Source organism: Toxorhynchites rutilus, chromosome 1 (assembly GCF_029784135.1).
Source record: "Toxorhynchites rutilus septentrionalis strain SRP chromosome 1, ASM2978413v1, whole genome shotgun sequence".
Taxonomy (NCBI): Eukaryota; Metazoa; Arthropoda; class Insecta; order Diptera; family Culicidae; genus Toxorhynchites; species Toxorhynchites rutilus.
The window spans coordinates 74,873,505-75,450,220 of NC_073744.1; the positions used below are offsets into that span (position 1 = coordinate 74,873,505).

A 576,716-nucleotide genomic window follows, 5' to 3' on the forward strand; every position below is an offset into this window, starting at 1 on the left:
CTGGAACTGGAATTATCCCGAAGACACTTCTGGAAGCGCTAAAGGTGTTGAACATCGAGAAGGAATTGGCCGGCATCCAAAAGTCGGTCATCCTTAGCACCTGCGCGATTGTCCGACAATTCCTCGGTCAGGACTAAAACAGCACGAGCATGCAGATACGTGCATTCCGCAGAGCCTAGTCCCCCTTTGGCATTCAGAAGCCCGGGGGCAGGTGAAAATTCTGGCTAGGTTCGCCTAGTTAAGAAGTGAGATAAGTCTGCCAAAAAAAAAAAAATGTTTTAAATTCAACAGCTTTCATTAGTTACCTTGACAACCACCACTGTTGTGCATTATTTTTTTTTCAGAGCGGAAATTATCGGAAATGGAAAATTGGAATATAAATCCTTTCAAATTCAATCATCTTCCCGAAACATTAACCCGGAAAGAATGGATAAGGTGGAAAAGGAATTTTGAAGTCATTGTAGCTGCAAGTGAAGAGAGAAACGCATCCAGGCTGAAGAACATATTGCTAGCAAAGGGAGGTTTAGAGTTACAGGATCTATTCTATTCTATTGATGGAGCGGATGTCGAGGAAGACAAGGAACGAGGAATCGACCCTTACAAAATAGCAATTGAAAAACTCGATCAACACTTTTTGCCGAAGCAACACGATTCATTTGAACGGAATGAATTTTGTAAATTAATACCCGCAACTACTCAGGATGGATCTTGCGAAACGTTGTCAAAATTCTTGATGCGATGTTCGGAACAGGCGAAACGATGTGATTTTGGGAACACGAGTGTAGAGAGTCGGGAATTAAGGATTATTGATAAGGTAATATACTATGCACCAACGGAACTGAGAGAAAAGTTGTTACATGAAGAAAAAGTGACGCTTTCACAACTCACATGAATGGTGAACTCGTTCGAATCGATTAAACAACAAGCGAAAACAATTGCGGGACCTGGATTTGAAAACGCGCCATTAACTACAACTGATAACGTTGAACGAATCAACAAACTCAACAATTCAATAAAACATAACCGTATTACCTGCTATCGTTGTGGACTGCTTAATCACCATGCAACTGACCGTGAATGTCCGGCCCGTGGAAGGAAATGTGAAAAGTGTCACAAGATAGGTCATTATGCAAAAGTATGTCGATCAGTACAAAATTTCAAACGGCGATACGAAGGACCATCGGCGCATCGTCCAGAGAAGCGAACCAGATATGGAAATGTCCGTGCTATCGTGGAAGAAGAAAAACCTCATCTAAATGAATCAGAAAGTTTCATTTTTAACATCGGTGATGGCGACGAATTTTTATGGACTAAGATTGGAGGAGTGTTGATCCAGGTGTTAATTGATTCAGGTAGTTCAAAGAATATTATCGACGATGCAACCTGGAAATATATGAAGAAACAAGGATTAAGAAGCTGGATTCCACAACAAGTTCCTAATACAATTCTTCGGGGATATGGTCGAGAAGCAAAGCCGTTGAAGATAGTGAATGTGTTTGAAGCAACCATTACAGTAGAATCAGGAAGCAGTAAATTTGAAACAATCGCAATGTTCTATGTTGTGGAAGGCGGTTTGCAGTCACTACTTGGAAAAGAAACTGCAAAGTGCTTAGGAGTGCTGAAAATTGGATTTACGAATCCTGAACAATCAATCAACGCGGTAGTTCCTATAGCGAATCGACCATTTCCTAAGATGAAAAATGTTCGAGTAAGGATTCCTGTTAATCAAGACATCACTCCAATAGTTCAAAGAGCTCGTCGTCCTCCTATTGCGTTACTCAGTCGGATCGAAGAGAAATTAAATGAACTGTTGATACGCGACATCATCGAACCTGTATCGGGTCCATCGCCTTGGGTATCACCATTGGTAACCATTGTGAAAGATAACGGCGATCTTCGGCTTTGTGTGGATATGCGAAGACCAAATCAAGCAATTCAGAGAGAATACCATGTGATGCCTACGTTTGAAGATTTTCTGCCTCAATTCAAATCAGCAAGATTCTTTAGTCGATTAGACATCAAAGATGCCTTTCACCAAGTAAGAACTCTTAAAGAGTAATAATAATAATAGTAGTAAAATAGTCAAACATTTCGGGAATATCTACTATATGAATTGTGCATTTTTATATATACTTAGTATGTTCATAAAATTGTATTTTACTTCAATTTCTCAGATAGAACTGGAAGAATCATCACGATATATAACAACCTTCATTTGTCATAAAGGATTATTCAGATATAAACGCCTAATGTTTGGCATTTCCTGTGCTCCAGAAATGTTCCAGAAAATTTTGGAACATATTCTATCGGAATGTGATAATGTTGTAAATTATATAGATGACATAATCGTCTCGGGAGACACTGATGCAGAACATGATGCAGCGTTGAAGAAAGTGCTCCATGTTCTGGAAAGCAGGAACATATTGCTAAACAAGGACAAATGTATTTTCAAAGTCAAACAAATCGAGTTTCTGGGTCATCTGATTTCATCGGAAGGAATTAAGCCAACTAAAAGTAAAATTGAAGCACTGCAAAAGTTTCGCGAACCAAGAAACTCTGAAGAAGTTAGAAGCTTCTTGGGTCTAGTAACATACGTGGGAAAATTTATTCCTGATTTAGCTACAATAACGGAACCTCTAAGGCAGCTTATATGCAAAAATAATAGGTTTACATGGGAAAGAAAACATCAAAGCAGCTTTGACCTTTTGAAAAGCATGATTGCTAATGTAAAAACGCTTTCATTTTTCAATAATTCTTTGAGAACTCGAGTTATAGCTGATGCTTCTCCAGTGGCTCTAGGTGCAGTGCTTGTTCAGTTTGAAGGAAGAACGGATGCTAATCCACAGATTGTAAGCTATGCAAGCAAAAGTCTAACCATAACCGAGAAACGATATTGCCAAACGGAAAAGGAGGCGCTTGCACTGGTATGGGCAGTCGAAAAATTTTCAGTTTATCTCATCGGTAGAGAATTTGAATTAGAGACCGACCATAAGCCGTTGGAAACCATATTTTCGCCTTCATCCACGCCTTGTGCTCGAATTGAACGATGGGTGTTGAGGCTTCAATCCTTCAAATACACTGTGAAATATAGGAAAGGTTCTGATAATATTGCTGACTCGCTCTCTAGACTGGTGATAGCAGAGGATCCTGTTGAATTCGAGAAGGACAATCATTTTTTAGTTCTAGCGGTACAGGAATCAGTAGCGGTGGACGTAGGAGAGATTGAGAACGCTACAAGAACAGACCTCGAACTCAAAGCTGTTCGAGATTCACTCGTATCAGGAAACTGGAGCAACGTTTTAGTGAAGTCGTATGAACCGTTCCGGAATGAATTGGGTTTAATTGAAGACACAATTGTAAGAGGGAATAAACTTGTTGTACCTCGGGAACTTCGTCAACGCATGCTGCAGCTCGCTCATGAAGGCCATCCTGGGGAATCAATCATGAAAAGACGATTAAGAGATCGCGCCTGGTGGCCAGGCATGGATCGCGAGGCAAAGGATTATGTTTCATGCTGTGAAGGTTGCCAGTTAGTCGGAATGCCAAATAAACCGCTCCCGATGAGCAGACGAGAATTGCCAACAAAACCCTGGATAGACGTTGCAATCGATTTCATGGGTCCTTTGCCATCCGGAGAGTACTTGCTGGTAATAGTCGACTATTTCAGTAGATACAAAGAAGTAGAAGTTATGTCAAGAATAAATTCTCGTGATACTGTTGAAAAGTTAGCCAAAATATTCACGAGACTAGGATATCCAAGGACAATAACGCTTGACAATGCCAGACAATTCATTGGAAAAGAGTTTGGAGAATTTTGCAAATTAAACGGGATTGTACTAAATCATACCGCGCCATATTGGCCTCAAGAAAATGGGTTGGTAGAGAGACAAAACAGGTCACTCTTGAAGCGGCTACAGATCAGTTACGCATTGAAACGAGATTGGAAGAAAGACTTGAATGATTATTTACTAATGTACTATACAACTCCTCATTCAACAACCGGTAAAACTCCAACTGAAATGTGTTTCGGTCGTACGATCAGATCCAAGTTGCCTTCAATCGAGGATATTGAAACTACACCTCCATCATCAGAGTATCGAGATTTGGACAAAATCAATAAAGAAAAAGGGAAAATAAGGGAGGACAGAAGGCGTCATGCTCAGGTTTCAGACATCCAGAAGGGAGATACTGTGTTAATGGAAAATCGTTTACCATCCAACAAATTAGCCACAACGTTCAATACAGCTAAATACACTGTGCTGGATCGCGCTGGTCCGAGAGCTACAATACAGGATCAAGATACAGGAAAAACATTTCAAAGAAATGTCGCACATTTGAAAAGATTTATCCCTCCATTTACAGAAGCAGCAACTACATCAATTACCACTGCAGGTTCAGAAGAGGACACAGCACCATCGACATCCAGCAATGGTTCAATAATGCCATATGTATTGACACCTGCAGTTGAAACAATGCAAGCAGAAGATCAAGCTGAGAGAATCATTTCATCAGATGAAGAAACTTTCCAGGGATTTGATAATGTAGAGTTAAGTGATCATTATAAAACGAGAAGACTACCTGCGAGATTTAACAATTTTATTGTATAAATGATTTGATTAGGTTGACTGAAATATGATTCAAAAACATTATATAAAAAAAAGGAGATGTGCAATCTAATATGAGTAGGCCTTGCTATGTATAATAATAGAGAATCAGAATATACTGGACTATCGAACGAACAACACGTGTTTAATCAGTGGTCAGCAAATAGAATCCGAATACCGAGGTACCACACTTTCCAAGCTCAAAGTAGATTTTACAACACTCAAATGTTCTTTCCAAGGCTATATGAGAACTCAAGGCTAGAAGCGAACGAATATTTAAGGTCTGAACTAAAAACAAAAGAATGCTGAATGGAAGCGTCTCTGCAGAAAACGACGGCGTGAGGGGAGTCTCAATTCGTCTACTTCTCCGGAACCGATGAAGTCACGACGGAAGAGCAACCTTTCGTAGAAGAATGGTCGATGGAACAATTATATGCTCGATACATGGTGATTTCCATTGAGGGCCATAAGTGACTTTACAGGTTGTAACTTAAGTTGCAAGAGAGCAGATATTTGGGTACCGTTCTCGCAAGCGTTTTTTCTGGCCGCTGCAAATGTTTACCGAAGAGTTATTTCATAAATTTCGTTTCATTCTAGAGGTTTGTGTTCGCGATAATCTGGGCACGTTCAAAACCAGTGCCGAAAATAGTCACGTTCACGGCATTCAAATGCGGCGAATTTCAGCCTGTCTTGTATTGACAACCCAGATTCCTATATTTTCGAGCAGTTATGGAGCTAGATGGTATATCAATTTAATATATGTAATACATTGTTAGATGAAATGCATTTTATTTCAGAAGGAAGGAAGGAAGGTATTGAATTAGAGAGACTTTAAACTCTGAGAGTTCATTCGTCTCTTTTTATTTCAGAGTACTTCGCACTTGTGAAAAAGCGTCGGATATCATGGATTCAAAGGCCCATCGCTACAGTTACCGATCCTCAAATTTGCAACTTCGTTGGCAGCTGGTATAGGACAATTGCATCAAACACCCATCGATGATGCTATCAACATCCCGGAATTCCACTGGATAGGGTTATTCAGGTAAAACTCACTTGTACAATTTATTGAAATACCCGTATCGAGTATGTCTCGTGTATTTAACCGCTGTTACTTATCTTATGACTTTCACTTATCTCGCGCCAGTTTAAAAAAGGCATTCTTGACCGCTCTTTCCAGTTAGGCATAGTTTTAAGTAGATTAAGTATTTTATGTTATTAATTTATTAGGTATCATTAGGGCACTCATGTTCAGGCCTGTTGATAGTAATGAATAAACTAAACTAAACTAAACTAAATACAATCAAAATATTCATGTCTACATGTACTTTTCAGCGAAAATTTGATTCGTTCACACCGGTGAACCATTGCATCGGATGATGTCGTGACACACTGTCGTCTGAAATTAAGCTTTACTCGTATCAAATGTTTCTACAGAAAGCATAATCATCGGACGGCAATGCTGGAAATGTTCCCTTTGAATGATGTAGCGTATTATACTTTGTTTCAAGGAAAAATTGATTCGTTCATTATATAGTGTATTATAGTATAGCTCTAATGTTATAAATGTAGTACAGCATTGTGTCAATTAATAGTATACAATATGTATTGTAAATAAATTAAATCATTTCCATCGAAGGTGTTTTTAATGTTTGTTTCAACTTTAATGCAAACAAATACCGCCATAATGAGGGTCGAGCAGTTTTTCAATCGGTCGACGCGGTGCGGTGCCAGGTTTGGCGACGCGGTGCCAGGTTTGGCTCGAAATTGATTGTCGAATACGAAGAGTAGGTCGACAAAATCATTGCAAAATGGCACGATGTCGGCACCGTTGTCGACACCATTTGTTGGGACCAATCTTACACAACAAAGTAGACTAACTATCAATGAACACCAGTGCAATGAACATCACCAACAGCTTGCCCTAAAGTTCATTTTTCATTTGCATATTCATTTTCGCCAAGATATTTGTAACGTCGAAATTGAATATCATTGCGTTTTAGTGAAAATCAAATCATAACATTCAACGTCAACTAATTGAGAGTGAAATCGATCAATGGTAAAGGATAGCCATTTATTATACAAAATTCTTGTTTTTGGCAACATTGGCAATGAAATGTATGGTATAACTCTAGCTATATTTTATGAATCTACTCCCGATTGGCCAGAAATGGCGTACACCCCAATTATATGGGCAATGGGTGACAATAACAGACGAGCGAAAAACGAACATAATCTTGTTTTGATTTCCGGTTTAATGATACTGGCTATAAATGACTAGCAATTATATAAAACCCCTACGATATAGGTATTGGATGGAAGGGCTTAAACAGCGGAAGTCGAATATCGTATTCCGGTGGCTTCCGGTGCATTGAAAACCGCCCTAGGAGACCGAAAATGGAGTTTTTTTTTCTTAAATCGTTTATTTTTACAGGCTCAGTTACATAAGTTTAAAGGAGCCAAACTCCTGACTGTATTGTTACAAGTATATATAAACATTTTTCCTTAATTCTAATGTTAATGGTGTAGAAAACCGATTACTCGCGGTCTACTCGAGTTTAGAAGGGTGACATATTTTCTTCAGGAAAAGGAAGGGATAAAAGGATATGTTAACAATGTTCACTCTCACATTCACACTCACATTCATTACACTCAATTCTTAAGCCTATCTTATATCTAATATGTATTTACATTTCACCTTATTCTATTGTTAATGAGAAGGGATTTGATTTCTCGCGAAGGAAAAGGAAAAGGAGAATATAAGGATATAAGGACAATCAGACACGAAGATCGATAACTTTTAGGAAGACATATATTTGGGACATGTAATCAAGGTCTAAACCAGCCAACACATCTCTCACCGGCACATTGGGCTGCCTTCCTCTAGCCCGAAGAGAGTTTTCTAAATTCGATCTGGCAACAAGATACTCCTCGCACGACCAAACAACGTGTTCGATGTCGTGGTAACCTTGGCCACAGGCACAGATATTGCTGTCGGCGAGATCAAAACGAAAGAGTAGCGCGTTTAACGAACAGTGATTGGACATGAGTCGGGAGAAGGTGCGAATAAAGTCCAGACTTTTGAACCATGGTTTGAGGCTAACCTTAGGGATAATTGAGTGGAGCCACCGGCCCAATTCATCTTCGTTCCATTTGCGTTGCCAGTTAACAATGGTATTTTTACGAACTAAAGAATTAAATTCATTGAAGGCGATTTGACGCTGATAAATTTCGCCTACAATTGCACCTACCTTTGCTAATGAGTCAGCCCTCTCATTACCCGGAATTGAGCAATGTGAAGGGACCCAGACAAAGGTAATGACATAACAGCGTCTGGATAAAGCACTCAAAATTTCTCGTATTCTCTCAAGGAAGTACGGCGAGTGCTTTTCCGGCCTCACTGAACGGATAGCTTCGACAGAGCTAAGACTATCCGTTACAATGTAATAGTGTTCAACAGGTCGTGGGGCGACGCTGTCCAGCGCCCAGTGTATTGCTGCCAATTCAGCAATATACACTGAGCAAGGATTCTGAAGACTGTGGGAGGTGCTAAAAAATTCGTTGAACACTCCAAATTCTGTGGACTCATTCATAGAGGACCCATCAGTAAAGTACATATTATCACAATTGATACGCCCATACTTTGCATTGAAGATCGTAGGAACGATCCCCGATCGATGATAATCTGGAATTCCATGGATTTTCTCCTTCATGAACAGATCAACATATACAGAGGAATTGATGTAGTCAGGAAAACAAACACGGTTGGGAATATACGAAGAAGGATCAACCTGCATAGAGATGAATTCATGATATGAAGTCATGAATCCAGAATGAAAATTTAGCCCGATCAGCTGCTCAAAATTTCCGATCACCAATGGGTTCATAACCTTACACCGGATGAAGAACCGAAGAGATAATAAATTGAAGCGATCTTTTAGTGGGAGTACGTCTGCCAATACCTCGAGACTCATGGTATGCGTTGAGGGCATACATCCCAACGCAATACGGAGACAAAGATACTGAATTCGCTCGAGTTTAATGAGGTGTGTTTTGGCAGCTGATTGAAAACAGAAACTGCCATACTCCATCACTGAGAGAATAGTTGTTCGATACAACATAATAAGATCTTCGGGATGGGCTCCCCACCAGGTGCCGGTAATTGTACGGAGAAAGTTTATTCTTTGTTGGCATTTTTTACTCAGATACCTAATATGGGCCCCCCAAGTACATTTGGAGTTGAACCAGACCCCAAGATACTTGAATGACATTCATGAGTGATCGGTTTACCCAAAAGTTGAAGCTTTGGTTTTGCTGGTCTATGCTTCCTAGAGAAAACCACCATCTCTGTTTTCTCCGTGGAGAATTCGATCCCTAGCCCAATGGCCCAGGTTGAAAAATTGTTCAAAGTATCTTGTAAGGGTTCTTGCAGGTCGGATTCGTTTGATCCTACGACAGACACCACTCCATCATCTGCAAGTTGTCTTAGGTTGCAATTTTGTGTAAGGCAATTGTCGATGTCGCTTACATAGAAGTTGTACAAAAGGGGGCATGACATGAGCCCTGGGGGACTCCCATGTAGGAGATCCGACTTACTGTCGAATCCCCATGAGAAAAATTCAAATGTTTCTCACAAAGCAAGTTATATAACATATTATTCAATAGAGGCGGTAGACCCCGAGAGTGTAATTTGTCTGACAAAACCTCTATGGAAACAGAATCAAAGACCCCCTTTATGTCCAAGAATACTGAAGCCATTTGTTTTTTTTCGGCGTAAGCCATTTGAATTTCTGAAGAAAGCAACGCAAGACAATCATTCGTCCCCTTGCCCCTGCGGAACCCATATTGTGTATCTGAGAGTAGGCCATTCGTTTCAACCCATCGATCAAGGCGAAACAAGATCATTTTCTCCAACAATTTCCGTATACAAGACAGCATTGCTATTGGGCGGTACGAATTGAAGTCGGACGCGGGTTTTCCGGGTTTTTGAATAGCTATAATTCGCACTTGTCTCCAATCATCTGGAACAATATTATGCTCCAGAAACCGATTGAATAAATTCAATAAGCGATGTTTCGCCACATCAGGGATGTTTTTTAACAAGTTGAACTTAATTCTATCCGTTCCTGGAGCCGAATTGTTACAAGAAAGGAGAGCAAGAGAGAATTCTACCATCGAAAACTCGGAATCAAGATCGCACCTATCTTGTGGTATATCTCGAACAATTTTTTGCACAGGAGCGGAATCGGGACAAACCTTCCGTGCAAAATTAAAAATCCATCGATGTGAATATTCTTCGCTTTCATTCGATGAAGAGCGATTTCTCATGTTTTTAGCCACTTTCCATAATTTTTTCATTGACGTTTCTCGTGACAAACCTCCCACGAAATTTCGCCAATAAGCACGTTTTTTCCCTTTGATCAAGTTTTTAAATTTATTTTCAAGGTCCAAATACGTCTGAAAATTTTCAGGGGTTCCACGTTTTCGAAAAGCTTTAAATGCATTCGATTTTTCTACATAAAGCTTGGAACATATGCTATCCCACCATAGATTGGGAGGCCTTCGACGAATAGTGGAACCTGGAATGGATTTCGTTTGAGCGCGAACCGCGCTGTCATAGATCAAACGAGAAAGGAAGTTATACTCCTCCAATGGAGGCAAACCATCTCTGGAATTGATGGCTAGAGCAATCGCGTCCGAATATTTTTTCCAGTCAATGTGTCTTGTGAGGTCATATGCCATGTTTATAGATTCAGAAGAATTCGACCCAGTGGTGATGGAAATTTTGATTGGCAAGTGATCACTACCGTTGGGGTCCTGGATTACATTCCACTTGCAATCTAACGATAGTGAATTCGAGCAAAGCGAGAGGTCAAGAGCACTTGGGTTAGCAGGAGGTTTAGGTACACGTGTTGTTTCCCCAGTGTTCAAAACGGTCATATTGAAGCTGTTACAAAGATCATATATCAACAATGAACGATTGTCGTCGTACTGTTCCCCCCAGACAGTTCCGTGAGAGTTGAAGTCTCCCAAGATCAATCGTGGCTCAGGAAGGAGTGAGCACATGTCAACAAGTTGCTTGCGGCTAACCGCAGCTCTCGGAGGCCAATACAAGCTGACAATACAGAGGTCTTTTCCTCTGATGTTTGCATGACAAGCAACAGCTTCAATCCCTCCAATAGGTGGAAGGTCAATTCGAAAAAATGAGTGGCACTTATTGATCCCCAATAACACCCCTCCGTATCTGTCATCACGGTCCAAGCGTATAATATTGAAATCATGGAAAGAGAGATCATCTCGCGAAGTAAGCCAAGTTTCGGACAGAGCAAAAAAATTACAATTGAACTTATGAATTAAAAATTTGAATGTATCCAATTTAGGGATAAGACTACGACAATTCCACTGTAAAACAGTGATATCTCCGACCTCTCTATTTGAATTAGACATCAAGAGAGATAATCATTGCAAGGAGGGGCCATGTTTGCATCAATTGTTGCAAAATTGTATTTAATACTGGAAGCATTGAGATGACAATGGTTCTGATGGAGTCGGAAACATTAAAACACTTGAAGATTTGATCCAAAAGGTCAGACAACTTTATAAATACCGATTGGGAAGTTGAACTGGACGGAAAAATAGGGACAGTTGGGGTTTTTGATGTCCCCTCGAGTGCTGGGTCGTTCGAAGGTGAACTATTGCCACGGAAGCCAGGAGGAACCTGATTTTGCTTGTCCGCTGCACTCGATTTTTTAGGCAAGCTAACAGGGGTTGTCACCGGAGGGACTTGTTCTTGAACTTTGGGAGTGGTCACATTTTTGCGCCGGGGATTCCCTTGGAAAATGAACGGTGTGCCCCCGTTAGCTGTGTCCGCTTCCATTTCGTCAACGGGCAACGTGGTGAAGGCATTTTGTGTGTTGATTGGTTGTTGTTCTTTAGCCGGTGGAGAAGCGCCCTTCAAAATTTCCGCAAAAGTGCGCTTCGAGCGTTCCTTCAAAGAGCGCTTCTGTTTATCCCAGCGACTCTTATAAGTTTCACAAGCTGAGAGCTCATGTGGGGATCCCCCGCAATATGGACATTTATGCTCAGTCGCACTGCAGGATTTCCCCTCATGTTGCTCTCCGCAAGTGGCACAGCGCTCCTTGTTGGCGCAATAGTCTGCTGTATGACCAACTGACTTGCATTTGTTGCAAGTCATGGGCTTTGGCACGAAGAGTCGCACTGAAAGCCTTAATTTATCCACCATAACGTAGTCAGGGAGGGCGGAACCAGCAAAAGTTACTCGAAACGAGTCGGACGGCGTGAACTTTTTTTCTTCCCCATTCTGGGAAACTTTTCCTAGTTAATGGCAGTCCAAAATTTTAATTTGTTTCAAAGGGAGCTGTTTAAATCTGCCATCTCCCTTCTTTATTATTTCGCTCGTCAGACCCGTTTCCGTAATCACCCCCGAAATTTCTACGTTATGGCAGGGCACATAGGCGCGATATTCTATAACAAACCTATTGTCGACAACAATATCGTTAGCGTGCTTCCGATTAGCCACGACAACACGCAGTTTGTTCGGTCTAACCTTGGAAATTTCAATCACGGAAGAGTAATATCTTGCCAGATCTTTCGAAATTTGGATGACATTGAGGGATTTTCCCTTTGGTTTGGGCCGGAAGAAAACAATCCATGGGCCAGATCCAGGTGCATCTTCTGGATAGACCTTGACACGGGGAGAGGAAGCAACTGTGGGGGAGGACGAGGTCGATTGTTGAGCGGGAGCGGGATCAGTAGGGCTGGGAGGCAAGTTCGGGAGTTGAGCGGAAGCGTGAGATTGGGGGGGGTGAAGAGGAAAGGTTTGCAAATTTTTTTGAGGGGGGGCTTGTTCAGGTGGATTAACTTTTCCTCTAAAGAGATATCTTCCGAGGGGGGAAACCGTTTAAGCGATTTTCCATCTCCCGTAGGGGGGTAGACAGTGGATTCAATCTCCATGTCAACGGTTCCTCCTTCATCTGCCATTTAAAGTGGCAGATGTACTTTTTCACTTATCTTTTCAATTTTTTTTGATTTTTTCTTAACCTAATAACCTTAACCTAATGAAATTAATAATACTTATTTTGCACCCAGTGCGGATCCAATGGTTTCCAACTCGAATCGTCAATCGTTCAGTACAGCTGAACCGGTGTATCGCAACACAGCACGATGATGGTGTCGATCACGAGAGGCGACAAATTCACTAGCACACAGCACCCGCGGTGCAGGCCTTCTTCTTCCCGCTTGTTGTGATTGCTTCGATACAATCCACTCGCAATATAGGGAATCCCGTTAGGATGCGATGATCACTTCACCAGCCACGAGAATAACGGTATCACTTCCTTGCTCGATAACGATATATATATGCGTCCGGCGGCTTCGAACTTAGGAAGACGAATGAAAATGGAGTTAGATTAAGAAAGTGTTAGAAAGTAAGATCGTGTTAGAGCGAAATGGCGATATTAAAAGATCATATAAATCGGAAACGGGAACGGACCGTACCCTTTACAGTAAAGATCGCGAGTTCAATTCTCACTCCCGACATTCTTCCAAAAATGGAAGTGAAAAGCCAGCCAAAAAGTGTTGAAAGTCATTATAATACAGTATAAAAAAGAAAAAGAAACGGAAATGGAACGCTCAACGCCGTTCAACGCTAGATGTCGCTCAACCGCTCAACACCGCACAACGGTCAACGCTCAACGAAAGCTAATGCTGCCTTCTTCGGAGTCCTTTGTTTCTAAATATGGAAATCAAACACGTTTTCGATAGAAATTCACTGCAAGCGATGAAGATCAACTTAACGTTCGTGATAATCACCTGAAATTATTGACAGTAATGGAAGTGCCTGATTGCAGGCTTTCCGAAATTCGTTCATGCTCTATTCGTTCAATATACCAGACAAAATTCACGCGTCTTGACTCTTGTGTTATACTCATTATGACAGATATGGCGTTGAGTTTCAACAGAAGAAAATTCATCCGACACTGGGAAAAAGCTAATGTCTTCATTCGTGAACAGATTTTGATAATTTGTGGCACTGGTTGTCACACAATCTTGGACGAAATATCGTCAGCCCTTATGAGTAGGCTGTAACTGAAGGGGTTACCATGGTTGAGTGATCAGACAGCTTAATTCCGGAGGAATCGAGAGTCACGGCTGATAAGCTGTTGGCTCTTATCAAATATTCCAAGTTCATCAAGGCCCTGGTTCTAACAACACCTTTAATATTGAGCTCAAACACTTGAGTCAGGGCTCATTTGCTTTTGTAGCGAAAATATTGAATAGATGCAGGGAGCTTTGCTACTTCCCTTCACTGTGGAAGTTAGCTAAAGCCACCCCAGTACTGATGCCGGGGAAAGATCCTTCTATTCCTAAGAGCTATCGACCCATCAGCTTGCTCTCTGCCTTTTCTAAGCCTTTCGAGAAGTGCGTCCAGAGTCGAATTCTTGCTTTCGCGGATGAGGATGGTGTCCTTTCTGAGGAACAATTTGGTTTCTGTAAAGGAAGGCCCACCACTAGAGTTACCAATATTATACAGCGGAATAAGTTGGTGTTCCAGACGACAGCAATAGCGCTCTTGGACATTGAGAAGGTCTTTGATAATGCGTAGCATGATGGTCTGGTCGATTCAATTTTTTAATGTATCTTATTAAGATCATTACAAATTATCTCTCTGATAAGACATTCCTGGTATACCTGCATAATGTGTGCTCAAAGTATTTTGTTATAGATACGAGTGTGCACACTCACAGACCGAAAATTGAACTTCTCTGTAATGTTGCCATTGTGTATTTTTCAGGCTTTATTGGCATTTATTTGAAGAAGAGGGTATGACTGGATGAACAAAAAAATGTTTTCTTCGTCTTTATTATGTTTTATTAAACATTTTAATAGTCATAATTCAGCCTCCTCAAAACAGAGTAATTTTCGATACTCCAACACAAACAACGAAATTCAAATTTTTCACTGTTATTATTTGAAAGTAAGCAACTGAATATAATTCATGGAAGTATAAAGAGTTATAAAATAACATAAAAACGTTTTAATCGATTGTGGTTTCATTGGAGTAAGAACCAGAACATAGCATAACTGCATGCTCGAAACAAACATATTTTTTTACATTTCATGCAGTTGTTGCGAGTTTTGGGTTTTGGTTATCGAAGAGAAGAATGTATAACGAGCTTCTAGATAATTACCAGATGATGAAGGTTCTGGAATATTAAGTTTGCATATTCTTCGTCTCTGTATTCTTGGCAAAATAAGAAATAATGCCTATGACGAATAGTTAATATATGGATCCGTTCAATCCAGTTACAAAAGGGACTGAAATCAAATAAGAATAGCCCGGTAATGATCTTAAGCATTATATTCAATAAATATTCCACGCCACTAATATTAATTTATACATTTCATTCAACAATATTCTAGAATATGAAAAAAGGCACTTGTCCAAAAAAGTTACTCCTATACTCGCGTCGGTGTGTCAGACCGAAAGTGTGAAAAAAGTGGCACACGTCCCCTTTGTACCAACACATGCGATACGCAAAACGATGACGAACGACGAATAACGAAGCTAGAGAGAATCGCAAAGTCGTAGTGTTGATATTTTCCGAGAAATGAACGAATTATTGATTTCTCGGTCTGACAGACCAATGCGCGAGTATAGGAGTGTTAATAAAATTGTCATACAGTGCAATATTCTGCTCCGATTGTTGTATTCATTGATTGACAGAAACTCTAAACATTGTCTGAAGAATCAGACGGCTGTCTACAAACAGATTATTTACTCTGCATCTGAGTATGCCGTTCCTGTCTGAAAGGGATGTGCCCAGACACACAGGATGAGACTCAAATGCGTTCAGAATAAATTTCTGAAGATAATTTTGAAAGTACCACCCTGGGCGAGAGCAACGGAGGTTCACGAAAGGGCCTGCCTGGATACCCTGTAAATGAAATTCCACAAATATATTCAGAAATTGGGTAAGAGGTGCTCCTATTCCGAGTATTTGATTGTTAGGAATTTGTATAGTAATTTCATAGGTTTAGGTTAAGTAGGTAGTTTGTTTTAATAATTTTAAAAATATCCAACGATCAATATCCAAAAAAAAGTCATCTATATATATAAAAATGGATTTCTGCCTGTCTGTCTGTCTGATTCTTATGGACTCGGAAACTACTAAACCGATCGACATGAAAATTGGTATGTACGGGTTTTTGGGGCCGGGGAGGAATTTTGTGATAGATTGAGACCCCTCCCCCCTCTCTAAGGGGGTGCTGCCATACAAATGAAACACAAATGTCTACAGTACTCGAGAATCAATCAAGCAAATGAAACGAAATTTCGCATGTGGAGGTTTTAGGGTGCAATAAATGATTCTATGGTGGTTAGATACTCTTCCCTCCTCTCTTAGGGGGCTCTGCCATACAAATGAAACACAAATATTTGCATTACTCGAGAATTAATCAAGCACATGAAACCAAATTTGACATATGGAGGTTTTAGGGTGCAATGAATGTTTTTACGGTGGTTAGACACTCCACCCTCCTCTCTAAGGGGGAGCTGCCATACAAATGAAAGATAAATTTCTGCATTAATCGAGAACTAATCAAGCAAATGAAACCAAATTAGGCATATAGAGGTTTTAGGGCGCAATAAATGTTTCTATGGTGATTAGATACTCCTCCCCCTCACTTTGGGGGGGGGGAAGGGGGCATTGGCTTCTGCCATAGAAATAAAACACAAATTTCTGCATTGCTCGAGAACTAATCAAGCAAATCGAGCCAAATTTGGGATTTGAGGGTTTTTGGGTACGAGAAAAGTTTCTATGGTGGTATGACACCCCTCCCTCCTTTGAAATGGAGAGGGGGTCGCTTAAAAATAATATACATATTTCAACCAAAAATATTCCAATCAAACATGACAATAGAAAATTTTCGGAAAACTCTGAAGGAAAATGGGAAAATTCGGGAAATTAAATTCCCATATGTTCTACAATTACATGGTGACAAGCGTTTTTAGTCCATTTGATGTTTGCGGTTACGAAATTGATCTTCGTTCGAAAATGGAAATGGAATTTAATGTGATATAACGCACTCCTATATCTTCTTCTATCTATATAAATAAAATTGGATCACCGAATGTGTTCATAAGAGCAAAACTCGAAGAAGGAATTGTCCGATTTAGAGCTGTCTTTATTCTATCATATGTTCTGTATCAAACATTTATACCATGTAACGGAGAAACATGTTATTTGCAAGTGGTTGAAAAATCTTGAACGAGAATTGTGTCTGAAAATAATCTGATATTATAATGATGAGTTTTGGTAGAAACACTAGGAATTTTATAGTAAAAGGTAAATTCAACGGGATTGGTTAGAAGCAAGACGAGTCTATGGTACTAGGTGAGGCCGTTTCGTCACTAAGTTGGTTAGGGGAGCGGTATATGAAAACAGTACGGAAGAAAGCAGAAGGGGAATTTTTTCCTTGAAGTGCGAAAGAGACAGACTGATCACGAGCGAGCTTGGGCACAAGCGTATTGTGTTTTGTTTACAAACAAAACACAGTAGACTTCCAAGATGGCTGAAGAGTGGTTTTAGCAAGTTGGCCCACCTTAGGATATACTTCTACGCGCCTTGGTTAGAAGATCAATCAATGAACTGTTCTGTGATTAGACCCATGAACTTGCGCATAGTAAGAAAACGTGAATGTTTGAAGGTATTGATAACAAAAAACAAATTTTGGACGGGACGAAGTTTGCCTGGTCAGCTATTATCATATAAAACATGCATTTCATAATGCAATTTCTTTATTTAAATTAAGATGCAAAGCATAAGATGTTCATTGAACTTTGCGTAAAACAAAAATCATATGAAATATAAGTTTATGTAAAAGAAAATTCTTGTGTTTGGTTCAGTTAGGGGGGTCAGTTCCGTGGGTTACCCGCAGCATTATGCACTCTTACCGTTTCAGTAGGTGTCATTTATGCCGGTCACTGTATGTATAAAGATCTTATTTCACGTATAAAAATTGTCAGTCTACCGAATACCATCGAGTCTAATTGTGTAATCTCTAATTGTGTAATAACAATTCATAATAATTTGAACAAATAATTGGTTTACTCAAAAATCATCACAATTAACAATCATTTCAAAGCACCTCAATATCCGCCATATTGGAATCTTTTTGATGCCCAAACTTCCGTCGGAAATGGCCCAACACCCAATCGCCGGTTGACAGTTGCGTGGCAAGCTGCCAGGAATTTTCCATTCCCACCAACTTTCCCCCGTCTCAAGGACATGCAGGATGTTGTTCCTGTGATGCGCATGTCCGCAAGCAAATCTGTCGTCATGATTCGTGTGCAACGCGAAGCATAACGTTTCGGCCGAAGTTCCGCAACTGAACCTTATGCCAAGTTCTATTCTGCAGGACGACTACTACTCAATTGGTCTCGGGTGCTCACTGGTGTCGGAATTACGTAACGTTCTGTGGTGGAATTTGGCTCTAGCTGCGTTGGTTGGAGAAATTATTGACCGTTCAGTCAACTGGAGGTCCGGAGTACGAGGTGAGGAGGACATTCTTGTTGATTAGTGGTTATTGGTTCTCCTGGCTGCTGTAGGATACTTCCGAGTGTTCGGAAGAAACAGTGCCGTTCCGACACTGCTGCAGCGCTCAGTCTGAGCTCTTTGTATGGATTAGTGACGGGCAAAAAGGTTGATTTGTTTTGTGCAGTAAAAAGTTGGAAAATCCCTGGAATTTTGTATACTTTGTGCTTGGATACAGCCTCCGTTGGATTCTTCCGGAAGAAACCCGCTCGGTAAAAGTTGTGAGATATTTATGTGTATACGGTACGAGAATCTTCCCTTGCGCTAGTGGTCTCAAAGTGAAAACAGTGAAGAGATCTGAGTTTACAGGTGAAACAATAAAAATAACAGCTACCAATACCTTCAGCGCCGTCATTTCGGAGGAAGAACAAAATGGGTTTTGCGTTTAAGCTGCTGCTCCTGTTGGCCATCGTCGGCGCGTTCGTTGTGGATGCCAAGAAGAAGCCGAACAAATACGGCGATGGCGATTTCGAGTTTGTCGATGAGGTAGGTTTTCTTTCGTGGAAATTTTTTTTCTTGAAACACTCGCCAACAACAATACCAATGCCATTAAAATCCTCTCTGTTTTTATACCCGGTGGTCGATTGGATGGACCGAGCTAGCCTTGGTCGACTTATGCCAATAAATAACTATACATTTCGGCCACCAATCTATTTCTAAACGTAGTCCCAAGCTTGTTCTAGGTATATGGTGTTCTCAGCGGTATAGTCTATGAATATAATAAAACAAATCGATATTCCGTTCTGTTGGTTCTTATTTCGTTTCGCGCAATTCTATTGGATTAGCGTTGGCTTTACCTTTTTTCGAACTCGAGATGAATCAGCCTATGGCTAAAACCCTTAAAGAAACATTTAGACTGGATTGTTTCTGCATCAGTTGACATTTCAATTATGTCACATTCAACATAGAGCACATAGAGAGGGTGTTTTAAGATATAAAAGTTTTTAATATTAAATTCAATTTTTGAGTGAGATTTTTTGACAGTGCATTTAAAAAGTTTTTTTTTCCCAAATAGTTCATTGATTTCCCAAAAATTTTGCAAACATCACATTTAAATCAGACATCTAGATTTTGAGTCACAATTAAAAAAAAGACCAAAGATGTTGAAAAATCCCGTTTAAAAAAATCAGTCGTAATTTAAATTGGTCTAATTATAATGAAAATTGTGATTTTGGGTAGCTTCCATTTTATATACCAGGGGTGGCCAAACGGTAGTCCGCGATCTACCGGTCGCCCGCGTAGGTATTCCTAGGCGCCCGCCGGCTAGTCTAGGGTAGTGTTACCTCCAAACACAATGGATTAAATATTCTTTCACCTTTTGCCGTGATCATTTTTTGATTCATTTATTTGTAAGGCTCAATCGCATAAGCTTTGCAAAACCGCTAATTCAAGATGTGTTTATACAAAATTTCAACTTAACTCTATGTTTAGTAAGATTCGTACAATTGCACCCGGTTTACTCGAGGTTATAGGGGCAACAATTTTTGTGGGACTGGATATGTTAAGGATATGGATATGAGGTATCGTTGTCTCAACCGAGGGTGATCATTTTGTAAGGTGTTTATGCTAACCTCAATAAAACATATTAGTTGTGAGAGTAGATATTTCTTCATTAAATTTTCCGTTTTAACATTTTTAATCAGATTGTTAGTTATTTTATATTTTGACATCCAGATGTTCGACCACGACTTATGATAAAGCCATACATTTTACTAGGAACAATTTCAACAATGATTTCTCCAGGCATATCATTTGTTAAACGAATAATTGAAAATGCTGGAAACATCCGGCATAACGTTTCGAAAATCAATAAATTTAAATTTGTGGAGAAAACTTCACCTTCGAAGACTGCGAATGCGACTTTTAATGAAGTATTCTTATTTTTATTTCAAAACCGTTCAAGTAATGTGAATTAATTGTGTAGATTTCTTTCAGGAAATATAATCATGAATAAAACAACAGTGATTAATGAAAAATTAGAAAAGTCTAAAATTAAATATTGGGTTCTATTATGTAATTATAGTTCAACAGAATTTTGCCCGTTAGCTTTTTCTGTTATAGATACAGTCGGGTGAAAGCATAATTTTTCGAGCACATGATGTTCGAGAAAAAACTCGATTCGATGAAGTTTGATCGATTTACAAAAAACGAAAATTTTTATAAGGATCGAATCGATTGTTTGATTCTATTTACATAATAGGGACCAATATTTCCGATAGCTTATACCTCTAGGAAAATGAGGAATGTTATAACCATCTTGGGAGTATTTTTATGGAAAACTCCAATCGCAGAAATGTTCATTGATTGATCTTCTAATCGATCCCGTTGAATTTACTTTTCACTAAAAAAAATCCTAGTACTTCTACCAAAACTCATTATAATATCAGATTATTTTCAGACACAAGAAAGACCTCCACCCCTCCTCTCCCCTTAGAGAGGGGGGAGGAGTGTCTATTCACCGTAGAAACGTTTTGTTCCCCCTAAAATCTTCACATGTCAAAATTGGCTCCATTTGCTTGATTAGTTTTCGAGTTATGCAGAAATTAGTTTTTCATTTGTATGACAGTCCACCCTAAGAAAAGGGGTGGAATGTCGAACGGAAATGTATGCTTCATTTGTATGGCAGCCCCCCTCCCCCCCTCAGAGAAACCATCGCATGCCAATTTGGTATTTTCTTGATAGGTTTTCGAGTCATGCAGAAATTTGTCTTTCATTTGTTTGGCAGAGTGCTCCGCCAGTGTGCTTCCGCTGAACGGAGCACTGCGCCGAAAAGTATGCACATCGCGCACATTATTTTCACGTCCATATAAAGAGAAACGAAACATGATTTCTGATGCAAAAAATAAGTTACCCTATCAATGGACGGTTTATTGTCTACCCATCGAGAACTCAACGAACAACGAACTTAGACATTGATCAAGTATGCTGTAAAGGTCCTCGCGTTAGTATTAGTAAATAGCGTGCAAAATAGTGCACACACGTTGCACGCTATTTTATACGTGTGAGTATTTTTCGTGTATGATACAAAATAATCTAGCTCACCTGTAGCGTCTGTCAAACGACGTTGAACTCGAACATCGATGCATGCACACTAGAGTGCCAATGGATGTATGAGAAAAAAGTGACCCTCGAATTTTCAAAGCGAACTTGATTAAAAAGGTTGATTCCCACGAAAAACTACCCTATGCAAAATATCAGCTCAATCGGACTGCATTTACTAGTGTTGCACAGCGGTCAAAGTTTGAGTTTTTTGAAAACCGGAAAATCACCCATGGGGGGAGTAAAGGAAATCGGGGTTTTCGAAAAAAAAATTGATGCCAAATGTCTTCAAATTGCATGAAACGCCGAGATCTACTGTCATCTCGAAAATTTTTTTTTGCCAAAAATCGACACTCTGGGACTTACACGTTTTCTCGGAATACGAGGCAAAACGTATGGTTTTGGATGCCAATGAAAATCGTCATATCGATTTTTCATACGGGATCCCCTAGGAAATGTTGATTTGCACGATAAAATACCCTCTGCAAAATATTGGCTCATACGAACTTGATTTACTATTGTCGCAGATCTCGAAATTTTAGTTTTTTGCAAATCGAAAAATCACCCAAGGAAAGGAAATCGGGGTTTTCAAAAAAAGTTCTTTGATGCCAAATGTCTTAGAATTGCATGAAACGTCGAGATTTACTGTTATTTCGAAAAAAAATTTTTGTCAGAAATTGACTTTTCGGCACTTAGTTGTTTTTTGTCTGAAAAGTCGATTTTTGACGAAATTTTTTTTTCTCGTTTCTTTTATTCAAAAACAAAAATTATCCATTCCATTGTTTCAAAACCAGAATCTCCTTCGAATCATTCGAGCAGACTAAAATGATGTTTCCCACCACTCCAACATTACTGCGAAACAATACTTGAAACAATACTCTTCTAGAATCTTTAGAAAAAAACAATTATATTTAGGTGCAACTTGAAAAATCTCGTATTTATTGCTATATTTTCAAAAAATCGGTAATACACCCAAACTAGCTTTGGCAGAAAACATGTCATGCTCTGTTACAGCTGAATTGCTAAATGAGTCTAATAAAATAAACTGTTGGGATAAAAAAAAGTCATCTTTGGCAGAAATGATGCCATTTAGTGTGCTGGAGAGTCAAATGCGCAAATAATGAACTGTTTTAAAAGCTTCGAAATGGTTTGTATGTATGCGTGCAGATGATCGAACGTCAATGGGGATCGAACCAAGGCCGGCTGGGATGCAAAGCTATTTGACACGACCATGCTATCCACATGGGTAATGATGCTTCAGCAGTTGTTCAGCAAATAAGTGATAATATTGCACCTGATAATAAAATGAAGTTGGGAAGTGTTTTCTAAGAGTAAAAAAGGAGCGCATGAAGGAGAACAATATCTATCTCGGCCGTGTCTGTGGCAAAGTATGCGGAAAGCTTATTTGTCTTTTGTTCCGCTCGCTCGTATTAATGTTATATTGCTGTACCATGTATATTATACAAATGCTTACCAGTATTTGTGAGTCATGACATTTTCTGTTATGTTATGTCTCATTTAATGTCATAAATCGGGATGTCAAAACATGAGCTAGAAATCAATTTTGGGTGTAGGAGATCGTAGCAAAACTGTTCGATGATGTGATTGGGACACGGTTTCTCGTTATAGACCACTGCATCGAACCTCAGAGCCTCAGTCAGTGAGAGAAGCAGTAAGCTTAGCTTTCAATAATTTTTTTTCGACGATTTTTTTTTAACAATATATGTAGAAACACGAATTTTGGACGTTTTTTTCCAGCTCTGAACAAATAAAACGAAGAATATTTTTGTTATTCATCGTATCATTCGTTCATTCATTTTTTGACAATACAACAAGACCTTCCCACCTTCTCCGTCATCCACTACGAGAGCACTCCTCTTTGGTCTATTATCACCATATTTCTAGATATGTGCGAGCGCAAGATGATGGAAGATGAGTTTTTTTTTCACTCAACACTTGGTCGCGCTAGAGTGTGGAAAGGGAGCGCACAAACTCTCTACGGTGCAGACATTCGGCGGTCAACGATTCGATAACACTGAAGAAATTCGTGACGCAGTTACATCGTACTTCAAAAAGTTGGACGCTACGCACTTCGCGCTCGGAATAGAAAAACTCGTGCAACGCTATGAAAAATGCCTCCAACGTTACGGCGATTATGTAGAAAAATAGAAAATGAAACGTAGATTACGAAAATAACCTTGTTTTTGTCCTAATTTCATTTTTCCGCGATTTCTGAGGCACTGAAACTTATTTTTTGAACGACCCTCGTATATATAGATATATTAGGGTGGCAATTATGTATGGAAAAAATTTCATCATCGAATTTCAAAAACCGACCATGTACATTTTGTTTATTGGCCCAAAATAATGACCTGTGCAAACTTTAAGCTCAATCGGACATGATTTAGGGGTGCCTCAAAGCGCTCAAAGTTTTGATTTTTCGATCCTCGAAAATCTTCCAACGAGAGAGTAAAGGAAATTTGGAAAATCGAAATTATGTTTTCGATGCCAAATGATTTAAAAATACATGAAACGTCGAGATCTGGTGTCATCCCGAAAAAAAAGTTTTGACCGAAAATCGACCTTTTGGGACTTAGCCTGAGAGCCAATAACTATCGAATTTAAAGAACCGACCATGTACATTTTGTTTATTAGCCCAAAAAATGACCTGTATGAAATTTCAGCTCAATCGGACATGATTTAGGGGTTAAAGCACAAAAGGTCGATTTTCGACCAAACATTTTTTTTCGAGATGGCACCAGATTTCGACGTTTCATGCATTTTCAAGTCATTTGACATCGAAAACAAAATTTCGATTTTCCAAATTTCCTTTACTCCCCCGTTGGAAGATTTTCGAGGATCAAAAAATCAAAACTTTGAGTGCTTTGAGGTACCCCTAAATCATGTCCGATTTAGCTGAGATTTGGCACAGGTCATTTTTTTTTGGGCCGACAATTTTCATCATCCTTGATTTATATCAAATGAAAACGAAAAAAAAACAATCAATTCCAGTCAAGCTCAAAGATTCATGTCCCAAATATACCTTCCTCCGGGCGGATCCCTAGACTAAATTAAACTGTAATACGGGAAAAAATCACTTTCTGGTGTTTAAAATTACCGTCCCTTTCACCACGAGCGGTTCATCGGCACAACCCTTCCACTGTTTGTGTTTTCCTCCCTTTTTAGACACCGCAAAAAGTTACACTCTGTCTTGACTTCTGAGCGTGCGGGCCATCCTGTGGGTGGTGGGAGTATGCCAATGCCCGGAGGACATCTTGTTTAGATGTGTATGATGCTTTCGAAATAGCTTACCCCTTCCCAGTGTTGTTTCTTCGGACCCAAGATCAATTGGGAGAACCTGGGGAAGGGGTGCCCAGTGGCAGGAAAAATAAACTTTCTCTCTGATTAAAATGAGAAATTTAAATTGAGATCGCTTTCTTTTTTTCTTCAAGAGTTGGCGTTGGTGAAGCCTTATGTTTATTTTTTCCATACAATACTTCGTCAGTAGAAGACGAAAAAGGATTGCAAATGCGGGAGTAGATTTTAAAGATTGATGTTTGGCACGTCCATTCGCTTCGATGTGGCACACGATTTATTCTGCGGTTCAGTAGAGGGAAAAATATACTTTTAGTGTTATTGTTTGGGATCGCTTTTCGCCAAAATGAACCAATCCACAAATCAACAAAATTCATGAGGAATTGTTTTTACGGGAGGGAAAATTAGTCAATCCGTATTCCGAGTATGCAACAAGTTTAAATAGTGGGATTTGCTTGATTCATCACATTGTCTACAAGTACAAGGTGTGTTAAAATCAACCCTTAACCTGTAAACACAATTTGTTTATTGTTTTCGGTAAGCTGAGATAAATATTATTATTGGGATTCATTGTCAAAAACAATGATTAAATAACGTGGCGTGATAATGCATATTTGTATGGAATGGAATGTTTGCATGCTACACTTTTGTTGGTAGGGCTGCAACATAGCATCATAATTTCGTAAGTGCCTAGACATTTTGTACTTCTGCTTAAGTAAGATCGACGTATAGATCAGGCCGTCGAGAATATCTGCAGCATACAACCGACCAAATATTTTGAGTAACGGGGCTCATTTGTATTACTTTGATGGTGTTATGACATTCCAGAGGATTCGACACCATCGTATTTTGGATAGATTAATTTGATTGGACCGAGTGACCAAATACTTCCATCAATATTTCACCAATGGAATGGATTTCGTCGAACTATTTGATTCCATTAGAAAAACAAACATGATTATGTAAGTCGGTTCCCATCCGCTAGTATCCTCGATCAATGAATGGAAAATCCTGTCGAAAACTATTTCCAAACTCATTGCTTTAATGGATGGCTCTGTCTTAATTAATGATGGATGTTTATCCGCAAACTTTATTCCTTAATGGACACCAAAAATAAACTTAATACTCGTCAAAGCGACCAAATGGACTCAAGTCAACACAAAAAAAAAAGGTAATCCAAACTCACCGAAGTAATTTGGCACCGCAACAAAGTCACTTACGGCAGAATAAAGCTATGGACAGCGCACAGATTGCCTTTGAACGTTTGCGACCGGATGTCAACTTTGTCATCACTCGGTACCGGAATGTGTTCGTGCGGAAAGAGCCCGGACGTGAGTGTTCATCCTTGGTGGGACGCCTACCGGAACGCATCTAAGCGGCGACGACACGATGAAACATCATCATAATTATTACTAATTTATCGGCTCAAGGGTCCTTGTTCCGATGCTAACTACACTGCAAGTATGGCATAGTCCTAATTGACTCACAAACCGCATATTGATGCCGGTGGCCGTCAGTTGAGGTAGATGCTTTCCAACGATCACATCGTTTTCGGGGAGGTGGCTAACACTGGTCTGCCCTAGGGGAGCAGTATAATTTATGAGTAGTTGAGGCGGCCAATCGCCATCACATCTCGACATGACCTGATGGACAATAAATGAATGAATATTGCACGATACCACTTGTGCTACTGCTACAGTATCTATCGTTTCCTGTGGTTTCAATGCCGGTTGGGTTGTCAAAGGATAACTTTAGCTAATCGATAGTTAGTGTTAACTTTTGCTTCAATTTTTCGTTTGCACGTAGCAATTGATAGGTCGTTCGGTCGTCCCATTTTCGGCATTATTTTTAAGTCCCACGGACGGGTTTAAAAATAATGCGCCACCCTGTGTGTGGTTTTGTGACATCAATAGCACGAATCCGGACCACCTTTGAAGAGCCGTGAACGAGGTTTTTGTGTTACCGACACCGAGAGTGGCCAATGTGCACTCTATTCGCAACAAAAAAGCCTAAAACCAGAGCAGATAAAAGGCTCGATTTTGATCAGTAGTGCTTTATTCACGAACAGGTGTATCCTCCCACATCGGGCACAGTTTGAACAGTTGATTTCATCCAAAGCCAACGTTATTGCACGAGCGCACTTGTTCACGGATCAAACGGAAAACATTATTGCTGTTAGCTTCTGAATCTGGTGATGTGATGATCGCACAGTTGCTGGCCTAATGAAAGAGACAATTTAATTTACGCGATATTCATCGTTGTTCCGAGTACTAATTCTTCGAATTAAAATTGTAGAAGTGAGAGAAGATATAACAAATATTGCGAGATAATTCGATTTACATTGCATAATTTGCTGAACGAACGAAGCCTCTTACATTTCAATCCATCAAAAATTACGTCGATTGCGCGGATATTTGTGTTCGTTTTGTTAATGTTTCTAGAAGGGGAAAAGCAGGTAAAATGAACACCCCGAGGAATATGCCCATTTATTACGTCCACATACCGCTATAATCCCCATTCTACGAAGAATATTATAGCTTAACTAATTGCTGTTTAAGTTAAAAAGCTTATATTACAAAAAATAAAAACAATACATTTTTTTATTGAAAGAAAAAAGGTGTAAAATCGAACAAAACTTGACGTAGAACTTAGAGATCAATTGCTGTTCAGATATACGTAAATTCAACACATTCAATACTCCAAATGGTGGCTTTAGAAAACCGTTTGTTATATGAACGGAACTCAATTTGAAACGGGTTGTAAGAGTTCTAGTGAAGCAGATTAGATATTGTATGACCGTTACCCAGCAAACATTAAATCGTTTAACTTTTATCGTATATGAAACGTATATAAAACGGGTTCGAATCGAAACCATATAATAGGTTGGGGAAAAAGTTATCCATTATTTTCTCGATAGCTGGCTTTACTGCCCATGTTTGCATAGGGGACGTAATCACCAACACCATTAGTGTTGGGAAACGCATTTTTGTTGTTTTAATGCCTACAAGCGTAACCATGCAAATTTCCAATGAAATAATATGTCCAGTTGAAAGATATTATCGGCAAAAAGAGGGCCCAGGAGATTTTGCGGATCAAAACATATTTTTTCCATTTCCATTTTCCAAAACGCTTGCGTCTATTTATGCGGACAATCAATCGTTTCAATGAACACATGTTCGCATAGTTAGTATTTACATTTTCGATAATAGTCAAAACGTCTCCATCGGTAGTTTCAGTTTTTTTTATCCCATTTATTTATTTAAGGCTCATTAGCATTTTAGCTGTAACAGAGCCGAATTATAATCGTGTACATGTCACATGGTTATCATATTTATAATTAGCACATTACACAGTTGCCGTTAGCCAGTATTCCTTCTATACCATTACATATGGTACATTCACACAGTAGCCATTTAGGCGTAAGAGTTTTCCTTCTGTTCTTCCATTATCCAGTTGGACCACCGGACAGCGGAGACAGTTGATTGATCATTGTAGAGTTATTTATAGAACAGCAGCCCGATGTGTCTTGCAGAGCAGAGTAGTTGTATGGATGAATCGATCTTATTTCGACCGTGGATCGATCTCCATCTCTGATGATTGTTGCGTGGACGTAGCTATTCTGTAACAACACAAAGATGGTCAATGAGGGTCCTGAGTTTTGAACTCACGATCGATCGCTTACTAAGCGAACGCGCAACCAATGTGGCTACGGAGACCCCCGGTAGTTTCAGTTGTTATCGGATAAAATCAAGAAGATTTGGAAGAAATTTAGTGAAATTGCTGGAAAAGGTGCTCTGGATTTGTTGCGAGTTGATAATACTTTTTTCCTGAATACGGATATGATAAGAGTGGGATCATCATATGGGATATGATAAGAGCAGCAGGTTCGTGTTTCTTTTTTATTAATTGAATTTGTAAAGGCAATCTGCAATGTTGGTAATTTTAGCAACATGATTTACCGATATCACGATCAGTCGCATAAAGATAATGGAGTGACTTACTCCAACGGTATGAGTAATTGCTGAGTAGGTGGAATAATTCGATGTCGAATCCGAGGAGTTATAATACTAAGAACCAATATTATTTTAGTTTTACTACTGATCTGATTGTTTGATTATCTACTTGAAGATTCAAATGCAGAAATTTAGGTAATTATAACATTAAAAACACAATTGCTTCTCTTTGTTCATCGCCGTGCAGTGTACAAAAAATAGTAATTATATGAGCAGTGTTTCAGTGGTTTGTTATCTTCATCTATTAGGAAAAAAAAACTAAGTAATAAGACACTATCGTGACAGGCATATTTGGACTCTACAAAGAATGTGATTCAAATATAGATTTAGCTTATAGCACATAATACTGAGAATTCTTAATTTTCGAGCGATGTATGAAAGCTGTATGGAACTACGTCTGTTATGCGGACAAACAGTGATTTTTCGGAAAGGTTTTTTCAAAATTGCTGAAATGTTTTCGAACAAAATAATGGGTGGGTTATATCTATGATATAACCGCAAGGTTCACGTAGGACTACCTTATCGTACCAATCATTTGTTTGTATTGATTGAATTTTTGATCGAATGAAACAATTCTCGAATTCAATTGAATTCAATATATTTACTTTATGAGTAAAAAGATTGTATAATTCCATGTAAGATCAATTCATCCATTGTGATAGATTATGTTCTTCGTTACAAGTAAATTTAATGACAGTCCTTCTACGTTTGGTATGATGCCTAGGACAAAATATGTGAACGGAAGAATTATCAAACGATTATTTCATTTTACGTTTCCTTCTGAAGTTTGCATCTCTCAAGTGTACGTACTTCTCGAACCGCGAATTTGCTTGATTTGATGAACTTCAGGCACTCAGTTTCGATTTTGACATTATACGTCGAACGCATATTGTTTAATCAATAGGCATCATCGCAGCAATTGGTTATCAACATCTTGCCTAATCATCAAATGGTATGCGTAGGAATTCAGTGAGCAGAAGACATGAAGGCGTATCCTTCAATGCAATCTTGAATAACCGAGCCAAAGCGTGATGTTCGTACCCGCTTTTGTAATCCGTGTTAGGAAAGCACTTTTCGGAGTGCAATAAAAAAACATGCGAGTGCAGAAGTACCTTCGGAAGACCGTTTTAAGGAAAAATATTCCAGTTTACACAAATGCAAGCGAGTACAAAAGTATTTGCAGTTTGCATTTATTTGCAGAGCCGATTTCCCCAAACATCTTGTTAGGCAAACACATTTCAGTCGGAACAAAAATGCCCCCGACTTGCATGAATTTGCAATGTCAATTTCCTCAGACACCTTAGTTCTAAAGTCTGTGTTGGGGAAACACATTTCAGTCGGAACAAAAAAGCCCCCGTATTAGGAATGCCAATTTCCCCACGCTCCATGTATTTGAAATCTGTGTTAGGGAAACACATTTCAGTCGAAAAAAAAATACCCCCGACTTTCATGTATTTGCAACTCTTCTTCTTCTTCTTTTTCTTTGTTTACGGAGACTTTAAATCTAATAATTCATTCGTCTCCGTTTGCAATTCCGATTTCCTCAAAGCTGCTTGGTTTTGATGGCTGTGTTAGGGAAACCGTAGATCGAGCCAATCAAAATGAGTCAGTTAGGGCGTTTAGATAACGCTTAACATTTTACAGTTATTCAATTGTTCATCTAATGACAAAATAACATTTTATTAATTGCGATAGAAGCGTAGAAACATTCCCTATCAATTGATGCATACATCTTTCCGATCCAGTAAGAAATGTTCAAGTTATAAGCATTCGGAATCTTTCATTTTTTCCTGCTTGTTCTGTGTTTAGGTTTTCATTTTACCCCCCATATACTCCGGTTAGACGTAGTCCCACGTCAAAAATGTTTGTTTGCATGTTAAGCAAACTTTTTTCATTGCGTAGAATGCAAAACGGTGAAAAAGTCGATTTTGTCCACCTCCATTTCGGATCACTTTGAAAACTCGATTTGGCATCGAGTCAGACAGCTTTTAAAGTGTTGCCATATTGATTATAGCCCAACACTCCTGAATCACTGCCTTGAGACTGGAAATGTTGTCAAATTGTCATCCGTTTGCATAGACCATTTCGGCCAAGATTCTCCATAGGTTCTCTATGGGATTGCAATCGACTGCAAGCAGGTCATTCAAGAAGCGGAATTTCCTTCTCGGCAAACCATGCCTTCGATTGCTTGGAAACGTGGATCTATGCATAATCCTGCTGAAAAAACGACATCCTCGGTAGCGTTATTCTCAATATGGCCAATCAAAACGTCCTCCAGTAATTGAAGAGTTCATTCGGGTGAAAATGAAACAAATGGGAAGCTTGATGTGATAGGAAACGGCTCCCCACACTGTCAAACTTCCGTCCCCAAAGTTTCGCTTCGATCTCACGGCATGCCGTTGACTTACATTGTACCAATAGCAACTGTAACAGTCTGGACCATCCAAATTGAACTTTTTTCGCCGGAAAATACAACATTTCTCTATTCTAGTTTCCATTCCATGTATTGCCGAAAATGAGATGGTTCTGCTTATGGGTGGCGGTCAGATTTGGCTTCCCTTGAAGTTTCTTCCATATGATGTTGGGTGACTCATTCAAGATGCGCGCAATATGCCTCTTCGTTACTGGAACAACCGATTCTGCCTTAATGTATGAGCAGGAGCTTTGCCGTTTCCTGGTTGCTTCGTGTCTTATTCGACCTTTAAGACGCAAAGTAACTTTGGTGTTCCCATTTGTTGGTCGTTATATCCCGTTTTTCTGGCACTATTTAAAGAAATTCCGTACCACTTTCTGAGATAGACCAATTTTTGTTACGATCGATTGAAGATCCCAATTTTTTTTTTTCAAAAAACACAAATTATGCGAAAACTCGATTTTTATACCCTGCGGCTAAACGTATGTCTCGGGAAAAAACGACGTTTGAATGTTTATATCCACCGATGCCGCCTTTTGTGTGTGTGATTGTGACGCACGTCCTTTCAATAAAAGTGACTTAAATACACTATCACTACAGCAAATAAGTATCCCGATAAAAAGAACATTCCCAGTTGTTTTGTGGGGTTTTAAATTAAAACGAATGTCTATCACTGTATTAGATGTAGTATTTGTAGTAAATAAATGAGTATTTTTTTCTCTACATCGAATATTTTCGATGGTTCAGATTTTTGGATGAGATGAGAAAGATTTTCGACCCCTCCGGTACAGATTAAAATATGGCAACTCTAATAGTAATAGGTATAAAAAACATCCTTTGGATGTTTGGAAACTTTTCTCAACTACTGGATTATTTGATCAAAAACTACTAACGTAATTTTGTAGAATTGTTTGTCAACAATTACTCTTTCAAGTAATTGACAAAATTTGTTTTTCTCTAGATAAAAACTGTCTTCGACAAAATTGTTACACATGATAGAGCGCTCATTTTTATGTTCTCAAAAATAGGGGAAAAAATGGCGATGAAATAAAAAATATAACTTTATTATATTTATGGATATAGGTAAACATAGTTTGACAATGATGTAGTCCCAGTTATTCGAGACATCTTTGTAGAACAGAGTTTTTTACTATCTCTTGAAATAACCGATATAGCGCCTTTTTTCTAAGTTGCGTAGAAAAAAACTGTTTTTTGCTCTAACTTTTATATTTAAAATTCTACATGCAAACTGTCTGCGCAAGACTTTTAGAGCTTACTAATACAAACATTTTTCGATGCAGCACTTGTCAATATCTCAACTTCACTCAAAGTTATTGATATTTCTTCCCAAAAAATACGCTCTCTTCAAATGTTTGTCATTCTTTCTGTGAGAAACATAAACAAAGTTTAATAGCGGGATTTGAAACAAAAAAATTTACTCTACATGATGAGTGATTTTAGAAACTATGTTATGTTTTGTATTGGAGTAAATTAAAATTGAAATCACGAGTTTTTGGGTAGAAAACCATCAATAATTTTGAGTGGGATCAAGATATTGACAAGTTCTGCATCGCAAAATGTTGGTCTTGATAAGCTCTAAAAGTCGTACGAGGAAAAGCGTGATTCCTTCAGGGTGTCCATAAGGATATCAATGTAGACATCTGCTGTCATGATTTCGTGAATTCTCACACACACACACACACACATCCCCACACCATTACATTGCCTCCTCTGTGCTTGACTGTAGCCTGCAAATGACGTTCTTGCAATCCTTCATCATCCTTCCGCCACACTCTTTCGCGCCGCTCCTTGTTGAAAAGCTCAAATTTTGATTCGTCAGTCCAATGTACCAAAAGTCCTGTTTATTTTTTTACTAATAAACGGAAGTTTTTTTTGAATCTGATCTTGAGTCCATGCTTAGCTAGACCGCGATGTACGATTCTAGCCGATACCACCAACGAGTGGTTTTCCTGAATGACTTTGACTGACACTTTTGGAGATTTCTTTACTTCCTGGATGATCCGTCCGGCTATCGGTCTTCCGACGACGGCCTCTTCCAGATCTAACAGCAAGCGAACCATAACTTGTCTAAAATGTTCTGCTGTGAAATCTGCTGCAAATGAAGAACCGAACAACAAGATTTCGGACTTGTATGCTAATTTTCTTTCCACCCATTAATTTTGAAATTTTTTTTTGTAAATAACAACAATCGACTTTTATGTATCAGCGTAAACAACACTTTGTTTATATCGCGTCAACTGAATCAAGGTTTTAAATAATATCACACAGCCCTAGCTGTCATAACATGTGGAAACGAGGGGTCACTCAAAGGTTTTGAATGATTTAAATATTATTTTTTGGGGATGGGCATTTATCTTTGTCATTGCATATTTGCACACTTTAAAGAAGTCATGTAAGGAAGTAAACACAATTTAACCAAATGGCAAATCTTGTTAATTACTTGATAGGGTAATAGTTAGTATACAATTTGTTACGCCACAATTATTGTGAAACCTAAAATTGTTTTTTCTATGTTTTTTCAGTAGTTTATAAGTCCATAAGTCCAAATCTGGTTCTGTAAATTGTCGTTGAATGTAATTTTTTTGATTGACATAATAAATGTACACCAAACTAACTCTCACCATAAAAACTGAGACCACTGGGCTGCATCGAGCGACTTCAGAGTGACAGCGAGAATTCCGGAAAGTTTAGACCACCAAGAAAGAGGAAAGAGAAAGAGAGAGAGAGAGAGAGAGATAGAGAGAGAAACATAGAGAGAGAGAAAGATAGATAGAGAGAGAGAAAGATAGAGAGAGAGAGAAAAAAAAGAGAGAGAGAAGGAAGGAAAAAGGAAGGCAATAAAGCGTACGATGAGCGACTTGGAAGACGACCCTCAAGCTAGACGGAAGTCAGAAAACGTTACGGAGAAAATAGACGTGTTTCTAAGAAAGCATAGCGGAAGTTCACACGTTGAGAAGAAATACTGTAGCAACCCTAGTCAGCGAGCGATGTCAATGCTGACTAGCGGTCAATATGCAGTGGAATAGGCGCACCAACACAAATACGCAATATGTCAACAACTCTCATGCTATAACCGCACTTGGCCCAACTGTCGTGTGAAGAGTGAAAGATTAGAAGGCGAGAGAAAGCTTTGAGGTGGGAGTTGGATGACGGCGAGTAAGAGCACGAGGGATCACGGTACGGGAGCTTTTATTTCGATCGGTCGGGATGGGTCGAAAAAGATACGGATAAGGCAGTCTGAAAAACAACTAGCAAGAAGGGTGCACGTCATCGTCTTAGGGATCGCAGAATTTTGAAGTTTGTTCGCGGACGGATTTGTTTTGGTCGTGACATCGCTCAATAGTATGTGGAGCATCCCCATCGCGAGTTTTCCCGGTTTCGCGCACGATAGAATTATTCGTGATCGTGAAAGTGGTTTCGCAAAGCTGCCCTGCGTTCGTTTGGAGTTGCCAAAGGAACTGAACGTTCGCTGAATAGGATACGCGGAACGTGATGTTGTGAAGGAATCACATAGAGAAATATCATAGAAGGGAAATAAAGTGGTGTCCTAGTTTTTGTTACTGGCAAAGAAATTAGTGACAATTAAGATACCCACTAGCATTGGGTGAGTGCCACGACGGCGGTGACATCGGAGACAGTGGGACATCGACGAGTCAGGTGAGTGCGATGGTATAGTGAGAGTGAGTGTCTGCGAGCCGTGTGTTGGTGCGAGAGCTTTTGGGTGTTGTTTTGCCCCGAAAATTCTGTTCGAAGTTTATGCATGCGTATGCCAGTGTTGGCAGTTGGTTCGTTATGTTCCCTCTTGAGTAGGGAAATAGAGAAATTTGTAACAATTCGTAGTCGACTAAGAAAAGCAAAGAAGGAGCAATAGGAAGCGGAAACAAAATGGAAAGTGTGAAAGATTGTGTGGAAGACGTCCGCTCGATTCATCATCCCGAGGCGTTCGAAGCCAGCGAATTCTGGGTTGGAATAGAACACCCACGTTTCAGCCATACCTTACCACATTGTCCTCAACGAAGGAAAGGTACAAGGTACGTCAACTCCTCCTCTCTCATGCCAACGAAGTCATCAACGGGCCCCAACTTGTGCCATCCGGTGCCGCATCGACTAGCCCACGTTTTTTGTTAAACAAAAAAAAACACATCCATACAATTAACCTTCTTTCTATTCACTATCAATCTGTCCCAGAACCAGTGCGCATTGGAAAAGGCGGATTTAGGTTTCCGTTGGAGAAGTTGAAGGGTTGAAGAGTCCTCCCGAGGTCGGTGGCCGACCCTGAGATTATAATTAAAATATAATTAAAAAGAGGTGAGCTAAGCTGGGCGGCTTCGCGGTGTAAGCCGCTGGAAACTTTCAAATTCTATGAAATTACGGTAGTAGTTTTCGATGAAATAGTTTAGAAAATGAGAAAATTTCTAAATATGCAAGGTAGGCTCTTTATGCATATCACTGTACTGCCGTGATCCTACAAATTGACAAAATTGATATTTTACTTTTTATGTTATTGATCGATAAGGAATACCAAATCCTTTCAAACGACTGCGAAAGCGACATTTCTACTGTGATATGGCTCAAGCGTCATTTCTCTTATGATTGTTATGATAATTTGATTGTCATGCGATGTGATTTTTTATCTGTTCTGATGGCATAGAATGAACGAGCAGGGACAGCAAATTTCTCATAACAACATGTTCCGTAATGGACTTTCAGCCGAATGAGAGTCACGTGCCTTCTTTCTTGTAAACAACACTTTTCTAAAAACTCGTCACGCCAAATATTTTAATCAAAAACAGTCGATCCCCGTGTAGTGTTACATTTAAACAGCAATTTTGTTTTAGATTTACAAATCATGTACTTAGAAGTTCTGTTTAAAAGTCTCATCAAATATTTAAATTCATAAAATTAAACTCATCTTGAAAGAAGAAAAAAAATCCTAGATTGAAGTGTACTGTTGTTCTCACATATTGCACATAACGATTGTAACTAAGTAGTTGAAACTCATCAATTTAATTGTTGATATCAAGGATTTTCCAATAGTGTCCTTTATCTTCAGTAATTTCAGTAATCAAAGGACAAAGCTTCTTGACGATGTTTACTTACCTCACCTGCTCAATTTCTCTTTCGGATGAATTAAAACTGAGTGTTGATTGAACGGTAAATGTCTGATTTGCTGCACTCTTCTAAATTCTCCATCGAAACGCATCTTACAACAAAACTCAAAACATCCTCGCGTAAACTGTATTTGCTTTACATCGGATAATTTCGGACGGCATTATCTTATTTGACACGGATGTTTTCAGTTGAATTTTGGATTGGAAAAAAATTGGTGCTGTCCATAATAATACAATCGGGTTGTTAACTAAGTAAGCCTTCTCGACGCATGCTACAAAGTCGGAAAATGTGTAGAACTTTTCTCGTTGATGCTTTCTCATGCTCCGCTCAACGGTGGCATTTTGGAGAAAATAATAGGAAACCGATTCTCGCATACTTTGATGAATGTACGCCAATCGGTTGTGGAACAGCAATTAGGATACGCTGTTTTAACATCAAACTGGCGTTGGTAACATAGCTTAAATAAAACTGCATTTTGACGTAGAACTACGTCTTTCATTAAGGGTGCCAAATCAGAAAAAAGATCACGTTTTTATGAAATAAAGTTAACGCTAATAACAATTTTTACCGCGAACGGATTTTGGCGATTTATATGATAAGCTATACATTACAATCCCATAGTCTGTATAAGGTTTAAATTGATGAAATTGGAAGCATTCCCATTTCCTCGTACATTTGTTCTGTCCATTTGTGTGCTTTCCCGAACAGAGCTGTCTATAACGAGCAACTTATCGACGAGCAGCGAAGGGGAAATCGTAAGATGTAAAGTCTCCGTGAACAAAGGAAAAGAAGAAGAACGATGGGGAATATTTGCCTAGAGTATAAACAGTGGATCTCGCTGAGGCAAACTTTCATTCTTCGTGAGGAAATCGACTGAACAACATCGTTGCTGGGCGAGCTGGACGACGAGGGATCGAATGCCTTTCTCAAGGCATTGGGGGAAGAGGAGTATTATGATGGATAAAGTAAAGTTTTCCAAGGGCCTTTTTGAAGGTTTAGAAGTTTAAAGTCTCAAACAAAGAAGAAAGGCAAACTTAGTATCCTTCTGTTTTCAAAGCAATGAATATCCTTTTTTTTCCTTGTTTCGCGTCATCACATGTTTCCGTTTCGGATTGGTGCTGTGGACGCGACCAAATTACTCACTCGCTGATGTCTCTGGTATTGCAATCATTGCATTAAACTGACACCATTGCATTAAGGTTCTGAGCTATACAATTGTGTGGGGAATCATCAAGCTAGGCTATCGTCAGCTCACCAAGAAAATAAATGTTCTGGAATTTTGTCAGTGATTTGGTTTCGCATGACGGTAGGAAAACTCTCTCCACAAAGGATGACAGCTAAGCTAATCTAGACTGGCAATATTAACAGAGAGGGCTTCTGCTGAGAAGAGCGCAAAACGGAGATAAGTGTGTGTATGTTCAATTGCTTCAAGCCATCGATATATGGACATTTGTGTGCTTACATGCGTGCTTCATAAACTGTACGTAGAAATAGTGCTGAAACCCCATTTGTATCTGCTCCCGTGTGCCTTGGCCCTGTAACGATGCAACAATCGCCTATTTTTTTTTATGCTATGTTTGACGATTGTTTGGTGTTGCAAATTATGCAGTCGTAATGATAGATATAAACATGGAGGGGAGCGGGACGGAAATATTTATGCTAGGGTATTAATAATGAATCTGAGGCAAATATTCAGCCTTTTTCCAAGCAGTTAATATTGTTTGTTTTCTGTCATTAATGCATTGAACTGACACTATGGTGAAGCAGGTGTTAAGGTTGTGCACCAACAAATATTTGGGGAATATAAAGTTATTCTATAAGTTATATTAAGTTAATAATTTATTTGGGCTCGCGTGCCAGTCGCAAAACTGCTTTCAACTAGTATTGCATTTGCGCTAATCTTGATCACACTGAAACAGTGCTACTATTTTCGAGGTTGTTGAGATTAACAGATAGAGTATATTTCATTTATTTAGTCGCCAAGAAAGTAAATGTCGTTCTGGAATTTTGTATGTGATTTGGTTTCGCTTGCCAATAGCAAAATTTTATCCACTCAGGATGACAGCTGCGCTTATCCCGAGCATGTATTGTTCTGCGAGCACCAGAATGAATCATCAAATAATTATCGTCAAATGATTCTACAATAAAAAAAAACATTTCAGGGCAACCAAACTGGTAGAATGGTCATTTCTAAATTTTCGTAGCATTATAAAATAATATCCGCAGTTATAAACAAGCGACTTGAATTAAACCACAGCGTAGTTCTACGTCAACAATGCGGTCGTGTCTTGAACACAACCTCCTATAATTTTTTTTTGAAAAATCAAGCTGATGGCAATGTTTTTCCATCAATTGTACACAATTTGTACAGATCAAATTTTCGTAATGTACGCGTATGCTGATTATACATGCAATTTTGCAAAAAGTCACGTACTGAAAATTCTTCCCTCTGGCGCTTGCGTCACTTTGCGAGATTATAACAAATATCACGCCCCGAATATATTCTGAGTGACACATTCTAGAATTCGCGTGCAAGCCGGAGGAAGTTTCCCTCGCCCAAAAATCTCCCGGCCTGAATGGGAACCGCCAACCACTCGATCACAAAAGCCACGAAAAAGATCATGTTACTATTCGCCAAAGTCAACCAACCAATTACTGCACTGTGTCTGATAAAATATACAAATTTACCGCAGAGCCAAATTTAGTTCATAGACATATTCATCTGGGAGATAACTCAACTAGCACTGACGCAGGATTATCCCTCCTGCAAAGAGTACACATATACACTCCAGAGAAGGGAATGATTATGTCTATCATCTCGTCGTTGCCACGTTCCGCCACGAATGATGACGACGAGATGTGAGTTCCGCCACTCTAATGGCTTTTTTAAGTGTTACATGTCTGGAGCTTAATCGCTGCGATAACTACTGCTTCCTGGACGAAATGCCAGCGAGTTACTTCAGAGCCTGGCACGGAACTGGAGCGCTTCCAAGAGATAGATAGTCGGCTCCCGGGGAACCATCGCTGTCGACCGCATTTTGCTAAAATATGACACTGGTGGAGGAGATTATTACTGGTGATTTTATGAATTAATTTAAATGGAAATATGTCACCAGTCACTTATTAGAATAAATTAATGTTAATTGGCGCATGATGTGTAGCGTCTAATTCCATATTGGAAGTCAAATGTCAGCATTACCTCGCACCCCAGCATCTACCGTCACGGGGAATTTTCCAGTTTGGGATTCATATGTAGCTTCTTCTATCTGGAGGATATCGATCCAAGTCCCGAAATCGAAAGCGTGTATTCCTACGTGTTCAAAGATGTATGCGTCTTCTCTTCACGAAAGCTTCAAATCAAGTCTGGTGGAACACAAGTCGTTTTGTGTTTCCCCACTTGCACCACCGCACCCGTGGACCGGTGACTGGCAAAGCCAAATCCGACCAGCGACGGATTAAAGGGTGTGTCACATCAAATTGCATCACGGAAAAAACGCTGTAGAAATTTAATTTTTAGGAATTATATCTTCAGCTTTCGCTTATAATCAGATAAGAGTGTATAGATCACGTTGGCCATGCTTCACTGTCAATTTTTCGTAAATTTGGAAAAATGTCGTCGAACGAAAAAGAGTGTCGTGAATTAATTCTGTGCACTCATTTCGAGAATCCGGAGTTGTCACATCGGGACATCGGTAAGATGCTGGGAATCGTCCAATCCACGGTCAGCAGAGTACTAAAACGATACTTCGAGAACCTAATCATCGACCGGAAGGTGAAGAACGGCAAAAATGGATGCTCCGTCAGTGAAAAAGATCACAAGCGCGTAGATCTCGGATCCCGCGCTTGTGATCTTCGGATCTCGCTTCGTGCCACTATTCAAAGGACGTGTTGGAGTGGTACGAAGCCAACGGGGTCACCTTCGTGCCAAAGGAAATGAACCCGCCCAACGCGCCGGAGCTTCGCCCAATAGAGAAATATTGGGCGATTATGAAGCAGGCCCTCCGGAAGAACCCAAAAATTGTCAAATCGGAGGCGGACTTCAAGAGAAAATGGATTTCTGTTCAAAAAAAACTACAACCTGACGTTGTACAGAACCTTACGGGGTAAAGAGGAAGGTGCGAGCATACGGGCTTGGGCTCGAAATATGAATAAAAAGAAAATGCCAAAAGTTGTTTAATGGTTTTTATTTTACTGTCTAAAATTTTCAAAAGGATCGGTCTACTGGGCGAATTTCTACAGCGTTTTTTCCGTGATGCAATTTGATGTGACACACCCTTTATGCAAGCAACGTATCTTGAACCTTTGCTCCAGATACGATATCAGATAATCTGTTTTTGAGGCTCCTTTTTTACCCGACCACGAAATGATGGCGTATGGGTTAAACTTTGCTGGGGTACCGTCTGTGTGGACGACGGCCCGCTCATGTTTTATTTTGCCTGACGTGGAACCTATGTTGGGAGCAGAGTTTTATGTGTGGGAGAAGCCAAAACGAATGTGTTGTTTGCGTACAAATTTGTTCAGCTCAGAGGTGGTTTCGGTTTCAGAAATATAGAGTTTGGCGGAAATTTGAGTGCACCTTCTACCTAGGGGTGTGCTATAAATTTCTGACTTTCTTTTGTGTAATGAAATTGTCAGATCAATCTTTCCATTCGTCTTGACGTTTGACTGTGGACTCTTTGTGTGTGATATTAAATCTTGCGATGAATCGATTATTTTGGATTTACTACCGCAGTCAGTAGATCCTGAGCGAAACAAGATGTTGTTTAACGACTGTTTTGACATAGTATTAAGTCTTTCGGGGACATATCAAGTGTATGCATATGAAACCGGAATTCACAGATTAATAATTACAGATATTAGCCCATTGCGGTCGGAATTAATTTTCCTCGTAAGAAATCCTCTAATCTTTCCACGCTGATAATATTTTGTTTATACCGAGTATCGTTACCTATTATTCATAGAAACTTGGTATACATTCGTGAAAAAGTTCCATAGATATTTAAATTCGCTTAGAAAAGTTGTAATCTATTACATCGTTGAATTTTGTTTCCCGGCTGTGGTGGCTGAGAGCAGACAAACGACCGCAAATAGTTAATAAAAAAAGGTTAAAGATCGAATATTCATTTTTCTAGGATAGAATTGAATTGATTCGAGATGAATCGGCGATGTTCAATGTTATATCTATACAGCCATTCCATGTCAAACCGATATAGTAGTTCTCAGATTTTCGTCAAAAGTGTTAGTTTCGTTCTTTATCGCTAACTATTAGACCCGTATTTTTTTTTAGGGTGCACATTTTCATTTTAGGGTGATCCAAAATATTTCCCCTTTTTTCAAAAATGACATTTTTCAAAAATTCATAACTTGTGAACTACTGAACCGATTTAGACGGTCGAAATATCAAATCAAAGCTTATAAGCTAGTCATTCTTGGCTACGCTTACAAAAATTTCAGGTTTTGATTTTGTCATTATTGATTGTATTTGTTTTTTATAGTTTTCATGGTCTAGGGACCAAGGGCCCTATATTTTTTATATTTTTTATGGAAAGCTGAGAATTTTTCACATAACATATCTCGAAACCAGGGAGGCATTTTTTCCGTTTTTGAGTTACGATTTTTCAAAGTTACCCGATGGTTCAAAAAATCATTTTTCCCTTTTTTCCCAAAAATGACTTTTTCTAAAAAATTATTACTTTTGAACTACTGGACCGATTCAGATGATCGACATATCAAATTAAATTACTAGCTAGCCTTTCTAAATAACATACTTGCTAATTAATTGGATTATAGTCACATTCATCCAGTCTAGTCGCATAGAAATATTAAACGAAAACTGAAAACATGTTAACTTTGAAAAATCATAACTTAAAAACTAAAAATAACACCTCTCTCAGATGTATTATGTGAAAAAACCTCAGCTTTCAGGAAAAAAATATAAAAAAATATGGCGCTCTTGGTCCCGAAACGATGTAAGCTATAGAAAACAAATATAATCAATAATTAAGAAACCAAAATCCATTTCTATTCAGAGTGTAATATTTTTTCAAGCTAGCTTATTGGCTTTAATTTGATATGTCGATCATTTGAATCGGTCCAGTAGATCAAAAGTTATGATTTTTTGTAGTGGGAAAAATGATTTTTCGGACCATCGGTTATCTTTGACAAATAATAACTCAAAAATGAAAAAAAGCATCCCTGGTTTCGAGATATGCTATGTGAAAAATACTCAGCTTTCCAAAAAAAAATATAAAAGAATATAACGCCTTTGGTCCCGAGACCATGAAAACTATAAAAAACAAAAACAATCAATAATAACGAAAACATAATTCAAATTTTCTGCAACTGTAGTATTTTCCCAAAAAAAGACCAGCTAGCTTTAGCTTTAGTTTAATATATCGCACATCTGATTTGGTACAGTGGTTCAAAAGTTATGAATTTTTAAAAAAAGTCATTTTTGGCAAAAATGCGAAAAAAATTGATTTTTCGGACCACCCCAAACTGGAAATGGTCACCCTAACAAAAAAAAAAAAAAATTAAAAAATACGACTCTAATAATTTGTTCTAAAGATCAAAACTACCACTTTTGACGACAATCTGAGAAACACTCTTTCGGTTTGGCATGGAATGGCTGTATATTAGGATGGCAGCGAAAATGGTCATGTCAAATTTCAAAAACCGACCATGTACATTTTGTTTATTGGCCCAAAAAATGATCTGTGCAAAGTTTCAGCTCAATCGGACATGATTTAGGGGTGTCTCAAAGCGCTCAAAGTTTTGATTTTTTATCCTCGAAAATCTTCCAAGGGGGGAAATTTGGAAATTTGGAAAATCGAAATTTTTTTTTCGATGCCAAATGATTTAAAAATGCATGAAACGTCGACATCTGGTGTCATCTCGAAAAAAAAAATTTTGGCTGAAATTCGACCTTTGAGACTGAGGCAATGAAGGTATGGAAAAAAATAATTATCGAATTTAAAGAACCGAAGCGAAAAATGACATGTGCAAAATTTCAGCTCAATCGGACATGATTTAGGGGTGCCTAAAAGCTCTCAAAGTTTTGATTTTTTTATCCTCTAAAATCGATTTTTTTTCGATGTCAAATGACTCAAAAATGCCTAAAACGTCGAGATCTGGTGTTATCTTGAAAAAAACATTTTTGGCCGAAAATAGACTTTTTGAGACTTAGCCTGAGTGGCCAAAAAATCAAAAATTTTAGTGCATTGAGGAACCCCTAAACCATGTCCGATTGAGCTGCAACTTTGCACAAATCATTTTTTGGGCCAATAAACAGAATGTACATGGTCGGTTTTTGAAATTCGATGATCAAATTTCTCCCATACATCCACTGCCACCTTACTGTATATCAGCAAAAATGCAGATTTTAAAAACTTGTATTTTTGATTCCAATGAAAGTGTGTATTCCGTTTGGGTTGGAGGAAATATGAGTTTTTCACAGCGATTGGGAATTTTTTGACTCAAGCGTAACTTTTGAAAAGGTAGTATCGATTTTAGTAAGAGAAATCTTTGATAATTTATATCTCAAAAACTATGAGTCGTACCGAAATAATGTCTTAGAAAGAGTTATAGAGTATTGATGGTTGAATATGAAAAAAATGTACACTGAAAAAAAAACTCTTTTTTTATTTACAAAATAAAAATTCAATTTGCGATATATAAAATACATATTTTTAATTTTTTTTAAATTTTTTTCATACAAAATAGAAGTCATGTAGAAAATTCAAAAAATGGGCACAAGATGGTAAAACTATTTTTGACGAACTTTGTGGAACATCGAATTTTTAGGAATTTTAGAAACTTCCAGTTTTTGTATGTTAGCAGTAATTTTTAATCACAAATTATGAATCCTGATGTTATTTAAAATAAAAAAGGTTATTATCAATCTCCTTCTAAATGCAACCATTCTCGAAATATTAAAAAAAATATTTCTAATTTATTGTTTTTTTATAGTAAATAATCCCTTTTAATATGTTTGTCGTGTTATACCGTCATGTTCTTGAAATTTTATGAATTTTCTTATAATTTCCAACAACTTTTCCGAATACATCATTATGGTTCATTTTTTGACACAAGTGTAACTTTTGAAAAGGTAGTATCGATTTTAGTAAGAGAAATCTTTGATAATTTATAACTCAAAAAATATGAGTCGTACCGAAATAGTGTTTTACAAAGAGTTATAGAGTATTGTTGGCTTAATTTGAAAATGATTTATAGAAAAATTAGTACTCTTTTTTTATTTACAAAATAAAATTTTAATTTGCGACATCAAAAAATATGTATTTTTATATTTTTTTTCAATTTTTTCATATAAAATAGAAGTCATGTAAAAAATTTGAAAAATGGGCCCAAGATGGTAAAACTATTTTTGACAAAATTTGTGGAACATCGAATTTTAAGGAATTTTCGAAACTTCGAATTTTTGTATGTTAGCAATTATTTTTAGTCACAAATTATGAATCCTGATGTGATTTCAAACAAAAAAGGTTATTATCAATCTCCTTCTAAATGTAGTCATTCTCGAGATATTTAAAAAAATATTTGTAATTTATTGTCTTTTTAATAGTAAATAGGCCCTTTAAATATGTTTGTCTTGTTATACCATCATGTTCATGAGATTTAATGAATTCGCTTATAATTTCCAACAACTTTTCCAAATACATCGTTATGGTAAAGACATATGTTTAGGAGTTACGTTACGAAACATTCGAAGACATGTTGGGTAATACAAAACGTAGCGAAACTAAAAAATCTTTTTTATCTTAATACAAACTTCAATCAATCAAAAAAATTTTCGGAAATTATAAGAAAATTCATAAAATTTCATGAACATGACGGTATAAGATGACAAACATATTAAAAGATTTTTTGTTTTAAATCACATCAGAAGTCATAATTTGTGGCTAAGAATGATTGCTAACATACAAAAATTCGAAGTTTCGAAAATTCCTAAAAATTTGATGTTCCACAAATTTCTTCAAAAATAGTTTTACCATCTTGGGCCCATTTTTTAAATTTTCTGCATGACTTCTTTTTTCTATGAAAAAATTGAAAAAAATATAAAAAATACATATTTTTTGATATTGCAAAATAAAATTTTATTTTGTAAATAAAAAAAAAAGAGTACTAATTTTTCTTCTCAGTGTATTTTTTTTTTCAAATTAAGCCAACAATACTCTATAACTCTTTCTAACACGCTATTTCGGTACGACTCATATCTTTTGAGATATAAATTTTCAAAGATTTCTCTTACTCAAATCGATACGCCCTTTTCAAAAGTTACGCTTGAGTCAAAAAATGAACCATGATGATGTATTTGGAAAAGTTGTTGAAAATTATAAGCAAATTCATAAAATTTCAAGAACATGACGGTATAACACGACAAACATATTAAAAGGGATTCTTTACTATAAAAAAGACAATAAATTAGAAATATTTTTTTAAATATCTCGAGAATGACTACATTTAGAAGGAGATTGATAATAACCTTTTTTGTTTTATATCACATCAGGATTCATAGAAAAAAATTAAAAAATATGTATTTTGGATATTGCAAATTGAATTTTTATTTTGTAAATAAAAAAAGAGTACTAATTTGTTTTCTCAGTGTACATTTTTTTCATATTAAACCATCAATACTCTATAACTCTTTCTAAGACACTATTTCGGTACGACTCAGAGTTTTTGAGATATAAATTATCAAAGATTTCTCTTACTCAAATCGATACGCCCTTTTCAAAAGTTACGCTTGAGTCAAAAAAATCCCAATTGCTGTGGAAAACTCATATTTCCTCTAACCCAAACGGAATACACACTTTCATTCGAATCAAAAATACTCATGTTTTGTTATTAGTCGATTTCATTTGGAATTGTTCATATATACAAAAATGGATTTCTGGCTGTTTGTCTGCCTGTCTGATTCTTATGGACTCGGAAACTACTGAACTAATCGACATAAAAATTGGTATGTAGGAGTTTTTTGGGGACGAGGATGGTTCTAATGATAGTTGGGGGGGGGGGGGTGGGTAGTATCTGTCATACAAATGAAACAAAAATTTCTGCATTACTCGAGAATCAATCAAGCAAATAAAACGAAAATTAGCATGTGGAGGTTTTAGGGTGCAATAAATGATTCTATTGTGGTTAGATACTCTTCCCAACACAAATTTCTGTATTACTCGAGAAGAAACGAAGCAAATGAAACCAAATTAGGTATATGGAGGTTTTAGGGTGCAATAAATGTTTCTATGGTAGTTAGACACTCCACTCTCCTCTCTAAGGGGGAGCTGCCATACAAATGAAAGACAAATTTCTGCATAACTCGAAAACTAATCAAGCAAATGGAGCCAAATTTGGCATGTGAAGGTTCTAGGAGGCACGAATCGTTTCTGTGGTAAATCGACACTCCTCCCCTCTATCTGAGGTGGGCTGCCATACAAATGAAGCACACATTTCTGCAGAACTCGAAAACTATAAATATATATATAAATAAATATTTATATAAATATTTAGTTTTAGGGAGAGTGAAATGTTACAATTGTGATTCGACACTCCTCCTCCCTCTCAAATGGGTAGGGGGATGGTTTGCATAACTCGGGAAATAATCAAGCAACTCGAACTTAATTTGGCATGTGAGGGTTTTAGAGGACAGTAAATGTTTCTATGGTGGTTCGACACTACTCCCCCTATCGATATGGGAAAGCATACAAATGAAACTCAATTTTTTGAATAACTCGAGGACTAATAAAATAATAGAACCAAAATTGAAATGGATTTTACAGAACAATAAATAATCCCAGATGGTATGACACTCTTCCCTTCTCTGGAAGAGGAAGGGGGGTCCCATAAAAATATCACACATGTTTCAACCAACCGTACGTACTGAACATGACAAATGAAAATTTTCGGAAAACACTGAGGGAAAATGGGAAAATGCGGAAAATTATGGAAAAATATGTTCTACAATAACACCGTGATAAGCGTTGTTAGTCCATTCGATGTTTGTTGTCTATACAAATAAAAATGGATCTACAAATGAGTTGGTGTGTAAAACTCTAGAAAGGAATATAATGTGTCAAATATTATACAGGGTTTTCCAACTTTAAATTCCGAAAGTAAATTGAAATAAAACACACTTAGAATTCGAATTTCGATGAAACTTTTATTTCAAATTAAAGTTTGGTTTATGCCATTATGTGTGAAATACAACATCATTCAACTGTCCACCTAGAGCTTCCTCGCACACCTTGATCCGGAACAGGTAATTTTCGATGGCTTTTCGGCACATATGGGGCATATTTCGGTCATAACTTCACGAATGTTGTCTTTCAAATGTTGAAGAGTTTGCGGAGAGATGGCATAGACACGGTCTTTCGCATAACCCCACAAAAAAAAGTCTAGCGGGTTCAAATCGCATGATCTGGACGGCCAATTGGCATCACCAAAACGCGAAATTATGAGTCCCTCAAATTTCGATCGCAATATGGCCATGTTTGGTCGTGTTGTGTGGCACGTGGCGCCATCCTGCTGAAACCACATGTCATCCGTATCCATATCTACAATTTGTGGCAAAAAAAATCGGTTAACATGCGGCCATAGCGCTCACCATTCACAGTTACCGTCTCGCCGTCCTCATTTTCAAAGAAATACCGCCCGATGACTCCACCAGACCATAATGCGCACAGTGACTTTTGGCGGATGCAATGGCCTCTCAACAATCACGTGTGGATTTTCTGAGCTCCATATACGGAAATTTTGGGTGTTCACATAGCCACCGAGCTCGAAATGTGCCTCATCGCTGAAGAAAATTTGATGCGAAGATTCAGCATTTTGCTGCTGTTGTTCGTTCACCCAATCGACGTATGCCCGACGCATTCCATGGTCACCACGCTCTAATTTTTGTACCAGTTGGACTTTGTATGGATGTTGGTGCAAGTCCAAATGCAAAATTCGCCACAATGATGTGTTTGACAAGCCCAATTGCTGAGCACGCCGTGGAATCGAATCATTCGGGTCATCCTCCACACTGGCAGCAACAGCAGCAATATTTTCGGCCGAACGCACATTACGATGATGCACAGGTTTCACAATATCCGCTACGGATCCAGTTTGTTCGAATTTACGCACTACATTAGCGATTGTGTGCTCTGTAGGCCGTCCATGACGACCAAAATCCGTCCGTAATGCTCGAAAAACATTTGCCGGTTTTTCATCATTTTTATAGTATAATTTAACAAAATTAACACGTTGTGCAATGCTAAAACGATCCATATTGTAAAATGGCAGACATTCAACTAACGATATGACGCTTTGGTTGACAGCTATGTCAAACCTGTACAAGAATATGATAATGACGAGTTCTGGTAGAAGTACTAGGAAACTTATAGTTAAAGGAAATTGTAAAGGGTCAATTAGAACGTTGAACGTTCGTTTATAAAGAGAACGTGAATGTTTGTAAGTATTCATAACAAAAAATCCATTCTGGGCGGAACGAAGTTTGCCGGGTCATCTAGAAAATATATAAAAATATAAAACATCGCACAGATATACTATTCCAGCCGATTATGCAAACTGATTAAACCCATACACCCGAGCTATTTTCCTCCGAGCATAATGTTTCCAATTTCACTGCCAGTTATTTATTACAGCAACCGCTTCTGACACCTGAAGCAAACAGCAATTTGGAAACGATCACCCACTACATTTTCTCCTAAATCGTCATACGTAGGGAGGAATACTGGCGGCAACCACAGCCTTCTGATAATGACAACGTTGACGTCGAGAAGCATATCGCATTAAAAGAAAGCCGTAATTAAAACGCTCTTTAATATCAGCGTGGCGTGTCGCTGGTAGCGTGGTTATGTCTCTGCCAGCACCATTCCCCCAAATTCTCCAGAGCACGACCTGAATATGATTTCAGCAGAGGTATCAATGAGCAGCTGCCAAACACACGCTATAAATAAACCCCACGCAAATATCAGGTCACAATATTGGTAGGGTGGTTGGTTCCCGAGCCTGTGTTCTTGTAAGAAATATTCGACGTAAAAAGTGTCAACAGAACTAATAATTTCTCCAGTTTCCAATTTACAACCCCTCTCATTTGTCCGTTCACGATACACGTAAGATCGTTCATTAATATAAACGTGGAATGATATAAGGTTTGTGCAAATCACAATTCTTTTTTATCCAAAATATATATTTTTATTAAGGCTCATATGGCGTCAGCCTAATGGGGCCGGGAGTTCAATATTTTGACAATGTTTGCTTACAACTATATTAGTAATATGTAACCGATTACTCGCGGTTGGCTCGAGGTTAGTATTACAAGTGTTCTCATAATTGGGATGTTGCGGTCTGCAATGCTCTGTATGTGTGCCCGACACGGGATACTTCCTATTGGGATGCAGCTGACCGTTAATCAGCAACGCCCCCCTAGTCTGCACCCCATATCTAGCGTGGTGCGTCTTTCTCGACTCGAGGAATCCAGGATAGAATGATCACTAGCCGGCGCAATCATCAGCTCGTGTAGAGTTGTCATAAGCGGTACAACCTTTGGCTCTTGTTGAATCATCAGTGGACTGCACAACCTTCGGCCCGTGTATCTGTAAAGAGTGTGTGTATGTATTGCCGCGACTAAGTGAAAGTTTATAGATCGGATAGGAGGGATATGAAACAGGGACACAACGAAGGAAACATCATTAAACGTTGACATCGGCGTTTCTGAGGAACAGGACGGGGATATCCGATTGTCTGCCTTGTGCCCTCAATGCTCTGGAGAGCTGAGAGCGGGCAGCATGGAACCGGATACACGACCAGACAACATGCTCGATGTCGTGGTAGCCATCGCCACAATCACATAGATTGTTTGCTGCGAGCCCAATGCGATAAAGATGCGCGTTTAGGTTGTAGTGATTGGAGATAAGCCGAGATATCACGCGAATGAAATCACGACCTATATTCAATCCCTTGAACCATGCACTCGTCGAGACCTTAGGGATAATCGTGTGTAACCAACGACCGAACTCATCCTCACTCCACATGCGCTGCCAACTTACGAGCGTGTGCTGACGAGGAATGTGGAAAAATTCATTATAAGCAAATTGCCTTTCAAAAAGTGTGCCTTCTGATTCGCCCACCATAGCTAGCGAGTCCGCTTTCTCATTCCCCGGAATCGAGCAATGAGAGGGAACCCATGCTAAGGTAATCTTGAATAATTTTCGACACAATGATGTTTTGGAAAACTTTAACTGATTGTCTATGAACGTTTTTTCCCCGTTTAGGAAATGTTGATGAATTTTACAGCAAATGAGCAAATTTATGGTGTGAATACGCAAGTCATATTTCCGACAGGATAATCAATGCTTCTCTCAGAATCGTGGTTTGGGTAGATGAATCATTAATTACTTTGCGAGAATGTCGATGTTAGTAAATGTAAACGTTAACTGGAGCAAATTTCTTTGGGCCAAAATCCAATGACCATCATTTTTAGTATCATCATAACGACACTGTTGTGGTTGGTGACGCTCGAAGTTGAAAATGGTAATATGTTACGTTATACGAAACAGTGATTGATACAGAGTCCTCGATCGATTGAGTTAGGCTATACACTCTGGAAAAAAAAAAACTAACGAGACACCGAACTCTTAAACGAGTTTCTTGTTATTTTTGAAATGCTGCAAGCTCGTGAAAAATAATTGAACACGTGAACACCATTTTTAAGTTTGAAATTTTAAGTTCTTAAGTATTTCGCCAAATTTTCTGTGAATGTGTGCGTAACGATGAGAAATATTCGCGGAAAGAAAAAAAAACGATTAAGCGTTACTTAAAAACACCATGCGCTTCCATTGAATGGACGAATTCAAGCTTCTAATGTACATGTTCGTGTGTTTCCAACAAAATGGTAACGCCTGGTGCTGTTATGATACCACGTTGTGGTTCCTGGTTATAGCCTTAAACAGCCCTTACACGATCATTCGGTTTGACATTGCCAGTAATGATGCTCATTCGAAATTCACTTCAATCCACATTGTCCTTATTCGTCAACCTTGCACAATCATTTCCATTGTCAATACATTGTCAATGTAGGAAAGTACAGTATTGTTATGGTCTCTAATATAACAGGTATGCTTGAATTTTTATGTATTACACCCAAATTACGCACAAAAATTAAAATAGTTTGCACAACTACGATGATATTCCTCAAAATATTTTGCTGCTTTTTCACTAATACTAATCCGTGGACCTTTATAGCATACCAGGGTAACTGAATGTGTACAATCATTCACGACAACGAAGCCGATTCCGACCTTAGCACTCATATACGTGAAAGAAATAAGCACGTTTTCGGAATGGAAATCATCTTTTCTGTATCAATTAAACATTCTGATTGATAGTTTGAAAAGTTTTCTCTATGCAGTGGAAGAGGCTTAAACGAAAATTATTTCTGATAGTCTTTAATTAATAATTTAAATTATTAATTGTCAATAGTTATTAATCAAATGAACGTGCCCTGCCCTATTTTAGTAATGGCGAACTGGTATCAGAAAATCCGGATTTTCGTCATTATTGCCAGTCATCCCAACTTTGTGGAATTACACGATCATTTTTAATGTTATTCTGTCGAACTGATCTCAATACGAATGATCGTGTATGGGCCGCTTTGCAATTTCACTTCAATTGACACATCGTCACTCACTAATCAGCCTATCGCCTTTCGATTTGCTGCAAACTCATGCAGGCTGAAAATACTGCTCTCTCTTCAAGCTCAATAAAGAGAATGTCACTTCACCTCTGAACAGTCTTGTTTCATTTCACGTTCATTTGTTTCATTCAACCATACTGATGCGAAGTTATGAAATCGCCAAATGAAAATGAAAGTATCTTCCATCGAATGAAAGTGTCTTATATTCGAATGAAAATTTCGTTTGAGCTCGAGCCTTATTCACTGAAACTATCGTTTTGTCTTACATTCCGAACACCGAACACATAATTTTTAAATGTAATTTTACTAATCCTCAATAATATAAATAATTGCATAATGAAAACTCTGACAATCTTTGGGTTAAAGGCTTCGACAAGAGCCTTTTTCAAAGTGTTGAATGTTGATAGAGGTATCATTTGTTGTCAGTTCATATCGTGTTTAATGCACATCTCTATTAGGGATTATTATCCAGTATATTTGCCTTCATCTTCTTCTTCTTCTTCAATGGCACTAACGTTCCTAGAGGAACTTCGCCGTCTCAACGTAGTATTACTTGCGTCATTTTTATTAGTACTTAGTTGAGATTTCTATGCCAAATAACACGCCTTGAATGCATTCTGAGTGGCAAGCTATAGAATACGCGTGATCACAGTGCAAGTCGGAGGAAATTTCATTGACGAAAAATTCCCCCGACCAGAACGGGAATCGAACCCGAACACCCGGCATGTTAGTTATGACGCTAACCACTCGGCCACGGGATTTTTTGCCTTCATGCCGCTTTGAAATATTACTCGAGAATCAAAATAAGATCGAAACGTAACTGGCAATGTTAGACCGATTCTACGATATTCGACCTTCAGTTCAAAAATCGCTGCCCGATCTGAAAATGAAGCACAGGATAAGCTTCAGCGATGAAGAACTGATAAAGGAATTGAACTGTCATGTCGGAAGAACTGCACCCTTTATAAAATTGACGTTTTATTGCAATTTATGCTACAACACTGCCCGTGATTGCATAGAAGACGTAATCGACAACACCATTAGTAGATGACCATTCTATCCTGGATTCCTCGAGAAGACGCACCACGCTAGATATGGGGTACAGACTAGGGGGGCGTTGCTGATTAATGGTCAGCTGCATCCCAATAGGAAGTATCCCGTGTCGGGCACAGGTACAGATCATTGAAGACAGCAACATCACAATTACGAAAACACTTGTAATACTAACCTCGAGCCAACCGCGAGTAATCGGTTACATATTACTAACATAGTTATAAGGCAAACATTGTCGAAATATTGAACTCCCGGCCCCGTCAGGTTGACGCCATATGAGCCTTAATAAAAATATATATTTTGGATAAAAAAAAAAAAAACACCATTAGTGTTGGGAAAACGCATTTTTGTTGTTTTTTGGCCTACAAGCATAGCCATGCAAATTTCCGATGAATTGATCTGTCCAGTTGAAGGAAATTATCGCCAAAAAGATGGTCTAGGTGATATTGCGGATTATAACATATTTTTTCCATTTAGAAAACACTTGCGTCTATTTATGCATCAATCGTTTCAATAAACATTTGTCCGCATACCTAGACGTAATCACCAGGTTGCTCCATTTGTAGCATTAGTATTTACAATTCCGATAATAATCAAAACGTCTCCGTCGGTAGTTTCAGTTGTTAGCGGATAAAATCAAAAAGGTTTGGAAGAAATTTAGTGAAATGTCTGGAAAAGGTGCTCTTGATTTGTTGCGAGTCTATGATAGTACTTTTTTCCTGAAGAATACTCTGGGATATGATAAGAACAGCAGGATCGTGTTTTTTCATTTAATTAAATTTGTAAAGTCAATCTGCAATGTTGGTAATTTTAGCAACATGATTTACCGATCACGATCACGATCAATCGCATAAAGATGGTGGAGTGACTTACTCCAACGGTATGAGTAAATGCTGAGTATGTGGAATAATTCAATGTTGAATCCGTGGAGCTATAATTCTAAGAACGAATATTACTTTAATTTCACTACTAATCTGATTGTTTCATTATCTACTTGAAGATTCAAATGCAAAAATTTAGGTAATTATAACATTAAAAAACACAATTGCTTCTCTTTGTTCATCGTGTACAGAAAATTGTAATTATATGAACAGCGTTTCAATGGTTTCTTATATTCATCTATTAGGAAACACTAAGTAATCAGACACTATCGTGATAGACATGTTTGGACTCTACAAAAAATGTGATTCAAATGTAGATTTAGCGTATAGCACAAAATACTGACAATTGTTGATTTTCGAACGATGTATGAAAGCTGTATTACTAATACTCAATAATATAAATAATTGCTACGTCTGTTATGCGGACAAACAGTGATTTTTCAGAAACGTTTTTTTCAAAATTGCTCAAATGTTTTCGAACAAAAAATGTTTGCTTGCATGTTGACCAAACGTATTGCATTGTGTAGAATGTGAAACAGCGGAAAAGTCGATTTTGTTCATTTTGTCTGGCTGGGGGATTTTTTCGTCAAAGAAAATTTCCTTCGACTTGCACTGTCATCACGCGTATTCTAGAGCTTGCCCCTCGAAATACATTCAAGGCGTATTATTTGGCTTAGAAAATCTCAACTAAGTATTAATAAATGACGCTAGTTAGTGCATACGTTGAGACGGCAAAAGTTCCACAGGGAACGTTAACGCCATTCAAGAAGAAGAAGGTAGGCCAACTTACTAAAACCACTCTTCACCCATCTTGGAAGTCTACTGTCTTTTGTTTGTAAACAAAACACAATACGCTTGTGCCCAAGCTCGCTCGTGATCAGTCTGTCTCTTTCACGCTTCAAGCAAATAATTCCCCTTTTGCTTTCGTCCGTACTGTTTTCATATAGCGCTCCCCTAACCAACTTAGTGACGAAACGGCCTCACCTTAGGATATACTTCTAGGCGCCTTGGGAGCAATCAAAACAAATTTCGGAACAGCTGCCTAAAGCCCTGATTGAAAGGACTGTAGAAAAACGTTTCGTATACGCAGATTTGTTTGCCTATATGAATAATAATTCTGCTCGTGGTCGGAACACAATTAATGCTGACTTCGGTGTCTTCTATCAAAAATCGGACTGCAATGATCAAGCAGGCATTTGAAATCGTTCGTGACTTGACGAAATTTGACGATTATGGTATTGATTCAGAAGCTAGAGAACAGGAGGGAAAAAATCCGCTGGACGTTGCAGAGCTTTCAAAACAGTTGGGCATCAGGGAAAAACTTGAGCCACGATTACAGCAATCAAAGGTTTCAACATCCAGCCCAAGCTCAACGTCTATAAACGGATTGATTAAAACCCTCAAACAAGAGTTTTCGTACAGAGGACTTCAAAGCAAATACGTGAAAATGTTATTCGATGCTCTTCGTATTGTACGCCCAACATCATAGGATTATGAACGTGCGTTTTTCTCTTCTGGAAATTTCATTAATGATATCCGATCTGGATTAGAAGACCAAAAAATTAACATTGTTTGGGTCCTTAAGTATTACTTTAGCCAACAAACTAAGTAGCAAAAACTTGCAAAATGTTTTCTTGTAAACTAATCCTTATCAATAAAAGCCGTTTCATCAAGAAAGTGGTTTATTTTAAAGTACTGTTTTGTAAAGTAATTTTCATTACCGAATAACCGATTATTGAAATTTTGGCACGGTAATTCAATCCCTAGTCTCTATCATGTGAGAACGGTTTCGAGTGCGATGGTAATGTAAAAAAAATTACAATTAAAAAACTAAACTGGCAGATTATGATTACGATGTTTGCTAGGGTACACCCACGCATACCAGCTCGCGACATCTCATCAAGTAGTGCTAATGGTTTTATTTAGCAAGTTATACTTCCCCAAATCCACTTATCTATTTCTCTTTCCTATCCCTATATATAAGCAACCCCGCGAAGAGATCAGTTCACTACCGAATCCTCTCAAACTTCACAAGGGAGCACTCTCCAGCAAACAGTAAATCGTATAACTAGCGTATCTACAGCATCATATAACCCATATTTTGGGTGGTATATGATGCGCCTAACTAACATATACATGCAAAAGTGGAGGCGATATACATACATGGCAAATGCTCGCAAATAAGTTTGGATGAATACACTACTTATATTAGGCTGTCAAAAAAGTCCTGCAAGGTGTCGTTGTAAGCGCGTAGTTCTAGTTGTATTCATTGTATCGAGTCATACTATAGCTTGTTGGAAAGGTATTTTTGCGCGCAATAATATAGTCCTTGACAGTGTTTTGTTTGGTTAAGTCGTTCGTGAGTTATAGTGTCGCAAATATGGAGCAAAATAAAGAGAAAATCCGACATATTTTACAGTACTACTATGACAAAGGCAAATATGCATCTCAAGCTGCCAATGAAATTTGTGCAGTTTATGGACCCGATACAGTTTCTATTTCTACCGCACAACGATGGTTTCAACGTTTTTGTTCTGGTGTAGAGGTCGTCGAAGATGCGCCACGCTCCGGAAGGCCTGTCGTCGAAAATTGCGACAAAATCGCTGAATTAGCCGAGAAAGACCGGCACAGTAGCAGCCGTAGCATCGGCCAAGAGCTGGGGATAAGTCATCAAACCGTTATTAACCATTTGAAGAAGCTTGGATTCACAAAGAAGCTCGATGTATGGGTGCCACACACGTTGACGCAAAAAAAAACATCTTTGATCGTATCGACGCATGTGAATCGCTGCTGAATCGCAACAAAATCGACCCGTTTCTGAAGCGGATGGTGACTGGCGATGAAAAGTGGGCCACTTACGACAACGTGAAGCGCAAACGGTCGTGGTCGAAGCCCGTTGAAGCGGCTCAGACGGTGGCCAAGCCCTCATTAACGGCCAGGAAGGTTCTGCTGTGTGTTTGGTGGGATTGTCAAGGAATAATCTATTATGAGCTGCTTCCCTATGGCCAAACGCTCAATTCGGACCTGTACTCCAAACAACCGGACCGCTTGAAGGTAGCACTCATGAAGAAGAGGCCATCTTTGATAAACAGAGGCCGCATTGTCTTCCATCAGGACAACGCCAGGCCACACACTTCTTTGGTGACGCGCCAGAAGCTCCGGGAGCTCGGATGGGAAGTTCTTTTGCATCCGCCGTATAGTCCGGACCTTGCACCAAGTGACTACCACCTGTTTTTGTCCATGGCGAACGAGCTAGGTAGTCAGAAGTTAGCCACAAAAGAGGCCTGTGAAAATTGGCTATCCGAGTTTTTTGCCAATAAAGAAGCGAGCTTCTATAACAGGGGTATTATGAAGTTGGCATCTCGTTGAGAACAAGTCATCGAACAAAACGGCGCATATTTGACTTAAAACAGATGATTGTAACTAATTTTATGAACAAATGAAAATTCAAAAAAAATACCGCAGGACTTTTTTGACAGCCTAATATTTGCACCTAATATATCGCTTATATTTGCACTTATATTTTGCACCTTTTTTTTTTTATCTGTATTATAGTGACTTTCAACTCATTTGGCTGGTTCGTCACTTTTACTTCCATTTTTGGAAGAATGTCGGGAGTGAGAATTGAACTCGTGACCTTTAGCGTGAAAGGCATGGATGTTACCACTACGCCAGATCGGCTCCCATATTTTGCACCTTATATTTGCACAACTAGACGTGAATGTGAATAGTTTACATAGGACTGCGTCTTACGTTAAGAGTGCCATATCAGAAGACAGGTCACGTTTTTATGAAATAAAGTTAACGTTAATAACTATTTTTGCTGCGAACGTATATTAACGATTCGCATACCAATCGAATCGGAAATTTTCTAAGATTTGTTTGATATGCTACACTGCGTTTCACAACTATAGAACCACTCATTTTTTCTGAGTTTCCAGAGATATGTAAGAAGTCGGTTTGAATTGAAGTATATAGTGTAGGATATAATTACTATCTTCATTTATCATCAAAGCAATTTGATAATTGGGTAATTTGGCATAAATTCATAAAATCTAGAGGATCATAGCATGATTTAATGAATAGGGGCTTCAGATTCTGGACTGGTCAGCTTATTTACCAAATCAAAAACCTTTCAGGAACTTATGAGGAGCAATCGTACGATAGTAGATGCAGCTTACAAGAAGTATGAGTGATTTAAAGAGCTTAAACGAGCAGTATCCTCTACGTAGAACGAGATACACACTACAACATGGTGCAGAATGGTCGTAACCACCCCGAATGGGTTATTTGAACTGATTGAGAACTAAAGATAAATTACGAATTATAAACGTATCGTAATTCATGTTAATTTGGCATTAATTTTCAAAAGGAGTAAGAGTTTTTCCATCTGGTTCTATAGTTAAGAAACACTGGAATTTTAGTTTTTTTTATTGTTTCACGCCTGAACACAACAATAAACTTTAAATGGCCAGTCTTATAAATGGAAATAGTTATTGTATTCTACGCTACATACTTCAATTCAACCGACTTCTTACATATCTCTGGAAACTAAAAAAAAATGGGTGGTTCTATAGTTGTGAAACGCAGTGTATACATTACAATCCCATAGTCTGTATATGGTTTGAATTGATGGAACTTGGAAGCATTACCATTTCCCCATACATTAGCTCTGTCGATTTGTGTGCTTTCCCGAACAGAGCTGTCAATAACGGGCATTTATGCAGCCGCTAGAATAGAAACAACGAAGGGGGATAGCTTATTCTTCTTCTTTGTTTTTAAGAGGCTTTAAACTTTGCAGTTCATTCGCCTCTAAATCGCGGAATAGCGAAAAGTGCATCTGGCATTGTAATTAACACAACCGTCCGACCCATGGCAAAGCAGGCGAAAAAAGAGAGGAGTGCATGATTATAGGTCGCTTCTAGCCATCAGTGTTTGGCTTTGTGCGTGTTGCTTGTTTTCGTTGCGCGAAACTTAGAACTTGTCCATTTCCTGTATATGTAAATAGCACACCTTCGATATCGTTAGTTGCCATTAGTATTTGCTCCCGTCTGCATCGAATCTGTTCTGATGCAACAAGCTCCGAGAGTCGAGAAACGATTTTTCATAAACGGTATTTCTCGTGGTGTTTCTGTTTTTATCGCTGCCACTGTGGGCATCCGCTAGACGCGTGTTTGATGCTTGTTGAATGGCGATGTATGGAAGATGCCTCTCGTTGAATACTCAGTGCAATGCGTACATTGCTATAAAGACACAAATTGCGACATATGACCAGTTAGTGTATTGTTCACGCAAAGGCAAGAAAGAATCGTTGCTTCTTGAAATGATTCTACGAAACCACGCAAGCCATTAAACCTTTTCAGAGTCCCGGGAACTTTTTACTAAAGAGTTATTTATGAAATTGCGACATATTCGCAAATAGTATCCGAAATGATAAACCAAAAAATTAAAAAAAAATAGATTGCCAAGTTCTAAGTCCTAAGCGGTCGTGTCTCGGAAACAACCCCTCGATTTTTTTTAATTATACGTTTTCGTGACTTGTGAACTGCCTCTGACTGATATGTATATATGATGTCACTTAGTTTCGTTCGATAGTGTGTATCATAAAACCGATGCTTGTTGTACCGAATTACGACTTAATCTGTAGTGATAAATAAAATCGTGTCTTTCGCATTTCATGCGATTTTAGATATATACGATGTATATTTCGATCGACATTACAGTGGCACAAAAAAAGGCCATCTTGCATATTTTTCTCAATTTCTAGACTATTTCGTCAAAAACTACTACCGTAATTTCATAGAATTGTATATTAACTCTTACTCGTTCAAGTATTTAACAAGTATTGACATTTTTGATAGCTTTTGTCTACTTCCTTACATGGCTTCTTTAGAGTGTGCAAATACATCTTGTTGTTCGGGATTATTTGCAGCAGATTTCACAGAAGTTTGCAGACAAGTTCGGAATAAGTTGGGGAGCAGATCGTGAAATTGTACATAAGCACAATGCTTACGGTTCGATTGCCGACTGATTCAAAAAATGTCGTCGTCGAAATCAACGGATCAACAAATCATCCAGGAAGTGAAGAAATCTCCAAAAGTATCAGTCAAAGTCATTTAGGAAAACCTCTCGTTGGCGACATCGGCCAGAGCTGTACGCCGCAGAATAGCTGAGCATGAACTCAAGAGCAGATTCACAAAAAAAGTTGTTAATTTTGTTAAGGTGTTGTTAAGAAAAATAACATTTGAATCACTCAAAAATTAAAATTAATATTAAAAACTTTTAAACCTCAAAACACCCCTCGAGTTTTAAATATTAAACACAATTTTTTAACAAGATTATTTTACAGTGCATTTACAACATTATTTTCGTTGAATAGTTCATTACTTTTCCGTCAACTTTGTCAAATATTATAGTTGAATCAGACATCTGGATTTTGAGTTACAATTTTTTCAAAGATAGTCCAATGGTTTTTGATCCGCCCTTTTAAAGAATCAGTCGTTATTTAAATTGGTAATATGATAATGAAAATTGTGATTTTAGGTAGTTTCCTTCAAAAGTACCAAGTTTCAACCAAAGAAGGTGGATTTGGCAAGGAATTGCTATGTTATATCATGAACGTAAACACGTTTATTCTTTTCCACATTGCGAGGACACATATTTGCGCCATGCGAAATCTGATTGGATACGGATACCCAAACTGAAAGCATTGGATCTGATTCTCGGTAAAAACGAAATGAACGGCACGGCTTTGAACTACGTTTTACGAGTTAGTGAAGTGTCGAGTATAATAATGAGTTTTCAGACAGAATGAGCACTTTTCGAGAAAAAGTCATTAATGAAAATCAACTTTTTCGTATCAAACTGGTGTTCAATGTGAATGGAAAACTTTGTTTTCTTCTACGTCAATAATTGTACATCGTCAGCAAAAAGATTTATCTTGTCATGTTTTACTACTTTTAAGAGATCATTTATATACAGAGAAAACAAAATAGGTCACAGAATAGAACCTTGGGGAATCTCAGATACAGGAAGAAACTGAGATAAAATTCATTAAATACAGCCTGCATTCGATTGCTGAAATAGCATTTGATCAGATTAGAAGCATGAATGGAGAACCCAAAATTTAGATCTTAGTTTCAGACATAAAATTTCTTGCGATATTCTATCGAAAGCTTTGGACAAATACAATAAAATCAGCACAACTGGGTCTTTAGCACAACAACAAGCTTTTCAATCGTTTAGTAATGGAAAACGAAGATATTTGCGAATAATTAATCGATAAATAAAGTACGATTCAGCGAAACAAACGGTGAAATTCGGGTCTTAGTAAGTCACATAAAATCCAACTAAATTTCGTTGAAATTTCAATGAAAATTTTGTTTGAGATGCGTTTCAGAAAGTTTTGGAAAGTGTATGTGAAACAACTTATCTTCAATTTCTGAGATTTCTCGAAACTTTCAAAGTTGAGCCCAAATTGATGTTCAGGGATAAATTAATGGTAAAAACTCCAAATGCTCAAAATATAATATTGCCATCGAATCTTCCCCCCCCCCCTCAATCAATGGAATACGCATTAGAAAATCATCCCCAGCTAAGCGCCTCCGTTTTTTATAATACGGATAGCATCGGGCTGTCAGGCCAAATCAAACCAACCCGAATTTCTGTGCCTAACGGCCAACTTATTGATTTAATTTTGATGGTGTAAAAGATAAATATTCGGTCCCCGTCGCTTACACTCGGCAGCAGACTATCCGACTTTCCGGTTGCCGGAATACGCGCAAAACTCAGAACCAGATGGATGCGGCTGTGAAAAATGGTCCCAGATAACGAGGGTTTGACGCAGTTTAGTCACAATCTTTCTGGAGACAGGGTGGGAGGGCGGTCAGGCCTTTCTACAGCGCTGCCACGGTGTAAGATTTCCCGGCAGAAATAAATTGGTTTGTTTAGGACAACTTTGCTTAAAAGCGATATATCTTGTGGCTCTCGCCGGAAAGCAAGAGAAATTTTCGTTCATTAAGATCTGATTTTCCACTTTCGCTGTAACCCCGTGCGGTGATTCGTTGGATGGGTTTGTTTGAATACGCCGTTGGCGTTGGCATCCGGGAAGTGGGGAGGGGGAGTAAGGAAACACCACATCTAATGGAGCTCGCTCAGAAACATCTGCGTTATATCCTGTCAGATGACGATTCCAACGATTGGTGCCGCTTTTTCATACTTCCCAATTGGGGAGAAATCAATTACCGGAAGTGATTGCACCTTTTCTGTGGGTGAGAAGCAACGACCGAGGTTTCACTCTGTTGATATTGTGTGCTGAATAATACATGAAATGTTGACAATTTTGGATGCCAGAAAGAGGGAGAGGCAAAGATTCGATTGAACTCTTCAGCTGCTTCTTAAAACCACGTAAACTATCGGCCTTTTTCAGGGTCCCAAATGATTTTACCAAAGAATTTATTCTAAAATTTCGATGTAATCGTTTGTTTGTATTGATTAAATTATTGATCGAATGAAACAATTTTCGAATTCTATTTACTTACTTTGTAAGTAAAGAGTGAACAAATCCCACGTTAGGTCAATTCATGCATTGTGATAGATTACGTTCTTCGTTGTAAGTAATTTAAAAAAAATTAATTTATCCAGATTATCTCAGAAAGTGATAGTCGATCATATTTGATGAAAAAATTCCTCCTACGCATATGTTCGAATTTCAACAATGACAGAGTTATAGAACTTTTTTTTTGTTTCGGACTCTGTTGCCTCAAACTGGCTCTACATTAGAAATTACGCTACGGGAGTGAATTCTGATGCTTTCATTTGAAAGATGAGAAAATTTAGTACAGGATATAGTAGTGGAACAACTACATTAGTGGATTTTAATAACCTTTTGGAAGTGAAAAACTTAAAAGTTAATAATTTTTAATGTGTTATTAATAATTTTATCCTTAAAAAAATATTAAACTAGATTGTTTCTATCAATCAAATTGAAGGTCTTCAACCGCTCTACAATTTTTTCTTTGACGCCAATTTTGTATCTTTATTAATTTGGCACATATAATCGAGTCCGACCTGTACCACATTCACATTTCATTCGTAATTCGTGTGTTTGAAGATACTTATACATAGTTTTTTTCTGAATCTAGATTGCATACTATCATTTATTAAAAGTTTCGAGCTGCCGCACCAGGCGATACTGCGGCGTAAAAGTCATCATGTACCTTAATGTTGCTTTGTTCGAATGTTCAGGAGTTTTTCCCATCAAAGACCAATGTTTGATCAAAATGCGATATTCCTCTTTTTTCCATTTTCTATACGAATGCTTAGGTAATGGCACTTGAACAACTGTAGTTTGTGAACAAATAAACGAAATGCTGTGAAACTTCACAGTGTGAAATTCACACATAAGCTAGTGACAGATGAACTTCTCGAATTGAATCTTGTTCATTTTTAGTGGCGCTATCTGTTGAAAAATTACGGGACATTTCAGCCCATGGTCTTTCCACAGCCCATTTGGCGATTTGTATTTAAAATCACTGCTGCATGATCGCACGCAGCACTTCATTTTTTAATTTTAGGTTATGATTCTATGGCGGTTCAAAAAAAAACCATGGTTCTTTTGAGAGCCGAATTATTTGTAAAGAACCGTGAATCGTACGTTCGTTCTGAAAAACCGTGGCCTGCGGCAGTGCAGAAGAAATATATCTTCCCAATCTGAATTTCCCAATAAAATATTTATTTCAATGTTTGAGACATGCTGTTTTTTCAACGGTTTCATTTCGCTGTTTGTATGTTTGCAAATTTTGGCGGACTACATATTTTCTCGAAACCCTCGATTATATACAGTCTCCGATTTATTTTTACTGTGTATGATCGAATCTTGTATATAATCGAGTCAAAAATTTTTTTTTAATTCGATTTTATATTTTGTATGTATATATTTTTGACGTAGAACTACGTGTTTCATTAAGGGTGCCAAATCAGAAAACAGGTCACGTTTTTGTGAAATAAAGTTAACGTAAATAACTATTTTTGCCGCGAACGGATTTTGGCGATTTATATACCAAACGAATCAGAAATTCCCTAAGATTTGTTTGATATGCTATATATTACAATCCCATAGTCTGTATATGGTTTAAATTGATGAAAATTGGAAGCATTCCCATTTCCTCATACATTTGTTCTGTCCATTTGTGTGCTTTCCCGAACAGAGCTGTCAATAACGAGCAACTTATCGACGAGCAACGAAAATCGTAAGATGTGAAGTGAACTAAGGAAAAGATAAAGAACGAAGGGGAATATATGCCTAGAGTATAAACAGTGGATCTCGCTGAGGCAAACTTTCATTCTTCGTGAGGAAATCGACTGAACAACATCGTTGCTTGGCGAGCTGTACGGCGAGGAATCGAATGCCTTTCATAATGCATAATGCAATGGGGGTGGAGGAGTAATATGATGGATAAAGTAAAGTTTTCCAAGGGCCTTTTTGGAGGTTAGAGACGAATGAACTGAAGAAGTTTAAAGTCTCAAGCAAGGAAGTAAGGCAAACTTTCAGTATCGTTCTGTATTCAATGCAATGACAATCGCTTGTTCTTGCTTGTTTTGCGTGATCACATGTCTTCGTTTCGGGTTGAGCTGTGGACGCGACCAAATTACTCACTCGTTGATTTCTCTAGCATTGCAATCATTGCAGGTTCTGAGCTGCACAATTGTGTGGGGAAATCATCAAGCTAGGCTATCGTCAGCTCACCAAGAAAATAAATGTTCTGGAATTTTGTCAGTGATTTGGTTTCGCATGACGGTAGGAAAAATCTCTCCACAAAGTATGACAGCTAAACTAATCTAGACTGGCAATATAAACAGAAAGGACTTCTGTTGAGAAGAGCGCAGAACGGAGATAAGTGTGTGTATATTTAGTTGCTTCAACCCATCGTTATAAGGATATTTGTGTGCGTACGTGCGTGCTTTATAACCCGTACATAAAAATTGTGCATAGTGCGCTACGCTGAAACCCCATTTGTATCTGCTACCGTGTGCATTGGCCCTGTAACGATGCAACAATCGCCTATTTTTTATGCTATGATTGCCGATTGTTTTGTGTTGCAAATAATGCAGTCGTAATGATAAATATAAATGAATCTCTGCTGAGGCAAATATTCAGCCTTTTTCCAAGCAGTTAATATTGTTTTATTTCTGTCATCAATGCATTGAACTGACGCTATGGTGAAGCAGGTATTAAGGTAGTGCACCAAAAAATTATTTGGGGAATACCAAGTTATTCAATAAGTTGTATTAAGTTATTAATTTATTTGGACTCGCGTGCCAGTTGCCAAACTGCTTTCAACTAGTATTGCATTTGCGCTAATCTTGATCATAATGAAGAAGTGCTACTCTTTTCAAGGTTGTTGAGATTAAATGTCGTTCTGGAATTTTGTATGTGATTTGGTTTCGCTTGCCAGTAGCAAAACTTTCTCTACTAAGGATGACAGCTGCGCTTATCTCGAGCCTAGTATTGTTCTGCGAGTGAGAATGAATCATCGAACAATAATCATCAAATGATTCTACAATAAAAAAAAATTCAGAGCGACCAAACTGGTAGAATGGTTATTTCAAAATTTTCGTTGCATTATAAAATAATATCCGCAGGTATTAACAAACAACTTGAATTAAACCACAGCGCAGTTCTACTTCAACAATGCGGTCGTGTCTTGACCACAACCTCCTATAATTTTTTATTTTTTATTCTGATTTAATTTTTTTCAGAATCTCTCAGGAGATGATAGACGATCATACAGAGACTCAAACTCGTAGTCGTACCCCACCATGCGAATCCTTTTCCACTACTTTTGAAAGTCGAAAATAAGCTTTTGAAACATTCTATTGAGATAATGATATATACATCATTTTAAAGTTTCGGCCTTCAGCTTTTGGAATATTTCACGAACATATTTTTATCTTGGTGTGTGTAGATGCAGTGGACAAAAATATCGAGAAGAAATAAAAAATCGATTTCTTTCTTTTTCTATAGAAATTTTGTGAATTTATCCATTATTTTTTTGCTAACCAACCTTATAGCAAATTCAATTAACCGTATTAACCAGCTTTCATTTGGTAGTCGATCGATCAAACTTCGGAGTAAATTGAAAGAGCACTTCAACGCATATTGTTCCAGAAGTTCATAATGCTATGAGTACTATTTCGTGTTCATACGTTTGTAGGCTCTAGAATTGCAAGGAGTGATGATACTCACACGTATACTTACACATTCTTACATATACATACACTCCTCAGCCACAAACTCATGAGAACGAAAGATCATTAAATTATTCATCGCAAAAAAATCAAGGGGTAATTTTTCATTCAACTAAAAATATCTTTGTGTTGAAAGATCCTACTGACACGTTGTAGGTACCAAATGGAAGCTGGTTGACAAAGTTAATTGGATTTGCTATTGACTTGATTGACAAAAAATTGTGTTAATTCACAGAACTTATTCACAGTAAAAACAGAAAAAATGTTTTTTATTTCTACACGATATTTGTGTCCACTACATCTACACACACCAAGACAACAATATGTTCGTGAAATATTCCAAAAGCTGAAGGTTTAAGCTTTAATTTGATGTATATATCATTATCCTAATTGAATGCTCCGAAAGCTTATTTTCGACTTTCAAAAGTAGTGGAGAAAGATCTGCATGGTGGGGTACGATTACGTGTTTGAGTCATAGTATATATATATATCCTTCTACGCATATGTTCGAATTTCAACAATAACAGAGTTATAAAACTTTTTTTGTTTCGGACTCCGTTGCCTTAAACTGGCTCTACATTGAAAAGTATGCTAGACGATTCTGTTGCTTCCATTTGAAAGATGAGAAAATTTAGTACAGGATATACTCGTAGTAATGGAACATCTAAATTTTTGGATTTTAATTACATTTTGGAGGTAAAAACAAAAAAAATAGTAATTTTTAATGTGTTATTATTAATTTTATCCTGAAAATTCATATTTAACTTGATGGTTTCTATCAAAGCTCTCTAACCGCTCTACAATTTGTTCTTTGGCACCCAACTTCTATTTTTTCTTAATTTCACTGCAATATCGAAATAAATAATTCCTGGTGAAAATTCAAGCAAAATCTACAAAAATCACAATTTTTACTCCACTGTACATATAATAGCCACTTAAATTTCACCTTAACATTGAAAGGATGCATTTTTCTTGAAACATATTTGAAATATTGAAACAAATATTTTTTTTTTTTTCAAATTGTATATAATCGAGTCCAAAATTGTATGTAATCGAGTCTGTATATAATCAAGTCCGATCTGTATATATATTATATCCAAAACCCCATCAATATGAATATCTAACGAAAGGACTTGACTAGTATTACACAGTTATTTACGTAAAATGGAAATCAAAGATGTCGGCCGTTACAAAATGGCAGACTACATATGTTCTGAAAACCCCATGGTTCTTTTAGATATTTTTAATCTTACACCAAGAACCCTCAAAACAAAATGAATATCACGACATTATGACAGACTTTTAAAGGACAGTACAGCACAGTTATTTATTATAAACCCAACTCCAAGATGGCCAATTACTCTTTTCATGCAACTCCCGACTATGGGAATCGAATAAAATGATTTGACTAATATTGACTAATATAATACAGTACATCAATACATTCCGGAGAAAAATTAAGTGAGAAATATTTTTTCTCATTCATTCAATCTAAGTAAGAAAAAACAAATAGAATGTTATCTATTTATTCAAATGCTAACCGATTCATGTTCTGTGTCATTTCTCTTGCATCTTTTAAAACTAGAAAAACTAAATATCAGTCGCGTAATGAAAATGTTCCAGTTCTGATCATTTTTGCTAAGTCATTTCTTGATGGATTTACACTGGATTCGCCAAAATTCGTCTAGTCCGCGTTAAGAAAAATGTTGGGGATTCTGATGATCCGAATATTGAAAACTATTCGCCTGGGCACAAACTGTATAAAACAGAATTGAAAATATCTTGTAGATAAACTAATTTTCCTAAAACACTTGATTTCGATTCAAAACTTTCACCAACGCACAATGGTCCACGAGATGCATTTAAGTGGAAATTAGCATTTAGAGACAAAACTGAAACTAAAAACTGTACACAAAAACTGTCTTTGACAAAGTTGTTACATATAATAGAGCGCTCATTTTCGTGTTATCAAAAATAGGGTGACCAAAATTGTCGATGATATAAAAAGAATAAATTTCTTATCTTTATAGATAGAAGTAAACATGGTTCGACAATATTGTAGTCCCAATTATTTGAGACATCTTTGTAGAATAATGTTTTTTCTATCTCTTGAAATAACCGATAATGCGCCTTTTTTTCTAAGTTGCGTTAGGATCACCATGAAAAAAAAGGTTTTTATACTCTATCTTTCATATTTCAAATTCTACATATAAACTGTCTTCGAAAGATTTGTAGTTCATACTAATAAATGCATTTTGCGATGCAGAACTTGTCAATATCTCAACTTCACTCGAAGTTTATGGTATTTCTTCCCAAAAAACACGCTCTCTTCAAGCTTGTCATTCTTTCTGGGGCAAACATAAAATATGTTTGTTGACGGAATTTGAAAGAACAAATTTCACTTTATATAATATGTGATTTTCAAAGATATGTTATGTTTTGTTTTTGAGTAAATTAAAATTGAAATCATGAGTTTTTGGGTGAAAACCCATCAATAACTTTGAGCAGGACTAAGATATTGAAAAATTCTGCCTCGCAAAATGTTGGTAATGATAAGCTCTACAAGTTGTACGAAGACAATTTTGATGTAGAATTTTAAATATAAAAGTTAGAGTAAAAAAAACCCTTTGTTTATGGTTACCCTAATGCAATTTAGTTAAAAAAAACATCTTTGTGGCAGATATTTATTCTTCAGACAAAAACTGTATTTGACAAAGTTGTTACATATGATAGAGCGCTCATTTTTATATTATCAAAAATAGAGTGACCGAAACTGTCGATGAAATAAAAAATATAACTTTCTCATCTTTATATATAGAGATAAACATAGTTCGACAATGTTGTAGCCCAAATTATTTTAATAACTTTGTAGAAAAAAGATTTTTTCTATCTTTTAATATAATCGATTTAGCGCTTTTTTCTTAATTTGCATTAGGGTGACCATGAAAAGGCGAGTTTTTTTGCTCTAACTATTATATTTCAAATTCTACATCAAAACTGTCTTCATACGACTTTTAGAGCTTACCAAGACCAACAATTTGTGATGCAGAACCTTAAGAATCTCAATCTTACTCAAAGTTATTGATGGTTTTTTGCCCAAAAACTCATGATTTTAATTTTAATTTACTCAAACACGAAAAATAACATAGTTTTCAATATCACACATCATGTAGAGTGAGTTATGTTCTTTCAAATGCCGCTAATAAATTTTGTTTATGTTTGTCCTAGAAAGAATGACAAGCAATTGCAGAGAGCGTATTTTTTGGGAAGAAATATCAATAACTTTAAGTGAACTTGAGATATTGACAAGTTCTGCATCGCAAAACGTTTGTATTAGTAAGCTCTAAAAGTCTTTCGAAGACAGTTTGTATGTAGAATTTGAAATATGAAAGTTAGAGTATAAAAAGCGTTTTTTTCATGGTGACCCTAACGTAACTTAGAAAAAAGGCGCTTTATCGGTTATTTCAAGAGATAGAAAAACACTTTGTTCTACAAATATGTCTCAAATAACTGGGACTACAACACTGTCGAACTATGTTTACCTCTATCTATAAAGATAAAAACGTTATATTTTTTATTTCATCGACAATTTTGGTCACTCTATTTTTGGTAACATGAAAATGAGAGCTCTATTCTATGTAACAACTTTGTCGAATACAGTTTTTGTCTATAGAATAACTGTCGAGCTCTATATGTTAATTTCCACTTAAATGCATCTCCTGGACCATTGTGTAATGATGTCACTAGGCCAAACGAAGGATGGTTCTTTCATTAGTGAGGTAATTGCAGCAAGTTAGAACTAGGAGCTGAAAAAAAAGAAATCACACTTTTCAATAATGAATGTAATGTTTAATTTTAATCATACAAACAATCTCTGGTTGCAGTGTGCACCTTCATTACCCCGCAACGGATTAATGTAAGCCTATCAGTATAGTAAAGTTAATTGCTTTAAAATTGAACTTATAAATTTTATACAGATATCAATACAAATTTTCCGGAAGAAAAACTAAGAGGAAAGATTTTTTTGAACCAAAAACACAAATTTTATTATGGCAACCTTGCCGCTGGGTACAGCTATTTTGGAACTTCTAAAAGCAAATGAAAGCACGAGTAACTTTATGATTCCGCAGAACTACATAACTATTATTCTACTGCCTGCTTTTACTTAACTTTTGAACAATGTTTTCCAACTTCACTGAGAAGAGGCGGGGCGGCCTTGTTCTGCAAATTGCTGTGGTGTCATTTCATTCGGAACATTGCGCTTACTGCAATTTTGATAACAGTAACTACGCGTTTCACGTTGCACCAACTTCGTTGAAACGTTAGACCATTACGGCCAATATATGTAATGTTTTAATATTTTCGAATTATATTTCACACCGCCAGCTGAGCTGCCGTCAAGCGGGTTAATATTCACGTCAGTCACATAAAGAAAGCTGCCAAACTGTGAGCTGGCTTCCGTTTTTCAGACATTACTCACGTAATTCCAAGAAATAACACCGCTTCCGTGAGCTCGTAAGCAAGGCGGCGGCATGAGTTGCCACTTTCCGTTTCCGTGCGCGCAGCGTTTCGAAGCGAAGGCACGATCGAGCAGTGAAATTCTGCCTCGCATCTCCCCTTGGAGGAACGAACTGAAGAATTTAAATTTAATTTTATCCTTTTTGGCCGTCACCATGGCTTCCCTTGTCCTCACACCGGGCGCCGCTTCCGATGCTGATAATGTGGTGCTCGAAAAAGTGGAACCCACTTCTGACTGTGCGATTGCCTAATGAAATTTTAATTGTTATTCGAGCTGTTGCTTTTGCTGCTTGGCCGTTCGAGATCTCCACTGACAGTTGTTTACCCTCTGTTTTTATATTCGCTGTGTGGCGCAAATCTATGTGTTATTCTCTCGCTCTAATTTCATTCCGAAGCCACCCCCTCCTTCTATGGAGGAGGTATTATTTTTGACTTTGCAACTTTATAAATTAATCACATGTTTGTGAACCTTGCTCGACACTCATCAGTTGTGCGTGGAGCGTATTCCAGGAGCTAATTGAATGCTACACTTTGGGAAGGTTATCAATGTCGAAAGATTCTGGTGAATTCTGGGTGATTGGAAATTGGATTCAGGGTGTGACACATTGAGGCTATGAGAAGACAGTTATGCGTGTAGTTGCTCTCCGTGATTGACCTGAACCAGCGAAATTGCACAAAGAACAAACTAAATGACGCTTCTTCTTCTTCTTCTTCTTCTTCTTCTTCTTTGTTTTTAAGAGGCTTTAAACATTGCAGTTCATTCGCCTCTAAGCGAAATGACGCTTGGGAGTAGCAAACTATTTTAAATCTGAGAAGGTAACCGAGACAACTTTTCTGAAATCAATCGAAATTGCAATATGTTTCGTTTTTCATCGGGCGAATGCTTCATAGAACTTTAATCGCGACGGCGAAGAATTATTTTTGGAAAACGTAAGAAGGTAATCGAGAGAACTCCTATAAAATCAATCGGACCGGTGGTATATTAAATTAATCATCGGACGTACTCTCCATCGAACTCCAAGCGCGACGGTGGGAATGAATTGAATAATGAAATAACAAAAGAATAGAAGATTAGGAAAGCAAAAATAATAAAACAATTAACCTTCCTATACTCGCGCATAGGTCTGACAGACCGAGAATCAATGAGGTGGCTGAATAAAATGACTATTAAAACTGAATGGAGAGAAAGAAAAAATATTTTCTGGAGTTCTTTCATTATACTGTATCCTTTTCTTTAAATAAATTCCAATAACGCCTAAAAATACACAATAGTAATATTACAGAGACAGGCAGAGTCTGTGAGTATATAAGTTACGATTTTGCGCGCGAGTACAGGAGAGTTAAGGAATCGGAAAATCATAGAATAAAACAATTAAATAGTTATATAATGTAAGAATTTAATAAATTAAATAAATTCTAAAAATTGGTGAGAAAAAAATTATGAAACATATAATACTTTCGCGAAGACAAGATATAACTTTTTTAGCTACTATATAACTAAAAATGAACGCAGAACAATATCTAACACGCCATAATGCCCACATTTGTTTCAAATCGAATCACTGTGAATATCCCTAATTTAATTTAACATATACCACAGTTAACTGCAGGCAAATTCACATGCTAGCACATAACACATAACATATAACAATGATGTCATTTTGTAGATTCATTAAGGAACTTTAAGAGAAAAATCATGAAAATAATTCGTCAGCTGTTCGCATGAATTTTCGAACATTTCGTGTAATACACCCCATAATTTTCTGTCTGCACGATACTACTGGTAACCGTATTTTCTATCTTGTTCCACAACTTTCCGATTTGAGCTGATGTTTTATGGTTCTGAGATATTTCTACAGTTTGCCTTTGAAAATTGCCCAATACCTCTCGATGGGACGAAAAATCCGAACAATTTATTGGATTGATATTATTTTCAATGAAATCAGTATTGTTCTCCTTATACCATTTGACGACATCCCGGCTGTAATGGCAGCTTGCCAAGTCAGGCCAGAACTTCACCGGACCTTTGTGTGATCGAATAAATGTCAAAATTCTGTTCTGAAGACACGTCTCCTTGTAAACATTTCCATTCATTTTTGCCCCAGTGTGAAAGCCTTCGTCTTCTCCCCACAGCTACAGATCCTTCGCCAAATCATCCACTTACGGGAAAATTTATCTGCGTAAACATTTTTGAACCTAACCGCAATACCCCATTCACGTTTGGCAAAGCTACCTTCAACCGGTAACCGAGTATTTAAAAAATAAATAATAGTTTGAATTAAAACAAGACAAATCAAAACAAAAGTGCTAATTAACGCCATTCGTACTTAATTAAAAAGAAGATTTTTTTTTTCAAAATAAAATTAATATTGACTCAAAACATAAGTATTAACGCATAAAACTCGTGATCGGAAAGAATCGCTCCAGAAAATAACTGCAACAGAAACAACCGCTCAGAAAAGGTGTAATGTGCACAAGTAGGCTACAAATATTGTTGGCGCGGGAAAACATCATGAGTCACGCCGATTCTGCTTCTGCAACATCAGCATCATTAATGTGCACAGCCCTAACCTTGCAAGTCCCGATGATGACAAAGACGAGGCTGGAACGCGAATACGAACGCTACCCTAAACATGACATCATGATCTTCATCGGAGATTTCAATGCTCAGATCGGTAAAGAGGAGGAATTCAAACCAGTAATTGGTATGTACAGCGCACACCAGTTAACAAATGAATGCAGTACGCAGTACCTTCTTTCAACACAACAACAAGGTAACAAGTATCCACTAGTACACCTGGGCGTCACCAAATCCAACAGAATCTCAGATAGACCATAGACGGTCGACAATTCTCGGACACAACTGATGTCAGAATCTATCGAGGCGCTAACATTGATTCGAACCACTACCTAGTGACGGTTGAGATGCGCCCAAGAATATGCGTTGTGAACAACGTTCGGAACCGATGTCCGAGACGGTACAATCTTACGCGACTGAAATAAGCAGATGTCGCCAAAAACCATTCGCATTCGGTTGAAGCTGCGCTGTCGGAAGAGGACCAAATTACCGAAGCTTCTCTCGAGGACTGCTGGAGCATAGAACGTAACGGAGAACATCCTAGGACACGTGGAACGAAGACGACGGTACGAGTGGTTCATTGTTGAGTGTCATCAAGTGTACACGAGAAGAACGTTACGCGACTTAAAATAAACGGGTACGGGATTACTTTTTAAAAATGATGTATTCCATTTGACGGTCAAACTAAGACTAACTTTTTTCTTCTCTTAATGCTAACATGATCGTTTATCAGCTAAACCCTAAATATGACAACTCAGCACCATGCGGGTGGGCCCCGGATGATGTTTATTTTATGATCACGCTTCCAATTCCTTCGCTAGCGGATCCGATGTTTTGTTTATCAGCCAAGCAGCATAATATTCGCCTGGTCTGCAAATTTCATGCGATGCTCGATCGTTAACTCGCGGGAACTAATACTGCGGCAGGCTACCCATCAAAACGTGGAACGATATAGACGGAAGCGGAGACAGTAAACCCAACTTTTCAGGGAAAAGAAGTGCCGCCACGAAGAAGAGGAGTATGAAGAACTCGAACAGCTGCACCGTTCTCATGAAACGCGAAAGTTCCACCGGAAACTCAATACATCCCGAAAATGGTTCGTGCTACGAGCAGAAATGTATCAGAATAAGGATGGGAGTATCCTGACCAACGAACGCGAAGTGACCAAAAGGTGGAGGTAGCTCTTCGATGAATACCTGAATGGCGTAGAGTAGTGCGGGACAAAGGTACGCACGGGGCAAAAGTATTCTGAGAATCGGCGTAATTTAAAAAATGCCAGGTGCAATGAACTCTTTTCATTTCTCATTGTACTTTCGAGTCACTCGACTCTTAGAATTGGATGAGAATTGTCATATAACTCCCTGTGTCATGCGGCTGTCGGCAGAAGTATGCGTGCTAAAGATCTCGTCGCCAGTGAAAAAATCTGATGAACTACTTCGTCACTTGGTGTCGCTCTCTGGGATATACTGATAACATCCCATTTGTTGATGTCAGAAGGCTCACCAAAGGAACTCCTACCAACGGCACTGCATATCTGATTTTAATTCAGTTTGCTCTAAATCTGCATCGGAATGAATTTTATTCTCGCTATTTACGCTCTTGCAAGCTTTCACTCACAGACGTTGGGTTTTCAACGAATAAACTCATTTTTGTAAACGATAACCTAGGAGTTGTAGAAAGAGAATTGCGATCCAAAGCTCTGCAGATGAAAAAGCGAGGACAGCTGATCGGTATCTACGCAAAATTGGGAATCGTTTACGTTAAGAAGAATGCTGATAGGCAAGAGAAACCCATTTTTTTTGGACAACGATCTACAAAAACTGCTATAACCCTTCCAATTTCGTTATTGTTTATTCCTCATATCCATATCCTATATTCCCATGATTCCCCTCCTAACAGTCAAAATACGTGACTGATGTTGTTGCTGCTGTTCCGGATGTTGCTAATGCTGTTGTTGGAGATGGATGCTTGAAATCGCAGCAATATTTGCTACTTATATTTGATAGTGCCAATATACAATTTGTTGTTTTAATTCGAATTCGCGTCGCAAAAGTGTAATGAATTAATATGAATGAACTATGGATAGTTAGTATATTGAAATATTTAATTTTTATAAAGATGCTCTTTATTCATTTCTTCCACGAACTTGTGTTTGCCGGGAACTGTCTTGAAGCTCTTCATGGAGGTAAATTTTCCGTATGTAGTGTCAACAGTCAGAGTATTTGTGCACGCAAGCTTTGTTAGCTAGATGAATTAAGGCAAATACTTCAGCTCACTTCAGTCGATATCGTCAGGCAATACAGAAAAGGACGTCTAGGTGGCGGTATAATGATAAATATGAAAGATGAACTGAGGTATTAAGTTATAGATGTTTCTTCAAATCAACCAGGAACCCCGTGCACGAAGTATGTAGTAGTTGAAATAACGTTAGGTAACGAGACATTTTTTCTCGCTGCATTCTACAATCCACCAGATGTAGATTGTGCTGACACAATTGACAAGTTGTTGTCTAACTAAGGAACTAAATTCGAGAACGTACTCTTAGTAGGTGATTTCAACACGAATCTTCTTGACAACAATTCGAAGATATCTAGATTCAAACCATACTATCCATCTACAATATGTTGAGTTTAGGTAGCGAACCAACATTTTGACATAGGACTATGTCTTTGATTTCTATATAGGGGGGTCGCTCTACGAAAAATGTAACGATTTATTAAGAGTTTTCAAACGCATGTTACTCAAAATGGTTATTGCGACATATGTTGTGTTATATATCATTAGACAGGAAATTTATCCAGTTTTTTTTGCTTAAATCATGAACAGTGAATATAGTAAAAAAAGTTAACAATTTGGCGGTTTAAATGGGTATGTTTTCTTGCGATTGCACTAACCACTCGCTTTCCTCCCCGACGCAACGAGCAATATGTTTGACTAGATTCGAGCGTTAGCTCACAATGTGAGTTGATGCGTATAATGAGTTATTCTCCATTTACCGATAATAGGCATTTATCAGTTATTGTATTGTATGTTGCCCAATCAATTCGCGATCAATTCACATTATTATCGTGTAGGTCTTGCTACTAACAATTTATGTAATTGTGGTCCAGGATGTTATAATAGCGAGCATGTTGTTTGGTTATGTTAAAATGCAATTATTGAATTTAACTGGCTGCTGATTTAGAAGATCGAAAGGGTATACTCATGTATATCAGATTATGATAGCTTGAGAAATCGCGATCTTACCGGGCTATAAAGTTATTACAAACAATGTTCCGGACAACGTGGTAACGAAGGAGATAATGCTATATTTATCTATAATATATTTTTGTAGTCATAGATTGATTTGACTCAGGCTTATATTTATGTAGGTCTCAACTATTAAGACATGCCTTTAAAAATGATACATGATGACGCTTTGTCTTCATCTGCATGATTGAAAAACAGAATGCGCATTGGCCTTTTTGAAGCAAACGAGTACAAAAATTCGACAACAGTGTATTCGTTTGATACATTGTTAAACCAGCAGCTCACATATATAAACAAGATACATTTCATGGAAATGGCAAAAAGTTATGAGGTAAAAATATTTTTGCGATGTTTTGATTATTTTTTTTGCAATTTTGGGGATGACAATTTACTTACCTAAAATAACTGGAAAGTTCGAAACTACACTGTCAAAGAAACCTTCATTCTATAGTAGATGATAGTGTGTATTCGTTTTTGTGGAAAAATTCAAAGACTTTTTTTTCAAAAAATTCGATTAGTTCAAAAATTGCGGAGGCAAAAGTTCGCACCAGCGTTCTGCTCTCGAAACAAAAAAAAAATTTCCAACCAAATTTTTAACGGGACCCACAAGAATTGAACTGATTTGAAGAAATGCACTCCAGAAAAGCTTAAATGGCCGGCCAGAGGTCTCGGGAAGAAGTCTCAAAGCATCAGATTGCGGTAGATCTCGGTATTTCTGAATCAGCTCTGAGGAAGAGGCTCATATCAGTAAGTGATTTATGATTTAAATCTTTTTTTGTTGACATTTCTACTTCTGCTGGGATGTGTCAGCGAGCACCTAGGGTGGTTCAGTGAGCAGTGAGCAGTCTGAGGATCTGGCGGACCACTGCAGAGAAATGGACAAAGTGACTCTCAAAGATTTACGGCGCCTGGCGTTTGATTTTGCGGAAACCAACAACCTCCAGCACGAATTCAATGAAGTTGCAAAACTGGCACGAAGAGTTTGTGCTTCTAGCTTCATGAGAAACCATCGTCTGTCTCTTCGAACTCCCCAACAGCGCAACGAAGCAACAGCGTTTCAAGGCAAAGCGTCGGAATCTTCAAAACCGAAATCCAAGATAAGGAAGAAAAATAAACAATCGCTGAAAAATAATTCAAAATGTATTTCAAAGAAAAAATGTTTTTATTTTCACCATGCATTCAATTCAATAACGGTTATGGTGTGCTCTCGTTGCCGAGTGGTTAGCGTCCCACACTATCATGCCGGGGGTTTGGGTTCGATTCCCGTTCTGGCCGGGGTATTTTTCGTCAAAGAAATTTCTTCGGTACTATTAATAAAAATGGCGCAAGTAATGCTACGTTGAGAAGGCAAAAGATCCACTGGAACGTTAGTGCCATCCAAGAAGTATGTTCCGTTTACGTTATGTAAATAAATATTGCTTTTGTTTTCAACAATGAGTTTCAAACAAATCTAGGGAAGGTAACTATGTATTTATAAACTTGATATATATGACTAAAATGATTTGGTGTCCATTCCTCACGATTTAACTCAATAGCGGATCAACGGATTCAAACAGTCAGTATCAGGATTGAAGCGTCTTAGTCTGCATCGGGTTTATATGTCAAAAAAGAAATTATATACCGCGAGTATAGATTACGTACATAAAAATAGTTTCTGTGGGAACTTGAGTGTTCGAAATGATTTATATCTATATATCAATTTTGAGTGGGACAAAGCTCGACTAGTCAGCTAGTTTGTTAATAAATAGAATTCAGTTTTCATATGTAGGACATTTTCAGATTCTTATATTGTCCGTATCCTTCCTCCCAAAAATCACCACGTGGAATGTTCGACCATAACACTCACCCATCTCCATCCATAAAACATAATACAAAACTCCCCTCCTTCCCCCTGGATGGTGCCTACACACTCTGGTAATGATTTTTCTCCCGCTGGTAATGATAAAGCATTTATTTTTGTTACAATTCAATAAGTGCGCACTTTTGCCCCCACTATGGGGCAAAAGTACGAATTTGTCATTTTGTATTAAAATAGATTTTTGTCCCATTACAAACAAAACCCGAGAAATTATAGTACTACGTTTCGAAGGTAATATATATAGTTACAATTTGGTAAGCAATCGCAAGCAATCGAACGACAACAGTTAGGTGCGCACCTTTGCCCCGCACTATTCTACAGGCAAAGGATAACGATGGAAGCGGTTGCTTTGGTGCAGTAAATAATGAAGATGTACAACCCCCAACGATAGGTGAAGTTAAGAACTCTATTAAACGGCTTAAAAACTGGAAACAACAACTGGAAAAGATGGCATAAGAGCAGAACTTATCAAGCTGAGCTCGGGAAAATTGGTTAATTGTCTGCATCGACTGATTGTCAGAATTTGGGAAACAGAACAACTGCCGGAGCAGTGGAAAGATTTATTTACCTACAAAAGGTTATTTGCCCTACATTCAATAAAGGCGACAAACTAGACTGTGAAGACTTTCATGCAATCACCGTCCTGAATGCCGCCTACAAAGTGCTTCCCAAAAATCATATTCCGTCGTATACGTACAAACAAATTCGTGGAAGGTTATCGGGCCGGCTTTCATCGAAGGTCGGTTTACTACTGACCATATCTTAAACTTGCAGCAGGTCCTCCAGAAATGCCGTGAGTACAGAGTCCCAGCGCACCATCTATTCATCTATTACATCGGGTGGATTATCTGAATCATTCGAGTCTCGCCGAGGGGCTTTGACAAGTCTCTTTTGCCTGCCGGTTCAACATTGCGCTAGAGGGTGTTATGAGACGGGCGGTGTTGAATTTGCGTGGAACGACCTTCAATAGATCCAGTCAATTCATCTGCTTCGCTGACGTAGACATTGTCGGCAGAATATTTAAGACGGTTGCTGAACATTACACCAGACTTAAGTATGAAGCAAAGAGAGTTGGACTGAGAATCAATGCGTCTAACCAAATACATGCTGGCTTCCGGATTCGAGCACTACAGGACCCAACTGTAGTAGTGTAGTGATCGACGACGATGAGTTCGAAGTAGTGAACCAATTTGTCTACCTTGGCTCAATTGCATAGTTTGACAATGATACCAGACGCGAGATCCGGAGACGCATTATCAATGGAAGTCGTACCTACTATGGTCTCCACAAACACGTAAGGTCAAACAGTCTTAGTAATCGTGCGAAATGTTCGCTGTACAAAACTCTCATAAGACCGGCTGTCCTCTACGGGCATGTAACATGGATAATAATCGAAGAGGACCTGCGAGCACTCGGAGTCTTTGAACGACGGGTGTCGTTCGGTGGTTACAAGAGGACGGCGTTTGGAGGCGAAGAATCAACCACGAGCTCACGCAACTCACCGGCGAAACCAGTATCCAGAAAGTGATTAAAGCTGGAAGGATACGTTGGGCAGGACATGTTGCAAAAATGTCGGACAACTATCCTACAAAAATGGTGTTCAACGGAAATCCGGCTGGTACTAGACGACGAGGAGCGCAGGGAGCAAGATGGTTAGACCAAGTGGACAGGATGTGGTGCCGCGAAATTGGAAAGAGATAGCCACGAACCGAGTTAATTGGAGAAGAATTGTGAAGATAGTTGCAAAAATAGTTATTAACGTGAAAACTATTTCATAAGAACGTGACATGTATTTGGATTAGGCACCCTTATTGAAAGGCACAGTCCTTAGTTTGATTGAAGAATTTGGCATGAATTTCAGAATATAAATTCGTATTCACTGTAAAATTTTGGCATCCGTATGCCAACTCAACGCAATCGATGTCACGCACTCCTTATCCATGCGTCGAACGATGCATTAAAATCCGTTATCGGTGGTGCCCCCCCCCCCCCCCCCCATTCGAAAGCAAACAGAGTTCAATATTTCCCAGGGCGAACATTTCAGGCATCAACACCCATCGGGATCACGTGGGACAACCAACCATAAGGTCGCAGGGGCGCAGCAAAATTAATCGCTTGCCATTTTTCGATTCCCGGTGCTGGAAGCCAAATGGCGAAATGGTCGCCTATCGAATACGCGTCTGTGTGTGGGTGTGTATGTGTGTGTGTGCGCGTATGTATGTCCCGTGTTTATCTGGATCTTTGGCGCGCTCGAATCCTCAATTGATTGCTTTCGTCGTTAACGAATCGTCTGCCCCGGGGCACTGGAAGACATCGAGAAGCGGTGATGACGATGTTGGACAACTCTTCGCTCCAAATCTCGCGCTTCAGATATGTTCAATTCATCTCCACTTCGTTGTATCTTTGCCTCGGAAGTAAGTAAAATATGGGAAAGTCGAACTAAGCGAAAATAATCCCTTATCCTGTCTGACCTAATGCAATGGCGGGAGAGGAGATATGAGTCGATTGTGTAAGAGGATAAATCTATGCTGAGAATTTTATTGATAGTATTTTTTGTCGGTTGCTTCAGCTATGATCAATGCTGACTTCTTCTCCTGTATTCATTTTATGCATCAATGAATTGAAACCGATTCTATGGTAAGGGATGAAAAACTGATCCTAAAATTTAGATTTTGTGTAAAGGTGGATTTACATTTTCGAACAGCCGCAACATTTTTCGGAATGAAACAGATCTGAGGCAGGTGATGTTAGGTTAGAAGGTATTGGGTTGGTTTTCCCCCAATGAGTTACCGTCATTTCGAAGACAGAATTACTGTTCTGTGAGTAATTGAAGGCAGACATTTCGATTAAAGTTCTATAGGCGTGCCACATCTTTCACCGGTAGCAACATGTTGGGCAAAGAGGAAAAACATGTTGCAATAAATTTCATTGCTCTGTCAATATTTTTCTATAAGTATCGAGAGCGGTCGTGAATGGAATCAATTGCAATTTTTCTGCAGTTCTACTTCTCGCATAACCATGAATACTTGATTCCTAATTTGCACAATGTTAGCGCAAAAAGGGCGGACCGCTATCTCACCATCGTGTGTTGGCTTCTCTTAGCTCATATCTAGGTTAAAGATCGACCCGTTCACGCCTAAGCGTTACGGCCAAAAGGACGTCTAATCTCGGGTCGTAATACGTAAGGTCGGAACCGGGGCGTACCTAACAATTGCCGTGGACGCTTGGTTTGTTTGGGGGTGAATGGAGAAAACTGCTTTTAAATATTTCATTTAATTTCGTCCAACGAGGAGTCTGTGTGCACGCGGAAGTCTTGTCTTCACTTCGGATCCGCAAGGGACGAGCAAAGCCACGTGTATCCGGACCGCACCGCATAGACAGTGTAGCATAGGGTATGGAAAACCTTCACCCTGCTTTCATCTGCATAACTCCGAAAATAGAAGCACAATGTTGGACGGAGGGCGGCCTGCGGGTGGAACGACCAAGCTTCAAATGAGAGGCTGTTTATGGAAGCCAAAAAGATGTAGATGATTTCATTCATTTCTTCATTCATTTACACGCTGGAAATGGAAAAGCTCAATTCAAACTGGATCGGTGTGAGGAACGAAGGCAAAAGTAAAGAATGGTGAATTGTGTTGGCTTTGCGCTTTGAGTTGCGAGTGGGATGATTTTGAATGCCTAGAGGAAAGAAGCTTCCCGAAACATTTCATTATTGTGGCCACTTCTGTGGGGTAGAATGTGCTTCAGTTATCGAAGAGCGTCGTTCGCAATTTGAAGGACAAATAGTAACATTTTAGCTTGGGGTCTGTAATTGGATCGACGAATACTAGGAATTTTGCTACAGCAAATAGTATTTCAACTAACAGGCTTTTGAGAACATTTTTGTTTGAGAAAAAAACACTATGTCCACACAACCAGTAGTCATATGAGATCACACTGATTACATTGTTTGAAACGAGACATTTTATCACCAATGCTAATCTGTACACGATACTGTTTATACGATATGTTTAGTGGGTGGGCACCCAGATTTTCTGAATCATCATGAATGAAGATTCTACGAGGATTGAACCATGGTTTCATCAGAAATTATATTGTCACCTTCGTATGTAAAACAATATATATTCAACTGAACAAGATGAAAGCGATGGGTACGGGGCGAAATAAAAATGCATTACACACTCAACAAATAGTCTCCATCAGATTACATGGTCCGGTAGCTCTGATCTTCTCCTCTCAACTGCGAATGTGTCCCTATGAACGAGTCTGTGCGTACGTATCTGTGCTATCACCATTCTATTTCATATTCATTATGGACTTAAATTATTTATTTCTTTTGATATTGACTCTGCTCACATTTCGCATGCTCCGCAGTTCCTGTCCCTGGCCGTGCCTCCCTATCCACAAGTGGAGCACTGCTCGCCTCTCGGAGAAGGGTCAGAAGCCAGATGGCGGAAATCCTTGGATTACAAATGTCCTTCGCCGAGCACGAGCACTGCCGATGGTTAGAGTAGGCAACACAACCGGCAACACAACTCAACACAAGCACATTGAGACACCCGGGCTCGAGAGCTATTATATCTTGTTTATCCTTATTTATGTCTTGATGGCGCCGTGTGGTATTAAAGGAAGCCTACCAGAAGCTCCACCACGCTGTGGATAGATTGTAACTGTCGCTTGGTTGTTAAGAGTTTCCACCTGTATTTGCGTGAGTGTGATTTCAATATGCGAATGTTGTTCGTGATGTATGATTTTGATTTTAAGTGTGTAGTTTATTGAGATCAGGGATAGATCGTGTAATCTCATACTGGATTTTATGAGTTATCACACTACTTTCGTCTGGCATGTCAGTTGTACTAAAACATATTTAGGGACGTCGTAAGCGTAAGCGTCGAATTTAGGATTACAATCATTTAAATAGGAGATTGGATAATTTTTGGTCAATTTTGAAGTCCTGTCACTTCGTCAAAAATTATCCGTTTTGTGCTCGTTCCAGGAAAATGACCATAGCTCGGATGATTTTGGACTGACTCTGAAAATTGTCTGTGTAACAGATAATAGACCGACATCCTTGAATAAAATCTATCACAGGATTTTTTATGTTTTTAGCGATTATCGAAAGATAAATTATTATCATGGTTTGTCCGAAAAATGATCATGGTTTGTCTGGTTTTCAAAATCGCCATTTTTGAACGAAATATTCGAATTCTCAAGTAGATGTTGCATTTCGCATAGTTCTGAGTTTACTGTCATCATATTGATCCATTCATAATTTGGACTTTCTTCTTTCTTTTCTTGGGCATTTTAAAGGTGAACAGAACTCAGCCTTTCGAAATACACTTACACACGTGTACGCGATGTTCAAATTCCATGGTTTTGTTGTACACGAACATGCCTTCCGCTATTGTTCAATGTTTATCCCAAACACGCCCAACGATAAACAATCATAAACATGTAGCGATGGCACGCGTTTCTCACATCAGAAACAAACACGATGTTTATAATTCAAGCACATCATGCGAAGTAAATAGAATACCAGGTATACTACTCCCCGCTTTATTTATGTAGTGGTAGACAAAGAGTAAAAGAGCAAAAAGCAATTTTTAGACCATCGATTGAAGAGATGCATCGGGTTTTTCCACGTAAACGACCTATCTATCGGAAAACGTTGAAAAGATATCCTGATTCCTTTGTCATTTTCAGTTCTGCTATTGTTCTGACATCGGGGACGCTGTATTTAGATATTTAGCGGAAGTAAACAAAAAGGGATTACTATGATATTGAGGAAAGATCACATAAAATCCTACCTCCAATGAAAACCCGATACACTATCGTATTTATCGTCGGATTAGCTTCAAATGTGTCACTTTCCTTAATTTCCGAACATGTTATAGAGCACAACATTCGAAAAACTTTGCGACGTCGAACAAACTGAGATTTTTGAAAAATTAGCTTATTTTTCCTTTTTGACACAGGCGATGTAACATACCTGGAATTTTACTTACTTTGCACATCATTTATCGGGTTCTTTAATAAGAGCGCTACAATAGTTTTTTTTTTAAATAAAACAAAAAAGGGTTTTGGAAATTCTTTATTAACGTGAAAGTACATTTGATGCCATTATGTATGGAACTCGATTTCTTTTGCATGGTCACCACGGGCACACTTGCAGAAGTCCAGACGCTGAATCCAATTTTCGACGGTTTTCAAGCATAATTCGGCCGATACTGCTGTAATTTCACGTTCGATATTCTTACGAAGTTCATCAATCGTCGCTGGCTTGTTGACATAGACCATAGGCTTGACGTAGCCCCACAGGTAATAGTCTAACAGCGTCAAATCGCACGACCGAGGCAGCCAATTGACTGGGCCATTTCAAGAGATAACACGCTCACCAAACATGATTTTCAATAAATCGATTCGGGCCAAAAATATTCGGCTATCGATGAGCGGTAGCGATTCACAGTAACGTGCCGGCCTTGATCATCACGGAAGAAGTACAGCCCAATGACGCCGCCGGACCATAAACTGCACCAAACCGTATTTTTGATGCAACGGTGACTCATGGAGTACGTGTGGATTGTTGCCAAACCAATAACGGATATTTTGCTTATTGACAAAGTCATTCAGCCAGAAATGAGCCTCATCGCTGAAGATGATTTTTCGATGAAAATCCGGATCATTTTCAAGTTGTTGCTCAGCCAAATCACGAACATGTTTGGTCATTCCAGAGAAGGGAGAAACATTTCTCATATCCAAAAATCCTAACACACCAAATTTGGCTTCATTTGCTTGAAGAGTTCTCGGGTTATGCAGAAGTCACATGTTTCATTTGTATGGCAGCCCGCTTCCCCCTAGATAGAGGGTACATATGTGGAACCACCATAGTTTCATTTGTATGCCAGCCCCCCTTTAGAGGGTGAGGAGTGTCTACCCCCATAGTTACGTTTATTGTCCCCTTAAAACTCCACATGTCAAAGTTGGTTCCGTTTGCTTGATTAGTTCTTGAGTGATGCAGAAATTTGCGTTTCATTTATATGGCGGCCCCCCTTAGAGAGGAGGGAGGAGTGTATATTCACCATACATACGTTCCGTGCTCCCCAAAATCTTCACGTGCCAAATTTGACTCCATTCGGTTGATTAGTTTTCGTGTTATGAAAAAATTTGTGTTTCATTTGTATTGCAGCTCCCCCTTAGAGAGTGGGGAGGAGTGTCCAGCCACCATAGAAAAATTTAATGTACCCTAAAAACTCCATATGCCAAATTTGGTTTGTTTGCTTAATTATTTCTCGAGTTGTGCACAAATTTGTGTTTCATTTGTATGGCAGTATAATTTAAATCAATGTCGTATTGCGAAAAATCTTTACATTTTGTGGAAAATCGTTTAACAGTAAATCAAATTTGGTCTTAATTGAGGATATATTACATCATATTATGAATTTGACACATCAAGATTGTTGATGTTTATTAGGCTTCTCGGTGCTGCCAAGCTGGCTTATAAATAGCACCCAATGATATATAACTACGTTCCGAATAAATTGAATTAATAAATGAATACCATTTGTGGAATGCGCTAAATCGAAGACAAAATGAAAAAGTTTTGTTGTGTATTGAATGCTTGGGAGAGATGGAGTTATAAAATGTTTGAGAGTCCGAATCAACTTCGAACCGCACGAATATGTAATCTTCCACATAGCTGGTTCAGCTATGTGGAAGATTACATATTTTACAGGAGAGCTATTTACCTCTTGTGAAGGCAATCAACATAGACATGATAAATAATCTACGAAAAAAATAGAGGAAAAGAGTGTCGAGTCGAAATTTTTAGGTGATATTTGAAATGCTATAACTACGTGAAAAATCAACGCATGAAGATGGGATGTGCATCGTTTTCAAACTTCAAGTGTTACAAGAACTTACAAGCAATCAAATAAATGCTGATAGTTAAGATTAATTGGATTTGCTTAGTTAGCAAAAATTGTGTTAAGCGGCCCATACACGAACAATATAATTGCACCATATAGGAGGCAATCGAATTGAACATGTATATCTGATATTTGAAGGATATACAATATATTGTTTGTAATCTGAAAATTTAGGTTTTCATAGTGCAATGTTGAAAGAAATCGAAAACTCTTTGAAGAGTATTTTACACAACTTTCAATATAATCTCCGCACATTCAATTTTATTTCACAAATTCAACAGTTGCGCAATAAAATTGTACGTTTGTGGAAAGCCTTCAATAATATTGTACAAACATTTGCACAGTGATATTGAGCGTGTATGGGCCGATTTAGTCACGAAAAGTTTGGAAAAACAGGAAGAAATCGATTTTTTTATTTTTTCACTACCTCTACACACATCAAGATAAGAATATGCTCGTAAAATAATCCAAAATTTGAATTTTTCACGTAGTTATAGCATTTGAAAAACCACCTAAAAATTTCGACTCGGCACCCTGTTCCTCTATTCTGACGTAGGAGTACGTCTTTCGTTTCTGTACCGGGGTGTAAGTGAAAAGTTCAAGTTGTTTCAGTAGCCGAACAACTGCTTCGAAACATACTATTGAAATCGCTATAAAAATGGCTACCTTCTTGAATGTCATTTCAATCGCAATTGGACTGCGGTTGAGACATGAGGCATGATGCGTCGATAGGCCAACCTCTCTCAGTTTGTATTTTGCTTTCGCCTGGAGTGGTCATGACAAATTGTTTGCTTGTGAATGCGCCCTAGCGAAGAAATATTCGCACAAATTTGCGCAATCGACTAGGCGTTCCTGTGATTCAATCCAAGAGTTTCTATTCTGTTTTCGCATGGAATGATTATGAAAAATCTCGTGTATTATTCTCACGAGATAAAAATGAATCGCGGATCAAACATCTTCAGTTACTTTTACAACGCCACTCAAACCCACAGGTTCTTTTCAGGGCCACTGTAGGAGACTATCTAAGTAGGCTGGTTTTCTGGATTGCAGACGGGACGCTATTGGCGCGCATAAGTAGTCGAAACGAAACTATAAAATTACTCAGCTCGATATACTTTTTTTCTGCGATATAGTATTCGATGCGTACTCGCTGATCTTTCTGTTGCTAGTGAGGCTGAAGCTATCGCGCATTTTATTTTTATTGACCCTCTTTCTGTTGACCGATTGATCTGAAATTTGGAACATACCTTTATCTCTATAGTTTTCATAAAACTGCGTATTTCATTATCTCGAAAATACAAGATGGCGGCCGCTACAAAATGGCGGATCACATATTTTCTCAAAACCTCATCGATATGGGTTTTCCAAAACCCCAACAATATGGGTATCAAATGAAAGGGCTTGACTAGTAGAACACGTTTATTTATGAAAAATGCAAATCCAAGATGGCTTCCACTACAAAATGGCGGAATACAGATTTTCTCAAAACCTCATTAATATGGGTATCAAATGAGAGGGCTTGACTAGTAGAACACGGTTATATATGAAAAATAATAGGAGTACCGGTGAGTTTCTTGGTTTTATTTTTAAATAATGCTTTGTTCTGCAAAAATGGTTACAAATTTAATATTCAAAGTATTGCCCATCGCTAGTCACAACTTTTCCCCATCTTTCTGGCAATTCACGGATCGTTTTGTGGAAATAATCGGCCAGTTTGTCGGCCAACCACGAATCGATCCAATTTTTGACTTCATCAAAATTGGAGCAGTGCTGGTCAACCAGACCATGTTGCATCGATCGAAAAAGGTAGTAATCGGACGGAGCAATGTCTGGAGAATACGGCGGGTAGGGTAGGACCTCCCATTTCAGCGTTTCCAAGTATGTTTTGTTCGGTTTCGTGACATGCGGCCGAGCATTGTCGTGCTGCAAAATAACTTTATCGTGTCTTTGCTCGTTTTGTGGCCGTTTGAAGTAATTCAGTGTACGGCTCAAACGCATCAATTGTCGATAGAGGTCCCCCGTAATGGTTTCATTCGGTTTTAGCAGCTCATAGTACACCACACCCAGCTGGTCCCACCAAATAGACAGCATAACCTTCTGGCCGTGAATATTCCGCGCGGCCGTCGATATTGATGCATGGCCGGGGTATCCATACGTTGCCCGACGTTTAGGATTGTCGTAATGGACCCACTTTTCATCGCCAGTAACGATTCGATGCAAAAACCCCTTTATTTTATGCAGTTGGAGCTGTTGTTCGCACATGAAAAAACGTCGTTCGACGTCTCGTGGCCTCAATTCATACGACACCCAGTGTCCTATCTTTCGGATCATTTCCATTACTTTCAAACGATCGGATATGGTTTGCTGAGCTACTCCAAGTGTATCTGCAAGTTCTTGTTGCGTTTGTGACGGATCTTAATCGAGTAAAGCCTACAATTTTTCATCTTCAAACTTTTTTGGTGGTCCGGAACGTTCTTCGTCTTCCAATTCAAAATAACCTCTATTAAACCGTGCAAACCACGTCTGACACTCTCACTCAGTTGGAGCATGGTCACACCTCTTCATCATTAGTCTAGGGCATTGATAAGACTAAAATAAAATCGTGGGGCACTAGACTAATGAAGAAGAGGTGTGATACCTACTAACTGCTACTTGCCTAATTATTTTCTAGCTTTTAGTACATTATTATGTTTAATCACAATAAAACCGTTTAGCTTAAAAAGTTTTTTTTACTCATTTTTATCTTATTTTCGTTCGGTATGGAGACAAAAGGGATTAAACAATCTTTTATCTGCTTTGTGCTGTATGCAAATTAGGCTCAAAGATTTTTATCTGCGCGAGCAATCTATAAGAAATAGCAAATCATTTATCGGAATGTATATTTGACCTAATCATGAACAACTACCAACAAGTTCAAAGGAGTGGGATTTTATGTTAATAACAATTTCATACTTATACTCATCCGCCCACACACAAATAAGAAAAACTCTCTGCAATCATTCAAATATTCATTCATTCATTGAGAATTTGAGAATAATCCACTTTTAGTTTTTTGTCGAGTGTAGATTGCTGAACAGGAATGAACAGAAAAATAAAAGTGAACAGGAAATCTTCAGGCAGGGAACCCATAAATTGCTTGGAAGATCGTTGGAGGTTGCAGCTGCGAATGGACTATGCCAATAATCAATAAATCTTTTATCTATGTTATCCAAACAAATAAGTTTTATTTTCACAAAAAATAATCATAGAGTCATATTCAAACACCCAATATTCATCTGGCACACAAGAAGTACTCGCAGCACTCGTATGGTGATAAACTTTCAAAATTTTCAACACTTCAAATTGCAAATCCTCACATTCGTTAGTGCCTGCATCTCCTAACAAGAAATGGTTTTCAACATGTAGACAACGATCGCGAACAGTCATAAAGTAGAAACTCTTCTTCGTTTCCATTATAACTATTGGCAAGCGCCTCCACCGTTGAGAGTCATCGGACGACAGAATATATAGAATATATCACGACCACCCGCTCAGACACCCCCTCCCCCAATGGAAGTGGGCAAAATATTATTGCAGAAGCGCTTACGCGGCAGCAGACAGTCTGGCTAGCAGGCGACAATTCCATCCCATCCCTCGTGAATGCATCTTGGCCATTCCCATACACACACACAACAGTTGCTAGCTGGCTTCATTCGGCACAGTCTCATGGCGCCTTCTATTCGACTCGCAATTTTTGTTCATGAATGGTTGTGTATGCTCTCCAGAAAAGCGTTTCATTGCTTCTGTGCAAACAAACATATTTGCTCTACTGCTGGAATAATGTGGTCTGTTTACACTACCTTTCGGGTGGCCATTACCGGATGCTCCATCGCTAGACGCTGAAACGATCAACCTCCCGTTGAGCATAAACAAACACCGGACCGGACCAGGCTGACTACATCAACGGAATCACACTCGCGCCATCCGTGGCCGAGAGAATTGGCTTGCTGGGAAGATATAAGTTTACAACGAGTCGATTTCGAATATTCCACTTTGGTGATGCTTTTCCATCAGCAGAATAAACAGTCGAATGGGGGGCAGCAAGGATTAGCGTAAAAAGTATTTAATGGACAAATGTTGCCCAGATGCAAAACGTCGATAAAGAACGATACAAATTGGGCGAAGATTAGCTATACAAGATTACGGCAAGAATAATGAGAGAGTTAATGGAATTGAAAATTGGAGGAACACTCTTCTGGGTGAACATCAATTACAACCCTTCTAATCGGATGTATTAGCAACGAACTATTGGGTACCTTGCAACCTGTTGGAATATCTCCAAAAAATAGAGCTGCAGGAAAAAAAGCAACTCTCCAGAGAACAGTTGATTTTCAGTGAATAGATAAAAGAAAGTTTATTACATATGTGCAGCTCTCAGAATGGTAGTATGGTAGTAAGCCCTGGTAGTAGTAATTGCGTCATTTTTTTTATTAGTGCTTAGTTGAGATTTCTATGGCACATAGCACGCCTTGAATGCATTTTGAGTGGCAAGCTCTAGTATACGCGTGTCCACAGTTCAAATCGGAAGAAATTTAATTTTTTAAATTTTCTACATGACTTCTATTTTATATGAAAAAATTTAAAAAAATATAAAAAAAATACATATTTTTTGATCTCGCAAATTAAAATTTTATTTTGTAAAAAAAAAAGAGTACTAATTTTTCTTCTCAGTGTATATTTTTTTTCAAATTAAGCCAACAATACTCTATAACTCTTTGTAACACACTATTTCGGTACGACTCATATTTTTTGAAATATAAATTATCAAAGATTTCTCTTACTCAAATCGATACGCCCTTTTCAAAAGTTACGCTTGAGTCAAAAAATGAACAATGATTATGTATTTGGAAAAGTTGTTGGAAATTATAAGAAAATTCATAAAATTTCATGAACATGACGGTATAACGCGACAAATATATTAAAAGGGATTATTTACTATAAAAAAGACAATAAATTAGAAATATTTTTTTTTATTTTTTCGAGAATGGCTACATTTAGAAGGAGATTGATAATAACCTTTTTTGTTTTAAATCACATCAGGATTCATAATTTGTGGCTAAAAATGATTGTTAACATACAAAAATTCGAAGTTTCGAGAATTCCCAAAAATTCGATGCTCCACAAAGTTCGTCAAAAATAGTTTTACCATCTTGGGCCCATTTTTTAAAATTTTCTGCATGACTTCTATTTTGTATGAAAAAATTAAAATATGTATTTTTGATATTGCAAATTGAATTTTTATTTTGTGAATAAAAAAAAGAGTACTAATTTTTTTTCTCAGCGTACATTTTTTTTATATTCAACCATCAATACTCTATAACTCTTTCTAAGACACTATTTCGGTACAAATCAAAGATTTCTCTTACTCAAATCGATACGCCCTTTTCAAAAGTTACGCTTGAGTCGAAAAATTCCCGATTGCTGTGGAAAACTCATATGTCTTCTAACACAAACGGAATACACACTTTCATTCGAATCAAAAATACTCATGTTTTGTCATTTGTCGATTTCATTTGGAATTACTCATTTTCTTCAATATAAAAAATTGTTATGGAGTGCCGAAATCGATTGACGCAAAAATTTCATCAATCCATCATGAAATGATTGAGCAATAAGCGTTTGAAATCGAACAACTTTCACGATGTGCTCGATTTTCGATTTTCAATTTGTACCCCAACATGTTCCCGAAAGACGTAATCCTACGTCAAAAGTTCGCAGAACTCTCCATCCATTACCCTTCGTCGCTTCAAAATTTCCTTTTACTATAAATTTCTTAGTACATATACCAAAATTCTTCATTATAATATAAAATTATTTTCAAATATTTATTTATTATTTATAATTATCGTTCAAGATTCTCCAATCACTTGCAATCAACATGTATTTCCGTTGCATGAAATATATGTTCGATACAGAGAATATTATAAAATAAAGACAGCTCAGATCGGACAACTCCTTTCTCGAGTTTTGCGCTTAGCAACACATTTGGCGATCCATTTTTGACGTAGGACTACGTCTTTGATTTCTATATCACTCAACCGTTTCCAACAATCACAGTCCTACGTCAAACTACCGTCCATGCCCAAAGGCTCAGACCCTCCTACTTTTATTTCAATAGACAGATAGAAGACATATGAGTGCGTTATTTCGCTTGAAAGTTCATTTCCACTTTCGATCAAATATCAATTTCGTTAGGCCAAACATCAAATGGACTAACAACTCTTATCATGATATAGTTGTTGAATTAGATTTCCTGTGTGTTCCGACATTCCTGCAGGGTTTTCCGAAAATTCTCCGCTATATTCATTTACGAGAAGCGACGAATACTACAAACGACGGCTAAAATCGGACCCTTATTCTCTCAGGTTTTCGGTTAGCAACACATTTTGCCTTGCCATTTTTATTTACATAGATAACTAGAAGTGTCAAAATCGTTTGTGCCATGTCGTTTTTTTTAATGTCCCCACTTTACCAGCTTGTATGTTTTTTAATATTAATTTTTTTTTTCGTTCAAATATTTTGTGTACTTAAAAGCTTAATAAACAATTGATAGCAACAATCTATGATACAAACTGATGCATTGAATGTATACGTGAGAGAATTTGAATTGACTACTAAGAGGAAGAATAATAAGTTCAATCGGGCATTGAAGTACTTCAACGTATAAACCTGGGTTTTGCGAATAGATCCGAATTGATTGTCAAAAATAATTCAAAGGTAATGTCAAAAAGGATCCAAGTGTTACTTTTATCATAATAACCCACAACATAAAGAAAGAATTTTTATCAAAGGCAAAAATAATCAAATTAATAAAAATGAACGAACTACATTCACACTACAAATGCATCAATTAATGCTAGTGTTCAGAATCATGAGGGCCTAACTGGGGTTTTGGTATGAGCTGAAATTGCAGTATTATTGTGGTGTTTCTAAACTTGTTTACAATCCAATTTAATTTCCCGGACAAGGTTAGGCTTTCCTAATACTGAACGCTAAAATTATATTATTTGAACATTTTTCTTTCATAAAAAAACTGAAAAATACGAAGTACACAAACTCTAGATAGATACATAATACTAAAATTAGCATGCTTCGATTGTCGTGCTTTGTTTCTCTATAAACCAAAACAAAGCAAAACAGTATAGCGGCTGATTTCCAAATCAGATGAAACTTAGGTTGTGCGCACCGATAGACATTGATTACATGTTTTTTTACGAATAATTTGTCTTCTGGCAATTTTGAAACAAAACATTTAGTTCAGAATGGTCTTGAGACGGAATAAGACGATTCCTATTAACCACTGGCGCGGTAGAAGCGAAGTTATAAGAATTATCTCCGTAATATTGTTTGTTCCATTGATAGAAAAAGTTGAGAAATAGTGGAAAATTGCAAGAAATTTTTTCAAGCGAAATAATTTGACGACTCCGTATGATCTAACATATAACTAGAAGCACATCGAAGAATAATATTCGATACATTTTGTTACTTCCCATCTTAGGGATAAACTCACGGCAAAAATACTCAAACACAGCTCAAAAATTGTTGAGTTGGTATCCGCCCTAAATTTGATTTATTAGCTGAACTGTTGGCGAGGGCACCCATAAAATAGCGTCGGAGAATAAATTCAGTGTGCAAAAACGCCGAAGTGTAAAAAATGATATTTTTATCTGTGAATGTCCTTTTTTCCCGGTCCAAATGTTCAACCAATCACGAATGTATGGACGCTCGTTTCTGCTTTCCATGCTCTGCAACGGGAAGAGAGATTCCCATCGAATCTGGAAGCAATCAGGTGGGCAGTAGAAGAGGGAAAATGCAATTTATCCAGTCAATGCGTTTAATGTGCTTCGAATATATTTAGTGTTCACTGGTGTCCAGATTAGCCGAAACGAGTGAGGCGGAAGCTATGCTCAATTGACCGAGCGGAATGACCGGTGCAGAATCGGTGCTTGTCTAATGGAGATTGTGGGAAAACCGACATCAGCAGTAATTGTGCTGAGGCGGGAAACGCATATATATACATTGGTGATCAGAAAGGTAATGAGATTTCGCTCAGATTATTATCGTGTGATATTTTCGCTTTAGTGCCATTTGCGATTTGCTTGATTAGGTGAGAATGGAAATTATGTTTTGTCAGAACCCGCTAATACTTGCCTGATTTGTGTCTGAGTCAATACCGAATAGGTGCCTTTTTATTGATCAATAATACAAATAATCAATACAGAATGCTGCGCCAAACCGTCGACGCGAATGCCACTCTCGGATGATGACTTTTTTATATCCCGAAACAGGCATTTACGGTGAAATACGAACAAATGATAATAAAAAAGCCATTTCCGGTTTTTTTTCAGCTCGTATCGATTCGGGACGAGTTGTATAAGAGTGTCACAAAAATAATCATTTACACACTGTTTGGTGTCAGACCGTTTTCCGTCCGAGCTCATGAAATTTCCCAATAAAAATTCATTTAGAATCGAAAACGGTTCCATGTAGACCCATTCAGGTTCAGGATGTGTGCTCCTCTAACAACGCTTGTACTGTCTCCGCTTGTCGTGTGTCCTGGCGAAAGCACTTCTTTGTTCGGCGCCATCAAACCAATCGGGGGAATGATCTCTCTCGACAGAAATATACGGAAAGGTCGTTGGCAATAATCTTTACAGCCGTAAATTGGAAGGAAAGACGACCAGCAAAAAAAACGTGTGCCCTTTTCCGGTATTTATATTCCGCAGGTAGTCCGACCCGACAATCAATTTATTCGAATCCTAAAGTTTAATTTGATGGAATTAAAGCTAACATGCTGTCTACCGTTTTGTTCTCTCTTATTTGCAGGTAAGTGGAGTGAGTCATTCGCACGTGTTCCCCAGAAGTCAGGTATGAGCGCTTTAGGAACATCACACAATCATCGGCAGTCGTCGACATTCTGGTCAACAACGCTGGCGAAGTGAGGATGAGGAACCGACAAGCGACAAGCTACGACAACTTCACGAGCTCACAAAGCGGTCGGAGGAATTAGTCACAGTTCTCTAATTAAATTACTTCCTTTTAGAACAATCGCTGATCTCATTAGTGCTATGAACATGGAATATTTCTCTTCCCCCGGAGTGGGATGGGAAGAAAACAATCAGTGTTGCTAAGTGTTGCAACTAAACACTAGAGAGTCTACGGGAATGCTAATGTGATTGGGAACGATTAGTGTGTAGAATTGTATGAGGTAATTATTAGGGGTAGTGGGGGCAAAGTGGTCACCTGCTTGTTTGGTAGTATAACTATTGACTAATGACACCGTATTGATAGGCACCTTATGTTTGAAGAATTTGTTGAATTTTGAGTCACCCTGTACTTCAGTAGAGCTGTCGCATGTCGAAATATAAATAAAAACAGAAATTGCTCTCTCGATAGCCATTCGGCCGTAGTTCTATGCGCATGGTGTCTAAGGAATTTCTCGTGAAATTTAGTTTATTCAATCTGATATGTTGAACAAATCATCAGTTTGTACGACTGTTCACATATTCTAGGAGAGGTGAACAGATATTTTGTTGAATGTAAGCGATTAATTAGCATAGAAATTACTTTGATGTTTGGGGGCAAAGAGGTTATAGGTGCATAACGACTTACAATGTTCTGTTTACTGAAGCTGATATACCTCATCACATTCTGCTCTTGAAGAGGTTCCTTTTGTAGCTTTGACCCTGGAAAAATCTGCCACTCCAATTAAACCATGCCTCATTATACGGAACGGTATGTGTTTCTTACAACGTTTTTGTATACATGAGAAAATTTGATTTGAGACTCTAGGTGAATAGACCACGCCTTTTTTCATACCTTTACCTACTAAATCGAATATGATTTGAACAAATTTGGACGAAAAAAACGCATAAATCTATTCCATTTAGCTTGATATGTACGACTGGCCACTTTGCTCCCACTAGATAACTACTTTACCTCCAAACAAAAAAAAAGTTCGATTTTTCACCTTTTGACGTAGAACTACGTCTTTCATTAAGGGTGCCAAATCAGTCACGATTTTATGAAATAAAGTTAACGTTAATAACTATTTTTGCCGCGAACGGATTTTGACGATTCACATAAAAAAAAATTCATTGAAACTTTAAGCGTTTCCATTTTCCCATACATTTGTTCTGTCCATTTGTGTGCTTTCCCGAACAGAGCTGTCAATAACGAGCAACTTATCGACGACCAACGAAGGGGAAATGGTAGGATTGAAAGTCTTCGTGAACAAAGGAAAAGTAGAAGAATGGAGGGGAATACTTGCCTAGAGTATAAACAGTGGATCTCGCTAAGGCAAACTTTCATTCGGCATCGGACTGTTGAGCAATCCAGTTCAATTTGCTTTCGCTGCGCTTCGATCTAAGATTGGACCCCACCAGTGGTAATCCAACTTGGATATCGTCGTGTGGTTTTTTTTTCTTTTCGTTTTTCGCGTTATTCGTATCGTGTGTTTTTCTTCTTTCCGCGTCATAAATTTGACGCTTCGCGTAGTGTGTGATGAGCAAGAAGAAGAGGAAGGCAGGCTCGAGCCCTGCAAAAAACGAACGCATTGCCAGCGACAAATTGCGCGAATTTCGCAAATTTCGAGGCAAGCGTCATCAAATGATGCACACGATGTTGGTGCAGTGGAAAGCGCTCGCACTGAACCGAGCCTTCGCGAGTGTGACACCGCATCGAACAACAGCGAAGTAGGCGATTTCAGCGCGTCGGTCGAAAACGTAAACGCCGTTACTCAGGCAGCAACCAAAATCAAGCTCTCCCGCTGGTGCTGAAGGCGGTCGCTCTTGACAAACTCATCAGCGAATTCGCATCGATGGGTGTTTCAGCAGAGTACAAGCTGTGTGGCATAATTCAGTCTTTTTCCAAGCAATTAACATTGTTTGCTTTCCGTCATCATAAGGGCTTCGTTGGTGCCTTTGAGAATGCATCAATGCATTAAACAGACGTTATGGCGAAGCAGGCATTAAGGTTGTGCGCTAAAAAATTATTTGGGGAATACCAAGCATCTTGAATGTCTTACTGGAATGTTATAAGTTATTTGGGTTCGCGTGCCATTCGCAAAACTGCCTTCAACTGGTATTGCATTTGCGCTAATATTGATCGTAATGAAGCATTGCTACTGTTTTTGAGATTGTTAATATCAACAAAAAGAATTTATTTCACTTGTTTAGTCACCAAGAAAGTAAATGTCGTTCTGGAATTTTGTATGTGATTAGGTTTTGCTTACCAGTAGTAAAACTTCCTACACTAAAGGTGACAGTTGCGCTTCTCTCGAGCATGAGAAAGTAATGCAACTTTTTTCGAGGCCAGTAATATTAACAGAAGCGTTTCTTTTGAGAATAGCGTAAAATGATGAGAAGTGTTTATATTCCTAGTAGTTTCAAGTCACCAATGTATGGTTCTGTATGCATGCTATGGCGAACGCTTGTTTGGCGCTTGGTTTACGTTGTACGAACGATGCCTAGAGGTGCGATTCCTTTGAGGCAATACTAAATAACATGTAGCATGATATTTGATACTTGCAATTGTTGTCATTGTTGTTGTTTCCATGCGGTGCCAAAGATATATTGATGTAGTTATGAGATGTGGAATAATGGTGCTGGTGCAACATGTATATAATCGACTGTAGCCGAGTCTATGTCAATTGCGAAAAAGGCCACCGAAATAGCGTTCGAGGTAAATTTTCAATGCATTGACATGAAATAAATTGCGAAATACGATCAGCAAGTGTATTGTTTTGCGAGGGCAAGAATGAATCATCAATCAATTATCGTCAACTGATTCTACAATGAAAAAACCATTTCAGAGATTATTCTACTAAGCAGTTGTTTCTAAAATTTCACAGCATTATAAAATAATATCCGAAGGTATAAACAAGCGACTTATAAAAAATAACAGCTTAGTTCTACGTCAACAATGCGGTCGTATCTTGAACACAACCTCCTATAATTTTTTCTAATGATGGAAAATGTACCATTTTTGATTTTTTATAGTAAAAGCCGTATGCTGTCTTGAACAACAATGAGTTGAACTATAATCTAACTAAAAACGGGAACTGTAGCGGTATGTGGACGCTGGAAATGGACATATTCCCTAGGGTGACCACTATGCCCCCACTTCCCCTACTTTGGTATTGGATTGGAATTTGTAAATACTCCTTGATAATTACCACCAATTGCTAGGTGCTCTGGTGCCCCTTCACAAATAATAGTTCTATAAATATTATCTAGATAATAATATATGGGGGAAAATCGGGAGAGACAAACAGGGCGGGTAAGATGGACACTAATGTATGATTGATAAATTACATTTTTATTTTAAACTAGCTGACCTGGCAAACTTCGTCCCGCCTAAAATTTATTTTTTGTTATCAATACCTTCAAACATTCACGTTTTGTGACTAAACGCACGTTCATGGGTTCAATCGCAAAACTGTTCATTAACTGGTCTTCTAGTCGACCCATTAAAATTACCCTTTCCTATAAAATTCCTAGTACAGGTCGGACTCGATTATCCGGAGTATTGATTTTTTTCACTCCGGATAAACGAATCCTCCGGATAATCGAGTCAAAACAATTTTAATTTGTTTTTTTTTGCATGTATATTTCGTTTTTATGAAAATAATAGAGAAATTTGATTTTTGATTCATCCCCTTAAAGTCAGAAAACACCTTTCTCACATGGAAAAAAAAAAATTTATCCAGATTCTCTCAGGAGGTGATAGATGATCATATTTGATGAAAAAAATCCTCCTACGCATATGTTCGAATTTCAACAATGACAGAGTTACAGAACCTTTTTTTTGTTTCTGACTCTGTTGCTTCAAACTGGCTCTACATTAAAAAGTACGCTACGGAAGACGATTCTAATGCTTTCATTTGAAAGATGAGAAAATTTAGTACAGGATATAGTAGTGGAACAACTAAATTAATGAATTTTAATAACATTTTGGAAGTGAAACATTTAAAAGTTAATTATTTTTAATGTGTTATTATTAATTTTATCCTTAAAATTTATATTAAACTAGATTGTTTCTATCAATTAAAATGAAGTTCTTTAACCGCTCCACAATTTGTTCTTTGACGCACAACTTCTATCTTTCTTAATTTGGCTGCAATATCGATATAAACAATTCCTGATGAAAATTCACGCAAAATCTTCAAAAATCACGATTTTTACCCCACTGTACATGTAATAGCCACTTAAACTTCACCTTAACGTAGAAAGGTTACATTTCTTTATGAAATAAGCCATATAAAAATACTTTTTTCCAAACTGAATATAATCGAGTTCAAAATTGTATATAATCGAATCACATATAATCGAGTCTGTATATAATCGAGTCCGACCTGTACTGTATTCTATTAGTCAAATCATTTAATTTAATACCAATATTGAGAGGATTGCAAAAAATTCATAGTCGACCATTTTGTGGCGGGGACCTTTTCAAATTTATGTTGCTCATAGTGTAGTGTACTCTCCAAATCAAGCCATTCAGCCATTTTTTTGCGGCGGCCAAATTGCATTTTTCAAGATCATGGAATACGCAGTTTTATAATGACAGTAGAATTAAATGTATGTTCCAAATTTCAGATCAATCATTCAACATGAACGGGGTCAATTTTCTATTACCGTGGGACAACCCAACAAACATTCAAACATACATAGAAACAGGTCTAGCTGAATTAAACCATTCAAAAAGTTATTAGTTGTTTGGGGACTGTGGCCATCTTGAAATTGGATTTTTCATTACCTGCTATGTTCTACTAGTCGAGAACTTTCTTTTGATACATTTTTGGACATTTTTCATAAATAACTGTGTTCTACTAATCAAGCCCTTTCATTAGATACCCATATCGATGAGGTTCTGAGAAAATATGTAATTCGCCATTTTGTAGTGGCCGCCATTTTAGATTTGCATTTTTCATAAATAACTGTATTCTACTAGTCAAGCCCTTTCTTTTGATACTCATATTAGCTATTCAATATAGAATTATTATACAAATTATTCAAAATTTCCGAAAATCAAAAATAAAATACTCCGGATAATCGAGTCTAAAATTCCGGATAATCGAATCCCGGATAATCGAGTCTCGGGATAATCGAGCCGGCCTGTACTTCTACCAAAACTCAACATTTTAATATCAGATTTTTTTCAGACACAATTCTCGTTCAAGATTTTTCAACCACTTGCAAATAACATGTTTCTTCGTTACATGGAATAAAAGTTTGATACAGAAAATATGATAGCATAAAGACAGTCCTAAACCGGACAAACTCTTCTCCGAGTTTTGCTCTTATTAACACATTCGGCAATCCATTTTTATTTATATAGATAGAAGCAGATATAGAAGAGGGTTTTATCACATTTATCACATTTTCACTTTCAGACAAAGATCCGAAAACCACTATATCGGTTTGGCATGAAATGGTTGATATGGGAATTGAGTTTTCCGAATTTTCTCATTTTCCTTCAGAGTTTTCCGAAAAATTTTGATTGTCATGTTTGGTTGGAATATGTTTCGTTGACATATGTTTAATATTTTTATGGGACCCCCTATCTATTCCAGAGGAGAGAGGAGTGTCATACCATCATAGAAACATTTCTCATACCCAAAAACCCTCACATCCCACATTTGGCTCAATTTGCTAGATTGGTTCTCAGATTCTCCAGAATTTTGTGTTTCATTTGTATGACAGCCCCCTTCCCCTTAGAGAGGGGGTAGGTGTGTCGAACCACCATAGAACTATTTATTGCTCCTTAAAACCTCCATATGCCTAATTTGGTTCAATTTGATTGATTAGCTCTCGAGTTATGCAGACACCCCACCTTCCCTCTCTTGAGTGTGGAACCACCATAGAAACATTTCGTTCCCTCTAAAACCTCTATATGCCAAATTTGGTTCCGTTTTGATGATTGAATCTCGAGTTATGCAGCCCCCCTTCTCTTTGGGAGGGGGAGGAGTGTCAACCCTCCATAGAAACATATGATGCCCCCCACAACCTCCATATACAAAATTTGGTTCCATTTGCTTGATTAGTTCTTGAGTTATACAGAAATTTATGTTTCATTTGTATAGAAGCCCCTACTTAGAAAGAGGGGAGGAGTGTCGAACCACCATAGAAACGTTAGTCGATACCTCTCTATGCCAAATTTGATTCAATTTGCTTGATTAGTTCTCGATTTATTTAGACCACCCCCCCCTTTTTTTTTTTTTTTTAAGGGAGAAGGATTGTCGTACCACCATAGAAACAATTACTGCCCCCTATATCCTCCACATGCCATGTTTAGTTCCATTTGCTTGATTAGTTCTTGAGTTATGCAGATTTTTTTTTCATTTGTTCTTTTTACTTCCATTTTTGGGAGAATGTCGGAAGTGAGAATTGAACTCGTGATCTTCAGCGTGAGAGGTATGGATGTTACCACTACGCCAGATCGCCTCCTCGGCATATGATAGCGAAGGTCTTATTGAATCGTTGCGAATGAAGACCGTCTTACTTTTTTCATGCCAAACTGTATAAGGTGAACGAAGTTTGCGCATTAGGTTTCGAAGATTGCTCGCAAAATCTGTGCTAGTACTGTTTTAAGGATTGTCACAGAAAAATTCAGAAGAAATCCGAAGTTTTGTCCCATAAAACATTTCAGCAGTTGGTGCTCCTTATGGATTGTACGCAGGCCAAGAAGAATCATCGGTAAGTGATTGGACCAACAATTGGATTCATCGCAAATAATGGCGGCTTTCAATGTTCTATGCCACTTCTCGATGATACCATTGGAACTGCGGATTAGAGTTACCATCTGTCCTGATTTAACAGGACAAGTCCTGATTTTGAGATCTATTTGGAGCGTCGTGATTTTTTTTATCCTTTGTCCTGAGTTTCATGAGAAATTTAATTTTTGTTGCAGAATCCCAATTATTTTCAGTGTATTATGTTTTTGAGTAAATATGTTCTGAGTTTATATGCTCACAAAACCAAAGTTTTGTGAGCATATAAGTAGTGGCAGTTGGATCTTCCACGAGATCTTTCAACAATTTTCATTCAAAGCTTTTGCTTCACTGGCCACGGTGATAATTTTTTGTTTTGTCTCGATATTCCAATTTTTTTTCCAATGTCTAAATGAAAGTGTTATGTTACCGATGAATTGCGCCAGAAGTACCCCTTTTTCACAAAAGAACTTAAGGATAATGAGGTCAACGCTGCATATGTAATTCACAAGTATCGGTGGCAGGGCTGCCATAATAAAATCTGTCGTTTTGGTCTGAAAAAATTTTTCATCTTAGTTTTTTCTTTGTTAAAATCTGTAATAGATTTGTAAGTCCAATGTTGAAGCTTTATTATCATTGATTGGCTTAATTATTATTGATTAGACGATTTTGATGGTATCCATGTAAAGCCAACTTCGTTGTTGCCCAAAAAATGATGCATCAACTAATCAACTAGCAACCCTGTTGTAACATTAGGCTAAAGCTATATTGTACCCGATAATTTAGGTCAGTACCAATAGAAAGCTTCAACAGTTTGGATGAAGGTTTTACTCAAATAAAATTACCCATAAAATTAAAAAGTTTAGCTTTTTCGTTTAAAAGTTTCGTCTGGTGAGTGGTGCTGTGGATCATCGCGAATTTAGTTAGACACAACGTAGGGATTTCTGGTTAGCGTTAACACACTGTATTAAAAATAAAATGCTTCGTTGAGGTGTAATGGAAGTTTATTTAGTTACCAAGACATGCTTGTTTACATTGCGTAACGTAAATGCTTTCATTGTAATATATTTCAGGTACAAAAAACATTAATAGTTTTAATTAATTAACCCTTTGCGGTCGTATTAAATGGGTGCCGTCCTGGTCGGAATTATTTTCTCTTGAAAAAGCAGGGATATATGCAAGATTATAAAATAAACATTTTTTTAATTTTTTTATGATGTAATTTTAATGTGATGTTTTTGTATTAAAATTATATTTTATAACTCGTCTTCGTGTGAAGTCTTTGTAAACAGGCTCCAAGAGTAAATCATATGAAGCACAATCAATACATAATATTATTTTTATTATCAATTGAATATGAGACACTTATGCAAACAATTATTCTGCTCGTTTGAAACAATTTCTTCAGTAGTTACTCAAATAATGATTCCAGCGTATTCGAAATGATTAGAACTTTTCACTTTAGATGAACGAAGATTTTGTCGCTTGAGACACTTATGCGATTATGTAAATAACAGGAGACATTTATGCAAACAGTAGTTCTGATACTTATGAACAATCTTTTCCATCACACCAAAGCTGTTATGATTTGTATCCCACATTCCTATGCATTCAACGCACTGTGCGTTGTCTTGTGTGGGTGACTACTTTGTTTGATAATGAGTACCGTTATCTATTACTCATATGAGCACCACATTGATTCGTAAACAGGTTCAATAGACTAACTGATACTTGGTTGAGTAAAATATTAGATTAGCATGATTTCTTGCTGTGGTGGCTGAGTGCAGACAAACGACTACAAAGAGCTAAAAGGTAGCATAATAAGCTACAGTTAAAAACTGGATAACTGTCAATTCTTGAAAAGAGGACATAATGTTGCTATGAAGCTGATGCTTATGATACAGAAAAGTTTCGATATAATTAATCATTCTAAATAAATTAATCGGGTATGTTTTTATTTAAACTCCTATTTGGTAATCAAACTTTCGTCTTCAACCAATTGATGATTCCACAGATGGTGCCAAAAGCTATTATTTTGTTCTCGCTCATTCCGGTAGTTTCTATTTCTACAGCTTCAACACCGACGTAGATATCTTCAGATGCTTTCCAAAATTTCCGAAGTCTGGTTTTGCTGCAACAGATTTTATGTATTATTATTGGCATATATTGTTCAAGAGAGTAAGTTAAAGTGTTCTGATCTCCGAATTAATCTGAATTATTTTGTGGTATTCCAGTTTTTCAGGTACAATCCAACACTCAATAGCAAAACGTAGTTCGAAAACCACTGAAATAGGTTTGATCACCAAGTAGTTCAAATAGTTCAAACTTTGTTTCTTTTTTTTTTTTTTGGTTTCGGTCGGAGTTTAATCTCTCTAGGTTATGTTTAACAACGGATTCCAGTGAGAGTCATATTGTTGCGGGTGAATTCAGCTTCAAAATAAAAATAAATAATAAATAAGCTTCTAAAATAAAAAATAAAAAAAAATCTAGGTTGAGTTAACTCCTCCTTCCCGCTTTGAGCTGTGTGGGGAATAACTATTATTGTCTAAACCGCAATGTGTATTTTTAAACGAATTAAACCGATTCTCTAGCTCACAAATATATGGAAATTAGAAGCTTAATTCACGACGATATTTTGACCTATTAACTATAGAAAATTATATAATAGCATAGCGATAGATTGTGAGGGAGTGTCCAACTCTATTGATGCAAAAACATCATGAATCATGAGATCATCATGAAATGCCTGAGCATAAAGAACTCAAAATAGGGAAATTTTTCTTATTTGTATTTCTCATAGGTTTTAGGAAACGTAATCCTGCGTCGAAACGTCTCGATGTTTCCTTTAGATAGTATTTTCAGATATTTGAAAAACTTTCAAAGCAAATGAATTTTCACGACAGTATGAGCGCACTTTCGTATTTTACATTCTCTGTGCTTTAGTAAGAAAAAAAACATGAACAGTGTTATTTATTCATTATAACCCTAACAAATAACACAGACGTTTGCATCAGAATATAGGACATTACGCTTCATGTGAATATTGAAAACGGATGATTCTCATTCAAATAGATTCGAACGTTACTATTCGTAAAATAGGTGAGATGGGAAAAAATATTATTAACATGAAGTCGTAGCTATTGGAACGTTATTCTAAAAAAATTGTAGAATCTGTGTGGAACCCCAAAAACAGATTCTTGGTTTCAAAAATTTGTAAAAAAAAACTTTAGAAATAAATATTATTCTGTAGATATATGGTAACCCTGATCGGTGGCTCATAGCGATGTTAATATTTAGCCATTTAGTTGAAACAGAAATTTGAAATCAACAATGAAACATTATAGGTAAATCAGATTAGGAAAAGCAAACACAAACACCGAATATTTGCCAGAATTGCCAGACTATTTGATTGACATCCGCTTCCAAATCCATGCTGAACTATGTGAAAATATAAAAAATTATAGCGCTGTTTGTCCCGAGACCATGAAAACTATAAAAAGCAAATACAATCAATGATCACGAAAACAAAATCAATTTTTTCCGCAAAAAGAAGATTAGCTCATTGACTTCAATTTGATATATCGATCATCTGAATCGGCCCAGTAGTTAAAAAATTATGAATTAACACGTTCGACGCCCAACGCGATGTTTTTGAGTTTCTTGCAGAGCCCAACTTGCGATTAAATTATTGAATGAAGATCAAACTTAGTTTACATGATCTAGCAATGTTTGTTTTCAATTGAAGACGAATTGATGACAATAACACATGCCAAAGTCATAGTATAGGGGTTTTGCAAAAAACTGCAGTACAAGCCATCCGTATTATAAATTAATAAAAAGTATAGTATAAACAGTATAATATTATGGTTATGATTTTATTATTTTTCTTCGTATCCTATAGTTACATTTAAGTGCCTATTCTATCAAATACCTTCTAAAAATCCTACTCAATTCAAGCGAGGAGTGTGTCACCGATATCTGGGTGACGGGGCGTCGAAAGTGTTAAAAAAGGCATTTTTGGAAAAAATGAGAAAAAATAGATTTTTCGGACAAAAGAGAAAAAACACATCTCTGATGTTTGGAAATGTTATGTAAAAAATTTAAATTTTTCCACCTTTCAAGAAAGCACATAGAACAATGGAAAGAGGGACCTAATTTGCTTTAATTTAATATGTCGATCGTCTGATCATTCTAATGGGTCCAATGTTCTGAATTTTTGAAATGTCATTTTTGGGAAAAAAAGTAAAAGGGTCTGAGCCTAGGGGCACGGACCCAAGTTTGACGCAGGACTGTGATTGTTCAGAACATTTTTTTTAAATGTAATTCTTTTCATTGTTCACAAATCTGTTATTTTCACTCTTTTGAAACTCCAAATTGTGGCCATGTACTCATAACCGTTGTTACGGCCTAGGCCGAACAATCAGGAACAAAACACACACATATCGATAAATTTTTGAACACTTTATTTTCAAACTAAAATCTACAAAACAAATTTATAAAACTATCAAATACTTAACACTAGTAACAGCAGCAACAGCAACAGGCCTGAATCCGCATCTGTAAATGGAACGGTTAGCGTATCTATGCATTAAAATAGTTATTTTCACTTACCTCTTCATCAGGATCAATTGCCTGCAAGAACATTACCTATTTGTGTACACACAAACGGCAAAATGAAACACAGAACAACAATCACAACAAATGAACAATAACAAGCAAATTGTCAAATAACGGGAACGGATGGAAACGAACCCGCTATACAAAGCGCAAATGTATTATAGCTAAAATTCCAGACGCAATCCAAACAAACGCTATTCAAACGACTATGGGCCAATTGTATAAAAGGGCACTATATGTTCAGAACAGTGGTCAGTCGCGAATAAACCACCGATCAGTAAAGTTCAACCTCTTGACTTTATTCGATCTCACCACATCATCGGGTAGCCAGTCTACTCTAATACTCTTCGGAACTCTGCTCAGATACCTATCTGGGCGGAGACACTATTGGCGCTGTAGACAGGATTCTCTACTCTACTCAACTCAACTCTTCGGAACTCCGTTCAGATACCTCTCTGGTCGGAGACAACCGTCGAACAACCGAAAAACAAAATTAGCTTCTGTCAGGAGGATCAACTGTCTAACTGAAAATGATGAACGAATATCAGTGTGACACACAACAGGGTGGAATGGTAAACTAAGAATATGTGGATCGGTAAACAAAAAAAAGTATGTCGTCATTGATTACATTACATATGAAGTTTTTGAAAATACAGGGTCTTTCAGATTAAACGCTCACGCAAAAAAATGGGATAGCTACTTACAATTTTTTTTCGCTCCGTCGATGGTAACACTGCATTCCCCACTTCGAGACGTTAATATTCGTCAAGATGTACAATTTACAACAACGTGTATTTTTAGTCAAATCGTATTACTCGAGCAACCAAGGCCCTAATGAAACTTTTTCCTCTTATGGTAAGAATTTTAACATTTCTCGTCGTCGATTACTTTCTCTGGGCTACATGAAGGACCGTTTTGTCGTTCTACGCATAGTTGTCCCATGTTCCAAAATCAGCAACTGAGAAAAACGCAATCAAAGTTTCATAGCATATTTGTCTACCAGAAGCTTTGAGTATTTCAGTTTGGCAATACACCGGGTTTTTATGGGCAATTATCTATTGTTGAATGAAATGTGAAGAGTTCCCCTCAATTGAATCAATCAAGCTTGATTATGGTTCAAAAATACATGGAGGGACAGTTATGCCTAGAATAACAACATGGGACAATTGAACTTTATGTTGTTTTTTGAAATACTGGGAACCAACAATATGTTTTTTGGTGTTTTTCCGAAAGATTATGCATAACAACATCGTTTTATGAAGAAGGGAGTGATCTGCAACACCTTTGCAGAATATAAATCTCATTGTTATTTGGCATTCACTAACAAGGCGTACACGTGTTCTGTTTAATTTTTTGAGAACTAGTTCGTTCTTCCAAACCAGAAATGAATGCATTAATACTGCTGAAAGCGGGACAAAGAATTCTTGTACTTCAACCAATTCATTCATTATGAATCTGCAAATAATACATTAGGAGACAGTTATGCCTAGAATATCAACATGGAACAATTGAGCTTGATGTTATTTTTTGAAAAGCTGGGAACAAACGATAAGTTTTTGGGCGTTTTTCCAAAAGATTATGCATAAAACATCGTTTTATGGAGAAAAGTGAAAATTGTCTAAAAGTAACATGGGACAACTATGCGTAGAATGGCAGCGTTACTATGTTACTAAGCCACAAAATTTGGAGGAACTTAATGAAGAAATAACTCGGATTTTCAACAGCATCGAAGTCGTAATGTTAGAGTTGTGCATGAAGAGCTTTGTTCACCGTTTTAAACGCGTTATCGAATGTGAGTTGTGAATGAGAATGTCCTAAAATAAACTTTATTTTCGTTTTTTTTTTAAATAAAAATCGGTTCACTTTTGTTATTAAAATTTGTTGCGTGAGCGTTTAATCTGAAAGACCCTGTACTTACGATTTCGTGATATTCTGAGGCATGAAAACATGAAACAGCTTTATGTTAAATGGATAGTATAGTATTGTGATTTCTTTCCATTGTCTTACTCTTATTATTAGTCTTATTCTAGTAGTAGGGAGTAGTAGCTTTTTCTGTGAAATAATGTTCGTTTGCAGACTATGTTTCACGACACACACAATGGCACTTTGGAGAATGACAATATCATAAGATCTACGATGAAATTTTAAGATTGTTGAATGGTTTTACTGTAGAGCAAAATACTAATGGTAAAGATAATAGACTAAAAACTAGAAAATAAAATAAGTAAACAAACGTTTTGAGTTGAAAGACTAGGCAAGGCAATTATTTGTTAGCTTTTAACACATTATTTGGTATTTTATTATGTTTAATCACAATGAACCTTTTAACTTAAAAAAAATTCTTTCCTAGGCTAGACAAGGCAATTATTTTTTAAGCTTTTAACACATTATTTGGTATATTATTATGTTTAATCACAATGAACCTTTAAACTTAAAAAAAATAATTATAGGACGTTGTGTCCAAGATACGACCGCATTGTTAACGTAGAACTACGCTGTTATTTTCTATAAGTCGCTTGTTTATGCCTTCGGATATTATTCTTTAATGCTGTGAAATTTTAGAAACAACTGCTTAATAGAATAATCTCTGAAATGGGTTTTTCATTGTAGAATCAGTTGACGATAATTGATTGATGATTCGTTCTTGCCCTCGCAAAACAATACAATACGTTATTCCGGTGGCCTTTTTCGCAATTGACATATACTCGGCTACAGTCGATTATATACATGTTGCACCAGCACCATTATTCCACATCTCATAATTACATCAATATATCGTTGGCACCGAATGGAAACAACAACACTGACAACACTTGCAAGTATCAAATATCATACTACATGTTATTAAGTATTGCCTCAAAGGAATCGCATCTCTAGGCATCGGTCGTACAACGTAAACCAAGCGCCAAACAAGCGTTCACCATATCATGCATACAGAGCCATATATTGGTGGCTTGAAACTACTAGGAATATAAACACTTCTCATCATTTTACGCTATTCTTAAAAGAAACGCTTTTGTTAATATTACTGGCCTCGAAAAAAGTTACATTACTTTCTCGTACTCAAGAGAAGCGCAGCTGTCACTCTTAGTGGAGGAAGTTTTGCTACTCGCAAGCGAAACCTAATCACATACAAAATTCCAGAACGACATTTACTTTCTTGGTGATTAAACAAGCGGAATAAACTGTTTTGTTAATATCAACAACCTCGAAAACAGTAGCACTGCTTCATTATGATCAATATTAGTTCAAATGCAATCCTAGTTGAAGGCAGTTTTGCGAATGGCACGCGAACCCAAGTAATTTATAACATTCCAGTAAGACACTCAAGATGCTTGGTATTCCCCAAATAATTTTTTGCGCACAACCTTAACGCCTACTTCGTCATAACGTCAGTTCAATGCATTGATGCATTCTCAAAGGCACCAACGAAGCCCTTATAATGACGGAAACCAAACAATGTTAACTGCTTGGAAAACGACTGAATTATGCCACAAAGCTTTCACTCTGCTGTAACACCCATCGATGCGAATTCGCTGATGAGTTTGTCAAGCGACCGCCTTCACCAAGAGCGGGGGGAGCTTGATATTGGTTACTGCCTGGATAACGGCGTTTACATTTTTGACCCACTCGCCGAAATCGCCTACTTCGCTGTTGTTCGATGCGGTGTCACACTCGCGAAGGCTCGGTTCAGTGCGAGCGCTTTTCACTGCACCAACATCGTGTGCATCATTAGTTGACGCTTGCCTCGAAATTTAATTGCAATGCGTTCGTTTTTTGCAGGGCTCGAGCCTGCCTTCCTCTTCTTCATGCTCATCACACACTACGCGAAGCGTCCAATTTATGACGCGGAAAGAAAAACACACGATACGAATACCGCGAAAATCGAACAGAAAAACCAAACGACCAGCGAAAGCAAATTGAACTAGATTGCTCAACAGTCCAATTCCGAATGAAACTTTGCCTTAGCGAGATTAAATCGATTAAATGCCTTAGCGATTAAGCGACTTTAAATCATACGATTTCCCCTTCGTTGGTCGTCGATAAGTTGCTCGTTATTGACAGCACTGTTCGGGAAAGCACACAAATCAGCGGAACAAATGTATGGGAAAATGGAAACGCCTCAAGTTTTAATGAATTTTAACCATTTAAAGCCAGGGGATTCTAATGTATAGCATATTAAACAAATCTTAGGGAATTTCCGATTCGTTTAGTATGTAAATCGCCAAAATCCGTTCGCGGCAAAAATAGTTATTAACGTTAACTTTATTTCATAAAAACGTGACCTGTTTTCTGATTTGGCATCCTTAATGAAAGACGTAGTTCTACGTCAAAAAAATTTTCCCTTTTTTTATTCATAGTTTTTTTCTGCATTTTTTATGATTTCAGTTTAATGTTATCAGCTCCAAATCCATAATTATGGTCAGTGTACAAGCACAAACATCGCCGGTTTATTCGCCAATTAACATACAAACATTCCACCACTCCGTAGCAAAAAAAAAATCAATAACGTGAGCCATCCTCGAAGTTCATTACGATTAAATACTCGTGGAAACCAGGGCTCTCCACACCACCATCAGTGACAAATTACAGGGGCCCTTGTTCCTTCCTGTTTTCCCAGTGGAATAGCTGATTAAATCTCCCATTTCATCCCCTTCGGCGCGCATCCCCCTTTTACCGGCAATCTTTCATGATGAACTATGTGTGAAAGTGCCTTAGCGCTCGGCGAGCGACGAGAATTCCGAAAAGATAAACGTGGAACATTGTTGGAGCCATTAAAAATGCGTTCCAATTTGTCACATGGAATCTAATTTAATGATCACGCTTCGTTGATTTCAGAAAACTTTTGCTTCTGCTCTCCAATTTCCGCTCGTCAGCTTTTGGGGCGAAGCAAAAAGTGGGTCGGTGAATCGCCAGCAGTGCACACATTCAGAGCCACACACTCACACACATACACAGATAAATTAAGCGCCTAACAAGTGGCGAAGAAGCAAAAATGAAAGGGTAACAGATTTATCTCGACAACTGGCAGACGCTGTGCACACAAACACACACACATACACTCACGAATAGAAGAAGATAGATTTTGCATTGTTTCCGAAGTGATTATCTGGCAGACATATGATGCTTCGGTGTTTAAATAACAGGATCGATTTGAGGGATGATATTTTATGGATGAATTCAATTTCATCCTTTTTCTTAAATTGAGTTGGAAATTTCTAGTTTTTTCAGATAATCACTATACTTTTTGCCCAAACGTGTTTGTGTATTTTACTTAAATTGATCGCCGAGGACCTTCGCTCCTCGAAACAGTACACCGTCAGGATGAAACCAAGCACTGAGAACCGACATCGGCAGCAGAAGCAACTAGACCGAGAATTTTGTCGAAATAAATTAGGATGAATAATTTATAAAATTCCTTTCTGGCTTTCGGAAGAGGCGAAGTTTCTCGGTGTTATAACCCACGGCAAGATAGAATTTTATTGTTGGTGCCGTAGATTACCGGGAAGAGCACAGTTCCGAGGGAAAACCTCGCCACGAGGACTTTCTTATATACACGTTTGTGTTTCTTTCGGGGGAAATGCTTCCTAACGACCACACAGCACCGAACAAAGTTACGTAAAGGCTGGCATATCCCGTATCCCTGGCTTGCTGCTGGAAAATGTAACGTGTTTCTGCCCTATATATTCTGAAAACCGCACATTTTTCGGCTATGCATCGTGTGTGACTGCAAAAAGGACACACTGTATGTGGGACAGTAAAGCTGGCCAATTGCGATGGTTGTGGCATTGAGTGATATGCAGTACGTGTGCACGGTACGGTGAGTTGCCTAACCGGGGCAGTTTCGGTGAATCTTCGGTCATGTTACATTGTCAACCATAACGTACAACCCTCAACGATGTTTGGAAAATTTCCTACAGCAAAATTGCTTAGTTATCCGGGATACGTACAGCTTTATTGCTGTTTTTCCCAACGATTACAATGTTCTTATCAACATTGCATTATTGTAGCTCTTTACAATGGACGTTCTGAGATTATATGTGCATTCATGACTAACGATAACTCTTGTTGTAAAATATCTTTCTGATGAAATTTGCTTACAAACGGTTTAGGTGATTGCAATAATGCATCAACGTTTGCGTTTCATCTGAATCCTCATGCCACCAAATTTGCATCTTCGAACGATACAAGAAGACATAGACCGATACATCGCACTAATGTTTATTTTTTAGGTCTCTTCACTTATTTTCCCTCCAAAAAAATTAAGAATAATCGCCTTTTTGAAACAAATGCAGATTGCAGTATTTAAACTTAATATTTAACTAACAAAAAATTATACATTCACTACAAAAATATGAGTGACACCCATGTAGTCAGCATGAATTTAATCCGTGAACCGTGGACTGGAGGGTGACTTTGCTGAAAATACATTAGCCTTTCATGTATGTAAAATGTAATTTACATTCACGTTTCCTGGCACGACATTCTTTCACGGCATTAAAATGCAAATAACACACACACACATTCATTACGATTGCATCTGCTGTACGATGAATGATGCAATAATGGAATTATGAATTGTTGGTATCATTTTTGGAGTGCGTAGATTTTCATCCCCTCGGGGGAAAGGTGAAGACTGCTGCGGGTGGCATTCCTGGCAACAGTATACGCAAATTTGCGCGCCTGTTTGCATGTTTATTATTGTCACCGTCATAAATTATTACTCGGCCCGTTATAACATATGCTAACAACACAAACACATTAACGAGTTCCGCCCGAACGTTTGGAAGAATCGGATGCGCACAGGAAGTCAAAATAGGTACACGGGTTAAGAGGAATGTGAGGTACAGCAGCGGGCTGACTCTTTGATATTGGGTTTATTTTTATTGGCGCTCTGTCTGTTCCCGTCATGTTTTACGCCAGCGAGCTGACATTAATGATGTTTGATGTTTTGTTGGTGGTTTTCGTGTTGTCGACCTCTTAGCAGACCGGCTAATGATTTTGCCAGCGGGCTTTAAAAAGTATGTACTCAATGGGGATCAAGGGATCTATTCGGAAGCCTCAGTAAATAATTCATTAGTCCGAATAAACAAATTAAATGAGAAGCTCGGATGCAGCGCGAACGTTGGATTGGAAATTGCAATCGCTTTTTAGCACTTCTGTTGTATGAATCAATAATCGTTGGTCCGATGGATATAGTTGTGCAATGTTCAATACCATTCTCGTTATAATAAAGTGATTCCAACGTTGCGCTGACAGACATTGCGTTGTCAGAAGATAAAACAACAGTATTATAGTCTTCGTGTACTAAAGGGTGAAATGAACAAATAAATGCACCATTTTCACAACCTTTAAAATGTTTGTATGTAAGGGAGCGCACATTTCTTTCTCTCAGACTGAACGTTAGCTTGGTATTGTACCCAAAAAAATTCCAAAGGATGTCAACGGAGATCGAACCGAGGCTGACTGGAATCCAAGGCTGTATAACACAGCTGCGCTATCCACACGGCCATTGATGTTGTTGCATAAATATGTGATAATATTGCACCACAGTATAAAAGGAAGTTGGAAAGTGTTTTCTAAAAAGGAGAACATAAACGTGAATCTATATCTTTCCCGGTCTGGGTTTTGTATGTGGCAAAGTATGTGAAAATCTTTAGTGCATGCTGATTTGCAATATTTACTCGCTCATATTGCTATAGCATATATATTAGATTGAGGAAAAAGTTACCCATTATTTTCAGGTGAAATTAAAAACTATTTTATAATATGCTTCGTAATGTCCGATTTGGGCCAAATATGCACCGTTTTGTTGTAAAATTTGTTGCCATTCTAAAGGTAGCTTCATAAAGTATCTATCATAGAAGTCTTGGTCCTTATTGGCAAAATACTGTAGCAATAGATTTTCACAACCTTCTCTTGAACCCAATTTCTTATCACTCTGGAAATTTTGCAATGCGAGAAAAAGGTGCCACTTGGTGCCAGATCCGAACTATATGGTGGATGCATTAAAACATTTCAATCAAGCTCTCGGAATTGTGAGGCCTTGCGTTGTCCTGATGGAACACAATGTCTCTTCTGTTGGTCAATTATGGACGTTTCTGGTCAATTGCTAGCTTCGAATGGTCCATTTGTTGCCAGTAGAGATTTACATTTAGTTTATTGCGCTAAAAAAATTTAAAAAAAATTAGAAATAAAAAATTAAAATAAAAAAATTGAATAGGGATCTCAAATTCTCAAATTCAAATGAAAAAAAATTAAGGTTCTCAAATGGGGATCAACACTAGGGTAGCAGCCTACCTGTTGGTCTGAAATGTTCCTATCTCACGCCTCTACGAAGATCATATGACGACATTTTTAGATCGGGTGTGAACTGGAAACACACACCTGGTCTTAGCTCCGAGAACGGTTGTCGAAAGTGGCTAAATGAGGGGATGCGAGCGAATCAGAGCGCTATATCTCTCCCGGGGAAAGCCTCCCAGGTCACTGGAGGCTTAGGGGTGCGTCTCTTCCCCATGTTAGGGGCGGCGCCCCAAAAAGGTTCCTCTGGCAAGGTGGGACTCTAATATACCTTGCCAACCCCGCTGTCTCCCGGGCAAAGGAGATACACCCAGAAAATGGAGCTAAGGTCGAGACGAATACTACGAATGCGATCACTCGAGATGGGTCCCAGAACTGGAGCCTGTCCTGGAAAGGGCGTAAGAGCGAACGGCCAGTGGCTGGTGGGCGATGTGCAAGAGCGGGCCACCAGTCGGGTTCAACCCGAAGAGCTACCACCACACGGAAACAGCAGCCATCGACATCACCCAAGAAACACTGCGCCTACGAGACGTGTTGCGACTGCCAGACGACAGTCGTCCACACTTGTGGGTACCACAAGCTGCTGTGGCGACCGCTAAAAGTTTAGGATACCGTAAGGCCAAGAGACGGACTGCTCCAACATCTCCGTGAAAGGCGAGAGCTTCCATGGCGAAGGAGATTTGAGCAACGGATCCTAAGCAAGCTTGCCGCAATTGGAAGACTGATGGCGTATAAAAGAGGCAGCAGATCGGCGAAATTATGCCGCCAAATTGCTGTGATCGTGCGGCCTACTGAACATCTCCAGCTGGGAGCTCACCAGCTGACGGAAAAACTCGACACACTGGTACAGCAATTGAGCGTCCTAAATAAACGGCTGAAACGTTACTCTGACTCTGCAAAGCGCCAGGAACAAAATCGGATTTTACGAGATAACGAAAAAGCGTTCTACGACCACATTAGCGACGAGAAGCCCGACTACCGCGAAGGTTTGCCTGATATTAGCGATGTGACGAACTTCTGGGCTGGTATTTGGGAAACCCCAGTACAACATCGTGAAGGACAAATGTGGTTAAGACGGGAGGAGAAGAGCTGTGGTGAAGTTGGAGAGATGCCAGCTATCATCGTCGGAGACCAGGCCATCATGAACGCAGCCATAAACGCAGTTCGAGTATTGAAGCTATATAAAATTGATCCCGCCGTCATTAGGTTCCTGCAGCATGCGATGAGGCAGTGGAGCACGTCTCTGCACCTTAGTGACGGGGAAAATGTGTTGCAGTCTAGAACGCTACAGATAAAGAGGGGGATATTCCAAGGCGACTCTTTCAGTCCGCTTTGGTTTTGTCTGGCACTGAACCCCTTCAGTAGGTCGCTCAATAGAAACGGTCATGGCTATAAAATGAAGTATGGTGACGGCACCCACGAAGAAGTGACCCATACCTTTTACATGGACGATCTCAAGGTCTACGCTGAATCACGTCAGCGTACAGGTGCAGCTATCCGGGTTGTCGAAGATATAAACAGGGACATCTGCATGGAGTTCGGCCTCGACAAGTGCCGCTGTGTCCATCTGCTGAAAGGACAACTCACCGAATCCGGAGGCTACGAGGTCTATGACGGCGAGTTTATTGAAGACATGGTTCATGGCGAATCCTACAAATACCTTGAATTCCGACAGCTCACCGGGATTCGCCATGAAGCTGCGAGACAAGTTCTTGAGTGGAGTAAACTGTGTCCTGAGGACTTTCCTCAACGCGGGAAACAAGGTACGGGCGATCAACACATTCGCGGTTCCCCTGCTGACCATCAGTTTTGATGTAGACAAATGGAGCAAAACTGACCTAGAGGACCTTGAGAGGAGGATGAGGAAAGCATTCAAAGAGGCCGGAATGCACCATCCTCAATCGGCACTGGAGAGAGTTTCACTACCACGCAAAGAAGGGGGAGTTGGAATTGTCGACATGTTTGCACTGTGTGTTGCCCAGGTACGACAACTGCGCGAGTACTTCGCAGAAAGTGCCAACCAAAACGCGCTATACCGGGCTGTCTGCGCCGCTGACAGAGGATACAGCGCTCTGCACTTGGCGCAAGCGGAGTACCAACGCAACTGCTATTTTTAGGCTCATTTAATGTAATAAATCGGGATGCCAAAACATGTATTAAATATTAATTTTGGATGTACTTACGTATTATCGTCACCCCAGTGCAATTTTTGCTAGCACCGGATAATTTTTGCTTTGAAATATAAACGATATATTTCAAAGCAAAAATGTCACCGGGCAAACGTATGCCGTCTGACGTTCGCTAACGCTCGAACCTAACTAAAGGTCTCCTATATTTCATACTAACCGGGCAATCAGCGGATCACAGGTTTGCTTGCGAGAGGCCGCCGCTTCCGACGGCGGGTTGGCGGTCTGTCCGAATTGGGTCTACCTCGATCCCTTATTCTCGTTAGATGGGGACTACGCCCTCATTACATTGACCTCGGAATAAATTTCATAATGGAAAAATATATTAATAATAAAAATCGCACTGCGGGGGCGTCCATACGTAAGTACTCTATATTTTTTTATTTTAAAACAACAGCTTAATCATCGGAGAAATATTCCAAAGCCCGTGCCTTAAGCCTTAAAGAGCAATACGGAAAGGAAAGAAGACGACATGTTAATAGTGCATACACAAATTTCTAAAAATTAATCAGCAAAATCTCTCGCATTATTTTCAAATTTCCTCATTACAATTTTTCATTACACTGCGTATTTTTGTTACGAATTTTCCACCAATGATTATCGACGCTGAGAGCCCTAAACTCTCCGCAGCCCTTGATGCGATGTCCTTGCTAGCTGCAAGGACACCAAGTCCGGATGAGTGAAGAGAATTCCGTGGCTCGTGGCAAATTTTCGAGTTTTTTGTGGTGAAATGCATATCTCTGCACTCTGCAGTTTACACATTGAATGTTGTCGGCCGGTTTCCGCTCATCTGCTTCGAATGATCCGGAAGTCCCGGACGCTTGTTGATGGACGAAACCTTTCTACTCCCCTTTGTCCTTTCCCTGCTCTCTTTCTTGTGTCCATCTTCCGTCCGACTCAAACGAATTCACGCTCGTGGCATCCTTGAAGACTTGCTGCATGTAAGCACAGAACGTTGTCAGGTCTACGTTGCCAACACCACATTTGAACCTTGTCCGCATCATCTTCTGGTCAGCCGGAAGTGTGGTTACTAGTTCTTGGAGCATTCTCCCTGGTACGCTAACTGCTGGCTAATAACTTGGTTCATTCGCTATAAACAGAGCGCCAGCTGCCCTCGCAAATCGGCCACTTCATCGCGGGTTTACAATTGGTCGCCAGACTTCGTCGTCTTTGGGTCTGTCTGCTGATCTCCGGTGCCGGGGGTAGTTTTTGACCGTTGGTATTGATTTGCGAGGCAGCTGGTAATGTTGTTCCACCTCCGAGAATTCTGGCTTCCGGTATCGCCAGCTACTTTGGCCTTGTTCAACAATTCTTGCTCTTGCTGCGGGAACCTCTTCTTCTGGTCCAGGGCTATCTGGTTCCGCTCAATTTCCTGCTGTCGTTTTAGCCGTTTCATATCGTAAGCGACGGACGACTTGCTTCGGCTGGATTTGCTGCTTTTCCCCGATTCGCTAGGGACGGTTTCGCAGTGAGTATACTTTCACTGCCGATCGCAGGATTTGTATTTGTCACACAGAACAACGTTGCCAGATCCCTTTTTATCACAGGCCATGCATTTACCTCCCGGTGTTGGTGGAGTATAATCCGGCATCTTTTGGCTTGAATTCTTTGAAAAATGGTTGGCGGAAATAAAACTCCGTATACTAAGATTTAATAGCAGTGTATTTATCTGCTTCAATGCTGCAAAAAAATATCGATTAGGTTCTTTATAACAATTTTAGGCATTAGCACAATTTATTCGAGGCCGGCTATGTCTGAGCAGCAGTCATTAACCCAGACGGAGCGGCAGAAGTATTTAAAGCCTGTCAATTTCGGACACCAAGATGATGCCAGTAAAACAAAAATTCACGTAATACAACAAAACCGATTGTTTATTTCAGTAAAATAGACTTATATCTAAAACAACGAAAGCTTCGTTCGATCTTAATTAAGTTGTCTGTAAAATTCACGAGCTTTCTTGGGAACATCTGCCATTAGGTTCCGTACAGTATCCTCAGATATGCTGGCGGCGGCGCTTTTCCATCTCCTCTTGAAATCATTAATGCCATTCGCTTTTTCCTTAGTTTAGAATAGTTTTCGCTTAATCAGAGACCAGTACTTTTCCACTGGGCGAAGTTCTGGACAGTTCGGTGGATTTGCTGTTTTTGGCACATATTTGACCTCATGTGCATTATACCAATCCAGGATGGATTTTGCATAGTGACAAAAGGCCAAATCTGGCCAAAACAACGCTGGAGAGTCGTGGCTTCTTATGAATGGTAGCAACCGCTTCTGGAGACATTCCTTCTCGTAGACATCTTTGTTGATAGTGCTGGTAGAGACAAAAGATTTGTATTTTCGGCCATATGCTGCCAAATCAAGTACTTTTTGGGGAATTTAGACTGCTTCTTGATCCGCAAACACTCGGCTACGGCATTCCTTCGTATTGCAGTATAAAAAGCGAGACCCGGAAGCTGTTTGAAGACTTCGAGAACATAATTTTCATCGTCTATTATGGTGCATGAATTTTTTTGCAAAAACTGAGTGTAGAGCATCTTAGCCCGGCTTTTTGCAATGAAGTTTTGCTTATCATCACGCTTTCAATATTCAGTTATCTTTCCGCTTCATATGTGTTTTTTTCAATTCTATGTTTTATGTCTCTCTAAAAGAATATCCTGTAACATTGTTTTACTTAAATTTCTTTCAATCTTCAACACGAACAAAATTTCCACGAAATGCTGATTGGCTTCATTGTCCCTCTTCCGTCATACATCCGCATTAATCGCAAATACCCACGTACTTTCTCATTTGTGGAACATTTGTGTTTTCCTCACAATTGAATGCAATTGCTAACAAAAACACCACCCGGCCTGGAGCCTGGAGTCTGGAGCCGGGGGGAACGAAAATCAGCTGCAATGAAAATTAAAATTAATTATTCGCCATATTTAAAGCGAAGACCCGCAACAGAGCGTGACGGAATATTAATTAAAGCGTGCGCCGGAGTGGAAAAACATGAGTTTCGTGGTAATTTCATCTCCGAAATGGGTCAAACAAACCCCTTTCTCGAGTGTGTGGCGGTGGCGGCAGCGGCGGTGTTTTAATGTCAAAAAATGACATTAAACACCCGAATACCAACAAGACACGTGGTTTATCGCCGTAACCGTAACGGGTGTAATTTAATTACGATAGATAAACTTTTTTTATATATACAGCCATTATGGTGGAGGTGGTTTTCCGTTTTTCAAGTGGGCTGGCGGCGGCAGTGGGCATAGTTCGCTTGGGTTGTGACTTCTAAGTACAGCGTGAATGATCCGCGCGTATTATGTTTCAGCCTCCGCCACCGCGTGCCGAAGGTTATAAAGTCGTGAAGTTTAGTAGTTGAATAGCTTCTCTGTTGTGGCGCGGCGGTTTTATGTTGCGGAATTAATTTTTTATTGTGGCAGTAGGCGGGGGTAGGAGTACTTGACAGAATGACTTCTCGGGTCTATTAACAGAGTCTCTTTAAATAGCAATGAAGGATTTATTTACAAGGTCATACGAGCACATTCATATAATAGGATTACACGCTTCATGGTTGGAACGAGAAATAATTTGATTGAATCCGCAATTAGTTACCACTTGGTCTATCGTTTTTTTTTTCAAACATAAGTTTGGACAGACTGTACACTTCGGTACTGCTCTTCGAGGTTGACCTGAACCAGACCAATTCCACAAAGGTAATAACGATACATTCTCGTTGGGAAAAATTTGGTGATTCAGACTTTAAGCAGTTTGAACTACGATGGCCGCGTGCTTACAGTTTTCAAAGGACGGTAAGGAATGTTTGTATGGTATTGGCGACCAGACGGGTCTCGTCTGTGGCTATGGTTTCTCTTCGACTGACAAGAGAGCAGGACTCGGCAATGTCATACTCAACTAAAAATCGCCAAGAGACTATGAAACCATCCACCTTCGCATTCAATTGGAAATGTGTTTATGCTTCTTCCAGCAGTTTCTCTGTCGATATGAATCAAAAATCATTCGGGCACTTTCATTGCTATGTGTTTTTACTTCGTCCGTGTTCATTTAATTGTTCACCGTAAAAGGAGCTTCACGGCGTTAAAAGCAACACCGCGAGCAACGAAGTACATGTTGAGGTGGAGTAGTAGTCAAATTGAATGGGGAGGCAGATTCATATTCATTCGCCACACCAATTAAAACAACCATTTGCTTCAACTTAAAATGAATTGATGAACGTTAAGGGCGAAAATAGTCGAGTCATGTTTGGCAGTGAATTCGTTCGTTGTGATTCAATAACAAGAGCGGGGAAGACTTTTATGGAAATGTACCTGCTCGAAACCAAGCGACTGATAGGAACGTTAATTTCCATGTTTCGTTTCCGAAAATGTTGGACCCTTCATGGGAGGATGAATTGTTGGTAAGAAGGATTTGAAATCATTATTCGCTGGGTAGGTGTTGTGATTCGGTAAACGCCAGGAGGCTATCCACAACATCAAAACGGGCCGATGATAGAGAGCAGTGGTTTTCAGATGTTTTTATGGCAGAACACTTTTTATAGCAAAAATATTTGAGAAGCACCTGCATTTTTTAATCAATAAAACAAATCCTGTTTACATTGACACTACTTAACTGGGAACAACTCTATTAAGGATGCTCGTCGCAGTTCCACAAAATCTGACCCGGAGTATACAAAATAAGACCCTATATACCCAAAGAAGTTAAATTAAATAATGTTTTTTCAAGGTGGGTTTTCAAGTGGGAGCATTTGCTATAACTTTGCGGAGTACGAATTTCCCGCGAAGCACCCTTCGGAAACCCCTTGTATAGAGCACTCCTCGAAGTTATAGCAAATGCTCCCACTTGAAAAAAAAACATTCTATAATTTAATTTCACTGGGCAAATAGTAATTTATCTTGTTTTCTCCGGATCTTCTTCTTGGATGGCACTAACGTTCCCAGTGTCGTGCGTATTAGGTGTCGTGCACAAATTACGTATCGCTAAAAATGAGGTTTTTGGACCCCCTCCCCCTCCCTATGTAACAAAAAGTAACGCAAAACGAACCCCCTCCCCCTCATGTTACGTAACGCTAATCTGTACACAAAGTCAAAGTCGTTCGAAAAATTTTTAGCTTTTTTTAAGTAATGAGAATATCAACGTAAAAAAATCAAATATCTGCCCAGGTCGGAATCAAATGTTTAGACGAAAGTTCCTTTTATGCGAGTAGTAACTTCGGAAGAACTTTCGACAAGTTCATAGAATTTCGAACAAACAGAGATGGAAAATTAATGCTCACATCTGTTGGGATTGGTGCTTTCAAACCATCTGGCGTTTAGCTGAGAAGACCATGAACTGGTAGAAATTGATGTTGATTTACACAAAAATAACTACTTCGTTCAATGCGGCAGTTCCTGCCGTTACATTTCACTACCTGCGAAAGGTCTTGGGATGTCTTTACGCGAAGAGCAAACAACTCGACTTGATATTGTATTAATTCCGCTTCGTCGATTTGGGAGTTTGCGGACTTAATAAGGGCAAGTCGGGAAAGACGGACACCCCTGTATTATTAATAAACTACATTTTTATTTTGAATTTCAATGATATACAAACTTGCAATACAGTGTATCAATTCCTGTGACACCAACCGTGTACACATAGCTGGCTTTCTGTTAAATTTATTTAAAAAAAACAAAAAATAATCTACAGAGAGCAGCTCGATGTAAATTTTCGTCTGCAGAAGATAAGGTTCTCATTGTTATCGAGTAATGGGATATTTTTCGCTACATGAGTGTTTTACCATCACTTCTCTTCCAATTTATCGAATCAGCGGTGAAATTTTATCATTTTTACTCCAGAAATATTGATGAAAACAAAATGCTTATCAAGTCGGGTAACTAATGGGGTCTAAAGACAAACATTTCGTTTTTAAAACAAATTGATTATTTCCTCCTTTGTTTAACAGATGCCCACTCACTACGTTTGCAAGTGCATCCAGATATCATGGACGAATCAGCAGAGCGGTTTTTGAAACCTAATCCGAATGTGTCATTCCGAATGTCGGAAGCTATTTTGAACATAGAAAAATGATACAAATTGCAAGCCTTTTAGGTGATTTTAGTCTAGCCTTTTTGCTCGATTATGTTTAAGGCCCATTTGAAGACCACCAAAACTTATCAAGTACATAAACTTGAATTTTCAGATAGTGGTCATTTTTCCCACCCCAGATGTCCGTCTTTCCCGCCAAGTGTCCGTCTTTCCCAACTCAATCTTATTTTTTTTAAAAAGTCGGACACATTCATTCTGCCTCAAAGACAAATTTTATAATAAAAAGAGACCTAGACTATTAATTAGTGGTGAGATAGCTATATTTTTTTGTGAAGTTCACGAAAAAATCAACGTTTACTTAAGGTATCCGTCTCTACCATCCTTTCCCTATATTAAGCTTTGATGGGATATTCATCGATCGCTAGGTTATTAAACAAATCAGCTAACGATTCCCCTGCATACTAAAAATGTTTTATTTCCAATTCCGGGTCCCTTGTTTCGAGTTTTTATCCAAGTGAGATCCCTCATGATCACGAGGAAGTATTTAACCTGCCGGAAAAGAGAGACAATCCTACTCAGTTGAATGCACTGGGTGCTGAAGAATTTGTAGCAACTAATATTGCATCAAAATTTAATTGATTGAAATAATAGATCGAAAATATCTATGACCTTTTTAAAACGAGAATTCTCGTCTGGTCCTCCATCCACATTAATTATGGTTACTGGCTTGATTATTATTCGTACCGAATAATCTCGAATTCAGGCAGCTCACACATACTTTGAAAATCGATCCCATGAGGAAATGCGTTCGAAGAACTGTGCCTTCCTGAACAAACTACAACGTATATTGGAACACCGCATAGAACAACTTCAGCAAGATCGAGGTGCCCTAGCTCTATTTTACATTTTTGCTGCGATAACAGACGGAATAAGCTTATGTTTTCCAGCCATGACCAATTCATAGATTAACGCAATATTCGAGATGCATTAAACGGTGCCTGCTTACTGCCCATTAGAACACGTGCTTTATCATCTTGGCTCAGGAAACACACCTCTTTTGGGCTCAGAATCGAAGCTAGGGACGCGTGAATTTATTCAGGAATAAAAATGGAATTTTGTTACGTAACGATCACGGTTACAACCCCCCCCTTCCCCCCTATGTCACATTAAGTAACGAAACCTCGAACCCCCCCCCTCCCTACTAGCGTTACGTTATTTATGCACGACGCCTTACTTGCGTCATTATTATTAGTAGTACCTATTTGAGATTTCTATGCCGGATAACACGCCTTGAATGTACTCTGAAGTGGCAAGCTCTAGAATACACGTGATCACAGTGCGAGTCGGAAGAAATTTCTTTGACGAAAAATACCCCAGCCAGAACGGGAGTCGAACCCGAACCCCCGTCATGATAATGTGGGACGCTAACCACTAGGCCACGGGAGCACTCCGGATCATATGCCGTATAACTGCAATGCGCAGCCGAAATAGAGTTGTTCCCAAGTTGGGTAATGTCAATGCGAATAGGATTTATTTTATGGATTAAGAAATGCAGGCTATAAATAGTGCTCTGCCATAAAAAAAATCTGAAAACCTCTGATATAGAGCCAATGAGGTACATATAAAGGTGGAGCAGTAGGCGAAGTGTATCTGTATTGGCAAGCCAAATATCATGTCGTAATTATTTGCATTCAATATGAAATGTATATGGAAGAAACAAAACAATGTTGAAAGCACTCACGGTTTCATGATAATTTGAGCTAAAATTCTCATGAAATCATTCAACTGGTTGCTTTTTAACAGATGAGAATTATATCGTGGCTTATCTCGACTATTCATGTGGTAAAAGAGTCCAGAGAGCAGTCGTATGCTTAGTTCTCGAAAGCAGTAACATTTTCGGTGAAATTTTGATTAATTGGCGATTATTATCTCACAACATACACACCGACACTGAGAGCCTTCGAAACATCAACATCCTAACGGTAAAACAATAAAACTTCGTTTGTTTCTATGAACGTGGGGGAGTGAAAATGGCACATGGAAATATCACTTTTATCCGTCTTTTTCGCGTGATTTCACAAATGTTCACTTCACGCTATCACATTAGCCTCATATTCAGCGGGAGCTCTACAAAAATGTTTAAATTACTTCCTGAAAATAGCACTTTTACATGGAAGCGGTGGGCAATCAAAGATAAACACAACGACTGACGTCACTATTTGCCAAATAGTCATGGCAGCGCATGCTATGTCGCTCGAAACTCGACCACCTTCATTACCTTTTTTCCAGGACATTGATATAGAGCATAAGGTTTTGTATACCTTTGAGCGAGATAATCGTAGTCGTAATCGTAGTCGAACATCTATCAGGAAAATGCCTAACGATCTACACAAATGTATGAGAAGTTGGGAATTCTCATTCATATATTTATTCATTTTCGTCAATCAAATGTAGACTACATACTTATATGTTATTGTTACAATGTTTTCTTAGTACATTATTCCTGCAGTACATGTTACTTTATAGCTGTTTTTATTCATTGTCGTGTCAATTACTTCGCAGTGCTGATTGTATATACGCATCATGCGGTTGATAGGAGCGTTATTTGCATAACTTGTTCTGGATGTTTTGGTTAAAATCAAATTGCGTATTCTTAGCTGACGCCCTGGTACATAGAAATTTAGTTTTTCTGGTAATTCAGCTGATTGTACTCGTTGCGAAATTAGGTCATTAACAACAGAAAGCATTGCAAATTTACGGCGTTCTACGGGTCTGTATACGGGTTCCAAACGCTGCTACAGTATTCCAAAATAGGCCTTACATATGTGATATATAATGACTTTATTGTGTATGGGTTCTGGAAGTTTCGTGAGCAGCGTTTGACAAAACTTAACACACTAATTGCCTTTTTGAATACAGAGTTGTAGTGTTCTATGGATGTGAGTTTACAGCCCAGGACGATGCCTAGGTCTCTAACTATATCACATTTTTCCACATTTTGATTTGTAAGACGTATTACAATATTTGGTACATCATTTTTTATGATAAATGTTTTATCACACCAAGTATGTTTGGAGATGCTTCGATGTCGTTTTCATTACCAATTTCCGCGAAAATCTTCATGTTGTCGGCATACACAAGTACATTGATACGCTTGAGAACGAGGTAGATGTCATTATTTATTTATTTATTTATTTATTTATTTATTATCAACAAAATCATCTGACGACATGGTCTACATGATAAAATGTTACAATATGATTAGGTGCTAAACTACACTAAATCTCGATTACGCAAGCGATTCTTGAAAGTTTCACTACTAATATTGGTTCGTTCTGTCCGTAAACTATCCGGTGAAAAGGAATACGAAGAAATGTCGTAGAACGGAGAAATCTCGAAGTCACATTCACATTTAGTTTAGCTAGAATTTTCGTCGTCGATTGTCCCAAGAAGCAGTTTTCCAACGAAGATCGTGCGCATATCGTCTCTTCTTTTAGCCAGTGTGTCCATGTTCAGCAGCTTGCACCGACTTTCATATGGAGAAAGCGCCATCGGGTCCCTCCAAGGAAGACTCCGAAGCGCAAACCTGATAAATTTCCTCTGAGCAGACTTAATCCGTATGGACCAAATATCAGTGTCAGGACTCCAAACAACCGCTACCGTTTCAAGGATTGAGCGGACGAGTGCATACAAAAGTGCTCTTAAGCAGTACGGATCACGAAAGTTCTTTGCGATTTTCATTATGAATCCCAGATTTTTGTTTGCTTTAGCGATGATATTACTGTAGTGATTCTGGAAGGTAAGCCCACTATCCAAAAGGACACCTAAATCTTTGACTATTTTCACTCGTTGAATTTTTAGCTGGTTAATAGAACAGTCATATTGTATCGGAGTTTTCTCCTTACTGTAGTTGATTACTGCGCACTTCGCAACGTTGACGCTAAGTAGATTACATGTGCACCATTCGCAGAAAACGCTAATCAATTTCTGCAGTTCGGAGCAATCGGTAACTGAATGAACAGCAAGGAATATTTTGAGGTCATCAGCGTACACAATTATGCATCCTGAGGGGAGTATCAGACATACATCATTGTAGTCAATCGAGAAGAGTAGCGGTCCAACGTTACTTCCTTGCGGAACGCCTGATGTACTCTGAAAGTCACGGGAACGATTGTTCCCTAATTACACAGAGAGTGAGTGGTCTACGAGGAAGGATTCCAACCATCGGACGAAAACATCAGAGGCTCCCAAACGTTTGAATTTTGCAATCAGTATGGTGTGGTCAATCCGATCGAATACAGCTTTGATGTCGGTGTACACGATATCAACTTGTGCACCATCCTCCATATAATTCAGACAGAAGGAACTAAACTCCACTAAGAGTTTAAAGAGAAGTAATTCCACGATAATTATTGATATCGCATTTGTTTCCTTTCTTGAATACAGGAAAAATGAAGGACTTCTTCCAGCACTCGGGAAATGTTTTCTGAAGAAGCGATTGATTAATGATCATCTGTAGCGGTACTGAAAGATAGGTAGCACAATTTTTCAGTACAATCGAAGGTATCCCATCTGGCCCCGGCGTCACTGCCTTTTTCAATTGTTTCATGGCAGTAGAAACATCACTTTGCGAAAAGTTGGTTATGTTTATGTCACATACGTTTTCAGGAACATATTTCAAGTCTTCCTTTACTTGCTGAATAGACGTATTGCCAGCGGCAAAGGTACTCGAAAAATGTATAGCGAATAGATTGCAAATTTCCTCAGGGTCGCTGGAAGTGTGGTCACCAAGGTTCATTTGCCTGGAAATCCGGTTTCATTGCGTTTTTCGTTAACGAATGACCAGAAACGTTTAGGATTTCGTTTCAAATCTCGTTGTCTTCGCAAAACATAGTTAGAATAGAGGTATCGGTTATAGTTCCTGTATCGCCGACTGGCACCACAAAAATCACGTTTGGCAAGTGCATCATGTGTACGAAACTATTTTTTCAACGCAGCAGATCTGCAGCGTTTGAGTCGGCGAAGTCGTGCATTCGACCATGCTGGCTTTGGCTTCGGTTTTGGTCGAGGAACATGTTCACGTAGTAGTGTCATGAGCACTCGATCAAAGAGAGATACGGCCGTACTTACGTCGCTTACATCTAGAAATAACCAGTCAATCAACTGTAAAGCCTCATTCAAACCAGTATAATCGGCGCGGTGAAAATCTAACTCTCGGTCATCAGATAGATCATTGAACCGAACGAGAGACGGACACTTGAGGTTGACGAGTAATGGGGGATGAAACGGATCAGGATCGACGAGAGCTTCAGATGATTTCATTACACTGCATTGATTGTCTCGGCATTAACAAAAATCAGATCCAAAGTACGGTTGAGGCAATTAACAAAAGAATTTATCTGCTTCATATCGAGCAAAGTCATGCCATCAATGAGTGCACTGTTTGCCGCAGTGAGCGTAGAATCAGCAGGATCGATACGAATATGTCCAGAGGGAGAAGTATTGCATCTAAGGCCACGTTGATTGTAGTCCCCAAACAACAGATGAAGGTCATGCGCTCGCAGTTTTTCAGATATAGTCAGTGCAGATCCGATGTGACTTTCTATATAGTCCACAGAAGTAGAAGAATCTGGTGGGATATATACCACACCGAAACAAATTTTTCGACTTCCACCATTCACATTAACCCATAATTGTTCTATGTTGGTTACAATACCAATATCTGATTCCATTTAACTGTAACGTTTTGAAACAGCAATGAGAACGCCGCCTCCTCTTGTTTTGCCTGTATTAATGGTATCACGGCCATTGCGGTAAACGTTGTATCCAGTTCCAAATAGCTGCATTGAATGATATTGTTCGTTTAACCACGTCTCAGTTAGTATCACAACGTCAATTTCCGAAACACTGACTGAAGTATAGAAGTCATCTATTTTAGTGCGGAGGCCTCTGACGTTCTGATAATATATGAATATGAATAATGTCGGTTTCCAAGAAATTCAATCCACGAGTGACGTTAATTTCATCGTTGGTCATGGTGATGTTTTCACATAACGGTTCATTGAGATCTGTAATGAAATTCTCGTTGACGAAAGTGTAACACTAAGAAGGATCAGGCAGATGAAATACGCATACTTGCCTGAGAGAGGTTGTAGGGAGATTCCTTCACCGACCACGACTGAAGGACCAGGACGAATACGAGGGCAGAAACAATGATGACGGGAACTATGTGTATGGTCGACTTGTTCGGGTGGCTCAGGAACCCCCTTAATGCTGTAGGCAATGCGTCCTGGGTTTAAAGGATGACAGCTGATGGTGGCTTCCTCGCGGTAATTATTGGTGAATCCGTATTCACTGCAGAGAGCCTCCGAAATTTTTGGGAACCATAGTCCTAGAACTGGCGGAACATAATTCCCTTGGGCCACGTAGTCGGAATAAGCGCTTTGTTTTTTAAAGCAGGATCGAGTCCTACTTTGAATGAGACAAACGACATATCGCTAGTATCCGTCCCCCTAGCTACCAATTTTACCACATCAGGATCGCCGTCTATCTCCAAATTCGCTTTCACCATTGCAGAAATTGCTTCATTGGTGACAGCTGGCTGGATGCGCGAAAAATACAGCCAGAACTTGCTAGCAGGTTTTTCGCTGACAGGCTCGGGTATAGTAGTTGAGCTCAGCTGCTTCGAGCTGGATTGGCACTCAGATGATGGACGTACTGATTCCATTTCACGGGGTCGTTTGGTAGTACGTATCGATTCCCTAACAGTCGGCCATCGATTGTGCTGTGGGGAAGTTAGTGCGGGCTTAGAAGAAATCTTCCGTATTTCGGTTTGCAAACTGTTGATGGACTCCGAGAGCAGATCTGCCGTAATCTCGCAAAGTGACGCAAGCGCCAACATTGACATTTTACGTTTTTTGTTATAGATCGATAAAGAATACCAAATCTTTCCAAACAACTGTGAAAATTTACAGAAATCCATAATTATTACAATCGGGTTCTCAACTACGTTAACTTGCTCGACTCACGCTACAAAGTTGGGTAAGTATGTGAATTCTTCTCCCTGATGCTTCGCTCAACGGCAGCATATTGGAGAAAATAATTGGAAACAGATTCTCACATACTTTGATGGATGAATGCCAATCGGTTGTGGAAACAGCGATTTAAATTTGCTGTTTCCAAAACAAATTGGCGTTGGTGGCATAGCTTAAATAAAACTGCATTTTTTCAAAAATCAAGCCGATGGCAATGTTTTTCCATCAACAATACACATTTTGTACAGATCAGATTTTCGTAATGTACGTGTATGCTGATTATACATGCAATTTTACAAAAAGTCTCGTACTGAAAATTCTTACCTCTGGCGCTTACGTCACTTTGCGAGATTACGGCAGAGATGCAATGGAGATTTTTCATCCACTGGTTTTGTCATGGCTCGAAAATGCGAGTTGTTAAACAAATCGGCACATTTATCGCTCATCCAGTATAAGTTTTTTCCATGAGTTGTAAAGTAATTCATAAGAGCGCGCCTAACATTAGTGCAATTCATGTGGAACATGCAGCTGCAGTAACCACGGCAAGTAACACGGTCAAGGCCAGTAATAGGACGAGTGCATTTGGTGCAATTACTTTCCATTATTGCGGACGGTGATACAAAACGCCTTACAGTAGACTGTGCACAGTTAGCTTTTGATGATATCTTGCACGCAACAATGCTTCGAAAGTGCGACAATAGGCACAAAGTCTGTTGCAGCGTGACTAACTATTTAACTAACTAATTAACATATAGAATGAAAAGAAGAGGATCAAGATCCAAGAGACCTTGTGGGACTCCCGAAGTGACCTTTACTGGATTTTAAAGAGGATTTTGAAAACATGTTCACGTATTCGTGTGAACATTTTTTTCACGATTTTTTAGATAAGAATTGAGTCAGTTGAAGAGTCCTGCTTGCCATTCTCTATATTTCATTTAAAATAAAAGGCTCCAACAATGAAAGACTTATTATCCTATTTCTGAAAGCATCATATAGTCTGAACAGTCATGTACAAATCATACATGCATATCTAAAGGGTGTGTCACATCAAATTGCATCACGGAAAAAACGCTGTAGAAATTTCATTTTTAGGAATTATATCTTCAGTTTTCGCTTATAATCAGATAAGAGTGTATAGATCACGTTGGCCATGCTTCACTGTCAATTTTTCGTAAATTTGGAAAAATGTCGTCGAACGAAAAAGAGCGCCGTGAATTAATCCTGTGCACTCATTTCGAGAATCCGTAGTTGTCACATCGGGACATCGGTAAGATGCTGGGAATCGTCCAATCCACGGTCAGCAGAGTACTAAAACGATACTTCGAGAACCTAACCATCGACCGGAAGGTGAAGAACGGCAAAAATGGGTGATCCGAGAAAATCGGTCCGGGATGTCGCCAATAAGCTGAATTCGTCAAGTTCATTCGTCCAGGTTCAGAAGGCTCCTAACCGCGACGAAAGGCAAAACATGGTGGGGAAGACGCGAGCCCGGAAGCTGTACACCGAAATGCTGACGAAGCCGCATTGCCTGGTAATGGACGACGAAACCTACGTCAAAGCGGACTTTCGTCAGCTGTAGGGCCTGTTGTTCTTCTCCGCAGAGGACAAATTCAGCGTTCCGGAGGAGATTCGCAAGCAGAAACTATCCAAGTTTGCCAAAAAGTACATGGTTTGGCAAGCGATCTGCTCTTGCGGAAAGCGGAGCGCCCCCTTCGTGATGACCGGCACGGTAAACGGGCAGGTTTATCTTAAGGAGTGCCTACAGAAGCGCTTACTACCACTATTGAAGCAGCACGAGGGCCCGACCATCTTCTGGCCGGATCTCGCTTCGTGCCACTATTCAAAGGACGTGTTGGAGTGGTACGAAGCCAACGGGGTCACCTTCGTGCCAAAGGAAATGAACCCGCCCAACGCGCCGGAGCTTGGCCCAATAGAGAAATATTGGGCGATTATGAAGCAGGCCCTCCGGAAGAACCCAAAAGTTGTCAAATCGGAGGCGGACTTCAAGAGAAAATGGATTTCTGTTCAAAAAAAACTACAAACTGACGTTGTACAGAACCTTATGGACGGGGTAAAGAGGAAGGTGCGAGCATACGGGCTTGGGCTCGAAGTATGAATAAAAAGAAAATGCCAAAAGTTGTTTAATAGTTTTTATTTTATTGTCTAAAATTTTCAAAAGGATCGGTCTACTGGGCGAATTTCTACAGCGTTTTTTCCGTGATGCAATTTGATGTGACACACCCTTTATAAAAAAAACGAGGGGTTGTATCCGAGACACAACCGCTTAGGACGTAGGATTACGCAATCTTTTTTTTCCAATTTGTTGGTTTATCATTTCGGATATTATTTGCGAATACGTCGAAATTTTAAAAAAACTCTTAAGTGAAAAGTTCATGAGGTCCTGAAAAGGTTTAATGACTTGCGTGGTTTTGTAGAATCATTCCGAGAAGCAACGATTCTTTCTTGCCTTTGTGAGAACAATACACTAATTGGTCATATGTCACAATTTGTTTCTTTATATAAGTGCACGCATTGCACTGAGTATTTAACGAGAGACATCTTCCGTGCATCGCCATTCAACAAGCATCAAAAACGCGTCTAACAGATGCACACAGTTACAGCGATAAAAATGAATCGTCGAAACACAATATATGTGAAATATTCGCTAGCGTTCACAGCTCGAGGGAAAACATAAAACACAAGATGAGCAGACTAAGCGACCTTTGTTGCTTCGGGCACAGAAAGATTCTGAGAGTTTTCCTCAGAGTAGATGCTATACTCCAGCGACAGTTTACTCACTATGCAAGGGTGGTGTTTACTTCCCAAATATTCTCCTTTCGTTATCCCCCTTCGTTGTTTCTATTCTAGCGGCTGCATAAGTTGTCCATTATTGACAGCTCTGTTCGGGAAAGCACACAAACGTATGGGGAATGGGAATGCTTCCAGTTTTCATCAATTCAAACCATATACAGACTATGGGATTGTAAAGTATAGCATATCAAACAAATCTTAGAAAATTTCCGATTCGATTGGTATGCAAATCGGTAAAATCTGTTCGAAGCAAAAATAGTTATTAACGTTAACTTTATTCATAAAAACGTGACCGGTTTTCTGATTTGGCACCCTTAATGTAAGACGTAGTCCTACGTCAAAATGATTTGATACGTTCCTCACGATTTAACTCAAGAACGAAGCAACGGATTTAAACAGTCAGTATCAAGTTCGATGGGTCTCAGGCTACGTCAGGTTTATATGTCAAAAAAGAAATCACGATCTATACTCACGGTATAGATCACGTACATAAAAATAATGTCGGTGGGAACTTGAGTGTTCGAAAAGATTTCATTCAAAATATCAATTGTGGTGGGACAAAGTTCACCGAGTCAGCTAGTATAAAATAAAATTGATTGGCGGAGGCAAGAATTGTATGGGTTGTTGTAGCCGTAGTTTGTTCTATAGGATAGTACTGTTATGAAAGGTGAGTTCCAAATCCGTCTATGTTGAATGTTGAGCGGGATCTGTACAAGGGATTCAGAGCACCCAATAGGACCTCCGGGAAAATCGAAAACAATCAACCGCTGCATTGCAGCTCGTCTGATGCTTTCAATCTTATGAGTTTGCAACTGTCAGAATACGCCGAATGGACATGATTTATATCGGCATATAAAAAATATTACACAAATAAACACTTAAAAGATCAAAACCAACAGTCAAGAATCCTTTCCTCTAGAAAGACAGTTTAAAAATTTTAAAGTATTCTCTAAAGCCATACTCGAACTGAAGAAACTTTCAAGCTACATGTACCCTGAGATCTTTTATTTACACTTTAGTATCCCGATACGATCTGCACCGAGTTCCCTTTGTGCATATCCTGAGAATGCATTCTGAATGAACATTGCACGTCCGTTTAGTACGGTAGCAAATTCAAACTGACGATTTACCACAGCAAATACAGCGCTTATCTTCTTTTTCTTGGGTAGAATTATGCACGATGGTTAGCTACAAATTTTTCGCTATGGTATCGATATGTGCCTCGCTTTTACGTTAGGTGCTCGTTTCGGTCGGTTAGGTCATAGATTCAATCAATCAGAACGTAGGATTTTCGTCGCGATAATGCTTGGTATATTGCAATGTTGTACTAGCTTGTAATGTTCTTTGCAGCTCTTGAATAAGAGACAGTTAAACAGATGTTGCCATAACCAGCAGGGTGGTGTCCAAGACACTACCGCGTTGTTAACGTAGGACTAGGTAACTATTGCCGACGAAAACGAGCATTATGGAAATTGAGCTATAGAAACAAAGTTTGGGTGAATAAGTAACAAACATCAAGCTTAGACCTTTTCCCTTTCGAATGAAGTGATTATCATATCACTTCGTTCAGCCGCTTAAATCGTGCGCCTTAAACGTTACGCGCTCGTTTTAGAAATATTGAACTTACACCTCAGTACAAAAATGAAAACGTAGTCCTACGTATGAAAAAATTATAGGAGGTTGTGTCAAGATACGACCGCATTGTTGACGTAGAACTACGCTGTTATATTATATAAGTCGCTTGTTTATACCTTCGGATATTATTCTATAATGCTGTGAAATTTTCGAAACAACTGCTTAGTAGAATAATCTTTGAAATGGTTTTTCATTGAAAAAACAGTTGACGATGTTGACGAAAAAAGTTGCATTACTTTCTCATGCTCGAGAGAAGCGCAGCTGTCACCCTTAGTGGAGGAATTTTCGCTGCTGGTAAGCGAAACCTAATCACATACAAAATTCTAAAACGACATTTACTTTCTTGGTGACTAAACGAGCGAAATAAACTCTTTTTGTTAATATCAACAACCTCGAAAACAGTAGCAATGCTTCATTATGATCAACATTAGCGCAAATGCAATCCTACTTGCAGGCAGTTTTGCGACTGGCACGCGAACCTAAATAACTTATAACATTCCAGTAAGACATTCAAGATGCTTGGTATTCCCCAAATATTTTTTTGGAGCATAACCTTAACACATGCTTCGCCATAACGTCAGTTTAATGCATTGATGCATTCTCAAAGGCACCAAAGAAGCCGTTTACATTTTTGACCGACGCGCCGAAATCGCCTATTTTGCTGTTGTTCGATGCGGTGTCACACTCGCGAAAGTTCGGTTCAGTGCGAGCGCTTTTCACTGCACCAACATCGCGTGCATCATGAGATGACGCTTGCCTCGAAATTTAATTGCCCCTGGCGTTCGTTTTTTGCAGGGCTAGAGCCTGCCTCCCTCTTCTTCTTGCTCATCACACACTACGCGAAACGTCTAATTTATGACGCGGGAAGAAAAACACACGATACGAATAACGAACAGAAAAAGCAAACGACGATATCCAAGTTGGATTACCACTGGTGGGGTCCAATCTTAGATCGAAGCGCAGCGAAAGCAAAGTGAACTGGATTGCTCAACAGTCCGATGCCGAATGAAAGTTTGCCTCAGCGAAATCCACTGTTTATACTCAAGGCAAATATTCCCCTTCATTCTTCTACTTTTCCTTTGTTCACGGCGACTTCAAATCCTACGATTTCCCCTTCGTTGGTCGTCGATAAGTTGCTCGTTATAGACAGCTCTGTTCGGGAAAGCACACAAATGGACAGAACAAATGTATGGAAAATGGAAACGCCTAAAGTTTTCATGAATTTTAACCATTTACAAACCAGGGGATTCTAATGTATAGCATATTAAACAAATCTTACGGAATTTCCGATTCGTTTAGTATGTCAATCGACAAAATCCGTTCGCGGCAAAAATAGTTATTAACGTTAACTTTATTTCATAAAAACGTGACCTGTTTTCTGATTTGGCACCCTTAATGAAAGACGTAGTTCTACGTCAAAAAAATCATCCTCAACCTCGTATATTGCGGTTACATGGTCTTGACAAAACATTCCCACATCTAAACACTTTCTACAGTGTACCCGCATTCCACGCCCCAAGACGGTTCCCACAATCACGTGAAAAACTGTTAAGGATGATGATGGATCCTTCGCTCACCCCCTGCGACGACTCCTTAACGAGAAGGCAATAATGTTCAGGACAACATTGAATTCCAACAATACTTGTCAGAGCACATACATAAACACTCACGAATGAAGCGTTTCCATGAATATTCACGTACATTGTGAGATGCTCTGGCGTCGCTTTAGTCGATTATGATAATAGCGGCATGGGCAATTTTCCAACGATGCTTCTTACATTCCGATCACGGGAGTGAGCAACATTGTCACCGGATGCGGAGACGCTTTCCGGGAAGACGGTGGCAGATGTTGGGCGATTTTCCAACGCTGAGAATCAACAAATAGCGCACACACACTGAACGTTGTACTTACTGCAGATTAGTTTCAGTGAACATAAATAAGCACATCACATTTGTTGGAAATGTCACATCTTCCAAGTAGTAACTCAACATTCTGTTTATGAGCGCAAAAAAGATAAACTTTTTGGCATATTTTCAAGTTTTTGTTTCATCTCGATTACGCATTTTCTCCGGCCCCGTTCGAAGCTATGTAACTGTCCTGGCTTGCAACTTTTATCGTCCTTCACAAACACGACCCCGCAATAACTGCGAGATTGCCCTCAGCTTTCCTTATCTGCTTTATCTCCACGAGCACGTATTTTGGTGAACAAATCTTACCCCTGCCGGTCGCTCACGCTTCCGTCTCCGGACAGCGATACGTATGGCCCAGCTCATCAGTTATTCTGCGCACATAAAAAACGTAGCGAACGTGCACGGCGCCGTAAAAAAAGCCCTCTGGCAAAGCCTTGTGGCCCTTCGTTAACCGGGGTGCCATTGGCCGTGATCTCGTATTATGTAGTTTTCTTTACCATCACAACGAAGGACAACGGGACAGCGGCAAGACGCCGTGTTTTTATTCGCAAACCGTTAGTTTCAGCTTACTATTTATTCCTTAGCCCTGCATTTGTCAGAAAATAACAAAGAAAAACGCATTGACGTCCTTTTTCCCCCAGGAACAATAACCCGTCGCTATTCGCGCTGTTGCAGCTTTCCAAGCGCCGAAGCAAAAGGTCGTATTTTTTCTCCCATTTTAAGGTTAAATTGTTTTTCTTATTCATTGCCTGGTAGATGCCGCTGATGTTCGGTTCCACCCGAACCATATTGGTTCTCGTTTCGACTGAGAAGTTGAATAACCGACAGAATGCTGCCTTTGTGCCACTCCCAAGAAGAATTTAGAACCCACGTAGAAATTTATTTTAATGGTCAATATTTTGCTAAAGGTGAATTGAAAGTATTCGAAGAACAGTGGACGCTTCTATTGATTCAAAATATCTTCAATTTCAATGGAAAATAGATTTTTTCTTCTATCTCTGTTTCCGATGAAGTTTATGCTAATTGCTAATTGAATGTGGAACTGACCATTATTCTTTAAAATATTATTATTCTTGCAACGTTTCGATCATTTATCATTGTGATTTCAGGTGGTCGTTTTTTAAATGGTGGTTTGCCATTGTTTCATTTTACAAGAAAAATTCATTATAGACATTAAAGATTTATTTCAATAACACTTCGCATAAAACTAAAATCACAAGTATTTTATCATTCATCTATCGAAGATATAAAAACATCAAGACATTGTTCACTTATTTGAATACTGATCGCACCCGATGTTTCTTAACTTCGGTGATTGGACGAGAACCGATTGTTACGGTCCGCCCCGGTCCGTGCAATCGGATTCTAACAAAAAACGGAACACATATCGATTCAATATCAATACTTTATTTCTCACTACAAATCTACAAAATAACACAATTAACACTAATCTGCCTAGAAAAACAAGAATGATTAATGCTTATACATAATAATGAGCACTTACCCGTTTCTTCTGGAATATTCGGGATTCTTCAGTAAAACATTCCACATAATACTTGAAGAAACACAAAACAGTCGTCACAATGTATATAAACAATAACACTGCAGAATCAAAACAATAACAGTCGCATTGTCATAAATTAGGAAAGGATGGAAACGAACCTTCTATAAACAAAGCTCCATTGTTTATAGCGAATATTCTAGAATACCCGAGCAAAAATGCAACAATAGAATTTACTTTATAAATGTGCACGAAATGGCACGAAATGTTCAGTACATTGTAGAGACGAATGAACTCTCAGAGTTTAAAGTCTCTCTAATTCAATACCTTCCCTTCAGTACATTGTTCAGTCGCAAATAAACCATCGCAGTGAAATAGTGAAATAGTGAAATAGTGAAACTATCCAGTGATCTGAAATTCACGTGGAAAAAAATTATAGGAGGTAGTGTCCAAGATACGACCGCATTGTTGACGTAGAACTACGCTGTTTTATATAAGTCGCTTGTTTATACCTTCGAGTATTATTCTATAAAGCTGTGAAATTTTAGAAACAACTGCTTAGTAGAATAATATCTGAAATGGTTCTTTCATTGTAGAAACAGTTAACGATAATTGATTGATGATTCATTCTTGTCTTCGCAAAACAATACACTAGCTGATCGTATGTCGCAATTTATTTCATGTCAATGCATTGAAAATTTACATCGAACGCTATTCCGGTGGCCTTTTTCGCAATTGACATAGACTCAGCTAAATCGATTATATACACGTTGCACCAGCACCATTATTTCACATCTCATAACTACATCAATGTATCTCTGACACCGCATGGAAACAACAACAATGACAACACTTTCAAGTATCAAATATCATGCTACAGGTTATTCAGTATTGCCTCAAAGGAATCGCACCTCTAGACATCGTTCGTACAACGTAAACCAAGAGCCAAACAAGCGTTCGCCATCGCATGCATACAGAGCCATACATTCGTGGCTTGAAACCACTAGGAATATAAACACATCTTATCATTTTGCGCTATTCTCAAAAGAAACGCTTCTGTTAATATTATTGGCCTCGAAAAAAGTTGCATTACTTTCTCATGCTCGAGAGAAGTGCAGCTGTCACCCTTAGTGGAGGAAGTTTACTGGCAAGCGAAACCGAATCACAAACAAAATTCCAGAACGACATTTACTTTCTTGGTGACTAAACAAGCGAAATAAACTCATTTTGTTAATATCAACCTCGAAAACAGTAGCAATGCTTCATTATCAGGGAATCAATTTATCATTGTTTTTGCTTGAAAACAAGCGATAATATCACCGAATGATACAGTCGATATTTTCTTTCAGAGTCACAATCTCTTGTTGCTACTGTTTGTGTATCACAACAAAAAATTGAAAGAATCAACTAATGTTGCACCGGTGAGACGACAAAGGCGTATCTCAGTGTGACATTGTTGTGATACACATTCAGGCTGCAGTAAATTTGTTTTTGTGTGGCTGTGACAAACGTTTTGTAATTGTTGCATTTCATGAACAACAAGGAAAGAAACTTTGTCATCAATATGAAACATTTGGGACAATTTTTCAACTCAATCGCATGTTTTTATGTCAAAGCAGCATTTTTTGTTTGAATAGGTAACGAAATGGGAACGTAAGCATTTACTATAATTTTGATAATCAAAACTATATATTTCGGATTAGGAATATTCATATTTAAATTAGCGAAAAATTCTTGTAAATCCAAACTGGTCATCTCTTTAAAATAGAGGTTTTAAAGAATCTCTTTCCACCCCACAATATGAGTATCAAATGAAAGGGCCTGACTAGTGGAATACGAAAAACATAAATTCAAAATGACCACCATCATAAAATGTCGGAATGTGGGTATCAAATGAAAGGTCTTGACTTGCAGAATACGAAACACACATATCCAAGATGGCCGCCATGGCAAAATGGTGGATGACAACAATCTTATCCCCAATCCACACAATATGGGTATCAAATGAAAGGTCTTGGCTAGTAGAATACGAAAAACACATATCTAAAATGGCCGCCATCACAAAATGGTGGATGACAACGATCTTATTTCCAGCCCTCGCAATATGGGTATCAAATGAAAGGTCCTGACTAGCTAAATACGAAACACATATCCAAGATGACCGCCATGGCAAAATGGTGGATTACAACAATCTTGTTCCCAACCCACACAATTTGGGTATCAAATGAAAGGTCTTGACTAGTAGAATACGAAAAAGACATCCAAGGATAATATAATTCGGCAGAAATCAATTTGAAAGTTGCGGTTTCAATGCGATGTGAAGAGCGGGTTCAACAAGATCTTTGTTCAATTTGATCTTCATAACATTTTCAACGTTTTCGCCCCCCAAACGATTTCTCTCGTTTGTAAAAACCCTGTTGTAATCTCGCTCCTCGCTGTAATCTCGCTCCACGTCTGACTGAGAAGATGTTGCAGCGAGGACAACTCGTGCTATCTCCCAGTACCGTTTATCTCGTATTCTTTGCGCGTACCAGTAGTGAACAACATTGAAATCCTCCGCCGGACTGACCCGATCTTGATACTGGATTTGCGATATTTTATCTTCCAAGGATGACTCAGATGGACGCGAGGATGTGCCTTCTCCAAAAAGTTGAGTGAAATAATGATCAATATCGAAAGAGTTGTTCGGTGACGATACGTTACAGTCGATATTTTCAGTTGTAGTATTAACTTCCGGACCATTGATATCGATTTTATTCCACAGTTTTACCAGATATTTCTGAAAAAAATAGTTGTTCATGAAAAAATAAGATCAGTTAAATACTTCAAAACGTAACGTATTTATAAGCAATGTGAGAGCAATCAAAAAGTTAACGTACTCATAAAGGTTAACGATACAACGTACCTCCAATCATAATTCTCTTAATAATTTTGGCGTAGAACTACGTCTTTGTTTCTAATACAGGGGGTGTAACTCCACGAAAGCGTGTAACTAAAAAAGTGATTTCAAACGCAAGGCACGCAAACAAGATATTGCGATGAATTTTATATTATATTCATTAAACGGGTAATCTATTCAGCAATTTTCAAAGTGAATAATAAATTTGGAAAAGTGAAAAATCAGATTATTAGGAAATTGGAAAATTAAGGGTTCTGAAAAAGGAGAGCGTCGGTCACTGGGATCGACAGTTCCAAAATAAAATAATAAAAAGTGGTTTATTTTCGGATGTATTAAAGAACGTGACTGTTTTTAGTTATGTTACTGAAGATCTCCTTTTTATCAAATGAATGTTTTTGGGAGTTGGGACTGACATTGAGCTGGGACCGACACTTTGACATTTTCCATTTTATTGCCGGAAAAAAATCGAAATGGATAAAAATCTTCCAATCCTCGAAACGTTCCAACACTTATTTGTTTTTTACAACTGATCGCTTAATAAACATCTTTAGTATATATTTGAATTTGGAGCGTGCTTGTAGCAGTTTCAGCTATTGTACGAGCGCTACCGGTTAAATATTCTTTTGATGCGATCTGAATGGAAAGCGCCATAATAACGGTCCAGGGCTTAACGTGTTCAAAGTGTATTCCCACTTGTACCTTGATAATTGAGACTGAAAAATTATTCCACGGCATAAAATAGCATGAAAAAAAATAATCAAACCTCACATTGTAGAAACGCCTTGCGGAGTAATGAATGAACGTACGGTAATCCAAGGAAAACAAGGTGTATGAGAACACCATCTACAACTGTTAACTTCGTATCACACCAGAATTAAATAACTTATAAAGAATTCAATTGATACAAGAAATAATTCAAAACCAAAACGTAGAGGGGTCTATACCTAGAGGAACGAACGGAAACTTGGCGTAGGACTGTGATGGGAACAACTACAGGTAAACTTCGATATAACGTACATTTCACTTTCAAAATTGTACGTTGTAACGAATTGTACGTTATATCGAAGCATAATAAAGTACTCACAAACGTAGTCTATAATACATTATTGTGTTGCTGTTTTAGTAAAGTTAATGAATAACTTCAATCAGAAGACGAAGCCAGCCTTTCTCATGATGTTTTCCTTCGTACTGTTGATTAAAGCTTGATTCATTTAGAATCCGGATCACAAAACCAGCTGTATTTCGGGATTTATTGAAGGTACAAAACTTGTTTTAGCATCACAATACAGGAAATTCATTGTTTTATCAGAAAAAAATATTGAAAAAAAAAATTCCTTTACACTTTGGAAATGTGTACGTTATATCGAGGTAAAATGTACGTTATATCGTGTGACGTTATATCGAGGGTACGTTATAACGAGGGTACGTTATATCAAAGTTTCCCTGTACTATTAGTTTTGATTCTTTGGATTTTTGAAAATCTGCAATTTCTACATTCTGAACAGTGGTCATACAACAGATCGTTTGTTATATGCATTAGTGTGCTTCAAAGTAATTGTATTGATGGACAGAATCAACTATTATTGGGAACTAATTCTGCCTTAACTGTTGCTAAGATTTGTATTCCAGAAAAGCTTGTTATTTATTAGAACTTAGATTGTGGGTTGTTCACTAATCACGCAATGGAATATGGAGGAAAGGGAGTATGTGGAAGTCTAAAACAACATTACGTCAACTATGAATTTTCACACAAAAAATCTTATTTAGAAGAGACGGTTTTTTTTTCGTATGTGAAAAGTGAATAGTCCTTACGTTAAAATATGTGAACCCAACTGTCCAAAATTTCCAATTTTCCAATTCTTTTTTCCAACTTTCCAACTTTCCAATTTTCCAATTTTCCTATTTTCCAATTCTCCAATTTCCCAGATTTCCAATTTTCCAATTTTCCAATTTTTCAATTTACCAATTTTTCAATTATGCAATTTTTCAATTTTTCAATTTTTCAATTTTTCAATTTTTCAATTTTTAAATTTTTAAATTTTTAAATTTTTCAATTTTTCAATTTTTCAATTTTTAAATTTTTAAATTTCTAAATTTTTCAATTTTTTAATTTTTCAATTTTTTAATTTTTCAATTTTTTCATTTTTCAATTTATTTATTTTTCAATTTTTCGGTCAACTAATGTGGGACATTACTGGAAACATACAATTATGGCAAGCTAAATGAAACCGTATGAAAGACGGCTGCCCTTTGTCCCTAAAGGTGTTATGTAGCTAATTGACTCTCCCTCCAAAGCCTGAATGATTAAAATAATCTGAATTTATCATTTGAAGCAAGGTACATCAATGGGGGAAAAAGTTTGATCATATTGAAAAAGTGTACGCTATATCGAGGAAAAATGTTCGTTATATCGAGTGACGCAATATCGAGGGTACGTTATATCGAAGTTTACTTGTATGTCCAAGAATCTCAAGCACCCGGAAACTTAATTCCTCGAAAACACAATCGTCAATGATCCAATCATACGAATGTAATAAATTTCGCTACCATACTTGCGAATCAAGCAGAAAAACAGTCCTGTCGGTGTGCTGTTCACACTAACCACACACGCAAACACTATTAAAGCAACGGTAGTAGCAGCAGCGGAATTGAACATCATCGAAAATAAACAACAAGAAAATAAACATCACACGACATACCATCAGCGCAGAACACTCAGAAATGGTAAATTTTTCACTTTTGGACCTCTCGCACTAATTGCTTGGCTTGATATTTAAATTCAAATTGATCCAGCTTAGTCTGCCAAACCTCCGATAATCGCACTCAATCATTTTTCTCAATATTTTTTTTTCCTTGTGCCACGAAGCAACCGACCGAACATCACTTTTTATGCACTTTTTATCCATTCTAACTAAACATACGTTGCTAGCGATTTTCTTCGAACAGCACAATTTTAACCGGACACTTTCGTTGCTTGCTTATAATTTGTTTTTTTTTTTTCAAATATGTGGCTGATTTTCTCTATTTGCACAAATTTGCACGTATTTCGCATGAAATATAAAAAAAAAACTTCTACCGAACCGGCGATGTCGTAAGCCTTTACACAATTTGTCAGAAAAGAATAGTCTGTCTTCCTCTCTTTGGTAGGAATGTTATACGACAAACCTCTTGTTGCGAAAACTCATTTATTGGGACATATCGCATATCATGATATTTGCAAATAGGTACAATTGTGTGTCTTTCGTAGCACAACAAACGGATGTGGTGACACAAATTTGTTCGCATTGAACTGAAACGCAATTTGTCACTCTCGTTTTGAGCATGCAACAATGCCAAAGATACATTTATTTTTATTGCAACACTGCGAACTAAGGACAATGTCGTTATTGTACAAAGGTTCGTGATTTTTGATTCCCTGTTCATTATGATCTATATTAGCGCAAATGCAATCCTAGTTGAAGGCAGTTTTGCGACTGGCACGCGAACCCAAATAACTTATAACATTCCAGTGAGACATTCAAGTTGCTTGGTATTCTCCAAATATTTTTTGGCGCACAACCTTAACGCCTGCTGCGCCATAAAGTCAGTTTAATGCATTGATGCATTCTCAAAGGCACCAACGAAGCCCTTATGATGACGGAAAACGATGTCAACTGCTTGGAAAAAGACTGGATTATGCCACACAGCTTGTACTCTGCTGTAACACCCATCGATGCGAATTCGCTGATGAGTTAGTCAAGAGCGACCGCCTTCACCACCAGCGGGGGGAGCTTGATTTTGGTTGCTGCCTGGGTAACGGCTCAACAGTCCGATGCCGAATGGAAGTTTGTCTCAGCAAGATCCACTGTTTATACTCTAGGCAAGTATTCCCCTTCATTCTTCTACTTTTCCTTTGTTCACGGAGACTTTAAATCCTACGATTTCCCCTCCGCTGGTCGTCGATAAGTTGCTCGTTATTGACAGCTCTGTTCGGGAAAGCACACAAATGGACAGAACAAATGTATGGGAAAATGGAAACGCTTAAAGTTTTCATGAATCTTAACCATTTACAAACCAGAGGATTCAAATGTATAGCATATGAAACAAATCTTAGGGAATTTCCGATTCGTTTAGTATGTAAATCGCCAAAATCCGTTCCCGGCAAAAATAGTTATTAACGTTAACTTTATTTCATAAAAACGTGACCTGTTTTCTGATTTGGCACCCTTAATGAAAGACGTAGTTCTACGTCAAAAATGTTACGAAAACGCGAAAGGTTTACAGAAAACGCTTTTTACATCATCAAAGTGTGGCAAGTCCAAACATCTCTGGAATCCGAATAAAAACTCTCAAAAAGTGAAGTGCGATCATAACTTCGTTTTTCCCTTTGATCCGAAATGGATGAAAGGTCCGTAAAATTATCGCAGTTTGCTCGGTCGAAGTACCAAAAGTGTCTGTAAGTGTTCGATTTCAGTTTTGAATCCGCCAGTTCTTCGATGCACACCCGTAACACCGGTGTTTTCAACAAACCCAACATTATCCATTATTACATCGGATATTATTTTGAAGCAAAACGAAATTTGGGAACCAACCCTATATTAAAAAATTGGTGATCGCAAAAAGAGCCTATGGTTTGGCCAGAAATAAATCAGCCATTCCATGCCATACCGATATAGCGGTTCTCAGATTTTCGTTAAAATTTGTAGTTTTGTTCCTCATCGCAAAATATTAGACCCGTATTTTTTAATGTTTTTATTAGGATGCCCATTTTCATTTAAGGGTGGTCCGAAAAATCATTTTCGCCCCTTTTTTCCGAAATGACTTGTTTCAAAAATTCATTACTTTTGAACTACTGGACCGATTCAGATGATCGACATATCAGATTGAATTCAGTGAGCTAGCCTTTCGACGTAGGACTACGTCTAACCGAAAGATATGGGGATTTGTTCATTATACAAACTGATTCGCTCATCACGATTTCGGCAGTAACACCAGATAGCATCCAGCGCAAGGCAGCATCGAAGGCGTTCAAAAATGTTTTTTTTTTTTAAACCACGAGTTTACTAAGTTTTCTAAATTGGATCAGTTCCATAAAACACGGCCCTTTTCAGGGCCATCTAACCTTTCAAAAAAGAGTTATAAAAAGTTATTTAGTATATTCTACAGTGACATAATAATAATAAATTACATAAACTGATTTTTTGTTTGCTTTTGATGAGCTTGTTTTTAAATTTATTGGTGGTTGGGGTCTTTTAGATCGATCATTCAGTTTTCACGAATCCAAGCAGCGTTTCCGAATTGTATGAAGCTTCAAATTAAAAGGCATTGCGTGCCGTATGGCAATAATGAATTTTCTCAGTAGTAAGAACTGCTTTCTTTGGTTGATAACTGAAATTGAAAATCGACGTTACATCTGCATTGTACAGAAACATTACTAAAGCGTAACATAATTAACTATGTATTTACTCCTGTTCAGTTATTGTTTCTAAAGATTTTCCAGCCGAAGGTCATTCGTCCCTGTATTTACTATTTTGGTTTTCCGGAACGCTTATAGCTCGTCTATTTTTCGACAGATAGTAGAGATGTTTTGCGATTCATTCGTCTCCAAAACCTCAGTTCTTTTTCTTTAACTTTGTTTGCGGAGACTTTAAATGTCATAATTCATTCGTCTCCGAAACTACAGTTCAAGGTACAATAATTTGCTCAATAGTGAAATATATGATAATGATTTACCACCTATGCATTCACCGCCATCATTTTGATTGTACGATATGTGCATACGCCAAAACATATCCGGCGTTAAATATTTAAGTACAAAGGCTGTTCGAGACGAGACTTGGATAACGCGGACACTCGCATAAATTTGCGATACCGCCGACAAGAGAAGTTTGGATAACGAATTATTCGAAAGAATTCACTAAACCGAGATGCATAAATTCACGAATTTTATTTCACCGATAGCAACGAGAAAACGTCCAGATCGGTAGCCGGTTGGTGCGAAAAAGAGATCTAGAACGACGACGACGATGTTGAATTAAAGAGGCTTTAAACTTTTCAGTTCATTCGCTTCTAAAAAGATCGAGAACTTTTGGATGCTGGTTTTTATACCTTTTTTTTTTGCAAGCTTTTACAAAAGTTGTGGTTTGCGTTCTGGATCGTACTTAATTGATAATGGCGTCAGCTTAATTTTAAAGTTAACTATAATACTTAACAAAGGCTTCAGAAAAAATCAAAATAAGAAAATAAGAAAAAGAAACTAAAAGATAGTGAGAAACAATTGAGAAATTGTGTAAAAAAACAATATATTTCAAAATATATTTAACAAAGGTCCCCTTTGCATAGTCCTACGTCACTCCGGTCATGTCTCCTACATTACCCACCCGTCTTTTTTGAAAAAATATTACGCTTACAAAAATTGAATTTTGTTTTCGTAATTATTGATTGTATTTGTTTTTATAGGATACATGGTTACAGATAGAGGGCACTATATTTTGACGTAGAACTACATCTTTCAGGAAGGGTGCCAAATCTGAAAACAGGTTACGTTTTAATGAAATAGTTAACGTTAAAAAAATATTTTTGTCGCGAACGGATTTAGACGATTTACACATATCAAACGAATCGGAAATTCCCTAACATTTGTTTTATGCTATATATTACAATCCCCTGATGTGTAAACGGTTTAAATTGATGAAAACTAGAAGCATTCCCATTTTCCCATATATTTGTTATGCTAATTCGTGATCTTCCCTACCCATGTCGTCAATAACGAGCAACTTATTGGCGATCAACGAAGGAGAATAATGTAAAGTCTCCGTGAACAAATAAAAGAAAAAAAAGAGAATGAAGGGGAATCTTTGCCTAGAGTATAAATATTGGATCTCGCTGAGGCAAACATTCAGTATCGTTTGAGATATGAACAAACGACAAATGTTCGTTTGAACATCGTTTGTTCTTCCTTGTTTTGCGTCATCACATGTCTTCGATACTGATTGAACTGGGGTCGCGATCAAATTAACTTACTCGCTGATATCTCATTACATCAAATTGACACCATTCCATTTAGGTTCTGTACACAATTGTGTGGGGAATCATAAAACTAGGCTATCATCGGCTCACCAAGAAAATAATTGTTCAGGAATTTTGTGTGCCAGTAGCAAAACTATTTCTACAAAGGATGACAGCTAAGCTAATCGAGACCGGAAATATTAATAGAAAAAAGAGCTGTTAAGAAGAGCGCAAAACGGAGATAAGTGTGTGTGTAGAATAATATCCGAAGAATCTTGAACTTGAAGAGACTTGAACAAAATAACAGCGTAGTTCTACGTAAAAAATGTGGTCGTGTCTTGGACACAACCTCCAATAATTTTTTTCGTTGTAAAGAACTAAGCAGGTACATCTAAGAATGTATGATTGATTGGTTTTATTCTTGGTTTTATTCGCTCAATAAAATATTATGTACTTTTATTTATTAAAAAAGCTTAAGTGTCCCGTTTTTATTCCTGAACAACAGCTTTGGTTAGCCTATTCTGACAATTATCTGTCTGCTCTCGCCTAGCCCAGTCCATTTGCTGTTCCTGCAGCTTCAACCTCAGTGTAGATATCTTGTGGCTTCTTTGGACGCAGTTCATAATTTCGAGAAACCTCATAGTTGATATATTGTTCTTACTTAGAAGAATAAACTAAAGAGTTGGTCTGAGTTAATTCGGGTGTTTAAGTCCGGAATGTTTCATTCAACGTATCGATCAACGGCAATTGCAACGTAGTTTTAGGATTTAACATTCATTTCACTGTTAGGGTTCGAATTCAACTTGGAAATTGAAGAACAGTTTCAGTTCGTTGAACCTCTCCAGGTTACGCTCAACGATCTAGTGAGGGTCATCTCATTGCGGACAAATTCGAAATTTTCAATGGCTTGAGCTCCAATGTTTCTTGAATTGAGTTCAACTCATTTCTTCGCTTTGGACTGTGACTGTCTATCGGATTTATTTTTCAATATTTTTGAATAAACACCCAATGATTGAAGCGAATTGCACCACAAGCACGCACAGAGTGGCATTTGCAATTCACCAAAATCTTGTTGAAACAGGCAAGCCACGGAGCTATCTTTACCCATCATGAACGATACAGTGTAAGACGAAAAGCCTTTCATTTCTTGAAAAATTCACAAGCAATCGCATCCTAAGTTGATTTGTGATTCAATAAACAATAAACAATATATATTGCTGAAAATAAGGTTAACTCTGACCATCTTCAAACGAATTGCCATCTGTTTGGAACGATGTCATTATTGCGCACGAATGACTGTTACGTCTAAATGCTTTTCTAAATAATTCCCAAATTTTTTCGAACAAACATACCACCTATTTATGTTTAGCGTATGTATAACCTGGTATAACCACTCTGCACATTCGGCTGTTCAGCTTGCGTGTCGAAAACACTTAGCTTTTCATTAGAAGCGCACTGGCTTTGTGCGAGCCGCAAAAGTGCGGAACGCTGTTTTCATCCCTTTCCCACATAAATCTTCTAAGGACTCTGTTTACCACTCCACCATTAAACCAGTTCTGCTCGAGAAAGAGGTCACCCTCTGGTGCCATTTTGCGGTTCCCACTCATTTGGTAACAATAGTAGGCAATTCTCGTTTGTTTGAATTTTGCGCTCGACTGCAGCCCAACCTGCTACTGTCGGTTACTTTCGGAAGTACATATGTACGAGGCGTTGCGGAAGGACATGACGCAGCTACGAAGGCACCGCCCACAACAGTTTGCGGTAAGGGTACAATGCCATCCCGAGTCAAAGCTACTATAAACAGAGGCTGGTGTATGAATGAAGCGATTGTTGCATGGATCGTATATGCTCGAAAGGAAAATTGACGGGTTCAGAATGTACTTTCCCATATGAATCTGTTACTGTTATGACTTTCTTCAGATCAAAGGTTGGTAGGAAACTGTTGAATGAAGGCTTTTTATTACCAAAATTTATTCAATTAAGGTCACATCATTTCATTTTGAACTTCCCTACTCGAAGCAAACGAATTCACATCACGCCCATTCTTTGGAAAATTGAATGAATTGAGAAATTCGTGCTCAACTAATGTACAAAAATGCACTGAAGAAACAGACGAAAGGGAAGTGGAAGTGAGAGTAAGTTTTCAGCTTAGGACCACCATCTCATGTTTGCCGTTTGAGCAATCTCGCCAAAATGGACCAGCAGAAATAAATGAGTTTACATCATTTCGTTTATGCAACAACTTCCTGTTTGAATAGCGTCTCTACCAACCGAAGCATCAAACCACCCAGTGCCAGTAAGCAGTCGTGAACCACTGACCAATTGTGGAAATGAGTGTAAATATTTGTGAAAGAAAAACTTTCAATATACGAAATATACGGATAAAGTTTTCATTTCACTCGAATGTTCTTTTCTTCAACTGTCGGCCTGTAATGTATGTCGGGAAATATGGAAAAAGTTTCTAATAAACGATGGAATTTCTATTTTTCTGATTTTCGAAAAGTTCCCCGCATTCCTTAACATTCCACCGGTGAGGGAATCGGCTTCCGGGCTGTGAATGTGCACACATTTTGAGAACCGGTAGAACCGGAAGAGCGATGGCTAAAGTTCACCGGATGGTGGGGGGGGGTTGCTTCGTTTGCTGCTGCCGCATACAGGAAGATGGAATGAGATTATTTTTCAATTCTAGAAAAGCTGCTTTCAAGTTCTCCTCAAAGCCGGTGAATTATTGCGGGTTTTTTTTTTCTTTTTGTTGGTTGATGTAGTTTCATCATTCGGATGTTATACTTCTCGCAGCAGTAAACATTAGCTGGTGGACGTGCGATCGAGCAGTTTCGGGTGCCTTGAGGTCCAAATTGATAATGATGAATTATGAAGCTTGAAATTTATCTACCGTGGAATCCAATTAACTGTTATCTATCAATCAAATTGTTTCAACAATGTTCATAGAACTAGGAAAGTGGCTATCATATTTAGAGTGTGGATTCATGTACATTATTTACGCAGATTATTATTATCGATTTGACGATATAATGGCGAATACAAAAAAGTTGTATGTATAGTGATGTGCTCTTACTGAAACCGAGGAAACAACAAACATTATATGGAGAATTGTTTCGTAGGTGAACACATCAACTAAATTAAACGAAACGAGAAGAGCATCAACTAAATTAAACGATTTGCCGTAGCGAAAAATGCACTGTGTATAACCCAGTGGCGTAGTGTAGGGGGTAAGAAGGTTGGTCCGCCCCGGGTGTCTCCTATGTGCTCGGATGACCAGAGTTATCAGAGGGGTTTAAAATTATAAAAGTGCCAACATCTCTTCTCACGCAGCTGTTAGTAGGGTTCAAAATCAATGAAACCGCCTACAGCTGTTTTGGTACTCGAGATGTTGGCATCAAAAACATGGCTGCCTATAAGAGGGTAGGGTGGCTCCCACGTTATGATAAGTATATCATATTGGGCCTTATTCCCGAATACACTACAAGTGAAAACAATGTGTAGTGAGTACAACCTTATTCCGGATTACACGCCACTGTAAACATTTGGTAGAATTCAGTTCACCGAGTTCATCCACCGATGTTATTCTGTTTACATTTCGCGCTCTCGTTTGTGTAAACAGAGCGATTCCTCGTGCTCATCATAATCGCCGATCACTCTCCCAAAAAGTTGGTATATATGACGAGCTTTTTGGTAAATATCAATATTTAGTAATTTTTGCGCGATAACAATAGTAAACAAATGTCAAATCAGCCAGTATAACCCAGTATAAGCAGGCGGTTCAACGTTGGTTTAACATAAACCCTAAACATCTGATCCTGCATCGATTGGGGTCTGATCCACGGTTACAAATTAGAAAAAAAAGATGGGTCGGTAATGTCGGGGACATAACCGGAGTGACGTAGGACTATACAAAGAGGACAGCTTTGGTTAAATATATATTTTAAATATATTGTTTTATTTTCATCTCCTACGTGAATACATACCTATCTACCTGAAAAATGGATTAGTTTACTGTTTACTCTTTATGAATATGTTGATGAATCTGAAAAGAACCTTTGGTGTTGTGTTTTTGTTATCACTCGATATTCCCATCTTCTTCGGTTAAACCTTCCTGTTTAGCTATTGCGTTTGCCACTCGCCACAGCTTTCACAGTTGGAAAATTTATTCCCATCCAGCTTGTGACATATTGTTCAGTAAATTACATTTAATGCGACGTGCCGGAGAAACACTTTGCCACTCACTGAAACTAATTGTTGCCTTGATGAGCGCCGAACCGAAGCTGCTCTGTTCTTGATGCGGGTTTTCTGATTGTCGTGAGCAGCTTTGCAAGCCAACTCGAGCACTCCGACGGCCGAAACTCTATAATCGCTGTTAGGTATACTGGTGCTCCGGCACCAATCCGTTCGGCCTAGTTACCCTTGCGGAGCAATCAGTGAATGCGACCAACAGGGAACTGCACACCTGCACGATTCGAGTGGGACTTTGCCTTTCCCTTAACTTGTTCTCCTTTGTTACGTCCACGATGCCGATGCCGTACAACCACACGGGTTTACGGTTTGAAAGAAAATAAGATATTTTTTTGGGGTCCGCGTGTTTTATACTCTAGCGGTACACACTCACAGGATAGAGACAAATCGGCAGACTCAGCCAGAGGGGCGAGTCCAACGAGACGAACGAATGAGCGTCAAAAGGGAGCGATGGCAAAAAAATACATTCATTACGATTTGTTCGCTCGTTGGATTCACATTCACATGCACATGCTAAAAAGGGTCCTTTTCAGGATCACAAAATTATCTTCAATCTAAAGAGTTTATTGTTTTGTTATCACTCGATATCCCCATCTTGTTCTACTAAACCTTCCTGTTTAGCGATTTGTTGCCACTCACCACAACTTTCACAGTTGGAAAATTTCTTCCCATCCAGCTTTGTGACATGTTGTACAGTAAATTACATTCAATGGCACGTCGCATTACCACCACTCAGTATCGGATTGGAGGTAATTTTAACCTGTAATTGAACATTTGCGATGACAGTGGTACAGTGTCGACTTTCAATGTGGGGTCATAATTTGGACCCCGAACTCTATGTTTACAAAAATGTCCAACTAAATATGACGCATTACATGTCCGTCCAATTAGCTAAATGTCGAGATAAGTGTAAATTACTGTACTTTCAATCTAGAAGCAATTTAAGAATTGGTGAAAATCAATATGCTCAGAACAACTGCCAAATTCACATACTCATCATATCCTGGCAAACAAATTATGATAAAATCAATTTGTGTTTTATTATTATTTTGGATATTGTTTTAGAAAGCATTGAACTGTATTTCATAAACTCTTTTTTGGAAGGTTTAATGGCCCTGAAAAGCGCCTTGTTTTATGGAATGGTTCCAATTTAGGAAACTTAGTACTCGTGGTTTTGAAAAAAACCATTTCGAACGCCCTCGATGCCGCCTTGTTCTGGATTTGCCACCAAAGCAGTTTGTATAAAGAACAAACTTTTTTCTTCTGCTACCTGATGCATGCATGGCATGGCTGCTTGGGTTGGTTTGTTGTTGTGTTGTGATGCGAACCGATGTGGTGTACGGTTTGAATGAGAATGATCGTTACGGCAGCGGAGCGGGGATTTTTAAGCTGACTGGCTGGCTCGAGAATTACGCATGTGTGAGACTGCGACCAATGTTTCGTTCATTTTTTTCTTTTTCCTTTCCAATCGTGCTTCATTCTATTTCGCTGCTGCTCTGGTTGCCCGTTTTGGTCGGTACGATTTGAGGAGCACAAAATGGACCAATCAAAAATGGGCACATAGTGCATTTTGACAATGCTTGATATTTCATAATTATTCAATTATTTATCTCAAGAAAAATGAAATGTTATTCGTTATGATAGATGCGTAGATATATTTCCTATCAATTGATGCAAAAACCTTTGCGATCTATTGAGAAATGCTCGAGTTATAAGCGTTCCAAATCTTGCATTTTTTCCTACTTGTTCAGTGCCTAGATTTCCATTTCACCCCCAATATCTTCCGGTTAGACGTAGTCCCACGTCAATACACAATCATTACTACAAATAGCTATGACAGACTACTCAATTCTCGCTATTATCCTCTCCCAGGACCAGCGTGTAATTACTTCTTAGCCAAACACTTTCGGGAGATATCACGAAGCTGACGAAACCCAGGCGGCATTAAGTGAGGCCAGCTCTATGCCCCGTTGCAACATTGACTTGACGCGTAGCAAAACGTTTATGAAGTTGTCCTTGACCAAATCCAACAGCATAAAGATAGAACTAGGACTCGACATAGCTCGTTTTTGTGTCTCGAAATACCCAGATTCCTCATTATTGAAGTAATGTCTTCGCATTCTCCCGCAGCAGACGAGCACGAATCATAGTTATCCTTCTTCTTCTTCTTCTTCTTCAATGGCACTAACGTTCCTAGAGGAACTTCGCCGTCTCAACGTAGTATTACTTGCGTCATTTTTATTAGTACTTAGTTGAGATTTCTATGCCAAATAACACGCCTTGAATGCATTCTGAGTGGCAAGCTCTAGAATACGCGTGATCACAGTGCAAGTCGGAGGAAATTTCTTTGACGAAAAATTCCCCCCACCAGAACGGGAATCGAACCCGAACACCCGGCATGTTAGTTATGACGCTAACCACTCGGCCAAGGGAGCACGAATAGTTATCCAATATGTATCAATATTAATTAAAGAATATAAATTGAATTGATTTTCAGAAAAATTACTTACCTGTCCCGAATCGGGGTTAATTTGATCTTCTTCTGTGAAGAAATCAATATCGGAAAGTAGTGCCGTTCAACTCAACTAACAACTCGGTATTTTGGTTAAAAATGTTATATCAGGCTGTCAAAAAAGTCCCGCGGTATTTCCGCGAGGTGTCGTTGTAAGCGCGTAGTTCTAGTTGTATTCATTGTATCGAGTCATACTATAGCTTGTTGGAAAGGTATAATATAGTCCTTGACAGTGTTTTGTTTGGTTAAGTCGTTCGTGAGTTATAGTGTCGCAAATATGGAGCAATATAAAGAGAAAATCCGACATATTTTACAGTACTACTATGACAAAAGCAAAAATGCATCTCAAGCTGCCAATAAAATTTGTGCAGTTTATGGACCCGATACAGTTTCCATTTCCACCGCACAACGATGGTTTCAACGTTTTCGTTCTGGTGTAGAGGTCGTCGAAGATGCCCCACGCTACGGAAGACCTGTCGACAATTGCGACAAAATCGCTAAATTAGCCGAGAAAGACCGGCATAGTAGCAGCCGTAGCATCGGCCAAGAGCTGGGGATAAGTCATCAAACCGTTATTAACCATTTGAAGAAGCTTGGATTCACAAAGAAGCTCGATATATGGGTGCCACACACGTTGACGCAAAAAAACATCTTTGACCGTATCGACGCATGTGAATCGCTGCTGAATGTCAACAAAATCGACCCGTTTCTGAAGCGGATGGTGACTGGCGATGAAAAGTGGGTCACTTACGACAACGTGAAGCGCAAACGGTCGTGGTCGAAGTCCGCTGAAGCGGCTCAGACGGTGGCCAAGCCCTCATTAACGGCCAGGAAGGTTCTGCTGTGTCAAGGAAGGAAGATTGGTGGGATTGTCAAGGAATAATCTATTATGAGCTGCTTCCCTATGGCCAAACGCTCAATTCGGACCTGTACTGCCAACAACTGGACCGCTTGAAGGTAGCACTCATGAAGAAGAGGCCATCTTTGATAAACAGAGGCCGCATTGTCTTCCATCAGGACAACGCCAGGCCACACACTTCTTTGGTGACGCGCCAGAAGCTCCGGGAGCTCGGATGGGAGGTTCTTTTGCATCCGCCGTATAGTCCGGACCTTCCACCAAGTGACTACCACCTGTTTTTGTCCATGGCGAACGAGCTAGGTAGTCAGAGGTTAGCCACAAAAGAGGCCTGTGAAAATTGGCTATCCGAGTTTTTTGCCAATAAAGAAGCGAGCTTCTATAACAGGGGTATTATGAAGTTGGCATTTCGTTGGGAACAAATCATCGAACAAAACGGCGCATATTTGACTTAAAACAGATGATTGTAACTAATTTTATGAACAAATGAAAATTCAAAAAAATACCGCAGGACTTTTTTGACAGCCTAATATTTACATTTTCTTCGCGGTTGCTAGTAATCACAATCATAAAAGTTACTAATACCGCGTAGTAAAATGAATCAATCGTTTGTAGGGATGTGTATTGCATCTGACATTCATTTTACAAAGGATTGATAATATTTACAGAAAAGATGTACATTCTACTAATGTTATCATTACTAAAGATTTGGAAGCTTTTGACGTAGGATTACGTCTTTCGGGAACATATTGGGGTACAAATTGAAAATCGGAAATCGAACACATCGGGAAAATTGTCCAATTTCAAACGTTTATTGCTCAGTCATTTCATGATGGATTGATGAAATGTTTGAGTCAATCGATTTCGGCACTCTATAACAATTTTTTATGTTGAATAAAATAATATATGTCATGAAACTAACTATCGAACAATTGAAAAATCTCAACCTCTATCCTGGCGGAAATATCCACTTCTAATTGGGCGAAATTGACGACACATGCGGCGGTCCCCTAACAGAGACATCAAAACCAAGCTACCGGGGGAAATCGACATTGCAAATACATGAAAGCAGGGGGAGCTTTTGTTCCCCCCACCAAAGTGTGTTCCCTAACAGAGACATCAAAACCAAGGTGCCCGAGGGAAATCGGCATTGCAAATATATGCAAGTTGGGGGCATTTTTATATTGCAAGTAGGGTGAGTGATACGATTAATTCTAGCAAATAAAATTCAAATTTGGAACTTTAATGTTGGTTGCTTCGTGAAATTTCATATCAATGACCGATCTCGTGTATTGTGAAAAATGTAGCACAAGTGTAATTGTAAAATTGAATATGGTAGCAGTTGTGTTAAAATCTCGTCTTTTAAATTAAACGGATAAATTATCCAGCCAGCTCTCTTTAGATTTTTAGTTTTAAGTAAGTAGTTTCAAGTAGTATTAAGAATGTATCGGTCTACAATTTATATTGACGACAATAAAATAAAATAAAAAAAATAAAAATAAAAATAACTTGATATATGAAACGATTTATTTCAATTTTCATAAATAAAACCCAAGGTGTGTTCCCGCTCGAGAACGGATCGTTTGGTTTAAGCTGTCTATTTTGTTGTGTTTAGTTTCACCCAAGGAAAGTTTATACGGCGAGAAAAATTGGAAAAGTTAAGAAATAATAGAAAAAGCGATTTCCCATATGCTCTAAACATAGTATTAGGTGTTGTTAGTCCAATTAAAATTCGCATTGGGTTGAATAAACACTCAGAAAGTAAAAAATTATAAAACAGAATTACCTTTTCCATTTCAAATATGTTTTTTTCTATATTAAAGTAACATGTTTTCACTGATGAGAAAAATTGATAATTGTGTTCGGTATTGGTCATTATCTTATACTAAATTGGTGAGTTTTTTTCTTTATTTCATCCATACATAACACAGGAGGCATCTCGTCCAAGATCACAGAGGGCGGTTTTCATCATATATCATTCCACTTCGGCATCTTCTATCTGATACGCATCACCCAACGACTTCTTACCATACTTCTGTCATCATCATCATCACCAAATTATTAACAAAGAGTTTAACGATGTAATTCTTCAAACATATCTAAAATCAATAGATAGCCTAACGGAATCCTACGTCAACTATGCAGTCGTGTCTCGGACACAACACTACTGTAACTTTTTTTAGTAGTCCATTTTCTGGGTGCATCGACACAACTCGAGGATAAACAAAACAAAATACAACTGACGTTTCTCTTAGGAAATGACACGGGGTCATTTTGGTATCCGCTCCACTTTCTACACGAAGGCCATTTTTACACTTTTTACATACACGAACACGTGTATGTTGATACGGGAATAAGGCTCATTGCTTCGAAAATGTTTCAAAATTATGAAAAAACGTCGCTCGTCAGTGATTGGTGGTATTGTTCAGTGACCAACTTCTCTATGAAAAAGTTCATGTAAAAGAATCTTTCTTGTTTTTTTTTGTTTTGAATGGGAAAAAGGTTGGTGATTTGAGTAACGGTTTCCCTAATTAAAATGGAGTGTGGCGGTTTAAATTTCATGAAGTGCCGTTCATGATCTTTAGAAAACGCTCCTCCCATGTCAAGGACAACTGGAGGAGTTCAGATTCTGAAGAGAAAGCGGAACAAAAAAGTCGTATTCATAGGGTTTGTAGACCACTCTTTGAATTTATGAGAACAACATGAGCTAATCACAGCCAATGAAGTTTTATGCGATCCTCCCGAGAACTCGAATACTTCACGGTCCATTCTACCAACATTTTGTGTACTCATTTTTTTGCACGCCATTCTCGACAGATTTGAGATAAAAATTTGGAAAAAAACTGAAAGTGCATCTTACTATTATGTATCGAGAGATAAGGTAAATGATTTTGGTTTGTCCAGTCGGAAATATGATCATGGTTTGTCCACTGTTTTGAATGCTCTAATTCAGCGCACCTGTGTCAAATAAGGTATCCGAATGTTTAAAAACATATAAATAAAATTGTCTTTTTCATGATTTACAGTTTTTTATAGTATATTTTTACGGATTCACATCAATGCGCCCCTCATTTGAGCTAACTTTCAATCAATCACAAGATGATTATTTGGCACGTATTCAGACCTTTTCTGGATTATACACTTACAAATATTGTAGACATCATGCTTGCACACGATTTGTATCAGATTTACATAGATGAATCATGTAATTAACGCATTTCGATGACGATGATTGCAAATAAGTGAGAGTCAAAACCAATGATAGAATGCTCTTGTTAGCAAATTCTTTAAAAAAAAACAACCATCGTGAATTTTTCAGTTTTTGTTGTTTTTTCAACTATTTTGTTTGTTGTTTTCATGTTAATTGTGTGAAATGGTAAGGATCTACAATGAATGGATGAAATAAAATGATATTTTATGCTGAAATTTTTATTGAAATTAGTGTTCGGAATAAGAATCAAGTTTCTACGCATGATTCAAATTGCGAACACTTCATTTTAAATGTAAACTTACTGAACTTTAATGTTATAAATAATTTGATATTCAAAACCCTGACATTCTTCGGGTTATAGACTTCATTTTAACATCATTTACAGTTCTCGATGCCGATAGCGCCCTTGGTCCCAAAACCATGTAAACTATAAGAAACAAATACAATCAATAATTACTAAAGCAAAATCCAATTTTTTGTGAGAATAACATTTTTCCAAAAAAAAAACTGGCTAATTGACTTTCATTTGATATATCGATATATGATATATGTTCCCTCCCGATGGACGCAGTGTGGAACAAGTTTGGGCTACCGTCTTGCTGAACAATCGTACAATTTTTATCGGAGTTGTGTACATCCCTCCTGATCGTACCAACGATTCTACAGTGATAGATCAACATATTTCATCGCTTAACTGGATTACGCATCAAATGAAGTTGAACGACCTTATACTCTTGCTTGGAGATTTCAATTTACCAGGTATCGACTGGACCCAATGTGCTTCGAAATATCTGTATCCTGTTTATTCAAAGTCTACTATGAACCGCTTGAATGAGCGTCTATTAGATGGGATTAGTACCGCTGGATTGTGTCAGATGAATGAAATCCTTAACGATAACCACCGCACGCTCGACCTATGCTTCGTAAGCTCGGAAATCGTTCACAGCACAGTTGTAACCCAAGCACCTGCTCCTCTGGTGAAGTTTTGTCGTCATCACCCTCCGCTTCTGGTTTCTTTATCTGCTCCGTCTCCTGTTGTTTTTGTTTGCACCGCAGAGTCAACCTTTTATGACTATCGGAGAGCTGATTTCTCATCAATGAATGTTTTTTTCCGTAGCATCGATTGGAATGAAATTTTGAAGGACTGTGATATCGACATATCAACGTCTTCCTTGTCCAATGTGCTGCTTTACGCAATCGAACAGTGTGTTCCTAAGAAGAAAGCCAGTAAAATAGTTAGCCCTCCATGGACAACCAGGAACTTAAAACGATTGAAATCCATGAAAAGATTTTACTTAAGGAAATTTTCCAAACATCGCGATTGTCTATGGAGGGACCGTTATTCTTCTGCAAACAGGAATTACAAACGACTGAATAATGCTTTATACGCCGCGTATCTCAGCCGCATCCAAACAAATCTGCGTGCCAACCCAAGAGGATTCTGGAAACACGTTGATAGTCAAAGAAAAGAATCTGGTCTACCTACAGTCATGACGCGTGACAACATTGAAGCGAACACTACAGAAGATATTTGTGAACTATTTCGGAATCAATTCAGTGGCGTTTTCGTTAGCGAAAGTCTCAGCAATGATCAGGTCTCTTCAACTGTGACTAGTATACCCTGCCTGCCATCTATCGCAGCCTACCCTGTAATAAACTCAAAATCTGTAGAAAAGGCTTGCGGTAATCTGAAGAAATCTACTAATGCTGGACCCGACAATATCCCATCTGTAATTTTGAAGATGTGCTCTAACAGCCTCTCGTTACCGCTGAGCATCTTGTTCAGCCGCTCCATCCTTAGTGGTACCTTTCCGAATGCATGGAAAAAATCATTCATCTTTCCTGTTTTCAAAAAAGGTTGCAAGAAGGATGTTAAGAATTATAGAGGAATCGCATGCCTATGTGCTATCTCCAAGCTTTTCGAGGTTATTGTGTTAGACTTCATTTCTCATGCTTGCAATAATTACATCGCCGAGGAACAACACGGCTTCATGCCCAAATGATCAACTGCAACAAATCTTGTTTTGTATACCTCGTTCATAGCTCGTTCACTTGAAAGGAGACAGCAGATCGACGCAATATACACTGATTTCTCTGCTGCGTTTGACAAAATCAACCATAACATCGCTGTAGCTAAGCTTCAGCGCCTTCGTTTCAACGGCTCTTTTTCTAACCGACCGTGTCATGTCAGTGAAGATCGGTGATACCCTATCTACTCCATTTCCTGTAACATCTGGTGTTCCGCAAGGGAGTCATCTCGGTCCGTACATATTCCTTCTGTATCTTAACGACATCAATTTATGTTTGAAGTGCTTGACACTTTCATACGCAGATGATTTCAAATTATTCCTTCCTGTGAATTCCACTGTAAACGCCGAGTTTCTTCAAGAACAGTTGGATATTTTCGATGAATGGTGTGTAAATAACAGAATGACTCTAAATCCATTGAAGTGTTCTGTGATATCGTTTTCGCGCAAGCGCTCTTCAATAATCTTCGATTATAAGCTGCATGGTGTAATACTGGAACGTGTCAACACCATTAAAGACCTTGGCGTCATGTTGGACTCCAAACTGACATTTCGTGCCCACATTTCCTACATCACGTCCAAAGCATCCAAATCGCTTGGTTTCATTTTCCGCGCATTGGTACGTTCAATTCTCGAGTACGCTTGTGTAGTATGGTCACCATACTACCAAAATAGCATTCAGCGAATCGAGTCAATTCAACGGAAATTTGTCCGATTCGCCTTGCGCAATTTGCCGTGGAATGATCCTCTCAATCTTCCAAGCTATGAGGACCGTTGTAGACTGATTGGGTTGGACTTATTACGTTCTCGAAGAGATGTTGCCAAGGCCCTATTTACGTCAGATTTGATTTTATCAAACATTGATTGTCCTGAACTTCTTCGGTTGATAAATTTCAACATTAGCCGGCGTTATTTGCGTACCAATAATTTCTTGTTCCTCCCATCATCACGCACTAATTACGGTTATAATGAACCCGTTTCTAGTATATGTCGTGTGTTTAACCGATGTAGTTCCTGTTTCGATTGTCATCTTTCTCGTTCGTCCCTTAATGCTCTGTACTCTGTAGTCCTCACATAGATTTTGTTTACCAATAAGTTAGTTTTAAGAAGTATTTGTAGATTAGTAGTAAGGTCGATCATTAGGGCACTTATGTAAAGCCTGTTGACGTTTTTGAATAAATGTAAATGTAAATGTAAATATCGATCATATGAATCGGTCCAGTAGTTTAAAAGTTATGACTTAGAAAAATGCATTTTTACTGTTCGGAATTTGAGACAAAAGTGATTAAACATATTTTTAGCTTTTCACCATGAATATGTATATGTAAATCAATTTTATTGTAGTCAAATGAAAAAAGGGGCTCTATTGTATCCAAAAAACAAAATAATTTCGCGAAAGAGTATCATTTTGAGTAATGAGACACTGCATAATGGCCATCAAAGCTTAAGTGTTCGAAATATGAGACAAAACGGTATGTTGAGTGTGTTGAGGCGAACACTTTTGAAATGCCTAAGAAGAGGCAATATTATGAAGAAAGCCTAAATTAAGAATGGATTAATATGACGACAGTAAACTCAAACAATGATAAATGCAACATCTACTACTACTAATAATAATAATAATCTACTTGAAAATTCGAATTTTTTAATTCAAAAATGGTTATTTCTAAAACCGGAAAAACCATGATCATTTTTTGGACAAACTATGAACAGAGGTGGACAAACCATGATTATAATTTTTCTTTTAGTAGAACCTTTGAAAATCATAAAAATTCGAATAATTTCAACGCCTTATGGTGATACTAGCAACTAGAGGCTTGGGGCTTTTCAACAAACTTAAACTCGTATCGATTATATGTGATCTTCATGAAGATAAATCGATTTGCATTTACTAGTTGCGTGAAAACATTCTAAATCGGACAAACCAAGATCATTTACCCTACTATAAAAAATTTTCAAATATTTAATTTTTTTTGGGGGATTTAAAGATTCAGTACTACTCTAATTCACATTCAAATGTGTTTCTGTGCCTTTTTTAGATATGTGTGATTTTTTTCGGAATTTTAACAGTGTTGCGCAGTACAAAAAAATATGTTAATAAAATTTGGATTTTTTTAAAATTTCGAGATACGGTACTGGTTTAATTTCTTGTTAAATATGTTCGTATGTGTTTTTTGATATTTGTGATTTTTTTCAGAAATTTTCGAGCGATCAACTGCAAGGTACGAAAATATACAATATTTTTTGAAGTTTTTGTTTGTTGTTATTCTGTTTATTTCCTAATGTTTTTCTATTTTCCCAAAATCTAAATTGTATTTTATTTATGTGTTCGTGAAAAATGCCCCCAAACCTTGTCACCAGCGCTATGGAAAATGTTGTATGAGGTATCAAATCAGAAAATTTTTCTGTATCCCGATATGGTTCATTATAAAAGCTATAGTGAAAAACGTAGTGTTCCTTTTTTCACGCAGTACTCAGTACGCACTTTTTTTATTTTTAGATCCATTAAAACATAATGTTCATTGAAATGTACCTGATTTTCATGTGATTTTTTTTTCAAAATTTTAAAGCGTTGTGCGATATTTTGGTATTTTGAAATTTTGGATTTATTAAATCAATATAAAATTGACACATTCCTGCTTTGAAATGTGTTCGTACGTGATTTTTTATATTTATTATTTTTTTCATGATGTATCGATGATTGAACATACTATTTTAAGGCAGTTCCTGAATACTTCTTTGAAAAATGTTTCGATGACCGGGTTTTTCATTGGAAAAAGTATATTGAATCAAACGGCAAATATTTTGAAGGCGATTATATAAATTTAGATGATAAATAAAGTATTTTCTTTAAAAACACAAATTCCCGGTATAAATTTGACAGAATCTATCTATATATATATATATATATATATATATATATATATATATATATATATATATATATATATATATATATATATATATATATATATATATATATATATATATATATATATATATATATATATATATATATATATATATATATATATATATATATATATATATATATATATATATATATATATATATATATATATATATATAAATGGATTTCTGTCTGTCTGATTTTTATGGACAAGGAAACTACTGAACCGATCGACATGAAAATTGGTATGTAGGTGTTTCTGGGGCCGGGGAAGGTTTTTGTGATAGTTTGAGACCTCTCCCCACTCTCTGAGGGTTTGGATGCCATACAAATGAAACACAAATCTCTACATTACTCGAGAATTAATCAAACAAATACAACCAAATTAGGCATCTGAAAGCTTTAGGGTGCAATAAATTATTCTATGGTGGTTAGAGAATCCTCCACCTTCTCTGAGGGGGGGCTGCCATACAAATTAAACACAAACTTCTACATTACTCAAGAATTAATCAAGCAAATGTAACCAAATTAGGCATCTGAAGGTTTTAGGGTGCAATAAATGATTCTATGGTGGTTAAATACTCCTCCCCCCTCTCTTAGCATTACTCGAGAATTAATCAAGCAAATGAAACCAAATTTGGCATGTGGATATTTTAGGGTGCAATAAATGTTTTTTCTTCTTCTTCTTCTTCAATGGCACTAACGTTCCTAGAGGAACTTCGCCGTCTCAACGTAGTATTACTTGCGTCATTTTTATTAGTACTTAGTTGAGATTTCTATGCCAAATAACACGCCTTGAATGCATTCTGAGTGGCAAGCTCTAGAATACGCGTGATCACAGTGCAAGTCGGAGGAAATTTCTTTGGCGAAAAATTCCCCCCACCAGAACGGGAATCGAACCCGAACACCCGGCATGTTAGTTATGACGCTAACCACTCGGCCAAGGGAGCACAATAAATGTTTTTACGGTGGCTAAATACTCCTCCCCTCTCTCTTAGGGAGGGCTGCCATACAAATGAAACACAAATTTCTGCATTACTCGGTTTCAGGGTGCAATAATTGTTTTCACGGTGGTTAGACATTCAACCCCCTCTATGAGAAGGAGCTGCCATACAAATGAAAGACAATTTTTTGTCGAAAACTCAAAAAAATGCCAAATTTGGCATGCGAAGGCTTTAGGGGACACAAAACGTTTCTATGGCGAATAGACACTTCTCCCGTCTCTATGCGGTCAAGGGGGGGGGTGTGCTGTAGGCCTGCCATACAAATGAAGCATACATTTCCGTATAATTCAAGAACTAATCAAGCAAACGGAACAAAATTTGGCATGTGGAGGTTTTATGAGGAAGAAACATTTCTAAGGTGGTTCGACACTCCTTCCCCCTCTCTAAGGGGGTCTCCCATACAAATGGAACACAAATTTCTGCATAACTCGAGAACTAATCAAGCAAACGAAACCAAATTTGGCATGTGGAGGTTTTAGGATGCTATAAATGTTTCTATGGTGGTTCGACACTCCTCCCCCCTCTGAGAATGGGCTGTCATACAAATGAAAAACAATTCCCTGCACAACTCGAAAACTAAACAAGCAAATGGAGATAAATTCGGCATGTGAAGATTTTAGGGGGCACGAAACGTTTCTATGGTGAATAGACACTCCTCCCCTCTCTCTAAGGGGTGAAGAGGGGAGGGGTCTGTCTTTATTCTATCATATTTTCTAATTTACACCGTCTGCACCGTCTTTTTTATTTTTATAAAATCGTGGATTTAAATTCATAGCTCTTTTAGCATACGGATTCAGGATTAAGAAAAGTTTCTAATTTTCTAATTTCCAACAATACTTTCCATAGTGCTGGTGATGAGGTTTGGGGCTCTTTTTACGAATACGTGAATGCAATACAATAATATATTTTAGAAAAATAAAATATATATATATATATATATATATATATATATATATATATATATATATATATATATATATATATATATATATATATATATATATATGAAAACTACAAAAAATTTAAAAAAAAGTTATTAAAATATATTAGACATTATCGTGCCACGTCGATCTCAAAATATACTGGAAAAAGATCAGCAATATTAAAAAACACATACATAAACAAATAAACATATAAATATGTATGAAATAGAAATTTAAACAGTAGTGGGTCTCAAAATTTAAAAAAAAATCTAAATTTAGAAAAACGATTTTTTTGCACCGCGCAACACTGTTAAAAACCTGGTTAAAATCACACATTTTTAGAAAAAGGCGTAGAAACACATTTGAATACCAATTAGAATAGTACTGAATCTCTAAATTCCCTATAAAAATTCATTATTTCAAGATTTTTTTTAGTGTTTCAATTTTCAATGAATTTTTTTTTTTTGATAATATTTCTGGATACATCATAGGTAAGCCGCACTTTCAATATTTTTTTTCTATTTTTCATCTCGAAGCTATCGAGAATGGCGTGCAAAAAATTTAAAAGTACGTTTTTTACCATAGATCCTATAGTGAACCTCATAGGGGTTCTAAAAATAGGCAAAATTTCTTATTTGGTACCCTATACAATATTTTTCATACAGCGGGTGATTTGGGTTACATAACTCGAGAACTAATCAAGCAAACTGAACCAAATTTGGCATGTAGAGGTTTTAGAGGGCACGAAACATTTCAACGGTAAATCGACACTCATGCCCCCATCTCAATGGGTGGTGAGCTGCCATACATATGAAACACAAATTTCTGCATACTCCTTCCCTTTTCTAAGGGGGGGCTGCCATAGAAATGGAACGCAAATTTCTACATAACTCGAGAACTAATCCAACAAATGGAACCAAATTTGGCATGTGGAAGTTTTAGGGGTGAATAAATTCTATGGTGGTTTGATACTCCTCTCCCTTCTCTGAGGGGGGGGGGGGGGGCTGCATAACTGGAAACTTGATAATTGAAAATTGACAGCTAGAGGCCTTTCTATGCAGCCTACGCTCAATTTGTGTTGCTTGGAATAGATACGCCAGGGCCCTGGTTGGAGTCCACCAGTCCGATTGAACGTTTCACTGAATAACTCACTTCCATTCGTTCAAATATGATTTTGCGGGAGTCATTTCTCACAGTTAATTTATTGTTACATGGTACAAATCATGAAACAAACGAGAACGAGAGAACTCTGCCTCGGTCAGCACGTTATGATACAAAAGCATGAGAACCACAACGTTATGATCGCTTTCGGTCCAGAATCAATCATTTCTCGCTGGCGCCGAAAATATCGTGCGGACCTAGTGTACGTCAAATACTTGAAAACAAAGTTTAAATGGAGGGGTGACATCCAAGACACAGCCCCGGGTATCACCCAGTCACGCTACGCCACTGGTATAACCTATTCGCTATTTTCGTATTTCATGAGCATTTGTGGCTACGTTCCTTAAGAATACTTAACCGATTCGTAGAGAAATGATGGTCACCAACGAAAAAATCATTGTTTCGAGAAAAGCGTGTTAAAACACTAGCAAACGTGATCCATCATATTGAACTTACTCTTGAAAATTTAGGATTTCCTAAGCTGGAACACGTTGCAAGGACAAGGAAAAAACAATTTTTCCGCGCACTCGGAAGAACAACCGACAAAAAACCGTTGAACGCGACACGAGGTAATCTGTGTTCCGTAATTACAGACTTCTGAAGACTGGAAATGGTGCGACATGTGTCACTCATTCATTATGTGCGCTATTATACGCCTCGGATCTCTTTTGATCTCGGAAGTTTTTGTGTGAAAATTGACATATGACAGAGCCCTTTTGTGTATAATAAAATATCGGATATACAAATAAATATATTAAAATATAAGAAAAGGCTCGATGAGGATTGACGCCTTTCTCAATAACTTTCCACAGGGTGTCTCTTTCCTGATATCGATGTATCATGCTTTTCTGTCCATCAAATTATGCAATTGATCTAGTTTTTGTTCATTATTTTGTTACATTATGGTTTCAAACTTTGTATTCCAAAAAATACACGGTTCAATACCAACAACCTGTACTCATACTCATAGACTTCCTTCTTCTCTTAAAAGTCCAACCTCAATGTTTTCTAGTTCAGTACTCGTACTCTAGCAAACTCAGCAACATGTTGTGGAAACTTGGGACGCTCAAGGACACCTGGAAAGATCATCATCGATTTTCGAACACAAGCAATCACTTCATCATGCTCGATTATTTTATGGTCGGCTGTGGAATACGCGTTGGAAGCCGGGTTAGCCAATTCTATAAAGTATTTCGTCTGTGCCTGTTTGTGGCAACGATGTTGATGTGTCTTACTCTGTGGCGTAATTTCTCCAAGTGGGAATCATTTGGAGTCATTCTGAACAGCTTCGATATTTGGCTCACGCTTACTGTCGCAGTAGGGCGTGTTGTTTGGTTCCAGGCAAACACGAACGAATTTGAAGAAGCCAGGACCTATATCAACGGGAGACACTTTCGCCCACACGACCATCGGTCGAAGGAGATTCGACGTAAAGCTTATCAACACAATCACGTGGTGGCAACGATTTGTGGAATTTTGAAGGTGTCAATGTGTCTTATCTTACTGGCGATTGATTTGCGACGTATTCCTTTGCTGTGTAATACTATTGAAGTCCGTGAATGGACCAGCGACTGGGTTCAATTTGTGTTTGATAAGGTGTTCACGATAATGTTATTCCCTTATGCAGCGGTTGCGGCCACCAATGCGCTTTCAATTTATATGCTGCTACAAGGATTCATCGTCGAGATGCGAATCATAGCGAATTCTTTCGAGGAGATACTCGAAAGTGGCGCAAGTCAAACGGAGGTCGAGTTTTGGCGAATTTTGGAGGCCAAATTCAAGTCGTGCGCGGCTCAGCATGTGATTTGTTTGAGACACCTTAGAAACACTAGAACTCTGCTCAATGGAACACTGCTGATTGTATATTATTCGACAGGCTTATTTATTTCCCTCGGAGCGATTTATATAATTTGCACTGAACAGATGGAGATGTTCAACATTGAGATTTTTTACGTCATATTGTTCTATATTCTCGAGTGTTACTGTTTCAGTGTCTCATTGGAACGTATCAAACAGGTTGTATGTATTGAAGATCATTTTCGATTCAATGAAATGAATCCAATAGATGATTTTTTTTTTGTTATGGCCCCAGCACAATTCGGTTGGTGAACAGGTGTACAATCTCGCATGGTATACCGAATTGAAGTACTCAAAGGACGTCGAGAAGGAGTATCGTTCTATCCGGGCAACCATGTTGATCGTGATGCAATCGGCCGAGCACTCCCTGGGCATCAGCTGTGGAGGACTTTTCGAAATGGGAATGGAACGTTTCTTCGAGCTGATGAAATCGTCTTACCAACTCATTATGTTCCTTTGGAGTTTCACTGATGTTTGAAATGTTTCCCGCAAAAAAGCTGTAGCAAAACAGCAACAAAAGATTAATGTTAAAAAATTTCGGTTATTGATTTTAATAAAATTTTCATAATATTCACTGGAAACACTAGTTTTTCAAGCACATTATGCAATTGAAAAAAAATATTAAGGAAGCCATGTGTTGCGTACGCTCCTTTCGTCCCATCTACTAGAGTATAACATTGACCTTAATAAAAAATATGTTGTTCTGAAGGAGTGAAGTCTACTGTCTAAGTCTAAGTCTAATGTCTCTATTTTAAAGATAATGGTCCTTGTTGGCGAAAAACTCTAGCAATAGATTTCTAAAATCTTATATTAATCCAAATTTCTTATCACTCTGGAAATTTTGCAATGCGAGAGAAAGGTGGTAATCGCTTGGTGCCAGGTCCGAACTATATAATGGATACATTAAAACATCCCAATCAAGATCTCGGAATTGTGTGCCCTTACGTTGTCCTGATGGAACACAACACCTCTTATGTTGACCAATTCTGGACGTTTCTGGACAATCGCAAGCTTTATTCATTCCATTTGTTGACAGTAGAGAACTAAATATAGTGTACTGCACTAAAAAATTAAAAAAAAAGTTTAAAGAAAAGTTTGACGAAAAAATAAAGAAAAATATTAATTAAATTAATTAAATTGCACGAATTTTACTGTTGCAGTATCGGTACCATAAACACCGTTCACAATTTCAGCGGCCTGGCTTGCATTTTTGCATTTATAAAAGAAAAGGTGTAAAATGTACCGAATTTTCTCTTTGTTAACACCCAGTAACTCACAACTCAATGGAACAAACAAAAAACAGCGAAAGAATTTTTCTTAGTGTGAAATGTCACCTTTACAACGAGTCTAAACTTGGAATAGTATGATCGATATTACGCGAGATATTGATTACTAAAGCCAGCTACCGAGAAAATAATGGATAACTTTTTTCCCAACTTTTTAATTATAATGCATATGTATACGTTGCACAATGTAAATAAGCATGCCCTGGTAACTGATTAAACTTCCATTACACCTCAATAAAACATTGTATTTTTACTACAGTGTATATGCTTGTTGGCTGTACGTGGATACAATCAACATCGTCTAATCAATAATAACTTTGACTACCCATGATACAAAAGCTAAAGTAATGCTTCAAAATTGGACTTAAAAATTGGATACAGATTTCAATAGTGTTTTTTCATATAAAAAACAAAGATAAACAGATTTTTTCAGACCAAAAACACAAATTTTACTATGACAACCGTAGTAAACAAGTTTCCATCTGGCGGAGCTTAAATTGCAATATTTCCTCTCTCCACTGTGTCTGTAGTACAAACATTGTATTGCATATGTACCTTGGCTGTTGTAATAGTTTGAACAGTTCGATAATTGGTACGCGGAGCATCAGAATCTTTTCGCCGTTAGTTAACCCTCCTCTCACCCCCATCTCTAAGGAACTTATACTCGAGTTTCCTAGAGTTGGTCTCCTTTTTTGTGTTCACACTAAGTGTTGTAAGGAAGAGGAAAGAAGAGGAAAGAGGACAAAACACAACAATTGGTATTGTAAACAAAACAGGTAAAGCGATGTAGAAATCTATAATGATGGTTGCTTTACTGTGACACCGTTTCGGGGAGTCTATTCGACTATTCGCTGGCGTCCCTCTCTTTCAGCCATTAGTGTTAAGGTAAATGATCTTGGTTTGTCCGATTTAGGGTGTTTTCACCACAGGGTCTAATGCTAACGCAGTAAATTTTAAAACTTCTACAAAAGTGAACCGATTTTTTTTTAAAAACGAAAAAAAAACTTTTTTTAAGACATTTTTGATGTGACCACCCCTTTTTCCGCTAACGCGTTTTAAACGGTGAACAAAATTCTTTATGCACGACTCTAACGTTACGACTTCGATGTTGTTGACAATCCGATTTATTTCTTATTTAAGTTCCTCAAAATTTTGTGGCTTATCAACATAGCAACGGTCCTTCACGTACCCCCAGAGTAAGTAATCGACGGCGAGAAATGTTGAAATTCTTACCATAAGAGGAAAAAGTTTCATTAAGGCTTCGGTTGCTCGAGTAATATCGAGTAATCACTAAAAACACACGTTCTTGTAAATTGTACATCTTGAACTAAAAACCATCCAATCAGACTGAACGAGTAGCCGAATATTAACGTCCCGAAGTGGGGAATGCAATGTTACCATCGACGGAGCGAAAAAAAAATTATGAGGAGCTATTCGATTTTTTGCGTGAGCATTTAATCTGAAAGACCCTGTACCATAAGGCATTGAAATGATTCAAATTTTTATGTTTTTTAACGGTTTTCCTCAAAGAGAAATTATGTTGATGGTTTGTCCAAAAAATGATCATGGTTTGTCCGGTTTTAGAAGTCACCATTTTTGAATGAAAAAATTTGAATTTTCAAGTAGATGTTGGATTTCTTATTGCTTGAGTTTACTGTCATCATATTGATCAATTCATAATTTAGGCTTTCTTCAGAATATTGGCTTTTCTTGGGCATTTTAAATGTGTTCAGCTCAGCACACTTAACATAGAGAAACTTTATTTCTGCTATGCGCGAAGGACACCATAAACAAACTGCAGCGCGCTAAGCGGTTGCCATAGAAATCATGTGGACAAAACACCATTAGTGAAGTGAACAACTCATAATCAGAATTGAGGTCGTCGAAATGCGTTAATAACACGGCTTCACGGATTTTTTTTAATCATTCAGACATTATTTTTAATGTTCACCCACACTAGCACGTCTAGTTACAGTTTTTCGGCCAAAACGATAACCAGCGCAAGGTTTTTCAATCACTTGTAAACAACATGTCTCTCCGTTGCATGGAATAAATGTTTGATACAGAAAATATGATAGAATAAAGACAGACCCCTCCTCTCTTCTCCCCTTAGAGAGGGGGAGGAGTGTCCATTCACCATAGAAACATTTCGTGCCCCCTAAAACCTTCACATGCCAAATTTAGTTCCGTTTGCTTGATTAGTTCTTGAATTATGCGGAAATGTATGCTTCATTTGTATGGCAGCCTCCTTCCCCCTCAGAGAGATGGGAGGAGTGTCTATTCGCCATAGAAACGTTTTGTGTCCCCTAAAACCTTCGCATGCCTGATTTGGTTTCATTTGCTCGATTAGTTCTCGAGTAATGCATAAATTTGTGTTTCATTTGTATGGCAGCCCCCCCTAAGAGAGGAGGGAGGAGTATCTAACCACCGTAAAAATATTTATTGAACCCTTAAACCTTCACATGCCAAATTTGGTTCCGTTTGCTTGATTGATTCTCGAGTATCCCCCGGCCCCAAGACCCCTACATACCAATTTTCATTTCGATCGGTTCAGTAGTTTCCGAGTCCGAGCAAAAAAAAATACTTGCTACAACTTGATCCTCTCTGTGCAATTTCCCAGTTTTCGATGAATTAGCATTTCGAATGTATAGTAATGCATCGAAATCCAGACGCTTAAGCGCTTACGAATATAACATCAACTACTAAAAAATATTGACATATCATAGCATGAAAAAATTGCGTTCCTATACAATTAAAAAGCCTTCATCTATGTTATGAATCACAGAATTTCACAAAATATGGTTATATTTGTTCAAAATTTGAAATTTCTTTCACCGTGTCGTGATTTTAATCCGGACACTTTTTTAATCATGATTTGAAATCCGGACACTTTTGCTTTTAAATCCGGACACGTGTTTTCTTTGCAATTCTTTGAGAGAAATTATTTATTAATTATTGTAGAACTTATTAAGTCGTGGGACTTAATGGAAACACGTTTGGTACAAAAGTTTATTATTAATTCAATTATTTATTGTATTTTCACAAGATGATCACTACAAGATGGCGCCATATATATATTTTCAAAATCCTATCAATATGGGTATCAAATGAAAAGGTTTGATTGATAGAATACAGTAATTTATGAAGAAATGTAAATCCAGGATGGCGGTCGCTACAAAATGGCGGATTACATATTGTCTCAGAACCCCATCAATATGGGTATCAAACGAAAAGGCTTGACTAGTAGAACACAGTTATCGATGAAAAGTGTAATTCCGAGATGGCGGCTACTACAAAATGGCGGATTACATATTTTCTCAAAATCTCATCAATATGGGTATCAAAGGAAAGGACTTGACTAGTAGACAATAATTCATAAAAAATGGAAATCCAAAATGGCCGCCACTACGAGATGGCGCCATATTCTTTTTCAAAACCCCATCAAATGAAAGGGCTTGATTAGTAGAATACAGTAATTAATGAAAAATATAAATCCAAGATGGCGGCCACTACAAAATGGCGGATTACATATTTTCTCAAAACCCCATCAATATGGGTATCAAACAAAAGATAATGACTAGTAGAACACGATTATTTATGAAAATTTTTAAAGAAATTGTTGAATGGTTTTACTGTAGAGAAATATAATAATGATACAAATAATGTACTAAAAACTAAAAAATATAATGAGTAAAAATCACTTATTAAGTTCAATGATTTCATTATGATTGAACATTGTAATAATACAGATGATGTACTAAAAGCTAGAAAATAATTAGACAAGTAGCAGTTAGTATTGACACAATAATAACTATTACATTAATTCAACATGCAAAAAATGTCATGGTTTTGGCATAATATTGAATGTAATGAAAAAGTGTCCGTATAAAAAAAGCGTCTGGATTCAGAAGTCTCACTGTAACACTAAATTTCACATAACTTTCACGAGCAGTAGAATGTAATATCGATCCACTGCCACATTTAATTATTCACGCGAAATGTTTACTATCGATTCATTATCGATCGCATGCTACAAGCATCGCACGGGGTTTGCTCTCGCACCGCAGCAGCATCGTTAATCTAATTCCAAAATCCAATTTCATCCATCTCGACAGCGCAGTGTGACAGCGTTCGTCAGGTGTGAATTCTAAACGCTTTTTCGTTTCGCCAGCTGACGCTCCTGCCGAAGGCGGAAAGCGGAAACATGATTTATAATTCGGTTTTTGGCCATCCAATTACAACGAGATGCGAAGGGGGACCTGTACGAACGAGAGCTTATTGAAAAGCAATGGATACACCGCGATGCGATGAGTGGATGAAATTTTTTTTTGTGTTGTCGGGATCGATTTTAAATCGAGATATGACATACAAAATTAATTAACTGCTTGTTTGGATTTGTAACTCGTATCGAACCGTTACTATTATATTCATTTATTGTATTGTAATACCAATTTCAGCGGCTTGAAATGGGAAGCGACAGTAGATTGGGATTAACCGGATGTAATTTACAAACAACGTTGTTGTTATTAAAGTTACGGGGTGTTACACGAAGATATTCTGTCACTGCAAGTGGACGGTTTGGTGATGTTATGTGGTAAAACCATTAGTACCCGACGAAGGTATTACCAGAGACAGACTTGCCACTGGAAGGGGAAGAAATTAAAACTAGGAGGGCTTATGCTGAAAGAAAAGTTTCTTCGAGAGAAGTATGCTACAATAAACTGAATCGGCTTTACGTACAATGCCTCCCCCTCCCCCGCAGTAGGACGGAAGCACCGGTGACGGTGGAAATATGGAAGAAAGTTTAATTACTTAATTTTAATTATTGTCGGCTTTTCTTATTCGTTTTCTGTGTAGCTCGCAGGCAAAAGATGATGCAAAATGAGTGAAAGAAAAAAATTTGTCATTTTCAGGATTATTACGGTTTATTTTGTTTTCTTGTGCGGGCGTGAGTAACGACCGGAAAAATGTAATTGCAGTTGGATGTCGGATGAGTGCGCTTGAAGCAAGAGAATAATTGCATGCAGTTTAGCAAAGTGATCATTGCTTGAAGTGCAGATAGTTACCCTCACATGTCCAGTTTTCTAACAGACGATCCCACAAATACTTTTTCACCTATGGCAATTTGTATGTGTCAAAGTGCTCATAGACGTGAAAATGGAATTGACAGCTAGAAGTTATAAGCTATAACGGTGTTATATCCGTACAATGCTACCCAACGCATCGAAAGAAAAACATTAGGGGAAAAGGGGGGAATTTGGACCACCTAATCAAATCGCCTAATATTTCCAAACCAATAAGGTCTAAATCAAAAATGTCACATTGTATACTGAGCTACACTTGTTTTCTCGCAATCAATAATGTTCAATCATTATATCAAGCTTCAAACTACCAAATATATCATAAAATAAAAGAGATGATTTTTTGACATTAAAATTTGATGCGGGGTGATTTGTTCCAGTGTGTGTTTCATCGAAAAAAAACATGCTTATCGTTATGTAAAGTATTTTGGGATAATGTTACAATCAGTAACAGTGTTTTGGAATCGATACCAGGTGTCTTGGCTAGATTCCAGACCAGAAAAATTGGATTGACACCATCTCGTATTCTGCATGAATCTTTTCACTGTTGTTCGAGCATTTTCAAGCACTTTCGTTGTTAGTCAAAGAAAATCCGTTCTTGATGGCCTGAGTTGCTCTTTCAAGCTCCTCCTTCTTCCAACGTTATCTGCCCATTCTCTTTTTGTAATTCTGGAATCAATTAGATCAAAGAAAAGCCTCAAACCTGTAGGACCAATTCACCCCACAGAAATGCGTCCATGTCACCCCACACAACATGCAAAAATTAAAATGCAATTAATTTCATTTATTGTTATCAAAGTTACAGTTTCGCTGCATCAAATTGTTCCTCTTCTGTAGGCGAACTGAACTTTACTGCACAATACACGAAAAGTGTGTTTAATCAGCGGGAAAAACCTTAAAACCACGATCGGAAAACTCACATTTTTTTACAATCAAAGTGCTTGTTGTGTTCATGCTACCGTTTCCTTCCACCTGTCGAATTTTTCCAAAGCTTTTTTACGTTAGTTACACACGGTTCAATAATAAAAGAAAATGACATTATAAAAAATCCAAGTTGATCCGTACTTTTTGAGATAAAGGGGTGGTCCAAATCACCCCGTATGTCCAACTCACCCCGTGTTACCCTACAACATTTTCACTTTTTTTCTCTCGAAAAGGCAAGAATGATGTACAAGGAACAACGAAAAATTGTGCAATCTTTATAAGGAAATCTATATATATATATATATATATATATATATATATATATATATATATATATATATATATATATATATATATATATATATATATATATATATATATATCTCGTGTCACGATGTTCGTGGCCAAACTCCTCCGAAACAGCTCGTCCGATTTTAATGAAATTATACCCAAAAAACAAATCATACCCAAATGAGAATATGTCGTAAACTATATATGATACCGCTAGGATACTGATTACTGTATATTTAATACCGATTAGGGTGGTCCTATGCAAAAAAATTGAATATTTTTTTGTATTTTTGCATAAATTTGGCAATTCATATAACCTTATAAAATCAAATTTCACTCCTATCTTCTTTTTTTTTTTTTTTTTGATCGTGATGTTTGTACTTTAGTATAAACAATACCAAATAATTAATCAGTCGTTCTTTTTTTCAAACAGGACGAATTTATTTACGTTGCTAAATGACAGATACCACTTCACCCGCTTCATTGAACTTTCACACCACACATGCTCAATAACCTCAATTCGACTGAATCTGAGCACATCGCCGACGAGTTGGAAGTCTTTTTGGATGAGCAAAATGAATTATTGAAACTATTGTAATTAGAATAATTACTTATCATTCCTCATTCTGAATTATTATTTTTGAACATGTGGTTGGAGGAGCGAAACAAACAAGAGAGTGCGCTCGATGATTGTTATATGTGTTGTTTGATGATACGACGCAGTCAGGACAACGTCATTCTATGATGTCTTGAGCTGTGCCGACAATCCAGAGTCAACATAACAGTTCGGCTGAAAAGTTCATAAGGTTGACGTCTAGATGGCGCCTCTTGCAAAAATCTACTTGACTATCACAAAGCACCATCTTTCAATGGATATGTGTTAAAATTTGACAACAATCGGTCGATTGGTTCGTGAGTTACAGCATTGAGAGTGAAGCAACTTTTTGTTATTGTGATAAAAATGGAAAAATCACAAATCAATGAAAACGATGGTAAAATCGCATGAATTGGGCTTCGAATTGCTTCTACATCCACCGTATTCTCCAGATCTGGCCCCCAGCGACTATTTTCTGTTCGCAGACTTGCAGAGAATTCTCGCTGGCAAGAAATTCAAGATCGATGATGAAGTGATTACCGAAACTGAGGGCTATTTTGGAAAAACAGAAAGAGTACTATAAAAATGGTATCGAAAAGTTGCAAGATCGCTATAATCGCTGTATCGCCCTCGAAGGCAATTATGTTCATTAAAAAATTGAATTTAGCAACAAAAATTGTTTTACTGTGCTACCTTATAATCTTTTCAGCCGAACTGTTATACGCAAAGGTAGAGAGGGAACGACTGCGATTCCTATTGTACTATCAACAGAAGAAAGAATACATTCACTTAAGAGACGCTATCATGAGCTACACCGAGACAGCCTTTGTTGTTGCCAGTCCAAAACGTTTGCATTTCCATGACAGCACGTGTGCTCAAACAAAAGATATGTAATATGTCTCTCATAATAATTTTATAGCATGGATGAAGTTTTGGTGGAAATTGAGGAGATTTACAGAAAAATAGTTAAGTTATGATTGTCTTCGAATTATTTATATAACGTCGAGTACTGATTTTCATTGAAATTTTAGGAATTGAAATTTGCATTCGTGTCTGTTAATCTGATAGAGAGTATATTGCTCAAGGCAAGCTTTGAGGTCGATCGGATTTCAGAATGCAAAAGTCGATTTCAACCGAATCGTGAGATCCGATCTGGGTTCAAAGCAATCGGATTCCGGACTATGGGTGACTGTTCTATATTGTTACCTCGAACATGGTTCATGGCCTACGTGGTGATTTAAAACTTTCATCATCTTGCACGGCAGATAGAAAATGTGCAAAGCGTTTTCTAAAAAGCTTTCATAAAATAAATGATAAAAATGGGTAAAGGAGCAAAAAATCGATTCTCATATTGCACAAAACCTCATGGGAGTACGGGTATTCTGATTCAGAAACTGAGGAGCAAATAAAAAGCTGGCTAATTAGGCTAGTTCCCGCCGTTAGAAATATATTTCCTGAATTTAAAGCGATATTGATATAGTGAGACCACTTGGTGCGTCACCGAACCTACTTGAGTGTTCTCTGTAATGATAATTAATAGCAACTTTAAATTTATTTTAGTCACACTTAGTATTTAACGACAAAACTTTTTACTCGAATCTTCGATTGCTCTACATGAGAAAAATATTATCTAGGGAAGAAAGAAAACACATGGCCTATGTGAAGATTTCGCTGTGTGAAACGACCGGATCACGCCTAAGGCCTACGAAATGATGCATTCCTTGGAATTTGTTTGTCATACGCTATTTTATATCTCGAAAGCCGCCCCGTTCCTTACATTTTTTTTATCGATACATCATTCGCTACTTCGTGCGCCTCTGCCCGGAAAGCCATATTTTACATGCACAATGTATTGCTATTTTTGGCTCCGCAGAGTTACATCGCGACCCCGAGCTGCGGAAGCCCACCGCGGAAACCATCACCCATTTAAGGCGGCACACTTCTTCTGATCGATAAAAATGATACAGCTAAGCGATAAATCGAGCGGAAATATTTCGATATTCGGAGGCAGAGCTAGAGCGAGGGGAAATTGGCCCTGGGGGCAATCCATTTTCGAGTGCGACATACATCATAGGCTCTGCTGGAATATGGCGGAGGTCACGAGAAGGCGCCCGCGATTGACATTTTTATGGTTGGATTTATATATTTAATCCTTTAGTTTTTTTTTTGCTAGAATTATCTCGTATGGCGTAAACAAAGCCGATGCAGATGAGATTATGTATGATTCAATACTGATAATAATTTTAAAGCCAAGTTTGGTCACAAAATTGATTGAACAAAGTCTTGAGAATCGCTTTTTTATTAGTTGAACTTAAATTTATAATATAATTTTAACATTGAGTTATTGCTATTACAGAAATGATTTTTTAACTTACAATTAGTGTTCTTTGAATCTATTTACTTTCTCCATCAACCCTAAGTATTATCACAATTCGTATCGCGATAAAATCCAGTCTATGGGTGCTCAATAAGGAGTGAATCGAAAAGTAGTCTTAAACTTTCAAACATCAAAATAAAACTGAAAACGTTCAGAAAGTGTTTACAAAAGTGAATCTTATTAAAGAATATTAAGATTACATAGCAATGAAATGAAAAAATCAAGCTTATTGTTGATTTCTAAAAAATGATCGAACCTTACATTTAAATCCACTCATCAAATTCTGCACAGTAGTCTTTGTTCACTTTCTGGACGCTGCAGACCAATTCTTCTTGAACTCTGACATATTTTCAGACACTGTACCTTCCTTCTTGAACTAGACCTTGACAATTGCCTAGTAACGTTTAATTGGTGGAGACAGTTAGGTGGGTTAAGGTCTTTTTCGATAAACATGATGTTATTTTCCGAAAACCATTGTAAATGTCCGCATGTGCCGATGCCGAATTCGGCCAGAATAGAGGAGGAACCTCGTGCTTTCTATAAAGTGGGAGCAATATCTTCTTCAAGCATTCTTCCACATAAATTTGAGCATTTATAGTCCATTTTGTGAAAAAAAGTTGACGATCGCACGCCATACGAGCAAATGGCTTGGCCGAATTTTTCCATCGCAACAGTCGTATCCACTAATGGTACACTCTCTCCAATCGATTTGGTATCAAATCGAGGTTTCGGCAGCGTTCTGGAATCTTCTTTGACATATGTTTCGCCATCCATGAGAATGTACTGGTTGGGATTATTCAAAATACACTCATATAGCTCTCGTGCTCGTGTTTTAGCGCGATCTTGCTGCTCCGGTGTTTGTTTGGTCACTTTTTGCTTTTTATATGTCCTTAGACCATATCTCTGTTTAATCCGCTGAATCATCCCAATTCTGGTTTTGAACTTCTTGGCCAAAAATCGAATAGATGCAGACCTATTCTTCTGAATATAATATAACAACTTTTCGGTCCAATTCGGGATTACTTGGTCCGGGTTTTCGTCCACTTCTGCTGAGATCCTCGAAAGAACACTCATTACCGAACTTTGCAACAATTCGTTTAACACTTTCTGGACAAATTTTGTTTTCTTTTGCTATTTTGTGGTATGTAACACCCTTTTCTGTGCATTAATTGTGTAGAATTTTCTTCTTAGTTGCCAAATGAACCCGCGACATTTCGAAAACAACTTTATGACCGCGACTAAATGACTTGTATTTCGATTTTTGACATGTAAACAAAGCGTGATCTGATTACACAACAAAAAGTTCACCCGTTTGTGTGTAATAACGTGTTGAATGTTTGAGACTACTTTTCGATACACTCCCTAATAACAGATAACAGTTCGTGTAACACAATGTTAATTTCATGAAGATATGAACCGCTGAGCCGAATTTCGAATTGAGTTCCAGGAGTTTTTTTTTTTTGGAACAGTTACGTTTGCGAAAATTAAGAGAATTCATGATTCATTTATTTTCTCTTTCTTCTGTTGGTTTCTCGCGTTACTCCTAACTGCGCCCGAACTAGCGTTGGCAGAAAACATTCCATCTTCGACAGAAAATAATGCTTTTTCGTGTGCTGAAATGAGCAAACAAAAGCATTTGTTTCAAAAGCATGAAAATGTTTGCAGACATCTCTTTCTTTTTTTCTTTTTTCATCTCTTTTGGGATTGTACACATAAAAAAGTCCAAACGATGGTCTCAAGTAATCCCGAATTGGACCGAAAAGTTGTTATATCATATTCAGAAGAACAGGTATGCATCTATTCGATTTTTGGCCAAGAAGTTCAAAACCAGAATTGGGATGATTCAGCGGATTAAACAGCAATATCTTCTTCAAGCATTCTTCCACATAAATTTGAGCATTTACAGTCCATTTTGTGAAAAAAGTTGACGATCGCACGCCACACGAGCAAATGGCGTATAGAAAAAATAGAAATCGAGGCGATAAGAATTTAGCTCGTTAGCTCTATTTTACTATTATAGAAATCGAGCAATTCGATAGCACCGAGCGAGTGATAGCTATCGATGGTTCACTTATTGCATATCTTCAGAGAATTATTTTGTTTTGGCTTGCGTCCCTGATATTGGACGCACCCCCCCCCCCCCCCCCCCCTTCTTATTTGCAAAAAACTCAGACAGCCAGTTTTCGCAAGCCTCTTTTGAGGCCAACTTAGTATCACCAAGAGCGTTTTGCATGGACCGGAAGAGATGATAACCACTTGGAGCCAGGTCCGGACTATACGGTGAGTGTAACAGGACATCCCATCCGAGCTCCCGTAGCTTTTGGCTGGTCATCAAAGATGTGTGAGGTCGGCCGTTATCCGGGTGGAAAACAACACCATTCCTATTGATCATTTCTGACCGCTTCTGGTCAATCCTCTGCTTCAAACGGTCAAGCTGCTCACAGTAGAGAACCGAGTTGAGGGTCTGGCCATAGTTGAGCAGCTCATAGTGGATGATTCCCTTCCAATCCCACCAAACACACAGCAAAACCTACCTTGGCGATGATTTGGGCCGGCTCACCGCGCTTCGACCACGACTTTTTTCGCTTTAGGTTGTCGTACGTGATCCACTTTTCATCACCAGTCACCATCTTCTTTAAAAATGGGTCGAGTTCGTTCCGTTTCAGCAGTGCACCGCAGGCGTTGATTCGGTCTAAACGATTTTTTTGCGTCAACTCGTGTGGCACCCATACATCCAGCTTTTTTTGGAATCCAATCTTCTGCAAATGGTTTCAAACGGTTTTATGGTCTATACCCAGTTCCTGACCAATCGAGCGAGTGTCTACTTGGATGATTTCAATGATTTTACCGGTTTCCACGACGATTGACCTACCAGTACGGGGTGTATCTTCGACAGCCATTACACCAGAACGAAATCGATGAAACCAACGCTGTGCTGTGTGAATCGTTACAGTGTCGGGTCCATAAACTACACGAATTTTTTTGGCCGCCTTCGTTGCAGTTTTACCTCGCAGGTAGTAAAAACGTAAAATATGGCGAATTTCTTGCTTGGTGGACTCCATCTTTGACGCGCTATAACTTGAGACTGAAAAGGACAATCAAAACACTGTCAAAACGACACTTGTAGCACAGATTGTCGTCTGCAAATAGCCGTATAGTATGACCCGATGCGATAAGTACAACACAAGATATGTTTAAGTGTTGCCATATATTAACAATATACGATATTTTTTCCCCCAATCCAATATTTTCCTTTGGAAAACATTTCAGAAATGCTTCAATATATGCAATTTGCAACACATGTTCGTTTGTTTTGATCAGTATTTGTTTTACGTTGCTGCCAGAATAGTCTATGCAAGGTAAGTGTTCAATCCAGCATTATTTATATAAATCATGTTATAATTTACAATGCAGAACTTTCTTCCAGCACATATTTCAGTGGCTGAAAATGGATGGACAGACAAATCACCACCAGTTTGAACGACTCGTCGAATCAATGAAAACGAATGTAAACATTGCTCGAGTTCAGTTCAAATAGAATCCCGGTTAAGGAAAAGTGGCAGGAATTCAGTGAGGAGCTTAATGCACTGAGACCATCAATGCGTCTTGGTTCAGAATGACAGAAATTAAGTGTTTCTTCTTCGATACATATAACTTCAAAAGTAAATTTTATCATGCTCTTTGAATTACTATCAACCGAATTTCCTACCTAAAAATTGCTTATTCCTGCTAGCGTACATTAGTACGTGCTACTTTTGTCACCAATTTTCTTTTTTATTGCTATACTATACCAAACTTTCTCTACCATATGCTAAAGCTGAAATGTGTTGCAAAACAATAATGATTTTTTAAATTACAGATTTGGATTGACATGAGGTGAAAGATAAAGAAAACACTAGCACACAACAAGCGAGAATTCAGGGCCACAGGGTATGGTCCAATACAATGAAGCTATTGATGCCGCTGCAACAAGAAATCGACGCTAAAAGAGAATTACATGCAAAAAATTGTTTTGCTGAAAAAATTGGAAAGTGTGACTCCTTACGGAATTCCAAAGATTGCAGTTGTGAAAATACATGAAAAGATTCATTTTCTCATAATTATATTTTTTTTGTAAAGCAAATTGTTCCATGATGTCGTTTTTATTACACATCCATGCATGCATTAGGCCTATTGAACTTCATTCGTTGAGGGAATATCAGTTTTCTCCAAAACGTAACCATATTAACACTTTTGGAAATACAGATATTTATAATTTTCATAGCAGATGTCTCAAAAATAGATTTGGCATTCTTCCTATAGTGCTTTGTGAAACATTTCAAACTCGTTTCAAAATATTTCTGCACTGCCACTGACATTCGAGCAGAGAAACGAATCGAGGGCCCGATGTCAACGGGGATCGATCGGGGCTGTGTATGTGCCAAGGTATGCGATAAGCTTTAGCGTGTGCTTATTTGCAATGTGTCTCTTGTTTCGCTCGCTCATATTGCTCTTATGTTGTTATAGCATATATATTACACAAATGCTATACCAGTATTTGAGAGTATCACGTTTTCTGTTATTATTGAGCTCATTGAATTTAATAAATCGGAATGTACTAAACATTAATTCTGGGTGTGGAAGGGTTCTAGGGTAACTTTCATCAAAACAATCTGAAAACTAATAATTATGAAATAACAGTTCAACAACTGCATCTTACCGAGTGCCTTTGCTATTATTTCCACGTTTGTGAAGATCTAGAATAAAACGATCTACATGCTGCCATCGAGAAGAGAATAATCTAATATTTTGTTACTATCACACCGTTCCTTGCTGGTGGTTCTCAGCACAGGCAAATGAAATCCTTTTTCCCACGTTTATCATCACGAAACAACTTATCCCAACGTATCCACAAAAACGGAAACGCCCAGCTACGGAACAAATTCTAATTTCACGCTATAATTGAATATTATTTCATCGTGCCTTCCCACAAGTTCCTTTCACACGTAGAATCGCCCTGGTCACTTCTCCAAGTGTGGATACGAAATCACAAAAAGCTCTCTTCGTGTCGCTATAAACAGTTTTGACGTAGGACTACGTCTTTCATTTCTATACCGGGGTGTAAAATCAAAGTTTCGAAAACGAAAGCGTTACGCCGGAGACCGAGATTTTGAGCGTTAATAGCTCCTAAACAACTGAACGAAATGGTATGATAAACACTTCATTCGAAAGATAAAATGTCTACGCGTTATATACTTGTTACTTTTTGATCCAAAAACTTGTTTCAATAGTCTTAAAATTGCATTCAAAACAGGCTATTGAAATCACCAATCGGTATATAAGCGAGCGGCGCTCGGAAATCCACTCAGTTCTAATTGAACAGCGATTGGAGCATGTTGTCGCTGTTGCGGTGAAGCTCTTTATTTATCATGAAAGCGCGGATGAACGGTGTCACCAAGAGCCTGTTTGTGCACCCTAGGCCAGAAGGGAATCTATCAGGAGGAGAGTGATGCCACAAACGGTTCCCAGGGAAGACATCGCTACACACACATACACGCGCGGCTATTAACAGGTGGTTATCGAGTTGGCATTAACCACTGGTGGGCTTCCAGTATCGAGGAAAATGTGGAAATATCTAATCGTTACTGAGAATAATCTGCCAGTTCCTCTGGGAATTTTCAAAATATATTCATGTGAAAGAGTTTAATTGAATGTTTTCTATCCATGTAACACTGTGACCAAATATGTTTCAATCAAGTGCTATTAACAGGTGGTTATCGAGTTGGCATTAACCACTGGTGGGCTTCCAGTATCGAGGAAAATGTGGAAATATCTAATCGTTACTGAAAATAATCTGCCAGTTCCTTTGGGAATTTTCAAAATATATTCATGTGAAAGAGTTTAATTGAATGTTTTCTATCCATGTAACACTGTGACCAAATACATTTGGTTTTGTGGTTTTTCAATCAATCGCAATTAACAGGATAGCTTCAGAAGATTATTCTTCCCCATCAGTAGGATATTTCCGTATCCAATATTGTATGCGCCCGCAATCGATTATTGCTCAGTCGCCGAAAGTTCCGAGCTCAGAGAGTTCATTCCCCTCTAGTTTGCCTTCCAAATTGCCATCGTAAACCACACCTTCTCTCGATTCAATCACACACAAAAAGCATACTTAAGCGATATTCTGGTGGTGAAACACATTCATTTTTCGTGAGGACATCGACAAGACAACATCGTTGCCTAACGTGCTGGAGGAGGTGGACGGCGAAGGATCGACACATACACGCGCAGAACTCTTTCCGTTAGGATGCCATTCAGCATCTAGAAAGTTCCGGAAAGATCTAATCATTGCTGGAAAATAATCTGCCAGTTCCTTTGGGAATTTTCAAAATATATTCATGTGAAAGAGTTTAATTGAATGTTTTCTATCCATGTTACACTGTGGCCAAATATGTTTCAATCAAGTGCTATTAACAGGTGGTTATCGAGTTGGCATTAACCACTGGTGGGCTTCCAGTATCGAGGAAAATGTGGAAATATCTAATCGTTACTGAAAATAATCTGCCAGTTCCTTTGGGAATTTTCAAAATATATTCATGTGAAAGAGTTTAATTGAATGTTTTCTATCCATGTTACACTGTGACCAAATACATTAGGTTTTGTGGTTTTTCAATCAATCGCAATCAACAGGATAGCTTCTGAAGATTATTCTTCCCCATCAGTAGGATATTTCCGTATCCAATATTGGATGCATAAAACCTTGTGCCTCCAACGTAACGCTCTCGTTTTCGAAGTTCTCCAAATATTCATTCATTCAGATTCAACTTCATACAAATGATCTCTAAATCAACGATAGTCCTACGTCACCCTTGCGGTTATACCATAGATATAACCCACTTCATGTTTTTTATGATGGTTAATTGCTTGAATGACAGCATAAGAATTTGCACAAAAGACACGTGAATATATGAACTCCCCTCCAAGGCTATTGAATAAGAAATAGCGTGCTTCGTGAGAACAGCAACCCAGCGACATTCGTGTCGGGTGAAGGCACTACGTCAGAGAAAATTTTGTATAGTAATTTCCCAAGGAATATACTTGTTCGTTTCGACGATTGATTCTAAACAAAATAAAAAGCACATTATTCTTTTACTTGAATGCACTTTCCAACGAACTTAAACAGATTTAAATCATAAAAAACAATGTTTGATATACTTCGCTGCCGTGCGATGCCAATATCAATTGTTGTTCACCCGCTCTCGAAGTGATCCACCAAATAGCGAGATAGAAAATTCAACGAAAAACACAACTTGAACCTTCCAGCGATACACTGAACCCCCATTTCAAGGAAAACTTCTCTGTAAACGAAGAGCTCTTTTGTGTAGCGCTAAGTGAACGTCGGAAAAAGTTGCCCCTGTTTTGCTTCTGCATATCACTGCTACACGTGATTTGCTGGATATTCGACGGTGGAAACTGTTCAAACGGATCCAGATTTATAGGAAAAGTAGTTGGCGAACGAGAGAACTGTGAATCACTTCTTTTTTTTTTGTTATTTTCCACACTTCCGGAAAACTAAGAGTTTCGATGAAAAAGTTCTAAAGATCGTGGAATAGATAACAAACAGAACAAAGTTGTTTCATAGCAACACATGTGACGATAAAGTTGATGGATTGTTTTTCTGTCCTCTGTAGTCCTCTGGTTGGACGCACAAATTTCCCGAAAATCCCACAAATCCCCAATTCACACTACGCTTGAGGGGAACTACTTCCAATGTGTCACTCACTCGCACTTTCGCTGTCGACCAGCAAATTATCCTGCAAGCACCGGTCGATAAGTGAACAAGTTCGTTTTCGTTTAGGTTCAAGACAGGACCTGACAACTGGATATTTTCTCCTTTCCGACACCCTAATGGAAGGTATGACCAGACATTCCGAGAATTCTCTCCGCATTTTACATCTCAGTAAAAATAATCGAGAAAACGAATCACGCCAAATTTAAAATTTAATGACATCTCTGAAGATTATATTTCCACAAAAGTCTACATATTGTTCGAACTATGAATAAAATGTCTAACATTGTCTAACTTTGTCAACATTCCGGCTAAAACAGATATAAAAAATTCGTGTTTTGTCGAATAATGTCAAAAAATGGGAAATAGAAAAAAATATTAAAAGAGTCAAGAATGTAAGAGTGTGTTTTCTCATAAAAAGAATTCAGGCTTTCTAACTATATGAGATGTGGTTTTTGAATAACAAGACTGACGCTTTAAATATTTCATTCTGATTGCATACATATTTATTAATAGTGATCCTCAGTAGGGGAAGTGAGGGTAAAACGGACATGTTAACAAAAATTTCAATTGTATCTTTGGAAACTCATGTTTCCCAAAACTTAAAACCAGTTTCTTACAGTTCAATATACTGGTCTTCGAAATTATTATAAAAATGTATTTTTCCATGTTTTTTACTGAAATTAAAACAAGCCGAAAAGTAGAATGTTTTTATTGATGCGGGTATAATGGGTATGTAGTGAGAGGAATATGGACAGGTTCATAATATGCGAAGCGTAGAAGTTCATCGCTCGCGAGAGGAATAATTTCACTCTCTCTCAGTGTTGGATCAATATTCATTGTCGTAGGATGGTTTAAATAATATAGAATAGCAAGTAGAAGGGGTTCCCACCAACAGAAATTTGAAATTCATTATGCAACTATAAAAATCAACCACTTGTCCATTATACTCCCACTGTTCGTTTTACCCGCACCTTCCCTATACGTTTCTCTCAAAAACCAATTTTGATGCCAGAAAATAACGTTAAAACGATGACATTTTATCGGCCATTCCTTCGTATATGACAACCAACTACGAGCCAAAAATGTGCCAATATCGACACCGCACCGACCGATTGCAACACTGCTCGACCGTTATTATTCCTCATTTATCTCGCAATGAAAACAAAAACAAATTGAGGGGCTTAGAATGCAAGGGGTGTAAGTGACTTGATCGATTTCTCTTCATCATCACCTTTTAGTTAATAACTCAATTTCAAAAACGTTCCAATTTAAGTTTGCTATAGAATCTGATAGGTGAGGTTCTGACCTATCTTCCACATTGTCAAATACAGCTGGGAATGTATTTGAGGCTAAGCTATGACCAAAAGAGAGAGTCGATGTAGAGAAATCGATTAAATCACTTACACCCCTTTCATTCTAAGCCCCTCAATTAGGTAAAAATTTACAATTCTATTAAAAAAATATCATTTCCGGCGCAAACCTTCATCTAAAATTAGTCATATTTATCAATTCAAATTAGTAGTTTTTATCGTTTACGAATATTTGTCCAAATTTCATTTTGTTCATTTTCGCCCCCATGAGGACAACTTTGGACCTTCCACGCCTCACGTACCTGCTTGTTAGGCAGCACCAGGGACGGAAAAAATCGCTCACCGCTCAGAACGCCGCTGAGCATCCTTCAGCAAAAATCATTAACTAACCGCACTCACATGAGCGAATAACAATGGCGCTCCTATCGGTAGCGACCGCCCTGCTTACGATCGCCCTGCTTTAGGCATTTAAATATAAATATAGAGTATATAGAATAATCATAAAATAAAAATTATAAAAATATAATTTCTATTCATTTATATTTCGGATGATTGACGAGTCTCCTAATGGTATGAAAGTTGTATTGGTATGTATTTGCGGACGTCTTCGGTTAGCATCTAGATCTATACATGAGGGGCTCAGAATGCAAGGGATGTAAGTGACTTGATCGATTTCTCTTCATCAACTTTTTATTTAGTTAATAACTCAACTGCAAAAACGTTCCATTTTAAGTTTGCTATAGAATACGATAGATAAGGTTCTGGCCTATCTTCTACATTGTCAAATACAGCTGGGTATTTGCAGCTAAGCTATGACCAAAAAAGAAGTGTGCTCCCGTGGCCGAGTGGTTAGCGTCATAACTAACATGCCGGGTGTTCGGGTTCGATTCCCGTTCTGGTCGGGGGAATTTTTCGTCAAAGAAATTTCCTCCGACTATAGCACTGTGATCACGCATATTCTAGAGCTTGCCACTCAGAATGCATTCAAGGCGTGTTATTTGGCATAGAAATCTCAACTAAGTACTAATAAAAATTACGCAAGTAATACTACGTTGAGACGGCGAAGTTCCTCTAGGAACGTTAGTACCATTGAAGAAGAAGAAGAAGATGACCAAAAAAGAGAGTCTATGAAGAGAAATCGACCAAGTCACTTACACCCCTTTCATTCTAAGCCCCTCATATACTTTCGCGCTGGGTGACTAACGTGTTAAAACGTAATTTTTGTGTATATCAGGCTGCGCATAAATAATTGGCTTGATTTTTAACATCAAGTCGTCTATTCATTTTGCATTGAGAAGCCTCCGTCCCAATCTTCGACCGGAGAATTTTGGAAGTGTGCTGCAAAGTAAGTGCACCCGTGGCCGAGTGGTTAGCGTCTCACATTATCATGCCGGGTGTTCGGGTTCGATTCCCGTTCTGGCCGGGGGATTTTTCGTCAAAGAAATTTCCTTCGACTTGCACTGTGGTCATGCGTATTCAAGAGCTTGCCCCTCGGAATACATTCAAGGCGTGTTATTTGGCTTAAGAAATCTCGACCAAGTATTAATAAATGACGCTAGTTAATGCATACGTTGAGACGGCAAAAGTTCCACAAGGGAACGTTAACGCCATTCAAGAAGAAGCTGCAAAGTAAATTATGTTTAATTTGTATTATTTTATTATTGTCTTTTCATAATGATTGGGTGGTTTGAACCGTTGCGGTTATTCGCCAGAGGACAATATTGTGATCTCAACCCCGAATTTCAAAGCATCAACACATATCTTCATGGAGCCGACCCCAAAGAAAGGACAATTCGGATACTACGGGCCAGCAGAGCACTCACAAAGGAATTATAAACATACCTCAGAATAAAACGATTGCCAATAAATTGGAGAAGAAACCATATGTAGCAAAAACAACGTTTCCCAGGACAACTTTTACTCCAAAATTCTCAGAGGAGGTCTCAGGCAGCTGTGATTATACAGAAGACAGGAGCTCCAAGAAAAAAAGAAAATAAGTACAGTAAAACCTGTTTTGTGCGATTTTATTTGCGCGATTTTTTTTTGTGAGGTTTTCTGTTCTTGTGCGGTTTTTTTTTGTGCGATTTTCTTTTGTGCGATGTATGAAAAGAAGCATATTTGACGAAGTTTTCGTCCATTTAGTTTTTTTCGATGGTTTATATGCATTACAGTGCGAAAAACTCAATTATCCACTTCTGAAATCATTTCCCTCCTCTAATCAAATGCTCTATGTTTTTCTACGTTTTTGCATGACATGATTTCTAACAGCAACGCGTTTCGACATGCAACTACAAGCACAAAACAACCACGCGCAACCGAAAAGGTAAAGTGTCCCATCGCAAAGCAGGGAAACAAAAGGAAATTGAACGGTGAATGGCGTGGATTTCAGTTATTTTCTTGGGGGAAATTTTTTTTATGCGGTCCCTATCTACCGCACAAAAAAAGTTTTATTCAAAATGTGTACCGAACACGATTTTTTAAAGCTGCTGGTGAAGTTGTGTACGATTTTTTATGCGACTTTTTTGTGCGGTCCCTTTGTGCGGTAACTATCTGTTTCTCTGGGAAATCGCCACAACGCCAAACGCGGAGGCAAAGCATATACCACGGGTACATGTTTAGCCATTAACTGAACATTTATAATAATTTTATTCTAACATCGTCTTCGACTATTCGTACAGACTGATTTTGTTTTCCTACACTCTACAGACTAGGTATAATTAGTAATCTTAGATTTAAACACATTTTTAGTCATATTAAATTCAAATACGTCACAAAGAGCAATAAACATACGAAGCATGTATCAAACGGGTCGTTGTAGCCGTAATTCGTTCTGTGGTAAGGAATGGCTAGCAAACATGAGATCCCAAAGCGCTGAGAAACGTTCAACGGAATCTGTGCAAAAAGTTCAGGGCAGTTAATACCTCCTTGAATTAAAACGTTACGGTGATTATGTAGAAAAATAGAAAATAAAACGTAGATTACGAAAATCTTATACCGCTCCATGATACTTGCAAAGCTAACACGTCACAGCCTCACTTTACATAAACGTACCCTGATACTTGCTCCTTTTTCACGCGGTCGGTCGCAATCGGGCTCTGGCAACCCTATCCCAACCTAAGGCAAATTGAGCGTAGGCAGCATAAAACAGGGCTCGCGCTTATGTAGCTCACGTATTGTTTACTGTTTGGAGTCATATAGGGGAAATGGGGGCATAGCGGTCACCCTAAGGGATACGCCCATTTCCAACGTCCACATACCGATTCAATTCCCGTTTCTCGAAGTATATTGTAGTTCAACTCATTGCTCTTCAAAAAAGCAAACCGCTTTAATTATAAGAATTCAAGATAGAACACTTTTCATCACTAGAAAAAAAAGTGAAAAATCGAACTTTTTTTTTGCTTGGAGATGAAGTGCTCACCTAGTGGGGGCAAAGTGGTCACTCGCACATATCAAGCTAAATGGGATAGATTTATGCGTTTTTTCGTCCAAATTTGTTCAAATCATACTTGATATGGTAGGTACATGTATGAAATAAGCTTGGCCTATTCATCTAGAGTCTCAATAACGTTCCACATAATAAGGCTTGGTTTAGTTGAAGTCGCATATTTATCCAGGGTCAAAGCCACAAAAGGATCTTCTTCAAGAGCAGAATGTGATACAGTATATCAACTTTAGTAAACAGAACATTGTAAGTTGTTATTCACCTATGACCACTTTGCCCCCAAGCACCAAAGTAATTTATGTGCTAATTAATCGCTGAGATTAAAAAAAAATTCTGTTCACCTCTCCCAGAATATGTTAACGTCCAAACTGATGATTTTTCCAATATATCAGTTTTAATAAACTAAATTTCACGAGAAATTCCTTAGATACCATGCGCACAGAACTACTGCCGAATGGCTATCGAGAGAGCAATTCCTGTTTTTATTTATATTTTGATATCCGACAGCTTTACTGAAGTACAGGGTGACTCAAAAGTCATCAAATTCTACAAACATAAGGTGACTATCAATATGGCATCTATAGTCAATAGTTATACTACCAAACAAGCAGGTGACCACTTTGCCCCTCATGACCAATTGGCCCCCACTACCCCCATGTTAATATTTGATTAAGTTGGATAGTTTCCTTTGGCAAGCGATGTTTGGATACCCATCCGGAAGCTTCCTTGGCGATTAACAATTAAAATCACTGATGGAGAATCGCGCGGAACACTTCAATTTTAATTATAGGTTATAATTTCTATGCTCATGATTTTCAATGCTGGCTACAAAAAGGCGGCTGTCTTAATAATCCCTTGGTCGCAATGCTGATTCTACACTAGAAAAAAATAATTAGTAAGTAGGGGAATGGGGGGTATGCCCGACCCCTTAAGGAAAAGTATTGTTTTGTGAGATCTGCGGGCATATATTGATATGTTTCCTCCATAGAATCATTGTCTAGTTCGTTTGCCATGAGATATAAGGAATATCAGTACATTTAAACGGTAATTCTCTCAAGTAATAGTCAATTTAAAAAACTGCCATAAAAATGAAACTCATCAACCAGTGCGGATGAAACCGGCACCCCATGAGGGTAACACCGGTACCCTACGGGGTAAGACCGTCATCTCAATTTCTTAATATATATACTTGGCAACAGATGAACCAGTTTGAATGTGACAGTCGGCAAATAGAAGGTATACTAATTCTAAATGTCGCTGTCGAGTATGATTCGGATCGTTCAACCGATTCCGGAGATATGGTCGGAACAAGTTCCGATGAACATGGAATATGGAGAAGAAATCACCAAACCACACCACAATTCAATTACAAGTTTAATGGAATCTAGGACCACATTGAACACTTACCGGTGGTCAGTTTTTCTTCTTACTTGAATCAATATCCGTCATACGACGCTTTTAATCACACTAGGATTCGACTTGAAATCACAGAGAAGTATGAGTTCATGACTGTAGGTAAATTATTTCAGGTTTTTGTGATTATGATGGCAATAAAACTAATTAAATTATGTTTATTTGTAATTAGTTTATTATTTTCGTTATTACCATATAGCCATTATGTTTCGTTCAATGATGAAGTTCATTTAGTTTTATCGAACAGCTTAAATCCAACATTAAATTTACATCAGTAGTTCAATTCATAAAAAACAACTTACGAACAAGCGATTCCATTTTTTTCAGCAAGCTCGAAAGCTAGCTTCTGTACGTCAATCTTCGTGATGCCATAAAATCGGTTTTCTAGGTCAAGTAGGTGCTGCATGATCTCCGCTTCCTGCTCCACCGTAAATAGGGTCTTTCTTAGTCCTAGTTTCGAGCTTACCACCTTCTGAAAAACGTGATCATGTAATGTAGACCTGGGTATTCCAAAAGTCGTGAAAGCACGTTTGACGACTAGCAATAGCCTCTTTTGCAAAGGTGAGGTTCTCCTGGGACCAACTCCCTCGATTCGTTTTCCTTTGGTAGCTGCGAGGCATCTGAAATTGATGGAAAATATGTCTTAGAAACCTTCAACTAAACGCAAACCATGCCGGGATCCCCCACTCAAAGAATGACGGACTTACCCCGACAGCACACATTTTTTCAAGAAGACTATTTCTATTAACTTACTAAGAAAAAAATTTGAAACCGCGTTCAACAATAAAAGCTTAAACTTCACTGACGGAAAATTACATCCGGCTACATATTATCGGCATTCGAGTTTGTTTTGATTTATATTTTTACAATTGACTGATCATGTTGGGTTCGATGACTTAAACTATCTGTATTTCTTAATTTTGTTTACATATAATACTACATATCACGCGATCAATCAGGATTCTACATCCTTGAGTTGACGTATATTGAGAAGGCAGTAGAACCCCGATTATCCGCGGAAAAGTCGGCCTAGGTCACCGCGTATAACGAAAATCGCGGATAACGCGGATAAAAATGAGGTGTAAATACGAAAAAAGATGTTTTAGAATGAAAAGTATGTTTCATCAATACAGAAAGCATTAAAATATACATCTGTAAGATCGTGTAAACCAATGTTCAGATAATGTGAAACTCATAACCAAAACAAAAGCGCAAGACCTTATCACTCAATGGCAAATTTCGGGAAGGTTTATAGAATTACTAGGCAACTCGCTTTCGGGGATAATCGAGGTTCTACTGTTCTGCGAACTCGTTGATCTCTTTCTACTGGACTATTTTTTATAAAATCTTTTAAATTACTAAATAGCTAAGTGAAGCCGGATTTGCAATCGTTTACAATAAGTTCGCAATGACCCATATTACTAACAATTGAAAGCGCGAAAGCGCAAAGAAAACTAGGATTATTTAAAATTTTGCGGCAAAATCACATTGCTTTGACAGAAAGCACTGCACTAATCAGGCAGTTGGAAGCAAAGTCATTTAGACGGGTTGAACTATATTTCGAAATGGTTGTAGATTTACATATAGATGAATACTTCAGCATGTGAGATTTTAGCAATTTAAATATGCTACAATATGCGACAACATGAAACCAATTTTTTTTTGTCAATTCCTTGTTGTATTTTTATTGATTTTGAGTGAAATTAACGATGAATTATGTGAATTTTTAATCGACTTGTGCTCATGCTCACTAGTGATATAGTGATAAATATTCGTTTAAATTACTTTTCGTGTTTTGTTTTGTCATTAGGTGCTATTCGACAGATTCTAAGGATGTTTTTATGCATCATTGTAATCAGCTCTATCGAAAAAATACCGCAAATAAGAATATTACACGCGAAATAAAAACTGTATTATAACGTAAGCATTACTTTCATCTTCTGCCAGTGACAGGAAAGTAATCATCGGATCGCATAGTTGGACCCGTATCGTCATTTCACCGTAGACCTGTTCAACAGAAAGATACACCCAAACTAGCGTTGGTAGAAAGTATTTTGTTTTCGGCAGAAAACATACCAATTCGTGCCTAGATGCGTCAAATGAGCATAATGTCATCTATCCCCCAACGCTTTAAAATGTTTGTATTTGTGGAAGCAGACATCTCTTCCTTTTTTTTTTCTTTTTTCATCTTTTTTGGGATTGCACCCAAAAAAAAAGTCCAAACAACGTCAACGGGGATCGAAACAAGGCCGGCTGGAATGAAAGGCTGTTTTACACGATTACGCTATCCAAATAGCTAATGATGCTGTTGAGAACATGCGTGATATTATTGCACCTGATCATAAAATGAAGTTATGAAGTGTTTTCTAAGAGTAAAAAGCAGAGCATGAAGGAGAACAATATTTATCTCGGTCTAGGCCTTATTTGTCTTTTGTTTCGCTCGCTCGTATTAATCTTATATTACTGTACAATATATATTATAAAAATGCTCGACAGTATTTGAGAGACATAACATTTTCTGTTATGTTTACGCTCATTTAATGTAATAAATCGGGATGACAAAACATGAGCTAAAAATCAATTTTGGGCATATAAGATGTAAAATAAAATTCTAAAGGTTGAACATGTAACTAGAAAATGGAAGATTGACGCACATAGAAAATCAAAGTGTGGATAATCATAAAACAACGGAAATATTTAGGAACTTAGAAAAAACTCGCCGACTGATAGACGGAATAGTGCGTAAACGAAGATAGAATCCTAAAACAAGTATTCCGATTAGATTACCGAAGAAGAAGCTGACTCCTTCGGAATACCTGTAAGTGCAGACACTGTTTGGTGAATGGCCAAGAAACTTGTGGGCAAGCCTCTTCTGGGACAGGGTTACCTCTGACGAGACGAGAAATAATCTATTTGAGTTGGATGAAAGACAGATTATGTGGAGAATATTGAGATTAGAATTATGTAAAAAGAAGCACTGATTGCAAAAATCAAAACGGATGGTGTCGGCGGCATCGTATCCTCCGCTTTCTTTTTAACTGATACTACATGTTTGTCTCAACCTTGATTTTCCTCCCCAGTTGGTTTACCGTTAATTCGAATATATTCCGCGTCAATCAAATATCAGAGCTCCTGCTGATTGGAAGCCCTGCAGGTTGTTATTTCCCAATATGCTAACTTTTCGTGTTTGTTCGCTATGCTAATTATAAGTGAATAATTACGTAAATTGACTGAGCAAATTTCATCGCTGTGGATGTGAAATAATAATTATTCAACCTGAAGTAACAATATTCTGAAAAGAGTTTTCCACTTTTTTTTCCTTTCAGGTAAGTGCTCCTATTTTCAAACGCGTGTCGAGAGTTTTACGCAAACAGAGGTAAGTTTCATCATTGCGGAACTTTTCGCTTTCGTAATCCGAATCACGCTCGTAAGAAATCTAATCAACGAAAATGGGCTCCCCCTTCAACTTTATTCTCCGAGCCGCACGCCGCACGTGTCACAACATCACTTTCACTTCGGCAATCGATTACTCACCTGGAGTTGTTGACACGCTACCTGTCTGCATCTCGCGTTCAATTTGTTCGCAATGTTGTGTCGCGGAAGCCGCGATTTTAGTGCGGTATTGTTCTTTGTTGAAGGAAAATAAAAACTGGGATCTCCAATTATTTGAGGATCCTGGAGCCACCGTACGATTCCCATTCGGAAATTATTCCAAACGTTGTGTGGGCGTGGGTGTGAGTACATATTTGCGTGTGGCTGAATCTACTTGACGTGAGCTGAAATAACGAATTTCAATTACCACTCGCTACCCTCCACAGTCCACAGTCTGTCACCGCCCAAAAAACATGAGAAAGTTCCCGTCTTCGAGATTGAGAATCGCTTCCCTCGTACGGATTGCCGGTGAATATTTGCCTTGTGAGAAGATCCTTGCACAAAAGAACCATTGTTCAATTCATAGTTTTCCGTCGCTCTCAGCATCAGAAGAAAATCGCTTACAAAACGTGTCTCTTTTTGGGGGGCAAACGGAACAGAGACCAAAAAATCAGCAATGCGGCGGCTGCCAACGGGAAAAGCTATTTGTTTTCAATTTAAGTATTAGCCCTGTCTGTCAAGAGTAGTTTCCCCTTCGACTTCAGTTTCACTATATTTACATACAAAATAACAGTTATCTTACGATCAGCATTTCTTCTCTCTGTATTTCGGTATCCTTAATAACACATGGGTAATTTGCATAGCGTGTTCTGATGTAGTTACTCACTATTAGCCGTAAGCCTTTCGGCAGTGAACCACCTGTAATCAAGCTCCTAATGGGTTATGTAGGGTTTTCCCCTGGATACGGAGCTGAACCTATCTTATAATTAATATTAATATCCCTGAGTGTGGCCCTGTAGTGTGGACAGGAAGGACAGTCGGTTAGAGTGGGTGTGACGAAGTGATCGACACAGGAAAGAGTTCCGTGAAATAAATCTATATATATATACGTGTAAAACTCCTTGAACATAATTGTTTTATTGCTACAAATCTGGCGACGAGGGTAAACATTCGAGGTGAGTCAAAATTTCAATTGGAAAAATGAGGAAAATTGGAGTTTTTTTTTGGCGATATTTAGTTCTCCAAATTGAAAAAAAATATGGCGGTCTTGTGAGTTGAATCTGTAGAGAAAAATTCGTAACGCTTCGTCACACAGCTTATATTGGTGTTGGTGAGAACGATACCCTTCTCCGTGGGGAAGCGAGAAGGAAAGATTAAACTTGAATGCTTGGAAATGAAAACATAAACAAAAATAATGAGCATGAGTTGTTCACCTGTATGGATTACAGGGTGTAGCATGGATTGCTCACGAAAATTATCTGTATGGATTACAGATCGTAAATAAAAATAAATGAACATAGGTTATTATCTGTATGAATTACAGGTTGAAAGCATGGATTGCTTGCGAAAATATTCTGTATGGATTACAGAACGTGAACAAAAATTAACATGGATTGTTCACCTATATGGATTACAGGGTGTAAGCATGGATTGGTAACGAAAATATTCTGTATGGATTACAGAACGTGAAAAAAATGAACATGGATTGTTCACCTGTATGGATTACAGGGTGTAAGTATGGATTGCTAACGAAAATATTCTGTATGGATTACAGAACGTGAACAAAAATGAACATGGATTGTTCACCTGTATGGATTACAGCGTGTAAGCATGGATTGCTCACGAAAATTTTCTGTATGGATTACAGAACGTAAACAAAAATAAATGAACATGGATTGTTCACCTGTTTGATTATAGGATGTAAATATTGCATGTGACTATGATAATAATAGTTATTATTGAGCAAAAACGTCATGTATGGATTACATAACGTAAACATGAACGTGGATTGTTCCATAAAAATTTGTATTAATTACAAGCAAATATTGTATGATTATGATGAGCCTAAACTAAAACCTATTGATGAGAATGGATTACTGATGAAAAACACTGTATATAAGCGATCAAACCGATAATTTAGTATTGATTGTTCACGGTATGATTTGACGTATCGAATTAGAAAATACATTTAATTAAGATATGGGAAGCGAGATGAGTGTATTATACTTGTATTTAAATACTGTTATTATAAACCTCAATGTCGCACTTGTTTTTTTTTTTTAATTTTCATTTGGAAATTTCTTCATTTTTTTTATAGATGGAAGATAGCCGTCCTGTTTCTCAGTTTCGATGCAATGACATAGAGAGAAACAAGCTGTACAAAGAGTGGCGAATTTGGAAAGGGGCACTTCAATGTTTTTTTGATGCATTCGATGTGGTGGATCAAAAAACGAAAAGGGCCAAACTCTTGCACTTGGGTGGACCGCAATTGCAACGAGTGTTCCAAAATCTTCCGGATTGTGAGAAGTTTCCATTGGTATCTACCGAGAAGCAGTGGTACGATGTTGCGATAAACGCGTTGGATGAATTCTTTCAACCTTGCAAGCAAGACTGTCTTGAGAGACACCGTTTGAGGAATATGAAGCAAAAGGAGGGGGAAAGGTTTGCTGACTTCGTACTTCGCCTCCGTCAACAAGCCACCGACTGCGGTTTTGATAAATATTCAGATGAAACCAGGGCTGTCCTTACTGAAATCTTTATCATAGACGTAATTATAGAGGGATGTTTGTCTTCGGAGCTTCGGCGACGTATCCTCCAGAAAGATTGTTCACTTAGTGAAATTGAATCATTAGGTGCAGCTCTCGAAAGTGTCGAAACTCAAGTACAGGATTTCGGAGTGAAATCTAAAGATCAAATTGGTGATCACAAAGTTCTCGAAGTCAGCAGTAAACCTGTGTTCAAATTCAACAAGCGAAATGACCTATCTCTGAAGAAATTCACCGGTAAGAAACCATTTACATCCGAACAATCTTGTTTGTCTGAACTGTGGTCATCGGGATCATCAAACTAATAACGACGTATGTCCAGCAAAAGGTAAAATCTGCTATTCCTGTAGACGAGTGGGTCATTTTGGATCGCGATGTAGATTCCGGAAATTCCAAGAGAAGAGTTCTAATAAGGTTCGAATGATTGAACACCGTAATACTCAATCGAATTCGGAAACATTCAATGATACTGGAGTTGAGTCGGAGTCAGGAAAGACTTACTATGCCTTTTATTCTGGGAACGAAACAAACGTTGTTGTATGTGAAATCGGTGGAGTAAGACTAGATATGTTGATAGATTCCGGATCAGATGCCAATCTTATCACAGATCAAGCGTGGGAAACATTAAAGAAAGGTGAAATAGTAGTTCATCAAAGTACAAAAGGAAGCTCTAGAGTGCTGAAGGGATACGCTAGTGACATCTCACTGCCAATAATGGGAACATTCGTTGCAGACGTAAAACTAGGGAAACTTTCCACTCGAGCGTTGTTCTACGTAATCAAGGGAGGCCAGCGTTGTCTTTTAGGCGATCAAACCTCTAAAGATCTAGGAGTTTTGAAGGTTGGCTTAGAAATTCAGAATATTACTACTCAAGTGACAACGTTCTCAAAGATCAAAGACATCCAGGTTCAAATACACATGGATCCTGCTATTAAACCTGTATTCCAGCCCCTTAGAAGGGTTCCCATGCCGCTAGAAGATGCGGTAAACAGAAAATTGGAGCAGCTCTTGCTAAGGGACATTATTGAGGTGAAAGAAGGACCTGCATCATGGGTATCTCCGCTGGTAGTGGTGGGAAAAACGAACGGAGAACCGAGAATATGCCTTGATTTGCGTCGTGTCAACGAAGCAGTTCTCAGAGAACGACATCCAATGCCCACTGTGGACGATTACCTGGCTAGGTTAGGGGAAGGAAGATTCTGGAGCAAATTAGACATCAAGGAGGCGTTCTTACAAATCGAGCTCGCACCCGAGTCTAGAGATGTCACTACTTTTATCAGCAGCAAGGGACTCTACAGATTCAAACGCCTTCCGTTCGGCCTTGTAACTGCTCCGGAATTGTTTCAAAAGGTCATGGATCAAATTTTGGCTGGGTGTCAAGGAACCTACTGGTACTTAGACGATGTTATCATTGAAGGTCGTGACTGTAAAGAACATGATAACCGTTTGGAAGAGGTATGATTGTAAAAGCTTAACATTTTGATGATGATGATGATACATAAAGAATAAATATAACATGTGCGAATTCTTTGCCATATTTAAAAAAAAAAAACTTTTTTTTTCATTTATCTTAGGTACTAAAGAGATTCAAGCAGCGGAAAGTTGAATTGAATTGGGAAAAATGCGTATTCCATGTTAGTGAGGTTGAATTTTTGGGTCACAAAATAACAGATAAAGGTATCTATCCATCTGAGTCCAAAAGGGGCTCAATCATGTCGTTCCGGCGACCAGAAAATGAAGCAGAAATACGTAGTTTTTTGGGGCTGGCGAATTACCTCAACAAATTCAGACCGAATCTAGCAACACTTGATGAACCTTTGCGTACGCTGCTAAGGAAAGATTCTGATTTTAAATGGACCGAAGATCAACAGAAATCGTTTGAAAACATAAAAAAAGCTATAGCTGAAGCCCAAGAGCTAGGGTTTTTCAATAAACGTGACTTAACCTCGGTGATGGCTGATGCTAGCCCATTTGGGTTAGGAGCCTTATTGATCCAGACTGATAAAAAAGGTGAAAATCGAGTGGTGAGTTGTGCGTCTAAGTCTTTGACAGATACCGAAAAGCGTTACTGTCAAACAGAGAAGGAAGCTTTGGCTGTGGTATAGAGTGTAGAGCGATTTCAAGCGTATCTATATGGTAGTATATTCAATATTTTGACAGATTGCAAAGCTTTAGAATTCCTTTTCACTGATCGTTCGAGACCTTGTGCCAGAATTGAACGATGGGTTCTTCGGCTTCAAGCCTTCGACTATCGTGTTATCCACATTCCTGGTAATAAAAATCTTGCGGATGTCTTGTCCCGCCTCACAACTCTACCTGCTGTACCGTTCGATTCCAACGAGGAACTTGTAATCAAAAGTATCGCTTTGTGCTCTGCCACCACCGCAGCTTTAAAATGGGATGATATTGTACGGGAGTCTCAGAAAGATGTAGAAATTCAACAAGTTCTCAAATGTCTGGAAAACGGAAAGTCTCATGATTTGCCGTTGCAATTTCGCATCGTGGCAAATGAACTGTGTCGATGTGAGGATATTTTATTGCGAACAGACCGAATTGTTATCCCACAATCTTTACGAGAAAAAGCGCTTCAGATTGCACACGAAGGCCACATTGGAATTCGAATGATGAAAATGCATCTTCGCAGTTCGGTCTGGTGGCCGAAAATGGATGCGGCGGTGGAATCTTTTGTTAAAAGGTGTCGTGGATGTATTTTGGTCGCTGCGCCGGAACCTCCAGAACCTATGGTACGCAAAGAGATGCCGAATGGGGCCTGGCAAGAAATTGCCATTGATTTCCTTGGGCCTTTACCAGACGGACAAACTTTGTTAGTTGTGGTAGATTACTACAGTCGATATATCGAAGTCTGCGAAATGAATTATACTACGTCTAAAGAAACAATCAACCAGTTGTCAACGATATTCAGTCGATATGGCGTTCCGTTAACATTACGTGCTGATAATGGACCTCAATTCAATGCGAATTGTGAAGAATTTCAAGCATTTTGTGATGATCTAGGAGTACAGCTGATAAACACAATTCCCTACTGGCCGCAACAAAATGGGGAGGTTGAACGACAGAACCGTTCAATTCTAAAAAGATTGAAGATAGCACAACAACTTGGACAGGATTGGAGAAAAGTTTTATCACAATTTCTTCTATCGTATCATGCCACAACTCATCCTACAACTGGGCGTGCGCCGTCAGAACTTATGTTCGGTCGAAGAATCAGGACAAAGCTACCTGAAGTACCAACAATCACTCGAGTCAATGAAGAACACCGAGATCACGACAAACTTCAAAAAGAAAAGGGAAAGGAGTATACTGATGCGAAGCGCAAAGCCCGGTTTAGTGAAATCACAGTAGGAGATCGCGTTATTGTTAAACGGATGCGGAAAGAGAACAAGTTGAGTACGAATTATGAACCTGAGGAATTCGAGGTAACCAGGAAAGCTGGTGCTGATGTAACAATAAAATCACTTACCAATGGAAAAGAGTATCGCAGAAATGTTGCTCATCTGAAGAAGTTACTAGACGGTATCGACAAACCAGCGAACGCAGGAGATTCTGAACCGGAGAAGACAACGGGAACAATTCCAACAAACAGCTGTGATATTGAATCATCTACAAGAACTACTTTAACGAGGATGCAGCCCTAGCCAGAGCAGGATAGTAACATTATGGAAAAACGAAACCGTGTTGTACCATCTAAGTTCAAGGATTATCTACCTCATTGAGCACTCATAAAATAAATATTGTAAAAGGGGGGTTGTAGGGTTTTCCCCTGGATACGGAGCTGAACCTATCTTATAATTAATATTAATATCCCTGAGTGTGGCCCTGTAGTGTGGACAGGAAGGACAGTCGGTTAGAGTGGGTGTGACGAAGTGATCGACACAGGAAAGAGTTCCGTGAAATAAATCTATATATATATACGTGTAAAACTCCTTGAACATAATTGTTTTATTGCTACAGGTTATTTTCTCCTGTTCTGCCCGTGAATGAAATATTTCAACCTAAAAAGAAAACCACAAAATGAATACCAGTGTGTTGAATTACCTCATTTGCCTCCTGTTCCCAACACAGGCAAACAGAGGCAGCAGCTCCATCCTACATTTTCGCGTGCGTATTTATTTATACATTTTTTCACTCGTAACGGTACCCTTGAACTCTTTCTGTTTTTACCTTTCACGGAGCGGCTATTTTCTGTGAGGTGAAGTATTCTCACCCTGGCACTTTTCCACTAGCGCTCGATACTCACTTTGGCTCTAGCCTCTAGTCTGATTGAAGTAAAAGTAGGGCAGTGTTTTGGTGCATGCGATGGATAGTTTTTTCGTCCCGAGTCAGTGTTTCGTTCTTCGTGTTTTTTTTTCTTTTAAGAGGACAATTGAGACCCATTATTGCGAGTCCTTATGGTGTAGGGTGCCGCGCATTCTCTGTGATACATGTGACCCCTGAAAGCTAAATCCAAGGTTCGAGGGGTGCACATTTTCGTTTTCAGATTAGAATGGATTAGCCGTATAATGGAATCGATTGAATTCCCCTCGATGATTGTCATATTTGCTTCCACAAATGTTTGATTTGGGTATTGCAACACGGTACTCGGTTAGGTGGAAAACTCTAGTTTTTCAAGCAACTTGAAGACCATCTGTAAGCTGTAAGCTTCTCTTACGACTTTTGGGAAGCGAACTTCGGTAGAATGATCGCTTTTTTCGAAACCATAAAATGGGATGATGAAATGCGGGATTGTGGCATGAATGCTTCGTAGGATATATACACAAACATTTTTGGTTACTCAATCGACCAGTTCGTTCCAAAGAAAATTTCTTTATAACCAATTTATCCTCCATGATCCAACCATCGTTTGAAGCGTCTGAAATCCTCTAAACGGACTGCTTTGAAAAAAATTTGCAAATAGCGAACTGAACAGTATAAGGAACTTAACAAGCATCTCTACCTTTCACGATGTTCAACGGATATCGGGAAATGTCTACCGTTGATGGAATCGCCGAGCTTTTCATGGCACCGCAGTGTTTTCGTTAACGGAGTGGTTTCTGATGAACTCCTCTCAAGCCGTCGAACCTCATCCATATCTATAGAGAGACGACGTCCTTAAGGCTGGTCTTCCCTTGAAAAACTCTACCTGCATTGGTCCAGATGGTATCCTCGGTCTTGGTGATCAAAAACTGCACTGACGTCCTGAGTGCACCACTTGCAGCTATATTCAACCTCTCTCTAAAATTTGGAATTTTCCCTGCCGGTTGGAAGGATTCATATATTTTCCCCGTTTTTAAGAAAGGCGACAAGCATTCTGTTACCAACTATCGGGGCATTGCGGCACTGTGTGCTGTGTCTAAACTTTTTGAGTTGATCGTCCTGGACTATATTAAACACAATTGTTCCTATTATATCGCAGCGGAACAACATGGATTTATGCGGAAGAGATCAACCTCAACAAATCTCGTGCAATATGCATCATTCATAATTCGCGAGCTTGAAAACAAGTAGATGCTATCACGGACTTCACGGCTGCGTTTCGACCATAAGATTGCTGTTACCAAATTAGACCGGCTTGGCTTCCATGGTTCACTTCTCAGCTGGCTTCAATCTTATCTCACTGATCGTCAAATGTCTGTGAAAATAGGCGATCATATTTCTTATCCTTTTTCTGTATCTTCTGGTGTACCTTAAAGTAGTCATCTCGGACCTTTCATATTCCGGATTTATTTGAATGACATTCACTTCTCAATCTAATTACAAGCTGTCTTATGCGGACGATTTAAAACTGTATTTTGTCATAAACGATCGTACTGACGCAGTTTTTCTTCAACAACAGTTAGACATATTTGCTGATTGGTGTCACAACAATATGATGATTTTGAACGCCTCGAAATGTTTTGTCATCAGTTTCTGTAGGAAGAAATCATTCACCTACTTTACATACTCTCTTCATGGCCAGACTCTGAGTCGGGAGGCTATTGTTAAGGATTTAGGAGACATGCTAGATTCTCATCTCATTTAAACAGCATGTGTCATATGTCGCCAGCAAAGCATCTTCTGTGCATGGATTCATATTTCGCTTTGCGAAAGATTTCAGAGATTTTTGTCCATTTTTGTATTGTTATAACTGCGACTTTGAAGCTAAGCGGAAGCATGAAACGTTTCGGAGAAAGAAAGGCGATTTTTATGTGAAGAAGCGTAGCGGAAGTTAAAAACTATTGAGAAAAACTAACTCGGAAAGAGTTGTAAAGAAGGAAGAATAGAAAACTGGACGTTAGTGGTGAAAAGTGGATAGCACGGAATACCTAGTGTGTGAGATTGGAGGCTCACCAGGTGATTGCATTGGCCAAGACGCGCAACCACGTATGGTCCAGGCTGAGCATCACTATTCCAGGTTTCGAAAGGTACAAAAGATACGTGACATCTTCCTCTCTCTCTGATCAACGAGGTGACCAACGGGCCCCAGCGTGTGACACCCAGCGCCGCATCGATACTAACCCACGTTTTTTTGAAAATAAAAAAATGTATGAATATTAACCCCCTCTACTATATTCCCTATCAATCTGTCCCAGAACCAGTGCGCATTGGAATAGGCGAATTTAGGTTTCAGGGCGAGAAGTTGAAGGGTTGAAGAGTCCACCCGAGGTCGGTGGCCGACCCTGAGAAAATATATGAAAAAAAGGTGAGCTAAGCAGGGCGGTTCCGCGGTGTAAGCCGCAGATACTTTCAGCATGTACAACATTTTTAACAAATGCTATCACAGATTTGACTTCAATCTTTCTTACGTATATGTTTTATGTTATTTTACCACCCTGACCATCGAATGTGTTGCTTTAGTAATTGTATTAATGTTAGTATTATGAATAAGTTAGCTTAAGGAAACTGTATCTGTTGGTTTTATATGTTAACTGTTGATACAAGAAATAAATGTAAATGTAAATCTCAAAATGAAAAACATATTATATAAAGTTTGCTTTAATGCTTTAGAGTTTTTTTACCCCCATAAAGTACAACATTGAATATTTATGTAGTTTTGAAGACTACCAGATCAGAAAGCACCGAGATTTTTTAATAAAACGAAATAGAGTTAAATTTCGGGCAAATTTATTTTTCCTCCTTTAGAATATGATCCGTCCGAAGCAATACACATGTGCCAACGCTTCACTCAGTCCTCCCGAAGGGATGGCCTTTAGTTCCCTCGTTGCATTCTCTTTGCTCAATCGACTGAAATCCTTTTTCACGAAGTGGTAACTCCAAGTTGGGGAACAAAAAACGCACGGGACCATTTCAGGTGAATACGGTGTTTGCTCGATGGTATTTACTTGTTGTTTGGTCGAATAATTCAGTACAATTCGGGTTCGGTGCGATGGCGCGTTATCATCATGCCAAATCCAAAAATTACCAGCCCACATTTCCGGCCGTTTGCGACGTACAGACAGACGCTCATGATCGGATGGCACTAAAACCTGACAGATGTGCGTCTCAAGGTCGTACCAACATAAGAAAAAAAAATAGTAAACCGGTTCCCGCATTCACGGTACGTTTAAATGAAAAAAATATCCGGTCCTTTCTGATCATAGTGTATATCAAAGAACATTCAATGCTGTCACTGTGCAATTCCAAATGAAATCGAACTAAACGAGCAGATTTTAAAAACTTGTATTTTTGATTCGAACGATTTTTTTTTTAAATTTTTTTCATATAAAATAGAAATCATGCAGAAAATTTTAAAAAATTATCCAAGATGGTAAAACTATTTTTGAAGAACTGTGTAGAACATCGATTTTTTATGAATTTTCGAAACTTCGAATTTTTGTATGTTAACAATCATTTTTTAGCCACAAATTATGAATCCCGATATGTTTTAAAACAAAAAATCTTTTTATCAACCTCCTACTAAATGTAGCCATTCTCGAGAAATTTAAAAAAACATTTCTTATTTTTTGTCTTTTTAAATTTTATTTATTTTTTAATGTATATATGTTTTCTTTTGTTTTTTTTATTTTTTATCATTAGAAGTCATGTAGAAAATTTAAAAAATGGGTGCGAGATGGTGAAACTATATTTGACGATCTTTGTGGATCATCGAATTTATATGAATTTTTGAAACATCGCCTTTTTGCATGTTAACAGTCATTTTTAGGCACACATTTTGAATCCTGATATGATTTAAAACAAAAAAGCTCATGATCAATCTCCTTCTAAATGCAGCCATTCTCGAGATATTCAAAAAAATATTTCCAATTTATTGTCTTTTTCTAGTGAATAGGCTCTTCAAATATGTCTGTCGTCTTATACCGCCATGTTCATGAAATTTTATGAATTTGCTTACATTTAGGAGTTACGTTGAAAAACATTTTGTTAAAGCCCACATGTCTTCAAATGTTTTTTCAACGTAACTCCTAAACATATATTTTTACCATGATGATGTATTTGAAAAAGTTGTTGAAAATTATACGCAAATTCATAAAAGTTCATGAACATGACGGTATAACACGACCAACATATTAAAAGAGCCTATTTACTATGAGAAAGATTGTTAGATGGTAAAGCCCACATGCCTTCAAATGTTTCTCAACGTAACTCCTAAACATACATTTTTACCATAATGAAATATTTGGAAAAGTCATTGAAAATTATAAGCATATTCATAAAATTTCATGAACATGGCAGTTCTAGTCGACAAACATATTAAAAAGGTCTATTTACTATAAAAAAAATAAATTAGAAATATTTTTTGAATATCTCGAGAATGGCTGCATACAGAAAGAGGTTGATAAATAGCTTTTTTGTTTTAAATCATATCAGGATTCATAATTTGTGGCTATCAAAAATTATTAACACAAAAAAATTAGAAGTCTTGAAAGTTCATAAAAAATCGATGTTCCACAATGTTCGTCAAAAATAGTTTTACCATCTTGGACTCAATTTGTAAATTTTTATACACAACTTCTACTTTATTTGAAAAAATATATGAGGGGCTTAAAATGAAAGGGTGTAAGTGACATCATCGATTTCTCTACATCGACTCTACTAGCTGAAAACTCATTCCCAGCTGTATTTGATAATGTTGAAGATAGATCAGAACCTCATCTATCGGATTCCATAGCAAACTCAAATTGGAACTAAAGGAAAGTTGACGAAGAAATCGATCAAATCACTTACACCCCTTTTCTTCGGAGCCGCTCATATTTTAGATATTTGCAAGTTATCTAAAATATGAGCGGCTTCGAAGTGCAAATTAATGTTTTTTTTGTAAATAAAAAAAGAGTAGGGAAGGGGGGGGCCGTTTCTGACAATCCTTGTAAAAATTAAGTGGTACAATTTTCAACCAAATTAAACATATAAGTAAGTTAACAACCCTTTCACCAACAGCTGTCATATGGTTTGACATCTCCTGATCGTTTATTACTTACGAAAACAACACAGTGCCCTTTTTCATACACGTTTCGAAACTTTTGAGCTTGATGTTGTAAGTATTTCCCTAATTCCTTTGTTAACGATTTAGAAATTTAGGTACACCACCTCAGTTAGTAACTAATATGAAATGAAAATACGTGCATACAACGGGGAAATAAAGGTCTATTTATTAGATAAAGTTATGATTTGTTTTCGGATGGTGGTGGGGCACATTCGGACATCGTTCACGAGGCACATTGGGGACACTGTTTAATACCTCATAAAATTTGTGTATGATTGTTGTATACTTACAAACAATAATTTAGTCTGATTCTCAGACCTAATGATGGTTCGAAACTACAAAAAGAAAACCGATAGAACCATCATCAACGAAGATGAGATAGAAAGAGCTATCGAACTAGTTTCGAATAGAACGTTTCCATGATTCTAGCTCACAGGTGGTCCAACTGGGTCCATTGTCTTTGCTAGTTTCCCAACTAACGGTTGCATAACGGGAAAACTGTTTCTCAATTTGCTGGAACATTTGAAAAAGGTAGCAAAAAGCAACGTAAACGAATCAATTTCAAAAAATCAAAAATCAACCAAAACGTCATTGCATTTTGGAAACAATTAAATATTGCCGTGAAAATTGCACAATACATGTATCTTTTCCACCTTATGTCACAAATCACTTACAACCGCTGGATGTTTCAGTTATGGGCCATTTCAAGCACAAGCTCTCAGTTTCCCAGAACTATTTCTAACACGACCTTTCGAGTATAGTTGCATCGGCTAATAAAGCTGCTTTCAATGTGAGTAATATCCTAGCTGGATTAAAAATGACAGGTTGCTATCCATTCTCAAGAATGATTTTTTCGGACAAGCATTTTGAATGCTCAAATGATTTCACATACTGGAGCGGAGGTAGCAACTGACTCATCGGGTGATACAACAATGCTGCAAAACATTGCGTCTACAGCACAGATAGATTTTACTTTGGCAAATTACCCTGGCAAATGTTGAACCTTTTCCACAAACTTCACCGCGGAAATCACCACTCGAAAACGGAAGAAAGCAAAATCACGAATTTTTACTGACCTTCATAGAAAGCAGTTTCTTTTCAGACAAATACTGATAAACAGAAAAATGCAGGATATGGTGGAATAAGAAACGGAAGTGATTGTTGATAAACATAAAATTTTTGTGTTTTTTTCGTTGTCCGAAAGTGCCCCAGGACTGTTCAAAACTGCTCCACACATGGGGCACATTCGGGCAATTTTCAAAAATTCGAATAAACCATTCGTAATCGTATCAACGCACACCTCTAACACGCTCATCTTCTTCTTCAATGGCACTAACGTTCCTAGAGGAACTTCGCCGTCTCAACGTAGTATTACTTGCGCCATTTTTTATTAGTACTTAGTTGAGATTTCTATGCCAAATAACACGCCTTGAATGCATTCTGAGTGGCAAGTTCTAGAATACGCGTGATCACAGTGCAAGTCGGAGGAAATTTCTTTCACGAAAAATTCCCCCGACCAGAACGGGAATCGAACCCGAACACCCGGCATGTTAGTTATGACGCTAACCACTCGGCCACGGCAGCACAACACGCTAACACACTAACACGCTCATATGATGTCTAAATGACAAACAGGATGAATTCAGGATTTGTTTTAAGTTCACAAAAAAAATTGAATTCAAGGAAATAAAAGTGTTTGATTGTGCCCCCCTGTTCCCTACTATTTTTTTCCCAGTGTATATATTTTTCACGTTTTAACATCAATACTCTATAACTCTTTCTAAGACACTATTCCGGTACGACTCATAGTTTTTGAGATATAAATTATCAAAGATTTCTCTTACTAAAATCGATACGCCCTTTTCAAAAGTTACACTTGAGTAAAAAAAAATCCCAATTGCTGTGGTAAACTCATATTTCCTCCAATCCAAACGAAATACAAACTTTCATTCGAATAAAAAATACATGTTTTTAAAATCTGCATTTTCAGGACGATTTCATTTGGAATTGCTCGGAAGATCAAGGTTATAGTAGACGTTAGGTTAGAATTCAGACATGTTCTCAGGTTATCCGGAAAAATTTCGATATCAACTGGTTCGTGATATGACCGTGATACGGTTTCTAACAAAAAATCATCGAAAACAAATCTAGTTGTCACCATTCAAGGAAAAAATATGACATCAATGGACACATTTCCAAACCAGCACAAAAACAGTGTTCATCAACCGTAGGTTGAATATCTGTATGTAGTGAAAATGTACTGAATTATTAATCACTTATTCATACTCCTGGGGAAACAAACATTCGTTTTTAACTCTATTGTATTCATTTTTCTTTGTCATTCCAACGAAACTATTATAGTGTTTGCGGATTCCCTGTTGCTATCGGTGTTTAATCCCTTCATACGCTCATAGTCACACATAATCCTTCACATCAAGCGTTAACAAACTGTGAAAATACATAAATCGAACTTTTCGTCATTTATTCAGACCGCTGTCAAAACCGGCTGTGACACGCTACAAGCCGAAATATTTTTCGTGTTGCGCCATGTTTGTCGACAAAATGTCTCCCAGTTGGCAGCCGTGGGATGTTTATGTTTTTTATATGTGTTTGTGAGTCTGTGTGAATGTGCGCGAATGAGCAAGAAATTATTGATAATGTCATTCACTCTGTGGGCCGTCGTCTCGGAAGGACCGTAGCAGCGAACGAACCCCCTACGGATAGATGACAAAGTGGCTGCCACCCCAAAAAAAGGTGCTGCCGTAGCCCACCTACGGTAAACGTTCGCTTCCGGAGGGAGCGAAATCCCATCTCGAAGGGGGCACTGGGGCGGAATATATCAACTTCCGGTCTCCATTGACGGCCGAGGGAAAAAAGTTTGGAAGTTCATCTAAGTGTTTCGGTTTAACTGTTCTTCGAACAGGGCAAGCGATAAGCGATGGACTCCGAACGTGATGAATTATGTCACTTCGCATCCCTGAAATTTGGAAATAATTAACACCTAAAACGAATTTTCATCAACCGGGCTCGAAAGAATCACAAGAAAATCTAATTTGACAAAGGGGAATCGAGTTTGAAGAGAAAAAAAGGTTCATTCTTGTATACAAACGATTCTGTATTCATTATTCTTCTTGCTGCCATTCCTGAAGAAATGAAGATTTTTTTGACATTTTCATGATTCGCTTACCCCCCGTTGATTCATCTTCTCTTTCTGGCACTCGTTTGTCTTCAAACGTCTGACGATTGCAGCAAAAATGGGAAAAGAAGCTTTGTTCCGTCTTTTTTTTTCTTTTCTTCCACCGCGCTTTGAGCAATCTTTGTCGGAAAAAAGTGACACTCGCGAAATGGAGTGCGGTATGGTTGGCGCCATTAGAACTAAGTGCTGTGTTTCATTTTTTTGTGCACGTAAGTGTGTGTGAAGACATTTCCCTTCATGGGATGTGGCTTTCAGAAAATCTACCCGAGAGGCACTTGGCGCGAAAAGCGCCAGACAATATATGGCCAATTCGTTCCCCATTGGTTTAAATTTACAATCGGGATATGCTATTGCTCTCGGTTTCAAAATTAGCTTCGATTGAACGCCAGGAAGATGAATAACCACGTGTGCGCAAATTTCCCCAACAGGATTAAACCATTAGTGCGTGCGAAGTGGGAAGTAATTTTCATCAATTTCGATCTTGTTATCTAACGTTTACAGAGTCAAATTTCTCATTTTAATTTTAATAATTCATTTTCTATATAATTAAGACTAACAATTTCATAATAACTTTGTTTGTTATGTACATCAATGAAATGCGACGAGTTTTACGTTATTGCGATATTAATCTTTTTGCTGATGATACTGTGTTATTCATTGCAGCGAAAAATTTATATGAGGCCGTTCTACTCTTGAATGGAGATTTGCGTTCTTTAAGTAGATGGTTGAAGTATAAGCAATTGAAATTGAACATAAGCAAAACTAAATATATGGTAATCACGGGAAATCGAATAAATGAAAACGTCTTTATTGTAATTGATGATGAGACCATTGATCGCGTTCGGGAGATTAAATATCTTGGCGTGATTATTGATGATAAACTTAAGTTCAATACTCACATTGACAATGTCATCAAGAAAATTGCCAAGAAGTATGGAATCTTTTGTCGACAAAGAAACGATCGAACTATTTGCGGTAAAATACGGCTATACACTTTCTTTCATAGACTTTCATAGATATAATACTAGAAACGCGGATGAAATAAGCACACTACATTTCTTAACATGTGCTTCACAAAATTCGATATATTTTAAAGGAGTAAATGTTTTCAACTCGATGCCAACACATATCAAACGTGCAACAACACTAGCAGAATTTAAGAGAAACTGTATTTCACACGTTAAGGCTGTATTTACCTAACAACCGAAAGTTTTTTTTTAAATTTTTTTTATTGACAAAGATTTTGACTGACGAAGTTTTATACGAACGGATATCTTAATGTTAACAGTATTTTTGCTTTTTTTTGTTGTTTTTATTATTTTCAATGTATGACCTGACGAAGATTTTTTTTAAACTGATTATATTGTTTAGACAATTTTGAACAATTTTTCATTTATGTTATGTATTTTGTTTTCAATTTGTATTCGTCTTTATTATGTCTATCATGATCTTGTAATGATGGACTATTTTTATTTTTTATTGTTTCTGTTTTGTATTATTTAAAAAAAAATTCAAGTAGTCTACAGTCTAGCGTCGCGCGATATTCATTGTCAATCCAAAACAAGGCTGGCGGTTGGACATGTGCTTTGGTGGACCGATTGGCTGCAAGAGTCTTGCTGGGACCGTATCGGCTCTGTGGTGGACACGACTGGGTATCGCCTTGGGTTGTTTTTGACATTGCAAGTATATATACGAATTTATATCTGTAAATAAAATCCGTTCGTTTTCTTTTGGTAAACTGGTTTCTGCTGAGAAAAATTATTAGATAACTCGTCTTGCTAAAACCTCTGTAAGGGAAAAAGGCGGGACCATCATTATCATAACTAAATCTAACACTAGATTGATTGGACAGGATTAGAATTTAGGACTAGGATCGATCTAGTGGGATAGTTTGGTTTGATGAGGAGGGAACGAATCAAACAGTGATATAATTTCTCCTGAGAAATTGGTAAAGAGGGAGCATTAGGTTGAGGTCGAGACTAGCTAAGATGTCTATAACCGGTAAGTCAGATTGCCTTCCTATTACCCCGTGTGATTCCGATTGATGAGCCGTGGTAGAATGTAAGTTTATAAAGGAACAGTTCGATGTCATGATAATCATCATCACAAACGCAAATATTACTATCAACGATCCCAATGCGATACAAATGTGCATGTAACAAGTAATGATTAGACATGAGGCGGGACATCATGCGAATGAAGTCCTACATTCCTACCTACATTCAATCCCTTGAACCATGCGTTTGTCGATACCTTGGGAATAGTTGCATGTAACCAGCGACCCCATGAGGAGGATTATTAGGTGGAGCAGATGGCAGAATTTGCGAACGTAGTGTGCATGATAGCATGCGCTGCCCTTATAGAAACAAACAAATTTTTGTTGTTTTCGCGGTGATGTGATGATATTTTGAAGGCTCCCAGTGCAGGTGTATGTGATTTGAGGAAAATAGATTACAATTAAGCAACAATTCATTCAAAATTCTGCTATTTCCGAGGACTGAGAATAATACTGGTCTCTGGGCTTTTTTACTCCTTTAATGATGGAAGAAAGTCACAATACAATTATCATCTATTGAAAAACAATCAGTTACAAGATTTCATGAGCCTTTTTTCTAATGACATCATCAAATTGTGAGTTATTTAAATATTGTTTCATCTTTTCCATACACTTTCCATATTGAATGCCAATAATGTCAACACCATATTTTTTTACCAATACAAATATACTCTGCCTACTACTCCACCTCATATGTACCTCATTGCCAGGGACCCATATTATCTTCACTCCAATTGTGTTGCCAGTTTAAGAGTACGTACCGACAAGGTACACAAAGAAATCATAATAGGTTATTTGTCGCTCAAAAATGGTGCATTCCAAGGCCCCGTGCATAGTCCGCTTTCTCATTACCTGGAATGGAGCAATGGATTGGGACCCAGTCTAATGTGAACGTATAAGATGCTTCCACTAGTCTACCCAAGAACTGTCTTAATAAGAAAATAACATGAGGCTCTTAAAAACATGAATTGAAGAGTTGCATATGTATTTTGACGTAGAACTACATCTTTGCGTTGCGTAGTTCACCATGTGTTAGAGACAAGAATTGCGTAACGAGAGAGAGAGAGTCCAAGATCCGATATTTTATCGTACGTAATCTGTGCTTCACACCTCACTATATTGTTGTGAAAATATCTTCAAAGGGTCTCCAACCAAATTATTTTTTTAAATCTTCTGATGTGAGATGCCTGATTACCTTATGTGGTTCCCACAGTACGATTCCACACTTCCCGAAGCTCGAAGCTACGGTCGGGGCCTTACAATTTTGGTTCAATTAACACATCCGCATTCACTAATGAGACTACCTCATGCAACCTCATGAAGGTTAAAATAATCCTACTCTCTCTTCACACGCAATGAAAAGAATATCACTTCACCTCTGAACAGACTTGTTTCGTTTCACGTTCACTTGTTTCATTCTTCACCCTAAAGCGAAGTAATCAAATCCTTAAATGAAAATGAAAGAGTTACATATAGAATGAAAGTGTCTTTTATCAGAATGAAAATTTCGTTCGAGTTCGAACCGTATTCACTGAAAGAGATGAAAATGACGATGTGGAAGGATGTGCAGTATGGCAGCAGGCATAACCAGTTGCTGGCGTTGTAAGACTATTATCCCCTCATAGGGGAACTGGAGGTAAGCCCGTCACAGGGGGTAAGACCGGTACTCCTTGAGTTTTACTAGAAAACTCTAATTAACTATGTTTTTAAACACTGTACATGTTAGTGTTTATTATTTTGAACGTTTTAAAATCAAATCCAACCCACCGTGATTCGTCAAATGTTAAAATATTAATCAAAACAAACGCAAGCCGATTATGTGCAACCGGCTGTAATTTTTCGGTAGTGGAATTTAAGCTTTTATTCTTGAACGAGGTTTCAAATCCTTTTTCGTTGTTCTACAGTTTGTCCCCTGGATTGTTAACTATCACAGGGATTCGAGTGGAGTTAAGTTAAAGTAATACATTAATAAAAAGAATCTCCTTAAAAATGTATGCTGTTGGTGTAAGACCGCCACACTTTGAGTGGATTAGGCCCAGGAGATCCTCACAATAGAAGCTGTCGTTGGTGGAGTTTCTGTTAAACGTGTTTCCAGTACTTTGGAATTCCCAGGTCTATATAACAGGATTAAGTTTTGTGGAAGGTGATATGCTCGAAACTAGGACCTAGATTCCAATCGAACTAGTAATTGAATTGTGGTGTGGTTTGAGGTGCCGCATGATAGATTTGCCTAATATCAAATTCCTTTCTTTTCCATATTTCATGTTCACCGGAGTTTGTTCCGACCATATCTCCGGAATCAGTTGAGCGATTCGAACCTTATTCGATAGAGACATCTAAAATTATAATACCTCCCATTTGGCGGTTGCCATATTCAAACTGGTTCAACTGGTATCAAGTATATATGTTGGCAAACTGAGGGTGCCGGTGTTACCCCCATGGGGTGCCGGTTTCACCCGCACTGGTTTGTGAACTCTGTTTTTATGTCAGTTTTGAAAACTGACTATTACTTGCAAAATTGCCGTTTAAAATCACTGATATTTCTTATATCTTATGGAAAATAATCTAGACAATGATTCTGTGAAGGAAACATAACAATATATGTCCCCAGTTCTCACAAAACCATACTTACCTTTATGGGGCCGGGCCCCCAGTTCTCTTATGCCTTTTTAATTCCTTTTTTTATGAATCGAAAATGATTCTGGTTGAAGAGAAAGGAAGAAGAAAAAAAACATCTTTATCTTCTTGTTTCGAAATTGTCGAAATAATAAATAATTTATTTTCTTGTGTTTCGTTTTTGAGTAAAAACTTTTTGACGTAGGATTACGTCTATCGGGAACATATTCAGGTAAAAAGTGAACAATAAAAAATCTACCGCATTCCAATTTGAAGCGCTCATCGCTTAGTCATTTCCTGATGGATGTGCGAGATATTTGTATCAATCAATTTTGGTATTTCCCAAAAATTTAATGCAATGAAGAATATTATATATTTTATGAAACTAACCATCGAATAATTGAAAAATGTCAAGCATTATCTACACGGAAATCCCGCATTCTGATTGGTCAATCAGCACAAGCAATCTGTGCGTTCCCAGTTGCTCATTCAATATGAATACGAGACTGTGCAATGAATTATGCGTTTTATGTGATTTTCTGCCACGGCAAATCCAACGTTTTGATTGGACCAATTTTCCCTCCCTCAGTTCTCATCTCATTTTCTTCCCATCTTTAATCGTGCACCATTCAACGACTAATCATCATCCTCCTACTTCACTCGATTGTCCAACGGGTGAAGTGAAAAAACAATACTCAACAATCAAACGCTCCTTTCCAGGGCCATCAAAGTCTTATCAAAAAGTTTAATAATGGAATTTTTCAAACATACTTAAAGTCAATTTGCAATAATAAAGCCTGTTTCAGTTATAATTTGGTCGCCTAAAGAAGGACATTTCTCAGCCTAGAAATAACGTACAAAAAAGAGAAGGATGTCACTTTATAGATTTCTTGATGAATTTGAACACATGAAAGTTATTCGTCAGCTGTTCGGATCATTTTTCGAACTTTTCGTGTGATATCACAGTACTGCTGGTAACCGTATTTGCCATCTTATTCCACCACTTTTCCATTTGAGTTGATAAAAGACCAAGCGGGGTGATGCGGGTAGGTTCAAATTTTTTTACGCAAATAAATTTGCCCGTAAGTTGATGATTTGACAACGGATCTGTAGTTGTGGAGAGAAGAGAAAGGTTTTCATTCCAGGAGGAGTTTCTTCAAAACAGGATTCATTCGATCACATGAAGGTCCGGTGAAGTTCTGGCCTGGCTTGACAAGCTGTCATTACAGCCTGGGTGACGACAAGTGGGATAAGGAGAACAAGAACGTTTGCATTGGAAAAACTATCAATCCATTAAATTGTCCGGATTTTCATCCCATCGAGATATCAGGAAATTATCAAAGACGAACTGTTGCTAAACCATCAAGAAACCAGCTCAAATGGAAAAGTGGTGAAACAAGATAGGAAATACGGTTACCAGCAGTACTGTGCAAAAAATGATGGGTGGTATCACATGATAAATCATCAAACTCGAAATACAATTGGATTAACAACGATGTCATTGTAGAATATATGGGAATTATTTATTCAAATTTTCTCTCAAAGCTCTCCGAATTTTTTTTTCTCATCATAACAATAATCTACGGACGGAATTGAATACAACTAAATAAGGACGGTTCAAATCGGACCATTCCTTCCTCGGGATTTGCGCTTACCAACACATTTTGTCTTTCATATTTCCATTTTCTTCCATATTTTATTTATTTCTCAACCTCAACTGGCGAGATTCACTTGCCATTGCCTGTACCTTTTTCTATGAACAATTCTCTTTTTTCTCAAGGATGATTATTCATTGTTTTTCGCACTGGTGTACATGGACCCATGTCGAAACCATGGAAATCATGCTGGTTGAAACTGGGATGCAGTGTGCTGACCGAAAGTGGACTACAGTAGCGGCGCGTTGGCGCCAATTCCCCAGATATGGTGACTTCAAAATTTACTGATAAGTCTTCCGAATCGGCTATTGAAATCGTTGCATTTCTAGAATCGTCTTGCAGCTTCTATGTGGGACATCTCTTCTTTTTGAGCCTAATTGAGACACTGTTTCTAATCTGCTTCGGAAACTACAGTTCATTTCCGAAAATTGTTTGTCTCCTAATAGTTCGCACCTCTTTAAACTTTGATAAACAGCAAAAAGTGGTGGATTACGGAAAAGTTTAAATAAAATTAGATACGAACGGATTCCCTTCGTTAATGCGTGGATTTCCCTTATCGTAGATTACTGAAGCAAGCCATTTTATCAAAATCCGGAGCTCCCGGAGTTCCACGAGCAACCGATCCGGATAGCAACAGAGCAACAACTGAACTCGACTATTTGCTTTAAATAAGATGAGCTGTTTATTACCTAGCGAAAGTACTCGGGCACGATGATACGGGACGAATAACTGTGATTGGTGTTTTGCCACTCATTTGTACGGGGCACAGAAATATGGGTGAATGGTTTGATAATGATGATGATGATGTAAATTCTAGCGGCTGTAAACTTATTTTTGGTTAATTCCCATCTAGCCTTGAAGAAAGCAGGGTTGAAAACTAAACTCTCGGCCTTAAGAGAGACCATTTGGAAAACCTCCCGCTTCCACTGCCGCCTGGTCGCTAGTTGGCATCGCATCGCATCGCATCGCATCGCATCGCATCGCATTGTGTCGCCTCGCATCGCGTTCACTATGTCCTCAGCCTTACATGATATTGAAATGTACTGCATTGCAAAATGTTCGTTTATGTCGGCTTTGAAAGTCGACCGAAGAGAAGTTTAGTGCGATAAGGGGTTTTCGTTGATTATTTAAAACAACTTCGATCTTCGATTTTCCAAATCTGTTAAATGTGGTTGGTGGCTTACGATACGCTTAGCCTAATGCAATCAATAACTCGAAATATCTAATGTTGCGACTAGGTCCTCTCTGACTTAAATCCAACCAATTGTTAAACAGAAGTTGAAGAAGAGTGGGAAGGTAACTCGAGATCCGACAGAGAAGTGATGGTAGAACAAGATTAGCAAAGAGGGTGTCCAAAATATGATGAATGGTATTCGAAGAAAAGTTCGTAATTTAATCGAAATCGAAAACAAATCGGAATAGCATTTTCGCTATTTTTCCTCTGAAGTGCAATGAATGACCTTCGTTGAGAGTACTCTACATCTTTATTTCATTAACATGGTTCCGAGATAGATCCGTTTTTATCATCCATTACTTGATGCTTTATATCTATCACTGTACCTCTCTCGACCTTTCTGAACAAAAAAAATTCTCAGCTTGAAGGGTAATTTAATCTCAAATTCCTACATATGACCACTAAGCGATTGGTCAGGGAAACAGTGTTTGTGTTCTAGTCCCAGATGCACCAAAATGTCCATCTAAACTTCATCATGAAAACCATCGATGGACAAGCCAATTATGTACCAACCCAGTCCTGTTCCTTGGGTGTAACCCGCTGTGCACTAGCAGAGCACGAAAAGATTTCCCACAAAAACCATGGCTCCTAGCGGTCTGCGGAGCATTACCGAACCCAAACGACGTAATATAATTATATTACAATAAAATAACGATGCGAATAAAGCACAATCCGGCATCGAGGAGGAGAATAAAAGCTGTTATGCTACGCTGGGCGAGGAGAGGACCCACATAAAGACAATGCGAGGGGAATGAACGATGAAGCGGCGGGATGTAATCAAATTGGTCCTACAATAGCATTGTACCAGCGCTAATCTTCAAGTCTGTCGGTGGATGTATCATCCGTTGCGATTGCCACGGTGAGGACGAGAGACGGACTATAAATGGATTTTGGCGACGCGAATCCAGATCGATGAGTCACCCGTGCTGCTTCGTTCGAACGAGCAGAGAAAAGATGTTGCCGGCAAATGAAAATGCATTCAATCATGCGTTTAACTATGCACCTCGAGTTCAGTGTACATAACTACAACACAGTGAAATGTACACCTAGTTCGTACCTGTGTGTATTTGAATTGGTAACTGGAAAATTAGTGTCGTCATTACGTACAAAGAAATGTTGAGAATATTTACGATTCCATGCTAATTTGAACCAAAATTCATATAACAATTTTGTTTCGGCGAAGTCTTGCTTGATTGCAGACTGTATTTCCACATACCGAAGGTGCAAGCCTAGGAAATACCAATTTTGTATTGCTAACTGCTTTGTTTCTTTAAAGCTGACTGAATTAAAATGACACACAAAAATGTCATTGTTTTTTTCACTTTCTTGTCGTGATTCCACAAATATTCACTACTGCATTATACTGATAGTGAATAATTCAATAAACGACTGTTTTTCATTGATGAGAAATGCACTGAAATTAACGGTTTACATGGAGGCAATAGCTAACACTATGATATACGTCATGAGATACAAAGTTGTGTGGAATCGCAGCGATTTCACTAACACACTCCTCCAACGCTTTCCCCCTTGTACACAACTCGTTGCTCACGACACAAGAATATTTTCTTCCGTTTCTCAGATCATTTTTCCATCGAAAAAGGTTCCGATAAATCTGTGAGATTTCTTTTGAAATAGGACTATGTCTTTGATTTCTATATAGGGGGGTCACTCTACGAAAAATGAAACGATTTATTAAGAGTTTTCAAACGCATTTGACTCAAAATTGAGGGGCTTAAAATGAAAGGGGTGTAAGTGATTTCATCGATTTCTCTACATCGACTCTCTCTTTTGGTCATAACTTAGCTGCAAATACATTCCCAGCTGTATTTGACAATGTGGAAGATAGGTCAGAACCTCATCTATCGGATTCTATAGAAATCTTAAATTGGGTCGTTTTTGCAGTTGAGTTATTAACTGAAGAAAAAGTTGATGAAGAGAAATCGATCAAGTCACTTACACCCCTTGCATTCTAAGCCCCTCAATTGAAACATGAATACTGAATATAGTAAAACAAGTTAACAATTTGACGATTTATTTGGGTATGTTTTCTTTTGATTGCACTATCCACTCGCTTCCTTCCCAACGCAACGAGCAATCTTCTTGCCTGAATTCGGGCGTTAGCTCATAATGTAAGATGATGCGTAAAATAAATTATTCTCCATTTACCGATAACAGGCTATAATTTTATATTATATTGTATGCCGTCCAATCAATGTGTGCTCAATTCATGTTTTTATCGTGTAGGTCTCACTACTAACAATTTGTGTAATTGTGGTTCAGGATGTCATAATATCGAGTATGTTGTTTGGTTATGTAAAAATGCAATAAATGAATTTAAATGGCTGCTGATTTAGAAGATCGAAAGGGTATACCCACGTAAATCAAATTATGATAGCTTGAGTAGTCGCGATCTTAAAGTTATTACGAACAATGTTCCGGACAACGTGGTAACGAAGGAGATAATGCTTTTTTTTATCGATAACTAGCTGACCCAGCAAACTTTGTCCCACCCAAAATTAATTTTTTGTTATCACTACCTCCAAACATTCACATTTTCTTACTTACGATCATGGGTCCAAACGCAGAACTGTTCATTCATTCATCTCCTAATTGACCCTTTACAATTTACTTTTAATATAAATTTCCTAGGACTTCTGCCAAAACTCGTCATTATAATATCAGATTATTTTCAGACACAATTCTCGTTGAAGATTTTTCAATCCCTAACATGGTTTTCAATAACATAACAAATAACATGTTTTTCCGCTACATCGAATAAATGTTTGATACAGAAAATATGATAGAATGAAGATAATCCTAAATCGGATAATTCCTTCTTCGAGTTTTGCACTTATCAACACATTCGGCGATCTATTTCTATTTATATAGATACAATACGATATATAAGTGCGTTTTATCACATTAAAATCTATTTCCACTATCGAACAAAAATCAATTTCTTTGGTGCAAACATCAAATGGACTAACAAAGCTTATCACTATATAATTATAGAACATATGGGAATTGAATTTTCCGAATTTTCCCATTTCCATTCAGAGTTTTCCCGAAATTTGGAATTGTCATGTTTGGTTGAAATATGTGTAAAATTTTTTGGAACCCCCTCTCCTTTTGATATGAGGGTGGGGTGTCATGCCACCATAGAAACATTTCACGTACCCAAAAAACCCTCACATCTCAAATGTGGCTCTATTGCTTGATTAGTTCTCAAGTCACGCAGAAGTTTGTGTTTCATTTGTATGGCAGCCCCCTTCCCCTTAGAGAGGGGAGAGGAGTGGCGAGCCACCATAGAAACATTTATTGCACCCTAAAACCTCCACACGCCGAATTTGGGTTCGTTTGCTTGATTAATTCTCAAGTTATAAAGAAATTTGTGTTTCATTTGTATGGCAACTATCGCAAATACCTTCCCCGGTCCCAAAAACCCCTATATACTAGTTTTTACGTCGATCGGTTCAGTCGTTTCCGAGTCCATAAGAATCAGACAGACAGACAGAAATCCATTTTTATATATAATATATAGATATATTTTTGTAAAGGATGTGTCACATCAAATTGCATCACGGAAAAAACGCTGTAGAAATTCGCCCAGTAGACCGATCCTTTTGAAAACTTTAGACAGTAAAATAAAAACTATTAAACAACTTTTGGTATTTTCTTTTTATTCATACTTCGAGCCCAAGCCCGTATGCTCGCACCTTCCTCTTTACCCCGTCCATAAGGTTCTGTACAACGTCAGGTTGTAGTTTTTTTGAACAGAAATCCATTTTCTCTTGAAGTCCGCCTCCGATTTGACAACTTTTGGGTTCTTCCGGAGGGCCTGCTTCATAATCGCCCAATATTTACGAAAAATTGACAGTGAAGCATGGCCAACGTGATCTATACACTCTTATCTGATTATAAGCGAAAGCTGAAGATATAATTCCTAAAAATTAAATTTCTACAGCGTTTTTTCCGTGATGCAATTTGATGTGATACACCCTTTAGTCATAGAGCAATGCGCCAAGTATGGAAAAATTACTCCACTCGTTGTGTAATTTTTGTCGCGTTTCGTTTCATATTTCAATATATTGTAGTCGAAATGTGGTGTTTCTTCTATTTCCGTTTGCCGGTGAAACTTTCCTTCGAATTGAGCATATTTCGGATACATAAAGTTGGGGTTAGCGGCAATTAGCGTTTTTTTTTCGATCAATGTAACTTTTGCGGATGAAAGAAAAAAGGAAAGCCATAAACGCAATTCATGCTACATGACGAGGCGTCATGTAAATTTTAGATGATGGATTGGTAAATGAGTTGCTGAAGGTTTTCGTGTCTCAACATTATTCGTGTAGTTGGGAAATGGGATAGATTGAATATAGTTATCATCGATCGATGGGATCAGGGTTGCCACATTTAATTCTGTAGAAAATTCTGAAAAAACTCTGTGCATCTGTATTTTTAGCCAAAAAACCTGTATAAAAAATCTGTATCGGAAAGCTAAAGGAAAAATGGAAATAAAGGTTTATTTTCATTTTAAACTTATTCTCTTATTTATGGGATGTTAAAATCGCGTCAATACAACAAAATAAATCATAATAAAAAAATCGCCACTGAATTGTATGATGTTTGTACATGGTTTTGTTGAACTTTGCCTTCAAATTTTCCTTCAACTTCTTCCTGGACGCTCCCCCTTGATCCGATACACAGTTCTTCGCTTTCAAAATTTCAAAATAGAGTCCATTATTGTGGGAGCCTACTGATTTCCGGACTTTGTTTTGTTGCCACTGTAAAGCAAAAATATTCGCTCAACACATACTGATGAATGTCTTACAAACGACCTTAGCAATGGATACAAAAATTTCCCATCGCGTTTTTTGACATCCAACAGCTGGGACCAAGTTATATCCGAGTCACTCTATTTTCGACTTGAGTAGCCTGAATTCGTTATCCAAGTCTTGTCTATAATCTGTTTCAACAAATTGAGGGAAATGGTGCATCAAATCATTATAAATCATTATGGTTTGGTAGTTTTAAGAAAATTTGAGAGTTTGTCAAGGCTGCAGTTAAATTTCACCAGTTCAGTTGAAGATGAGCTTCCTAGCTGCATCCAATTCTCTTTTTAGTTTCTTCTGCATCGATACTAACGCAAACATTCTTAGGCTTCTTTAGAAAGTCTCCAAATTCTTACAAATCACGGTCAGCATCAACCGTTGCACGTAGATCTCCAAACATAAGTTACCCAACATGATCAACAATAATAGTCTTCTCTGATTATAAAGTTTGAGCTCTTCAAATCGCTCAAGTTTTCGCTTAATAACTGCCTCCAACGAAATCCATCTCGTTACGTTGTGTTAATTTTTTTTATAAATCAAGGTATCTACGAGGTATGTTCAAAAAGTATCGCGAATTTTGAATTATCGCGAGTTACGTATATTCGAATTTCGATTATTTAGTGGCGTTATGTTGGTACCCATGTCTCTCACTTATGCCGACAAGTACGGCCATGTTGAATGTGCAGTTAATTGTTGACGTGTTTTGACTTGTCTTCGATTCAAAGAACCTGTATCAAATTTTGTGTGAAAAACGAAATTAAGTGCGCGGATGCATTCCGAATGTTGACTGTGGCATACGGAGAAGTTTATCGGTGGTACAAAATGTTCTCAGAAGGCCGAGAAGGTGTGAACGACGAAGAGCGTGCCGGACGCCAGAGCACTTCAACAACAGACAAAAAAATTGATGAAGTGATGAAAATGGTATTGGCCAATCGTTGAATCACCGTTGAAGAAGTTGCTGTGGATCTAGACATATCGATTGGCTCGTACCATTCGATTTATATAAATGATTTGGCCATGAGACGTCGGCTTTTGCACCACGATAACGCCTCTGCCCACACATCGTTGCTTGTGCGCGACTTTTTGGCAACAACACACTAATGATGCCACAACCACCGTATTCCCCAGATCTGGCCCCCTGTGACTTTTTCTTGTTCTCGAAACTGAAGAGGCCCATGAAAGGACGACGCTACGCTACGATTGACGAGATAAAGACGGCATCGAAAGAGGAGCTGAACAAGATAAAGAAAAATGATTTTTTGAAGTGCTTCGAAGATTGGAAAAAAACGTTGGCACAAGTGTATAATATCTCATGGGGATTACATTGAAGGGGACAAAATAGACATTCAGGCAAACTTTTTTTTATGCGAGGGATAAAAAAAATCGTGCAAAACTTCACCAGTAGCTTTTTTGTGCTTTTAGTTGCATGTCAAAACGAGATGCTGTTAAATATCATGTCATGCAAAAATTTAGAAAAACTTTTGATGGGAGGAGGGGAATGATTTCAGACGAGAATTAATTGAGACGCAAATATGGGTTTTTCGCACTGAAATACGTAAACCATCGAAAAAAACTGAATGGACGATAACTTCGTCAAATATGCTTCTTTTCATACACCGCACAATAAAAATCGCACAAAAAAACCGCACAAGAACAGAAAACCGCACAAAACAAAATTCGCCCAAAAACAGGTTTTACTGTACTTAACCCTCCTGTATTCGCGTGCAAAATCATAACACGTATACTCGCGCACGGTGTCACAGACCGAAAATTGAACTTCTCTGTAATTTTGCCATTGTGTATTTTTCAGGCTTTATTGGCATTTATTTGAAGAAGAGGGTATGATTGAATGAAAAAACTCCAAAAAATATGTTCTCTTCATCTTTATTATGTTTTGATAGTCAGCTAATTCAGCATCCTCAAAACAGATTAATTTTTGATACTCCAACACAAATAACGACATTCGGATTTTTCACTGTTATTAATTAAAAGAAAGCAACTGAATTTAATTCATGGTAGTATAAAGAGCTATGAAACAACATATAAACGTATTAATCGATTGTGGTTTTATTGGAGTAAGAATCTGAACATAGCATAACTGCAAGCTCGAAACAGACATATTTTTTGCATGCAGTTGTTGCGTATTTTTCGGGTCTTTTATCAAAGAAAAGAATGTATGCCGACCTTCTAGATAATTACCAGATGATATAAGTTCGGAAATATAAAGTTTGCATATTTCTAATATTCTTGGTAAACTAAAAAGTAATGTCTTTTTTTAAATGGGGCATAAAAAGATGATATAAAAGGATTTCTATGAACTTCCTTTTCTTTTTCTTGTCGATTTGGTCCATTATAAAAAAATCCGAAACCGAAACTGTAACTTTCAAAAATTACCATAAGCCACCGATTAGTTTATAGTTTACTGTTTACAATTCTTTTACAAGTGAAATTCTTTCACAAGTGTGTATATGTATGACCATTATATTTAGCGAATAACTATACGAAAGTCAAACATTAATATTTTGCCTTCGAACGTATGAATCTAACGCCGAATATATCGACGAATAGTTAATATATGGATCCGTTCAATCCAGTTACAAAAGGGACTGAAATCAAATGAGAATAGTCAGGTAATGATCTTATGCATTATATTCAATAAATATTCCACGCCACTAACATTAATTTATACATTTCATTGAACAATATTCTAAAATAGGAAAAAAGGTTCTTGTTCAAAAAAGTTACACCTATACTCGCGTCGAAGTGTCATACCGAAAATGTGGAAAAAGTGATACACGTCCCTTTTGTACCAACACATCTTCTTCTTCTTCTTCAATGGCACTAACGTTCCTAGAGGAACTTCGCCGTCTCAACGTAGTATTACTTGAGTCATTTTTATTAGTACTTAAGTTGAGATTTCTATGCCAAATAACACGCCTTGAATGCATTCTGAGTGGCAAGCTCTAGAATACGCGTGATCACAGTGCAAGTCGGAGGAAATTTCTTTGACGAAAAATTCCCCCGACCAGAACGGGAATCGAACCCGAACACCCGGCATGTTAGTTATGACGCTAACCACTCGGCCACGAGAGCACATGTACCAACACATGCGATACACTCAACGATGACGAACGACGAATAACGAAGCTAGAGAGAATGGCAAAGTCGTAGAGTTGATATTTTCTGAGAAATGAACGAATTATTGATTTCTCGGTCTGACAGACCAATGCGCGAGTATAGGAGTGTTAAAATTGACTTATGTATTTTTGCTGAAAATCTGTAATTCTGTATATACAGAATCTGTATCTCGAATTTGGCGAAACATCTGTAAAATACAGAATATTCTGTATATGTAGCAACCCTGGATAGTGTTTTCAGGTCAGTCATGTAGAATCACTCTATCGTGTTTCATAAATTCCGCTCGGGAAGACTAGAAGACGCAAAAAAAATTATGCATGAGATCTGGAGACAGGAAATCTAACTCTCTTATAGCCGTTGACCAAAGATTGGAAGCATGAAAAAAAGGATGGTAAATCTATAAACTGTTTGACGAATGCTCGGAACTATTGCTCGGAAGTTTGATCTCGATATGGGTTTCATAAAATAGTTTCAAAAAAACAGAGAACACGTTTGAATTAACTCAGGTTATTGATATAGGCTCAAAATTGTATCGTCACCAAGATATTATTGTTAAGAGGAATAATTACATTCACATAGAGCCCTATACCAGAAAACGAGACGAGCAATTGGTCTCGTCTCGTCTCGGCTTCAGTCACTGTCGAGACGAGCAAAATATCCTGTTCCAGTACGAAACTCGTGTATTGAAATGTTTTATTTGGTAGACTGGAAAGGCACCTGACACTTTTGCTCGGTATGATCAGTGATGTCAGATGTGAAGACATGTTTTTATTTTGAGAAAAACAACAAACATTTCTAGAATCGTCAATCGAGACTCTGTTCTCAGTGCCAAAATCTTAAAATATAAACAAAGAGGATACTAGAGGCGAATGAACTGAAAAGTTTAAACCCTCTTAAAGCCAAAAAGAAGAAGAAGAAGAAACAAAGAGGAATAAGTTTCATGTATCTCTTTGTTTTATTAATATTTTTTAACAGGATGTGTTTTCATCACTCACACGTTTCGCTATTGAGGCTGATTTCAGTATAAAAACATTGTTTTATCAAAAATTGCTTAGAAATTATGTTTTTTTTTGTCCCATTTATTTATTTCAGGCTCATTGACATTTTAGCTGTAACAGAGCCGAATTTTAATCGTGTACATGTCACATATTTATCATATCTATAATTAGCACATTACATTACACAGTTGCCATTTTTCGGCGTTAGAGTATTCCCTTCTATACCATTCCATATGGTACACACATTTACACAGTAGCAGCCATTTAGGCGTAAGAGTTTTCTATCTGTTCTTCCATTATCCAGTTAGACCGGACAGCGGAGACAGTTGATTGATCATTGTTGAGTTATTTATAGAACAGCAGCCCGATGTGTCTTGCAGAGCAGTGCAGTTGTATGGATGAATCGATCATATTTCGACCGTGGATCGATCTCCATCGCTGATGATTGTTGCGTGGACGTAGTTATTCTGTAACAACACAAAGATGGTCAATGAGGGCCCTGAGTTTCGAACTCACGATCGATCGCTTACTAAGCGAACGCGCAACCAATGTGGCTACGGAGGCCCCCTGAAATTATGTTATTAATTATTGTTTTTTTGTTCAATACGATTGTAAAGACACTTTTCGCACTGTGTTTGAATATTTGAAACAATCACCTGGCATCCCTAGGTATGAAGTTCAATGTTTACATTTGGTTGTGTTGTTTGGATACCCATTTGAAAACCGTTGAAAAATCCAATTACTGAATTAAAGTTGATGGCTGTAGATGGAAACATACAGTGCTTATGTAATTCTAGTTTGGCCATAAAATAATTTCTGAAGATGAAAGTGAAACAAAGGTATATCGATGCTTTAAATCAACAAGGTGAATAAACACATCAAAACAACTAGACAACGAATCGACTGACTCATCATCAGACGAGCTACTCGTCTATTTTCAGTCGAGCTCGGCTTCTGGGAATAGGAAAACAAACGAGGCGAGCGCTCGTCTTTTGGAATAGGGCCCATTATGTTATCATTGTATTTCAATAAAACTTTGAAATGCAATTAATTTAATTTATCCCCCCAACTTACCCTAATCGAAACGTAGTCACTTAACCACTGAGTACAGCGAGGTATAAGATTACGCAGATTCCCGTAGTCCCGTTTAATGAACTTGTCAGCTATTTCCGATAGCATACCCCTTTCAATTTCATTTTTTTCGGAAGCTAATCCGGGACAATTCATTTTGATGAAATAAAACGAATGAAACTTTCAATTGATTAGTTGCGAGCGTCTTACGCATGAGAAAATAAGCATTTTGACGGTGGAAATAACTAGATCCCATTCGAGCAATTTCAATCATCAATGGAAGCTTGTGCTTCGTCCTTGGTTATATTGAGTTTTAAAGAGCTTGGGTACTCATTGAGCCACTATTTGTGGAGACTCAATGAAATTAGCGCACATTGTCGTTAAGTTGTGCGAATTCAGTTCAGATGGTATAAGTCAGCAATCGAGCAGTGTAAGTCGTTACCGCACATTTTGTATATAAATCAAAGGATCAGTTCGTACGTATAACTCACCAATAGTCTATACCATGGTCCTGAAATCTAAAGAGTATACCATACACGAAAAGTATAGAATTCGGAAATAAATGAGAGAATTTAATAATACAATTGTGATAGCTGAATATATTTTCAATATCCACCTTCCTGGATCAAGCTGCATCAAGAGAACTCTTCCCAACTTCGTCCATTCAATCACCAACAGAAATCGAACAAACCTCCGCTGACCGACAGCATTTTGATTTTTTTTTTTCATTTTCATCCATTTTTGCACACTGAGGTGAGCATCCGACTAGTGTTTTTTGTGCTTATTTCAAAACTAACGAGCTCCGTTGCCTGGCTCTTTTTTTGTTTCTATGATTGGATTTTTATTCAACCGTAATCAATAAACAACGCAATGAAACCCGTTTTGGCGCAGGCGAGTGTGAACAAGATTATAATTTTCAATAAAGCTTCAAGCTATAGCAAGCTGATAAGTCCTCATTCACCGTGGATATTGAGTTGAGTCGTAATCAATTGACATTGCACGTGCAGCTTTCCGATTTGCTAAGCCTTGTACAATGTATAATTAGAATTACTCCAATCGTGAGCCTGCTCCATTTGCTAACCGGTGAATTCCAACAGACGCGAGAAATTTACAACTTGCGCCGCAATAAATCTTTCTTATTACGGGTGTTCATTCATGTTACCCGGCGAACGGCGGCTTAGATATTTCTCACAGATCGCAGATTAATCAGACTTCACCGTTTGAAAACAATCCCATTGACAGCGATACTAAACCTGATCCTGGCATGATTCATATGCACGCGCTATTCATGAAGCCAACGCAAGCCACACATCATTCCACCACGTTGCTTCCTTCCTAGGATCGGATGGCACCGGATTCGCACACACACACACACACACACGCCCACTCGAAGCTATAATACTATTCTCTGCTTGCCCATTAATTATCCTGCATTAACTTCGCGCATAATGTTATTACCGAGACTATCAATGGGCCTTAACAGAGCACAGTGCAGGTCAATCCGGTAGGTGGGCTTCCGATTCTGTGTGCTCGGCGGGGCGACGTGGGTGGTGGCTTCTGAAGGTATGAACACACCGTAAAGGTATTTGATGCAAATTCGATTATAGTTTTGGAGACGACATGGCAGTAGTTATTCCCCAACATAGACTTTGTTATTAATCCGTTGACATGGTCATCTTGTATCTGTAAGGTTCACTGTTGTTGCATCGTGTATTACGTTATACGAAGATTGCGGCAAAAGTTACAAATATTGGTCATATCAGCTCGTTTGGTTGCGAGATATGCGTGGGCAGATGCACAGAATTCACATTGACATACAGGGGATTTGTTTCTGCTCAGTACATTCGGACATATTGTATAGTTTGCAAAAACGTATTCTTGTTATATGATGTTCGTATTAAGATAAATCCGAATAATACGAATATGATTAGAAATTAGATATGAGAATTTCCACCTGGAAAATATGCGAAATACGAAGGTCGTTCAAAAAATAAGTTTCAGCGCCTCAGAAATCGCGGAAAAATAAAGTTAGGACAAAAAACTAGGTGATTTTCGTGGTCACCTGCTTGTTTGATAGTATAACTATCGACTATAGATGCCGTATTGATAGTCACCTTATGTTTGAAGAATTTAATGACTTTTGAGTCACCCTGTACTTCAGTAGAGCTGTCGTACGTCAAAATATCAATTAAAAGCAGAAATTGCTCCCTCGATAGCCACTCTGCCGTAGTTCTGTGCGCATGGTATCTAAGGAATTTCTCATGAAATTTAGTTTATTCAATCTGAAATGTTGGACAAATCATCAGTTTGGACGACTGTTCACATATTCTAGGAGAGGTGAACAGATATTTTATTCAATCTCAGCGGTTAATTAGCATAGAAATTACTTTGACGTTTGGGGGTAAAGTGGTCATAGGTGCATAACGACTTACAATGTTCTGTTTACTAAAGCTGATATACCTCATCACATTCTGCTCTTGAAGAGGTTCCTTTTGTTGATTTGACCCTGGAAAAATATGCCATTCCAACTAAACCAAGCTTATTTCATACATGTACCTACTATATCGAATATGATTTGAACAAATTTGGACGAAAATAACGCATAAATCTATCCCATTTAGCTTGATATGTGTGGGTGACCACTTGGCCCCCACTAGGTGACCACTCTACCTCCAAGCAAAAAAAAAGTTCAATTTTTAACCTTTTTTGTAATGATGAAAAATGTACTAAATGTATGTATGTAAAAATGTACTATTTATAGTATAATTTTTATAGTAAAAGCCGTAAGCAATCTTGAACAACAATGAGTTGAACTATAATATTCTTAGAAAAACGGGAATTGTAGCGATATGTAGACGCTGGAAATAGTCATATTCCTTAGGGTGACCACTATACCCCCACTTCCCCTACGATGTAACTGCGTCACGAATTTCTTCAGTGTTATCGAATCGTTGACCGCCGAACGCCTGTTTCATCACCGGGAATAAGTGATAGTCGCTAGGGGCGAGGTCTGGGGAGTAAGGAGGATGCTCGAACACAGTCCATTTGAATTTTTTCAATTGCTCTTGAGTTACGCGAGCAGAATGGGGCCGTGCATTATCGTGGATGATTTGTCAATAAACCTGGACTTTTGTGCCTTAACGCGGTTCTTAATCGGTTCAAAACATCACAATAGTACGGTGAAGAAACAGGCGTTCGGCGATCAACGATTCGATAACACTGAAGAAATTCGTGACGCAGTTACTTCGTACTAAAAAAAGTTGGACGCTACGCACTTCGCGCTCGGAATAGAAAAACTCGTGCCACGCTATGAAAATGCCTCGACGTTACGGCGATTATATAAAAAATTAGAAAATAAAACGTAGATTACGAAAATAACCTTGTTTTTCGTCCTAACTTCATTTTCCGCGATTTCTGAGGCACTGAAACTTATTTTTTGACCGACCCTCGTATGAGTAAAACGTTGCACACGCTGGAAATGCGCTACTCTGATAATAGCAAAGTGTAGCTGGCCAATATTATGATCTATTGCTATCACTATCCTTTTTTGATGTAAGACTACGTCTTTCAGGGATTGTGCCAAATCAGAAAACAGGTCACGTTTCCATGAAACAAAGTTAACGTCAACAACTATTTTCACTACGAACGAGTTCTGAAGGTTTACATACCAATAGAATCGTAAATTCTCTAAGACTTGTTTAACATGTTGTACATTACAATTCCTTAATCCCTAAACGGTTTCAATTAGTGAAAAATGGAAGCATTCTCATTCTTCCATATTTTTTCTAACGATTTGTGTGCTCATCTGCGCTTATCTTTCAAGAACCTCATTTGATGTTTGTTGAGCGAACACTGTTTGCTGACGAGCGTCGAGCGAGAATGAACTGTCTTTCACAAGACAAGTGGAGAAGGCGTTTGGATTAAGTTTGTTAAGATCTGTCCTGAGCACTGCGTTTCGCAACTATAGAACCACTCCATTTTTCTGAGTTTCCAGAGATATGTAAGCAGTCGGTTGAATTGAAGTATATAGTGTAGAATACAATAACTATCTTCATTTATAAGACTGGCCATTTGAACTTTATTGTTGTGTCCAGGCGCGAAAAATAAAAAAAAAATTCCAGTGTTTCATAACTATAGAACCAGATGAAAAAACTCTCACTCACAAAATTAACGTCAATTTCACATGAATTACAATAATTTTCTAATTCATATGTCATCTTTAGCTCTCAATCAGTTAAAATAACTCATTTGATGTGGTTTTGACCAAGCTGCGCCATGTTGTAAAGTGTATATCGTTCTACGCAGAGGATACTGCTCGTTTTACCCCTTAAAATGACTCATACTGCTTGTAAGCTGCATCTACTACTCGCACGATCACTCCTCATAAGTTCTTGATATGGTTTTGATCTGGTAAACAAGCTGACCAGTCTAGAATCTGAAGCCCCTATTAATTAAACCATCCCATGACTTTCCAGATTTTATGAGTTGATGCCAAATTACCCAATTATCACATTGTTTTTTATGCAAAAACAGAAGTAAATAATCCTGAAGTACTTCATTGCACTTCTGACTGTGCCTTCGTGGTGCCTCACTGGTTTTGGAAATTTTCAACTATTTTTGGATTTACACTGTGAAGACGGCATAGTTGAGAGTAAATAATATCGGAGTTTCCTAAAAAAAATTTGGATGCCAAATGTGCAAAGTAAGTGTGCCAGACAAATGGTAAAATTTGAGGAGTTTAGTCAAATATTGAGTGTGTCTAGTGTAGATATTGGTTGTGTGTGTTAGAGTTGGCTGAATGAATCGAGAAGTAATGATACAATAACAATTGATGGATATAACACTAAAGGGTGTGTCACATTAAATTGCATCACGGAAAAAACGCTGTAGAAATTTAATTTTTAGGAATTATATCTTCAGCTTCCGCTGAAGATATAATTCCTCGCTTTCAGCTTTCAGTGTATAGATCACGTTGGCCATGCTTCACTGTCAATTTTTCGTAAATTTGGAAAAAATGTCGTCGAACGAAAAAGAGCGTCGTGAATTAATTCTGCGCACTCATTTCGAGAATCCGGAGTTGTCACATCGGGATATCGGTAAGATCGTCCAATCCACGGTCAGCAGAGTACTAAAACGATACTTCGAGAACCTAACCATCGACCGGAAGGTGAAAAACGGCAAAAATGGATGCTCCGTCAGTGAAAAAGATCACAAGCGCGTAGTTAAGCAGTTTAGACGTGATCCGAGAAGTTCGGTCCGGGATGTCGCCAATAAGCTGAATTTGTCAAGTTCATTCGTCCAGCGGACCAAGCAGCGAGAGGGCCTGCGTACATACAAGGTTCAGAAAGCTCTTAACCGCGACGAAAGGCAAAACATGGTGGGGAAGACGCGAGCCCGGAAACTGTACACCGAAATGCTGACGAAGCCGCATTGCCTGGTAATGGACGACGAAACCTAAGTCAAAGCTGACCTTCGTCAGCTGCCGGGCCTGTTGTTCTTCTCCGCAGAGGACAAATTCAGCGTTCCGGACGAGATTCGCAAGCAGAAACTATCCAAGTTTGCCAAAAAGTACATGATGTGGCAAGCGAGCTGCTCTTGCGGAAAGCGGAGCGCCCCCTTCGTGATGACCGGCACGGTAAACGGGCAGGTTTACCTTAAGGAGTGCCTACAGAAGCGCTTACTACCACTATTGAAGCAGCACGAGGGCCCGACCATCTTCTTGCTGGATCTCGCTTCGTGTCACTATTCAAAGGACGTGTTGGAGTGGTACGAAGCCAACGGGGTCACCTTCGTGCCAAATGAAATTAACCCGCCCAACGCGCCGGAGCTTCACCCAATAGAGATATATTGAGCGATTATGAAGCAGGCCCTCCGGAAGAACCCAAAAGTTGTCAAATCGGAGGCGGACTTCAAGAGAAAATGGATTTCTGTTCAAAAAAAACTACAACCTGACGTTGTACAGAACCTTATGGACGGGGTAAAGAGGAAGGTGCGAGCATACGGGCTTGGGCTCGAAGTATGAATAAAAAGAAAATGCCAAAAGGTGTTTAATAGTTTTTATTTTACTGTCTAAAATTTTCAAAAGGATCGGTCTACTGGGCGAATTTCTACAGCGTTTTTTCCGTGATGCAATTTGATGTGACACACCCTTTATAAGAAGCGATAGAATTGGAAAAACAGGTGGTGGACTGATGATATATGTGAAAAAATGTTTCAAATATAAGCTTTTGGAATCTTCTTGCGTCGAAATACATGGAAAACATACAGATTTCTTTTTCATTGAATTATCTACCCTCAACCCAACAACCATCCTGATCTCGACTGTTCAGAACTTATTCACGAAAAGCTTACTTCTTCTAAAACTACACATAATAACATAATATTAATCGGCGATTTTAACACCAATTTCATCATTCGCTATCCAACTCTTGACGAGTAAAGTTCAGTGTCGGTATTGTGCGTTGCCACTTTTGCTATTGTGCTATTGGTACGAGTGAATCGTGTACGAGTGAAGGTCATTGCTGTCCGCTTTCGACCTGACCTTTTGTGAAGTGGAACGAAGGAACAAAGGAAGCAGCGCTCTTGCAGCGAGCCGGATTGCGGCTGTTGAACTGATTCGGCATAACGGGATCGCCATCGCGTGACTGTCGCAAACGGGATTCATCATCACGTGGCTGCGTAAGCTATTCTTGCGCTATTGTGTTGTCTCCGTAGCGCGTAGCCTCTGTCTCTCCCTGATTAGGGCAGTAGAGCGCATTATTGGAACAACTTATATATTAAGGTACACATATTTATTATTAATATTATTATTCAAATCATTTGTTCATTGTTTGATATTATTATCATAATTTTTTTTTTGCTATCTTTTTTTAAGATTATTGTTAAAATCAAAAATAATTTAGAAATAAGACAGAATTTTTTGTAAAATGGAGAATAGTGGAGGATCTCCAGAGATGGAGATCTCCGATAATGAATCTCATACAAGATCAGGGAAAAAACATAAACGAGTCCCTCATAAGGAAGATAATTCTTCTGGGGACGAATCCGCTCATCCTACCAAGCCCCCATCTAAGAAAATTGCAAGCCTCCCTTCTCAACCCACTGTTACTTCCACTCCCCCTCTCCCATCATCGATTTCGCTTCCCCTTTCTGATGCTTCCGATCCAACCCAATCCTCGTCCTCGTCCTCATCCTCATCCTTGTCCTCGTCCTCGTCCTCGTCCTCGTCTTCCCCCTCTGTTGTCTCCGCTCCACGTGTCAGAGTTTATCCAGAAGATGCACCTGGAACTGGCCCTTGGGTTGTTTTCCTCCGGCCAAAACTGAAAGGAAAAAACCTTAACGTGATTCAGATCATGAAAGATCTGGCCAGATACACTTCTGTATCTGAAATTCGCAGGGTTAGACCGAACAAATTGCGAGTTGTCGTGAATGAACGGAAACACGCAAACGAGATTGTTGCTGATCAACATTTCACTCTCGAATATCGAACATTTATACCCTCCCATAACGTAGAAATTGAGGGGGTGATAACTGAAACGGGTCTGACGAGCGAACAAATAAAAGCAGAAGGAAAAGGCAAGTTCAAGAAGCTCCCCTCAATGGAAGTGAAAATCTTGGACTGTCGCCAACTCGGGAAACTTTCCCATGATGGGGACCAAACTAAATTTACGCCGTCCGACTCGTTTCGAGTCACCTTTGCTGGTGCCGCCCTCCCTGACTACGTTATGGTGGACAAATTGAGACTACCTGTGCGACTCTTCGTGCCAAAGCCCATGACTTGCAACAAATGCAAGTCAGTTGGTCACACTTCGGATTATTGTGCCAACAAGGAGCGCTGTGCCACTTGCGGAGAGCAACATGAGGGGAAATCCTGCAGTGCAACTGAGCATAAATGTCCATATTGCGGGGGATCCCCACACGAGCTCTCAGTTTGTGAAAATTACAAGAGTCGCTGGGAGAAACAGAAGCGCTCTTTGAAGGAACGCTCGAAACGCACTTTTGCGGATATTTTAAAGGGCGCTTCTCCACTGGCCCAACAACAACAACCAATCAACACACAAAATGTCTTCGCCACGTTGCCCGTTGACGAAATAGAAGCGGACACAGCTAACGGGGGCACACCGTTCATTTTCCAAGGGAATCCCCGGCGCAAAAATGTGACCACTCCCAAAGTTCAAGGACAAGCCCCTCCGGTGATACCCCCTGTTAGCATGCCTAAAAAATCGAGTGCAGCGGACAAGCAAAATCAGGTTCCTCCTGGCTTCCGTGGGAATAATTCACCTTCGAATGGCCCAGCACTCGAGGGGACATCAAAAACCCCAACTGTCCCTATTTTTCCGTCCAGTTCAACTTCCCAATCGGGATTTATAAAGTTGTCTGACCTTTTGGACCAAATCTTCAAGTGTTTTAATGTTTCCGACTCCATCAGAACCCTTGTCATCTCAATGCTTCCAGTATTAAAGACAATTTTGCAACAATTGATGCAAACATGGCCCCTCCTTGCAATGATTATCTCTCTTGATGTCTAATTCAAATAGAGAGGTCGGAGATATCACTGTTTTACAGTGGAATTGTCGTAGTCTTATCCCTAAATTGGATACATTCAAAATTTTAATTCATAACTACAATTGTGATGTTTTTGCTCTGTCCGAAACTTGGCTTTCTTCGCGAGATGATATCTCTTTCCACGATTTTAATATTATACGCTTGGACCGTGATGAAAGATACGGAGGGGTGCTTTTGGGGATCAATAAGAGCCACTCATTTTTTAGAATTGACCTTCCACCTATTGGAGGGATCGAAGCTGTTGCTTGTCATGCAAACATCAGAGGCAAAGACCTCTGTATTGTCAGCTTGTATTGGCCTCCGAGAGCTGCGGTTAGCCGCAAACAACTTGATGACATGTGCTCACTCCTTCCTGAGCCACGATTGATCTTGGGAGACTTCAACTCTCACGGAACTGCCTGGGGGGAACAGTACGACGACAATCGTTCATTGTTGATATATGACCTTTGTAACAGCTTCAATATGACCGTTTTGAACACTGGGGAAACAACACGTGTACCTAAACCTCCTGCTAACCCAAGTGCTCTTGACCTCTCGCTTTGCTCGAATTCACTATCGTCAGATTGCATGTGGAATGTAATCCAGGACCCCAACGGTAGTGATCACTTGCCAATCAAAATTTCCATCACCATTGGGTCGAATTCTTCTGAATCTATAAACATGGCATATGACCTCACAAGACACATTGACTGGAAAAAATATTCGGACGCGATTGCTCTAGCCATCAATTCCAGAGATGGTTTGCCTCCATTGGAGGAGTATAACTTCCTTTCTCGTTTGATCTATGACAGCGCGGTTCGCGCTCAAACGAAACCCATCCCAGGTTCCACCATTTCCCGAAGGCGTCCCAATCTATGGTGGGATAGCCAATGTTCCAAGCTTTATGTAGAAAAATCGAATGCATTTAAAGCTTTTCGGAAACGTGGAACCCCTGAAAATTTTCAAACGTATTTAGCCCTTGAAGATCAATTTAAAAACTTAATCAAAGGGAAAAAAACGTGCTTATTGGCGAAATTTCGTGGGAGGTTTGTCACGAGAAACGTCAATGAAAAAATTATGGAAAGTGGCTCGAAACATGAGAAATCGCTCGAATGAAAGCGAAGAATATTCGCATCGATGGATTTTTAATTTTGCACGGAAGGTTTGTCCTGATTCCGCTCCTGTGCAAAAAATTGTTCGAGATATACCACAAGATAGGTGCGATCTTGATTCCGAGTTTTCGATGGTAGAATTCTCTCTTGCTCTCCTTTCATGTAACAATTCTGCTCCGGGATCGGATAGAATTAAGTTCAACTTGTTGAAAAACCTCCCTGATGTGGCGAAACATCGCTTGTTGAATTTATTCAATCGGTTTCTGGAGAATAATATTGTTCCAGATGATTGGAGACAAGTACGAGTTATAGCTATTCAAAAACCCGGTAAACCCGCGTCCGACTTCAATTCGTACCGCCCAATAGCAATGCTGTCTTGTATACGGAAATTGTTGGAGAAAATGATCTTGTTTCGCCTTGATCGTTGGGTTGAAACGAATGGCCTACTCTCAGATACACAATATGGGTTCCGCAGGGGCAAGGGGACGAATGATTGTTTTGCGTTGCTTTCTTCAGAAATTCAAATGGCTTACGCCGAAAAAAAACATATGGCTTCAGTATTCTTAGACATAAAGGGGGCCTTCGATTCTGTTTCAATAGAGGTTTTGTCGGACAAATTACACTCTCGGGGTCTGCCGCCTCTATTGAATAATATGTTATATAACTTGCTTTGAAACATTTGAACTTTTCTCACGGAGATTCGGCAGTAAGTCGGGTCTCTTACATGGGCCTCCCCCAGGGCTCATGTTTAAGCCCCCTTTTGTACAACTTCTATGTAAGCGACATCGACAATTGCCTTACACAAAATTGCAGCCTAAGACAACTTGCAGATGATGGAGTGGTGTCTGTCGTAGGATCAAACGAATCCGACCTGCAAGGACCCTTACAAGATACTTTGAACAATTTTTCAGCCTGGGCCATTGGTCTAGGGATCGAATTCTCCACGGAGAAAACAGAGATGATGGTTTTTTCTAGGAAGCATAGACCAGCAAAACCAAAGCTTCAACTTTTGGGTAAACCGATCACTCATGCTATGTCATTCAAGTATCTTGGGGTCTGGTTCGACTCCAAATGTACTTGGGGGGCCCATATTAGGTATCTGAGTAAAAAATGCCAACAAAGAATAAACTTTCTCCGTACAATTACCGGCACCTGGTGGGGAGCCCACCCAGAAGATCTTATAATGTTGTATCGAACAACTATTCTCTCAGTGATGGAGTATGGCAGTTTCTGTTTTCAATCAGCTGCCAAAACACACCTCATTAAACTCGAGCGAATTCAGTATCTTTGTCTCCGTATTGCGTTGGGATGTATGCCCTCAACGCATACCATGAGTCTCGAGGTTTTGGCAGGCCTACTCCCACTAAAAGATCGCTTCAATTTATTATCTCTTCGGTTCTTCATCCGGTGTAAGGTCATGAACCCATTGGTGATCGGAAATTTTGAGCAGCTGATCGAGCTAAATTTTCACTCCGGATTCATGAGTTCATATCATGAATTCATCTCCATGCAGGTTGATCCTTCTTCGTATATTCCCAACCGTGTTTGTTTCCCTGACTACATCAATTCCTCTGTGCATTTTGATCTGTCCATGAAGCAAGATATCCATGGATATTCAGATTACCAACGATCGAGGATCGCTCCAACGATCTTCGATGAAAAGTATGGGGGTATCAATTGTGATAATATGTACTTTACTGATGGGTCCACTATAAACGAGTCCACAGGATTTGGAGTGTTCAACGAATTTTTTAGCACCTCACACAGTCTTCAGAATCCTTGCTCAGTGTATATTGCTGAATTGGCAGCAATTCATTGGGCGCTGGACAGCGTCGCCTCACGACCTGTTGAACACTATTACATTGTAACGGATAGTCTTAGCTCTGTCGAAGCTATCCGTTCAGTGAGGCCGGAAAAGCACTCGCCGTACTTCCTTGAGAGAATACGAGAAATTTTGAGTGCTTTATCCAGACGCTGTTATGTCATTACCTTTATCTGGGTCCCTTCACATTGCTCCATTCCGGGTAATGAGAGGGCTGACTCATTAGCAAAGGTAGGTGCAATTGAAGGCGATATTTATCAGCGTCAAATCGCCTTCAATGAATTTTATTCTTTAGTCCGCAAAAATACCATCGCTAACTGGCAACGCAAGTGGAATGAAGATGAATTGGGCCGGTGGTTTCACTCGATTATCCCTAAGGTTAGCCTCAAACCGTGGTTCAAAAGTCTGGACTTGAGTCGGGACTTTATTCGCACCTTCTCCCGACTCATGTCCAATCACTGTTCGTTAGATGCACTACTCTTCCGTTTCAATCTTGCCAGCAGCAATCTCTGCGTTTGTGGCCAAGGTTATCACGACATCGAGCACATTGTTTGGTCGTGCGAGGTGTATCTGGTCGCCAGATCGAATTTAAAAAACTCCCTTCGGGCCCGAGGAAGACAGCCCAATGTGCCGGTGAGAGATGTGTTGGCTCGGTTAGACCTTGATTACATGTCCCATATATATGTTTTCCTTAAAGCTATAGATCTTCGTGTGTGATTGCCCCTACATCCTTATACCCTCCTTTCCTTCCTTTGCGGGTAATTCGTCCCCTTGCTATAAATAGTAGAATAAGTTGAAATGTAAATACACTATAGATATACGAATAGATTTATAAATTGAGTGTTCATCAACATTGTTACAATTTCCTTATATCCCATCCTTCTCCTAAAAATATGTCACCCTCCTAAACTCGAGTACACCGCGAGTAAGAAAATTGTTTATATATATATATAGTTTTAAAATTATATTTAAGAATTCGGCTCCTTTAAACATAAGTAACTGAGCCTGTAAAAATAAACGAATTAAAAAAAAAAACACCAATTTCATGAATCGAACCTCATAAACTGAACGTTTTCATGCTACGCTTACATCACTATGTTTGTTCAATGATGGACAAGAACCAACTTTTTTTTCATTCAACGGGGTCTTCCCAGCTAGATCTTTTAATCACTGATAATATTAAAAATGTGCTAAGATTTGGTGAAATCCGTGTTCCCGACATTTCTCATCGTGACATGATATACGCATCAGTGAATTATGACGTACAATTGACAAATAAGGAATTTTTCTATAGAGATTACAATATGATCGATCTAAATGCAGCTCTCAGTAAATTTAATGATTTTGATTGGAACCATTTTTATTCTATTAGTCATCCAAATGATTTTGTAGAAATGTTCAATAATAGCTTGAAATGCATTCGTGACGATTGTGTACCTTTGCGTAAAGCAAAGACAAATCACAAAATGAAAAATCAATGGTTCAATACTCAAATTTAGATAGCACTGATCGATCGAGACCGTATGTATAGAAAATGGGAATCAACTAGGAACAACCGTGATTTTAACAGATTCAAAGTTTTAAGGAAAACAGCTAATCGATTAATTGCTCAAGCCAAGCATGATTACTACAACACTCAACTAAGTGGTGACATGACGCCCAAAGACTTTTGTTGGAAAATCCGGTGGTTGAGACTTGGAAAATCTTCTTCAAATATTGAATGCAATTTCAATCCAAATGAAATTAATGAATCGTTTGAGAAAAAAATTTCTGTGCACAAAGTTACAACGAATGTTGTAGGTCTCGACGATATCCCCATCAGTTTGCAATATTAAAAATATTCTACCTTAATTCTATTCCGAAAAAAGTCAAATTTAGCTTCATTGAACAATTCGCGCCGTATTAGCATTTTGAACGCATTGTCCAAAGTTTTCGAAAGGTTGCTGAAGATCCAGATATATTCCTATGTTCACAATAATAATCTATTATCGCCCTTTCAGTCTGGCTATCGTTCCGGCCACAGTACTGAAACTGAAATGTTAAAAATCTGTGATGACATTGGTGTTATTTTAGATTAAGACAAAAGGGTTGTGTTAATTCTCTTAGATTTTTCGAAGACGTTCGACACTATTTCGCATCTCTTACTGTGCCACAAACTGGAAAATACTTTCAATTTCAACAGAAGCGCAGTTTCTTTGGTCCATTCAGATTTGGTCAACCATCAACAAGCAGTTTCTTGTAATCAGATACTATCCAGTTTTTTGCCAGTTTATTCTGGTGTTCCTCAGGACTCTGTTCTGGGTCCAATTCTATTCGGTGTCTACATCAATGATTTGCCAAGTGTGATCAGGAACTTTTCCATACATTAATTTACAGACGACGTACAGTTATATTCGATTGTAATAATAAAAATATGAATGGAACTAGTGGCATAATCAATGAAGACCTTGAAGTAATAAGAAAGTGGTCATCTCAAAATTCATTGAAACTCAATGGTAAAAAAACGCAAGCTTTGTTTATTCGACGTAATATGAATGAAGAACTTCCAAACATAAACATCGGCAACAAAACAATTAGCTTTGTAGACTCCGCATCAAGTTTAGGTTTTATTATACAGAGCGTTTCAATTGGGATAAGCACATACTGAGTCAATGTGGTAGAGTTTATTTTTGTCTTCGAACATTGGCCTCAAAAAAAACATGTTTTGCATTATTCGACTAAACTCAAATTATTTAAAAGCTTCATATTGCCACATTTTATATCCCGTGATTTTTTAATTGGCTGTGCTGCAATCCGAGTTCAAGACAGAGAATTCGGCGGTTCGTGATACCCGCCCAGAATTTGTCGCTCTATGGCAGAATGTTCTTTGTGAGAGGTGTTGTTCTATGGAATTCACTTCCCTGTAATCTCCAAAATCAAGAGTCATCATTCGTGTTCAGGAGGCAATGTATAGATTATTTCAATCGGTCAAGAAACAGTTAGTTTGTAGTATTAGAAGGATTGGTATTATTTTACAAATTACCAACGCACTTCATTCCATACTTCATAACTTTATAGCACTAAAAAGACTGCAGTCTTACACTATGAGAGTGAATAAATAATAATAATAATAAAATGTCTAGGAATCGCACGAAACGTCGAGATTTACTGTTATTTCGAAAAAAAATCCCTTATGAAAAATCAAGATGACCATTTTCATTGGTACCCTAAACCACACGTTTTGCCTTTTATTCCAAAGTCCCAAAGTGTCGATTTTTGACGATAATTTTTTGTCAAAATGACAGTAGATCTCAACGTTTCATGCAATTTGAAGATATTTGGCATCGAATTTTATTTCGAAACCCCCGATTTCGGTTTTCAAGAACTAAAGGTAGATTATCTGTGATACAACCGCCAGGTTGGCGTAGGACTGTCGATGGCTTCGCTATCATTTGTTTGAAATTGCATCTGAATCAATTCTCGATGAATGACTATGTTGAAAAAATGTGAAAAGTACAAGCTTTGTTCTATGTTTCTTTCTATGACAACCGGGATATATAAATATTTACTGATATCAAGTGGATAAGTTTATGTTTTCAAGATTCCAGAACTCGTAAAACTTCTGCATGGATTCACTTTAAATGTTTGTATACAAACCAGAATGATCCTTTCCGGCGCACTTCTTTCCGTATCTAAAGACTTCATATGGAAACCCGTCGCAAACCAACAACCCTCCAGTATCTTTGAATTAATTCGTCATCTATATAAATAAAAATGTAAGGCAAAATATGTTGGTAAGCGGAAAACCCGAAGAAGGGATGGTCCGATTTTAGCCTCCTGTATTTTGATGTATTCGTCTCTTCCCGTAGATCAATATAGTGGAGAGAAAAATCGTAAAATTTTCGGAAAATCCTGAAGGAATATCGGAAAATTGAATTCCCACATGTTCGAAAATTACATCATAATAAGAGTTGTTAATCCATTCGATATTTGCGATATTTGTCCGTAAGTGGAAATGGATTTTCAGGCGAAATAACGCATTTCCATATCTTATATCTATATCTTCTTCTATCTATATATATAAATGGATTTCTGTCCGTCTGTCTGTCTGTCTGATTCTTATAGACTCGGAAGCTACTGAACCGATCAACATGAAAATTGGTATGTAGGGGTTTTTGGGGCCGTGGAAGGTTTTCGTGATAGTTTGAGACCCCTCTCCCCTCTCTAAGGGGAGGCTGCCATACAAATTAAACACAAATTTCTGCATTACTCGAGAATTAATCAAGCAAATGAAACCAAATTAGGAAAACGGAGGTTTTAGGGTGCAATCAATATTTCTATGATAATTAGACTCTCCACCCCCCTCTCTATGGGGGAGGCTGCCATATAAATGAAACACAAATTTCTAAATTACTCAAGAATTAATCAAGTAAACGAAACCAAATTTGGCATGTGGAGGTTTTAGGATGTAATAAGTATTTCTATAGTGGTTAGACACTCCTTCTGCTCTCTAAGGGTGGGCTGTCATACAAATGAAACACAAATTTCTGTATAACTCGAAAACTAATCAAACAAATGGAGCCAAATTTGACATGTGAAGGTTTTACGGAGCACGAAACGTTTCTACGGTGAATACACTCCTCCCCCCTTCTCTAAGGAGGGCTGCCAGACAAACGAAACACAAACTTCTGCATAACTCGAGGTTTTTGGGTATGAGAAATGTTTCTATAATGGGGTGACACCCCTACCTCCTCTGGAATGGAGGGGGGGTCCCACAAAAATATTACACATATTTCAACGAAAAATATTCCAACCAAACATGATAATTGAAAATTTTCGGAAAACTTTGAAGGAAAAAGGGAAAAATCGGAAAATTTAATTCCCATATGTTCTACAATTACATAGTGACAAGTACTGTTAGTCCATTTGATGTTTGCCCTAGCGAAATTGATCTTTGTTCGAAACTGGAAATGGAATTTAATGTGATGTAACGCACTCCTATATCTTCTTCTATCTATACCAAAAAAGGATTGCCGGATGTGTTGATAAGAGCAGAACTCGAGGAAGGAATTTTATTTAGGGCTGTCTTTATTCTATCATATTTTCTGTATAAAACATTTATTCCATGTAGCAGAGAAACATGTTATTTGCAAGTGGTTGAAAAATCTTGAACGAGAATTATGTCTGAAAATAATCTGATATTATAATGATGAGTTTTGTTAGAAATGCCAACAATAACGCATTTCCATATCTTATGTCTATCTATCTATCTATATAAATAAAAATGTAAGGCAAAATCTGTTGGTAAGCGGAAACTCCGAAGAAGGGATGGTCCGATTTTAGCCTCCTGTATTTTGTTGTATTCGTCCCGTAGATCAAGCGGAGAGAAAAATCGGAAAATTCGGAATATTGAATTCTCACATGTTCTACAATTAGCTAAGCGTTGTTAGTCCATTTGATGTTGGCGCTAACGAAATTGGTTTTGGTTCCAAAGTGGAAAAGGATTTTCAGACGGAATAACGCATTCCTATATCTTCTATCTACACTCGACAAAAAAATTAAAGGAACAGAGCGCGAAGTCGGATATTTTAAGTGATTTTTGACATGCTGTATATTCGTGAAAAATTAACGCATATCGATGGGAGGCGTATCATTTTGAATCTACAACCTTCAGGTATTAGAATGTTTTTCGTACATATTTTTTCTTGATAAGTGTTGGTGTAGTGGGCAACAACAACGGGAAGAAATTTGAAATCGATTTCTCTTTGTTTTTTAAACAATATTCTGGGCAAACCCAATTTTTTGCCAACTAACTCAACAGCAAATCCAATTAACCTTATCAATCAGCTTTTATTTGGTTCCAAGAACGTTCCTGTAGGACCTTCCCACACAGAGATATTTCAGTTTGAATGGAAAATTACCCCTTCGTCTTTGATGATGAATAATTCAATAAAGAACCATCGCATCGCAAATAGAAAGACAGTTTTATGAAACTGCAGTAAATTCTGCACAAGGATAATTTGTATAAATTAACGGCGTCTAATGATCTACAAATCAATAGTTTTCAGTCGTAGTTTTGGGTGAAGGAAAAATTAACGTCAATTTGTGTTAATGCTAACCCATGAACTCAAATTCTCCCAGGACGCTTCCGCCTATAAAATGTAAGCCCTAAGACTTCCCAAAATGACGCCTAAGCCTGAAAAATTCATGCTCGTATCCGTGCGCTCAACTTGTCAGTGAAGAATTGAGCGCTCCAAATGCCTCTAGAACCACCTTCCGTAGGTTTCGACTCTACCTCGAAATAAAATAGATAAGTAAATGCTTCGTTCCGCTCAGCCTGTGGTCATTTCAGTCATTTGGGCAGGCCCATTGAATTCGTGACGAATTCATGCGATAATGGACACCACATTCATTAAATCATTGTCCCCGATAAGGGCAGTATTCCAACAATAGAACTCATTGAACATTTTGCTATTGCGACTACGCAGCAACAGCTATGTTTAGAATGGTACTGTGGATGGGGTTTCGATTCAGCCATTGCCATAGGTATATTTGATCGGCTGAAATGGCGGACAATAGCATCACTATGCAAACCAAATGTCATGTGTGTTCGATGCTCCAATGTGTGAATATTCATTAGTGCAAATTATTGGAATGTACTTACATCGGATTTGTCGGTGGAATGTCAGTTTTCATGTCTACAATGTGAAAGAAATTTATGGCAACGAAAATTACATCAATAATTAAAGAAACGTTGGTGCCTTTTCAAATGAAACAAAAAAAAACAATGTAATAAATGGTGCGTTCCGCCTGAACAATGGTATTTCTCAAAAGTTTCCCTCATCCACTAATTTATTATTGAAATCATTCTATTAATCAACACTTCTGGAGCTGGAGCAAAAATTGGCCCATAATCACCATCGTGGAGCCTCAGTGGTTTCATTAAATATAATATTCCATCCTTTCAATCTGTTCGTTTACACACCCACCAACCAACTAACACGAACCATGTTCTAACACCATGGTACAAAAGACAAAATCTATCATCTCCTCTCTCTCTGCTGGCCCCGGAGGAGGGGTCATCGACTGGCCGTGACGGAAAACAGTCTTACCGGCATAGTCTCCACCCCGACTCAGCTCGACTATCGGATGAGAACGCACGATGGGAAACGGAGCCGAAAAAAATATATACCAAAGAAAAATGATAAATATTACCAAGCAAATTGTGGCGCCTAGGAGTCTGGTCGATGTTTTTCATCATGCTGTCTTCGGGCGTCGGGCGATATTGCTGTTTTTTGGTTATGGCTGCCAGCTTTGCTGGTGGAACTTTTTTTCTCCACTTTTTTTCATCATGTTGTGTTCCATATCACCGCCTATCGTCGTCAATTGGGTAAATAAAAACACAGCCATCAGTTCTGCAGCATCTCGCTGCCATTAGAGATGACTTCGAATGGAGTGCTTCGCTAAGCAATAAATCAGGCGCCGTTTTGATAAAGAGATGACACTGGCTGCTCATGGTTTTTGCGAAATGTCTGTATCTGTGGCACGACGTGTCTGTAACTAGTGTAATGGAGACGAGAATTCTGCTGTTTAAGATTTGCACTTAATTGAACATTGAACAACTTGAACTAGAATTTGATTGACCGAATGAACCGACATTGGTCCAAATGCCAATGTGACGAATGCGCTAGCGATAAGAGGACGCTGTCGGATTCGCTGCACATTGAAAATTGTCGTAACTCGAATTCCAAATGAACCACACCGACATCACTAACGTGTCGCTTGGTGAGCGGAAATGTAGATGCGCACTACCGTTCCGTTTTTATTCATAGAGGGCACTAACCCGAAAGTCATTTGCCTCTGCGTATATGTAGATTTTTGACGAAGGACTACGTCTTAAGTTCAAAGCTTCGAAAACTAGAGTGTTACGCCGGAGCAACAAGATTTTGTGCGTTTATACCTCCTAAACAACAGGACGAAATGGTATGGAAATGCAGATGGTAAACACTTCATTCGAAAGATAAAATGTCTAAGCGTTATATGCTTGTTACTTATTGATCCAAAAACTTGTTTCAATAGCTTTAAAATTGCTCTCAAAACAGACTATTGAAATCACACAAATTTGTATATAAGGCTCGAGTGATGGCAACGGTTGAAGAAGATCTTCATAAAACGAGGAGGAAATATGCGGAAAAGCTGAAGAATCATCCAAATCCACTAGCAAGGCGACTCGGTCAACCTATGGTAACACGTCTGAAGAAAAAAACGTTATTTGTTTGAACGTGGTCAAACATTAGTGTTGTGCTCCAGTACACATGTGAAGTTTTAACTGTAAGAATTGATAACAAACGTAATACTTTATTATGTTAGAACAATTAAGAGTGTAATTACATCCGAATATACGTGCGTGTACCCCTCGATCAACTTTGATCAACTACAACTTTGCGTTTGTCAACTGTGGCGTTTCGTGAAGTGTCAACTGTTGTTAATAATAAAAATCATTCCAAGTGTGATTTCAACAAGTACAGTTCGTTTTACCTTTTCCTCTCTGAGCCCTTCGGTCTTCGAGTCTTTTGTGTGTCTGTCGCGTTCGCTTTTAAGAACTAAATGTATAACCAAATATTGTTATCTCCACAACATGGAAGATTCAATAAATGTATGCGTAAAAAAAACATTTGCTTCCAAAGTATATTTGAAGGATCATATCAAGGTCGAGATTGTATATTTGAATATATAATAGGGTCATAATTGGCACGGAACATTGCCAATTTGAAATGATGCATTGACCTTATATCTGCATCTAACAACCAATAACGAGCCTAAGCTTTGCCAATGTTGATCGATCAGTTGCAGTATTCCTTGTGTAGGTTTTTTTATTCGTCTATGTTGGCAGAACTATTCGAACAAAAAGAAACAACAATTCGTAGATTTTTTTGGATATTTTCATTATTTTAAAAATATATTATGATTATTATAATGGTAATCTCCAAACCAAAAACCGTGATGGACTTTGACGAAGAAAAAAATAATACTGAAGAATAAATGAGTATTTTCTTAACACCTTGAGCCCACCTAGGAACCGACACTGAACATTTTGTTGGGAAAGCGTTGATCACTGGGAATGACAGTTACAAAATAAATAAAAATATAAAATATATGATTTTATTTCGGATGTGTCACAAAAAGTGACTACTTTCTAGTTGAATTTATGGCTACTTCCTCTTTATACAATAAATATCTTTGGGAGCTTGAGCCGACACTGATATTATGCAAACGATCTCAAAGCAACCAGAGCAGTGCGGGGCTCAATATGCGTTATGTTATAATATATAATTCCAGAAATTTTCAACCAAATACAACAACGGAAGGCGCGTGTATTCTTACAACTTGACGTGTTAACAATACAGCCATTCCATGCCAAACCAATATAGTGATTCTCAGATTTCTATGAAAATTGGTAGTTTTGATCTTTGTTGCAAAATATTAGACCCTTATTTTTTTATATTTTCGTTAGGGGGACCATTTCCATTTTAGGGTGGTCCGAAAAATCATTTCCCCCTTTTATCCAAAAATGACGTTTTTCGAAAATTCATAACTTTTGAACTGCTGAACCGATTCAGATAAACAACATATCAAATTGAAGCCAATGAGCTAAACTTCTTTGTGCTGTGCCGATATCCTCATTCCCACACTAGACCATATGTTTCCAATAAAACACCGATTCACCGCAGGTCACCGTAATCCAAAACAAGGAACAGCATAGCCTGGAGCACGAAGCACACAGTGTAAAATTGTGGCTAATCTTAGCAATAGTAGTGATACAGTTGATGATCACATTTTATAAAGCGTATAAAAAACGCGAGAAGAGAATAGCACTCAGCGCGGCCCGCTCAATAGCAGCCATGAACACAGTGTGAAAATAAAGTGTGACCCCCCGCTCAATACCAGCCACGAACACCGCGTGAAAATAAATTGCGGCAGACCGCTCAGTAGCGGCAATAAACAATGTGCTAAGCGAAAAAAAAGGAATAAGCTATTGAACAATGCGTTAAGTAAAAAAAGCCATTGAGCAATGTGTTAATTGAATAAAAGACTTGGGACCGTTCAACACGAATAAACTCGTCACGATGGAACGCAAAAGCACATAACAAAAACTCAAAATTGCGTTCACCTCAGCGTTTTCTCATCCATGTCTGTTAAATTATACACGACGGAACGCGACAACAACAGCTACACCAGGATCCACGGCAGGAGCAACATCTTTAGTGAGTAACAAATATAGATAAATGTAACTAGCGATATATTCATGTTCAAAAAAACAATTTTTTTTAATATGACAAGATTTATACAAACGCATCGATCGTTTTCAATAGCGCAAACCTGTACAATATATATATATTCAAATTTTCGGTGAATTTATTCACCCGAGGTATAACTATACCAACGGTAGCGACAGGCTAAATGAAACAATCACTCGATGAGTTGAGGAAGATTTACAACGAACTAAAAGCCAAAGAGAAACATAGATCTTCCAAGAGAATATTAAATAAAGGAATAGATAAGGCAAACAAGCTTATAACTAAGCTATCAAAAATGTCAAAAATAGAAGATACAGTCGAGAATCAATTAATTTTAGAACAAGGAAAGGAGCTCCACCAAGCTATTAAACAACTAGTAGAGCTGAAACGTAAAAACGAAGTACTCTTTCAAAGCAGCCGCGACAGCAGTATTATTTGCTAAAAGACTAGAAAAAGTCACAAAAATGGCGCAGGCGATAGAAATCATTAAAACAATTCCGGTACTAGTTCCTCATTTTAATGGTGAAGGGGAGAAATTAAATAGTACGGTTGCCGCTCTTAATGCGTGCAAATCGTTAATTAACAATGATAACCAAGCAATTGCTATCCAGGTCATTCTTTCTCGCCTGGAGGGCAAAGCGAGGTCAGCAGTGGGGGATAATCCTCAGAATGTTGACGAAATAATTGAAAAATTAAAAAATAAATGTATGATTAAAGTCGCACCCGAGTCAGTGGTTGCAAAATTGAACGCTATCAAACAGAATAGCGAAATCGGAAAATTTACCGACCAAATCGAAAAATTAACCCTACAGCTAGAACGTGCATACATCGACGAAGATGTTCCAGTCGAATCGGCATCAAGGATGTCCACAAAAGCAGGAATTAAAGCTTTGGCATCTGGAGTGAGAAATCACGGAACCAAACTGATACTTAAAGCAGGACAATTTAGCACACTATCTGCAGCGATCGAGACAATAAATGAAAACGAACAGCCGCACAACGATAATGCTAACATAATGCATTATCAGACGCAAAATTCCCGAAATAACCCACATCAAGGGAATCGACCTTTGTATAATAATAGAAACCGTAATAATTCTAACCATAACAACAACAACTTTAGACGGAACGATAGAGTTCAACCTAGACCATTTTTAACGCATAGGAACACAAACAACAATAATGGCTATCAGAGACAACAACCCCCAGAAAATTTAACCCGTATCCTACTTGACTGACACGTTCCATCGGCACTTGTTTATCCAGACGGAACCAAGCGCTGGAAACAAGAACACCAACTCTCCATAGATTACCCCTAACCCCCATCCTTTGTCCACCAGCGCACAGACGAAAAGCCATGATGGGAGACAACCGGCATGAATGCCTCGGGAATGTCTCTGTTCGAAAGTAATACCACAAACTGCCCCGAAGCCAACCGCAAGTGTTTATTGCTCTCTGTTTTGTCTGATGTCGTTCGAGTTCTTGAATATAAACTCCTCATCTCAATCGAAATGGAAAATTGGTCGGCACCACATACTAACACACAATCAAAGAAGGTGTCTTTGTAAAAGCAGATTCTCCTGCAAATATATATTTAAATCACGGATATCTTGCATTCATCTGACAAAAGTACGATTTGCCTCATAGATTTTCGAATACGTGAATACGTGATATCTTCCAAAGAGCAAAAATGGCCGACAGTCGATCGGTGAAATAAAAAAAAACAAAGTCTTGTCTGGGAAGCACATCACGGAGCCATTGCCGATGGCGATAATTTATGATGCTGTTTTTCCATTTCCACGAAAGTGTCTGCTCGTTACCTTGAAACCCATAAATCACAAACCTCTCGAGAACACCGAAAATACAACAACAACAAAAAAAAGCGACAACGGATTTCGTTAGGCAGGGGTGACCGCAGCTTCACTGTTGTTCTTTTGACAGATGACGTCTGCGGAGATAGATCCCAGGATGGTTCTAGTTGATGGTATGTTCAATTTTCCAAAACCAAAAACAAAACAACAATTGAATTTTCCCTATATATCATTCCATGCATTGATGGTACTGTTTTCTATTGTGTGCATAGTTTCTTTTTCCTTTCCAATGGCAAATAAATAGCGCATATTGTCGCCACCCTTGTTGCGGAGTCACAGCGTTTGTATTTCGATCGACCAGACATCGAATGGGCGTTTCTTTGGACTGTTCAACTTCCCAGGAGAGGGCTAGGATGTCAGCATATTCTATTCTATTAACGCATCGCATAAAACCGTACAACCCGTTGAACCGGAAAGAAAACACATTAGACGGGGTCTCGCCTTGTCTTCGCACGCCATCCGCCACAACTGGAGCGAGCAGAGCACGTTTTTCTCTGGTGTCATGGTTGTCTAGCACCATGTCGGCCGGAACTGCAGCGAAAAAGGAGCGCCAACTAGATGGTGATTAAATAAAGGGTGGAACGTTTCGAACCGATTATTACCGTAGGTATGCGTCGGTAAAGTTTGCCATGGTGAAGAGGGCACTGCTGCATGGTACAAGTGTTCGTGGCATAGTTTAACTTCTCCTAGTTCACCAATGTGCTTAACTAGAAACGATTGCGGTTGATGTTTTACATTTCATTTGCTGGTCTTTTTTTTTGCAATTCGCTTTCCTCTGTCTGGTAACAATTAGAATTCTGTCACAATTTAACACCGATGAGCAAAACGGATACATCGTGGCCAGAGATCCAATTTTTTTAAATTTAATTTCTATCGTTGACTCATTCCACTTATCCACAACCGATCCAGAAACTAAATACAGGGTCCTATTCTATATGACGAGACGAACAATTCGTCTCGTCTCGTCTAGTCTCGGATTCAGTCATTGCCCAGACGAGCAAAATATCCTATTCCAGTACACGAGTTTCATTGAAATGTTTCATTTGGTAGACAGGGAAGACTTCTGTCCCTTTTGACGTAGGACTACGTCTTTCATTTCTATACCGGGGTGTAAAATCAAAGTTTCGAAAACGAAAGTGTTACGCCGGAGACAGAGATGTTGAGTGTTAATAGCTCCTAAACAACTGAACGAAATGGTATGATAAACATTTCATTCGAAAGATAAAATGTCTACGCGTTCTATACTTGTTACTTTCTGACCCAAAAACTAGTTTCAATAGTCTTAAATTTGCTTTCAAAACAGGCTATTGAAATCACCAATCGGTATATAAGCAAGCGCCGCTCGGAAATCCACTCAGTTCTATTTGAACAGCGATTGGAGCATGTTGTCGCTGTTGTGGTGAAGCTCTTCATTTTTCACGAAAACGCGGATGAACGGTGTCACCAAGAGCCTGTTTGTGCACCTTAGGCCAGAAGGGGATCCATCAGGAGGAGAGTGATGCCACAAACGGTTCCCCGGGAAGTTCTCGAAGCAGCCGCTACACACACACACATACACGCGCGGAATTCTTTCCGTTTGAATGCCATCCAGCATTGACAAAGATCCGGAAAATAATCTGCCAGTTCCTCTGGCAATTTAAAAATACATTCATGTGAAAGAGTTTATTTGAATGTTTTCTATCCATGTAACACTGTGACCAAATACATTTGGTTTTGTGATTTTTCAATCAATCGCAATTAACAGGATAGCTTCTGAAGATTATTCTTCCCCATCAGTAGGATATTTCCGTATCCAATATTGTATGCGCCCGCAATCGATTATTGCTCAGTCGCCGAAAGTTCCGAGCTCAGAGAGTTCATTCCCCTCTAGTTTGTCTTCCAAATTGCCATCGTAAACCACGCCTTCTCTAGATTCAATCACGCACAAAAAGCATACTTAAGCGATATTCTGGTGGTGAGACGCATTCATTTTTCGTGAGGACATCGACAAGACAACATCGTTGCTGAGGGTGCTGGACGGCGAAGGATCGAAATCTGCCCTGAAACGCAAGCAGTTTGTTTGAAACTGTGAGGGAGCACAGAGAAGCCGATCCTTCAGGAGAAGAGAAGGTGACCATCGAAGTAGCCGCTACACACACATACATGCACGGAATTCTTTCCGTTTGGATGCCATTCAGCATCGCGAAAGATCCGGAAAATAATCTGCCAGTTCTTCTAGGAATTTAAAAATACATTCATGTGAAAGAGTTTATTTGAATGTTTTCTATCCATGTAACACTGTGACCAAATATGTTTCAATTAAGTGCTATTAACAGATGGTTATCGAGTTAGCATTAACCACTGGTGGGCTTTCAGTATCGAGGAAAATGTGGAAATATCTAATCGTTACTGAAAATAATCTGCCAGTTCCTCTGGGAATTTAAAATTACATTCATGTGAAAGAGTTTATTTTAATGTTTTCTATCCATGTAACACTGTGACCAAATACATTTGGTTTTGTGATTTTTCAATCAATCGCAATTAACAGGTTAGCTTCTGAAGATTATTCTTCCCCATCAGTAGAATATTTCCGTATCCAATATTGGATGCATAAAACCTTGTGCCTCCAACGTAACGCTCTCGTTTTCGAAGTTCTCCAAATATTCATTCATTCAGAATGAATTCAGATTCAACTTCAAACAAATTATCTCTAAATCAACGATAGTCCTACGTCACCCTTGCGGTTATACCATAGATATAACCCACTTCCTGTTTTTTTCAAAAAAAAAATTTTTTTGGCGCGTGGTGGTTTTTCTCAATGATGTCAAATGTGAAGACATGTTATTATTTTGAGAAAAACAACAAACATAACCCATACATTTCCTCAAATTTATCAATAAAGACTCTTTCCTCATACATGTATTTTTTTATAGTTATACAATAAAGTAATATAGTTTTTCTTCACATGTATAGCAATAAACTTCGAAACATCTATGTACGATGATTGAAACGCATTATATGGCAATATAAATCAGTAGAGAAACATTGTTTTATCAAAAATTGCTCAGAAATTTAGTTATGAATTGTTCCTCTTTGTTCAATGCGATGGTAAAGACACTTTTCGTGCCGTGTTAAAATATTTGAAACAATCGACTGGCATCCCTTGTTATGAAGTTCAATTTTTATATTTGGATGCCCATTTGAAAAACTGTAAAAAAATCCAATTACTGATTTAAATTTAATGGTTGCAATTGGAAACATACATTGCTTATGCAATCCTAGTTTGGCCGTATAACAATTTCTGAAGATGAAAGTGGAACAAAGGTATACCGATGCTTTAAATCAACAAGGTGAACAAACGCATCAAAACAAATTAGACGACGACTCGACTCATCAGCGAGCGCAGCCGAACGGTCGAGTCATATAAACTGCTCGTTTGTTTTTAGTCGAGCTCGGCTTCTGGAATATGCCAACAAACGAGACGAGCGCTCGTCTTCTGGTCTCGTCCTCTGGAATAATTTAATTTGCATTGTTTGTACACATGAATAATTCATTCAATTTTCTCTGTAGCTGCGGATGTGATACAACTAGGAGAAACGTTATCAGCGCTTATCATAAATCTAATGTTCTGTAAGTAGCCTCGTGCTGGTGTACTTTTGACACTTGGTTTTAGGTGTATGTCAAATGAAAGCGCCAGCATTGTAGTCCAGGAAAGTACATATGCAACAATATCTCTTCATACTACAATGCTTATAAAATGTTCTAAAAAATGGAGCTTGAGCTTGAGCTTGGGTAGACTGTACAATTCGTAGTTGCTCTCCGTGATTGACCTGAACCACCCATATTGCGCAAAGAACACACAGAATGACGCTTGGGACTAGCAAATCATTCTCGTTGTGCAATTTTCGGTGATTCGAGCTTTAAATGGTCAATAACGACACCGGCCACGTCCGTACAGTCACCAGAGGAAGGGAAGGAATGTTAGTATAATATTCGCTGCCCGAAGGCCAGAAGGGTCGCCTGTACAGCGTGGTTCCCTAGCGTTTATTATGAAAGGGATAGTTGTTAGTGGGGAGGATTGAGAATCAGGATTCCCTGCGGTAAGTGATGTGATTATGTTAACAAGGACCCTGACGCCGGTGATTATTGATATTAGATTACTTAAAAAGGTTATCAAAAAGAATCCTCTATGATGGCTCGAATCGACCATATATTACGAGATCGTTCGCGCCTTATAAAATGTTCTAAAAAATGGAAGGACAAAAATGTTTATGGCTGAATATTCTGACCTTGAAACAACATTAGGTGCATCAAACACCTTGGAATCAATAGAAGATTTGTTCACTGTACCATTGAAAGGTATTATCAGACGGTATTACAACATTAATGGGGTATTCTAGTGTAGAGGCACTGCCTTAATATTGAAAAAGATCGTACGCGATCGACTTTACCAAGCACCTCAATCTGCTTCCTGCTTCCTTCAATCGTCAGTACGATCGTATATACTACATGGACTGAAAAGCCCCTGGATTTCTAATGAAAACAATCGTTTTTTGGGCATAGCTATGTTTGTTCCTCTACATAGTTTCCATCGAGTGCAACACACTTGGTATAGCGAGTTTCCAACATTTCGATTCCCTTTCTGTAGTACGAAACGTCTAAGTCTTCGAAATATGCCTCAGTGCCACTCTGCAGACTTCCTATTTGACTCAGGCGTGTGGTAATGGAGCCACGATTCATCCATTGTCAAAAAACGTCGAAAGAAGTCCACTCGATCTCGCTTCAACCGCCTTTCGAACATCAACGCGCTGCTGTTTTTGGACGATGGTCAGCAAAAGCGGCACCCATCGCGCGGTGAGCCTTTTCAAGTCGTTCAAAATTTTTTAAATGTCGTGCCAAATGTATTCCACTCGTTCTTTTGAAATGCCTACGGCCTCAGCCTCAGTAACTTCACTTTACGATCGTTCAAAACGAGTCGATTCACTTGTTTCACGATTTTTAGATTCGTAGCCTCTTTTGGCCTTCCAGAGCGAGGTGCATCTCCGGTGCTTGTACGGCCCATTTTAAATTCTCTAAACCACCGATAAACTGTTGTTCTCGAAGAAGTAGAAGTGAAATAACATTTCGTCAACCACTGCATTGATTGTCCAAGAATTTTTCCCATCAAAAAACAATATTTTATCGAAAAACGATATTCCTCTTTTTCCATTTTCTATGCGAATGCTCAGGTAGTGACATTTAAACAACTGTAGTTTGTGAACAAATAAACGAAATGTCACGAAATTCCACACATAAACTAGTGACAGATAAACCTCTCGAAATGAAATCTGGTTCATGTTAGTATCAGGTACAATCGACAGTCGTTTATAAACTATAGAGCATTTTTGCTAGGTAGCTCAAAATAGATATCGGCGATAATTTCGAAATATGAGAGTTGCCTGTTTTGTGGACTGGAGTTAGTGACGCAAGCCTACCGGTACGCAGAGATAGCTTATAAACATGGGACTTTTCAGCCCATGTAGTACAGCCTGTGATTCCGAAGCTCCAACACAACGTTGTACAAAATGCGTGACAGCTCCGAATCTTATGGCGTACATTGTTATTCTGGTTCAACAGAATAAAAACGAGGCTAGCACACTTACGTCGATTTTTCAAAAACATTTGACAATGTACCCAACAACCTTGCCATTCATGGATCGACTTGGCTTACCATCCTGGACCATAAACTGAAAAACTTCGTTCTTATGCATGTAATAGAATGCATGTGAATGCGAAGCTCTAACCATTGAAACTGCTGAATTCGCCTGCTCTCACTGGAATATGTCGTTAAACATAACCTAAAAAGATTCAACTACGACCGAAATACTATTTTATTGTTTTTTGAACTACGTTTTGCTGTTGATTGTTTAATTGAGCGAAACAAACTGGAACAACATATTCAGATTAATTCAAACACCAGAACACTTTATCTTACTTTCTTGAATAATATATGCCAAGAATAAAACATCAAATCTGATGTTCCAGGGCCAGACTTCGAAGATTTAGAAAAGCATCTGAAGATATTTACGTAGGTGTTGAAGATGTAGTAATAGAAGCTACTGAACTGGGCGAGAACAAAACAATAGCTTTTAGGACCATCTGCCGAACCATCAAATGGTTTCAATAAAAACATACCCGATTAATTTGTTTAGAATGAAAAAATCCTGTCCTGTCCATATCCTAAGCATTAGCTATATAGTAACTTTATGTGCCCTTCTCAAGCGTTGACAGTTCTCCAGTTTAGCCTCATTATGCTACTTTTTAATTCATTACTACCATTACATTTTTGTGTGTACCCGAAAGATATTATAATGAAGGTATTTACGTTGCCCAATGATATTTTTGGTATTTTTACTACAGTGTATCGTCATCGACATCGTCTAATCTATATTTTCTATACCAATCAATGAAGCTAAAATTATGTTTAAAAATTGTAGGTGATTACTTATAAATAATGTGGATGGAGAACCAAACGAAAACCAGTTTTAATAGGGTCATAGATATTTTCGATTTATCATTTTAATCAATTGAATCTTGATGCTATACTACAAATGCTCCGCAGTGCTTTCAATCGTTCAACGTCGAATGGCTCCTCTTTCCCGGGAGTTAGTAGGTTCAATTCATCCTCATGATCATGAGGGTTCTCAACCGGGCACGGAACATTTTAATATTCACTCAAAGCAGAATATATTGAGTTCCCAAACTCCAAAATCGATGGAGCAGAGGGCATCCCAGGGCTTTTTGCATGTAGTGAAATGTAGCGACAGGAACTGCTGCATTGGAGAAGTGTAAATCAACATCAATTTATATCAGTCCATGTTCCTCCCAGCTTAACGCCAGATGGGTTTAAAGCACCAATCCCAAGTGATTTTTTTATCTCATCTGTTTATTTTATTAGGCTTTTTTAGCAATTTAGCTGTAACAGAGCCAAATTTCTTCGTGTACATTTTGGTTGTATATTACACTGTAGCCATTCTTAGGTGTAAGAGTATTCCTATTCTAACGATACACATGTCGCTTTTTCGGCGTAAAAATATTCCTATTGTTCGAATGTTCACAGTTGGACTGTTCACAGCAGGACTGTTGATATGAGGCTTTCATTGTTGTGTAATTAATAGTGCCAATCAGGGCTCAGCATAGTCATAGTCAACTGAGGATAGCCTGCTGACTAACCGACTGACTATATCCATAGTCAGTCGGTAAATGACTTTTGGCTCTTCACGCAGTTTCTCCGCCAAAACGACTGAACAGTCAGTCGGGAGTTTAGTCGCTATCTCCCTCTACCGACTCGACTATATTCCTCTTTATATGGACGTGCGTACGCGTGTACAAAATTAGTGTCAGGGGGAAATGGAAATGTGGATTGAAGTCAGTTGAAAGAAGAGGCAGATTTGTAGTCATTAGCCGAGTCAGTTAAAATAACCACTGACTGGACTAGTTCACCAGTCATCCTCGCTAGTCAGCGCTAGTCAATTCATTTTCTAGTCAAATCATTTATTGTTGGCGGCGACTGCCGAAGCAGTTCTAGTCGAAGCGAAGCTACTGGGAGTAGAGTCGGTCTTCATTTTTCACCTTCGAAGATTTCGGGCCCTGGTGCCAATAACCGATACAGCAGACCGTAATAACAAACAAATATGGTCAGTTGAGGGCCCCGAGTTATGAGCTCATGATCGTTCGCTCAGTAGCGGACATGTAACCAATTCGGCTACGAAGACCCCCAATCCAAGCTAATGTCATTAATTTTCCATCTACGTTTGCTCAAAATTCTATGAACTTCTCGAAAGTTCTTCCTGTGTCACTACTTGCATAAAAGCAACTTCCGTAAGAACATTTGATTCCGACCTGGGCAGATATCTATTTTTTATGTTGAACAACTTTGACTTTGTGTAAAGATTAGTGTTACGTAACATAAGGGAGAAGGGGGTTTGTCTTGCGTTACTTTTTATGATTAAGGGAGAGGGAGGGGTTCCAAAAATCACATTTTTAGCGTTACGTAATTTGTGCACGACGTCTTATAGACGATTGGTAGGTAAGCACAAAAATGGACATAACAAACACTTGGGAATCGTAATGTATAGCATATTAAACAAATCTTGGGGAATTTCCGATCCGATTGGTAAACAAACCATCCAATTTCACTCGCAGCGAAAACATTCATTAACCTTAACATTATTTCTTGTATAAAATACTTGAAATATTTCCTGATTTGACAAGCTTCCTGAAAGACGTAGTCCTGCGTCTGAAGCAATCTAATGAATGTATAGTCACACTGCTCCAATGTGTTTATAATGTTGAAACGTAGGGAAAATTGATAAGGGAAAATCCAATAGATATGTGCAAGGTCCAGAACATTTTAATCAATGTATTATGTGTCATACTTGTTCACATGCACCGATTTTTTCGGATTTGAAACATAAAACGTACTACTACCGAAACAAATAGTAAACTGAGGAAGCAATGATGTTAAACCTCCCAGTTCACTCTTTCTGGAACATTCTTGACAGATTCAGGAACATGTGGTCTGACGTTATCATGCTGGAGAATTCTTTTGTCGTGTCTATTCTCCCATACCGGTAGTTTTTCCTTCAGTTCTCGTCTTTCATGTTCTTTATCATTACTTCTGAATCGTTTAGAGCACTCTTCACATATGCTTACCAATGGGTCACATTCTCTGTAAGACTCAGAAAACAAAAAATAATACAATAAACTTCCTGGGAATGGCATTTTCCGGTAATGAATTTGACATCCTTAAGGCGATAAAAACATTGGTTGTTTACACTTCAATCAAATGAACTCTAAAGCTGAAGGATACGCCTTTCAAACGCATGTGTTGCCCACATGGCAACAGTGTTACATTCGTCACATATTATAAATCCGTAAAGTCATACTTCTACACCTAATAGTGTGCCATCATTTTCCAACATGAACCAACTCTAGTTTAACCGTTTAACTGTAAAATGATTGAGTCACGACAGTGCCCGGGGTACACCCGTGATAAAATCGATTCGCCTCAGCATTTCTACGCCCCCTGGTCTGACACGCGCTCACCCTCGCAAAACATTGTCGATGTCACGAAAGCTGAAAATGATCAAAGTGTACTGTTTACTGTCAGCAAATTGAAGTCACTGGACCGTACTTGAGCAGCGTTGAGTTCCCATTAATCATCGTTCATTAGCACAAGTGTGCACGACTGCGGTTCCACTGTGTGTACTCTCCAAATGACTCACCTACGGCAGATTGTCATAATACGAATGGCAAATTTAATTATCGCCCACATCAAGGGTCATTCGCGTGGAGCCCACCATTTTGCTGAACAACATCGCACAAACCATCCGGTGCCGTTTTTGATTAATGATGTGGTTTAAAAGTGGACATTAATCATACAAATGATGAATTGTCTGTGCCAATTCCCCTCCAAAATTGTTCGGAGCCCTCATCCTTACACACGAGAACGGCCTCTGGTGAAATCTGGAAGACGATTAAATTCCCGCTCTCCCAAAACATTCCGGCCTCATAACAAAAAGTTCGCCTAGAACTCGCTTTCCTATCTTGTTACTTCCGCCGACCAAGCGAACCCCCCAAAGTGTCGACAAGGGATCGGCATCATTTAAACTTTATACTTTCCCATACCGGCGTGGCGGTGCTGAGCATATATGGCTCAAAATCGTTCAATCCGAAGAGATAAAAATAAAATAGTCCCGTGACGGTACCCGATATTGGAAAAGTAATGGTCCGACCGGCAGCGGCACAAAAGCAAACGCTGACTCATGGAATGACGTTATTTATTAATATTATCGGAAATTTTTGTCGTACCGAATTTTCATTTTGCCGATCCCGCTCCACTGTTGGCAGGGAAACTGAGCTGTGAACAACAGTCGAACATTTAAAACAAACCTGAACATGACTGCAGTCACTATTGGACAAGCGATCGAATGATTTTGGAACACGTTTGATTTCTAACACAGAAATTCCATTAAAAACGAATTTCCGTGCTACAATGCAATGCGAAGAATACTTCCTCGTATTCTTTCATCCTACTCCTAGCCGAATATGTAATTCCGTTTTCAAAGATTAATTGTAATTTTTTCCCCACAAAAAAAACTATGGGTGCCCAAGATATAACCGCAAGGTTGCCGTAGGTCTACCGCTAACTTAGTAATCATGTGTGTATTCTTTTGTGTATTGTGTATTGTATTGGTTAAATTATTGGTTAAACCCGTAATTGAATAAACCAATTTCCGAATTCAATTGCAAACAAATCTCAATTTAGGTCAATTCGTGCATTGTGAGAGATTACGTTCTTCGTTGGAAGTCTGACGTATAGCGTGATGCCTTGGTCATTTAATTCATTTATCGTGGTCTTCCAAAACATGTGAACAGTAGAATTGCTAAACGATCAATGTAGTTTACTAAAAAACTACTCTGGAGTCATTGCATCTCCCAAGTGCACGTACTTCTCGGACCGCAAATTCGTTTGATATGATGAACTTCAGACACTCAGTTTGAATTTTGGTATGTAAATCGGACGCATATTGTTCAATCGACGTTATCGCAGCTAATTTTTAACACCATTGTGTCAAACGGTATACGTAAAAGTACAGTTAGCTGAAGTCATTAAGGGATATCTTCCAATGCAGTCTTGAATAACCGAACCAATGCGTTGTATTCATACTGCTTTTGAAGTCCATTCCGGTCTGCAGAAATGCATACGGGTACAAAAGTTCCCGCACCTTGTATCTATTTTGCAACGCCGATTTTTTTATTTCAGACTCATTAGTTTTGGAATCTATGTTAGGAAATCGCATTCCGGCCATTTCTATGCATGTGGGTACAAGTTCCACCGGCTTATATATGTTCAGCGTTACCAATGTTCCAGTTTAAACTGGATACTTCCATTTTTTTTTCGATCCAGTCAATCAGTTAAATTCTGAAATCTTTCAGTTTTTTGGAATATTATCCAGTTTTATCCAGTTTTTGACGCAGGACTACATCTAACCTTTCAATATAGGGGCCCATTTCAATATTTCGGTGTGAAAAAGTGTTCAGTTTCTGTACGCTAATACTTCCTCAATTAATGAATGGATTTTGGTTCCAAATACACACATTGATAGGAAATATCCTCAGCAATTGTTTATATGCTACACATTACGGGTTTTCAGCTCATATGAAATTCAAATTGATGAAAAATTGGAAGAAAGAATTCTCTACTTTCCCATACATTTTGTCTGCAGCCATACAGCGATTCATTACAAGCAACCACGGGTACGGGCGAAACGTATGGACAAGGTGAAGAAGGGAGACAAAAAGAGATTATTAATAAATATAGGCGGTCGCTACAACGTTAACTATATGGCTATATAAAGTGAGCGATGGCGGTGCTTGGCCACATTCTATCATCGGACGCCAAGCAGGAGAGACGCTATCTTGAAATAGATTTTCAGCATAAGGCACCGGAGCAACAAGCAACTAGCAAACTGCAATACGCAATATGCAACAGACAACATATTTTGTTGTTCTTCGCATACGAGAGCAATAATAACGCCTGACATTATGCAAACAATCTACTTAATGAACGAAACTTGTCAAATTACGAGCGATAAGTTGCTCTTCAACCGACACGTCGTGTTACTAGCGATATGTGTTGCTCTGTAAAGGCGATAGCGATATCGTATTGCGTCGGTGTGCGAGATCACCAAAACTCAAATGGAAAAATCCATTGGCGATAATATTGCTTATTGCATGTTGATAGTTGCTAGTTGCTTAAAGGATGTGTCACATCAAATTGCATCACGGAAAAAACGCTGTAGAAATTCGCCCAGTAGACCGATCCTTTTGAAAATTTTAGACAGTAAAATAAAAACTATTAAACAACTTTTGGCATTTTCTTTTTATTCATTCTTCGAGCCCAAGCCCGTATGCTCGCACCTTCCTCTTTACCCCGTGCATAAGGTTCTGTACAACGTCAGGTTGTAGTTTTTTTTGAACAGAAATCTATTTTCTCTTGAAGTCCGCCTCCGATTTGACAACTTTTGGGTTCTTCCGGAGGGCCTGCTTCATAATCGCCCAATATTTCTCTATTGGGCGAAGCTCCGGCGCGTTGGGCGGGTTCATTTCCTTTGGCACGAAGGTGACCCCGTTGGCTTCGTACCACTCCAACACGTCCTTTTAATAGTGGCACGGAGCGAGATCCGGCCAGAAGATGGTCGGGCCCTCGTGCTGCTTCAATAGTGGTAGTAAGCGCTTCTGTAGGCACTCCTTAAGGTAAACCTGCCCGTTTACCGTGCCGGTCATCACGAAGGGGGCGCTTCGCTTTCCGCAAGAGCAGATCGCTTGCCACATCATGTACTTTTTGGCAAACTTGGATAGTTTCTGCTTGCGAATCTCCTCCGGAACGCTGAATTTGTCCTCTGCGGAGAAGAACAACAGGCCCGGCAGCTGAGGAAAGTCCGCTTTACGTAGGTTTCGTCGTCCATTACCAGGCAATGCGGCTTCGTCAGCATTTCGGTGTACAGCTTCCGGGCTCGCGTCTTCCCCACCATGTTTTGCCTTTCGTCGCGGTTAGGAGCCTTCTGAACCTTGTATGTACGCAGGCCCTCCCGCTGCTTGGTCCGCTGGACGAATGAACTTGACAAATTCAGCTTATTGGCGACATCCCGGACCGATCTTCTCGGATCACCTCTAAACTGCTTAACTACGCGCTTGTGATCTTTTTCACTGACGGAGCATCCATTTTTGCCGTTCTTCACCTTCCGGTCGATGGTTAGGTTCTCGAAGTATCGTTTTAGTACTTTGCTGACCGTGGATTGGACGATTCCCAGCATCTTACCGATGTCCCGATGTGACAACTCCGGATTCTCGAAATGAGTACACAGGATTAATTCACGACGCTCTTTTTCGTTCGACGACATTTTTCCAAATTTACGAAAAATTAACAGTGAAGCATGGCCAACGTGATCTATACACTCTTATCTGATTATAAGCGAAAGCTGAAGATATAATTCCTAAAAATTAAAATTCTACAGCGTTTTTTCCGTGATGAAATTTGATGTGACACACCCTTTATTGCTCCGGAGTTTCAATGGGATGTGGAGCAGAAGAGCCTATCGAAGTATGTTAACCCTTTCCCGTACAACACCGATTCTCACTCGTGGGTACTTGAATAACATAGGGCGCTAGAACGCTCAGTGGTCTAGTGAAATCACTTGATGTGTGACGTATTAAATAATACGGGAAGGGGTTAAAAGCGGTGGAAGCGTCGCGCCGGGTGAATGAGTGGCTAATCGCGCTCGATTTGATAGAATGCTGGAGTTTTGAAACAGTTTTATTTAGCTGTGACATATTTGTATGTTTGTATGTAACATGTTTGTCTATGGTGCTATATCACATTAATTGAAATTTGACCCCTTTCCTGTTGACCGGTTGATCTGAAATTTGGAACACACCTTTATCTTTGCAGCCATTATAAAACTGCGTATGAAAGAGATTGACTAGTAGAACACAGTTATTTATGAAAAACGCACATCCAAAAAGGCCGCCACCGCAAAATGGCGGATTGCATATTTTCTCTAAACCCCATCAATATGGGTATCAAATGAAAGACTTGACTAGTAGAACACAGTTATTCATGAGGAGTGCAATGCCCAATTTTATCACGATACTAGACGGTAAATTCCTATTCCGATATGCTTGCCATCAAGTGTGTGTTCGTTGCCGACTGAACAATAACCCCTACAACATTTGCACCGCACGATATTTGCACGGCAAATTTTGATTTTTTCATATTTGAATCTAAACGTTTGAATGTTTGCTGAGTGTTGAGGTTTTATTTAATCCTTTGATTTTTTTTCTGTAGTTTTGTACATGAAAAGTTGATAATTCTGGGATCTGTGCTCCATAATATTCGAATAATGGACACCCCTTGGTGTAGTCCTGCGTCTTTCCGGTTATGTCCCCGACATTACCCACCCGTCTTTTTATATGTGTGCTTCAGTTTTACCCATCTTATTAAAAATAAATTCTGAACGTATAAATATTAGGCTGTCAAAAAAGTCGTGCGGTATTTGTTTTTAATTTTCATTTGTTCATAAAATTAGTTACAATCATCTGTTTTAAGTCAAATATGCGCCGTTTTGTTCGATGACTTGTTCCCAACGAGATGCCAACTTCATAATACCCCTGTTATAGAAGCTCCTTATATTCCTTATTGGCAAAAAAACTCGAATAGCCAATATTCACAGGCCTCTTTTGTGGCTAACTTCTGACTACCTAGTTCGTTCGCCATGGACAAAAACAGGTGGTAGTCACTTGGTGCAAGGTCCGGACTATACGGCGGATGCAAAAGAACCTCCCTCTGGCCTCTGTTTATCAAAGATGGCCTCTTCTTCATGAGTGCTACCTTCAAGCGGTCCAGTTGTTGGCAGTACAGGTCCGAATTGAGCGTCAGGCCTTCCGGAGCGTGGCGCATCTTCGACGACCTCTACACCAGAACGAAAACGTTGAAACCATCGTTGTGCGGTGGAAATAGAAACTGTATCGGGTCCATAAACTGCACAAATTTTATTGGCAGCTTGAGATGCATTTTTGCCTTTGTCATAGTAGTACTGTAAAATATGTCGGATTTTCTCTTTATTTTGCTCCATATTTGCGACACTATAACTCACGAACGACTTAACCAAACAAAACACTGTCAAGGACTATATTATAGCGCGCAAAAATACCTTTCCAACAAGCTATAGTATGACTCGATACAATAAATACAACTAAAACTACTCGCTTACAATAACACCTCGCGGAAATACCGCAGGACGTTTATGACAGCCCTCCCTCATCCTTCCTACCCCATGCCCAGTTTTATTTTTTGACATTTATCGTTCGATCGATCTAAGGTGTATTTACCTCACCTCAGTGTAAATTTTTTCCTGCTTAAGCTTGTTTTAGAATGAGCGAATTTTTCAAGTGCGAAATTCGTTCGTGCGAATTGTTTTCGCTAAAGTCCTTCACAATGAATTGCTGTTCTACAAATAACTCAACAATGATCAATCAACTGTCTCCGCTGTCCGGTCTAACTGGATAATGGAAGATCAGAAGGAAATCTCTTACGCCTAAATGGCTACTGTGTAAATTTGTACCATATGCAATGGTATAGAAGGGAATAATCTAACGCCGAAAAATGGCAACTGTGTAATGTGCTAATTATAGATATAATAAACATGTGACATGTACACGATTAAAATTCAGCTCTGTTACAACTAAAATTCTAAAATAAACAAAAGGGATAAAAAATCTGTAATCCGCGAAAATGCGAAGTCGAAATGTCGCTAGAATACGCAGAATTTGGTGGCTTAGGTGATTTTTTGGGAAAGACGGGAACAAGAAGTTTGGTCGAATCTCGTTCCAACTTCGCGTAATGCAGATCTTAAAATGATTTTTATGTTTATCCGAATGTGCTCTGCCCAGTTTGATACACTTTTGGCTTTGATGTTGCAGTGAACATTTTGATTCAAACAAAAATATGTGAAACGAACAAATCAAAACAAAAACAATATTGACAACGAAAACAAGTTGCATAAGATTGGTGATACAAAATCATATTACTCTCAAATGTGAGTTGCAAGTGCAAGTATATTCCGAATGTGATACAATCCAATATTAAAATGTTCAGTGGAGTTAAAAATAAAAATTCGGAAAATTATTGATTATCCTACAGCAGTAGCCGGCCAGCATGTATATTTATTTATTTATTTAGTTGTTGTCAATCTATGTAGACCAATATATTCTTATAACTACTTAATACTTCTTTCTTAAAAGTGGTGATAGAAAAAATGTGTTCATAGTTCCATCGATGTGAAGCTGAGCGAAAATTGTGATATCTCCTTGCACCCATCTAGATTGTCCTGTTACAACTGTTTGATGTATGCAGAACAAACCGTCAAAGCTATGCGAATTCGTATTTTTTCGCAGCAAAAGCTTGGGAATATCTACTTTTTTCCCTGTGGAACTTATGCCGTCTCAACGTATGCATCAACTAGCGTCATTTTTTAAAACTTAGTTGAAATTTCTTAAGCCAAATAACACGCCTTTAATGTGTTTCGAGGGGCAAGCTCTAGAATACGCGTGACCACGGTGCAAGTCGAAGGAAATTTCTTTGATGCCAGAACGGGAATCGAACCCCTACACCCGGCATGATAATGTGAGATGCTCGGCCACGGGATCCCGCAAATGATCCCGCGATTCGTTTTGATTGGTTAGCGGAAAAAAAATCACAAATATTCGCGCTAATTTTTCTTCATTGTGAAGGGTTGAAAAACAAGCTTTACACTTCCGAATTCCGATTTTTTCGATCTTTTTTTCCTGTGTACATCGATTTCAATCTCACCACCTGATAAATGTTATGTACATAATGTCAACATTTGGATTGCTTTTGCTAATCAAACATTATTCCAGAATTCTAATACATAGATCACAACACAAATCAATGCACGGAGACGTCAGATTGGCAGTTCTGCGAATTTTGTTTCAGTTCCCATTCATTGATATTTCCACATGTTCCTGTGCCAATGTTAACAAATGGGAGCTGAAACAAACCACGCACAAACGTCAAACCGAAGACAAGGTTAGGCGCCGTGCATTGACTTATTGATTTCTTTTCCTCGTGAGTGCGAAAAAGACAGAAACGAAGATGGTCAGAAGAAACACTATAGAAATTCGCGTTAGAAAAAAAAAGAGGGATGAAATTAGATTCGATGCAGTGATCTATAACCATAAACCGTGTTCTCATGCACATTAATTAATCACATTGTCAAGCAGTTTAGCGACGATCTTCTCTTAGCGAAACAAATTAAAAGTTTTACGCAACGAAAACAACCAACACACACAAAGCCAAACAATAGTGGCTTGAAGCCATTTAATATACTCGTTTTGCACTCTTCTTAAAATGAACTCTTGTTAGTATTATTGGTCTCGAAGAGAAATCACACAGCACTCCAGCAGAAGAATAATTTTCGTTTTGAGCCGGCAATGATGACCCAACTTGATTTTTCTCTACATAATGTGGCAAAAACCATTATGTTTACGGCTGCTTTGCCATGGCTCGTCTCAATGTGCTGATTGCAATGTCAGATGCACAGCGAGTGAAATATTCGCTCGCGTCCACAGCTCGAGGAGAAAAGAAAATGACACAAAATGAGCAGAATGAGAAAGCTGATTTAATATCGCCCGACGCTCGCCGGCAACGATGTGGCGTCGATGACCACCAAACGGGAAGTGAAAATTTTCCTTCTTCTTCTTCTTTGTTTTTAAGAGGCTTTAAACTTTGCAGTTCATTCGCCTCTAGCCCAGTGAAGAGCCACAATAAGACCAGCCCAGAGGGGACTGGCGAAAGGGAAGCCAAAAACAAAAACCACCCATCAGATCTGTCCGCTCGATTTTCGAATCAAGAAGAAGGCAGGAAGGAATCCTATGCTTCATATGATATTTAAAATATGCTGTAAAGGAAAGTAAATATTTACTGATCCGAGGACCCAAGCGGTAACGAAGCACAAGTGACCTAGATTTCAAACGAAAGGCGTGTTCCAAAAACAAAAAAAAACAAAAAGGCCCTTCTCAGGAGGATAGGATGGAGAGGAGTGGAAAGGATTTGGGTGGGATTCAAAGGAATGGATGAGGGAGGAGTGACATGGGTAGGAAAAGGGGAAGGAGTAGGATAGGTATGGCTTTTGAAATTGTAAATTAGTTAGTTGGCATTTGTTAGTAATTTATTCATTTTTTTATATGTATATATATTTTATTTAATTTTATTTTATTTTATACATGTATACACATACACATATTTATATGTATTTAAAAAGTATTGAGTGTCAGGAATCGCCATCCATTCCACTGAGTGAAATGGAGGACAACTCCCGGCCTTTAGAGAAAATATAATATTAGACTAGGAACCGCCACTCACCCTACCATCTCCAAAAATAAGGTGAGAGTCAGTTTCCGGTCCTACGATTATTTTTTTTCCCCAAAATATATTTTTTATTAAGGCACATGTGGCGTTATCCTGACGGGGCCGGGAGTCCAATATTTTGACAATTTTTGTCTTACAACTATGTTAGTAATATGTAACCGATTACTCGCGGTTGGCTCGAGGTTAGTATTACAAGTGTTCTCATAATTGGTATGTTGCAGTCTTCGATGCTCTATGCGTGTGCCCGACACGGGCTACTTCCTATTGGGATGCAGCTGACCATTAATCAGCAACGCTCCCTAGTCTGTACCCCATATCTAGCGTGGTGCGTCTCTCTCGACTCGAGGAATCCAGGATAGAATGGTCACTAGCCGGCGCAATCATCAGTTCGTGTAGAATTGTCATGAGCGGTACAACCTTTGGCTCTTGTTGAATGATCAGTGGACTGCACAACCTTTGGCCCGTGCATCTGTAAAGAGTGTGTGTATGTATTGCCGCGACTAAGTAAAAGTTTATCGATCGGATAGGAGGGATATGAAACGGGGACACAACGAAGGAAACATCATTAAACGTTGACATCGGCGTTTCTGAGGAACAGGTATAGATGAAGCAGAAGATCAGGATCCCGGCTACCTAAGATATCCCGGACCGGGATATCCGATTGTCTGCCTTTTGCTCTCAGTGCTCTAGAGAGCTGAGAGCGAGCAGCATGGAACCGGATACACGACCAGACAACATGCTCGATGTCGTGGTAGCCATCGCCACAATCACAAAGATTGTTTGCTGCGAGCCCAATGCGATAGAGATGCGCGTTTAGGTTGTAGTGATTGGACATAAGCCGAGATATCACGCGAATGAAATCACGACCTACATTCAATCCCTTGAACCATGCACTCGTCGAGACCTTAGGGATAATCGTGTGTAACCAACGACCGAACTCATCTTCACTCCACATGCACTGCCAACTAACGAGTGTGTCCTGACGAGGAATGTGAAAAAATTCATTATAGGCAATTTGCCTTTCAAAAAGTGTGCCTTCTGAAGCGCCCACCTTAGCTAGCGAGTCCGCTTTCTCATTCCCCGGAATCGAGCAATGAGAGGGAACCCATGCTAAGGTAATCTTGAATAATTTTTCGACCAAAACACTCAATAGATGTCTTATTCTTGTTAGGAAATAAGATGAGCGTTTATCAACTTTCATTGAGCCGATTGCCTCTATTGAGCTGAGACTGTCTGAAAAAATAAAATAATGGTCGATGGGCAGTGTTTCAATGATCCCTAGAGCAGTCCTACGATTATGAAAGTTATTTAAAGAAATAATCCGATTAAATATAATATGAATAAGTGAAAGCCTGGAGACCGCCCTCCGTCCCATCCCTCCTTAAATAAGGCGGAAGGTGGCTCCAGGTCTTTCGATTTATGAATTATTTTATGAAAAGTATGGTAAATAGTGAGGTGTCTGAAGTATCAAGAGATCGAAGGCTGGAGCCGCCGTCCATCCCACCTCCTTCAAAAATAAGGTGGACGGCAACTCCGGGCCGTTCGGTTTAACCCATTAACGACCAAGCTGTAAAAATTATTTTTCTGACGAAAGCCATTGGTGTAATTTCGATTATTAACGCTAAAGGAACACCAATGTTCAAGAATAATTTTTTTCCCATCTTCCATTTTCTGGAAAATGATTGTTCGAAAAATCGAACATTGGCCGAAACCCGCACTTTTTTGACAAGTACAAACATACTGCGAACATAAAGTCACTTCAATTAGCAAATATACGGTATTCATAAATGCATCAATTTTGCATTTCGGGAAGAACAAGCACAGGAGAATGGATGTCTCTAAGTATAAACCTGAATTAATCCACCTAAGGTGAGATGTGCACCCGTGGCCGAGTGGTTAGCGTCTCACATTATCATGCCGGGTGTTCGGGTTAGATTCCCGTTCTGGCCGGAGGATTTTTCGTCAGAGAAATTTCCTTCGACTTGCACTGTGGTCACGCGTATTCTAGAGCTTGCCCCTCGGAATACATTGAAGGCGTGTTATTATTTGGCTTAAGAAATCTCAACTAAGTATTAATAAATGACGCTAGTTAATGCATTCGTTGAGACGGCAAAAGTTCCACAGAGAACGTTAACGCCATTCAAGAAGAAGAAGGTGAGATGTGGCATTTCTTATTTCATGTAATTTTAACTTATTACTGGCAGGGTGTTTCTTTCAAACGAAAGCATATGCCTTTTTTTATAGTTGGTTGTGGAGAAATGTAAATGCTTCAAAATTACCTGCAAAGTACCAAAATAGTACGAAAAAACAATGGCATAGAGGGTTGGGAGGTTATTATTCGGTATGGCGGAAAACGAAATTCCACGGGCCGCCATAACCTACGGTTATTACGGACAACAAATCATACAGGTTTTCAATAATATTTGCTAAATTAATCGATATTTGCAAACATTCACAATTGAAAAAGCAAGAATACATGAAAAACCTCCCGTCTTCCAAAATAAACAAATCAAAGTGCGTTGCGGAGGTTAGATGTGTTGATGTGGATTCAGCAGAAAAACTTGTTCGTTTTGGCCAATGTTCGATTTTTCGAACACTCAATTTCCCCGACTGTTACTTTCCTGGAGGAGGCTCAATCGAATGAGTTTCGTCCTATATCACAATGTATGTCCTATTGTCAAAGTAATACTGTAGAAAAGTTCACATATTTTTGTATGTTATTGGGTTTTTTAATTGAAATTGAAAACAACTTTCAAACATACTTGCTTTAAATCGAATTTATTACCCAAAAAAGTTACACAAAATTGAATGAAATCGATGGTAAGTGGTAGCTAATAAATTAAGCTATCTCTTAGTGCAAAAACATTACCATATGGTTGCTTTCCAAATACATGAAAAATTATCAAAGTTGCTGTTCGATTTTTCGAACGCTTGGCATAAAATGGGTTAACTAAAATAATATTGATTATTATAAAAATGCTGCAGATCAAAGGTTAAATTTATGTAATAGAAGGAATTATTTATTTGTTTTTATTATTACCCTTTGGAGGGCTGGAAACTTTCCTGATGTGTGTGTTATTTGTGTTAGTGTTATTTTTATTTGGAGTGGAGTGGTATTGAGTGTTAGCATGTGATTGTTGATTGTTGTTACGTGGGTGTTTATTGTTGGTGAGTGTGTGTGTTGTTTCTTTCATTTATTTGATTTGTTCGTTCCTTGTCCGTTTCCGTTGAACTTCTTTGGTTTGCTTGTTTTCCTCATCAGAAGACTTATGTTCTTCAGAAGATGTTCCTTTGTTCGAGATTTTCCTTTTATTTTTATTCCTAATTTCAATGTATTCCATTGGATTATCTGATTCCTCTTCGGTTTGCATGTCTTATCGTTCCTCTTCAGATTCTATATTCTTTTGTTCCTCCATTTCTCCTTTTTCTGATTCTTCGGAATCTTCTTCAGATTCATCTATCGAGCTTTCCGTTTCATTGCCTGAGATAATGGATTGGCTATTATCCCGATTGGGTCTAGCGGAATTACATTGGCATTTGCATTGAGTGCAGCCATCTACTGGTGTTTGGATGGTATTAAGTCTGTCCTGCAGCACACTGGAATAGGTTATTCCATTGTTATGGAGGTCATACTTTTTCCTAGCTTCGTTGTGAGATATTCCCTCATCTACTCTTATTCTGGTTATGTTGTTTTCTCTTACCCATATTGGGCACGTCCTGTTGGATGAGGTATGATCACCATTACAGTTGACGCAAAATTCAGGGGATTTACAGATTTTGTTTCCGGAAATATTTATTTTGTGGTCTTTTCCACAGTTTTTGCAGAGTGGAGTATTTCGCCTGCACCGTTTTGTTGTGTGCCCAAAGCGGTAACACTTAAAACATTGCATGGGGTTCGGATAATAATTCCTAGTCCCTGCTCGAAGAAATCCAAAATTTATATATTTAGGAACAACAGTTCCACGAATGGTCAGAATTAATGTTGGTGTGGCTATAATCGAATCATTTTCTTTCCTGGTGATACGCTTTACCTCGATCACTTTTTGATCGGCCAGTTCTCTTAATAATTCATCTTCCTTTAAGTCTAGAACTTCACGACAGGTGACAACGCATTTGCGTTGATTTAGAGTCGGATGATGAATAATTTCTATTGGGGTGTCATCAATTAGCTTGTTAATTGAAAGTAAATTATCGATAACATCCTTTTCTCTTACTGAGAGTACATATTGAATTCGGTTTTTGTCGTCTCGTTGTGGTCTTGCACTTTCTAAGTATCCTGCCTTGGCAACTGTCTTGCTTACAAGAAAGGGGTTCGAGGGGAGGGTTGTAACAGTTGCCACAACTGTTTTCATCATATGATATTTTTGGATTAGTTATTTACTTATTTATTATTGGTGTGCATATTTATTGAGTGTTGTTTATTTATTTCAAAATTAATTTATTTACAATATTTATGTGTATTTATAATTATTTATTTATTTATTGATTAGGATAGTAGGATAGTTAGTTATTATTCAAATATCAAAATTTAAATTCAAAAATTCACACTGAAACATTTACAGCGTACCTGTACTAAGTCACAACCGAAAGTAAACTAAAAGATACTCCAGAAAGTATACTTAAGAGCTTAGATTTCCCATCCCACCTCCCTGGAGCTGGGCGAGAGCTCAATCGCATAAGTTGTTCGGCCAATAAGTGTCTGTTCGCGCAGCGCTTACTTTCGTGGCCTTGAGTTTGGGGAGGGGAATGAGAAGGTCGTATTCAAGGACGGTTAGTTGAAGCAAGATGCACACAAGGGGATGCTTTGGGGAAATTGTCTTCGGCTGAGCTTGAGCTCTGAATCGCGAGATACCCTGCGGTTTATCTGAGGACTACAATGTTCTTCGACCATTTTGCCAAGAACTGTCCGACATCGCGGAACCATTGTGTGTTTTGTTCGCGATCGCTAATTGTAAGTTTTTTTTATATAACGTGAAGTCTTTGTGGTGATAAAGTTGAATTGTTTCAGTGCCATCATTTGTTCCTAGTTAGCAAACAAACGCTCAATAAAATTTAACGAGCAAAAAAGCGACTACAACAGGTACATATATTGTATAATTTAGGGACATTTTTCTAACTGTGAACAATTTGCTAAAATAGGGAAATTCCTCTTGGCTAGACCCGACGAACCAAAACGCGTCGGAGAAAAGGCTGCGCCGTTACCATCGCGCCTTCAACAGACCCGCTGGAAGCTATCAACCGGTGGAGAATCCACCGCAAAGAAGCAGAAGGAGTCGGTGAGGAAATTTGTGTCCTCACCGCACTCCCCAGGTACCCTGTTTTGTCCATGTGCACATGTGATGTCCCTTAGATTTAAGCAAAAGTAAATGTACAAATAAATTGTATAAATGTGAATCTGTAGTCCACTCAGGAAGTTTTTCGTCATGTTGTTAAGTTATTAGTAAAAGTCATATGTGATCCTGTAATCGTTCACTTTATGTTTCATTAAGGTTTCACGTTATCCGTGTTTCGAGATTATTATTTGGATTTCGTTGTTGTTTTGGAGCCTTTGTTTCCCAGATGGTTGAGCCAGTCTGGTGATTTGTTCGCTGAATACTTCCGGTGATGAGAAAACCCTGTTGTGGTATTCTGTGCTTTTAAGGTGATTCTTGGTTGTTTGATGGTTCTCTCGGAGTACCCTACGGGTGTCTTCTGGAAGTCTTCGCTGGTTGGAATTGGTACAACTCGATCGTCCCCCGATCCTGATAAAAGGATACAATTTAGGCCTGCCTGTCAGGCCTCTAGCTGGGCAACTAACGCGGCGATTGGTCCTCGAAAGAGGTGGCGCTTAAGCCAATCGCTTAAGAGAGGTCGGGTGGGAAAGCTGAGCTGTTAGCCTTCTTCGAGCTAGGTTCCGGGTTATCTTTTGAAACCCGGTCCGCTACAGGGTATCTTCCCCTGTGGCCCGTAATAGAAGAATTTCAAGATCACCACTCAGTGGGTCAGCCCATAATGGAGTGGTACGTTGGGTTGGTCTTCCACGGTAACGGTTTGTAGCCCGGCCTCCTGGAGGTCCGGAACTACTGGAAGCCATTTTTGTTGCCTAGCTACACCCCAGGTGTAGCCGGCGAAAAAGTCGTAAAATATTGATACACTTCCCTTATTTGGGATATATGTCCGTAAAAGCTCTTGTATGAAAACTAAAATTCAAGCACCTATATTTATAAAACAAAACTTGCCGATTGCCAGGAGAAACGCGAAGAAAAAGGGGTACTTCCCGATTTACACCTTCACTTCTAGCCTCTGAGGGCAATTTAGTACTACACTATTTTTTATTTGATCATAATTTTTCTTTTTAATAACTAATGTGTTTCTATTATAATGAAAATTCAGTTCAAAGAATCACCAAAAGCACACCCGAAAAGCTCTACTCACTGTTGGAGGGATCCCCACAATCCGAAGAAAAATAGCGTTTGTGACGCCACCGATCGCGCCTTTTTCTTGTAGGAGTGCAAGGGAGCACCGCAAACAGCGGTTAAAACGCCGCGGATGAATGAAGATGCTCTGCTGTTTTCTCTGATGAACTGTGAATATAGAAAGAAATCTTTAGAATCGTAAAAATTAATTGTATTGAAATTTAATTTGTGGAAATAGCCTTGATACAGGCTGATTTATCGCATTTGAAAATAAAGAGTATAAAAGCAGAAAACTTTATTTAAAAACTCTTTCGTAAGGCGCTAAAAACATGACCGTCTCGATCGAGTGTCAGTAGCACCGTAAAATTTTCCTCAGAGGAGATGCAATATTTATACGCTAGCGACAACGTTCTTAATGTGCAAGGGTGGACTTTACGTTGCAAATATTCTCTTTTCGTTGTCGTGTCTTCGTTGTTTCTATTCTCGCGGTTGCATTAGTTACCTGTCATTGACAGCACGATTAGGTAAGCACACAAATGGACAGAACAGATGGGAAAATGGGGAAGCTTCCAATTTTCATCAATTCAAACCATTTACAGACTATGGGATTGTAACGTGTAGCATATCAAACAAATCTTAGAAAATTTCCGATTCAATCGGTATGCAAATCGTCAAAATCCGTTCGCCTCAAAAATAATTATTAGCGTTAACTTTATTTCATTAAAATGTGACCTGTTTCCTGATTTGGCACTCTTAATGAAAAACGTAGTCCAACGTCGCCAGTAATTAAGTTAGTTTTTTTTTTCGAGAAAGACAAAACAACACAGATTTGATATTCATTTTTTTGCATTTCATGGATACATAATTGGCAAAATATTATGTTTCCATATATTGCCTGTGGTCTGTGTGTACCTTCCCAACAGAAACAAGTATTTGACAGGAGTATTTTGCGGAAGATTGAACCCGAACGCCCTGTGCGTTTAAATTTGACTTCACCGTAGAAGCTGCTCAACACAACCTTGCAAAGCCTCGAGGACGATTGAAGCATGATAATTTACTTAACAAATTGGATTCTACAAACATGTTGTCTGGGCTTCTCAAACAGAAATGTGAACAATACCAACCAAGTGAATGAAAATGACGTAATGCCATCAACCGTAGCGGGGCAGACCGGGGATAATCCAGCCTAAGCCGGTAACGTCTTGATGGCCTCCCTCAGCAAGTTGACATCGTCATCGCACTTGGCAACGTTAAACGAAACGAAACAAAACGAAAAATCTCACGACGAAAGCAACTTACGCGATACTTTAACCGACGGAATCACTCGAGGGAAAGCGAAACAACTGCGAATGAGAACTAAGGATTAAATTAAGAAAGGAAAGCGTCATCCAGCTTAAGAACAGTCTTATTTCAAGGTAATTTGCACTTCCAAGACCAACACCATCTCCCTCGTCGACTCACATGGCTCTGCCGTGAAAATAAATTACGTAAACAAAGCCAGTTGCTCATCGACACGTTCCGTCAGCTTCACCAGCCTTCGGATCCAGAGTGGCTGACAGTTCCCGTGAATTGCGAATTGTTTGCGGTGCGACCCGAAATTGGAGGGAACTAATTTGCAATTCCAATTCCCGGCTGTCCGCACACGCCGCCTGTCTGTTACTCGAGCCGAGTTTCAATTTTCTCTACTCACTCCGGTTCGGTTTCTTCGAAATTCGACTTTGGGGGGGGGGGAGGGGTGGATAACCCTGGAAGTGAACAAACCAACGCGAGAAGCAAATCATGAAACGAAAGCAAAACCTAGCGCCGGCAAATATTTACGGATCATCGACGGGATGAAATGGATTGGCAAATCTCGAGTCCACTCGCTCGAGAAATCGATGGCCTAAATTGGATGGAAAATTGAGCCGACCGCGGAATGAGTTTAATTAAGTGACCTGGGTGTCAGTTTGCATAAGTCTTGACGGTTAGAGTTTTGTTGGTGGCATTTGTTTGGTTTTGTAAAGATTCAATTAGCGCGATATAAACGATGGCGCAAAACTTGTTTTTCCTTTGCTTCGATATAACTTTGTGACTGGGAGATAATTCGCAGCAAAAATAACAATCTTCAATTATAACAAAGTTTTTTTTTGCTCATTCCTTCGACTCGCTGTCGCCTTTCGAGATTTACAATTCCTTGAGGGTGTTATTGAGAAACAAACAGAAAACTCACAATACAACAGCTTAATTTATATCCTCTCTGCGCGATCCATAAAGACGATGTTTTCAATTCAATTTCTGTTTTCTTTCATTCATTTTCAGGATGATAAAGACATCCAACAGATGGACTCATCCCTCCAGCAGAAGCTACAACAGCAGCAGATCCCAGAGAAGAAAAAATGGATTCACGATCCTTCCAGTAAGTAGCGTTTCTCGTTCATTTCTCAGTTCCTGCGGCCTAATGAAGCCGGTATGGGTCCTAGGACCGCGTATCGATTTAATTCTATCGTAGCCATAATACAGCCATTATTTTAGTAAAGCGAGATGATTTATTTTGTCAAACCATGCAACATTTTTGGTTTTAAAGTGTGTATAAAATGTTATTTGAAATCAATTTAAAAGAAGTCACAGGAAGGTTATGTCCGAGACACGACCGCATAGTTGACGTAGGATTCCATTAGGATATCTGTTGCATGCTGATTTAGGATATATTTGATGAATTACATTGTTAAACTCTTTGATAATGATTTGATGGCTCTGGAAAGGGCTGTTTTGTTTGGTTGTTGGGTATTGTTTGTTCACTCCACCATTGTTTACAACCGAGTGGTGATGATAATTAGTTGTTTGATGATGCGTATCACGATTGAACATGCTGAAATGGAGTGAGATATGATGCAAGCCGCCATCTGTCGCCCTGGACGAGATGGCTCCTGTATTATGTATGAATTAAATAAAGAAAAAATTCACCAATGTAATATATGACAATTATCATTATCGAACACAATTATAAATTTTTCTCATCAGAAAAAAAACATGTTACTTTATTATAGAGAAAGCATATATGAAATGGAAAAGAGCATATGGGAAATCACATTTACGAATAATCCTTCACTTTTTCAATTTTTCTCGCCATATGGGTGAAAATGAACGACGACGATCCGTTCTCGAGCAGGAACACACATTGGTTTTTATTTATGAAAATTAAAATAAATCGTTTCATATTTCAAGTCATTTTTAACACAACTGCTACCATACACAATTTTACACTTACACTTGTGCTAAATGTTTCAAAATACACGATTGGTCATTGATACGAAATTTTTCGAAGCAACCAACATTAAAGTTCCGAATTTAATTTTTATTTGCTAGAATTAATCGTATCACTCACCTTACTTGAAATATAAAAAATCCCCCGTCTTGCATATATTTGCAATGCCGATTTTCCCAGGCGCCTTGACTTAGAAATCTCTGTTAGGGAACACATTTCGGTGGGAACAAAAGTTCCCCGTACTTTCATGTTTTGGATTTGGATTTGGATTGGATTTGATGTCTCTGTTAGAGAACACATTTCGGTGGAAATAAAGGTTCCTTCTACTTCGATGTATTTACAATGCCGATTACCGGATTTCCGAGGTATTTCTGTTTGGAGATTTTCGATTGTTTAATAGTAAGTTTCATATAATATATTATTTTATTAATTGTGATGAATTGTGATGGAGTGATACAAATATCTCGTATATCCTTCAGGAAATAACGGACCAATTACTGTAAGCACATGATCCGCCGCATGTGTCGTTAGTTTCGACCAATCAGAAGTGGGTATCTTCGTTAAGATAGGGGTTGAGGTTTTTCAATTGTTCGATAGTTAGTTTCATGACAAATATTATTTTATTCAATTGAAAAAATTGTTATGGAGTGCCGTAATCAATTGTCGCCAAAATCTCAGCAATCAATCGAGAAATGACTGAGCAATAAGCGTTTGAAATTGGACAATTTTCACGATGTGCTCGATTTTAGATTTTCAATTTGTACTTCAATATGTTCCCGAAAGACGTTTTTTCCACATGTAGCGCAATTTTTTCGTGAAATTTTAAGTGGATTACGCGAAAAAAATACTTTTTTGGCCTTTGGGCGTTTTTAATTTATTTTTAATTTAGAGGTCCACTACTGCTCTAACATTTATTTAAATTTTGTTTTTTATATGTCTAAATTTTGTCGGTATATTTAGAGCGTTGCGCTATACGGGGTTTTTTTTTCTCGTATCTTAAAATATATGAGATTATCTTTACATTGGATTTAGATGATTTACCAAATTCACAGGAGTCAGCAGTACGATAGAGTTCTGCGAGAAAAAATAAAATCCTTGTGGAAACATCATTCCGTTCTCATTAATCGGAATGATGTTTCCACAAGGATTTTATTTTTTCTCTCAGATCTCTATCGTACTGCTGACTTAAAAAAAATCCAAATTATTATATATTTTTTTTCATTTTAATCTTACAATTAGAAACCACGAATACAATGAAATAATCGATTTCAAGAAAATAAAAATAATAATGCAGATGATGAAAAAAATTATTTTTGTGTCTCGCGATGCTCTTAAAAAATCAGGAAAAAATTACGCTATAAAAACAACGAAAAGCTGCATTTTGACCATATATCCTATGTTGTACCATATAAGGACTCAAATATATGGTACTACTGCTATTTCATATTAAGTACCCTATACAATATTTTCCATTAAGCTGGTGATTTGGTTTGGGGGCACTTTTTACTCCCATACCTAGCCAGGCACTTTGAAAAAATAAAAAAAAAATTGGAACGGCGCAACACTGAAAAAAATCTGAAAAAGGCCGGGTGGGTAATGTCGGGAACATAACCGGAGTGACGTAGGACTGTACAAAGGGGACAGCTTTTGTTGAATATATATATTTTAAATATATTGTTTTATTTTCTTCTCCTACGTGAATACCTACCTATCTACCTGAAAAATGGATTAGTTTACTGTTTACTCTTTATGAACATGTTGATGTTCTGAAAAGAACCTTTGGTGTTGTGTTTTTGTTATCACTCGATATCCCCATCTTGTTCGGTTAAACCTTCCTGTTTAGCTATTGCGTTTGCCACTCGCCACAGCTTTCACAGTTGGAAAATTTCTTCCCATCCAGCTTGTGACATGTTGTTCAGTAAATTACATTTAATGCGACGTGCCGGAGAAACACTTTGCCACTCACTGAAACTAATTGTTGCCTTGATGAGCGCCGAACCGAAGCTGCTCTGTCCTTGATGCGGGTTTTCTGATTGTCGTGAGCAGCTTTGCAAGCCAACTCGAGCACTCCGACGGCCGAAACTCTATAATCGCTGTTAGGTATAGTGGTGCTCCGGCACCAATCCGTTCGGCCTAGTTACCCTTGCGGAGCAATCAGTGAATGCGACCAACAGGGAACTGGAGACCTGCACGGTTCGAGTGAGACCTTGCCTTTCCCTTAACTTGTCCTCCTTTGTTACGTCCACGATGCCGATGCCGTACAACCACACGGGTTTACGGTTCGAAAGAAAATAAGATATTTTTTGGGGTCCGCGTGTTTTATACTATAGCGGTACACACTCACAGGATAGAGACAAATCAGCAGACTCAGCCAGAGGGGCGAGTCCAACGAGACGAACGAATGAGCGTTAAAAGGCAGCGATAGCAAAAAAATACATTCATTACGATTTGTTCGCTCGTTGGATACACATGCAGGCTAAAAAGGGTCCTTTTCAGGATCACAAAATTATCTTCAATCTAAAGAGTTTATTGTTTTGTTTTCACTCGTTATTTCCATCTTGTTCGGCTAAACCTTCCTGTTTAGTTGTTGCCATTCGCCACAGCTTTCACAGTTGGAAAATTTCTTCCCATCCAGCTTTGTGACATGTTGTACAGTAAATTACATTCAATGCGACGTGCCGAAGCGCCACTCAGTGTCGCATTAGAGGCGATTTTAACCTGTAATTGAACATTTGCGATGACAGTGGTACAGTGTCGGCCTTTAATGTGGGGTCATAATTTGGATCTCTATGTTTACAAAAATGTCCAACTAAATAAGTCGCATTACATGTCCGTCCAATTAGCTAAATGTCGAACTAATTGTAAATTACTGTACTTTCAATCTGGAAACAATTTAAGAATTGGTGAAAATTGAATAATCAGGAAAGTCCCCAACTATCAATAAGCTCAGAACAACTGCCAAATTCACATACTCGTCAGATCCTGGCAAACAAATTATGAAAAAATCAATTTGTGTTTTATTATTATTTTGGATAATGTTTTAGAAAGCATTGAACTGTATTTCCTAAACTCTTTTTTGGAAGGTTTAATGGCCCTGAAAAGCGCCTTGTTTTATGGAATGGTTCCAATTTAGAAAACTTAGTACTCGTGGTTTTGAAAAAAAAACCATTTCGAACGCCCTCGATGCCTCCTTGTTCTAGATTTGCTGCCAAAGCAGTTTGCATAAAGAACAAACTTTTTTCTTCTGCTACCTGATGCCGTTTTGCGATTGCGTTTGCCACTCGCCACTCGCTGCAACTGCCTGTTGTCTTGATGTCCACCGAACCGAATGTGTTCTGTTCCGAATGCGGGTTTTCTTATCGTCGCGAGCAGCTTTGCCAGCTAACTCGATCACTTCGGCGGCCGAAACTATATAACGCCGGCTAGGTGGACTGGTGCACTGGTACTAACGCGCTCGGCCTAGCTACCTTTGCGGGGAACTCCAGATCAACACGGTTCGAGCGGGATTTTGCCTTTCCCTTCACTTTTCCTCCTTAACCATGTCTAGACATGGCTGCTTGGGTTGGTTTGTTGATGTGTTGTGATGCGAACCGATGTGGTGTACGGTTTGAATGAGAATGATCGTTACGGCAGCGGAGCGGGGATTTTTAAGCTGACTGGCTGGCTCGAGAATTACGCATGTGTGAGACTGCGACCAATGTTTCGTTCATTTTTTTCTTTTTCCTTTCCAATCGTGGTTCATTCTATTTCGCTGCTGCTCTGGTTGCCCGTTTTGGTCGGTTCGATTTGAGGAGCACAAAATGGACCAATCAAAAATGGGCACATAGTGCATTTTGACAATGCTTGATATTTCACAATTATTCAATTATTTATCTCAAGAAAAATGAAATGTTATTCGTTATGATAGATGCGTAGATATATTTCCTATCAATTGATGCTAAAACCTTCGCGATCTATTGAGAAATGCTCGAGTTATAAGCGTTCCAAATCTTGCATTTTTTCCTACTTGTTCAATGCCTAGATTTCCATTTCACCCCCTATATCTTCCGGTTAGACGTAGTCCTACGTCAAAAAATCACACATATCTAGAAAAGCCGTAGACACACATTTAAATATGAATTAGAGTAGTACTGATTCTCTAAATTAAAAAAAAAAATATTTCAAAATTTCAATATTTTTTTAGTGCTTAAATTTTTGATGATTTTCTGTCTAACTAGGGCATGATAAACTGAGCTTTATGATGGTATTTGGCTTCGCCCCGAATCCTACACCAGAGCTCGATGAAACTTTTTAAGCTCTACTTTGTCGTTGTTTTCGATGATTCTCCTTATCTAGGAGACAAGGAAAGCCGGAAGAAAGAAGTTTTTGCGTTAAATGATATATTAGTTAAACGGCTACGGGAAGAAGAAGCAAATTCTCTGGAGGTGAAACGAAGAATACTTTGAGAAACGCATAGAAAAGAGCCGAAAGATTGCAACAGCATTTCGTTAAAAACCTATAAGTTTCGTGAATATGATCCGTATCAAAATGAAAATGACTCATTCTATACTAGTTTAAGGGTCCTTCAAGATAACTTTGAACTGAATTAGTAAATCCATTAACGACACGACAAGACATTAACGATACTTCCCAGTCGTCGTTTAACTCAATTAAAAATCGCAAACAATTTACTTTTGGGAAGACTAGCTGACCCGGCATACTTCGTCCCGCCCTAAAGTTATTTTTCGTTACCACATTCACGTTCTTTTACTAAGCGCACGTTCATGGGTCCAATCGCAGAACTGTTCATTGATTAATTTTCTAATCTACCCTTTGAAATTATCTTTTACTATAAAGTTCCTAGTACTTCTAACAAAACTCGTCATTATAATATCAGATTATTTTCAGACACAATTCTCATTCAAGACTTTTCAACCACCTGCAAATAACATGTATCTCCGTTACAAAGAATAAATGTTTGATACAGAAAATATGATAGAATGAAGACAGCCCCGAATCGGACATTTTCTTTCTCGAGTTTTGCTCTTATCAACACATTCGGTGATCCATTTTCATTTATATAGATAGAAGAAGATATAAGAATGCGTTTTATCACATTAAAATCCATTTCCACTTTCGAACAAAGATCAATTTCATTAGCGCAAACATCAAATGGACTAACAACGCTTGTCACTTTGTAATTGTAGAACATATGCGAATTGAACCGCCACAGAAACATTTGGTGCTCTCTAGAACCTCCATATGCCAAATTTGGTTCAATTTGCTTGATTAGTTGTCGAGGTATGCCAAACAAGCGAATTATATTCATTCCTAATGCTTATATCACACACATAGAAACACACACGGCTCGATAGAAGAACGAAAGGGACGCAAACATGTTGCATCACATCTTAACATTCACTACATAGGCCTGTCTCGAAGAAGAAGAAGAAGAAGAAGAAGAAGAAGAAGAAGAAGAAGAAGAAGAAGAATGTATCAAAGTGTGAACCACAATAAAATAGAATACCGTTCCGAATCATATTTCGGACGCTTAAGGCATATGATGCCGAAAACAGATCTAAACTTTATGCACAGGTATTATTTGGTAGATATTGTTAATCAATTAGTTCAAAATGCTTTTAAGCTTTCTACTTTGGTACCTATTTGATTGAAAACATAAGAAAATCATCGAATAAAATGCTTTTGAAATGAAGCGAATAAGAATCAAACTTCGGACACTAAATCAAATTTCGGACAAATTGAATTCAAATTTCGGACACTTTATTTTGTAATTTTTTGGACGAAAATTACATAACATTTGATTATATTTTATAGTCAACTGCGAAACACTTACCAAGCAATCACAGTAAATCCTTTACCATTAATCGGTTTCACTCTCAATTGGTGACGCTGAATTTTATGCTTTGATTTTCACTAACACGCAATGATCTTCATATTCGACCTTACGAATACCATGACGAAAAAGAAGATGCAAATGAAAAATGAACTTCATGGCAAGCTGATGTTGATGTTCATTCCACTGGGGTTCATTGATAGTGTTGTTCCATATTTATCGACTCTCGCTTGAGCAGTAGGTTATCAATACAAGGAAGGCAGAAATTCGCCGAATTTGAATGTCGTGAATGTGAATATTTTCAGCACTGTTGAACAGTCCGCAGTCCGCTGTTGTGTAGTGTTAATAGGAACAGCAGATAAAAGAAAAAAAATGTGACCTTTTGTTGTATGGGGAATGAGACATTCTCACCAAAGACGACGACGATGATGCTGATGAAGACGAAGACAAGGTGAGTGCCAAATGTGAGAGCGAGAATGAGCGCATGTGTGAGTGTTGGTGCGGGAAGCTTTTCTCGGTTTCCTCTGTGTGTTCTGTTCTGATCTGAATGCGCTGGATTAAAGCGTGTTTCACGAAAACGTCTTACCAGTATTGGCAGTTCTGTGGATATGTTTCTCTTCTAAGTAGGGAAACAGAAAATCCCAGCCGGGTGCTATGATTGATGCTAGGATCGTTAGCAAAATCTCAAGCAGAACTGTCAGTGGAATACCCAATTTATATGAAAACAAAGGGAAAATGTCAGTGGGATACCCGATATGTTGGCTCCTGTCAGTTCAATGGGGGTTCTCTAAAGACGTCACCCGGCTGGAAAATCCATAACAGTGTGGATAGGTGAAACGTCATGATAAACAATAAAAATAAACATCAGATGGCGAGGAGCACCGATTTGTTATTTTGCTTGCAAGAAATTTAGTGTTGTAATGGTAAATATGGACATGACCTGTGAAAACAATGTTACAATAGTAAACACACAGACCTGTTCAGTGTGTTTGTATAGAAAACGGTATGTTTTTAAAGCATTTCATAGAATTATTGAGATACTTTTGTTTAATTGTACTCTATACTTAGGGTGGCCGTCTTACCCCGTCTTCTCCTACAAGAATGAAATAAATGGAAGATAGTGCAAAATGAAAATGGTCACTCTAACGAAAAAATTAAAAATACGGGTCTAATATTTTGCAACAAAGAAAAAAACTACCACTTTTCGTGAAAATCTTAGAGCCACTATATCAGTTTGGCATGGAATGACTGAATTAGTGTATTTCCTAAACATCCATGAACGTTTCATATTGATACGTCTAGCCGTTTTTTCTAGCCGATTTTTCAAAGTTTGGAGTAAATCGTGTTTATTGCAAATTGTACCAGAAATACAGAATGCTCTGCGTACTCTCAGAATAAACGATTCGTGACTTTCGTCTTTATGAGATTGTGGGTGAGGAGTGCGTGTATGTGTGGAAATGCGTATGTATACGTGTGAGTGTCATCACTCCTTGCAATCCTTGTACCTACAAACACATGAAAACGAACGTTACAAATCGTTCTTTCTGTGAGTCGCGTAGCATTTTATACTTCTGGTACGATTTGCGACTTAATGCTCCTCTAATTTTCTCCAAACTTTGAAAAATCGGCTAGACAAAACGGCTAAACGTATCAATATGAAACGTTCACGGATGTCGAGGGAATACACTAGGCTAAAAATTTGCCTGCAAACATTAGAACTTACTGCGATATTTGCAGAATTACCGCAGATTTTGTGAAGCACTATAATAATCCGGTTTTGGTAATTTTTAAAATTCGATGCCAAAAAATTAAATAATTTTTTTTAAAGTAACAGAATTTATTGGATCTTTCAAATAGCCTTTCGATTTGCGGTGCGGTAGTTATTTATGGGATAATTCATCATCGAAGACGAAGGGGTAATTTTTCATTCAAACAGAAATACCTCTGCATGAAAGATCCTACAGGAACGTTCTAGGAAGCAAATGTAGCGAAAAATTGTGTTAGTCCACAAAAACTTTGAAAAAACAAAAAAACGATGTTTTATTTTTCTCTGTATTGTTGTCCACTACACCTACAAACACCAATATAAAAATATGTACGTAAAATATTTTTTACAGTTGTAGCTCCAATACGATGTGTATCCCATTGATATACGTTGATTTTTCACGAAGTTACAGCATGTCAAAAATCACTTAAAGTTTCCGACTTCGCACTCTGTTCCTCCAATTTTTTGACGAGTGTATATGTGGCATATGCGGTTACATAATTATTTTCAAAGAGCGCGTGATCACCAGTACACCCACGTAGGTCCACCATACTGAATGAAGGATGCACTCCTGCGTGAGCCAATATTATTCAACGCATCATGAATTCAAACCGATGTGCATTACTTCAGTTGTACATTACTTTTCAGCCAACGCTGATAGTTTTATTCCACTAAACGAATGAAAAACCTTTACTTTCAGTTCCCGCTATGATAACACTTGCTGGAGGGTGTAAATATGTTATACACAACATGTTTGTACGCAAAACAAACTATCTTACGTTATACGACGCTTTGCTACTCTCAAAAGTTTTGCTGAATACTGCAAGTGATGGTTGTAGAACACGATGTTCAATTGGTGAAACACTATCCATTCAAATCCACTTCCTGCGACGAGCGGAAGCCACATCCCCTCACAAAGCGATCACTCGAACGAAAGTCAGTCAACCAAAACGATACGCCACTGGGAAACTATAAACCTTCCGTTTGCGCTTCTCCGGAGTTTGGCTGTCTATTCCCAAAAACCAGGCAATCGAAACTCTAGGCCATATACGCTATGCATCTCCATTAGCCAAGGTGTGGAGGAGTAACAGGAACTGGGAACACTCCGTTTCCCATCCCGGACAAGTCAGCGCAAAAGTTGTTCTTCTGGGCACAATATTCATGGCGGCAAGTCAAGTGTGTAACGTTCGAGTGTTACGTTTCATGTAAAACCCGGGCGTCTGCTTTGGTGCTAAAGTTATAACGAGCAAGAAAATACTGCCATTCCGCCTTTGGTTCACCAGATTCTATTCCTTTTTCGAACCTTGCGTCCGACCTCTTAATGCCGAGAAGGAGGAACCTCTTTTGGCTCGGTGCAGTTCTGCTGTTCGCAGCGCCGGGACCTGGTCCAGTTCTTCTAAGACCATGGTTTGACCAACGCCAATGCGGACGTGGACGAACCCCGGTTTTACGAAGTTCAAGTTTTGATTTGCACTAACGTACGTACGGCATTCGAAGCGTCCCACTGGGTGAGTGTGGCCGGAGAGCTCCGAAGGCATACACTCTCAATATAGAAAAGGATGTTTGAATTTCTGTTTTATTTGCGTTTTGATTGCGCTGCTTCCGAGCGCACAAGTGAAAGAGTTGTGAATGCTTCTGAGCGGGGTAAAGTTGCTCCGTAACAATATTTTATGATGTTGGTGTAATTGCATATTTGATTCGATTTGAAAATTCGTTTTATCCCCTCCCCCCTTGGGTTCGATAACTGTGCATATGACGGTTGAGAATATTTAGTAAATGGTTGAAGTAAAGATTTTCAGCCTGGGAAAAGCCAGTCTCCTCTCCAGCGGCGTAGTGAGGATAGGCAGCGCCCCTGGCAAACGATGAAAATGGCGCCCCAAAAAGTACCACTTTTTTCGATTTTTTCACTTGTTTTGAGGTTGTGATATTTTGTATAAATATGAGAAAAACTACTCACTTATACCAATGTTCTCTTTTAGAAATATCATTACCAGCTTCGCTTATTATCTATACAAATTTTTGCCTTGCGAGCTTTAGCTGAAGCAAAATGGTCCAAAATTGCATCAAAATCAAAGTCTTAACGATTCTTTCTCGTTCGAATGAATTGCCAAGCCATTATGTCGGCCTTGTCTTATTTTAGAACGCAGATAGTTTTCAATCAATTTAAGCTTGCTGAAACTGCGTTCGCACGATGCCACTGTAACTGGAAGCATCAGTAAAATTCGTAGCGCCGTCTTGATGTTAGGATAAAATGCATCGAGAGAATATCTGAGAATAATATTTATTTATTTATTCATTTCGTCAAACAAATGTAGACTACACACTTATACACTAATGTTACAATGTTTTCTTAGGTTAAATATTATTTTTGCGGTACATGTTTCTTTTTAGCTGTTTTTTATTCATTGTTGTGTCAATTATTTCGCAGTGCTGATTGTATATACGCATCATGCGATTGATAGGGGCGTTATTTGCATAATTTGTTCTGGATGTTTTGGTTAGAAACAAATTTCGCGTTCTTAGTTGACGCCCAGGTACATAGAAATTTAGTTTTTCTAGTAATTCAGCTGACTGTACTCGTTGCGAAATTAGGTCATTAACAAAAGAAAGCATTGCAAATTCACGGCGTTCTTTTAGTGTTTGGATGTTTATGAGCATGCAACGTGCTTCATATGAAGGAAGTGGAAATGAGGTCCAGTTGAGTTTACGAAGTGCAAATAGAAGAAACTGTTTCTGGACTGACTCAATGCGTTCTTCATGTACGACCATATACGGGTTCCAATGATGTGTATTCAACATGCCTAAAGGCATCGAAGAGTTTAGGTCAGGGAATTGGCCCTTCATCTGCGTCTTAAACACTTCCACCTATGATACAACATCTGATCCATGATCCTGATCCAATTAATCCGTCTAATAGATCTTAGTCAGTCTCTCGTTATAAATGAATAATCTTATGCTATATCCGCTTTAGCAGGGGTAGCCAAACTTCTCACCACCCTTCCTACCAATTCAATATGTTTTTAAGTCATCGTTAATAAGTAGTAGTTTGATTGTAAAATGTTGTTTTAGGTAGCGAGAATAATGATTTCTTCTCAAAAACTAGTTAGTTAAAGGGCGAACACGAAATTTTTGCGACACATTCAACAGAGCATAACTTTTTTACCATTGGGTAAAAATCAACCAAATTTTGCACACTTTCTAATTGATGTGTATTGTTTACATACTGTCAAACTCGAAGTCGTGTTTTTCGATTTAACGAAAATGGAGGTGAACCAACGCGAGTCGAGAGAACAAATTCTTTCCAAACACCTGGAATTTCCTGACCTGTCGCACCGGCAGTTGGGAAAAATGTTGAACATTCACCATTCACCAGAGTCTCCAGAGTGTTGAAGCGGTTCCAGGAGCGGTTGACGTTGGACCACGGCAAAGGAGATGGAATAAAACCGGGACCGGAGAATAAAAAGACGGAGGGAAAGGTGAAGCGGATGATTAAAGCAAATCCCAACGTCTCAAGCCGTGATTTGGCTAAAAAGATCGGCATGTCGCAGAGCTACGTCCAGAACGCAAAGAAGAGAGCTGGACTACATACATACAAGGTACAGATCTTCCCAAACCGCGATGAGCGGCAACAATCGACGGCTAAAACACGGGCACGGAAGCTCTACAAGAAGATGCTGACAAAATATGGCTGCTGTGTGATGGACGACGAAACGTATATAAAAGCCGATTTTAAGCAAATTCCGAGGTTGGAGTTTTTCACCGGCAAGAGCAAGTTCAATGTGGACGACAAATCTAAGAAGAAGAAAATGTCGAAGTTCGCCTCCAAATATCTCGTTTGGCAGGCCATCTGCTCTTGCGGACTGAGGAGTGAGCCTTTCGTGACAAAGGGCACAGTAAATGGCGAGATCTACAAATCTGAGTGCCTCGAGAAGCGCCTTTTGCCGTTCTTGCAGCAGCACGACGAAGCTCCGCTGTTTTGGCCAGATTTGGCATCATGCCACTATTCTAAAAGTGTCCTGGAGTGGTATGAGACCAAATCTGTCCAACATTGGTCGCAGTCTCACACATGCGTAATTCTCGAGCCAGCCAGTCAGCTTAAAAATCCCCGCTCCGCTGCCGTAACGATCATTCTTTGTGTGGACACCGACTGGACAACATCGTTGCTGGACGAGCTGGACGGCGAGGGATCGAGTGCCTTACTCAAGGCAAGAGGTGGTAGCGCTGGAGTAGAGTAAAGTAGAGTTTTCAAAGGGCCTTTCTCAAGGCTAGAGACGAATGAACTGAAAAAGTTTAAAGTCTCTATAAACTATAATCCTTCCTTCCGTAACGATCATTCTCATCCAAACCGTACACCACATCGGTTCGCATCGCAACACATCAACAAACCAACCCAAGCAGCCATGTCTGGACATGGTTAAGGAGGAAAAGTGAAGGGAAAGGCAAAATCCCGCTCGAACCGTGTTGATCTGGAGTTCCCCGCAAGGGTAGCTAGGCCGAGCGCGTTAGTACCAGTGCACCAGTCCACCTAGCCGGCGTTATATAGTTTCGGCCGCCGAAGTGATCGAGTTAGCTGGCAAAGCTGCTCGCGACGATGAGAAAACCCGCAATAGGAACAGAACACATTCGGTTCGGTGGACATCAAGACAACAACAGGCAGTTGCAGCGAGTGGCAAACGCAACCGCAAAACGGCATCAGGAAGCAGAAGAAAAAAGTTTGTTCTTTATACAAACTGCTTTGGTGGCAAATCCAGAACAAGGCGGCATCGAGGGCGTTCGAAATGTTTTTTTCAAAACCACGAGTACTTCTTCTTCTTCAATGGCACTAACGTTCCTAGAGGAACTTCGCCGTCTCAACGTAGTATTACTTGCGTCATTTTTATTAGTACATACTTAGTTGAGATTTCTATGCCAAATAACACGCCTTGAATGCATTCTGAGTGGCAAGCTCTAGAATACGCGTGATCACAGTGCAATTCGGAGGAAATTTCTTTGACGAAAAAATCCCCCGACCAGAACGGGAATCGAACCCGAACACCCGGCATGTTAGTTATGACGCTAACCACTTGGCCAAGGGAGCACTACGAGTACTAAGTTTTCTAAATTGGAACCATTCCATAAAACACGGCGCTTATCAGGGCCATTAAACCTTTCAGAAAAGAGTTTACGAAATATAGTTCAATGCTTTCTATAATAATATCAAAAATAATAATAAAACACAAATTGATTTTTTCATAATTTGTTTGCCAGGATCTGATGAGTATGTGAATTTGGCAGTTGTTCTGAGCTTATTGATAGTTGGGGACTTTCCTGATTATTCAATTTTCACCAATTCTTAAATTGTTTCCAGATTGAAAGTACAGTAATTTACAATTAGTTCGACATTTAGCTAATTGGACGGACATGTAATGCGACTTATTTAGTTGGACATTTTTGTAAACATAGAGATCCAAATTATGACCCCACATTGAAAGTCGACACTGTACCACTGTCATCGCAAATGTTCAATTACAGGTTAAAATCGCCTCCAATGCGACACTGAGTGGTGCTTCGGCACGTCGCATTGAATGTAATTTACTGTACAACATGTCACAAAGCTGGATGGGAAGAAATTTTCCAACTGTGAAAGCTGTGGCGAGTGGCAACAAATTGCTAAACAGGAAGGTTTAGCCGATGGGGATATCGAGTGATAACAAAACAATAAACTCTTTAGATTGAGGATAATTTTGTGATCCTGAAAAGGACCCCTTTTAGCCTGCATGTGAATCCAACGAGCGAACAAATCGTAATGAATGTATTTTTTTGCCATCGCTCCCTTTTAACGCTCATTCGTTCGTCTCGTTGGACTCGCCCCTCTGGCTGAGTCTGCCGATTTGTCTCTATCCTATGAGTGTGTACCGCTAGAGTATAAAACACGCGGACCCCAAAAAAATATCTTATTTTCTTTCAAACCGTAAACCCGTGTGGTTGTACGGCATCGGCATCGTGGACGTAACAAAGGAGGACAAGTTAAGGGAAAGGCAAAGTCTCACTCGAACCGTGCAGGTCCCCAGTTCCCTGTTGGTCGCATTCACTGATTGCTCCGCAAGGGTACCTAGGCCGAACGGATTGGTGCCGGAGCACCAGTATACCTAACAGGGATTATAGAGTTTCGGCCGTCGGAGTGCTCGAGTTGGCTTGCAAAGCTGCTCACGATAATCAGAAAACCCGCATCAAGAACAGAGCAGCTTCAGTTCGGCGCTCATCAAGTCAACAATTAGTTTCAGTGAGTGGCAAAGTGTTTCTCCGGCACGTCGCATTAAATGTAATTTACTGAACAACATATCACAAGCTGGATGGGAACAAATTTTCCAACTGTGAAAGCTGTGGCGAGTGGCAAACGCAATAGCTAAACAGGATGGTTTGACCGAACAAGATGGGAATATCGAGTGATAACATGTGTTTTTGGCACCAAAGGTTCTTTTCAGAACCAGTAACATATTCATAAAGAGTAAACAGTAAACTAATCCATTTTTCAGGTAGATAGGTAGGTATTCACGTAGGAGAAGAAAATAAAACAATATTTAAAATATATATTTAACAAAAGCTGTCCCCTTTATATAGTCCTACGTCACTCCGGTTATGTCCCCGTCTTTTTATTGCGAACAATTTTATTTTAAACACAGTTTATCCTGAATGTTTGTTTCGTATCTGATAAAAGGCTGTTTTTCATATTTTTTTTCAAATACACTCAAATTTATTTGCAGACAGGCTGCCAAATAGTGATCTGTCAAAGGAGAGCGATGTTTCGTTTCGATTGTATTCATAGTAGAAAATTTTGTTTTCGGGTATAAGTATATCCGAAAAAAGTTATCAACAACACATTTCCTCGCAAAGTAAATTTCAATAAGTATAGTAAATATATTTTTGAAATTGGAATACTTTTGAAATCAAGAGCTTCATGTCTCTTGATCATAAAAATATGTCGCCATGAAAATCGAAGATTTAATTTCAGCCAATACTTTTTGATTTCATTGTCATTTCTTCTATGCTGATTCCATCATTAAATGGAAATGACATGAATTATATTATGAATTATATTATTTTTGAATTATCTTCAAATCTTCTTTCAAACTCATTTCGTAAGCAAGAAATTTAATCTGCATAACGATCGTATTCATGTGTTTTAATCTGCTGATTTAGCCGCAATATTTTCGAATTGCTTTAAATCTCGTCTCCTAAATTGTGCTTCTGAGAATGTTTTCAGTTTTTTTCCTTGAAGTTTCAAATTTAATTCATTTTGATTCGCTATGACGACACAATGAAAAACGAGATTTAAAAAAAAAATTGATGGGTCTGAGCCTAGGGGCACGAACGGAATTTTGACATAGGACTGTGATTGTGTGCAGTAATTGGATTTGAATTGAGTTTTTTCATTGTTCAAAATATGTATTTTTTTCTCTTTTGATACATCAAAGAAGCCATAAAAAAGTTTCCTGTATGAACTTGAATCCGTTAAACAGGTTAGATGAGCTTTTTACTATATTATATGTTCGTGTTTCAAAAACAAATTGCTGGATAAATTTTCTGTCTAATGGTATATAACACAACATATGTCGCAATAACGATTTTGAGTAATATGCGTTTGAAAGTTCTTAATGAATCGTTACATTTTTCGTAGAGTGACCCCCCTATATGGAAATCAAAGACATAGTCCTATGTCAAAAAATTTGGCACTTCGGGGTTTAATAATAATTCTCCGATATTTGATCCACAATTCTCTTGCCCTAAATTTGCGTTTCTGCAAACTGCTTTTTATACGTAGTTAACTATTTTGGCTAACTATATGAACTGTTTTAAGTGCCAAATTCCTCATCTTTTCAATATTTTTGCGCACAGTATTTGCTGATGGATACAATGGTAGATAATAAATCCATTATGACTTCCAACCGAGCTCCATAAGTCGTAATCGATACCAATGTTTGTATTGGAAATCATGCTCTAGTGATGAAGGACTTGAACAAGTTGCATATGTCGTTTGTTTCTTCATTGATAAAAATTTGTTAAAAATACATCTTTATTAGACATATCCTGCAAACACATCCTTTGGATACACATAACTATATGGTATCAGTTGATTCGTCGAGTTATAAGAATGCAACCGGAAATCACCAATACTTGCTATTAGCATCTCAGCCAAATTTACAAACTTTTAGCTTCTGTTCTACATAACTGCAATAAAACTCCTTCCACCAACTTCAAAAGGCTTCTCATGCCTCAATAAAATTTTATTTTCTTCAAATAAACCTTTTTTTTGTGCGAGGGATAGGGACCGCACAAAAAAAATCGCATAAAAAATTCGTGAGAAACATAACCAGTAGATAGATAGGGACCGCATAAAAAAAGTTTCCCCCAAGAAAATAACTCAAACTTCGCCGATCACCGTTCGATTTCCTTTTGTTTCCCTGCTTTGCGATGGGACAGTTTGCCTTTTCGGTTACGCGTGGTTGGTTGTGCTTTTAGTTGCATGTCGAAACTTGTTGCTGTTAGAAATCATGTCATGCGCAACTTAGAGCAATTGATGGAAGGATGGGAATGATTTGAGAAGTGGATAATTTAGACACAAATATGATTTTTTCGCACTGAAATGCATATAAACCATCGAAAAAAACTAAATGGACGATAAGTTAGTCAAATATGCCTCATTTCATATACCTCACAAGACAATCGCACAAAAAAAACCGCACAAGAACAGGAAACCGCACAAAAACAAGTTTTCCTGTACTGAAATGATTTTTCAATATTTGATTTCGTTGGAAAGTTACAGCCAAAAAGATGAGGTCATCTCGAGAGATATAGTATTACTGTACGAATTTTGAAACGTGTTTTTTTTCTGGAAACCATGTTTCCCAGCTGGGTGTATCGATGCCTCAGGATTTACTCGACCGATTTAACTGAAATTTGTTTTCAGCATGTAAAAATGGATTATCAGAAGCGTTACATAGCCGTTTTCTGATATTTTATTTTTTTAGTTTGTTTTTTATTAAACACCGGTTTTTTATGAAAAATAACTCATTTTAAACCAAAAACGTTCACAATTTTGACATTTTTGACGTGGGACTACGTCTAACCGGAATATATGGGGGGTAAAATGAAAACCTAAACACAGAACATGCAGGAAAAAATGCAAGATTTCGAATGCTTATAACTCGAACATTTTTTTTTGGTTCGAAAAGATGTTTGCATCAATTGATAGAGAGTATTTCTACGCATCTATCGCAATTAATAATCTTATGTAAATGTTGAACTAACATTCCTTCCTCTTCCTTAGCAGTTGCAAGGACGTGGCCAGGACAATTCTCAACTGTTGGAGAAAACATGCTTTCATCTAAGAGATATTACCAATCATCAGCAACGGATGGAGGCTAGTTTTTAACTTAACAGTTCTGAATTTGTACCACCTACGATATTGTGCGACTTGCTCAATGCTAATGCTAATGCTAATGCTAATGCATCTATCGCAATTAATAAAATGTTATTTTTCACTAGATAAACGACTAAAATGTGTTTCCATAACACAGACTTCAAATCCATGGAGCGTGGGGAAATTGGCATTGCAAATACATGTAAGTCGGGTGCAGTTTTGTTCTGATTGAAATGCGTTTCCCTAACACAGACTTCAAATCCATGGAGCGTGGAGTAATTAGCATTGCAAATCCATGCAAGTCGGGGTTATTTTGGTTCCGACTGAAATGTGTTTTCCTAACACAGACTTCAAAACCAAGCAGCATTGGAGAAATCGGCATTGCAAATAAATGCAAACTACGAGTACTTTTATATTCGCTTGCCTTTGTGCAGTCTAGTATATGTTTCCCTAACATGGTACATTAACTTAGGGACCTTGGGAAAATCGTGCAGATACTAGAGGCGAATGAACCTTAAAGTTTAAAGCATATGTAGTATAAAAAGTAGAAGTTCAAGTTGTTGATTCATGAAAGCTGGGGGTACTTCTGGACCCGCATGTTTTGCTTTGTACTCCGAAAAGCCGTTTCTTAACACGGATTACAAAAGCGGGTACGAACACACCGCTTTGGCTCGGTTATTCAAGGTTGCATTAAAGGATATGCCTCCATATGTTTCGCTCACTGACTACGCATACTATTTGATATTTAGGCAAAATGTTGATAACCATTTGCTGCGATAACGCATATTGATTAAACAATATGCGTTCGACGTACATATCTAAATCGAAACTAAGTGCCTGAAGTAAATCAAATCAAGCAAATCAAATCAAATCAAATCAAGCATCATACCAAACGAAAAGGACTGTCATTAAATTTGCTCTATCACAATGCATTAATTCACCTTACATGGCATTTATTCAATTTTTTTACTCACAAAGCAAATATATTAAATTCAATTGAATCGGAAATTGTTTCATTCAATCAAAAATTTAATCAATACAAACAATTGCTAAGCTAACAGTACAAATGATTGCTAAGCTAAGGTAGTCCCACGTCAACCTTGCGGTTATATCATAGATATAACCCACCAATTTTTTTTTTTTGGATTTTCAAAACCCCTATGTGACGCTTTAGGTATTGTCCTAAAGTTTCAAAATATATATTGGAATTCGTTCGGCGACACCCCGTTGATTTAGAAGCGATACCAAGGTACCGGTTTTCAGACAGCATCTACGCCTCCAGCTGTCAACAGCGTAATGATCATTATTCGTACATTAAACAATAACCAAATACCCGAATATTTCACTTTATTCCGAAAAATAATCAAGAAAATTCATTATTTTTCGACCTTCCTGAACTGGACCCGCCCTTAAACAATAACTGTAAAACAACGCATAAGGTGGAGGAGCACTCAGGCATACGTAGCAAAAAATTAAAAGGGTATTGATATAATGTGATGTGATGTTGTATCAATTTTCCAAATATCAAAGAGAGGTTATTGGTTTCATGTAGAGGACAGGTGGTAAAGACGGACACCTTTAGTAAAAGTTGATTTTTTTCGTGAATTTCACAAAAAAAATTATAGCTATCTCTCCACGAATTGATAGCCCAAATTTCTTTTTATGATAAAAATTGTATTTGAGGCAGAAATTTTAAAAAAATTTATGTGTACGAAATCTTTGAAAAAATAAGATCGAGTCGGGAAAGACGGACACTTGCGAGGAAAGACAGACACCTGGGGTGGGAAAGATGGACACTAACTGAAAAGTTATATTTTGAAATTCAATAAATTTTATAATGCGAAAACACACATATTTTCACGTATTATGTAGATGTGTATAGATATTTAAATAATCATCATGCCGTTTTTCATATTTTACTTTAATTCATTGTTTATTTCAAAAAACTTAAAGATAAAACCAATGTGAATGACATAGAATCAAAAGATAACCTTCGCTGGTAAAATCAAACATATGGTCCAGCAAATTAAGAACAGTTCTGACAGATTGTTCTTGCAACAGTTAGGCATCCCGGTTGAAACTAGTTCAGACACTGCAGTTTAAGAAATCTTTCCACTTCCGCTGCGTAATATGACCTAAAAGGTGCCATAAAAGTTACGTCAAGTGGCTGTAATTTGTTGCTACAGTGAGGTGGTAAGACCAGGACAGTGACTAGCTTTTTCGATAAATGCTAGGTTTTTCGTGTGGGAATGGAATGTCCGTCGAAAATAAGTAAGGCTGGATTATCTTCGGATGGACGCACATTCTCTACAAAGTGGTCGAACCAGTAACTGTATATATTAAGGTCCATATATCCTGATGCATTGCACAAGAATTTGGTTCCATATGGATCACCTTTCTTTAACGCTTCGTGCATTTTCAAACGCGGGAAAATGAGGAAAGGTGGGAGATGCTAAGCAGATGCTGACATGCACATCAGTACGGTTACCGTTTGTCCATGCTCAGCAGACGTAATTCCTCCTACCTACTTTTTGCTCTATTGAGCACCAACCTTACGTTTTTTGGGGGTACCTAAAATTAAAATAATACTTTCATGAACAACAATTTTATTCAATATTATAAAAAATACTCACAGTGCAGACACTGGTTTCATCCGCGTTGAAAATTCGATTTGCCGAGAATTTCGGATTTCTCAGTATATTATCCAATAAGTCGTAAAACGCTGCGACAAAGATCTTATTAAACCTGCTAGCGCGTGCCGCAGAGGTAGCTTCCGGCATGCGGAATGACAGATTGGTATTACGTTTTAAAAACCCGCCTAGCCAGGCCAGCCATCTGTGTTGATTTGTTGAACGAATGCTTCAGTCCGTTTTTTTCTGCCAGTTCGAAAGCCATTTTTTTTACTTACCATGACGGAAGTCCATAAAATCTCTTCTCTAAGTCGAGGAGATGTCGCACTAGCTCTTGCTCTTGTTACTCACTAAAAACAGTTGGAAGTGGTCCTAGCTGTGGTATCTCATTGGGATTTTTGAGGTGCCGTATTAGTGTTGTTCGTGGAATACAATAATTCAACGCAGCAGTTTTCACGGGGAACCCTTCCATCACAGCTTTCACAGCCTCTTCCATCCGCTGATTCGTCCATGACTTCCGGTTGCTTTTGCGAACGTAGTTAGTGGGCATCTGTTAAGAAGAAGACGGAGGAAATAATCAAATTGTTTTCAAAACAACATGTTCATCTTTCCCTCCGGTGGGGTGTCCGTCTTTCCCGACTCGATTAGTATTTTTTTAACATCAATATTTATGGTGTCAAAAAGAGAAAACTTACCGCTGATTCGACAAACTTGAAGAAAAGTGATGGTTAAACACTCACGTAACGAAAAGACTCGAAAAAATGATTTGTTAACAACTGGAACTTTATTTTCTGCAGACGAAAATTTAAATCGACCTGTTCTTTGCAGATCACTTTTTTTATTTTTATTTACAATTTTGACAGAAGGTCCACTAGATGTACACAGTGATTATCAAAAGTATTGATACATTGTATTGCAAGTTTGTACATCATTCAAATTTAAAATAAATATTTGATTCATCAAACATACAGGGGTGTCTGTCTTACCCGCTGTGTCCGTCTTACCCGCTGTGTCCGTCTTTCCCGACTTTCCCCTACAGACAGAAGCAACTACTGATGATGGATGAACTCAATTGAAAGATGAAATATAATACGGGGAGAAATTACAATTAAAAATTCTTGGATTTTGGCGCCCCCGGTAAATGCCGCACACTACGCTACTGCTCTTCTCAATGTTGACGATACGTACGCAATTTTGCATAATGATTGAACAAGCTTCACAAATAGCGCATTCGCGTTCAATATCACCCAGACATTATCGAGACACACGAAACCCCTACGAAGGGTCGTTCTTTTCAAAACCTCCGACACACTTGTCGGGAATTCAGGATGCAAAGGAAGGCACAAAAAAGAGTTGGTGTGAAAAGAGTTCTTGAAAATAGTGAAATGAGCACTCATCAAATATGTATGACACACAAAGCACACCGGGGAACACATAGCGCACTTCAGACAGAAGAATAGACGCTTAGCTCAATGTGACAGCCGAGAATCTGCGGGTGGACTATCAATTTTCCTCGCATCTAACCGTAGCGGCAACCGTACGGTACGGAAAATCGCCTTGGGGGCTTGGGTGCGAACGGAGCAGAATGCCGTTGCGCGATGAATCATGATTTGAATATCGTGTAACGAGGCGAATGGGCGAATGAACGCTTGGCTATTCAACATGCAGCATATCAAATCCGATTCCACTCACATATTGAGCCACCTCTCTTGTCGTGTTGGTCATGATCCCCCGCCGCTAGACATCACATCCGCAGGTGACGGTTTGTTCGCTTCTCACTTTACATAATCAGCCCAACAGGTTATTGATTTTGTATGTGGAACATTTTTCATATCTTGTGAATATCTCAGGAAGCCAAAAAAGTGCTTTGTAGAGTGGAACAGATGGATAACATTATGTTTTTCCAAACTGTCCCAATGTTTTGAGCGGCAAGTTGGGCGAGACATCCATCTAGCTGCACGTGCGGCATCAACACCAAGTTCCGACGGCATTGACAGTTGGGATGGTTTCAGCAATCGATCTTCATCCAAGTCTACACCATTAGATTTTTAAATTATTCTCTGCTGTGAAACTGTTACACCTATGCAATCCCATCTTGGACATCCTGCTTTCTTCTTTCTTCTTCGCTGGTTTCATCCATTTGATACGAATGCCGCGTCTGCAGCAACGAAACATACAAAGGGACCGCATGGTGTGTCACTTTCAACTGCTTTGATGTTAGATAGTGCTGCTCCATCTATTTTAGTTTTAGGGGGGGGACCCTTAATTCAAATTTCGGACAAATTGAATTCAAATTTCGGACACTTTATTTTGAAATTTTTTGGACGAAAATTACATTACACTTGATTATATTTTATAGTCATCTGCGAAACACTTACCAAGCAATCACAGTAAACTGTTAACGATGATCAGAACTGATGAAACACGGGAGAAATTTAAATATTGGGAAAAAGAAATGTCGTATATTGTCAATATATGGCAACTTAAACATATCTTGTGTTGTACTTATCGCATCGGGTCATACTATACGGCTATTTAAAGACGACAATCTGTGCTACAAGTGTCGTTTTGACAGTGTTGAGATTGTTCTCAAGTTATAGCGCGTCAAAGATGGAGTCCACCAGTTTATGGACCCGATACTGTAATGATTCGCACATCACGGCGTTGGTTTGATCGATTTCTAGCTGCACGTGCGATAACCTAAAGCGAAAAAAGCCGTGGTCGAAGCGCGGTGAGCCGGCCCAAATCATCGCCAAACCCGGATTGACGGCCAGGCTGTGTGTTTGGTGGGATTGGAAGGGAATCATCCACTATGAGCTGATCAACATTTTTTATTCGTAAACATTTGAGCATTTTTGTAAAAAGGTATCCGAAAAATCACTGTTTGTCCGCATAACAGACGTAGTTCCACACAGCTGTGATACATCGTTCGAAAATCAACAATTACCAGTATTATGTGCTACAAGCTAAATTTACATTTGAATCACATTCTTTGTATAGTCCAAACATGCCTTTCATGATAGTGTCTTATCACTTAGCGTTTCCTGATAAATGAATATAAGAAACCATTGAATCTCTGCTCTATTACTATTCTCTGTTCACTGCACTGCGATGAACGTTGGGACGTAATTTCGTTTTTTACGTTGAAACTGCTTCAATTTCTGCATTTGAATTTCAATTTTTTGGAACAATCAAATCAGTAGTAAAATATACATAATATTTGACATCGAATATTTCAACGTACTCAACATTTACTCATTCCGTTAGTGTAAGTAAAAAAAAATATACTTTAAATAATCAGTTACAAAAATGAACAGTGCATTTTATCATGCGTTATCAATATACGAGTGAACAATACTTCTTCAGTATAAATGAAATCAAGCCGAAGATTTATGGTTTAGACAGTTGTTGCATAGAAATTTTACTGCAAATTTCAGCTGTTTAATTTATTTTGCGAACATGTATTTTGAATACTAAACCCAAGTTCAATAAAACACATCGATATTTTTTTAAACTTATTTAATTTTTTATTCTTTATTTGCTAATCTAATACAACTAATCTTAAAATTTTAATTTATTTGAGTCTCTGGCAAATTAATCCAATTGATTTTATCCGACAACAACTGAAACTATCGACGGAGACGTTTTAACTATTATCGGAAAGGTAAATGCTTACACCACAGACAAACCAACCTGATGATTACGTCCAGTTATGCGAACAAATGCTCATGAAACGATTGATTGTCCGCATAAATAGACGCAAGCGTTTTCCAAATGGAAAAAATATGTTTTAATCCACAAAATCTTCTAGACTCTCTTTTTTCCGATAATATCTTTCAACTGGACAGATTATTTCATTGGAAATTTGCATGGTTATGCTTGTAGGCCAAAAAACAACAAAAATGCGTTTTCCCAACACTAATGACGTTGGTGATTACGTCTCCTATGCAAACATGGGCAGTATTTCCAGACAACATCTACGCATTCAGCTGTTAACAGCGTAATAATCATTATTCATGCACTCAAAAAATGGAGAAAATTCATCTTCAAATATACTTAAAACAATAACCAAAATACCTGAACACTTCACTTCATTCCTAACATCTGGAAAAAAAAAACGAAAACACGGAAGTTCATTATTTTTCGACTTTCCGGACATGGGTACCCCCTTAAGAAGATATTCTAGTTTAAAGGCACGAATTTCGGACGTTTTTCCGTGCTACGAAAAAATAAAATTCATTAATGATGATGGTCCCCCCTCATTCCCCTGCAAAGGTTTAAACGAGACGAGTTATCTTATGGATAATAATTATATTACGGTATTTATATTTTTGTTCATCAACTAACCAGTAGACAAACTAAATTGAAAAGAAAACGAACTGGTTATCTCGTAGGCATTGATTACTAATCGAAAGAACAATTTAAGCCATTATCTGAACGTATTTATTCCATGGCATGTCGAGGGAATTTCCAACCCGGGAAGTCCCTAGCCCGATCGGGAATTGAACCCAATACCTGTGTCATTATTAGCCAGGAATTTACAAGGGAATTCCCGCTTTTCAGATCCCCGGCCACGATGCGATCGTTTCCGAGTTAAAGCATCTGAGCAAACCCAAACCTAACTCTAACCGATACTTCAGGCCCATTATTTATCTCAAGGCATGCCATGAAAATTTCCAACCCGAAAAAAAATCCTTGACCGATCAGGAATTAAACCCAATACCTATGTCAGCATTAGCCTTGAAATTACATAGGAATTCCCGCTTTACTAGACACTCGACAACGTTCTGCAAATGCGATCGAGACCAGACAGCTGAGCAAACCTAAGTCTGATTCCAGCCGATACTTCAGGCCCTACATTCAACCTGTAATATGAACGAATCAACCTGACTCTGCAATGAGATCCGCAACAACACAGAAAAATCTCGTTGTAACTATCTGTTGAGAAGATGAATTTACGAGTATTCTGACTGAGCTATCCCTAGCTTCATTCTGGTTTCCACATTAAGCCCATTGAAATGTTTTATATTTTATTCAAGAAAAAATTACTTTTGCTTATGTCCAATCTCATAACCTCTCTTCAGCCATTCCATGCCAAACCGATATAGTGGTTCTCAGATTATCGTGAAAAGTGGTAGATTTATTCCTTATCGCAAAATATTCGACCCGTATTTTAGTTTTTTTATTCATTCATTAGGATGCCCATTTCCATTTTAGAGTGGTCCAAAAAATAAAACTTTCCCCCTTTGTTTCCAAAACTGATTTTTTTCATAAATTCCTAACTTTTGAACTACTACAGTTGCAGAAAATTTGAAATTTCTTTCCATTATTGATTGTATTTGTTTTTTTTATAGTTCTCATGGTCTCGGGACCAAGTACACTATATTTTTTATATATTTTTCTGATGTTTTTACATAATACAATAATGCCTCGATATAAGGCAACCTCAATATAACGTAACTTTTCAAAATGTCTTAGAAAATGAACAATAAAGGTATAATTTTTGGAGTATGAATTAATTCGAATGGTTTGACGACGAGTGCCGAGCGCTCCTGAACGAGAATGATGCAGCACGCGCAGCCATGCTGCAACGAGCGACTCGACAAAACGTGGAACGATACAAACTGAAGCGAATGCAGCAAACACATCTCTTTCGGGAAAAAACGCCGCCTGGAAGAGAAAGAATGTGAGGAGATGGAGCTGCTTTATCGTTCTCGAGAATCGCGGAAGTCCTTCAAGAAACTAAACGCCTCGCACAAAGGCTTTGTGCCGCGGGCCAAAATCTGCAGAAACTAGGAAGGAGGCATCTTGACGAACGAACGCGAGGTGATCGAAAGGTGGAGGCAGCACTACGATGAACACCTGAACAGCGCGCATACAGGAGACCAAGACGACGTTGAGGAGGACTACACCGGTGCAATGAACAACGACGACGTACCACCCCCGACGATGGGTGAAGTTAAGGAGGCCATTAAACAGCTCAAGAACCAAAAAGCAGCTGTTATGTATGGCCTCGTAGCGGAGCTCTTCAAGGGAGGTCCGAGAAAACTTGTAGAGTGTATGTACCGGTTGATAGTCAGGATCTGGGACACAGAACAGCTACCGGAGGAGTGGAAGGACGGGGTAATCTGCCCCATCTGTAAAAAAAGGCGACAAATTGGATTGTGGGAACTATCGTGCCATCACAATCCTGAATGGTGACTACAAAATTTTGTCTCAGATCCTCTTGCGCCGTCATCGCCAATAGTGAGTAGATTTGTGGGAAGTTATCAGGCCGGATTCATGCCCGGTTGCTCGACGACGGACCAGATTTTTACACTGCGGCAGATCCTCCAAAAGTGCCGTGAGTATCAGGTCCCTACACACCACATCTTCGTCGACTTCAAGGCCGCATATGATACAATCGACCGACGACAGCTATGGAGGATCATGGACGAACACGGCTTTCTCCGAAAGCTGAAAAGACTGATTCAGGCAACGATGTACGGTGTGCGGTGCAGTGTACGGATCTCAGGTGAGCTGTCGGAATCATTTGAGACTCACAGGGGATTTCGACAAGGCGATGGACTCTCCTGTCTGCTCTTCAACGTGGCGCTGGAAGGTGTTATGCGGAGAGCGGGTTTCAACATGCGGGGCACGATTTTCAACAAGTCTAGTCAGTTTAACTGCTTCGTCGAGGACGTGGACATAATCGTCCACAGCCGTGAAATTCGAAGACGCATTGTCAATGGAAGTCGTGCCTACTATGGGCTCCGCAAATCCTTGAGGTCCAACAAGCTCCGACCCCGTACGAAGTGTACCATGTACAAATCCCTAATTCGACCGGTTGTTCTCTATGGGCACGAAGCATGGACGATGCTTGAAGAGGACTCACAAGCGCTCAGAGTTTTTGAACGCCAAGTGCTCAGAGCAATATACGGTGGTGTACAAGAAAACGGAGTATGGAGAAGGAGAATGAACCACGAACTGGCGCAACTCTACGGCGAACCCAGCATCCAGAAAGTCGCCAAGGCTGGACGTGTGCGATGGGCAGGGCATGTTGCAAGATTGCCGGACAGCAGCCCTGCAAAGATGGTGTTCGCATCTAATCCGGTAGGAACAAGAAGGAGAGGAGCCCAGCGAGCGAGGTGGTTGGACCGATGGAGCAGGACTTGGCAAGAATCGGTGCAGCCGGGAGTTGGAGAACTGCAGCCATGGACCTGGTTTATTGGAGAAGAGTAGTGAATCAGATCTAATCTCAATGGGATGTAGAGTCATAGTAAATAAATAAATGAGTGAATTAATTCGAATAAACCTTTCTAGCATGTTTTCAAACAAATAAGTAACGTAAAATGGGGTAGCATTGTTCTGTGAATAGACATCAGGAAGAGGACATTCTCTAGAACTTCGTTTTGGTTTTCAAGTGGGAACATTTGCTATAACTTCACGGAGCACCATTTGAAAACCACTGATCTAAAGCGTTACATAGCCGTTTTTTGATATCTCATTTGTTCGATTTTTTCTGAGCTTCTTTTTTCATTTTTCATGAAAAACAACTCATGTTTAATAAAATTGGTCTGTATTTTGGCAATTTGTTGAATTTTCAAAAACCCCCATGGAACACTTTAAATATTGTCCTAAAGTTTCAAAATATTCATTCGAATTCGTTTTGCGACATCCCGTCGCTTCAGAACCGATACTATCTGCAAGCAGTGTCGCCACATTTTAATCTGTACCAGAAGGGTTGAAAATCTTACTCATCTGTACTTTTTCTTCCAAAAATCTGTAGCATCAAAAATATTCGTTGTAGAGAAATTCATTTTATTAGCACAAAAAATAATCATTTATTTTCTACAAATATCCCATTTACATTTCATTCGTCATTCGTGTGACGGATGAGGCTTATACATAGTTTTTCTGAGTCTAGATTGCATACTATCATGTATTAAAAGTTTCAAGCTGCCGCACCAAGCGATACTGCGGTTTAAAAGTGATCATGTACCTTAATGTAGCTTTGTTCAAATGTAAGAAATTTCATCTGCGGAAATAGTATGTACCAATCTGTACTTTTTGACGAAAATCTGTACTCTGTACCGTACAGAATCTGTACCAAAAATAACGAAAAAATCTGTACCTTCCCAGATAAATATGTACGTGTGGCAACACTGTCAGCAAGGTACCGATTTTCAGACAGCATCTACGCATTCAGCTGTCAACAGCGTAATAATCATTATTCGTGCACTCAAAAATGAAAAATACATCTTCAAATATACCTAAAATAATAACCAAAATACCCAAACACTTCACATTATTCGTAATATCCGTTTTAATCTACAGAATTATGATTTTGTCATGGCTGCTAAACATACAGTCATTCCATGCCAAACCGATATAGTGGCTCTCAGATTTTTGTGAAAATTAGAAGTTTTGTTCCTTATCGCAAATTTTTTTTTTTTTTTCATTGGGGTGCTCCATTTTAGGGTGAGTCGAAAAACCATTTTTTCATTTTTTTCAAAAATGTTTTTAAATCATAACTTTCCAACAGCTATACCGATTCAGGTGATCGATATATCAAATTGAAGACAATCAGCTAATATTCCCTGAAAATATATTGCATCTGTAAAAAAATGGCTTTTCTTTTCATAATTATTGATTGTATTTGTTTTTTATAGTTTACATGGTCTCGGGGCCAAGGGCGCTATATTTTTTAAATATTTTCTCTTAAAAGCTGAGGATTTTTTACATAACATATTAACAAATCAAAGATTGGTTCTTTTTCGTTTTTGAGTTATGATTTTTCAAAATTAATCAATGGTCTAAAAAACCAATTTTTTGCATTCTCACAAAAAAACTTTTTTCAAAATTCATAACTTTTGAACTAATGGTCCGATTCAGATAGCGGACATATGGAATTGAAGCTAATAAACTGGTTTTCTTTGAAACAATACCTTCGAAAAAAATGAATTTTAGTCGCATAGATCTAGTCTAGTCGCATAGAAATATTCACCGAAGACTGAAAACTTGTAAACTTTGAAATCCCATTACTCAAAAATGAAAAAAATACATCTCTGATTTGGATTTTTTTATGTCAAAAAAACTCAGCTTCCAAGAAAAAATATAAAAAAACATAACGCTCTTGTTCCCTTGATATTTTTTCCAACGAAGACAAGCTCATTGGCTTCAAAAGTAGAAATGTAAAAAAAAAACTTCAGCTTTCAAGAAAAAAATATTAAAAATGTAGCACCCTCTAGTCCAAAGAAGCCATGAAAGCAAACATAAAATCAAATTTTCTGCAAGTGTAGTATTAAAAAATACCAGCTCATTGGCTTCAATTTGATATGCCGATCATCTGAATCGATCCAGTAGTTCAAGAGTAGTAGTTACTTTTGCGTAAATCAATCATTTATACCAGCCCGTGTCTCTTAATTAAACACCAGATGGTTTGAAAAGGTAAGTTACTCTTTCGTACACCGACTGTATGGAAAAGCATTTCCCAACCCAGACCATTTTAACATGTTTCTACGACAATTGTTTACAACGATAATCATAACAGTAGTTTCCACTGTTTCAATGCTCCAATGCACCACAGGTCCCACTTTTCCAGTGAACGGGATACACTTTATAAACTTTGCATCTCTTCGCTGTTCTCAAGATCAAAGTAACGTAACTCCACCAACACAAGATATGCACTGTGTGTGCGTGTGTGTATGTCCAAAGAATAATAATGAGTATTCTTTGCCCGGAATAAAACTTCCGGTCAAGCAAAACTTTATCTAGTTGGCAGGAAATTGATCCAGCAAACTCTCGCCCTCCTCACCCGCGGGCAACGCAAAAGTGCCACTTTCTAGTGTATGAGGGCGTATGAGGGATGTACAGACTGCCAACTTTACGGTGCATAAGAATCATTGCTGCAGCACGGGCTACACAGCATAACTGGGACCGAACAACTTTGCGCTTCATCTTACTTGAACGTTCCCCGAGGACATATCTCTCCTCGCACTGTAATAGTCCATAGCCAAGCATCAACGCCAGACGAAGGATACAATTTAACCCACTTTCAACGTGCCAGTGCGGGTTCGGTTATCGCCGCTTAGAGGATTATGTTCCCTTCCAGGGTACGCTTTGATGCACCCAGAAGGAACCGAGAAGGAGCGCGTAGATCGAATTACTCCACATACATAACTACAGCCGTACATACCAATTCGTGTTCTTCGTGTGCCAACATCACTGCAGGCAACTGAATATAATCATTTTTATGGCAATATTATTATGTAATAATTGAGATTATCGGATTATTTATGGCCTGAAAGGAGAATCGTTAGTTCAGAAGCAAATCCCTTCGTGACTAACATATCTCGGAATAGTGTCATTTCGAACGGAGAAACTACTACTTCATGACTAGTTAATCATCTTCTGTTCCGTCTTTGCCGACGTGATAGAGTTTAAACAACTAGGAGAGTCATGGATTGAAATTATAGTTGACCTAACAAGATCTCTCTTCCTATTTTTGTACTTCCAATTAATTCTATGAGCTTGCATGTAGGTCCGACGATTGAGACCCAACTTTTTTCACATCATATGAACTCATATAAAAATACCCGTGTTGATCGAATAATTGAGTTGAAAATATGTTTCAGACATTTATGGATGAAAAATTAATTCGCTCAAATGTACAGCACGTCTTGGTTTACAAACGCCGATTAAAAAGTTCCATAAGATATTCCAACAGCTTAGGGGGAAAGATGAAAAAATCGAATGTTTTTTTGCATTTTTTGAGAAGCTTACGCCCTCAAAAATGTTGCCCTAAAAGTATTTATCGATTTTTGATTTCGTTGGAAAGTTACAGCCAAAAGTATGAGGTCCCCTCAAGGGATTTGGTATTACTTTACGAATTTTCAAACGCATTTTTCTTGAACCAGTGTTTTTTTCAACTGGTGGTATCGATATCTCAGGTTCTCGACCGATTTGGGTGAATTTTTTTTCAGAGTGTTGAATAGCCGTTCTTGATATCTCATTTTTTTCGATTTTTTTATACCAGCTGTTAGTTATCTACGTTTATTAGCTTTTTTTAATACAGTCAACTCTCCCTAACTCGATATCCAAAGGGACCATCGAGTTAGGGAGGTATCGAGATACAGAACATTTTTTCCTAATTTTTTTTTATGTCTCAAATTGTCATATATTAGGGTAAGTGTCCCAATTATGGTATGAATTTGAATTTTTGATTCATTCCCTTAAAGTGAAAAAACACCTTTCTCATATAAAAAAAATATTTTTTCCAGAATCTTTCAGGAGGTGATAGACGGTTATATTTTACGAAAAAAATCCTTCTACGCATATGTTAGAATTTCAACGATGACAGAATTATAGAACTTTTTCTTTGTTTCGGATTCTGTTGGCTCAAACTGACTCTACATTGAAAAGTATGCTACGTAATCCGATTTTGTTGCTTTCATTTGAAAGATGAGAAAATTTAGTACAGGATATAGTAGTGGAACATCTAAATTAGTGGATTAAACATTTTTGAAGTGGAAAATTTAAAAGTTTTTTTTTTATTTGTAATTATTAATTTTATCCTAAAAATTCATACTAAACTTGATTGTTTCTATCAATTAAATTAAAGCTCTCTAACCTCTCTACAATTTGTTCTTTGACGCCCAACTTCTATCTCTCTTAATTTCGCTGCAATATCGATATAAACAATTCCTGATGAAGATTCAATCAAAATCTTCAAAAATCGCGATTTTTAACCCACTGTACTTATAAAAGCCACTTAAATTTCACCTTAACGCTGAAAGGTTAATTTTTTTTCTTGAAATTATTCATATTTGAATTATAAAAAAAAACTTTTTTTTCAAACTGTATACAATCGAGTCCTAAATTTTACATAATCGAATCATATATAATCGAGTTTGTATATAATCGAGTCCGACTTGCATGAGGCACTAGGTTAACAAAGAAAATATTGATTAAGTATGTTACTCAAACTGAATTGCAACGATCACGCAGGAACTGTTCAATCACAAAGAAATGTTCGAATAGTTTCACAGGAACATTTTCAGTTGATTTCAATATTCCGGACATATTCTTCAGGTTTGATTAAACGTTCGAATTTACATCTCAATAGAACTACTATCTTCAGCGTTTTTCTCAGGTTTTTCAACACTTTCCAGTATATCGGTATCTGGCATCAGATCACAGCAAATCACGTTTTGGTCCTTTTTGCACTAATTATTAAAAGACATTGAGCAATCGAACGGTATTGTACCGTCGACATCGCTCACGACACATTAATTATGCCAGCGGAATATCACTCCCGTCAATGTTGGTTGTGCTTTAACGTTAGGATTTCCCAGTTTCTGGACAAATTCTCGAGCCATATCCCGAAGAATAGAAGAGGGGTAAATTATTTTGTCTAGCTTGACAAGACGAAAATTCATTGACCGCTCCAGCTTCTCGATTCTGACCAACCTTATATGCTTTTGGTCTAGATACAATTTTCCATTCCGATTCCATTTTTACTTTAATTTGAGTAGTGTTGATACCGCACTTTGTGCAATACTGAAATTATTTGCAGCTTCAGACCCCTTCCGACCATATTTTTCGACCTGCTCGATGATGCTAAAACCTTGCGCAATGGTTAGCGTTTTGATTGTTCGCTTGAAAGGTTTCTCGTGGTTTTCCATACTTGAAAAGAAATTGTTTGATGACACGAACACTCCGTCTTCACTTTCAAGGGCAATTGAAATCTGAGGTAATAACGCACAAAAACATGTACGCGAAAATCAATCGAGTTAGGGAGGCTAACATCCATGGAAAAATGAATCAAAACACATCGAGTAAGAGAGGCATCGAGTTAGGGATGTATCGTGTTATGGAGAGAAGAATGCTTGTAAAGTCGAAGGTGCCATGAAATCCATCGAGTTAGGGAAAATATCGAGATACAGAACATCGAGTTAGGGAGAGTTGTGCTCACAAAATTTTCCCGCACTCAAACGATCACACAATATAGATCTCGAAAATTATGTTGTTCGAGAGTTTCCAAGTGCCGCTGGCATCTCTAAGCTAGTTCTTGCTTCGTAAATAACCCCACGAAAAGTGACCTAGAGGTATCAAATCACATAAAAGAGTTGACTTGGCCACATTTTTTCAATTCAATTGTCAAGAAAGAAAGAGTGTGAAAAGTAAAGAATGAAGAATGAAGATCAAAGTGTTTCTGTGCTGCTCGGAAAATTACGGAGTGTTGTATGCAAAAGTAACTTCTAAATTCTAACCTTCTAGTTAGTCGGCGCTTTTTTTTCCGTACCTTGATAAGATTCAAACAGTCTGGAAATATCCAAGTGCGACACAATGGAGGCTGCAAGGGGGCTGTCAGAACGAAAACGTGATTAATCGCGTTGGGAGAAAATCAGACAAGAATGGTCGTAAGCTGAGCAAACTACAACAAATGTCGAAATGTTGATGCACACTATCCACAGAGAGGACCTTGGATTTACATTTACATAACACAAATTAACACAAATTTATGCATTATTCGAGAATTAGTCAAGCTAATGAAACCAAATTAGGCATATATACTAACCACCATAGTAACATTTATTGTTTTAGGGTGCAATAAATGTTACTATGGTGGTTAGACACTCCTCCCCCTCTCTAAGAGGGGGCTGCCATACAAATCAAACACAAATTTCTGCTTCCTCGAGAATTAATCGAGCAAATGAAACCAAATTTGCGTGTGGAGGTTTTAGGGTGCAATAATTGTTTTTAACGGTGGTTAGACTCTCAACCCCCTCTCTAAGGGGGGGGGCAGCTTCATACAAATGAAACACAAATTTAGGCATTACTCGAAAATTAATCAAGCAAATGAAACTAAATTAGGCATGTGGAGGTTTTAGGGTGCAATAAATGTTACTATGGTGATTAGACACTCCTCCCCCCCTCTCTAAGAGGTGCTGCCATACAAATCAATCGCAAATTTCTGCGAGCAAATGAAACCAAATTTGGCATGTGGAGGTTTTAGGGTGCAATAAATGGAGCCAAATTTAGCATGCGAAGGTTTTAGGGGACACGAAACGTTTCTATGGTGAATAGACACTCCTCCCCTCTCTCTGAGGGGGAGGTGGGGAACTGCCATACAAATGAAGCATACAAATCTGCATAATCCAAGGATTGATCAAGCAAACAGAACCAAATTTGCCATGTGGAGGTTTTAGGGGACAAGAAACATTTCTAAGGTGGTACAACACTCCTCCCTCCCGACAAATTCCCATATGTTCCCATATGTTCTACAATTGCAAAATGACAAGCGTTGTTAGTCCATTTGATGTTTGCGCTACCGAAATATCTCTATCTTCTTCTATCTATACCAATAAAAATGGATTTCCGAATGTGTTGATAGGAGCGAAATTCGAGAGAGGAATTGTCTGATAACAGAGAAACATGTTATTTGCAAGTGGTTGAAAAATCTTGAACGAGAACGTGTCTAAAAATAATCTGATATTATAATGATGAGTTTTGATAGAAGTACTAGGAATTTTATAGTAAAAGGTGAATTCAACGGGGTCGATTAGAAGATCAATCAATTAATAGTTCTGCGATTGGACCCATGAACTTGCGCTTAGTAAAAAACGTGAATGTTTGAAGGTATTCATAACAAAAATCAAATTTTGGGCGGGACGAAGTTTGCCGGGTCAGCTAGTTTTCAAATGATAATTGTAAAAGAAAATCAACTCTTCCATATCGAATATGTATTCTATGGAATATACTCTACACGTATTCTGCAAGCAGGGAAAAAATCGAAAACTATTGGTGGGTTATTACTATAATATAACCGCCAAGTTGACATAGAACTACAGTTGGCTTCGTAATCATTTGTTTGTATCGATTAAACTAGTGGTTGAATGAATCAATTCCCGAATTCAAATGGATTCAACATATTTGCTTTGTAAGTAAAGAGTTTGAACAAAGCCCATGTTAGGTCAATCAGACATTATAATAGATTATGTTCTTCGTTGCAAGTAAATTTAATGAGTAAGTCTGACCATCCGTTATCCTTTCACATATGGAACGATATTTTGGTCATTTCATTCATTTATTGCGGCCTTTCAAAATATGTGAACGGAAGATATGTTCAAAGATCATTGTATTTAAGTGAATCAAAGTTATTGCATCTCCCAAGAATACGTATTTCTCAAACCGCGAACTTAACTAATTTGTTGAACTTCAGGTAATATGCAAGCCTACTCCATGTTGTAGGTGAAGGTGTTAAACTTGAAAACTCATTCACCTCTAGTATCTGTAATAAGGATTTTCTCAGGATCTACGGTTTTGTATTCCGTGTTAACAGCCAATTACTTGAGTACAAATGTACTCATCTTCCTCTTCTCCTTTTTCTTTTTCTTGTTGAAATATAGATACTTTAAAAGTTTGCAATTGACCCGTCTCTAGCCCTGAGAATGGACTTTGGAGACAACCCAATCCAAACTCTTCACCTGCCTTGACAAAGACACTTCGTTGTCGCTCCATACTCCTCAGCAAACCTTGTCCGTTTCAGCAAGCATCAAATTAAGTTCCTTAAATGGATTTCCGAGCGGACACCAGTTTATATACAGTGATTTCATTAGCCTGTTCTCAAAACAATTTTTAAGCTATCGAAACAAGTTTTCGGATCAACAAATAATAAGCATATAGCCAGTTCATCTTTTGAATGAAATGATTACAATCCACTTCGTTAATTTTTTTTATCCCTTTTGTTTATTTTAGGCTCATTAGCATTTTAGCTGTAACAGAGCCGAATTTCAATCGTGTACATGTCACATGTGTATCATATCTATAATTAGCACATTACACAGTAGCCATATAGGCGTAAGAGTTTTCCTTCTGTTCTTCCATTATCCAGTTAGACTGGGCAGCGGAGACAGTTGATATGATCATTGTTGGGTTATAAATATCAGCCTCGATATCCTGCATATAATTCACATACATTCGGAAGATTTTATAGAAGAGGAACAATTACCGTATACTTATTTTCTATGACATTAGTTGGATCAATCATCGTCATGTTGATTATCAAAGTATCATTGTAATTAAACCGTTTTAGACTTTGATTGCAGAGTGCAATGTAAAAAATGATCGAATCAGTCTTCAGTTCAGCTACGGCGGTGTCTAAAATTTTACATAAGGATAAATATTCATTGATCAACATTTCAGTAACTATTTACTTTGTTCAAATGCAAAGTAAACAGTTACGAACTTTCACCTAATATGTTAATATTGTTCACCATGATCAGAGCATAAGACAAGAAGATTAAATAAATAATCGATATATCTATCCGTCCTACATTATACGTAGTTCTTATCTTATCTTGAATATCCTTACACAGCTGCCCGATTATCTCAGGCATGTGATTACATGCATATAATGTACACGGGACCATACTATTGCAAACACATTCTAGTGATAACAAGTCTGGGTACAAAACAATATAATTTGGGGGAGCAAAACACTTGAAAACGACAAAAAATTAAAAAGGTGGATAAAACTGTAAAAAATTTAAAAAGCTGGAGATTTTTTGCCTTTGGCTGTTTTGCTGGTATGCTCTAAAAAAACTGGCAATATACAGGAAAAACTGGAAGATTGGCAACTCTGACAACAGCCCGATGTTTCTTGCAGAGCAGAGCAGTTGCTCACGCTGATGGCAAGCAGTACACAACGGTTTACGAACTCAAGACCACAATTTCGGAGACAAGGGAAAATATCGAAAAATCCGTTCTGCAGTATTTGGCAAATAGCAAATAGCTTTCTGTCTTTTTGTCTTTCTGTTTGTCTGAATCTTATGGACTCGGAAACTACTGAACCGATCGACACGAAAATTGGTATGTAGGAGTTTTTGGGGTCGGGAAAGGTTCTTATGATAGTTCGAGACCCCTCCCCCTCTCTAAGGGGGGCTGCCATACAAATGAAACACAAATTTCTGCATTAGTCGAGAATTAATCAGGCAAATAAAACCAAATTAGGTATATGGGAGTTTTAGGGTGCAATAAATGTTTTTACGGTGGTTAGACATTCCACCCCCTCTCTAAGGGATGGGATTTCATTTGCCATACAAATGAAACACAAATTTCTGCATAACTCGGAAAACAAAGGAAGCAAATGGAGCTGAACTTGGCATGTGAAGGTTCTAGGGGGCACGAAACGTTTCTATGGTAGATAGATACTCCTTCTCTCTCTCTCTCTCTGAAGGATCCCATAACAAATGAAGCATACATTTCTGCATAACTCAAGAACTAATCAATCAAATGGCATGTGGATGTTTTTGGGAACAAGAAACATTTCTAAGATGGTTCAACATTCCTCCCACCTCTCTAAGGGGAGGCTATCATACAAATGAAACACAAATTTCTGCATAACTCGAAAACTAATCAATCAAATGGAGCCAAATTCGGCATGTGAAGGTTTTTGAATAAATATGAGAAATGTTTCAATGATAGTATGATACCCCTCCCTCCCTTGAAATGGAGAGGGGGTCCCGTAAAAATAATACACATAATTCAACCAAACATGACAATTGATTTTTTTTAATGTGGTAAAACGCACTCCTATACCTTCTTCTATCTAGAAAAAAAAATGGATCGCCGAATGTGTTGATAAGAACAAAACTCGAGAAAGGAATTGTCCGATTTAGGGCTGTCTTTATTCTATCATATTTCATTTATTCCATGTAACGGAGAAACAAGTTATTTGCAAGTGGTTGAAAAATGTTGAACGAGAATTGTGTCTGAAAATAATCTGATATTATAATGACGAGTTTTGGTAGAAGCACTAGGAATTTTATAGTAAAAGGTAATTTTAAAGGGTAAATTAGAAAATCAATCAATAAACAGCTCTACGATTGGACCTATGAACGTGCGCTTAGTAAAAAAACGTGAATGTGATAACGAAAAATAAATTTTGGGCTTTACGAAGTTTGCCGAGTCAGCTAGTGGTCTTATAAAAACTTGACTGCTGAAATTATCATACTAAGCCCAATAAATAAACAAACGACACTTTTGAACGAAATTGTCGTTGAACATACTTTATTCTTAGCATTCACTAATGTATAAAAATATTTTGTTGTTCTCACTGTGTGTGTTACAACAAAATGTATTCAAAGTGGTCTTATAGAAGTTGGACAGAGTGTATAAGCTGAAATCAAATCGCAAAGTGTGTACTGTCTAGCAGCTGCCACTGCCAGAAGCGCAATAGTTGCGGGTACACGATATCACTTCTTGGTAGTTTACACTTTTCTGTGAAATATTTGTCCTATTGATCCGAAAAACAGTATATCGAACTGCAAGAAACTGCATTCAAATTTTAGAGAACATAAGCTTCCAAAGAGACGATCGAAGTTTCTATAAACCTGTCCATCTTACCCCCACTTCACTACATGTTATGCATCAAACAACGAGCGAATGTTTCCATTTTTATTTTATAACATACTTATTATTAGGGCCCGAAATCTTCGAAGGTGAACAATGAGGACCGACTCTACTGTCAGCAGCTTCGCTTCGACTTGAACTGCTTCGGCAGTCGCCGCAAACAAAAAGTGAATTGACTAGCGTTGACTAGCGAGAATGACTGGTGAACTAGTCCAGTCAGTGGTTAATGGTTATTTTAACTGACTCGACTAATGAATACAAATCTGCCTCTTCATTCAACTGACTTCAATCCACACTTCCATTTCCCCCTGACACTAATTCATACCCGCGTACGCAATATTATTTTTACGTCCATATAAAGAGGAACGAAAATATGATTTCCGATGCAAAAAATAAGTTACCCCATCAATGGACGGTTTATTGTCTACTCATCGTGAACTCAAACCAACGAACTTAGACGTTTATCCAGTATGCTATAAAGGTCCTCGCGTTAGTATTAGTATTAGGCATGCAAAGTACAGGGGTTAAACATCAATTGAAAATAGGCTACCCAAAATCAAAATCAATACGGCGTCATTTGTTTACCAACATATCATTTGCGAGGATTGAAATCGTTAAAATCACGGAGATAGTAAAAACATGGAGTTAAAAGTTAGCCACATTTCGACTATGTAACCGGACCGATTTGTAAACAACAGTAAGGGCGATTACACATTATCCGGTTTCTGCCGGACCGGTTTCAAAAAGCGCCGCTTGGTTTGGACGGATAACCGGATAACAATGTGAAAGAGACCTCGCGCTATACAAAACCGTACATCTTTCACATACACATACATGCATTTGTTTATACAGTGGTTTGACAGGTGAACATTGCTGCAAATATTTCTGCTACATACAACTGATTGCTGTTAGGTGGCTGGCTCAATTCGACAGCCCACAATTTCCAGCTGCCAACATTGTATGGGGAAATTATTTTCCCCACCACAAGTTGCTATCGGCGAACAAAAACTCGAACTGCACTCCACGCAATGTCGACAGTAAATACAAAACGGCGAAACACCCGGCTCAAACATCACATCAACAAACAATATACAGTTCTGGTAGAACTACATATATTCATATGAAAACACTAGTTATATAAAACATATATTCACAATGTACAGTTTCACAAAATTACAATCTGTATTTATTTAGCAAAACATCCGATAAAATATTTAATTTATTGTTGATTCCATGGTGGACGATTTCGGACGTATCTGCTCCGCAGAATAATAAAATCATTTCCGCTTACACTTTGTTGATCGCATCTCTGTGCGATGTTCCCGATCGCTATCGGCAGCGGTGAATTCCCCAATTCCCTTGCGCATCTTTCGCTTCCCGATCGCATATGAGTGAGCGAAGATCAAGCATCTGTACCTTGTTCTTGGTATAGCTGCACCTAGCTGATCGAGCCCGTGTTTTTTGAATTTCCACTATTGTTTGTGAGCAGCTTAGGGCATTCACCCTCTCATGATATGCCTTTTGGGGTTGCAACCACGAACCTGCTCAAATTTGCGTTCCTTTGAGAGTACATACGGACGAATGTTGAAGTGTGGCACGCCATGAGCACGGCCAAAGTGAGTGCAGGCCTCGCAGACATTACACGCACATCAGGACGGTGTTCTTACCGATAAGTGCGATCAGAGCGGTCAGAGGTATAAACCTTTCCGCCTATTTTCAAAATACGTTCGCAAACCTTTTCGGTAATTCTCAGAGCGCACACGTTTATGTTAGGCGCATATGGTTCTACAACAGTTCCCACAACGACGGCAACGTAAATTTGCAATGATAAATTAACATGAAAAACTTACTGGACAAAAAACATGGCTGTCATCAACAGTATTATAAAAACTAACTTTTGTCCAGTTGCAAACAGCACACAAACAGTCACAAACAGCATGATTTATTTCACACGCTCCGTTGCCACATATTTTTTAACAGTCTCAGAAACACGGTTAGATAAAAGTGTAAAATTTTATGAAGCAATAATAATAACAATTTCTAACAAGCTAGGGGCACTACTTATTTATGTGTATTATCTGTTCACTTCCTGTGATCATCTTGAAATCTGCCTACAAGAGAATGTGTGCCTATTCATTCATTCTTGAGTGTTTTTTATTTATTTCAGCATTGCAGTAATAATGCTTTGTGATTAAAATTACATCATACTTTTCTTTCAAACACTATCTAATTTCTGCTTCTGCAGATCCTCGTCCAGAAACGCACTCAGTCGTAATTTCTCGAGGACGTACTCCTGGAGCAGAAGCAGCTTCTTGAGCGCGTTTTGCATCAACGCACAGCGGATCCTGGGCGAAGAATGACCGATTGCTGGGTGATTGCGTTCTGACAGAGTCGGGCAGGGAAACATCTCGATCACCGAGCACTAATCGGACAGTTTGGTCTTGAATTCCTCGAGCCGAGCCTTAACCACCTCTTCGTCGATCACGTTCCGGGTCAGGCTGAACTGTATGAAATACCGAATAAGAATATTAGAAGATTTTGGTGTGTTCAAATTAACAAAAACTCACCTTCACATTCAGCTGGATGAAGTCGCTTGAAATCTGCCCCTTGATGAAACAGTTGAAAATTTGGTTGACATCCTAAAACTTGTTCAGTATCGATTTCAAATGAGGGAAATTTTCTGTAAGCAAAAAAAAAACAAAAGTTAATTAATGAATTATGAATAATAACACTACCCACCGTTGAACACAATCCATGGCAAAACACTTCATGAAACCTCGTGCGCATGTGACCATTGATTCGCTTTGAGCAGAAATTTGCATCACTTCACTTGTTCCACAGTAGCGAAAAAAAGAAGCGAAATAAAATTTTCGGCATCCATATCATCTGCAGCTTCTGGAATGATTTCAAAATCAACAAACAAACGTCAATAGCACACACATGCTAATACATGGGACGAAAAATTGCATGAATCGCACTAATACTAACAGACATGACAAACATCTTTCAATGCGCGTTGATGGCATTGGGCTTCGTGCTACGCTTTTGGGAAGTGATAGTAAAAATAAATTTTCAGGTGCAATTAACACATAATCAAAATAAAAATTATTAATGAAAATTAAATTTTTCTTAACAAACATGTCTTTTGTGTGTTAGAGTAACGCGTTCTTTTGCAAGTTGTGAGAAGTTCTTAAGCAAGAATTGTGTTTGATAATAATTTCATATTATAATGATGAGTCTTGGTGAAAATATCAGCAAAATTATACAAAAATGATTAATTAAGAGTCAGTATTACGTGTTTTGAACAATCACATAATATGAAGTAAAAATTTTCATTCAAAGTTTGAACAATTCGAAAGTGTGTTAAGGTCTGATAATCTTATAGAGAATCATTTGCTTTCCCAAACTGTGTATCTCCACAAGTCGTCGACACAATACTACTGTCATCGCATGTAATGCTTGTCCGGGGCCGGACATTGTAGTCGCAGTAGACGGCTGCATCACGGCGCCGTAAAGAAGTTGGTACGGTCGAAATTTGCCATTTGGGTTACAAACCGTTCCGGCTGAAACCGGATAATGTGTAATCGGCCTAATTGCAATATTCGGTACACGGTATGAGGGATTTGACGTTTCAGTCATACCCCTGGCAAAGTAGCGCACACACTGCACGTTATTTTATACGTGTAAGTAATTTTCGTGTACGATACAAAAGAATCTAGCTCACCTGTAGCGTATGTCAAACCACGTTGAACTCAAACATCGATGCATGCACATGTAAATGGGAGAGAGAAAGAGAGGAACGAATTCATTTTGGAGGAAGTCACTTCAAAATGCAAAGAGGACAATTTGACTAGGAAGAATAAAATGATATAGTCGAGTCGGTAGAGGGAGATAGCGACTAAACACCCGACTGACTGTTTGTCGTTTTGGCGGGGAAACTGCATGAAGAAGCCAAAAGTCATTACTAACCAGTGCCGAAAATATTCACGTTCGCGACATTCAAATACGGCGAATTTCAGCCTGTCTTTCATTGACAACCTACTGCTCAAGCAAGAGTCGATAAATATGGAACAACACTATCAATGAACACCAGTGCAATGAACATCAACATCAGCTTGCCACGTTCATTTTTCATTTGCATATTCATTTTCGCCATAATATTCGTTACGTCGAAATTGAATATCATTGCATGTTAGTGAAAATCAAAGCATATAATTCAACGTCAACTAGTTGAGAGTGAAATCGATTAATGGTAAAGGATAGCCATTTATCATACAAAATTCTTGTTTTTGGCGTCTTCGGTAATGGAATGTATGGTATAAGAAATGGCATACACCCCAATTATATTGGCAATGGGTGACAATAACAGACGAGCGAAAAACGAACAAAATCTTGTTTTGATTTCCGGTTTAATGATACTAGCCAAAAATGATCAGCAATCATAAAAAAAACCCCTACGATATGGATATTGGATGGAAGGGCTTGAACCGCGGAAGTCGAATATCGTATTCCGATTCCATTTTGGAAAAAGAGATAGTGGCTTCCGGTTCATTGAAAACCGCCCTAGAAAACCGAAAATGGAGTTAGATAAGGAAAGTGTTAGAAACTAAGATCGTGTTAGAGCGAAATGGCGATAGTAAAAGATCATAGAAAGCGGAAACGGGAACGGGAACGGACCGCACAACGGTCAACGCTGAACGAAAGCTAATGTTGCTTTCTCCGGATTCGTGGTTCTTCCTTTGTTTCTAAATATGGAAATCGAACACGTTTTCAATAGAAATTCACTGCAAGCGATGAAGATCAACTTAACGTTCGTGATAATCACCTGAAATTATTGACAGTAATGGAAGTGCTTGAATGCAGGCTTTCCGAAATTCGTTCATGCTCTATTCGTTCAATATACCCGAAAAAGTTCACGCGTCTCGACTCTTGTGTTATACTCATTATGACAGATATGGCGTTGAGTTTCCACAGAAAAGTATTCATCCGACACTGGGAAAAAGCTAATGGGCCTGATTGCGCACGTCACTTCACGGTGAAAACGAAGTGAATAGTATACAACCTTATTACGGCTGCTACCGTGTGTGTAGAATCCAGAAGAGCTCATCCGTCGCGACAACTTTGATGAACTCTGTGTTATTATGAATACCACGATACTGTCATGTCACGGAGAAAAACAGGTATATTTGTCACTTGTGTTCTAGATGGTGAAAGCTAGTCACGCGGAATGGAGTAAGTTTAATTTCGTATTTATTTATCTTTTTCTGCTATCATTTTGAATCTTGTCTTGTCTTGTTCGAGCAACAAAAGAAAAACAAACAGCAATTCACCCGCCTGGTGGCATTTTTAGAACGAAATTCTGACGTATCCAGAGGACGTAAATTTGTTTATTTGGATTCGGTAAATGCGCTATGGGAAGGGTAAGAGGATCAAACTTTAGAATCCCATATGGGAGTAACTCAAATTATATTGATCGTGAGGTGGATAAATTCGGGTTTGTTCTCAGATATAGAAGATATTATTATCCGTCAAAATTGTAGAAACGGGTCATAAAAATGATTCTAAATATTTTTCACTGTTCAAACGAGTAAGACAGAGCTAAGTACAAGAGTATGCGAGATTTCGATTATTAAACTAGCGTAAAATTACAATCCTATATGTTCAACAACTACATTATTCCTGAGCAACCAAGTATTCATCCTAATCTTTGAGTCAGCATTTGATTCAGCAAACTAATCATCGAGGTATAATCGCAAACTTGTCATTCTAAAATATACGATTAATTAAATGAAATATTATCACAAACGCTATATTAATTGTTCCTACATTACGTTCAAAGGTCCGAAATTATGCAACCGACATAACATTCACACACCCGATATTATACAACCAACTTGTCCCTTATAAACGGGAATGAACACTTTCACTTCACGGAGTTCATTTTTACACGCAACTGTCCATGACAATGATGATAGACACAAAAAGATTAAGTGAAGTGTAAGTGACGTGAAAGCGTACATGGCAGTGATGTTCGTGATCAGGCCCAATGTCTTCATTCGTGAACAGATTTTGTAATTTGTGGCATTGTTACTAACTAATTATGGATATAGTCAGTCAGTTCACTGTCCTCAGTTGAATATGACTATGGAGAGCCCTGCTTATTACTGTGACGTTTGGTGGTGGTGACGATGATAATGACCATGCTGCAAATCTAAAATTTCAATTTCCTGTTGGTTTTCATAGTCGTGGGCCTGTCAAACACGACATATATTAGCACTAGGAAAAAAAAATCCAGCGAAAAAACAAACAACAACAGCCTGTTGGCGTGTAGTAAAATTGTTATTTGTGACATTCCATGTTTTTGTATCCCCCGCAGCGCTCCATTTTATGTAGCACACATTATAATATACGCTACTCAGAACAAAACATCAAGTTCAATTTTGGCCTGCGGGCGTGCACAGGCATAGACTAACGCAGAACTCGATTCCATTACTTAATTTTGTATGTCAAAAGCCCTACCGCAGCACTGAAGTAGGAAACGACGATTACCGCGTCGCCTTGCAGGATATTATGAATAAATTTGCATAATTTCCTATCAAATATCACTCGGGCACTAGTTTCCCGGCTACCGTTCCTGCCGCTGCCGCCGCCGTCGTCATTGCCACCAGCCTCTCGAATTCTGAACAGTTGTTCACGATGCCGCGATGATATGCGGGGGAACGATGCCACGCGCGCTTCGTCCTCTCCGTGGTTCCGGATTCGGGTCGTCAGCACTAGTGCAAGTGCACGGTTCTGCCTACAGGTCATGGAGCCCAATAAGAAGCAGTAAGGGTTACAGAGGTTGGTGCGTCGTACGATGTCAAATCGGCGCCACGTGTGGCATATAAATTAGATGTACCGCTACGAGGGAGTATAATCATTGTTGCGCGTTCGTGTTTCCATTAGAGGCGGAGAATGTCACCGTTGAGATCGCACTGAATCGGATGGAAATGGCAATGGCATCAGTTGTAATATTCATTGTGTGTGTGACGTAAATTACTTTGGAGAACATGATGATATCCTCTTTTTTTCTGTAAACATAAAACATTCAGGTAGCGCTTTAAAAAGACACAGTAGCTGAATTTTCCAAGATTTTCAATAATATTTTTCGCACATTCACACAGAACTAATATGGAAAGCTCTCACTTGGTGGGAGTTTATTTCTTCATTCCTGGGAAACTAGAGCTGAATGTTATCTCCTGCTTTTGGGTTGATATTTGTGCTGCTCTTGAACGACAGCCTCATGAAACCGAGAACCTGACAGCAGCTTCAAGGTGAATATGGATGTTAATTTCATGGAAATTATCCACCCGAGTACACTTGAGCGCTTTGAATAATATACCTAAGCGTAATCGTACCCATACTCGTTGCTTCCAGCTTAAATATCACATATTTTCCACACTAACACGAGTGCTGTAAAAAGAATGTATTGTTTGCTGGGTGTTCATATCCTCCCAACACTAAAGTGCACTGCAAAGCATAGCAATATTACTTCCATTTTTCCTCGGCTCCACTATACGAGGTCAATCTGCTTTGTAAAAATTGTAAAACGAAAGTAAACAAATTCCACCCCGACTGGGCAGATGAGATATGACTGAATCAAGTGTTATCATTATCTCTAGGACAAACGAGAAAGCTTGCATAACGGAAGAAGCTGCTGCTGACTGTGAACGATTATAGTAGGAAAAAAATCTCTTGTGGGGAAGCATGCAACCGGTGATTTGCTGTCGGATGTTCGAAGAGGGCAACATTATTCCGTGCGCATCGGAGGAACGTCGGCAATGTCGAGTAGCGGCACGAGAGGTCGACCGTGATTTGATGAAATTTAAATTCACAACATGGATGTTGTTTGTATATCAAGGAGAATGACCGTAAATCCCTTCCTGATTGCTTTCCTTCTCATGTTGGACACTGCAAACATCCAAAACGCCACTGAACGGGACGTTACACTCGCATTGCAACAAGATCCACAACACAAACAAGATTGGCACAACCGTAATTTTCCATTTCCACATGCAACAAAATATACGGACGACCGTATATTTTGCCCGATTTTAAAATTAACATTTTATAACTATAAAACAAATTAATTATTTTTCATATCATAAATGAACTCACTATATTCATAATTTCTATATTTATGATTGATTTTTTACCAGCTTGATGAAAACTTGTATATTCCATTCTGAAAAGAAGTCTCATCCCTAGAGGTGGAAAATTGGATCCTTTTGTTCTGCAAATAATTTCAAATGAACAGACCCATGCGATAATCTGACTGTGTCTGACTGCGACTGCGACCAAATTTAGCAGCCTAGCTTTGCATGTTTCTGACGAGTCCCCGAAGCGGTATGGGACCTGACATTATCATGGACGATGTCTTTCCTATCGAACATTACTGGCCCCTTTTCTTGGAGTGCTGTTATCAAATGTCAAAATTTTTACCTCTGACCTCTCAGGAATCCTTGAATGTCCTACACAGCACTGTAACTTGGTGTATTCTACACATCAAAGCAGAAATTATAGATAATTCTATTGGTTATTTACAGCATCCTACTATGCAAGAGTAACAGTTGTGGGAAAAAGTTTGACAAGCTTCAAAAGTAACGATGATAATGTTTTTTCGAAGTAGCCTTCGATGTAATGTTCTTTATTATTGAGCGTCAATACCTCCTAAACAACTGAACTGAATTATATGATAAACGCTTGTTATTTATTGATGCAAAAACTTATTTCAATAGCTTTAACCGTGTGCGGTCGGAATTAATTTCCCTTGAAAAAGATCCTCTTATCTTTCCACGCTAATAATATTTTATTCATTCAGAGCTCCGTTATTTATTTATTATTCATAGAAATTTCTAATACATTCGTGGAGAAGTTAACTGGACATTAAAATTCGTTTACATAGTTAAAAAAGTATCTAGTATGATTCCTTGCTGTGGTGGCTCAGAGTAGACAATAAAAATTAAAAAATTGCCTTCAAAGCTCAGTCATAATTGTTCAGCGATTGGAGCATGATGTCGCTGCTGTGGCGAAGCTAACTTCGTTCATCATGAAAGCGCCGATAACGGTGTCACCAAGAGCCTGTTTGGGCAAACAAGCGACACACACACATACACGCGCAACTCTTTTCGTTTGGTGGTTATCGAGTCAGCATTGTTTGCCGGTCGAGCGTCGAGGAGCAAAAACCGAAAGGATGGCATCGCTGCTAACAAATTATCTACCGTTGCTACCGGGAATTAGAAAACAACTAAAGGCCGTTTTATATTATCCAGCACGTAGCGTAAACGGCACGTACCGACACGGACAGACAAATACATGATGTATTTGATATAATAATAATAATAAATAATAAATAATAATAATAATAATTTATATTATCAGGCATAGCAGCTTCTCTATACGAACCGGCAGCGCAGACGGAGCGGCGAAATTTGTTTTCGAAGCGGGAGAGTAAATTTGTGTTGACGAAACTGAGCTTCGTATCACGATTTTGGGAAACGACAATTACTATAATGGATGTTCAGGTGGAATAAACACACTTCAAAATTAAAATTATGAATAAGAAAAAAACTTTTTAATATCGAATATGTATTTTATTTACATGAAAATCACCTTTTGTTGCAGGTGGGGAAAAATCTTCTGCAAAATTACGTCCAAACCAAACTCTAATCGATTACTCACAAGATATTAAATTTTCATCTACTGTCGCACTGTATAGTGAAAAACGTCGGAAAACTCGAACAAGTGCTCTGAAAGTTGAATTTTCATTTTTCAATCTTCGGCAATGGTTTTGTTTGTATTGATGAAAGCATCGTAATTTTTTTCGACACTGATGCCAGACAACATAATCGAAACAGCTATAAAAACCACTCAATAAAATGTTATTCCTGAGTCATAACGTTTTATGTCATGAAAATCAATAGAAAAATATTGTGTTGATATCAATACAATTATTATTTTTACGTTTAATGGGTCTATAATGTAAGTTTTAGCAACTTTAACATTGGGTAAGAAAATTGTATTGCAGAGCTCGGAACACTGCCACGGCTGCCTATGCTTTCAAAAACAGTAAACGGAAAAGTATTACATTCAATCAAAATGCCTCGGCCAACGAAGAAAAGGGTGGAAGCTCTCCAACGTGAATATGTGAAAACAATACGATCAACGAAGGGAAATATGAGGGATTATCAACATCGAGTTACTATGCGGAAGACCCAAAAAGCCCAAATTCGCATGTGTTATAAATTTGCTCATGTTATGCTCGCATATAATCAGAATTCTACTTCATACGCAAATGCACCTTCTATATACATTTATATTTGCAATTGTTCATCGGAACATATCGTTCATACATCATTGGCTACCTTATGGTGAAGGTGGAAGCTAGCCATTGTAGTAGTATGGTTAAACCCACGTATAAAAATGTGTTAATAGTGTTAGTGAGAGAAGAGCAAAGCACACGTAAATAGATCAATTCACTTATCAGACTGTATGGCGCTTCATTGAAACGAGTCTTTGAATACATTTGAAAAAAAAAATAACAATTCTATACTAAAGTAAAATGTATGAACGATATGTTCCGATGAACAATTGCAAATATAAATATATATAGAAGGTGCATTTGCATATGAAGTAAAATTCTGATTATACGCGAGCGTAACATGAGCAAATTTATAACACATGCGAATTTGGGGCTCTTTTGGTATTAATAAGTTCTTCCGCATAGTAACTCGATGTTGATAATTCCTTAATATTTTCCTTCGTTGATCGTATTCTCTTCATTCCTCGGCCAATTGTAATTTTGATTGAATGTAATACTTTTCCGTTTACTATTTTTGAAAGCATAGGTAGCCGTGGCAGTGTTCCGAGCTATGCAATACAATTTTCTTACCCAATGTTAAAATTGCTAAAACTTACATTATAGACCCATCAAACGTAAAAATAATAATTGTATTGATATCAACACAATTTTATTTTATTGATTTTCATGACATGAAACGCTATGACTCAGGAATAACATTTTATTGAGTGGTTTTTATAGCTGTTTCGATGATGTTGTCTGGCATCAGTGTCGAAAAAATATCGATGCTTTCATCAATACAAACAAAACCATTGCCGAAGATTGAAAAATGAAAATTCACATGCTCGAGTTTTCCGAAGTTTTTTACTATACAGTGCGACAGCAGATGAAAATTTAATATCTTGTGAGTAATCGATTAGAGTTTGGTTGATATTACTTGATGGAAGTGTGCGAAAATGATCATTTTCTTCACACTGTTTCGCAAAATTATTGATTTTCGGACGAGGGGTGAGGGAGGGAGATGGAAGAAACGAGCGCCATTGTGGCAGCCATTCGTGGCTAGCTTCCACCTTCACCTTAAGACTGCCGAAAAATTCAATGTTACTGCTGTGAAGAAGGTGAACAACAGGAAGAAAGCTCCTGATACTGTCGGTACAGCTATAGCAAAGAAAAAACCATCTAAACCACCGTGAACCGTTGCACAGAAGCCGAAATCAATAACGCAACAGAAAGGAGCAGAGCGGTTCTGAGCCCAGCACGATGGATTATGTTTTCAGCAGATCAAATTCAGTTCATCTAAGAACTGTTTTGTTCTCTTTTTATAATATATTAGTGCGATCAATCATATTTTGTTTTGTAATTTTTCAATCAAGTGCGATCAACGTTTACTGACGTCTTTCGGCAATTTTTTATAGGGGTACAATGAATCTTCAGAAAGACGATTCCATTCAATTCGCTCACAGGCAAACAGGCAAATGTTTACTCAACAATTTCTGAAACGAGAAGTAGGTATTGTGAGGAAGGATGAGTGAACGCAACATTTATGTAAATTAATTGGATGCGACATATATTTCGTTTATTAGTTAGTTTGAAAAGGCTTAACAATTGATGAATAGCAATGTATTATGTGTTATGTATGAGGCAAACATAAGAAAGCGGAGATCCATTTTTGCACCACTTTTGAATGATTGTTTCTTTTGCTGAATACTTTACCTTCGCTACATACAAGTTGTTCGACGACGTTGTGCACAAAAGCGAATGACAATCTTACTTTGCTAGCTGTATCTTGCATCACTCGCATATTAATAACGACTGAGATAAAATTTCAAGCAGGTACCCATATTTATAGATTTTTATAATTCCAATAATTTGTTGTGGTTGTCTTGAATTATAGAGACCTAAAACTTCTTCAGTTCATTCGACTTTATCAATAGTTTGCTTTCAAGGCATATAACTCGTGGACATTATTATTCGAATGAAGTGATAATCATGTCAATTCGTTCAGTCGATCAAGAGGTATGGAGGCTCAAAACCTTGTGCCTCCAATGTAACACTCTCGTTTTCGAATTAATTTATTCATTAATTCATTCATTGAGAGTTTATTCAGATGCAACTTCAAACAAATGATCACTACACCAACGATAGTCCCACGTCAACCTTGCGGTTATACCACAGATATAACCCACTTCCTGTTTTGATTTCGCCAATACACTTCGGGATGGGTATCGAACGTATGGTTTTAAGTACTAGAACTTCACACTGACTGTAGCGAGAAGGCTATATTATTGGGATGCTTGCATTAACCCATACTACTTAAGGTGGTCGTACACTGTTTGTCCGGAAATCAAATATTGGACAGATGAAGTTTGGTTTGAAATTTGTACGAACACTATTTTGTTTGCCACTCTTCAATTGTCAACAGTGACAAAGAACTTAAAATTTATTAACAAACTTAACTTAACATTTGCTAGTCGTTTTTTGTGTCGAATATATTTTATCAGTACACGTTGATCAAATTTTATCTGTCAAAAAAAAAGGCAAATATTTGGCTTCGACCAAACAGTGTATGAGCACCCCTACACTCACAACACTTCTATTCAGACCATTCACGTTGCTTCTACCCGCGCCACTACCATCAGCACCACGATATAATATATACGAAGATACACGACATCTCAAACACGAGAGAAAAACTCATGAACTATAGCAACAACGTATTGGGGTATATAGCCTGATTGGTTGTGTATCCGCTACCAAGCGAACAATCATGGGCTTAGAACTCAGGGCCCTCAACTAACCATCTCTGTGTGTTATTCTAGCTACTATGTCCATGCATCAATCATCATGTGATGGTGATCCCAGCCTCTCACTCCACATACGATCGATCTGCTGCATCGGGAATTGGTGCTATTTATAAACACAACAATGGAAGCCCCATATCAACAGTCCCGCTGTGTCCAACTGTGAACATTCGAACAATAGGAATATTCTTACGCCGAAAAATGTGACATGTGTTGTGTATCGATAGAATATGAATGCATACTCTTACGCCTAAAATGGCTAATGTGTTATAGATATAAATGTGTATCGATGAGGAAGGAAGGTATTGAATTAGAGAGACTTTAAACTCTGAGAGTTCATTCGTCTCTAACAATATCGATGAGATAGGAACACTTTTACGCCTATATGGCTGATGTGTAATATACAACATGTAAAAAAATGTACACGATAAATTCGTCTGTTACAGCTGAATTGCTAGATGAGCCTAGTAATAAAAATAAACAGATGGGATAAAAAACGGATATATAACAATTATATAACATTATATAACAATTGCATTTCGAATCTATGAAAAACATGACAACTGAACAACCGATACTTTCGTAGACGAATGAACGAAATACATGCATATGGAGAAATAGTCGTGTACTGTGCGGCTGTCGTTAATAATTCATTATTATCACCTTTCCGACAGTTTGCGGACTCCGTCACAAAAGAAGAGTTCATCATTTGAAGTCGAAAACGAATCCAACCAATTTTTGATACCTTGTTCTTCAGTAAAGGATTTCCTATTCCACTCAAAGTGCTCTGCATCGAACGAAACAAATGGTAGTCGGAAGGGGCAAGGTTTACGCCATACGGCGAGTGAAACAGAATTTCCTGTAACATGAGGCCGAGCATTGTCATGATGGAATGTTATCGCATAATCTAAACTTTTGTCGGCAATAGCTCACTTACAACGTATCAATTGCTGCCTGTAGATGTCTGCTGTAGATTGTCTTCAGGTTTTAGCAGCCCATAGTGAGTTCCACCCTTTTGATCCCACCAAATATAAACTATCACTTTGGCACCGTACTCTATGACTCGACTATCTCATTTCATTCTTTCCCGTCATATGGACTTAATTGTATATTGAAGGGATTCCCCCCAAAATGAATTCGTTTCTCTTTCTCTCATGTGTCACGTATGCATGTATCGATGTTTGAGTTCAACTTGGTTTGATGTATAGTAATCGTTCTCTAACTGGTACTGGTTTAACTGGTCTGCTGTTTAACTGGGCGAACGTTAACTGGTCCTTGGACCAGTTAAAAAGCAGAATTAGGTAAACAATCGATGCCATATTCAAATGGAAGATTTGCTGTGAGGGGCATTCGAATGTAATTTGAAATGTTATGGAAATTGACATTATTTTCGCATGACAAAAACATTGATTAAACTACAGGAAAATAATTTTCTCATATTATATTTCATACCTGTTGTCGCACTCAATACGAAACTTCCATTGGAATCCTTTTGTTTATCCAATTACATGAACAACGCGTATCAAACAATTCATTGAAGTTCCCTCGTTCCCCTGACCTTTAACATGTCGGACCAGTTAAAACGCGAATGTCGATAAGTGGTCTTCCCTTTTCGCCCAGTTAGTGGATGTTTACTGTATACAACAGGTGAGCTAGATTTTTTTGTATCGTACACAAATTACTCACAAATATGAAATAACGTGCTGTGTTGTTTTCAGAAACACTGAAAAATTTGTGAATTTTGTTGATATTTTGTTGATAAACATTGAAGCCGCCCATTAATGGTGTAACTACTTTTTTCATCAAAAATCATGTTTTCGTTTTACTTTATATGAACGTTGATAAGATTGTGTACGGGGGAAACGAGATTCATGTCAGGGGAAGTTGAAGTCAGGTTGAATGAAGAGGCAGATTTATATTCATTAGTCACGTCAATTAGAATAACCATTTGCTAGAATAGTTCATCAGTCATTTTGCTCCAGTGTTTTCCGATTGATCCTTTCACTGAATAATTCGCTTTCGTTCGTTCAAATATGATCTTACAGAAATCATTTCCCCCAGTGGCATTTTTTGCTTTTATGTGCTACAAATCACCACACAAAAGACGAAAAACGAGACAACTTTGCTTCGGTTCGCACTTCATGATACACGAGCCAAAAAAACAGAACCGTCATGTACGGTTTCGGTGCAGAAAGTTTAATTTCCTTTTTTGCCTCTAACATATACATATCCAATCTCTCCATGCATGATGAAACAACAGGATCATACGGACTACGCAAAGCGAATGATTCATATTGAACTAATGTAGCAGATCCTGATCCATAAGTCTCAGAGAGTGTAAATTATGTGAATATTTCACTATTCAGATGCTCAGGGAAGGGTAGTCAGATTATATTTTTCACTTTTAACGCTGCTATATACAGCCATTCCATGCCAAACCGATATAGTGATTCTCAGATTTTCGTGAAAAGTGGTAATTTTTTCATTATCACAAAACATAAGACCCGATTTTTTTTATTTTTTTGTTAGGGTGACGACCATTTTCAATTTAGGGTGGTTCGAAAAATCCATTATTTCCATTTTTTCCCACAAATGACTTTTTTTTTAATTCATAACCACTGAACCGTTTTAGATGATCGACAAATTGAAGCCAATAAGCTAGTCTTTTATTAAAAAATATTGAGCCAGCAAAATAAATATATACAGCCATTCCATGCCAAACCGATATAGTGGTTCTCAGATTTTCGTAAAAATTCGTAGTTTTGTTCTTTAAAGCAAAACATTTGACCCGTATTTTTCTATTTTTTCATTAAGGTGGCCATTTCCATTTTAGGGTTGTCCGAAAAATCAACTTTTTCCTCTTTTTTTTTTCCCAAAAATGCCTTTTTTTAATTCATAACTTTTGAACTACTAGACCGTTTCAGATGATCGACATATCAAATTGAAGCCAATCTTGTTTGGTCTTTTTTGGAAAAAATAATATACCTGCAGAAAATTCGAATTCTGATTATTATTGATTGTATTTGTTTTTTATTGTTTTCATAGTCTCGGGACCAAAGGCGTTATATTTTTTTAAATTTTTTCTGGAAAGCTGAGGATTTTTCACACAACTAATGTCGAAACCAGAGAGGCGTTTTGTTTTGTTTTGGGTTATGATTTTCAAAGCATTTAGGTTTCAAGTTTATTTACGTTCTGAAATTCGTCGGAGGTTGAATATATAATACACAGATTTTTAAAGAAATTTCACTATAGGGGTGGTATCACTTCATTCTGGAAAAGGGGTCTCTTGCCCAAAACAGTTTGGGAACCCCTGATTTAAGCTTTTTAAATCATCTTTTTTTTTAATTTGTATTGATCCCTATTATATCTGTAATGATCTTGGTGATGATGGACTATTTTTATTTTTATTTTGTCGTTGCTATAGTTGCTTCAGTAAAAAAATAGTCTACAAAAGTTTGAGCGTCACGCGCGTTACACAGATATGAAGGATATTAAATTGAAAGTTTTTTAAGTGTCGGTCTAGAAATTGTTGGTAAAGGAAATTTTCTCGATTTCTCTGAATGAGGATATTCGTAGTCAATCCAAAACAAGGCTGGCGGTTGGACCACTTGGCTGCAAGGGCCTCGTCGGGACCGTACCGGCTCTGTGGCGGACATAACTGAGTATTGGTTCGTCTTTTGACATTACAATTTTTTGAACTTATATCTGTAAATAAAATCAGTTGTTTTTTCGTGTTTGCTAAGCTGATTTCAATGTTTAGAAAAAAAATATATCCTTTAGATAACTCGTCTTGCTCAAACCTCTGTAGGGGAAGGAGGCGGGACCATCATCATCATTATCAAAAGATGGCCGCAAAGGACCCCCCTGATATATCGTGACCGAATGATGACGTAATCTTCCTTATAGCATTTATCGCTCTGCACTTGTCTGTGCAGCGGTTTTCGCTATAGTAGAACGGGACGATATATGTGGTTCAAACTTATATGCAGGCTTCGAAATAGTGTACAATGCTAGGTACATCTCGCATATGCAATCAACAGGCTTTGTTACTCGCTTCTCATAATCATTTGGTGCAACAAAAGTGAATACTGTCATTCGGTCAAGTATTTGAAACATCCACTCATGTTAGGTTATACAGGGTTTTCATTTCGGGCTTCCGAAAGTATACAGCCCTGCGCTGACAACCGTTTGACATAGCTGTCAACCAAAGCGTCTTATCGTTAGTTGAATGTCTGCCATTTTACAATATGGATCGTTTAAGCATCGTGTTAATTTTGTTAAATTATACTATAAAAATGATGAAAAATCGGTAAATGTTTTTCGAGCATTATGGACGGATTTTGGTCGTCATGGACGGCCTACAGAGCACACAATCGCTAATGTAGTGCGTAAATTCAAACAAACTGGATCCGTAGCGGATATTGTGAGACCTGTGCATCATCGTAATGTGCGTTCGGCCGGAAATATTGCTGCTGTTGCTGCCAGTGTGGAGGATGACCCGAATGTTTCGATTTCGTGGCGAATTTTGCATTTGGACTTGCACCTACATCCATATAAAGTCCAACTGGTACAAAAATTAGAGCGTGGTGACCATCGAATGCGTCGGGCATACGTCGATTGGGTGAACGATCAACAGCAGCAAAATGCTGAATTTTCGCATCAAATTTTCTTCAGCGATGAGGCACATTTCGAGCTCGGTGGCTATGTAAACACCCTAAATTTCCGTATATGGGGCTCATAAAATCCACACGTGATTGTTTAGAGGCCATTGCATCCGCCAAAAGTCACTGTTTGGTGCGCATTATGGTCTGGTGGAGTCATCGGGCCGTATTTCTTTGAAAATGAGGACGGCGAGACGGTAACTGTGAATGGTGAGCGTTATGGTCGCATGTTAAGCGATTTTTTTTTGCCACAAATTGAGGATATGGATACGGATGAGATGTGGTTTCAGCAGGATGGCGCCACGTGCCACACAACACGACCGAACATGGCCATATTGCGCACGAAATTTTAGGGACGCATAATTTCGCGTTTTGGTGATGCCAATTGACCGTCCAGATCATGCGATTTGAACCCGCTAGACTTTTTTTTGTGGGGTTATGCGAAAGACCGTGTCTATACCAACTCTCCGCAAACTCTTGAACATTTGAAATACAACATTCGTGAAGTTATGACCGAGATACCGCCCCATATGTACCGAAAAGCCATCGAAAATTACCTGTTCCGGATCAAGATGTGCGAGGAAGCCCTAGGTGGACATTTGAATGATGTTGTATTTCACACATAATGGCATAAACCAAACTTTAATTTGAAATAAAAGTTTCATCGAAATTCGAATTCTAAGTGTGTTTTATTTCAATTTACTTTAGGAATTTAAAGTTGGAAAACCCTGTATATTCGTGAAAGGTTACTTGCATGACACATTATGTATCATACGATATTGATAGATATCCAAACACTGCCGCCCACTATTAGTTTCACAAGTTCGACATTAAACCAGTAGAAAAATATTTAACTTTTTTGTATAGAATTCAATTATTTCATGGGATGCTGATATTAGGGATGGTTTTCGATGATACATCATCATCAATAAGCGATTCCGACAATTACTCTTTGAAGTACTACAGAAAACCGCTCATGAGAAATATAACATAGATATTCCATTATGTAAAAGATAACATAGACCCGAACGTAAGAATCACATTCTGAAGTGTAAACCCATCGTTTGTCACATCGTGCGCATCATGTTCTACGGAAGGATAATGTTTGATGGTTAAATAGCGGTTATACCGCCACGTATGCAAGGAGCGAGAACAGAAGGGTGTGATAATATGCTCCCCAATGTATTATTCATAGACACAGAAAGCAATCACATCCCCGAGGGAAGCATGTTACCAAGAACGACATAATGTTTAAACAATTGAGTTTCACGGTATTTTTTTCCTGTTTTCTTTCGTTTTACTTTTCAGGTGATCTGTGCAAACCTCTCAACTGCAAGAAAAAAGAACTTTGTTTGCTAGAGGATGCCTATACAGCAGTTTGCGTGTCGAAAAAGGAACTGCATAAGAATAAGTAAGTATATTGACAGTATTACAGTTTGTTAGATTTTCCATTAGATCGAAATAAATATAAACGTATTTTTTCTGAAACGAGTAGCAAACGAGTTATGTGGGTAGACGTATCACTCAAGCTATGGCTTCTGGTTTTGTTATTATTCACGGTTGAATAAGGTTTGTCTCTCATTAACGGAGACTTGTTTAATTGGAAATTCCCACCATTTCGAGCCACTTTCAACTTTTCACTTTCTCGAATCGCTACAATTTCCAATTCAACGCTCATTTGGGTAAGACGTTCGAGTGTCCGCAACGGAGAGGGCGAAAAATATTTGCAATTGTGATTTCTATTCCAACCGGCCGGAATTTCTTTCGCATCGTTACCACCACAGTTCCTGATTTAACTACCCGGCATCCCAAAAATTTAACCTACGCAATAGACGAAAATCTTACCTTTTCCTTTGTAACGCCTTCGCGCCGAGTTCGACAACCGGAGATCAAACAAACAACTTAATTCTTTCGCACCGACATTCGCATTCTTTTCTCATTACCTAAACTCGGATTGATTTAATCATTTTAACGCACGCCTTATTGGGTTCAGGTGTGCCCAAACCGAAGCGGTGGAATTTTCCACAAATATACGCAAACGGGTACCGACGAGAGGCAGTTAGTTGGAAATATTCATTCAGATGCTGTGGAAAATTAATTTCGAGTGCTGTCCGCAGAGAATTGAAGTTTCGCTCACAATGTAATTGATCCTAATTTGATTATGAGCTGTACCAACTGTGCGGCTTTGTTTGGTAATTTCGTTTGATGAGATCAAGTCGGGTCAGACAGAAAGTATGCAAATTTTCGCCCAGACCTTTGCTTAAAAAAAATACGAACGAATCCAAACGAGAATTCCTAGCACTTCTCGGAAGGATTCAACCCGTAAAATTTTACACTGATCTTCAAAGATTTCAACACATTTGGTGGAATAGCTTTGGCAAGAATTATACACAGAAGGCGGTGGTTTTTAAACCGGAAATCGCATTTTAACCATGTTAGGACTGGCAACAGAATGATTGCAAGTGTTTGCACACTCGGGCCTATGGAAAACCTCGTTCGAGATCTGGGTTGAAATTGAGTACGTCCATAACAGCGTTTGGATTCCACAAAAGATGTTGCCGCAAACAAGATACTGATAATTTTGAAAACACTTCATTGGATTTTAATTGGGTTTCAATTTCTGAAAAGCTTGCGTTATCAGATGTCCACGAGGTTTTTCAAAGGGTTCAAAATCATTCTAGGCACTCTCGGAGGTCTCAAAGTTGTTGTTCGCGACTCCAGTTTTATCGACGTGGGCATCGAGAATAGTCCACAAATTTTCGATAGAGTTTAGACCCGAGATCAAGTGGAGTTCGATACAGCATGAACGAAATAAATACTTTTCTTTTCTATGTGTTAAGGATCGTAATCATGTTGAAACACAAACTGGTTTTCCACATCCATTTTTCAAACAATGAAACCTCAAGATTTTTACGGAGATTGTTGGTATAGAAATCGACAGTAATAATCACATCAATCTATTTACTGACCGGAGTGTGAAACTTCCCTAAAGCGTAACATTACCTTCCCCATGCTTCACGGTGCCTTGAACATGTCGTTCCTGAAGCTCCTCTTCCGGGTTGCATCATACACGCACACACCTTTTCTCGTTGAAATACTCAAGCTTGGACACATTGGTCCACAAAACCTTTATCCGACACTCTACCGGCTTATCAACATTCTCCTCCTGACTCCAGTCTCCAGGCTTGATGAGCTTTGGTGATAAAGGAAATATTCTGAGCAAGCTTGCTTTTCAAACCATGCTCTGCCAATTAACGAATACACAGTGGAATTGTTTTGAAAACGCCCGAGTTTCCATGATCTCAAAGTAAACAACTTGAAAACAATGCAAACGTGTTGCACAAGCACAAAAAAGGGAATGTTGTGTTTCCAAATGTCAAAACGTAATAAGTCGGGGGATCTCCTGATGAGTCTTCATTGGTTCGATTTAATTTCATGTCACACCAAACTATATCGGCACCTCTTCAACTGATGAAAACATGCCATAGTAAGAGGAACGGTGCTCGGAAATCGTCCTTTAAGGTTGAGAGAGCTAGCCCGTTGATAAAATATCCCTCACAGAACCGTTCGTTATATTTTGGTTGATGTTTTGGGCACAAGAAAAGTCGCAGCACGACTAGTGCCAAAAGAGATCAATTCTGAACTATGCCAAAAAAGAATGATCAACTATCTTTAATTTAATCGCAATCATGTGGCTGAAGACGTGCTTGAACGATCGAAGTCTGATCACCCGTTTATCCAACGCATAATTACTGGCGACGAGAGATGGGGTTGTGACTTTTTCCCATTTCTGAAACTCAAATTACTGCTCCGTGGGGCCCATTATGACAGCATTGAAGACATTGAAACGAATTCGCTGCGTGAACTGAAGGCAGTTTTTGAATACAGCTATGTGAAGTGTTTAGATAATTGGATTATGCGTTGGTAAAAGTGTGAAATAGATCCATTCAGTCTATTATGGCACCACCAGTACCTTCCGGCTTTAGTGGCTGCTTGCCAAATTTGACCTATTTTTCACAGGACCTTAGACGAATTTCATGCCAACTCAACTAGCCGTTCAGAATTCGGCTCCTTTAAACTTAAGTAACTGAGCCTGTAAAAATAAACGAATAAAAAAAAACTAGCCGTTGGCACCACCATCTCAGATAGCAGCAAAACGTTATGGGTGTAAGCAAATGGGTCTTTTAAGCAACATTGCATACATGAAATAATCAAAAAAGAATTAGACTACTTTTTAAAAAGAGCCAACAAATGTTTCTTGATATTTTACAAAAAAATATAACTCAAAAATTATAATACCTTCAAAATTCTAGTCAAAGGATGAAATGTAGAAAATTTTTATAAAAAAATACCATATTTTTTTTGAAAAACAATTTTGCTGATAAAATAATTATTTTGAAAATTAAAATTCATTTTTCTCAAAAGCGTATTTTTTTAAATTCTCAAAAAAAAATATTTGAAAAAAATACGACTAATTCTACTTTTGATTAAAGTCAAGATAGCGATATAGTGTATTCGACAAAGTTTTAGATCTGATTAAAATATGAACCCAAATATCGTCCCAAACGTCAACCTTCTATCTATTATAGTTTCTGGAATATAGGGCATTTTGGTATGGAAACTCCTGAAAAAAAAGGTTTAACTCGTAACATTTTTGTGTGTAAATTTTCGCGTTTGGCATGTTCATGATCTGTTTCTGAATAGAAAAAAGTTAGCAGAGCATGTAAATCGCGATAATTTATACATACAAATGTTACAAATTAAACATTAATAGTAATTTTTCAAAGAAAATCATGAAAAAGTTGTTGTTCGGAAAACTTTTTGCCTGTAAAAGTGCCCATCTTACGATGTATGGGTGAATTGTTGGGAATTGTATGGGCTATTCATATCTATATTATCAGATTTTTTAAAAAACATGTCTTTTCAAAAATTTGCTTCATAATTTTTAATGAAAACAATAATTCACTACATTTCATTCTCTAACCAACATTTTGTAGATCTTATAGTTCTCAAAGAAATATTCTTCGAAAAAAAGATGAAAAAAACTCAAAATTTAGAAAAAATTCTCACACAAAATCTATCAGACCTAAAAAAATTTCAGTCAAAGAATGAAATGCAGGAAATTATTTACAAGTAATTTGTTGAAACAAAAATTCCTTGAATTTCTAACAAGTCATCCATAAATCAGAAGATGAGCACTTTAACAGAAAACAAAATTTCGAAACAACAACTTTTTCATGTTTTTTTTCTTTGAAATTTATATTAATCGTGATTTACATACTCTGTTAACTATTTTCTATTCAGAAACATGTCAAAAACAAGTCAACCGAGAGAATTTACACACGAAAATATAACGAGTAAAACATTTGTTTTTTCGGGGGTCCCCATATAAAAATCTATATATATAAAAATGGATTTCTGTCTGTCTGTCTGTCTGATTCTTTTGGACTCGGAAACTACTGGGGTTTTTGGGGCCGGGGAAGGTTTTCGTGATAGTTTGAGACCCCTCCCCTCTCTCTAAGGGGGGGCTGCCATACAAATGAAACACAATTTTTTACACTATGTGAGTAAATCAAGCAAATGAAACCAAATTTTGCATGTGAAGGTTTTAGGGTGTAATAAATGTTTCTATGATGGTTGGACTCTCCACCCCCCTCTCTAAGGGTGGGCTGTCATACAAATGAAACACAAATTTCTGCATAACTCGAAAGCTAATCAAGCACAATTTGGGATGTGAGGGTTTTTGGGTATGAGAAATGTTTATATAATGGTATGACACCCCTCCCTCCTCTGGAATGGAGAGGGGGTTCCATGAAAATATTACACATATTTCAACCAAAAATATTCCAGCCAAGCATTGAAAAAGACAATTGAAAATTTTCGGAAAACTCTGAAGGAAAAAGGGAAAATTAAATTTGTTTGGGGAAATTGCTGTGAGTGCATTTGATGTTTGCGCTAGCGAAATTGATCTTTGTTCGAAACTGGAAATGGCTTTTAATGTGATGTAACGCACTCCTATATCCTCTTCTATCTATACCAAAAAAAAAGGATCGCCAGATATGTTGATAAGAGTAGAACTCGAGGAAGGAATTGTCCGATTTAGGGCTGTCTTTATTCTATCATATTTTTTGTATAAAACATTTATTCCATGTAACGGAGAATCATGTTATTTACAAGTGGTTGAAAAACCTTGAACGAGAATTGTGTCTACAAATAATCTGATATTATGAGTTTTATTAGGAATACTGGGAATTTTATAGTAAAAAGTAAATTCAACGGAGACGAATAGAATATTAATATTAATTAATGAACAGTTCTGCGATTCGACCCATGAACTTGCTCATAGTTAGAAAAAGTAAATGTTGAAGGTATTGATAACAAAAAACAAAATTTTGGCGGGACAAAGTTTGCCGGGTCAGCTAGTGCCCTATAAAAAGTTGACGTCTTCAACGAAAGTTCATATTTTATTAAGATCTAAAACTTTGTCGAATACATTATATTGCTATCTTAACTTTAAACAAAATTAGGATTAGTCGTAATTCCATGAAAAAGGAAAAAAAAGGGTAGTTAGAAAAAAAATTTCTCTGTTAAAGTGCACTTCTTCCGACGTATGGATGTCTTGTTGGAAATTGTAAGGGCTGTCATAATGGAAAGATATACGATCCAACAGCGAGTCAAGATTATTAAAATTTACTACCGAAATTCGGAGTCAATGGCCTCACCTTTAAGAGCGCTACGTCCAATTTATGGTCGACATATCGTCCTGCGAAATATCGTTTTGCGAAAAAATCTTGACCTACATCCTTACAAGATCAAATTGACGCAATAACTGAAGCGTTGTATGTTTGTGAATTGGGCTAAGCAACAACTTGAAAATGATCCGGATTTTCATCGAAAAATCATCCTCAGCAATGAGGCTCATTTCTGGCTGAATGGCTCCGTCAATAAGCAAAATATGCATTATTGGTCAGGCAGAAATCCACACGTACTCCATGAGTCACCATTGCATCCCGAAAAAAACACGGTTTGGTGCGGTTTATGGTCCGGCGGCGTCATTGGGCCGTACTTCTTCCGTATGTTCAAGACCGGCACGTTGCTGTGAATGGGACTCGCTACCGCTCAATGATAACCGTATATTTTTGACCCAAATTAGATGATATGAACTTGGACAATATGTGGTTTCAACAGAACGGCGCCACAAGTCACACAGCGATTCAAACAATCGATTTATTGAAAACCAAGTTGACGCAGTTAGACTATTTCCTGTGGGGCTACGTCAAGTCTATGTTCGCTCACGTTCGCTCACGGGCCAATTTGAAGAGAGGAAACATTGAACTGAACCTCCGCATAAATTCCAAAAGTCCACAGTCTCCGAGTGTAGGCTTAAAGTCACCCAAGCCAATTACATTTTCCTACATAATCCCTACATGAAAATAGTGATCAAACAGATTTTTGTATAAATGCAGAATCTATTTTTTCTAAAATCTATCGGCATTTAATAATTCTTATAGAAGGATTATCTGCTGATTAATCCAATTGATAACAGTTGGAAAATCATCAATTTCCCAAAACCATTCGCCTACTTCCACCGGTCGGACCCGAATTTAACTCAACACTAACGCCATGTTATCGGATTTCACGCCACCATTAATTTACGGGATTATTTTAGAAGCCTTCCCAAACTGGAAATCGCATTACAGCGAGCGTGGGTGGGTGGCAGCTTTTCACCTTCCACAACTTTGGATTTGATGGAAATGCTCAGCTCAGCTGAGCAAACTATTAGGTTAGGTCAGAGGATGGAGGGGACACGGCGACGGGTATCGAAACAAAACAGTTCTAGTGGTGCAGTGGTGCGGTTGCTGCTGAAAACAGGAGCAGCCAACGCTGCATGACAATGGCTCTCAAGGATAACATCATCTTAATTGTGCGCGTTTCATGGAACTCCCTTCCTTCGAGGGAGTGTATTTCGAATGCCAGGGAGGAAGAGAGAGGTCGACCGAGAGCCAAAGTGACACGACAAAGTGTCGTTCTTCGTACGTGAGTTTTGAACTTTGGTGGTGCGCTTCAATACGGCATGCTAAATATGAGTCGGAGCGTTCAGCAGCACTTTGACTCGAATAGTATTTAAAGTGTGTCGTCGAGTGTGAAATTTTGCTTGATGGGCTTGAGCTTTGTTGAAAGTTGAAGTTTCTCGGTACTTGCAACTCATGAGTCGATTTCGCAGAAGTTTGACGAAAAGATTGCGGTAAATTGGATGAGAGGTGAACTTCTTTTAATTACATTAATTGCATTTTTATGATATTTCAGGAACGATACAATACGCGTATTTTTGATTCCAATGAAATAAATCACTTTGTTTTTTTCACTCCAGTCATAGATTTTGAATATTAACGGGCAAAATTTATTTTTTTTTATCCAAAATATATATTTTATTAAGGCTCATATGGCGTCAGCCAAACGGGGCCAAGAGTTCAATATTTTGACAATGTTTGCTTAGACTATGTTAGTAATATGTAACCGATTACTCGCGGTTGACTCGAGGTTAGTATTACAAGTGTTCTCATAATTGGTATGTCGCAGTCTTCGATGCTCTGTACGTGTGCCCGACACGGGATACTTCCTATTGGGATGCAGCTGACCATTAATCAGCAACACCCCCCTAGTCTGTACCCCATATCTAGCGTGGTGCGTCTTTCTCGACTCGAGGAATCCAGGATAGAATGATCACTAGCCGGCGCAATCATCAGCTCGTGTAGAGTTGTCATAAGCGGTACAACCTTTGGCTCTTGTTGAATCATCAGTGGACTGCACAACCTTCGGCCCGTGTATCTGTAAAGAGTGTGTGTATGTATTGCCGCGACTAAGTAAAAGTTTATCGATCGGATAGGAGGGATATGAAACGGGGACACAACGAAGGAAACATCATTAAACGTTGACATCGGCGTTTCTGAGGAACAGGTATAGATGAAGCAGAAGATCAGGATCCCGGCTACCTAAGATATCCCGGACGGGGATATCCGATTGTCTGCCTTGTGCTCTCAGTGCTCTAGAGAGCTGAGAGCGAGCAGCATGGAACCGGATACACGACCAGACAATATGCTCGATGTCGTGGTAGCCATCGCCACAATCACAAAGATTGTTTGAGCCCAAAGCGATAGAGATGCGCGTTTAGGTTGTAGTGATTGGACATAAGCCGAGATATCACGCGAATGAAATCACGACCTACATTCAATCCCTTGAACCATGCACTCGTCGAGACCTTAGGGATAATCGTGTGTAACCAACGACCGAACTCATCACCACTCCACATGCGCTGCCAACTAACGAGCGTATACTGACGAGGAATGTGGAAAAATTCATTATAAACAATTTGCCTTTCAAAAAGTGTGCCTTCTAAAGCGCCCACCTTAGCTAGCGAGTCCGCTTTCTCATTCCCCGGAATCGAGCAATGAGAGGGAACCCATGCTAAGGTAATCTTGAATAATTTTTCGACCAAAACACTCAATAGTTGTCTTATTCTTGTTAGGAAATAAGATGAGCGTTTATCAACTTTTATTGAGCGGATTGCCTCTATTGAGCTGAGACTGTATGGAAAAATAAAATAGTGGTCGATGGGCAATGTTTCAATGATCCCTTATGCGTAATATATCGCACCCAGTTCAGCGACATACACGGAACAAGGATCTTTGAGTTTGAAAGAGGCACTGGAATTTTCATAGAAGATGCCGAAGCCAGTGGACCCGTTTATGAATGAACCGTCAGTAAAGAACATTTTATCAGATCCAACTTTCCCATATTCTGCCGAAAATATCGGCGGAATAGAATCGGAACGTAGGTGATCTGGGATTCCATGGATTTTTTGTCGCATGGACAGATAAAAAATGACAGAGGAATTGCAGAAGTATGGGAAGCAAACTTGGTTGGAGATGCCTGGTGAAGGGAGCACGTCGTGTGTAAGGTACTCATGGTATAAAGACATAAAACTTGACTGAGGAGTCAGTTGGAGTAGATTTTCGAAGTTATCAATTACCAATGGATTTATGATCTTGCAACGGATGAGAAATCTGTAGGATAATTCTGTGAACCGAAGAGTAAGCGGGGGTACTCCTGCCAAAACTTCGAGACTCATCGTATGTGTCGAATGCAAACACCCCATGGCTATACGCAAGCAACGATATTGTATTTTCTCCAGCTTGAGAATATGAACCTGGCAGCTGATCGGAAGCAAAAACTGCCATATTCTAACACTGATAATATCGTTGTTTTGTACAACTGAATGAGGTCTCCTGGATGGGCACCCCACCATGTTCCGGTAATTGTTTGGAGAAAATTGATTCTTTGCTGGCATTTCTGTTTCAAATACGCAATATGTCTCCCCCAGGTACACTTAGAATCAAAATATACACCCAGGTATTTGAAAAACATAGAGTGTTGGATCGTTTTGCCGGATAGGTGAAGCTGGAATTGGGCGGGTTCGTGCTTCCTAGAAAAAACGACCATTTCAGTTTTCTCCGTAGAGAATTCGATACCCAGCTTGAGGGCCCACGTGAACAGATTGTTCAGGGTATCTTGCAACGACTTTTGCAGAACGACGGGATTAGTACCCGTGATGGAAATAACTCCATCGTCTGCAAGTTGTCTCAGCGTGCAGTCTCTAGTTGGACAATCATCCATATCATTGACGTAAAAACTGTACAAGAGGGGGCTTAGGCAGGAGCCTTGTGGTAGGCCCATAAAACTGTAACGAGAAGATTTCGAGCTGCCATGAGGGAAAATCATGTGCTTTTCTGACAGTAAATTGTACAGGAAATTGTTAAGAATTGGTGAAAGTCCACGATTATGAAGCTTCTCTGAGAGAATTTCCATGGAAACTGAATCAAATGCCCCTTTGATATCGAGAAAAACGGAAGCCATTTGTTCTTTGCGAGCAAATGCGATTTGGATTTCAGAAGATAGCAGCGCGAGACAATCATTTGTCCCTCTACCTCGGCGGAAGCCAAACTGCGTATTTGACAGCAAATTGTTCGTTTCGACCCACTTGTCCAAACGAAGTAGAATCATTTTCTCTAACAATTTACGAATAACATTGCAATCGGCCTATACGAGTTGTGATCGCAAGCTGGCTTGTTGGGTTTCCGTATGGCTATCGCTCTCACTTGTCTCCAGTCATGCGGGACAATATTCAGCTCCAGAAACTTGTTGAACAAGTTCAGCAAACGCTGTTTTGCCAAGTCGGGAAGATTTTTCAACAAGTTGGATTTAATCTTGTCCGACCCCGGAGCTGAATTGTTACATGAGAGAAGGGCAATTGAGAATTCCACCATCGAAAAATTCTCATAATCGCTTTGAAGTGGAATGTCGCGTACGACGTTTTGTGCAGGAACGGTGTCGGGGCAAACCTTCCTTGCAAAGTTAGAAATCCAACGGTCAGAGTATTCCTCACTTTCGTTTGTATGGTTCCAGCCACGCATTTTCCTAGCCGTATTCCAAAGAGTGCTCATAGCTGTCTCCCTTGACAAACCATTGACGAACTTCCGCCAATATCCACGCTTTTTTGCTTTAATCAAACCTTTTAGTTTGGCTTCTAAAGCTTGGTACTTTAGAAACCATTCCACTAATCCAGTTTTCCTGAATTTTTTGGATGGTTTTCAAAGGTAGACCTTTGAACACTCCTTGTACCACCAAAGTGATGTAGGACGACGTCGGAAAGTGGTAGCCGGTACACGTTTCTTTTGAGCTTGAAGTGCGCTTTCGTAAATCAAACTCGATATAAAGTTATACTCTTCGAGTGGAGGAAGTTCATGCATTGAAACAATTACTTCAGATATTATTTCCGCAAATGTTCTCCAGTCAGTATTCTTCGTGAGGTCATACGAAATATTGACTGACTCACGAGAGCTTGATTCATTAGCGATCGATAAAATTATTGGTAGGTGATCACTACCGTGGGGATCTTGGATTACATTCCACATGCAATCCAGGGATAACGAAGAAGAGCATAGAGATATGTCTAGCATGCTTGCCCGTGCAGGAGGGTTGGCTATTCTGGTTGCTTCCCCAGTATTCAAAACTGTCAATTTGAAGTTGTCGCACAGATCATAAATCAAAGTGGCACGGTTGTCATCGTAGAGTGATCCCCATGCTGTTCCATGGGAGTTAAAATCACCTAAGATTACCCGCGGCACCGGCATTGCCTCGATAGTATCAAAGAACTGATGGCGGCCTACCGTAGTTCTGGGAGGGATATATATCGAAGCAATGCAGAGGTCTTTGCCATTGATTTGTGTCTGGCAAGCAACAACTTCAATGCCTGTCATCGATGAGAGAGTGACTCTATAGAATGAGTGACATTTTTTGATCCCCAATAGTACGCCACCAAACGAGTCATTTCGATCGAGGCGAATAATGTTGAAATCGTGGAAATTCAGCTCATCGGCTGAAGAAAGCCATGTTTCACAGAGAGAAAATACATCACAGTTAGAGCTGTGAACTAAAAATTTAAACTGATCTAGTTTAGGAATAATGCTTCTGCAATTCTACTGTATTACAGTGGTCAAATCCTTGACCTCTTGCACTGAATCAGGCATCGAGGGAAATGAACGCTGCCAAAAAACCACATTTTTCTTTCAAAAATGTTCTCACAATCGGAAGCAAATATAATACTATGCTTTTAAGAGGGTCATTTATATTTAAAGCATTTAAAATGTTGTCCACCCGGTCAGAAAGCGCAAGCAAGCCAGATTGTGGCTGTTGCCTCGACCGCGAAAAAGGAGCAGACGTCTTGGGTGCTGCTCCGGGAAGTGCTGAGGACCCCTGGTGCGTAGAAGAACCGCTTAAACCAGGAGATACTTGCTTCGGTCTATTCTCAGCACGTTCGATTCGAGTTTTCATTCCAACTTGGGAAGTTTCGGTATTCTTTCTGGGGAGTGATAGAAAAGAAGTAATTTTTTTTTTCCTGACGGCACCCTGCGATGTACCGGAACTTCCTGCATCGGGAGCGTCAGCAACAGTCTCGTCGTTCTGCAGAATGGAGTAGGGATTGTCCTGAGTCGTTGGAACGGAACTCTTAAGCATTTCTGCATAAGTCCGCTTGGAACGTTCCTTTAAGGAACGCTTGATTTTTTCCCCTCGTTGTTTGTACACCAGGCATTGAATAATATCATGAGGAGTCCCGCTGCAATGAAGACACTTGTGCTCTTTCGCGCAAGGATTCTCATCATGGCTGTCTCCACAATCTGCGCAACGTTTTTTGTTGCAACAATAGGCGGCCGTGTGACCGAGTTGCATACATTTGTTGCATTTCATTACCCGGGGTACAAACAACCGAACAGGTAAACGAAGTGCACCTATTGCAACGTAGTTAGGAAGGGCGGAACCCTCAAATATCACACGAAAAGAGTTTGTCCGATTGAGGACTCTTTTGTGACACAGATTTCAGTCGATCGCATGCAAGAATCTTCACACTTTTAAGTGAAGAGTTCTTGAAGCGACCGACACCATCGAGTATCTCTTTTCGAGTCAAACCCTTTTCGTTTATTACACCGTCTATTTCAACGTTGCAACAGGGTACGTATACGCGATACTCGATCGCAAAGAGATCACAGCGCGTTATTTCATTCGCTTGGGTTCTGCTGGAGACGACAACTCGTAATTTGTCTGGCCCCATCCGAGTAATCTCGGTAACTTCGGAAAATTTCTGTGTCAACTCTTTTGAGATGCGAATGACGTTAAGAGGTTTGGATTTTCGTCTAAAGTATACGATAAATGGGCCCTTGGCGCCATCAGGGTATTCTTTTTTTTTTTTTTTTTTTTTTTTTAAATCCTGCTTCTCGTCTTTTTCCTCATCTTCAGAGCTTTCTATCTCGTAAACAGAATTTCCCTCCTCATCTTCTGTTTCATCCTCCTGCTCTTCAGGAGGAGCTTCATTATCTGATATATTCTTTGGCGTGGATGGGGAATCCTCCCAGCCCTCTGCCATATTAATAAAAACGAAGAAGTAGACAACTGTTCGATATGAACAGAATATAATAATTTGGAAAATATAAATTAGTAAAAGAAATTATATTTCTATATTAGTTATTGTTGAAAATTTTATTTATTACAATTTTTGTTATTATGTGTAATTTGAAAATGAAAAAAGTTCCAATAATAGTTCAACAGTGATGTATCAAAATGGACACCCCTAATGCCAACGCTTGCCGATTTGGTAAACACAAAGTTTAAACAATGGTGTAAATTGTGCACAGAAGCTATACCGAATGATGGAAGAAGAAAGAGGAAAATAAACTTCTACTTGCCGCCGCTGTGTAGCGTGTGTGATGATGTGTCTTGCTGCCGGATTGTCTCGATAGCGCACCACTTTTTATGAGCTTTATTTCGCTCGCAGCGCACCAGATGAAAAAATACACACTAGAAACGGATGTAAAAAAACACCTGTATCGGATCAAATATAGGTTCGACCGATCTGCTTGCGAGTTGTCGAAGCAATCCTATTTATGTTCACAAAAATACATTATTGGCATCAAATGGAACTATTTACGGTAAAACCTGTTTTTGTGTTTTTAAATATAGTGTTTCACTGTATGATAAATATACCGCTCCATATGCGTCAAATATGAAAAATCCCAATTCACGCTATAAATAATAAAATCGTCTATTTCATAAATATCCACACAAATCCAGACTTTTCATTCACCCGCCTACAGAATCAACAGAAAAACATTTGGCAACCCTGCACCAAACAGTGAGAGTATTGTAACCGATTTGTCTTCTTCTGCAGGGAAATTAAGCACTGTTTTGAGATCTGGCATCAATGTTACCAAGGTCATCAAACTCCGGAGATATTGACACGGCCCTTTCATGATCATTGACATTAATTCCACAAAGTTGGAATGACTGGCAATAATGACGAAAATCCGGATATTCTGATATCGGTTCGTCATTACTGAAAAATGACACGTTCAACTTATTAATAAGGCTAGGCGCAAATTGAGACGCGTATGGCGCGACTATCTTAGCGCGATATAGCGCCTGTCTTTTTGGCTAATGCAAACAGATGGAACGGCGCAAATTGGTCAGATGACGCGAGATGGAGGAGCGCTCGTGAGACACGACTCGCTCGGCGCTGTGGCTGAGCCACAGTTTCTCGTGCTACTCATGCTGGTTGTGCTGGTTGTGTTGGTGAACAATCATATAGCGCCGTGAGTCTGACACTGTATGATTGTACCGGTCGGAAGGTTGTGTTAGTAAATAAATATATCGCACAACTCTGTGTGAATCAGACATTGTATGCGAGTGGCACGACATTTACACCAAACTGCGACTCAATATGCGCTCCACCACGCTACGTTTGTGGCACGTATGAGTCGTGTTGATAGTCTCGTGTTCGCTTACGAGCGCTATACGCTTCTCAATTTGCGCCTAGCCTAACGGTGTATAAAGTAAGGCGCGCTGAGCAGGGCTCTGCATAGTCGTAGTCAACTGATTTGTTTGATATGCTATACATTACAATCCGTCAATCTCTAAATGGTTTAAATTCATGTAAACTGGAAGAACTTCTTTTTTTTTCCATGCATTTGTACTGCCGATTTGTGTGCTAACCCTACCCGTATTTCGAATGATTATAACTCGAACATTTCTTAACAGATCGGAAAAATGTTTACATCAATTGATAGGAAATATTTCTACGCGTCTATCACAATTAATAAAATGTTATTTCCATGAGATGAACAATTGAATAACTGTAAAATGTCAAGCGTTATCTAAACGCCCTAACTGCCAAGTTTTGGTTGGCCCGATTTACGGTTTCCCCAACACAGACTTCAAAATCAATGTACCTGTGGGAATTCGCTTTGCAAATATACATGCAAGTCGAGGATATTTTTGTTCCCACCAAGCTGTGTTTCTCTAACACGGACATCAAAATTAATGTGCCCGGGGGAATCCGCTTTGCAAATATACATGCAAGTCCGGGGTATTTTTTGGTGTTGAGTACATTTGTTCTCGCTTTTCGTTGTGCAAACCGGAATATGATTCCATAAAACGTACTTTGAAACTGAGAAGCTTCGGAAAATCGTCATTTTAGATACTAGAGGTGAATGAACTTTCGCGGTTCGAGAACTACGTAAACATGAGATGTGTAATAATTTCAGAGGGAAATGTAAAATACAATGATCGTTTGACAATCCTTCCGTTCATATATTATTTAGTTCATATTGGTAGTCCTAGGCATCATATCACACGTAGAAGGGCGTTCATCAAATTTATTTGTAACGAAGAACATAATCTATTACAAAAAGACGGGTGGGTAATGTCGGGGACATAACCGGAGTGACGTAGGACTATACAAAGGGGACAGCTTTTGTTAAAGATATATTTTAAATATGTTGTTTTATTTTCTTCTCCTACGTGAATACCTACCTATCTACCTGAAAAATGGATTAGTTTACTGTTTACTCTTTATGAATATGTTGATGGTTCTGAAAAGAACCTTTGGTGTTGTGTTTTTGTTATCACTCGATATTCCCATCTTGTTCGGTTAAACCTTCCTGTTTTGCTATTGCGTTTGCCACTCGCCACAGCTTTCACAGTTGGAAAATTTCTTCCCATCCAGCTTGTGACATGTTGTTCAGTAAATTACATTTAATGCGACGTGCCGGAGAAACACTTTGCCACTCACTGAAACTAATTGTTGCCTTGATGAGCGCCGAACCGAAGCTGCTCTGTTCTTGATGCGGGTTTTCTGATTGTCGTGAGCAGCTTTGCAAGCCAACTCGAGCACTCCGACGGCCGAAACTCTATAATCGCTGTTAGGTATACTGGTGCTCCGGCACCAATCCGTTCGGCCTAGTTACCCTTATGGAGCAATCAGTGAATGCGACCAACAGGGAACTGGAGACCTGCACGGTTCGAGTGAGACTTTGCCTTTCCCTTAACTTGTCCTCCTTTGTTACGTCCACGATGCCGATGCCGTACAACCACACGGGTTTACGTGTGGTTGAAAGAAAATAAGATATTTTTTTGGGGTCCGCGTGTTTTATACTATAGCGGTACACACTCACAGGATAGAGACAAATCAGCAGACTCAGCCAGAGGGGCGAGTCCAACGAGACGAACGAATGAGCGTTAAAAGGGAGCGATGGCAAAAAAATACATTCATTACGATTTGTTCGCTCGTTGGATTCACATGCAGGCTTTTCAGGATCACAAAATTATCTTCAATCTAAAGAGTTTATTGTTTTGTTATCACTCGATATCCCCATCTTGTTCGGCTAAACCTTTCTGTTTAGCGATTGCATTTGCCACTCGCCACAGCTTTCACAGTTGGAAAATTTATTTCCATCCAGCTTTGTGACACGTTGTACTATAAATTACATTCAATGCGACGTGCCGAAGCACCACTCAGTGTCGCATTGGAGGCGATTTTAACCTGTAATTGAACATTTGCGATGACAGTGGTACAGTGTCGACTTTCAATGTGGGGTCATAATTTGGACCCCGAACTCTATGTTTACAAAAATGTCCAACTAAATATGTCGCATTACAGGTCCGTCCAATTAGCTAAATGTCGAGATAAGTGTAAATTAATGTAATTTCAATCTAGAAGCAATTTAAGAATTGGTGAAAATCAATAAGCTTAGAACAACTGCCAAATTCACATACTCATCATATCCTGGTAAACAAATTATGAAAAAATCAATTTGTGTTTTATTATTATTTTGGATATTGTTTTAGAAAGCATTGAACTGTATTTCCTAAACTCTTTTTTGGAAGTTTTAATGGCCCTGAAAAGCGCCTTGTTTTATGGAATGGTTCCAATTTAGAAAACTTAGTACTCGTGGTTTTGAAAAAAAAACCCATTTCGAACGCCCTCGATGCAGCCTTGTTCTGGATTTGCCACCAAAGCAGATTGTAAAAAGAACAAACTTTTTTCTTCTGCTACCTGATGCCGTTTTGCGATTGCGTTTGCCACTCGCCACTCGCTGCAACTGCCTATTGTCTTGATGTCCACCGAACCGAATGTGTTCTGTTCCGAATGCGGGTTTTCTTATCGTCACGAGCAGCTTTGCTAACTCGATCACTTCGGCGGCCGAAACTATATAACGCCGGCTAGGTGGACTGGTGCACTGGTACTAACGCGCTCGGCCTAGCTACCCTTGCGGGGAACTCCAGATCAACACGGTTCGAGCGGGATTTTGCCTTTCCCTTCACTTTTCCTCCTTTACCATGTCCAGACATGGCTGCTTGGGTTGGTTTGCTGATGTGTTGTGATGCAAACCGATGTGGTGTACGGTTTGGATGAGAATGATCGTTACGGCAGCGGAGCGGGGATTTTTAAGCCGACTGGCTGGCTCGAGAATTACGCATGTGTGAGACTGCGACCAATGTTTCGTTCATTTTTTTCTTTTTCCTTTCCAATCGTGCTTCATTCTATTTCGCTGCTGCCGCTGGTTGCCCGTTTTGGTCGGTACGATTTGAGGAGCACAAAATGGACCACTCAAAAATGGGCACATAGTGCATTTTGACAATGCTTGATATTTCACAATTATTCAATTATTTATCTCAAGAAAAATGAAATGTTATTCGTTATTCGTTATTCGTTAGATGCGTAGATATATTTCCTATCAATTGATGCAAAAACCTTTGCGATCTATTGAGAAATGCTCGAGTTATAAGCGTTTCAAATCTTGCATTTTTTCCTGTGGTGTTCAGTGCCTAGATTTCCATTTCACCCCCTATATCTTCCGGTTGGATGTAGTCCTACGTCAAAAAAATGGATGCATTCTAAAATAATATTCGAAGTGGTAAACAGGTGGATTGTATATAATTGCGTAGTTCTACGTCGAAAATATGTGGTCATGTCCTACATATAACCCCTTACAATTTTTACAATTCTCAAAACGTGCTATTCTAAACATTTTTTAACCATTTCTTAAGGACATTATAAGGCTTGAATTTTTGAAATTATAATAAAAAACCATCAGAAATAATTTTCGTTCAAAATTCTTTCACTGCTTGAAGAAAACTTTTCAAACTAACAATTAGGTTATTTATTTAATACGGAAAAGATAATTTTCATTAATAATTTTCGTTAAACTTCGTGGTTCTGGAAATTATTTTCATTTGTGTGAATAATGTTGGTTTAAGATATAAAAATTCTAGCATACCTATTTAGATTAGAGTTCATAAAATTATTGTAGGAAAATAATGGCAATTGAAATGATTGTGTACGGTTGAATAATAATGATGATGTGGATTGAAGTGAATCTCGAATGAATATCATTACTGGTAATGTCAATACGAATGAAAAAAATGTCACGTGATATAATGGAAACGAAATATGTTCGAAACAGTTTTTTCTTGTAATATACACTTTAAACACGTATTCCCCTGTGACATGCAAAATATATAGAAACAACATTCATTACATTATTTATCACATGAGCTATAATACGACATGTTATTACACAATGCAACATAACATATTGAGATTTTTGTTGCAAAGCTTTTCACATAGCAATTTCTCGTATATTTCCTAAAAACAGCGTACGAGCTAAACAATAACGAAGAAAGGAATAAAAAATTAAAAAAATGGATTGGTTAAATCTATGATATAACCTCAAGGTTGACGTAGGACTGCCGTTGGCTTAGTAATCATTTGTTTGAATTGATTAAATTATGGATTGAATGGAACAATTTTCGAATGGAATTGAACTTAACATATATGTGAAGAATTTGAACAAAAGTCATGTAATGTAAGACACCTAGGTTTTGATGGTTATGTTAGGGAACACATCGGTGGGATCAAAAATCCCCCCTCCAACTTGCCTGTATTTGCAATGCCAATTTCCACAGGTACCTCGGTTTTGATGGCTGTGTTGGGGAAGCCGTAAATCGGGTGAATCACAACGGGGCAGCTGGGGCGTTCAGATAGCACTTGATATTTTACAGTAATTCAACATTTTATCTCAGGAAAAATAACATTCTATCCATGCGTAGTAGTATTTCCTATCAATTGATATAACTCGAATTATTTACTGTCATACTTTGTTAATTGTCTTCTACTGATGTTATTCGATTATTTCAGAGTTGTTATATTCAGTTGATATCTGTATGCATTCACTTACTTCTTCGTCTTCCTCAAAATCAATATTTCAATCCTTTCCAATTGCCCATTCTCTGTACTGACAACATGTGCACTGTGACACATTCTTTCTTCTTCTAGTTTCGTCACAACTACTCTAGTGTCAGGAGCAGGAATCATAAACAAGTTTAACAGAGCATTTATTAACTGCACAACACCAATTCGTTTTCAAAATATAGATGATTGAGGTTGATAAAGACATTGTGCCAAGACCCGAATAGTCAAAAAAATTCGAGGGGTTGCATCCGTTGCATTTTTTTTTTAATTTGTTGGTTCATCATTTCGGATATTATTTACGAATACGACAAAAGTTAATAAATAACTCTTTAGTAAAAAAGTTCCGGGGACCCTGATAAGGTTTAATGGCTTGCGTGGTTTTGTACAATCATTTCGAGAAGCAAGGATTCTTTCTTGCCTTTGCGAGAACAATACACTAATTGGTCATATGTCGCGTTTCTTTATATCAATGCACGCATTGCACTGAGTATTTAACAACAGGCATCTTCCGTACATCGCCATTCAACAAGCATCAAACACGCGTCTAACAGATGCACACAGTTGTAGCGATAAACTTCAAGTGAAATCTTCGCTAGCGTTCACAGCTCGAGGAGGAACATAACTACAAAACGAGCAGAATAAGCGACCTTTGTTGTTTCGGGCACATAAAGATTCTGAAAATTCTCCTCAGAGGAGATGTAATACTTATACGCTAGCGACAGCTTACTTCGCAAATATTCTCTTTTCGCTATCCCTCTTCGTTGTTTCTATTCTGCTTCTTCTTCTTCTTCTCCTTTATTTACGGAGACTTTAAATCTAACGATTCATTCGTCTCCGACTCTTCCTATTCTAGCGGCTGCATAAGTTGCTCGTTATAGACAGCTCTGTTCGGAAATGCACCCAAATAGATAGAACAAATGTATGGGGAAATGAGAATGCTTCCAATGTTCCAATTGTAATGTATAGCGTATCGAACAAATCTAAGAAAATTTCCGATTCTATTGGTATGCAAATCGTTCAAATCCGCCCGCAACAAAAACAGTTATTAACATTAACTATATTTCATAAAAACGTGACCTGTTTTCTGATTTGGCACCCTTAATGTAAGACGTCCTACGTCAAAAAAATCCAAAATAATACATCTTTCAAATTTTTTTAGTGCCTTGTTTTTCTTATGCGATTCCTATGACACAATCGGCAGAAGTGGCGCGAGGAAAAATGAATTCACTTGCAAGACGCTATCATGAGCAACGCCGACACAGCCATTGCTATCGCCAGTCTAAAACGTAATACATTGTCATGGAAATCGATAGTGCAATTGCCTAGAAAATTCCAGATCCGTCTGTTGATCAACTACTCACAAATATTCTGAAATACGATCGAGTCGGAATTACCCGAACGGAACGCAATTTTTCATTCTTTAATCCGTTCCAATCGAGTTGTGATAATGTGCAACTCTTGCCACGCAATTCACCATAGACGACAGCAAGCTTTGAGTTCCATTTAATGTAATAATGGTAATGGATATTACTTTCTTACACTTTACATTTTCTTTATTATATTAACACTTTACATCAAACATGTCAGTTATGCATATGAAATACATACATTGAAATAAGTTGGTTTGAATTGTTAGTTTTGACGTAGGACTACGTCTAACCGGAAGATATAGGGGGTGAAATGAAAATCTAGGCACTGAACAAGTAGGAAAAAATGCAAGATTTGGAACGCTTATAACTCGAGCATTTCTCAATAGATCGCAAAGGTTTTTGCATCAATTGATAGGAAATATATCTACGCATCTATCATAACGAATAACATTTCATTTTTCTTGAGATAAATAATTGAATAATTGTGAAATATCAAGCATTGTCCAAATGCACTATGTGCCCATTTTTGATTGGTCCATTTTGTGCTCCTCAAATCGTACCGACCAAAACGGGCAACCAGAGCAGCAGCGAAATAGAATGAACCACGATTGGAAAGGAAAAAGAAAAAAATGAACGAAACATTGGTCGCAGTCTCACACATGCGTAATTCTCGAGCCAGCCAGTCAGCTTAAAAATCCCCGCTCCGCTGCCGTAACGATCATTCTTTGTGTGGACACCGACTGGACAACATCGTTGCTGGACGAGCTGGACGGCGAGGGATCGAGTGCCTTTCTCAAGGCAAGAGGGCGGAGGTGGTAGCGCTGGAGTAGAGTAGAGTAGAGTTTTCAAAGGGCCTTTCTCAAGGCTAGAGACGAAAAGAACTGCAAAAGTTTAAAGTCTCTATAATACCGTATACTATAAGGTCATCCGTCCCTGTATTTACTGTTGGTTTTTCAGAACACTTATAGCTCGTTTATTTCTCGACAGATCGTAGAGTTCGTCTCCAAAACCTCAGTTCTTTTTCATTTTTATTTACTTTGTTTGAGGAGACTACAAATCTTACAATTCATTCGTCTCCGAAACCACAGCTTAAGGTACGGTAATGTGCTCAATAGTGAAATATATGATAGTGAACGAGCTGATGACCACCTGTGTATTCCCTATCACAGCCATCATTTTGATTGTACGATATGTGTATACGCCGAAAGATGCCCGACGTTGAACATTTAATAAGTACAAAGCCTTCAGAAAAAAACCAAGAATCAAGTTTGTAAAAAAAACGCAAAAACACAACACCAAAGCTTCTTTTCAGAACCCCCAACATGTTCATAAAGAGTAAACAGTAAACTAATCCATTTTTCAGGTAGATAGGTAGGAATTCACGTAGGAGAAGAAAATAGAACAATATATTTAAAATATATATTTAGCAAAAGCTGTCCCCTTTGTATAGTCCTACGTCACTCCGGTTATGTCACCGACATTACCCACCCGTCTTTTTTCTCATAATTGTCGGCGGTATCGTCCATAGAGCTCAATTCCTCTGACCTTAAGAAAAGAATGGATCAAAAACAGCACATTTACAATACATTAGTTACTCAAAATTTTTCTGCCTTAACCACATTTTTGTTCAATAATTCAACGTCGAATTGAAATTAACATAATATTTCTGGAAACACACCCACACACACTCTAAAGCTCCAATTGCCATGACTGCACTTTGCCAATCTCTCGGACAAAAAGTTGTTTTTTTATGGAAAATTGTTTCGTTCTGTTTTCCGTCGGATTTCTTTTGGCCTGCGAAAGTTTTCTTTCTCAGCATTTCTCACAATGCTGTTGTTTTCGTGAAAGTCAGCACACCGGAAATGGAAATGTCTGAATGTAGAGGATATTCTTGGTGGCATGGTTACGTTTGCAGCATATAGTGGGTTAAATAGCGCCGAACAATATCGGTGGTGAATGAAGGAGCAAAGGGCTCAGGAATTCAGGGGCTTATCCTGCTTAACTTTCTGTATACTTACAATCAAATTTACACCCTAAATAATCACAAGCTAGAAGTTTTTTGAGAGCAAATAATCAATATAATCCGAAAGTGTCTTTCTTTCACTCGCATTGCCTAAACTCATCTCTCAAATGTCGAAAACAAAATTACCTAGCAGGTACATCTAGCAGTAACTAGGCTAAGATTATTTTGTGGAGGGCGAATGTTTTCGATTTTTCGGCACGGATTCGGATTCTCAGAGGTGGGTGGAAATTGGCATCGTTACGGATTGTTTTTTATTCTCGTGGAAATCGTTGCGCTTTTCACTTCTCCACTTTATTCGGTTAATATTGCGACGGATACTCATAAAACGGTAATCTGCGGAGGGATGTGTTGGTCTGTTTGCTGGAAATTCATAAAAGATGAATTGAAATTGGCTTGCAATTGTGTGTCTAAGGTGCTCTTTAATTATAATCAATGTCGGAAATTTTGCTCTTGCGGCTGTCTGTTGTGTACATATCGTGGAAGCAAGTAAATTATTAAATTATTAAAAATGGTAAAGAGAAGCAGATTTGTAAAACTGCTCTCGTTATATCTTTGATTTCAATTCTTGATGTTTTTTCTTTTATCATTAGGGGAAGTGGCATACTGGTCACCCTGAGGAAGATGCCCGTTTCCTACGTTCACATACCAAATATTGCTGCCCTATTATCTATTAATATATTTTTCATCATTATAAAAAAAGTTGAAAAATCGAACATTTTTTTGGCTTGAAAGTGAAGTGCTCACTCGCACATATCATTCTAAATGGGATAGATTCATGCGTTTTTTGTCCAAAACATGTTTAAATGAATACTAAAATAGTAGATACATGTATGAAATCATTTATGACTACAATATTGTATCTTATCTCATGACCACAATTTTTTCTCTCTTTTGTTCCAGATTTATCAACAACTATAATACGCTCTCTAACAGGTATATTTTCTGATAATTTTCTGTTTAATTTAAAACAAACTCCGTATTAATTATTTTTAATCACCAAAAGTTCACGTTCCTCGTAGATAGTCGCATGGTTGGTTTTGATCAACTTCTGTGCTCAGTATACCATTTGTTCGTACATTAATATCCAAACTCAAATGACATCATTTTCAGGGAGGAAATCATCACCAAGAGTAAATATCTTGAAGAGGAAGAAGCCAAACGAAAGGCCGAGGCAGCCGAACAGCCTGGCCTGATCGGAAGCGTAAGCAGTAGCGTTAACGGAGCTGATTCCGGCATTCTCACAAACCCCGGTGACAGCAGCAGCAGCAGCAGCAGCAGCAGTAGCAGCACAAGTGGAGCCATTAGCAACAGCGGCAGCGGCAGTGACAACAGCGGTAGCAGTAGTAGCGGTAGTAGTAGCGCTCTGAATGGTAACAGTAATAATAGCGGCGATGAGTTGCTGCAACAGGATCAGGAAGACCCGGAAAACGAGAGTTCCTCGCAGGACGATGATGTTTTCTACGATAGCGATGGTGGTGAGAAGGAAGAAGAAGACTGCAAGCCGTGTCCAGTGGTGAAACCAACCTTCCTTTGCGGAAGCGATAACAGGACGTACTCTTCGCTGTGTCGACTGGAGTATCACAATTGTATCCACGGAAGTGAAGTTAAAGTGAGCTGCAAAGGGTTCTGCCCATGCAAAGGTAAGTGTTGCTTTCTTGACTGAACTGCACTTTTTATTCGGTTTTTTTGACGTAGAACGACGTATTTCATTAAGGGTGTCAAATCAGAAAACAGGTCACGTTTTTATGAAATAAAGTTAACGTTAATTGCTATGTTTTATATACCACACGAATCGGAAATTCCCTAAGATTTGTTTTTATGCTATATATTACAATCTCCTGATGTGTAAACTTTAGCTCAAATGGAGGGTGACGAGGATCAATCCTAGAGAGCGCTTCAATGGATTCGCTTATCTGGTAACCAGGTAGCACGATGTCGTTTACGAGGACAAGATCAAGAGTCCTGTTCTCTGCATTCTCCAAGCTGTTAGCTTGGGACAAGCCGTTGAAGCAGAAACCATCCAGAAATGAGCAGCTGGCAGCAAACGGTCGAGAGCGATCCAGATCAACTGACGCGTAGCCATCCTCGTGAACAGCCCAGTGCACATAACAGAGATAATAATCACCAAACTGTAGTGCAATGTCGTTAGGAGAGAGATTCGAATGGATTGCAATTGAATCGATGTGTTTACGAATAGCAGAGATGTCATTCTTTCTACAGGGTTTTCCATTTCGGGCTTCCGAAAGTATACAGCCCTGCGCTGACAACCGTTTGACATAGCTATCAACCAAAGCGTCATATCGTTAGTTGAATGTCTGCCATTTTACAATATGGATCGTTTTAGCATCCATATAAAGACCGACTGGTACAAAAATTAGAGCGTGTTGACCATGGAATGCGTCGGGCATACGTCGATTGGGTGAACGAACAACAGCAGCAAAATGCTGAATTTTCGCATCAAATTTTCTTCAGCGATGAGGCACATGTCGAGCTCGGTGGCTATGTGAACACCCAAAATTTCCGTATATGGGACTCAGTCACTGTCACTGAGTCACTGTTTGGTGCGCATTATGGCCTGGTGGAGTCATCGGGTCGTATTTCTTTGAAAATGAGGACGGTGAGACGGTAACTGTGAATGGTGAGCGCTATGGCCGCATGTTAACCGATTTTTTTTGCCACAAATTGAAGATATGGATACGGATGACATGTGGTTTCAGCAGGATGGCGCCACGTGTCACACAACACGACCGAACATGGCCATATTGCGAACGAAATTTTAGGGACGCATAATTTCGCGTTTTGGTGATGCCAATTGGCCGTCCAGATCATGCGATTTGAACCCGTTAGACTTTTTTTTGTGGGGTTATGCGAAGGACCGTGTCTATGTCAACTCTCCGCAAACTCTTGAACATTTGAAAAGCAACATTCGTGAAGTTATGACCGAGATACCGCCCCATATGTGCAATTGTTGCGACGAATAGATGCAATCATCTAACCACGTCTCAGTGAGCACAACCATGTCCTAATCAGCATCGCCGATAGCCAGGAAAAAAGCATCGATTTTGGTACGTAATCCACGGACGTTCTGGTAATAGATGCGTAGGCTACTGAAAGGTACAGAAGCATCAGGGGAATAACCGTTGATTTGTGTGTCATACTTGCCGTATGGAGCAACCTGGAAAATCCCTTCGCCAAACCCTCTAGCAGAACCGGGACGACTGGTGAGCGCAGGCTGGATGGTCACGACTGCAGAGGGCGGCTCTGGGATTTCCAAAATGCTCGATGACGTGCGTCACGGTAGAAAAGTCATGCCCAAAAGGAGAGAGGTGGATTGACTGAGACTGAAAGTGCAGGCTGGATGTCCAAGGTCCAAGGTCCAAGGGTCCAAGGATGAACGGGAACAATCTAACATCAGGAACATTACATCAATCTACACAATTGTGTGAGGAATCATCAAACTAGGCTATCATCGGCTCATTAAGAATATAATTGTTCAGGAATTTTGTGTGTGATTTGGTTTCGCATGACAGTAGCAAAACTATCTTCATCAAGGATGACAGCTATGCTAATCGAGACCGGGAATATTAATAGAAAGGGCCTTCTGTTGAGAAGAACGCAAAGCGTAGATAAGTGTGTGTGTGTGTGTGTATGTGTAAAATAATATCCGAAGTTATTAACAAGCGACTTGAACAAAATAGCAGTGTAGTTCTACGTCAACAAAGTGGTCGTGTTTTGAACACAACCTCCTGTAATTTTTTCCTGCATTGAAAAGTAATCGCCATGATTCTTCACCATTTTCAATTATTAGACAACGTAACTTGGGTTTGGCCGTGGTCGATTGGTTAGCGTCACATCTAACATGTAGGGGGTTCGGGTTCGATTTCCGTTCTAGTTGGGGGAATTTTTCGTCAAAGAAATTTCCTCCGACTTGCACTGTGGTCACGCGTATTCTAGAACTTGTCACTCAGAATACATTCAAAGCGTGTTATCTCAACTAAGTACTAATAAAAATGACGCTAGTAATAATACGTTGAGAAGGTAAAGTTCCTCTAGGAATGTTAGTTCCATTTAAGAAGAGCTTGGATTTCTATTTGCATCTAGAATTAGCATCTACTTTAGCTCTGTGATACAGCATCGACACGTTTCCGGAACGCGTGACAGGTTTAAGAATATAGCGTGGATCCATTTGTCTCCAGATACAGTTCAGTGTTTGTTTGAGATTTGTTATTCTTGTGTGGCTTATAAACTCTATAATAAACTGTTACTATTTAGAAAACTTTTCTTACGGCGCCCTTGTATATTGTTCAAACACTTGCGCACCGGATAAATAGCAAAATTGTTTTTCTCCGTGTTGCAGTAATGTTGGTGTCGAAATATTTGAAATTCTAGTGGAGAAGGGACCACATTTACATCGCTATTGCAAGTTGTCAACTACCTTGAAAATCCTTGAAAATCAGGGAATTCAAATATGGTCAGAGAAAATCAGGAAAATTCTATCACAATCAGGGAAGAAATGAAATTCGTTAGATATAAAATATAAATGTTTTGAGACTTCCAGGTTTTCTGTTCACATTTACTTCAGTGCATGTTGTTTGTTTTTGTCTGTAAGTCCAGAAAAACAACGCAAAAGTAGAAGTGCTAAGCCGCTATTTATCAGATGCCATGAATAAGATACATATGAGGTGGACAAGTAGGTAAAGTATACTTAGTATACAAGTTTCTACGCATCATTCAAATTCCGAATACTTCATTTTCAAATGTTAATTCATTGAACTTTAATGCTATAAATATTTAAAGGGTTTGGAATCCCTGACATTCTTTGGGTTATAGACTCCATTTTAACATCATTTACAGTACCGATACCGATATAGCGCCCTTGGTCCCGAAACCATGTAAACTATAAAAACAAATACAAACAATAATTAAAAAATAAAAATCTAATTTTTGCGAGCAAAACATTTTTCCAAAGAAGATTAGCCAATTGACTTTATTTTGATATATCGATCATATGAATCGGTCCAGTAGCTCAAAAGTTATGGTTTAAAACAAATGCATTTTGCTGTTCGGAATTTGAGACAAAAGTGTTCTCTATGTTTTTCACCATGAATGTATTTTCAAATAAATTTTATTGTAGTCAAATTAAAAAGAAGGCTCTATTGTATTCAAAAATCAAATGAATTTCGCGAAAGAGTACCATTTTGAGTAATGAGACACTGTTCAATGGCCATCAAAGCATAAGTGTTCGGAATATGAGACAAAACGGTAATGACGTGACGATTCGAGAAGTAGCTATGGCAGCACATGCTACCGCGCACACTACGCACGCAAACTCTACCATCTGCTCCACCTAATAATCCTGCTTATGGAGATGCCATCATCTCGAGCACAACTTTGACAGTTATTGAATGCCACTGACAGCTGAGATGTTGGCGATTTCCGAGCACAGTCAGTAAAGCCTGATTTAGACGATGCTAGTCAGCGCTCTAGTTGAAGTATCCAGTGAATAGAGAACAGAGACTCTGTTCAAGTTAGAGGCCAATTACTTGTTCGATACTGGTACAAGTAACTCGAACAGAGTGTCTGTTCTCTGTTCACTTCACTAAGATCTATGACAAGATGAGACAACTGGCTTCTTACTCTTCTTCGTCGTACAAAAACGAAGCCATGACATAAAGATGCCTGAGTTGCCAAATATTATAAAATTTCGGATTTTTAAAATTTCTGTTTTTATGAATCATAACATTTGGTTGGTGCGAATTTAATGATTTTGCATATTTTCCGTAAGGCAATCTCAAAAAGGATAAAGGATAAAATAAGTCTTTTGAATACCCATATCTACAATATAATAATGATATCCATAACAACCCGTCCAAGATTGTCTGGAAAATATTTTCTCGTTGCTTTGGGCAAAACAACGGCGCTCAACTCCATTGTAATTCAGAAACAACTTGAAAATCGTGACTCTTTCGCAATACATGACCGTAGTACCGAATGCTTCGCATACAGCCGATACACAAGAATATCTTGCTGGATTGATGGACTTGCTATCAAAGCGGCGAGAAGAATGTTCAGCCCAGAAATTGATGGACAGTAAAGCAGCATCGACATCATATCGCATTTCAGCTTCATCTAATTTTAGTGATAATGTTGAAATCGACTATGAGTACACCGTCGAAGAAGCGAAAACTTTCCTCGACAGAACAGAACAAAATTCATAGCTCTTTACATCATCAAAATAAGTCAGCGGGAAAGAACATGTCAGCAGTGTAACAATTGGTAGTCAGCAAAACACAACCTGGATGGTCTCAACCATCTCTTTTTTCATATTTACAAGCTAGAGATAATAACTCTGCCATCTGCATAATGAATGATGAGACTTTCCATTTCTTCTTAGCAATGGAAATTATATTCCGAAATATGAAATCGCATTAGGGACCTAACGAAGTTAAATTGACAAATTGTGTTTTGCCGTTCACTTTACTCCGTTGTGAAAAAACACATACATAAACTTGCATATAATTCCTTCACATTTCCTTTAAACTAAATATCGTAATATTTATTAAATTCACAATTTCTGAATTCAATACAAATCCAACGCTATTTATTTTTATTGGCAACACTGAAAAAATCGGCTTTGTTTACAAAATTTCTCGAAATCAGCCAATCAGTAATCAGAACGATTGACAGAAATTTGGTCCGAATCTGACAGAAATTTGGTTCGTAAAAGACCCCCTATTGTCTGATCTTATCTTAGAGTAAGATAGACGATGTCACGGGGCTGTTTTCTTCTTTTTCATTTGACAGATGTGTTTGCGTAAGGATAGATAGAACTGCAAAAATGTAAAGTCTGCTTCATTTAATATTGGAACAAATTCTTTTGCTCATTGTGGCGCTCCTAGTGGACGGATTTGGAAACTTTTTTCACCCATGTATTTATGTCATAACACCAAACGATAGCATTTTGTAAACAACCGCCATGGAAGCCGAACGGAGAGATAAAATTGTGCACAGTTTTCTTGAAAATACATTGTTGTCGGCATCTAAGCTAGCTAAACAGCTTAAAATGCCCAGAAATACCGTATGGCGTGTTATCAAGCAGTACAAGAAAACATTGACGACGGCTCGGAAACCGCATTCGAAGCGTCGGTGTGGAACTGTCGACCGGAAACTGCGTGGGAAAGTCATCAAGGCCGTCAAGAGGAATCCCAATCTTTCAGACCGCGATTTGGCCAATAAGTTCCAGGCCGCTCACAGTACGGTGCGACGAATTCGTCTCCGGGAAGAAATAAGGTCATTCCGAGCCAGCAAACAGCCAAATCGGACGCTAAGGCAGAACAATGTGGCCAGAATCCGAGCTCGAAAGCTGTACGACCAAGTGCTGACCAAGTTCGACGGATGTATTCTGATGGACGATGAGACCTACGTGAAGGCGGACTTTGGGCAAATCCCAGGTCAAAAATTTTATTTGGCGACGGCTCGGGGGGATGTACCTGCAAAATTTAAGTTCGTGTTTGCGGATAAATTCGCCCGCAAGTACATGATTTGGCAGGGGATATGCAGTTGTGGACAGAAAACCAAAGTCTTTCTCACTGACAAGACAATGACATCAGAAGTCTACAAAAAAGAGTGCCTACAGAAACGGATTCTGCCGTTTATTCGTGCCCACGACCGTCCAGTAATGTTTTGGCCGGACCTTGCAAGCTGCCATTACAGCAAAACGGTTATGGAATGGTACGCAACGAACGGGGTCAGCGTAATACCGAATGACCTCAACCCCCCAAACTGCCCCCAGTTCCCCAGGACTGGGCAATCACGAAGCGGAGGCTTAAGGCAAAGGGAAAACTTGTTAGGAACATGACTCAAATGAAGACCTGGTGGAATCAAATCGCCAAAACGGTGGACGAAAAGGGTGTGCGCCGCCTAATGTGCCGTATTACGGGAAAAGTACGAGAATTTCTTCGAAACAGCAATGAATAATTTTTTAATTTTTTTTTTATGAAAGAGTAAAGAAAATGCTACATTTGTATGAAAACAAATTATGAATTCGTTAATAAATGACTGAACTACATGCAATTGTTTGTGTTCCAATATTAAATGAAGCAGACTTTATGTTCAAATTTCTTCTAATAGGAGTGACTGTTGATGCTTGCTATTTTAACATAAAGTTGAGATAGGTGAGTCAATTTCATAATCGTTGAATACAGTAAAATAATTCATTCATTATTTTCGCAGAGAGGTACGATAAAATCATAAGGTTGTCTGGCATTCTTCCCCGACTATCAACTGAAACTGTAATGTTCTAACAATTTATATTGAAAAAATTATAGGAGGTTGTGTCCAAGATACGACCGCATTGTTGATGTGAACTACGCTGTTATTTTATATAAGTCGCTTGTTTATACCTTCGGATATTATTCTATAATGCTGTGAAATTTTAGAAACAATTGCTTAGTAGAATAATCTCTGAAATGATTTTTTCATTGTAGAATCAGTTGACGATAATTGATTGATGACTCATTTTTGCCCTCGCAAAAATCGTATGTCGCAATTTATTTCATGTCAATGCATTGAAAATTTACCTCGAAGGCTATTCCGGTGGCCTTTTCCGAAATTGACATAGACTCGGCTACAGTCGATTATATACGTGTTGCACCAGCACCATTATTCCATATCTCATAACTACATCAATATATCTTTGGCACCGCATGTAAAAAACAACAATGACAACACTTGCAAGTATCAAATATCATGCTACATGTTATTTAGTATTGCCTCAAAGCAATCGCACCTCTAGATATCGTTCGTACAATCCAAGCGCCAACAAGCGTTCACCATAGCATGCATACAGAGCCATACATTGGTGGCTTGAAACTACTAGCAATATAAACATTTCTCATCATTTTGCGCTATTCTCAAAAGAAACGCTTCTGTTAATATTACTGGCCTCGAAAAAGAGTTGCGTTACTTTCTCATGCTAGAGAGAAGCGCAGCTGTCACCCTAAGTGGAGGAAGTTTTGTTACTGGCAAGTGAAACCTAATCACATACAAAATTCCAGAACGACATTTACTTTCTTGGTGACTAAACAAGCGAAATAAACTCTTTTTGTAATAACAACCAACGCACCAACGAAGCCCTTATGATGACGGAAAACTAACAATGTTAACTGCTTGGAAAAAGACTGAATTATGCCACACAGCTTGTACTCTGTTGTAACACCCATCGATGCGAATTCGCTGATGAGTTTGTCAAGAGCGACCGCCTTCACCACCAGCGGGGGGGAGCTTGATTTTGGTTGCTGCCTGGGCGTTTACATTTTCGACCGACGCGTCGAAATCGCCTACTACGCTGTTGTTCGGTGCGGTGTCACATTTGCGAAGGCTCGGTTCAGTGCGAGCGCTACACCAACACCGCGTGCATCATTAGATGACGCTTACCTCGAAATTTTATTGACCCTGGCAATGCGTTCGTTTTTTGCAGGGCTCGAGCCTGCCTTCCTTTTCTTCTTGCTCATCGCACACTACGCGAAGCGTCCAATTTATGACGCGGAAAGAAGAACACACGATACGAATAACATGAAAAACGAACAGAAAAATCAAACGACGATTTCCAAGTTGGATTACCACTGGTGGGGTACAATCTTAGATCGAAGCGCAGCGAAAGCAAAGTGAACTGGATTACTCAACAGTCTGATGCCGAATGAAAGTTTGCCTCAGCGAGATCCACTGTTTATACTCTAGGCAAGTATTCCCCTTCATTCTTCTTCTTTTCCTTTGTTCACGGAGACTATAATCCTACGATTTCCCCTCCTTCTTCTTCTTCTTTTTGGCTTTAAGAGGGTTTAAACTTTTCAGTTCATTCGCCTCTAGGATTTCCCCTCCGTTGGTCGTCGATAAGTTGCTCGTTATTGATAGCTCTGTTCGGGAAAGCACTCAAATGGACAGAACAAATGTATGGAAAAATAGAAACACTTAAAGTTTTCATGAATTTCAACCATTTAGTAACCAGGGGATTCTAATGTATGGCATATTAAACAAATCTTACGGAATTTCCGATTCGTTTAGTATGTAAATCGCCAAAATCCGTTCGCGGCAAAAATAGTTATTAACGTTAACTTTATTTCATAAAAACGTGACCTGTTTTCTGATTTGACACCCTTAATGAAAGACGTAGTTCTACGTCAAAAAATCGAAATGGCAAGCAAAACCACGTTCCAAGGCATTTGTTTGCATGACCCTGAGTTTTCATCATGGTTGAAACAAATTGACACTAAGCTAGGATGCGCGTACTGTTCTGTATGTGCCTGTGAAATTATTCTCAGTAACATGGGCAAAAATATATATGAAATTTAAAAAGCATAGTCATCGAACAACAGACGGCAATATTTCCAAATATCTAATGAGTTATTCATACCAAAAGTTCGAACAAGGCACTTACGAGTATATTGGGTTCGGTTATGCTAGAAATAATCATTCAACTGTGGAATCAGTACCTACTGTTTTGATTCCTTCAATTTCCTCTGCGAGGATTCTTATGTGTCACAAATCACTTCGCACAGCTGAAAAGGACATGGCAGTATGGAGAACAATGTTTCATGACAGCCAAATTGCTGAAAAGGTTCAACTAGGCAGTGATAAAATGAGCTACATGATGATGTTTGACATTACCCCGTATTATTATTCTGAGCTCTATAAAACTTTGCATAATACAAGCTGCATTGTCGTTGGTTTCGTTGGAAGTCGTTAAATAAGACTTTAAAAAGGTCACAGGAGGGTTGTGTGTGAGGCACGACCGCATAGTTGACGTAGGATTCCGTTAGGCTATCAGTTGCATGCTGATTTTGGATGTTTGAAAATTTATATCGTTAAACTCTTTGATAATGAATTGGTGGACCTGACCGTTTTGTTTGGTTGTTGGATTTTATTTGTTCACTCCACCAGTGTTTACAATCGAGTGATGATGACAAAAGGATGGTGAACAGTCGTTGAATGGTACAAAAGAAGATTCCGAAGCGGAATGAGATAGGATGAAAGTCGCCTTCTGTTACCCTGGACGAAATGGCTATGTATGTTATGTATGGATGAAATAATGCACGATCGGTCATTGATATGAAATTTCACAAAGCAACCAACATTAGAGTTCCAAATTTAAATTTTATTTGCTAGAATTAATCGTATCACTCATCTTACTTGCAATATATAATGCCTCCGACTTGCATACCTTTGCAACGCAGATTTCACCAGGCTCCTTGGTTTTGAAATCTCTGTCAGGGAACACATTTCGGTGGGAACAAAAGCTAGTACATTTCTCACCGTACCAATACCACAATACCAATCACTGTCGGTGCCTTTTCCAACGAGGAACAAAACGAATTTCACTCTGGATTTTTTGACGTAGGACTACGTCTTTCATTTCTATACCGGGGTGTAAAATCAAAGTTTCGAAAACGAAAGCATTACGCCAGAGACCGAGATTTTGAGCGTTAATAGTTACTAAACATCTGAACGAAATGGTATGATAAACACTTCATCCGAAAGAAAAAATGTCTACGCGTTCTATACTTGTTACTTTTTGATCCAAAAACTTTTTTCAATAGTCTTAAAATTGCTTTCAAAACAAGCTATTGAAATCACCAATCGGTATATAAGCGAACGCCGCTCGGAAATCCACTCAGTTCTAATTGAACAGCGATTGGAGCATGTTGTCGCTGTTGTGGTGAAGCTCTTCGTTTATCATGAAAGCGCGGATGAACGGTGTCACCAAGAGCCTGTTTGTGCACCCTAGGTCAGAAGGGAATCCATCAGGAGGATAGTGATGCCACAAACGGTTCCCCGGGAAGACATCGCTACACACACATACACGCGCGGAATTCTTTCCGTTTGGATGCCATTCAGCATCGAGAAAGTTCCGGAAAGATCTAATCATTTCTGGAAAATAATCTGCCAGTTCCTCTGGGAATTTAAAAATACATTCATGTGAAAGAGTTTATTTTAATGTTTTCTAACCATATAACACAACGATCAAATACATTTGATTTTGTAATTTTTCAACCAAGTGTAATTAGCAGAAAAGCTTCTGAAGATTATTCTTCCTCATCAGTAGGATATTTCCGTATCAAATATTGTATGCGCCCGCAATCGATTATTGCTCAGTCGCCGAAAGTTCCGAGCTCAGAGAGTTAATTCCCCTCTAGTTTGCCTTCCAAATTGCCATCGTAAACCACGCCTTCTCTCGATTCAATCACGCACAAAAAGCATACTTAAGCGATATTCTGGTGGTGAGACGCATTAATTTTTCGTGAGGACATCGACAAGACAACGTTGTTGCTGAGGGTGCTGGACAGCGAAGGATCGAGATCTGTCCTGAAACGCAAGCAGTTTGTTTGAAACTGTGAGTGAGCACAGAGAATCCGATCCTTCAGGAGAAGAGAAGGTGACCATCGAAGCAGCCGCTACACACACACATACACGCACGGAATTCTTTCCGTTTGGATGCTTTTCAGCATCGAGAAAGATACGGAAAATAATCTGCCAGTTCATCTGGGAATTTAAAAATACATTCATGTGAAAGAGTTTATTTGAATGTTTTCTATCCATGTAACACTGTGACCAAATATGTTTCAATCAAGTGCTATTACCAGGTGGTTATCGAATTAGCATTAACCACTGGTGGGCTTCCAGTATCGAGGAAAATGTGGAAATATCTAATCGTTGCTGGAAAATAATCTGCCAGTTCCCCTTGGAATTGAAAATTACATTCAAGCGAAAGAGTTAATTTTAATGTTTTCTATCCATAAAATATCCATATAATACATTTGGGTTTGTGATTTGTCAATCAAGTACAGTTAGCAGGAAAGCTTCTGAAGATTATTCTTCAGAACAAGGTTTTTCGTATCCTATATTGGATGCATAAAACCTTGTGCCTCCAACGTAACGCTCTCGTTTTCGAAGTCCCCCAAATATTCATTTATTCATTCATTCAGAATGGATTTAGATTCAACTTTAAACAAATGATCTCTAAATCAACAAAAGTCCTACGTCACCCTTGCGATTATACCATAGATATAACCCACTTCCTGTTTTTTTATTTTGGATTTCTGATTCCGCCGAAAGGCTGTCACAAGAACAGATTTTTCGTATTCGGAAGAAAGTAACGGAAAATTGAAGAGTGAAAGAAGCTGAAAGGCATGCGCCGATATAAAAGCCTTACAGTCTACTTTGACAATATCAAACTTTATTACTTGTATAACTTGAAAATTGTGCTTGTATCTTGAACGTCCTCACTGGTTTCCGGGAACATTTCTATCAATGTGGAATGGCCGCTCTCTACCTGATTTCCCTTACCTGAATAGTGCTCATAATTAAAGCAAATGATCATTTTACAGCTTAATAATTATACGGATGCATTACCAGGAAGATGATTCACGCATATCAATCCTCGATAGTCAACGACTATTGCAGGTTTATAGACGCAGTTTTTTTGCACGCGCTACGGGCAACAATGATAAGCACATTTTCATGAAGATACCCCTGGGATACCGTGTCCCCATTTCTTCTCTTGATTCCATCACTTCCATTGACTACAGCTCGTGCATGAAAACGCTACACTGGAAACCTCTGGTGGCGCCACTGGAGAAAAAAAACACAACTCAGCAACATAAACACAGCTCCATCCACATTCTTCCGTTTGTACTTTTGGATGGATTTAGAACACGCCGAAAGTGACACAAAGAAATCTTCGAAACGACAAAAATATGACTCAGCTATTCTACGAGAAACGAGATTCTGATTGGACGCGTGTACGCTCCCGTGCGGTGATTTCAGTTCGAATCAACAACAGAAGCATGATGTTTTGAGAAGTGGGTACAATTTTAATTTCCGGGACCGAAGTAGGAAAATATGCAAATGGAATTAGAATCCAAACAGTGAATTTCGAATCACACACACACACACACACTAGGTGAACGACTCACGATGATACCCCCAAAACCGGTATCAACTTGACATCATTAGGGAAAGAGAAAAACTTAATCGGCCAAGATCCCTCTGACTGACTAATTTCCTAATTTACCTTTCTAACCAACCACGACCAGCAGGTCGTCGGAAACAAAAACTTGCACACCAATAACAACCACAACAGCACTAGTGTTTTATTTCCCCCGAGCTCAACAAATTCTCCGCAGATCGTTTGGCCTTTTCGAAATATACTCTGTCTGTATCTGGATCTCAAGCCATCGACAAACGTATGGTGTCCTCGGAGCAGAGATGCCAGATTTGAAGAATTTGTTTTATTTTTCTAGAATATGGATCAGTAGGCTCAATCTGAAAATAATTGTATAATTTGTACATATTCATGCGGGTTTTCATTTTCAGTGTATGTTCAGTGAAAGAAGCTCGATTTTTGGTATTCTGCACGAAAGTCTTGCTCACATGCAACTTTTTAGCCACATCTCGAACTGAGGTGTTAGGTTTCCGTTCGAAGGCCCCAACCACGCGTTTGTGATCGTTCTCGTTGCTCTGGCGGTTTTTTTCAGATCTTCGCTTCCGATCAACAGTCAGGCGTTTTTAGTACCGGTTTATGATACCAGACACCGTGGAATTCCTAATTGGTAATTTTCAACAGTTAGTTTCGGGGATATTTTTTTATAATAGATAATATCGACATAAAAACAATAAAAAGCAAAAGGAAGTTACTAGAAATCCTTTTATATCATCTTTTTATGCCCCATCTAAAAAAGGCATTCATTCTTAGTTTACCAAGAAAACAGAGACAAAGAATATTAGAAATATTTATATTCCAGAACCTTTATCGTATGGTAATTATCTAAAAGGTCGTTCTACATTCTTCTCTTCAATAAAAGATTCGAAAAATACGCAACAACTGCATGAAATGTAGAAAATATGTTTGTTTCGAGCATGCAGTTATGCTATGTTCTGATTCTTACTCCAATGAAACAACAATCAATCAATCAATTAATACGTTTTTATGTTATTTTATAGCTCTTTATACTTCAATGAATTATATTCAGTTGCTTACTTTTAATTAATAACACTGAAAAATTCGAATTTCGTTCTTTGTGTTGGAGTATCAAAAATTACTCTATTTTGAGGAGGCTGAATTAGATGGCTTTTAAAACATAATAAAGACGAAGAAAACATATTTTTCGGAGTTTTTTATCCAATCATGCCCTCTTCTTCAAATAAATGCCAATAAAGCATGAAAAATACACAATGGCAACATTACAGAGAAGTTCAATTTTCGGTCTGTGACACCGTGCGCGAGTATACGTGTTATGATTTTGCACGCGAGTACATGAGGTTTAAAGATAACGTCGCAAAATTCGGGAACGAGGGTACTCAGAAAAGGTGGACTGAATCTGGTTCTTCTAATACACAAGTGCAGGTATAGAGATTTGGATAGCACTCGTTTCCCTAAGTCCTTCCCAAATTATTTAGATAATCCTCCATCATTTCATCATGTTATCAACACCCCACATGTACTCTGCAGATAAAAATGTATCAGCAGTTCTCCGTAGACCTGGACCTAGAACAGAGAGTTCAGTTTATGCTCAAATGACGTAGCTTAGAAGTTGGGCGAAGAATGGGCGAAAAGTTTAAACATTCTTAAAACTGCAGAACAGATTTCATTTATTTTTGAAAACAGATCTGAATGTGGTTTTAAAAAACTTTTGTTTAACATGTCCACGTGGATGTTATCTGAACTCCCACTCCCCTCACCGTGGACAAGCGTGGACATTTTCGTACCTCCTACCAAATGATTTGAAACGCTAGCATTAATTGATGAATATATTCGCCTTCAATAACAATACTTTTTCTATGCAGTGGATTATTATAAGAAAAGTAATACTTTTTTCCCCTCCTGATTATTGGATCTCTTTTGACATTTCTATTGGATTCTTCTTGACAACCAATTTGATACTATCCGCATGACCCAGATCCAGATTTGTCTAGTCCAAACTTTTCATGATTTGTTCAAATTTCTCCAAATTAATCGCAATAACATACCGTGAACTCTTTTGGCTAGCTTAAACTTTGGTAAGAGTTGATGAACATTTGGCAAATACTCAATTATATCCCAGATGAAACTAAACATTCGACAAAGTCCAATTATTTACACGAGTAAACTAAAATCTGGCATCTCTGCCTTGGTGTGCTTTTGCGAGACAACTTTAGAGCTATAATTTTTCATCTGATGTCTCCCATCCCATTTTCTGCGTCAGTGCTTCCTGGCGGGAAAACAAACTCCCAAAGTATGCCAGTAAGCTTGCGGTTCGGTATCCCTCGGCCAATCCATAGCACTTCTGAGGAGCATGTTTTTCCGCCTTCGGACAAAAAGTATGCTAATTGGAACTGAATTATAAATTCATACAACAGTACAGTAGGTCAGGAAAAGTAACCGAGAGAGGAAAATGACGACGGGATTGTAACATGATGCATGTTGACTTTTTCCCCGTTTGTGTACGAAACAGATTCTGTGCTGATTGTGTGCATTTACGGTATAAATTGGCATTCAGATTTCAATTAGCCTCAATTACGGAATTGCAATAAAAATTCACAGATTATTTCTTCATCATGTGATAATTCTGCTCACGTAACATTACTTCAATTTTCGGTTCGTCATTAAATTCTCCTTCCTCATGATGCGAATAATGTAAAATCTCCCAAATTGGCCAAAAAATCCCGCATCAACCAATCATTTATCAACACATTTTCTACCCACCCATCGATTATTACACACGCACTGAAGTAAATCATGCGGATTATTCCGTTCCGTTTCCCAATCTGGAAGCGGCAATGTGGAGCCCACGCATACCCACATTCACAATAGCAGCTAATTAGCATCTTAAGCTGAAGCCTCTGGCGCCAACTCGAGGATTACTTGTCCATTACCGGTTTGCCAGGCATCAGACGCCACTCTTATCTGCTGCGATTGCCGCCCAGAAGCGAATTGCCCGTGAAGTTCCATCTGATTGCGCAATTTTTCTTCCATCTGATCTGATCGATAAGCGGAGTCCGGAAGAGTCTCTCCTCCAGCTCCTCAGTTCCGTCCTGTGGGGGGGCACTAATGGTTTCGCTCGTTTAGTCTCAACCGCACTGCTCGGCTCATAAAAGAAGATTTTCTCCGCTCGTTGACACGTAAGGGCAGAGATCAGAAAAGTGTTCGATATCATCCAGCTGGTAAAACTTGTGCCCAGATTTCCCGGGCCCCCATCATCGCGATGAAAGCCAGCGCCAGAAGCACTTCATACTAATTACCGTTTGATCACCTCTCGTTTATTCTTGTTCCAGATGCCAGCTCGACAGACCTGAAGAAGCAGCAGCGGATGGCCGATCGAATGAACGCATTCAACGCCAAGTACCAGCGGACCATCGAAAGCAACGACATCAACGGAGGCGGAGCGGACGGAAGCGCGAGCTCTTCGAGGAGCAGCAGCAGCAGCAAGGTGAGTCAGAAGCTCACCTCGGTGAGTGGAAAATTATGTGTCAGGATATCGATTTTCTTAGCTTTTGCTTTCTTGTTAACATGCGTTACTGATGGTGAAGCTAATGAGCTTTCGGGGAGAATGAAGGGGACGGAAAGCAAGTGTCAGCCGAAATGACTAATTATTTCGAACTTTTTTCCTGGTATTGTTTCGACCAATTCGGAATAAGAGCGGGTATAACATTAGATGGATAGATTAATTTCCTTTCGCTGTAAATAGAACCATAACGGTATTCATTTTGTTTTGTGCGAAACGTGTCAGGCCTGAGGGTCATTCGAGTGTTTTCAGCCATAAAAAATAACTTTTAGAAAAGTCTTAATCTCCCTTCAATTTCTTTTATTTGGACTTGGAGCAGTCCCGCTGATTTTCCATGAAAATCAATGCTTATTTAAAAACAATGTGTCGTACCAAATATTGGGTTGAAAGTATGACTTATCGCAAGCCCCCATTTCTCGAGTAGAGCTTCTATTTTTGACGTAGAATAAAATAAAAATCTAAACACTGAACATGGAGGAAAAAATAAAAAAAATTCAGTAGTGACTCGAGCTTTTCTAATTAGAACGCGAAAACGTTTGCATCAATTGGTAGGAAATATTTCTACGCATCTATCGAAATGAATAATATTTTATTTTTCTTGAGATAAACAATTGAATGACTGTGAAGTGTCAAGTATTATCCAAACGCGCTAAGTGCCACGTTTCGATTGGTCCAATTTGTGCTCCTCAAGTGGTTCCGAATAAAAGGAGCAACCAGAGTGACAGCGGAATATAGTTTGAATACAAGCGAAACATTGAATCCTAAGCCCCTCCTCTAGTGATTCTACCGCCAGTCAAATAAAATAATTTTGGCAGTTGTTTTCCAAATGCATTAGAGGCGAATGATCTGGAAAGTTCAAAGCCTCTCAAAACAAACAACCAACCGAAAGCATCACCCGCTTCACAAATACAGTCTGTTCCATTCAGCTTCAGTGATGCCAGATGTTTTTTCAGTGTCTTCGAAAAACATCTGCAATTTATTCAAATGTTATCTGCAAACAAATATTTCAATTCTATAAACTATGATCCCGTGGCCGTGTGGTTAGCATCACAACTATCATGCCGGGGGTTCGGGTTCGATTCCCAATCTGGTCGGGGAGATTTTTCGTTGAAAGAAAGTTCTTCCGTCTTGCACTGTGGACACGCATAGTCCAGAGATTGCCACTCAGAATACACTCAAAGCATATTATTCGGCATAAAATCTCGGTTAATTAGTACTTAGATGCCCGTAATAATACGTTGAGAAGGCGAAGTTCCTCTAGGAACGTTAGCGCCATTGAAGAAGAAGAAGAAGAAGAAGAACTCGTGAAAGACAAAGCAGAATACGAAAAGTGTATAATCCGTGCGAAGGTAGGCTGATACCTAGAATAAACGCGAGATATTATTTCCTTCTGTGTTATTCTTTAAAAAAGTCCTTATTTTTTTTTCTTGATTATTAAAGAGATTTTCAGCCGAGGACTGGTTCATCTCTGCAGTCCTTATATATTGGGAGTACAAATAAGTTTCCAGCCTTTTTTTTCAATTCAACGTTTTACTATAAAAAGAAAAGAAGTCACATATCATTCAATGTACTGTCCATCGCTAGCTACAACCTTCTCCCATATTTCTGGGAGCATACAAATTCCACGCTGAAAGAAGGAATGGTCTTTTGAGGCAATCCAGTCATCGACCCATTTTTTGGTATCATCATAGGAGAAAAATCGCTTCTTAACCAGGCCATGAATCATCGACCGGAACAAATAGTAATCGGAGGGAGCGATGTCTGGTGAATACGGTGAGTGGGATAAAATTTCCCAGTTTATGTTCTCCAGGTAGTTATTGACACCAATTACAACTTGGGGCCTAGCGTTGTCATGTTGCAGAATCACTTTGTCGTGTATATCAGCGTGTTGCGACCTCTTGTCTTTCAGGGCTCGGCTCAAACGCATCAATTGTTGTCGGTAACGCTCTCCTGTGATAGTTTCATTTGGTTTGAGTAGTTCATTATAAATGACTCCGAGTTGAACACACCAGGTACACAGCATAAGCTTGGAACCATGAATATTCGGTTTTGCGGTTGATGTTGATGGCTAGTCGGGCTTAACCCAAGCTTTTTTACGCTCAGGATTGTCGTACCGTATCCACTTTTCGTCAACAGTCCCGATTCGGTACAGGAAACTTTTTCTTTTCTGTCGCTGAAGCAGTTGTTCCCAGGTGAAATTGCTTATTGTGTTACTCCCAAAATTTCTGCATGTTCTTTTGCGCCAGTTTTTTTTATATGGCTGAGGTCTGGAAGGATCCCCCATCGACGCCATTGAATATTCCCAATACCGATCCTCCTCCTGAAGAGCAGGAAGATGAAGCAGAAATTGAGGAAGAAACTTCTGTATATGAAGTTGGAAGTTCCGAAGATGAGGACATTGACGAAAAACAGGATTTTCGTCCAAAAGAATACCCTGAAGGCTCCAAAGGCCCTTTCATTGTATACTTTAGACGAAAATCTAAACCTCTCAATGTCATTCGTATCTCGAAAGAACTTACTCAGAAGTTTTCCGAAGTTACCGAGATTACACGGATGGGGCCAGACAAACTACGAGCTGTCGTCTCAAGCAGGACCCAAGCGAATGAAATCACGCGCTGCGTCCTCTTTGCGATTGAGTATCGCGTATACGTGCCCTGTTGCAACGTCGAAATAGACGGCGTAATAATCGAAAAGGGTTTGACTCGAAAAGAGATTATCGATGGTGTCGGTCGCTTCAAGAACTCTTCACTAAAAACTGTGAAGATTCTTGCATGCGATCGACTGAAATCTGTGTCACAAAAAAATGACAATATGGTTCTCAATCGGACAAACTCTTTTCGTGTGACTTTTGAGGGTTCCGCCCTTCCAAACTACGTTGCAATAGGTGCACTTCGTTTACCTGTTCGGTTGTTTGTACCCCGGGTAATGAAATGCAACAAATGTATGCAACTCGGTCACACGGCCGCCTATTGTTGCAATAAAACACGTTGCGCAGATTGTGGAGACAGCCATGATGAGAATCCTTGCGCGAAAGAGCACAAGTGTCTTCATTGCGGCGGGACTCCTCATGATATTATTCAATGCCTGGTGTACAAACAACGAGGGGAAAAAATCAAGCGTTCCTTAAAGGAACGTTCCAAGCGGACTTATGCAGAAATGCTTAAGAGTTCCGTTCCAACGACTCAGGACAATCCCTACTCCATTCTGCAGAACGACGAGACTGTTGCTGACGCTCCCAATGCAGGAAGTTCCGGTACATCGCAGGGTGCCGTCAGGAAAAGAAAAATTACTTCTTTTCTATCACTCCCCAGAAAGAATACCGAAACTTCCCAAGTGGGAATGAAAACTCGAATCGAACGTGCTGAGAATAGACCGAAGCAAGTACCTCCTGGTTTAAGCGGTTCTTCTACGCACCAGGGGTCCTCAGCACTGCCCGGAGCAGCACCCACCCCGTCTGTTCCATTTTCGCGGTCGAGGCAACAGCCACAATCTGGTTTGCTTGCGCTTTCTGACCTGGTGGACAACATTTTAAATGCTTTAAATATAAAGGACCCTCTTAAAAGCATAGTATTATGTTTGCTTCCGATTGTGAGAACATTTTTGAAAGAAAAATGTGGTTTTTTAGCAGCGTTCATTTCCCTCGATGCCTGATTCAGTGCAAGAGGTCAAGGATTTGACCACTGTAATACAGTGGAATTGCAGAAACATCATCCCTAAACTAGATCAATTTAAATTTTTAGTTCATAGTTCTAACTGTGATGTATTTTCCCTCTGTGAAACATGGCTTTCTTCAGCCGACGAGCTGAATTTTCACGATTTCAACATTATTCGCCTCGATCGAAATGACTCGTTTGATGGCGTACTATTGGGGATCACAAAAAAGGTCACTCCTCCTATAGAGTCACTCTCCCGTCGATGACAGGTATTGAAGTTGTCGCTTGCCAGACACAAATCAATGGCAAAGACTTCTGCATTGCCTCGATATATATTCCTCCAAGAACCATGGTCGGCCGCCATCAGTTTTTTGATATCATCGAGGCATTGCCAGAGCCGCGGCTAATCTTAGGTGACCTCAACTCCCATGGAACAGCATGGGGGTCACACTACGATGACAGCCGTGCCACGTTGATTTATGATCTGTGCGACAACTTCAACATGACAGTTTTAAATACAGGGAAAGCAACTAGGATAGCCAACCCTCCTGCACGGGCAAGTATGCTAGACATATCACTCTGCTCTTCTTCGTTATCCCTGGATTGCACGTGGAAGGTAATTCAAGATCCCCACGGTAGTGATCACCTGCCAATAATTTTATCGATCGCCAATGAATCAGGTTCTCGTGAGTCAGTCGATATTGCGTATGACCTCACGAAAATATTGACTGGAGAAAATTTGCAGAAGTAATATATGAAGCACTTGTTTCAATGCATGAACTGCCTCCACTCGAAGAGTATAACTTTATATCGAGTTTGATTTACGAAAGCGCACTTCAAGCTCAAAAGAAACGTGTTCCTGCTACCTCTTTCCGACGTCGTCCTCCATCACTTTGGTGGGACAAGGAGTGTTCAAAGGTCTACCTTGAAAAGTCATCCGCTTTCAAAAAATTCAGGAAAAATGGATTAGTGGAATGGTTTCGAAAGTATCAAGCTCTAGAAGCCAAACTAAAAGGTCTGATTAAAGCAAAAAAGCGTGGATATTGGCGGAAGTTCGTCAATGGTTTGTCAAGGGAGAGAGCTATGAGCACTCTTTGGAATACGGCTAGGAGAATGCGTGGCTAGAACCATACAAATGAAAGTGAGGAATACTCTGACCGTTGGATTTTCAAATTTGCAAGAAAGGTTTGTCCCGATTCTGTTCCTGCACAATGCGTCGTACGCGATATTCCGCTCCAATGCGATTATGAGAATTTTTCGATGGTAGAATTCTCAATTGCCCTCCTCTCATGTAACAATTCAGCTCCGGGGTCGGACAAGATTAAATTCAACTTGTTGAAGAATCTTCCCGACTTGGCGAAACAGCGTTTGCTGAACTTGTTCAACAAGTTTCTGGAGCTGAATATAGTCCCACATGACTGGAGACAAGTGAGAGTGATAGCCATACGAAAACCCAACAAGCCGGCTTGCGATCACAATTCGTATAGGCCGATTGCAATGTTATCCTGTATTCGTAAATTGTTAGAGAAAATGATTCTACTTCATTTGGACAAGTGGGTTGAAACGAACAATTTGCTGTCAAATACGCAGTTTGGCTTCCGCCGAGGTAAAGGGACGAACGATTGTCTCGCGCTGCTATCTTCTGAAATCCAAATCGCATTTGCTCGGAAAGAACAAATGGCTTCCGTTTTTCTCGATATCAAAGGGGCATTTGATTCAGTTTCCATGGAAATTCTCTCAGAGAAACTTCATAATCGTGGACTTTCGCCAATTCTGAATAATTTCCTGTACAATTTACTCTCAGAAAAGCACATGTTTTTCAATCATGGCAGCTTGAAATTTTCTCGATACAGTTTTTTGGGCCTACCACAAGGCTCCTGCCTAAGCCCCCTCTTGTATAGTTTTTACGTCAATGATATGGATGATTGTCTAACTAGAAACTGCACGCTGAGACAACTTGCAGACGATGGAGTTATTTCCATCACGGGTACTAATCCCGCCGTTCTGCAAAAACCCTTGCAAGATACCCTGAACAACCTGTTCACGTGGGCTCTCAAGCTGAGTATCGAATTATCTACGAAGAAAACCGAAATGGTCGTTTTTTTCTAGGAAGCACGAACCCTCCCAATTCCAGCTTCACCTATCCGGCAAAGCGATCAGACACTCGATGTTTTTCAAATACCTTGGAGTATATTTTGACTCTAAATGTACCTGGGGAATACACATTGCGTATTTGAAACAGAAATGCCAGCAAAGAATCAATTTTCTCCAAACAATAACTGGAACATGGTGGGGCGCCCATCCAGGAGACCTCATTCAGTTGTACAAAACAACGATATTATCAGCGTTAGAATATGGCAGTTTTTGCTTCCGATCAGCTGCCAGGATTCATATTCTCAAGCTGGAGAGAATACAATATCGTTGCTTGCGTATAGCCATGGGGTGTTTGCATTCGACACATACGATGAGTCTCGAAGTCTTGGCAGGAGTACCCCCGCTTACTCTTCGGTTCACAGAATTATCCTACAGATTTCTCATCCGTTGCAAGATCATGAATCCATTGGTGATTGATAACTTCGAAAATCTACTCCAACTCCAACAAGTTTTATGTCTTTATACCATGAGTACCTTACCCATGAAGTGCACTCTTCACCGGGCATCTCCAACCAAGTTTGCTTCCCATACTTTTGCAATTCCTCTGTCATTTTTGATCTGTCCATGCGACAAAAAATCCATGGAATCCCAGATCATCTACGCTCAGATTCTATTCCGTCGATATTTTCGGCAGAATATGGGGGCATAGTTAGATCTGATAAAATGTTCTTTACTGACGGTTCATTCATAAACGGGTCCACTGGCTTCGGCATCTTCAATGAAAATTCCAGTGCCTCTTTCAAACTCAAAGATCCTTGTTCCGTGTATATCTCAGAAATGGGTGCGATATACTATGCTCTAGGGATCATTGAAATACTGCCCATCGACCATTATTTTATTTTTTCAGACAGTCTCATCTCAATAGAGGCAATCCGCTCAATGAAAGTTGATAAACGCTCATCTTATTTCCTAACAAGAATAAGACATCTATTGAGTGTTTTGGTCGAAAAATTATTCAAGATTACCTTAGCATGGGTTCCCTCTCATTGCTCGATTCCGGGGAATGAGAAAGCGGACTCGCTAGCTAAGGTGGGCGCTTCAGAAGGCACACTGTTTGAAAGGCAAATTGCTTATAACGAATTTTTTCACATTCCTCGTCAGGACACACTCGTAAGTTAGCAGTGCATGTGGAGTGAGGATGAGTTCGGTCGCTGGTTACACACGATTATCCCTAAGGTTTCGACGAAAGCTTGGTTTAAGGGATTGAATGTAGGTCGTGATTTCATTCGCGTGATATCTCGGCTTATGTCCAATCACTACAACCTAAACGCGCGTCTCTATCGCATTGGGCTCGCAGCAAACAATCTTTGTGATTGTGGCGATGGCTACCACGACATCGAGGTTCCATGCTGCTCGCTCTCAGCTCTCTAGAGCACTGAGAGCAAAAGGCAAACAATCGGATATCTCCATACGAGCCTTAATAAAAATATATATTTTGGATAAAAAAAAATCAGGTTCAGTGATCCTATGCGCAACCGGTTACAGTTCATCCCCTCAGTAGCTGCCGCTAGTTCTGTCTCAGTCAGCATTTGAATAGAAGTAATTCACAAAAGAAGCGATCCAAATGTTGACAAAAATATGTTAGGTGGCCTTTGGTGAGATAAAAAATCGATGTATACTGAAAAATAAATCTACAAAAAATATCGAAAGCAAAACAATCGATTTTCTCGATTCTCATAAACAGGAAGTGGGTTATATCTGTGGTATAACCACAAGGGTGACGTAGGACTATCGTTGATTTATCGATCATATGTTTTAATTGCATCTGAATCAATTCTGAATGAATGAATAAATGAATATTTGGGGGACTTCGAAAACGAGAACGTTACGTTGAAGGCACAATATTCAGCAAAATAAGCAATCACACGAAAGTTCTATAATACATAATACATTGTTTGTATTGTGATATGATTTGTATTCCATTTCCAATAGACAAAATATCCGTTGCATCAAATCAGGCTACATAATTTTTGCGTTCGCTCATCCTTTCTTACAACATCCATTTCTCGTTTGAGAAATTGTTGAGTAAACAGTGCGCGTAGAGCGGGAATTCCTTCTTAAGATTCATTGCACCTCTAATAAATTGCCGGAAGACGTGGTCTTACGTTGATTGCACTTGATTGAAAAATCACAAAACCAAATGTATTTGGTTGCAGTATTAACGGGTGTTAAATAAAAAATGAGATTTTTTTTCTTTCTCCAAGAAAATTGCTCTTTGGGCTCACTAGAAACAGTAGGCGTGTTTGGTTTTGCTAGTTTGAATTTAGTCAAAGCAAAGATGGCGTCGAAACAGCACGTGCTCCGCGAACGCATTGTACGGTTCTACGAAACGCATTTCCAGCAAGGAAAAAAGTTCACGGTGGCACATTTTAAGGAACAAAATGTACCTGTCAGTACGGTATATCGTATCCTGGGTTCCCTAAACATAGAGCGGAAGGTCGGAAGTGGTCGTCTGGTGACGATAATGACGAAGCAGAGGAAGACATCGTTAAAGAAGCTGTTTGACAACAAGGAAGCAACCAGCCTGCGTGACGCCGGTCGGAAATATGGCTGCTCCCACGTATTGATCCATCGGACCCTCAAGATGGAAGTAATCGTCTGCAGGAAGAAGACGAGGTCGCCGGAGTACACGGAGGAGCAGATTGAGACGGTTAAATCACAGTGTCGCTGGATGACCAAAAAATACCGCGGGATGTCTTTCGTTCTGGACGACGAAAGCTATTTTCCGCTGTCCAAAACGCATATTCCAGGAAATGATAATTACTACTCCAGCGACAAATCATCCACACCGCCTTAAGTGAAATACAAGTTTGAATAAAAGGTTATGTTGTACATCGCCATTTCCGACCGGGGCATTTCAAAGCCTTGGTTTAAGCCGGGCGGTCTGGCAATCAACCAACAAATCTATCGAGAAGAGTGCCTCGATAAAATCCTGCTGCCGTTCCTGAACGAGCATCACGCGGATGGGAAGTACGTCTTCTGGCCGGACAAAGCGTCTTCCCATTACGCCAAGAAGACGCTGGCGTATCTTGAGGAGAAAAAGATACCGTTCGTGCCGAAAGATCGTAACCCAACAAACTTGCCCCAGTGCCGCCCAATAGAGAATTTCTTTGGCTCACTCAGTGCCCTGGTGTATAAAAACAATTGGAGGGCCAAGGACACGAAGCAACTGACTACAAGAATCCGGAATTGTATCCGGAAAATGGACGTAAGTGCCTTACAACGTTCTTGTGAGAGCATCGCGACAAAGTTGCGTCGAACAGCAGACCACGGCCCTTACTCAAACATTCACTGACATTTTTTTGAAGAAAATACATTATGTTATTAATAAAAAATACTGAATTCGATGAAAAAAAAATTATTTTTATATGTGATTGAAAAAATTCTCATTTTTTATTTAACACGAAGTTAGCTTCCCCACAATAGCGACAACGTGCTCGAATCGCTGTTCAATTATAACTGAGTGGATTTCCGAGCGGCGCTCGCTTATATACCGATTGGTGATTTCAATAGCCTGTTTTGAAAGCAATTTTTAGGCTATTTAAACAAGTTTTTGGATGATAAAGTAACAAGTATATAACGCGTAGATATTTTATCTCTCGAATGAAGTGTTTATCATACCATTTCGTTCGGTTGTTTAGGAGCTATTAACGCTCAAAATCTCGGTCTCCGGCGTAACGCTTTCGTTTTCGAAACTTTGATTTTACACCCCGGTATAGAAATGAAAGACGTAGTCCTACGTCAACAAAAATCGGAATGCAAAAGTTCGATCTTCTAAGAATCGATCCGAGATCGCCCAATCCTAGGTCCCACAAATATCCTTGAGTCAGAATTACACGAACGGATCACAATATCGCATTCTGTAATCCGTTCGACTCAAGTCCAATCGAGTTGTGCAAATGTGCTATACAATTCGACACAGATGTCATTGAACTTCGTGTTCCATTTCTGTGAAGGGAAAATGTATTTTCGGATACATTTATAGAGAAATAGTTAAGTTAGGGTTGGGACTAAGTATGCCCCATTTGTATTCTTGTTTTTTTTTTTTGACGTAGGACTACGTCTAACCGGAAGATATAGGGGGTGAAATGAAAATCTAGGCACTGAACAAGTAGGAAAAAATGCAAGATTTGGAACGCTTATAACTCGAGCAGTTCTCAATAGATCGCAAAGGTTTTTGCATCAATTGATAGGAAATATATCTACGCATCTATCATAACGAATAACATTTCATTTTTCTTGAGATAAACAATTGAATAATTGTGAAATATCAAGCATTGTCCAAATGCACTATGTGCCCATTTTTGATTGGTCCATTTTGTGCTCCTCAAATCGTATCGACCGAAACGGGCAACCAGAGCAGCAGCGAAATGCAACGAAGAACGATTGGAAAGGAAAAAGAAAAAATATGAACGAAACATTGGTCGCAGTCTCACACATGCGTAATTCTCGAGCCAGCCATTCAGCTTAAAAATCCCCGCTCCGCTGTCGTAACGATCATTCTCATTCAAACCGTACACCACATTGTTTCGCATCACATCACATCAACAAACAAAAAATCCCGCTCGAACAGTGTTGGTCTCCAGTTCCCCGTAGGTGTATCCGCCAATTGCTCCGCAAGGGTAGCTAGGTCAAGCGCGTTAGTACCAGTGCACCAGTCCACCTAGCCGCCGTTATATAGTTTCGGCCGCCGAAGTGATCGAGTTGGCTGGCAAAGCTGCTCGCGACGATAAGAAAACCCGCATTCAGAACAGAACACATTCGGTTCGGTGGACATCAAGACAACAACGGGCAGTTGCAGCGAGTGGCAAACGCAATCGCAAAACAGCAGCAGGTAGCAGAAGAAAAAAGTTTGTTCTTTATACAAACTGCTTTGGTGGCAAATCCAGAACAAGACAGCATCGAGGCGTTCGAAAAGGTTTTTTTTCAAAACCACGAGTACTAAGTTTTCTAAATTGGAACCATTCCATAAAACACGGCGCTTATCAGGGCCATTAAACCTTTCAAAAAAGAGTTTACGAAATACAGTTTAATGCATTCTAAAATATTATCCAAAATAATAATAAAACATAAATTGATTTTTTCATAATTTGTTGCCAGGATATGATGAGTATGAGAATTTGGCAGTTGTGCTGAGCTTATTGATGGTTAGGGACTTTCTCGATTATTCAATTTTCACCAATTAAATTGCTTCCAGATTGAAAGTACAGTAATTTACATTTGGTTCGACATTTAGCTAATTGGACGGACCTGTAATGTGACATATTTAGTTGGACATTTTTGTAAACATAGAGTTGGGGGCCAAATTATGACCCAACATGTCCCAAGCTGGATGGGAATTAAATGTGATTTACAGTACAACATGTCCCAAGCTGGATGGGAAGAAATTTTCCAACTGTGAATCCTGTGGCGAGTGGCAAACGAAATCGCTAAACAGGTTTAGCCGAACAAGATGAGGATATCAAGTGATAACAAAACAATAAACTCTTTAGATTAATAAACTCTTTAGATTAATAAACTCTTTAGATTTTGTGGTCCTGAAAAGGACCCTTTTTGGGTTTGCTTCCGAATCTTTATTTGGTGCTAGTATACTTCTTCACCGCTTTGGTACCTTCGGAAACCGCATGCAAGTTCACCGGGCAGCAATAGACTGATTGTGATCTGAATTACCCACGCCGTAATGGTTAACCGCTTATTGTAGTGGGTCAGACGCGAGGCTTCCGCTACGATACGCTCAAAGATGCATTGACGAAGGCCATGACGCTCATCGCCTTCGATGAGAAACCGATGTCGGAATGATCCTAATTCAGCACCTTATGATGTAGATATCATATGATTCCTTCTCCTTCTTCTTGTCGGTTTCCGAGATATTCTTCTGCGCCGTGCCGAACTTTTTGGCGGCTTTTCCACTATTCCACTAGTCTTCGGTGCCTTCGTGTTTGTTAGAAACAACTGCATGTGAATCCAAGGAGCGAACAAATCGTAATGAATATATTTTTTTTGCCATCGCTGCCTTTTAACGCTCATTCGTTCGTCTCGTTGGACTCGCCCCTTTGGCTGAGTCTGCTGATTTGTCTCTATCCTGTGAGCGTGTACCGCTAGAGTACAAAACGCGCGGACCCGCTGAAAAATATATCATTCTCTTTCAAACCGTAAATCAGTGTGGTTGTATGGCATCGTTTCACGTCGCATCGCATAACATCAACAAAGCAACACAAGCAGCAACGTGGACGTGTGGACGTGACAAAGGAGGACAAGTTAAGGGAAAGGCAAAGTCCCACTTGAATCGTGCAGGTTTGCAGTTCCCTGTTGGTCGCATTCACTGACTGCTCCGCAAGGGTAACTAGGCCGAACGGATTGGTGCCGGAGCACCAGTATACCTAACAGCGGTTATAGAGTTTCGGCCGCCGGAGTGCTCGAGTTGACTTGCAAAGCTGCTCACGACAATAAGAAAACCCGCCTACAGAACATACCACATTCGGTTCGGTGGCAACAACTAGTTCCAGCGAGTGACAAACGCAATCGCAAAACGGCAGCAGGTAGAAGAAGGAAAAAGTTTGTTTATACAGACTGCTTTGGTGGCAAAACCAGCCACCGTAAAACACGGCGCTTTTCAGGGCCATTGACCCTTTCAAAGAAGAGTTATTAAAAGTTATTCACAATACCAATGCATTCTAAAGTGACATAATATGACATATAATATGAACTGAATTATTTTGTTTATGCTTGTTTTTGAGCTTATTGGTGGTTAGGGTCTTTTAAATTGAAAATTCAGTTTTCACAAACCCATACATGGTTTCTGAATTAAAAGGGGCTTCAAATTACAACACATTGTATGCAGGATGGCATTAGCGAATTTTCTCAATAGCAAGAACTGCTTTCTTTGGTTGATAACTGATGTTGAAAATTGACTGACGTTACATCTGCATTGTATAGAAAAATGACTAAGGAGCAACATGTTGAGCTATGTATTTCCTGCTGCTCTGTTCTTATTTTAAAGGACTTTAATCCGAAGGTCATCCGTCCCTGTATTTACTGTTGGTTTTTCAGAACGCTTATAGCTCCTTTATTTCTCGACAGATCGTAGAGTTTCTCTCCAAAACCTCAGTTCTTTTTCATTTTTATTCACTTTGTTTGCGGAGACTACAAATCTTACAATTCATTCGTCTCCGAAACCACAGTTTAAGGTACGGTAATGTGCTCAATAGTGAAATATATGATAGTGAATGAGCTGATGACTACCTATGCATTCCCTATCACAGCCATCATTTTGATTGTACGATATATGTATACGCCAAAAGATGCCCGGCGTTGAACATTTAATAAGAACAAAGCCTTCAGAAAAAACAATATATTTAAAATATATATTTGGAAAAAACTGTCCCCTTTGTATAGTCCTACGTCACTCCGGTTATGTCCCCGACATTACCCACCCGTCTTTTTTTTTTATTAAATCGTTTATTTTACAGGCTCAGTTACATAAGATTAAAGGAGCCAAACTCCTATCTGTATTGTTACAAGTATATATAATCATGTTTCATTAATTCTAGTGTTAATGAAGTAGAGAACCGATTACTCGCGGTTTGCTCGAGTTTAGAAGGGTGACATTTTTTTCAGGAAAAGGAAGGGATATAAGGATATGTTGACAATGTTCACACTCACATTCGCACTCACATTCATCATACTCAATTCTTAAGCCTATCTTATATCTAATATGTATTTACATTTCACCTTATTCTATTGTTAGTAAGAAGGGATTTAATTTCTCGCGAAGGAAAAGGAAAAGGAAAATATAAGAATATAAGGACAATCACACACGAAGATCGATAACTTTTAAGAAGACTTATATTTGGGACATGTAATCAAGGTCTAACCGAGCCAACACATCTCTCACCGGCACATTGGGCTGTCTTCCTCTGGCCCGAAGAGAGTTTTCTAAATTCGATCTGGCAACAAGATACACCTCGCACGACCAAACAACGTGTTCGATGTCGTGGTAACCTTGGCCACAAGCACAGATATTGCCATCGGCAAGATTAAAACGAAAGAGTAGCGCGTCTAACGAACAGTGATTGGACATGAGTCGAGAGAAGGTGCGAATAAAGTCCCGACTCAAGTCCAGACTTTTGAACCATGGTTTGAGGCTAACCTTAGGGATAATCGAGTGAAGCCACCGACCCAATTCATCTTCGTTCCACTTACGTTGCCAGTTAACGATGGTATTTTTACGGACTAAAGAATAAAATTCATTGAAGGCGATTTGACGCTGATAAATATCGCCTTCAATTGCACCTACCTTTGCCAATGAGTCAGCCCTCTCATTACCCGGAATTGAGCAATGTGAGGGGACCCAGACAAAGGTAATGACATAACAGCGTCTGGTTAAAGCACTCAAAATTTCTCGTATTCTCTCAAGGAAGTACGGCGAGTGCTTTTCCGGCCTCACTGAACGGATAGCTTCGACAGAGCTAAGACTATCCGTTACAATGTAATAGTGTTCAACAGGTCGTGAGGCGACGCTGTCCAGCGCCCAGTGTATTGCTGCCAATTCAGCAATATACACTGAGCAAGGATTCTGAAGACTATGGGAGGTGCTAAAAAATTCGTTGAACACTCCAAATCCTGTGGACTCATTCATAGAGGACCCATCAGTAAAGTACATATTATCACAATTGACACGCCCATACTTTGCATTAAAGATCGTAGGAACGATCCCCGATCGATGATAATCTGGAATTCCATGGATTTTCTCCTTCATGAACAGATCAAAATGTACAGAGGAATTGATGTAGTCAGGAAAACAAACACGGTTGGGAATATTATTCTTGTTTTCGTACGAATCAAATCCACCCATTCGAACTTTCGAAAATTGAACAATTCGAATGAAACGCATATTCTAGTTTTCGTACGAATGCGTTGTTTCATCTGCCTACCGAACGTCACTTTTTTCTTGCGAATCCGGTTCGTTTATTGAATTGCTGCAATATTCATATTATTGATATCGTTTTTCGCTATACAATTGCATGTTGCTGCAACCCGGAAGACACTCGCTTAAGTTGTTCGTCACCCCATTAATACAGCAGCCAACCGCTAGCAATTGGACTTATCTTTAACAGGGCGTGCGTTACCTGAACTGCACAGCAGTTATATATCAATAATAGACACCATCTTCAATTTGAGGTATTGCTTTTGCTGTTTTCCAGTTCAGTTAGCGAGTGAAATTCGATAATTGGTTTGATTAACGAACGGTTATTGTATGGGTGACACTTTCATCGTTACAAATAAAATTTGTCAAAAACGAGCAAATATTCAGTTATTGATTCAATGGTATGGGTATGGAGACGGGGACTTCCACACTGTCGCCACAGGCAAGTACACGTCCGATGTTCGAACGCAATTGATTTTTGTACCTGATACTCCATACGATTCCAGCGAACCGACGCCGTCTATTGATCCATCCTCATCATCAGTTTGGATACCGAGAAGCATCCCCGAATCGACCGACCATCCTTTCTCGGTTTATTACCAGAACGTCAGAGGTTTGCGTACTAAAATTGTTCAATTACGATTACTGCTTCTCAGCTGCGATTACGACGTGCTTGTTCTCACGGAAACGTGGTTGCGATCCGATATTGATAACGCCGAAATTACATCTGCATACACGCTTTCCCGATGCGACCGTAGTAGTCTAACCAGCAATTTTTCTATGGGAGGCGGGGTGCTGATAGCGGTGAAAAAGCACCTGAAATATGAGCATGTTCCACTTCCGAATTGCGAATAGCTTGAACAAATCGCAGTTCGTGTGAAAACCACACATCGCTCAATGTATATTGTGGCCATCTATCTCCCACCGTGCTCTAGTCCAGACTTATATCTCGCACACGCATACGCAGTGCAACACATAGCGGATCGTTCTTTTGGGACTGACATCGTCATATCGGTAGGCGACTTTAACCTTCCTCATCTCCGGTGGCTTTTCGACGATGTCATAAATGGTTACATTCCATCGAACGTTTCATCCGAGGCCGAGCAGTCTCTTATAGAAAGCATGTTTACTACTGGCTTCCAACAAATCTGCAATCTCGTGAACACGAATAATAGACTTCTGGATTTAGTATTTGTTAATAGGCCAGATGAACTAGACCTCATAGCACCGCCTATTCCAATTTTACCTGTGGACAATCATCACCCTCCTTTTATTTTAATACTTGACGAAAACGTGGACGATTCAACACCTGACGACTGCAATGAAAATGTGTCATTCAATTTTCAAGCTTGTGATTTTGACCGTTTGAACAACATACTCACCAACATCGAATGGAGCGCTTTAATGAGTGACAGAACCGTGGACGAATCACTTTCGACTTTTTACGATAAGTTGTATCAAGTTTTCATTCAACATGTTCCTCGAAAAAGACGCGCATTTACCTCGGTTATTGGCAAACCATGGTGGACTCCTGAGCTGCGGCACCTACGCAATAAACTTAGGAAAGTACGTAAAAGGTACTTCCGGACGAGAATTGAGAGAGAACGCAACAAACTTCGCGAAGTGGAATCAAATTACAGAGCACTTCTTCTGTCCACCTACGAAAATTATATATCTAGGATTCAGTCGAATGTAAAAAGTGATCCTTCGCTCTTCTGGGACTATGTGAAGAAACGAAGATCATTCACTCGTATTCCATACCATGTTAAATATGGAGAATCTCATGCAAGCTCAAATGCAGAAGCAGCGGAACTTTTTGCTGCATTCTTTGAGAGTGTGTTCAGCAAAGTGTCGCCCGTTAATCGTCGCAATTGCTTTGCTAACATTCCATCGTATGACATCGCATTCCCGGTTTTGCAATTCACCATTGAAGATGTGAGGAAATGTTTTGAAGAACTTGACACCAAGAAAATATCGAGTACCGATGGAATACCTCCCTTGCTTCTTAAAAACTGCTCTTCCACCTTGGCGACGCCCATCGCATTTATACTCAACCGTTCACTGCGCGACCGAACGTTTCCGGCTGCATGGAAACGCGCCTCTATTGTTCCGATCCATAAATCCGGAAACTGCATTTATGTCAGCAACTACCGTGGCATATCAATACTGAGCTGTCTGAGCAAGGTCTTCGAAGAGCTAGTGCACAAGGCTTTGTACAACGTGTCAGCTCCAATCATCTCTGATACCCAGCATGGCTTCATGAAACTTCGGTCTACTACAACTAATCTGATGTGTTACGTCACCGCTGTATCCCGTGAAATAGAACTCACGCGGCAAGTAGACTCGGTGTACATCGATTTTGCGAAGGCTTTCGACACTGTTCCGCATATCCTTATAATCAGCAAGATGAAACACATGGGATTTCCCGATTGGTTTATGGAGTGGCTGTGGTCATACTTATCGGATCGTTCCGCTTATGTCGTGGTTAATTCATCACAATCTAGACCATTCAATATTTCATCTAGCGTACCCCAGGGTAGTGTTCTCGGCCCGCTGATTTTCAATCTCTTCATAAATGATTTGTCTTCACTGCTCTCTTCGTCTAAGCTATCTTTGCCGACGATCTCAAATTTTATCGGAGTATTACCTCGCCTCTGGATCATGCCGCCCTGCAAGACGACATAAACACTGTGCTGACATGGTGTCGCGATAACGGTATGCGGGTAAACAATAAGAAATGCAAGATTATCACCTTCTGTCGACGTTATAACCCTGCCTACCACGAGTATTCCATGGAAGGAAAATCGCTTGATCGAGTCAAATCCATCTGCGATCTAGGAGTGACCATCGACGCTAAACTCAGGTTCAACGAACACATAGAAATCACGGCCACCAAAGCTTTCTCTGTTCTTGGATTTATCCGTCGACACGCTTCCGATTTCACCGATGTTCACGCATTGAAGGCGATATACTATTCTCTGGTGCGCAGTATCCTGGAGTATGCTGCTCCTGTCTGGTGCCCGTATCACACATCGCAGATAATCACCATTGAACGCATACAGAGGAAGTTCATACGGTTTGCACTACGTCATCTTCCATGGAATGACCCTGTTAACCTTCCTCCATACTCCGACCGTTGCCAGGTGATCGACCTGGGTACCCTATCCAGCAGACGGGTTTACATGCAGCGCTTATTCGTCTTTGACATGCTACGAGGCTACATTGACTGCTCTGAACTTCTGGAACAAATTCCATTCTACGTTCCACCGCGTCGTTTCCGGAGCTCCTCGTTTTTGGCACTTCCCCGCCACAGGACCAATTATGGTTACAACAATCCGTTCGACTCGTGTCTTCGTGCTTTCAATAACGTGAGTGATGAGTTCGATATGAATTTGCCCAAAAGCTCGTTTCAAAGAAGGATTAGGAATATTTTATAATTTAAGTAGTTTAAGTTAAGTAATAATTTCAGTCTGTGCGGCTAGGGCGAAGACGGTGATAAATAAATAAATAAATAAATAAATAAATTCTTTTCAGTCGATCTGTTCGTCAAACCTGTCAGTGCATGGTTTCGTTACGTTAAATATTTCAGTCGAATGTTTTCCATGTTGTTTGACATTGTTTGCCACTGTTGATAATTGAAGAGTGATAAACAAACTAGTGTTTGTACCAAATCTAAACCAAACTTTTTCTCTCAAAAAGTGTCAAATATTTGACTTCCGGACAAACAGTGTACAATCACCTCAAGAATGAAAGTCTTGCATCATAGATGAGGAACAAGTGTTAAACAAGTAGGTGGGATATGCATTTACGTAGGTTTAACTGACTTTACAGTGTGAGGTCGAGCGTTGTCCTTCAATGTTAATGCAGAAGCGAACCCAAGATAAAATTCCAAAGAAAAACTGGAAATGGAAAGTCCCATCAATCAACATCACGAATTATTTTCATTCTTCTTATTTCCGAAATCTGCTAGTCCACTGCAGCACAAAGTAATTAAAAAATAAATCATCCTAATTGCATTCATCTTTCGTTCGGTCCAACGTTCCATTCCGACGTCGTTGTAAGCGTCGCGTGCAGAGCAACGGCGCAAAAAAAGACATTTCCTTTCCTCCGCGCCAACGTGATAATGAAGCAACTGATCAAAATTAACGTTTGCCGGAGGAAAAAAACACTGTTTGCACAGAGAGTAATTTGATCCTTATCGACATGAGCAATTTTGTTCCCGCTTTGTTTCAGCATCGAAAAGAGAGAAAAAAAACGGACCCAATCTGAAGGATATTCTTAGCTGAGCAGATAAGACCATCGTGTCGAGTGATGGTGGTGGAATTGAAGATCAATCGAAATGAAGGACCGAACGAGTTGACTTTTTTTCTGCTGCTGGCATACGCTAAAACTTGTTCGATGTGCGCTCCCATATTCTGCCAGTGGATGATGATGGGAGAAGAGTAATGACAAATGGACCGTGGGAGGAAAGTCATCAGCGAAATTGGATGGGTTTAAAATTAATCTCCCCATCTGCCAAGTCATTCGCTCGATTTCGCTACATTGCGCGTTTTTTTTCCTGCGCTGTGGGTTATTAACGTAAATAAACAATTTGATGATTATGGATATTAGCACTGGTAAAGTTAGTGAACATAAATCATGGTGTACGTTTTGAACCTGCAGTGAATAACCCTTATGATAAAATCCTGAATCATGAAATTGAAACATAAAACGACAATCTATCACCATGAAGAAATGTGACTTAACCCGTGAAACGACCGAATTCAATTCTAATTTATTTTTATTAATATCTCTTTGTAGAAACGTTCTGAAGTTAACGAACCTTGAACATTACTACTCTTTGTATCTACAAATCGAAGAATTACCGTTTTCAGATGTAATCCTGAGAGGAAGAATTGGAAAGATTCACTTCAGTTAAAACAACTTCGAGAGAAGTTGAGTTGAGTTGAACGTTGATACGGTTCATACATACTCCTTCCTTAGATGCATCCCAGATTTTTTTTAAGTGTGGCATGGTCCATCGAAACCCGAGAAAACGTCGATGAACTTTATCAAGAAGATATTGTTCAACAGGAAGCTTCAACATCGTGAATGATTTTAGTTTTTACTTCTTGAAATTAGCCGGATAATTACAATTTAAAAATTAAAAACAAAAAATGTCGTTCACAGTCGATACTTACAGTTTACATAAATGAGGAATGCAAAAACATTGCTTTACTAAAATATTAGACAATTGACACTCAATATCATTCAAACGTTTCGGAACGTGACGCTCATATTGCCAAGTGGACAAGCTGGGGGGATTTAGGTAACAAAAATTAGAAGGCAGGCATCCGAGACCGCATTGTTGATATAGTAATACAAAATTTATAAACTCAATTCGCTTGTTCATCATCATGGATACTATATTTTAAAATGGAACGAAATTTGACAGTGAACTCTCTAGTAGAAAATGTTGGAGACTCTAAAAAAATGGTTTGCATGGTTTTGAAAAACAAGGATGCTAAGGGCAATTGATTGATTCGTCTTTCTTTCGCGAGAACAATACAGAAACTTGTCATATTTCGCTTTCCTCTCTTATAGCGTAAAGTATTACCTATAGAATCATTGACTATTGGCTGCTCGATGAATGGAAAATAAATGGTAATGACATCTCTCTACTTGCCTGGTGCATTTTCTATACAATCGCAGATTTGGGCGCGACCTTTCCTCACGACAGCAGAACAACAATTGAATTGTGTTTCATCGCTTCATTAGGCTCTCGTTCAGTTCGGTTCTGTTTGCAGAGCACAGATAACTCGATTTGTTCGAAAAATACATTTCCAATCCATTGATGCGAACCGCAAACTAATCACCGCGATCTATCAATAAATGGTGAAGTTATAAACATTCGAAACCTTCGTTTTTTCGATCCATCGTCAGTTTTTAGACTTTTTCATATTACACCATAGTTTACTGCATAGTCTTACGTTAGAAGTACATTGAGTTTCGTTAAGGTAGAACTAAACTAAATGAACTAACTAAACTAACTAAATTTAAACAAAACAAAAAAAGGAAAATTACTGATGTAAATAGTACAAGTAGTCATTACTGAAGGTGCCCTTACATTGTTTGACCGTAGCCAAATATTTGACACTTTGCGACAGATAAAATATATATAGTATACCATAACTACTTAAACGGTTTACATCAGTAAATTTTACCTTTTTTTTGTTTCGTTTGAATTTATAGCGAACCTGAGTTTTCGGGTTCAGGAATGAGACGATTTGTTGGTGTGCGTTTTATAGTATGATTTGCTTATATTTGCGATGGTGAATGTACAGTGTCTACGTCTGGTGACAACATTCGTGTCTTGGAGGCAGTCTTCAGAATGTAACTCGGTGCTGATGCGCAACAAGATTTTTGTACCCAGTTGAGCTCCCACTCCTTGTGCACACATGCGCTCTGGCGAATGAGCACGCTCCGAAACACAGATGAAATGTTTGGTTGTCAGCGCCGGCTGAGTTTTACGCTGAAATTTGCACCGTGCTTACGCCGTATTTCTATACTGCGCGCGTGAATCTGAATTGCTCTCTCTGTTGAGATATTTTTCTTCACACAAGCGTATAAGGTTCAAATGGGGGCGCGCCGTTGTTTTTATGCTTTGCTTAGAACGAACGAAGACAAAGCGAGCGCTAGAATTTGATGTGTATGTGTGTGTGTGTGTGTGTGTGTATAAAATGAGACGCGCTTCACACAAGTGAGAAGAAATGTTTAGTATCTGAGTTCTGCGCCGGGTACATTTTGCGCTGTCGTGTTTATGAATTTTGTGCTCTTCGCACCGAGAGAGAATACGGGTTTTCTTTGAACGCGCGCTGCTGAAAATTAAACTCAAGCCCAGCGCTGCGTTTGTTTTCTGAAGACTGCTTGGAGGGAAATTACTTTCTATCTGCTAATCAGGACCGAAGACAGTTTTAAATTGTTAAAATTTGAATGAAAATTTCTACTCTATGGTATTTGATCAGTTAACACGTGTATTCCTGACATTTTCTCAACTATTTGTCTATGCTTTTCTTGTTTTTTGCCCGAAGACTTACCTTTATAATATAAAGTTATTATCAGACACAGTTTTCGTTCGGAATTTTCTCCCAATTCCCGATAAAACGTGTTGGTTCATTACATAGAATACATATTCGATACGGTAAAGTAAATTCATAATTTCAATCATAATTTTCATTTTTTTCATTTTCATATATATATATATATATATATATATATATATATATATATATATATATATATATATATATATATATAAATGGATTTATGTCTGTCTGTCTGTCTGATTCTTATGGACTCGGAAACTACTGAACCGATCAACATGAAAATTGATATGTAGGGGTTTTTTGGGGCCGGGCAAGGTTTTCGTGATAGTTTGAGACCCCTGCCATGCAAATGGGGGCTGTCATACAAATGAAACGGAAATTTCTGCATTACTCGAGAATTGATCAAGCAAATGAAACCAAATTGGGCATATTGAGGTTTTAGGGTGCAATAAATGTTTCTATGATGATTAGACTCTCCAGCCTCCTCTCCAAAAGGGGGCTGCCATACTCGAGAATTAAACAAGCAAACGAAACCAAATTTAGCATGTAGAGGTTTTAGAATGTAATAAATATTTCTACACTCCTCCCGCTCTATAAGGGTGGGCTGTCATACAAATGAAACACGAATTTCTGCATAACTCGAAAACTAATCAAGCACAATTTGGGATGTGAGGGATCTCGGGTATGAGAAATGTTTCTATAATTGTATAACACCCTTCCCTTTTCTGGAATGAAAAGGGGACCCATAAAAATATCACACATATTTCAACCAAAAATATTCCAACCAAACATGACAATTGAAAATTTCGGGAAAACTCTGAAGGAAAAAGGGAAAATTCGGAAAATCAAATTCCCATATGTTCTACAATTACATAGTGACAAGTACTGTTAGTCCATTTGATGTTTGCGCTAGCGAAATTGGTCTTTGTTCGAAACTGGAAATGGATTTTATTGTGATGAAACGCACTCCTATATCTTCTTCTATCTATACCAAAAAAAAAAGGATCGCCGGATGTGTTGATAAGAGCAGAACTCGAGGAAGGAATTTTTCGATTTAGGGCTGTCTTTATTCTATCATATTTCCTGTATAAAACATTTATTCCATGTAACGGAGAAACATGTTATTTGCAGGTGGTTGAAAAATTTTGAACGAGAATTGTGTCTGAAAATGATCTGATATTATAATGATGAGTTTTGTTAAAAATACTAGGAATTTAAAAAAGTTAATTTAACGGGGACGAATAGAAGATCAATCAATGAACAGTTCTGCGATTGGACCCATGAACTTGTTCATAGTAACGTAACGTGAATGTTTGAAGGTATTGATAACAAAAAACAAATTTTGGGCGGAACGAAGTTTGCTGGGTCAGCTAGTAAGCTATATAAATTGCAATTATCTGTTACCTGTAGTACATGACATGCCGGTAATTGAAAACAGTCAAGATGGTCCTAAACCGACCCGTTGTTTTTGCTCTGTGTGTGGGTGTTTGTGATTGTGCGTTGATCGTTGAGCATTGAGCGTTGAGCGTTTAGCGTTGAACGGTGAGCGTTCAACATAGATCGTTAAGTGTTGATCGTTGAACGTTTAGCATTGAACGTTGAGCGTTTAGCGTTGAGCGTTTAGCGTTGAGCGTTTAGCGTTGAGCGTTTAGCGTTGAGCGTTTAGCGTTGAGCGTTTAGCGTTGAGCGTTTAGCGTTGAGCGTTTAGCGTTGAGCGTTTAGCGTTGAGCGTTTAGCGTTGAGCGTTTAGCGTTGAGCGTTTAGCGTTGAGCGTTAGCGTTGAGCGTTAAGCGTTTAGTGTTCATCGTTGAGCATTTAGCATTGAACATTGAGCGTTTAGTGTTGATCGTTGAGCATTTAGCATTGAACATTGAGCGTTTAGCGTTCTGCTTTTAGCGCTCTGCGTTTAGCGTTTAGCGTTTAGCGTTTAGCGTTTAGCGTTTAGCGTTTAACGTTTAGCGTTTAGCGTTTAGCGTTTAGCGTTTAGCGTTTAGCGTTTAGCGTTTAGCGTTTAGCGTTTAGCGTTTAGCGTTTAGCGTTTAGCGTTTAGGGTTTAGCGTTTAGCGTTTAGCGTTTAGCGTTTAGCGTTTAGCGTTTAGCGTTTAGCGTTTAGCGTTTAGCGTTTAGCGTTTAGCGTTTAGCGTTTAGCGTTTAGCGTTTAGCGTTTGGCGTTTGGCGTTTAGCGTTTAGCGTTTAATATAAACTTAATATGAAGATCAAGATTCGTCATAAACGCAACAAGAACTTTGTAACATTTCAGTAATCGTACGGAAAGTTTAGCCAAGACACTGTAATGCGTTATTTTGTCGCGTGCTACACATCATTTTGTAGCGCAACACAACAGTCACACGCAGATATATTTGTGTAAAATGAACGATTAATACCTATTGTTTCGCGGTACGATTTGAGGCTCTTTGTGCCACATTACGTTATATCAAGTCTCTTTACAAAGTGACCTCCAAGTGGAACAGTCAGAGTTGGAGAATATTTGCTTATAATATTTTAATTTATAAATCAACGTGTGTGCTAGGATTAGCAGACTTGAAAAGTAAGTCAAAGTAATCATTTTCGTACAGTAGAATGTAAATGCCATTTCAATTTAGAAAAGTGTTCCACACATCATTTAGTTCTCTTTAGTGACGAGTTGTTACGCGATTAATCGAACAAACTTAGGTAGGTTGTAAATGGGTCAATTTAATCATACAACCATGGTGATCTGTTGTGTTCGTTTGAAGGCTAACACGGACTTCAAATTAATGTGCCTGGGGGATTCCGCTTTGAAAATATAAGCAAGTCGTGGAAATTTTTGGTGTTGAGTACTTTTGTACTCGCTTTGTACTGAGAAGCTTGTGAAAATCGTCATTTCAGATACTAGATGTGGATGAACTTTCGCGGTTCGAGAACTACGTAAACATGAGATGTGCAATAATTTCAGAGGTAAACGTAATATACAGTGATCGTTTGACAATTCTTCCGATCACATATTTTGGTAGTCCTAGGCATCATATCAAACGTAAAAGGGCGTTCATCAAATTTATTTGTAACGAAGAACATAATCTATTACGAAAATTGCGATATATTCTAAAATAATTTTTAGAACGTTCCTATCAGAATCAGACCATTATACAAATTCATTCTATCTATAAGCGTCGATCTCAGCCTGTCCAGTAACCGATAGAAAACTCTTTAATTACATCCCAATCTACTAACGATGCGAAACAATTCTTTTTCGCTTCTCCCCGCAGAAATTCGACACATTCTGTGAACATTAGCCATTAGGTCTGTCACTTCCATCCCAAAAGACATGAGCGACATCAGACCAGCTTCTTCCACACATAGCCCAGGGCTTAGTGTATCGTTCCTGTTTTGCCAAAGCAATTTACTTCGAAAGTAATTCAACTCTAATTAAGCCAGCATATATACGCTGCTATATCAGCAGCTGCAGCAACTTTTTCCAAGATTGTTTCTCTCCAGCTCATCCCCACGGGTGCAATCCTTCATTCAAAGCCATCCTTCTGAGTGTTTGTCTTCGAGTACTTCATTCGGATTAAAACTTTACTCGCAAACTCGTCGAGAATAACAAGTGAACTTTAGAGAGCGAAATAAAAATAAGAAAAAAAGAGTCCATTTGCCAATTGACTGAGGCGATGAGATGGAACTTTGAAATGGTTAGCAAACAAACGTGTCGTTAATTGAAAATTGACTTACTCGGTGTTACCATCATTACCGAGCCACTCCACGGCAATCGGTGTGTACCGATAATTACATTGTAAGCACCTCAGCCCGCCATTAGCGCTTCGAGTCCTCTTGTAATGAGGTGTGGCTAGGAAGACAATCGGATTAGTTTACATTTTAACGACCAGCCGTTGCTGGAATCGATAATTGCCAGTGGAATAGATGTGGAAAATGCTCTTTATTATTGGGGTGAGTTACCGTTATTAAAGGTGGAGCCGATCTGCTGCATTGTTCCCTTATTGAAATGATTCGAATCTATTGATAGTGTGATTGACGGAATTTTTGTAAACATGGTTAGTGAATTTTGTTTGATTTTTTTCGATTAAATTACATTTGAGCAATCAGAAACATGCTGAAGTTGTTCGCATATCCTTCACGTATGAAATGCGTATCCAGAGTTGACTAACTGAATCCTAGTCTCCACGGAAAGGTTTTACCAATCGGTCAATTCTTCCGATTATTGTATTTGTTTCGTTGTTCAATACAGAGGGGAAATTGATGATCGACTTCTATCAAAGGTGCTATAAACGGGAAAACGAACGGCAATTTATCGGCGCTATAGGACCGATTAATCCGGGAGAAGAAAATTATGCGTTAGCTCTCGCATAAAACTGTTCTCGGATTCCATCGAACGAGGATCCTGTTATTTTTCACTCTATTAGGCCGCCACAAAAGTTATTACATCCATGCCTCACCATCGGGAATTTTCGTCTCTCCCATTTCCGGTTCAGTGACATTGCCGAAAGCTGGTCTATAATGTTACTGAGTTAGCCTTATAGCCTATCTTGTCGGCTGAAGTAAGTTCGCAGATTGGCCAATAAAAATGAGCTCTCACTTCATACACATTCATTATTCTCGTTGCGTAGATAGACATCACATATATTGTTTGAAAAATTGCTATCATTTTGTACGTGAACATGATTCTGTTTTGGGAAAACAAAACACATTTGCTTGTTTAGAAATTAGATAATTGGGAGAAGGTTGCCCTAATCCTACCGGTGACCCTGAACCGACCACCCTTTAGATCTCGGGAATGGCGCTACCTACCGATTTTGACGTAGGACTACGTCTTTCATTTCTGTACCGGGGTGTGAGTTCAAAGTTTCGAAAACGAGAGAGTGACGCTGGACTGCAAGGTTTTGAACGTTAATACCTCTTTACCGGCTGAATGGAGTTGTATAATAATCACTTCATCCGAATGATAAAATGTAAACGAGTTATATGATTGTCACTTATTGGTCCAAAAAATCGTTTCAATTGCTAAAAATTGCTTTGAATGAAAGCTATTGAAATCATAACAATCTAGCTCATTGATGATGATTGGTGATCGCAATGTGTTCCCGAACACAGACGCAAAATCTAGGCACCTGGAGAAACCGTCATAGCGAATACATGCACGCTGTGATTTGTTTTGCTCGCTTGCATGAGTGTTTGGGAAACCATAGCGGACACACGCAAGGCGTGAGTACTTTCACTCGCATCAGTTTCTGTTCTGCTTTTGCACGAAATGTCATGGAAAAATGGTTGCGTGTGAATGCGTCGGAGCGAAGGAATATTCGCACCCATTTATTAATTCGGCTTAGTGTTCCCGTGATGCCAATAGCATCAGTTCCTGTTATGCTTTCGCATTGTATTGTATTGTATATTGTATAATTCATCCGACAATGTGTTTGTGTTAATGAGTAAAAACTTAGACTAGTTTACATACATAAAACTTTACATAAATACACAGATAAAAAATACACATTTCGCATGAAACAATCGTGAAAAATTGTTTGCGTGTGAATGCATCCAAGCGAAAGAATATTCGCACCCATTTATGTATTCGGCTTGCTGTTCCCTTGATGCAATCCAGTAGCATCAGTTTCTGTTCTGCTTTCGCATGGAACAGTCATGAAAAATTGGTTGCGTGTGAATGCGTCCGAGCGGTGGAATATTCGCACCGATTTGCGAATATTTGCGAATTTGTGCGTATGGAGTGATAATGTTCTCGTGTTATTCTCACGAAAACAAAAACGAATCATATATCAAACATCTTCAGTTGCTTTTACAAGGCCAATCAAATTCCATCGGTTCGTTTCGGGACTACCAAAAGAGTTGAATTTTATGTTAATAACAATTCCATACTTATACCCGTTCACCCACACACTAATAAGAAAAAAGTTTCAGCAATCGTTCAAAATATTCATTGATTCATGCATTAAGAATTGATTAAGATCCAATTTCAAATAAATGATTACCGATCCAACGATAGTCCTACGTCTACCTTGCGGTTATATCACAGATATAACCCACTTCTTGTTTTTTTAAAGTATCAAATAGAAGGGGTCACTACGCTGATATTTTAGTTGTATGGTGACATTTTTCCTGTTGCCTCATTCTAGCGTTTTGTGTTTTCAATGCGTAAAAAAAGGAAAAGATAGATTTTTGACATGTACGGAAAATGACTTAAATCTTCTTGTAGATGTAGAAAAATTACAAATGCTTAATTGCTTATGGTTTATTCCTCAAAACAAGCTATATAAATTGCAATTATCTGTTACCTGCAGTACACTACATGCCGTTAATTGAAAAAAATCAAGGTGGTTCTAAACCGACCTGTTGTTTTTGCTCTGTGTGTGGGTGTTTGTGATTGCGCGTTGATCGTTGAGCGTTTAGCGTTGAACGGTGAGCGTTCAGCATTGATCGTTAAGTGTTGAAGGTTGATCGTTAGGCGTTGAGCGTTAAGCGTTTAGTGTTGATTTTTGAACGATTAGCATTGAACGTTGAGCGTTTAACGTTGAACGTTTAGCGTGAGCGTTGAGCGTTTAGCGTTGAGTGTTGATCGTTGAGCGTTGAACTTTTAACGTTGAACGTTGAACGTTGAGCATTTAGCGTTGAACGTTTAGCGTTGAGCGTTTAGCGTTGAGCGTTTAGCGTCGAGCGTTTAGCGTTGAGCGCTAAGCGTTAAGCGTTTAGCGTTGATCGTTGAGCATTTAGCATTGAACGTTTACCGTTTAGCGTTTAGTGTTTAGCGTTTAGCGTTTAGCGTTGAGCGGAGAGCGTTGAGCGGAGAGCGTTGAGCATTCAGCGTTGAGTGCTGATCGTTGAGTGTTGAGCGTTGAACGTTGAACGTTGAACGTTGAACGTTGAACGTTGAACGTTGAACGTTGAACGTTGAACGTTGAACGTTGAACGTTGAACGTTGAACGTTGAACGTTGAACGTTGAACGTTGAACGTTGAACGTTGAACGTTGAACGTTGAACGTTGAACATTGAACGTTGAGCGTTTAGCGATGAACGGTGAGTGTTGAGCGTTTAGCGTTGACTGTTGATCGTTGAGCGTTGAACTTTGAACGATGAACGGTGAACGTTGAGCGTTTAGCGTTGAACGTTTAGCGTTGAGCGTTTAGTGTTGAGTGTTAAGCGTTAAGCGTTTAGCGTTGATCGGTGAGCATTTAGCATTTAGCGTTGAGCGGAGAGCGTTGAGTACTGATCGTTGAGTGTTGAGCGTTGAACGTTGAACTTTGAACGATGGGCGTTGAGCGTTTAACGTTGAGTGTTGATCGATACGTTGAACTTTGAACGTTGAACGTTGAGCGTTGAGCGTTTAGCAATGAACGTTGAGCGTTGAACATTTGGCATGGAGCGTTTAGCGTTAAGCGTTGAACGTTGAACGTCGAGCGTGGATCGTTGAGCGTTAAGCGTTTAGTGTTGAGCGTTGAGCGTTGACGTTGCATTTATTTACGTTTCTGGCTTTGTTTCCATTTCCATTTCCATTTCCATTTCCATTTCCGTTTCCGTTTCCGTTTCCGTTTCCGGTTCCGTTTCCATTTCCGTTTCCGTTTCCGTTTCCGTTTCCATTTCCGTTTCCGTTTCCGTTTCCGTTTCCGTTTCCGTTTCCGTTTCCGTTTCCGTTTCCATTTCCGTTTCCGTTTCCGTTTCCGTTTCCGTTTCCATTTCCGTTTCCTTTTTCGTGTTGAGCGTTGAGCGTTGACGTTGCATTTGTTTCCGTTTCTGTATTCGTTTCCGTTTCAGTTTCCGTTTCCGTTTCCGCTTCCGTTACCGTTTTCCTGGCATCTTACCGTTTTCTTGGCATCTCTGGTTTATAATATTTCAACGTTAAGGTGAATTTATATACAATCGATATAGTGGTTCTCAGATTTTCGTCAAAAGTGGTAATTTTGTTCTTAATCGCAAAACATTTACCCGTATTTCGATATTTGTTTATTAGGGTGCAAATTTCCATCTTGAGGTGGTCCGAAAAATCAATTATTTCCACTTTTTCCCAAAAATGACTTTTTTTTCAAATTCATAACTTTTGAACCACCGTTTTTGATGATCGACATATCAAGTTGAAACCAATGAGCCTTTCATTCAAAACTACTGAACCGATTTGGATGATCGATATATTAAATTGAAGTCAATAAAAATACCACACGTGTGGGAAGACTGTCGCATAAATCTAGTCTCGTCACATAGGAATATTGAACGAAAACTTTAAACATGTTATTTTTTCCAATTTCTTCAATCATCTAAAACGTTCAGTGGTTCAAAAGTTATGAATTTTTTTCAAAAAAGTCATTTTTGGAAAAAAGTGGAGATAATTGATTTTTCGAACCACTCTAAAATGGAAATGGTCACCCTAACGAAAAAATAAAAAAATACGGGTCTAATGTTTTGTGATAAAGAACAAAATTACCACTTTTCACGAAAATCTGAGAACCACTATATCGGTTTGGCATGGAGTGGATGTATAAAATCTCGTGTCACGGTGTTTGTGATCGAACTCCCCCGAAACGGATAGACCGATTTTGATTAAATTATGCACAAAAAAACTTTGTGGACAAAAGAATAGGTTGGAAACTATATACGATACTGCTAGAATACCGATTATTATATGATAAATATCAATTATTGTGGCCCTATGCAGAAAAAAACATGAATATTTTTTTCTTAAATTTGGCCTCGAACAATACATAAAATCACAAATTTAATCCCCCATACCCTATTTTTAATCGAGACATCAGTATTTTTGTATAAAAAATCGGATTCGGTTCCAGCTATTGCTGGATGTATTCGGTTGAATGGAAGAAGCGAAGATTGCCTCACGCATTTTTAGTTTGGTTAGTCCGCAAAATACGTCATGAGGAAACCATGATAATGTAATTTCTTCAGAAATTCCAGATCTGACGACTGATTTACTTACTACTCACCCGTATTATGAAAACTGATGAAGTCAAAATTACCCGAAAGGATAGAAATTTCGCATTCTGTAACCCGTTCGAATCAATTCCAATCGACTAGTGCAAACGTAGCTACGTTACCAATCGATTCGACAAAGACAACATTGTTGTTGAAGTTGAATTGTCGTTGCTTCAACTGAGGAAGCAAACGCTTATGTAGACACTCCTTGAGGTAGACCTGTCCGTTTACAGTCCAGGTAGCCAGGGCGCACTCCGTTTGCTACATGAACAGATCGCTTGTCAAATCATGACAAACTTGGTATTTCATGGCCAACTTGGAAAGTTGCTGATTTCTTTTTTCTTCCGGAACATCAAACTTGTGCTAGGCGGTGAAGAACAGTAGCCACGGAAGCTGCCGGACTTTCCCACCGTATTTTGCCGTTCGTTACGATTTGGAGTCTTCTGCACTTTGTACGTACGCAGTCCCTCCAGATTCTTGGCTCTGTGGACGAAATACAGACTTTTTGGTCACATCCATGACCGAAGCATTGGGATTCCGCTTGAACGTTTTCATGACACGTTTGTGATCCTGATCACTAATAGAACATCCATTCTGTTCGCATTTCTCCTTCCGTTCGATGCTCAGAGTTTCGTAGTAACGTTTAATCACACGACTCACCGTTAACTATACACTTTCGAGTTGTTTTCGTATGTCCCGATGAGAGAGTTGAGGATTTTCCTGATGCTTGCACAAAAGCTTTTCGGGTGACAACTTTTACCAATTTTCTAAAAACGGACAGCGATAAAAATACAGTGTAATAATACACTCTGAACTACTTCTACCCAAATTTTCGAAGAGAAAATATTATATGAAAAATAACAATTATTGTGGCCCTATGCAGAAAAAAACATGAATATTTTTTTCTTAAATTTGGCCTCGAACTATACATAAAATCACAAATTTAATCCCCCATACCCTATTTTTAATCGAGACTTAAGTATTTTTGTATAAACAAATTTGTAAGGGGTTGTATCTAGGACACGACCGCATATTTTCGACGTAGAACTACGCAATTATATTATGCAATCCACTTTTTTACCGAATATTATTTTAGAATGCATCGAAATTTTTGTAATAGATTATGTTCTTCGTTACAAATAAATTTGATGAACATCCTTTTACGCTTGATATGATGCCCAAGACTACTAAAATATGTGAACGGAAGAATTGTCAAACGATCATTGTATTTTACATTTTCCTCTGAAAATATTGCACATCTCATGTTTACGTAGTTCTCAAATCGCGAAAGTTAATTCACCTCTAGTATCTGAAATGGCATCTCAGTTTAAAAGTATGTTTTATGGAAACATATTCCGGTCTGCACAACGACAAGTGAGTACAAAAGTGCTCAATGCCAAAAAATACCCCCGACTTGCATGTATTTGCAAAGCTGTCTCCCAGGCATATTGATTTTGAAGTCCCCCAGGCAGCTTGGTTTTGATGTCTCTGTTAGGAACCCGCCGCATGTGTCGTCAATTTCGACCAATCAGAAGTGAGTATTTACGTTAGGATAGGGGTTGAAATTTTTCAATTGTTCGATAGTTAGTTTCATGGCATATACTATTTTCTACGATATAAAAATTTGTTATGGAGTGCCGAAATCGATTGACGCAACAATTTCATTAATCCATCATGAAATGACTGAGCAAAAAGGGTTTAAAATTGGACAATTTTCACGATGTGCTCGATTTTCGATTTTCAATTTGTACTCCAATATGTTTCCGAAAGACGTAATTCTACGTCAAAAAATTCAAATAATTTAATTGTCGCTTTTCGGGTGACAACTTTTACCAATTTTCTAAGAACGGACAGCGATAAAAAAATACAGTGTAATAATACATTCTGACCTACTTCTACCCAAATTTTCGAAGAGAAAATACCCAATGGGTGAATTTCTACAGCGTTTTTATCGTGATGCAATTTGATGTGGACACCCTTTATACAGTGAAATGAAATTGGAGACTGTATATACTCGAGTTCGCGTTGTAGTTTATTTCAAATTGTTATGATTGTAAGTTTTACGTTAAAATATTATCTCTTTACTCATTTGGCAGAGCTGTTACTCTGCTGTTTTTCATAAGATAGAAGTCATTTTTAACGACACAAAGATAATATGACTAACATGCAATCCCCCGGAAAATCCATGAACCTACTGCTAAGTGCCCTTGAAGCAATACAATATCGTCAAAATGATCACATGAGTCTTCCATAAACACTTTGGCACTCTGGGTCTACCTAATTGCCATCGTTAAATTTCCATACCCGTCCAAGTTTTGAAACATGCGTCCAACAGTCAATTCAACTGTGATAAACTTTATTTCACTCATGCGAAGCGTCCATACTTCCGTAGGCCCCTTTTCAAAGTAGATGCTGATTTTATATTTACGATGTTTGCATTTACCATTCATAAAATACAATACAGAAGGAAAACCTACGCCTGACCGCATGAATTTCTTTTGAAATAACTCTTTTTTCCCATGCTGTGGCGTATAACATGAACCAAGCACAAATGAGAGAGTACTGATAACGCCAAGAGCTTTATGGGGAAATTTTCATTCTAGAATGGTGTGCGTTGGTGAGGGAGGTGGGAGGCCTGAGTTTATTTAGTTTTTTTAAAATTATTATTCACCAAACCAGATTTTTTTGCGCTCATTTTTTCGTTTTCATCAGGATTCATCTTGTTTCTCGCGTTAGAATTACTGGATTTTGTTTGTCCCTCGCCGGCAATTAGCAGGTTTGTGCGTTTCCCTAATTGTAGGGTTATTCGAAGTGTCCTCAAAACCTGGATGAGAATTCGAGCAGAAAGACTAAGAAAATTAAAAAAAACAGATTGTACAAAAAGGTTTGTCGTTCGACAGAAAAAACACGATTTTATAGATCGAAATACATTAACTTTTTCCACTGATCTTTATATTAATGAATTTCATAGCTAATACAGTTCCACGGCTGCCTTTACCGTCAGAGGTTGAATCGGGCAAGAACGGTTGATGTGGCAACAATTCGTACTTTATTTCACTTCTTTCAACGATAGATTTTGAGCTGCGTGAAAAGTGATTCTTCATAAAACCGACTTTCACGATTTTTTAACATCCTGCTGGTTCCAATGGTAACAATAACAATCTGAGTTTTTGTCGTGTTACCAGTGAGGAAGCAACACATAAACAAAATTCTATTTTCATCTCAATAACCTGATGCTAGTTCCTTCTAGGTAGATTTCTGGACCATAACACGCTTTGAAGCCTAAAGAACCGAGCATACAGCTCTATTTGGCGTATGGTTTTTCATCGGTTTTCATGTTAACTGCTGTCAACGCTTTCATCATTCTGTCCAACTTCTGTAAGACCACCTCGAATATGTTTCGTTGTAGCACAACCAGATAAAATTTAAACAAGATATAGGGCCTGATCACGAACGTCACTTCACGGTGAAAACCCATATTTAACGTCAATTTCGTTCAGAAGAGTTGTTTGTTTATTTATTGGGCTTGAATATGATAATTTCAGTTGTCCAGTTTTTATAAGTCCATTTCAAAAGTAATCTCAATGGAAAATTCAAAGCTATCGGCAGATTTACATGTGAATAATTGGTAACCCTCATAACCTGGAAAATTCGTATTGGTATATTAGTTACTAAACAGAACAGACTTCTCGATATTTCTTCTGTCTCCTGTGGCGACCTTGAGTTCATCAACCGTGGTGTACTGCTTTCCCTCATGTAGATTCAGCATAGCAGGATTCAATTCTGGAGAGCGAGCCGGTCAGTCCAATAAGTCAAGTTTTTGGTCCTTAATCCATTGCTTAGCTTCCTTGCTGTTATAAATACCGGCATTGTCTTGCTAGAATGTGATTTTTTTTTGCGACGATATCTACGAAAAACGGCAGGTGACAGGATTCCATAATATGTATGTAATCCTTGCTATTCATTTTGAAGAATGTGAAAGCTATCTTAAGTTTTTGGTTGCACAGAATCCCGCTCAAACCATGCACGATCCTCCACCAACGATCTTGGCTGAAAAATACTGTTTCTTCTTCCGTAATTTACACCAGTACCCATTGAACCATCAGAACCATCCGAATTGAACTTTTGAACTCATCGCTAAAGATAACCTAGCAAAGTTGAAGGTAAAAACAAATGTCGTCTTACATTGAGGAGCTTTCGTTATGATTCGAAATGTATTCTTTTGAAATCATTCTTTGTCATTACATACCATGTCCCACTGTCGGTTCATGCGAGCTTTGAAAAAAACTCAGACGTCTTTCGATCTGAGATGGTGTAATATTAGGAGCTTTGACCTTTTTTGCCCTCTTTTTACCAAAACGTAATGAATTGTATCCCGGGAAACATTCAAATTCAAAGATTGCTTTATTTGCATGAGGGTTTTTGAGGTATTCGAAGCTATTCCAACTATTTCCCGCTTATCCCGGGCGGAGAGCTTACTTGGAGCTCTCTTCTACTTGATGGGACCGTTCAATCTGGCGAGCAATTTCTGTGATACTAACATTTTTTTATGATATGCAGCGATTTGTCGTTTTTTCCCTTCGGCATTTTCCAGATTTATTGATCAAAACAACGGAAAATGGAACTGGTCTTATACAAACTTGACACTTGAAAAATGCAAAAACATTTGTTTACTCTCAGTGCTTGCACATACGCATATGAAACCCATGCAGTGTATGGTAGTTACCAATACCAATACACTAGAATATAAATTGAGTTGTTTGTTTAGATCAGCTTTAGGCGGCGGTGACACTGGATGCAGAGAAGTGATCGTACGAATTGTATGCAATAGTGAAAGTAAGCAACCACATTGAGTTGTATTGGTGTGGTTACATTGCTTCCCCCTTGCTTCGTTCGAATTCGTCAGCTTCTATCGAACAAACTTGTTTCTATTCGTACAATCAAATTTTCGTGCGTACTCCGATCCAAAGTAACCTTAGTCTAACAGAAGAATAACGAAAAGTTAAGAAATCATTATCCAACATTTTCGAAGTAGGACCACTTTTTTCAGTAATGGTGCCAAATTAGAAAACAGAGCACGTTTTCATGATAGTAAAATATATCAATTATATTTCAAAGCAAAAAGTAACCGACAAACGAAATGCACCAGGCAAACGTATGCCGTCCGACGCTCGCTAATGCTCGGTCGAACCTAACTGAACGATCGTCTCCTATGTTTCAAACTAACCCGGCAATCGGTGAAAACAGGCTTGCTTGCGAGAGGCCGCTACTTCCGACGGCGGGTTGACGGCCGACTCGGATTACGTCGTCTCAGCGGCTTGGGCCACCTTGTTTCCTAATCCTCGTTAGATGGGTATTTCGACCCTATTCCTTTAACCCCATAATAAATTTTATTGCAAATGAATTGATAATTGATGATGAATTCATAATGAAAATTTCGCTCCGGTGGCTTTAATATGTAAATATCGTATCGTATTTTTAATTTTCCTTATCCTGTTTGTGACCATACATTTTAACATTATACTTTTTTTTTGCATTTTGTGTCATTATAACTATTCCTAACTGTTCTTTCTGAATGTCAACATAATTTTTGGAAGCTAGAATTCCTCGCATAGTTACTGTTTTATTTCTGTTTTATTTTGTTAATATTGTTTTCTGAAATCAATCGTTTTACGGTTCTGAGGAATACGGAAAAGTCAGAAATGTTTGAATTTTTATTTTCAATTGGGAAAAGCACAACTATTGTCATACCCTTTTAGTGACAAAATTTTACTCCAAAAGAAAGAAACATCTTTGCGTTCGTTTACAGTGAAGTCAGTAAAATCCAGGTTTTGGATTTCCCTAAATTCATTATCGATATCCTGAATATAATTTCGATCGCAAACATTCGAACATTCGAAGGACTTTGTAGAAGGGGAACAATTCACATGTGCTTCATTTCTATGACATCAGTTGGATCAATTATCGTCATGTTGATGATCAAAGTATCATTGAAATTATCATGCTTAGAGCATAAAACAAGAAGTTTAAATAAATAATCGTTACGGTTACTCGTCATAAAGCTTACGTTATTTTTATTTATTGAACAATCAAAATAAATTTGAAGAGTTTCCTAGCGTTCCAATATACGTTTGACAACACTTTCCAATCAAAATCACCGCGTGGTTTATGATTGTAGCATTTGAAAAGACTTCTACTCCGTAACGGATTATAACTGATTTAGGAGTAAATACCCTTACACAACTGCTCAATTCTCTCAGGCGCGTATTTACATGCACACAAGGTCATGCTATGGCAAACGCATTCTAGTGTAAAGAATGTATAATTTTGGAGATTTTTTTTCTATTTGGCTGTTTTACTGGCATGCTTTAAAAAACTGGCAATATCCAGGAAAAACTGGGAGGCTGGCAACTCTGCTCATCAGGTATTCAGGTAGCGACCAGATAGCAGCGATGCTTTCCAAATGCCCAAATGCCAAGGTTGAGAATTTAGTTTAGTTTTCCAAATCGGCCTTTCTCAAAGCTAGAGGCGGATTAAATAATTCAAATAATGATCATCATTATTGAAGTTTTGTTACAGCTAGCAGACAGAAGTTTTTCTCAATGCTGATGGCACCCACAGCTATTTTACTCGATACAAAGGTGAAATTGAAGATAGACATCACTCACAGTCGTGCAATACAGTTTTCATACTGGAGAGTGCTTTTGCATTTTTGCACCACCTAAATTTTGCATCTGAACTGGAGTGTAACTTTAACATTCCCTTTAATACCTCATTGCCGGCTCAGAAACTGCTTTGAAAACTATCACAAAAATCTCTAAATATAAATATCTATAGATATTGTGCTAATTGCTATCTATTAACCCTTTGCGATCGTATTAAATTCGGGCATGGGTCGGAATAATTTTTCCTTGAAAAAGCGGTGCAAGATTATGTAATTTTTTTTATTTTTTTGTGAACTATATATTAACAATATATTAATTTAACAATGTTTTAGTGTAATGTCTTTATATAACAATTACTAGCTGTCCCGTCAAACTTCGTCCCGCCCAACATTTTTTTGTTATCAATACCTTTAAACATTCACGTTTTCTTACTATGAGCAAGTTCACCGGTCCAATCGCAGAACTGTTCATTGATTGATCTTCTAATCGACCATGTTGAATTTACCTTTTACTATAAAATTCCTAGTTTTTCTAACGAAACTCATCATTATAATATCAGATTATTTTCAGACACAATTCTCGTTCAAGATTTTTCAACCACTTGCAAATAACATGTTTCTCCGTTACATAGAATAAATGTTTTATACAGAAAATATGATAGAATAAAGACAGCCCTAAATCGGACAATTCCGTTCTCGAGTTCTGCTGTTATCAATACATTCGGCGATACTTTTTTATTCATATAGATAGAAAAAGATATAGGAATGCGTTTCATCACATTAAAATCCATTTCCAGTTTCGATCAAAGATCAATTTCGTTAGCGCAAATACAAATGGACTGACAGCATCTGTCACTATGTAATTGTAGAACATATTGGAATTTAATTTTCCGAGGGAGGGGTGTCATACCATCATAGAAACATTTCGCCCCCTCAGATAGGTGGGAGAAGTGTTGAACCACTTTAGAAATGTTTCTTGCCCCCTAAAACCTCCACATGCCAAATTTGGTTCAGTTTGCTTGATTAGTTCTTGAATTATGCAGAAATGTATGTTTCATTTGTATGGCAGTCCTGCCCCTCCCCTCGAAGAAAAAGGGAGGAGTGTCTTTTCATTTTTTCGTTTCATTTGCTTGATTTCATAATTCGTCTTCATGTGAAATCTTTGGAAACAGTCTCCAAGAGTAAATCATATGAAGTATTCGCAATACATTTTTTTTATTATCCGTTGGATATGATACATTTTTGTCATCGATGCAATTAATGTGTAATTAATGTGTAATTAATGCCAGCAATGTGTATCCGAAAAGATCAGCACTTTTCACTTTTAAAAAACAAAGACTTTTTTAACTTGAAATTATTCAGATGACGTAAGTCACTTATGCAAACAATTATTCTGCTTAAAGACAACTTCAGCATAACTTGAACCAGTTACTCAAATAATTATTCCGAAATGATCAGAACTTCTCACTTTAGATGAACAAAGATTTTGTCGCTTGAGGCACTTATGCGATTATTCAAATAACATGAGACATTTATGCAAACACTAGTTCTGATACAATCTTTTCCATCACACCAAAGTGTTAAAATGGCTAAATTCTGCAGTTATGATTTTTGTCCCACATTCATATGCATTCTACGAACTGCCCGTTGTCTACTGTGGGTGAATACTTTGTTTGATACTGAGTACCGTTGTCTATCACTCATAGGAGCACCGTATTGATTTGTGAACAGGTTCACTAGACATCAAGCTTCGTTTAGGAATAGCATAAACTGATACTTGGTTGAGTAAAATATAAGATTAGCATGGTTTCTTGCTGTGGTGGCTGAGCGCAGACAAACGACCAGAACGGTAAAAAAGGTATGGTGGCTGAGAACAGACAAACAACCTTGCTATCTTGTTGAACGGACGTGCAAAATATGATGCTTCAGAATGCATTAACTGAATATGCACGAAGTAAGCAGAGTGCAGAGTTTGCACTGGCGGGTAGAAGCGAAGCAGGAGAGAAATATTAAATAGGACGTATCGCGGCTGTTTTTATACCGTTATGTGGAGATTGGTTGTGTATGATTGCACCAGACCAGGATATTCGCGATGCATATTGAGTGCACTGCGTCTATTATCTTCTGAGACTTTAGGAGTGTGTCATATAGAACATATTGGAATTTAATTTTCCGAGGGAGGGGTGTCATACCATCATAGAAACATTTCGCCCCCTCAGATAGGTGGGAGAAGTGTTGAACCACTTTAGAAATGTTTCTTGCCCCCTAAAACCTCCACATGCCAAATTTGGTTCAGTTTGCTTGATTAGTTCTTGAATTATGCAGAAATGTATGTTTCATTTGTATGGCAGTCCTGCCCCTCCCCTCGAAGAAAAAGGGAGGAGTGTCTTTTCATTTTTTCGTTTCATTTGCTTGATTTCATAATTCGTCTTCATGTGAAATCTTTGGAAACAGTCTCCAAGAGTAAATCATATGAAGTATTCGCAATACATTTTTTTTATTATCCGTTGGATATGATACATTTTTGTCATCGATGCAATTAATGTGTAATTAATGTGTAATTAATGCCAGCAATGTGTATCCGAAAAGATCAGCACTTTTCACTTTTAAAAAACAAAGACTTTTTTAACTTGAAATTATTCAGATGACGTAAGTCACTTATGCAAACAATTATTCTGCTTAAAGACAACTTCAGCATAACTTGAACCAGTTACTCAAATAATTATTCCGAAATGATCAGAACTTCTCACTTTAGATGAACAAAGATTTTGTCGCTTGAGGCACTTATGCGATTATTCAAATAACATGAGACATTTATGCAAACACTAGTTCTGATACAATCTTTTCCATCACACCAAAGTGTTAAAATGGCTAAATTCTGCAGTTATGATTTTTGTCCCACATTCATATGCATTCTACGAACTGCCCGTTGTCTACTGTGGGTGAATACTTTGTTTGATACTGAGTACCGTTGTCTATCACTCATAGGAGCACCGTATTGATTCGTGAACAGGTTCACTAGACATCAAGCTTCGTTTAGGAATAGCATAAACTGATACTTGGTTGAGTAAAATATAAGATTAGCATGGTTTCTTGCTGTGGTGGCTGAGCGCAGACAAACGACCAGAACGGTAAAAAAGGTATGGTGGCTGAGAACAGACAAACAACCTTGCTATCTTGTTGAACGGACGTGCAAAATATGATGCTTCAGAATGCATTAACTGAATATGCACGAAGTAAGCAGAGTGCAGAGTTTGCACTGGCGGGTAGAAGCGAAGCAGGAGAGAAATATTAAATAGGACGTATCGCGGCTGTTTTTATACCGTTATGTGGAGATTGGTTGTGTATGATTGCACCAGACCAGGATATTCGCGATGCATATTGAGTGCACTGCGTCTATTATCTTCTGAGACTTTAGGAGTGTGTGCGGATTTATTGGTGTAATGATGATAATGTTTCAAATTATAGAGGCTCTTTCAGACTCTCGAACTTTCTCAGTTCATTCACCAATTTGGAAAACTAAATAAACATTCGGCCTTGAGATAGGCCATTAAGAAAGCATCTCTGTTGCTGCCATTCGGTCGCCGGTTGGATGACTGATAAATCGTGATCGGTTACTTTTTCCGATCGATGAAATCATTTTTGTGAATTTGAACATTGTTTCTGGATTAAAAGCGGCGTTACACTACATCATGTTTCAAGCCGAATGAGGAGAAGGTATTTTTCAGCGGTGAGAGCTGCGGTCTTCACTGAAAAAGTGAAGGTTCCTCAGCGATGGCTATCGACGCCGTCAACCTACCACACATCCGATTCGGTTCGGATTTTCTGTTGCCGTTCTGAGTGTTTTTGGGAGCGCATGAAATGAAAGCATTCATTCATCGGTCCTTGTCAGTGCCACCAAATATTTGCTCTGAAGAGCAATTTATTCTTGAATTTCTGTAATATTTGTTTCTACTTTAACAACACGACACCATGACTAGCACTGTTTGTGGCCCTCACGAAAAAAATGTCGAGTACCACTGTTTAAGAATGACACGAAGAAGCAAGATCATCACCTGGTCTTATAGAAGTTGAACAGAGTGTATCTACATGGAAATTTACGCGTCTTCATAAAAAAGATATACCATTTTTAGAACCTAATAGCACCGCCTGTTATCGGAAAATGAAACTTATGGAGCAACCTAATACATAAATAAATGTTTCTCTTTACAGTTGAAAGAGGAGAAAAACCGCCATTACAATCACATCAACTCGCAGTATACGTTCACCCCGGAGGATATAAAATATGACAACAAGCACTACAAATACATTAAATACACAACCTACAAAAAGGTACGACGTTTGTCTTCCCAATAATGAACATGATTACTAAACCGAATAAATTTTTCGACAGTCCCGCCAGCAACCTCAGTACGATTCATTCGGAGGATCATCGTCCAGCTCGTCCGGCCAGTCGAGCTCGGCTGTATCACGAGCAAGCGAGGACAAGCACAAAATTCGGGGCTACAACGAGGTTCTCGACAAACCGGTCAGCAAACCCCCAAAATCAACCAACAGCGCTGCACGTAAGTTGTCAAACTGACCGATAGCAAAATAACGAACTTTTGAAGAGATCTTTTGCTTCCGTGAGCAAAACCGTCGGTCATTTCGAATACAATCAATCATGCGTTGGATTGATTGATTGCGATAAAGTTACCATGAAAGAGATTTACATTATTAACATTTCGGATGTAATTTGCTGATTCGATTATCAGGGTAGCGAATCGTGAACGAATAGTGAGGTCGCGTGATTCGATCCGATCCATCAGGTGGGACGGGAACGCAATCTTCTGGAATAAACGAATAACAACATTGTTACGGGGGCAAGGCAATCATATTAAGCTCACGTACAGCCATCACCGATGCATTTGTCGATCAACGAAGAAGAAGAGTGGTAGGTTATCGGACTACCACCTGCAGCAGGTGGAAGGATATGGGAGGATAGGGAGAAAGGATAATCAGTATGCGATATGCGTCCAACTGCTAGATTGGGCAAAGGGGATGGGGTAAACGGGTAAATACACGCATCGGATGACGTACGATGTTAAGTCAGGATTGGGAAGCTGCTGTGCAGTATGTAACAAGAATCGAAAGTACATGGTGCTGTCGAATCTCTTGGATGGGAAAGCGTAGGTTCAGATGAAACGATAGGTACATGATGTTTTCTAGTATAGGGGCATGGAATTCGTCCCTATTGTTCCGATGAACATAGTATGAAAAACATATGAATTGGATTTTTTAGCAATGAACAGAAAGAGATTGAAGCAAGCCCATGTGGATGTGTTGGTGCTGGCAGCATTGTAAGATGCTGTCGAAAGATCTTTAGATTGAAAGCTTCATCCATACGATATATTACAGCTACGATTAGCAAACAAATCGTATTGAATCAAGCAGAATCGTTTTGGATAATATTTACCTGCAATTAACAATAATTAGAGCGACATTGAATTGAGATGAACCATTGTTTCTGCCGCAATCGAAACAGGGCCAGAAATTGATCACTATGTTTCTCAATTTTTGAATTGCAAATGTTGTTCTCCGGTGGACGGACTTATCAAAAACACGCTCTTATAAATATTGGGATGATGTAGAAGCTTCGCCTCGCCTTAGAGGACAAGTGGAGGAGGAAAAGATGACTGAAAAAAATAGAAGGGTGGTGTCTACCGCTCGACCACATTATTAACGTTTTATCTTTTATTCGATTCACTTGTTTATCACTTTCGACATTATCTTAGATAAAACCAAATTTATGATTTAACTCTCTAGCAGAATTTTTTGTTGGGTCTAATGCGTGTTTTTGTCTTAACCCTTTCCCGTACAACATCGGGTCTCACACTTGGTGTACTTGGATAACATAGGCGCTAGAACGCTCAGCAGAGTAGTGAAATCACTTGATGTGTGACGTATTAAATAATACGGGAAGGGATTAACTTTCTCGTGGCTTGTTCAAGATCGATTTGAAAAGTTTAAAATTAACCGTTCAGTTGGACCCTATGTTTCTCGCTATCTAGAGTAACACTGAAATAGAAATCACTCTTCTTTTTTCATAAATGTTGTCGTCCCATTAATTGTACTTCGCCGCTATATTTTACTTGGTCGTGTTTGACGGCACAACTGGGAGAGCACAAATTGCTCGTGTCAATGGACCAATCAAAGCATGCCCCGCACTGTCCTTGCAACGCTTTCCATTCATCCCGCATCAAGCGCATTTGATCCGTTCCAGCAGGACGTAACAAAGTTTTAACTCACCAAAAACGCGTTTTTCACGTTTTCATGTGTAAGACATACGATTTTCAAGAAGTAGGGTAGGGCGGGGCTAGTTGGTCATATTTGAATAAATTCGGCTATAACTTTGTAGTACGAAGTTTTGCGATTGAATGTTATGTACAACAATGAAGCTTACCTTTCACCCTTTCAATGAAAAATAACCTGAGAATTAATTATTTGACATTTTCTCTTTTATTTAATGTCTTTATATTTCAGAATAAATTGACCAACTAATCCCACACACAGGGTAAGTTGATCGATAATAGGCATGATTTTTTGAGCCATAATAAACGTTTGGCCAGTAGAAGTTTCCTTCATTATAAATTACCTAGCTGACCCGGCATACTTCGTCCCGCCCAAAATTTATTTTTCTTTATCACATTCACTTTTTTTTACTAAGCGCACGTTCATAGGTCCAATCGCAGAACTGATTTTCTAATCTACCCTTCAAAATTACCTTTTACTATAAAAATCCTAGTACTTCTACCAAGACTCCTCATTATAATATCAGATTATTTTCAGACACAATTCTCGTTCAAGCTTTTTCAACCACTTGCAAATAACATGTTTCTCCGTTACATGGAATAAATGTTTGATACAGAAAATATGATAGAATAAAGACAGCCCTGAATCGGACAATTCCTTTCTCGAGTTTTGTTCTTATCAACACATTCGGTGACCCATTTTTGTATATATAGATAGAAGATGATATAGGAGTGCATTTTGTCACATTAAAAAAAATCAATTCTCGCGTAACTTTTGAAAAGGTCCTATGTATCAAGTGTAAACAAACCGAGTTAATGGATGCACGCTATTAGTTTTCAGTCATTGAATGTATTACAAAAACAATCGTTCACGTATCTATCTTCTTCATCTTTTTGTCGCCGATACAAAAAATATCCAATGTACAGATTCGAATTTTAAGCACCCGGCTGTTACTTCGGACGCCACTTTCCTCCGACGACCGAAACGTCCGAAGTAACAAAGCAGTCAATACAACTCGCAGTCGTACTTCGGTCGTTTTGGAATTTGTTTCTTACAGGTGTTGTTATCGATTTCAATGCAATTGAACGAGTGGTAACAATAATAATCAGTCTTTAGAACGAAATGCTGATATTTGGATTGTTGTTTATTAGTTAGTTTCAAATTTTTATAGTGCAACGTAATATGTCCAATGTGCAAACGCGGGCAGTCAAAACGTCCAATGTAACATTTTTCGCTCCGAGGCTTCAACCTTAATCTCAAATCACGGAACAATAGTTACGATTGGTTTTACGGAGTTATTTTTGACAGCTAGTGGTGAAAACAGTGATAAAGATTGATAGCTTTTAAGACAATTCGCGAAATAATGTTCGGGTCTTCAACTACGTTTTTCTCGAGTTGGCGAAAATGTTACATTGGACCTTTTCAAAAGTTACGCGAGAATTGTCATGTTTTTTGGAATATGTGTATTATTTTTACGGGACCCCCTCTACATTTCAGAGGAGAAAGGGGTGTCATACCATCATAGAAACATTTCTCATATTCAAAAATCTACACATGCGAAATAATGTTCGGGTCTTCAACTACGTTTTTCTCGAGTTGGCGAAAATGTTACATTGGACCTTTTCAAAAGTTACGCGAGAATTGTCATGTTTTTTTGGAATATGTGTATTATTTTTACGGGACCCCCTCTACATTTCAGAGGAGAAAGGGGTGTCATACCATCATAGAAACATTTCTCATATTCAAAAATCTTCACATGCCTTCACTTCAATTTGGCTCCATTTGATTGATTAATTTTCGAGTTATGCAGAAATTTGGGTTTCATTTGTATGGCAGCCCCCCTTAGAGAGGGAGGAGAAGTGACTATTCACCATAGAAACGTTTCGTGCCCCCTAAAACCTCATATGCCTAATTTGGTTTTATTTGCTAGATTAATTCTCGAGTCGTGCAGAAATTTGTGTTTCGTATGTATGGCAGCTCCCCTTTAAAGAGGGGGGTGGAGTATATAACCACCATAAAATCATTTATAGCATTCTAAAATCTCTACATGCCAAATTTGGTTTCATTTGCTTGATTAATTCTCGAGTAATGCAAAAATGTGTGTTTCATTTGTACGGCAGCCCCCCCAAAGAGAAGGGGGCGGAGTATCTAACCACCGTAAAAACATTGATTGCACCAACCTCCACATGCCAAATTTAGTTTGATTTGCTTGATGAATTTTCGAGTAATGCAGAAATTTGTGTTTCATTTGTATGGCAGCAGCAATCTTTTCTAGCGATTTCGTCTCTCTTCCACTTTGTGGCGAACCAGAGTGGCCAGGTTTGAAGACATGTGTTTATTTTGAAGACATTTGATTTAGTGAAGACATTTTGAAGGCATTATGAAATATGTGAAGACATTTCAGTATGATAGCGTACGTGGATTTTTAAAAGATATTATTTCCATGAAATTCTAACTATTGGCCGAAAATATCGCCAAAAAAGGAGGGCTTTAGTCTCAACGAACGAAGCGGTCTGAATACATATTGTCTTTAGAAGACATTAGTTCATTTGCGCTCGAAATTCGAATGATTGTGACATTGAATTTCTATTATTTTTGCCCCACTATACAATAGATTAACCTAGATCTTTCAAACGACCACTTCACAAATCGAAGGTTTTCCGGTTACATCTATTCCTCAATTAGTTTCATGGATATGGTTTGAGTTACAACCAAAATTTCAAAGCTGGAATAAACAAATAGAGCTATCACAGTTCCGTTTTTGTGTGAAGAATTTTCCTCCGATATTATGGTGAAGACATTTTCTCGTACCATGTTAAGACTTTTGAAAAAAATCACCAGGCATCCCTGCGACGCACAACCGCTTGCATTTGTTTTAATGACATTTGTACCGTTCGCCCCAAAATATATAGAAATAGCCTCCAGGTATGCTACATTACTCAATGCATTGTGAGTTCTGATATTCGTAGGAGCGTTTATTATATATAATGAAAATTTTACAGCAAAAAATACAAATATGACAATTATATTGCAACTGGTTTGTGTGGTGGTTGTCCCGATTCAAATACACTGGGTTTAGCAGTAAACATATGTTTTCTTATATTTTTTATAGCTTGCGTAATGAAACACGGCATACCTGAAAATTTTATATACGTTTCATATTTTATATACAAGCAATTTGTGTGACCAACTAGCCCCTCTTTATATGAAAAAGAATATTCATGAAAATTCAATAGAAATAATTTTAAAAGCGATTTTCATTAACACTTAAAGCTAATACGTACAATAAACCTTTGTTTTACGTTTGAGCCGATTTTTTTCATGATTATTGACCAGTTCTAAACACATTTTATAATGCGCAAACCGTCAATATTTTTTGGTAAAATCGGAACCATGTCCGTATTTTTTAATTACTTTTTTTTTACTTAATAAAAAGTTTTTCCAATTTGCTTATTTTTTTGTATCAGCAATTCGCTAATTTTCATCCATAGATCGCTAATGTTTTGGACGCTTAGATTCCAAAATATCGTCATTGACCAACTTACCACGATGACCAACTAGCCCCGCCCTACCCTAAACGATGTCAATGTAAAATCGTCGGATTTACGACTAGAAAGTAGTCACATTTTGTACCACATCCGATAACAAATTTTTGACGTAGAACTACGTCTTTCATTAAGGGTGCCAAATCAGAAAACATGTCACGTTTTTATGAATTAAAGTTAACGTTAATAACTATTTTTTCCGTGAACGGATTCTGGCGATTTACATACCAAACAAATCGGAAATTCCCTAAGATCTGTTTCATATGCTATACATTACAATCCCATAATCTGTATATGATTTAAATTGATGAAAATTGAAAGCATTCCCATTTCCTCATACATTTATTCTATCAATTTGTGTACTTTCCCGAACAGAGCTTTCAATAACGAGCAACTTATCGAGCAACGAAGGGGAAATCGTAAGATGTAAAGTCTCCGTGAACAAAGGAAGGAAGAAGAAGAACGAAGGGGAATATTTGCCTAGAGTATAAACAGTGGATCTTGCTGAGGCAAACCTTAGAGGCGAATGAACAGGAAAAATCTAAAGCCTCTTTAAAACAAAGAAGAAGAAGAAGGCAAATTTCATTTTTCGTGAGGACACCGACTGCACAACACCGTTGCTGGGCGAGCTGGACTCCTCGCCGTCGAATGGTTTTCTCAAGGCATGGAATCAAACTTGGCATATAGAAGATTTAGGGATCGGTAAACGTTTGGTGGTTCGACACTCTTCCTCTCTCTCTCTAAGGGGAGGCTGCCATACAAATGAAACACAAATTTCTGCATAACTCGAGAACTAATAAAGTAAATGGAGCCAAATTTGGGATGTGAGAGTTTTTGGGTACGAGAAATGTTTCTATGATGGTATGATACTCCTCTCTTCTCTAGAATGGAGAGGGGGTTCCATAAAAATAATACACATATTCCAACCAAACATGACAACTGAAAATTTTCGGAAAACTCTGAAGGAAAATGGGAAAATTCGAAAAATGCAATTCGCATGTGTTCTACAATTACATATTGACGAGCGTTGTTAGTCCATTTGATGTTTGCGGTAACGAAATTGATCTTCGTTCGAAAGTGGAAATTGATTTTAACGTGATAAAACGCACTCCTATATCTCTTCCTCTATATATATATATATATATATATATATATATATATATATATATATATATATATATATATATATATATATATATATATATATATATATATATATATATATAATAGCAAAACTCGAGAATAGACTTGTCCGATTCAGGACTGTTTTCATTCTATCATATTTTCTGTATCAAACATTTATTCCATGTAACGGAGAATTTTATTTGTTAGTGGATGAAAATAATTTGATATTATAATGTCGAGTTTTGGTGGAAGTACTGAAATTTTATAGTAGAAAATAATAATAAAGGGTAGATTAGAACATCAATCAATGAACAACTATGTGATTGGACTCATGAACGTGCGCTTAGCAAGAAAACGTGGATGTGATAACGAAAAATAAATTTTGGGCGGGACGAAGTTTGCCGGGTCAGCAAACTTCGTCGTCAGCAGTCTTCGAAATGTCTTCGCAAAACCAAATGTCATCAAAATGAAGACACGTCTTTAAACCTGGCATCTATGATTCCAGGTGACATTCAATGTTGTTCTTGATACCGGTATGATATCGCTGAAGGAAAAAGCGAAACAGCGGTTCAAAAGAACTAGTTCACTTGGGTGAACAATTAGCGACTAAGTCGTTTATCAAATGGAACTGCATTGCCCATCTCCGCTCCATGGTATGATTTCCTTGTTCGTACTTATCTGTTTTTTCGTGACGGACAAGGTGAGACGATGCATTTTGAACATTATTCAACATTTTCCGATATCAAGCACTTATGAATATCAAAGGCGAGAAGATGACTTGGAAGATGGTGCCACTCTATTTTCCCAAGAGTTTCGACGAGAGTCTGGTTTGAAGGGTTAAACATTTATTATAAAGGATGTTGTCTAATCATATCGTGCTCAATGATTGGAATATCTGTCTGACTTTTTTCAACAGTTTACTATTGAAAACAGAAAATATTGATAATCAATGATTCAGTTCATACGACGAACGATTTTTCTAGGGCCACCACCAGTATTGAATAAGTTAAGAATGAGTTGGCGGATTTCTGAACAGTAACAAACACTAGGCTCAGACTCTCCCACTTTTTTATTCTTTACGTTTTACTACTGCGGCTTCAATTTCCTTCTAAATTGTAATACCATCACCTACCTGGATAACAACTAATGGACCTTTATCTAATGCACTGTTCAACTGAATAACGCCGGCACAGTACCGCAACGCTGTCGTTCGGGACGAGGAATTTAATTATATTTATGAAGTGCCCGACAGAGCCGAAACCACTCAGAGCGCAGGGAAGATAAAAGCGCTACTCTTTGGTCTGATTCCTGTGTTCCCCCTGTCATGCCTACATATTGGGACTACAAATCAACTGGCTGTCGGGAGATGCTCTACCATGTGCCTATGGATTTTAGAGAGTAGCTAAAACGCTAAAGCATTTCTGACCCAATTTCGGGCGGTGCAGGAACACAGCGCCGTCATTGTGAAAACGAAGTAAATCTCAACACGATGCCCGGTACCATTTTCGGATTGCAAATGGACGGAGCGAACCGACGGACGATGGATTTTAATTAAAATACAACCAATCGCTGACTTACTATCGTTCAGTCGAAAAGCTACTGCAAAGGTTTTAACATAGTTTCGTCCTCTGCTACGGTTTGTTTTTTTTCCCCCGACGGGAATGCTCTCTTCTGTAATGGACCGTTGGTATGCCTTTGGTATCAACGAAAGGCTGACTGAAAGGAAAGTGATTTCAAACAGGAGCCATGAATATGGCCAAATGAGTTTTAAATCATGTTGAGATTTGATTTCCAAACTCGAGAAAAAAAAGTTTGCCGCTTGTTGTGGTACTTTTCAAAACCGGTGATTCAGTTCGTACTGAATGAAGCGAACGGTTTCTGATGAATGTGCTAATAAGGGTGCGGTTTTACGGTGCAGTGACAGTGCCCACGTGAGATGCCACCAAAACCGGGAGCGTTAATTTTACTCATCGGTGCTGATTATATTGTACGCCATGAAAATTGCGTTAATTAACTTTCTCCTTTGCATTACTTCACATACAGGCTATCCAACTAAATCAATCGAGTGCAAACCACAGCAGCTGACCGCGATTGGCAACCGACTACTGGACTGGTTCTCGGTGATAATGGCAGACAGCAAGAAACGCCGCCAGCATCAGCAGCAGAAGAACAAGATTCACTTCCCGGCCGCCTGCAAACTCGAGGCACGCTGGATGTTTGGCCATCTCGATCTGAACAATGACGGTGAGCTGTCCTCCCAGGAGCTGTACGACTTGGAGCATGACAAGAACGAACGCTGCATCAAACCATTCATCGACACCTGCGATCTGGACCAGGACAACACGATCGATCCCCGCGAATGGTGCCGTTGCTTTGAGAAAACCGACCGTCCGTGTGCTGCCGTTCGAAGGCGATTGGGCAATGATTTGAGTGGTGAGTTGGGATGGCATTCGTGCTTAGAATCGTCGAGATCTAGCGACTCTGTTTGTGTTTACAGGCTCAGGATATGCCCCGGATTGCGATAGCCAGGGTTTTTATAAACCGACTCAGTGTCACCAGGCCGTCGGTGTTTGTTGGTGTGTGGATGAACACGGTGTTGAGTTTGCCAACACGCGTACACGTGGAAAGCCTAACTGTGGTGAGTATACGCTAAAAATGTTCAACGGTAACGGTATTGAATTAAAGAGACTTTAAACTCAGAGAGTTCATTCGTCTCTAAAAATGTTCAACAAGTATGGCCTACAAAGCATACATTTTGATCAATAGAAATACTCTGGTATGACATTTACAAATAATTTTTTTTTATTATATTTTAATATGAAATAAACAAAATTGCAAAAATTTTGTGATATTCTATTTGAACCGATAAATTGGTACCAATTACGTTTTAAAGATAAGTGCATGCAAATGCCGGTTGCCGAGTGTTTTTTGAAGCGTTGGAAATGTAATTTTGCTGAGAGAAACTGAAAAGCAAGTTTAGTGTTTCAGTATCGCCCCAGACACCGTGTAATCAACAGTGATTTTTGAAAGTTAGTTCGAAAGTATACTCAAATTGGCGTTTTATTGCTTCGCGAAACGTTCGCGCCCCTCACTCAGCGAAGGCATTCATTCACCGGTGCATTACCCCTTCCAGTGCTACCAAGTGCTTATACTAAACAGTTTCGTTCTTGAAATTCTATAATGTTTGCTTCTCGTCGGTTATAATTTCGTAGTCCTACGTTAACAATGAGGTCGTATCTGGGACACCTCTCTTCTTTTTTTTGGCGGCCCGCGACACCATGACTAGCACGTGTTTGTGGCCCATTTGAAATAAAGATTGAGTACCACTGGCGTAAAAAGTTTCTATTTTGCATCATTTTGACCCATGTATTTTTTTACTGTATTATAATGACTTCCAACCTATTCGCTGGCTCGTCACTCGGAACACGGCTTTACTTCTATTCCGAAGGAAGAATGTCGGGAACAAGAATTGAACCCGTGACCTTGAGCGTGAAAGGTACGAATGTTAACCACTACGCCAGATCACCTTCTTGCGTAATATAGTCTTTCAAGAACTCACGCGTTGGTGGTTTATCCGTATAAAAAAAATATAGAGATTTTACGTAACCCTATAAAAATATTCAAGAAGTATCAAATGACACAACGACTAATTTACAAGTCCAAAAGGAGAGATTTTTTGTTCTCCAAGCTCGCTTCTCAATCAGTTCATTGTTTCACGTGCGGCAAGTAGAGCCGTCTTACGGAGGATTGTGTCACATTTGCCCGGAACCCACTCACCCGAATGACGGTTACCCGAAAGACATTCACCCCAACGTAACAAATACCCGAATGCTACCCGAAGCTACCCGAATGTAACATCTACCCGAACTGACACTTCACCCGAATTCACATTTACCCGAATGCAACAATTATACGAATGTAATTCATCCGAGTGTAACATCTAGCCAAACGCCCGAATGTAACATCTATCTGAATGCGATACTTACCCGAAAAAGGATATATTCGAATAATACGCAAATTGAATTATTAGGAAGTGTTTGTATATTTATTTCTGATGAGTGTTATATAAAGATCCTATTTGTCTTGTGTGATATCTTGCTATCTATAGCTCAACAGACTGAAAACTTTCGTAACGTTCAAGGCATTTTTCATAGCGTGGCACGAGTTTTTCTATTCCGAGCGCGAAGTGCGTAGCGTCCAACTTTTTGAAGTACGATGTAACTGCGTCACGAATTTCTTCAGTGTTATTACGTTACGCATTAAAGCGCCATTTTCATTATGAATTATTATGATTTTTTTTTAAATTTAATCTGAGATCACTGAATTGCGGACGAAGTCTGCATCCAACAAGGATAAGAAACTGAGGCGGCCTCAAGCTGTCGAGCAAACGTGTATTCCACCGATTGCCCGGTTAGTTTGAAACATAGAAGACGATCCTCTAGTTAGGTCCGACCGAGCGTTAGCTGGCGTCAGACGGCATACGATTATCTGGTGCATCACGTTTAGAAACCAGGCACTCAAAATGTATGACACGTATAATTAACGTAATGCACCAGGTAAACGTATGCCGTCCGACGTTTCTAACTAAAGGATCGTCTCCTATGTTTCAAACAAAGCGGGCAATCGGTAAAACACAAGTTTGCTTGCGAGAGGCCGCCGCTTCCGACAGTGGGTCGGCGACCGACTCGGATTACGTCACCTTATCCTCGCTATATACTGGTATATACGTAAGAATAATTTTTTTTTTTATTAATTCTTTTGGCATTTTCATGGCATTTATGCTTTATATTTTTCATGTTTAAATTACCTGCTTAATTTTCGGAATATTCCATATCCCATGCTCATTTCTGAATGATCTCCTGGCCTTAAAGAACAGTACGGAAAGGAAAGAACACGGCATATCAATTGTGCCTACACTAATTTCTAAAAATTACACAGCAATATCTTCTTTTTCGAATTTCCTTATTACAATTTCTCAATTTACTTTACTTTACATTTACTTTTCTCCAAAAACATAGTTTTTCCTATTTATCCAAATCTTTATCAGATTTTTCTGTTTCGGACAGCCCTTGGAAGCAGTTGTCGTAGGGATCTAGTAAGACCACCAAAGGGCTGCCCTGAAGTGTAAAACCGTGGTAAGAGGTCTGATCTGCATTTTTCAAAATTGCAAATGTAATGCATTTTTAAGTCAATTTATTTTCGTTGATTGGAATATTATCTTGTCAAAAACAGCAAAAATGAGTCAATATAATAGGAGTACCGGTAAGTTTCTTTGATTTTTTTTTTTCAAAAATTTATGCTTTATTCTGAAAAAATTGTTAAAAATTTAACCCTTTGCGGTCGGAAAAAAATCTCTTCAAAGAGGTCCTCTTCTCTTTCCACGCTATTAATTGGTTTTTTTATAGCAAGTACCGTTACCTATTATTCATATAAACTCCGTATACATTCGTGAAAAAGTTCACTATACATTAAAATTCGTTTAGAAAAATTGTAAACTATTATATCGTTGAATATAGTATTTAGTATGGTTCCTTGCTGTGGTGGCTGAGAGCAGACATACGACCGCAAAGGGTTAGTATTCAAAGTATTGCCCATCGCTAGTCACAACTTTTTTCCATCTTTCTGGCAATTCACAGATTCATTTGCGGAAATTATCGGCCTCTTTGTCGGCTAACCACGAATCGATCCAATTTTTGACTTCATCAAAATTGGAGAAGTGCTGGTCAACCAGGCCATGTTGCATTGATCGAAAAAGGTAGTAATCAGACGAAGCAATATCTGGAGAATACGGCGGATGGGATAGGACCTCCCATTTCAGCGTTTCCGATGTTTTGACCGGTTTCACGACATGCGGCCGAGCATGGTCGTGCTGCAAAATAACTTTATCGTGTCTTTGCTCATATCGTGGCCGTTTGTCCTTCAGTGCACGGCTCAAACGCATCAGTTGTCGTCGGTAGAGGTCCCCCGTAATGGTTTCATTCGGTTTTAGCAGCTCATAGTACACCACACCCAGCTGGTCCCACCAAATAGACAGCATAACCTTCTGGCCTCGAATAATCCGCGGCCGTCGATGTTGATACATGGCCGGGGTATCGTTACCCGACGTTCAGGATTGTCGTAATGAACCCACTTTTCATCGCCAGTAACGATTCGATGCAAAAAACCTATTCTTTTATGTCGTTAGAGCAGTTGTTAACACTTGAAAACACGGCGTTCGAAGTCTTCTTATTTCCCCATACATTTGTTCTATCCATTTGTGTGCTTTCCCGAATTAAGCTGTCAATAACGGGTAACTTATGCAGCCGCTAGAATAGGAACAACGAAGGCGGATAGCGAAAAGAGAATATTTGCTAAGTAAACTTCACCCTTGCGTAGTAAGTAAGTTGTCGCTAGTGTATAAGTATTGCATTTCCTCTGAGGAAAAATCTCGAAATCTTTCTGTGCCCGAAACAACAAAGGTCGCTTATTCTGCTCGTTTTGTGTTTTATGTTTCCCCTCGAGTTGTGAACGCTAGCGAATATTTCACTTGAAGTGCATCTGGTATTACTATTAACACAACCGTCCGAGCCATGGCAAAGCAGGCGAAAAAAGAGAAGAGTGCAAATGATCATAGGTCGCTTCCAGCCCTCAGTATTTGGCTTTGTGGCATGTGAATAGCATACCTTCGATAATTTTAGTTGACATTCGTATTTGCTCTCGTGTGCATCGGCTCTGTTCGGATGCAACAAGCTCCTAGCTTTGTTGAGGGTTTTGACCGAGAGTCGAGAAACGATTTTTCATAAACGATGTTTTATTTCCATCGCTGCAACTGTGTGAATATGTTAGACGCGTGTTTGATGCTTGTTGAATGGTGATGCACGGAAGATGCTTCGCGTTGAATACTCAGTGCAATGCATGCATTAAGATAAAGAAACAAATTGCGACATATGACCCATTAGTGTATTGTTCTCGCAAGTGCGAGAAAGAATCGTTGCTTCTCGAAATGATTCTACAAAACCTCGCAGACCATTAAACCTTTTCATGGTCCCCAGAACTTTTCACTAAAGAATTATTTATAAAACTTCGACGTATTCGAAAATAATATCCGAAATGATAAACCAACAAATTTCAAAAAAAGGATGCGTGGTTCTACGTCCTAAGCGGTCGTGTCTCGGATACAACTACTCGATTTTTTTCTCTTCATATTGAAGTAATGAAGTAACACTCCCCGCCAAAGCACTCTCGTTAGTTCGTTGGTTCGAAATCCGACATATTCAAAATGGTAAAAAACTGTGTTGTTTACGCTTCAACTTTTTGACATGTACTGAAAATGACACGCAATGACAGTAGCTTTCCAGCGGATGTTTGAAAATTTGATTTACTGGAATAATAATCAAGTTATGCCATCTGTTGTAAAACCGAAGAAACCTACCGGTACACCTAATTTAAAAACTGACTGACGTGGCAGTCAACGTTCTAAAACAAATAAATAGCCCTCAGAATGTTCAACAAGTCGTCCATACATCGAAAAATGGGCACAAATTAGGATTAGTTGCATTTTTTTACAGAACACATGGAAAACTTGTTGTCAGAAAAACTATTTCCCTGTAAAAGTATCCATCTTCCGATGTATTGATGACTTGTTGGAAATCGTAAGAGCTATATCTTTTTTCAGAATTTTAGAAACACATATTTTTGAAAAACATATTTTTGAAAAAGAGAAATTTTAATTTTCAAAATAATTTTTTTTCAAAAATTTCCAAAAAGTGATTGATATTTTTTAGTGAAATCTAAACAGTTTCCCACATTTTTTTCTTCAACCAATATTTTGTAGACCTTATAGTTTTCAAATTAAGATTTTTCGAAAAACAATCGCTATCTTGACTTTAAACAAAATTAGGATTAGTTGTAATTTTATGTGATTCCGTAAAAATATACTATAAAACTACTGTAAATCATGAAAAAGACAATTTTATTTATATGTTTTGAAACATTCGAATACCTTATTTGACAAAGGTGTGCTGAACTAGAGCATTAAAAAAAGTGGACAAACCATGATCATATTTTCGACTGGACAAACCAAAATCATTTACCTTACAACAAAATATGTTGACTGACGCATATTGCGCATTGCTGATTGCTGAGCTGCTTATTGCTCCGGTGTGAACACCGACTAAGGCTAGGAGATCTTTTAGAAATGAACACGGGCTTTGTGATATTTCTTCGTAAACTTAGCAGTTAATTTTCACATGAAAAATATGAAGCATAATTGTCTTAGAAATGTGAAAATAATTGGAAAGAAAAAAAATGGTACTTACGTATTGACAACACCGCAGCGCAATTTTTTTTATGAATTTATTTTTTCGTAATGAAATTTATTCTTAGGTCAATGTAATAGGGGTCGAGTCCCCATCTAACGAGGTTAAGGAACCGAGGCGGCCCCAAACCACCGACGTGACGTGACAAATTCTCCAAATACCTCCAACGTTTTTTATAACAAAATGTCTTCCTTAGGGCCCTCTCTACACTTTCCTTTTATGACTTTTGGCCACTTTCGACCTACTTTGCGAAAAAATGTCATAAATGTTTTGATACCCCACACGTGTTTTTCGATTTTTTTTTAATTTTATGCCATCCCCCTGCACTTCCTTGTGGGTTTTGGGTAAAAATAAGTTTTGGGTAAAAATGAAAACATATATTTAGACACCCACACGAGTTTTTTTTACAAAAATTTCAAATTTTACCCTTTCCCCCAGCAATTGCTTTGAAGCTCATAACCAAAATGACTCAAAAATAGACTCAGCACCTTCGAAAACACCCAAACACCAAATTTCAAGGCATTTCCATTCATTTTTCTATATAATGCCACCTAGAATTTCTGATGGACCACTGTGCGACGGCCTCTCGCAAGCAAACCTGTTAGTTTGAAACATAGAGGACGATCCGAGCGTTAGCGAGGGTCGGAAGGCATACGTTTGCCTGATGTATTACGTTTGCTAGGTTAATCATTGCTTTGAAATGTATCAATCATATTTCAATACAAAATTAAATAAGGGAGCTTCTCTGTCAGGCTATGTTCAATTTTTATTAACTATCAGAAAATTTTAATCCTTTTTTCGATATTTCTTTATTTCTCGTTTAGGATTTGTTATCATTCGGGTAAATTTTTCTATCCAGATAAAAGTGACCTTGTTTCTCGCAAATATTCTAGAATCTCGCTTCTACGTGTATGGTAATTACATTAATAAAAAGTGGAACTATACGTTTTTCTCATAACTTTGAGAAATATAGTACACATCGTCGTTGTCTCGTATTTGCTCTACCCACGAAATATTTTTCACATTTATACATATTTCTGAATACCAGAAAATGTATAAATGTGTTCATTTTAATAACGCTTAACAGAATTGAATATAAAAATACCTTCTAATTGTTTATAGCTGTAAAAAGTACATTCGGGTAAATGTTGCATTCGGCGATTTGTTACATTCGGGTGATTGAAGTTCGAGTGAATGTCCTTCGGGTAGCTGTCGTTCGGGTAACTGTCTTTCGGGTAAATGTGACACAATCCTTGTGGAAACCACATATTGGCCAGATTCAAAGCTTCTATTTGGGGCAACATAAACTATAATCACCAATCGATATTGAGCTGAATTGCAAATCAAATACAATTATTTTGTTCGTTAACATATCTAAAGATTGTACTCGAAAAAATGCAAAACTTTCTTCCGTGTATAACTTTTTATTGCATGGGAATAAATTGATGAAATTTTGGGTAAAACTAGTTTAGAGTGTAATGTTTACGTGTGCAAAATTACGTCACAATCTGTAAAGTGGTTATCAGATGACTTCTAAGCTAGAAGTCGAAAAATTATGGGCGCGGTCGTGGAAAATTCAGATCAGTTCACAGGTGGATCGCGAAACAATTGGAAATCCGACCGTGTCCCGTTTGGGAAAATCGTTTAAGGAAACCCAGACAACCCAGAGGTGAACTGTCAGTGGAAGAAAAGCAACGACGACCGACTCCATGAAGGCAAGGAAGGTGATGGATTACTTCAAGCGCAATCCGAATCTTTCGCTTCGGGATGTGGCCAAGAAGGACACTTTTTCGGTCTGGTACGTCCAGTAGACAATGAAGCGGGCCGGACTTCATGTCTTCAAGGAGAGAAAGGCGCCTAACAGAATATATAAACTGAATACGGTGGCCAAATCCCGCGCCAGGATGTAGTATCGCGTGTGCCAAAATTGGACGCATTGGATTGTATGGGAAGACGAGATGTAAATTGAAGCGCACGCCATGCAGATTCCCGGCCCGGAGTTTTTCGTCGACAAGTCTCGTCTGGATGTTCCGTAGAAGTTCCTAAAGAAGAAGCCACTCGTCAAGTCTAACAAACCACAATTATATACTCTGTCCAACTTCTATAAGACCAGGTGATGATCTTGCTGCTTTGTGTCATTTTGAACAAACAATGCTTCAATTTATATTCTAGTGCGTAGGTATTGGTGACTACCATACACTGAATGATTTTCATATGTGTGTTTGCAAGCGCTGAGCGTAATCGAATGTTTTCGTATTTTCAACTGTCAAGTTTCTTTAAGACCAGTTACATTTTCCGTTGTTTTAGTTGTTTGGATCAATTAAATCTGGAAAATTCCGAAGGGAAAAGTTCTCACGGAGAGAAAAGAGAGACAAATCGATGCATTTCACCAAGAAAATGTTGGTATCAGAGAAATTCCTCCTCGGATTGGACAATCCAATCAAGTAGTGCTCAATTATTTGGCGAATCCTCAAGGATACGGTAAGAAGAAGAGAGCTCCAAGTAATCCGAAGCTCTCTGACCGGGATAAGCGGGAAATAGCTAGAACAGGTTCGAATACCTCACAATCGCATGTGCAAATAAAGCAATATTTCATCTACTTAACTGCTCGAGTGAGGATTCATCAAATTTTGGTAGAAAATCCTCACATAAAGAGGGCTTAAAAGGTTAAAACTCCACGAATGTAGAACTCAAGGTCGCAATTTCGGAAAAATCGAAAAATATCGAGAAATCCGTTCAGCAGAATTTGGTAAATAGTATCCCAACATGAATTTTCAAGGTTATTAGTCGAAATGGCAAGGTTACCAATTATTGACATGTAAATCACCCTATCGTTTCGAAATTTTCATTGATAATACTCATGAATTTTTAAGTGGTCTTATAGAAACTGGACAGCGGAAATTATAGTATTTAAGCACAATAAATAAACAAACAACTCTTTTGAACGGAATTGACGTTAAATATTCTTTATTCTAAGCAGTCTACAATGTATGAATGTATCTGGTTGAAATTCTAACTGTTTGTGTTGCAACGAATTATAATCAGGGTGGTCTTATAGAAGTTGTATACTTAGATGCTCGCTATATCGGCATTTTTCTGACTGAGTGTATATAGGGTAACTGATTTGAAGGGTAACCAATATCGCGTCGGCTTGTTTTATACATCGTATTATTAATTTCGTAAAGAGTATATCTATCTGGTTTTATAGTTATGAAACACCTACATAAAGTTCATAAAGCTAGTCTCATGAACGGAGATAGTTATTATATCCTACACTATATATATATATCATTTGAGCCGATCTCTTAAATACTTCTGGTAACTTAGAAAAATGTGGTTCTAACGTTATGAAACGGAAAAGAGAGAAGAGAAAGTTATTTTTTTGTAAAAAGGATTTATAGCTTCATCACGATGTTGTATGATCTATCAACAATTGTGATATGTAAACTAATTTACTAACTCGTATTATTCAATTGTCTTTCTTTCCAAAAATGTCGCTTGCCTCCACAACCAGACGAAATCATTAACAACGCTAACACCCTCACCACTGACGACGAAGACGCTGAGGACTCCGAGGATGACGATGACAGCCAAGAAGGAAGCGCCGATCGTCTACTAGTTTTCTAAAGCGTTGAACCTTGCATTCCGGCTTGCGTTGTCGCGGAAAGTCCGCCCAAAGCGCAGCATTCGATTTTCATCGACACATTTCTCTTTATTTCGATCAGGAAAAAAGTCATGTTATAGTTTTCGCACTCATTATTCGATGACGTTTCATCATCGAACATGTCATGGTTCGTTTTTTTCTCTCTCGATATTATACTTTTTGTGCAACAAAATGAATGTCTCATGTTGTAATCGTTATACTTGAAGCAAAAGAGAAGCAACAAATAAAAACAAAACTAGAAATTTCCCGTCCTTCATTAGCGTCGTGAGTATTTATTGTTATTACGTTAGTATTTTTGAAACGAAATAAAAACTTAATGTGAGTAACAAAAGTTCGAGAATGGGAAGCGGACCGAATGAACGCTGTGAGGAAGACTAAGCAACAAACTGAACAATTATATTCAATCTCGATCAGTTACAATATCATGATGATAAGTTGTAACAGTGATTCCCAATGCAAGAACAAACAAAACAAATCATGTACAAGTGCTTAAAATACCGATAATTGTTTGATGTAGTTCATCCTTCACAAAGCCTATCAATACTTCCCGTGGTCCAAATTCCTCTCGACTTATCACGTTTAAGTATTTATGTTATTGTGTTACCAAATAATGCTACCAATTAGGATAAAACCCGATACCCATTGAAGCAAAAAAAGAACAAAAAAAAATATTGTTGTAAAAAGCCTTATTTTTGCAAGTAAGAGTACAGTTGAAACTACTACTACTAGTAAATAGAAGAGGTAAATCGCAAGCAAAACATTACACGAAAATCTTCACTAATTGTAGTAGAACATCAGTATTTATATAAAGTTTAAGCAGCAAAACTGAAAGCGAAACAAGACCGCCACTCAATTTAAAACCAGAACAAAAACAAAACCAAAAATATTAAACATTATAAAAACATGCACTGCGCTTTGAATGTTCGAAGAATAGATGATTGAAGAGTAAATAATTACAAATTGTGATGTAAACACTGCATCTATCTCCACCGCACTACCACCACAACTAAATACGCAAGTGGCATTCTTCCACTGACAGTTTGGTTCGCATCGCTGAGTGCCGTTGCCGGATTTGCGAAAGTAAAAAAAAATTCAGTTCAATTAATCTAATTCAACAAGGCTTCCTCCTAGAACAAAAAAAAACTGGTTTTTGTAGAACAAAACACATCAAATGCTATAGATCGCGAGTAGAGGATGAAACCAACCAAGTGCATAAGCTGCAGCAGCTAAGTAAAAAGAGGGAATAAAAAAATGCGCGCCACCATTTAGTAGTTGAGAGCGAAAATTGGAGAAAAAAAATAATGCGCTGATTTTTTAGGTAAACTACCAATCCTGCATTCGAACCATGAAGCAAAATTTAATCGGATTACCATACATTAATAGATGAATTAAGTAAAATGAAAAAAGTACTAATTAGGGTCAGAACTCATAATGCAAACGAACAAAAATGAAATTTGAGAAAGCAACAAGAACAATTCTCCGTGCATTCTTTTTTGATATGAACAAAAACAACAGGAACTAACAATTAAATAGTGAAATAAAAAGTGAACAGAGAAATGGAAAATGCCTGGTAGCAAATGGATACGGATCGAGTGAGCTGGAGTAAAGATCGATTTGAAATGGAAGAAAAGAAAAGCGAGAGAAAGGCAATCCACACGTTTGACAATTTAATAAAATTAAGCATTTTAATGGAAGGAAAACAAATAAACATCTGGTAAGATAGATACAGTTTTTCAGGAATTTCGGAATATCACATTCATCTCAATGTAACACATGAACCACATTTATTAATGTTCAAGCCAGTCAAATTCTCTGTGCTCTGAATAAAACAAGTATCATTTCTCCAAGAATAAGTTAAATTTCATGAGCTGTTAGCAATATCAAAACTTATTATCAAGCAATTCTATTAAGTGTGTTACACATACCAACGTCCCGCCTCCGTGAAGTCAACGTAAAGGTATGAAACATCAAGGATTTTCGCATTTTATCCCGCAGTTACTCACGTTCGATGACCTCGTCCCGTAATCGCTGAGCCAACACCTTGCGCAGCTGGAGCGATGATTCTGGTGGTTCCGATAGAACGATGGAACCGTCAACTGTCCCGTTCTCGAGAATTTTCTGAGCCACTTGGGCCGAAGCAGGTCGCTCATTTTTCTTTATGGTTTCATTCAGTTGACGAGCTCGGGCCTGCTTTTTTATCTGGAGGATCTTGTCGCGCTGCGTTCGGAGATATTCCTGGCGTGCGTGCATGTCTTCCGAGTTGATCTGTGTACATTAAACAGAGGTAAAGCACAATGATATTCGCTATGTTTACCCTAAAACGGTAAACATATTTTTTCAGTTTTAGAATATTCATATAATTTTCATTTCTCTCTGATCTATGGGCTGAGACGAACACAACAAAATAAAGACAGCTCGAATAGCATGATCCGTTTTCGAGTTTTGCCCTTCACACCACATTTTGTGATTTATTTTGGGTAGTTTTTGCCATTTTTTGGTATAGTTTTGTGGTTGTTGGATCTTTGAACATTAAACAAACTGTAAACAATTTAGTGGTGCTGTATCGGTAGAATGTACGCAAAGAAGAATTCAGTTTGCTTCTCGCGGAAAAAATATCCGAAGCAAATTGAGGCGATTTCAGGATGCCATCAGGCAAACATTGTTTTTCATTTTTTCGTTGATTGAAGATGCCTCCTGTTTTCATAAAAGAGTGGATTCAAGAAAACTTCGATGAACTCGAGAATATTGTTTTCCAACAAAATGGAGCACCATGTCACACATATAAATGAATCCAAACCTGTCTTGAGAAGAAGTTCTTATTTTGGTCGAAAGATATTTGGCCTCCAAACAGTCCAGGTTTGACCAGATTTGACTATACCAAGCAGATTATTTAATATGGGCAAATGTTGAAGTCACCTCAAATGTCCATTCTTTGAAGGTATCGTACCTAGTATGGCCATAACTTCTGTCAGTGAAGTCGCGATTGCTGTCAACAAAGAAATTTGAAGCGAAAAAACAGGAAGTGGGTTATATCTATGGTATAACCGCAAGGGTGACGTAGGACTATCGTTGATTTAGAGATCATTTGTTTGAAGTTGAATCTAAATCCATCCTGAATGAATGAATAAATAAATATTTGGGTGACTTCAAAAACGAAAGTGTTACTTTGAAGACTCAAGGTTTTATGCATCCAATATTGGATACAAAAAACCTTGTTCTGAAGAATAATCTTCAGAAGCTTTCCTGTTAACTGCACTTGATTGACAAATCACAAAACCAAATGTATGTGGTCGCAGTATTATATGGATAGAAAACATTAAAATAAACTCGCTTGAATGTAATTTTCAATTCCAAGGGGAACTGGCAGATTATTTTTCAGCAACGATCATTTCTTTCCAGGTTTCCTCTCGATAACCAGCAAACGAAAAGAGTTGCGCGCGTGTATGTGTGTGTGTGGCGGCTGCTTCTATGTCTTCCCGAGGAACCGTATTTCGATGCTGATACTCTCTTGGTCACCTTCTCTTCTCCTTCTGATCGATCGGCTTTTCTGCGCTCCCTCACAGTTAAAACAAACTGATTGCATTTCAGGTCAGGTCAAGCCAGGTAATGAATACCTCGATCCCTCGCCGTTCAGCTCGTTCAGTAACGATGTTGTCTTGTCGATGTCCTCAGGCGTCGTGCACAAATTACGTAACGCAAAAATCCGGATTTTCGTAACGCAATTTCCTATCTCTAATAAACAGAAAGTAACGCAACATCTAACCCCTCCCCCCTTATCGCGTTACGTAATTTGTGCACGACGCCTCACGAAAAATGAATGGGTTTCACCACCAGAATATCATTTCAGTATGCTTTTCGTGCGTGATTGAATCGAGAGAAGGTGTGGTTTACGATGGCAATTTGGAAGGCAAACTAGAGGAGAATGAACTCTCTGAGTATGAAAATTTCGGCGACTGAGCAATAATCGATTGAAAATTATATAATTTTGGCGATACGAAACATTTTCCGTTTTTCATGTTATGCATCCATTATTGGATTCGAAAATATCCTACTGATGGGAAAGAATAATCTTCAGAAGCTTTCCAGCTAATTACACTTGATTGAAAAATTACGAAATCAAATGTATTTGGTCGCTGTGTTCGCCATATAATTAGAAAACATTAAAATAAACTCTTTCGCATGGATGTATTCTTCAATTCCCAGGGAACTGGCAGATTATTTTTCAGCAACGATTATATCTTTCCGGAATTTTCTCGATGCTGTATGGCATCCAAACGAAAATTCTCATTTCAGTTTGGCCTGCAAAAAACTTTTCTGAACTCTAATCCATCAAATTTGGAGCCCTGAAAAGGGCCGTTGATTATATGCTAAGCTAATATAGCACCCTCTCCTTGGATTCGACGGGCCAGCTGAATGTCCTTGGGCATGATGTGACGCGTTTTACGTGGATAGCACACAAATTTGTATCTTCGAATAAGCCTCCTGCAGCGTCATAACCGCGGAACTTTGGAAGCGCAAGTCGGTTTTGAAGTCCTGAGCAATTCCACGAACCAAAAGCTGCAAAGGTAGCTTGCGGATCAGCAATTCGGCCGACTTCCGATAGCGATGAATTTCACGCAAAGTTCCCGGTCGATAGCGATGTGGCTTCTTCACCTATCCTGCGGCTGGTGCGCTTCGTGTGCCTTACCACTGAAAGACTAACCTGCTATCTGCTTGGTCCCAAACAAACGAGTCGTCACGGTGCGAGAGTAGAGTAAGAAATGAACGAAAGCAAGGGAAGTGTCATTTTATAAAACATAAAAGAATCGAATGTAAACCCCACCCTCTTTATTGTATAAGCTTACTGTATACTCACGAATATAATAAGGGTGGGATTTAGATTCTATACTTTTATGGTTTATAAAATGACGCTTCCTTTGCTTTCGTTCATTTCTTACTCTACTCTCGCACCGTGAGGACTCGAGCTCGTTAGTCTTTCGCAGACAGCTCGTTAGTCATTCGGTGGTAAGGCACACGAAGTCAGCTCGAATAAGCGCACCAGTAGCAGGATAGGTGGAGAAGCCACATCGCTATCGACCGGGAACTTTGCGTGAAATTCATCGCTATCAGAAGTCGACCGAATTGCTGAACCGCAGCTACCTTTGCAGCATTTGGATCGTGGAATTGCTCAGGACTTCAAAACCGACTTGCGCTTCCAAAGTTCCGCGGCTATGACGCTGCAGGAGGCTTATTCGAAGATACCAATTTGTGTGCTATCCATGCAAAACGCGTCACATCATGCCCAAGGACATCCAGCTGGCCCATCGTATCCGAGGAGAGCGTGCTATATTAGCTTAGCATATAATCAACAGCCCTTTTCAGGGCTCCAAATTTGATGGATTAGAGTTCAGAAAAGTTTTTTACAGGCCTAACTGAAAGGAGCATTTAGCGAAAATCGCGGTGTTGATGATAATTCGATACCGATAGGTGCCGTGGATATGGATTTCATAATGAAGAATATGAAATACATGACATGATGTAGTGAATATATCCGAAGAAATCTCTTTGGTGAAACTGCATTATAAAATTATTTGTGTATCGATAGTCGACTCTAATTTGCGCTGGGTAATTTCCTCGGAGGACTCGATTCCTCCTTTGAACATTAATAATCTCTTTCTGGCAAAACGATGTGGTATGAATCACATTATTTGAATGATAGAATGAAGAAGTTTTCTGCCAATTTCCTTCAACCTCCGAACGTATCTTTCTCCCGTTTGTCGTTTTCGCGTTCGCTAATCCTCTCTCATAACACCCATTTCTAGTTTGAGAAATTGTTGAGTAAACATTGTTTGCCAGTGCGCGTAGAGCGGGAATTCCTAAAGATTCATTGCACCTCTAATAAATTGCCGAAAGACGTGGTCTTACGTTGATCGCATTTGATTGAAAAAATCCAAAACGAAATGTATTTGGTCGCAGCATTATATGAGTAGAAAGCAAATAATCGCTTGAAAATGACTTGATTTTCGCGATGTGAAACATTTTCCGTTTTGCATGTTATGCATCCAATATTGGATACGAAAATTTCCACTGATGAGGAAAAAAATATTCAGAAGCTTTCCTGTTAATTGCGATTGATTGAAAAATAACAAAATGTATTTGGTTGCAGTGTTATATGGATAGAAAACATTAAAATAAACTCTTTCGCATGAATGTATTTTTCAATTCCCAGGGGAACTGGCAGATTATTTTTCAGCAACGATGATAGCAACGAGAATTCTGCGCGTGTATGTGTGTGTGTGTGTGGCGGCTGCTCCGATGTTTCAAGCGGAACCGTGGCATCACTCTCCTCCTGATGGATTCCCTTTTGGCCTTAGGTGCACAAACAGGCTCTTGGTGACACCGTTCATCAGCGTTTTCATGATAAACGAAATTAGCTTCACAACAACAGCGACAACATGCTCCAATCGCTGTTCAATCATAACTGAGTGGGTTTACGAGCGGCGCTCGCTTATATAGCGATTGGTGATTTCAATAGCCTGTTTTGAAAGCAATTTTAAGACTATTGAAACAAGTTTTTGGATCAAAAAGTAACAAGTATATGACGCGTAGACATTTTATCTTTCAAATGAAGTGTTTATCATACCATTTCGTTCAGTTGTTTAAGAGCTATTAACGCTCAAAATCTCGGTCTCCAGCGTAACGCTTTCGTTCTCGAAACATTGGTTTTACACCCCGGTATAGAAATGAAAGACGTAGTCCTACGTCAAAAGTAGTTTGAAGTAGTTTGAAGTAGTTTGAAGATAATAAAAGTAGTAACACTACAGCCGTGAAGTGTGATGTCCCTCCTTCACTCTCACCAAGTTTCACGGTCCCATCAGTATTTATTCGGTATCCTAGCAACCTCGGAGTTCGGTCTGTACGAGAAGCGCCTGGCAACTGTTATGTTATTTCAGTGCAGGAAGGCGGCTAAACAGATTTACGAGCTGCTCAAATCGCTGTCTATCAGTGAACGATACGTGTTCCTTAAGTACCACGACTGATGAGAAAGACCTTTCAGCCATCTTGGCCATCAGCCGCAGTGTGTGTAAACAATCAGCAATATTTTGCAGTATTTTTTGATTTTTGTGTGTGCAATTGTTTTGGTGGCAATAAGACAATTGAAAAGTTGAAGAAGAGAGTAGAACCCTCGTGTTGCTTCAACAGAGGCAGCAGACGCTTCTGTAGACACTTCTTGAGGTAGATATGCCTGTTTGCAGCCCGGTAGCCGCGAACGTCGTGTTGCTTCAACAGAGGCAGCAGACGCTTCTGTAGACACTTCTTGAGGTAGATATGCCTGTTTGCAGCCCGGTAGCCGCGAACGGCGCACTCCGTTTGCTACATGAGCAGATCAAATCATGTATCATGTATTTCTCGGCAAACTTGGGGAATTGCTGCTTCCTTATTTCTTCCGGACTTTCCCACCGTATTTTGGCGTTCGTCACGATTTGGAGCCTTCTGCACTTTGTACGTATGCAGTCCCTCCCGGTTCTTGGCTTTCTGGACGAAAGACAGATTCAACTTTTTGGTCATATCCCTGACCGAAGCAATGGGATTCCGATTAAACGCTTTCACGACACGCTTGTGTTCCTGATCACTAATAAAACGTCCATTCCTACAGCATTTCTCCTTCCGTTCGATGCTCAGAGTTTCGTTTCGATTCCGAGTTATTTTCCGATGTCCTGATGAGAGAGTTAAGGAATTTCCAGGTGCTTGCGCAAAATCAATTCGTGACGTTGCTTTTCGGGTGACGCTCTTTTTCAATTATCGAAAAACTGACAGCGATAAAAATTCAGTGTAAACAATACACTCTATACTACTTCTACCCAACTTTTCAAAAGAAAATACCCAATGGGTAATTTTCTGCAGCGTGTTTTCCGTGATGCAATTTGATGTGGGATACCCTTTAGTGAATCCCATGTTCTTCAGCACTTTGTTCAACCGTTGGTTCCAGCAAACGAGCAGGTTGTAGGTTGGTCTAAATATTAAGGAATCATCTTATCTTTATTGATACTGACAAAACCGTCCGGAAAGTCGTTAACGTCGCGACTGGTGCATACACTCCGAAATTTCCGTTTCTGTTGAGTAAACGGCACACGGTTCACTGGTTTGATATAGGGGAAAACAGGGTAAAACCGACACCCTAAGGATTTCCACATATTTCAAAGACATCCCGTGTATCTTCGATTTCAAATGGTTACAGAAAATTGAAATTTGATAGAATACAAAAATTTATCTTTCAGGTGAAATAAATGGGAGTGCGGGTGAGATCGACACCCTGTCGGGTAAAACCGACACCTTTGAAGAAAAGAATGAAAACATGTTACAATAATTTCAAAATATCAAGAAGCTATCTATATACTATTTGGGCACTTCAAGAGAGGAGAAGGGAGATAGTTGCGTATTGTATGTAATTGAATTCCTAGGATTTTGAATAGTAAAAATCAAACAAGTTCATGTATTTCAACTGTAATTGAACCCCACAACTCTCACCGCTGATGCAGTCACGATTTTCGCTATCTCACTCTACCTACCGTCACCGCATATCTCACTATCCCTCTGCTGTAAAAGTTCATCATCGACATCACGATATGTCAGATGGTGGTAAATTGGTAATTCGCGATGACAGAAAAATAGTGTCGACGTCTGGTGGCGACTTCAAATTAAGGCCATAATTTGGGTCCCAAACTCGTTAGTGTAATCTCTATCAGATCGGAAGACACGAAGCCGGTTTATAAATTTTAAAATTTGAATGAAAATTTTCACTTCATATTATTGAATTACTTGAAACACTTATTTCTGACTTTCATTCAACCATATAGTTATACAATTCCAACATTGTTACTGATTTTTTTCGTTATAATATAAAGTTGTCTTCATAAACAATTTTCCTAAGAAACTTTTTCACCACCTGCAAACAAAAATGTTTTTAATTTAAATAGAATACTAATTTGATATGGAAAAGCTAATTTTCATTCATAATTTTAATTTTGAAAACGTTCATTCCGACTGAAAATCAGCTATTCTTTGACGCTCCCCTAAAATAGTAAACGAACCTCAATGCCGTCAACGCGGATCGCTGTTTTGAAGAAAACGAATACTTTTGACGTTAGAGATGTTGGCACCAAAAACATGGCGGGTGCCATACGGCTGGTTTTACCAGTTGCAGAGCAAGGAAACCAGTTCAACAGATAATTGGCGGTGTGAATAGCTCTACCCCAATACTTCTTGTTCATGACAGCAAATGTTCATTTGTTCACATCATGGCGTCGCGAATAGCATCCGCTCGTGAAATGGCTGAATTGTTCAATTCTCCCGAATCCACGATATGTGATATCCTGAAAGAATTTGGAGAACGCCTGACCATCGACAGAAAATCCGAATATAGTAGAAAAACGGAATGACCTGAATTATAAACTCGTTCGACACGACGAACGACGTAGCCAAAATAGAAGGAGTTTCGTGGGACCAGTGGCGTAGCGTGAGCGGGTGACACCCGGGGCGGGTCACTAGGGGGTCACCCCTCAAAATTTATCTAAACATGAAACGTAAATATTATAATATTAGATAGGACGAACAAGAAATCACAAAATCTTGACGCATTGGTTACTAGAACTTACAGTTATAAAATAAGAGAATAAATAAAATATGGTTTATTTTTGGATGTCGAAATGTGACTCAAATAAATTTTATGAAATAAATATCTTTGGGAGCTGAGACCGACACTGATATTGTACAAGTGCTTCCCGTTAAGTGCGCTTTCTCTCTCTTGTTGCGGGCTCAATGCAGCAATAACGATGCGGGGCTCAACGTGTTAAACTTATCTGCCTCATCGTTGACCGCAAATTTTTCATTAGTTGAACTCTGAAAAGCCTTTCCGCAAGATGCCACAGAAACGTGCACCGATAGGAACAGTTTCCAATTCACTTTAAAATTTGGAACCTATCTATGGAAGTCATGATGAACTGATAAGCATGATAAAAACATCCAATGCAATCTCATTAATGATATCGTTAGAATTAATATCAGCGGCCTTCAAATGTCTACGGAGTCTTGGCATCTCTAGCAAAAGCTGCCTTTCCAAAACTTCGTAGTTGCCAGTTTGTCAAATCGACTTTTTCAGTTCGCTGTCAGGTACTGATAACATGTGTCGAGCTTCAATTGCCTCAAAAATTTCGTCTCCTTCAGGCGATTTGAACCGTTCTCCAACCCCAACATTCCCTCTCTCATCGTTGGGCCGGATCCGGAAGATTTATTTCAGTAGCAAATATTTAACCAATGGATTTAAAAAAACCTTTTGACGTAGGATTACGTCTTTCGGAAACATATTGGGGTACAAATTGAAAATCGAAAATCGACCACATCGTGAAAATTGTCCAATTTCAAACGCTTATTGCTCAGTCATTTCATGATGGATTGATGAAATTTTTGCGGCAATCGATCCATAACAATTTTTTATATTGAAGAAAATTTTTGGTGGAAAAGAATCTGAAAACGAAGCAGAAGCGTGTGATTTTTTTGCGAAGCACTTCGCCTCAGTTTTTCAAACAGTGCCAACGTCCGATAGAGAGGCAGAAAATGCTGCATCAAATGTTCCACAAAATGCAGTAGCTATTGACACGTTCGAAATATCCCCCGCAATAATTATCGAGGCGTCCAAAAAGCTGAAGAGTTCCTATGCTCCTGGTCCAGATGGCATACCCGCTGTTGTTCTTCGTTACTGCGCAAGAGCAATAGCCGAAGTTCTAGCGTTCATATTCAATCGTTCATTCGAGAGAGGAGAGTTTCCTGTGTGTTGGAAAACGTCTTATATGTTTCCTGTGCACAAAAGTGGCGATCGACGTGATGTTAAAAATTATCGTGGGATAACCAGCCTCTCTGCAGCATCTAAACTTTTTGAAATAATAGTCAGCGATCAAATTCTACGAGCCACGAAGACGCATATTTCATCTGATCAACATGGATTCATCTCTGGCAGGTCCGTAACTACCAATTTGCTGGATTTAACTACCACCTGTTTGGTGGCGATGGAAAGGAAAGCCCAGGTTGATGTTATTTACACGGATCTAAAAGCAGCATTTGATCTCATAGATCACAAAATTTTACTCTGCAAACTATGCCGATTGGGAGCCTCTCACAGACTAGTATCATGGCTTTCATCATACTTAATTGGCAGAACGCTGCACGTTAAGCACGGAACATGCATGTCATCACCGTTCACTAATACGACCGGTGTCCCTCAAGGAAGCAACCTGGGACCGCTACTGTTCGTGATATTTTTCAATGATGCTGCGTCTTCACTTGGTCATAGATGTAAACTTGTATATGCCGATGACCTAAAGATCTATGTTGTGGTGAGCTGTGTCCAAGATTGTCTTCATCTACAAAATTTGCTGAATACGTTTGTTCATTGGTGTCGTAAGAATAAACTTGTCATCAGCATCGCGAAATGTCATGTTATGACCTTCCATCGTTCTTTGGACCCGATCATTTTCAATTACCAGATTGATAATACGATTCTTAACAGAATGCTTCAGGTGACGGATCTTGGTGTTGTATTGGACTCGAAGTTTTCTTTCAACTCACATTATGCATCAATAATTTCGAAAGCGAATCGTCAACTCGGCTTCATCTCGAAAATTGCAAAGGATTTTACAGACCCACACTGCATGAAGGTGTTATATTGCTCCATCGTACGACCAATTCTGGAAAATGCTTCAGTTGTATGGGCACCAAACGATGTAACGTGGAATCTAAGGATCGAGCGAGTCCAAAAAAGGTTCATACGTATGGCGCTGCGAAATCTACCATGGCGCGATCCTTTGAACCTTCCAGCGTATCCAGATCGATGTCAACTGCTTGGTCTTGAAACGCTCGAACGGAGACGCAAGACACAACAGGCTCTTTATGTTTGCAAACTACTCGTCGGAGAAGTTGATTGCCCTCATCTTCTATCGCTGCTTAACTTTCGTGCATCAAGCAGGATGCTGAGACAGCGGTCCCTGATGCAACCGAGTTTCCATCGTACTCATTACGGATATAATCAACCTATAAGTGCAATGGTTCGTGTGTTTGCATCTATCGAATCCGCGTTCGATTTTAATATCTCCACAAATGAATTTCTACGTAGAATAAGAAGATTAAACTTTAGTTGAGTGACGGGTGTTTATTAAGACAATTTATGTCAGATAAACTTAATTTGTAAACAATAAACAATAAACAATATATGTCGTGAAACTAACTATCGAACTATTGAAAGATCTCCTATCCTAGCGGAGATACCCATTTCTGATTGGTCGAAAATGACGACACATGCGGCGGGTCCCTAAGGTTAAGCGCAAATTGAGAAGCGTATAGCGCTTGTGAGCTAGCACAAGACGACCAACACGACTCATGTGTACCACAAACGTAGCGTGGCGGTGCGCATATTGAGTCGCAGTTTGCTGTGGATTACGTGCCACTCGCATACAATTTCTGATTCACACAGAGTTGCGCGATATATTTATTTACTAACACAACTACCCGACCGGCACAACCATACAGTGCCAGACTCACGGCGCTATATGATTGTTCACCACCACAACCATCACAGCCGGCACGACAAGCACGAAAAACTGTGGTTCAGCCACAACGTCACGCGAGTCGTCTCTCACGAGCGCTGCGCCATCTCGGGTCTCCTCGCCAATTTGCGCCGTTCTATCTGTTTTCATTAGCCACAAAAACAAGCACTATATCGCGCCAAATTACTCGCGCTATACGCTTCTCAATTTGCGCCTGGCCTAACAGAGACATCAAAACCAAGCTGCCTGGGGAAAATCGACATTGTAAATACATGAAAGTAGGGGGAACTTTTGCTCCCACTGAAATGTGTTCCCTAACAGAGACATCAAAACCAGGCTGCCTGGGGAAAATCGCCATTGTAAATACATTAATTAGGGGGAGGTTTTGTTCCTACCGAAATGTATTCCCTAACAGAGATATAAACAAACCAAGGTGCCCGGGGGAAATCGGCATTGCAAATATATGCAAGTCGGGGGCATTTTAAGGCATTTTGCAAGTAAGGTGGGTAATACGATGAATGCTGGTAAATAAAATTTAAATTTGGAACTTTAATGTCGGTTGCTTCGTGAAATTTCATATCAATGACCGATCGTGTATTGTGAAAAATTTAGCACAAGACTTGAAATACCCTTCTGAATCATATTTCGGAAGCTTAAGTCATATGATGCAGCAATCAGGTCTAAACTTTATGCACTGATAATATTTGGTTGATATTTTTAATAAATTAGTTCAATATGCTTATAAGCTTTCTACTTTGGTACCTATTTGATTGAAAACGTAAAAAAATCATCGAATAAAATGCTTTTCAAATGAAGCGAATAAAAATCAAACTTCGGACACTAAATCAAATTTCGGATAGATTGAATTCAAATTTCGGACACTTTATTTTGTATTTTTTTGAACGAAAATTACATTACACTTGATTATATTTTATAGTCAACTGCGAAACACTTACCAAGCAATCACAGTAAACTGTTAACGATTATGAAACACGGGAGAAATTTAAATATTTATGAACGGGTAAATTCTACGTGCTCCCGTTTGCTTAACATCAAACACGAACGATAGTGAGTAGTGTTGATAGATAGAGTTGTTGATGTTCCCGCTCGAGAATGGGTCGTTTGGTTTAAGCTGTCTGTTTTTTTGTGTTCATTTTCTTCCAAGGAGAGTTTATACGGCGAGGAAAACTGGAAAAGTGAAGAAATACAGGCATACCTGTTTTTGTGCGGTCCCTTTTCGCGTGATTCCTCGTTTGCGCGACTCTTTTTGTGCGATTTTATTATGACATCGGGTCTTGAATCACACAAACTAATCGCACAAATAATAATATCGCACCTAAACAGTCACACAAATGAGTAATCGCACAAAAAGCAACCGCACAAAAACAGGTTTTCCTGTATTAGAAAAACAGGAAGTGGGTTATATCTATGGTATAACCGCAAGGGTGACGTAGGATTATCGTTGATTTAGAGATCATTTGTTTGAAGTTGAATCTAAATCCATTCTGAATGAATGAATAAATGAATATTTGGGAGACTTCGAAAACGAGAGCGTTACGTTGGAGGCACAAGGTTTTATGCATCCAATATAGGATACGAAAAACCTTGTTCTGAAGAATAATCTTCAGAAGCTAACCTGCTAACTGTACTTGATTGACAAATCACAAACCCAAATGTATTATATGGATATTTTATGGGTAGAAACATCAAAATAAACTCTTTCACATGAATGTAATTTTAAATTCCCAGAGGAACTGGCAGATTATTTTCAGTAACGATTACATATTTCCACATTTTCCTCGATACTGGAAGCCCACTAGTGGTTAATACTAACTCGATAACCACCTGTTAATAGTACTTGATTGAAAAATATTTGGTCACAGTGTTACATGGATAGAAAACATTCAAATAAACTCTTTCACATGAATGTATTTTTAAATTCCCAGAGGAACTGGCTGATTATTCCCAGCAATGATTAGATCTTTCCGGAACTTTCTCGATGCTGAATGGCATCCAAACGGAAGGAAGGAAGGTATTGTATTATAGAGACTTTAAACTTTTTCAGTTCATTCGTCTCTAGCCTTGAGAAAGGCCCTTTGAAAACTCTACTCTACTCTACTCCAGCACTACCACCTCCACCCTCTTGCCTTGAGAAAGGCACTCGATCCCTCGCCGTCCAGCTCGTCCAGCAACGATGATGCCCAGTCGGTGTCCACACAAAGAATGTCCAAACGGAAAGAATTCTGCGCGTGTATGTGTCGATCCTTCGCCGTCCACCTCCTCCAGCACGTTAGGCAACGATGTTGTCTTGTCGATGTCCTCACGAAAAATGAATGTGTCTCACCACCAGAATATCGCTTAAGTATGCTTTTTGTGTGTGATTGAATCGAGAGAAGGTGTGGTTTACGATGGCAATTTGGTAGGCAAACTAGAGGGGAATGAACTCTCTGAGCTCGGAACTTTCGGCGACAGAGCAAGAATCGATTGCGGGCGCATACAATATTGGATACGGAAATATCCTACTGATGGGGAAAAATAACCTTCAGAAGCTATCCTGTTAATTGCGCATGATTGAAAAATCACAAAACCAAATGTATTTGGTCACAGTGTTACATGGATAGAAAACATCCAAATAAACTCTCTCACATGAATGTATTTTTAAATTCCCAGAGGAACTGGCAGATTATTTTCAGTAACGATTAGATATTTCCACATTTTCCTCGATACTGGAAGCCCACCAGTGGTTAATACTAATTCGATAACCACCTGTTAATAGCACTTGATTGAAACATATTTGGTCACAGTGTTACATGGATAGAAAACATTAAAATAAACTCTTTCACATGAATGTAATTTTAAATTCCCAGAGGAACTGGCAGATTATTTTCAGTAACGATTAGATATTTCCATATTTTCCTCGATACTGGAAGCCCACCAGTGGTTTATGCTAACTCGATAACCATCTGTTAATAGTACTTGATTGAAACATATTTGGTCACAGTGTTACATGGATAGAAAACATTCAAATAGACTCTTTCACATGAATGTATTTTTAAATTCCCAGAGGAACTGGTAGATTATTTTCCGGATCTTTCTCGATGCTGAATGGCATCCAAACGGAAAGAATTTCGCGCGTGTATGTGTGTGTGTGTGTGTGTGTGTGTGTGTGTGTGTAGCGGCTGCTTCGAGATCTTCCCGGGGAACCGTTTGTGGCATCACTCTCCTCCTGATGGATTCATGTCTAGCCTAAGGTGCACAAACAGGCTCTTGGTGACACCGTTCATCAGCGCTTTCATGATAAACGAAGAGCTTCACCACAACAGCGACAACATGCTCCAATCGCTGTTCAATTAGTACTGAGTGGATTTCCAAGTGGCGCTCGCTTATATACCGATTGGTATTATATTGGTGATTTCAATAGCCTGTTTTGAAATCAATTTTAAGACTATTGAACCAAGTTTTTGGATCAAAAAGTTACAAGTCTATAACGCGTAGACATTTTATCTTTCGAATGAAGTGTTTATCATACCATTTCGTTCAGTTGTTTAGGAGCTATTAACGCTCAAAATCTCGGTCTCCGGCGTAACGCTTTCGTTTTCGAAACTTTGATTTTACACCCCGGTATAGAAATGAAAGTCGTAGTCCTACGTCAAAAATGATTTCCCATACATATATTTCCCTACATATAGTATTAGTTGTTGTTAGTCCAATTGAAATTCGCATTGGGTTGAATAAACAGTAACATGTTTTTAACTGATAAGAAAAATTGATAATTGTGTTCGGTATTGGTAATTATTTTATATTACATTGGTGAGTTTTTTTTCTTTATTTCATCCATACATAACACAGGAGGCATCTCGTCTAGGATCACAGAGGGCGGTTTTCATCATATATCGTTCCGTTTCGGTATCTTTTATCTGATACGCACCATCCAACGATTGTTTACCATCCTTCTGCCATCATCACTCGGTTGTAAACACTGGTGGAACAAACAAAACCCAACAACCAAACAAAACGGCCCTTTTTAGGTCCACCAAATCATTATCAAAGACTTTAACGATCTAATTCTTCAAACATATCCGAAATCAACAGATAGCCTAACGGAATCCTACGTCAACTATGCAGCCGTGTCTCGGATACAACCTTCCTGTTACTTTTTAATGGCCATTTCGAGTAGACTGTTTCTTCCAACAGCGAGAAGAATTACCAGTGCATTGAGTATGTTCACAACGTTGCTCAGAGATCATCCTTTGGTTTGTAAATTTTCTGCGCTAGATCTACTTCATGCGGTACAACGCGTCAGAAGTACAGATAACACAGAAGTATTAAATCATAAACTTCTGGTATGAGGAACCGTACACTTGATCCAGTATTTGAGTCGTACAGTACTCCAGTGGCTGTGATCACCCCATAAATTGGTTTCACAGCAGTATAATGAGCACTCCATTGAGTTTGCGACAATCTTTTAACAACGCACCTATGTGGCTCAGAAACATTTCTCAGCGATCAGCTGAAGATGCGAAAAACAAGTGAACAGATTAAACAGCTCTAATAATGTAACACACTGTAGATTCTTAGCGAAAACATGTTGTCCTCATAAGCCCAAAGAGTTGTCTACAAACCCACGGCATGACACGGCTTTCTTGTTTTGCTTTCCCAACAAAAACTGAACTCCTTTATTTAATCCTGACAAGGTTGGTGTGGTCGATAGCCTGTGAACGGGACTTCATGAAAACTAAACCCAGGCCTTCCAGTTGTTGAAGGATGTCGTTATCCAAATCTGCAGATTTTCCCACCCAAAACGGAAAACAAGGAAATTATTACGCACTGCGATGATCGTACGGGTTTTGTTTCTCCGTTGTTACAATCTGTGACTGAAATTAAATTTCAAGAAGCTATCGCTATGTATAATGATTCAAATAGTTTGCTTTCGAACCAGTTTTGAACTATTGACAATAAGTAAAAAAAACCTCTCGTGTAGATCTTTTATCTTTCGAATAACGTTATTTTCATACCACTTCGTTTATCCGATAGAGTGATATTAACGCTCAAAGCTTTGACTCCGAACGTAACCTCCTCTTCTCGAGACTTTGAATTTACACCCCAGTACAGAATGAAAGATGTGCTCCCTTGGCCGAGTGGTTAGCGTCATAACTAACATGCCGGGTGTTCGGGTTCGATTCCCGTTCTAGTCGGGGGAATTTTTCGTCAAAAAAATTTCCTCCGACTTGCACTGTGATCACGCGTATTCTAGAACTTGCCACTCAGAATGCATTCAAGGCGTGTTATTTGGCATAGAAAACTCAACTAAGTACTAATAGAAATTACGCAAGTAATACTACGTTGAGACGGCGAAGTTCCTCTAGGAACGTTAGTGCCATTGAAGAAGACAGAATGAAAGATGTAGTATGACAAAATAATGAACATAAAAAAACCAAGAAAGATTCTATAACATGCACTTTTCCATACTGACTTATTTTGTTAGATAATACCATAGGTAATAACCGGTTACCTTCATTCAAAATAACGATTTTTTGACGTAGGACTACGTCTTTCATTTCTATACCGGGGTGTAAAATCAAAGTTTCGAAAACGAAAGCGTTACGCCGGAGACCGAGATTTTGAGCGTTAATAGCTCCTAAACAACTGAACGAAATGGTATGATAAACACTTCATTCGAAAGATAAAATGTCTACGCGTTATATACTTGTTACTTTTTGATCCAAAAACTTGTTTCAATAGTCTTAAAATTGCTTTCAAAACAGGCTATTGAAATCACCAATCGGTATATAAGCGAGCGGCGCTCGGAAATCCACTCAGTTCTAATTGAACAGCGATTGGAGCATGTTGTCGCTGTTGCGGTGAAGCTCTTTATTTATCATGAAAGCGCGGATGAACGGTGTCACCAAGAGCCTGTTTGTGCACCCTAGGCCAAAAGGGAATCTATCAGGAGGAGAGTGATGCCACAAACGGTTCCCTGGGAAGACATCGCTACACACACATACACGCGCGGCTATTAACAGGTAGTTATCGAGTTGGCATTAACCACTGGTGGGCTTCCAGTATCGAGGAAAATGTGGAAATATCTAATCGTTACTGAAAATAATCTGCCAGTTCCTTTGGGAATTTTCAAAATATATTCATGTTAAAAAGTTTATTTGAATGTTTTCTTTCCATGTAACACTGTGATCAAATACATTTGGTTTTGTGGTTTTTCAATCAATCGCAATTAGCTTCAGAAGATTATTCTTCCCCATCAGTAGGATATTTCCGTATCCAATATTGTATGCGCCCGCAATCGATTATTGCTCAGTCGCCGAAAGTTCCGAGCTCAGAGAGTTCATTCCCCTCTAGTTTGCCTTCCAAATTGCCATCGTAAACTACACCTTCTCTCGATTCAATCACACACAAAAAGCATACTTAAGCGATATTCTGGTGGTGAGACACATTCATTTTTCGTGAGGACATCGACAAGACAACAACGTGCTGGAGGAGGTGGACGGCGAAGGATCGACACATACACGCGCAGAACTCTTTCCGTTAGGATGCCATTCAGCATCGAAAGTTCCGGAAAGATCTAATCATTGCTGGAAAAATAAAATAATGTTTCAATCAAGTGCTATTAACAGGTGGTTATCGAGTTGGCATTAACCACTGGTGGGCTTCCAGTATCGAGGAAAATGTGGAAATATCTAATCGTTACTGAAAATAATCTGCCAGTTCCTTTGGGAATTTTCAAAATATATTCATGTGAAAGAGTTTAATTGAATGTTTTCTATCCATGTAACACTGTGACCAAATATGTTTCAATCAAGTGCTATTAACAGGTGGTTATCGAGTTGGTATTAACCACTGGTGGGCTTCCAGTATCGAGGAAACTGTGGAAATAACTAATCGTTACTGAAAATAATCTGCCAGTTCCTCTGGGAATTTTCAAAATATATTCATGTGAAACAGTTTAATTGAATGTTTTCTATCCATGTTGCACTGTGGCCAAATATTTTTCAATCAAGTACTATTAACAGGTGGTTATCGAGTTAGTATTAACCACTGGTGGGCTTCCAGTATCGAGGAAAATGTGGAAATATCTAATCGTTGCTGGAAAATAATCTGCCAGTTCCCCTTGGAATTGAAAATTACATTCAAGCGAAAGAGTTTATTTTAATGTTTTCTATCCATAAAATATCCATATAATACATTTGGGTTTGTGATTTGTCAATCAAGTACAGTTAGCAGGTTAACTTCTGAAGATTATTCTTCAGAACAAGGTTTTTCGTATCCTATATTGGATGCATAAAACCTTGTGCCTCCAACGTAACGCTCTCGTTTTCGAAGTCCCCCAAATATTCATTTATTCATTCATTCAGAATGGATTTAGATTCAACTTCAAACAAATGATCTCTAAATCAACGATAGTCCTACGTCACCCTTGCGGTTATACCATAGATATAACCCACTTCCTGTTTTTCAATATAATATACTTGTCATGGACATGGGTGCCACCCTTCTAAGGGTGACACCGGGGAAGACCGCCCCCTCCTCCCCCCCCCCTACACTACGCCACTGCGCAGGACTGTTTCTTGAAGTTTCGAGGTACATGTTGTACCGGATCGTAACGTGAAACAAAATCTGGAGACAAAGCTGACGAAATACAATTGTGGCATAATGGCCGTTTTCGGACGAATTCGTGGACAATAATGTTATACCATGTTCAGTCGGTAGAGTGCCTCGGAAGACCGGAAAAAGAGGTCGAAGTTCCCGAAGACGTTTGGCAGGCGATCTGCAAAGCTGAAGGAGTGTCACAGAAAAAGTTTTTCTGAAGCAGCATGTGGTTGATTGTCTTCTCTGACCCGGCTTGGCAATCTGTCAATTTTGAAAATTATACTACTCAGTAGTACAATTAGCGATGTCCGTTCGATTAATCGAATACTGGCTACAAAAACCGCACTGCGATGATCGTACGGGTTTTGTTTCTTCGAATTTTGAATAGATTAACCGAGGCAAATTATTGGTTTGCTTCAATTTTAGATTGCGCAGCAATCGTTCGATTTATAATCGGTGTTTGTAATCAAAATTCAAATAATCGATAACCGAACGGATATCGCTAGGTACAACTACGTAATTCACTAAGACGCGACGCGAGACAAGACAAACACTTATTGTTCTTACTATTTCAACGGTTTAAAAATTACCTGAAATGTCGACCGGTTTCGGGCGCGATGCTGCCCATCTACGGGACAATGTCTGACTGATCACTTGTTGTCTTGGTGCGTGTTGTGTAAAGGGTGTGTCACATCAAATTGCATCACGGAAAAAACGCTGTAGAAATTCGCCCAGTAGACCGATCCTTTTGAAAATTTTAGACAGTAAAATAAAAACTATTAAACAACTTTTGGCATTTTCTTTTTATTCATACTTCGAGCCCAAGCCCGTATGCTCGCACCTTCCTCTTTACCCCGTCCATAAGGTTCTGTACAACGTCAGGTTGTAGTTTTTTTTAAAAGAAATCCATTTTCTCTTGAAGTCCGCCTCCGATTTGACAACTTTTGGGTTCTTCCGGAGGGCCTGCTTCATAATCGCCCAATATTTCTCTATTGGGCGAAACTCCGGCGCGTTGGGCGGGTTCATTTCCTTTGGCACGAAGGTGACCCCGTTGGCTTCGTACCACTCCAACACGTCCTTTGAATAGTGGCACGAAGCGAGATCCGGCCAGAAGATGGTCGGGCCCTCGTGCTGCTTCAATAGTGGTAGTAAGCGCTTCTGTAGGCACTCCTTAAGGTAAACCTGCCCGTTTACCGTGCCGGTCATCACGAAGGGGGCGCTCCGTTTTCCGCAAGAGCAGATCGCTTGCCACACCATGTACTTTTTGGCAAACTTGGATAGTTTCTGCTTGCGAATCTCCTCCGGAACGCTGAATTTGTCCTCTGCGGAGAAGAACAACAGGCCCGGCAGCTGACGAAAGTCCGCTTTGACGTAGGTTTCGTCGTCCATTACCAGGCAATGCGGCTTCGTCAGCATTTCGGTGTACAGCTTCCGGGCTCGCGTCTTCCCAACCATGTTTTGCCTTTCGTCGCGGTTAGGAGCCTTATGAACCTTGTATGTACGCAGGCCCTCCCGCTGCTTGGTCCGCTGGACGAATGAACTTGACAAATTCAGCTTATTGGCGGCATCCCGGACCGAACTTCTCGGATCACGTCTAAACTGCTTAACTACGCGCTTGTGATCTTTTTCATTGACGGAGCATCCATTTTTGCCGTTCTTCACCTTCCGGTCGATGGTTAGGTTCTCGAAGTATCGTTTTAGTACTCTGCTGACCGTGGATTGGACGATTCCCAGCATCTTACCGATGTCCCGATGCGACAACTCCGGATTCTCGAAATGAGTGCACAGGATTAATTCACGGCGCTCTTTTTCGTTCGACGACATTTTTCCAAATTTACGAAAAATTGACAGTGAAGCATGGCCAACGTGATCTATACACTCTTATCTGATTATAAGCGAAAGCTGAAGATATAATTCCTAAAAATTAAATTTCTACAGCGTTTTTTCCGTGATGCAATTTGATGTGACACACCCTTTAGTCGTCCGAAGGTTGAAGAGTTAAGTTACTGAATTCTCAGCTACGTTAAGTTGCGCAAACATGATGTGGGAGGATCATCTTCATTCATCAGCGGCTTCTGGAAGTTGCTGATGAACATTGATTCCCATGCGTTAAGTTGTGTTGACTTTTGGGCGTATTTTATCAGCTTTGCTTTCGTCCAATCGATGTTGTGGTCAAGGTTGGTGGTCTTAGTGAATGTCGTGAAGTTCTTACGTTGCACAACAAATCAAAATAAAAAGTGCACAACTACGTCACTGGTGTTCCCAAGCAGTAGAGTCCGGTCTATACCCAGGATCCCAGGCCGAATGAGGAATACAGATCGATTATGAAGGGCAAATCAAAGAAAAAGAAAGGAACTGCAAGCGACGAGATGTATTTCAAGCGGAAATGGCTGCCTGTCTGGCAAAGGACGATGGGCCGTGATCGGGGAAAAGTTCGAGCAATGGACTAAGTTAGAAGTAAGACTAAAAAAATGGTCTTACAACAAGCATAAAAGTCAGTAATCTATGCCCGATACATTGAAAATGAAACGCGTAGTTCTACTCTAATAGAATTTATGAGTCCAATATTTCCCAGTTCGACCTTCAATACTATGTTGAGAAGGAGATTTTCCTCTATGAAAGTTATAGTCATATAAGGAGAACATCTAATATGGATAGCATGGGAAAAAAACGTGACATTTACTTAACATATTGAGCCCCACATTGTTCTCGCTATGCTGCGCTTTCCATTCAGCCCGCATCAAGAACATTTGCACAATATCAAGGTCGGACCCCGCTCCCATAGATATTTATTGTCCATAATTGAAATAGTCAGAAGTTCGACTAGAAAGTAGTCACATATCGTGAAACATCAGCCCCTAGGGACCGACACGAGGCTCAACATGTTAATCAAGTTATTATCAAAATTCTGTTCAAAAATTGTGTTCTGTTTATCGACAAAATTAATCATTCATTCGTCTAAAATATAAGGTCACCGTATCTACGATCAAGCAACGAACTCGCGAGCTTGCCAGTCGTGATCTTCAAATAATTTCATTTTAAATTGTTTTATAAAGAAGTTATTTGCGTTGTGCGCTTACAATCCGTGCAGCTCCAACTACAAGACATGCATCTCTTTAACAAATGCTTGTTTATAAACTACTGGAAGGCAACGTCGAGTATCCTGAACTCGCCTAAAAATCAGTCGAGTCACTGATCTATATCTTTGTCCACATAACAGTTTAAATTTATAATACGTTTTTGTAATAGGCTAACGCTGTGCGTGACTCCACAATGTTCTAAGATGTCTCTGATATATAAATTGTATTAAACATTTTTTGGCGAAAAAAAACAATTAGACATTGTTTAACTGTTCGAATCAAATCATTTATCGACAATGAATGAATTATAGTTTTTGCACTATCAAATGACAGATAACAAAAAGTGATTTGTTTTTCAGACACTGGCTTTTTTCCCTTATCGTGTGAACAAAAACCAACAAAAACAAATCAACATCATAATATCGAGTTGGACATTTTATATAAATTATAAAATAAATTTCTTATTCAATCAAGTTTACAATAAAGGTAGAACAGTAAAATTTCAAATAACATTCCTAAAATATAAATGCGAATGACAAACCGAAATAACATCGTGAGTTTGCCAAATACCTCAAAGCTTGTTCTCAAAACTCAATCAGATATATACTTTTACCTTATCCTGATCGAAGAACAAATTGAGCCTCTGAAATTTATCGCCAGTATCCACGACAGCTTCATCCACGGTTGCAATTGGCAACGCTTCGATTGCAGGGTTCTCCTTGACCTCGTCTTCCACAGATTTGATAATATCCTTTTCAATTTCCACATCAGTTATTGACTCACTACAAAATAAGATTGAAGAAACGAAATATAATTGTGTTAAAAAATATATATATTCCTCATCAATGTGAAACACCTACTTCGTATTCTCCACATCGACTGCAATAACTTCCTGTTCCTCGTCAACATTGCTAGGCTGCTGCGTATTTCCTTCAGCCTTATCGGACGATCCACCCAGCGATGCCTGTCTTCGCTCAATCAAATCCAACGCTTGCAGTTGAATTTCGACATTGCGCTGCGTCATCAAGCGTATGAAGATCCGAATATCGTTGGCAGCCCAAATCTGCTGAAACAGCCCTTGATGAAAGGAGAAAGTGTTCCTTCCTTTAGCATGCTCGCCTTCGGCAGGATTATCGGAAGCCTGCGACATCACCGCGGTATTACGACCCTCCAAGCAAGCGAACTCAAACTGTTCCGGCGTAATTTGCATTTCCTCCATAAACGAGCCAAGCATGTAATCCACTAAATTCTTGTACTCGTCGTGTACCTTCCGAAACTCGGGGTTGTCTTCCTCAAGTTTGATGTTGGGATCAAAAACTGTAGTAATTGCGATATTTTAAATTCAAACTTAAAACGAAGCGACATGAAGTCATACTTATCGACTTATCTTCGATGAAGGTTTGCAAAGGTGCATTCCAAACGGGACCATGCAGAAAACAAACCAACGAATCAAACACCCAAGAATTATCTTCAGCCATGATCAGTTTTTTCGAGCTCAAGTATAAAATTAAGAAAATTATTATACTGAATACAGCAACTTCACAAACCACTTTTGACCAAATCCTTTCGCAATCTAAATCCTTCGCTGACTGCGTGCGTTAACGAAACACTGCAAGGCATGTGTTTATTGCACCTGGTCTCTATAGCAACGTCTGATGAATATAATGCGGAATGGACTGTGCTTACCTGTGCGCTTTGTTTCCCTCCGGTAGGGAAAATAATTAACGCTTGCATAACTCAGAATACCATATTTAGTTTGTCGTGAGAACTAATTTAATTCAAAACAAAAGGGGACATTCATTTCCAATGCTAGCCGAACCGGAGAAACCCTGTCCAAAACTTGTACAACTGAATCGGTTAGTTAACGGTGTGTCTCATTCACTATCTTAACTCACATGAACAATCAATATTTGGTGAAATGGTGGTGCAAGTTATTTTTTTTTTAATTATAACATGTTAATGTAATAAAAACATTAAAAAAAAAGTTACCACATTTTGTTCATTATATTTCATGTTTAATTAAAATTCATGCGAAATGTAAAGGATTAAACGCTGGAAGAACAAACCCGTTCCGTTATCAATAACTCGAAGTAGTATTTACTGAACATTCCATAGACGCATAATTCAGCAAAGATTCTTAAGATATCTACGACCTGGCTCGAATTTTCAAAGTACAAAACTGTTAAAAATATGAAAATGTGGAAACAAACAACGTCCAGCGGAACAACACTAAACATTGATCATTGTACGAGCTCTGTATAAAAAGTATTTGGCATAGAGCAGAGATATCATGTTTAGTATCCAATCGTACTTGTTAGTAGGGCTAGTGGGGACAAATTGGCCACCTGCTTGTTTGGTAGTGTAACTATTGGCTTATAGATGCATTGATGATAGTCACCTTATGTTTGAAGAATTTAATGACTTTTGAGTCACCCTGTACTTCAGTAGAGCTGTCGCATTTAAAAATATAAATAAAAACAGAAAATTCTCTCTAAGGAAATTCTCGTGAAATTTAGTTTATTCAATCTGATATGTTGGATAAATCATCAGTTTGGACGACTATTCACATATTCTAGGAGAGGTGAACAGACATTTTTTTGATCTCAGCGATTAATTAGCATAGAAATTACTTTGATGCTTGGGGGCAAAGCGGTCATAGGTGAATAACGACTTACAATGTTCTGTTTACTAAAGCTGACATACCTCATCACGTTCTCCACTTGAAGATGTCTTTTTGTAGCTTTGACCCAGGAAAAATATGCCACTCCAAATAAATCAAGACTCATCATGCGGAACGTTATGTGTTTCTTATTACGTTTTTTATGCATGAGAAAATTTAAATTAAGACTCTAGGTGAATAGGCCAAGCTTATTTCATACATGTGCCTACTGTATCAAATATGATTTAAACAAATTTGGATGAAAAAACGCATAAATCTCATTCAGCTTGTATATCCCATGTAGCTTGATATGTGCGAGTGACCACTTTACCTCCAAGTAAAAAAAAAGTTCGATTTTTCAACTTTTTTCTAATGATGTGAAATGTACTATTTTGATTTTTTATACACTCTGTCCAACTTCTATAAGACCAGGTGATGATCTTGCTGCTTTGTGCCATTGTAGCCAAACAATGCTTCAACTTATATTCTAGTGTATTGGTATTGGTGACTACCATACACTGCATGATTTTCATGTGTGTGTATGCAAGCGCTGAGCGCAAACGAATGTTTTCGTATTTTTCAACTGTCAAGTTTCTATAAGACCAGTTACATTCTCCGTTGTTGTAGTTGTTTTGATCAATCAATCTTGAAAATACCGAAGGGAAAAGTGCTCACGGAGGAAGAAGAAAGACAAATCGATGTATTTCACCAAGAAAATGTTGATATCGAAGAAATTGCTCGTCGGATTGGGCGATCCCAGTAGTGCTCAATTATTTGGCGAATCCTAAGAAGGAGAGAGCTCCACGTAAATCGAAGCTCTCTGACCGGGATAAGCGAGAAGTAGTACAGCTTCGAATACCTCAAAATCGCTTATGCAAATAAAGCAATATTTCAACTTCTCTTCTACTCGGGTGACAATTCGTCAAATTTTGGTAAAACATCCTCACATAAAGAGGGTTTAAAAGGTTAAAGCTCCTCATCTTACACCATCTCACGTCGGAAGACGTCTGACTTTTGCCAAAGCTCACATGAACCGACAGTGGGTCATGGTATGTTGTGGAGTCTGGAGAGCGAGCCGGCCAGTCCAAAAAATTAAGTTTTTGGCCCTTAACCCATTGCTCAGTTTACTCACTGGTATGAATAGTAGCATTGTTTTGCTGGAATGTGAATTTTTTGTGACGATATCCACGTAAAAACGTTAGGAGAGGATCCCAGAACATGTGTGTAATCATCATGAAACAGGCGTTCGGCGATCAACGATTCGATAACACTGAAGAAATTCGTGACGCAGTTACATCGTACTTCAAACAGTTGGACGCTGCGCACTTCGCGCTCGAAATAGAAAAACTCGTGCCACGCTATGAAAAATGCCTCGAACGTTACGGCGATTATGTAGAAAAATAGAAAATAAAACGTAGATTACGAAAATCACCTTGTCTTTTGTCCTAACTACTTTTTGACAGATAAAGTTTGGTTTGAATATTTAAGGTAATCTAACCTAATCCTGCCGGTATATCAATATCAATATCAATATCAATATCAGGGCGTGAGGAGTAGGTCTGCTCAGCAGTGAGCGTTTGCTGACGCTGGATACCTCCAATTTCACCTTGTTACGATTAACAACCGGCAGAATTGGTCTGATCCTGATTAAAAAAACAGGAAGTGGGTTATATCTATGGTATAACCGCAAGGGTGACGTAGGACTATCGTTGATTCAGAGATCATTTGTTTGAAGTTGAATGTAAATCCATTCTGAATGAATGAATAAATGAATATTTGGGAGACTTCGAAAACGAGAGCGTTACGTTGGAGGCACAAGGTTTTATGCATCCAATATAGGATACGAAAAACCTTGTTCTGAAGAATAATCTTCAGAAGCTAACCTGCTAACTGTACTCGATTGACAAATCACAAACCCAAATGTATTATATGGATATTTTATGGATAGAAAACATTAAAATAAACTCTTTCGCTTGAATGTAATTTTCAATTCCAAGGGGAACTGGCAGATTATTTTCCAGCAACGATTAGATATTTTCACATTTTCCTCAATACTGGAAGCCCACCAGTGGTTAATACTAACTCGATAATCACCTGTTAATAGTACTTGATTGAAAAATATTTGGTCACAGTGTTACATGGATAGAAAACATTCAAATAAACTCTTTCACATAAATGTATTTTTAAATTCCCAGAGGAACTGGCAGATTATTTTCCAGCAATGATTAGATCTTTCCGGAACTTTCTCGATGCTGAATGGCATCCAAACGGAAAGAATTCTGCGCGTGTATGTGTCGATCCTTCGCCGTCCACCTCCTCCAGCACGTTAGGCAACGATGTTGTCTTGTCGATGTCCTCACGAAAAATGAATGCGTCTCACCACCAGAATATCGCTTAAGTATGCTTTTTGTGTGTGATTGAATCGAGAGAAGGTGTGGTTTACGATGGCAATTTGGAAGGCAAACTAGAGGGGAATGAACTCTCTGAGCTCGGAACTTTCGGCGACTGAGCAATAATCGATTGCGGGCGCATACAATATTGGATACGGAAATATCCTACTGATGGGGAAGAATAATCTTCAGAAGCTATCCTGTTAATTGCGATTGATTGAAAAACCACAAAATCAAATGTATTTGGTCACAGTGTTACATGGATAGAAAACATTAAAATAAACTCTTTCACCTGAATGTAATTTTAAATTCCCAGAGGAACTGGCAGATTATTTTCAGTAACGATTAGATATTTCCACATTTTCCTCGATACTGAAAGCCCACCAGTGGTTAATACTAACTCGATAACCACCTGTTAATAGTACTTGATTGAAACATATTTGGTCACAGTGTTACATGGATAGAAAACATTCAAATAAACTCTTTCACATGAATGTATTTTTAAATTCCCAGAGGAACTGGCAGATTATTTTCCAGAAATGATTAGATCTTTCCGGAACTTTCTCGATGCTGAATGGCATCCAAACGGAAAGAATTCCGCGCGTGTATGTGTGTGTAGCAATGTCTTCCCGGGGAACCGTTTGTGGCATCACTCTCCTCCTGATGGATTCCCTTCTGGCCTAAAGTGCACAAACAGGCTCTTGGTGACACCGTTCATCCGCGCTTTCATGATAAATGAAGAGCTTCACCACAACAGCGACAACATGCTCCAATCGCTGTTCAATTAGAACTGAGTGGATTTCCGAGCGGCGCTCGCTTATATACCGATTGGTGATTTCAATAGCCTGTTTTGAAAGCAATTTTAAGACTATTGAAACAAGTTTTTGGATCAAAAAGTAACAAGTATAGAACGCGTAGACATTTTATCTTTCGAATGCTCTCCCTAACGAAAATCGACGAGATCAAGCAGCAGGCGCAGATAGAACTAAGCTCCAGAACAAACAGAGCAAGCGATGTGTCGAGACGAAGTTCAGTACGGCTGAGCATTTCATTCGCGAGTGGGGCACGCGAATCAGCACCAGGCCACGGTACAACAACCCCCTGAGCCGGAAGACCCACAGCCAGATCAACAACTTCTACGCGATCTGGTCTTTCACTACGACGAGTTTACTGTGCTGCTGTGGCGACCGCCAAAAGTTTAGGATACCGTATAAGGCCAAGAGGCGTACTGCTCCAACATGCGATAAGGCAGTGGAGCATGTCTCTGCACCTTAGTGATGGGGAAAATGTGTTGCAGTCTAGAGCGCTGCAGATAAAGAGGGGAATGTTCCAAGACGACTCTTTCAGCCCGCTTTATCTGGCAATGAACCCCCTTAGTAGGACGCTCAATAGGAACGGTCATGGCTATAAGATAAGGTATGGGGATGGCGCCAACGAAGAAGTGACCCATCTTCTTCTGTAGGAGCATTGAACCACTGCGACCATTAGTTTGATCTATTGTGGTGCACTCCAGTTTACTATATATGCGCTGTCAGTTCGTTCCATCACTCAAGGAATAAGTGATAGTCGCACTAGGACTTTGCATCTCCCCCCAAGAAGGTATGACTTCTTTTAAGAAGTTTCTTACCTTTTTTGGTTCAGCAGACCATATCTCGTTAGGCATAAGAATGCCCTTTCCAAGAATCCGCAGTCTTTGCTGAATCAATACACTGCATTGACACAGTAAATGTTCCGAAGTTTCAGCATCAAAATTGCAGAAACGACATTTATCATCCGTTATTTTCCCAATTTTTTTGAGATGATACCTGCTCGGACAATGTCCGGTCAATAGCCCAGTCAACATACTCAGATCGGCTTTATTCAAGCTGAGTAGGCTGCGTGTTATTCTATTACAAGGTGTAATGAATGATCTTGATTGTCGTGATGTTGATAGAGCTCTCCAGTTGGCTTCAATCATCGATATTTTCCAGGATTTGAGCTCGGATTTCAGACAGGATGTAGATAATCCGCAAAATGGCTCAGGTCCGACGAATTTAGTTGAAGATCCTAATCTTGCTAGAAGATCAGCTTTTTCATTACCTTCTATACCGCAGTGACCAGGCACCCAGTATAGATTAACGTCATTAGTTACAGCTAGTTTTTTTAAAGAAAGAATACATTCCCAAACTAGCTTTGACTGACAAGTATATGCTTTCAATGCATTTAGAGCTGCTTGGCTATCTGAGAAAATACAGATACTGGCATACCTGTGTTTCCTAGCTAAACAAATGTTTGTACATGTTAGAATAGCATGTATTTCTGCTTGAAAAACTGTAGGCCACTGTCCCATTGGAATTGAGACATCTATCCCTGGTCCAGTAATCCCAGCTCCTGTAGATTTTCCAATTTTTGACCCATCTGTGTAAAACACGAGTGATCCCGGACGAGTTATTGGACCACCTTCTTCCCATACGCTGCGATTGAATTCAATCACTTTGAAAGGAACGCTGAAGTTAGTCTCTGTTTCCATCCAGTCTTCGTTCATGATTAATATAGGATTCAGTTGAAAATCTTTCAGGATTTGCAAGTGCCCCTTAAGATCTCCTTGTTGGAATTGTTTCGTACGTTTAAGCCTAAGAGCACCTTTTTCCGCTTCAAGTTGCACATATTGGTGCAGGGGTAGAAGGTATAAAAGAGCATCTAGGGCTTTGGAAGGAATACTGGGCATTGCTCCAGTTATTGATAGGCATGCCAGACGTTGTAGTTTATCAAGCTTTTTCTGAGCTGATATTTGTGTTGTTTTAGGCCACCACACTAACGAAGCATAACTTAACCTGGGTCTCACAATTGCCGAGTATACCCAGTGAATCATTCTCGGTTTTAGACCCCATTTTTTTCCGAATATACTACTACATGCCCAAAGAGCAGTTCGGGCTTTAGAAATAGCATACTCTAGGTGGTCGTTCCAGTTTAGCTTTTGATCAAGTATGACACCTAAATATTTTGTTCGTTTGGAAAGCTCCAATTGTACACCTCCTAATCTAAGATTTGCAATCTTGTACTTTCTTTTCCTGGTGAATGGAATTATAACTGTTTTAGAAGGATTGACGCTGAGTCCTTCCAGTTTGCACCATTTGAGTGTGTAGTTTAGGGCTGTCTGCATTCTGTTGGAAATAGTATGCTCACATATACCCCTAACTAAAATAGTTATGTCATCGGCAAATCCAATGACTTCGTACCCCTGGTTGGTCAGATTGTTGAGAAGTTCATCAACAACAAGAGACCACAGCAAAGGAGACAGAACTCCTCCTTGAGGGCAGCCTCTTGTTGGTTTCGTCGTTAGAGTTGATCCTCCTAATTTGGCTGTTATCATTCGGTTGGCTAACATAGCATGTATCCATTTGGAGATGCACATGTCAAAACCACATTTTTTCATAGCTCTACTTATAGAATTGTGTGAAGCATTATCAAATGCTCCCTCAATATCAAGAAAAGCTGTAAGTGAGATTTCTCTTGCGTCTAAAGACTTCTCTAGTTTTGAAATTAACGTGTGAAGCGCTGTTTCAGTTGATTTATTCGCTTGATAGGCAAATTGAGATTTGTTTAATGGTCTCCTGTTCAAATATGATGATTTGATATGGAGATCAATAATCTTTTCCATCATTTTTAAGATGACAGATGTTAGACTAATTGGTCTATACGCTTTGGGAGTTGTCCTGTCACGATTGCCAGCTTTGGGAATAAATATAACCCGGACTTCTCGCCATTTACTAGGAATGTAGCTTAGTACCATACTAGCTCTAAACATCTCCGTTAGAAGAGGGACAGTGATATCCTTGCATTTTTGTAACAGCACCGGATAAATCCCGTCTGGTCCTGGAGATTTAAAGGGCTTCAAGGAATCCACTGCCCACTCAACCCTTGACTTCGTAAAGACCGCCCTAGCCATTTCATTAGCTCTATTCTCGTCTCTGATTGGACAAGATTGAGCTGTATTGAGGACCTGTGCGTTTCCCGAAGTCATTTGGATTGATCCTGGGAAGTGTGTTTCCATCATGATACTAAGTGTCTCCTGAGAATCGGTTGTGAACTGTCCATTTTCTTTTCTTAGACTACCAAGATCATTGGTATGATCCTTTGAGAGGGCTTTATGGAGTCTTGCTACAGCAGGTATGTTTTCAACTTGCTCACAAGTGAGCTTCCAAGTCCTTCTTTTGGATTTGCGAATTTCTTTATTATATTCCGTTAGACAGTTTTTGTACTCTGTCCAATTAGAAGTAATTTTTGCCTTGTTGAAAAGTTTTCTAGATAATTTCCTAAGCTTTTCGAGTTTTTTGTTCCACCAAGATGCATCCTTACTTGATGTTTTCCGCGTTAGTGGACAGCTTTCTTCAAATGTTGATGAAATATTGGTTCCATATTCCGACGAAACTAGCTCAAGCTGTTCAGTGGAAGAAATAATTTTCAATGACATCGAATTATTGTCGAGAAGTTTGGAATGATAAATATCCCAGTTTGTTTTTCTAGGGTCTCTGAATTGTTCTATCAGAAGATCTCCTGAATTATAATTAAACATTATATGTTTGTGATCAGATAGCGATTCTTCACTTGACACATGCCAATTCTTTAACGTATCTGATAATTTAGAGCTACAGAGTGTTAGATCAAGAACTTCTTGTCTAACTGAGTTAACGAATGTTGGATCGTTTCCCTGGTTACAAATGTTAATATTATGCGACATTAAATATTCAAGCAAACACTCACCTCTAGTATTGACGTCGCTACTACCCCAGACCGTATGATGGGCATTAGCGTCACATCCTATTATGAATTGTTTGTTCTTCAATTTACAGTGTTGAACCAACGCAGCAACTTCTAATGGGGGAATTTCAACGTTGTCTCCTGGAAAATAAGCTGATGCGATGATGATGGCGGTTTTCCCTCGGGTCGTTGGTACCTCCAATTGTATTGCCACGATGTCTCTATTGATGAATTCTGTAAAGGGTACATGTTCAATGTTATCCCGTAGAAGAATTGCTGCCCTTGGTGCAGTTTGTGTGCTATCGTAAATGAGCTTACTTTTTGGTGTAGAAATTCCTCGGATTCTATGATTGTTGAACCAAGGCTCTTGAATAAGAGCCACGTCCAAATTCTCGTGAATGAACCTTCTGCATAGGACACTACTTGCTCCCTTGGCGTGGTGAAGGTTCACAAGTGACCCATACCTTCTACATGGACGATCTCAAGGTCTACGCTGATTCACGTCAACGTCTAGGTGTAGCTATCCGGGTTGTCGAAGAAATAAGCAGGGCCATCTGCATGAAGTTCGGCCTCGACAAGTGCCGCTGTGTCCACCTGCTGAAAGGACAACTTACCGAATCCGGAGGCTACGAGGTCTATGACGACGACTTTATAAGAGACATGGTTCGTGGCGAATCCTATAAATACCTTAGATACCTTAGCTCACCGGGATTCGCCACTCCGACATCAATACGGAGCTGCGAGACAAGTTCTTGAGTCGAGTGAACTGTTTCCTAAGGACTTTCCTCAATGCAGGGAACAAGGTACGCGCGATCAACACATTCGCGGTTCCCCTACTGACCTTTAGTTTTGTGTAGTCAAATAGAGCAAAACTGACCTAGAGGACCTTGAGAGGAGGATGCAGACAGTGGAGGAGAAGATTGCAGCTTGGAAGCAGAAGGCAGTGCATGGTGCCCACCCCCATCAACTGGACCGGCCACACGTCGACAAGGCCGCATCTAATCTGTGGCTAACGCGTGGTGAACTCTCTCCAGTAGTGGAAGCCGACATGATAGCCATCCAGGACAGGATAATGCCGACGAGAAACTGCAGGCGGTACGTCTGGCATCAGGACGTTGATGACATTTGCCGGATGTGCCATCAACCAGGTGAAAACATAGAGCACATTATGGGAGGCTGTCCCGTTTTGGCCAATGCAGCCTACACCGAGCGCCACAACAACGTGGCCCATATTGTTCATCGACAACTGCGTTACTGCATCAGCATTGTAAACCTGGGACCCCAGCAGCTTCATTTCAGTGATTTTTGCACCAAAATATCTTTGAGTTTTTGATAAGCTTGCATGTCAGCAGAAGTTTTTTCACCTGCAACACGCTTCACTTGCAGCCCAAACCGCTTTTTGAACCGGCGCATCCAGCCATCCGAAGATGTAAATAGCTGATTTTCATAGTGACCACGCGTAATATTTCAAAGGTGACAATGATATTAGCTTCTCGTTGTTGAAGTATCCACATATACAGGGACTCCTCCATTAAAGGGAAATTCTGCTCTTTCATTGTCTTTCTGCTGTTTACTCCATGTTCTCTATATTTGTCTAGTTTAGTTCGAATGTCGTTTCTACGCTGAATAAACCGTGATACAGATGTTTTCCCAACACCATATTTCCTTCCTAGAAACTCATGCGTACCTCCACCGCTTTCAAAATCATCTATAATTCTCACTTTCTCTGCCAAAGTAAGTGTTTTTTGCTTACGTTTTTGGCTCGATCCAGGTAACACGTCCATAGTGATAAGTACTGCAAACGAATAATTAAATTACAGAAAAATAATTTCGCTAAATCATATTTCGTACCCGTTGTCGCACTCAATGTAAAACTTTCAGACTGTTTAATGCAAACCTTTTGTTTATCTAATTCACGATGGCAACGGTACGGTGTCGACATCTGGATACGAAATTAGTTTGTATGGGGCAAACTATTTTCTATCGAAATAGTCGGCCCGAAAGCAGTTTTAAATTGATAAAACTTTAATGAAAATTTTTGCATGGCATTATCCAATTACTTGAAGCACGTACTCCTGACCCTAATTTCTCTGAATTTTATTTTATTTCCACTAAAACTTAACAGTATGATACAAAATCTTCTTAAGATAAGTTTTCACAGCGGATTTTTCACCAATTGCAGAAAAAAAGTAATTTTCATTTACATAGAATACTTATTTGATTGGGGAAACTTAATTTTCATTCATAATTTCTTTTTTAAAAGTGCGTTCATTCCACCTGAAAATCCATTATTTTCATTGTCGCTTCCCAAATTCGGAATACAAAGTGCAATGGAATTAACGAGAATCGTACAATTCATTTAAGTTCCCCTCGATTTTATTTGACGTTTCACATATCGGACCAGTTAAAACGTGAATGTCGATAACTGGTCTTCCCTTCTCGACCAGTTAGTGAATGTTTACTGTATTGGAATGGGCCCCTATATTGAAAGGTTAGACGTAGTCCTACGTCAAAACTGAATATTTGCTTGTTGTGTTTTGTATCGAAAATATTTGATCAGTACACGTTGATCAAATTTTATCTGTTAAAAAGAGTCAAAATTTTGGCTTCGGTCAAACAGTGTATGAGCATCTTTACTGGCCACATTACCCACACCTCCACTATTTGTGCTGTTAACACAACGCCGGCCTAGTATCGCCTATAAATAGGCTTCCGATAAAAATGAACAAAAAGTCCTTAACTCAAAGTTGCCAAAAACTCGAGTATGATTCTAAATATTCTAAATAACATACCAATCAACCAGATTCTGAATAATCTTGGCAACCAACCAGTTAACCATTAAATAGAATTGAAACTCATCTGTTCATGAAATATACACACATTTTGTCTTTTTCAACTTTATTTGAAATTATGTTTCAACTCGTTTAATACAGGATTTGCACGCTAAAAATAAGTGACTTAAACAATCAGCAACGTACCCTAAGATTCGGATTATCCATCCTCTCCCATCCACACAAATCAATAAATCTAAAATCAGCAGTTCAATTTGCAGTCTCACAGGCATCCACCCAGTCATTGTACACATCCACCGGTTCCGAGAGGAAGTTGATCGTCGTCTGATAGTCTTCCATACACACCCGGCAGGTAATCTGGGCTGAGTTTCGACTTTTGTCCATTCTCACCTCGCAGGATTTCTCGTGATTGCAGAAAGGGCAGTTGAATTGCTGATCAAGCGGTTCGATGTTCTTGCGCTTTGGTGGCGGCTTTCTCTTCGACTTACGGCGTCCCATATTTGTTAGTGCGATGAGCAGAAAAACTGAATAAATCTGCAAACGATATTACGGATAATCGCTAAATTTTCCGCTGGAAATATGTGTTTGTTTATCTGTTCTAACCGTCCTGACGCTGAATCTTGTTTTTTTGCGGCTTCAGAATTTAACCGCTATGTCAAGCAAATATGTAATATGAACCAAGGAAAGTGAAGTGGAAGGTAAAACGTAATGTCAGAATTGCCGTTCGGACGTATCCCGTAAGTTTGAATTTATTTACATAGATGGTATCAAAACAACACTAAACATTGGCTACAGTTTCGTCGGCACAGTTGATTGCCGTTATGAGCCAGCACAAAAAACAAAGCTGCAAATTATGCGCCAGTGGCGGTACCACGATCAAAGCATTCCCTGAATAAATCATATCACATTAGCCGAGCCAGCTGGCGGAAGCATATGCATAAAGGTTACTAGGTTACTATTTTCAACGACAACTGTTGATTTATTATACTGCTTCAAATACCTTCAACGAAATCAAATGTAACCATACCAACGTAAGTAATAACATAAACAAATCCAAACCTTTCGTCTTGCCATTCCTCATACATCTTTTCTAAATAGTGTAAATTACGAGCCACCTGTTAACTCCACCTTCTTGATATGAACTGATTATGTATGAATTTTAAACGATAACTACGGTAGCTCTTGCTACACTGAGAAAAATAATTATAAATAATATCAATTAGGCAACCGCAACCCGAACTATGTTGGCAATGTCAATCGGATCTCCAACTCTTAGCGAATTCGTTTTTAAAACTGAGTCAGTGCCAAACTGACTCTGTAATAAAAAACAGGAAGTGGGTTATATCTATGGTATAACCGCAAGGGTGACGTAGGACTAACGTTGATTTAGAGATCATTTGTTTGAAGTTGAATCTGAATTCATTCTGAATGAATGAATATTTGGGGGACTTCGAAAACGAGAGCGTTACGTTGGAGGCACAAGGTTTTATGCATCCAATATTGGATACGGAAATATCCTACTGATGGGGAAGAATAATCTTCAGAAGCTATCCTGTCAATTGCGATTAATTGAAAAATCACAAAACCAAATGTATTTGGTCTCAGTGTTACATGGATAGAAAACATTAAAATAAACTTTTTCACATGAATGTAATTTTAAATTCCCAGAGGAACTGGCAGATTATTTTCAGTAACGATTAGATATTTCCACATTTTCCTCGTTACTGGAAGCCCACCAGTGGTTAATGCTAACTCGATAACCATCTGTTAATAGCACTTGATTGAAACATATTTGGTCACAGTGTTAAATGGATAGAAAACATTCAAATAAACTCTTTCACATGAATGTATTTTTAAATTCCCAGAGGAACTGGCAGATTATTTTCCGGATCATTCTCGATGCTGAATGGCATCCAAACGGAAAGAATTCCGTGCGTGTATGTGTGTGTGTAGTGGCTGCTTCGATGGTCACCTTCTCTTCTCCTGAAGGATAGGCTTCTCTGTGCTCCCTCACAGTTTGGAACAAACTGCTTACGTTTCAGGGCAGATCTCGATCCTTCGCCGTCCAGCACCCTCAGCAACGATGTTGTCTTGTCGATGTCCTCACGAAAATTGAATGCGTCTCACCACCAGAATATCGCTTAAGTATGCTTTTTGTGCGTGATTGAATCGCACAAAAAAGCAATTTGGAAGGCAAACTAGAGGGGAATGAACTCTCTGAGCTCGGAACTTTCGGCGACTGAGCAATAATCGATTGCGGGCGCATACAATATTGGATGCGGAAATATCCTACTGATGGAGAAGAATAATCTTCAGAAGCTATCCTGTTAATTGCGATTGATTGAAAAATCACAAAACCAAATGTATTTGGTCACAGTGTTACATGGATAGAAAACATTAAAATAAACTCTTTCACCTGAATGTAATTTTAAATTCCCAGAGGAACTGGCAGATTATTTTCAGTAACGATTAGATATTTCCACATTTTCCTCGATACTGAAAGCCCACCAGTGGTTAATACTAATTCGATAACCACCTGTTAATAGCACTTGATTGAAACATATTTGGTCACAGTGTTACATGGATAGAAAACATTAAAATAAACTCTTTCACATGAATGTAATTTTAAATTCCCAGAGGAACTGGCAGATTATTTTCAGTAACGATTAGATATTTCTACATTTTCCTCGATACTGGAAGCCCACCAGTGGTTAATGCTAACTCGATAACCATCTGTTAATAGCACTTGATTGAAACATATTTGGTCAGTGTTACATGGATAGAAAACATTCAAATAAACTCTTTCACATGAATGTATTTTTAAATTCCCAGAGGAACTGGCAGATTATTTTCCAGAAATGATTAGATCTTTCCGGAACTTTCTCGATGCTGAATGGCATCCAAACGGAAAGAATTCCGCGCGTGTATGTGTGTGTGTGTGTGTGTGTAGCGGCTGCTTCGAGATCTTCCCGGGGAACCGTTTGTGGCATCACTCTCCTCCTGATGCTCTCGGTGACACCGTTCATCCGCGCTTTCATGATAAACGAAGAGCTTCACCACAACAGCGACAACATGCTCCAATCGCTGTTCAATTTGAACTAAGTGGATTTCCGAGCAGCGCTCGCTTATATACCGATTGGTGATTTCAATAGCCTGTTTTGAAAGCAATTTTAAGACTATTGAAACAAGTTTTTGGATCAGAAAGTAACAAGTATAGAACGCGTAGACATTTTATCTTTCGAATGAATTGTTTATCATACCATTTCGTTCAGTTGTTTAGGAGCTATTAACGCTCAAAATATCGGTCTTCGGCGTAACGCTTTCGTTTTCGAAACTTTGATTTTACACTCCGGTATAGAAATGAAAGACGTAGTCCTACGTCAAAACGTTTTCAGTTTCACGAATGCGGTGGTTTGTTGGTGTGCGTTATGTAGTGTAAAAATATAAAAGTTTGAACACATATAGTTATATATATATATACATATATATATATATATATATATATATATATATATATATATAAACTATTTTGTTTGCCACTCTTCAATTGTCAACAGTGGCAAACAATATCAAACATCAAACATGGAACAAATTTGACAGAAATATTTAAGGTAATCTAACCACGTACCGACAGGGACGAAGAACAGATCGAAAAAATATTTTAGGCATCCAATAACTGAATATTTGCTTGTTGTGTTTTGTGTCGAAAATATTTGATCTGTACACGCTGATCAAATTTTATCTGTTAAAAAGTGTCAAATATTTAGCTTCGGTCACAAAATTTTGTGATATAGTGATGTCTGTCTGTCATTCTGTCAGTCTGATTCTTATGGACTCGAAAACTACAAAACCGATTGACATTAAAATTAGTATGAAGAGGTTTTTGGGGTCGGGGAAGGTTCTTATGATAGTTTGAGACCCCTCCCCCTCTCTAGGAGAGGACTGCCATACAAATGAAACACAAATTTCTACATTACTCGAGAATTAATCAAGCAAACGAAACGAAACTTGGCATGTGGAGGTTTTAGGATGCAATAAATGTTTCTATGGTACTCAGACACCCCGCCCCCTCTCTAAGGGGGGGCTGCCATACAAATGAAACACAAATTTCTGCATTACTCGAGAAATAATCAAGAATATGAAACCACATTTGGCATGTGGAGGTTTTAGGGTGCAATAAATGTTTTTACGGTGATTAGACACTCCACCCCCCTCTTTAAAGGGGAGCTGCCATACAAATGAAACACAAATTTCAGCATAACTCGCAAACTAATCATGCAAATTGAGCCGAATTCGGCATGTGAAGGTTCTAGGGGGCACGAAACGTTCCTATGGTAGATAGACACTCCTCCTCTCTCTCTCTCTCTGAAGGAAAGGGGGCGATAAAACACACTCCTATATCTTCTTCTATCTATATAAATAAAAATGGATCACCGAATGTGTTGATAAGAGCAAAACTCGAGGAAGGAATTGTCCGATTTAGGGCTGTCTTTATTATATCATATTTTCTGTATCAAACTTTTATTCCATGTAACGGATAAACATGTTATTTGAAGTGGTTGAAAAATCTTGGACGAGAATTGTGTCTGAAAATAATCTGAAATTATAATGACGAGTTTTGGTAGAAGTACTAAGAATTTTATAGTAGAAGGTAATTTTAAAGGGTAGATTAGAAAATCAATCAATGAACAGTTCTACGATTGAATACATGAACGTGCGCTTAGTAAAAAAAACGTTAATGTGATAACGAAAAATAAATTTTGTGCGGGACGAAGTTTGCCGGGTGAAACATATTGAACAAAAACTGTGTCTAATGATGATATTATATTATAATAGTAATTATTCGTTGAACAAACAGGAAATGTACCGACAAATGGTTAGGTGAGTGTCAAACTATATGTGTTAGGTAATCAAACAATATGAAGTAAAAATTTTCATTCAAACTTTTATATTTTTACACTGCACTTGGCCCTTCTGATCTGATAGAGAATAATTTAACTCCCAAGCACTAATATCGCCACCAGACGTCGACACTGTACATTTATCGTCGCAAATATAAACAAATCAGACTATATAACGCACACCAACAAACCGCCGCATTCGTGAAACTGAAAACGTTTTTTTATTACAGTCAGTTTGGCACTGACTCAGTTTTAAAAACGAATTCGCTATAACAGATTTCGCGACACTGAGTGCGAAACTGAGTGAATAAAAAAAAACCTTTTGACAGCAGTTAAGGCTGATTTAGACGATGCCACCCAGCAAACATTAAATCGTATAACTTTGCACATGATAAGTTGCATATAAATTCGTATCAAATCACAATCGCATAAAATATCAATCAAAATATCGATCATATATATCTAAAATCGCATAAAATGCAAAAACACGATTTTCCATATATTTGATGAATTGAGTGGTAACATTGTCGGATCAAATCATATATCAGTCCGAAAAGCATCGTATATCGTTATATACGGCTTTATATGCGTACGAAATGTGACATATACGTATATCGCCTCCACTTTTGCGTGTATATGCTAGTTATATGCATCATATATCATCCAAATGTGTCTTGGTTGTATGTATATCGCCTCCAATTAAAGCTATTCATACGACTTAATGTTTGCTGGGCAGTCAGCGCTCTAGTTGAAGTATCCAGTGAACAGAGAACAGACACTCTGTTCAAGTTACTTGTACCAGTATCGAACAAGTAATTGGCCTCTAACTTGAACAGAGTGTCTGTTCTCTATTCACTGGATACTTCAACTAGAGCGCTGACTGGCATCGTCTAAATCAGCCTTTAGTGCGGCACTGGGGTTGAAACCAGGGGTTAGACATCAATTGAATATAGGCTACCCAAATTCAAAATCAATATGGCGTCATTTGTTTATCAACATATCATTTACGAGGATTGAAATCGAAAAATGCGCTGCTTTATTCTAACTGCATGAGCGATTTTCATATTTCGGTTTCACATGGAGGTGTTCACATTTAACATGGAGTTTAAAGTTAGCCACTATTCGACTATATAACCGGACCGAGTTGTAAACAACAGTAATTGATTGAACCAAAATGTCAGTAAACCGCAGCAATATTGGGTACACTGGCAATATGAGGGATTTGACGTTTTAGTCGTACCCCTGGTTGAAACCAATGTCCTGGAAAAAAGATAATGAAGATGGTAAAGTTTCGAGTGACATAGCATGCGCTGCCAAAGCTATTTCTCAAATAGTGACGTCAGTCGTTGTGTTTATCTTTGATTGCTCACCGCATCCGTGTAAAAATGCTTTTTTCAATAAGTGTGTTATCAATGAAAAACATACATTTTATTGATGTTCCCGCGTATTATAAACAACATGTGATAGCATGCAGTGGACATTTGTGAAATCACGTCGAAAGAAACCAACAAAAGTGATATTTTAGTGAAACATTTTCACTCCCCCACGGCCATAGAAACAAACGAAGTTTCCTTATGTTAACGATACTATATTTATATTACTATGGCTCTCAGTGTGGGTGTATGTGATGTGAGAAAATAGTCTTCAATTAAGCAGCGTTTCACTGCAAATGTTACTGCTTTCGAAGACTGAAACTACGACTACTCTCTGGGTTTTTTCACCATATTAATAGGGGAAATAGGCCACAATACAATTGTCATCCGTTGAAAGACAAAAAGTTGCAAGATTTCATGAGAAATTTGGCTCAAACCATCAAGAAACCGTGAGTATTTTGAACTTTGTTTTGTTTCTTCCATATACACTTCGTAAAGAACGCAATAATTACGAAACCATATCTTGGTCGCCAATACAAATAAACTTCGCCTACTGCTTCACCTCGATATGTACCTCATTGGGTTGAAACTGAACAAAAACGAATTCGCTATATGATTCAACATATTTTTTTTGTTTTCATTGAAATTCCGGTTAGAAAATATTCCTCCATTCTGCCATTCCAGCGAAAAGCTATGAACATCACATGCAATTCACGAGGTAATGGTAGTGATAGTATATGTCGATTCTTGTAGGTTGATGTATTGCGGCTGATTTTCTTTCGATGCTCGACTGAATGATGGACCTATTATGGTTTGAACAGTTCATAACAAATAACGCCAAGATGGTCTCACTAAATACACAGTGTGAACTTTATACCATGGATGTGCGTCTCGGCCATCGAAGTTTGAAGATGGTCGTAATGACCCACGTTTTTTTTTTTTTTGCTTTCGAGTTGGTTGTAAAGGACTCACTTTTAATCCACAATAACAATCTAGCTATTCACAGGTAAAAGAACGCTTTTTACCATCTCTCTGTTTCTCTTCGTATAGAACAGGGACTCAAACTATGTTGGGCAAGAGACCCCTTTTCCAGAATTAAGTGATACCATCGACCCCCAAATACTTTGTGGTTGGTCAAATGAGTAAACTTGATATCATTTTCTCACCAATAAATAGACATAAAATTCAGAAAATATCAACTGTAATTAATAATTATTAATACGAGTTACAACAATAATATTCTCCCCTAAAATATTAGTCATTCTTATAACAAGTTGGTTCACTTAACACAACTTATACAGTCCCCCTTATTCCACGCGGCGAGTGACGTGGAATAGCAAAGTTTCTCGCTTCATTGTGGAAGCTACTTTACTTTTCAACTTCTTTTTGATGCCCGAGTCGATAACATACGAGGACAGGACTTCAAATCTCATCTAGTGACAAATTATAATCACGCCATTCGCCTACGGAAAGCAGTGACTTGAGCCATCTCATCTCATTCGCCGCGCGGAATAAAGAGGAGTATCTTGTCGACCCCCGTGATACTTATATCGACCACTTTGAGAATCCCTGGTATATAACAAATCAACACATGAATCGTAATCTTGATATCTCTATATTTTACCTAGCAACCCTACTACTACCGAGCCTAGTCCGAATCGTTGCCTCCAAAAACATAATCACCATGGAGAAGCCAATAGAAAACGCCATTCGTGATGGCCTAGCGGCGGAATTGGCCCCTATGCACCTGGAGATCATTAACGAATCATACATGCACAACGTGCCGAAAGGAGCCGAAACTCACTTCAAAGTATTGGTGGTATCGGAACAGTTCGATGGACTTCCGTTGATAAAGGTAAAACAATAAGAACCTGCTAATGTTTCACCGCAAAACAAACTGACTCGTACAATTTCAGCGCCATCGTAGGGTTAATGAAATTGTGAAGCAAAAATTGGAAGGAAACTTTGTGCATGCGCTATCGATAGAAGCAAAAACCCCATCGCAATGGAATGACACCTATAAAGTGGAACCAAGTCCGAATTGTCGCGGTGGATTTGGAAAATGAACGTTCGGATAAATAGATAGTAATAATTAAACAGTTAATGAGATGGTTTTATTTACATAGTCTTAGATGCTATAGGAGTCCAGTCGAAGCTTGCCATCGTTCTCAGTGAAATACATCATGTCCGCCATGGTTTGCTCACATATCATTTCCTCTATGCGTTCGTACATCTGTAACAAAACATTAGTAACTCATTCATCTTTTATAAAATTGTTACCTACCCCCTTGAATTGAAACTGATCCCGCACTTCGGGATGCTTGAAGTTTGGTCCGAAATTAACACTGATTGTGGCGTTTTTGTGAATGGATATAGCAGGATAGTATGCTCCACCGTAAATATCTATGAATGCTTCTCCCTGACAAACTCCATTCTTGAAGTAGAGAATCTTACTGCCCGGCAGCACCTTCAGCGACTTCAACGTTTCCGTAACCTTATCCTTCTCCTCGTAATAAAGATGACTCTTGAACTTAACCAGTGGCCTATCCTTGAATGTTCCGGGCACATGCCCAATTGGATTCGAATCCGGCAGGACAATCATAAAACCAAGCGTATCGCCTACCCCATATCCATCACTGTAATGCTTGCCGTGAGATTCGTGGAAACGGGTGCCCTTTCGCGAACGCCAGGAGTAGCCAAATTTGTCATATCCTAATGGGGCCTGGATATTGGCATATTCCTGGCCCCATCCCAACCGACAGGCGGATCCTTCTGGCATTTCCTCGACCGTTGCTTCCCAGTACCAGCATCCCCGTGTGACGTCTACAAATTGAACCTTTACCTATGGACATAAAAACTGTGGTTCGAAAGACTTACAGTGTGTGGCACGAGCCATACAGTATCCCTTCTCACCGGTGACCGCCAGTCGATCGTCGGAAACCTTCAGCTGTGGGGCTCGATCGTGCAGCGCAATAAGAACCGCATTGGGTGACAGAACCCGGTACAGCCAGCCGGGAATCGGTTTCCCAGCCCAATCCGCGCTCTCGTCGAATTCCTGCCGGAAGGGAGCATGTGGATCCGGTTCAGCCAGTATGTAACGGTAGCCATCTTTGTTGAAAGGATGCTCCAGGGGATAGCCATGGGCGGGCAGTTTCACGAGCCCCCCTACTTCCGCCCCAGCACGGTTCTTCTTGCCCAGGCCACCTCCCTGTTCACTGTTGGGCAGTTTACGCTTCGGTTGTCGGCCAGCTTTCGCCAGGTTTTGTGCGTCTGTTACAAGAAAAAGATGAATATTGGTTTAACGTTAATGTAGATAATATAAGTTTGAAAAATAAATCTGGAATGACATACAGAAGTCAGGGTTAAACCGACACTGTGGCACACCCTGATTTTTCACGTAGGATTACGTCTTTCGGGAACATATTGGGGGTACAAATGGTCGATGTTAAGTCGGAGGGGACCAAGTCGCAAAATTGGAAATTTCGAGTTATCGATTACATTTGGTTAAGCATCACGTAAGCTACATACCTCATTTAACAGATTTGGAAAATCACGCATACAGCAGGAATAACGGATCAAAATTTTTATAATTGATCAACAAAAACCCCTCATAGTATTCAGTCAGAGCGAACCATGTACCATTTACCATGACGAAATGGCTCTATATCATGTGCAGACAGAATGGACCATGCAACAAAACTTTTTCTTGAAACTAATAGGTACCTTGTTGAAATGTGCTTGAACCCGTTAATGTTGAATGTGCACATTCTGAGTATACTAAAAAATAAATTTGGTCCGCTCTGACTGAACGGATCAGTGAAAAATGCTGGTGTTCAGTATGAATGATCGCAAAATGTACTATTTCGGAGTGCGATTTAGACTGTAGCGATGATAATGAATTCGAATTTGACGATTCTATTGACGTATACTGTATAAGATGATTAAAAATGGGAGTTCGTTGGCAAGTTCGTTTTTCTCGAAATCATAAAAATGTCAAGACCGGACCAAGGGTCTGACTTAACACCGACCAAATTGAAAAAAGAATTACTCAGTCATTTCATGAAGGACTGATGAGATTTTCACGTCAATTGATTGTGGCACTTCATTACAACTTTTTAAATTGAATAAAATAATATATGTCATGAAACTAACTATCGAACAATTGGAAAAACCCCAATCGTTATCCAAGCGGAAATACCTCGTTCTGACTAGTCAAAATTGAAGATACAAACTTGTGCTCACAATTATTGCTCAGTAATTTTCTGATAGATTTACGAGAGTTTTGCATCAATCATTTTGGGCACTCCATAACAATTCATTACAGTGAAAATGAATAAAGTTATAAATTTTATGAAACTGCATGCTTCAAATTCAAGGTGTCTCGAGAAATCGACATTGCCATTACATGAAATTAGGGGCGAAATAACGCATTTCGAACGGGTATTTCAATAGGGACGCTACAAAAGTAGACCGATAGGGACAGCAAACGACGCCACATTTTTCCCGCTCTCTTAGATTTTTTTTTCATTAAGGTTTGCCATTTCGTAATGAAAAGATATACAATCCAACAACGAGTCTAGATTATTAAAATTTACTACAGAAATTCGGAGTGAATAGCTTCAACTTTAAGAGCGCTACGTCCAATTTATGGTCGTCATAATCGTCCTGTCAAATTAACAGTAGAGCGTCTAGTAGAAAATTTTGATTCCACAGGCACAGTACAAAATGTTTCCGCGCCAGTGAGACAAAGAAGTGTCCGTAGTTTCGAGAATATTGCTGCCGCTAGCGCATCAATTGAGCAAGACCCAACAGTCTTTCGCACGTCGTTCTCAAGCGTTGGGCATCTCTGTGACGTCGTTGTCGCGAATTGGCGAATTTTGCGAAAAGATCTTGGCCTACATGTGTTTTCAACAGGACTGCGCCACAAGCCATACAGCGAATTTACAATCGATTTATTAAAAACAAAGTTTGGATAGCGTGTTATCTCACGAAATGACCTAGTTAATTGACCGCCTCGGTCGTGCGATTTGACGCCGTTAGACTATTTCCTGTGGGGCTACGTCAAGTCTATGGTCTATGCAAACAAGCCAGCGACGATTGATGAACTTCGTACGAATATCGAACGTGAAATTGTAACAGTATCGGCCGATGTATGCTTGAAAACCGTCGAAAATGGGGTTCAGCGCCTGGACTTCTGCAAGCGTGTCCGCGGTGACCATGCAAAAGAAATCGAGTTCCATACATAATGGCATCAAATGTACTTTCATATGAATAAAGAATTTCATTGATATCCAAAACGTTTTTGTTTTATTTAAAAAAAAACTTTGTAGGGCTCTTATTGAAAAACCCGATATATCTTCTATCTATATAAATAAAAATAGAAGGCCAAATGTGTTGGTGAGTGCAAACCCCGAAGAAGGAATGATCCGATTTGAGCCGTCTTTGTTTTATTGTATTCGACTCTACCCGTAGGTCAATATTATGGTGAGAAAAAAATTGGAATTTTCGAAAAAAAATAAAAGAAATTTCGTATTTTTTTACGTATGTTTTACATCGTTGACATCGTTGTTTGTCCATTTGAATTTCATGTTTGCTAAATTGAGCTTCGTATTCTGTTGGTGTGAGGCGAAAATGGCAATGGATTCTTCGATAGAATAACCAGTCTTCAGAAAACATACGCAGTGCTGCGCTTGAGTTGTATTTTCATTAGCGCGCGTTCAAAGCAAACACATGTTCTCTCTTGATGCGAAGTACACAAAATGCATAAGCACGACAGCACAAAATGTACACGGCGCAGAATTCAGATATCAAACATCTCTTCTCACTTGTGTGATACGCGCCACATTCCACACACACACACACACACACACACACACACAGTGGGGTGCGATCCCCACTCGACGTCTGGGTTAACCCTTCCCAGGTAAGGCTGGTAGAGCGTTCCTCACCTCTTTAAAAAAAAAAAAAAACACACACACACACACATCAAATTTTAGCGCCCGCTTTGTCTTTGCTTGTTCTAAGCAAAGTATAAAAACAACAGCGCGTCTCCATACGAACCGTATACGCTTGTGTGGAGAACAATACCTCAACAGAGAATGAGCAATCCAGATTCAAGCGCGCCAGAGCGCAAATGTACACAAGAAGTGGGAGCTCAACTGGGTACAAAAATTGTGTGGGGAATCACCAAGCTAGGCTATCATCAGCTCACCCTGAAAATAAATGTTCTGGAATTTTGTCAGTGATTTGGTTTCGCATGACGGTAGGAAAGTCTCTCCACAAAGGATGACAACTAAGCTAATCTAGACTGGCAATATCAACAGAAAGGGCTTCTGTTGAGAAGAGCACAAAACGGAGATAAGTTGCTTCAAGCCATCGATATATGGATATTTGTGTGCGTACGTGCGTGATTCATAACCCGTACGTAAAAAACAGGAAGTGGGTTATATCTATGGTATAACCGCAAGGGTGACGTAGGACTATCGTTGATTTAGAGATCATTTGTTTGAAGTTGAATCTAAATCCATTCTGAATGAATGAATAAATGAATATTTAGGGGACTTCGAAAAAGAGAGCGTTACGTTGGAGGCACAAGGTTTTATGCATCCAATATAGGATACGAAACCTTGTTCTGAAGAATAATCTTCAGAAGCTAACCTGCTAACTGTACTTGATTGACAAATCACAAACCCAAATGTATTATATGGATATTTTATGGATAGAAAACATTAAAATAAACTCTTTCGCTTGAATGTCATTTTTAATTCCAAGGGGAACTGGCAGATTATTTTCCAGCAACGATTAGATATTTCCACATTTTCCTCGATACTGGAAGCCAACCAGTGGTTAATACTAACTCGATAACCATCTGTTAATAGTACTTGATGAAAATTTTTGGTCACAGTGTTACATGGATAGAAAACATTCAAATAAACTCTTTCACATGAATGTATTTTTAAATTCCCAGAGGAACTGGCAGATTATTTTCCAGCAATGATTAGATCTTTCCGGAACTTTCTAGATGCTGAATGGCATCCTGCGCGTGTATGTGTCGATCCTTCGCCGTCCACCTCCTCCAACACGTTAGGCAACGATGTTGTCTTGTCGATGTCCTCTCGAAAAATGAATGTGTCTCACCACCAGAATATCGCTTAAGTATGCTTTTTGTGTGTGATTGAATCGAGAGAAGGTGTGGTTTACGATGGCAATTTGGAAGGCAAACTAGAGGGGAATGAACTCTCTGAGCTCGGAACTTTCGGCGACTGAGCAATAATCGATTGCGGGCGCATACAATATTGGATACGGAAATATCCTACTGATGGGGAAGAATAATCTTCTGAAGCTATCCTGTTAATTGCGATTGATTGAAAAACCACAAAACCAAATGTATTTGGTCACAGTGTTACATGGAAAGAAAACATTCAAATAAACTCTTTAACATGAATATATTTTGAAAATTCCCAAAGGAACTGGCAGATTATTTTCAGTAACGATTAGATATTTCCACATTTTCCTCGATACTGGAAGCCCACCAGTGGTTAATGCCAACTCGATAACCACCTGTTAATAGCACTTGATTGAAACATATTTGGCCACAGTGTTACATGGATAGAAAACATTCAATTAAACTCTTTCACATGAATATATTTTGAAAATTCCCAAAGGAACTGGCAGATTATTTTCAGTAACGATTAGATATTTCCACATTTTCCTCGATACTGGAAGCCCCCCAGTCTACATTGTTGTTCCAAATCGGTCCCAACAAATGGTGTCGACAACGGTGCCGATATCGTGCCATTTTGCAATGATTTTGTCGACCTATCCTTCGTATTTGACAACCAATTACGAGCCAAACCTGTGCCAATCTTGCACCGCGTCGACCCATTGCAGCACTGTTCGACCGTTCTTATGGCTCGGTTTGTTTCTAAGAAAGTTGAAATAAAAAGTAAAGAGAGTGTTGATTTGATAATCAATTTTTATACGAATATTCCGATTCAGAATATAATATAATCCATTTCCACTTTTCTTAATATATGACTAAAATAATGAAAAATGACATCCAGGAAAATTACGCTACGATGATATCTGTTTAATGTTATTGCGTTCGTTTTGCTGATGGATCTTCCTTCAGATTGTTGTTTCCAATCAATACACTAGCCGCATCCCTTTTCTCGCTGTGCTGTAATATAAAATTGTTTTCTGCCTTATGTATTTTGAGAAAAATATAGGGTTCTTACCACCAAATTCATCTCATCCACTGAAATTTTATTTTCGTCTGTCTCTTCTTCCGCTGGAAACCAGCACAACAGTGGAATCACCATCATCCTCATAACCAATTATGAACTCCAGGAACTCCACCATCACTCCAATAAGCTTGAATCACTCGTTTCATTACTCTGCTGTTCGATACGTATCGATTAGAATTGTTCCTTTTGCTTTGGTGACCCATAAGGTCATTCTAAGAAATCGTGTAAGTGTCCATCTGAAAATAACATTCAATTAATTTAACTATTTATTTACGCATTACTTACTGTGATTTTCCCATGCAGCGTTCAATTTCAGCTTTTGTGTTTCAAGAAGATCGCAGGTTCACAGCTGAAGAAACATGCAGACATGGTTTCCATGTTTTGAAGAATACAAGATAACATCATCCATTCGCTCGCTTTTGTTTTGGATGACAGTCTAGTGCGAAAGAGAAGAACTACAATCGCTGCAGTGATGCCATTTCACTCAGTAAAAGTAATCATGTAAAATTATGGCTGAAACAATAGGCCGTGCTGCCTGTGGAGGGCAAGACGGGGTTGGATTCCATCACTTTTGTAGCACTTTTCGTCGCTCGGTCAACATGATGTCGATAACCACTCGAAAATCATTTAGAGCGGGCCACCAGTGATTAATGCCAACTCGATAACCACCTGTTAATAGCACTTGATTGAAATATATTTGGTCACAGTGTTACATGGATAGAAAACATTCAATTAAACTCTTTCACATGAATATATTTTGAAAATTCCCAAAGGAACTGGCAGATTATTTTCCAGCAATGATTAGATCTTTCCGGAACTTTCTCGATGCTGAATGGCATCCTAACGGAAAGAGTTCTGCGCGTGTATGTGTCGATCCTTCGCCGTCCAACTCCTCCAGCACGTTAGGCAACGATGTTGTCTTGTCGATGTCCTCACGAAAAATGAATGCGTCTCACCACCAGAATATCGCTTAAGTATGCTTTTTGTGTGTGATTGAATCGAGAGAAGGTGTGGTTTACGATGGCAATTTGGAAGGCAAACTAGAGGGGAATGAACTCTCTGAGCTCGGAACTTTCGGCGAATGAGCAATAATCGATTGCGGGCGCATACAATATTGGATACGGAAATATCCTACTGATGGGGAAGAATAATCTTCTGAAGCTATCCTTGTTAATTGCGATTGATTGAAAAACCACAAAACCAAATGTATTTGGTCACAGTGTTACATGGATAGAAAACATTCAATTAAACTCTTTCACATGAATATATTTTGAAAATTCCCAAAGGAACTGGCAGATTATTTTCAGTAACGATTAGTTATTTCCACATTTTCCTCGATACTGGAAGCCCACCAGTGGTTAATGCCAACTCGATAACCACCTGTTAAAAGCACTTGATTGAAACATATTTGGTCACAGTGTTACATGGATAGAAAACATTCAATTAAACTCTTTCACATGAATATATTTTGAAAATTTCCAAAGGAACTGGCAGATTATTTTCCAGCAATGATTAGATCTTTCCGGAACTTTCTCGATGCTGAATGGCATCCTAACGGAAAGAGTTCTGCGCGTGTATGTGTCGATCCTTCGCCGTCCAACTCCTCCAGCACGTTAGGCAACGATGTTGTCTTGTCGATGTCCTCACGAAAAATGAATGTGTCTCACCACCAGAATATCGCTTAAGTATGCTTTTTGTGTGTGATTGAATCGAGAGAAGGTGTGGTTTACGATGGCAATTTGGAAGGCAAACTAGAGGGGAATGAACTCTCTGAGCTCGGAACTTTCGGCGACTGAGCAATAATCGATTGCGGGCGCATACAATATTGGATACGGAAATATCCTACTGATGGGGAAGAATAATCTTCTGAAACTATCCTGTTAATTGCGATTGATTGAAAAACCACAAAACCAAATGTATTTGGTCACAGTGTTACATGGATAGAAAACATTCAATTAAACTCTTTCACATGAATATATTTTGAAAATTCCCAAAGGAACTGGCAGATTATTTTCAGTAACGATTAGATATTTCCACATTTTCCTCGATACTGGAAGCCCACCAGTGGTTAATGCCAACTCGATAACCACCTGTTAATAGCACTTGATTGAAACATATTTGGTCACAGTGTAACATGGATAGAAAACATTCAATTAAACTCTTTCACATGAATATATTTTGAAAATTCCCAGAGGAACTGGCAGATTATTTTCAGTAACGATTAGATATTTTCACATTTTCCTCGATACTGGAAGCCCACCAGTGGTTAATGCCAACTCGATAACCACCTGTTAATAGCCGCGCGTGTATGTGTGTGTAGCGATGTCTTCCCAGGGAACCGTTTGTGGCATCACTCTCCTCCTGATAGATTCCCTTCTGGCCTAGGGTGCACAAACAGGCTCTTGGTGACACCGTTCATCCGCGCTTTCATGATAAATAAAGAGCTTCACCGCAACAGCGACAACATGCTCCAATCGCTGTTCAATTAGAACTGAGTGGATTTCCGAGCGCCGCTCGCTTATATACCGATTGATGATTTCAATAGCCTGTTTTGAAAGCAATTTTAAGACTATTGAAACAAGTTTTTGGATCAAAAAGTAACAAGTATATAACGCGTAGACATTTTATCTTTCGAATGAAGTGTTTATCATACCATTTCGTTCAGTTGTTTAGGAGCTATTAACGCTCAAAATCTCGGTCTCCGGCGTAACGCTTTCGTTTTCGAAACATTGATTTTACACCCCGGTATAGAAATGAAAGACGTAGTCCTACGTCAAAATAGTGCATTTTCGCTACGCTGAAATCCCATTTGTATCTGCTTTCGTGTGCATTGGCCCTGTAACGATGCAACAATCGCCTATTTTTTATGTTATGATTGACGATTGTTGCAAATTATGCAGCCGTAATGATAAATATAAACCAGTGTTTGCCAAATGATACACTCATTGAAAAAATCGCTTTCGTTCGTTCAAATATGATCTTTCAGGAAACATTTCCCCCAGCGGTATTCTATTATTGTTATGTGCTGCAAATCACGACACAAAAGAGAACGAGACAACTCTGCATCGGCTCGCACTTCATTGCACACCAGCATGCAAGCAAAGCTATCATATACGCTTTCAGTGCAGAAAGCTTATTTTCTTCTTTGCCTCTAACATATGCATACCGACCTATCCATGCATCATGAAACAGCAGGATCATACAGACAACGCAAAGCGAAAGATTCATATTCAGCTAATGTAGCAGATCCTGATTTTTAAGTCTCAGAGAGTGCAAACTATATGATTATTTAGCTCGATAGAGGCTAAGGGAGGGTAGTCAGATTATATTTTCCATTTTTAACGCCGCTATCCCTTGAAATGTGTATATTCATATAGACCGCATAGTTTTACTAGCAACACCGCTCCAGTGAGAAGCAAAAACTCTCGCGTTTTATCTCTTTTCCCATTCGCTGCTCTCCGCAAATGGTGACGTAATGATGACGTAATTTTTCTTATATCATTTATTGCTTTACACTTGTCTGTGCAGTGGGTTTCGCTATAGTAAAATGAGACGATATATGCGGTTCAAACTTGTATGCAGGCTTCGAAAATAGTGTGCCATGTTTGATACAACTCGAATATGCAAACAACAGTCTTCGTTCCTCTCTTAGTTTAATCACTAAATGTTACAAAAGTGATTGCTGACATTCATACAAGTATCTGAATGATCCTCTCATATTTGGTTATATGTTCGTGAGAGTTTACTTGCATGACACATTGTGTATCATTTGATTTTGATCGAAATCCAAACACTGATATAAACAATGATGGGAGATAACGGGAGGGAAATATTTGCGCTAGGATATTGGTAATAAATCTCTGCTGAGTCAAATATTCAGCCTTTTTCCAAGCAGTTAACATTGCTTGTTCTCTGTCATCATAAAGGCTTCGTTGGTGCCTTTGACATTGCATCAATGCATCGATCTGATGCTACGGTGAAGCAGGTGTTAAGGTTGAGCTTTAAAAAATATTTGGGATATACCAAGTTATTCAATAAGTTATAATAACTTATTAATTTCTTTGGGTCGCAAAACTGCTTTCAACTAGGATTACATTTGCGCTAATGTTGATCGTAATGAAGAAGTGCTACTCTTTTCGAGGTTGTTGAGATAAACAGATAGAGTTTATTTTGTCACCAAGAAAGTAAATGTCGTTCTGGAATTTTTATATGTGATTTGATTTCGCTTACCAGTAGCAAAACTTTGACAGCTGCGCTTATCTCGAGCATGTATTGTTCTGCGGGCGCAAGAATGAACCATCAAACAATTATCGTCAAATGGTTCTACAATAAAAAAAACATTTCAGGGCGACCAAACTGGTAGAATGGTTATTTCAAAATTTTTGTAGCATTATAAACTGCGACTTGAATTGAAACACAACGTAGTTCTGCGTCAAAAATGCGGTCGTGTCTTGAACACAACCTCCTATATTTTTTTAAATAACATTTTGGAAGTGAGAAACCCAAAAGTTAATAATTTTTTATGTATTTATTAATTTTATCCAAAAATTTAATGTTAAACTTGATTGTTCCTATCAATTAAACCAGAGATCGAAATCCTCGCTCGGATGCACGATAGATATTCAATCCATCAATCTAGTTTTCGATGAATCGTGTATTGTTGATATTTTCGTCTCTTCGTTTTCACCGAAAATTCTTTCAGAGTGAAAGAGATGTGGAAAATCTCGTTCTCGGAAGTTCAACGAGAATGGTTTTTCGTCTCTCATTTGGTACTGAAAATATGGAGCGAAAAATCATAGCTAACTTTACCAACGTTAATCTGTTAGGACAGCGTCAAACAAATATTAATGAATTGTACAAATATTAATCCGAACATGAGAATGAAAAAAATCCGAACTTCACGATGAAACCCAATATTGCCGCATATTTTCATGCATTGTTTTCAGCTGTACTGAAGAAGTGAAAAACCATTATCGGCATCAAGGAGTCACTGAAAACGAAACCATTTTTCGGCAATTATAACCAGTGTCTTAGAATATCAACAAATATTCACGAGTAACGAATATGATTTTATTTCAGTGTAAATGACTTTTTTTTTCAGCTCGAAACACACTGCCCTCATTATATTGATGACAATAAAAAACGAGTTCATTTTGTTCATATCGCTGATGCATGAACAAATTTGCTATAATTAATGAATGCGCCATTGAGTGGGGTTCATAACTTCGCTGTTATTTATACTTTGAATATTAAAAGCAACAAATTGATATTTCTCACATTCGAAACGATATTCGTTCTGGCATTGATTTTGAGCCAAAATTCAAAAATAAAATAAAATTAGTCAGGCTGGATCATTTAGAGAACAAAAACGCCAGAGCTCGATGAAACGATCTTTGCAAGAAATCGCGCAGAATTTTGTTTGGCGAGACGGTAACAACGGCATTGCGGACGATCCCTAAACACCGTATTGCAATTGAATAACAATTGCTCCTAGACTCGATGGTCAAATGGATTACAACATATCATAATCTTCTTGTTGCCTGCGTTGATTTGGAAGGACTTAAGCATCAGTACTGTGTGCTGTGTGCGACTGGTTTTTATGTAGGTCGGATTCTACATAAAAACCAGCCGCACACAGTTACCTCTGGTTAAAACTAAACAACAGCTGATATTCATTTGGCTAAAATGAAATTCTGTTCTGGCATTCTGAATAATCAAGATGAAAATGACATTGGGTGGAAAAATAAACATCAAAACATATTGATCAACAAAAGTTCATTTGCTCATATTCACTGGTTGCTTGGATCTGTCATTTTGATTTTCGTTTGGAGTATATAGGTTTTCGATGCAACCTAGCTCGAAAATATATGCTTTTGAGCTAAACGAAGATGATTTTTTTCAACACTGATCATAACTCACCGAAAAATAAAAATCGGCTTTGCGTTTCTCGCGAGAATCGAAGTGAGCGTATAACATTCTCTCGCCTCCTATATTCTCGGCTATTTTTCCCTGTGGATGAAAACGGATGTTTTTCGTCTCAAATCGGCGAGCATTTCGATCTCTGAATTAAACTAAAGCTCTCTAACCGCTCTACAATTTGTTCTTTGACACCCAACTTCTATCTTTTTCAATTTCGCTGCAATATCGATATAAACAATTTTTGGTGATAATTCAAGCAAAATCTTTTAAAATCTCGATTTCTACCCCAGTGTACATATAACAGTATACTGGTCTGCTTTTTAACTGGGCGATCGTTAACGGGTCCTTGAACCAGTTAAAAAGCAGAATTTCGTAAACAATCGATGCATCCAAAATGGAAATTTTGCAATGCGAGCAAAAGTTGGTAATCGTTCGGTGCCGGGTCCGAACTATATGATGGGTGCATAAGAACATCCCAATGAAGCTCTCGGAAATCTGTGGCCTTGCGTTATCGTGATGGAACACAAAACCTCTTCTGTTAGCCAGTTTTGAACGTTTCTGGTTAACCGCTAGCTTCAAACGGTCCGTTTGTTGACAGTAGAAATAGTAATGTAGAGCATACAAAAAATTGCTGAGGATATTTCCTATTGATTCGTGTATTTGGAATCAAAATTCATCGTTAAATTAAAGAGGTATTATCGTTCAAAAACTGAACACTTTTTCACATCGAAATATTGAAATGGGCCCCAATATTGAAATGTTAGACGTAGTCCTACGTCAAAATAATTTTGGGCGGGACGCAGTTCACCGGGTCAGCTAGTCTATATAAATAAAAATGGAGCGCCAGATGTGTTGGTAAGCGCAAAAACCCGAAGAAATGACCCGATTTGAGCCGTCTTTATTTTGTTGTATTCGTATTCGTTTTTCAGAGATTTTCAGAAAATTCTGAAGGTCGAAAATTTGAATTCTTATATGTTATACAATTACATCATGATAAGCGTTGTTAGTTTGATGTTTGCGCTAACTAATTGAACATTCTTCAAAAGTGGAGATTTTATCTATATAAATAAGATAAAACATACATCGTACATCTCTTTATTTACCACTCATTTTCCATATTTTCTCTATAATACCAATTTTCCACAAGTGTTAACTTAGTAAGAAAACGAGAATGTTTGAAAGTACACGTATAAAAATATCAAGGATGAAGTTCACCGGATCAGCTAGTTTCTAATAAAAATACACCCTTGGATTGGTCATATTGGGGAAACATTTTGGAAAAATTTTCCAACAGTTGTATCAGATTACGTTAGGTGTCATTAGAAAGAAAAAATGTGTTAAACGAGACATTTTCCCCTAAGTTTTTACCATACTAACTATGCTAAATTCAGCTTTCAATTTCATGAAATAATGGATTTTGTTTTCCTCGACCTCATATTATATGTACTACTTCAGTAGAAAAATTACAGCCTGTTTTTTCATTCGGCTCGATCGCTAAAATCACGAAATAATCTCGCGACCTTCAACCTTTATATAGAATTATGAAACCAATCAATTATTATGAACACATAACCTTTATAAAACAGTGATCCTATTATGCTAGGATGTAACAAAAGCCATTACGGAATTTGAATTCGCTAAAATTAATATACTAATTGCAGTTTCACCTACTATTATCATCCATGGTGTGACGCCAGTCGTGCCGAAAATTTCCCCAGTTCTTCTGCGTGTGTATTTGTAGTTAGTATATATCCACTATTAGCTGGATAAAAAATGCAGCAACAAAATCCGGAGGAAAACCAAATGTGTGTGGTTACATTCCGTTCGTGATGAAGTAATTACTCTCCACAAGAATTCTATCACGAGCTGCCGCAGCGAAAATATAATCTTATCAGTCCAATTGACTCGGTGTACTTTCTGAACGCGGCGGAAACGACTTTGCTATCGATAGAAACCGCACTTTCTACCCGTTTTGTTCACTCATCGAAGACCAAAACACTGACGACGTGTCGTTGCTTTTGCTTCTTTTTTCCACCGAGCACCGAGTTTTTGCTGCCCTTTCGTTCCGAGCCGTGGTGTGTCGTAAAAGGGATGCAAAACGAAAAATTGCATGAAACCAGAAAAAAATCAGGCTATGGGAGGCAAAGAATGATAATAAAACGCAATTAAGGCAATAGCAATAAGAGCACTGTGTGCAACTACTCGACAGCGCGAAAGAAAAAAAACACATGCGTGCCCCAGTCAGTGGACAGAGCCGAGAGCCGCTCTCCATCATCATCAAAACACACCAACGGCATTGATGACGAAACAGAGAATTTGACTGCTCCAGAGCAGGAGAGAACAGCGGCGAGCGCGCGGTTGCCGCAGATCAAAGTGTTTCGGCGTGACCACAGGTGTGCTATGTTTTCTATTTCATACTAATTTTATTGTTTTCATTCAAAACAATTTTTCTGTTCATGTTCATGAAAGTAACAGAATCATTCTAAGGGGGTGTCCACATACCACGTGGACAGAAAAAGTACGCCTTTAGACTCCTCCCTCCCCCTCCGTGGACAAGCGTGGACATTTTTCCATATATTGTAATTGCAAAAAAAGAAATAATTGCATTGTGCCTATATTCAATTTTAAATTAGTCTTATTTTATATTTGGTGTTTTTTAATGATAAAAAAACAATTCAAGAGAAAAACATGTTCTTTTTTGTGAACAAAAGTATAGAAATAAAAAAAAATATTTTTTTCTTCTCCGCAAATCACATATTCAAAAAATCAAGTAGGCAACAGTTCAAAAGCTTCTTAGCTGTACTTCATCCAGCTACAGTATCTGAACTTAACTGTTGTTGTCAGCGCAATACAAAACCTTTCCCGTCATCGTTTGGAGAATTTTCAGAGGACGCGTTCCATTCCATAAATCGACTAAGACTACATCAGCGCTTTGAAAATATGGGTTATTGAAGAACTCCCTGCGACCATTCTGCATTCACTTCCAGAGTGCTCGTGAGGCAAAATTACGCTAGACAATTCTCGTCTGAGGCAGTGCATCTTTTTTTCGATGCAACGCAAACTGCTTTACTTTCTGATCATAATCTTAAATCAAATAACCTTTTTCGGAAAAAAAAATAATCCAAATGGGCTTTATTAGGAGTAACGGTTGTTTTTTGTTCTTTGATTCCTTCATTAACATTGCCCGAAAAGTTATTGGTATCGCGCTTTAGTTTGTTCCAAATTCTATTCATGTAGTATTTCTTATCCTTCCTACCAATATATTTGAGAGTTTGAAAATATGTGAAATCGTTGGCTCCAGGAAACGCTCTGTTAACTGTATGAAATGGTGAGTTAAAATTACTAAAACCAAAAATTCGTTCTTTTTCATCCCATTTGTTCGAATGCGTACGGAAATCTATTTAATGGTTTGTGTAATAATCCCATTATGTCCATTAATCCCAACTGCCCAAACTACTACTTCTTCAAAACGCTTTTCGAGAACATTCCAGAAAATCAACGTCAAATACATATCTGTTTTTCTAATGGTTTTAACGTAGAGATTGTTTCTAAAGCAAAAATAAAAACTGAAATTAACATTTCATTTCTTCGGTGACTTCAAAGGGCAGTACAACAGTAAAACTACACAATCAACCGAATATTTTTACAATTAAGCATCAAATAACATCTGAAGAAACTTATTTGACTTATTTTCGCCTGCAAATAATCTCTGAGAAACGAGTGTCTATCGGAAGGAGTTTTTCTGAAGACTTCTGCAATTGTTTAGTGCAGTTGAATGTTGTTTTATTTGAAGCTAATCGTGGTATTATTTAAAAAAAATGTGTCGAAAGCATTTAAATGAAGAAACAACCAATGGATTTAGGCATACTTATTTACTAAACTTTGACTGCAAGATACTAGTTTATATATTGGAGCGAAAATTAGAACTAAGAAAACTATATTTTGAATGTTTTATTCCATAAAGCGTATTGATAGGGGATTACTCTTGGCTGTGGTGCAGAATATGTTATCTAATCCCGGATTCAAAGCCCCTCTGGAAGAAAAAACACGAATGTCGTAATAACATGTGCTTATTAACGGAAATTTGTTTTGTAACATCACAATCTTTCGATCGGTAGGACAAAATGATCCTTAAAAACTGATCCTGGGGCTGAGCATACCTAACGCAGCTGTATCAATGTGTCATTAACGTCAAATAACGTCGCAAAATGGATGCTAAAAATTCGAGAAATATTTGGGAACGATTGTACAACCCATCGGAAAAGGTGGACTGAATCTGCTTCTTTTAGTACAGAGTTCTGCATATGAACTCAGTTACGTCCTGCGAAACGTCCCGCATTTGGCAAAAGAAGCGAAAATGTCCCGCGATACCAATATATTTCAATATTACAATTTGATCAAGTTGATTTTCTTAAATGGATGAATCTCGAAAGTGGACTTTTTATTTAGAGAGTGTCAACTGGGAACGACAGCAACAAAATTGGAAAATATTTTTTATAGAAGTCTCTTATCGATCCGAAGGGACCAACGTGAGTCAGACGAAAAGTACCCCCTGGCTCGATCGAGGCTTAACGTGTTAAATAGGCCGAAAGAACTAGTGTGTGCTGGACAGGAAGGGGCCGGATTGTTTGGTGAAGTATCGTAAATGAAGTGCCGAGCGGCCTTACGGAAGTTGGCCGGAACCTCAACGATGGCCGATGAAAAGATGTAGGGGAAATGGGGAGAATTTGGACCCCCTAAGCAAATCGCCTAATATTTCCAAACCAATACGGTCTAAATAATAAATGTCACATTGTATACTGAGCTACACTTGTTTTCTTTCAATCAATAATGTTTAATCATTATATCAAACTTCAAATTACCAAATATATAAGAGATGATTTTTGGATATTGAAATTTGATGCGGGGTGATTTGGGCCGTTTGTGGGGTGATTTGGTCCAGTGTGTGTGTTTCATCGAAAAAAACATACTTATGTTTATGTAAAATATTTTGGGATTATGTTACAATCAGTAACAGTGTTCTGGGATCGATACTAGTTGTCTTGGCCAGATTCCAGATCAGAAAAATTGAATTGAGACCATCTCGAAACCTGGATGAATCTTTTCACTGTTGTTCGAACATTTTCAAACACTCTTGGTCAAAGAAAATCCATTCTTGATGGCCTGCGTTGCTCTTTAAAGCTGTTCCTTCTTTCAACGATGTCTGCCCATCCTCTTTTCGTAATTCAGCGGCTTCTGGAATCAATTAAACCAAAGAAAAGCCTCAAGCCAGTAGGACCAATTCATTCCACAGAATCGTGCCTTACAGTTTCGCTGCATCAAATTGATACTCTTCTGTAGGCGAACAAAACTTTACAGAACTTGTGTAATCAGCGGAAAAAACTTAAAACCACGATCGAAGAACTCGCATTTTCTGACAATCAAAGTGCTTGATGTGTTCATGCTACCGTTTTCCCCAACTGTTAAATTTTACCAAAGTTGTTTTACGTTAGGTACGTTAGGTTCAACTATAGAAGAAGATGACATTATAAAAAATCAAAGTTGAGCCGTACTTTTCGAGATAAAGGGGTGGTCCAAATCACCCCGTGTGTCCAACTCACCCCGTGTTACCCTACATATTTTGCACGAATATGAATATGATCTCATTTACAGTATTTTCGCATAAAATCGATTCATCTGAGTAGAAATATTCCTTCAACATTTTTCAAATACAGTAGAATCCGTTTATTATGACTCCGCTTACATTGATCTACCGCCTTTTATTACATAGTTACAGAACGAAGTTGTTTTTATATAAAATACATTGTAAAAAAATGTAGGACAGACGCTTATTATGACCTCCCTCCGATGTCATTATTAATGGATTCCACTGTAGGTAATTTCTGAAGCTTTCAAAATTAAAACCCGTCAATAGTTATCATTTTTTGGTTCGTACTTCCAGTGAGTTTAATTTTTGTAGAGAAAAAACAGACTGATAAAAGGATTTGTATAAATTAAAACAAAGTCGAATGGTCGACGCATTGTGCCACGGAGACGGGAGCCTAACGTAAGACTGTGATGATTGGAAGCAACTTATTTTGAATAGAGTTCTTTTAATTGTTGAAAAACCGCAAATTTAACTCTTGATGTTCCAAATGGTGGCCTGGAAATAGCCGTTTGTTTCACGAACTGATATTCTTCAAACGGTTTATAAAGTGCTAAGAAGAATTGGAAACCATTAATTATTAATGCTGTTCATCATTTATCAATTGTCAGTTATTGGGAATAAACTTCAAATAGATATTTAGACATAAACACGAGAACATCAACACTCTCTGATTTTCTTTCATTGACGTTCACGAATGTACACAAATACACCATTAATGGAACCATTCCTAAAGAAATATTAATCGGAAATTAGCTATCCTATGGCCATTAGAGCTCTCTTGTGAATTTTTGTGTGGAGAAATAGAGAATAATATGTGGAATCCTTTTATACATCCTATTTCACTATATTTTATGCTGAAAAAAATCAATTAGAAACGTTACATTGTACATGTAACTGTCAATTTGGAACGTTCACAAACGCAGGAGATTTTTTTCAATACAAATCAAACAATTGATTGAAGTTCCCCTCAATATTTTACTTTTGACATGCCGGTCCAGTCAACGAGTGGAATTCGATAAGTGGGTTGCCTTCAGAGAATCCAGGTTTGAAGACACGTCTTCATTTGAAACATTGAATAATCTATCAAATATTGTGCAATATTAAGTTATGAATTTTAGTTTCCTTCAATATGATTGTAAAAGCATATGAAGACGTTTTTTCATACCATGTGAAGACATCTGAAAAAATCACCTGGTATCAGAATTTTCAAAAAAATGGAGTGACCACATATATTCAAATAAAGGACGCAATACAATGTTCAATTAGTAAAGAAAAATCACAACAAAACATCCGTACAATTTTATGTTCGACACCAAAAACATAGCGTACGTTTGTTTAGTCTTTGGCCACAGATAATGGATAAGACATTACAGCTGATTAAATAAAAAAAAAGTATTTCGTTATGATTAAATATTGTCAATTATAAGACGATGCATCCAAATCGATTTCAATAATCTTTGCGACCTTATCATTGGACAAATATGTGTTTAGGCTTCCTATACTCGCGTATAGGTCTGACAGACCAAGTATCAATTAGGTGGCTGAATTAAATGTCTATTAAAACTGAATGAAGTCTTTGAATAAATACCAATAACGCTTAAACATACACAATAACAATATAACAGTGTCACAGAGACGCGCACAGTCCAGAGTACACAAATTACGACTTTTCGCGTGAGTATAAGTGTGTTAATATGCAAGCAACCTTCAGAATCGCAAATCTATCAATTCACGAAAAAATACGAAACAAAACTCAACCACAGTTACTCACTTTGTGCCGAAGCTTCGTCATAATTTGGCTTTATCAGGAGCAAGTCTTGCGCAACCAGCCCATACATCTGCCCGTTCTCGCTGGTTTCCTCGTACGTGAACACCGTGTTGATATCCTTCAACAGAGTCCGCTGGACCGTTGCATACCATGATTGAGTTGACCGCCGGCTCATCGTCGTCATCGATTCCCAGTAGTGATCCATGTAGGGAATGATGTCCTTATCCTTGCTAAAAAGGAATCTTGGTTTGCCCTCCTTAACGGAAGCCTGCTGCAAATTGGCTATCGCAGTGACACACATTTGCGGTATCGTAGCCTGACTTTTACGGAAGCTTTCCAGTCCTGTTGCGGAGCAGTTTTTACAGACAAAGGTATAATTCATCAGGAATGGCACCAGCCGGCCCAACTGAAACCCTATACAGGACTCGTGGTACCAATGATTACAAGTAACACATAGCAGCTCCACAATATTAAGATTTCTCTCTTTGCCGCTGTTGTAAACAGAGAGGGAAATGAACGCAAAACATTGAGAACGAGAGAAGAGACAACGGTTGTAAACAAGTCTTATTGAGGTTATGCTGGTTACATAGTTATATTCTAAACACTATTTTTAAACGACAGAAAACTTCATTTTATAAGGCTTTTTTTATTTCTCTCACTTACCAATAACAAGTAAGTACTTTCTCTTCCGATTTCGGCGAATTCTTGCCCGACTTTGCTTCAGCATCTTCCATCTTGAATCGAAATGGACGGTACGTTGGAATCTAATATTTATCTACTAAAACTTTGCTGAACTCGGCAAAATCATTAAGTACTGGAACCTTAACAGATAGAACACATCACTAACAAACAGTACACATTGAACTTAATTCAATATTCACATAATTTCTGAACACAATTCAAACATATACACGGGACACGAGAGCTCAACAAGCAACATAAATTAGCAGAGCCTGCGATTATCGATCACATCGTCGCTGTTGACAGTCAGAGCTGTATTTGGGGAGCATTGAGACTTTACACACTAATAATTTCGAACATTTGAACACAAAAACTACACTAAAAAATTTGAATTGAAATTGCATTTGTGGATTTGGTCCAAAACCGCATTTTTAGCGTTATGGCGGGTTTACATTAGGGAGACCTTTAGCTACAGATGGATTTATTCACCCAAAAATAGATGCAAATGGGTGAGAATATATATATATGATGTATATAAGAATAAAATGTATATAATAAATTCAGGCATATGTAAACGCTGGTGAATTTCTCACTACTGAGGAATTATTAAAGTTGGATGCAGTTTTACTTCAGGTGAATAAATTCACTGAAAATATGAAAATAATCATTATATTGGGTTGGGGAAAAAGAAATATCGTATATTGTCAATATATGGCAACACTTAAACATATCTTGTGTTGTACTTATCGGATCGGGTCATACTATACGGCTATTTAAAGACGACAATCTGTGCTACAAGTGTCGTTTTGACAGTGTTGTGATTGTCCTTTTCAGTCTCAAGTTATAGCGCGTCAAAGATGGAGTCCACCAAGCAAGAAATTCGTCATATTTTACGTTTCTACTACCTGCGAAGTAAAACTACAACGAAGGCGGCCGAAAAAATTCGTGTAGTTTATGAACCCGATACTGTAACGATTCGCACAGTACAGCGTTGGTTTGATCGATTTCGTTCTGGTGTAGTGGCTGTCGAAGATACACCCCGTATGGGTGCCACACGAGTTGACGCAAAAAAAAACGAATCAACGCCTGCGATGCACTGCTGAAACGGAACAAACTCGACCCATTTTTGAAGAAGATGGTGACTGGTGATGAAAAGTGGATCATGTACGACAACCTAAAGCGAAAAAAGTCGTGATCGAAGCACGGTGAGCCGGTCCAAACCATCGCCAAGCCCGGTGGTTGGTGGGATTGGAAGAGAATCATCCACTATGAGCTGCTCAACTATGGCAAGACCCTCAATTCGGTTCTCTACTGTGAGCAGCTTGACCGTTTGAAGCAGGCGATTGACCAGAAGCGGCCAGAAATGATAGGAATGGTGTTGTTTTCCACCAGGACAACACTCGGCCTCACACATCTTTGATAACCCGTCAGAAGCTACGGGAGCTCGGATGTGATGTCCTATTGCACCCACCGTATAGTCCGGACCTGACTCCAAGTGATTATCATCTCTTCCGGTTCATGTCAAACTTTGAAGTAGCTCGCACGCCGGATCACACATGACACTAACTGGCATGCTGTGTTTACACGGTGTGAGTAACTACGAAACTGTCCATGCTTGATCATGGTGAGGGCGGAGAGAGTAGAGATAATTTCCACGTGGACACATAAAATGATTTAGTCTGTAAGTTTCACGTTTCAAATTGATTCGATCAATTCAGCAGTTGCTGGTACTGTATAAAAAAGGCTCTGAGAATGCTGGTCCGACATCCATACTTCTCTCATATCGTTGATCTTCTTCATTGAAATCTATATTCTATATTCATAAATTGTGAGCGATCGATTTGTTTTCCATTGTTAAGCCGATTGCACTCGCATCTCTCAAAACGTTAAAAACAGAATTTAGTGTTCGAATCAGGGATACCAAATCTAAAGACATGTCTCTATTTTTAAGATATTTGAAAATATGCGAAGGTATTTATAGACTTGAAAATTATTGGAAAAACAAATAAACCCCTTATAGTTTCTAAACAAAATCGTTGTTATTTTGATATGCACGCTGGCTGGGCACGCTTTCTTTTTGAGATAGTTTTCTTGAGAATCTCTAATATAGAATCATTATCAGGCACAATTTTCATTCAAAATTCACTCACGACTTGCAAAGAAAGTATTGTTCTAAAAAACAGAATACATATTCGATTTTCAAAGTACATTTTCATTCATTATTTCAATTTTTGATGCATATTTATTCCACCTGCTAATCTACCATCATTTTTATTTCACAAATTGGTACACGAAGCTGCTGGCAAGGCGAACTAAATACTTCCGGAATTATGTTAGCTATGAATGCTTTCGAGATTTGAAAAAATATCGACAACAATCTGAACGATATTTCAGAAGCAAGGCACATCAATGTCGTTTTTTAATTTCACTCTTGCATGTATTGCATCCCTCATGAGTGTATCTTGGCGTTGTATTTTTGGACCAATAAAATCCAACAGTGTTTCACTAATCCAGGTGTTTTTTCTCAACACTGTTCTGTACTCCAGAGGATCATCATCGTAGAGTTCCTTCAATATTGTCTTTGTTGCTCCTTTTCCTTGCATCCAATTCCTGTCCCAAATCCTTTGTCTTTCTCCTTTTTTTCGGATAGTACCCCCAGTTCGAAGAAATTCAGCACAAAGTATTTTTATACACGGTCAGCGTGTATTTCGCGATAAAATTGTACAACTAAATAAAATAAATGCAACTGAAAACTTGAGACGAATACGGATCGAATTCGGATCAATCATCTGTCAAATTCGGACCTGATTGCTGTTTCTGACTATTTGATGGACATTTGAAAAATAATCTGGCACTCCTGATAAGCCAATGCGGCAGTATCTAGTTTCGCGCAAGACGGGTCTATGGTACTAGGTGAGGCCGTTTCGTCACTAAGTTGGTTAGGGGAGCTGTATATGAAAACAGTACGGAAGAAAGCAGAAGGGGAATTATTTCCTTGAAGCGTGAAATAGACAGACTGATCACGAGCGAGCTCCGGCACAAGCGTATTGTGTTTTGTTTACAAACAAAACACAGTAGACTTCCAAAATGGCTGAAGAGTGATTTTAGCAAGTTGGCCCACCTTAGGATATACTTCAACGCGCCTTGGTTTTAGCAAGTTGGTCCACCTTAGGATATACTTCTACGCGCCTTGGTTTCGCGTCAGCAGCTCACACTGTGTGAACGGACAAGGCGAGTCAACCAATTGTCAAGCGAGTTCACCGGGTCGGGAGCTGCTCATTCTCAAGTCAGCTACTAGCAACGTATAAATGGGCCTTTAGTGGAGAATCATGAAGATATCACCACAGACTGTTAAAATTGCAATATTAAAAATGCTTGAATTTGTTTTCTTAGTTGCGGGTTTCTATCCAGTTTCCGTTTGCCGTGTTTACTGCAAATCGTGACGAGTGATGGAAAGTCAAATAATTTACAACAATTTTGAACAGAAAAATCTTGGGAAAATTGACAGAACCATTAACTACTCTTAAAGTCGGTTTTCTCTAGAAAAAAGTCATGTTCTGTGTCTGGTGGTATTAAGTGCGATTCACATACAACATACACGTCACGTTCACGTCCCGTCACGTCACGATACGTCAATGATTCTACCATGCAATTCTCATGAAAACATTCACATACACCAGCAACGTAACGACCCGTCAGCATACGTTCAACGAAAACGACCGGCAGGGTTTGTAGAAAAGAATAATTGACGGAGACGGACGGCTCGTTTGGTTTTTGTCTGGGCTGTGTGTCTCGGCTTTTGTTTTGATTTGGTTATACAGTAATTTACATCTACATCGACACTAAGCTAATTGAACAGATCTGTGATGCAACACGTTTAATTAGACATTTTTACCTCTAGTTGGACATTTTTGTAAACATTGAGTTCGGGGCCCAAATTATGCCCCACATTGAAAGTCGCCCCCAGTCGCAAATGTCCAATTACTGGTCAAAACCGACTCCAATGCGACACTGAGTGGTGCCTCAGCATATCGCTTTATAAGTAACTTACTGTATTTTTTATGCTAACATATCTCTTAGCTCCAAATTTCTGAGTGAAAATCATTCGCGACTAGTTGAAAGAATTATTCTATTTATTATTATTATTGCATAAGGGTCGGACTACGGGGTTTAAGCATTTAAATAATTGAATTCAATTATTCTCATTGAATTTTTCAAAATTTAGAACTGATTCTAGGCATGCTGATTTGAAAGAGGGCATTGCAATTTAAAATTGTTGTAGGTGGCGACACCATGAATAAAATTAAATAAATCATTCGTTTGGCATTTGACGTGACGGTGCTGGTGGAAGCATTGACTGCATGTGTGAATTGGTGGAGACGTTGACGGAGCGTAGACGTTCTTCTCCGTAACGTGCTATGTGAATGGTTTTGGAGTTTGGCTGGAATGCGCTATTCCCCCCACCCTAAGCATCGGATATAGGTCCTTCGGATTACTACCTATTCAGAACACTGCCCAATTCTTTTAAGCGCAAAAACTGTGCCTTTTTGGATAGTATAAAAAACACAATGATAGTTTTTGACAAAAGATTGTGAAACAAAACGGAATATTTAAGTTTTCCTTAAAACCGGCGCGAGCTTTCCGACCAACCTAATATTTCCCAAGAAATTACACAGGAAGATAATTGGTGCACTACCCAGCCAAGTTTTATGTTCTGTAGAGACGGGATTTATCATTGTTGCTTAGACGATACCAAATAGCAAATACGAATTCCAAACTTTTTTATTGGGATAATGAATCTGCGGATCAGCTAAGTGAATGGGCTCCGAAATTGGCTACTGATTAACGACTTTGAGTTTGAGTGACAACTTGGGTGTTGAACGATCCAAAATAACATCACACTACGAAACCTTTTCATAACTTGAACAGCAACTATTGCAACCATATCATTATGACTTTTCGAGCCAGCAATGCTGTGGGGAAATTGAATTTCTTGCAGACAATGTGCGTGATGTAGCTTGTTTGAGAGTTACAATGTATTTGCATTTGCAGATTATCAGAGATTAGTCTGAAATTGGGCTTTTTCTGTCCACGTGGTATGTGGACAACCCTTGACTAGCTTCTTCTTCTTCTTCTTCTTGAATACCGTTAACGTTCCCTGTGGAACTTTTGCCGTCTCAACGTATGCATTAATTAGCGTCATTTATTAATACTTAGTTGAGATTTCTTAAGCCAAATAACACGCCTTGAATGTATTTTCAACAAGAGCCAAAGGTTGTACCGCTCATGACAACTCTACACGAGCTGATGTTTGCGCCGGCTAGTGACCATTCTATCCTGGATTCCTCGAGTCGAGAAGACGCACCACGCTAGATATGGGGTACAGACTAGGGGGCGTTGCTGATTAATGGTCAGCTGCATCCCAAAAGGAAGTATCCCGTGTCGGGCACAGGTACAGAGTATTGGAGACAGCAACATCACAATTACGAAAACACTTGTAATACTAACCTCGAGCCAACCGCGAGTAATCGGTTACATATTACTAACATAGTTATAAGGCAAACATTGTCGAAATATTGAACTCCCGGCCCCGTCAGGTTGACGCCATATGAGCCTTAAAAATAAAAATATATATTTTGGATAAAAAAAAAGTCATTTTTGAACAATTTTTCGGCCGGAATAGTTATTAAATGACTTATCATAGTGGAGAATTGACCATGAGACCAGTGCTTACCCAATTTGATTGATTGAATGACATTCATTAAGGTGAATGATAAAAATCGGCGGACAAGTTTTAAATGATCCCTAGAGTATTACATACCTCGCCCAGTGCGGCGACACAAATGGTGTATAGGGCCCTATTATATAAATCGAGTCAATAAGAATGTTTCTCGTTAGCTCTATTTTGCTATTAGGGTCTATTATACAAATCGAATCGATTGGAATTTTGCTCGCTAGCTCTGTTTTGTTCTTATAGATACCAAGCAAAGTCAATAGCATCGACCAAGCTATCGATGCAATTGTCGTAATTACTCGAGTTGTTTGGTTTTCTTATTGCATACCTTTAGAGGATTAGTATGTTTTGGTTTGAGTCCCTGATAATTTCCTTTGGGAAGCATTTCAGGAACGCCTAAATACAGTAGGATTGCGATTAGCCGCGGAATAGTCTGGCAAGGTCACCGCGGATTACGAAAATCGCGGATAACGCAATAAATGACTAAAAATAAGATGCAAACATAAAAAAGCATGATAACTATGTTTTATCAATACAGGAATCATTAAACTATCCATCTGTAAGATCGTGTACACCAGTCGTCAAATAATGTGAAAGCCTTGGCCAAAACAGAAAAGCAAAAGCCTACCACTCACTGATAAATTTCGGGAAAGTCCAAAGAATTACAATGGAACTCGTTCCCGCGGATAAACCGCACCGCGGATAAACCGCACCGCGGATAATCCGTTCGCGGATAATCGGGGTTCCACTGTATATGCAATTCACAATACATGAAGTTCGAGCAAGAACTAGAGTCGATAAAATTATCTCGAATTACAAAATATGAAATTTTGCTCGATGGGATAGTGACAATGATAGTCGATTCTTATCGACTCGATTTACATAATAGCGCCCACAAAAACCCCATGGCTCTAATCATGCAAAGTTGTATCCTTTTTTGTTTGAGAATATGAGATCTGGCGGCAAAAAGGAACACGGATCAAGAAGTCGATACAATCACTACCACTATCACACCGAGCAAAATTTCGTATTTTGTAAATCGGAAAAAAAGGTGCTTCCGTGGCCGAGTGGTTAGCGTCCCACATTATCATGCCGAGGGTTCGTGTTCGATTCCCGTTCTGGCCGGGAGATTTTTCGTCAAAGAAATTTCTTCCGACTTGCACTGTGATCACGCGTGTTCTAGAGCCTGCCACTCGAGAATACATTCAAGGCGTGTTATCCGGCAGAGAAATCTCAACTAGGTACTACTAACAAAAATGACGTGAGTAATACCTAAGGTATGACGTGAGTAATACCTAAGTTGAGAAGGCAATAGTTCCGCTGGGAACGTTAGTGCCATCCAAGAAGATGAAGAAATCGGAAAAATCTCTTACCGAGTTCGAATTTCATGTGTTGTAATTGCATATATTTAGGCGTTTCTGAAATGGAAAATATTTAAGGGCACAAACCAAAACAAAATAATTCTCTGAAGATATGCGTCAAGCCAACCAAACAACTCGAAAAATTCTGACAGTTGCACCGATAGCTATCACTCGGTTGATGCTATCGACTTGCTCGAAATCTATAATAGTAAAATAGAGCTAACGAGCTAACTTCTTATCGAGTCGATTTATATTATAGAGCACAATATCATGTTTTCAAATAGCTTAATGAACTTCCCTGGGTGAGCAGCCCACCAACTGTCAATTCAATTCTCGATCACAGCTTTCTTTTGAGTGCTTTTTTGAATGAAATACCAATTTACGTTAAACTCCACTGTTTGGTTTTGGAAAGTTATTTATTATATGTATATGTGCAAATTGTGTGCAATGTATGCAATGTTAAAATTAATTCCCCACTAGAGATGCGTTGTAACACTATAACCATAGAATATGTCTCCGGAAGCCATCGGAACGAGTTGCGCTGAGCTACTAAATTAGTTTTCTTTAGTTGCGTTCGAGTACTATAGCGTCGGCTTCACAGATTTTTGGTATAGCTCATTGATAAGCTCGATAAATATTTAACACGCGAAGGTAGCGATTTGAAAGATTCTTGTTTTGTCATTTTTTTTATATATCATTAGGATACGATATTTGATACGTGAAACTATTGCATATGTGAATGATGGTGCCCGTGTTTGATGCTTACAGGGTCGTAAAATAAATAGTAAATTCGTGATGAAAACATTAAAAATGATAAAACAGCCAGCGTATCATATCGCATTACACAAATGGAGTTTCAATGTTGCGCATCTTCACAGTATTCCGATGTCTTACAGCCTTAAACATTATACCGTCAATATTTTCATTTCGATTCAGTCAGATAAAATATGTAGTAAAAAATAAATAAAATTTATTTGGAATAAATTTCTATGTTTTGACTTGCTTTTTAATACTCCACCAACAAAAGCCAAAAGGTCCCGCCCACTAACGCCCTTTCAATAGCCCGACGGAACTCGACACAATACTAGAGTAGCTGGAATCGAGAAGTTAATTTTGCATTTGTACGTTCGTTCGGACGCATTTAAACCGCATCGGTTGGGCTTTGGAACTCGGAGAGAGCATGTACGGGATTTTGGGCCTTCTTCTGCGACGCGCGTCGAACTTTGGCGCGGACTTCCTCGGGCTTCTCTGGGCGCACAAGTGGCTTCTTCTCCGGGGCCTTCATTTTCCATACGACGATGGGAGACTGTAAGGAAAATGTGTTGAGGGTTAGTGGATTTGTTTGAAAGTTATTCGGTTGTTTTCGGATTGTTTTTTTTTATAGAACAAAATGTCTAACACACATTCACACAATAGAAAATACCAAGAAGCGAAATGGTTTTCAATTGCAGTGTGATGTTGAGGAAAGGATAGTTAGAAAATTTACTAAGCGGGTGTTATTCAGTGCAAATTTTGTGAGATTTGTGCGTAATGCCTGTTCATTTAATATAGATCGAGTAAATTGAGTCATGGTAAAAGAAATTATCTATGGGATTTTCGTATGAATCTTTCGAAAATAGGCTCAACAGTAACACGATGATGTTTGTCAGTTAGTAACAAGATACATTATCCATATACAGTGACTCAAATCCGTAATCGTACTCCACCATGCAGATCTCTTTTGCTTTCTTTTGAAAGCCGAAAACAAGCTTCCGGAACATTCTATTTAGATAAAGTCATAGTGTCATATAAGAGTTAAAAGATTTGCCATCTGTTTCCAGAGTAATGGTTCTTATTTTTTCTAAGAATGGCGAATGTATGTGCTAATGTATGAAAATTGACTCAAACCCATAATCGTACGCTGGTTGAAATCTCAACTCGATTTCGAAGGCGTTGACCAATTTAAGAATTCCATCATTAGAATGGTATCCCTTGTTCATTGTAACTATCTTTAGTTGTCGTGTTTTTCGGCGTATTCGAAAGGAATATCTAACTATTTTTTCATGAAGTAGTTATTAAAATCGTTATTTTTATAAATTTGATGGTTTCTAAATTTTCTACACAGATAACTTCCTTTATTTTTTACTGGGAATGATATCGGAAAATTGTGGAGGAATATCAGTAACTTTTGAGCAATTGCGATGTAACCATGTGCGAACTTTATATGTCTTGTGCTCTAGGTCATTGTCTTGATAAAACTTGAATCCTCGATTCCATTCCATTTTGTTGACATTTTGCTTCAAATTTCCCTTCAGGATGTTCAAGTAAACATTTTTATCCATTACACCCTCGATAAAAAACCAAATTGAGCAACGAAAAGTTTGTAATGTGCCTAGGAAAGGCAACTTGAATGCCCGAGCACAGAGGTACAAACCGTTTCTCAGCAAAAAAAAAAGTAACTCCAATTTGATTTTTCCAAATAGCATGAAACACATCAATGTCTTACTGGTAAGATGTTACTTCCGTAGATGGGTCCAAATTTAATATTTTTGGCTCCGATGGTTATCGTTTCGTATGGAGGAAGCTAAACGATGAATTAAACGTAAAAAAAATCTGAAAGCAACGTTTAAGCGTTGTGGTGGTGGAAGGATGGTATGAGGGTGAATGTAAGGGCAATTTGGTTTCCATCGATGGTGTAATGAATCAGAATGTTAACTTGAACATCCTGAAGGATATATTGGGTTGGGGAAAAAGAAATGTTGTATATTGTCAATATATGGCAACACTTAAACATATCTTGTGTTGTACTTATCGCATCGGGTCATACTATACGGCTATTTAAAGATCTCTGTGCTACAAGTGTCGTTTTGACAGTGTTGTGATTGTCCTTTCCAGTCTCAAGTTATAGCGCGTCAAAAATGGAGTCCACCAAGCAAGAAATTCGCCATATTTTACGTTTTTACTACCTGCGAGGTAAAACTGCAACGAAGGCGGTGGTTTATGGACTCGATACTGTAACGATTCGCACAGCACAGCGTTGGTTTGATCGATTTCGTTCTGGTGTAGTGGCTGTCGAAGATACACCCCGTACAGGTAGGCCAATTGTCGTGGAAACCGATAAAATCGTTGAAATCATCCAAGTAGACCGGCATGTGAGCACTCGCTCGATTGGCCAGGAACAGGGTATAGACTAAACTGACAAGACGTCCCGCGTTACGCGGGACAGTCTCGCATTTCAACAAAATGTCCCGCGAAACGTCCCGCAATATCAATATATTTCAATATAACAATTTAATCATGTTGATTTTCTTAAATGGATGAACCTCAAAAAAAAACTTTTATTTGGCAGACTGTTCAAGAGCGCTTCTAATGCATCCAAAGATTAATACGTTGGGCTGGTTTCATCGCACCGACATTGGGCTTTTTGTTTAGAGTGTCAACTGGAAGCGACAGCAACAAAATTGGAAAATGATTTTATTTTTATAAAAGTCCCCTATTGATCCGCAGGGACCAACGTGAGTCAGACGATAAGTTCATCTTTGGTCCCCTAGCTTGGTCAGGCCTTAACGTTTTAAATAACCCGGAAGAACTAGTGTATACTCGACAAGAAGAGGCAGAGTTGTTTGATGAAGTATCGTAAATGAAGCGCTGGACGGTCTTACGGAAGTTGGCCGGAACCTGAACCATGGCCGATGTAAAGATGTATATCGGCGTGTTATTTCACCTTTTCGTGGCTTTGGTGGTCGTCTGTCTCTCTATTTTGATCATTCGTCCAAAAGTTTTCTATCGGGTGCAGCTGGGGAATGTTGGGAAGGTTGGTGGTCTTCACGACAATGTTTATCTCCAGCCGATCCATCCTCCAGTGATCTTTTGGCATAATGGGCTGATCCCAGGTTCGGCATAAAGACCACATCACCTTCCCAACTCCAGCAAGCACTTCGTACTATATATCTCCCCGTTCACCATATGACTCGAAAGAAGAACGGCTTGGACATTCCCTTCACGTCTGTCAGAGAAGGAACTTCTTTGAGAACTTGATGTGAATGATATATTCGACGTCATCGCTTACGTAAAGTACCCGGTCCCCTGCCATTCGTTGAATTTTAGCATCTAGTACGTCTCGTCTTTCATTATTAGTACGAAAAGAAGTTTTTCACCAGCACCTCAAGCTACTCCTTCTGGGTGATTGCCTGCTGCTCAGATACCGGTCTCGTCTGACGCTTCCGCATAAAAATGTCCATTTTGGCCAGATTCTTCTCCACCGTTTGGCCGGTTGCTTCGAGCGGCTTAAGGAGCGGCAAAGAGACGATATTGTAAATACCAGATCGGCTATATCTGGCGCACACAAAGTGCTTTAGGATGTCCAACTCCTTCGCTGTGGGGTGGAGCTTGCAGTATGGAAAAATCATCAAGTTGCTAGACAGTGCAGCTGCTGCGAATCAACATCCTTGAATCATTTTTGTTGTAGACTTAATAAACGTAAGATTTAAAGAAAATTTGTTCCTATAAATTATCTTTCATCGCTATCCGAAATTAGGCCATTTTTTGAATGCATACGTTAACATTAAAATCGGTAATTTGAAGAAAATTGTAGAATTTGAATCGTGCTTGCCAGGCGTAAATGCTCTGATTGGGCGAGTGATTTTCGGGCGTAAACAAAATCTAAACCACCGAAAAATCACAACTGAGTGCCGATACTCAGATAGAAATATTACTGATCATTTTAGACTCGCTAAAATATGGTTTATGTTCACATAACGTATATGCATAACGTTTTGTTTTTTGTGTCCCGCGTAAGACCTCTGACCATCTGGTCACTTTAGTATAGACCATAAAACCGTTTGGAACCATTTGCAGAAGATTGGATTCCAAAAAAAGGTGGATGTATGGGTGCCACACGAGTTGAAGCAAAAAAAATCTTTTAGACAGAATCAACGCCTGCGATGTACTGTTGAAACGGAACGAACTCGACCCATTTTTGAAAAAAATGGTGACTGGTGATGAAAAGTGGATCACGTACGACAACCTAAAGCGAAAAAAAGTCGTGGTGGAGGCACGGTGAGCCGGCCCAAACCATCGCCAAGCCCGGATTGACAGCCAGGAAGGTTTTGCTGTGTGTTTGGTGGGATTGGAAGGGAATCATCCACTATGAGCTGCTCAACTATGGCCAGACCCTCAACTCGGTTGTCTACTGTGAGCAGCTTGGCCGTTTGAAGCAGGCAAATGACCAGAAGCGGCCAGAAATGATTCATGGTCAATCGCCTGCGGCCAGAAATGAATGGTGTTGTTTTCCACCAGAACAACACTTGGCCTCACACATCTTTGGTGACCCGCCAGAAGCTACGGGAGCTCGAATGGGATGGCCTATTGCCGTATAGTCCGGACCTGGCTCCAAGTGATTATCATCTCTTCCGGTCCATGCAAAACGCTCTTGGTGATACTAAGTTGGCCTCAAAAGAGGCATGCTAAAACTGGCTGTCTGGGTTTTTTGCAAATAAGGAGGGGGGGGGGGGGCGGTCTTACTTATAAGGGGTGGATAATGAAGTTGCCTTCTAAATGGCAACAAGTTTGCGAACAAAACGGCGCATATTTGACTCAAATTGGATAATTTTAAGAATGTAAAATAAAGCGCCAAATTTCGATCAGAAATACGACATTTCTTTTTACCCAACCCTACATGAAGCAAAATGTCAACAAAATGGGATAGAATCGAGGATACAAGTTTTACTACGACAATGACCTAGAGCATAAGGCATGTAAAGGTCGCACATAGTCACATTACAATGGCTCAAAAGGTATTAATATTCCCCCACAATCTCCCGACATCAATCCCAGTAAAAAAATAAGGAAGTTATCTGTGTAGCAGATTTAAAAACCATAAATTTTCTAAAACTAAAAAAAATAAAAATGGATGAATATTCCTTCCAGATACACCAAAAACTCGTAGATAACGGCTAAATACAGCTAAAGATAGTTGCAATGAACAAAGGATACCATTCTAATGATTGAATTCTGAAATTGGCCAACGCCTTCGAAATCGAGTTGAGATTTCAACCAGCGTACGATTATGAGTTTGGGTAAATTTTCATACATTAGCACGCACATTCGCCATTTTTAGAGAAATAAAAACCATTCTTCTGAAAACAGGAAGCAAACCTTTTAGCCATTATATGACACTATGACTTTATCTAAATAGAATGTTCCGAAAACTTGTTTTCGACTTTCAAAAGAAGAGAAATAAGATCTGCATGGTGGAGTACGATTACGGATTTGAGTCACTGTATAATCAGAAGCACACGAAAAAAGACTATTTAATTCATTTGTGAATATATATTTTTGGAATCTGCTCTTGATGCAACAGCTCTAAAAACTTGGCCGTGTTAACTCGACGAAATTGAAAAGCAATTTCGAATTCAACAAACCAACTTGCATGCGCGGTCTGTAATTTCATGTATCAAACTAAAAGAACGCATTTTGCCGATTTCTGCGATCTGCGAGCGAAGCTTTGTGTAACTTTATTACTCACGCCGAATTTACACCACGTTTGTGACGTGTAAGGAACTTTGACTGTAGAAGACAAAATACAGGAAATAATTGAAATTTTGTCTGTACGCGTAAAAACTGTAATACGCATGGTCTATAATCGCATATCAGTATCGGTTAACGTGAACGTGAACAAACAGGTGATTTACTTTTTGATAAATCAGTAGATAACATGATGAAAAATTAATATAGGAGATACTAGCTGACCCGGCAAACGTAGTTCTGCTATATAAATTTTTTCTAGTGAATATGTTCGTTGTGAAATAAAAAAAATAGTAATATATTTCAAATGTGTTTTAATGTTTTGATAATCTATAAAATTGATCGAATGAAATGATTTGAACGAAAGTGTGTTTGATGTTTATGCTTTCGGAAAGGATGATGCGCATTGGCATTCAATAAACTAAAAGTAAACGTTCGTGACTCTTATATTCATACCTGTGTTTGACATACCAAAGAAGACGATGACAAGACGATGAATACCGACAAAAATAAAAAAACACAAACCTTCTCTTTTTTATTCAATGTATCCGTTTTGACTAATATTCTCAATAATCTCAAAAGTTGAAACTTCATTTTAAAAATTAAATCTACTGAACATCATTGTTCTTTTGATACGTATAAATGGTGTTATACGGAAGAGTATACCCCAAAGAATATCTTGGTTTTCATTCATCAACTATTTAAAACACAGTGAATTTAGTTTTTAAAATGAAGTGTTCGAAATTTGAGTCTATTCGGAATATGAGTCAAAAAAAGAGTTTCATTAACGTAACTGATCTGTTCAAAGATAAATGTAGGGTGAAAAAAGTAGTACATTTTTGTTGTAAAGTAGAAAAATGAAATAAATAAAATCAATATTAATTTCGTCCTTTAATTTCGCCTCTATGGGTGAAAATACACATTATTATTTTCAAGATGGACGGCTAAATATATAGCAGCTGGGTCCCGTTCATGGGTCGTGCAGCCAAAGATACGCCAGACAACTTCGTTAGAGCTGATCCAACAGACTAATTTGGTAGCGCATTATTTCGTCGTTGTCATTAAATGGAGGATCGTTCGCATCGGTCTTCTGAATCCGTAACAGCCGAAATATTGCTTCCTTTATTTAGGGCAAAGGTTTTTGTTGCTCTTCAACGCTTTTGACATTCAACCAAATACACTCAGCAACATGATGGACCGATTACGTGTAATGTTATAATGATGCTTATTAAAGACATCATTTTTTGTTTGAACACATGTGTCGTAATGTCATGACAATGCGTGCGCTTTTGCCTGGCAACAACAAAGGCTGTGTCGGTGTTGCTTATGATAACGTCTCCCAAGTTATTGTATTCTTCCTCACGCTCCTGTTTCGTCTCACCTAACCACATGTTCATAAATATTAAAAATGAGTTCAAAATAAGTAATGATATTCATAATGAATGAAGTACTTAAAGCGGGATCTCGTTGCTTTGATGTTTATGTAATATGCGTGTGTTCCCGAGGCCGAGGGATTTTTCATCAAAGAAATTTCTTCTTACTTGCAGTGTGGTCGCACATATTGTAGAGCATGTCACTCAGAATACATTGATGTGTGTTTCATGGCAGAGAAATCTTAACTAAGTACTATTAAAAATTACGTAAGTAATACTACATTGAGACGGCGTTACTGCCTTTGAAGATGATGAAATGGTGTCTGCCGATGTTGAAGGAGGAGTTCAGTGATATGATTAAAATGTTTAGTGTTTATCCGCGCATTAACGAAAACTGCCCAAGATTTTTCGACTTCGCTTCCTTCAATATCGTTGCATCTGGAGGTCACCAAGACAAATGGAAACACAATTTGACCACGTTTTGATCTATGATCGGGGCTGAAAGAATCTATCGTGATGCAATGATTCAGACCCTCACCTGGTGATGGTAAAACTGTACACCCAGGTTTTCTTACGGTAAAACGCCGTGTTAATTCGAAAATGCGTGTTAATTAGAAAATTCATGTTAATTCGAAAATCCGTGTTGATTCGAAAGTCCGCGTAAAAAACCTGGGTGTAGAATATAATTAAATAATATAGATCCTCTTCCTACGTCTATCGCCAACAGCAAAGAATGGAAAGTGACCAGTTCATTCTCAAGCCCGTTGCTCGATTACGTACCTTGGACAATTTCAAAGTTGCTTTATATGACAGGTGATTTGTATTAGACAAGCAATTAGAATAGACATGTTCTGTATTTTGTGCAAAATTGATGTTTGTGCAAATGGATTCTGGAGAACAGAACAAAAAAGTTACCAGCAAGGATGGACTGCCGCGGCATGCCGGGCGAACTCTACAAATAGGAAAGAAAAACATTTTCTAGAGCGCTTTCCCCTTTCACCGGCGAATATATAAAGAGCCAGTGTGTGCTAGTTGGGAGAGAACTGGGTGCGACTGAGTCATACTCTCTTACATTCTCTTTACTCTTTCAAGATCGAGTGTGCGAAAATCTGTGTCCATCACTGAGGCGCGCTGATTTGCACTCTGCCACACTTTTATATCTGCGCTCTGACGCATCCGCAGCGCACAGGTAAAAGCCAATCAGAGTGTATTCTCCAGTGAATTTCTCCGCTACACTGTAGAGTTTGTGCGCTTTCTTTCCACACTCTAGCGTGACCGAGTGTTGACTGAAAACAATCTAACATCTAACAGAGCGCCTACTGTTTTTTTTCTGGAGCAGTATGAGGTGGATTGTCTGCTCTGGCCGCTGGCCGGAATTGATATGCTGCCACTACTCAAATCATACCAAACAGTAATAAAGCAAAAATATCGTTACAGTGATTCGGAAGAAGATGAATTTGACAAATATCCCGGAACTAAGATCAATTGAGAAATTCTAGTCAATTGTGAAGCAAATACTGAAGAAAAAGGATGGAACTACAATTGAATTGGAGGATTTAAAGCAGACATGGCATTTGGCAGCCAAAATATCTCAAGATGTAAAGGAAGCAGATGTTCAACAAATAGTCAAGGTGCGCTTATCGACGGATGATATTGTTGCTAAGCCACTAGTTCCAACGGGTCAACGTCGGCCTTCGATTCCTCCAAGGTAATAGTCAGTCAAGATCTGAAATCTAAAACGATGAACCCTGCAACGTGACCCCGAGAAATCCAGTTTAGAGAATTCTTAGAGTATGATTTAAATATTCAACATTTTTTGGAAATCCACGCAAGTCATCGATACAGCAAAGTGGCTAGTAGCCAAACCCTTAAAGGGTTTTTTCTAATAGTTTTTTCACATCTTTTCATTGCAAATTCCTCCTTTTCATTGCATATTCCACCCAACAGATCTCATTTGCTATATTGCGATGAATATGCCGGTCAGAAACGCATGCAATAGGATAGCTCGAAAAGAGCAGACGCTGTGTAAAAGGTGAGAACCGGATTTCCCGTTCGAAAGGCGGAATTCCGTATTCATCGAGAAGGCCACAGAAGAAGGACGAATAGTTGAATGGCTGTTAACCAAAGCAAAAGCTGAATTCCCCGTGGACACAAAAAGATTACTGTTAAGCGTAGCACATTAAACGAGAAAATCAGCTCGTTCCAATCCATTTAAAAACGGGATACCGGCTCGTAAATGGATCAATGGGTTCATCAACGGCATCCAAGAATATTAAAACGGGTGCCAAGCGTATTGTCAAAGCATTGTGCAGCTGTTTCCAAGCAACAAATCAGGAGATGGTTTCATGAAATTTATGAGTATTTCAGCGCGGTTCAATGTGTTAAAATTTTCGGAACAGATGTTCAATTTGGACGGAACAGCGGTACGTACAATATCTACAAAGAAACTGGCTTTAGCTGGTTCCGGCCAAAAATACTTCCAAGATACAATCTTACACTGCACTGTTTTGTGGAAATGCAGCCGGGCAGTTAGCGCCAACGTTGATGCTATACCCGTGAGAAAAAAGCAAGAAAAGAATCGGGTTGGATGTCCCGGGTTGATCCTGTTTCTCAAGGATGTTTTCTACCCTTGTCCAGCTTGTCCAGCGGAAAATACCGTTTCCTATTATTCTCTTTCAAAATGGACATAAGACACATGTCTCTTATGAAACGATGCTGCTATGCACGACAAAAAACATAATACAGTGGACCCTCGATTATCCGCGGTGCGGTTCCCTAGTAGTTCCATAAACCTTCCCGAAATTTGTCAGTGAGTGGTGGAGTCTTGCTCTTTTGTTTTGGTCATGGCTTTCACATTTGGTCTGAATCTGCGTGGCGTGTGAGGTGAGATGATAATTGTCACGTATGTCACGCGATTCCACCAGGCGAATGTCGTGAGAAATCTCACTTGAATGAACTCTCACCGTATTCCCGCTCTCAAATATACGTGACGATTGTCACATGAACTGGGATTTCTAGTCGCCCTTTATTGCGTTATCCGCGATTTTCGTCATACGCGGTGATCTAGCCCGACTATTACGCGGATAATCGGAGTTCTACTGTACTGCTTTGTCATCCACAAAATTCCACTAAAATCACTCAGCTTTTTTCGAAATCTTTTGGAATCATGTTTTGTAAGAATGGAGGATCAACAAAAACGGTGAAATATTTCCGAGGAAAGAAATTGCGAAATTTTTGCATTGCAAAAAAGATTTGATGCCAAATTTGCCGTCGATATCTACTGTCATCTCGAAAAAAAGTTTCGTCAAAAGTTACACTGTGGGACTTTGTTTTTTTTTGGAATACGAGGCAAATCGTATGGTTCAGGGTTCCAATGAAAATGGTCATCTGGAATATTTCATAGTTTTTATATGGAATTTCGTGTTAAATGCTGATTTACACGATAAAATACCCTATTCATAATAATAGCTCAATCGGACTTCATTTACTAGTGTCGCAGACGTTAAAATTTGATTTTGGTTGATGTTTTGGGCACAAGAAAAGTCGTAGCACGACTAGTGCCAAAAGAGCTCATTTTTCTTCAAAAAAATTTCATCGCATTCAAGAGACTGAATAAATACTAGAACGATCAGATTCTGATCCCACGTTCATAATTACATAATTACTGGTGACGAGACATGGTGTGTCCGAAACTAAAATCACCGCTTCGTAGAACTCGTTTTGACAGCGTAGAAAACATAAAAACGAATTCTAGTCATCGAATTCGCTACGTGAACTAAGAGCAATTCCTGGATACAGCTATAAAAAGTGTTTCGATGACTAGATTGTTCGTTGGAAAAAGTGTATTGCTTCAGGGGTCTATTTTAAAGACAATAATATAAATTTCAGCTCTTTCTTCAAAAACATAAATTCCCGGTATATATTAGGCTGTCAAAAAAGTCCTGCGGTATTTCCGCGAGGTGTCGTCGTAAGCGCGTAGTTCTAGTTGTATCCATTGTATCGAGTCATACTATAGCTTGTTGGAAAGGTATTTGCGCGCTATAATATAGTCCTTGACAGTGTTTTGTTTGGTTAAGTCGTTCGTGAGTTATAGTGTCGCAAATATGGAGCAAAATAAAGAGAAAATCCGACATATTTTACAGTACTACTATGACAAAGGCAAAAATGCATCTCAAGCTGCCAATAAAATTTGTGCAGTTTATGGACCCGATACAGTTTCCATTTCCACCGCACAACAATGGTTTCAACGTTTTCGTTCTGGTGTAGAGGTCGTCGAAGATGCGCCACGCTCCGGAAGGCCTGTCGTCGAAAATTGCGACAAAATCGCTGAATTAGCCGAGAGAGACCGGCATAGTAGCCGTTGACCATCAGGACAACGCCAGGCCACACACTTCTTTGGTGACGCGCCAGCAGCTCCGGGAGCTCGGATGGGAGGTTCTTTTGCATCCGCCGTATAGTCCGGACCTTGCACCAAGTGACTACCACCTGTTTTTGTCCATGGCGAACGAGCTAGGTAGTCAGAAGATAGCCACAAAAGAGCCCTGTGAAAATTGGCTATCCGAGTTTTTTGCCAATAAGGAAGCGAGCTTCTATAACAGGGGTATTATGAAGTTGGCATCTCGTTGCGAACAAGTCATCGAACAAAACGGCACATATTTGACTTAAAACAGATGATTGTAACTAATTTTATGAACAAATGAAAATTCAAAAAAAAATACCGCAGGACTTTTTTGACAGCCTAATATTTGACAGAATGCATATATCATGGGTACTTAGCATTCATGCTAGAAATCTTCTTATGGACGAAGAGCACAATCATCTAAATAGCTAAGACACATACAGCATGTCCATAAAACCATAACTAAGTGTTGAATAATGATTAGTACCCTCAGTAACCGCAAATAAAAAGGAATTTATACTTAATCATAAATAACAGGTTTGTTATTTACAAATAAACCATCCTAATTGAATATGATTTATCTATGCAAAGCAGCTGTGGCCAAACACATTGTCTCAAACTCGAATAAAAAACAAGAATAAGTAATAACATCACCACTGAACAGAATAACTAATTTCTTGTACATGATCTAATTTCCAAAAATTTTAATACAGAAACTACTTGAGATGTCTGTAGTGAAGATGAAAATAGCAAGGGTGAACGAAAAAATAATTCTATTTAGATAGAAAAAAGAAACCATTGCATGAAATCATTGCAATAATCAAAGAATAGTTAACTCGGATAAATATTCCAATAATGAATTGGGAACATGCGAACAAGCATGCTATAATTTTGGTCAACATCCTTGGCCGATTCGAACTGATATGCGATTACGTGTGGACAAAGAGTGTCTCTTGGAAGTAACTATCCGCATAAATAACAACAGTGGGAATAACACAAAACGACATGAAAGGTGAAGTCTGCTTGTGGTCGTGTAAGTCGGTGAGCTGATAGAGGAAACAACCAGTTGCAAACATACAACGAATTAGAGAATCAACACCGTACACAACTTACGTAATTCTGGAGTTTCATATTCCGATGGAAATGGTTAATACAATCATTGAGAGGGGATAAAAAAGGTGAATTATTAACAATCAATGTCCAACTCGTGTTGCGCTATTTGTTGTATCCGACGAATCATGAGGGGTCACGAGCAACACAATGCTAGCGAAAAATTATCTTCCCGGAAAACGATACCTACCGAAACGGTTCCTTGGCGAGTGTATTTGGTGGATGCTACATAGGAGTATTTAACCGTGTAAACGACGGCGTTCATTAGATTCTTGGCCGCCTGTATCAACGAGGTGGCACTGTCCAGCTAGAAAACGAAGGCAAATAGTCAACGGTAGATTATATCGCTCAACTAAAAAGAATGGAACAAATTTTACAATTACCCCTGATACAATCAGTTCACCGCTGATGTTTTGCACGTCGGCCTTCACCTTCGAGGTGATCTGGATCTGATGGCAGTATAGCGCGATACGCTGCAGATACGCCAGCAGATCCTTCTTGGTCGAACTCTCCGGACACTGATCGGCGATCTCGCGCGTCAGTTTGTCCAGCTTCGTACCGGCCTCGGAAATTTTCTTGGCGGCGTTGATCACGTCCATCGTAGTCTTCAGTGGACCACGGCCGCTAGAACGATACAATTATGCGATTAGGACAATTCAGCATCAATATTTCGAGATTGTAGCGCACCGGGTAAAATCTGTCATCTCCATCATGATCATGCACATGTGCTTGGCAAGGTAGATAATATCGTTCCCGGTGTCGTCCCACTTGGCCACCTCGGAATCGAACGTTAGTTTCTCCCGTCGGAATAGCTCGACCTGCTGCATGATCTTCTGTTTGTCTTCCTCATTCATCTTCCGCATGGCTTCCTACAACAAAATAGTCGCAGATTATTTCCAGTCACGCAGAGGCGATCCTTCAAGAAACTTACTCTAGCCGTTGTAATTCCACTGATGTCCGGGTACTCATCAATAGTTTGGTCGCCTGTATGGGCACTCGCTAAATACGAAATGAAGCAAACGATTATGGTTTGTATGGAAAACGAATAACTACTAAACACAGATCAAGCGTGTATATTTGGCAGTGAAAAAGCAAAACTCTTATCTTACATCTACTTCTCGTTTCTAAAGTCATATCTTCAACGGGTTCGAACTCCGTGTCGGTGTCCAATTCATCCGAGCTCTGGATTTCGGGAGGGACCATGGTGTTTGATGGCGGGATGTGGATGACGGTGCGTCGTGCACAAACAAACATATATACATTCACACATACGCACACGGATGTGGACGGCGACGAATGAATTGTGTATTTTTTTCGTGGGGATAAATGATAATAAAAACAGGTGAAATCGGTAAGTAATGGAAAAAAAACTATTTTCTACGGGATTTCGAATTATGACACGAGTTCACTTCTAAAGGAGAGAGAGAGAGCAAGATACAAGCGCGCACGGAACGGAATAGCTACCACTAGCGTCGGCAAAAGTGCTTACATTTGCTTCTAGTTTCGAGTGTGTACTGCTCGTCTTCAATGTCCTCCGGGTCAAGCTCTTCTTCATCCTTTTAGTGGGTTCAAAAGTTAAGTGATAATCGTGTGCATTGTTTTCCTCGTTTTCGTTACCAAATTTGGGCAGCGCTAATGGAAATTTAGCTTAACGGTTTAAACGCAGAATGGATGCAACAATATCAATTGTGGAAAGCTTGTTTGGTTACTCGAATCATAGGCGTTTTTCGTGAAGGCAGAATCAATCGAATTGTACCTTTTTTATTGTACAAAGATAGAATATCATATTTCATTGAAAAAATCTGAAACTAATCATTCAACGTGATTTCGAAGAAATTCTTTCATTCCACTGTTGACAACACTCATCAGCTGGCGCACACCACCTTCGCACAACTTCCGTGCTTTTTTATTTTACTAAATCTTCAGCTATAATGCTGCAGACTGAAAACATTTTAATTATAATATTTGCCTCTATTTCTAAAACTTTCCCTACGCATGGTAAAATGAAAAAAGATCAGAAATATTTAATAAATTAAAGCTCATTTCAAGAAAATTGTTTTATCCGATCACAGTGCGATGTCTAGCGGTCGCGAATAGGGAACGCTGGTGAGAGCGTCTTGCTGGAACAAAAATGTTCATCTGTTGCAAGAGATCTGAGCAGTCGATTCGGTTGCTAATTAAGTCGAACGCGAACATTCTTCGCAGGTATTCTCTTCGCTGACGTAGCGTCTCTAGGCCTATTAGTCCACACCGCTGTCGTATGGAGGTAATCTAACCGGATCATTCCATGGTAATCTCCTCAGGGCAAATCGAACTCCAAACTCCGAAGCTCCGTTGAACTCTTTCGGCCCGAGCGATATGAACTTCGTGATAAGGAGCCCAGACTTGAACACAATATTCAAGTACACTGCGAACGAGACAGCAATATAGTGCCTTCAATGCGTATACTACACGGAATTTAGATGTGTTTCGGCGAAAGCCTTTGCAGTGGTTGTAGTGATGTGTTCGTTGAATTTTTTATCGATGTGACACGGTCTATTCTGCTGCTGTTCACTTCGTAATTAAAATTCAGCTGTGTCCGAGATTTCAATTCCATGCCGTTTGATATGCACTAACTCGCCACGGTGTCAAGCTCATGCTGTAAAGTGGCACAATCGACCGATGAGCTGATTACTCGGTAGATCAGCGTACATGAGATGATGCGAATTAAGATGATGGCTTAGATCGTTCACAAACAGAATGAAAATCAACGGTCCGAGGTGAGTACTTTGTGGGACACCAGATAGTGTAGCGAAGCAGCTCGGCTTTGAAGACATCTGTTTCACAAAGCGGGACTTCCGTGCAGATATAAGCGCAACCACATGATGGGCCAACTTGGGGATCCTAGTTTGTCGAGTTTGTTCAGTGCTAAATCATGAGGTACCTTGTCGAAGGCATTAGTGAAATCCACGTAAATGCTGTCAACTTGACAGTGCTTATCCAAGCTAGAGTTGAGCAGGCTCGTGTAGACCATTCAGTTTGTAACAGTGGAGCGATATTTTTCACAAAACCATGCTGATACTGAGATATCATGGGTTTAGCAGCAGATTACATTTTGTCGTGGATTAGTAGCTCGAGTGTCTTGGCCAAGCAGCAGAGAATCGAAATAGGTCGGTAATATTAAACGTCATGAGTATTTTCGGGTTGGTGGATAGGTGTTACCGCCAAAATCATCCACGCATCCGAAAAACCCGCATCCGTCAGCGACAAGTTAAATAGGAGGCAAACAGATAGTCCTAGCACATCACCACATCGTCGAATGAATACAGGAGGCAGTCTATCTGGTCCGGAACCATTGGCTGGGTCAACCGAGTTCAATCCGCCAACAACGTCTACTACCGTGAAAAAATTATATTGTACAACGTCAATGAATTCAGCAATTCCTGGGAGTCAGGCGGGGAATACGCATTATAGATGAATTTGAAAAAAAAGTAGCGAAGAGCTCGACTGAGCCGTCGCCTTGAATGCATTCTGAGTGACAAGCTCTAGAATACGCGTGAGCACAGTGCAAGTCGGAAGAAATTTCTTTGACGAGAAATTCCCCCGACCAAAACGGGAATCGAACGCGAATCCCCGCATGTTAGGTGTGACGCTAACCACTTGGCCACGGGAGCACCGTATGTGTTCTTATGATTCTGAATAGAACTACATAGCACTCTGTAACTACAGCGTTGACGCTTATGGCGGGTTTACATTAGGGAGATCTATAGCTATAGATGGATTTATTCACGTGAAAATAGATGTAAACGGGTGAGAATAAACATGATAACACTTATTCGAGGTATATATAACTTGAATAAATTCAGCATATGTAAACGCTTGTGAATTTCTCACTGGTGAGAAATCACTAAAGTTGGATGCAGTTCTATCTCAGGTGAATAAATTCATCGAAAATATGAATATATTAATTATAGAAGTTCACGCTAGTGTAAAGGGTTGATGCGATTTCTATAAATCTCATCATTTTACTTCACATGAATATATCACTAGTCTAAACCCATCCTTAGGCCGTGAAGAATTTCAGCCAGCGAACGTAAATTCACGATGACAACATCGTAATTGCATCGGTTTAAATCAAAATCTCTGTCTGCTAATATCGTATGTCAGTCGTCCAATGTACTTTATGTGCTCAGATAGAGGACAAACGGTTTATGGTGACGGTCAAAGGGTAAAATCGCAGATGGCACTTCGACCAGCTCTACTTCACTGCTGTCACTAACAAAGGTTGCAAAGCAGCAGCGGGATGGTGTCGTACGGAGGAAGATTTACGATTGCGTGAAGAGTAGTTGTACGAGTTCTTCTGTGACTAGATGTTGTCCCCTTTTCTGGAGCTAACGATGGAGAATGGATGGTGCTTTCGATGTGTCGGTTAATACGGTTGGAACGGATGTTGTTGCATCTGGTCTCCAAAAAACCTGCTTCTTGATTCCATTGTCTTCAAATTCCCGAAAGCCAATTCCACGGGGCCAGGATTCAGGTTCAAGTGCAATAGGCTTCAGGTCGAGTGGTATCTCATTTTTGTACGACACGAAAGTAAGAGATCTTGTATCTCTTCCACGAGGAACAAGTTTAACCACTTTCAAGTTGGTACTTTTCAACTTCTACTCCACCAAATGTGCAACTTGTTCGTCAGGAAGATACCTGAAATGTATAGCCAAAAATTGTTCAGTCTCTTGCTCCGGTGCAACCAGATTCGTATCCTCGGTACAGGTGCCGACTCCGCAAATGACTTTGGCAGGACGACAGGAAGCGCTATCTTCGTCACCATCGCTTTCACGCAGACGTTTGATGCCAGCCGAAAGTGCAAGCGGAGTACGGTAGCAAGCTATTGGCGTGCGCGGAACAGAATCAATCAGAGTTTTAAAATTGGAACGAATTTCGTTCCTGATGTCCTCTAGTATGCTATCGCGAATTTCGGCCTTTATTGATTCAATTACGGATTCACTTGCCTTGTTGACTGATACCAGTGAATGAGCAAACCGAGCTTTAGATAGCAGTTTTTTTGCAAGTCGTACACATCCATACCAGATGCAGATTGGCCCTAGCCGAAGCGTAATTATCAACGGCAATACCGGTGCACCGCATGCAGACTGTTGACGAACAAAAACCACCACAAGTCATCGTGTCGCCTATAATTCGATTTGCACAGTCGTCATTTCGCACAAACCAGTAACACTGAAGTACTGGTCAGCCGGTTCCACCAATTCTCCGTCTGACCAATAGATCCAGCTCTTTTGGGATGAACTGGACTTTGTTGTCGTCGTACCATTGTAGCTGTAATGGTTGCTTGTTGAGACACTCCCTTTTTTATATTTCTGAATTCATGGTCTTAATCGTCACGAAAACGCTGGTTATATTGCAAAAGGAATAAGATTCCTTGCCAAAACTTCCGTGAACTTTTCAGCGAAAACAAATATGAATCTACTAGGAACCTTCTGCGTGCAGGAACTTCTGCTGAACTTTCCCTCTGGGATTTGGTTGAAACCGGGTTTCGTATAAGTTTGATCATCGATCAAGACACAATCATCGCGTTTCATCAGTACCTGGTTGTAGAGCTTACGAGCCCGGATTCTAGCCACTGTTTGTTGTTTGAGGCTTCGGTTGGGCTGTCGACTTGCGCAGAAACACATTTTCTCATCAACCGCAGTTGACGATCAATTGATCCACTCCACCGCTTGGTTTGCACATTGTGGGCAGTCGTGAAATTTTCCTTGTACTTTTTAATCACACGCGTTAAAGTTTTGTAACTAAAAAATAAAAACCTTGCTCGTTGCGCTCCTAGTCGTCTCGTATCAGCCGGATTCCGGATGAACACCATTTTTGGAGGATAGTTGTCCAACATTTGTGCAACATGTCCTGCCCAGCGTATCCTTCCAGCTTTGATCATACTGGGTTCGTCGGTGAGTTGCGTGAGATCGTGGTTCATCCTTCGCCTCCGTACGTATTTCTGGATGATCCGCCGCAAAGGAAAGATTTGGACAGTAGTGGAGCGACCATCGTTGAAGGCGGCCTGATGTCTCGCCACAAATCTGTTCGTTAGTGGCAATGGACGGAACTCAATTTGGGAAAGCACTTTGTAGGCGGCATTTAGGACGGTGATTGCACGAAAGTTTTCACAGTGTAGTTTGTCGCTTTTCTTGTAGATAGGGCAAATAACTCTTTTCACTCCTCCGGTAGCTGCTCAACTTCCCAAATTCTGACCTTCAATCGATGCAAACAATTAGCCAAATTTTCTATTTCCAATTTTAAATTCCTATATTTTAATCAATTTTAGAAACTATCAATAGCCGTAAAATCCATTTAGCGCCCCAAACGTAACGTAAACGAGGAAACATTTTGTTCACAAATCCATCAAATCGAAGGTGAAAAAACCAATCAATAGTTGGATTTGAAATTTTGCTCCAAGGAGTAAATACTCCTCTTTCGCACCCGCATCGTCTTGCAAACCTACCCTGTTCATCAGCACAGCGCGACGAATCTCCCGAACGCCATCGTATACCAGCCGACTTGCGTCGATAAAGTCATTCTCGTCGACATCCTTCGCCGAATTCGAGGAGAGCGCATCGACCGCCACGTCGACCCGTTGTGCGAACTTGGACATAACCTGGTCGCGGAGCACCTTAACGGCTTCCAGGACACGCTTGGTGTAGATGCAGGGCTCGTAATTGTCCATCTCCGCCTCGACAACGTTGCAAACGCGAGCCGATCGACCCTGGATAGCTCCAGCGGTATTTCTCAAATCGAGCGCATCGCCTTCCTGCAACGCGAGCACACACTTGTTCACATCCTCAAGGATGTGGTTCTCGGAAACGGCCAAAAAGTCATCGATCGTAGTGATGTCATCGACAGCTTCGGTCAAAATTCGAACTTGATTCTCCCATGCTTGTCTGTAGGCCTCCATGTTCTCCTGGGCTACCTTGGAATTGGGACGAGCGCACAGAATTAATGCTGCATTAATCACTTGGGGACAGAGCGTCTCAATCTGCGCAGCCGCGTATCGAACCATCTTCACACCGTCCTCATTGTTCGACATGCTGCAGACCAAATTGGCCACTTCAACCAACTTTTCAGCGTGTTTGGTAAAAGCTTCAGCGCGTTCATGCACTTTCTTCTCGTTGCCAGAGCGAGCAGCATCGATAAGATCCAGCAGTGGCATGTTGCTCTCGAGGAATGAATCCGAAACATGATCGACAACAGCTTTTCGCAACTGACGACGGAGATCCTTCGTCTTGCGATACATTTGCCCGATGGCACGTTCCAACTCCGGGGTGGGTTCCTTCGTGCCCATCTTGAAATAAAACAAAGTTAATTTAACAGATAGAAACTAAAAAAACACTCACATTTGACATATATTCCGAAAGCAAATCCTGCAGCGCCTGTCTGACGGCATTACATTCGGCAACAATTCTCTCGCGTCTTTCGTCACGAGTGCAGTCCGCGTCCGCCATCAGTGCCGCAGCACTAATAATACTCTCCAATCGTTCTTCGAGCGAGGGTCTCGAGCGGACTTCGTTATATGCCAACGGATCCATTATGATTCCCTCATCGAAATCGTCCAACGCAGCAGCTAATTCCCCCGCACCGACATAAATGTCCTGCGGATTGGTGGCCTTACCCTGGGCCACATCGCTGATCGTGTTGACCGCCTCGCAGACCTGCTTCAAAATATGATCTCGATTGACCTTGGCCAGATCCAACTCCGGGTGGCGCACGTAAACCTTGGAAGCCGTCAACAGCATAGTTGAGTGCTTCTTCAGCACGGCACGAGCCGCAGCTAAATCATCTCGCAATTGTGGATCCTTGAGCTCTTGCTGCCGTTTGGCAGCCTGTTTGATGAGTTCGTTCGCATTCCTGCCAAACGCGCGCATATTGTTCATTAACTCGTCCTGCGACGATGCATTGCGCAACTTGTCCAAATCATCCTCAACGACATGCAAGGACTTCAACAGCAAGTGCACATCGACCATATCGGCCAAGATGAGCAACCGTGTAACGGCCGACAGGAGATTCCTTGCCGCGCGAACCATATTACCACGCTTGAGAGAGCTGCATGGATCCTCGGAGAATTCACGCGCAGCAATACTCATGGCTGAACCGGTCTTGCGCACTTCTTCCACCGCCGACAGCATTTCCTGGGTAATATCCGGATTTTCGTATGCAATCTGCTCGCCGCGTTCGATAAAAATATCCGTGGCTTTCTCGACGGCGGCTACCAAAGCGCTGGCGCGCTTCGATTTGCCTGTTGGGTGGGGAAATCAAATTATAGTCCATAACAAAAAAGCGAAATTTCAAATTCACGACGATTTATCACACACAAAAAGAATGAACAAGTAAACTCTCTCACCTTTCTTCTTCTTACTTGGACCCTTCGTGTTGACAAGAGTAGTAACTTGCAGCACCAGTGGTTCCAGCGTTTTCTCTACGGACATTGTCCGTATTTCCAGATTTTTTGGGTCCCATTTAAGGGCAACCTGTCCGAAGTCCGATAGTGTTCCCATTGTTGTTCCCTGGCTCTCGAATGAGTCACCAAACTTCAGCGATCTGAACTATTCGCTCCCACGAAGCACCAACACACAAACTGTTCTATCAAAACACAAACACACCTATAGAGCTCTTCTTTTTTTTTGCAACGATTAACTCCACCACTGGGGTTCTCCAGCAGGGAAAAAGAACCAGCAGCAAATTGGGTACAGCAGACGATTAGTTTCAATCGACGAATTTCTACTCGAAACGCACAATATTCTGCCAAACTTTGTTTTTCTTTCAACACACTTCGATCAAACTTCGTTTTGGAGATATTTCTGAAGGTTTTAAAACCCGAACAATGGTAAAATTCTTGATAAATTCCAGGGTGTGACAGACTTGCTGCCTTTATAGTGCCTTCTTGAACTTCGATTGTTTTCGCACACCACGACTGGAACTCCGAAGTTTTGAAAGCAAAGCGAGTTTGAACGCACACACACACATGTACGAGCTGGCTGGAAAACAGTAAAGGCAATATTTTGTGGATTATTTTCATTGCCGGATACCATAGCAACTAAAAACTGAATCCTAAGGTGACCGTACACTGTTTGTCCGTAGGTAAAATATTTGAAACATTTTTGACAAAAAGAATCCAGTGTCAAAAGAGATCCAATAATCAGGAGGCGAAAAATGTTACCAAAACTAATTGATAAAAATGAACGAATTACTTTTTTTTCAATTAATGCTAGCGTGCAAGATCATAACCGATTTTCAGTATTATGGACTTCTAAACTTTTCCAAACCTAATTAAAAGTTAATTTCAAATTTTTATGATTCTGAACACTAGAATTATATTATTTGATTTATTTTCTTCCATTTGAACAACTAAAAATACAAATCACACAAACTACAACATTTATTTTATAAGAGTTTATTTAGAAGGCAAAAACTCGGGATCAATGCATTATACCGAAATGAACATATTACGGCATGCAAAGCATCCTCCATGCTGTGTTTTTACTCACTCTCCAAAGTTTTTCTGTATTCAATCTGTGCTGCACCAACGATTCAAGTCGTGGCAGAACGATTCTGACATAAAGAAAACGTTAATTTTTTAATCAGTTGATGTAAACATACACGAAATCCTCGAGCGGAGAAAGCGGATTTTATTTTTACGCTAAGATCATTAGAACAAAATTTATGATACACTTTAATAATAAGGCTCATCCAAAGTTTTCTGTAACTCAGATTGATCCACTCATTGCCATTTGACATTCTTTCCTGTTATGTTTGCCATCTAATACCATGGACAGACATACAACTGTACTAGCGCTGTACGTGTACAGCGTTGTACAGGTACCACGATAGCATGACACACATACTTTGGTTGTACATTGTACCGCATGTCAGACTGACAAATAGAAGTTTGAATTTATTGCATTGTATTTTCACCAATATTTCAATGAAAAATGTTTTCATTTAGCGTCTAAACTATCGAACACAACAAATATGTTTCCACTCTGAGTTATTAACTCAAGAGAAAGTCAATGAAAAGAGTGTATACCAAATGTTTTATGGAAACCTAAATGTTTAAAATGGAAACCTAAATACAGAACGTGCAGGAAACAAAAAAGATTTCGAATGCTCATAACTCGAACCTTTCATTATAGATCGGAAAGATGTTTGCATCAGTTGTAAGGAAATATTCTTACGCATCTATCACAATTAATAAAATGTTATTTTTCCCAAGATAAACAATTGAAGAACTGTCAAATGTCAAGCGCTATCTAATCGCCCTAACTGCCCATTTTTGATTGGCCTGATTTACGGTTTCCCCAACACAACCATCAAAACCAAGGTGTCTGTGGAAATTGACATTGCAAATACATGCAAGTTGGGGAAGCTTTTGCTCCCACCGACATATATTCCCTAGCACAGCCGTCAAAACCAATATACCTGGGGAAATCGGCATTGCAAATATATGCAAGTTTGGGGAACTATTGTTCCTATTGACATGTGTTCCGTAACTCAGCCATCAAAACCAAGGTGCCTGTGGAAATTTGCATTGCAAATACATACAAGTTGGGGGAACTTTGGTTCCCTTGGAAATGTGTTCCCTAACACAGTCATCAAAACCAAGGTGCCTTAAATTACAAGGCGTTCATTCAAATTATTGCCTTACATAGCAAATATGTTGAGATCAATTGAATTCCACCTGGGTTATGCGGATTAAATCAAATTGGTTGCCAAAAAGAATCTAATAGAAATGTCAAAAAAGATCCAATAATAAATATAAAAGTGTTACTAATACTTATGACAGACACCTGTACCTGTACCGACCTATTTTACCGCTGTACATGGCTACAGTTGTACTGTGCGCAGCGCCATAGACGGCTAGTGGTCGATAGCATGAACAAATTGAATCAAAACACTTGGTAAACATTCTTTTCACTGACTTTCTCTTGAGTTAATAACTCAGATTGGGAACATATTTGTTGTGTTTGATAGTTTAGACGCTAAATAAAAACCTTTTTCATTGAAATATGTGGTGAAATTTGGAAAAATTCTGATTGTCAGTTTGATATACGGTACAATGTACAACTAAAGTATGTCTGTCATGGTACGATAGTACCTGTACAACGCTGTACCCTTACAGCGCAAGTACAGCTGTATGTCTGTTCCTGGTATAAAAGTGGATAGAAGTGTTACTTTTCTTAAAATAATCCACTACATAGAGAAAGTATTGTTATTAAAGGCAAAAATAATCGAACTGAATAAAATTAATGAACCAAATTTTTTCATCAATTCATTCTAGCGTAAAAATCATAAAAACATAACTGATATTTTGGTAGATCATGAAATTTCAGTATTATTGACATCTAAACTTCCCTTTACATAATTGTAATCAATTTTAATTCTAGCAAAATGTTAGATTTTTATGATTCTGAATACTTGAATTAATAGGAGTACCGATAAGTTTCTTGGTTTTTTTGTCAAAAATTAATGCATTATTCTGCAAAAATGGTTACAAATTTAATATTCAAAGTTTTGCCATAATTTTGCACGTGCTAAGTCTTACAGGAAATCAGAATAAATCATAATCGTGCGTATATTACGCTGATGCAGTTTGTGTGTCGTATAAGCGTATAATTCAAATCGATTCAGTACTGTAGTAAATCGTGTTACATGCTGAAGAAAATCATGAAACAGTAAATCATATTAGATCCTAATAAAGAACATATTACATAATATTGAAATGTCAATGAAATGCTGATGCACTCGAAATTGCTGATGTTCGATGAAAGTAACAACGGCAAACATCCCTTCTAATGAAATATGCAGCAAAACGAAATGAACTACGCCATTGAACGCCAATCTTAGATATATACCACATCGAATTTGGCACATTGCATCACATCGCTTTGCAAGGTTGCCAGATTGATTTATTATATTTATTATAATAGTAATCAGAATTTAGTTGGATATGATTGTGAAAACAAATTGTACAGTGAAAATTGTAATGAAAATAATTTAAAATTGAGATAGTTTCATTGATATTCATTTATTTTCTATTATTCCAGTTCAATGATATTATATATTTGGTTTCTATGATAGGGGAATCAAAGATCATTTTCTTTGAAACATAGTTAAATAATAAAATCAGCAACCAGAAATGACTGATCCTACTGCATATGTATTAGGTTATATCATATCGAATCATATGTATGAGTTTTAACCGCTGTTGAATTAAATTTCAGATAGCCGCGCGAGATAGATGGTGGATGATAATCCAGACAACCGGAGTTCGAACTCACGTCGGAGCAGTTTTCACCAAACATCAATTTGTGCCATTTCAAACATTTATATTCCACTCCCAATACAAGTAAATTAAATAATTATTATTTCTACAAATATAAATACTCATATATAAAAATAGCGATTCGTGAGGCTATAATCAACATTTTAGGAAAATATTTTGTGCCATTTGTTATTTTTTCTGTAATAAATCGTATATAAGTATGGCAAAAGTCGTATTAGGTGCGTTGACAATTCATGAACATATTCATATTAGATCGCAATTCTATTTCAACATAATCGCTCTTATAGCCGATCAAAGTTGCATATTCATCCAAACTAATTCGGTAACCATTTGCCATGTATGTATATGGCCCCCACTTTTGCATGCATATGCCAGTTAGGCGCATTATATGCCAACCAAAATTTAGGGTATATGATGTTATATACACGCTTGATTTAATGTTTGCTGGGTAGTCACAACTTTTACTCATCTTTCTGGAAATTCACGGATCCCTTTGCGGAAATAATCGGCCGGTTTGTCGGCTAACCACGAACCGATCCAATATTTGACTTCATCAAAATTGGAGAAGTGCTTGTCAACCAGGCCATATTGCATCGATCGAAAAGGGAGTAATCGGACGGAGCAATGTCTGGAGAATACGGCGCGTGGGATAGGAACTCCCATTTCAGCGTTTCCAAGTATGTTTCGACGGTTTCGCGACATGCGGCCGAGCATTGTCGTGCTGCAACATAACTTTATCGTGTCTTTGCTCGTATGGTGACCTTTTTTCCTTCAGTGCATGGCTCAAACGCATCAATTTCCGTCGGTAGAGGTCCCCCGTAATGGTTTCATTCGGTTTTAGTAGCTCATAGTACACCACACCCAGCTGGTCCACCAAATGGACAGCATAATCTTCTGGCCGTGAATATTCCGCGCGGTCGTCGATGTTGATACATGGCCGGGGTATCGTTGCCCGACGTTTAGGATTGTTGTAATGGACCCAGTTTCCATCGCCAGTAACGATTCGATCCAAAAACCCTTTTTTATGCCGTTGGAGCAGTTGTTCGGCGTGTTGGCGTGAAAAAACGCCGTTCGACGTCTCGTGGCTTCAATTTGTACGGCACCCAATGTCCTATCTTTTGGATCATTCCCATTACTTTTAAACGATCGGATGGTATGCTGAGCTACTCCAAGTGTATCTGCAAGTTCTTGTTGCGTTTGTGACGGATCTTGATTGAGTAAAGCCTTCAATTCATTATCTTCAAACTTTATTGGCGGCCCGGAACCTTCTTCGTCTTCCAAGTCAAAATTACTTTTAAACCGTGCAAACCACGTCTGACACGTTCGCTCAGTTGCAGCATGGTCACTATAAACTTCCACCAAAATGCGATGACTTTCCGCAGCTTTTTTTTTCATATTAAAGTCATGGAGTAACACTCCCCGCAAAAACACTCTCGTTGGTACGAAATTCGACATATTCGAAGTGGCAAAAAACTATGTTGTTTACCCTTCAACTTTTTAACATATACTGAAAAAGACAGTAGCTTTCCAACGATTTTTTGGAAATTTGATTCACTGGAATAATAATCAAGCTACGCCATCTTTTGTAAAATCGAAGAAACTTTTTTTCAGAAGTGGTTAATAAACAAAGCCCGAGTCATGAAAAACATTGCTCTTTTTAAAAAAGAAACGTTTGACAGCATGAGAAAAACATGCATATATTTTTTTGAAGCAAAATGCACTTGAAAAATAAATTCGATTGAGTCCGCATGAACCAAATATGAACTGTTGCCCTGTAAAAAAGAACGAACGGTCCGTTCATTCTTTTTGGTGAATTAACTCTTCTGAACAGTTCATGAACGGTTTGCCCATCTCTAGTCACAATGGTCACAATCACCCCCAATGCGACGCTGAGTGGTGCCTCGGCATGTCGCATTAAATGTAAATTACTGTATACAACTACAGTGTTCTTTCATTGGCGGGTACTTCTCAATGGACTCGATTGCTCATTCTGACAGTTGTGAATGATTGGAAGAAAATTAGGATCCTGCATTTCGTGGGTCCTTTGCCTTCTGTTTCGCATTCTTGAAATCTTTTCTTTTGGCTAGAAAGTGTCGCCCAATTAACGCCCAGCCAGTGTTCTCGGAGCAAAGTGAGTCTGGGCAAGGACTGTGGCATAAGATTGCGACACTAGGCGAAGGCCGATTTTGCTGTGAGTTTAGTGTTGTTTTTTTTTCATCCTTTCGCAAGTCGGTTGTGCAAAGTACGAAGAGTGTTGCGGCGGGAAGGGGTGCACAGTCTGTTGTCTGCAATTTTGCAAATGAAATTTTAGTGAAATTTGTGCCCTCTGTGATCGGCTGGTAGCGGATAACGTTGGGAAGGTTGCAGCGGAGATCAACTCCAGACTTGGGGCTTCATAACTTAACAGGTAAGCCTGCCTTCCGGTTGAACTGCTGTTGACATTTGGGGAAAATATTGATTCTATAATCGATATGGAGCTGCATTTGGGGTCGGTCATTGTTCTTCTGGCGAGCGAAGAAAGGGTCAACCTTCGAATGCACCTGTGCACCTTTGCTAATAAACTGTATGAAAATTATATATGTAACGATGTTGCTACGTAAAAAAGATACCATCACCGTTGCCCTTTTTATGTGTCCCAGAGCAGATGGAAATATTTTCAAGGACACTGCAGTTTTTACTCATGATCAAACTCGTGTTGATTTGAGTGCAGTCATCGATTTAATTTGGCGATGGTTTTGGTTATTTAATACATCGTTGTGAATGTTGCGATAGATGTAAGCAGTTTTTTTTCCGCAGTATTTTTTGTATTATTAATTTGTTTCCAGGAATTGTTTACATCCAAGCTTAACACAATTAATTCATTGTGAATTGACACCTAAAATATGAAATCTCGACAAAATACGTTTCTTTAAAATGATTGCTTTATCGAAATGTTTTGAACTGAGTCTTAGTTATTTAGTTAGTTATTATTCATGTTGACGTGCATATATAAAAATCTCGCAAAATGATTAACAACTAGTAACTAAAATTTTTTTTCTCTGAGAAGAAACTATATATTCAGAGCGAAATTTTAAAATATCAGAATATTCTTAAAAGTTCTGTGTGAATTCATTCTCTAATAGGAATGAACCCTCGAAACAAGAGGTAGTTGTTTTTTGGCATTTTGCATCAATGTAAAAAAGAGCGATCTACCTCAACAATCTGGCAAAAAATCTTAATCGAAGTAATAAAAAAAAAGATTAGAACCGCAAAAACCCTCTTTTTCTGAATCGAGAAAAGCACACATTCAATGTCGGCCTGGATGGCGTTTAGGTGCATAATTGTCTTTGCAGAAAGCTGTCAAATGTGTTGGAAAGATGCTGTGTAAAATGGTAATATGTTTCAACTATTTCTATGACACTATCTCAATGCTTTTACTATATTCATTAGGATCGGAGATCACAGCGTTACCGAGACACGTCTTCCAGGGGAGGCAGATTTGTTGCATGTAACAAATTTCGGCAAGAGAAGATTAAAAGGGCTGCCAAGCGTTACGGATTCTCACAGTTTGACACTAAGGGAGGAACTAGTATTATGAACTAGTATATGTAGAAACGAGGTTTTCCAGCAGCCAAAAGGAAATAATGGGTAATCCAGACGAAACCGAATAGTGCCCACTTACTTACCTATTTGTATGAAAAGGTTGAGTATGGCTTGCACCTATTCTTCTTTTTGAATGGCACCAACGTTCCTAGAGGAACTTTATTGCATCAACCTAGTATTACTTGCGTCATTTTTATTAGTACTTAGTTGTGATTTTTATGCCAAATAACTCCCCTTGAATTCCATAGAAATTCTGTCAGACAATCTGCACAGATATGGACTTCCTGGAATTTTGAATATCTTCTTGTACAATTTGTTGCCAGAAAAGCGAATGAACTTCACTCTCGGAGAACTGACGATTTCCAGGAATAATTATATGGGTCTGTCCCAAGGCTCGTATCTAAGCCCCCTTCTTTATAACTTTTATGTGAAAGATATGGGCAGCTGTTTGGCAGAACAATGCACGCTTAAACAACTTGCAGATGACGGCGTGGTTTCCATCAGAGGTCCACATGCAGTAAACTTGCAAAGACCATTGCAAAATTCCCGCCAGAAAGTTTGAGTTGCAATTGAGCTGGGGACCGCTTTTGAGTAAACACTACCAGTTCAGTTTTCTGCGGCCAGAGTTTCTTGCCCAAGGAGACATGTTCCTTGGGCAAGAAACTCTGGCCGCAGAAAACTGAACTGGTAGTGTTTACTCAAAAGCGGTCCCCAGCTCAATTGCAACTCAAGCTCTTTCTGACGGAAGCATAACCCAATCATTGACCTTCAAGTACCTTGGTGTCTGGTTTGATTCAAAATGCACTTGGAATGCAAACATTACGTATTTGAAGCAAAAATGTCAAAAGAGGGTAATTTTTCCCTGTTTGATTTGCGGCACGTGCTGGGGAGCTCATCCGGGAGATCTCAACGCTTTATAAAACAATTATTCTGTCTATTCTGGAGTACGGCTATTTCTGCTTTCTCTCAGCAGCTAAATATCTCCGATTGTATGCCCTCAACGCATAACATGAGTCTCGAGGTTCTGGCTGAAGTAACACCTCTACACCTCTACAGAACCGATACAGAACTTTCTCTCAGAATACTGGTGAAATGCGCAGTCATGAACTCACTCGTGATTGAAAACTTTGAAAAAATTATTCATTTAAATATACAATCTCGGTTCATAAGAATTTATCACCACTATATTTCGTCAGATATTTGTCTTTCATCGTTTACTCCAGATCGTGCTCACTTTACCATCAGCAGTTTCTCAATTGAATACTATTTTTCGATGAAACAAGCAACTCTTGGGATTCTAGATCAGCTTCGATCAATTATCATTCTTCAGATTTTAAATCGAAAGTACCAACAAGTCCATTGCATGAAAAGATACTTCACTGATGGGGCTCGCCTCAATGGATCCACTGGCTTTGGTGTTTTCAATGAAAATTCTTGTGCCTTCCGTAAACTGCAGGAACCTTGTTCCGTTTATGTTATGATCTCCAACAAGCCTCTGCAGATGCTAGAGTGTATGCTGGTAGCACTGCAGGTTTTATTTTATTTTGACGTAGGACTACGTCTTTCATTTCTATACCGGGGTGTAAAATCAAAGTTTCGAAAACGAAAGCGTTACGCCGGAGACCGAGATTTTGAGTGTTAATAGCTCCTAAACAACTGAACGAAATGGTATGATAAACACTTCATTCGAAAGATAAAATGTCTACGCGTTCTATACTTGTTACTTTCTGATCCAATAACTTGTTTCAATAGTCTTAAATTTGCTTTCAAAATAGGCTATTGAAATCACCAATCGGTATATAAGCGAGCACCGCTCGGAAATCCACTCAGTTCTAATTGAACAGCGATTGGAGCATGTTGTCGCTGTTGTGGTGAAGCTCTTCATTTATCATGAAAGCGCGGATGAACGGTGTCACCAAGAGCCTGTTTGTGCACCTTAGGTCAGAAGGGAATCCATCAGGAGGAGAGTGATGCTACAAACGGTTCCCCGGGAAGATCTCGAAGCAGCCGCTACACACACACACATACACGCACGGAATTCTTTCCGTTTGGATGCCATTCAGCATCGAGAAAGATCCGGAAAATAATCTGCCAGTTCCTCTAGGAATTTAAAAATACATTCATGTGAAAGAGTTTATTTGAATGTTTTCTATCCATGTAACACTGTGACCAAATATGTTTCAATCAAGTGCTATTAACAGATGGTTATCGAGTTAGCATTAACCACTGGTGGGCTTCCAGTATCGAGGAAAATGTGGAAGCATTCAATCGTTACTGAAAATAATCTGCCAGTTCCTCTGGGAATTTAAAATTACATTCATATGAAAGAGTTTATTTAAAAGTTTTCTATCCATGTAACACTGTGACCAAATACATTAGGTTTTGTGATTTTTCAATCAATCGCAATCAACAGGATAGCTTCTGAAAATTATTCTTCCCCATCAGTAGGATATTTCCGTATCCAATATTGGATGCATAAAACCTTGTGCCTCCAACGTAACGCTCTCGTTTTCGAAGTTCTCCAAATATTCATTCATTCAGAATGAATTCAGATTCAACTTCATACAAATGATATCTAAATCAACGATAGTCCTACGTCACCCTTGCGGTTATACCATAGATATAACCCACTTCCTGTTTTTTTGAATTTTATTTTGGAGTGAGGGAAAAGCCCATTTAAGTGTGGCTTATTCAAGCCTTTTTTCTTAAATGGGCATAAAACCTCCTCTCTTGAAGCATCAACAGATTATATCCTAATCCTAATGGTTCTAATGACAAAACTTACATCTAACATCAATATATCTTATTCTACTTAATAATAACCTAGACTAAACCAACGGGACACAATATACTAAACTAAACTATACTAACGGAGCACTTCACGGAACCTACTTTTAATAGCAGAGCGGGACAAATGAAAATCGAAAACACAATAAAAACGGTTAAACACACGACACATACTACTAATTGGCTCATTGTGGCCGTAATTGGTGTGGAATGTCGGAATTCGTAGGAAATCGTGTGACCGAAGGGTACGACGACGAATATCGACATTAAACATGTCTAGCAAAGCAGATCGATGTGAGATTGCAAGACATCAGACACTAAGCAAGCCTTAGCAACATTTCTTCGGTTCATAAGAAGATCTAGATCGATTAGCTGGTAGCGATTCTCATATCTTGGGAGATTAAAAGGATCGTTCCAAGGCAATCGTCTAAGAGCAAAGCGGATAAATTTGCGTTGAATTGCCTCTACTTGTTGTATACCGTTTTAGTAGTGTGGTGCCCATACAACTGCTGCATACTCCAGGGAGGATCGAACCAACAAGCAATAACGAACTTTCAGGCTGTGGACATCAGTGAATGGTTTAGCAGCACGAAAGATGAAGCCATAACTTCTTGAGGCTTTAGTGGTTATATAACTTACGTGATCTTTGAAGGTTAGGCGTGAATCAAGGAGAATACCTAAATCTTCAACGGTGGTTTCACGTTTGAGAGACGTATTGTCGATGGTATAGTTGAAGTAATATGGGGAGCGTTTACGAGAAAATGAAATGACAGAGCATTTGTCGGCATTCAGACTCATCCGATCAGTTGAGCACCATTCGGAGAATTGAGTTCATGTTGAAGGAAATGTGTGTCTTCTGGACAGGTTATTACGCAGTAAAGTTTATAGTCGTCGGCGTATTAGAGCTTGAAACATTTCAGTAGAAGGTTCACATCATTCAGGTACAATAAAAATAGGAAAGGTCCGATGTGGCTGCCCTGTGGAACCCCCGATGTGACTGAGAATGGCTTCGATATAGTGTCACCGATCTTGATAGACATCGAGCTACCAACCAGATAGGAATTGAGCCAGATGAGTAGAGTGCTAGAACAACCGAGACGTTCGAGTTTGGCTATCAAGACTTCATGATTCAGTTTATCGAAGGCAGCTGAAAAATCTGTGTAGATAGCATCGACCTGTTGGCGATCTTCAATGGTTTTGATGATGAAGGATGTGTAGGTGAGCAGATTGGTGCAAGTGGATCTTTTGGGCATAAATCCATGCTGAGTTTCAAACACGAAGCTTAGGCAGTTATGCATGAGAAAGTCCAAAACAGTGAGCTCAAATAGTTTTGACGTGGCACACAAAGCAGCGATTCCTCTATAGTTGGAAATCTCGCGTTTATCACCCTTTTAAACACTGGGAAAACGAAAGATTTCTTCCACATACTCGGGAATGTTCCTGAAGACAGAGAGCGGTTGAAAATAGTTGCCAAAGTTTGGGAAATTGCAAAGCTACACCTTTTTAAAACAATAGACAACAAACAATAGATGGTATACCATCTGGACCCGGATTGATGAAAACTAGGAGGCACACAACTTATTTCCTCACCAAAGTGAGGCAGAAGATTAGTGCACTGAACAAAAGTTCTTTTAAGATAACGTTTGTATGGGTCCCCTCTCATTAGTCAATTCCTGGCAATGAGAAGACGGACACTCTCGCAAAGATGGGTGCCGAGGAAGGCGAATTGTTTGATAGACAGATTTCATACGATGAATTTTTCTAATTACTGCGTCAGAGTTCTCTCTTGAGTTGGCAAACCGATTGGGACACTGGAAGTCTTGGGCGGTGGTTATATTCAATCATTCCAAATGTTTCTTCGAGAGCGTGGTTCAAAGGTTTGGACGTAAGTAGTGACTTCATTCGTGTAATGAGTAGACTTATGACCAACCACTACTCGCTAGATGTATATCTTCACAGAATAAATCTTGTTCAAAGCATTGTCTGTCGGTGTGGAAACGGTCACGGTGACATCGATCACGCAGTTTGGCAATGTACGGATATTTACGCAGCCAGAGAGTACCTTTTGAATGCCCTTGAGGCCCAAGGAAGACAACCCTATGTTCCTGTTAGAGACGTGTTGGGAACTCGCGACATCCGACCTATATGCAGTTGATCTATATGTTTGTGAAACGGTCTAGTATAAGAATTTAATGCATTTGTTTTTTTTTCTTTTTCGTTACTGGTTTGTTTGTTTTGTCCTCTCATCTCACCGTCGCCCACCCTGGACAGCTAGTCGAACACCAGATGCTGTCCATGGTCATTATGCACAATGCTACAGTGCGTGCGGCAACCCTCGGTTGAGGCAACGATACCTCGTATCCATATCCCTAATCCGACCAGTTCCACAAAAATGGTTGCCCCTCTAACCTTGACTGAACTGCGAGTAATCGGTCGAATCCTATTAAACATAGATTTAAGTTGAAATTTTGTATAAACAAATCTTGAATTAGCGGCTCCGCAAAGCTTATGCGATTGAGCTTTACAAATAAATTAATTGAAAAAAAAAATACTTGAACGATTGTTTTCGTAATGCATTCAATGATTGAGGACTTATAGTGTGCATCCAATAACTCGATTTGTTTACATTTGTTACTTAGGACCTTTTCAAAAGTTTCGCGAGATATATTCATATAGACCGCAAAGTTTTACTATCAACACCGCTCCAGTGAGTAACAAAATCTCTCTCGTTTTAGCTCTTTTCCATCCGCTGCTCTCCGCAAGTGGTGACAGAATGATGACGTAATTTTTCTTGTGTCATTTATCGCTCTGCACTTGTCTATGCAGCGGTTTTCGCTATATTAGAACGGGACGATATATGCGGTTCAAACTTGTATGCAGGCTTCGAAAATAGTGTGCGATGTTAAGTACAGCTCGAATATGCAATCAATATGCTTTGTTCCTCGCTCTTTATAGCGAATTCGTGTTCCAAACTGAGTTGGTTCCACACTAGAGATGAGCAAAACGGTTCATTTCAGTGAGCGGCTCAGAGCCGTGCGCTCAATGAAAAGAGCCGGCTCTTTTCAAGAACTGGTTTATTCGGATATGTAAAGAATGGAAGACGTAAAAAATAAGGTTTAAAACAATAATCAGTGCAGAGAAAAGTAAAAATATTACTTTACTAAAGGTTTTCTCTCACAATGATATTCTTTTTTTTTTATAAACATTATCTTTCCAATGTTATATGATGGAAGTCTACTACATCTTTCACTGCAAACTTGTCTTGCTTTCGGAAAAACCGGAAATCCGGAATACATAATATTTTCAAAAAAAAGATAGAGCCGCGGAGAGATAAATTTCCTTTCATTCCACCAAAACGAAGGGTCGCTTAGTCTCAGCAAATGTGGTTTCGTTAAATGTTTATCTACAATAGATGTTGCAACAGCTTTTGGATCATGTGAGAATCGAAGATTGCCAACCAATGCATTAAACTCCTCCCATACAGATGACAGCGCTTCATCACCAACGATTTGTGGTAGTTTCGTAGGTGTGTGTTCTATGGATGTCATTTTTAGCATCCTTATCAACGACTGGTGTGCATAGTTGTACTTTCTGTTATCCCCAAACCTTGCTGCTTGAAGCGAAGATCTAGCAGTATTTGTTAGGCTACTAATTCGTCTGACTCAAGATTTGTAGATCGCTTTACCAGCTCCGGAATCAATTTATACAGAGATTTTTTATAATCACTAGAACTGATTTCTCTTGATCCATAAAATGTTGATCATGTCGAATTATCAGTTGGGAGAATATAGCAGTTTTCGATAACGACACAGTTTTCTCCTCGTTTTATATCCCAAGCGTTTTTAAAATATTTCGAATGGAATATTATCATGATTATATTATATTAGTCAAATCATTTCATTCGATACCCATATGCGGATTGGATTTATCATAAATAACTGTGATTTACTAGTCAACCCCGTTCATCTGATACCCATATGATAGGGTTTTCCGAAGAAATGTAGTCTGCCATTTTGTAACGGTCATCATTTTGGATTTACATTTTTCATGAATAACTGTGTTCTACTAGTCAAGTCCTTTCATTAGATACTCATATTGAGGGGATTTTGAAAGTAATACATATTTCGCCATTTTGGGGTGGCGGCCATTTTGGATATACATTTTTCATAAATAACTGTGTTCTACTTGTCAAGCTCTTTCATTTGATATCCATATTGATGGGGTTTTGCCGAAATTAGTTGTCTGTCGTTTCGTAACGGCCACCATCTTGGAATTCCATTTTACATAAATAACTGTGTTCTACTAGTCTAGTCCTTTCATTAGATACCCATATTGAGGGGGTTTCGGAAAAAAAATCATATGTCGCCATTTTGGGGTGGCGGCCATTTTGGATTTACATTTTTCATAAATAACTGTGATCTACTAGGCAAGCCCTTTAATTTGATACCCATATTGATGGGGTTTTGACGAAATTAGTAGTCTGTCATTTTATAACGGCCGCCATCTTGGATTTCCATTTTACATAAATATCTGAGTCCTACTAGTCAAGTCCTTTCATTAGATACCCATATTGAGGGGGTTTTGAAAAAAAATACATATTTCGCCATTCTGGGATGCCGGCCATTTTGAATTTACATTTTTTATAAATAACTGTGATCTACTAGGCAAGCCCTTTTATTTGATACCCAAATTAATAGGGTTTTTGCGAAATTAACTGTCTGCCATTTTGTAACGTCCGCCATCTTGGATTTCCATTTTACATAAATAACTGTGTCCTACTAGTCTAGTCCTTTCATTAGATACACAGTTCATGTAGAGCCTCCATACCAATCGGTCGTTCTGCTAAGTTATCCTAAGTTCAGAAGTGTTTATCGAATTCAATTCAAAAGTTGGGCTCTGCCACCCGAGATAGTTCGAATTAGTGCTCCGTCACCCGGCGATATCATATTTGAAACCATTGCGTCGCAAACGTGAGTGGAATTATTGCTACCGTCTTACTTCACACACCGAAGTAACAGGGTCCAAGACCAAAAGAGAGCTACTTCAGTGTTTCGCGTCTCCATTGGATTCAAATATTCAAAATTAGTGTGCGATAAAGACCAAGCGTCTCCACCAATTTTTTTTTATCCACTATAATTAAGTTAGCAGTAAGTGACGAACCCGAAAAAATTGCTTAGTACAGAAACACATGGCATGCAGTAGCGGGGACGATCCCGGCGGGTCAATAAGTGAATTTGGAGCCGTCACCACCCTTCTGCTCACGGGAAAGAACGGAGCAAACCTACCATGTAATCCGTTCATCATAGGGAAGAGTATTGAAAACTTCGCCGGAGCTATAGAGAGTGCAAAAAGTGAGGCAAAATGCACTCGATATATATTGAGAACGAGAAGTGCCACCCAGATTAAAAAACTACTCCAAATGTCCCAACTTTTCGACGGAACGGAAGTATCGATTGTATTACATCCTACACTCAACATCAGCCGCTGTGTCATATCTTCGTTCGATCTATTATCTCTTAGTGTGGAAGTGATCGAAAAGGAATTGAAAGGTCAAGGGGTTATAAAAGCGAGGAGAATTTTAAAAAGCAATAAAGAGAACACCCCAGCTATTATTCTGACATTTAATAAATCCATCTATCCGGAGACAGTGAAAGTGGGAGTACTTCGCGTAAGAACACGTCCCTACTATCCGAACCCAATGTTGTGCTTCAAGTGCTACGAATACGGCCACCCACGATTGAACTGCCCTAATGATATAAAAAGATGCTACAATTGCTCCAACGAACATGAAGAGAGAGAAACGTGCGAAGAACAACCATTCTGCCGAAACTGTAAAGGCGACCACCGACCTAGCAGCCGTCAATGTGAGATTTTTAAAACCGAAGTTGCAGTGATCCGCACGAAGATAGACTACAATCTCTCGTATGTGGATGCGAGAAAACGTGTAGCGACTGGGAATGGTAGTTATGCACAGGTAGCTGCCCAACCTCGTCTCGACCATGCCAGATTAAATACTCTGTCAAACCAATTAAAAGAGAAGCAAGCGGAAATCTCTAAACTTGGAAAGGAATTGGAACAAAGACAAGCACTGGAAGAGAAAATGAATACCATCATCGAACAGAACAAGGAAAAAGACGACAAAATCAATGAATTACTACAACTAATCCGAGACAGAGACACGAAAATTGAGAAGCTTGAATTACAAAGTCAGAAAATGAAAAAATTCATCGACACGTCGCTTCAAAGCAGATCACGATCGAACTCACAGACCAGCGAACCAGAACATGAAGGAATTAGGAAGAAATCGAAACGAGGAACAATACAGCAGCATTCTCATTCGCAACAACAAACATCTGGCATGTCACCACCTCCCAAAAAAGTATCCAACAACGCAAGAAGTCCAATCATGACCAGACAAGCAGTCAACAACATTGCAGTGGAAGAGGTGGATCTAACCGATTCCGAAACCAGCCAAGACTTGTTTAAATCACCTAACCGACCCAATAATGCAAAGACGAAATAACAATAAACCTACGCCAAAGCCCAAATCAAACACTACAACCAACATAAGCCTGCAGCATAACAACACAAGCAACCGGTTTGAGGGATGGAAATGTGGAGTACCACCCTCACTTCTTGAAGAAGCGCAGCAGGAAAGTGAATCCATCCGGGACGTCTTGCTCCAACCCGTTGATGGTGAAACCACCTCTGCGACCGGTCATCGAATATCTCCATTTCCAACAGTTTTACATCAACAAACAACGCAACTCAGAACATTCGAAGTAAATCTTACGCACGACACAATAACAACAACAACAATAATCTCAACTCAGGAAGAAGCATCTAGTGTAGTCAGTATAGCTCCCATCTCCGCAGCATCCCTGCCCGGGGAAGTTCCGACTCCTAACGATGAGCCTCCGGCGGCAGATGCTGCGGCGAACCCGGGTTGCTCCCGGGTAAGTTCTCCTATAAATACTTCCACGAACACAACTGGCGCCCTTCCCTATTTGCTTTCAGTACCTTCACAAACAGCAGCAAATGTCAGTACAACAGAATCCATGCCATACATATCTTCAATTCCACTCGTCAATTCTCTCTACCTGCCTCGTATTCATCCGTTGACGCGATGTAGAAGAGTGGAGATCACAAATGTAACGAGCAACGAAACACACACAACACCCGTCCTCGCAGCATCCCTGTCCGGGGAGGTGCCGTGTACAAATGATGAACCTCCGGCGGCAGGTGCTGCGGGGAACCCGGGTTGTTCCCGGGTAAGTTCCTTATGTTTATACAACTCGAACACGTCCACTGCTTCCGATTACGTTCCTCCAGAGCACTCGTTATCATCGAGTCCAACATCGTCCAGTACCAGTAGGAACTCAAACATCATACTCGCTATTCAGTGGAACATGAATGGCCTCCGCAATAACTTGGGAGACTTGCAGAACATCATCGCACGTACAGATCCGCTCTGCTTAGCTCTACAAGAGACGCATATTCGTAGTGATACAAACCCATCGAGTTGGCTTGGTAGCCGCTATTCATGGGAGGCGGCAATCGGGGAGAACATTTTCCAATCTGTTGGTATTGCGGTCCGTTCTGATATCCCGTCCACCTCTGTAGATTTGGACACTGAACTGATTGCAGTAGCCAGAAAGATGTTGTTTCCAGCAGCCATTACGGTTGTATCTATTTATGTACCGCGAAACCAGCCCAATTTCTGCACCATGCTTAACGGCTTAATAGACCAGATCGACTCACCATTCTTGCTCCTGGGTGACTTTAATGCACACCATACGCTCTGGGGATCTGCCAGAGACAGCCGAAGGGGGTTGGAAATTGCAGATATTGTAGAGAGTCGGAACGCGATAATTTTGAACGACGGCAGCATCACCTTCTCACGGGGTCGATCAACGTCAGCAATAGACCTCTCTATCTCCTCCCACCAAATAGTTGATTCACTCAGATGGTCAACATTTCCAAATAAGTGCCACAGTGATCACTATCCCATAATGGTGAGCCACGGCAGCTGCCGTCCGGCCACCACTCGGAGACGTAGGTGGATATACGAAAAGGCCGATTGGGATGGTTATGAAAATGAAATATCAAGCGAACTAACCCCGAATGAGATGGATCGTGGGATTTCACTTGAAGAGTTCGAAAACATCATCGTTCGTGTGGCGAGTGAACATATTCCTCGCACAAGTGGTTCTCCTCCAAAGAGAGCCGTCCACTGGTGGTGCCCAGAGGTGGAAACAGCCATCAAATCTCGACGTAAGGCACTCCGAGCTCTTCGCAAAATACCGACGAACCATCGCGATTACACAGCGAAATTGGAAGAGTTTCGCAGAGTGAGAAACTTGGCCAGGGCGGCCATCATAGTGGCTAAAAAGAATAGCTGGGAAGCATTTCTAGACCGTATTTCCCCAGAATCGTCGACCGCTGATCTCTGGAGAAGAGTGAATGCACTAGCCGGAAAAAGAAGAAACACTGGTTTCACCATAGTGGAAAACAATGTCGCCATCACAAATCCGATCGAGATCGCTAACCGAATGGGATTTTTTTTCGCCTCGCTATCAGCTGACACTGCTCTGCCCGCGCGCTTTCTAGAACGTAAACGAAGAATAGAACGACAATCTCCTGTCGTCTTCCCGCCCGATTCTGCGCAGATGTATAACAGGCCATTTGCTGGAGCTGAACTGCATTATGCCCTTTCGACAGCCAAAGGCAGTTCACCAGGGTTGGATAACGTTAGCTACCATCTTTTAAAACACCTACCGATAGATGGAAAGAGGGTTCTACTGGACTTGTACAACCAAATTTGGACCAACGGTACAATCCCGACGAAGTGGAAAACTGCATTAGTCATTCCCATTCCCAAGAAAACGCAGACGAGGTCCCCTAGTGATTTCCGCCCCATCAGTCTACTACCTTGCGTAGGAAAAATCATGGAGCGTATGGTGAATCGTAGACTGATGCAGTTCCTGGAAGACGGCAAATATTTGGACAACCGGCAGTTCGCTTTTCGACAGGGTTTTGGTACCAGTGGTTACCTAGGATCACTAAGCGAGACGATCTGGCGCGCTGTCGATTCGGGCCATCACTTCGATATAGGCATTCTCGACATTGCCAAGGCGTACAATTCCGTCTGGCGTGAGGGAGTCCTTCGTCAGCTTCTCGATTGGGGCGTAAAAGGTAGACTCGGCGTATTCCTGCAGGATTACCTAGCTAACCGCAAGTTCAGAGTTGGGATTGGGGGATGCCAGTCCGATGAATTTGTGGAGGTAAACGGTGTTCCTCAGGGCTCCGCGCTTGCTGTAACACTGTTCTTAGTTAGTGTCAACTCCATGTTCCAGTGCTTGCCAAGGGACGTGTATGCCTTCATGTATGCGGACGACATTGTCATCGTAGTGTCAGGAAGAAGGGTTCGCCCAGTCCGTAGAAAAATACAAACAGCAGTAAACGCGATTGGACGCTGGGCTGAATCAGTCGGATTCTCGATTGCTGCAGAAAAGTGCTCGATAACACACTGCTGCAACACACACCATGTGGCAACTGGTGTTCCGGTGAAATTGGGAAGCGTCAACATCCCGTTCAGACGCGAACCTAAGATACTTGGTGTGACCATCGACCGAAAATTCTGTTTCTTACCACATTTTCGCAGGATCAAACAAGAATGCGAGAGCCGCTTAAGACTGCTACGCACGATCAGTTCGCGTCACCCTAGATGGAACAGACATACCGGGTTGAATATCAGCAGAGCTCTTATCAATAGTCGCATATTCTACGGGGTGGAAGCAACGTGCACCAACAGAAGCGGCTTAACAAGTGTACTTGCCCCACTTTACAACAGATCGGTGAGGCTCTGTTCGAATCTTTTGCCCGGTACTCCGGCGACTGATGCTTGTGTTGAGGCAGGTGTTCTTCCTTTCCGTTGGATCGTTGCGGTCACCATTATCAAACGTGCTCTCAGTTATCTCGAAAAAACCACAGGGAACGACTGTGTGCTGCTCCAGGTGAGTAAAGAGATCCATCGCAGTTTTACTGGAACTGACCTTCCGAAGCTAGCCCGGTTGCACCGTGTATGCAAACGTCCATGGTTCGAGAGTGGACTTAGTATCGACACCAGCCTGGCATCATCACTAGGGGCAAACCCCAACTCTAGCGTGGCAACAGCGAAATTCGCGGAACTGGTGAACACCAGATTCACCCACCACATGCAAGTGTTCACTGACGGATCCAAGTGTTCACTGACGGATCCAAGTGTAACAATTCAGTCGGCATCGGAATCAGCGGCATCGGAAGGGGCCTATGTCTCAAAATGCCAAAGTTGTGCTCGGTTTTTTCGGCGGAAGCGGCGGCCATAGCACATGCTGTAGGTCGTGTTCCAGCTAATACTCCAGTGGTCATTTTTACCGATTCGCTGTCGGTGCTCTCAGCCTTGGAAGCGGGAGAGTCACGGCACCCATTCATTCAGGCAATAGAGGTAAACTGCGCAGCGATGACAACTTTGTGTTGGGTCCCCGGTCACAGCAACATTCATGGCAACGAGCGGGCGGACACACTGGCGGCAGTTGGTAGGTCGGCACAGGCATTCGCGACGGACACCGTTCCTGCGGCTGACATATTTAAAAACTTCAAAAACGAGACCATCATTCACTTTACGCGACACTGGAGAAGCTCGACAGGCTTGTTAAGCAAAGTTAAAGGCGATTTGAACCGATGGAACGATAGGGACGACAGACGGGAACAAAGGGTCCTGTCCAGGTTGCGTGCGAGACACACGAGGGTCACCCACGCTCACACGATCACCAGATGTGATCCACCAATCTGCACAACATGCAACACCAGATTAACAGTCGAACATATGCTAATCAACTGTGCGGAGTATCATGACCTGCGAGAACATTACCAACTATCAACATCAATAAGGGATGTTCTCAGCAATGACCCTGTTAGAGAGGAGGTTCTTCTATCGTTCCTGAAGGATGCCGGCCTGTTTTGGGAAATTTAAAAGAGCACCTTCCCTGTAGCATCCCTGTCCGGAGAAGTTCCGACTTCAACTGATGAGCCTCCGGCGGCAGGTGCTGCGGGGAACCTGAGTGTAGCCCGCGTGAGTACCATTTCTATTCTCGTAATCAACACGCATACTGTTCCTTTGCGTTTTTCCAGAAATATCACATGCGTTGTACTGAAAATCAGGATTTGCTAGGATGAAGATAAGACAAACGGACGAGACAATCTATGCTGTAAAACCGCTGCCCGTCTCGTCTCCGTAACGCCCCTGTACGAGGAGGTTTCGTTATATACTGATTGACAACGATGAAAATATTGTTAAACGTGTTGTTCATTTTCCATTATGTCATGTAATTGCATTATTGTTTACATTTGTAAAACCATACATTTTCCGAGATACGGTGAATGACCTAAAAGGTTAAAGCCGGCCGAAATAAACCAAACATAATAATAATAATAATAACTTTCATTAGATACTCATATTGATAGAGTTTCGAGAAAATTTGTAATCCGCTAAAATTTACAAACATACAAACAGATAAATGAAACCGCTTGAAAAGCAGCATGGGAAACATATTTCTTCCGCACTGCCGCAAGCCACGGTTCGTCAGAACAAGCGTACGATTCACGGTTCTTTATCAATAAGCCAGATCTCAAAAGAAACACGGTTCTTTTATGAACCGTGGTTCTCAAATGAACGGCTCTTAAATGAACCGCGGTTCAAAAAGAGCCATGGCTCATAAAAGAACCGTGGGTCTTTTTTGAACCGTGGTTCATTCAAGAGCCGTACATATAAGAGCCGTTCATTTGAGAGCCGCGGCTCATTTTTAAAGAACCGTGGATCGTACGCTCTTTCTGACGTACCGGCTCAAATGAGCGGCTCGTGAGCGCTCGCCCATCTCTATTCCACACTGACTCTGTAATAAAAAAACGTTTTCAGGTTCACGAATGCGGCGGTTTGTTGGTGTGCGTTATGTAGTCTGATTTGTTTATATTTGCGATGACAAATGTACAGTGTCGACGTCTGGTGGCGATATTAGTGCTTGGGAGGTAGTTTTTCCTCTATCAGAATGGCCAAGTGCAGTGTAAAAATATAAAAGTTTGAATGAAACTTTCTACTTCATATTGTTTGATTACCTAACATATGTAGTCCTAACACTCACTTAACCATTTCCTGGTTAATGCATTTCCTGTTTGTTCCACAAATAATTACTAATCTTTATATATAAAAGAGACTTTTTCCCACGTACGTATAACTCATCATCACGGGAGAACGACTGATCAGATCTTCGTCGTCCATATATTTTGTGAGTTTGTCTTCACCCAAATTAGAATGATAGAGTACTTTGGAAAATATTTGAAATGATTGGAAAAATTCGAAAAAATTGACTAGCATATTCTCGTGTCACGATGTTCGTGGTCGAACTCCTCTGAAACGGCTCGACCGATTTTAATAAAATCATACTCAAAAAACTTGGTAGGCATGAGAATAGGTCGTAAACTATATGAGGGGCTCAAATTGAAAGGGGTGTAAGTGACATCGTCGATTTCTCTACATCGACTCTCTCTTTTGTTTATAACTTAGCTGCAAACTCATTCCCAGCTGTCTTTGACAATATGGAAGATAGGTCAGAACATTATCTATCGGATCCTTTAGCAAACTCAAATTGGAACGTTTTTGCAGTTGTGTTATTAACTAAATAAAAAGTCATATATGATACTGCTAGGATATCGATTACTGTATATTTAATAATAATTTGGGCGAGCCTATGCAAGAGTTTTTTTTCTGAATCTTTTTTTTTGTTTTTTTTTTTGCATAAATATGGTTTGAAAATCGTTTGGTTTATATAACCAATTTTCACCCCTATCTCCTATTTTTAATCACGAAATTTGTATTTTTATACAAACAATATCAAAAACAGGACGAATTTATTTACATTGTTAAATGCCAGATGCCACTTCGTCCTCTCCATCGAGCTTTCACCCCATACATACGCAACTAACCTCAATTCGACTAAAGCTAGGTACATCGCCGGCGAACTGGAAACCTTTTTGGATGAGCACAATGAATTATTTAAATTATTCTGAACACACACATGCTCGGAATGCGAAGTAACAGTCTCGCTATTGTGGTCTATCCTGATAAAATAAAACGGCTGGAGGACACGTGTGTAGATCTAATGCGCTACAGTTACTTCAATCATTATAAACATCATTACTCATGTTGAATTATTATTTTTAAATATGAGGTTGGAGGAGACGAATCAAACAAGGGAGTGCAATTATTATGTGTGTCGTTTGATGAATTGACGCAGTCAGGACAATGTCTTGAGCTGTGCCAATAATCTAGCAAAATCTAGCTTTCCTTCAGCAAAATACAGCCCTTTTTCAGCCGAAGGATCCGCCATCTCTCTCAATGGTGTGATCCACCAAGGACTCTACGGAAAAAATGAAGATAGTCCCTAATTTGTGTTCTGTAATAGGAAACCACATTCACAAATTGTTTCTGATAATGATTTAATATTATGGATAAAGTTTTGGCGGAAATTCAAAGAGATTTATAGAAGAAATTTTAAGTTAGGACTGTCTTCTAAGTATTCAAACAACTTCGAGTAATGATTTTCAATCAAATTTTAGCAATTTAGAATTGCTTTCGTGTCTGCTGATCTGATAGAGAGTATATCAATAAATTGCGAATATGAATACGGATAAATTATTTTGATGTTAATTTTGCGCCAAGGCAAGATTGCCACATTTTATAGCACGAATGAATTGAGGTCGATCGGATTACAGAATGCAAAAGACGAATCGTTAGATCCGATCGAGATTTAAAGCAATCGAATTCCAAAATATGGGTGACTGTTCGATATTGTTACCACAAACATGGTTCATAGCCTACGTGGTGATCTAAAACTTTTATCACCATGTATGGCAGATGGAAAATGTACAAGGCGTTTTCCAAAAAGCATGAACGGGACCCAGCACACTCTCACATAACACACTATCAATACATTAGTATTTTTTTTTATTGAACAGCGAAACTATTCACAAGAAATAATGTTTATGGCAGAACAACGTTTGCCGGGTCAGCTAGTATAATATACAATCATCATCAGACACAGTTTTCGTTCAATATGTTTTAGCAAATTCAGAATAAAACCTCTCATTTCATCACATAAAATAAGTATTCGATACGTTAAAGTAAATTTTCATTCATAATTTTGATTTTGAAAGCATGTTTATTTCATCTGAAAATCCATAATTATTTTCGTCTCCCAATGAAAGCACACGAATCTTAATTCCGTCTATGCGAACATACTCTTCAAAATCAGAATCCGAATTGGATTACGATTCCAATAATACAAAAAGCAAAAGCAGCAGGTTTTCCATTTCCATAGTCTTTGTTTTTAGATTTTTCAAAACAATACTCGGAACTTGACAGTTCAGTATAGTGTTATTGATGAACCCGAGTGCGAACCCGTGAAAAATCGCAGTGCGAACCCAACAGCTTTCGTGGTGAACCTAGTGCGAAACTAGATTGAAACTTAGTGAATAAAAAAACGTTTTGACAGTAGTTAGTTTGGCACTGGGGTTGAAACTGAACAAAAACGAATTCGCTATTATAATCATTTTAGTGAGTACTGTCAATCGGTCACGTATTTGAAACATCCACTCATGTAAGGTTACATATTTGTGAAAGGTTACTTGATTGACACATTGTGTGTCATTCGATATTGATAGATATTCAAAGGGTGCTCCCGTGGTAGAGTGGATACACCTAACATGCCAGGGGTTCGGGTTCGATTTCCGTTCTGGTCGGGGGAATTTTTCGTTAAAGAAATTTCCTCCGACTTGCAGTGGTCACGCGCATTCTAGAGCTTGCCGCTCAGAATGCATTCAACGCGTGTTATTTGGCATAGAGATCTCAACTGAGTACTAATAAAAATGACATAAGTTATATTACGTTGAGACGGTGAAGTTCCTCTAGGAACGTTAGTGCCATTTTAGTAGAAGAAGAGGAAAAAGATATTCAAACATTGGTTTTCACCTATTACAGCGCTCCTAACGGAGGTTTTTGTAACTATCATGTAACAGGAAACGAGAAAGAAAAGTGCACCTTTAGAAGAAAAAAACGCCATTGTGGTCTGTAAATAAGCTTGCTAAAGTGTTGAATTTACCTGGAGATATAGTATAGATATAGATATAGATATAGTCATAAACATAGACGACAGTTGGAAAGCCCCAAACCAAACGTCGGAATGGAATTATCGACCGATAACTGCACAGGAGTGTTATAAGGGCCATCAAGAGCAAGCCATACGTTTTGAATCGCGATTTGGCCAGAATGTTTGGTGTCGTCCACAGTACAGTGCCAAGCCAGCAATTATCCAAACCGACCCCTTAAAAAGAAAACAGTGGTCAGACTTTGTGCCGAAAGCTGTGCGATCAGCTGGTGACCAAGCTCGATGGGTGTTTACTCATAGACGATCAAACCCGCGTGAAGTCCGACTTCAAACAGATGCCAGGACAGCTACAGGACATAACATACAAGTTTGCTTTTGTTGATAAACTCGAAAACTCATGGTCTGGCATGCCATATGTAATTGCAGCCAGAAAACTTAAGTTTTCATCACAGATAAAGCAATGAATCCGACAGTGTACAAGAAGGACTGTTTCCAGAACCGATTTCTTCCATTCATACGATCGCTCCGTGATGTTTGGTTCTGAGAATCCTCAACCCACCCAATCGTCTTCAGTCCAAGACAATTGAGAAAAACTAGGCAATTATGAAGAGAAAACTGAATGTAAAGGTAACGTGACCTATATAACTCAATAATAATTTTTTAGAACAATGGACGATAGAATTGCACGTCGGTTGATGAACTGAATACCAGGAAAATTTAGCGAAGTCCTTCGAAATTATAACGAATATTTTATTTTGTATTTTTTCCTGAAAATATAAAGAATACCTACAGCTTAAATAGTTTTGCTATATGAAAATTTAAATCTGAAATACATGCTAATGTCGTTGTTCCATCACTAAATGGGCCATGATTGTCGAATGATTGTTTGGTACATTTTAAACTGACGAGAATTGTCTTGATAAAATAATCATTTTTTCTACATTCTCATCTTTAGTATAGTCTTCGTTCTCTATTTTGAATCTAAGTCGTAGACATATTGAAATTGAACGTTGATTTGACGGGTGCAAACATGTGAATCGTGGCACAATGGGGCTTGTTATGTCTGTAAAAACTACGATGAATGCTTCATTAAAATCCGCTGTTTAATCATCCTACTTGAAGCACGTAAGTCAAGCAGTGCAGCGTCCACGCAAATTAAGGGGGTATTCTAGTGTGGAGACACGAATTCTGAACGTTTCTTCGAGCTCCGTAAAAACAAAACAAAGAACATTTTTTCTATACATTATATCATTATTTGTTCATCTATCTTTTAACAATAAAAAAAATTGAACGGAGAAAAAATATCCATAACTAGTATAGTTAAGAGTTGATGAAATGAGATGGTTCAAAAAAAAAGTTGTGCCATGTCGTACACGATTCCAGCCCTTCTGGTTATCTGAAACAAAAAAAATCGAACAGATTCTGAATCAGTAAAGATGTCGCTATCGCATGAACCTCGAACAAGTCAAAAACATGTTTTTGGCAAAAAGGCGGCCGTTCGAAAAACAAAATGCAGTTTAAAACGTGTTTTCTCGATTTTTTAAAAATAGTAAAATTAAAAAAAATATATTTTTTAGAGGTTCATGCGATAGAGAGATGTTTGCAGATTGTTTCCATATAATTTTGACGTTAATCGCTTCAGTAAAACTTGAGATATCGTGTACGCCAGTTTGAAAAAACTAGTTTCGAGAAAAACGCATTTGAAGTTCATTGTTATGGTCGTAACAGGTTAGACACCACATCACTATAATGGCTCTAACTCGGTAAATAATAGGATTTTCGATAAGACCTAAACTACAGAAATATGAAAAAAAACTTTTTGATTTTTGACGTAGGACTACGTCTAACCGAAAGATATAGGGAGTGAAATGAAAATCTAGGCACTGAACAATTAGGAAAAAATGCAAGATTTGGAACGCTTATAACTCGAGCATTTCTCAATAGATCGCAAAGGTTTTTGCATCAATTGATAGGAAATATATCTACGCATCTATCATAACGAATTACATTTCTTTTTTCTTGAAATAAATAATTGAATAATTGTGAAATATCAAACATTGTCCAAATGCACTATGTGCCCATTTTTGATTGGTCTATTTTGTGCTCCTCAAATCGTACCGTCCAAAACGGGCAACCAGAGCAGCAGCGAAATATAATGAAGCACAATTGGAAAGGAAAAAGAAAAAAATATGAACGATACATTGGTCGCAGTCTCATACATGCGTAAATCTCGAGCCAGCCAGTCAACTTAAAAATCCCCGCTCCGTTACCGTAACGATCATTCTCATCCAAACCGTACACCACATCGTTTCGCTTTGTGGAGGCGATCTGGTGTAGTGGTAACATCCATGCCTCTCACGCTAAAGGTCACGAGTTCAATTCTCACTCCCGACATTCTTCCAAAAATGGAAGTAAAAGTGACGAACCAACCAAATGAGTTGAAAGTCACTATAATACAGATAAAAAAAAAAACATCGTTTCGCATCACAACACATCAACAAACCAACACAAGAAGCCATGCCTGGACATGGCAAAGGAGGAAAAGTGAAGGGAAAGGCAAAATCCCGCTCGAACCGTGTTGGTCTGCAGTTCCCCGAAGGTGTATCCGCCAATTGCTCCGCAAGGGTAGCTAGGCCGAGCGCGTTAGTACCACCAGTGCACCAGTCCACCTAGCCGGCGTTATATAGTTTCGGCCGTCGAAGTGATCGAGTTGGCTGGCAAATTTTTTTTATCCCATTTATTTATTTAAGGCTCATTAGCATTTTAGCTGTAACAGAGCCGAATTTTAATCGTGTACATGTCACATGGTTATCATATCTATAATTAGCACATTACACAGTTGCCATTCGCCAGTATTTCTTCTATACCATTACATATGGTACATTCACACAGTAGCCATTTAGGCGTAAGGGTATTCTTTCTGTTCTTCCATTATCCAGTTGGACCACCGGACAGCGAAGACAGTTGATTGACCATTGTTGAGTTATTTATAGAACAGCAGCCCGATGTGTCTTGCAGAGCAGAGCAGTTGTATGGAGGAATCGATCTTATTTCGACCGTGGATCGATTTCCATCGCTGATGTTTGTTTGCGTGGACGTAGTTATTCTGTAACAACACAAAGATGGTCAATGAGGGCCCTGAGTTTTGAACTCACGATCGATCGCTTACTAAGCGAACGTGCAACCAATGTGGCTACGGAGACCCCCTTTTCATAATTTGTTTGCCAGGATATGATGAGTATGAGAATTTGGCAGTTGTGCTGAGCTTATTGATGGTTGGGGACTTTCTCGCTCTTTATTTGGAGCTGGTACGAGGGTCACTATTTATATTTCGGGAATTGGCAACACTGATGTCATGTGAGTCCATCTGACGGTTCCATCGTAAAGTTTGACATTTTTGACGATATACGTACTCAGAACATTTTGTAATACGGACGCTATTTGTTTATTTTATATTTAGTTGAAAGTTTGGTCTCGGCAAAAAAATGGAACTGAATCGTGAACATTTTCGTGCGATGATTTTTTACGACTTTCGACGTGGATTATCACAACAAGATAGCGTCAATCAACTTAATTTGACTTTTGGCGATGAAGCTCCATCAAAAACCACTGTGTATCGCTGATATAGTGAATTCAATCGTGGTCGTAGTTCGCTGTCCGACGAGTTTCGTGAAGGTCGTCCAAAATCGACTGTAGTGCCAGAAAACATCGATGCTGTGCACGAAATGATTAAGCAAGATCGTCATGTAACCTATTGTGAGATTGAGGCATCCCTAAGCATTAGTTCCACCAGCATATATGCGATTTTACATGAACACTTAGTTGTGCGAAAATTATGTTCACGTTGGATCCCACATAATTTGACGCTCAAAAAAAAAAAGGCTCGTGTCGATTGGAATAAATGCTTTGAAAATTGGTTTAAGCGCATGTGTATCGTGTATCGATCATCGTGGCGAGTACTTTGAAAAACAATAAAAATATATTCGCAGCTTAACTATTTGTTTTTGTTCCTATTCCCGAAATATAAATAGTGATCCTCGTATACTTCTTCACCGCTTTGGTACCTTCGAAAACCGCATGCAAGTTCACCGGGCAGCAACAAACTGATTGCGATCTGAATTTCCCACGCCGTAATGGTTGAACGCTTATTGTAGTGGGTCAGACGCGGGGCTTCCGCTACGATACGCTCAAAGATGCATTGACGAAGCTTATGACGCTCATCGCCTTCGATGAGAAACCGGTGTCGGAATGATCCTGATTCAGCACCTTATGATGTAGATAGCATATGATTCCTTCTCCTTCTTCTTGTCGGTTTCCGAGATTATCTTCTGCGCCGTGCCGAACTTTTTGGCGGCTTTTCCACTATTCCACTAGTTTTCGGTGCCTTCGTGTTTGTTAGGAACAACTGCATGTGAATCCAACGAGCGAACAGATCGTAAAGAATATATTTTTTTGCCATCGCTGTCTTTTAACGCTCATTCGTTCGTCTCGTTGGACTCGCCCCTTTGGCTGAGTTTGCTGATTTGTCTCTATCCTGTGAGCGTGTACAAAACGCGCGGACCCGCTGAAAAATATATCATTCTCTTTCAAACCGTAAATCAGTGTGGTTGTATGGCATCGTGTCACATCACATCGCATCACATCAACAAAGCAACACAAGCAGCAACGTGGACGTGTGGACGTGACAAAGGAGGACAAGTTAAGTGAAAGGCAATGTCCCGCTCGAACCGTGCAGGTTTGCAGTTCCCTGTTGGTCGCTTTCACTGATTGCTCCGCAAGGGTAACTAGGCCGAACGGATTGGTGCCGGAGCACCAGTATACCTAACAGCGGTTATAGAGTTTCGGCCGCCGGAGTGCTCGAGTTGGCTTGCAAAGCTGCTCACGACAATAAGAAAACCCGCCTACAGAACATACCACATTCGGTTCGGTGACAACAACTAGTTTCAGCGAGTGGCAAACGCAATCGCAAAACGGCAGCAGGTAGAAGAAGGAAAAAGTTTGTTTATACAGACTGCTTTGGTGGCAAAACCGGCCACCGTAAAACACGGCCCTTTTTAGGACTATTAAACCTTTCAAAGAAGAGTTATTAAAAGTTATTCACAATACCAATGCATTCTAAAGTGACATAATATGGCATATAATATGAACTGATTTATTTTGTTTATGCATGTTTTTGAACTTATTGGTGGTTGAGGTCTTTTACATTGATCATTCAGTTTTCACAAACCCTAACAAGGTCACCGAATTAAAAGTGGCTTAAAATTACAACACATTGTATACAGGATGGCATTAACGAATTTTCTCGGTAGCAAGAACTGCTTTCTTAGGTTGATAACTGATGTTGCGGAGACTACATAGCTTACAATTCATTCGTCTCCGAAACCACAGTGCTCAGTGCGGTGCAGTACGGTAATGTGCTCAATAGTGAAATATATGATAGTGAATGAGCTGATGACCACCTATGCATTCCCTATCACAGCCATCATATTGATTGTACGATATGTGTATACGCCAAAAGATGCCCGGCGTTGAACATTTAATGAGTACAAAACCTTCAGAAAATAATCAAGAATCAACTATAAGACAGTGAGAAAAAAAAGAGAAAATTTGTAAAAAAAAACGCAAAAACACAACACCAAAGATTCTTTTCAGAACTCCCAACATTTTCATAAAGAGTAAACAGTAAACTAATCCATATTTCAGGTAGATAGGTAGGTATTCACGTAGGAAAAGAAAATATAACAATATATTTAAAATATATATTTAGAAAAAGCTGTCCCCTTTGTATAGTCCTACTTCATTCCGGTTATGTCCCCGACATTACCCACCCGTCTTTTTTTTTCAAATTTCTAGACTAGAATACTCCCTTAAATACTACGAATACCATGGCACCAATCTATAATCCGAGATAGTTTGTAGAGTTACGCTTTGTGGTCAATTTTGTCATAGGTTGATAGATTAACACAAAAAATCGAATGAATCCTTTGTGTTAAACACTTCTACAAGTTGGAAGATACTATTTCTAATTATTTGGCATTGATTGATTTTTATCCTAATCAAATGAAATGAAAAAATATGAAAAGTAAAAAAATATTGTTGTGCTGTAAATTTACTTTAGAAAGAAGAATGTGTTCTCTTGTTATGCTACGAAAATATGTTGTTATATGAAAATCCTATTTCGTTTTAATTAAATTAAATTATATACACGTTTGACATATTATTAAAATATTAATGTTCATTCTTTTTGTTTCATTTCAGGTAAACACCAACTTTAAAAACTTGAACATTGTAGTTCGTGAGTAAAAACCGAGGGTATTATAGTTGAGCCGAAAAAATAGTCATTTTTATTCATTGGAAAAAGAACAATTCTAAATAAAATAATTCGTTCACCTCATTTACAACAAAGAAAATGTGGCTTCCGGAGCCGAGTGGCAAGCTTCTCACACATATCATACCGGGAGCATCGGGTTTGATTTCCGTTATAGCTGGGCGATTTTTCGTTGAATAGTTTTCTCCTGACTCGCACTGGTACATGTATTTTCGTGAATCTCCCACCAAAAAAATTCAAAGATGAGGATTTGGAGAAGTTACTCGATGAAGATCCATGCCAGACACAAGAAGAACTTGCAGAAATGTTAGGAGTAACACAACAAGCAATTTTGGGTCCCATATGAGTTGAAGCCGCGAGACATTGAAAGGCGCTTTTTCACCTTCGAATAACTGCTTCAGCGACAGAAAATCTATCTGGGATCAGCTCGTAGTCATTGATTATGAGCTACTCAAACAAATGAAACTGTCACAGAAGAGCGTTATCGACAACAATTGATGCGTTTGAGCCGAGCTCGGAAGGACAAGAGGTCGCAATACGCCGATAGACACAACAAGGTGATTCTGCAACATGACAACGCTCGGCCCCATGTTTATTACCATGATTACAATTTATTCCGGTCGATGACACATGGCGATTTTCCTCCTATGATGATACCAAAAAATGGGTCGATAACTGGATTGCCTCAAAAGACCAGTTCTTCCTTCAGTGTGGAATCCGTGTGCTACCAGAAAGATGGGAGAAGGTTGTAGCTAGCGATGAACAGCACTTTGAATAATCTGTGACTTCTCTTCTTTTTATAATAAAACGTTGAACTTTTCAAAAAACGCTGAAAACTTATTTGTATTCCCAATATTTTATGCAAAGTATGCATTTTTTTTAAATATGCATCAAATAGGAGAGTTTAGATCATGCGTAATGTTAATGCTATTTAGAACTAAAAATTCTTTAAGAGACCATGAGAAACTAATATCCTATTGATGTAAACGGGGATAAGATTACTTGGGTTTTATGTTCATATCAATCAAAGTCAATGGAACTCACTGACTCTAAAGTCCCATAACATTACCATAGCCCATAACATTTGATGATTATATTATATAAACTCAAAACCAGCATAGCACACGGGCTCTATGAACCTATTTAGGTAAGATTTCTTGCTATGAACATTGCTAGTCGTGGTTGAAATGGTAGTAGTCTCAACTTCAAAATTTTTTGGAGGACCTAGAATATCTGATTTTTATATAAATTGAAAAACACTGCGCGCATATCATATAAAATTCGGAAGTGTAAGCAAGAGAAAAATAACACTGAGTTGAGTGTGAAATAAACAAAAGATCGATCCAAGGTAAATGCAAATTGAATCGAACGAACGATAAATGTCAAAAAAAAAACTAAATTGGTCAGGGATAGGAAGGGTAGGTGAGGGATATTGTTTATACATTTTAAACTTATTTTACATAAAATAGGTAAAACTGAGGCACACAAAACATAAAATAGGTGAAACTGTTTAACTGGATCGAGTGAAAAAAAATGGAAGAATCCAGTTTAAACTGGAACATTGGCAACGCTGATCACCAGTGACTGCACACACTTTCCGGAGAATCCAAAACTTTTGTGAAGTTTCTTCTATGATTCGTTACGATATACGAACATAAGTTCTCGTGTATTTATTTTGACGTAGAACTACGTCTTTCATTTTCACTGTGAACGAATTCTCATGATATGCATACCAATCGAATCGGAAATTCTCTAAGATTCGTTTAATATGCCTTACACTACAATTCGCTAATCTCTAAACGGTTTTAATTCATGAAAACTGGAAAAACTTCCTTTTTTCCCATACATTTGTTCTGCCAATTTGTGTGCTAACCCTACCCGTATTTTGAATGCTTATAACTCGAACATTTCTTAACAGATCGGAAAGATGTTTGCATTAATTGATTGGGAATATTTCTACGCGTCTATCACGATTGATAAAATGTTATTTTTCATGAGATGAACAATTGAATAACTGCAAAATGTCAAGCGTTATCTAAACGCCCTAACTGCCAAGTTTTTATTGGCCCGATTTACGATTTCCCCAACACAGACTTCAAAATCGATGTACCTGTGGAAATACGCTTTGCAAATATACATGCAAGTCGGGGGTATTTTCGTTCCTACCGAGCTGTGTTTCCCTAACACGGACCTCAAAATCAACGTGCTTTGTCAAAACATGTAAGTAGGGGATATTTTTTGGCGTTGAGTACTTTTGTACTCGCTTTTCTTTGTGCAAACCGGAATGTTTCCCTAAAACGTACTTTTAAACTGAGAAGCCTAGGAAAATCATCATTTCAGATACTAGAGGTGAATGAACTTTCGCGGTTCGAGAACTACGTAAACATGAGATGTGCAATAATTTCAGAAGAAAAATACAGTGTTAAATACAATGATTGTTTGACAATTTTTCCGTTCACATATTTTGGTAGTCCTAGGCATCATATCAAACATAAATGAACGTTCATCAAATTTATTTGTGACGAAGAACATAATCTATTACCAAACTTTCGATGCATTATAAAATAATATTCGAAGTGGTAAACAAGCGGATTGCATAATATAGCGTAGTTCTACGTCGAAAATATGCGCTCGTGTCCTAGATACAATCCCAATTTTTTTCTAAATACTTACAAAAATCATTGAAATATCGGCTTGTTTTTGTGATGTGACAACTCGTGGCTTGGAACTGTTCTTATAATCTTCTAATGGGGAATCAGTGACGATCTAGTCAACAATCACCTCGATGTCAGCAAAGGTCGGTTAAGTTTAATAGAAGAAATTGGGTTTCACTGTTTCGTAATACTTTGGTTACTAACCAGGATCTACCGCGGGTAATCGGTATTGCTAACGTTAGGCTTAGATTAGGGTAAGGTAGGTTAAGTCAGGTTAAGGTTTTCTTCTCTTCTCAGTAAACGAAAAATGCTAAATCCGAGAACAAGTAGTGAAATATATCCTTGAAAATGTATAAAATAAAAGGAAAAGGAAAAAAATGCAATATGTTTTCTGCCAGTAGCTAACATTGAATTGTGATTCGATGTGAAAGCTGCAATCAAGACTATTGTGGAAAAAATCAAGTCTGTGAGAAGAACATCTTGATTTTCGAATTTTCTTGATGAAAAACGAAGGAAAGATAACTTATGTCGTATCCCGTGACACGACATTTTTCTGGTATAGATCCAGCAGTTATTGCTTACTATCCTAATGTTGCAAAAAAAAACACATGAATTGAACAGGAGTTCCTCGAGTTTTTTGATACTCTGGGTTCGTGTGATATGCTTAAAAACTATCGTCGAAAAGAACATGCTGTGAAATTCTGTGGCTGAATTTTATAGGCGTAGCAGGAAAAGAATATATAAACTTGTATTACTTTGTCAAAGAAATCGTCATTCTGTTACTGACCATGTTACATTGGAGCGAAGATACTATGTGAACAAAGAATGTTTGGTTGTAAACCAAAATGACCAGAGCTTGGTGCTGGTGGAGTTCCAAATGTTGAAATAACAAGAAGTTTCATGCAATACGCAAAGAGATCTCACGAGCGCTACGTCGAACCTCTCAAGAAATCCATACAGGAAGATGTAGATAAAATAATCGTAGCGGAACGGAAGCTCAAAGCGGCGCAGGAAGCGAAGGAGTCCAGAAAGGTCCAAATACTTGCGGATGCTCAGAAAGAGTTATAAATAATTGCCGAGCAGATGAGATTAATAAGGCAGTGATCAATGATTGATAAAAAATGTATACATTCGAGTTTTATTTTATTTAACTTTTTTTCCCTATGATTCTGTTCCGTTTTTTCAGTTCTATTGATTGTTTAACTATATTTCTTGTTCTATGGCAATCTTCAACACAAAAAAAAAATCATCTAGTTTTTCATTTTATTTTGCAAATGTCGAAGGGGGGTGTTTCGTGATATTAAAAAATAGTCGTCTTTCAAAAAATAGCCGTAATTTGAATTGGTCATATGATAATGAAAATTATGATTTTGGATAATTTCCATCATATGTACACCCAAACTAGCGTTGGCAGAAATGATATCATCTCTGGCAAAAAAAAAAGCTTTCTCTTGTATTGAAGGGGGGAAAGCATATTTTTAAAGAGATTTAAAATGCTTGTATGCATGGAGCAGACCTCTCATTGTCTCAGACTGATTGCCAGCTTGGAATAGTATCCAAAAAACAAAATCCAAACGACACTAAGCAGGGATTGAGAAACAAGGCCGGTTGGGATGTAAGGCTGTTCCACACGACCACGCTATCCACATAACCATTGGTATTGCTATACTGTTATGTACGAGAATATTACACCAAATTATAGCATGAAATTGGATCTAAAAATAGACACGGAAAGTGTTTTCTGAGAGTAAAACGAAAATCGTAAGCAATGTGAACCTTCAACCCTTCGAAAAAACTGAAGAAGGTCGCGTCATAATTTGTTGTTTTTCGGCTGATTAGGCGTGGAATTGCTCAATAGTTACTCTTAGTTCAATTTGAGTATGAATTCTAATCTCCCATATCAGGCATAACATCCTTTTTTTCGACGTAGAACTACGTCTTTCATTAATTATTTCAGGAATATCAGGCTAAATGATAGTGAATGTCGTGCTGGAATGTTGTGAATTATTTGGGTTCGCGTGCCAATCGCAAAACTACCTTCAACAAGGATGGCATTTGTGCTGATCTTGATCATAATGAAGCAATGCAACTCTTTTAAATGTTATTGAGATCAAAAGACATAATTTATTTCGTTTGTTTAGTCACCAAGAAAGTAAATGTCGTTCTAAAATTTTGTATGTGATTGGGCGCTTGCCAGTAGCAAAACATTCTCAGCTGCGCTTATCTCGAGCATGATCCTTTTCTGATGCCAGTAATATTAACAGAAGCGTTCCTTTTGAGAATAGCGCAAAATGATGATAAGTGTTGATACTCTTAGTTGTTTCAAGCCACCAATGTATGACTTTGTATGTATGTTATGTTGAACGCTTGTTTGGTGCTAGTTGGTTTTCGTTGTATGATCGATGGCTAGAAGTGCGTGTTGTGCGGTCTCAAATGAGTCTTCAAATTCGTCAATTTATTCTAACAACAGTAGAGTTTATTTAGAATAATATTACAAATTTCCTGAGAAATACATGTTGTTCAGTAATAATTAATTGGAATTCTTATATGAATAAACTTTTAGTGATTCATTTGCCGCACTAATTTGAATAGCCAGTTTTTACTCGCGGTTACAGTAACAGATTTTATCAATCTTCAAAGATAGGCATCATTTAGATATTTAAATATATGTAATTTAAGAACTACCTGATAAAAAAAAAAAACTAGAACAGGTTAAATAAGATCACTTCATGACTTTTGCATGACTCATCTATTGTTTCTGTTTGTTTATCTCAACCACCGTTGATAATCCCATGTCCGTAACACAGGCGAGATCATGATCACGCATTTCTGTCAGCCGTTGAGGGATGTTGGGTCTCTGGGCGTGGTGAGATCAACAGTGCGATTCCACTGAGACAATACTAAATAACATGTAGCCTGATATTTGTGCTCCCGTGGTCGAGTGGTTAGCGTCAAAACCTAACATGCCGGGGGTTCTGGTTCGTAAATTTTCAAGCCATTGACATGAAAAAAATTGCGACATGCGATCAATTTGTGTATTTTTCTGCGAGGGCAAGAATGAATCATCAATCACTTATCGTCTACTGATTTTACAATAAAAACCATTTCAGGGCGACCAAACCATTCTACTAAACAGTTATTTGTAAAATTTCGCAGTATTCTAAAATAATATCCGAGGGTATTAACAAGCGAATCGAACAAAATAACAGCATAGTTCTACGTCTACAATGTGGTCGTGTCTCGGACACAACGTCCTATAATTTTTTGACGTAGTGCTACGCCCAACACGATTATATGGGGGGAACAATGAAAATCTAAACACTGAACATGTAGGAAAAAATGAAAGATTTCAAACATTTCTTAATAGATCGCAAAGATGTTCGCATCAATTGGAAGGATTTCTAGGCATCCATCACAAAGAATAAGATTCTACTTTTCTTGAGAGAAACTATAGAATAATTGTGAAATATCAAGCATTATCCAAACGCGCTAGGTGCCACAATTTGAGTGGTCCAATTTGTGCTACTAAAATGCCAGCGTAACAGTGGACTATCATTTGAAACATTGCATCGTTAGCTCCTCCCATTGTGATTTAACCGCCAGTCAAATAGAAAAAATCGCAGTTGCTTCCCAAAAAGATCATGCATTTTAGAGATGGGCAAACCGTTCATGAACTGTTCAAAAGAACTAGTTCACCAAAAGGAGTGAACGAACGGTCGTTCTTTTTTTACTAGGCAGCAGTTCATATAAGCTGTGTACACAGTAGGGATGTCAGGTGATTTTTTCAAATGTCTTCACATGGAACGAAAAAAAGTCTTCAAATGTCCTCACAATCATATCGAAGGAAACTAAAATTCATAACTTACTTTTGAACAAAGTTATACGCTAAACTTATTCAATGTTTATTCTAATTATTCAATGTTTATTCTAATTGGCATTGTTATATAGCGCATTTTATTAAACTTGCATTGAGGGTTTGAAATTTATTTTAATAAATGTGAACAGTATTATTAACACATTGCGGACCGCTCACGAGTTTTCTCGTGTTTCGCGTTCCGTATGTTACGGATGGATCACGAAATAACCCGTGTTTTCTACAGTTGATGGTTTAATCCTTGGTTTGCCAAGAATCTAACAAGACCTGCTGATGGCTCGCCTTGTTCTTATCCACACCGAAGGAAACGATCTCATTCGTGGAATCCGAACAAATGAAGCGTTCAAGTTTGCCCCAAAACGTGCGGTCCTTAATGTGTTAAGTATTCCGTAACTGCGAACTAAATTTTAGGAATGATAATTGGCTTGATATACCGTTGATTGAGTGTATATCGCTCCAGTTCTTCCACAAAAACGGAACTGTGGTAGCTCAATTTGTTTATTTCAGCTTTAAGCTTTAGGTTGTAACTCAAACCATATCTATAAAACTAATTATTGAAACGGTATGTAGCCGGAAAACCTTCGTTTTGTGAAGTGGTCGTTTGAAAGATCTAGATTAATTTATTGTAATCTATGTAATCTATAGTATGGGCTCAAACTAATAAAAATACAATGTCACAATATCACTAGAGACGATACGTATTAAGACCACTTGAAGTTCTCCAGAATTTGTTGTTTTGTTGTTGAACTCATTCTATGTACATGTGGATTTTCTGCTTGGAAAAGTTCGAAAAAATCATGTGAATGACCCGAAATGACGAATGTGGTTTTTCAGAGGTGCGATTATTGATAGTTGAAAACTAAAAAACCCCGAGACAAAAGTCTCCGTTGATTACCAAGAACAAAAGTAAACAAGTAACACTGATAAAAAGGCGAGCGATGACACTCAGAAAAAAGTCCTACTTCTTCTGACGATATTAATAATAATTATAATTTTATGGAAATAACATCTCTCAAAAATTCACATACGCTATCATATTGAAATGTCTTCACATATTTCATAATGTCTTCGAAACAGGAACATCGTGACACTAGATTTTTATATAAGAAGACAAATGCGTGTTTAAGACTGTTATCAGCAGCCCGGGATAGAATTTAAAATTATATAATTCCGACGATATCACCTGTCTATCTGTCATAGTAATTAACAGTAATTGAGTAGGGTTGGGCAGAAGCATAAATGTGCACGACCTCCGCAAGTTGAAAACTCGTTCGAATGTTCATATCGTCCCGAAATGAATGCTACCAATTGTTGGCCCTCGGTGCTGTCAATTAATTACCTTTTATCACGATCTGATTAGATGTAGTAGACAACGTCGAAGGTTCTCCAAATTCCGATGATTTGTGATGTATGTACATATGTACGTAGCGCTGTGTAAATTTTGTAGGTCATGAAATAACTGTGATATGTGTATTGTTTTTTTCATCAACGCAACAAGTGGAAATGAAATGGTTCATCGCGATTTTCACATTATGTTGCAGGGGAAATAATTTCAGTCGCAATCTATTTAGCGCGCATTAGTGTTTCCAAGGAGTAGCTCCCTCGCTGGCTTCTTAATTCTGGATAAATGTCGTCCATGTAACTATCCAGGTCAACCGACGAACAAATTCTCAATGCTTGGTACTGTAATTAGGGCAAACATCGTTGATGCCTAACACAGCATAGCGCTTCCGAACGCATTCCCGCCGGAGAGGTATGTTCTACATGCCTCCTCCCTGTTTACAGCACACACCCGCTCGTGAAATATGTATGAGAGGGACTTGACCTATTTAGGGAACGGCCTCGTGTTTGCGTGTTCTCATTTGGACAATTGGACAGTTGTTTACAACTGTTAGTTGTAGGTGGAATTTTAGGTTGAGTTTTTTCCGTCTCTATTATCTATTATCTTCGTTTTATCAGGGTGCAGTTCTAGGTCACTATGAATGGACCCTAAACAGTCATCGAGAAAGGTGCTATTTAAAAAGCACAGCATGTTTCGCATAGACTGACTCGGTGAGCTTGATTGACTTGACACCCTCAGAATACACTCTGTCCAACTTCTATAAGACCAGGTGATAATCTTGCTGCTTTGTGTCATTATAAACAAACAGAGCATCAATTTATATTCTAGTGTATTGGTATTGGTGACTACCACACACTGCATGATTTTCATTTGTGGGTGTCCAAGCGCTGAGTGTAAACAAATGTTTTTGTTTTTCAAGTGTCAAGTTTGTTTGAGACCAGTTTTCGTTGTTACAGTACTTTTGATAAAACAATCTGGAAAGTACAGAAGGGAAAAGTGCTCAAGTAAAGAATAGAAATACAAATCGATGCATTTCACCAAGAAAATGTTGGTTTCAGAGAAATTGCTCGTCGGATTGGACGATCCCTTCAAAAAGTGCTCAACTATTTGGCGAATCCTGAAGGATACGGTAAGAAGAATAGAGGTAGAGAGTATCGGAGCTCTCTGACCAGGATAAGCGGAACAGCTTCGAATATCTCAAAATCGCTTATGTAAATAGAGCAATTTTTGAATTTGAATGTTTCCCGGGAGGCAATTCGTCAAGCTTAATAGGTTAAAACTCCTAATATTACACAATCTAACATCGGAAGACGTCTGAGTTTTGCCAAAGCTCACATTAACTCACATTTGATGGAGGCTCGTGCATGGTTTAAGCGGAATCCTGTGCAACCGGAAAGCTCAAGATAGTTTTCACATCATTCAAAATGAATAGCAAAGCAAACATTCATGTTCTGAAGTCCTCTCTCCTACTTTTTCGCGTAGATATCGTCGCATAAAATTCACATTCGAGCAAAACAATGGTACTATTCATACCAACAAGGAAACTAAGTAATGGATTAATGATCAAAAACTTAATTAAAAACTTTGGACTGGCTCTCTCCCCAGACTTGAATTCTGTTGAAAATTCTAGGGGGAATCCTTGTACGCAAAATCTACACTGGGGGAAAGTGGTACACAACGATCGATTAGCTCAAGGCCGCAATATCGGAGACATGGGAAAATATCGAGAAATCTGTTCAGCAGAATTTGATATATAGTATGCCAACACGAGTTTTCCAGGTTATTAACCGAAATGGCAAGGTTATCAATCGTTGACATGTAAATCCGCCGATTTCTTTGAATTTTTCATTGATAATACTTATTTGAAATGGTCTTATACAAACTGGACAGCTGAATCAATACAGAAATCATTGAACTATCCATCTGTAAGGTCGTGTACAACAGTGGTTAAATAATGTAAAAGCCTCGACCAAAAAAAAAAGAGCATTAGTCAACCACTTACTGGGGAATTGCGGGAAGGCCTATAGATTTACTATGGAACTCGCTGTTGCGAATAATCCGCACCGCGGATCATCCGCTCGCGAATAATCGGGGTTCTACTGTACTTTAGATTTTTAGTGCTTAGATTCAACAATGTATGAAAATATCTTGTTGAAATTCTAACTCTTTGTGTTACAACGAAATATATTCGCGGTGGTCTTATAGAAATTGGACAGAGTGTAGAGTACAAACAAACTCAATATATACTAAATTGAAGCATTTCATTATGTCAGCATCGATATTTAAGATATTTTATATTTACCACACTAAATTTCTAGCAAGTGAAGAAAACAAATCGGTGCTTGTCGCCATTTGGAAAGTTTTTTTTTATCATGACTTTTGCCTGTATGCACTAAAATAGATAAGGTACACCGAGGCAAGATGGAACGTGGGGCAAGTTAAAGCAAGAGCCATAACTTTTACTAGGAATGATAGATTTACGTGATATTTTTCCAGTAAACAGTACCTTTTAACCAACTTTATGAAAATCATCACCGAAATATTGGAATGCCTTAACGCAATCCACAGCCTTGTTTACTTTTCGTCATTCGTGAAATCGAAACAAACATTTGTGTACGCTGACTCAATCGTCCCAAAACACTGATTTTTATTAGAAAACATATCTTCAGAATTACACGTATGGCAATCATATAGTGATAACTAGGTGATTTTAATTAGTAATTTTGAAAATTAAACCTAAAATCCTTTTTTTTTGTATAGAACTCTGAATATTTCAACTCACCCCATGTAAGTTGAAACAATAGACTTGGAAGTATTTTGAAACCAGATTCCACTCCTCTCTTCCCAAGTGCGTTACGTAATATTTGAATATTTTTTATGATGCCATAATAAAATACTATGTTAGGCGTTTTCATGCCAGAATAGAGGCACTCAAAACGACCACTAAGTTTTGAGTGCCTCTATTCTGACATGAAAACGTAGTATTCATAACGGTTCCCGGAATAAATCGCCACAGAAAACGACTGCAACAGAAACCACCGCTTATAAAATGTGTAGTAGGCTATAAATATTGTGGCGCGGTATTGTATTTCAAAACAAGAATTAACCGGGCAAACGTATCGCCCCAGGCAAACGTAACGCCCCGGGCAGACGTATACCGTCCGACGCTCGCTAGAGCTCGGTCGGACATTGCTAAAGGATCGTATCCTATGTTTCAAACTAACCGGGCAATCAGTGGATCCCAGGTTTGCGTGCGAGACACCGCCGCTTCCGACGGCGGGTCGGCGGTGGACTCGGATTGCGTCATCTTGGCGGCATGGGCCGCCTCGATTCCTTATCCTCGCCAAATGGGGACTTCGTCCCCATTACATTGTCCTCAGAATAAATTTCGAAAAACGAGAACAAGAGAATAAATTTATAATAGAAATGTGAGGCACATGATGTTTTTCCCGCGCCAAATATTTCTAGCCTACTACACTTTTTCTAAGCGGTTGTTTCTGTTGCAGTTGTTTACTGTGGCGATTTATTCCGGTCACCATTCATAACATAGTATTCTTGATTTTATTGATTCGGATATTAATCCCTAGTGTCCATTGCGTGTATTAGACTCCTCCCCTACATCTCCCTTGTACCAATACTACTTTTTTCCAATAGTTTGTAAATAATTCCTTCGATCTAGTTTGTAAATAATTCCTTCGATTTAGTACCCCTCTGCGGGCCAAGTTGAACCAATGCATATGAAAATTGATATTTTTCGGAACATCCAGTGTGAATATGGCGCAAACAGATTTAAATTGAGTGATTTCGTGATTTATTTGGCCTTATTATAGAAATCGAATCGAGGGTTCGATACAATCACTATCACTATCACACCGAGTAAAATCTGGAATTACAGAAATCGAGGAAAACAGATCGATTCGTTACTCTTGTTCGAATGTCAGCGGCGGTGTGGAAATATTTTAAAACGAGTTTGAAATGTTCCACAAAGCCCTATAGAAAGGATGCCAAATTTTTTTTTGAGACATCTGCTATGAAAATTATGGATATCTGTATTTCCAAAAGTGTTAATATGGTTATGTTTTGGTGGAAACTGAAATTCCCTCAACGAATGAAGCTTAATAGGCGTAAGGCATGTATTATTTCATGTGTAATAAAAACGACAGCATGGAACAATTTGCTTTACAAGAAATATAATTATTAGAAAATTAACTTTCTCATGTATTTTCATAACTGCAATCTGTGAAATTCATGGAATGACTAGCATGTGTGAAGAACAAGATTCAATCAGGCTTTCATTCATATATTATGGCAATTTTCGTGATTGTAGTATCATTCTTTTCTTTTAATGGGGAATTGGTGATAGATTGTTACTATACAAACAAACCAAAATGTAAATACAAACAAAATTCGTTATTACATTATGTTACATCAGTCTAATATGAACACAGTAAGTCGGGATTCTATTTGAACTGCCTCCACAAAAACCTCGAGTAATGTGTGCATTCGCTTTCCTTGGTTCAACAAACTTGCCCCTTTGTATCTTATACACAATTGAGGAGGTTAATGCAACACACTAAACTAATTTATTATAATTGTCCAATAATAGTTTGTTTCAATAATCTAGAGAGTGGCCGTCTTATCTTCATCCGTATTCCCCATAAATTATGAAAATGTCTTTAAATTGCATGATTTTTTTTCAAAATTTGATTTTTCAGGCAGAAAAACGATCAAAAAGGTCCAAAAAGTCAATTCAAACCTCGATTTCATGTACTCCACAAAAGCCTCCATGGGTGATTTTTCTGTTTTCATAAAAACTTGAGCTAATATAATTTTCATTAGCACCCTGAACCATATGTTTTATTTCGAATTCTGAATAAACAACCAGTCCCAAAAAGTCGATTTTTGAAAAAAAAAAATCTTTTCAAGATGACAGTAGATTTTGACGTTTTAAGCAATTTGAAAATACTTAGCATCAAAATATTTTTTCCATAACCTCGATTTCATGTACAACGCTTCAGAATCTAAAGTCATCTTAAGTTTAGATAATTCATTTTTACATGCTGATAAAAAAATTCAGTCAAACATGTATCTCTTGAGGTGAGTTCAAACTTTTGGCTGTAACTTTCCAACGAAATCAAATATCGAAAAATCCTTTTAGGACAACATTAATGGGGGCATAAGCTTCCCAAAAATACAAAAAACGAAAAATCGATTTTTTCAACGTTCCAGACCGAGGCCTCCCTTTAATAAACATTAAAATTTTTGTTGTTTAAATTTAATGATATACAAGCTGCAAGTTTTATTATTGATTTCGATAGGACTTTAATTACACTATGGTGGCAATGGATGTTTGGAAAAAAATTCATCATCGAATTTCAAAAACCGACCATGTACAATTTGTTTATTGGTCCAAAAAATGATCTGTGCAAAGTTTCAGCTGAATCTGACATGATTTAAGGGTGCCCCAAAGCTTTGATTTTTTGGCCACTCAGGTTAAGTCCCGAAAGGTCGATTTTCTGTCTGATTTTTTTTTTGAAGATGACACAAGATCTCGAGATCTACTGTCATCTCGAAAAAAAAATATTTCAAAAATCGACACTCTGGGACTGAATCGTTTTTTCGGAATACAAGGCAAAACGTATGGTTTAGGGTGCCAATAAAAATCATCATATCGATTTTTCATACGGGACTCCCTGCGAAACGTTGATTTGCACGATGAAATACCCTCTGAAAAATATTGGCTCATACGGACTTAATTTACTATTGTCGCAGATTTCAAAATTTAAGTTTTCTGAAAATAGAAAAATCATCAAAGCAAATCAGGGGAATTCGAGATAACAGTAAATCTCGACGTTTCATGCAATTCTGAGACATTTCATTTCATGTTTCATGCGTTTTTAAGACATTTGGTATCATTTTTTTTTTGAAAACCTAACCCTAAACCATACGTTT

At 38.8% G+C, this 576,716-nt stretch overlaps 6 protein-coding genes and 1 long non-coding RNA gene across 13 annotated transcripts; 2 read left to right on the plus strand and 5 right to left on the minus strand.

Moving 5' to 3' along the window:
- Positions 1 to 18,029: 18,029 nt before the first annotated feature.
- Positions 18,030 to 439,543, plus strand: LOC129772754 (proteoglycan Cow). The gene is made up of 11 exons (XM_055776228.1): positions 18,030 to 18,703; positions 279,658 to 279,754; positions 337,737 to 337,839; positions 360,862 to 360,894; positions 361,072 to 361,601; positions 377,269 to 377,423; positions 419,112 to 419,231; positions 419,293 to 419,464; positions 427,904 to 428,293; positions 428,358 to 428,498; positions 437,672 to 439,543. The coding sequence occupies exons 1-11, from the start codon at positions 18,590 to 18,592 to the stop codon at positions 437,782 to 437,784; spliced, it is 1,968 nt and encodes a 655-aa protein (XP_055632203.1). The 5' UTR covers positions 18,030 to 18,589; the 3' UTR covers positions 437,785 to 439,543.
- Positions 439,544 to 439,626: 83 nt separating this feature from the next.
- On the minus strand, positions 439,627 to 462,943 carry LOC129763187 (cilia- and flagella-associated protein 36). The gene is made up of 5 exons (XM_055762013.1): positions 462,765 to 462,943; positions 462,454 to 462,687; positions 461,939 to 462,395; positions 461,692 to 461,860; positions 439,627 to 440,086 (listed from the first exon to the last, which is right to left on the minus strand). Exons 2-5 carry the CDS (start codon positions 462,554 to 462,556, stop codon positions 439,817 to 439,819), a joined length of 999 nt encoding a protein of 332 aa, XP_055617988.1. The 5' UTR covers positions 462,557 to 462,687; positions 462,765 to 462,943; the 3' UTR covers positions 439,627 to 439,816.
- A 10,786-nt stretch (positions 462,944 to 473,729) lies between these two features.
- LOC129762036 (transcription elongation factor 1 homolog) lies at positions 473,730 to 474,414 on the minus strand. Its single transcript, XM_055760009.1, has 2 exons — positions 474,263 to 474,414; positions 473,730 to 474,193 (listed from the first exon to the last, which is right to left on the minus strand). The coding sequence occupies exon 2, from the start codon at positions 474,155 to 474,157 to the stop codon at positions 473,909 to 473,911; it is 249 nt and encodes an 82-aa protein (XP_055615984.1). The 5' UTR covers positions 474,158 to 474,193; positions 474,263 to 474,414; the 3' UTR covers positions 473,730 to 473,908.
- Positions 474,415 to 479,895: 5,481 nt separating this feature from the next.
- Positions 479,896 to 482,037, plus strand: LOC129761827 (bolA-like protein DDB_G0274169). 3 transcript variants are annotated; one of them, XM_055759615.1, is made up of 3 exons: positions 479,896 to 480,382; positions 481,562 to 481,788; positions 481,850 to 482,037. In XM_055759615.1, exons 2-3 carry the CDS (start codon positions 481,618 to 481,620, stop codon positions 481,997 to 481,999), a joined length of 321 nt encoding a protein of 106 aa, XP_055615590.1. In that variant the 5' UTR covers positions 479,896 to 480,382; positions 481,562 to 481,617; the 3' UTR covers positions 482,000 to 482,037. The 3 variants fall into 3 exon arrangements, with proteins under 3 accessions (XP_055615590.1, XP_055615589.1, XP_055615591.1); XM_055759614.1 differs by lacking the exon at positions 479,896 to 480,382 and adding an exon at positions 480,517 to 480,651; XM_055759616.1 differs by lacking the exon at positions 479,896 to 480,382 and adding an exon at positions 480,755 to 480,939.
- LOC129761826 (set1/Ash2 histone methyltransferase complex subunit ASH2) lies at positions 482,026 to 502,481 on the minus strand. Of its 2 annotated transcripts, XM_055759612.1 has the most exons (5): positions 502,177 to 502,481; positions 501,517 to 502,004; positions 482,811 to 483,203; positions 482,218 to 482,756; positions 482,026 to 482,166 (listed from the first exon to the last, which is right to left on the minus strand). In XM_055759612.1, the coding sequence occupies exons 1-5, from the start codon at positions 502,245 to 502,247 to the stop codon at positions 482,062 to 482,064; spliced, it is 1,596 nt and encodes a 531-aa protein (XP_055615587.1). In that variant the 5' UTR covers positions 502,248 to 502,481; the 3' UTR covers positions 482,026 to 482,061. The 2 variants fall into 2 exon arrangements, with proteins under 2 accessions (XP_055615587.1, XP_055615588.1); XM_055759613.1 differs by lacking the exons at positions 501,517 to 502,004; positions 502,177 to 502,481 and adding an exon at positions 495,770 to 496,326.
- Positions 487,892 to 488,894, minus strand: LOC129761828 (uncharacterized). The gene is made up of 3 exons (XR_008740481.1): positions 488,465 to 488,894; positions 488,171 to 488,415; positions 487,892 to 488,112 (listed from the first exon to the last, which is right to left on the minus strand). It is a non-coding gene; the product is annotated as an uncharacterized LOC129761828 (long non-coding RNA).
- A 7,754-nt stretch (positions 502,482 to 510,235) lies between the features above and the next one.
- Positions 510,236 to 531,625, minus strand: LOC129765529 (catenin alpha). Of its 4 annotated transcripts, none has more exons than XM_055765933.1 (9): positions 531,059 to 531,625; positions 530,055 to 530,953; positions 529,166 to 530,002; positions 523,785 to 523,857; positions 523,607 to 523,674; positions 523,363 to 523,544; positions 523,053 to 523,299; positions 522,866 to 522,982; positions 510,236 to 510,595 (listed from the first exon to the last, which is right to left on the minus strand). In XM_055765933.1, exons 1-9 carry the CDS (start codon positions 531,210 to 531,212, stop codon positions 510,431 to 510,433), a joined length of 2,742 nt encoding a protein of 913 aa, XP_055621908.1. In that variant the 5' UTR covers positions 531,213 to 531,625; the 3' UTR covers positions 510,236 to 510,430. The 4 variants fall into 4 exon arrangements, with proteins under 4 accessions (XP_055621908.1, XP_055621923.1, XP_055621919.1 ...); XM_055765948.1 differs by lacking the exon at positions 523,785 to 523,857 and adding an exon at positions 524,165 to 524,231 and having other exon boundaries at positions 523,059 to 523,299; XM_055765944.1 differs by lacking the exon at positions 523,785 to 523,857 and adding an exon at positions 524,165 to 524,231.
- Positions 531,626 to 576,716: the final 45,091 nt, after the last annotated feature.

What these genes read in the sequence shown, in the direction of transcription:
- LOC129772754 (XM_055776228.1), top strand. Translation starts at nt 18,590, where the DNA reads ATGGGTTTTGCGTTTAAGCTGCTGCTCCTGTTGGCCATCGTCGGCGCG. An exon ending in AATACACAACCTACAAAAAG is followed by an intron (nt 419,232 to 419,292) that starts GTACGACGTTTG and finishes ATTTTTCGACAG; the next exon opens with TCCCGCCAGCAACCTCAGTA. An exon ending in ATCAACCAACAGCGCTGCAC is followed by an intron (nt 419,465 to 427,903) that starts GTAAGTTGTCAA and finishes CTTCACATACAG; the next exon opens with GCTATCCAACTAAATCAATC.
- LOC129763187 (XM_055762013.1), bottom strand. Translation starts at nt 462,556, where the DNA reads ATGGCTGAAGATAATTCTTGGGTGTTTGATTCGTTGGTTTGTTTTCTG. An exon ending in CATCGAAGATAAGTCGATAA is followed by an intron (nt 462,396 to 462,453) that starts GTATGACTTCAT and finishes CAATTACTACAG; the next exon opens with TTTTTGATCCCAACATCAAA. An exon ending in GTCGATGTGGAGAATACGAA is followed by an intron (nt 461,861 to 461,938) that starts GTAGGTGTTTCA and finishes CTTATTTTGTAG; the next exon opens with TGAGTCAATAACTGATGTGG.
- LOC129762036 (XM_055760009.1), bottom strand. Translation starts at nt 474,157, where the DNA reads ATGGGACGCCGTAAGTCGAAGAGAAAGCCGCCACCAAAGCGCAAGAAC.
- LOC129761827 (XM_055759614.1), top strand. Translation starts at nt 480,546, where the DNA reads ATGATTCAACATATTTTTTTTGTTTTCATTGAAATTCCGGTTAGAAAA. An exon ending in CATCACATGCAATTCACGAG is followed by an intron (nt 480,652 to 481,561) that starts GTAATGGTAGTG and finishes TATTTTACCTAG; the next exon opens with CAACCCTACTACTACCGAGC. An exon ending in ATGGACTTCCGTTGATAAAG is followed by an intron (nt 481,789 to 481,849) that starts GTAAAACAATAA and finishes GTACAATTTCAG; the next exon opens with CGCCATCGTAGGGTTAATGA.
- LOC129761826 (XM_055759612.1), bottom strand. Translation starts at nt 502,247, where the DNA reads ATGGAAGATGCTGAAGCAAAGTCGGGCAAGAATTCGCCGAAATCGGAA. An exon ending in TGACGAAGCTTCGGCACAAA is followed by an intron (nt 483,204 to 501,516) that starts GTGAGTAACTGT and finishes TTCTTGTAACAG; the next exon opens with ACGCACAAAACCTGGCGAAA. An exon ending in TATGGCTCGTGCCACACACT is followed by an intron (nt 482,757 to 482,810) that starts GTAAGTCTTTCG and finishes TTCAATTTGTAG; the next exon opens with ACGTCACACGGGGATGCTGG.
- LOC129765529 (XM_055765933.1), bottom strand. Translation starts at nt 531,212, where the DNA reads ATGGGAACACTATCGGACTTCGGACAGGTTGCCCTTAAATGGGACCCA. An exon ending in GCGCTGTGCTGATGAACAGG is followed by an intron (nt 523,858 to 529,165) that starts GTAGGTTTGCAA and finishes CCCGAAATCCAG; the next exon opens with AGCTCGGATGAATTGGACAC. An exon ending in CTCGCCAAGGAACCGTTTCG is followed by an intron (nt 510,596 to 522,865) that starts GTAGGTATCGTT and finishes TTTTCCTTACAG; the next exon opens with TCTCCCATCGTCGTATGGAA.